Consider the following 576,716-nt stretch of genomic DNA (forward strand, 5'->3'; position numbering starts at 1 on the left):
AGAGCCAGTTTCATCATAGCGCTCGATGTTTTTTGTGACTGCACTTGAAATTTTCCTGATTGACTGACCTTCATATCTTAAAGTAATGATGGACTGTCATTTCTCTTTGCTTATTTGAGCTGTTCTTGCCATAATATGGACTTGGTCTTGTACCAAATAGGGCTTTCTTCTGTATACCACCCCTACCTTGTCACAACCCAACTGATTTTCCGGATACTATTTAATGAAGCGTGCCAGTTGAGGACTTGTGAGGCAGTTTCTCAAACTAGACATTCTAATGTACTTGTCCTCTTGCTCAGTTTGCGCTGTTCTGTGAAGGGAGTAGTACACAGCATTGTACGAGATCTTCAGTTTCTTGGCAATTTCTCGCATGGAACAGCCTTCATTTCTCAGAACAAGAATAGACTGACGAGTTTCAGAAGAAAGTTATTTGTTTCTGACCATTTTAAGCCTGTAATCGAACCCACAAATACTGATGCTCCAGATACTCAACTAGTCTAAAGAAGGCAAGTTTTATTGCTTCTATAATCAGCAGTTTTCAGTTTTCAGCTGTGCTAACATAATTGAAAAAAGGTTTTCTAATGATCATTTAGCCTTATAAAACGATAAACTTGGATTAGCTAACTCAATGTGCCATTGGAACACAGGAGTGATGGTTGCTGATATTGGGCCTCTGTACGTCTATGTAGATATTCCATTTAAAGAAAACTGCTGTTTCCAGCTACAATAGTCATTTACAACATGTCTACACTGTATTTCTGATCAATTTATGTTATTTTAAAATGTACAAAAACAAGGACATTTCTAAGTGACCCCAAACTTTTGAACGGTAGTGTATATACTGTACATATATAATATATATTATGTGTATATATATATAATTTAAACAATTATAGCCACCTGATCAATTAGCGTCTGATTCAAAGCCAATGCTGATTAGCTGGTGTTGAAAATCATAGAAGTGGTCCAAAACATTATGTGGTCAATTAGGCAATTAGCTCAGATGGGATTTTGTGGCTCATAAAAACCACTTAGTCAGTCACTGCAGTGTAATTGATGCCAATGGCCTGACAGGCTGATTCAGGAAACAGGGCCGTGGAGTAGAGTGATTCATCCATCCAGGGCTGGAATCAGAGTGGAGTTATGGCAAGGCAATGTCAGCAGTGTCTCAGTGCAGATACAAACACACTCTCACACACACATACATGCACACACACAGGGTGCTTTACTCTCAAAACCCCAGATGAGGGACCACAGGTACAAATGAGCTTGATAGCCAAATCTGCTGATGAACCTGTTTGTGTGGAGCTGGACTGGTTGAAGGATGAGTGGAGCTGAAAGGAAGCCAAGCAGCCAACAGATGGAGAGTGTCAGTGTACGAACAGAATGATTTAGTGTAACAACACCATAATGCAGCTGTCTGTCAATACAGCTCCACGTATCCCCCACATCATACTACATAGGCCGCTCTCGCTAAACACACAACACAGCCAACTACAGAACTGGTAATAAAGACAGATGTGCCAAAGGATTCTTTGGGATTGGGTTTGATTGTCTGCCTGATAAATACTTGTTAAGTCTTAAAAAAATAGGGTGTGTGCTATCTGGGACACTTGGGACGTCCCTACCCCAAACCCTAACCTTAACCCCTACCTTACCCTTACCCTAACCTGAACCATAACCCGTACCTTAACCCTTATAAATGTCAACTTCAATGGAGGGTAGGAACGTCCCAAGAATCCCGGATAGCAATGACTATAAAGCCAGTGTCTGGCATTTGAGAAGGAAATTATACTGATGATTATTATAGCTGTTGAGAGTCTGAATGTTCCACTAGGAATAGCTGCAGCGTCTGGCTTCATCACTTCCATGTCTGTTTTAAACATTGGCTTGAGACATTGGCTGCCTGGCACGTAATGGAAGAACTAACGTGCTGTGAAATGTACCAACATCTCATCAGCACAGTCATGGTTGTTGTCTGATTCTGTGAATACATATTGTGCAGCAGGGCTCTCCAACCCTGTTCCTGGAGAGCTACCATCCTGTAGCTACTGTCCTGTAGGTTTACTCTCCAACCCTGTTTCTGGAGAGCTACCATCCTGTAGGTTTACTCTTCAACCCTGTTCCTGGAGAGCTACTGTCCTGTAGGGTTACTCTTCAACCCTGTTCCTGGAGAGCTACTGTCCTGTAGGTTTACTCTTCAACCCTGTTCCTGGAGAGCTACTGTCCTGTAGGTTTACTCTCCAACCCTGTTCCTGGAGAGCTACTGTCCTGTAGGTTTACTCTTCAACCCTGTTCCTGGCGTCCTGTAGATTTACTCTCCAACTCTGTTCCAGTGCTTTCGCTCCAACCCTATTCTAGTGCACCTGATTCTAATAATTAGCTGGTTGATAAGCTGAATCAGGTTTGTTACAACTGGGGTTGTAGTGAAAACCTACTGGAGGGTAGCTCTACAGGAACAGGGTTGGAGAGCCCTGCGCTACAGGAACAGGGTTGGAGAGCCCTGCGCTACAGGAACAGGGTTGGAGAGCCCAGCGCAACAGGAACAGGGTTGGAGAGCCCTGCGCTACAGGAACAGGGTTGGAGAGCCCTGCGCTACAGGAACAGGGTTGGTGAGCCCTGCGCTACAGGAACAGGGTTGGAGAGCCCTGCGCTACAGGAACAGGGTTGGAGAGCCCTGTGCTACAGGAACAGGGTTGAAGAGCCCTGTGCTACAGCAACAGGGTTGGAGAGCCCTGTGCTACAGGAACAGGGTTGGAGAGCCCTGTGCTACAGGAACAGGGTTGGAGAGCCCTGTGCTACAGGAACAGGGTTAGTGAGCCCTGTGCTACAGGAACAGGGTTGGTGAGCCCTGTGCTACAGGAACAGGGTTAGTGAGCCCTGTGCTACAGGAACAGGGTTGGTGAGCCCTGAGCTACAGGAACAGGGTTGAAGAGCCCTGTGCTACAGGAACAGGGTTGGTGAGCCCTGTGCTACAGGAACAGGTTTGGAGAGCCCTGTGCTACAGGAACAGGGTTGGAGAGCCCTGTGCTACAGGAACAGGGTTGGTGAGCCCTGAGCTACAGGAACAGGGTTGGAGAGCCCTGTGCTACAGGAACAGGGTTAAAGAGCCCTGTGCTACAGGAACAGGGTTGGAGAGCCCTGTGCTACAGGAACAGGTTTGTAGAGCCCTGTGCTACAGGAACAGGGTTGAAGAGCCCTGTGCTACAGGAACAGGTTTGGAGAGCCCTGTGCTACAGGAACAGGGTTGGAGAGCCCTGTGCTACAGGAACAGGGTTGGAGAGCCCTGCGCTACAGGAACAGGGTTGGAGAACCCTGTGCTACAGGAACAGGGTTGGAGAGCCATGTGCTACAGGAACAGGGTTGGAGAGCCCTGCGCTACAGGAACAGGTTTGGAGAGCCCTGTGCTACAGAAACAGGGTTGGAGAGCCCTGCGCTACAGGAACAGGGTTGGAGAGCTCTGCGCTACAGGAACAGGGTTGGAGAGCCCTGTGCTACAGGAACAGGGTTGAAGAGCCCTGCGCTACAGGAACAGGGTTGGAGAGCCCTGTGCTACAGGAACAGGGTTGGAGAGCCCTGTGCTACAGGAACAGGGTTGGAGAGCCCTGTGCTACAGGAACAGGGTTGGTGAGCCCTGCGCTACAGGAACAGGGTTGGTGAGCCCTGCGCTACAGGAACAGGGTTGGAGAACCCTGTGCTACAGGAACAGGGTTGGTGAGCCCTGCGCTACAGGAACAGGGTTGGTGAGCCCTGCGCTACAGGAACAGGGTTGGTGAGCCCTGCGCTACAGGAACAGGGTTGGTGAGCCCTGCGCTACAGGAACAGGGTTAGAAAGCCTGTCCTAAACCCTTTATTGTAATATAAGCTTCTGCACCTGTCTGTCTGTATCTGTACTGTCTCTACGCCTGTATCTGTCTGTCTGTCTCCATCAATCCCAGGTTTCACCATCTTAACCCATATAACACGCTGAGGCATTCAGCAATGACAGACTTTCTGAAAGCAAGCGGGTGGCTCGGGAGGAAAGAAAGCAGAAGAGGATAGAAGGGGGACAGTGAGATGGAGAGTGGCAGAGAGATCGAGGGAGTAGGGTGAGTATCGTGAAGGAGAGGAGAGTGAAAAAGGAGAGTAAAGGATAGCAATAGTAAGCAGATGGTAATGAAGGAGGGAGAGGTGGCGAGAAATAATGATGTAAAGGGAAAGAAAGAGGGGCATATTTAAGGACAGAGATCGAAAGATAGGATGGAGATTCAAAGATAGCTCACTAGACTAGGTTCTGCTTCCATTAAAAAGGGAACCCTGAGCCATAGAGGAGCCTGAGAGAGAGGGAGGGAGTCTGAGATGCAAATGAGCTGCCGACAGGCTGCAATGTAATTAGATGGTGAAGTATGGGGGCAGAGCAGTGTATGGAGACACGGTGGGAGCAGGGACCCATCAGTGGCTGGCAGTGTTAGGGAAGATCAAGCACCCTGCTGCTGCTGCTTACCACTGCTACTGCTGGCTCTGTCTCTCTCTGCCCCCTGATGGATCACCTGCCTGACTGCCACAGCCACTCTACACACTACCCACAGACAGGATCACACCCTAACCAGACATATCATCACCATGCAGCTTGTGGTGACATTAATAAAAAATAACAATAATAATCGTGGAATTAAGTTAAGCATCTTGCAACAACAAAAAAACGATGTGGAAATTAACATAGAATAACATCTAGATTGGTTAAACAGGTTACACGTCAGTAGAGTACGCATCTATTTCTCACATTTCAAGACAGAAAACACAAAGGATAACCAGGAAATACATTTGACAGTATAGCGTAAACAGGAATAACATTGTTCTCTGTGTGGAGCGTGCTGCGTCAAAAGCCTTGGAGCCGAAGCTCTTCTCTATTCTCTATTCTGTGACTGGTGTAAGGGTGTTCCACATGGCTGCATGTCTTCAGTGTACTGAGAGTTTACTGCTTTCAGGCACAGCAAGATAAGCCTAGAGATGGGCCTCTCTATTCCAACAGGTTGAGAGAGTTCTCAGATCACAGCAGAGAGGAGAAAGGTGTGAGGGAGAGAAGGGAAAGACAGAGCAGAGAGTGTGGACGAGAGGAGGCATGGTGAGAGGGAAAAATTAGAATAAGGGAAGTGAAGTAAAGACAGAGATGGAGGAAAAATGTGGTTTTAATGAGTTACAATCTGGCAGGCTAAATCTCCTTAAACACAGTTAACATGGCCATAACTTACCCTGTAGCTGGCGCTCTACACTAGCTCTACTGACGTCTGTAAGATATGCTCCATACACATAACAGGTGTAGGATCTTACATTTGACTAGTTTCTCACAGCAGGAAAATAATCCTGCAGCAACAGGAAATGTGAATTATAGTGTGGATTATAATGAACATTTTTGTAAGGGTTGATAGAATTGTTGTTCAGTGGTGTGGAATAGAGGAGACATCAGCATCAAGTATCTGTCTGGCACAGGGGACAGACCTAGACAAAACACTGTGGCTAGGAGTGACCGATGAACTAGACATGGTGTCTGTCCACAGCGAGAGCACTCAACAGGAAAATAGGCAATCAGGTCTCTTGTGTTATTTCTTGTGGTTTGTCTTACTTGCCTGAGTGCAGGTTTTCTCTTGATTTCCCAAGTGCAAGTTGTAATCACAGCAGTGTGGGAGGAAAGTTGACTTAAGGGATAAAACATTAGATAAACAAACAAACATTGCAGTCTGTCTGTGTGCTATATCCTATGGGGGTTTTCATGATTAGAAAAGTTTGAATTGGAGCTGAATAAAAAGGGAAATATTTCATACTGAGAATGATTAAAAATTCCACCACCAAAGTTCTCTGCATATTAGCATAAAGAGCAGAATGAGATTCAATGGACAAGGACAGAGGGAGGCAGTAGACAGAGAACTCACAAAGCCCCGGGCTACAGACAGGTCTGCAGAGCAGAACACTCTCAGGCTGACCCTGAATGCACTCAGCAGTGTTGCATTAACGTGGGCGATATACCTTACTAGATACCACAACATGTTTTCATTATATATGTTCTGTATCAATATTTATTCACAGTTCAAACAGAAAGTTCAAAAGTCAGAGTCATCATATACATTATGAATCATGGCTTATGTTAAATTATGAATCCTGTATGGTAAATAAGATATTGTAACTAAAGACCCAGTTCAACTCAATTTAATTGTATTTCACCACTGGGTCATATTGAAAGAGATAATTCAGATTAGTCTATAGTGTATTGTTTTTTATTTATCACCGCATCATCTCTCTCTCTCTCTCTCTCTCTCTCTCTCTCTCTCTCTCTCTCTCTCTCTCTCTCTCTCTCTCTCTCTCTCTCTCTCATTCAAGGGTTCTTCTTTATTTTGACTATTTTCTACATTGTAGAATAATAGTGAAGACATAAAAACTATGAAATAACATATGAAATCATGTAGTAAGCAAAAAAGTGTTAAACAAATCAAAATATATTTTATAATTGAGTCATCAAGGCAAAGGGTGGCTGCTTTAAAGAACCTCAAATATAAAATATATTTTGATTTAACACTTTTTTGGTTACTCCATGATTCCATATGTGTTATTTCATAGTTTTGATGTCTTAACTATTATTCTACAATGTAGAAAATAGTCAAAAGAAAGAAAAAGCCTTGAATGAGTAGGTGTGTCCAGACTTTTGGCTGGTACTGTATCTAAGGGATCAAACTGTATGTGATGTGATTGCATCCTGTGGCAGAAAGACATGGCAGTCTTATCAGAGCAGCCTGCCAGACAGACAGGCCTCAGCACCACCTGGCTGTCTGTCTGACACATCTAGATAACTGAGACCAGACAGACACACACTGATTCAATCACAGATGGGCACACAACCACTCCTGCCTGCCCCCTCCATCTCCCAAAACACACACACACCTTCACTGACAGACACACAACCTTAAAGGGATGGGGATAGACTGTATACCATAACTGAAAATGCTGGGGGGGCTTTCCTCCAATGTTGCCTTGTGCTGTTGATGACGTTGAATCAATGTGGGAAACTGATTGATTTGCAAAAAGTAATCAACGTAAGGGCATTTCTTATTTTTTTCATCCAAGTTTTATCCTAAATACAATGACATAATGGAATGTTTTATTGATTTCACGTTGAATTCACGTTAGTTGACAACTCAACCAAAAGTAAATAAAAACTAGACATTGAACTGACGTGTCTGCCCAGTGGGTCTGTTTTGACAACAGCAAGAAACCACTTCAGCCCCCGGACTTTAGTTTCTGGCTCTAAGAAACCAAACACAATTACTAGAACAATTATGCTCCTCTGATTATTCTTGGCTTAAAATTATGGAGCTTGCAGCCCATTAAGGCTTTTAGCCTTAATTCAATAAGCCTGTTTGTGCATGGCGGTGACGGTGGCTTGCAGTTGTTGATTTGCATCTGGCCAATGGCTGTGCAGGTGCAGGTGCAGGTGGTGCATGTCCTCAGAGATGTGGTGCAGGTGGCGCCGTCCTCAGATGTTCCATCAGGCTCCCTATTTGTCATAAAGTACCACAACATATTGTACCCCCTAAACTGATACACTCCCATTTGAACACCCTGTTCCTCTGTCAACATCACTAAGGCTATATCATGGTCCACACTAGAGGTCGACTGATTATTATTTTTCAACGCCGATACCAATACCGATTATTGGAGGACCAAAAAAGGCCGGTGCCTTTAAAAAAAATTTTTATTTGTAATAATGACAATTACAACAATACTGAATGAACACTTATTTTAACTTAATAAAATACATCAATAAAATCAATTTAGCCTCAAATAAATAATGAAACATGTTCAATTTGGTTTAAATAATGCAAAAACAAAGTGATGGAGAAGAAAGAAAAAGTGCAATATGTGACACATTTTCCCTAGTTAAAATAAATTCATGTTAGCAGGCAATATTAACTAAATATGCAGGTTTAAAAATATATACTTGTGTATTGATTTTAAGAAAGGCATTGACGTTTATTGTTGGAGCAACGTGTACCTAAGCGATTATATGCAATGCAGGACAGGCTAGATAAACTAGCAATATCATCAACCATGTGTAGTTAACTAGTGATTATGATTGATTGTTTTTTATAAGATAAGTTTAATGCTAGCTAGCAACTTACCTTGGCTTCTTACTGCATTTGCGTAACAGGCAGGCTCCTCGTGGAGTGCAATGTAAAGCAGGTGGTTAAGAGCGTTGGACTAGTTAACCGTAAGGTTGCAAGATTGAATCCCCGAGCTGACAAGGTAAAAATCTGTCGTTCTGCCCCTGAACAAGGCAGTTAACCCATCGTTCCTAGGCCGTCATTGAAAATAAGAATGTGTTCTTAACTGACTTGCCTTGTTAAATAAAGGTCTAAAAAAATTTAAATGAAATAAAAAAATTGGCCATATCGGCGTCCAAAAATACCGATTTCCGATTGTTATGAAAACTTGAAATCAGCCCTAATTAATCGCCCATTCCAATTAATCGGTCGACCTCTAGTCCACACACATCAACACAGTAGTGAAGAGAGCATGACAACACCTCTTCCCCCTCAGGAGGCTGAAAATATTTGGCATGGGCCCTCAGATACTTCAAAAGTTAAAACATCTGCACCATTGAGAGCATCTTGACAGGCTGCATCACTGCTTGGTATGGCAACTGCTTGGCATCAAACCGTAAGGTGCTACAGAGGGTAATGCATACAGCCCAGTACATCACTTGGGCTGAGCTCCCTGCCATTCAGGACCTCTATACCAGGTGGTGTCAGAGGAAGGCCCTAAAAATTATCAAAGACTCCAGCAGCTCAAGTCATACTGTAGACTGTTCTCTCTGCCACTGCATGGCAAGCGCTACCGATGCACCAAGTCTGAAACCAACAGGACCCTGAAGAGCTTCTACCCCCAAGCCAAAAGACTGATACATAGTTAACCAAACAGCTACCCAGATTAGCTGCATTGACCTTTTTTGCATAATTTTTTAACTTACATACACTGTTGCTACTGTTTATTATCTATCATGTTGCCTAGTTACTTTATTCCTAAATATCTACCTCAATTACCTTGTACCCCTGCATAAATCGATTCGGTACTGGTACCCAGTGTATATAGCCAAGTTATCATTACTCATTGTGTATTTATTAATAATTGTATTACTACCTGTTACTTTTCTATTATTTCTCTATTTTCTTTCTCTCTGCACTTTTGGGAAGGGCCCGTAAGTAAGCATTTCACTGTTAGTCTACACCTGTTGTTTACAAAGCATGTGACAGATAACATTTGATTTGATTTGAAACACAAGCAATTCCAATGGGATCACCTGTATGAATAAAGGACAGATCAATCGTGTGTAAAAAATAGGGAGCAGCTCTACTTGTGATGGAGATCATACATCATTTCTGAGGTGGAGTGGAGATCCCTGCAGATCCCTGCAGAACCCTGCAGAACCCTGCAGGCTAAAAGAGAAGAGATCTGGGAGGCAGGTGAACAGATAAACTGATTGATTTGTGAGATAGACTGACCGGGAGATGCCCTTGAGGAACGTGAAACTGATAACAAATGTATTGGATTTTTCTAAGTTGGAGATGGAGAAAGAAAACACCCAGTTCTGCTGCTGGATATGAGGACAGGCTGGTTGTGTAGTACACCAACGGGGCTCCTACATTCTCTCCAACATACACGCTCATGAATGAGAATAAAAGATGACAATATGAGAACGAGAATATAAAAGTAGAATCCTTGCCATTTCCTCTTTTATAGACTGTCACTGACATCCAGTTCAAGGTCTCTGTAGCAGTCACGCTTTTACATTAGTTCAAGTCAAACAGAGACAGGTCCAACACCTTTCTTTTCTCCTGTCTATATCCGTCCAGCCTACATCTGAGTACTGCAGATTAGCCATTTAAGCCTCTCATCCTGCCTGGTTTAAACAAAGGGTTGACACTCATATTAAGGAGAGGTCTTTTGACTACGGCACTGAATCTAATTCACAGTTTGACAGCACTTTTAAAAGCCTGCACAGTGAATAGTAACCCTGGTGACAAGACCGCAGTTATGGTCTAAAAAGCATAACGCGCAGGTAATAAGTCTGCGGGGAGAACGCGCAGATAATAAGTCTGCGGGGAAAACGCGCAGGTAATAAGTCTGCAGGGAGAACACGCAGGTCATAAGTCTGCGGGGAAAACGCTCAGGTAATAAGTCTGTGGGGAGAGCACGCAGGTAATAAGTCTGCAGGGAGAACGCGCAGGTAATAAGTCTGCGGGGAGAACGCGCAGGTAATAAGTCTGCGGGGAGAGCGCGCAGGTAATAAGTCTGCAGGGAGAACACGCAGGTCATAAGTCTGCGGGGAAAACGCGCAGGTAATAAATCTGTGGGGAGAGCACGCAGGTAATAAGTCTGCAGGGAGAACGCGCAGGTAATAAGTCTGCGGGGAGAACGCGCAGGTAATAAGTCTGTGGGGAGAGCGCGCAGGTAATAAGTCTGCGGGGAGAACACGCAGGTAATAAGTCTGCGGGGAGAACGTGCAGGTAATAAGTTTGCGGGGAGAACGCGCAGGTAATAAGTCTGCGGGGAGAACGCGCAGGTAATAAGTCTGTGGGGAGAACGCGCAGGTAATAAGTCTGCGGGGAGAACACGCAGGTAATAAGTCTGCGGGGAGAACGCGCAGGTAATAAGTCTGCGGGGAGAACGCGCAGGTAATAAGTCTGCGGGGAGAACGCGCAGGTAATAAGTCTGCGGGGATAACATGCAGGTAATAAGTCTGCGGGGAGAACGCGCAGGTAATAAGTCTGCGGGGAGAACATGCAGGTAATAAGTCTGCGGGGAGAACGCGCAAGTAATAAGTCTGCGGGGAGAACGCGCAGGTAATAAGTCTGCGGGGAGAACGCGCAGGTAATAAGTCTGCGGGGAGAACGCGCAGGTAATAAGTCTGCAGGGAGAATGCGCAGGTAATAAGTCTGCGGGGAGAACGCTCAGGTAATAAGTCTGCAGGGAGAATGCTCAGGTAATAAGTCTGCAGGGAGAACGCTCAGGTAATAAGTCTGCAGGGAGAATGCGCAGGTAGTAAGTCTGCGGGGAGCAGAGCTGACACCACAGTAGGGAGAGGTCCATTATGTTGATAAGTGCTGCCTATAGCCCCAGTGGGAGGACAGGGCAGACATCATTGTTGAGGGCAGACCGAGGATATAGCCAGTGGCATAGTGCAGTTTGTTGTTTAAGCATATGTTGCAGAAAAGTGATTAAAATATTTTTTATGAATATTGACAAAAACATCAATCTTAAGGGGGTTAGAGTCAGTGACAGAGATGACAAGACGCTGACAGAGTTGACAACAAATACTCAAAAGAGACGTATTTTTGCCTCTAAAAATAAAAGTTCAAAACCAACATTTGTAAAATATGGAAAATGTTTCATTTGAAAATCCCCCATAAAAACAACCATTCCATCAGATCTGAAGAAGTGCTGAAAAAACAATCTGACGGAGTTAATGTTTTTACTTCTTCATTCAAGTGGTATATACAGTAGCAATTTAGTTTCTCCTCAGTTGCTTTAGAAAACATAATTAAATGTAACATATTTGAACCAAAGTTCATATTCTATCGTAATCTGTCGTGCAGATGGAGTTGACAGTTTATGTTTGTGACCATGGTGATTCCAATATTGTTTGTTTAAATATATAAAAAGGAGAGAACTTTACAAATAGCTTTAGAAATGGTATTGTGGCACTTCGTGTAATGAGGACATGAATAAGGGGTCTTTATGGTGTAACTGACCCTGTTCAGTCCGGATTCATTTAGGATTTTATACAAATCTGACAGTTGACCAAATATCCGGACACATCTTTTAGGAATCATAGTTTTGAAATAGATATTCTTTAAAGTCACAGAGGGCTATTGCATGAAACTACATAAGATCATTTTTAATATCCATTATTGCCAGTAAAAGGTTTTTTGTTAACACCTTTTTGGAGGGTTTAGAATTTGGGATCCATTGCTCCAATGGCATTTCGAGGCATAGAGCCGACATGAATAATATTGAAAGTATTTGGAAAATTCCAAAAGAACATCTTTTCCTTACAATATTCCCCTAAATGCTCATTTTAAACTAAAATAATGCAACAAAATCAATTTCTTAAACTATAAAAAATAAAGTTTCCCTGCTGGACAAGGATTGTCCCGAATTTCAAGAATCCCTGAGCTAATTTCCTGCTATTCTACACATTTTGCCATGAGGCTGAGAGAAAAAATGTGCTGTTTTAAAACTCATTTCCCGTAACTCATTTCCCGTAAATTAATGCCTTATGAAGTGTTAATATGGTTTCTGGGGGGTTTGGGGCCTCCAAAGCTTGTGGCCACCCCACCTTTTGGGGGCTGCGGGGGGGGGGGGGGGGGGGGTTGCTATGCCAGTGGATACTGCAGGCATCATTGATGAGGGCAGACTGACTGAGGGAGACTGAAATAGAACTATGGCTTCTACTGAAGCTATGACATGGCAAAAATATTGAGGTTGACTTCACCAGCGGGTGTGTAGACTAGAGAGCTCCTCAATACCAATTGGAAGGTTTCAACACTGATTTGTTGGGATCTAAACACACTAAAATGTTGCTGGCAGCTTTTTACTGTAGGCTTATAGTCTCAGAGTAGAGGGCTGTTACAGTGAACCAAATGGCTCTGCTGACCAACCATGCACTGCACTGTTCACATTTGGTAAGGCTCCAGAACTACAGCGTCCCTGCCAAGGGAGCCGTTCCCACAGAAAGAATGCCATTAAATGCAATTGTCAAGGCTAATTTGTTTCACAACACGGGATGTCTGTGTGCTCTGTTTCTCTCATTGTCTCTGTCTTTCTGTCTCGCTCTCTCTCTATCTCTCTCTCTTTCTCTATCACTCTCTCTCTCTCTCTCTCTATTTCTCTATCACTCTCTCTTTCTCTATATTCTCTTTTTCTTTCTTTCTTTCTGAGTGTAATTCTCTCCAAGGTAAGTCAGTCAAAAAGCACCCCTCTCCATCTGCCACCCCCTGCCTTGGTCCTTTCCCCTGACAAGGTAATGGAGGCATTCCTGTGAGTGATGTGCCCCACCATCCACTCCATCATCACTAACATTACACCTCTCTCTCTCTCTCTCTCTCTCTCTCTCTCTCTCTCTCCTCTCTCTCTCTCTCTCTCTCCCTCTCTCTCTCCCCTGAAGAGGTAATGGAGGCGTTCCTGTGAGTGATGGGCCCCACCATCCACTCCATCATCACTACCATTACTTCCAGTGTTAGCTCCAACATCTTTATTTGACCATGCTCAAACCTTGACTGAATCTCAACACAAAATAACATTTTGGGTGGCTGGTTTCCCAGACCCAGATGAAACCTACTAATGGACTCAAAAGCACTTTCAAATCAGATGTATTTTAATCTTGGCCTAGGCTTAGTCTGGGCATGAAATAGAGGCCCTTGGTGTCCTATCTATCGCTAAGACTAGATGTGTTGGGCGACATCCATGGGTTGTAGACACTCCCCAACAGGCAGACTGGTTGTGGAGGCCCTGCTGCACAACCGGACCATCTCTCATCCTTACTTCTCTCCCTCCCCATGTGGCCCAATGGAACAACAATATAAAGAGGCTAGCTGCCCTGTGCTCCACGAGGCAGCTAATCAGTCCTCTGGATTGCAGGATCAGATGCCCAGCCAGAGACTAACTCCACATATAAAGCATTATGGACAGCTCACTGCACTCAGGGCTCTATTCATTCTGTATCTCTGAAGTTCAGAGTTACAATGTGATTGAAATTTAAAGGCAATGTGCCCGCATTAAGACTGCATTCACGGCAAACGCTGCATGTCGGCTCAATCAAAAATTACCTTTACATTTCTATTGAGCAATCTGTAACGCTTCAGCAATACAGACTGAATAGAGCCCCAACACTAACAAACATACCCTGGTAAACCACAGAATATCACACAGAGGCTGGTTAAAGGAGACATACAGTGCTTTACGACAAACTGTGAACTTGAACAACATGAAGAAAATGCAAGACTTCCCATGACATTTTTTTTTACATTTACGTAACTTATTATGTAACGTGCTCTCTTTTAAGTAAAGAGAAAAAAAATGAAAGACACACACGGCAGATCAAGAGTCTCAGAGCTGAGTACTCCTCACGTCCGTGCAGGGTCCTCTCAGAGCTGAGTACTCCTCACATCCGTACAGGGTCCTCTCAGAGCTGAGTACTCCTCACATCCGTACAGGGTCCTCTCAGAGCTGAGTACTCCTCACGTCCATACAGGGTCTTCTCAGAGCTGAGTACTCCTCATATCCTTACAGAGTCCTCTCACTCGCCGCCTCTGGGCTCTCCCATGCTGTTGTCCACTAACTGTTGTTCCTCCACCATCTCTCATCTCTCCCTCTCTCATTCACAACCACTCCAGCTTCAAATGTATTTCTCCTGATGTGTACAGTTGTGGCAAAAAGTTTTGAGAATGACACAAATATTAATTTCCACAAAGTTTTCTGCTTCAGTGTCTTTAGATATTTTTGTCAGATGTTACTATGGAATACTGAAGTATAATTACAAGCATTTCATAAGTGTCAAAGGCTTTTATTGACAATTACATGAAGTTGATGCAAAGAGTCAATATCCTGACTGATGGCAGCCCATTCTTGCATAATCAATGCTTGGAGTTTGTCAGAATTTGTGGGGGTTTGTTTGTCCACCACCTCTTGAGGATTGACCACAAGTTCTCAATGGGATTAAGGTCTGGGGAGTTTCCTGGCCATGGACCCAAAATATCGATGTTTTGTTCCCCGAGCCACTTAGTTATCACTTTTGCCTTATGGCAAGGTGCTCCATCATGCTGGAAAAGGCAATGTTCATCACTAAACTGTTCCTGGATGGTTGGGAGAAGTTGCTCTCGGAGGATGTGTTGGTACCATTCTTTATTCATGGCTGTGTTCTTAGGCAAAATTGTGAGTGAGCCCACTCCCTTGGCTGAGAAGCAACCCCACACATGAATGGTCTCAGAATGCTTCACTGTTGGCATGACACAGGACTGATGGTAGCGCTCACCTTGTCTTCTCCATACAAGCTTTTTTCCAGATGCCCCAAACAATCGGAAAGGGGATTCATCAGAGAAAATGACTTTACCCCAGTCCTCAGCAGTCCAATCCCTGTACCTTTTGCAGAATATCAGTCTGTCCCTGATGTATTTCCTGGAGAGAAGTGGCTTCTCTACTGCCCTTCTTGACACCAGGCCATCCTCCAAAAGTCTTCACCTCACTGTGTGTGCAGATGCACTCACACCTGCCTGCTGCCATTCCTGAGCAAGCTCTGTACTGGTGGTGCCCCGATCCCGCAGCTGAATCAACTTTAGGAGACGGTCCTGGGCGCCTTGAAGCCTTCTTCACAACAATCGAACTGCTCTCCTTGAAGTTCTTGATGATCCGATAAATGGTTGATTTAGGTGCAATCTTACTGGCAGCAATATCCTTGCCTGTGAAGCCCTTTTTGTGCAAAGCAATGATGAAGGCACGTGTTTCCTTGCAGGTAACCATGATTGACAGAGGAAGAACAATGATTCCAAGCTTCCAGTCTGTTATTCGAACTCAATCAGCATGACAGAGTGATCTCCAGCCTTGTCCTCGTCAACACTCACACCTGTGTTAATGAGAGAATCACTGACATGATGTCAGCTGGTCCTTTTGTGGCAGGGCTGAAATGCAGTGGAAATGTTTTTTGGGGATTCCGTTCATTTGCATGGCAAAAAGGGACTTTGCAATTCATCTGATCACTCTTCATAACATTCTGAAGTATATGCAAATTGCCATCATACAAACTGAGGCAGCAGACTTTATGAAAATTAATATTTGTGTCATTCTCAAAACTTTTGGCCACGACTGTAGACTAGCCACAGATGCATTCACCACCACTCCTTTTCGCCTATCTATCGTGGGCCTCCTCTTGCCACTCAATCCATCCACTTTCTCCCTCTCTCCTCAGCTCTTCTGTGGGGTAGCGTGAGTGGGTTCTTTCTGTGCTGAGTGGAGGAGATGAGAGGAAGAGGAGTGTGTGTGTATTGTAGAGTTAAGAGTACTGTCCGGCAGGTTGTAATCAGCCTCTGCAGCCTGTTACTCTCTTCACAGAAACACTGACCTTTAAAAGATAGAGCTAATCTCTAATGTTTACCACGAGCACAGAGAGACGCTTGTGTGTTTATCAGAAACCCTGTCTTCAGCCTACAGCCACAGCGACATGGAGTTATGGAAATTATTCATTAATACTCGTGAATATCTGCTCCAAAGAATGGATTTGAAGAACAGCTTTAAGCTTAATCAAATATGATTTCAACTTCATCCTTGCAATATGACTTTTGAAGGGCAAAAATTGGGCATAGGTAGCCTACTACTGGTAGTACTATTTTCCAGAGCAGCAAAAACTCCTAGCCTTCCAGAGCCAGACAGATTAACATCAGGTTAGATTTGGTACACTGTAGTGTGTAGCTGTATTTACTGTGGGATCAGATCATTGGGAGAGGGTCCCACAGCTACACTGGCTTTATCTACAGAGTTGTGAAGCCAAACACTGGCAGATCCACTATCTGGAGTTGTGACTCTCGCAATCCTGACAAACATTCTTAATGGTAGAATCACAGGTTCAGGAAGGTGGCATTTTCAGATAACTTGCCGTTTCACTCTTTTGTTGGAGGAGCACCATTTCAGACCAAACTGTGTATTGCAGCCAGTATCTGACAGGATAACTGCTGTTGTTTGAGGTTTGAAACTCGCAGAAGAAGAGAGCAGGAAATATGTCTGTCTGCCAATAGCCTTAAGCTCACTGCACTAATCTAATTACAACTACATTGCCTTTCTTCAGATGCTTATCCAGGACATTGCCGGATTTATCTGAAAAACTGATGCTGTCTGACAAAAGTATATGTGTGAGCTATAACAGAGAGGGAAGGCTGATGTACTGTACAACTTCCCTCAAGCCTGTGATCTGTGCTGTTTAAAAGTAACTGTGGGTTGTACTCACCGTATCAGAATCCCACTTCCCACACTGTGCCGTATTATCTTAATTATTGTCTATTAATGTCCTGTATTATGTCATGTTTCATGTTTTGTGTGGACCCCAGGAAGAGTAGCTGCTGCTTTTGCAACAGCTAATGGGGATCCTAATAAAATACAAATACCATATTAAACACTGGAGGACCGCTTGGGGAAAAACAGCTGACAACTGAGCAAGTGTTTCTCTTAAGAAGGGGAGTGAATTTCAATACTAACTCAAGATGGTGGGTGGCAGTGGTGTATATATCTGTAATATTTATACTCAGAATTGCTCCGCACCTTTGCTAAACAAAACAAGCTAAGAGGTTTAAAGTGGAGAAAGTCAATCTACTCTCCCTTGAGCAATAATGGGATTTATAGCATTAGCCAGCATGAACCCTGTGGTGGTCAGGCAGGAAAGAGACAAATACTGCCCATTAAAGTGACATTTATGGAGAGGCAACTTTAAATCAGAGAACAGGGTTGGATTTTCTCTTCTTTTAGAAGATTCTGGGGACATTTTTGCAGACAGAAGATGGCGTCCCTGAGATCCATCGTTCGATGCCAGATGTTTGTGCTGCATCAGATCATTACTATGACACTGATCAAACTGAAGACCAGAGAGCATGGAAATAGAGTAGAATGTCAACAGTAAAGTATCTCTCCACAGCAGCAGCAAGCTCAGCAGCAGCAAGCTCTGGGAAGCTGATATCAAACGGGGGAAAGGAAAGCATTTAGGAAGGAGAGAATTTTGCCTCAGGAAGTACAGGAGGTATAATGGGATTTCACCGTTATCCTCCAGGGAGAGATACTGCAAATCCCCTTCACATCCCCATGGTTAGGACCTGAATGATAATGACCAGTTACATTTAAGACACTAGCTGCTGCTGTCCAAGTGAAAAACCAGGATGATACAAACTAGAGAAGAAAAGCTGAATCATGCTACAGTGTCAGATGGATAGGTCCCTAATCGTTATTATAAGACCAAGGGAGACTTGCGGTCAAAAAGGTGTAGGCCTGATGAAAATTACAGGGAAAGGGTGCAAGGAAAAATATGACAAAGTGTCAATGAAATGTCATGTTTTCTCTTTGTTTTTTCTCTCCAGTCCTCTCTAAAAAAAAGCATTGTTCAGGTGCAAACAGTTGGTAAATTGACCCATTATGTACAGTACACACCGGTAAGACCAGCCTGGAAATAACCTGTGCTTGCTTCACTGAGCAGTATCTTATTGAGCCTCTCTGCTGTGCTTGGCCATTCTAATCATTCCTTGGTTTAAGTGTGTCCTCTCCAGTGGAGCATCATCATCTCATTATACTGTTCTGAGAGCACTCTTCCTCATCCTGGACCTGTCTACTTAACATGCCCGATCTGCCTGAATACACATCAACCCAAACCTGGAAGTCATATGTTTTCATAGGGGGTGCATTTTATGAATTAAAGAATCCACCTGAACACACATCTCCAAACCTTGGATTGGAACTCATACGTATTCAGGTGGCGTGAATCCTAAAGTAATCATTCCAGTGATGTGTTCCTCAGAAGGAGTTAGCAGGGAGATGGAGGAGGAAGCAGATATCCCTCCCTGTGTTGCTGACCTTTCCTCACCACAGCCAGATTAGTGGTAGTAAACTGCTCCTGAAGAGATATCTGTGCTCCACAGCCACCAACACATTATCCTGCTGACATTTCAACAGGCTATCCCCCTTTCCACCCCCTCCACGCCCGCGTCACTCGCCAAGGCCTTTCCACCCCCCTGCCTCCACGCCGCTCGCCACTCGACAAGGCCTGTACACCCCCCTGCCTCCACGCCATGCGTCATTCGTGAAGGCCTTTCCACCTCCCTGCCTCCACGCCGCTCGCCAAGGCCTTTCCACCCCTTCCACGCCCACGCCACTTGCCAAGACCTTTCCACCCCCTGCCTCCACGCCGCGCGCCATTTGCCAAGGCCTTGCCACCCCCTCCACGCCACGCGTCATTCGCCAAAGCCTTTCCACCCCGCTGCCTCCATACTGCTCGCCACTCGCCAAGGCCTTTCCACCTCCCTGCCTTCACGCCGCTCGCCACTCGCCAACGCCTTTCCACCCCCTGCCTCCACGCTGCTCACCACTCACCAAGACCTTTCCACCCCGCTCGCCACTCGACAAGGCCTGTACACCCCCCTGCCTCCACGCCATGCGTCATTCGTGAAGGCCTTTCCACCTCCCTGCCTCCACGCCGCTCGCCAAGGCCTTTCCACCCCTTCCACGCCCACGCCACTTGCCAAGACCTTTCCACCCCCTGCCTCCACGCCGCGCGCCATTTGCCAAGGCCTTGCCACCCCCTCCACGCCACGCGTCATTCGCCAAAGCCTTTCCACCCCGCTGCCTCCATACTGCTCGCCACTCGCCAAGGCCTTTCCACCTCCCTGCCTTCACGCCGCTCGCCACTCGCCAACGCCTTTCCACCCCCTGCCTCCACGCTGCTCACCACTCACCAAGACCTTTCCACCCCCTGCCTCCACGCTGCTCACCACTCACCAAGACCTTTCCACCTCCCTGCCTCCACGCTGCTCACCACTCGCCAAGGCCTTTCCACCCCCTGCCTCCACGCCGCTCACCACTCACCAAGACCTTTCCACCCCCTGCCTCCACGCTGCTCACCACTCACCAAGACCTTTCCACCCCCTGCCTCCACGCTGCTCACCACTCACCAAGACCTTTCCACCCCCTGCCTCCACGCTGCTCACCACTCACCAAGACCTTTCCACCCCCTGCCTCCACGCCGCTCACCACTCACCAAGACCTTTCCACCCCCTGCCTCCACGCCGCTCACCACTCACCAAGACCTTTCCACCCCCTGCCTCCACGCTGCTCACCACTCACCAAGACCTTTCCACCCCCTGCCTCCACGCCGCTCACCACTCACCAAGACCTTTCCACCCCCTGCCTCCACGCCGCTCACCACTCACCAAGACCATTCCACCCCCTGCCTCCACGCCGCTCACCACTCGCCAAGGCCTTTCCACCCCCTGCCTCCACGCTGCTCACCACTCACCAAGACCTTTCCACCCCCTGCCTCCACGCTGCTCACCACTCACCAAGACCTTTCCACCCCCTGCCTCCACGCCGCTCACCACTCACCAAGACCTTTCCACCCCCTGCCTCCACGCTGCTCACCACTCACCAAGGCCTTTCCACCCCCTGCCTCCACGCCGCTCACCACTCACCAAGACCTTTCCACCCCCTGCCTCCACGCTGCTCACCACCCGCCAAGGCCTTTCCACCCCCTGCCTCCACGCCGCTCACCACTCACCAAGACCTTTCCACCCCCTGCCTCCACGCCGCTCACCACTCACCAAGACCTTTCCACCCCCTGCCTCCACGCCGCTCACCACTCACCAAGACCTTTCCACCCCCTGCCTCCACGCCGCTCACCACTCACCAAGACCTTTCCACCCCCTGCCTCCACGCCGCTCACCACTCACCAAGACCTTTCCACCCCCTGCCTCCACGCTGCTCACCACTCACCAAGACCTTTCCACCCCCTGCCTCCACGCCGCTCACCACTCACCAAGACCTTTCCACCCCCTGCCTCCACGCCGCTCACCACTCACCAAGACCTTTCCACCCCCTGCCTCCACGCCGCTCACCACTCACCAAGACCTTTCCACCCCCTGCCTCCACGCTGCTCACCACTCATCAAGACCTTTCCACCCCCTGCCTCCACGCCGCTCACCACTCACCAAGACCTTTCCACCCCCTGCCTCCACGCCGCTCACCACTCACCAAGACCTTTCCACCCCCTGCCTCCACGCCGCTCACCACTCACCAAGACCTTTCCACCCCCTGCCTCCACGCCGCTCACCACTCACCAAGACCTTTCCACCCCCTGCCTCCACGCTGCTCACCACTCATCAAGACCTTTCCACCCCCTGCCTCCACGCCGCTCACCACTCACCAAGACCTTTCCACCCCCTGCCTCCACGCCGCTCACCACTCACCAAGACCTTTCCACAAACAACTATTTATCATGTCCCAGACAGGAGGATAGAGAGGGGTGGAGTTTACAGACCCAGTATGCATTTTATTTTTCTTGTACCTTTCTTTCTTCTGTTTCCCAGAGACTCTTCATTCTTTCTTCCTAAGCCACCTACGCACACACACACACACCACACACACACACACACACACACACACACACACACACACACACACACACACACACACACACACACACGCGCGCACACACCATTCACAGGGTTTTTCACGTCCAAAGACAGACAGCTTCAGGTGAAATACGGCAGAGCTAGTAGCTAGCTGTGTTTAAGGCATTAAGTAAAGCCCTCTAGACATGTCTGCAGTGCAATGATTTCCCTTAATTAAAGAGTGTGTGGACCCAAGCGTGTAGCATTGGTCTCTTCAGGGGGAGTCCAGTCACACCGGGACAGAGGCAGAAGCCAAGGAGTCCTTTAAATCTCATTAATACCGCCCAGCCATCCCACCAGCTCCCTGAAGGCATGTGGGGCTTAGCCAGCCCACTATTCCCTAAGGAAATATTCAACCTGAAATATATAGTCCAGCAGAAAGAGCCTCTTGTGACCTCAGTTCTACCCCTGTAGATCACCTTTGTATAAACCTCACAGATTTCTTCTCTCTCTGTGTTTGAGGGTAAGAGCGTCGTACAGATCTCTGTGTCTAGCACATACAATGACGACACATGCGGACGGGTGAATCTGAGTGTCTTAATGGAGGATCTTCCTGCTTTGTCCTGTGGAGAGCATCCTCAGGAGATGCTGACAAACATCTCTTCTGTTTGTAATGCTGAAATCCAAATGGGGTTGGAGATATAGTAGGAAGTGCAACAACATGTAGAGATGTAGAGGCAGCCAGCGAGGTGATTGAGAGAGAGTGGGAGAAGAAGACACGAGGACAGGTAGTCAAAGCCATAAAGCACATGACCCCTGGAGGAAATGGACTACAGATCAGATCTGCCTGTACTGGAGCTATAGACACCTGCTCTGCTCTGCTCTCTCCTTCAACCAACCTATGTGCCTGTGTGTCAATCCACTTCCTGATCAGCTGTCAAGGCCTGCTCTCGGGAGGCCAATGAAACAGCCTAACCTTGAGCGAGAGAGCAGATTGAACTATCATGCCAGCGGAGGGGAGTGTAGGCCCGGGGAGAGAGGGGATTTCACCACCATACTGCAGCGTAATGGAATGCTTTCCAAGGAACGGTGAGTGAGCGATGGCTCAGCGTCAAAGAGCCTCCCATCTGTACCCATAAACCTGGAAGACATTTGAAAATGGTCAATAACTTTGGCCATACACACACACACAGACGGACACGCACGCACTCTCTCTCCCCCCCCCCCCCCCACACACACACACACACACACACACACACACACACACACACACACACACCACACACACACACACACACACACACACACACCACACACACACACACACACACACACACACACACACACTGTAGTACACACACTCAGTATACTTGGCGTACACATTGGCTCGTATTCAGGGCTGGATTCCCTACTGCAGGGACTTAATGCTCCCTAACTAACAGAAGAGCCAATGTTAGTCCTTAGAGTCAAAGTTGCTGTCTGACAGAAGTCTGGTCCCTACAGACTGACGCCTCAGCCGTCTGTCTGACAGACACAGAGTTGGTTCCCAATAACAGGTAGAGACCGAAGATAAAGCAATCCTCTGTCACTGCTAATGTGCTTGACTGGACTAATCAATAGCACTGTACAGTATGTGAGCACCTTATAAGAGAGGCTGTTCAATTAATGGGAGTGGATGGGAGTATAACTGCCTGGAGCAAAGAGAGGTCTCCCTCCCTGCCTCCCTCGCATTAATACTGGAGCTCCTGACATCTGCAGGAATAATCCGTTTAATTGATGTAATCTGCTTTAGACCATTAGACACCAGTCAAAACGTTGGAGAAAATGTGGTCTAAATCAGATTGGAGATGACTGAGCTTTAGGCTCTAGTCTAGCTCTTTGAAGGGAATATGAATTCCAAATTCAACCAACACTTCATTGATAAAACAAAAATTTAAAATAGAGTGGTATTATAGCTGATTATTAGGGTTAATGTGATAGTGTTTAATAATTTGGTACAGATCCTCGTGTTGATATTGTGATGTGAGTGTTAATTTTGTATTGACTGCTGCCTAGCAGAGGGCTCACTATGAATCATCCAAATGTCAGGGAGGGTGATGCTATCGCCCAACATCCTTCTGCTCTCCACAGAATTCGAAAGTGTTTCAGAATGAATAAGGAAATGGCTCGTGACTGGGTGCACCATTACTGTGGCTCGACTAATCATAATCAAGATGATACTGATTAACCTGTAGTGCTCCTTTGAAAACAAGCTCTTGCAACATTGGTAAAAACAACCAGACGCACATTAAAACCCAATTACGTTCGTTATGATTTATTTGGGCTATTGAGTCTAATGACGTCTGTGAAAACATGCAGCGATTAGATAGCATTAGTGTGACATAATTCGTGTATGTAGGTGGCAGGGAAGTCAGGTGCAGGAGAAACCAGAGTGGTTTAAAAAATGGAGTATTTATTAACAAAAACTAACTCCAAAACCAACGTAGAAAAATAATCCAGGTAAACAAATAACCCGTCGCACACCGATACATAAACAACACGTACATAACATAACAAACAATCACCGACAAGGATATGAGGGGAAACAGAGGGTTAAATACACAACATGTAATTACTGGGATAAGAAACAGGTGTGTAAGGAGACCAGACAAAACCAATGGAAAATGAAAAACTGATCAATGGTGGCTAGAAGACCGGTGGCGTCGATCGCCGAACACCACCCGAACAAGGAGGGGCATCAACTTCGGTAGAAGTCGTGACATAGTGAGACAACCACAGTCTAGACTTGCTTCACTGGTCAAACAGATAGAGCTTAGAACACCACAGCGCAACCAAGGAATCATCATAGGGAACTGATCATGAAACTGTAGACATGTATACCAACTCCACATTCTGCTACTGCTGGAAGCAGGAGCTTTGAGATCATACGGCTCACATCCCTCGTCCCAATCTGAGACACAAATAAACAAAACAGCACAAGAAGTCCAGAAAAAAAATATATATTTTGTGATCTGAATGTTTACTCTAACGCCAGATGTCTATGCAAACAACTCTTCAATAGAAGCGAATCTAAAAAGGTTGTCTACTGTTCCCTAAAAATAGCTCAGCGTAAGTGCAGAGTGAAAGCAGTGCTGCCTAAACCACTGACACAGCATGTTAAACAACTTTCGAGTGGAAAGCTCTGAACTACACAGGACAGATGCTTTAATTGTGTTTCTCCAGTCTGATTGGGTGGATCTTAAAATGGAGCACAGTTGTTATAACAACTCACAGTACAGTGTAGTGGTAGGGGACTGGGCTGACCGACAAAAGCAGAGCTCATTGTAGAGAACTGAGGAGGCTTCAGTCCTGGCATAGCAGCATGCTGATGTCTTGGTATCATTATTTGTTATCAAAATAAAGTCGCACAGTCTATGTATAATCTCCCAGCAATTTAATCGGTATTTACCAACGTTTCGGCATCACTGTGCCTTCCTCAGCGTCAGTGATGCCGAAACGTTGGTAAATACCCATTAAATTGCTGGGAGATTATACATGGAGTGTGCGACTTTCTTTATTTTGATAGTTTATCGTTTATTCGCCGTTAGTCAGCACCTGTGCGCCAGCTCATGTTTATATTTTATTTTTTATTTGGTATCATTATTTGTACCATAAGCAAAGCTCCCTCCAAGACATGCAAAAGAACCGCAATAAAACAGTGCTAATGACTTAATGTAACATGAAGGGCATCTGGACACTGTCATGGAGGTAATCAACAATGTATTCACCACCAGGCAGACAAGAAGGACAGACAAGCTCTCATGTTAATACCAGCCTGACAGAGACAGAGAGACTGGAGGGAAAACTCATCTTTCGCTCTCGTCATCTTCATGATTAAACACTTGCTCCTTGCAAGCCTCCCCCTTTTTCCTCCAAACATAACAATGGTCATTATGGCCAAATAGTTCTATTTTTGTTTCATCAGACCAGAGGAGATTTCTCCAAAAAGTATGATCTTTGTCCCCATGTGCAGTTGCAAACCATAGTCTGGCTTTTTTTATGGCGGTTTTGGAGCAGTGGATTCTTCCTTGCGAGCGGCCTTTCAAGTTATGGCGATATAGGACTCGTTTTACTGTGGATATAGATACTTTTGTACCCGTTTCCTCCAGCGTCTTCACAAGGTCCTTTGCTGTTGTTCTGGGATTGCGTACTATTGTTTGTACAGATGAACGTGGTACCTTCAGGCGTTTGGAAATTGCTCCCAAGGATGAACCAGACTTGTGGAGGTCTACAATTGTTTTTCTGAGGTCTTGGCTGATTTCTTTTGATTTTCCCATGATGTCAAGCAGAGGCACTGAGTTTGAAGGTAGGCCTTGAAATACATCCACAGGTACACCTCCAATTGACTCAAATGATGTCATTTAGCCTATCAGAAGCTTCTAAAGCCATGACATCATTTTCTGGAATTTTCCAAGCTGTTTAAAGGCACAGTCACCTTAGTGTACGTAAACTTCTGACCCACTGGAATTGTGATACAGTGAATTAAAAGTGAAATAATCTGTCTGTAAACAATTGTGGGAAAATTACTTGTGTCATGCACAAAGTAGATGTCCTAACCGACTTGCCAAAACTATAGTTTGTTAACAAGAAATTTGTGGAGTTGAAAAACAAGTTTTAATGACTCCAACCTAAGCGTATGTAAACATCTGACTTCAACTGTATGTGTATATTTGGTTTTGGTATTCTATTCCCATTAGCTGTTGCGAAAGCAGCAGCTACTCCACACAAAACATGAAACAGGACATAATACAGAACATTAATAGACAAGAACAGCTAAAGGACAGAACTACATCAATTTAAAAAAAGGCACACACAGCCTACATATCAATACATACACACAATATCTAGGTCAAATAGGGGAGAGGTGTTGTGCCGTGAGGTGTTGCTTTATCAGTTTCTTTCACCAAGTTTGCAGTACATTTGAGCAATATGAAATGGAAGTTCCATGCAATATATCTCTATATAATACTGTAAGCATTCTTGAATTTGTTCTGGATTTGGGGACTGTAAAAGGACCCCTGGTAGCATGTCTGGTGGTGTAAGTGTGTGTGTGTGTGTGTGTGTCAGAGCTGTGTGTAAACTGACTATGCAAACAATTTGGAATTTTCCACACATTAATAACGGTGTGTATAGACATTATGGACTGTATATGAATAGAAAAGGTGTATACAGCTGTAGTTATATAGGGTGAGCCTTGACTAGAATATAGTATCTACATGAAGTGGGTAAAACAGTATGAAACATTATTAAAGTGACCAGTGTTCAATGACTACTATGTAGCGGTCCAGCTATTGATGAGGATTTCAACTGCTTGATCTTTTCTTTCCTCCATCATGGGTTTTCTATTACAGATAGATATGGTCTACAGGAGCTTCTCACCCCTACCTCCTCCTCTCCCCTCACTCTTCTTCTCTCCCTCACTTCTCCTTTCCTCTCCTCCATTTTCCTTCCTCCTCCCCTCCGCCTCACTCCTTTCACTTCCCAACTCCTTTCCTCTCACTTCTCTCCTCTCCCCCTTCCATATGCAGGGGCTAGGGTAGGCTAATTGATTGATTATCAAGAAGCATAACTTGTGTGTCCCAAATGTCATATTCCTTTTGCGTTGGTCTTCCAACAATATATTCAGTAGTCAGTAGTGTATTTCCCCGGTATAGGCCTTTTCTCCCCTAATCTGCATCGGATGCACTCATAAATGTGTTGCTCGTGCTACTCACATAACGTTTCAGAGAAATCAAGGTATGGTACTGCATGCATTTAATCACATGCTGGCAGTCAAACAACCAGTAGGCCTTATACTGCGCGGCTCTAGTTCTGGTAGGTCGGCAGGTAGCCTAGCGTTTAGAGTATTGGCCAGTACCGAAAGGTTTGAATACCCGAGCCGATAAGGTGTCAAATCTGCCGCCCTTGAACAAGGCACGTAAACCCACATTTTCTCCAGAGGTGCCATACTACTATGGCTGACCCTTTAAAACAACACACTGCACCTATCCGGTGTGTGACAATAAAACAAATAAGAAACGCACCACAGTACGAATGAAATGGGACCGAGTCCACCCTTTTTGAGTGAACCACGGTATGCTGTTTAGTGCGCTCACCAGATTTAGGAAAAACCGGTCCAAAAGAATTTGATGTGAAAGCCCCTAAGAAGGATGACAAACACAGAAACAGAGCACATCTAATTCACACCATTAAAGCAGTAAAAACATGTAATGCCAGAAGGGGATGGTAGAATCAGCCTAGCAAAGCATTCATCCCTCCCTCGTTCTGCTGGAGAAACTGATTATGTACTGAGAGATCGGTCCATTCAACTGGAGCGGACTGAATTAGCAGGAGCAGAGAAGGCAGAGTCTCCTTCATAGCAAGGAGGCTGGTAGGCCTGGACTCAACAGTGATTCCAACAGCTCCTAGTTGGTGAGAAAACATTTAGTACTGGATGTGTCCGTAATGAATATGTATATACCACCCTCCCTAGCTAGCCCACCTCCCCACCTCCCCAGCCCACCTGCCCTCCCAGCCCACCAGCTGGACCTGCCCCAGAGAGAAACAGCAACCTCACCTACTCACTGCCTCCTCAGCTCTCTGTCCTTTGATCTCCCAGCCACCTGGCTCTCCAGTTAGGAGCCCACTCCTCTACTCCTCTCTGTAAACTGAGATCAAGGAGCATGGTTTAGCTGGAAAACCACCAGATGCAACAGCTAGAGTGAGAGCCTGAGCCTGTATCAGCAGTATCACTTTGAAATCACAGGTTAGAACTTCCTTTCCCATTGAAGTCTGTCTGATGTTGTACCTCCCTATTGCTTTCCATTACATTTCATCACCCTAACTCTCCATGGAAACAATATGATTTCTTACAATACCAGGTCAAAGACCTCTTTTTCAAGGAAACAACATAATGTGCTTCGCAGGATTCCGGGCAAATAGAGGGGATTGAGTGTCAAATATGTAGGCCTAAGAAAAGTCAGTCAGATGTTGGCTACAACCCTAGTGTGTTGGCACTGGCAGTGTCATTAAACGTCATGGCAAAGATTAGTGTTTATTCATATGGCTGTAGTCTCTGTGGCATTGTCATTATGATGTGGAGGTGGTTACAGCCATAGTGAACCAGGTGAGACCGAGACAGTGCAGTGAGCATGACCTGGGCCTAATAACACTTTAATGGGGAACTGATGGAGACTGTTGAAGAAAAGCCTCTGTAGATTCAGTCCGTATTTCAGTCCACCTGAGAGTGAGCACGGAGTCAATGAGCCATGAGAAACATGCTAATTACAGTTTTTACTTCATATGATCTGGGTGTGAGTCATTTTAACACGGCATTGCCTTCTCTTCAGCACGGGGCTGACTGGGGCCTCTGCTATACGTCGTACGATAGGAGATGCAACTATGGCGTACCATCTACCATGATAGTGGGCAGGATGAGCAGGTTAGCATATTAATGAAAGTCAGTCACTAAGTGTAGACTAATGAGGAGTAATCATAGATGTTATGTGTTTGCACCAACATGTTTGCACCACCATGTTGTGAATCACCACACGGTGTGAATCATTCAGAAGCACAGCTTTGTTTATTTATAGGTAGTAGGTGCCTGAAACAAGCTGGTAGTCTTTTATTAAAAGCTAAAGAACACCCTGGAAAAAACATGCTCCAGACCTGCACACAAACTAGCCAGCAATGGGTGGTTCCTCTTGACATTTCTACCTTAATTCAGCACTAGGCCATTAATAATAAACTAGACATTTTGAGGCTGAGGCTAGTGCACTGAATTAGAGGAGTAAGCGTTTCTCACTTTTCAGTGGCTTAAGTGCATTCCCTGACAAAGATTGTATTTGGTTGCAAAAAGCAGCAATGAAGCAAACCATGAAATAGTACTACAGAATCCTTGAGATTTTGTTGCCACGATCGAAACTGAGGAAGAATTATAAACATAGCTGAGCATCAGTTGGAGTTCATAACAAAGTGAAAAACCCAGAGGATACTGAGGTTACTGTCAGTGCACTTCCTTTGGTTTCTGTTAAAAACACTTGCCTCTGACAGTCCAAATTTGAGATTTTTAGTTCCAACCGCCATGTCTTTGTGAGGCGCAGAGTAGGTGAACGGATGATCTCTGCATGTGTGGTTCCCAACGTGAAGCATGGAGGAGGAGGTGTGATGGTGTGGGGGTGCTTTGCTGGTAACACTGTTGGTGATTTATTTAGAATTCAAGGCACACTTAACCAGCATGGCTACCACAGTATTCTGCAGCGATACGCCATCCCATCTGCATTGCGCTTAGTGGGACTATCATTTGTTATTCAACAGAATAATGTTCCAACACACCTCCAGTCTGTGTAAGGGCTATTTGACCAAGGAGAGTGATGGAGTGCTGCATCAGATGACTTAGCCTCCACAATCACCCAACTTTAACCCAATTGAGATGGTTTGAGATGAGTTGGACTGCAGAGTGAAGGAAAAGCAGCCAGCAAGTGCTCAGCATATGTGGGAACTTCTTCAAGATTGTTGGAAAAGCATTCCAGGTAAAGCTGATTGAAAGAATGCCAAGAGTGTGCAAAGCTGTCAAGGCAAAGGGTGGCTACTTTGAACAATCTCAAATATAACATATATTTTGAATTGTTTAACACTTTTGTGGTTACTACATGATTCCATATGTGTTATTTCATAGTTGTGATGTCTTCACTATTATTCTACAATGTAGAAAATAGTAAAAATAAAGAAACCTACTCATTCAAGGGGTTGTGTCAAAACGTTTGACTGGTACTGTATACATGGGGGCGGCAGAGTAGCCTAGTTGTTAGAGCTTTGGACTAGTAACCGAGAGGTTGCAAGTTCGAAACCCCGAGCTGACAAGGTACAAATCTTTCATTCTGCCCCTGAACAAGGCAGTTAACCCACTGTTACTAGGCCGTAATTGAAAATAAGAATTTGTTCTTAACTTACCTGCCTAGTTAAATAAAGGTCAAATAAATACATACAGATATACAAACATATTTAAAAATATATATTTTCCTTTATTACTTTCTGTAACAATGTGCGCTGAGAGTCGGGAAGCAAGTTCAGGAAGTGAGTGTTTTAATAAATAAACACAACATAATCCAAAATAAGAAACACGAACAACGCACAGACATGGCACAGGAACAGAAACAATGACGCTTGGGGGAGGAACCAAAGGGAGTGACACATATAGGGAAGGTAATCAGGGAGGTGATGGAGTCCAGGTGAGTTTGATGACGCGCAGGTGCACGTAACGATGGTGACAGGTGTGCACCATAATGAGCAGCCTGGTGACCTAGAGGCCGGAGAGGGAGCATACGTGACAGTACCCCCTCCCAGACGCAGGCTTTGGCCGCAGGACGCCGACCAAAATGATGATCCCGGGGATCAAGAGCGGATCGGTCACCTCTGCTGAGGTGCGGGAAACCTGTCAGTCCGGCTGAGACACGGGAGCATGACGACCTAGAGGAGCATATGTGACGGTACCCCCTCCCAGGCGTGTTCGGCTCCAGCCGCAGGACGCCAACCAAAGGGACAATCCCTGCTGATGCGCGGGAACCTGTCGCCGGCTGGAGCGCGGGAACCTGACAGACCGGCTGAGGCAGGGGGGCCTGCCGATCTGTCTGAGGCATAGCGGCTCCCAGACCCGACGTCATTCCCACCGAAACCCTTTTTAAAAAAAAAATGAATAAATAAATAAACACTCCCTGATGCTTCCCTTTGGTGAGGTGTTATTCTGTAACGTGCACTGAGAGTCGGGAAGCAAGTTCAGGGAGTGAGTGTTTTAATAAATTAACGAAACACGAACAACGCACAGACTTAACACTGGAACAGAAACAATGATGCCTGGGGAAGGAACCAAAGGGAGTGACATATAAAGGGCAGGTAATCAAGGAGGTGATGTAGTCCAGGTGAGTCTGATGACATGCAGGTGCGTGTAACGATGGTGACAGGTGTGCACCATATTGAGCAGCCTGGTGACCTAGAGACCGGAGAGGGAGCACATGTGACACTTTCTAACCCTACTAGTGAAACTAGTGAACAACAACGCTTAGGCTTCTACTTCCAGCTTATACATACTATATACATTTTATGGACACAGTCTATTTTACAATAGTTTTATTTTGTTTGTTTTTACTCCTGTCCTCTACCCTCAACCTCTCCCATCTATTTCTGATGTCCATCCGGTTTGATTTCTATTAGCCATATCTTTCAAACAGTGCTCTTTCACAAAAGTTCTGAACCTATATACATTTTACGGACACAGTATGTTTTGCATTAGTTACAGTGGGGGAAAAAGTATTTGATCCCCTGCTGATTTTGTACGTTTGCCCACTTACAAAGAAATGATCAGTCTATATTTTTAATAGTAGGTTTATTTGAACAGTGAGAGACAGAATAACAACAAAAAAATCCAGAAAAACGCATGTCAAAAATGTTAAAAAATGATTTGCATTTTAATGAGGGAAATATGCAAAACATGACTTAGTACTTGGTGGCAAAACCCTTGTTGTTTCTTGTAGTTGGCCACCAGGTTTGCACACATCTCAGGAGGGATTTTGTCCCACTCCTCTTTGCAGATCTTCTCCAAGTCATTAAGGTTTCGAGACTGACGTTTGGCAACTCGAACCTTCAGCTCCCTCCACAGATTGTCTATGGAATTAAGGTCTGGAGACTGGCTAGGCCACTCCAGGACCTTAATGTGCTTCTTCTTGAGCCACTCCTTTGTTGCCTTGGCCGTGTGTTTTGGGTCATTGTCATGCTGGAATACCCATCCACGACCCATTTTCAATGCCCTGACTGAGGGAAGGAGGTTCTCACCCAAGATTTGACGGTACATGGCCCCGTCCATCGTCCCTTTGATGCGGTGAAGTTGTCCTGTCCCCTTAGCAGAAAAACACCCCCAAAGCATAATGTTTCCACTTCCATGTTTGATGGCGGGGATGGTGTTCTTGGGGTCATAGGCAGCATTCCTCCTCCTCCAAACACGGCGAGTTGAGTTGATGTCAAAGAGCTCCATTTTGGTCTCATCTGACCACAACACTTTCACCAGTTGTCCTCTGAGTCATTCAGATGTTCATTGGCAAACTTCAGACGGGCATGTATATGTATTCTTGAGCAGGGGGACCTTGCGGGCGCTGCAGGGTTTCAGTCCTTCACGGCATAGTGTGTTACCAATTGTTTTCTTGGTGACTATGGTCCCAGCTGCCTTGAGATCATTGACAAGATCCTCCCGTGTAGTTCTGGGCTGATTCCTCACCGTTCTCATGATCATTGCAACTCCACGAGGTGAGATCTTGCATGGAGCCCCAGGCCGAGGGAGATTGACAGTTCTTTTGTGTTTCTTCCATTTGCGAATAATCGCACCAAATGTTGTCACCTTCTCACCAAGCTGCTTGGCGATGGTCTTGTAGCCCATTCCAGCCTTGTGTAGGTCTACAATCTTGTCCCTGACATCCTTGGAGAGCTCTTTGGTCTTGGCCATGGTAGAGAGTTTGGAATCTGATTGATTGCTTCTGTGGACAGGTGTCTTTTTTACAGGTAACAAGCTGCGGTTAGGAGCACTCCCTTTAAGAGTGTGCTCCTAATCTCAGCTTGTTACCTGTATAAAAGACACATGGGAGCCAGACATCTTTCTGATTGAGAGGGGGTCAAATACTTATTTCCCTCATTAAAATGCAAATCAATTTATAACATTTCTGACATGCGTTTTTCTGGATATTTTTGTTGTTATTCTGTCTCTCACTGTTCAAATAAACCTACCATTAAAATTATAGAATGTACAAAATCAGCAGGGGATCAAATACTTTTTCCCCCACTGTATCTTGTTGTTATTAGTTGTTTTTAGTCCCAACATTCAGCTCCATTCAACGCCTCCCATCAATCACTTATCAAAATCCATATTGGATTTCTATTTGCCATATATTTTTCAACTGTGCTGTGTTTCACAAAAGTTCTGAACCTTTCTATTCTCATTGTTTCTACAGATTGTAAATTGAAAATAAAATGTATTATTATATTATAAATGTATTATTATATGTTTGATCGATTGACTATGACTTTTCAGATCACCCAGTAGTGCTATCTGCAGAGTTAGTTCTAGGTAAATGTTGCAATTCTTCAGCCATTCCTGGACCTGTGACCAAAAACAAGCTACATATGGACAGTACCAAAATAAATGATCTAATGATTCTGTCTCTTCGCAGCAAAATCTGCAGAGCTGTGAATGTTGTATCCCCCATTTAAATAATATTCTATTGGTTGCAAGAATGTTGTATAATAATTTAAATTCAAAAATTCAAAGTTTTGAATCCGCCGTCATTTTGAGTTCATAAGCCATGTGCAATGAAATCGGTACGTCAAAAATCTTAAATGAATACTTTTCTTTAACCAATTATGTTTTTAATGCAGGGCCGACAGACAAGTTCCTTACTTTTTCCCCCTTCCACTTTCCTCTTCCATTGTTGCAGTAATGCTGCAATTAGTTGGTTGTAATTTGGGGTAGCAGACATTTTCATATGTTTCTGTTAGCTGCATGTGTAACAACTCCACCAGTCCTATTTATGATATAATATACAAAGATTCTTTTTTTGATAATAATTTTAAAAAAGGATAATGTTTTTTTTATCAATAAGTATATTTGAGTTTAACCACAATATTTGTTGTATTATTTTTCTGTCTTTTCTGGTGGATTAAATTGAAACCAACTTTCTATTGCTTGTTTTAAAAATAGTGATATTTGGGAGATGATTTCCTTTTCAAATAACTGAAAGTGAGCGGTTGTAATCTGAATAAAGGGAAAAGGCCTTTCTTGAACATAGAGTGAGACGAATTTGCTAGAGAATCAGTTCGGATTTAAGTATAACTTTTGTATAACTGAAGTGAGAGGTGAGAGGTTTAATGCTTTAATATTTAATCATTTCTTCCCTCCGAATTCCTATTCATTGTATAAATAGGCCCGTTTAATTTTGGTGTAGGCAAGACCATAAGCAAATAGGTCAACTGGGATATGACTAAAGAGTTAATAATCAGGGTGATTTTTCCACAAATAGACAGGTATTTACTTTTCCATGGTAGCAAGATCTTATCTATTTTAGATAACTTTCTATAAAAAATGTATTGGAATGAGATCATTTATTTATTTCGGTATATGTATACCGAGTATATCCACATCACCATCAGAGATTTTAGAGCAAAGTTTTACAGCAAGGGCAGTTTGTTTCTCTGCTTTGGCATTCCTCCCACAGACTGGGATAATCCCCGTCTCGGTTTGAGGTCAGCAGGTGAAGAACTTCCCAGGGTTAGTGTGTGTGTGTGTGTGTGTGTGTGTGTGTGTGTGTGTGTGTGTGTGTGTGTGTGTGTGTGTGTGTGTGTGTGTGTGTGTGTGTGTGTGTGTGTGTGTGTGTGTGTGTGTGTGTGTGTGTGTGTGTGTGTGTGTGTGTGTTGGACAGCAACAGCACTTTACTGTAGGATGTTTAACAGCATGGAGCAGGGTCAGAGGTCAAGCCACGGTTAATGCTGCTCCAAATTCCCTTTCCTTCTAGATTCTCTTCTATCAAGGCTGAAGAGAGAGGTGAGGAGGTCATGTAATGGAGGCAGAGGAGAGCAGAGAAGGTCATTAATGGAGGCAGAGGAGAGGAGAAAGAGGTGAGGAAGTCATGTAATGGAGGCAGAGGAAAGGAGACAGAGGTTAGGATGTCATGTAATGGAGCCAAATGAGAGGAGAGAGAGGTGAGGATGTCATGTAATGGAGGCAGAGGAGAGGAGACAGAAGTGAGGAGGTCATGTAATGGAGGCAGAGGAGAGGAGACAGAAGTGAGGAGGTCATGTAATGGAGGCAGAGGAGAGGAGAGAGAGGTTAGGAGGTCATGTAATGGAGGCAGATGAGAGGAGAGAGAGGTGAGGAGGCCATGTAATGGAGACAGATGAGAGGAGAGAGAGGTGAGGAGGTCATGTAATGGAGGCAGAGGAGAGGAGACAGAAGTGTAATGGAGGCAGATGAGAGGAGAGAGAGAAGACCAGATACTACACATGAAAAGGAAAGGAGGGAAAAAATATGAAGGGGAAAGGGATGGCTTTATATGCTTACTTTTTAAATCAATACATTACCTACAGACCTTAAACTCACCAACTAGGTATGCCTCAGACATAGTTTCTAATTTAATTTCTTGCCTAATGTACACTGATGCACACTAATGCCTCAAATCGATTATGTTCAATAGTCCAGAAATATTATGCTTTCAAAAATGCCTCATCCATAGTAAGTTCTAAACATTCATCCAGTACAGAACATAAACAGTGTATTCGTCACTTGTGTTCACAGTGGTTCCAACAGCAGAGTGACAGCTCTGACTGGCGTCGGAGGACTGTTAATGAACTGTGGGTAATTGAGCTGAAGCCAGGCTGTGTTGTTGCTGAGGGCCACTGGTCCACCACTGTACTCCCTGGACAGCTTTCAGTGTGCCCAGTAAAACACAGATGAGGGACATATTGCGACTTAAAGCAAATCAAGAAAAGCTATACAACACTATCAATGTAATCTGCCTGCTCCCAGAGTGGGTTGGAGGGAGGTCAAAGGCAGGGCTGTTTTTGAAATCTAAACGCTTGTCTGTGCGTGCGTGCGTGTCACAGTCCTTCATCCCCACAACAACAAACGGAACCAAGGACAATTACATGGATGGAATGAAGCAATTCCTGAGGAGAGTGGCTGGAACGCTTCTCCTTCAAACATTCTACTCTCTCTTTTTCCTTTTCTATTCTCCCCCTGTCCTTTCTTCCTTACATAGGGCTCCTGCTTTATTCTTCACAGGGAGATTGCTATAGCCCTTCGCTCATTAATGAAAACGTGCCTTTTTCGAAGGACTGATGCACCAATTTCTTGCATGAATGCACAAGACTGTCTAAGCTATAAATCATGGATGAGATTCTGCATTCCTGTTGGTTTTTTAATCAGTTACTACCTATTAACTGCTTGGCAGCTACTGTCTTGTGGATGCGATGCACACCACCTTTTGTCTAAACATTTTCCATACAACAGGTGTAAAGCAAGACTGTTATTAATTCCACACTAAATTAAATAAGGCTGAAGGACGGGACACAGAATCACTTGGCAACAACACATTTCATTGACACGTCCTCTATTCAGCAGGACCAGTGCAAACTTGGATAGCCACAAAGGTTTAATCTTCATTTCAGTTCTAAAGTTGATCTGGTACTGCTACTGCCTGTATATAGCTCCACATTGATCTGGTACTGGTACTCCCTGTATATAGCTCCACATTGATCTGGTACTGGTACTCACTGTATATAGCTCCACATTGATCTGGTACTGGTACTCCCTGTATGTAGCTCCACATTGATCTGGTACTGGTACTCCCTGTATATAGCTCCACATTGATCTGGTACTGGTACTCCCTGTATGTAGCTCCACATTGATCTGGTACTGGTACTCCCTGTATGTAGCTCCACATTGATCTGGTACTGGTACTCCCTGTATATAGCTCCACATTGATCTCGTACTGGTACTCCCTGTATATAGCTCCACATTGATCTGGTACTGGTACTCCCTGTATATAGCTCCACATTGATCTGGTACTGCTACTCCCTGTATATAGCTCCACATTGATCTGGTACTGGTACTCCCTGTATATAGCTCCACATTGATCTGGTACTGGTACTCCCTGTATATAGCTCCACAGTGATCTGGTACTGGTACTCCCTGTATATAGCTCCACAGTGATCTGGTACTGGTACTCCCTGTATATAGCTCCACAGTGATCTGATACTGGTACTCCCTGTATATAGGTCCACATTGATCTGGTACTGCTACTGCCTGTATATAGCTCTACATTGATCTGGTACTGGTACTCCCTGTATATAGCTCCACATTGATCTGGTACTGCTACTGTCTGTATATCACTCTACATTGATCTGGTACTGCTACTGTCTGTATATAGCTCCACATTGATCTGGTACTGGTACTCCCTGTATATAGCTCCACATTGATCTGGTACTGCTACTGCCTGTATATAGCTCCACATTGATCTGGTACTGGTACTCCCTGTATATAGCTCCACATTGATCTGGTACTGGTACTCCCTGTATATAGCTCCACATTGATCTGGTACTGGTACTCCCTGTATATAGCTCCACATTGATCTGGTACTGGTACTCCCTGTATATAGCTCCACATTGATCTGGAACTGGTACTCCCTGTATATAGCTCCACATTGATCTGGTACTGCTACTGCCTGTATATAGCTCCACAGTGATCTGTTACTGGTACTCCCTGTATATAGCTCCACATTGATCTGGTACTGGTACTCTCTGTATGTAGCTCCACATTGATCTGGAACTGGTACTCCCTGTATATAGCTCCACATTGATCTGGTACTGCTACTGTCTGTATATAGCTCCACATTGATCTGGTACTGGTACTCTCTGTATGTAGCTCCACATTGATCTGGAACTGGTACTCCCTGTATATAGCTCCACATTGATCTGGTACTGCTACTGCCTGTATATAGCTCCACAGTGATCTGTTACTGGTACTCCCTGTATATAGCTCCACATTGATCTGGTACTGGTACTCCCTGTATATAGCTCCATTCTTGTATATTTTATTTTATTCCTCGTGTCAGTTACTATTAAAAATATACAGTACTGTGGAAACGTTTTAGGCAGGTGTGAAAAAATGCTGTAAAGTAAGAATGCTTTCAAAAATAGACATGTTAAATATTTGGTGTGACCACCCTTTGCCTTCAAAAAAGCATCAATTCTTGTAGTTACACTTGCACAAATTCAGGGATTTTGTAGGCATATAGTCAGCTGTATGGTTAAACAATTATACAAAACAGGTGCTAATTATCATCAATTCAATATGTAGGTTGAAACACAATCATTAACTGAAACAGAAACAGCTGTGTAGGAGGAATAACACTGGGTGAGGAACAACAAAACTCAGATAACTAGGTGAGGTTGCTGAAGACAGTTTAATGTCAAAAGTCATACACCATGCCAAGACTGAGCACAGCAACAAGACACAAAGTAGTTATACTGCATCAGCAAGGTCTCTCCCAGGCAGAAATGTCAAGGCTGACAGAGGTTTCCAGATTTGCTGTCCAAGCTCTTTTGAAGAAACACAAAGAAACGGGCAACGTTGAGGATCGTAGATGCAGTGGTCAGCCAAGGAAGGTTATTGCAGCAGATGAAAGACACATCATGCTTACTTCCCTTCACAATCAGAAGATGTCCAGCAGTGCCATCAGCTCAGAATTGGCAGAAAACAGTGGGACCCTGGTACACCCATCTACTGTCCTGAGAAGCCTGGTCAGAATTGGCAGAAAACAGTGGGACCCTGGTACACCCATCTACTGTCCAGAGAAGTCTGGTCAGAAGTGGCCTTCATGGGACCCTGGTACACCCATCTACTGTCCGGAGAAGTCTGGTCAGAAGTGGCCTTCATGGGACCCTGGTACACCCATCTACTGTCCGGAGAAGTCTGGTCAGAAGTGGCCTTCATGGGACCCTGGTACACCCATCTACTCTCCGGAGAAGTCTGGTCAGAAGTGGCCTTCATGGGACCCTGGTACACCCATCTACTGTCCGGAGAAGTCTGGTCAGAAGTGGCCTTCATGGGACCCTGGTACACCCATCTACTGTCCGGAGAAGTCTGGTCAGAAGTGGCCTTCATGGGACCCTGGTACACCCACCTACTGTCCGGAGAAGTCTGGTCAGAAGTGGCCTTCATGGAAGACTTGAGGCCAAAAAGCCATACCTCCGAGGAAACATTGCCAAGCGACTCAAGTATGCACGAAAACACAGGAACTGGGGTGCAGAAAAATGACAGCAGGTGCTCTGGACTGATGAGTCAAAATGTGAAATATTTGGCTGTAGCAGAAGGCAGTTTGTTTGCCGAAGGCCTGGAGAGGGGTACACGAATGAGTGTCTGCAGGCAACAGTGAAGCATGGTGGAGGTTCCTTGCAAGTATGGGGCTGCATGTCTGCAAATGGAGTTGGGGATTTGGTCCGAATGAATGGTCTCCTCAATGCTGAGAAGTCCAGGCAGATACTTATCCTTCATGCAATACCATCAGAGAGGCATTTGATTGGCCCCAAATGTATTCTGCAGCATGACAACAACCCCCAAAATACAGCGAAAGTCTTTAAGAACTATCTTCCACGTAAAGAAGAACAAGGAGTCCTGGAAGTGATTAGTCTGGCCCCCACAGATCACTGATCTCAACCTCATCGAGTCTGTCTGGGATTACATGGAGAGAAGCACCTGAGGCTGCCTAAATCCACAGAAGAACTGTACTTAGTTCTCCAAGATGTTTGGGCCAACCTAACTGTCGAGTTCCTTGAAAAACTGTGTGCAAGTGTGCCTAGAAGAATTGATGCTGTTTCGAAGGCAAAGGGTGGTCACACCAAATATTGATTTGATGTAGATTTTTCTTCTGTCCACTCACTTTGCATTTTGTTAATTGATAAATATAACGCATTCTATTTTTGAAAGCATTCTTACTTTACAGCATTTTTTCACACCTGCCTAAAACTTTTGCACAGTACTGTGTGTGTAAATATATATATATATATATATATATATATATATATATATATATATTTTACTGCATCGTTGTTAAAGGTTTGGTAGAAAGCATTTCACTAATGTCTACACCAGTTGTATTCAGTGCAATTGACAAATAGAATTTGATTGGATTTGTCCTTAGAGCAATAACATCCTTGTTTCATTCTCTCCATGGCATGAGGGTGCCTGTCAGTCATTTCGAAGGTGTTTCTATCCCTCTGAACAATAGTATCCGCCCACAGTAATTTAATTTCACTTGCCAAGGAGGATAACTGTGCCCGATTGTGCACAGGTGTGTTGTCATGGGGACTAAAGTCCAAGCAATCAGATTTGGCAATTAAACCTGTCAATGAAGTTTAGATGATGTTGTGAGTTTGATGATCAGATTGCCTTTTAATCACAGGGTGCACGGTGGGGGCCACCATCACCACAAAACAAATGAAACACTGACAGCTGAAGCTCCATCTTCTATTGGGAGATGACTGTGCACTAGAATAACATTTCAAGCACCAATTTCAAGTACCTAAATCTAAAAGTTCTGGTCAACCCAACTCCATGAGCTACGGGAGTAAAAAAATGCATTCCAACATTGAATAAGATATTACCAGCACCAAAGTTAACAGAAACGTTGATTGGATAGGAGAGTTTCCTGACAGCCATACATGCATGCTTGACTCACTGTGTGACTTGCTAAACCATGACTCTGCACAACGAAGGCAGTGGACCTATTCAAGATCGATAATCATGGCTTTGACACAAAGAGGATGGATCTATCCAACGCTCTCCACCTTTTCCACTCGAGAACCCTTTAAATCAGAGTACAGAAGGCCCTCGTACACGCCTCCAATCTTTTCTGACAGAGGTTAGGGACAGTTTCAGTATGTTCAACTCACTGCGGTGGCAGTAGATTGCATTACGGCGGCCATGACACAATGGAGCATGCTGGGGGTTGAGGATGGACATGTTGTTTAATTGAGGTTCCACCGCGGGCAGGGTTACAGGGCTGCAGTGAGCAGCTGGCCAATTTCCCTGGGAGCTGAACAGTTCAGACCCTGAGTGTCCAGAGGAGATCCCTGGGTCAACTGAATGGCATGATTACACTCAGAGAGGAGATGAGAGATGTTCAGGATCAGAAGAGGAAGAAGGATTCTGTTAGCTTTCATTTAACTGATTTTCAAACTGTGTATTCTAATAGCGCTAACAATTATGTTAGATGTCTTGATCAAGTGTGGCAATCTCCATTGGTCCTAAAGACCCAGAGCACTGCTAGTTTATGCCTTTGCCTTTTAACCACAGATTGACTTGAGTATTTTATTCACAGATATTATCTCAAATGGATGGTTGTGTGCTTTGATGATTATACAGTGCCTTGCAAAAGTATTCACCCCCCTTGGCGTTTTTCCTATTTCGTTGCATTACAACCTAATTTAAATAGATTTTTATTTGGATTCCATGCAATGGACATACACAAAATAGTCAATATTGGTGAAGTAAAATGAAAAAAATTACTTGTTTCAAAATAAAATTTACGGAAAAGTGGTGCGTGCATATGTATTCACCCCCTTTGCTATGATTACCTTCAGAAGACACATAGTTAGTTAAATAAAGTCCACCTGTGTGTGCAATCTAAGTGTCACATGATCTCAGTATATATACACACCTGTTCTGAAAGGCCCCAGTGTCTGCAGCACCACTAAGCAAGGGGCACCACCAAGCAAGCGGTACCATGAAGACCAAGGAGCTCTCCAAACAGGTCAGGGACAAAGTTGTGGAGAAGTACAGATCAAGGTTGGGTTATAAAAAAATATCAGAAACTTTGAACATCCCACAGAGCATCATTAAAACCATTATTAAAAAATGGAAAGAATATGGCACCACAACAAACCTGCCAAGAGAGGGCCGCCCACCAAAACTCACGGACCAGGCAAGGAGGGCATTAATCAGAGAGACAACAAAGAGACCAAAGATAACCCTGAAGGAGCTACAAAGCGTCACAGCAGAGATTGGAGTATCTGTCCATAGGACCACTTTAAGCCGTACACTCCACAGAGCTGGGCTTTACGGAAGAGTTGCCAGAAAAATAAGCAAACACGTTTGGTGTTTGTAAAATGTGTTCGCCAAAAGGCATGTGGGAGACTCCCCAAACATATGGAAGAAGGTACTCTGGTCAGATGAGACTAAAATGTAGCTTTTTGGCCATCAAAGAAAATGCTATGTCTGGTGCAAACCCAACACCTCCCATCACCCTGAGAACACCATGCCCACAGTGAAGCACAGTGGTGGCAGCATCATGCTCTGGGGATGTTTTTCCATTGGCAGGAACTGGGAAACATGTTGGAATTGAAGGAATGATGGTTGGCACTAAATACAGGGAAATTCTTGAGGGAAAGCTGTTTCAGTCTTCCAGAGATTTGAGACTGGGACGGAGATTCACCTTCTAGCAGGACAATGACCCTAAGCATACTGCTAAAGCAACACTTGAGTGGTTTAAGGGGAAACATTTAAACGTCTTGGAAAGACCTAGTCAAAGCCCAGACCTCAATCCAATTGAGAATCTGTGGTATGACTTGCTGTACACCAGCGGAACCCATCCAACTGGAAGGAACTTGAGCAGTTTTGCCTTGAAGAATGAGCAAAAATCCCAGTCGCTAGATGTGCCAAGCTTAGAGACATATCCCAAGAGATTTGTAGCTGTAATTTCTGCAAAAGGTGGCTCTACAAAGTATTGACTTGGGGGGGGGGGAATATTTATGCACGCTCAAGTTTTCCATTTTTTGTTTCACAATAAAAATAATTTGGCATCTTAGAAGTGGTAGGCAATGTTGTGTAAATCAAATGATACAAACCCCCCCAAAACTCTATTTTAATTCCAGGTTGTAAGGCAACAAAATAGGAAAAATGCCAAGGGGGTGAATACTTTCGCAAGCCACTGTATTCCCCAAAAGCAACTTATGTGCTTTGAAATGGCTTGTCACATGAAAGGAAATGTTTTTTCCACATTGATGGTGACTGAGCTGGAGGAAATATAGCACTTCTTTTGGGTGAGCAGTTCTCTGAAATACAGGCTTCACAGAGACATCCAGAAGTCTGAGGTTAACAGGGGCACAGCAATTTGTCCCGTGCTAAGTAATCAATATCTATATCGCATATTGTATGTCAGTAGCTGTCTCCTATGGGATGGATGTGTACAGTACATTCGAAAAGTATTCAGACCCCTTGACTTTTTCCACATTTTGTTACGTTACAGCCTTCTTCAATGGATTGAACATTTTTTTTTAACTACATACAATACCCCATAATGACAAAGCCAAAACAGGTTTTTAGATATTTTTGCAAATTGCAAATTGAAATATCACACTTACATAAGTATTCAGACCCTTTACTAATGACTTTGTTGAAGAACCTTTGGCAGCAATTACAGCCTTGAGTCTCCTTGGGTATGACACTACAAGCTTGGCACACCTGTATTTGGGGAGTTTCTCCCATTCTTCTCTGCAGATCTTCTCAAGCTCTAACAGGTTGGATGGGGAGCATTGCTGCACAGATATTTTCAGGTCTCTCCAGAGATGTTCTATTGGGTTCAAGTCCGGGCTCTGGCTTGGCAGCTCAAGGACATTCAGAGACTTGTCCCGAAGCCATCCCTGTGTTGTCTTGGCTGTGTGCTTAGGGTCGTTTTCCTGAAGGGGAACCTTCGCCCTAGTCTGACGTCCTGAGTGCTCTGGAGCAGGTTTTCATCAAGCATCTCTCTGTGCTTTGCTCCGTTAATCTTTCCCTCGATCCTGCCTAGTCTCCCAGTCCCTACCGGTGAAAAACATCCAAAAGAATGATGCTGCCACCACCATGCTTCACCGTAGGGATAGTGCCAGGTTTCCTCCAGATGTGATGCTTGGCATTCAGGCCAAGGAGTTCATTCTTGGTTTCATCAGATCAGATAATCTTGTTTCTCATGGTCTGAGAGTCCTTTTGGCAAACTCCAAGTGGCTTTTGGCAAACTCCAAGCAGGCTGTCATGTGCCTTTTACTGAGGAGTGGCTTTTGTCTGGCCACTTTACCATAAAGGCCTGATTGGTGGAGTGCTGCAGAGATGGTTGTTCTTCTGGAAGGTTCTCTCATCTCCACAGAGTAACTCTGGAGCCTTGTCAGAGTGACCATCAGGTTCTTGGTCACCTCCCTGACCAAGGCCCTTCTCCCCCATTGCTCAGTTTGGCCGGGCGGCCAGCTCTAGGAAGAGTCTTGGTGGTTCCAAACTTCTTCCATTTAAGATTTTTTTGGTACCCTTCCCCAGGCCTCGACACAATCCTGTCTCAGAGCTTTACGGACAATTCGTTTGACCTCATGGCTTGGTTTTTACTCTGACATGCACTGTCAACTGTGGGACCTTATATTGACAGGTGTGTCCCTTTCCAAATCATGTCCAATCAATTGAATCTACCACAGGTGGACTCCAATCAAGTTGTATCAACATTTCAAGGATGATCAATGGAAACAGGATGCACCTGAACTACATTTTCAGTCTCATAGCAAAGGGTCTAAATACGCATGTAAATAAGGTATTTCTGTTTTTCTTTGTCATTATGAGGTATTGTGTGTAGATTGATGAGGATTTTTAGAATAAGGCTGTAATGTTAAAACAATGTAGAAAAGGGGAAGGGGTCTGAATGCACTGTATATTCAGGAAGGAAATGAACCAGTGTCACGTCCTGACCAGCAGATGGAGCTAGTGTTTTAGTTTTGGTCAGGACGTGGCATGTTTGTGTTGGTTATGTTTGTATTGTTGATTGGGACTTCCAATTGAAGGCAGGTGTGTGGAGTTGCCTTTGATTGGAAGTCCTATATAGGTGTGTGTGTTTTTCTTTGGGGTTGTGGGTGGTTGTTTTGCACTGCGTTTGTTAGCCTGCAAACTGTTGCTGTCGTGTTATTGTTTTCCTGTGGATGCCTTACTTGAGTCTATTAAAGTATGAGTATTCACAGTCTCGCTGCGCCTTGGTCCATTTCTACCGACGAATACCGTTACAGAACCACCCACCAACACAGGACCAAGCAGCGGAAGAAGGCTGGCGAGGTAAGGGAGACCGAGAGGCACCCCCAAGAATTGTTTAGGGGGGGGCACAAGGGGAGTTTTGCGGGGCAAGAATGGAGCCCCAGGCCAGCTCCCCGCACTAGCATGGAGGTGCGTGTTCACAATCTGGTACGCCCAGTACCAGCACCACGCACCAGGCTTCAAGTGCGTGAACCCAGCCTCGCCAGTCAACAGTCGTCAGTGGTGCCCGCCAGTCAACAGTCGTCAGTGGTGCCCGCCAGTCAACAGTCGTCAGAGCTGCCCGCCAGTCAACAGTCGTCAGAGCTGCCCGCCAGTCAACAGTCGTCAGAGCTGCCCGCCAGTCAACAGTCGTCAGAGCTGCCCGCCAGTCAACAGTCGTCAGATCTGCCCGCCAGTCAACAGTCGTCAGTGCTGCCCGCCAGTCAACAGTCACCAGAGCTGCCCGCCAGTCAACCATCACCAGAGCTGCCCGCCAGTCAACAGTCGTCAGAGCTGCCCGCCAGTCAACAGTCGCCAGAGCTGCCCGCCAGTCAACAGTCGTCAGAGCTGCCCGCCAGTCAACAGTCGTCAGAGCTGCCCGCCAGTCAACAGTCGTCAGAGCTGCCCGCCAGTCAACAGTCGCCAGAGCTGCCCGCCAGTCAACAGTCGCCAGAGAGGTCAGACTGCGCTGAACTGCCGGAGTGGCCAGACTGCGCTGAACTGCCGGAGTGGCCAGACTGCGCTGAACTGCCGGAGTGGCCAGACTGCGCTGAACTGCCGGAGTGGCCAGACTGCGCTGAACTGCCGGAGTGGCCAGACTGCGCTGAACTGCCGGAGTGGCCAGACTGCCCTGAACTGCCGGAGTGGCCAGACTGCCCCGAACTGCCGGAGTGGCCAGACTGCCCCGAACTGCCGGAGTGGCCAGACTGCCCCGAACTGCCGGAGTGGCCAGACTGCCCCGAACTGCCGGAGTGGCCAGACTGCCCCGAACTGCCGGAGTGGCCAGACTGCCCCGAACTGCCGGAGTGGCCAGACTGCCCCGAACTGCCGGAGTGGCCAGACTGCCCCGAGCTGCCGGAGTGGCCAGACTGCCCCGAGCTGCCGGACTGCCCAAACTGCCCCGAGCTGCCGGACTGCCCAGACTGCCCCGAGCTGCCAGACTGCCCAGACTGCCCCGAGCTGCCGGACTGCCCCGACTGCCCCGAGCTGCCAGAGTGGCCCGACTGCCTGGAACGGCCAGAGCCTGAGCCGCCTCCAGGATAGGTGGGTTGGGGAGGGAGGGTGTAGCACAGTGCCGTCGGTGACGGCAGCCACCCTCCCTTCCCTCCCTTATTGTTTAGGGGTTATTGTTTATGGGTTTTTTGTTGCTGTTTTTCTGTTGGTAGGTGCATTCCGGGGTCTGCACCTTGAGGGGGGGGGGGGGGGGGGGGGTACTGTCACGTCCTGACCAGCAGATGGAGCTAGTGTTTTAGTTTTGGTCAGGACGTGGCATGTTTGTGTTGGGTATGTTTGTATTGTTGATTGGGACTTCCAATTGAAGGCAGGTGTGTGGAGTTGCCTTTGATTGGAAGTCCTATATAGGTGTGTGTGTTTTTCTTTGGGGTTGTGGGTGGTTGTTTTGCACTGCGTTTGTTAGCCTGCAAACTGTTGCTGTCGTGTTATTGTTTTCCTGTGGATGCCTTACTTGAGTCTATTAAAGTATGAGTATTCACAGTCTCGCTGCGCCTTGGTCCTCTTCTCTCCAGTACGACATTTTCAAGGATGAGTACGACTTATTCCATTACAACCAGGCTACAGAGAGAACCATGAAAAGCCCTGAAAAGCTTCAGATTGCTGAGGAGGTTGGATAAACTACCAAACAGGCAACCTCACCATTGTGATGTTCAATTGTAGCAGTAGATTCATTGTATCCCACAAATTACTACTTTCAGGGAAGGAAACAAACTGTAAAATAGAGATTCCCTGTCTTTTGTTCAGGGTATTTGACCAAGGCAGAAAAACACATAGACCCATGTCCAAAGAACCATGTACAGTCCCTCAGGCCTGCCTGCCTGCTTTAGCAATATAAATATTCCCAATTACCCTCATTTCTAAATAAATAAGTGTTTTGGGGTTGAACTAAGTGTGTTTCATTTGCCTTTCTCCTCCATCCATGTCCAGGTGGTGCAGAGAAAATGGAAGATTGATTGAAAAGGCTGCTTCAGCCTTTGTTGAGAGCACACAGCCTGTGCTTTCAACATAGGAATAGAACTCGGTGCTCTGTGGATGAATGCAGGTGGCTGTCACTGTAGTAGGGCTCTCGCTCTCTCGCTCTCTCGCTGTGTGTGTGTGTGTGTGTGTGTGTGTGTGTGTGTGTGTGTGTGTGTGTGTGTGTGTGTGTGTGTGTGTGTGTGTGAGGATTACTCACATCCTCTAGCCACTCAAGACATACATAGCATTTTCCCTGCAGAGTTAATTTGTCCTGCACACTGGCTAAATAATCCCTATTTATTGACTTTCAGAAATGCCTATGAAAAAAACTTGTTTGAAATTCAGCTATTATTGACGTGGAATGCATCACAGCACAGTGTTCCCAACCTAACTAGCAGTGCCGGCTTCTGTGTAGACTTTGAAAAGGAAGATTACAATGAATAACCTTTACCCATTGAAATATACCACACATGACCTAAATTAGTTAAACTATGCACAATGAACAGGCTAAAAGTCTAGTCTCAGGTGTCTCTATGAATGCCTCTGTATAAAACCCCACTATTCTGTATACAACCTGAGCTGAGAGTGTATGCCGTAAGATTAACACCTAAACCCTGAGCTGCAGCATTTTTCTTACTTATGCAGCTCCATCTGTTTCCCTCTCTGTGCTGCGCTGCAGCCAGCCTGACAACAAGGTAAATAACAAGGATGCTGATTCCTTCCGATGGGATCTGCCGCCGTTTCCGAGGATTTACATTATTCATCTTTATTACCGCAGAGACTAGGGCTCCAAGGATACCTGACAGGGTGGAGTCACATGGTCAGTTCATTAACGACAGACAGACCTTTCTGCTCTACAGGCACGGAAGAAAGGGCATTTATGCTCCTCTTCTACTTACATCATTGCCAATGCCAATCTTGATAAGCCCAGAGTGATTTCTCCTAAAATAATATCCTTCAAAAGGTTCAGGGCCAACATTCACTCACAACCTCAGTGTTATGTTCCCTAAATCAGTTGTGAAGGATCAAATTCACAGACGCAAAGCATGCATTTAAACTCACCATGTCTTACACTAAACCATTTACAACCATATACAATAAAAACATGTTTCATGACTGGGATGTACATACAGTATTTGCGAACAGAAAAGGGGGAGAGAAAGAGTCTGTAGTATTTATATGCCAACATCTCATCACAGCAGCTTGCCTGACAGTCTCTGCTTTCATACCAACATCAAGGAGAGCATAATGGCTTGGCTAACTGTTAATAAGCAAAAGCTGTGAAACAGCATGTGAAACAGCAACACTACAAAATACGTACATATGTGGCAATGAACAGAGGGCTACTGACAATAACCTCAACAGAACACTACTGGAACTTTACAAAAATTGTTCCACATCATCTATAGTTGAAGTCTGTCAGAGCTGTATGCATCTCCACTAGGGCATGAACAGAGCTGTATGCATCTCCACTAGGGCATGAACAGAGCTGTATGCTTCTCCACTAGGGCATGAACAGAGCTGTATGCATCACCACTAGGGCATGAACAGAGCTGTATGCATCTCCACTAGGGCATGAACAGAGCTGTATGCATCTCCACTAGGGCATGAACAGAGCTGTATGCATCTCCACTAGGGCATGAACAGAGCTGTATGCATCTCCACTAGGGCATGAACAGAGCTGTATGCATCACCACTAGGGCATGAACAGAGCTGTATGCATCTCCACTAGGGCATGAACAGAGCTGTATGCATCACCACTAGGGCATGAACAGAGCTGTATGCATCACCACTAGGGCATGAACAGAGCTGTATGCATCTCCACTAGGGCATGAACAGAGCTGTATGCATCACCACTAGGGCATGAACAGAGCTGTATGCATCTCCACTAGGGCATGAACAGAGCTGTATGCATCTCCACTAGGGCATGAACAGAGCTGTATGCATCTCCACTAGGGCATGAACAGAGCTGTATGCATCTCCACTAGGGCATGAACAGAGCTGTATGCATCTCCACTAGGGCATGAACAGAGCTGTATGCATCTCCACTAGGGCATGAACAGAGCTATATGCTTCTCCACTAGGGCATGAACAGAGCTGTATGCATCTCCACTAGGGCATGAACAGAGCTGTATGCATCACCACTAGGGCATGAACAGAGCTGTATGCATCTCCACTAGGGCATGAACAGAGCTGTATGCATCTCCACTAGGGCATGAACAGAGCTGTATGCTTCTCCACTAGGGCATGAACAGAGCTGTATGCTTCTCCACTAGGGCATGAACAGAGCTGTATGCTTCTCCACTAGGGCATGAACAGAGCTGTATGCATCTCCACTAGGGCATGAACAGAGCAGCCTAATAACGCTCATTAAAAATGCTCATTCAGAGAAGAAAGAATGGAGAGGGAGGAAGGTCTCTTGTTATGTAGTAACAGCTTTAACTAACAATCTTTTTGCGTTTCGGCCTACTGTTAGTAACAATGTGATGTCCTATATGTTAGCCGTGGATGTCTGAGTTGTACTGAGTAGGACTGAGGACTGGATAGGATTCTTATGCCTTCAAGGGGAATGGAAACACTAGGAAGTAAATCTTAGCAAAGAGATGTATTCAATCCACTAATACTAAACATGTGCATTTAACATAAAAACATTTCTATATTTAGTATTTTGATCATCAACGAGGTTTATTTGAGCTATGGTCAGCACCATTTTAAATTGCCATGGTCATGACTGACACCAGTGTGTCACTGGCAGGTATCAGCAAATTGTCTGTGGTATTGAGTTTTCACACGGAGAGTGACTCGAAGAGAGTGAGGTTAGGTGCGGACAACGAAGATGGCAACAACAAGTAGTAATTCAAACATGAACTGTATAGCGCCGGGCTGTATGAATTCGCTCCCAAAGAAATCCCTTGGTAAACTACCATTGGCTGACCAAGGACCCACAACTTTTGAAGAAGTGGCTCCATGTCCTGAAGAGGAAGGACGTGCCAGCTAGAGCTAGCAGGATGTGAAGACAGGAAAGGAGTCATAGGCCTACGTTGAAGCTCTCTGCTTGCACCTTCATTTGAAATGTTGAGGGTTATGGTGTAGAGGTTACCGACCATCATCAACATCGCTGACTCTTTGGGGTCGAGCAAAAGCAACTGAACGGAGGAGGCGATGCAACACATCAATCAGATCTTTATGGGGACTGAAAGACTTTATGGTAAAAGACAAGTTTGAAGTGGGTGTGATGGTAGGAAATTACAATTACAGTAGGAGTGGTAGAGGGCCCATATTCCAAATGGATTGGGGACAGTGAACATGGTAAATACAAAAATGACTGGTGTTGACCAACTAAGAACAAACAAACAGCACTGTGACCCCTATCTACTTGACCCCTCCTGCATAAAACATGAAGGTCCAAAACATGTCTGATGAGAAGAAACAAAGTGTCTTGTTTACTTTCAGATGAGTTAGGAAGTGTTGAATGCTGCCGGTGAAAGTGTTGACCTGCTGCCTGTGGAAGTGTTGACCTGCAGACTATGGAAGTGTTGACCTGCTGACTATGGAAGTGTTGACCTGCTGCCTGAGCACACGACCAGCTCTGATATCCTCAAGGTCTGGTCTGACCTGATCCTGGTTTGCCCATCTAGATGAAGAGCCCTCCAGACAGGAGTTGGCAGTGTGAACCAGACGTGGGGAAGAGGAAGAGAGCTGTCCAAGGGCCTAATGGTTCCAGAAAGGTCCTCAGCTCTGCATGCTCACCACACGCCAGCCCCAATTAGCCAGGTGTACACAGTGTGCCAATCCATGAGAGGAGAGGGAGAGGAGAGGGAGCGAATGGGTTGGTACTGATTCCCTGCACTAATGTTTGCTCTCCTCCTCAGTGGTCAGATCGATAGAGCCACGGGTCTGAAATAGGGAGGCTGAAACTGACCGAGCTTCATGGTGAGGACGGATGAGGTAGCGAGGGAGGAGGGAAGAGGACAGCAGCTGAGGAGTGTGTAAAAAAAAGAAACATCAAACTTCATCTTAATAAGAACATTAAAAAAAGAAAACAGTCCAGCTCCGGAAACTTATCGAGTGAATTTCAATTCAAGCCTGATGTTATGTCTCTTACTGACTGTGTGTCACATGATGTTATGTCTCTTACTGACTGTGTGTCACATGATGTTATGTCTCTTACTGACTGTGTGTCACGTGATGTTATGTCTCTTACTGACTGTGTGTCACGTGATGTTATGTCTCTTACTGACTGTGTGTCACGTGATGTTATGTCTCTTACTGACTGTGTGTCACCATGATGTTATGGTCTCTTACTGACTGTGTGTCACATGATGTTATGTCTCTTACTGACTGTGTGTCACGTGATGTTATGTCTCTTACTGACTGTGTGTCACGTGATGTTATGTCTCTTACTGACTGTGTGTCACAGTGATGTTATGTCTCTTACTGACTGTGTGTCACGTGATGTTATGTCTCTTACTGACTGTGTGTCACGTGATGTTATGTCTCTTACTGACTGTGTGTCACGTGATGTTATGTCTCTTACTGACTGTGTGTCACGTGATGTTATGTCTCTTACTGACTGTGTGTCACGTGATGTTATGTCTCTTACTGACTGTGTGTCACGTGATGTTATGTCTCTTACTGACTGTGTGTCACGTGATGTTATGTCTCTTACTGACTGTGTGTCACGTGATGTTATGTCTCTTACTGACTGTGTGTCACGTGATGTTATGTCTCTTACTGACTGTGTGTCACGTGATGTTATGTCTCTTACTGACTGTGTGTCACGTGATGTTATGTCTCTTACTGACTGTGTGTCACGATGATGTTATGTCTCTTACTGACTGTGTGTCACGTGATGTTATGTCTCTTACTGACTGTGTGTCACGTGATGTTATGTCTCTTACTGACTGTGTGTCACATGATGTTATGTCTCTTACTGACTGTGTGTCACATGATGTTATGTCTCTTACTGACTGTGTGTCACGTGATGTTATGTCTCTTACTGACTGTGTGTCACGTGATGTTATGTCTCTTACTGACTGTGTGTCACGTGATGTTATGTCTCTTACTGACTGTGTGTCACATGATGTTATGTCTCTTACTGACTGTGTGTCACATGATGTTATGTCTCTTACTGACTGTGTGTCACGTGATGTTATGTCTCTTACTGACTGTGTGTCACATGATGTTATGTCTCTTACTGACTGTGTGTCACATGATGTTATGTCTCTTACTGACTGTGTGTCACATGATGTTATGTCTCTTACTGACTGTGTGTCACGTGATGTTATGTCTCTTACTGACTGTGTGTCACGTGATGTTATGTCTCTTACTGACTGTGTCTCACGTGATGTTATGTCTCTTACTGACTGTGTGTCACATGATGTTATGTCTCTTACTGACTGTGTGTCACATGATGTTATGTCTCTTACTGACTGTGTGTCACGTGATGTTATGTCTCTTACTGACTGTGTGTCACATGATGTTATGTCTCTTACTGACTGTGTGTCACATGATGTTATGTCTCTTACTGACTGTGTGTCACGTGATGTTATGTCTCTTACTGACTGTGTGTCACGTGATGTTATGTCTCTTACTGACTGTGTCAGGTCATTTGCCCAAGCAACACAATGCAAATGGGAGGCAGGATTTATTTACATTATGGAGACAGCCTGGAGAGTAATGAATGAGGACATGGGCCAGAGTGCAGACTTGATTGGCCATTGATGTGTAATAAATGTCCCCAAGCCTCTCAGCAGCCAGCTAGCCGGGAGAGAAACCAAAGACTGCTCTGTGATATCACCAGTCATTCACACATGAATAGTGTTAATGTTCTTTAGCTCTGCTTTCAGACCAGACCCACGGTACTGAGTGTTCAAGTAGAACAGGAGAAAGAACTGGAGAAACACAGGGTGGTTCTGTGCAGTATGGAACAGAGAGGCAGGACAACAAAGGAAGAGGTTTGCTTCTTTTTTGTGATGGTACAAGCCATGTAGAAATACACCAGAGCAGAAATGATGTTTGAAGATGACAGGGGGCTGCATTCACGGTAATGGAGTGTAAATGGATAGAGTTTAGAATTACTCAGATGTATAACTCGAGGGCTTTTGTCACAAACGGGACATAATGTTCCATTCAAAGATGGGGATATGGTAAACCAGATGAACACAGCCTTCAGAAAACCTGCATTGACTGACAGCAGCTGGGGTATAAATCATGCAGAGAGGAAAAGATGGAGGAGAAGAGAAAGAGTGTTTGGTTCCACCGTCCTCTCACTACCTCACCACACCGCCTGGGACGTGTCTAAAGCTCTATCAGACTGAGCCCTCTTCCTTCCCCGGGAGACGGGAACCAACGGCTGCTTTACAATAACACTCATTTCCAATTGAGTGTGTCAAAAGTGAAACTCCCCGCAATTTGGAGGGTATACATGGTCTGAATAGCCTCTGATGGCACAGCAAGAAGCACATTGGGACAGGTTAATCACTCATAATGTGTTGAACATTTTCAATTCTCCCAAATGATATCATTTTCATCAGATCTCGAGAGCATCTATGGTGTTTAATTAAAAGAGATGTTCCCTCTTTCCAGCTTTTTCTTTCCTACGCCATGAAGCAATGCTGATTCCATCAGATCATTGACACCCAGAGCAAATAGCTTTTTATCTGAGGCAGGGAAAAGGAGAGAGGAACGAGGAGGGAGAGGGAGGGAGAGAGAGAGAGAGAGAGAGAGAGAGGAAGGAAGGAAGCTGGGTGGAAGTTTATCGCTTATCTCAGGGGCTCCATAATGGTGAGTTTATTCTGAGAATATCAGTGGAATGGCTGAGAAGGGGCTTCTGCAACACTTGCGGCCAGAGTTCACATTGTGAGTTCACACTGATTTTTAATAGCCAGTAATTAGGGGGGGAGGAAGTTAAAAAAGCTGAGCAGAGCTCGATTGTGATTTATTTTTGCATGAGTGTGTGTGTGTTTGCGTGCATACACACATACAGACAGATAAAGTGTTTGCGTGTTATAGGGAGAAAAACAACCACTACGATTAGAAGAGATTACTGATTGTGACATATTCAGGTCAAGCTCAGAGTTCTGACATGGAAAGCTAAACTAAAACATCAAAGACAGCAAAAATGAGGGCTTCATAATTGGACACTGTGCCAAGCCTCGGACATCAGACTTGGCTTCAGGTTGATGTAGCTTGTTCTGATATTCCAATACAGAGTGATTGACAATGACTTCAAATCTGAAAAATGTATAATCTCTAACATTGATTTACTTTCTTTTACACACACATACATACACACACACACACACATACACACATGCTCGTTCTCAAACCTACCCTTCCTCCCACTTCTGGGTATCTGGGGTGATTTATCATTGCAAAATGAAAAGCTGTGCTCTGAGCTCACACAGAACAGAGAATACAGGCGGGAGCTTTTGTTCAATTCACTACATTACATGCATACTTCCTATGTTCAGATCTAATCGATTCAATACGTTAAAACAGGAGGATTCATTTCTATGTACATGCGTGTGTTTCCATGTGTGTGTGTGTACTCCAAGGGTGTGCATCTATGTGTGTGTGTACATGTGTTTGATGTTGTTCTAGCTGTTGCCAGTCTTTCCTGCACCAGCCGTATGTGTCTCTCTCTCTCTCTCCCCCCTCTCTTTCTCTCTCTCTATCTCAAATAGCCATGCTGATCTCCCATCAGATCTGTGTCAGTAGATGACAGAGGTGGCAATGCAGGGAATTGCATCCAGACCCCCAGCCCTCCAGCCCTTCATTCCCCCAGGTCCCCAGCCCTCCAGACCCCCATCCCTCCAGCCCTTCAGACCTCCAGACCCCCAGCCCTCCAGCCCTCCAACCCTTCAGACCCCCAGCCCTCCAGACCCACAGCCCTCCAGACCCACAGCCCTCCAGCCCACTAGACCCCTAGCCCCCCAGCCCTCCAGCCCTCCAGACCCCATCCCTCCAGCCCTTCAGACCTCCAGACCCCCAGCCCTCCAGACATCCAGTCCTCCAGACCCCCAACCCTCCAGCCCTCCAGACCTCCAGACCCCAAACCCTCCAGCCCTTCAGTCCCCCAGGTCCCCAGCCCTCCAGACCCACATCCATCCAGCCCTTCAGACCTCCAGACCCCCAACCCTGCAGACCCCCAGACCCCCAGCCCTCCAGACATCCAGTCCTCCAGACCCCCAGCCCTCCAGACCCCCAGCCCTCCAGACCCCCAAACCCCAGCCCTCCAGCCCCCCAGCCCTGCAGACCCCCAGCCCTCCAGACATCCAGTCCTCCAGCCCTTCAGACCTCCAGACCCCCAGCCCTCCAGCCCTCCAACCCTTCAGACCCCCAGCCCTCCAGACCCACAGCCCTCCAGACCCACAGCCCTCCAGCCCACTAGACCCCTAGCCCCCCAGCCCTCCAGCCCTCCAGCCCTCCAGACCCCATCCCTCCAGCCCTTCAGACCTCCAGACCCCCAGCCCTCCAGACATCCAGTCCTCCAGACCCCCAACCCTCCAGCCCTCCAGACCTCCAGACCCCAAACCCTCCAGCCCTTCAGTCCCCCAGGTCCCTAGCCCTCCAGACCCACATCCCTCCAGCCCTTCAGACCTCCAGACCCCCAACCCTGCAGACCCCCAGACCCCCAGACCCCCAGCCCTCCAGACATCCAGTCCTCCAGACCCCCAGCTCTCCAGACCCCCAAACCCCCAGCCCTCCAGCCCCCCAGCCCTGCAGACCCCCAGCCCTCCAGACATCCAGTCCTCCAGACCCCCAGCCCTCCAGACCTCCAAATCCCCAGCCCCCCAGATCCCAGCCCTCCAGCCCCCCAGCCCTGCAGACCCCCAGCCCTCCAGACCCCCAGCCCTCCAGCCCTTCAGTCCTCCAAACCCACAGCCCTCCAGACCCCCAGCCTTCCATTCCTCCAGTTCAGTGCCAGGCAAGTTTTTTTTAATCAGGGCCTCAATCTGGAGAAAATAAACATGGAGCGTGACCCCAAAACTCAGACATGATCAAAACTCCCCTTTCCAGTCCACTGTCCCCCCACTCATACGTCATGGTGGTGCCAGAGAGTTGTGGGAGGTGTCTTAGCACAGGGAGCCGTCTCACACGGACATTATAAGGGGCAGAGAGGAATAGGATGTTCCTGGGAGAGGGAACTGATTCTCTCCTGTCCCCATTATGATTACAGTCCACCCCGAGGACCATTACCAAGAGGGGATGCTCAAAAGCGACAGCATCAATGGCCTCATGCGCCCCCTAACGGCCAATACAGACACAGCACTCTGCAGTGTCAATGATAGCTCTGATTGTATTGTAATTTTCATTATTATCAGAGAGGAGCAGTAGGGGGTGTGCATTCTCGCTGTGAGCAGACACAAACGGCCACTTCCCTTATGATTCTCACAAACACAGCATAAAACCAGTAGAAACACACAATGTACTTTGAAACAGCATGTTGACATCAGAGCCCCTGACACACAACTACGCAGGCTTATGCATCCCGCCCTCAATTAATGCAGCCTATGAGATAAATTACATCTATGGACAGATTGTATACACACTGAGTGTACAAAACATTATGAACACCTTCCTAATATTAAGTTGCATCCCCTTTTGCCATCAGAACTGCCTCAATTCATCGGAGCATGGTCTCTACAAGGTGTCGAAAGCATTCCACAGGGATGCTGGCCCATGTTGACTCCAATGCTTCCCACAGTTATGTCAAGTTGGCTGGATGTCCTTTGGGTGGTGGACCCTTCTTGATACACACGGGAAACTGTTGAGCATGAAAAACCCAGCAGCGTTGCAATTCTTGACAAACACAAACCAGTGCGCCTGGCACCTATTACCATACCCCATTCACCTTCTGAATGGCACACATACACAATCCATGTCTCAATTGTCTCAAGGCTTACAAATACTTTTTTAACCTGTCTCCTCCCCTTCATCTACACTGGTTGAAGTGGATTTAACAGGTGACATCAATAAGGGATCATAGCTTTCACCTGGATTTACCTGGTCAGTCTATGTCATGGAAAGTGCAGGTGTTCTTAATGTTTTGTACACTCATTGACATTGACACAACAACAAAAAAAGATGGAGGATTACTGACCAACCTAAAGTCAACCTATATTTACCTATACTCACCCATTCCTCATCAATTTGTCACCCATTTTTAGCACAGCACAATGCTATCAATTTAATATGGGCTCCTGCTTTTAGCTCACTGAACCTCTCGCTCAGTGCTCAATCTGGACTGATGGAGCCTCACATTAGCTAGAGTGCTTTTACAGGTGCTTCTGTTCTGCAGTAAAGTGCAGCTTCAGAGGTTCAATAGAAGGTGACTGATAAGGACAGGGAGGCCCACGGACCTCTGAGATCATAAGGTCAGGCTGATAACTTGGGATCAATGCAGAATATGATGCAACATTCTCTCTGGAGCCAGGTTTTCCCAGCTGCAGGCATGAAGAAGCTGTAGTAGCTATTAGTTTTATGGAATATCGAATACCTATTAGTAAAACACCTGGATCTAAAAATCTGTGTAAATTGGGGTTATAATAGGTTGATGTATTACTTTATCAGGTAAATACTGTATGTGCATGATTCTTCCAAAGTCTGACATCTCATCCCGCAACATAGATACCCTCCCTTTTTTTTCCTTTGCTAATTTCCTGTTCCATTCTATCAAACATCTCAAAAGTCAATTCAATTCAATGACCAATTTTTTTAAAATATTCTACAGTATTTATTTTCAATGAGGATTTTACAATTCTTTAATTTGAATTTCAATCATTTCTGATATGACATGAACGGAAATGTAATAGTTTCCAGCCCTGCACAGGGTCACTAAAATATGGGAACAAAACAGAATAGAACAAATTCAGCAGATTGGACAGAAACGTCTGATGGGTCCGTCATGATCGACGTTGTGTGACATGCATGTTTATGTGAGACTCATGTGAAGCACACCATGGGTGCAAGTCAAGACCAAACCTTTTAATACATATTTATGTGGGTAGAATGATCAGATGCAGGCCGAGAAAATATTGTCTGGTTGTCTTCATAGGTTTATCTATTCCTCTTTAAACTATCCCAACCACCCTACCCGTACAGTGCGCAGCTCGAGGATTGTCAATAAGATAAGATAGTACTTTAATAAATTAATGTCGTCAAATCAAAAGCATGAATAGTGCAGCCAGCTGTAAAACCAATGCAAATCAGTGCATGTCATTCCAATGGGGCGACAGGGTAGCCTAGTGGTTAGAGCGTTGGACTAGCAATCGAAAGGTGTCGTTCTGCCCCGGAACCCACTGTTCCTAGGCCGTCATTGAAAATAGGAATTTGTTCTTAACTCACCTGCCTAGTTAAATAAAGGTAAAATAAATAAAAAATCTTAGAACTAATACATATTATTTCATGATTAGATCTCCTTTGAACAGATTTTTTAAAATATGAAATAGAAGTTGACACATTAATCATGAATTATTCAAAATGATTGGCCCGCTGTGAAGCAAGAATTAATTATATTTTCCATCCATGTAGGTAATAATAATTACCGATTGAAATACACTTCAAAGGGATGATATTTGAGACTAATTAAGATACGTTTACCACACTTAATTAGTCTAAGTTTGTTTAACAGTTATTACAATACTTACAATTATTTAAAGTTTGGATTTGGAACTTGCTAAATTACAATCACTAGTCAATGTATAACTTTTTTAAGGAAATTAGTGTATTTAACTAACCTTATAGCCGATTGCAATTAGTAAGGCTTGTTGTGAATTCTTCATTGCAGGCAATAAATAGGCTACTGTATGACCCAACACTATAAAATATCCTAATACTATAGAAAGTAATATGCTACAACATCTGCCTTTAACAGGACGATATGTATATACGTTTTATCCTCTCCTCAACATGAATGATTCGAGAATAATTGCCATAACGGTGGAGGGGACCATTTAAACCTCATTAAAGGAGGAAACACGGCTGATAGCCGACTGACCTCCCACAAACACATCTCCATCTGTACTTTCCCAGATAACCTACCAACAAAAATTGGATACAGTGGCACCATAACACAGGCGGGTCGGGAACAGAATTGCATTGCAATATACATGTGCGTAAGCAACCAAATAGCCTTCCGTTATATTATTGAGCATCTTACCTTTAGCGCCTATGTCAGTCATCATTGCAAAGAGAACCATCAGAACGACTATGTAATCTCGTGCCGCACTCATGCTTGCTTTCAGTATTGGTCCTCTGCTAATAGAAAGGAATGTCCTTGGGATCAACACTTTTCCTTAAAATGAAATAGAGACTGCTCGTACACCGCAAAAGCCACTTGCTGTGAGACCTCGGGATCGCATACTGCGCAGCACGGGCGCTCCACTGAGAGCTATGTTCTCATGTGGTTATCAGCTGATAGACAGAGACTGTTCAATTTCAACGTTCGCTACATCGATAGATAGATCGTTGGGTATGCCTTTCTCTTTCTTCAAGTCAGCGCACCACGGTCGTTTCAGCACCGCGGACAGCTCCTAGCGACAGCAACTGGAACAACTGAATTCAGAACCATGGAAAGTTTGTACCGTTACCATACATAATGTAATACTACCCTCGTGTAAATTACCTCCGTATGACAATGGCTGTGTTTACTTCATTACCTTTGATTGTAACATCAATTGACAAATCGACTACACCCGTTTTCAATCGATTACAAACTGATAATTACTGTGAACGCTAACAGTCTTGTTAACAGGCACAATGTAGCACTAGCATTACAATGAAAACATCATGTTGCTCCTAGTTGTAGAACTGTAAATACGTTGTTTATGTTATTCGTGAAAAAGTATTAGTATTTCTGGAAATAGATACATCTGCACGAGGGAGAGAGAGAAAGAGACAGTAGACCGACGGGTTTAATAATATAGAATTGTTAAGAGATGCTGCCAGTGCTAAGGTACTGGGAATGGTATTAATTTAATGGTAATGCAGGTCGCCTTTATTCTGTGTGTTTCACCTAGGGGGGAATGTCCTTTCTTTCTCCTGAAACCTGTTTACTGTTTGTGGGACCACACACTGGGTACACTGCCTCAGATTCCTAACCATTCAAAGCCTGTTAATAAAACTAGCAATTTAGACTAAATAGAAGGACATTTTTGAAGACCTTAAACTCTAAAGCTCTTGATGTGTAGTAGATTCTTGCTAAAAAAGTATATCTTGCCTCATGTTGGATTTGTTTTTCCAGGCTTTGTGTGTGTGTGTGTGTGTGTGTGTGTGTGTGTGTGTGTGTGTGTGTGTGTGTGTGTGTGTGTGTGTGTGTGTGTGTGTGTGTGTGTGTGTGTGTGTGTGTGTGTGTGTGTGTGTGTGTGTGTGTGTGGGTGTGTGTGTGTGTGTGTGTGTGTGTGCGTATTGTACACTGAACAAAAATAGAAACGCAACATGTAAAGTGTTTGTCGCATGTTTCATGAGCTGAAATAAAAGATCCCAGAAGTTTTCCATACACACAACAAGCTTTATGTCCATCAAATGTTGTGCACAAATGTATTTAATTCCCTTTTAGTGAGCATTTATCATTTGCCAAGATAATCCATTCACCTGACAGGTGTGGCATATCAAGAAGCTGACTGAACCGCATGATCATTACACAGGTGCACCTTGTGCTGGGGCCAATAAAATGCCTCTAAAATGTGCAGTCTTGTCACACAACACAGTTGTTTTAGGGAATTTGGCAATATGTCCAACCAGCCTCACAACCTCAGACCACACGTAACCACACCAGCCCAGGACCGCCACATCCAGCTTCTTCACCTGCAGGATCATCTGAGACCAGCCACCCGGACAGCTGATCAAACTGTGGGTTTGCACAACCGAAGAAAACCGTCTCAGGGAAGTTCATTTGCATGCTCGTCGTCCTACACCAGTCTGACCTGATTGCAATTTGGCGTCATAACTGACTTCAGTTGCCAAATGCTCACCTTCAATGGCCACTGGTATGCTGGAGAAGTGTGCTCATCGCGGATGAATCCTGTTGTCAGCTGTACAGGGCAGATGGCAGACAGCTTGTATGGCTTCCTGTGGTCGAGCGGTTTGCTGATGTCAACGTTGTGAACAGAGTGCCCCATGGTGGTGGAGTGGTTATGGTATGTGCAGGCATAAGCTACGGACAACGAACACAATTGTATTGTTTCAGCATGATAATGCACGACCCCATGGTGCCAATATCTGTACACAATTCCTGGAAGATGAAAATGTCTGTGTTCTTCCATGGCCTGCATACTCACCAGACATGTCACCCATTGAGCATTTGTGCGATGCTCTGGATCGATGTGCATGACAGCGTGTTCCAGTTCCTCCTAATATTCAGCAACTTCGCACAGTCAACGAAGAGGAGTGGAAAGACATTCCACAGGCCACTAACAACAGTCTGATCAACTCTATGTGAAGGAGATGTGTCGCGCTGCATGAGGCAAATGGTGGTCACACCAGATACTGACTGGTTTTCTGATCCAGACTGCTACCTATTTTTTTAAAGGTGCCTGTGACCAACAGATGCATATCTGTATTCCCACTCATCTGAAATCCATAGAGTAAGGCCTAATGAATGTATTTCAATTGACTGATTTCCTTATATGAACTGTAACTCAGTAAAATCTTTGAAATTGTTGCATGTTGCGTTTCTATTTTTGTTCAGTGTATTTTGTAAATTGTGTGTATGCGAAAGAGACGTTGCGAAAGAGACGTTGGTTTCAACGCTGTCAGGTAGCCTCACGGTTAAGCGCATTGGGCCAGTAACTACAAGGTCACTGGTTCAAATCCACAAGCTGACTAGGTGAAACAAATCAGTTGCTGTGCCCTTAAGCAAGGCAGCTAACCCTGGTTGTTTTGGATAAGAGTGTCGGCTAAAAGACGTAAACGTAATGTCAAATGTGTATGTCTTGCTTTATTTCAAATGAGGGTGCTGCTAAATGTAGCACTGAACAAGAGTGGCATGCTGTGCGGACACAGAGCAGCTGAGTACTCTGGGTAACTGATCTCACTGGCTGTGTTTGAATGGGACCTTATTCACTATATATCGCTATAGGGAAAAGAGGGCCATTTCAGACGCAGCTACTCTCTTAGTTTGTATGTGTCGACCCTCAGCTATCGATTGTCTCACCATGAGAATGAGTATGGTATGGTGTTTTTACAGAGACAACATTAGATTCCAAACGAACAAATGTAGGCTGTGTCTCAAACTAACCTCTGGCATAGGAACTAGATTTACATTCTCAATGCTGGCTTTGCCCACAAAATCAGATATAAGTAGCCACACACACACTGTAAACAAATATGTTCATACATACTCAAATAGTAACAATAGGATTATAATCAAAAGATTGCACTATGAATAATTGTATTCAAACTATATTCAAATTATGTGCAAGAGTAAAATCTTATTTCATACCATCTGATACATTTAAATACTGCAGTTTCTACAATCCTTTCCTGTATGCTCATTCCTCCACAACAATAGTTTTCTCTTTGTCAATTTGTGTAATGTCTTGAGGAATCTAATAAGCCCAACATGGTATTGTGCCAGTCATGGTTTAGCTCTGAGCTCAGGGAGTTAGCTGTCTTTAGATGTTGCTCTGCTCTGGTTCTGCTGAAATCCCACGCTCTCCACTCAAAGTCTGCCAATCACACTGTCACTCACTGTCCCAGCATAGACAGCAGCCATTGGAACAGAAAATCAAATCACATACGAAAGCTCTTCATTGTGTGCTTTGGTGAAAGGCTGCAAAAGGCTAGGAGACAGAAAACTATCACAGTAAATATCCAAGGTTTTGGACTTAACTGGTTTTTAGATCATAGGGTTGACCAACGCCTGGGTGACCAACTACAAAAGTAGGCCTTGTGTTATATTGTCCAGTAAATAAATCAGATCCTTATACTCATCCTGCAAGTAACACTAATTAACTCACCCTATTGGCTTCATGTTATTTAATTGAATGCAAAATGGGAGTAATACTGGCACCAAATACCCTCCCTTCCTCCCTCCCCCTCCTCCACTCTTCCCTTCCTCCCCCCCCCCTCCCCCCTCCCCACTCCTCCTCTCCTCCCCTCCTCCCTTCCTCCCTCCCCCTCCTCCACTCTTCCCTTCCTCCCCTACCCCCTACCCCCTACCCACTCCTCCCCTCCATTCCTCCGCCTTCCTCCACTCCCCTCCCCTACCCCTTCCCCTCCCCCTCCACCCATACCTCTTCCCCTCCCCACTCCTCCCCTACCCCTTCCCCTCCCCCCTCCCCACTCCTCCTCTCCTCCCCTCCTCCCTTCCTCCTATATTAAAGCATCTCTCCACCTTCAGGGGCCTATTTGTCTTAATAAGGAAAAGTGTCCTTGCCAGCTCTATTAGACATCCATCCCCTGAATACATTTCCATTCTGCCCCAAGGATAGATCCCAGTCGCTTCCTTCCTGATGAAGGTATTCTGGCTGCGCAGTCTGTCTGGCACAACAAGGGAATAAGGAAAAAAGAGACAAAAAAATAATCTAATCAAGGTTTTATTTGGCATGATATGCTATGTGGTATAAATAACTAGTTTTCTTTATGCCTCAATACAGACACGGACAGCTTTCTAAGTGGAATACGAAGTATGTACATAACATATCAAGGTGAGACAGTGGGAATCATTAGGGTTTTTGAGATAATGATGTTTCTGGTCATAGCATATCATGTACCAATTGCTTTTATTATGTTGTTCATCCATTCATCCATTTATCGATTATAAAATAAAGACTTTAAAGTTACATATCCTAACAATTTGTATGCAACATCCACAACTAGTTTTCAATTCGTCAAAAAATTGTAGCTGTTTGAACATTCCAACTACGCTCTGCTCAGTGAAGAGTGCTCTACTAATTCTTCCCTCTGTCAGCGTGAGGCAGACAGACTGCACCTTGACCAGGTGTGAGCTGCATAACCAAGACTCCCCTCACCAACCCTGTTGTCACACTACTATTAGTCAAGAGAGAGGAACTGTCTGGAGTCCCCTGTCTCTGATTCAGAGGTGGAAAGAGAAGGGAAAGACAAGGCCTCAGACACAGATCCTCATCCTCTGGCTCTCTTCCTACCACCACTCGCACCTCCACCCTCCTTCTCCAGGTACACATTCATCTCCACCACCCCCACCTCCACCCTCCTTCTCCAGGGACACATTCATCTCCACCACCCCCACCTCCACCCTCCTTCTCCAGGGACACATTCATCTCCACCACCCCCACCCCCCACCTCCACCCTCCTTCTCCAGGGACACATTCATCTCCACCACCCCCACCTCCACCCTCCTTCTCCAGGGACATATTCATCTCCACCAGCCCCACCTCCCCCCTCCTTCTCCAGGGACACATTCATGTCCACCACCCCCACCTCCACTCTCTTTCTCCAGGGACACATTATCTCCACCAGCCCCACCTCCCCCCTCCTTCTCCAGGGACACATTCATGTCCACCACCCCCACCTCCACCCTCTTTCTCCAGGGACACATTATCTCCACCAGCCCCACCTCCACCCTCCTTCTCCAGGGACACATTCATGTCCACCACCCCCATCTCCACCCTCTTTCTCCAGGGACACATTATCTCCACCAGCCCCACCTCCCCCCTCCTTCTCCAGGGACACATTCATGTCCACCACCCCCACCTCCACCCTCTTTCTCCAGGGACACATTATCTCCACCAGCCCCACCTCTACCCTCCTTCTCCAGGGACATATTCATCTCCACCACCCCCACCTCCACCCTCCTTCTCCAGGGACATATTCATCTCCACCAGCCCCACCTCCCCCCTCCTTCTCCAGGGACACATTCATGTCCACCACCCCCACCTCCACCCTCTTTCTCCAGGGACACATTATCTCCACCAGCCCCACCTCCACCCTCCTTCTCCAGGGACACATTCATCTCCACCACCTCCATGCAACGGGAAGCAGAAACCATTTAGCTTGGGGGAATGGAGAGCCTTGCACCATGGCGACACCTGTCTCAAATAATAATTGTTTCACATGGTGCTTCTGTGTATGCTGACTGGTTCAACAACAAAACATAGAAGAAAAAATGGTGAATTGGTTGGTAGAGGATGAAATCCACTGAACCTGCAACTTCTGCGCTCAAAACTAATTTGTTTCAAATAAATACACTTTCTCTTTCGTTTTCGAGTTTAATTTTGTATGGACACCAGTTTTGACAATCTCTTTGGGTGAGCCGGTAATCTCCTTGAACTGAAACCTTCACAGATGCCAAAAAAGTCTCATTATTATGTGATGAAAAATCTAACTAAACCTCCTGTATTTCAGGTATAGCTAACACATATAAAATGACTTCCTTAAAATGATGCAGGCTTCATATGGTGTATCCTTACTATCTCCAAGACTGTTGTGCATCTTGTCAAGACATAGTGCATTCTACCAGGTAAAGTCCTGACAGACTCATTTCTCTACATATCTTCACAGCTTCCTGCTTTCTCAGACCAGCAGTTTCATTTTCACAGGGCGCTGCAGAGCCTACAGCAAATCTGATCTGCACTGACATTCCTCATCCCCAAATAAAAGCTAAAGGGCAAAGTTCATCTGTAGTGTCCTGGACACAGCCTGGGGGCAAAACCACCACAGCATGCAGAAGGTACTTTGAGTACAGTTTTTACTCATTTCGAAGAACAATCTTCAAGAAGCCTTTTAAGTGGATCCCCTGGAACCTCGAATCAAGTTAACTATATCACTTCAGATTTAGGCCAGCATGAGGAAGCAGCTTCACAGACATGAACTATTAAGTGTTTTAGGTTATTTTCTATGTGATAAAGGGTTTCAAAGTAGAGGGAATTCAACACAATGTGTATCATGAACATAGCCTTGACATTTTCAACACAATTCCATTGAACAATAGAAATGACCTATGTATGTTACTGAATATTAAACTATCTTTTGTAGGATGATTCTGGGCTTTGTCCCCCTGTGTTTTTCATTAGTGAGTCTCTGCTTGTCTGGCAGCTCCAGAGGGAGAGATATCGACAGCTGTCCCTACCTCCCCCGTTGAGACCCAGGCTACCCAGAGATATGGTATTTAATGATGGAGTGTATACTATTCCAGAAAATGTTTCATGAATGCAGGTTTGAAACGGCTGGCTTAATAAATATTCCTAACGGACAAACAACATATTCCAAAATATAGTCATGTGTGTGTCTCTGTTGATGGCCATAATCATCAGCCTCTCGTGTATGACAGAGAATAAAGGTTGAACATTCTAAACAGTATTACAGAACAATCACTGTTACCAATATACATGATCAGCGTCAGGGCAGGTTGCATAATGGCAGATCACTGGTTTATAAATGCAAGGTCACACATTAACATGTGCACACACACAAACACACACACAAATATTACAGCCAAAAGCCCTTATCCAAGAGCACACTCCAGAAGCAAAGGTAATCCCGTTCTCCCTGAGTGATCATAAATCTATCTGTGCACCAAAGAGCAGAAATTAAATTGGCAGCAATAGGGCCATGGAGAGATGGAACCTTCCCCATCTAATCCTCAACCCATTCATGTACAGAGGAGAGGAGATGAGCACTCCAGTGGAATCATTAGCCCAACGGAGACATAAAGTAGGGGGAAGGGGGAATGATTTGGGTCAAACAGAACAGATGTATTCTGGGCGACATTTTAAAACATTTGCTCTGTCTACATTATGGTGTACCATCACATAGCCTATAAGACAACAAACTACCCCTGTTTGGTGCTTATATTCTCTTACCTCTACGGGCACAGCTACCAGCTGAAAGATACTCAGTCTGTGAGGCAAAGGGGGTAAAGCGCAAGCTATTTATTATTCATGGTTCTTCAGTTATTCATTAGACAGACCTGAGCCTCCTCCTGTAGTGTTGGCTTGGGCAATCATGAATTTATACACCAGGTACATTATATTTAAACATGACTTGAAATAAATAGCTGGCACTAAATGCCAGGTAAATAGCACTAGAATGGTACTTGAGGTTCTGACTGGTGCGGAATGTTATTTTTAAGCTTGACTTTTTCTAATATGGAGCTGTACTACATCTTGTTTTCCACCATTCTCTGGGCAACATCTATCCAGGTGACCAAATAGCAAAAATGGGGAGAAGTCTAGAAGCATGACAGTAGCCATACATTAAACATTTAGAGCTAACCCCAAAAGTTTAGCAAGCATTGATATTTTTTGTCTAAATTGTAAAGGTCGCAAAAAGCCAACCTGCACATTTTCTCTGGAAACTTGTAAGTGGAAAATGTGAACAGAGTTTACGTAATAGAGTAGCTCCCAACATCAAAGAAATGTTGACTGCAAATGTTTTCCCCTTGAGTCACTAAAACTTCTGCAACAACATCATCCTTATCCATTCAAACAGTTCCTGATGTTGAGAAATGTTAACAGAATGTCCTGACATTGCAGTTTGAAATGCTGCTAGCTGCAGGCAGAGCAGCAAGGGGAGCAGACTTTACAAAGTAAATATGCTGTTCATCATATTACAGCAAGGGGAGAGGCAGGACTGCTGTGCCTCGCTGGTGTCTCAGCGGCACTCCTCTGACTTGCGCTCGCAGGGAATAAACTTTCACTGCCGGCAGATGGTGATTTCAGTGTCCCAGTAAGGCTCTCCAGTCGTAAACAACAATCTGTCTCGTTTGTTTTTCTCTGCGGAGTTTAGCAGTCTAGCTACTCTCTGGCTGGGGAATAAGGCCTGGCTGGGAACAATCATGACAACCAGCGATGCCACGATGAGCAGGCGGTGTACACATGGTCAGGACACACAGGCCTCAACATTAAATAATAGCAGAGACACAGGTAATCTAGCATTTCAACATTGACCATATGGTAATATGATTATAGTGTGAATAGGGTTAAATGCAGATGGTTAATATAGTCTGTATAAATATACTGTAACGTCAGCAAGTCTCATCATAAAACATAAAAGATTTTTATCAGTCTAGCAGCAATCCACTGTGGGTGTGACAGTCATAAAGAAGAAGGATGTGCTCTCTGCCAGGTTAATGAAGTGTGATATGGCAGCCCAGATCTGTGGGGAGGCTCACATTTCCTCTGTGCATGACAGGGCAGAACAGTGGGGCTTGTGACAAGCTGACCCTCTGCAGGCCGGATGTGCCACAGGACCCATCTGCTCTGCCTGCTGTCCTGCCCACTGTCCACGCCACAGACCATAACCCTGTTACACACAGAGCCACCGCTATGGTCACCCCTCCGCCTCCTCCACCCACATCCCCAACCACCCTGTTACACACAGAGCCACCGCTATGGTCACCCCTCCGCCTCCTCCACCCACTTCCCCAACCACCCGTTACACACAGAACCACCGCTATGGTCACCCCTCCGCCTCCTCCATCCACATCCCCAACTACCCTGTTACACACAGAGCCACCGCTATGGTCACCCCTCCGCCTCCTCCACCCACATCCCCAACCACCCTGTTACACACAGAGCCACCGCTATGGTCACCCCTCCGCCTCCTCCACCCACATCCCCAACCACCCTGTTACACACAGAGCCACCGCTATGGTCACCCCTCCGTCTCCTCCACCCACATCCCCAACCACCCTGTTACACACAGAGCCACCGCTATGGTCACCCCTCCACCCATCACTCTCCTCCTATACTCATCCCTCCATCTTTTCACTTCCTAAAGCTGTTCTTAATGTACAGGTTGCAGATATATGGTAATAACAGGCTAATAACACCCTCAATAGCTCTAACGCCATCCAACTCATGACCAAGTTGGTGACTATTTTATCACCAGTAGGTTAACTATTTCATGCGCTTAAACATGAGAGGGGATCGATATCAGTTTCAACAGGTCTCATCATATCACAGTGCAGGAGATTGAGATTAGTATATTTGAGATGAAAGTCTTTATTCCAAAAAGTGTGTTGAAAAGAAGATACTTTTGGTCAAAAGTGTCAGGGTGTGAGTTTGCAGGGGAGAATGTGCTGGGTGCTGTTGTGTGTTTAAATGAGATTGTGCCTCACCTCGGTGCCATGGTCCCTATATTCTCCTGTCTGTCTGTCTGTCTGTCTGTCTGTCTGTCTGTCTGTCTGTCTGTCTGTCTGTCTGTCTGTCTGTCTGTCTGTCTGTCTGTCTGTCTGTCTGTCTGTCTGTCTGTCTGTCTGTCTGTCTGTCTGTCTGTCTGTCTGTCTGTCTGTCTGTCTGTCTGTCTGTCTGTCTGTCTGTCTGTCTGTCTGTCTGTCTGTCTGTCTGTCTGTCTGTCTGTCTGTCTGTCTGTGGTTGATGGGGATGAGCTATCTGTGTGCTGATCGATTGCAAATGAGAGCCATTCAGAGGGAAACGCGCCATCTGTCCACGGAGTGTGAGAGAGAGAGAGGGGGAGGGAGGGGGAGGGAGGGAAAATCAATGAGCTGTTTGAGTCTCCTCTCAATACATGTCACAGCCAGACCAATTCTAAGCTGCCGAATGGGAGGTTGTGTGCATTTACAAATATGATTCTCAGATAGCAGGCGGCACGAAGCCTAGCGGTTGGGCCAGTAACCAAAAGGTCGCTAGTTTGAATACCTGAGCTGACAAAGTGACAAATCTGTCAATGTGCCCTTGAGCAAGGCACTTTGGCTGACCCTGTTGCCATATTGCCACTATGGCTGACCCTGTAAAACAACACATTTCACTGCACCTAGCTGGTGTATGTGGCAATAAAACACATTTTCTGTTGTTATTTTAGGATGCCAAATTGGTCAGGAGGTGACTATGTCAAAAATAAAGTTGTGAATTCTGGAAATGAAGTAAGCTAATGAAAAAAGACATACACACAATTTGTTAGTGGCAGGTTGTTGGTTGAGTTGGAAGATAATATCGTTACTTTTACACTAACCCATAAAAGGAGTGCAATTATTGTAACCATAAGGACAATTGGAGCATGGAGGTGTCCTCATATAAAATTGGGAAGGGGGACCTCATATAACCATGGCAACTTGAACAGTATCAACCATCCTAGGATAGGATGATTGTGTTAGTCACTCACTCAGATATCATATTAACATGGCAAAAAAAAAAATGGCAGAACATTTCCTGTGAAAATGCAAAAGTTTCTCTCCAGCCCATGGCACAATGAGTAGAATTGCATGATTGATAAATTGATAAATCTTCTCTCCACCCCATGGCATAATATGTAGAATTGCAGCAAACTTGCTTTAAAACAGCAACATTTTCTCTATGCCTTTAGGGTCCCCAAAAGGCTAGGGAAAAATGGCCTGTGAATATGAAAATGGCAACTCCAACTCTGTTTCTGAATTCCTTGTTCCTCAGTTTGTCCTGCCGCACTCTCGTGGCAGCTCTCATGGCCAGGCATGCATCATCCGCAGGGCCTATGACGAGGACTACTACACCACATGATGGAGGAGTGCTATCAGCTCTGGTCTCAGCTGGAGAAAGAGGCCAACGTCAAGCTGTACAGGTGAGTGGCATAAGCAAAAGTATATGGTCTGTCTCAGTAGGGGGGCATCAGCGTTAATAGAACATTGTAAAAACGTTATACCAGAACACTAAGATTTGTCGCATTCAATGTGTTTTGCCAGTGTTCAAGCAGCAACTCAATCTGTGAGCTATAGATGGATGACTTTCTCATTACCTCGCACGTCACTGAATCACCCCAGACAGCTCCCTGCCTGCCTTTGAATGTGGAACAGGGATTTTTCAGCTCAATAAACCCCAATTCTCATTCCCAGAGCGAGGAGGGTTTGTTCTTGTAAATACTACAGCAGGATCAAAGTTAGAGCCAGACAGTCAGAGCCTTTAACCTCTGCCTCCCCACCGAAAGCTTCCCTGAAACATTGTCTAAGTTTTAAACCCCTTTTGGTTGTCAGTATCAGTCAGCTGCATAACACATTGATCATTATACTGTTAGATGACTGATGAATCAATCACCAGTCTCCTACCCCACCCATGTTATGTTCTCAAGGCAAGCATACAGTAGCTATGAAGCTCTCTCCCTCGGAGCAGCCGTCCACGGCAGATGACTGATCGGTCCCCACACTAAGGCCACCTGTGCCCTTGGGCTGGCTAAAACTGCAGCACAATGAGAAATATTGAGGCTATGGCTGCGTGAATCTTTCTGAGCAATGCTTTATGCCTCTGTTGTTTCTCAGCCCTGGGGATAGATGAGATGGGTTGGACGATAACCAAAAGCCCTATGGCTACAGGCTATTCTGTGTAGCGCTATGGCCACACACATACATTGCAACCAGAAAACCAGCATCACTCAGTCATCACATAGCGTGACATGGGTGGCATGGAAGCATGCATCATGTTTAAGACCTTACATGCACTCACGCTCTCACACACACAAACACACACCAACGCACACACACAATGGAGAGCGAGACACACTCGTAAAATGTTCTGATGAATGGGTAAGGCCGTTAGCAGGTGTTGCCCCATGCGTCATGTCCGTTGACAAATGTTGGAGCAGCCTTTAGAAAGCACTGTACTCATAGGGCAGACCATCCATCAACCATACTGCTTCATTAGGGCACCCTGTTTCAAAACCTTTCACTCTGAGACACTATCATTTTAGAACATATATTCTTCTCAGTGTACTCTGTTTACAAACTGTTGTTTCTTCAGATTGCCTTCATTAGATTAGATTGTAAAAGGCTGTGACCTTATTTACAGTAGACTTACAAATCAAATCAAAACCAAATCAAACTTTATTTGTCAAATGCGCCGAATACAACAAGTGTAGACCTTACCGTGAAATGCTTACTTACAAGCCCTTAACCAACAGTGCAGTTCAAGAAGAGTTAAGAAAATATTTACCGATAATGAGGCTATATACAGGGGGTACTGGTACCGAGTCAATGTGCGGGGGTACAGGTTAGTTGAGGTAATTTGTACATGTAGGTAGGGGGGAAGTGACTATGCATAGATAATAACAGCGAGTAGCAGCAGTGTAAAAACAAATGGAGAGGTGGGGGGGGGGTCAATGTAAATACTCCGGTGGCCATGAATGGAATACATGAATGGAATACATGAGTGGAATACTTGAATAGAATACTTGAATGGCAGTGGAGGCTGCTGAGGGGAGAACAGTTCATAATAATGACCAGAACGGAGCAAATGAATTGGCATCAAACATATAGAAACCATGTGTTTGATTTTATTTGACACCATTCCACCCATTCTGCTCCAGCCGTTACCACGAGCCTGTCCTCCCCAATTAAGGTGCCACCTACCTCCTGTAATGTGTGGCAAGCTGTTGATTTATTGACAAGGCTTTCTGTATGTTGTAGATGTTAAGGTTCAAACCACCTGGAAATGTGACGACTGGGTTTGAACCTGAATCTTCTATGTCTCACATCACAGGAGGTTGGTGGCACCTTAACTGGGGAGGACGGGCTCACAGTAATGACTGGTTATTCATCATGTGAGCATGGATCTCTGAACCCCAATGATTTTAACTTAGGGCTAGATTCAATCCATATCGCGGAAGATCCGCGTTATAGCGCAATTGAAATGTAAAGGTAAGTTCCGGTTGAGCCGACATAGGCAGCGTAAACCGTGAATGCAGTCTCCGTAACCGTGAATGAAGTCTCCGTAACCGTGAATGCAGTCTCCGTAACCGTGAATGCAGTCTCCGTAACCGTGAATGCAGTCTCCGTAAACGTGGAAACATTGCTTTTAAATTTGAATTGCGCAATTGTGCGGATCTTCCGTGATACAGATTGAATCCAGGCCTTAGTTTATCTTTATTTCCACAAATGAAATAAAGGCGGCACACGGAAAACGGTACAGGTAAGATGCTGTATGCTGACTGCACACTCAAAACGGTACAGGTAAGATGCTGTATGCTGACCGCACACTCAAAACGGTACAGGTAAGATGCTGTATGCTGACTGCTGACCACACACTCAAAACGGTACAGGTAAGATGCTGTATGCTGACCGCACACTCAAAACGGTACAGGTAAGATGCTGTATGCTGACCGCACACTCAAAACGGTACAGGTAAGATGCTGTGTGCTGACCGCACACTCAAAACGGTACAGGTAAGATGCTGTATGCTGACCGCACACTCAAAACGGTACAGGTAAGATGCTGTGTGCTGACCGCACACTCAAAACGGTACAGGTAAGATGCTGTATGCTGACCGCTCACTCAAAACGGTACAGGTAAGATGCTGTGTGCTGACCGCACACTCAAAACGGTACAGGTAAGATGCTGTATGCTGACCGCACACTCAAAACGGTACAGGTAAGATGCTGTATGCTGACCGCACACTCAAAACGGTACAGGTAAGATGCTGTATGCTGACTGCACACTCAAAACGGTACAGGTAAGATGCTGTATGCTGACTGCACACTCAAAACGGTACAGGTAAGATGCTGTGTGCTGACCGCACACTCAAAACGGTACAGGTAAGATGCTGTATGCTGACCGCACACTCAAAACGGTACAGGTAAGATGCTGTGTGCTGACCGCACACTCAAAACGGTACAGGTAAGATGCTGTATGCTGACCGCACACTCACAACGGTACAGGTAAGATGCTGTATTCTGACCGCACACTCAAAACGGTACAGGTAAGATGCTGTATGCTGACTGCACACTCAAAACGGTACAGGTAAGATGCTGTATGCTGACTGCACACTCAAAACGGTACAGGTAAGATGCTGTGTGCTGACCGCACACTCAAAACGGTACAGGTAAGATGCTGTATGCTGACCGCACACTCAAAACGGTACAGGTAAGATGCTGTGTGCTGACCGCACACTCAAAACGGTACAGGTAAGATGCTGTATGCTGACCGCACACTCACAACGGTACAGGTAAGATGCTGTGTGCTGACCGCACACTCAAAACGGTACAGGTAAGATGCTGTATGCTGACCGCACACTCAAAACGGTACAGGTAAGATGCTGTATGCTGACCGCACACTCAAAACGGTACAGGTAAGATGCTGTATGCTGACCGCACACTCAAAACGGTACAGGTAAGATGCTGTATGCTGACCGCACACTCAAAACGGTACAGGTAAGATGCTGTATTCTGACCGCACACTCAAAACGGTACAGGTAAGATGCTGTATGCTGACCGCACACTCACAACGGTACAGGTAAGATGCTGTGTGCTGACCGCACACTCAAAACGGTACAGGTAAGATGCTGTATGCTGACCGCACACTCAAAACGGTACAGGTAAGATGCTGTATGCTGACTGCTGACTGCACACTCAAAACGGTACAGGTAAGATGCTGTATGCTGACCGCACACTCAAAACGGTACAGGTAAGATGCTGTATGCTGACTGCACATTCAAAACGGTACAGGTAAGATGCTGTATGCTGACTGCTGACTGCACACTCAAAAATGTACAGGTAAGATGCTGTATGCTGACAGCACACTCAAAACGGTACAGGTAAGATGCTGTATGCTGACCGCACACTCAAAACGGTACAGGTAAGATGCTGTATGCTGACTGCACATTCAAAACGGTACAGGTAAGATGCTGACTGCTGACTGCACACTCAAAACGGTACAGGTAAGATGCTGTATGCTGACCGCACACTCAAAACGGTACAGGTAAGATGCTGTATGCTGACTGCTGACTGCACACTCAAAACGGTACAGGTAAGATCCTGTATGCTGACTGCACATTCAAAACGGTACAGGTAAGATGCTGTATGCTGACTGCTGACCGCACACTCAAAACGGTACAGGTAAGATGCTGTATGCTGACCGCACACTCACAACGGTACAGGTAAGATGCTGTGTGCTGACCGCACACTCAAAACGGTACAGGTAAGATGCTGTATGCTGACCGCACACTCAAAACGGTACAGGTAAGATGCTGTATGCTGACCGCACACTCAAAACGGTACAGGTAAGATGCTGTGTGCTGACCGCATACTCAAAACGGTACAGGTAAGATGCTGTATGCTGACCGCACACTCAAAACGGTACAGGTAAGATGCTGTATGCTGACTGCACATTCAAAACGGTACAGGTAAGATGCTGTATGCTGACTGCTGACTGCACACTCAAAACGGTACAGGTAAGATACTGTATGCTGACCGCACACTCAAAACGGTACAGGTAAGATGCTGTATGCTGACCGCACACTCAAAACGGTACAGGTAAGATGCTGTATGCTGACTGCACATTCAAAACGGTACAGGTAAGATGCTGTATGCTGACTGCTAACTGCACACTCAAAACGGTACAGGTAAGATGCTGTATGCTGACCGCACACTCAAAACGGTACAGGTAAGATGCTGTATGCTGACTGCTGACTGCACACTCAAAACGGTACAGGTAAGATGCTGTATGCTGACCGCACACTCAAAACGGTACAGGTAAGATGCTGTATGCTGACTGCTGACTGCACACTCAAAACGGTACAGGTAAGATGCTGTATGCTGACTGCACATTCAAAACGGTACAGGTAAGATGCTGTATGCTGACTGCTGACCGCACACTCAAAACGGTACAGGTAAGATGCTGTATGCTGACCGCACACTCACAACGGTACAGGTAAGATGCTGTGTGCTGACCGCACACTCAAAACGGTACAGGTAAGATGCTGTATGCTGACCGCACACTCAAAACGGTACAGGTAAGATGCTGTATGCTGACCGCACACTCAAAACGGTACAGGTAAGATGCTGTGTGCTGACCGCATACTCAAAACGGTACAGGTAAGATGCTGTATGCTGACCGCACACTCAAAACGGTACAGGTAAGATGCTGTATGCTGACCGCACACTCAAAACGGTACAGGTAAGATGCTGTATGCTGACTGCTGACTGCACACTCAAAACGGTACAGGTAAGATGTTGTATGCTGACCGCACACTCAAAACGGTACAGGTAAGATGCTGTGTGCTGACCGCACACTCATAACGGTACAGGTAAGATGCTGTATGCTGACCGCACACTCAAAACGGTACAGGTAAGATGCTGTATGCTGACTGCTGACTGCACACTCAAAACGGTACAGGTAAGATGCTGTATGCTGACCGCACACTCAAAACGGTACAGGTAAGATGCTGTATGCTGACTGCACATTCAAAACGGTACAGGTAAGATGCTGTATGCTGACTGCTGACTGCACACTCAAAACGGTACAGGTAAGATGCTGTATGCTGACCGCACACTCAAAACGGTACAGGTAAGATGCTGTATGCTGACCGCACACTCAAAACGGTACAGGTAAGATGCTGTATGCTGACTGCACATTCAAAACGGTACAGGTAAGATGCTGACTGCTGACTGCACACTCAAAACGGTACAGGTAAGATGCTGTATGCTGACCGCACACTCAAAACGGTACAGGTAAGATGCTGTATGCTGACTGCTGACTGCACACTCAAAACGGTACAGGTAAGATGCTGTATGCTGACTGCACATTCAAAACGGTACAGGTAAGATGCTGTATGCTGACTGCTGACCGCACACTCAAAACGGTACAGGTAAGATGCTGTATGCTGACCGCACACTCACAACGGTACAGGTAAGATGCTGTGTGCTGACCGCACACTCAAAACGGTACAGGTAAGATGCTGTATGCTGACCGCACACTCAAAACGGTACAGGTATGATGCTGTATGCTGACCGCACACTCAAAACGGTACAGGTAAGATGCTGTGTGCTGACCGCATACTCAAAACAGTACAGGTAAGATGCTGTATGCTGACCGCACACTCAAAACGGTACAGGTAAGATGCTGTATGCTGACTGCACATTCAAAACGGTACAGGTAAGATGCTGTATGCTGACTGCTGACTGCACACTCAAAACGGTACAGGTAAGATGCTGTATGCTGACCGCACACTCAAAACGGTACAGGTAAGATGCTGTATGCTGACCGCACACTCAAAACGGTACAGGTAAGATGCTGTATGCTGACTGCACATTCAAAACGGTACAGGTAAGATGCTGTATGCTGACTGCTGACTGCACACTCAAAACGGTACAGGTAAGATGCTGTATGCTGACCGCACACTCAAAACGGTACAGGTAAGATGCTGCATGCTGACTGCTGACTGCACACTCAAAACGGTACAGGTAAGATGCTGTATGCTGACCGCACACTCAAAACGGTACAGGTAAGATGCTGTATGCTGACTGCTGACTGCACACTCAAAACGGTACAGGTAAGATGCTGTATGCTGACTGCACATTCAAAACGGTACAGGTAAGATGCTGTATGCTGACTGCTGACCGCACACTCAAAACGGTACAGGTAAGATGCTGTATGCTGACCGCACACTCACAACGGTACAGGTAAGATGCTGTGTGCTGACCGCACACTCAAAACGGTACAGGTAAGATGCTGTATGCTGACCGCACACTCAAAACGGTACAGGTAAGATGCTGTATGCTGACCGCACACTCAAAACGGTACAGGTAAGATGCTGTGTGCTGACCGCATACTCAAAACGGTACAGGTAAGATGCTGTATGCTGACCGCACACTCAAAACGGTACAGGTAAGATGCTGTATGCTGACCGCACACTCAAAACGGTACAGGTAAGATGCTGTATGCTGACTGCTGACTGCACACTCAAAACGGTACAGGTAAGATGTTGTATGCTGACCGCACACTCAAAACGGTACAGGTAAGATGCTGTATGCTGACTGCACACTGAAAACGGTACAGGTAAGATGCTGTATGCTGACCGCACACTCAAAACGATACAGGTAAGATGCTGTGTGCTGACTGCACACTCAAAGCGTTACAGGTAAGATGCTGTATGCTGACCGCACACTCAAAACGGTACAGGTAAGATGCTGTATGCTGACCGCACACTCAAAACGGTACAGGTAAGATGCTGTATGCTGACCGCACACTCAAAACGGTACAGGTAAGATGCTGTATGCTGACTGCACATTCAAAATGGTACAGGTAAGATGCTGTATGCTGACTGCTGACCACACACTCAAAACGGTACAGGTAAGATGCTGTATGCTGACCGCACACTCAAAACGGTACAGGTAAGATGCTGTATGCTGACCGCACACTCAAAACGGTACAGGTAAGATGCTGTATGCTGACCGCACACTCAAAACGGTACAGGTAAGATGCTGTATGCTGACCGCACACACAAAACGGTACAGGTAAGATGCTGTATGCTGACTGCACATTCAAAACGGTACAGGTAAGATGCTGTATGCTGACCACACACTCAAAACGGTACAGGTAAGATGCTGTATGCTGACTGCACACTCAAAATTTTACAGGTAAAAATTACAAACAGTTTGATATGTATTGCTTACAAATCTGTAAAAGGCATTCTGGATTATGTTTGCACCCTAGAAGAGGTCATTATTACTAGATGCTGTTAATTGATTGGCCTTGCACCTTTAACTCACATTGTCTCAGTGCTGCTTCTAGGGTGTGATAAGACCTCCATAAAGTACAGCTTTCCCTTTCCTTTAGTGCTGTCCTGATAATCCTTTACAATCCCCAATGAGTGTCAGACTCTGTAATGATCATTCATTAGTGTTAATCAGCAGCTAGGTAATTAGCCATTATGTACTGACCACTAATTAGGAAATACTTGATGGCTTGTACACACAATTTGGGAATACTGTATATGGCGTGAGGGAGACAAATAGACAATGTTAGGCCAGGGTGTGACTAGGGGGGCATTCTATGTCCTGATTTCTATGTTTTTGTATTTCTTTGTTTTGGCCTGGTATGGCTCTCAATCAGGGACAGCGGTACATCGTTGGGAGCCATACTTAGGCAGCCTGTTTTCCTTTGGGTTTGTGGGTGGTTATTTTCTGTTTCGTGAGTATTACCTGACAGAACTGTTTGGCTGTCGTTTTTTGTTCTTTTGTTTAAGTGTTCACCTGAAATAAATACATGATGAGCACTATCCACGCTGCGCCTTGGTCTACTCTTTCAGACGGCCGTTACAGATATAATAAATACCATCATGAACACGTACCACGCTGCGCCTTGGTCTACTCTTTCAGACGGCCGTTACAGATATAATAAATACCATCATGAACACGTACCACGCTGCGCCTTGGTCTACTCTTTCAGATGGCCGTTACAGATATAATAAATACCATCATGAACACGTACCACGCTGCGCCTTGGTCTACTCTTTCAGACGGCCGTTACAGATATAATAAATACCATCATGAACACGTACCACGCTGCGCCTTGGTCTACTCTTTCAGACGGCCGTTACAGATATAATAAATACCATCATGAACACGTACCACGCTGCGCCTTGGTCTACTCTTTCAGACGGCCGTTACAGATATAATAAATATCATCATGAACACGTACCACGCTGCGCCTTGGTCTACTCTTTCAGACGGCCGTTACAGATATAATAAATACCATCATGAACACGTACCACGCTGCGCCTTGGTCTACTCTTTCAGACGGCCGTTACAGATATAATAAATACCATCATGAACACGTACCACGCTGCGCCTTGGTCTACTCTTTCAGACGGCCGTTACAGATATAATAAATACCATCATGAACACGTACCACGCTGCGCCTTGGTCTACTCTTTCAGACGGCCGTTACAGATATAATAAATGCCATCATGAACACGTACCACGCTGCGCCTTGGTCTACTCTTTCAGACGGCCGTTACAGATATAATAAATACCATCATGAACACGTACCACGCTGCGCCTTGGTCTACTCTTTCAGACGGCCGTTACAGATATAATAAATACCATCATGAACACGTACCACGCTGCGCCTTGGTCTACTCTTTCTTCCAAAGACAACCGTTACAGACAAAGAACATATGAACTGAACAATGTCATATAGCTCTCATATACCATATTTAATTCATATGCCTCGGTACACATACTACAATGAGAAAAGTAGTATTTTTCAACAATGATAACAACCTACACAGGAATTTTTTATAGCATTGAATTAAGTTTATTCAGAAATTGGCAATAATACCCCTGTAGCTCAGTTGGTAGAGCATGGCGCTTGCAACGCCAGGGTTGTGGGTTTGATTCCCACGGGGGGTCAGTATTTAAAAATGTAATAAATGTATGCACTCTACTGTAAGTCGCTCTGGATAAGAGTGTCTGCTAAATGACTAAAATGTAAAATGAGAAATAAAGCACTGGAGAGAAACAGCCTAAAAAGACCATCTGAAGCGCTTTATTATTTTACTGCTGCCTCGGAACAATTATCCTGTCTTGTATTGATTGAACAGATTTGTCCTCTCTGTTGTGCCGATCAAGCATAAAGCATACATTACAGCTTGTCATTAGTCGTGATAATAGATGTGTCTATAGCCGCCAAGATTACCACCATGCATTCTCACTCTGTCTAGTTTCATAACATCCTATCATTCTGTCTCACAATCTGCCAGCATCAATCATTTTCTCCTTGATGTTTTGTGTCTTTGAGAGTTTGCACATGTGCATAACCTTGAGTGTTTTTCCAATATACGTGTGTTAACTGTGTGGTTATGAACAAACTACTCTCACAAGCCAAGGTTTCTTATATCTCAGCCATGTTAATACCTCTAACTGGACTTCCAGCATCAACAGTAGTTCTGGGACAGACTGGTGTAGATGTCCAGCTTGGCTCTGTCAGACCCAGCTGTTACCCTGCGGCGACAGACTACCCTTCTCTGACTGTATCATTCTGAGCCTCCTTGACCTTGTGCCTTTATACACAGAGACTTCTAGACAACTCCACCATTCTGCACAATAACTCGCCTGTCACAATGCCTTGGATGCTTATGTATACTGTAAACTTCACTTGCATTTTCATTTATTTATACGTTACCTGATTGATACTATTCGTCTTTAGTTCCAAAGGTTCCTCTGTGTCAGTTTGGTCTCATTCATTTTGAACACACCTTGCGTACCTCACACTACAGTAACCGTTCTCTCTCTCCATCACCAGGGACAGTTCCAAAAACTGGATTAAGGATGGACAGAAGGTGATTGACATCACACCGGCTCTGTGGTAACCGTGACGACAGTCAGCGGGGTATACAGAGCTATGAGCTTGGTGATCACAGCTGGACATCACAGCCAACATCCTGCTGTCCCACACAGGCCTTCAGCTACCACTGCAGGTAGGCTACTCACTGTAGAACCAGTCAACTCACTACCTCTAACATGAGCTCACACTCTAAGGCACTCCAGTGGAATGCAGTCCACTACTGTCACACCAGGCATACTATGATATGCTCCATATCTTTGATATGGTCAAACCGCACTGTCACACATGTTATGCACTAAAACACAAATAGACAGTATGGCACTTGCAATCAAGCTTTACGTGCATGTATTTGACAACACAAGATTTAAGAAAGGATTTAAAGCAGAAAGGATTTAAAGCTCTATTCCAGAGTTCAGCATGCAACCATAAAACCCATACCCCATCACATCATTAATGTCAGTAGATAACATAGGCAACATTTTGTCCAACCTCAGGTTGAAAAACAAGTCCAATCTCCCTAAATATAGCCTCCCTCCCCCAGGTTATAAGCAGGGGTCGATGACTCGCCATAGCTCTGGTTGTTTCACAGCAAACCAAGAGGGAGAGTCTGCAGCCCAGTGATGGAACACTCTGTCTACTATGATGGATAAACAAAACAACCATTCCCATCTTTTACACAGGGTGCTAGGGAGGGATCGAGCCAAGCAATCTCAGAATATGTCACCCACCCAAAAGAAAAGCTGATGAAATACTGGGCGTTATTTAAGTAGAGAATTGGAGTTTGTATTGAAATTGCATTATTTAGGATAGCGAGACGGGCCCGTGGAAGCCATGCCTGAGTGAGTACATAGAAAAAGTATGAGGTATGAGTTCGCCTCAAATACTGCTCTCTCTCTCTCTCTCTCTCTCTCTCTCTCTCTCTCTCTCTCTCTCTCTCTCTCTCTCTCTCTCTCTACTGAATTTTGATGGTCCCCAGAATGAGACGGCTGCCTGTAACTTCATTAAACTGAAAGCTAGCGTACATTGTATCCTTATTACCAAGTGCTGGGAAGATGTGATTTGTATGAGTGTGTACACATTGGATTAGATACAACAATGGTAATGGGTAACTAGAGGGAGGTGAGGTGGTAGGAGTGGAGAGAGGGAAACAAGTGCAAGGATCTTCTTTAATCAAATCCCTGCACCCGTCTGTCTCTGTCTGTCTGTCTGTCTGTCTGTCTGTCTGTCTGTCTGTCTGTCTGTCTGTCTGTCTGTCTGTCTGTCTGTCTGTCTGTCTGTCTGTCTGTCTGTCTGTCTGTCTGTCTGTCTGTCTGTCTGTCTGTCTGTCTGTCTGTCTGTCTGTCTGTCGCTCCCCTAGTTAACTAGGTGATAAAGATGAGCGTGTGCTACTGGAGGGAGAAGGTCCCTGGCTCCTACAACGTCCAGCACCGCTTCATCCAGCTGGAGTCAGAGGAGGCCAAGAATCTACTGCCTCCCGTCCAATGAGTACCCAGGCCTGATGAAGGTTTGGGCTTGTAGATACCATAATGTTCCACACAGGATTCAGTGATGCATTTGCTTTAGGTCTCAAGCAAGGTTACTAACCACACAAGCATAGTTCACCAAACCACCTCCATTACACTAGTCTTATTGTGTCGAATTGAAAAAGAAATACATTAACCAGAAGTAGGGCAGCAACACTGTCTGCCTCCAGAGTTCTCCAACACTTCCGGATACGCAATCACAGCAGAATTCTGACTGTGTTGCGCTTCCATTTTCTATTCCATCTCTATTTTGAGCATGATGGCGAGCCAACAGGAGTTGGGAGAGTAATCGCAGCACACGCATGCAAAGGAGATGGACAGATGGCTGTGCCTCATCACATTATTCACTCTGTGGTGTAGTCAACAGTGCTTTGTAACCAATGTACTGTAGATAGATGGCTAATGCTTGGGTCAGGCTAAAGCATTTTATTTACCTTTCAAAAGAAAATGTTGCCACACTTAATTATCTTTCAAAATAACACTTCATAGAACATTGCATTTACATGACATAGACGTTATACTGTTCTGCCTACAGTCGATGTTCCTGGTAAGTGCTCTCAGACTCTAATTAAGTTCAATATAGTTTTTTTACATAAAAGGTCAGTTGATGTTGTTTTTGATCTCTGTTTGAAGATTTGATACCACACGGGTCCTGAGACGGACCTTGACAAGAGGAACAGACAGATGGACCTTGACAAGAGGAACAGACAGACGGACCTTGACAAGAGGAATAGACAGACGGACCTTGACAAGAGGAACAGACAGACGGACCTTGACAAGAGGAATAGACAGACGGACCTTGACAAGAGGAACAGACAGACGGACCTTGACAAGAGGGACAGACAGACGGACCTTGACAAGAGGAACAGACAGACGGACCTTGACAAGAGGAATAGACAGACGGACCTTGACAAGAGGAACAGACAGACGGACCTTGACAAGAGGAACAGACAGACGGACCTTGACAAGAGGAACAGACAGACGGACCTTGACAAGAGGAACAGACAGACGGACCTTGACAAGAGGAATAGACAGACGGACCTTGACAAGAGGAACAGACAGACGGACCTTGACAAGAGGAATAGACAGACGGACCTTGACAAGAGGAATAGACAGACAGACCTTGACAAGAGGAACAGACAGACGGACCTTGACAAGAGGAACAGACAGACGGACCTTGACAAGAGGAATAGACAGACGGACCTTGACAAGAGGAACAGACAGACGGACCTTGACAAGAGGAACAGACAGACGGACCTTGACAAGAGGAACAGACAGACGGACCTTGACAAGAGGAACAGACAGACGGACCTTGACAAGAGGGACAGACAGATGGACCTTGACAAGAGGAACAGACAGACGGACCTTGACAAGAGGGACAGACAGATGGACCTTGACAAGAGGAACAGACAGACGGACCTTGACAAGAGGAACAGACAGACGGACCTTGACAAGAGGAACAGACAGACGGACCTTGACAAGAGGAACAGACAGACGGACCTTGACAAGAGGAACAGACAGACGGACCTTGACAAGAGGAATAGACAGACGGACCTTGACAAGAGGAACAGACAGACGGACCTTGACAAGAGGAACAGACAAACGGACCTTGACAAGAGGAACAGACAGACGGACCTTGACAAGAGGAACAGACAGACGGACCTTGACAAGAGGAACAGACAAACGGACCTTGACAAGAGGAACAGACAGACGGACCTTGACAAGAGGAACAGACAGACGGACCTTGACAAGAGGAACAGACAGACGGACGGGGGGACATAGACATCCTACAGCACTACATCACCCGCTGCTTCCCTGCCTGGTGCCCATCCCTGCTGTGGTGGAGAGCTGCATGTACACAGTGAGTATTAATACTCTCAGACCTGCATGTACACAGTGCGTATTAATACTCTCAGAGCTGCATGTACACAGTGTGTATTAATACTCTCAGAGCTGCATGTACACAGTGAGTATTGATACTCTCAGAGCTGCATGTACACAGTGAGTATTAATATTCTCAGAGCTGCATGTACACAGTGCATATGAATACTCTCAGAGCTGCATGTACAAAGCGAGTATTGATACTCTCAGAGCTGCATGTACACAGTGCGTATTAATACTCTCAGAGCTGCATGTACACAGTGAGTATTAATACTCCCAGAGCTGCATGTACACAGTGCGTATTAATACTCTCAGAGCTGCATGTACACAGCGAGTATTAATACACGCAGAGCTGCATGTACACAGTGAGTATTAATACTCTCAGAGCTGCATGTGCGGGCGAGTATTGATACTCTCAGAGCTGCATGTGCACAGTGAGTATTGCCAGTCTCAGAGAAGCATGTACACAGTGAGTATTAATACTCTCAGAGCTGCATGTACACAGTGAGTATTAATATTTTCAGAGCTGCATGTACACAGTGCGTATTAATACTCTCAGAGCTGCATGTACACAGTGAGTATTGATACTCTCAGAGCTGCATGTACACCGTGCATATTGCCAGTCTCAGAGAAGCATGTACACAGTGAGTATTACTACTCTCAGAGCTGCATGTACACAGTGAGTATTAATATTCTCAGAGCTGCATGTACACAGTGCGTATTAATACTCTCAGAGCTGCATGTACACAGCGAGTATTGATACTCTCAGAGCTGCATGTACACAGTGCGTATTAATACTCTCAGAGCTGCATGTACACAGTGAGTATTGATACTCTCAGAGCTGCATGTGCACAGTGAGTATTGCCAGTCTCAGAGAAGCATGTACACAGTGAGTATTACTACTCTCGGAGCTGCATGTACACAGTGAGTATTAATACTCTCAGAGATGCGTGTACACAGTGAGTATTAATACTATCGGAGCTGCATGTGCAAAAGGAGTATTACCAGTCTCGGAGCTGCATGCACACCGTGAGTATTAATACCCCCAGAGCTGCAAGTACACCGTGAGTATTAATACTCTCAGAGCTGCAAGTACACAGTGAGTATTACCAGTCTCAAAGCTGCATGTACACAGTGAGTATTAATACTCTCAGAGCTGCAAGTACACAGTGAGTATTACCAGTCTCAAAGCTGCATGTACACAGTGAGTATTAATACTCTCAGAGCTGCATGTACACAATGTTAACATGTTAACATCTCTGCTGCTTACTGTATCCCAGTAATGGCCATATTAAATTGACCCACAATGGCAATTTACTCTGAATCAGAGTACAATCAGTGTACCATCATCCTTTCAGTTAGGCTTTATTTTAATTATAAATAATTAAGCCTATTTTAATATTTGATCTTCCCACCATGGCAAGGTATAGAATAGAAATGTGATGAGGGTGGTTCTGGAGTTGAAAATGCAGAGAGAGAACCATTGTCCTGTTTGCCATGCCAATCACATCACATGCTGCATGAATGCATTACCTATGGGATCCAAACTCTAATGGAAAACATCACAGACACTGAATATCATTGGAAACCACGCCATTCCTGCGCCGTAGTCAGAGTATCCTACTGCATGGAGAATTATTAAAGCACAGTAGGGGAGAGTGGGATAAGTTGAGCCATGTTTTATATTCAGCATCACTCCATCAAGGGAAATATAGGAGTCTTTGTAAGATATCTACATATATTTCAGGATGTTGTGTATCCCTGTAAATACTCAGAATTCATGTAAACATTACAGTTTTGAAAACAAAGCTTGTCCAAAAAAAGGTATGGGGTAAGTTGAGCTGTAGGACAGAGTAAATTAAGCCAACTACACCTGGGAAAAAAACGCTTCAATTTGGTCAACTTGCCATTGGCTCAACCATTGGTTCAAGTTACCCCAAGGTACACATTTTGACTATATTAGCACACGCAGCTACAAGGATGCACTATCTTGCTAGGTTTAGGACCTCATATTGAAGCTCATTGAGACCCAAACGGATGTATAGACAACCTTCATTTTGTGTATGTGGATGAGCAAAGCCCAAAGAGTTTGGCTTTAAAAACAAATCACCACAGAGACCTGGCACACACTTAGGTCCAGAGTGGTGCTGAACATCACAGAGCCCTCTGAACCTACTTCAGCACCATGTGCTGTAGCTCTATCTTAGAGTAAGATCTTACACAGGGACAAGTCAGACAAATTTTAATTAGACAGCCTTTGAAGCCAGCTGTGAAGAGTTGAGCTTTGAGTCCAGACCCGTTTTATTCACTAATTAACGTCTTTGTGGTGCTCTCAGGTGCCAGGGCCCCTCTCTGTCGGCTGTCTGTCTGTCTGCCTGTCTGTCTGAGAGAGAGAGAGAGGGGTCCTGTCTTCTCCCTGTCCCAAAGGGCCGACGCCTGGGGTCTCCTGGCTCCTGTTCCATCTGCGCTGATAGCCGCCTCCTACCGTAATTTTGTGTGTAGTTCATTTCCACTTGTAATAGCTTTTAAAGGACCTGGCTGGCACACAGTGCAGTTGGCTGGTGAGAGAGAGAGAGAGAGAGAGAGAGCGAGAGAGAGAGAGAGAGAGAGAGAGAGAGAGAGAGAGAGAGAGAGAGAGAGAGAGAGAGAGAGAGAGAGAGAGAGAGAGAGAGAGAGAGAGAGAGAGAGAGAGAGAGAGAGAGAGAGAGAGAGGGAGGGGAGAGAGAGAGAGAGAGAGAGGAGAGAGAGAGAGAGAGAGAGGAGAGAGAGAGAGAGAGAGAGAGAGAGAGAGAGAGAGAGAGAGAGAGAGAGAGAGAGAGAGAGAGAGAGAGAGAGAGAGAGACAGAGAGAGAGAGAGAGAGAGAGAGAGAGAGAGAGAGAGAGAGAGAGAGAGAGAGAGAGAGAGAGAGAGAGAGAGAGAGAGAGAGAGAGAGAGAGAGAGAGAGTGCTAGTGTATAACAGGAAGGATTAACTCCATTTGAGAAAGCCATTTGAGAAGCCACATAATCAATACAGGGGAAAGCATGAATTGAAGTGGTTTGCTTCTGAACCCATTGGTCCCTTGGTGGTGGAATCTGGAAAAGTAACCATAATACATCACAGTCTATTAACCTGTTCCACTTGCATATACCATATTATCAGTGTTTTAACCCATGTGTTCTAGTAAAGACTGTGCAGTCAGTGCACAGGGCTAATCGCAATACTACAAAACACTTGCAGCTCCTCTGCCACCTCCCCCTCCTCCTCCACTTGAGGTATCAAAAGCCATGGGCACAAGTCCTGGGGGTTGCCATGGTTACAAAGGCACCCTGTGGGTTTAGGCATACCATTGAGGGCCACTCGCCTCTTCCAACAAAAAACGCATATGGTGAACTGTCAGAGTGGCCTAGAGTTTGTTCGCTATAGCCCCTGACGCACAGTGCTGAGGCTTTTATGACTTCAAAGCTCGGGAGCTCTGAGACCTTTATCAGGCAGAGAGAACTAAAGCAAGGCATTCTTAAGCCCGGTTGACATTCAGAGTTTTCCTCCCTCCCTCAGACCCATAGCGACAAGAAGAATCCACCTCTCCTGAGTACAGTGTCTGTTTCCTCATCTCACCAATAGGCTGACAGCTGACGGCACGCTCATCGCTGAAAGGAGGGACAAATCTCCTTAATTTAGCTCTGGCTTGAGCCCACTTAAATGAATAGACGGCCTGTTACGGTCAGAGCAATAGCTCCTGTCCTCTTTGATGTGCTCCGTCATGCAGGGCTCAAACAGACTGCCTGACTCAGACAATGGGCCAGAAACACACAGGCTATTTATAGAGGCCCATTGTGGTGTTCCACAAGGTACAGGTTATATATTTCAGTACATTATAGACTCTAGGCCAACCTGAAATTACACCCTTTTCCCTATTTAGTGCACTATTTCCCCCCTTTTATAGTGCCTAAATAAAGCCTTTATAGTGCCTATATAAAGCCATTATAGTGCCTATATCAAGCCTTTATAGTGCCTAAACAAAGCCTTTATAGTGCCTATATAAAGCCTTTATAGTGCCCATATAAAGCCTTTATAGTGCCTAAATAAAGCCTTTATAGTGCCTATATAAAGCCTTTATAGTGCCTATATAAAGCCTTTATAGTGCCTAAACAAAGCCTTTATAGTGCCTATATAAAGCCTTTATAGTGCCTATATAAATCCTTTATAGTGCCCATATAAAGCCTTTATAGTGCCTAAACAAAGCCTTTATAGTGCCTATATAAATCCTTTATAGTGCCTAAATAAAGCCTTTATAGTGCCTATATAAAGCCTTTATAGTGCCTATATAAATCCTTTATAGTGCCTAAATAAAGCCTTTATAGTGCCTATATAAAGCCTTTATAGTGCCTATATAAAGCCTATATAGTGCCTATATAAAGCCTTTATAGTGGCTATATAAAGCCTATAGGGTGATTGAGGACCTACCTGCCTCACTCACTGTGATTGGATCTCACCCCAGGTCACAGATTTAAGTTTGGCCCAATCGTTGGCAAGCTGCTGTGTGAACTGAGCCATGGGAGAAGTGCCCTCCTATGACCTCTCCCACTTCAGAATCAGACTCTTCCAAGCCCACTCCAAGTCAGTACTGTAGGATCGGGTTCACTGGCTATAACAACGAAGATTTCAATGCGCCAAACAGCACAAAGAATAACTGAAAGAAGATAGCTAAGATATCAATTTTCTCAGGAACCAGAGCTTTAAAAAATGAAGAGATGTAAGGTTTTCATACCAGTGTGGCTGAATCCTACACAAACAATGGCCGCTGGCAAATAAAGACTTACTTTTCTAGATAATCATTGAGAAAAGTGACGTAGGGATAAGAGCCTTTAAATGAGAAGAGGAAACAAATCAATGATTCACTAAAGCAAATCTCTCACCCACACAGAGACCCTTCAGCTGTTGTATTGTTAGTACTGCTCTGTAAATCATACTCTCATAGCCTCTACTTAGACCTGGGACCCATTCTGCATCATTTCAAACCAGACCAATAATAACAACAGTAATAATCATTTATTACATTTGTAAAGCACTTTTCATTATACAAGAATAATCTCAAAGTGCACCAAATAAAAGATCAAATAACAAAACAAACATACATTATCTAACCACATCATGAAAGCAACAATCAAAGTCTAAGAGGAAGGCCATAATGGGAGGCCAGCTGAGAGAGGTGAGTCTAAAGTCCAACTATAACATTGTTGTAAGACTGTAAATGCGTGAATCTGTGACAAATGGTCTTAAACTTAAAAAACGTCACCCTTATTGGCTTGTATGATTTGATGCATCACTACCTCCCCCCTTCTCACTCCCCCGAATGAGGCCTTTTTCAAGCGAAGCACATAGTTAAAAAGACATCAGCCGTGGAACCATTTATCTTTGCGCAGCCAGCTGTGTGTGCAGTGTGTGTGCAGTGTGTGTGCAGTGTGTGTGCAGTGTGCAGCCTTCAGTGGCGTGTGTGTGCCTCTGCCTGTACCTATTTTCCCATGTAAACATTTTAATCATTAATCAGCCAGCCTGTTACAATGGTTGCCAACCATAGCCATCAGCGGGAATAAGAAAATGGTATAGCGAGACGCAGAGAGATCAGCGCAACACTCAGTCTCTCGGCTCTAAGTGACTTTGAATTGATAGAAAATTAGGAGACCATTAAACATGCAAACGCAAATATTCACCCAGCAATATTCAGGGGGAAAGGACACACTGAAACATCTATTTCTAAACATGTATGTATAGGATACGCTTTTAAGAAGAAGAGTAACGTTTGAAAGTAGTGCCCTTTTTCTGCTTCTCTATAGCCAGCTTCATGGTTCTGGGTCCTAGCGCCTTTTTGTCACAAATACAAGTTCATGTAATTTGGTTGAACTATCCCTTTAAGCACTTGATTGTCAAATGATAATGATGGTCTGTCAGAGGGCAATTAGACTTTAACCTCAGGTAATCAGACATAGGCTATGTTATAGTATAGGCACAGAAACCGAGCTGACAGGCAAGGGGGGCTGGTGGTGGTGGGATGAATGTAGCCTGAGAGGACAAGGCACCATGAGGAACCATAAGCTCACCCTTGTTGCTGCCAATATGACATGGAGAAACAGGGAGAAATGTAGCTCAGAGAATGAAAGGAAACTCACACTGATAGCAGCTTATTCCACATCACCACACTGCTAGAAGGCGGTAACACAGACAGATAAACAAGACCTGTTTTAAAATGATCTCCTCTCAGGAGGGTTATTTGTCCTATCTGTCAGGTAGGTTCAGAGGGCAAGAATGGTGCTCCTATCAGATAGAACACCTGCCATGAATTTGAAAAGATGTGCTTAAGGGTCTTAAGGTTTTCATCTCTGATTTGCATGTAACAATATTTTTCTACCACTGCTTCAATGCCACAAAAGCAACGGCTGATCTTTTTCACCAATCAGAGCTCTGTCAGCTTCCATGTAAGATAAAACAACTAACATAACACAGATTCCGCTCAGTGTCCCCCCCCCCCCCCCCCCCTCTCTGTCTGCCCCCATCTGTCACAAGACTTCTAAACAGGCCCAGATGTGTCAGAGTCTTAAGAATAAACTTATTTAATTAATTTAATAAACAAAGTTATGAAACACCCAGTGCCCCTGTGTAAAAAAGTACTTGCCCCCTTACACTCAATAACTGGTTGTGCCACCTTTAGCTATAATGACTCCAACCAAATGCTTCCTGTAGTTGTTGATCAGTCTCTCACATCGCTGTGGAGGAATTTACTGTAGCTATAATGACTCCAACCAAATGCTTCCTGTAGTTGTTGATCAGTCTCTCACATCGCTGTGGAGGAATTTACTGTAGCTATAATGACTCCAACCAAAAGCTTCCTGTAGTTGTTGATCAGTCTCTCACATCGCTGTGGAGGAATTTACTGTAGCTATAATGACTCCAACCAAAAGCTTCCTGTAGTTGTTGATCAGTCTCTCACATCGCTGTGGAGGAATTTACTGTAGCTATAATGACTCCAACCAAATGCTTCCTGTAGTTGTTGATCAGTCTCTCACATCGCTGTGGAGGAATTTACTGTAGCTATAATGACTCCAACCAAAAGCTTCCTGTAGTTGTTGATCAGTCTCTCACATCGCTGTGGAGGAATTTACTGTAGCTATAATGACTCCAACCAAAAGCTTCCTGTAGTTGTTGATCAGTCTCTCACATCGCTGTGGAGGAATTTACTGTAGCTATAATGACTCCAACCAAACGCTTCCTGTAGTTGTTGATCAGTCTCTCACATCGCTGTGGAGGAATTTACTGTAGCTATAATGACTCCAACCAAACGCTTCCTGTAGTTGTTGATCAGTCTCTCACATCGCTGTGGAGGAATTTACTGTAGCTATAATGACTCCAACCAAACGCTTCCTGTAGTTGTTGATCAGTCTCTCACATCGCTGTGGAGGAATTTACTGTAGCTATAATGACTCCAACCAAACGCTTCCTGTAGTTGTTGATCAGTCTCTCACATCGCTGTGGAGGAATTTACTGTAGCTATAATGACTCCAACCAAACGCTTCCTGTAGTTGTTGATCAGTCTCTCACATCGCTGTGGAGGAATTTACTGTAGCTATAATGACTCCAACCAAAAGCTTCCTGTAGTTGTTGATCAGTCTCTCACATCGCTGTGGAGGAATTTACTGTAGCCATAATGACTCCAACCAAAAGCTTCCTGTAGTTGTTGATCAGTCTCTCACATCGCTGTGGAGGAATTTACTGTAGCTATAATGACTCCAACCAAAAGCTTCCTGTAGTTGTTGATCAGTCTCTCACATCGCTGTGGAGGAATTTACTGTAGCTATAATGACTCCAACCAAATGCTTCCTGTAGTTGTTGATCAGTCTCTCACATCGCTGTGGAGGAATTTACTGTAGCTATAATGACTCCAACCAAAAGCTTCCTGTAGTTGTTGATCAGTCTCTCACATCGCTGTGGAGGAATTTACTGTAGCTATAATGACTCCAACCAAACGCTTCCTGTAGTTGTTGATCAGTCTCTCACATCGCTTTGGAGGAATTTACTGTAGCTATAATGACTCCAACCAAATGCTTCCTGTAGTTGTTGATCAGTCTCTCACATCGCTGTGGAGGAATTTACTGTAGCTAAAATAACTCCAACCAAACGCTTCCTGTAGTTGTTGATCAGTCTCTCACATCGCTGTGGAGGAATTTACTGTAGCTATAATGACTCCAACCAAACGCTTTCTGTAGTTGTTGATCAGTGTCATCAGTACACTGTTGAATAATTCTGTCCCACTCTTGCTTGCAGAACTGCTTTAACTCAGCGACATTTGTGGGTCGTTTCAGATCCTGCCACAACATCTCAACTGTGATTAGGTCTGGACTTTGATTAGCCAATTCCAAAACTTAAAATGTGTTGCTTTTCAGCCATTTTCATGTAGGCTTGAATGTGTGTTTTGGACCATTGTCTTGCCGCATGACCCAGCTACACTTCAGCTTTAGCTCACATACAAATGGCCTGACATTTTCCTGTATAATTCTCTGAAACAGAGCAGAATTCATGGTTCATTCAATGATGGCAAGTCATCCAGGTCCTGAGGCAGCAAAGCATCCCCAAACCATCACACTACCACCACCATGCTTGACAGTTGGTATGAGGTTTTTACTGTGGAATGTAGAGTTTGGTTTTTGCCAGACATAATGGGACCCATGTCGTCCAGTTCTGCAAGCAAAATTGGACCAAAATTCCTCCACCGTGATGTGAGAGACTGATCAACAACTACAGGAAGCTTTTGGTTGGAGTCATTATAGCTACAGTAAATTCCTCCACCGCGATGTGAGAGACTGATCAACAACTACAGGAAGCGTTTGGTTGGAGTTATTTTAGCTACAGTAAATTCCTCCACAGCGATGTGAAAGACTGATCAACAACTACAGGAAGCGTTTGGTTGGAGTTATTTTAGCTACAGTAAATTCCTCCACAGCGATGTGAGAGACTGATCAACAACTACAGGAAGCGTTTGGTTGGAGTCATTATAGCTACAGTAAATTCCTCCACAGCGATGTGAGAGACTGATCAACAACTACAGGAAGCGTTTGGTTGGAGTCATTATAGCTACAGTAAATTCCTCCACAGCGATGTGAGAGACTGATCAACAACTACAGGAAGCGTTTGGTTGGAGTCATTATAGCTACAGTAAATGCCTCCACCGCGATGTGAGAGACTGATCAACAACTACAGGAAGCGTTTGGTTGGAGTCATTTTAGCTAAATGTGGCACAACCAGTTATTGAGTGTAAGGGGGCAATTACCTTTTCACATAGGGAAATTGGGCGTTGCATAACTTTGTTTATTAAATAAATGAAATAAGTATAATAAGTATATTTTTTGTTATTGTTCACTCAGGTTCCCTTTATCTAATATTAGGTTTTGGTTGAAAAAATAGAGAGAATCAGACAGGGCAAATACTTTTTCACGGCACTGTAGCCATGGAAATGACTGTGATTTGGAAGAATTTGTGCAAGGTAAATGGAATGGTGTGAGTAATGAGGGGTAGTCTAGGCACCGGTCTGAACTACTAACAGATAACATCTTCCTCTTCATTACCTGTTATCAAAATAGCATCAAGGTGACAACTGGAAACAGTCCCCTCATACTGAAGACCAGATGGAGGGGAATACGTAATGCTATGAGACATCCATAGGCTGGTTACATTCTGCTTTGTTTTCATTTAGAACACATGAAAATGGAAATGTTGTTGTGTTTACCACACGATAAGCTGTGATTTGGCCTTTAGCACGTACAGGTTGTGTTTGTCTATTAATATTCAAATGAGTTTGAGTTTGGGTGTTTCAAGGGCTACTTTACTTCACTTAAAAACAATGACCTTTTGGGTGGTAGTCATTCTGGACTTGAAAGATTAGTTTCGTAAGCATACTCCGCTTGCTTGGAGCTAATGTCATCAGTTGTTGTTTTTACAAACATAATTATATTTGACATTAAAATGCAACATTATCAAGTGTTAAATTGTATTGAAGTGTTAAATGAATGCAAAGTTTGAATTAACCTCGTAACTCAAAACTGTACAAAGTAACTTATAAACTTGTTGCATAGTGAGGCAAATGTTTCCATATTTTGTTCACCATAAAGAAATGAAATGTTAGATACTCCACTATGAAGATCATGGCATAAAAAGGTCAGAATGAGGTCAAACTGAGCGAAAATGCTATTTCATAATGTAAACTAAGGAACAATCCCAATGAGAAGTTAAGTAACCTTAAATACTGTGAAATCTGTGCAGTAAATACAGTATTTTTTTAGACCTTTTGATGACCTCACCACCATCTTTAATGTAAAAAGCAGAGTCCTTTTGAGGTAAACCACTGCCATATGGTCAAGGCCCTCCCACACAAATCCCCAGGGGTGAGCATTGGCGTAAGCTCAGTCTTCCATGCAAAGCTCCAGGCTCCAAGCATGGCGTCAGTTGGCCCACCTATTTCCCTGATTAACAGTATCCATGGGTTACTGAGCTGCTGGGCATCCACAATCCACCACCCACCATGCCCTGTTAGGGACCTACGGGGGAGGAGGATGAAGCAGGAGGGCAAGGGAGAGGTCTCCAGGGCATGATGGTGGTGGGAGGTTCAAAACTCAAGGCATTCTGCCTGCCTGCAAACAGAGTGGGAGGAATCACACACATCCTAATGTGGTGAAGTAGTTACAGGAACTGGACAAAACAATATACAATCTAGGGAAAGGGAGGGAATTTCAACTCACTGTTTGCTGCTCTTGGCCCAAGGGTGATGTTTAAATTCAGCTCATTTGATAAAGCCAGGTTGGTCAGCATGGGTTAAATTGAGAATTCAGAGTTAGGGTAGCGTTATTTGGGCGGGTCAGGAGTAAGGTTGAGCCAGCTTAGGGTTGGGGTTTGGGTTGAGACTAGGGCTAGGGTTATGGTTGTGGTAGAGGCTAGGGTTGTGGTGGAGGCTGGGGTTAGGGTTGTAGTGGAGGCAGGGGTTAGGGTTGTGGTGGAGGCTGGGGTTAGGGTTGTGGTAGAGGCTAGGGTTAGGGTTGTGGTAGAGGCTAGGGTTGTGGTGGAGGCTGGGGTTAGGGTTGTAGTGGAGGCAGGGGTTAGGGTTGTGGTGGAGGCTGGGGTTAGGGTTGTGGTGGAGGCTGGGGTTAGGGTTGTGGTAGAGGCTAGGGTTAGGGTTGTGGTAGAGGGTTAGGGTTGTGGTAGAGGCTAGGGTTGTGGTAGAGGCTAGGGTTAGGGTTGTGGTGGAGGTTGGGGTTAGGGTTGTGGTAGAGGCTAGGGTTAGGTTTGTGCCAAAATTATGGCATAACCCTAACCTTTGTCCACATCCCAGATCAACTCTAACACTGGCCTCAGCCTCAACCACAAACCCTAACCCTAGCCTCCACCCTAACCCTAGCCTCTACCACAACCCTAACCCTCTACCACAACCCTAACCCTAGCCTCTACCACAACCCTAACCCTAGCCTCCACCCTAACCCTAGCCTCATATCCACATCCCAGTTTCACCCTAAACGTAGTCTCAACCACAACCCTAACCCTCGTTTGGAATAACCCTTACTTTGGTTTATCCTACTTTTATTCTACTTTTGATCCTACTTTTCTCTTGACCCAAGGTGCAGGAGCCCGACTCAATTTAACCACTGTTCGTCAGGTTGATGAATATGTTGAATAGGTCGACTAATATAGCCTAAACGCTGTTGCTTTGCCTGCCTTCAGAGAACCATGGGGGTGGATGGAGTGGTTATCCTTCCCTCCCCTCTTCTTTCTCCCTCTCTGGCAAGGGTAACTACCAAATGGGCACTATTTTGGGCACTATTTCACTATTCTCATGAATAGTGTGCTATACTGATTCAATAGGTGGGAGTTAATAATCTACTGGACAGAAGCTTCAGTTCAATTCAGTTCTATCTGAAAAGAGGGAGAAATATAATTGCAGGAAGGCCCCAAACGTAAAGTTTTTTTAATGAATGTATAATTTATTTTTTAATTTGCTGCCTGCCATCTAGAAACTGAGCAACACATCCCTTCCGATGTAAATCTAGCTCTCCCCCCTATTGCCTCTGGCTAGTGTAGCTACAGGAAGAGGTGGCTTCTGCCCACGATGTCCAATGTCTGGATACCCGCTAGTTTAGGGAAGTCTTTCTGAGAACTCCCAATGAGCAGGAGGAAGCAGAATCACTTACAAACACGGGCACACATTTGACCATTTCCTGCTAGCGGGCTGTTGGTGGGAATAGCAGGGAGAAAACGGGGAAGATCTCAATTGCATACTTCTTGTGTCCTCTCTCATCTCCTTCTCAAAACCCATTTGAGAAGGAGACGAGGAGAAAGGACGTGAGGAGTATGCAATTGAGGTCTTCCCAGGTAGTCTGAAATGAGGAAGCCGTATGGTACACTGTTAGACCCAGGAAGAGGACTTTGCATGACACTCTGCTAACACAAATCAGAGTCCACCCACAGGCCTCAGCGCCAGTCCAAGAGTGTGTTCATACGTGAGACAATTAGAGCATGACATGACACTAATGTTGTGCCTTAAAACGGTTTGGCAGATAAAGACATTGGATGTGCGAGAAGCATCCTGTAGTATAGAGGGGATGCCATTCTGGAATGTCTGAATTCTGGACGTCATTCTGGAATGTCTGAATTCTGGATTGTCTGAATTCTGGATGTCATTCTGGAATGTCTGAATTCTGGATGTTATTCTGGAATGTCTGAATTCTGGGTGTTATTCTGGAATGTCTGAATTCTGGATGTTATTCTGGAATGTCTGAATTCTGGACATCATTCTGGAATGTCTGAATTCTGGATGTTATTCTGGATTGTCTGAATTCTGGACGTCATTCTGGAATGTCTGAATTCTGGATGTTATTCTGGAATGTCTGAATTCTGGATGTCATTCTGGAATGTCTGAATTCTGGATGTTATTCTGGAATGTCTGAATTCTGGGTGTTATTCTGGAATGTCTGGATTCTGGACGTCATTCTGGAATGTCTGAATTCTGGATGTTATTCTGGAATGTCTGAATTCTGGATGTTATTCTGGAATGTCTGGATTCTGGATGTCATTCTGGAATGCAAATGTGGTACTTAGACATTTCCAAGAAATTATAAAGTATTACCATGTCAAACTGGGTGCAAGGACATTTAACAAGAGCAGGCTTTTAGAACTGTTAAAGGTATTCTTCATACATAATTGTAATTCCTTGCAATATTTTAGAAGATCTTTGTCATAATTACTCTGATTTTGATGAATCAATCTCAATAAAAACATTCCCTACCAGATGGTACGATGACGAAGATCAATCAAACTCAAATAACGGCATCACAAGCTTTCCCACTTCTTAATTAAAGTCTATAATTATTTGCAATTAAGTCTTAATTCCAAACACACTTTCACAGGAAAAGTTTAACCTGAGAAATGTATACTGTTATTTCATGAAAAATAATAAGCAGAAGTGATTCATAGATGAAAGCTTTTTATATTTTAAATGAACATTTCAGTTTCAATTAAAGCTTCTGACGTGTGTGAACCAGATACGTCAAGCATCCATTTAGCACCTACCATCTAGTGGCCTTTTACTTGACATTAACAACCTATTAATACACATCATGTGTCAAATAAATCACTGCTAAAATGCCATGGGCATATTGATGGAAATAATTTAGTGATGTTATGTAGGCTAAAGTATTTAGTAATGTTATGACTGACTAAAGGCCTATAACATGGCACAACACCAATAATCGGAGATGTCATCCTCTTTGCTTTAGATAATTCCTCATTAGCTTGGCTGGGAGGCAGTCATTTGTGCCCTAAGTGCCCCATACCTTTCATACAAAAACAAAGCAGACCTGTCGCCCACAGTCTTTAAACTCTTCATTAACATGAGATAGAAATGGATACTTTGTCGTTTTTTCCTCACATCTTTCCTAGAACAGAACCTCGAATGGCTCGATTTCTGATCACAGCAGGAGAGGATCCACAGAGTTAAATGAGGGCTAAAATGCATGGCACAATCTACGCCCAAATCAAAAAAGGAGATTTAATATTGTCTGCTTGACAGATTAGATATTGCTCCTCCCCAAATGTAAATCCCTTGTCCTTCTAGCATTTTCCAGAACAATTTCTATCTTATCAGCAATTCTCAAAGACCAGACAATTATATGACAGTGCTACGATAGAATAAGGCCCATCATAAAAATATTGCTCATTGACATTCTTCACAGTTATAGTGTTCCCCTATATAGGTCCATGGAGAATTATCTTGTATTGTAGCATTTCAAAGACAATTATGTGTGTGAATGAAAAGTAAAGTACGTTATACTAGGGTTATATCACATTTAGTGCTGAAGGACATTGTGCGACCACTTTTCAAACCCAGTCAACTACAATGAGAGAGACCGTGATTGAGTGGCTACTTTATGAAATCGAGAGCAGTAGCCCTGTTGTAGAGAACATGCATTGATTCTGAACAATGGTATTTGGAAGGTGCAGGATTAAAAGGTCACCTTGGCAATGTGGGCATGGCTGTCGTATTTGATAATGGTGGAGAGATGATGATTTCTGTCAATGGTTATCTGTTGGGACATACAGTAATGTAATGGTATCTGCTACTCCGTGCCTCCAGTTACATAGGGAGGTGACGATTGTCAAAGACTAACCAAGGAACCTTAATATTTTGGTACAAACATTAATTGTAATTAAGTACAAATAAGTACAATGGGCTTGCATTTGTTCAGTTCAGTACTCGGCTATCAGCTGCACCTTGCCCCTATAGTTAGGTACAGTAGGTCTAATGCTAACATAATGCTGGAAACGGATGGCATTTACCATGGTGGTTGTGGCATCTCCCACACAGTAACCACGGTTTCCTTGCTAATAGCTGTTGTGTTGAAGATGATGAAGAAAGCACTATGCTTGGTAATCCATTTCTCTTCGCTCTGAAAATCATTTGCCATCAAAACATACACAAGAGAGGGAAAAGATTTATTTGGAAACAAGATAAAGGCCAAAGTCAATTGAACTTGTGTTCCTGATTTGAAAGGCCTCAGAGTCAGGGTTTTATTGGACCTTTATTTAACTAGGCAAGTCAGTTAAGAACAAATTCTTATTTTCAATGACGGCCTAGGAACAGTTCAGGGGCAGAACGACAGATTTGTACCTTGTCAGCTCGGGGATTTGAACTTGCAACCTTTCGGTTACTAGCCCTAGGGTCAGTGATACTGTTGACATTTCTCAAATCTGTAGAAAAAAAACTGTGGATGCATCAGAGAACAGAATTAATTTTTATTTGCCTTTCATTAAAAAAAATACCCCAGTATGCCCTCCAGAAATGTTAAGTGGGAGACTATTTCCTAATGTGCATATTTAAGTCTGAAAAGACAGATAGGAGCTTGGAGGCTGAAACACCAATGCAGAAAATGTCAAACAAAAACCCACAGAGAAAATAAAATTACAGTCTGAGTCATTTATTTACAATATATTAAACTGTAATGCAAAATTACTCATAATAAGTGGTCATTTTGTTCAATAACGAAAATAAAAATATAATATTTTGAAAGCTAGCATGAATCAGTACAGATATTTATATAAATATTAATGTGTACAGTCAGCAATGTTATGTTGGCTCATTTCTTTATTTTGCCTGGTGTTTTTATGATGACTCAGGTTTAAGAGTATCATAAAACGAGATCATAAAACAGTTTACAATTCCTTTTAAAACTCATGTTGACTGCATAGAGCCGGGTTTCCCAAACTTGGTCCTGGTGCCCCCCCAGGTGCACGTTTTGGTTTTTGTCCTAGCACTACACAGCTGATTCAAATAAGCAACTCATCATCAAGCTTTGATTGTTTGAATCAGCTGTGTAGTGCTAGGACAAAAACCAAAACGTGCACCCTAGCAGGCCCCAAGACCGAGTTTGGGAAAACCTGGCATAGAGGAAAAAGGTGATAGGTGTGTCTTTAAAAAGCATGTATAATACAAACGTACCAAACTTCTCCCTTCACGCAAAATATCATCAAAATCCTTTCAGCCCCACTTGCCATGTACAGGTGGATAATACACATTTTGGCAGGCCTGCTTAATTCATTAACGCTAATTCATAAATACTAAAGAGACAGCCGAAGGGTTCAATGTAACACCAAGCAACCGTAAAAGCATGGGTCTTTAATATCTTCCTGCTTAAACTGCTGCTCTGTTATGAACAGTAGCATTGGTTCAGGACAGAATACTGATGAATCCTACATGACAAATAGGCTTCAAAGACACTGAAAAGGATTTGAATGCATTATATCCAGTTTACAGAGTGGTGATGCAAGACAGGAGGATTTAACATGCGGGTTGAATGTGTAATCCATGTGTAATCCAGTATGGTTTATCAGAAAAAGAAAACATATGGGTGTTGAAGGAGATATAAACTAAAGGCAAACCACCATAAAGCATGGTGTTCAATATCTTCCCTTTGAAAAGCAAACATCAAATGGAGAGAAAAAACAAGTGAAAAGCATGAGAACAACAACAACCACAATGACAAGAAGAAAAAACAGCTGAGCCAAAGACTCTCACCCCAAAAGCATTTCTGCAAAGTACTTAGTTCAATTCAAGTTGAAATAAAAGGCAAGGCATTTCATAGGGTATGCTACGCTCCAACCTCCTGGAAATTCATTTTCTTGATGGCAGGACTCTCGAAAACAAATTATCTTCTTTCAAACATCAAAACAAAAAGATGGAAAAAAAGAAGAGAAGGGTTAAACTTTCATCACAAAGCAGTTTGGTGCTGCAACTCTCTTCTGTTGTCTTCCTGTTAGGAAACATTATTCTCCTGCTAAAACAAGCAATTTAAAACAAGCAGATGAGCCGATGAAAGCATCTTCTTTCAGGGGGGTGGCGCGGCGCGGCGCTGCAGCCAGAATCTAAGCACAGCTGTAGAGGACCCTATGTTCTGTATATCAACGGCACTTCTCCCAAAAATAAACTCTGGTCTTTTTACCAGGACTCAGATAAGCAATAACACAGTGTACACATATACTTGATAAGCAATAACACAGTGTACACATCTACTTGATAAGCAATAACACAGTGTACACATCTACTTGATAAGCAATAACACAGTGTACACATCTACTTGCAACAAAGGCTTTTTTGGTACTTATTTGCTCCGTCTTTTTTTGTTAGATTTTTTTTCTTTCTGGTCCCCGATGCAGTGATAAAACACAAGGGAACAGAGCTAGTTCTTTGGCTCAGTTACAACCATGATGACGATGACAGAGTCTAGGAAGTAGGAGACGATGGCGCCAGCCAAGCAGCAGCTGTCCTCATGCAGCCAGCAGAGACAGGAGAGACAAGCCATTATTAATGGAGATGCTGTTCAACTGGAGGGGCCAAGATCCAAGATGGAGACATTGTCACATGTGACTGGTGAAATACACTAAGAGATGGTTGGCCCAGTGGAGTGGAGAGTGAGAGAAACCATTAGTGTTGTGTACTGTACACTGATGTACTATGGCACCTTCTCTAGACCTTAGCAATGCAAGCTGCTTTGTAACAGTAGAATAATAATGATAGTAATAGTATCATTGCCATGTTGCAGGGTTAGAAGAACAGTAGAGTGGTTGTGTGTGATAACAGCACCACTGGGGCCCTCTCAACATGCAGGGTGTGTTGGCTGGTGTGTGTGTGTGAACTATGTTGTCTCAGAGGGCTTGTCTTCACTGTCATTGTTGTTCAGGTAGCTGCCCCGTGTGTTTCTGGAGCGGTAGGACCCTCGGGATGCACCCCCTTCTTTCTTTTCTTCCTCTTCTTCATCAGATTTGTCAAAGCAGAACCGTCTTCGGCTAGGAGGACTAGAGGGAGAGAAAGAATCAAAGACAGGTCCAGAAGATAGTTACACAGTGGGGCATGATCATTACCAAGCATTGATCAAATGTTCTGACATTTTATGTAATGTTAGACATATTGTGCTTCAACCAACTAAATGTGCACAAACACATGGATGGATGCATACTACCATAGCTCTAGTTCTAAAACTACAGTTTTAGACACCATAAAAGTATACTTTTTCCACAGAGAGCATGTGATGGAGTATGGTTCTGGTTTGTGGTTGAATGAATCTGCTATGCTCTGTGGCTTCCTCTCCAAAAACAGAACAATGGCACACCTACAGTGTAGGCACACCCACTGCCTGGGCTCATAAGTGTAGGACAATCAAATACCATTCAGTTTAAACAAAACACCAGTGAACCTTTTTTTCACTCTAATGGCTTCTAAACAATAGATCAAATCTTCCGTCAGTAGAGCAACTCTGAAGTACCCTCTCTCTGTCTTTAGATATTCTACCTGCCTACTGCGTGTTTCAACCTGATTTAACATTCAAGACCATGTAAATTATGCAAACCTAGGGTTAATTACTGTCAATCGTGCATCTTAAATGTACTGGCTGCTTGTGTAAATCGATGCAGTGGGTCTAATTACACCCAGAGTTAAGGGGATTGGAGGGGGAAATCTATGGCGGCCATCGTAATTGACGACACCTGGTATTTTCTTATTTCCGGCGCCATAAATCAGGCTGATGTTTGGGTGGAGAATTAGTGAGCAGCACTATGGTTACATCCACGTGAGCTTAGCCTTTTCCTCAGCTCTAACATCCCTGCTGCTAGGCTAATCGACATTGTTAATGCATCCACAACACGCTTATACCCTTCTCTCTCTTTCCCCCAAAAATACCATAACGGAATTACAGCAGTGCAAAGCAATGTCACAACTGCCATTGAAGAGATGTAAATTGGAATTGCTTCAGATGAGCTTCTGTGAATTAAGGACCTCAATTACTTCAATTAGTATTTAGGGATGGAGTGTAATTAAAAAACAAAAATGTCTTGAGATGAACCAAGTGAAATTCTAAATTTCTACAGAAATGTTGAAACCCTAACAGGAATAAGTCAATTAAGTCAAAGTGATGTATCATTCATAACACAACTGATGTTTTCAAAAGGTGACTGGATATTTGGGTTAGATTATAAAAGGGGGGTCCGCTGAATGTGAGACTCAGCAGAAGAGGATTGACTGAGAAACCTCTCTCTCTGTGGTTAGCATCATCACACCATGCAGTAGACACAGTCCACACCAGGCAACACCTACTGCCAGCCTCAGTCACTGTCCGGTCTGTACAGATATTTCATCATCAGGTTGTCCACTTTCTTCTTCCTATTCTTCTCCTCCTTCTTGTTAGGAGGGGGCTGCCCCTCAGCAGGCGTCCCCGTCTCCCTCTCCCCCTCTGGGCTAGAGGCCTGGCGGCCAGGGGCTCTTTTCACGCTGTTGGTGCTTTTGTAGGAGACGGTGGAGGCACCTGAACTGGAGCCAGACTCTGAATCCGAGGATGAGGAAGAAGACTCCTTTTTGGACTTCTTGCCCTTCCTCTTGGAGCTGCCCTTCTTGCTGCGGCGGTCATTATTGGAGCTGTCTGACTCGGAGCGGTGGCTCCTCCTCTTCTTCTTACCTTGGCTCTTCTTGCCGCTGTGGCTGCGGCTGTGGCTGCGGCTGTGGCTGCGGCTGCGACTGTGGCTGCGACTGTGGCTGCGACTGTGGCTGCGACTGTTGCTCGAGGACCTCCTACAGTCCACAGCCGACGCGGACCGTCTCAGACTGCTGGTGCTGCTCCCGCTGTCCACCTCCCGGTCGCCTCTCCCCCTGACACTAAGCACACCCTTCCCGTCATCCTCTGTATCACCCTCTTTCCTCCCTGCCTCGGCCTCTGAGTCTTCCAGGCTGGTGCGTTTGAACTTGATGGGTTTGAAGTTGAGCACCTCGTTGATGGCCTTCTCCAGGTCGGGGTCCAGGTAGTTGCGGTGGCCGACGGTGGCCGGCTTGACGTCCGAGGTGTCAGGGAGCTCGTCATCATCTCTGTAGGAGGAGCGGGCGCGTGGTGGGGGCATGGACAGGCTGCGTCCCGTGGAGGAGTGGGGGCTGTAGGCCGAGGTGCGCTCGGTGAAGACCACGCTGTGCCCGTCCTCCATGTCATCAAACTCGCTGAGGCGGCAGCTGCGGAAGTCAGATATGCGTGAGTCAGCACGGCTCACACTGCCAGGGCTCCTGCCCCCAGAACGGCGACTGAGAGAGGGGCTGCTGGGGCTGATACCACTTCTTCCATATGACTCGTCCATACGGTATGCGGAGGTGCTGCTGCGGCGGCTCAGGGGACTGGGCATGGTGTCGTCTGGGCTCAGGCCACGGCGCGTGGTGGCGACGGAGGCCCGGCTGGGGGCCATGGAGGACACGGTGGACTCTTTGTCGAAGTCTCCCCAGCGGCTGTCCATGCCCTTCCTAGCCCTGCTGGTGGCTTCAGTGTAGGCCTGGGAGATAACCGAGCCACGGTCATCATCGTTCCCAGTCTGGGACTTCCTCCAGGAGCTGGAGCTGACTGAGTAGGAGTCATCCTGGGGTAAGGAGCCTTTGGGCTTGGCTTTACGGAAGGAGGAGATAGACTCCTGGGACTCCTGGTCCTTCTTGAGGGAACTGAAGAGGGAGCTGTCGTCCCCTTTACCTCCGATGGAGTCATTGATGTTGGAGCGCTTCCTGTAGCTCAGGGAACTCATCACAGACACCGGCCTGCTCTGATCTACCTCTTTCTCTTTGCCCTCTTTCCATTCCTTACCCTCTTTCCACTCTTTCCCTTCCTCTGCATCTACGTTTACGGCAAATCTAGACAGAGGATGGAGGCAGGAAGGGGGAGAGAGAGAGAGAGGGAGGAGTGGTAGGACAGAGAAATGTTGATGTATATGGAGGAAGTGGAAGAGGAGTAAGAGAAAGAGAAAGAATGATAGATGGAATTACAAACTTAAAGGAGAGAGATGAATGATACTTAAAACAGGAATTGGATGAGCAACAGATTGAATTCAGCAGGAAGAAAGTAAAGACAAGTAGATAGAACAATGATTCAAATGACTGTAGGGTAGAGAATGCCTATTTGGATTCACAACGCAAGATGGACACAACAAAAACAAGACATCAAACAACATGTGCTGTCTTGTCCTAATCAATTCCTTTATACAAAATCAAAGTCATGGTATTTAAATAGTTTAGTATGGGGTATGCATTTGAATTTGTTGTATGTAAATGTTACACAGAATTCTAGTCAAGCAGCTCATTGTGGTGAAATATGTTGAGTGATTCAGCAAGAGTGCTGGACACACACTTCCCAATTGTGTGTGTGTGTGTGTGTGTGTGTGTGTGTGTGTGTGTGTGTGTGTGTGTGTGTGTGTGTGTGTGTGTGTGTGTGTGTGTGTGTGTGTGTGTGTGTGTGTGTGTGTGTGTGTGTGTGTGTGTGTGTGTGTGGTGCACGTCTTAACCAACACACAGAGTTGGGATCAAGGAACTGAGCTCTTCTGAAGAAAGGGAGGGTGTCTGTGGAGACACAGTTAAGAGAGATTTAAAAACTCTTAAAAGTTGTTCAAAGTTGTGAGCGGCTGAAGGGGGGTGGGGGTTGGGACAGTTAAATATTCTGGTAAGGAGACAAATCTAGGGCAACCGAAGCTATCAGCTGGCAGATACATCCATTAATCTCAGGGAGAGGGGAGAACGGGAGAGAGGAAGTGAGGGGGAGAGGAGGGTGTAGGTATGCATGCCAGCTGGCATCCGGGCATGTCGATACATCTGCCAGGGAGGCGGCTGTCATCAAGGCAGTGACAATAAAAGACAAAGAGGATGAAGGAAACACCAGTAATAATAATAATAACACCCCCCCTATGTCTAGCCAAGTGTTTCCTTCCAATCGTTTTATCTGCATTGGAGGCTAAGTGCTAGGCTGGACCACGTAAAATCCTGATAGGGGGTGACTGGATACTAAAATCTATTTAGTCTGCTTTGTAAGCAGGGGGAATGTGTGCGTGTGGGTGTTTGGTAGTGGTGAAGATAGGACCCAGGGGGATGGAGGTGCCATACTGACCTGGCGCTCTTGAGGCTGCCGTCATCTGAGAGGTTCTTGGTCGAGCCTTTGTTTTTGGACAGCCAGGACTTGACACCGTCCACACGGTCTTCCACCTCCGAGTCAGATGAGTCTCCCTCACTGTGTGGAGGGGAGGGACAAAACACACCGTCAGTGGGAGAAGAGAGGAAAAGAGAGGTGGGGAAGAGCTGAAAGAGAGTGATAGAAGAGAGTGATAGAAAAAAGGTATAAAGAGGAAGAGAGAGAGGAGAAGGAGGGAGGGGTGAGAGAGATGGAGTGAAGTTGAGGAGAGAATGATGGAGGGAAGAGAGAAAAAGACGGAGAGAAAGATTCTGTATTGGAAGTGTTAGTGAGGCACCCGAGGAGGACCACATCTATTACTTTGGAAGAGAAGACCGCAGAAAACCACATGCACTAGATCCTAGAAGACATAGGAAACACCCCCCCCACACTTGTTGTCACTGTTAGGAGTGTTATCACTGTGGCCCTGTGGTTAGCTGGAAATGGGGCACTGTGTGTTGCCCAAAGAGGGCTAAATTCCATTCCCTCTCATCCAAAGCCACTCGAGTTAAGACAGAGCACAAGGAGAGAGACCAGGAATGGGATGAAGTGGAAACTGAAGAGAGTGGGCACAAAATGGAGAGATTTTCACTTTCATCTCTCTCACTTATCTATTCCATCCACAGTCTCCCAAAATTGCAGTTGAGCTCTTGATAAAATGATTTGGTGCACAGTTCGGTTGTTGAGCTGTTTTCTCTCTAAATTATCATTACAGCGTCGACAGCCTACTGCGAAGCGTGAGGAGAAATGGAGGGTTGTTAGAAATTTGCCACAGTTGAAAAGAGCATGACACTCATTAAGTGCTGTCAGAGCCCAACACTCATGTGGTGCTGCGAAATTAAGGTGTTACAGCTTAATAATAAAACTGAGACATGGCTTGGGGGTGGGGGGGGGGGGTCAAAATACCCACATCTGCTTTTAAAAACCTATTGTCTTGCTGTGGAGTAGAGAAAGAAAATAGGTTATTCAACACTTTTTATTTTAACTTTATTTAACTAGGCAAATCAGTTTTTCAGCACTTAATCTGGCCCACAAGCACATACAGTAGATACAATTAAAATCATTAAGAGGCAGAGATACAAGAGCCTCCCCTGATCGCTGAAGAAACTATTTAATTATGGGTTTGGTCATAACTAGCCCACTCTGTTTTAAACTGTACAATAACTTCAAATGCTAGGCACTAAGATGGCAGTGTTAAGAAGGGAAGGGTTGGGAGTCGAGATAAAAGCATTTCTCTAGGAGGGAGGCTGTAATAAACTTTGTCTAATAGGCCAGGCATGGCCTGCAATGTGGGGAACGTCAGTGAGAATTGTTATTGTGAGTGAGCGGCTGGCTGTCTATGGCACAGAGGCCTTGTCAATAAGGGGAGTAAACAAAGAGTGAAGGAGCCCTGGGAAAAAGGAGCTAATGTTAGCTAACCGGAGCAGACAATTCCACAGCTGTTTACTCTGATCGTCTCCTCAGAGAAAAAAACCAAACACTTGGATTTGTGTGTTTGTTGGGCTTTGCGAGTCAACACCTCCCCAGCCTCTTAAGATTTGTCTTTTATCCGTTCACTTATCTGGCAACATACTGCTTTAAAGAACTATAGCCGCTCCAGGAATACTAAGAGCACTGATGTTGCTTTGAAGAAATAAAAAAAGGCTGGTATTTTTTTCTCTTGACCTTGATGACATCGCTTGCGTTCCCCAGGGCAAAATTACATTAGCTATCATTATGCAAAATCAATGTCGAAACCCTCTCTACAAAATAGTCATAATTCCATTACTTCATGGAGAGAATTTCCTTGAGCACTCATTTTTTTATTCATTTATACAGGTACAATCCTGTTGAGATTCAAATGTTTTTTTTTGATGACTTGAAGGATGTGCATCTCTTTCCCCTTGTGCATTTTGTCCGAGGAGGAGCCAGTGGGTAAATGGAGGAGATGTATTCAGACCAGAGGCCTTCCCACCCCATGCCAGGGCCAAAACAAAACCGACGGGACGACGGGCCCTTTTTAATCGAGCGCTTCACACATGGTGTCACACACAATTTATATCCTTGACCGCCATACCATTAGTTAAGCCATGCCGAGGGCCCAGGGGAGGCAAACAAACACAGCGTGTGGAGGGAGACATTAATTGTCTGTGACAATCTGCCTCCAGTGGTTGTACATCTCTGTTACACACTATTACATTCATCATTAGCTCCTATGGACCCTCTTCTGCTCCCTCTGCCCTGCTCCTCCTTGGTGTCCCTGGGTGTTGATTCCCAGAATATTGGGGCTTTTATTAGGCAGCTCAGCCTAGACAGCAGCTCCCTATGGGGGTTCAACCCAGCCAGCCGGGCATACGCATCAGTTCAAAACCTATTAAGACACATACGCTGGGAGAATTGCTGTGATCTCCAATACCAGATTAAAAAGGGGAGATTGTGACGCAGGTTTGTTTTGTTAAAGCGACTTGGAAATGATTTCATCCTGATGTTGTTCATTTAGTCTAAAATGACTTGCCGCCTGTTTCGTGATCAAACAACGACAGACATGGATTACATTTCCAATCTATTTGAAAACCGAAATTAAAGCATAGCGCATTGAAATAACGCAATTCTGTGTCAATCAATAGTCTCCCATTACTCCTATGTATTATGTACGTGCCCATCCAACAAAACGTTCATCAAATCAGTAGCTATTAATGCCATATTACTATTACTGCCTAGTGCTAAAAAACAAAGTACATGGTTATTATGATTCAATAACAAAAACCCTGGAAAGAACAGCTGGGGTCTCCCATCCAATTAATACCTAAGTTACATGAACTTCCCAACACTGTATTCTCCACTGCAGTGGTTCCTAAACTTTTTATAGACCCGTACCCCTTCAAACATTCAACAACTAAGCTGCGTACCCCCTCTAGCACCAGGGTCAGCACACTCTAAAATGTTGTTATTTGCCATCATTGTAAGCCTGCCACACGCACACTATACGATACATTTATTAAACATAAGAATGAGTGTGAGTTTTTGTCACAACCCGGCTCGTGGGAAGTGATAAAGAGCTCTTATAGGACCAGGGCACAAATAATAATATAATAACAATAATTTTGCCCTTTATTTAACCATCTTACATATAAAACCTTTTGAAAATTCATAATTGTGAATATTTCACCACAGGTTAATGAGAAGGGTGTGCTTGAAAGGATGCACATAACTCTGCAATGTTGGGTTGTATTGAAGAGAGTCTCAGTCTTGAATCATTTTCCACATACAGTCTGTGCCTGTATTTAGTTTTCATACTAGTGTGGGCCGAGAATCCACTCTCACATAGGTACGTGGCTGCAAAGGGCATCAGTGTCTTAACAGCACGATTTGCCAAGGCAGGATACCCTGAGTGCAGCCCAATCCAGAAATCTGGCAGTGGCTTCTGATTCAACTCAATTTTCACAGAACCGCTTCTTGCAATTTTGATGAGGCTCTCTTGTTCAGATATCGGTAAGTGGACTGGAGGCAGGGCATGAAAGGATGAATCCAGTTTGCGTCATCACTCAGGTGCTTCGCTATATCACATTTGACATTGTCCGTAAGCTTGAGTTCATTTGCACACACAAAATCATACAATGATGGAAAGACCTGTGTGTTGTCCTTGTTAATGCAGACAGAGAAGAGCTCCAACTTCTTAATCATAGCTTCACTTTTGTCCCACACATTGAATATAGTTGCGAAAGGTTCCGGTAATGCTCGATTCAAATCATTCAGGCAAGAAATAACATCACCCAGATAGGCCAGTCGTGTGAGAAACTCGTCATCATGCAAGCGGTCAGACAAGTAAAAATGGTCAGTAATGAAAACTTTAAGCTTGTCTCTCAATAAAAAATAAAAAAAAGTGTCAATACTTTGCTCCTTGATAACCAGCGCACTTCTGTATGTTGTAAAAGCGTTACATGGTCGCTGCTCATATCATTGCATAGTGCAGAAAATACACGAGTTCAGGGGCCATGCTTTAACAAAGTTAATCATTTTCACTGTAGAGTCCAAAACGTCTTTCAAGCTGTCAGGCATTCCCTTGGCAGCAAGAGCCTCTCGGTGGATGCTGCAGTGTACCAGGAGCAACTGTGGCGTCAGGAGCAACTGCTTGAACGTGCGTTACCACTCCACTATGTCTCCCTGTCATGGCTTTTGCGCCATCAGTACAGATACCAACATGAGCAGCAGCTACGTTTGGCTACATACGGACCGTTAGTGGAATTCCCACGAGACAGTAATGGTTAATGTGATTGGATGTTAATTATTTGACTAGGCTACCTGTATTTGACATTGTGTTGTTATTTCGCTGAACACTAGATGGTTTAATTTAATTTTTGGCAGTGAAACGATGCTACTCAGGTGAGAAAAAAACTCCTCCAAATGTATAGCCCCGTTGGAAAATATATATAGACTGTTTGAAAATGTGAAGAAGAAAAAAACGTTTAAAAAAAAGAAAGAAAAAAATTCACATTTTTATTTTACGGACCCCCGACGGCATTGCGCGTACCCCTGGGGGTTTGGGAATACCTGCTCTACTGTAATGTACAAGTCCAGCATTAAAGGTAGCGAAATGACGTTACCACGAGCAGCACCACAGATAATGAGATGAGTGAGATGCAAGACTTCGCTCTCAGACAGTCACATACAGTGTCTGTGCATGTGCACGGGTTTACTACATGCTGTTCACAGTGTGGCATCCACAGGACCAAAACAGAGGACAAGTTTAACCTCACGCTTCAACGCTCTTAGTTGTTGCGGAAAATGACCCACTATGCTGTTTACTTTCTCCATCTACGTCATCTCGCTGAGTCTACCTTTAACATTCAGAACCCTTTCTGCTTTAACAAAAAGCAGCACTTTACACAATTCTGCTTAACAAGGGTTTAACAGCAGAAACGTCAGTGACTACTGTAAGGGAACATTGACATGGGACTGAAATGGCCCAGAGCCAGAGGTTAACACTACGTGTGAGCCACTTCCCAGACTAGCAAAGAGCTTTTTGTAAGACATTTGAGGGTCCTGCATTATATAGTGAGTGTGAAAGATTGATTAAGAACACACCCTCCGTCTTTCCGTCGTCAGAGGCAGACAGTCACGTCTCACATCCACCCCAGAGCAAGGCTCTGAAATATTCAGTAGGCCCTGAGAGCAGGGGGTGGCCGCTGGGCACATAACGCTGTTCAAACAAGGCACAGTGGCACAGTGGTGTGCGACAGAACCCCAGAGGTCCAAGAACTGAGCCCTGGGGGACACCACAAGGGCTGACCAGAGGGGCAACACACTTACCCAGCAATGGATGCTTACTACACCTGTTAGGTATTATGTGTTACCCTCAGTTGAAGGGGTTACTGGATGAATAACCACACAGACACTCTGGGGAAGGGATGTTTCATGCTTGGTTTACAAAAGCATGTTGTCAATGGCATTCATGCAGTTCAGCATGTGGCGTCATGCAGTGAAGAGCGGAGCAAATTAGCTTATGGGGGAATAGCTGAGCCCTGGAATAACGATGCAGTATCACTGAGCTTGTTTGTTGAATGGTATCCCATAGTTCAGTCCTTATTCAGTGACATATGAACTACATCATAAGTCCTAAACTTGAATTTATATGAGATGGCTTGAACATTGACAATAGATTTGCTGCTTGATATTGCATCTTTTCCAGTGAAGGGCAACAGACTATTCCAAAACAGCGGTTAAAACAAACAATGTCAAACATGAGCTCAAGTTCCTCACGTTTTGTTCCTTCTTTTCTGATACTTTGTCACCATGTCTTGTAAACTGGTCATGGTGAAGGATGACAGACAGAGACACAAAGAAACAAAGAATACAAACACAAAACAAACAAAAGAAAAGAGAGACAGGAAGTTGGTAGGTACAGTCCAAGTAAACCAAAAGAACGTGATGAATAGGCTAATGCTTGAAGGATCTACATCCTAAATCATTGTGGATATCATGGCTGATGATGATGACCATAGAGATCCTATGAAGTATTTTAATCCCTAATTCTATGGTGATGACCCTGTGGTTCTATTAAAGATATTTCCTCCCAGTGAGAGTGATTCAACCGCTGCCTATTGCACCCCACATCATCCTGATCCACATCCTGTTACCGCGTGGAGAAGAGTACACAGTATACTCAAACCTGACCCACAGAGCTATTTACTGCTGGGAGGAAGAGAGGGAAGAAAGGCCTTCTCCCCGGGACTGCACTCATAAACAAACAAATAAACAAACAAACAAACGAGGCTTGGAGGGAGCACAGAGCGAGTAAATAAATAAGGAACGTGAGGAGACAGAACTCGATTTCACTAACGTAGCTTTAGCTAGCCGCCTATCTCATCAAATACAGGAGTAATATTTCAATAAAAAAAATGCCAGAAAATTAAGCCCAGCAGTTTTCAGGGCATAATTCTTTCAGAGTGTGTGAATAAGAAATGACAGAGTCTGGGGAGAGTTCTCTGATCGCTTTATCCAAAGCCTCTTTCAATGGAACATCCATCCTGACTGGGTCATTCTCTCTCAATCTCCCTCTGCTGCAGAGTTTATCTACAGTTTAACTGTGTAACAGTAGCTACTCTCTATGCTGAGTGCGTGCTCACTAGCTGACACTTGCTGTCATGAGAGGACATGAGGTAAATTCAGCAATTCTATTAAGTGAATATATGTTCGGGCACTAAATAGACAGCTATACCTGTTGATGAGGTCCTCGTTGTCGTCACTCTCCATCTCATCTTCGATGGCAGCCTGGAGGTCACCAATCCTCTTGAAGGCTAGTTTAAGGTCCGCTTGCAGGCTCTGATTGGCTGCCTCCAAGCTTTCAATATCCATTTCCTGTTGGAAGAGAGTGAGAAAATCTAAGCTAAGGTCCCAGCATTACATCTACATCTGACCAGTTCTGAAGTCTCTTTGTCGGTCTCATTTCCCTGAATGTCTAATACTCCAGAACAATGCAAGGTTGATGGGAATTGCAGCCGTTATTTAATATCTTCAAAGTGCCCCACTGTAAAAAGGCAGTCTGTACAGTGTCCCAGTCCCCTCGGCCCATTTGTGACTTTGGGTCTTACCAGCTCATGTTTCTTGCGGCTGGCCTCTCCCTCCTTCTTGGCCAGCTCTCCCATCTCCTCCTTGATATCTCTGATCTGTCTCTGGAGCCGCTTGTTCTGCTCCTTCTCCCGGGTCTCGCTGGTGCTGCGGTGATCCCGCTCCTCTGTTAGCTTCTCAAGGTTTTCCTTCAGACGGGCCACCAGGCTCTGAATGACCAACAGCAGACAGGGACCATGTTAGAAGAACCACTGCACTGACAGCCTATACAGTATCTGGCACAGGTCAGAGACCTTATCATGCATGCAGCTATGAGAGATACTCCATATCTAAAAGGGGATTCAGGTGAGGAAAAACCTACACTTCCTTGCCTTGAGATATTTCTCCAAATAAGGGCAAGAAACTTGGCCTACTCATTAAATAGTGGTTTCAAATGCCATGGGTAGCAAAAAGACATGGCTAAATATGACCTTAAAACCCCTTATAACTCTGGATGCATCTTTCCCAAAGCTGAACAATGCTTAGCCAGTCTTTCTATTATTCCAGCCAGTGCAGAACATTGAAAGATAGGAATTATCTGAGAGAGTTAAAGCAGTGTGTCTGGCTGTCTGCACATTGCTGGTAATTACAAGTCTAAAAGTTGCCAAAATGAGCAAAGATGCATTTGTCAGAGGGGCAGAAAATTGATTAAAAATGTTCCCTGACTGTGTGCGAACAGTAACCTTTATCCTTCACGTAAACGTTTGTCGCAGAATGTAATTTGAAACTGACAGAATAACAAATTATATTGTGGGGTGAATAGAATATGAGCTAGTCCGATGACGAACAGAGCAGATGTTCTAACTAACTCTGATATGCTAACAGTCCGAGCTAGAAGAAGGTTATGTGAGGCTGAACCCAGCACTGAGGGGGAAAAGCTTGCATGGTATAACAGAGGTGGGTGGAGGTAGTGGGAGTCAATCATCTTGAGGAAATGGTTTTCATTTGCTCCCCAAAAAGTTGCCCCCCCCCCACACACACTGGGTAGGCCGCCAGGCAAAAACCAACACTCCTCCTCCAGAATGCCCCTCAGCCCCCCTGACTGCTCTCACCTCCAAGCGTTTGACCTGCGTCTTCTCAAACTCCATCTTGGTCTCCATCTCTCGGATCTTGGCCTCCTGCCTGCTGACCAGAGACTTCTCCACCATAGACGTCTCCTGGAACTCCAGCTGGCTCTGCAGTGCCGAGAGCTAAGAGTGAAACACACGATTAGGAACATACACACAAGGCAGCGTTTTAGAATGAACAACATACTGTAGCAGCAACAAACTGATATCATACAGTATATTAGGTATATACAGTATTTACAGTGCATTCGGAAGTATTCAGACCCCTTGACTTTTTCCACATTTTGTTACGTTACAGCCTTATTCTAAAATTGATTGAATTGGTCTTTTTTTCTCATCACTCTACACACAACACCCCATAATGACAAAGCAAAAATAGGTTTAGATTGTTTTGCAAAAACAATCTAATGAAGTATCATATTTCAGAAGTATTCAGACCCTTTACTCAGTACTTAGCTGAAGCACCTTTGGCAGCGATTACAGCCTTGAGGCTTCTTGGGTATGACGCTACAAACTTGGCACACCTGTATTTGGGGAGTTTCTCCCATGCTTCTCTGCAGATCCTCTCAAGCGCTGTCAGGTTGGATGGGAGCGTTGCTGCACTGCTATTTTCAGGTCTCTCCAGAGAAGTTTGATCGGGTTCAAGTCTGGGCTACTCAAAGACATTCAGAGACTTGTCCCGAAGCCATTCCTGCATTGTCTTGGTTGTGTGCTTAGGGTCGTTGTCCTGTTGGAAGGTGAACCTTCTACCGAGTCGGAGGTCCTGAGCGCTCTGGAGCAGGTTTTCATCAAGGATCTCTTTGTACTTTGCTCTGTTCATATTTCCCTCGATCCTGACTAGTCTCCCAGTTCCTGCCACTGAAAAACATCCCCACAACGTGATGCTTCCACCACCATGCTTCACCATAGGGATGGTGCCAGGCCGGACGCTTGGCATTCAGGCCAAAGAGTTCAAACTTGGTTTCATCCGACCAGAGAATCTTGTTTCCCATGGTCTGAGAGTCCTTCCAGTGCCTTTTGGCAAACTCCAAGCGAGATGTCATGTGCCTTTTACTGAGGATTGGCTTCCGTCTGGCCACTCTACCATAATTTTTATTTTTTATTTAACCTTTATTTAACTAGGCAAGTCAGTTAAGAACAAATTCTTATTTACAATGACGACCTACCCCGGCCAAACCTGGACTGCACTACTCGGAAGCCATAAAGGCCTGATTGGTGGAGTGCTGCAGAGTTGGTTGTCCTTCTCGAAGGTTCTCCCATCTCCAAAGAGGAACTCTGGAGCTCTGTCAGAGTGACCATCGGGTTCTTGACCACCTCCCTGACCATCGGGTTCTTGACCACTTCTCCCCCGATTTCGCAGTTTGGCCGGGCGGCCAGCTCTAGGAAGAGTCTTGGTGGTTCCAAACTTCTTCCATTTAAGAATGATGGAGGAGGCCACTGTGTTCTTGGGGACCTACAATGCTGCAGACATTGGTTGGTACCCTTCCCCAGATCAGTGCCTCGACACAATCCTGTCTCGGAGCTCTACGGACAATTCCTTCGACCTCATGGCTTGATTTTTGCTTTGACATGCACTGCCAACTGTGTGACCTTATATAGATAGGTGTGTGCCTTTCCAAAGCATGCCCAATCAATTTAATTTACCTCAGGTGGACGCCAATGAAGTTGTAGAAACATCTCAAGGATGATCAATTGAAACAGGGTGCACCTGAGCTCAATTTTGAGTCTCATAGCAAAGGGTCTGAATACTTATGTAAATACATTTTTTTATTTGTAATACATTTGCTAAAATTTTCTAAAACCTTCATTATGGGGTATTGTGTGTAGATTGATGAATAAAAAAATTATTTAATACATTTTTGAATAAGGCTGTAACGTAACAAAATGTGGAAAAAGTAATGGGTTCTGAATACTATTCGAAGTGCACTGTATATATAAAATAAAAATGCAACATGTAATAATTTTTAATATTTTACTGAGGAACAATTCATATGAGGAAATCCGTCAATTGAAATACAGTTGCAGTCAGAAGTTTACATACACTGAGTTTAAATGTATTTGGCATAGGTGTTTCACAATTACTGACATTTAATCCTAGTAAAAATTTCCTGTTTTAGGTCAGTTAGGATCACCACTTCATTTTAAGAAATGTGAAATGTCAGAATAATAGTAGAGAGAATTATTTATTTCAGCTTTTATTTCTTTCATCACATTCCCAGTAGGTCAGAAGTTTACATACACTCAATTAGTATTTGGTAGCATTGCCTTTAAATTGATTAACTTGGGTCAAATGTTTTGGGGAGCCTTCCACAAGCTTCCCACAATAAGTTGGGTGAATTTTGGCCCATTCCTCCTGACAGAGCTGGTGTAACTGAGTCGGGTTTGTAGTCCTCCTTGCTCGCACACACCTTTTCAGTTCTGCCCACACATTTTCTATAGGATTGAGGTCAGGGCTTTGTGATGGCCACTCCAATACCTTGACTTTGTTGTCCTTAAGCCAATTTGCCACAACTTTGGAAGTATGCTTGGGGTCATTGTCCATTTGGAAGACCCATTTCCAACAAAGCTTCAACTTGATGACTGATGTCTTGAGATGTTGCTTCAATATATCCACATCATTTTCCTCCTGATGATAACATCTATTTTGTGAAGTACACCAGTCCCTACTGCAGCAAAGCACCCCCACAACATGATGCTGCCACCCCTGTGCTTCACGGTTGGGATGGTGTTCTTTGGCTTGCAAGCCTCCCCCCTTTTCCTCCAAACATAACAATGGTCATTATGGCCAAACAGTTCTATTTTTGTTTCATCTGACCAGAGGACATTTCTCCAAAAAGTACGATCTTTGTCCCCATGTGCAGTTGCAAACCATAGTCTGGCTTTTTTATGGCAGTTTTGGAGCAGTGGCTTCTTCCTTGCTGAGCGGCCTTTCAGGTAATGTCGATATAGGACTCGTTTTACTGTGGATAAAGATACTTTGTACCTGTTTCCTCCAGCATCTTCACAAGGTCCTTTGCTGTTGTTCTGGGATTGATTTGCACTTTTCGAACCAAAGTACGTTCATCTCTAGGAGACAGAACATGTCTCCTTCCTGAGTGGTATGACAGCTGAGTGGTCCCATGGTGTTTATACTTGCATACTATTGTTTGTACAGATGAACGTGGTACCTTCAGGCGTTTGGAAATTGCTCCCAAGGATGAACCAGACTTGTGGAGGTCTACAATTGTTTTGTGAGGTCTTGGCTGATTTCTTTTGATTTTCCCATGATGTCAAGCAAAGAGGCACCGAGTTCGCAGGTAGGCCTTGAAATACATCCACAGGTACACCTCCAATTGACTCAAATCATGTCAATTAGACTAACAGAAGATTCTAAAACCATGACATCATTTTCTGGAATTTTCCAAGCTGTTTAAAGGCACAGTCAACTTAGTGTATGTAAACTTCTGATCCACTGGAATAGTGATGCAGTGAATTATAAGTGAAATAGTCTGTCTGTAAACAATTGTTGGAAAAATGTATTGTGTCATGCACAAAGTAGATGCCCTAACCGACTTGCCAAAACTATAGTTTGTTCACAAGAAATTTGTGGAGTGATTGAAAAACAAGTTTTAATGACTCCAACCTAAGTGTACGTAAACTTCCGACTTCAACTGTAAATTCATTAGGCTATAATCTATGGATTTCACAGGAATACAGGTACGCATCTGTTGGTCACAGATACCTTTATAAAAAAAAAATGGGCCTCAGGATCTCGTCACAGCCATTCTGTGCATTAAAATTGCCATTGATAAAATGCAATTGCGTTTGTTGCCCATACCATAACCCCACCGCCACCATGGGGCACTCTGTTCACAACCTTGACATCAGCAAACCGCTCGCCTACACGACGCTATACATGTGGTCTGCGTTTGTCAAATCAAATTTTATTGGTCACATATACATATTCAGCAGATGTTATTGCAGGTTTAGTGAAATGCTTGTGTTCCTAGCTCCAACAGAACAGTGCAGTAATATCTAACAATTCAAAACAATACACAAACCTAAAAGTAAAAGAATGGAATTAAGGAATATATAAATATTATGTCGGAGTGGCATTGACTAAATACAGTAGGAGAGAATAGAATACTGTATATAAATATGAGTAAAGTAGTACGTAAACATTATTAAAGTGACTAGTGTTCCATTATTAAAAAGTGGCCAGTGATTCCATGTCTATGTATATAGGGCAGCAGCCTTTAAGGTGCAGGGTTGAGTAGCTGAGTGGTAGCTGGCTAGTGATGGCTGTTTAACAGTCTGATAGCCTTGAGATAGAAGCTGTTTTTCAGTCTCTAGGTCCCAGCTTTGATGCACCTGTACTGATCTCGCCTTCTGGATGATAGCGGGGTGAACAGGCAGTGGCTCGGGTGGTTGATGCCCTTGATGATCTTTTTGGACTTCCTGTGACATCGGCTGCTGTAGGTGTCCTGGAGGGCAGGCAGTGTGCCCCTGGTTACCGTACCACCCTCTGGAGAGCCTTGCGGTTGAGGGTGTTGCAGTTGCCGTACCAGGCGGTGATACAGCCCGACAGGATGCTCTCAATTGTGCATCTGTAAAAGTTTGAGGGTCTTAGGGGCCAAGCCAAATTTCTTCAGCCTCCTGAGGTTGAAGAGGCACTGTTGTGTCTTTTTCACCACACTGTCTGTGTGGGTGGACCATTTCAGATTGTCAGTGATGTGTACGCCGAGGAACTTAAAACTTTCCACCTTCTCCACTGCGGTCCTGTCAATGTGGATAGGGGCGTGCTCCCTCTGCTGTTTCCTGAAGTCCACGATCAGCTCTTTCGTTTGGTTGACGCTGAGGGAAGAGGTTATTTTCCTGGCACCACTCCGCCAGGGCGCTCACCTCCTCCCTGTAGGCTGTCTCATCACTGTTGGTAATCAGGCCTACTACTGTTGTGTCACCTGCAAACTTGATTGAGTTGGAGGCATGCATGGCCACGCAGTCATGGGTGAACAGGGAGTACAGGAGGGGGCTGATCATGCACCCTTGTGGGGCCCCTGTGTTGAGGATCAGCGAAGTGGAGGTGTTGTTTACTACCTTCACAACCTGGCGGATGGCCCGTCAGGAATTCCAGGACCCGCACAGGGCGGGATTCAGGCCCAGGGCCACAAGCTTAATGATGAGCTTGAAGGGTACTATGGTGTTGAAGGCTGAGCTATAGTCAATGAACAGCATTCTGACGTAGGTATTAATCTTGTCCAGATGGGAAAGGGTAAGGTAGAGGTGATAAGATCCTTAACTAGACTCTCAAAGCACTTCATGATGACAGACGTAAGTGCTACGGGGCAAAAGTCATTTAGTTCAATTACCTTTGCTTTCTTAGTTACAGGAACAATGGTGGACATCTTGAAGCAAGTGGGGACAGCAGACTGGGATAGTGAGAAATGTAATATGTCCGTAAACACACCAGCCAGCTGGTCTGTGTATGCTCTGAGGACGCGGCTAGGGTTGCCATCTGGGCAGGCAGCCTTGCGAGGGTTAACACGCTTAGATGTCTTACCCACGGAGAACGAGACCCCACAGTCCTTGGGAGCAGGCCGCTTCGGTGGCACTGTGTTATCTTCAAAGCGGGCGAAGATGTTTAGCTTGTCTGGAAGCAAGACGTCGGTGTCCGCGACGTGGCTGGTTTTCCCTTTGTAATCCATGATTGTCTGTAGACCCTGCCACATACGTCTTGTGTCTGAGCCGTTGAATTTCGACTCCACTTTGTCTCTATACTGACATTTTGCCTGTTTGATTGCCTTACGGAGGGAATAACTACACTGTTTGTATTCGACCATATTCCCAGTCACCTTGCCATGGTTAAATGCGGTGGTTTGCCCAAATGCTGCCATCTATCCACGGTTTCTGGTTTGGGTAGGTTTTAATAGTCACCGTGGGAACAACATCCCCTATACACTTCCTGATGAACTCAGTCACCGTGTCCGCATAAGCGTCAAAGTAATTCTGAGGCTACCCAGTCCGTGTGATCAAAACAATCTTGAAGCATGGATTCTGAATGGACAGACCAGCTTTGAATAGACCTTATCACGGGAACTTCCTGTTTGAGTTACTGCCTGTAGGAAGGGAGGAGCAAAATGTAGTCATGATCTGATTTGCCGAAGGGAGGGCGGGGGAAGGTCTTGTAGGCATCTCGAAAAAGGCAAGTACCAGTGATCTAGTGTTTTTCCTAAGCGAGTACTAGAATCAATGTGTTGATAAAACTTCGGTAGCGTTTCCCCAGCTACAATAAATGCGGCCTCAGGATATGTGGTTTCCAGTTTGTATAAAGTCCAGTGTAGTTCCTTCAGGGCCGTCGTGGTATCAGCTTGAGGGGGAATATACAAGGCTGTGACTGTAACCGAAGAGAATTCTCTTGGGAGGTAATACGGTCGACATTTGATTGTGAGGTATTCTAGGTCGGGTAAACAAAAGGACTTGAGTTGCTGTACGTTATCACAACCACACCATGAGTAGTTAATCATGAAGCATACACCCCCGCCTTTCTTCTTCCCGGAGAGTTCTTTATTCCTGTCTGCACGATGAACTGAGAACCCAGCTGGCTGTACGGACGGGGACAGTATATCCCGAGAGAGCCATAATTCCGTGAAACAGAGTATGTTACAGTCCCTGATGTCTCTCTTGAAGGAGATCCTCACCCTGAGCTGGTCTACTTTATCGTCCAGGGACTGAACATTAGCAAGTAATATACTCGGAAGCGGTGGATGACTAGAAGTCCACTCCAAACACCTCTTCTCTGCCGGCGGCGACTTGGAGCAGCCTCTGGGATAAGTTTGATTGCCCTGTGGTGTACGAACAAAGGATCCAAATCGGGAAAGTCATATTTCTGGTCGTAATGCTGGGATGTTACCGCCACTCTGATATCCAAAAGTTATTTCCGGCTGTATTTAATAACACAAAAAAAACCGTTCCGGGCTAATAATGTAAGAAATAACACACACACAAAAAAAATACTACAAAGTCGCTTAGGAGCTAGAAGCAGAGCTGACATGTCTGTCGGCACCTTCTTGCTGATGGCCAGTTGGACGTACTGCCAAATTCTCAAAAACAACGCTGGCAGAGAAATGGTAGAGAAATTAATATAAAATTCTCTACCAACAGCTCTGGGGGACATTCCTGCAGTCAGCATGCCATTTGCACACTCCCTCAAATCTTGAGACATCTGTGGCATTGTGTTGTGTGACAAAACTGAACATTTTAGAGTGGCTTTTTATTGTCCCCAGCACAAGCGGCACCTGTGTAATGATCATGCTGTTTAATCAGCTTCTTGATATGACACACCTGTCAGGTGGATGGATTATCTTGGCAAAGGAGAAATGCTCACTAACAGGGATGTAAACAACTACTCTCTATAGCCACACCAGGATCTTAGGCCTGAGGGCTACTCTCTATAGCCACACCAGGGTCTTAGGCCTGAGGGCTACTCTCTATAGCCACACCAGGGTCTTAGGCCTGAGGGCTACTCTCTATAGCCACACCAGGGTATTAGGCCTGAGGGCTACTCTCTATAGCCACACAAGGGTCTTAGACCTGAGGGCTACTCTCTATAGCCACACCAGGGTCTTAGGCCTGAGGGCTACTCTTTATAGCCACACCAGGGTCTTAGGCCTGAGGGCTACTCTCTATAGCCACACCAGGGTCTTAGGCTGAGGGCTACTCTCTATAGCCACACCAGGGTCTTAGGCCTGAGGGCTACTCTCTATAGCCACACCAGGGTCTTAGGCCTGAGGGCTACTCTCTATAGCCACACCAGGGTCTTAGGCCTGAGGGCTACTCTCTATAGCCACACCAGGGTCTTAGGCCTGAGGGCTACTCTCTATAGCCACACCAGGGTCTTAGGCCTGAGGGCTACTCTTTATAGCCACACCAGGGTCTTAGGCCTGAGGGCTACTCTCTATAGCCACACCAGGGTATTAGGCCTGAGGGTTACTCTCTATAGCCACACCAGGGTCTTAGGCCTGAGGGCTACTCTCTATAGCCACACCAGGGTATTAGGCCTGAGGGTTACTCTCTATAGCCACACCAGGGTCTTAGGCCTGAGGGCTACTCTCTATAGCCACACCAGGGTATTAGGCCTGAGGGCTACTCTCTATAGCCACACCAGGGTATTAGGCCTGAGGGTTACTCTCTATAGCCACACCAGGGTCTTAGGCCTGAGGGTTACTCTACGAGCCTCGCCCCCGAGTGAAAAGTTGAAAACATCTCTACTGGGTGCTGTTCACATCTCTACAGGGGGTCCAGATCCAGATTAACCTTTTTCTTTAGGAGTAGCCCGGCATCTCTCTAAAGAGCGCTTCAGTTTTATCATAGTTCAGGCCAGGATAGGGCTTCAAACACCGGACATCGTTACAGGCATTTCATTTCTATTATTCAAAGCATAGAGCCGTGCCCCAGACTGAATTCATTTTCATTCAATCTAAAAGTTGGTCCGCTGTTTCAAAGCAGACAAACTAAACTCATCAAAAAAAGAAACGTCCTCTCACTGTCAACTGTGTTAATTTTCTGCAAACTTAAGATTCAACAACTGAGACATAAACTGAACAAGTTCCACAGACATGTGACTAACAGAAATGGAATAATGTGTCCCTGAACAAAGGGGGGGGGTCAAAATCAAAAGTAATAGTCAGTATCTGGTGTGGCCACCAGCTGCATTAAGTACTGCAGTGCATCTCCTCCTTATGGACTGCACCAGATTTGCCAGTTATTGCTGTGAGATGTTACCCCACTCTTCCACCAAGGCACCAGCAAGTTCCAGGACATTTCTCGGGGGAATGGCCCTAGACCTCACCCTCCGATCCAACAGGTCCCAGACGTGCTCAATGGGATTGAGATCCGAGCTCTTCGCTGGCCATGGCAGAACACTGACATTCCTGTCTTGCAGCAAATCACGCACAGAACCAGCAGTGTGGCTGGTGGCATTGTCATGCTGGAGGCTCATGTAAGGATGAGGGTACCACATGAGGGAGGAGGATGTCTTCCCTGTAACACACAGCGTTGATATTGCCTGCAATGACAACAAGCTCAGTCCAATGATGCTGTGACACACCGCCCCAGACCATGACGGACCCTCCACCTCCAAATCGATCCTGCTCCAGAGTACAGGCCTCGGTGTAACGCTCATTCCTTCGATGACAAACGCAAATCCGACCATCACCCCTGGTGAGACAAAACTGCGACTCGTCAGTGAAGAGCACTTTTTGCCAGTCCTGTCTGGTCCAGCGACGGTGGGTTTGTACCCATAGGTGACGTTGTTGCCAGTGATGTCTGGTGAGGACCTGCCTTACAACAGGCCTACAAGTCCTCAGTCCAGCCTCTCTCAGCCTATTGCGGACAGTCTGAGCACTGATGGAGGGATTGTGCGTTCCTGGTGTAACTCGGGCAGTTGTTGTTGCCATCCTGTACCTGCCCCGCAGGTGTAATGTTCGGATGTACTGATCCTGTGCAGGTGTTGTTACACGTGATCTGCCACTGCGAGGATGATCAGCTGTCCGTCCTGTCTCCCTGTCTTAGGCGTCTCACAGTACGGACAATGCAATTTATTGCCCTGGCCACATCTGCAGTCCTCATACCTCCTTGCAGCATGCCTAAGGCACGTTCACGCAGATGAGGGACCCTGGGCATCTTTCTTTTGGTGTTTTTCAGAGATCAGTAGAAAGGCCTCTTTAGTGTCCTAAGTTTTCATAACTGTGATCTTAATTGCCTACCGTCTGTAAGCTGTTAGTGTCTTAATGACCGTTCCACAGGTGCATGTTAATTAATTATTTATGGTTCATTGAACAAGCATGGGAAACAGTGTTTAAACCCTTTACAATGAAGATCTGTGAAGTTATTTTGATCCTGAAAAAGGGACGCTTCTTTTTTTGCTAGGAATAATAATTTCCTGAATATTGACTTTGGGACATGCGTGGGCGGTCAGACAAGGTCTCTTTGTTTCATCTGAAACCAATAAAAGAACACCTAGCTTTACGCCCTCCAGTCCAACTCAAGTCTTTAAATAGGCCTAAACGTAATCTTTAAGGAAAGAAAAGTTGACCGTTTTAAAACATACTGACTATATAATTATTATTATGATGTGAAGTGAAAGAAACTGTCCTTTACAAGCTCCTATATGAGGGAGCCCCTGGGAGCACCAATAAGATGGCAGCTTCACTGCCATAATGACTGACTAGGCATCAGAGAGCGAGAGAGAGCGAGAGAAAAGGGGGGATTTGGACACGGCCCTCTTAGCCTGATGATCTTAGAGCCTCCCTCTCTCTCAGCGACAGCGGGGATAATTGTTCCGAGGCCAGGGTCTCTGATGGTTATCTCCAGATTGGAGAGCCACAACGTGAGTGTCATGCTACAACACAAATGTCCCATGTCTGGGTGGTAATATGGGGCAACAGACAGAGAGGTAAAGGTATTACAGGCTTGATCCCATACAGGGTCACCTTGATTTGATGTTGACAAGAACAGCCCCAGACTGGGACCACACTACACAGCACTAGAATGAAATCACTAGGACTGAAGGGTACATATGCTAAAGCTGGGGGCTACTAAATAAACACCCGACTGGTCACCGCGACAGACAACAGGCCGACTGGTCACCGCGACAGACAACAGGCCGACTGGTCACCGCGACAGACAACAGCCCGACTGGTCACCGCGACAGACAACAGCCCGACTGGTCACCGCGACAGACAACAGCCCGACTGGTCACCGCGACAGACAACAGCCCCACTGGGCACCGCGACAGACAACAGGCCGACTGGTCACCGCGACAGACAACAGCCCGACTGGTCACAGCGACAGACAACAGCCAGACTGGTCACCGCGACAGACAACAGCCAGACTGGTCACCGCGACAGACAACAGCCCGACTGGTCACCGCGACAGACAACAGCCCGACTGGTCACCGCGACAGACAACAGCCCGACTGGTCACCGCGACAGACAACAGCCAGACTGGTCACCGCGACAGACAACAGCCCGACTGGTCACCGCGACAGACAACAGCCCGACTGGTCACCGCGACAGACAACAGCCCGACTGGTCACCGCGACAGACAACAGCCCGACTGGTCACCGCGACAGACAACAGCCAGACTGGGCACCGCGACAGACAACAGCCCGACTGGGCAACGCGACAGACAGTCTGACAGACATTCTCCATCTTCAACTGTCAAACGGAGTTGACCAATTCTGTTAATCTGATAGACACATCTCTCCAAAATGACACATCGATTATACCATGTCAATCATTTGTAAGGACTACCATGCAAAGAGAGGGGATTGGGGTGGATGAATTTAAATTCCATGGGGCAGATGACTTATGTCAGCTAGCTAGTCCTGCTCAATGAGTCCCATTATGTTGTTCTAAGTGCAGACAAAGTGCTGCATTAGGGAATAGACAGGGCTATCCTATACCCTCCCGGCTAAACAACTATTTCCCAGTGAACTGTACCTTCTCCTGGACATCCTGCTTCTGCTTGAGGGCCTCCTCCAGCTGGGCTTGTAGGTCAGAGATCTGGGCTAGGTTCTGAGTTGACTACACACACACACACACACACACACACACACACACACACACACACACACACACACACACACACACACACACACACACACACACACAGAGAGGTTAGCTACTGGTCTGTCTGACCGGTTTAACACTCATTTATCAGTGTATTGCATTTCCTCATTTACAGTGTATTGCATGATGTCTCCTTTATTAACACAGTACAACATGATATATTCTTCCCCATTTGGTCTACACAGACAACAGATTGATCAACAACCATAAACAAACATGTTGATGGGGACAATGTCACAGGGACATCTTTTTAAACGCACGAGCAGGGAGGGGACATCAATACATCTCATTGTGAAATCACTTATCAGAGATGAGTGCTTTTTTCTGCTACATGAAGCGCTCAGCATAGCGAGCCCAGGGGAATATCTGTCTCACTTTAGATGGGATACATTCATTTGGATCTTGTGGAAGCCGATCACTCATATTTCCACCAGTGTCAGACAAACAGAGCTCACTTTTCATTTCCACTTGATAGCAATCTGCTCTACACATATACATTAACACAAAGCTGATTCCAAATACTACTTACACCATTGAAATAATGCAGAATTACCAGAATGTGACTGTGTGTGTGTTACCTGGGAGACAGCTGACTTGTGCTTCTTCATGAGCTCGTTCATATCCTCCTGGTCCTCCTCCATACGAGACTGCAGATCATTCTTCTCTCTCTGCAGCCTGCTCATCTGCTCCTCCAGCTGAGAGAGAGAGGAGAGAGACAGAGAGAGAGAGAGAGAGAGAGAGAGAGAGAGAGAGAGACAGAGAGTTAGAGAGAGAGAGAGACAGAGAGAGAGAGGGAGAGAGACAGAGAGAGAGAGAGGGAGGGGAGAGAGAGAGAGAGAGAGAGAGAGAGAGAGAGAGAGAGAGACAGAGAGACAGAGAGACAGAGAGACAGAGAGAGGGTGACACAGTTAGAGTGTTGGGCCAGTAACCCAAAGGTTGCTAGATTGAATCCCCGAGCTGACAAGGTAAAAATCTGTTGTTCTGCCCCTGAACAAGACAGTTAACCCACTGTTCCTAGGCCGTCATTGTAAATAAGAATTTATTCTGGTTAAATAAAAAAAAATATCAATTGAGCCAATTAGCGGCTAATGCTAGCAGGGTGCTCCTAACTGACTTCTGTGGGAATATCAGAGGCGTAATCCCATTTCTATAATTACTTCAACAATGCTGAGAGGGGCAGCAGGGTGATGAGAGGGGCTGGGGACAGTCAGGGGATGTATTAATACATGATGAATAATGTGGATATCAGAAAAGGATAATGAATCCTTTGGTACATAGCTGAGAGATGACAGGACTTGTAAAGCACGCTGGCAAAGTGACATCTGTCTTGTTAACATGAAGGGAAAAACAGACCGGGAGAATGGATAATGGACCACATCTGATGTATTTCACCAAAAACTGAACCAACAAAATTCCTTGGAAAGGAATTGCAAGATTTCATACTGGTATTAATGACATGGTTGTTATTTTAATAAGGAAATACCCATTCTATGTTAGACCAAATAAATGCCCTCATTTCCCAAAAATATGCGCAAGTAAAGTAAATATCAACCCCAACATTGATGTGTTTGTTCGTGTTGTACTTCCATGCCAGGAAAACATGAAGTAAACCATAGACAATCATTCCATTAAAGAGTACATTTAGACTGATGAAAATCAGTGTGTGTACCGCAACCTGCAAAACATCTGTCCATCCATTCCTCCATCCATCTCTCCCAGTATCTGTTGTTCCTGACCTGCTGCTGTGTGAACTCAATTACCTTTCCCTCTCGCTGCAGAGATAATATTCACCCAATGACTGCTGTATTCAACTGGAATGAATTTGTTTAACTTGTTCAAGTTAGAAATGTTGATGAAACATGCCATCATGGGCAGAAATCATTTCCCTGCACTCATAATGGCAGTCGCAGTGGTCCATCTCACAGGAAGAGAGAGGTGAGAACGGGGAAGGAAAGAGAAGGGGAGAGATTCCCTCCACTGGTTTCCAGTCAAAGCTCACAAACACTACAAGACCATGGTGCTTGCCTACAGAGCAGCAAGAGGAACTGCACCTCCCTACCTTCAGGCTATGCTCAAACCCTACACCCCAACCTGAGTATTCCGTTGTGCCACCTCTGGTCTCTTGGCTCTCGCTCAGCCCAGTCCAAGCTCTTCTCTGTCCTGGCACCCCAATGGTGGGACCAGCTTCCCCTTGAAACTATGACAGCGGAGTCCCTGCCCATCTTCCCAAAACATCTGAAACCCTATCTCTTCAAAAGAGTATATTAAATAATCCCACAGCACTCTTCCCCAAAACCTTGCGTGCTCTGAATAAATGCCATTCAACTGCTGAAAAGGTCATGGTGAATGGAATAGGTTAGAGGTAGGAAGGAATGGTGAACTGTACTGACAGCCTGTTTGGCTTTGGAGATGTCGTCCATCTGCACATGCAAGTCCTCAATCTCCACCTCCATAGATTTACGGGCCTTCACTGCTGCCGCGCAAGTGAACTCTGACTCCTCCAGCTGAGAGAGAGGGAGAGAGAGAGATTTCATTTACAATATCGAAATTCTATTGAATTCTTATTGTGATGTTTCTTGACTTTCCCAGTATCTCTGTGGTGTGTCAGTATCTCCGTGGTGTGTCAGTATCTCCGTGGTGTGTCAGTATCTCCGTGGTGTGTCAGTATCCCCGTGGTGTGTCAGTATCTCTGTGGTGTGTCAGTATCTCCGTGGTGTGTCAGTATCTCCGTGGTGTGTCAGTATCTCCGTGGTGTGTCAGTATCCCCGTGGTGTGTCAGTATCTCTGTGGTGTGTCAGTATCTCCGTGGTGTGTCAGTATCTCCGTGGTGTGTCAGTATCCCCGTGGTGTGTCAGTATCTCCGTGGTGTGTCAGTATCTCCGTGGTGTGTCAGTATCTCCGTGGTGTGTCAGTATCTCCGTGGTGTGTCAGTATCCCCGTGGTGTGTCAGTATCTCCGTGGTGTGTCAGTATCCCCGTAGTGTGTCAGTATCTCCGTGGTGTGTCAGTATCTCCGTGGTGTGTCAGTATCTCCGTGGTGTGTCAGTATCCCCGTAGTGTGTCAGTATCCCCGTGGTGTGTCAGTATCCCCGTGGTGTGTCAGTATCCCCGTGGTGTGTCAGTATCTCCGTGGTGTGTCAGTATCCCCGTGGTGTGTCAGTATCTCCGTGGTGTGTCAGTATCTCCGTGGTGTGTCAGTATCCCCGTGGTGTGTCAGTATCTCCGTGGTGTGTCAGTATCCCCGTGGTGTGTCAGTATCCCCGTGGTGTGTCAGTATCTCTGTGGTGTGTCAGTATCCCCGTGGTGTGTCAGTATCCCCGTGGTGTGTCAGTGTCTCCGTGGTGTGTCAGTATCTCTGTGGTGTGTCAGTATCCCCGTGGTGTGTCAGTATCTCCGTGGTGTGTCAGTATCTCTGTGGTGTGTCAGTATCCCCGTGGTGTGTCAGTATCTCTGTGGTGTGTCAGTATCCCCGTGGTGTGTCAGTATCCCCGTAGTGTGTCAGTATCCCCGTGGTGTGTCAGTATCTCCGTGGTGTGTCAGTATCTCCGTGGTGTGTCAGTATCCCCGTGGTGTGTCAGTATCCCCGTGGTGTGTCAGTATCCCCGTGGTGTGTCAGTATCTCCGTGGTGTGTCTCCGTGGTGTGTCAGTATCTCTGTGGTGTGTCAGTATCCCCGTGGTGTGTCAGTATCTCTGTGGTGTGTCAGTATCTCTGTGGTGTGTCAGTATCCCCGTGGTGTGTCAGTATCTCTGTGGTGTGTCAGTATCTCCGTGGTGTGTCAGTATCCCCGTGGTGTGTCAGTATCTCCGTGGTGTGTCAGTATCCCCGTGGTGTGTCAGTATCTCCGTGGTGTGTCAGTATCTCCGTGGTGTGTCAGTATCTCTGTGGTGTGTCAGTATCTCCGTGGTGTGTCAGTATCTCTGTGGTGTGTCAGTATCCCCGTGGTGTGTCAGTATCCCCGTGGTGTGTCAGTATCTCCGTGGTGTGTCAGTATCCCCGTGGTGTGTCAGTATCTCCGTGGTGTGTCAGTATCCCCGTGGTGTGTCAGTATCCCCGTGGTGTGTCAGTACTCCTCCCGTAGTGTGTCAGTATCCCCGTGGTGTGTCAGTATCTCCGTGGTGTGTCAGTATCCCCGTGGTGTGTCAGTATCTCCGTGGTGTGTCAGTATCTCTGTGGTGTGTCAGTATCCCCGTGGTGTGTCAGTATCTCCGTGGTGTGTCAGTATCTCTGTGGTGTGTCAGTATCTCCGTGGTGTGTCAGTATCTCCGTGGTGTGTCAGTATCTCCGTGGTGTGTCAGTATCTCTGTGGTGTGTCAGTATCCCCGTGGTGTGTCAGTATCTCCGTGGTGTGTCAGTATCCCCGTGGTGTGTCAGTATCTCCGTGGTGTGTCAGTATCTCTGTGGTGTGTCAGTATCCCCGTGGTGTGTCAGTATCTCCGTGGTGTGTCAGTATCTCTGTGGTGTGTCAGTATCTCCGTGGTGTGTCAGTATCTCCGTGGTGTATCACTGGGCGAGTGTGCTAGGGGTAGTACCTACCTGGTTTTTGAGCTGGGCAATCTCTCTCTTGCTGGGGGCGTTGTTCTTCATGTGGTCCAGCATGATCTGGGCATCAGCCAGCAGGGCCTTGGTGCGCTTCAGATCCTTCCTCAGCCTCTTCTCCGTCTCCACGTCTCTGGGTTTCACCTGGGGAGAGCAGCAACACAACCAGATTACGACCAGCTCAACACATTACAACACACACTAATCACAGTACCATCAACATCCTGCATAATCTGAAACTATCCAGTAGGAGGGTTGACAGCCACTGGATATATAACTAGTCTGGGTAAAGACTGTCCAAGGTAGATGGTGGACTGGTAGTGAGGTGTCTGACAGTACCTGGTCCTGGGCAGACAGCAGCTTGGTCTCCAGTTCTCTCCTCTCACGTAGGACCTTCTGTTTGTCATCATACTCCTCCTCCAGCTGGACTTCTATCTGCTTCAGCTGAAAACACAGGAACACACTATATGGTGACCTAGGAAATGTGATCCAACTGAAAGAGACATGTTTACATAATAAGTCATCGTCTATGTTTGTGCTTTGGTGACAAAACCAGCTATTTGTGGCGACTAAAGTTACACATTGTCACAACTAATCATTTGCTTTTAGAGTCATATAAGGTTTCCGGTGTCTGCTGTACCTTCTTACTGCAGGACTGTCTGATCTCCTCCACCTCCTCGTCTTTACTCTCAATCTCCTTGGAGTGTGTCTGGCGCAGTCTCTCTGTCTCCATCTCCAGACGCAGCTTAGCCTGCACAACACAAAGACAGAGTATATATGAGTGTCATCCTCAGTGGAGTGTGTGTGTGCGCATCTGCATGTGTGTGTACAAGTGTGTGTGTCTCTGTGTGTGTGTGTATATAACTCTGCACCTGCTCCAGCATCTGTATAGTTCCGGCCTGTTCATCCAGCTCCTCTTCCTGGTCTTTGACCTTGGCCTCCAGGTCACGCATCGTCTTCTTCACCTTGGACAGCGACGCCTCATCCTTGGTCTCCTGGGACGACAGGTCCAACAGCTCCGCCTCCAGCTGTTCTAACTTCACGTTCTGAGCACACATCTCCAGGTCCTTGTCCTATAGGGAGAGAGGAGACACATTAAAACACACATCTCCAGGTCCTTGTCCTATAGGGAGAGAGGAGACACATTAAAACACACATCTCCAGGTCCTTGTCCTATAGGGAGAGAGGAGACACATTAAAACACACATCTCCAGGTCCTTGTCCTATAGGGAGAGAGGACACACATTAAAACACACATCTCCAGGTCCTTGTCCTATAGGGAGAGAGGAGACACATTAAAACACACATCTCCAGGTCCTTGTCCTATAGGGAGAGAGGAGACACATTAAAACACACATCTCCAGGTCCTTGTCCTATAGGGAGAGAGGAGACACATTAAAACACACATCTCCAGGTCCTTGTCCTATAGGGAGAGAGGAGACACATTAAAACACACATCTCCAGGTCCTTGTCCTATAGGGAGAGAGGAGACACATTAAAACACACATCTCCAGGTCCTTGTCCTATAGGGAGAGAGGAGACACATTAAAACACACATCTCCAGGTCCTTGTCCTATAGGGAGAGAGGAGACACATTAAAACACACATCTCCAGGTCCTTGTCCTATAGGGAGAGAGGACACACATTAAAACACACATCTCCAGGTCCTTGTCCTATAGGGAGAGAGGAGACACATTAAAACACACATCTCCAGGTCCTTGTCCTATAGGGAGAGAGGAGACACATTAAAACACACATCTCCAGGTCCTTGTCCTATAGGGAGAGAGGAGACACATTAAAACACACATCTCCAGGTCCTTGTCCTATAGGGAGAGAGGAGACACATTAAAACACACATCTCCAGGTCCTTGTCCTATAGGGAGAGAGGAGACACATTAAAACACACATCTCCAGGTCCTTGTCCTATAGGGAGAGAGGAGACACATTAAAACACACATCTCCAGGTCCTTGTCCTATAGGGAGAGAGGACACACATTAAAACACACATCTCCAGGTCCTTGTCCTATAGGGAGAGAGGAGACACATTAAAACACACATCTCCAGGTCCTTGTCCTATAGGGAGAGAGGAGACACATTAAAACACACATCTCCAGGTCCTTGTCCTATAGGGAGAGAGGAGACACATTAAAACACACATCTCCAGGTCCTTGTCCTATAGGGAGAGAGGAGACACATTAAAACACACATCTCCAGGTCCTTGTCCTATAGGGAGAGAGGAGACACATTAAAACACACATCTCCAGGTCCTTGTCCTATAGGGAGAGAGGAGACACATTAAAACACACATCTCCAGGTCCTTGTCCTATAGGGAGAGAGGAGACACATTAAAACACACATCTCCAGGTCCTTGTCCTATAGGGAGAGAGGAGACACATTAAAACACACATCTCCAGGTCCTTGTCCTATAGGGAGAGAGGAGACACATTAAAACACACATCTCCAGGTCCTTGTCCTATAGGGAGAAGGAGACACACATCTCCAGGTCCTTGTCCTATAGGGAGAGAGGAACACATTAAAACACACATCTCCAGGTCCTTGTCCTATAGGAGAGAGAGGAGACACATTAAAACACACATCTCCAGGTCCTTGTCCTATAGGGAGAGAGGAGAACATTAAAACACACATCTCCAGGTCCTTGTCCTATAGGGAGAGAGGAACACATTAAAACACACATCTCCAGGTCCTTGTCCTATAGGGAGAGGAGACACATTAAAACACACATCTCCAGGTCCTTGTCCTATAGGAGAGAGGAGACACATTAAAACACACATCTCCAGGTCCTTGTCCTATAGGGAGAGAGGAGACACATTAAAACACACATCTCCAGGTCCTTGTCCTATAGGGAGAGAGGAGACACATTAAAACACACATCTCCAGGTCCTTGTCCTATAGGGAGAGAGGAGACACATTAAAACACACATCTCCAGGTCCTTGTCCTATAGGGAGAGAGGAGACACATTAAAACACACATCTCCAGGTCCTTGTCCTATAGGGAGAGAGGAGACACATTAAAACACACATCTCCAGGTCCTTGTCCTATAGGAAGAGAGGAGACACATTAAAACACACATCTCCAGGTCCTTGTCCTATAGGGAGAGAGGAGACACATTAAAACACACATCTCCAGGTCCTTGTCCTATAGGGAGAGAGGACACACATTAAAACACACATCTCCAGGTCCTTGTCCTATAGGGAGAGAGGAGACACATTAAAACACACATCTCCAGGTCCTTGTCCTATAGGGAGAGAGGAGACACATTAAAACACACATCTCCAGGTCCTTGTCCTATAGGGAGAGAGGAGACACATTAAAACACACATCTCCAGGTCCTTGTCCTATAGGGAGAGAGGACACACATTAAAACACACATCTCCAGGTCCTTGTCCTATAGGGAGAGAGGAGACACATTAAAACACACATCTCCAGGTCCTTGTCCTATAGGGAGAGAGGAGACACATTAAAACACACATCTCCAGGTCCTTGTCCTATAGGGAGAGAGGAGACACATTAAAACACACATCTCCAGGTCCTTGTCCTATAGGGAGAGAGGACACACATTAAAACACACATCTCCAGGTCCTTGTCCTATAGGGAGAGAGGAGACACATTAAAACACACCTCCAGTTCCTTGTCCTATAGGAAGAGAGGAGACACATTAAGGGTGTTTTCACACTTGGCCCCTTTCAGTCAATTTGTGTGAACTCAGTGCTCAGCAAACCGAACCGAGACCATCTCCAGAGGCGGTCTGAGTTCAGTTCGATTGAATTCCCAAGTCTGGTTCCTTTTTTAGGGTAATGCAATCACAAAGCTCCCCAGGTTCGCTTGTCATTATTCCCGCACCACAGACTATCACGGGCATTAATATGGAGTTGGTCCCCTTTTGCTGCTATCACAGCCTCCACCCTTCTGGGAAGGCTTTCCACTAGATGTTGGCTCATTGCTGCGGGGACTTGCTTCAGTTCAGCCACAAGCGCATTAGTGAGGACGGGCGCTGATGTTGGGCGATTAGACCTGGCTCGCAGTCGGCATTCCAAGGTGTTTGATGGGGTTGAGGTCAGTGCTCTGTGCAGGCCAGTCAAATTCTTCCACACCGATCTCGACAAACCATTTCTGTATGGACCTCACTTTGTCCATGGGGCATTGTCATGCTGAAACAGGAAAGGGCCTTCCCCAAACTGTTGCCACAAAATTGGAAGCACAGAAGCGTCTAGAATGTCATTGTATGCTGTAGCGCTAAGATTTAAATTCACTGGAACTAAGGGGCCTAGCACGAACCATGAAAAACAGCCCAGACCATTATTCCTCCACCACCAAACTGTACAGTTGGCACTATGCATTGGGGCAGGTAGCATTCTCCTGGCATCTGCCAAACACAGATTCATCCAGCGGACTGCCAGATGGTGAAGCGTGATTCATCACTTTAGAGAACACGTTCCACTGCTCCAGAGTCCAATGGCGGCGAGCTTTACACTACTCCAGCTGACGCTTGGCATTGCACATGGTGATCTTAGGCTTGTGTGCGGCTGCTCGGCCATGGAAACCCATTTCATGAAGCTCCTGATGAACAGTTCTTGTGCTGATGTTGCTTCCAGAGGCAGTTTGGAACTCGGTAGTGAGTGTTGCAACCGAGGACAGACGATTTTTACGCGCTTCAGCACTTGGTGGTCCCGTTCAGTGAGCTTGCGTGGCCAACAACTTGGCGGCTGAGCCGTTGTTGCTTCTAGATGTTTCCAGTTCACAATAACAGTGCTTATAGTTCAACGGGGCAGGTCTAGCAGGGCAAACATTTGACGAACTGACTTGTTGGAAAAGTGGCATCCTATGATGGTTCTACGATGAAAGTCACTGAGCTCTTCAGTACGGGCCATTCTACAGCCAGTGTTTGTCTATGGAGATTGCATGGCTGTGTTCTCAATTTTATAAAACCTGTCAACAACGGGTGTGGCTGAAATAGCAGAATCCACTAATTTCAAGGGGTGTCCACATACTTTTGGCAATGTAGTGTATTTGATGAGAATCACATCAGACACAAAATAAATTCTAGCTCTTAAAGGGGCAGTAGCCTACATTGGGTGTACAATTTTCAATTATTGCATTATTTAACCTGCAGTTATTCTGCTATTTATTCTCTTACCAATAATATTGACATGTTAATAGTATCTTCTGATTACAATTATTATGTCTCATCTTTTAACTAAATGCAATCTATTAGCTTCCAAAATGTATGTAGGGGTATATCTAGCTGTCCGATAACACATTCTGATGGAATGGCTTGTCCTGCACTTTGTAAAAATCCAGAGTGCATTGAGTGGATGTTGGAAAAAGATCTTGGTTTCTTTCTAAACATAACAATGTGAATGCAAATAGGACTCGGACCACAAAATAGGTGAAGTGAACTGGCAAAAGAATTGAGTCCTCATCAAAAGGCAAGGGCAGTGAGAATACAAAGAGAACTGAGTTATTTTACCCCAGAGTTCACTTTAAAGAGGACTGAGATCAGTTTTATTTAAAGAGGACTATGTGTGAAAACATCCTAAACACACATATCCATGTCCTATAGGTGTATACACACACACAATCATTTAAAAAAAAAAAATCATTCAAAAACTGTGCTTGATTGAGCTTGCCATGGAGCCAATAGAATAGTCACAAAAATGCAACCCCAGTCACCTGAGACTTCGGGAAGACTCAAATGCTCAAAGTACTTGAATGACTTCAAATACTATTTGAATAAATGTTTGGCACACACAGAGATGTGGTAGGCCAGTAGAGTACAGTACCTGCAGTTGCTGTCGCAGGCTGAACACCTCTCCAGTCAGCATGTCCTTCTCTCTGCTCAGCATCTCTCTAATATTCTTCTCCCTCTGAACCTCCTCCTGAGACAGGTTCTGCTCTGAGTCAAACCTGACACACACACAGTCATGTTAATGCCCTGTCTGGCTAGACACACACCCTGCCGTGAGTCCCCTATCGACATAGAACAACATACTCGCCAGGGGGGAGTGTTTGTCGTTCTGTTTACTTAGTGAACTAAAGGGGTTAGACAGCAGGGGCCTCTAACCAGCACAGCCAAGTTTAGAGACCACACAGTGTGTCTGTGTGTGTGTATGTTTCTCCCCCCTGAGTTCCAGGAGACGTCCATGGTGAAAAAGTTTCTGGTCAGCAGGCTGGAAGCCAAGTGTGTACACATACGCACACCAAACATTTGCAGTGTGGTTGCAGCATCCCAGTAAGTTTCCTAGACTTTACTGATCTCCTAGATTAATTTGTATTATAAACTGGGTGTTTCGAGCCCTGAATGCTGATTGGCTGAAAGCAGCGTAATATTAGACCATATACCATGTTTTTTTTTTACTGTTCTAATTTCATTGGTAACCAGTTTAATAGCAATAAGGCACCTCCAGGGTTTGTGATATATGGCCAATATACCACGGCTAAGGGCTGTATCCAGGCACTCCAATTTGCGTCATGCTTAAGAACAGCCCTTAGCCGTGGTATATTGGCCATATGTCACACCTCCTCGAGCCTTACTGCTTAATTATATCTCTCCTACTCTGCTTCGGTGTGATATCACTCAGTAACCATTACCACGCAGAGAGCGAGAAAGAAACAAAGAAAGAAAGCGAAAGAGAAAGAGAGAGGGGGGACAGAGAGAGACAGATGAGAGAGAGAGAGACAGACAGACAGACAGACAGACAGACAGACAGACAGACAGACAGACAGACAGACAGACAGACAGACAGACAGACAGACAGACAGACAGACAGACAGACAGACAGACAGACAGACAGACAGACAGACAGACAGACAGACAGACAGACCGGGAAAGAGAGAGAGAGAGAGAGAGAGAGAGAGAGAGAGAGAGAGATTGAGTACTGTGGTGTTCACTGTAACTTTAAAATATTTAAAGTTACAGTGAAGATCTAAGTTAGTGAGCTCGGTTTCTTCTTCAGGTAACAGTGAGGGGGAGTGTATGAGTAATATCAAGTTGTAGTTGCAGATCTGAATGTACTGTATGAGTGTGTGTGTGTGTGTGTGTGTGTGTGTGTGTGTGTGTGTGTGTGTGTGTGTGTGTGTGTGTGTGTGTGTGTGTGTGTGTGTGTGTGTGTGTGTGACGCACACCTGTGTGTAGGTGCGTGTGTCTGTATCATAGACTTAGATAGACATTGCATCTGTCCTATTATGACGTCTAGGAGAGCACAGGCAGCGCCATTCAGGACATCTCCATTTTGAAGTAGACCATTTTATTTTTCTTCTACTTCTATGAGTTGGTAAACAAACTGAAAGGGTGCATACTGCCACCTGGAGTGTGTTGTTTGAACAGGTATAAATCCAGCGTCGGCGATTTACTGCCATCTGCAGTTAAGGAATGTTTCCTCACAAGTTTAATTCATTGGCTGATCCCTCCTGACGACCTGGATGGAATTATGTGATCCTTGCTAGGGGGCAGTATTTTCACGGCCGGATAAAAAACGTACCCGATTTAAACTGGTTACTACTCTTACCCAGAAACGAGAATATGCATATAATTAGTAGATTTGGATAGAAAACACTCTAAAGTTTCTAAAACTGTTTGAATGGTGTCTGTGAGTATAACAGAACTCATATGGCAGGTCAAAACCTGAGAAGATTCCATGCAGGAAGTGCCCTGTCTGACAATTTGTTGTCCTTCTAGGGCATCTCTATCAAAAATACAGCATCTCTGCTGTATAACGTGACATTTTCTAAGGCTTTCATTGGCTCTCAGAAGGTGCCAGAAAGTGGAATGAGAGCTCTGCAGTCTCTGGGCGAAAAAAAGCAGGAGTTTTTGTGAGTGGTCAGGCAGGGAACACTGACACAGGAGTGCGCGTGCACGAGAGGACTCCATGTTTTTCTTTCTCTCTTTGAACGAATACGACGTCGCCCGGTTGGAATATTATCGCTATTTTACGAGAAAAATCGCATTAAAATTGATTTTAAACAGCGTTTGACATGCTTCAAAGTACGGTAATGGAATATTTTGAAATTTTATGTCACGAAATGCGCCCGCGCGTCACCCTTCGGATACTGACCTCAACGCACGAACAAAACGGAGCTATTTCAATATAACTATGGATTATTTCGAACCAAAACAACATTTGTTGTTGAAGTAGAAGTCCTGGGAGTGCATTCTGACGAAGAACAGCAAAGGTAATCCAATTTTTCTTATAGTAAATCTGAGTTTGGTGAGGGCCAAACTTGGTGGGTGTCAAATTAGCTAGCCGTGATGGCCGGGCAAAGGACTCAGAATATTGCAAAAAGTGCTTTCACCGAAAAGCTATTTTAAAATCTGACACCGCGATTGCATAAAGGAGTTCTGTATCTATAGTTCTTAAAATAATTGTTATGTATTTTGTGAACGTTAATCGTGAGTAATTAAGTAAAGTTTGCGGTGGGTATGCTAGTTCTGAACATCACATGCTAATGTAAAAAGCTGTTTTTTGATATAAATATGAACTTGATTGAACAAAACATGCATGTATTGTATAACATAATGTCCTAGGAGTGTCATCTGATGAAGATCATCAAAGGTTAGTGCTGCATTTAGCTGTGGTTTTGGTTTTTGTGACATATATGCATGCTTTGAAAATGGCTGTGTGATTATTTTTGGCAGGGTACGCTCCTGACATAATCTAATGTTTTGCTTTCGCTGTAAAGCCTTTTTGAAATCGGACAGTGTGGTTTGATTAACGAGAGATTTGTCTTTAAAATGGTGTAAAATAGTCATATGTTTGAGAAATTGAAGTTATAGCATTTATGAGGTATTTGTATTTTGCGCCACACGATTCCACTGGATGTTGACTAGGTGGGACGCAAACGTCCCACCTTGCCCAGGGAGGTTAACCCATTGGAAGTCCCACGCAGTTGATTACTTCAAAATGGTGAAAGTCCTCAATGGCGCTGCCCATGCTAAAACAGACTTTTGAGTACTATAGTCCTCCATCTATCTCTATGGTCTGTGTGCACATGTGTGTTTGTCGCCCTACAGAGTGTGTGCTGGTATGAACTGAACTCACTTCCTCTGTTTCTTCTCCAGGTCGTGGTTGCGGCTCTGCTGGCCCTCCAGGTGTAGCTTGGTGTCCTGTAGCTCAGCCGTCAATCTCTGGCACTTCTTCTTCAGCTGCTGGGCCGTACGCTGCACCTCCTCACTGTCTGCCTGGAGGTCACTTAGCTGGAGGGGGACGGAGGGAGATAGAGAGAGAGATTGTAACATTTTAAATCTTTTTTCAAAATAAGCAGAGGCATGAAATAGGTCAAAGCGTCTGTTAGCTTCTGTCAAGCTGTCTGTCTGAGTGGCCGACCAGGTGAGAGAAAGAAAAGACTAGTTATTGCTTCACTGCTCCTTTACGTCTCACTGAGTGAGCGCTCAGGGAGTGTACAGCTTTATATGACGTTTTATGAGAAAGCTCAGAGGAGTTGTCAAAAACAGAGAAAGGGGCTGAGAAAAAGCCAGAGAAAGAAAAGCCAGACAGAGATGGACAAAGACAGGGACAGACAGATTCCTTTCCTCATTGCTGGGCAGGTGAGAGAAAAGGAGAGACAGAGAGAAAGACAGACCCACCGAGAGCAGTAGTCAACTACTTCTTGACAACTCAGCTGTTAGAAGTGTGTGTGTCCTACGCTGCCTTAACCTCCTCTCCAGCTGTCAGAAGTGTGTATGTCCTACGCTGCCTTACCCTCCTCTCCAGCTGTCAGAAGTGTGTATGTCCTACGCTGCCTTACCCTACCCTCCAGCTGTCAGAAGTGTGTGTGTCCTACGCTGCCTTACCCTACCCTCCAGCTGTCAGAAGTGTGTGTTCTACGCTGCCTTACCCTCCTCTCCAGCTGTCAGAAGTGTGTATGTCCTACGCTGCCTTACCCTACCCTCCAGCTGTCAGAAGTGTATGTCCTACGCTGCCTTACCCTCCTCTCCAGCTGTCAGAAGTGTGTATGTCCTACGCTGCCTTACCCTCCTCTCCAGCTGTCAGAAGTGTGTGTGTCCTACGCTGCCTTACCCTCCTCTCCAGCTGTCAGAAGTGTGTGTTCTACGCTGCCTTACCCTCCTCTCCAGCTGTCAGAAGTGTGTGTGTCCTACGCTGCCTTACCCTCCTCTCCAGCTGTCAGAAGTGTGTATGTCCTACGCTGCCTTACCCTCCTCTCCAGCTGTTAGAAGTGTGTATGTCCTACGCTGCCTTACCCTCCTCTCCAGCTGTTAGAAGTGTGTATGTCCTACGCTGCCTTACCCTCCTCTCCAGCTGTCAGAAGTGTGTGTCCTACGCTGCCTTACCCTACCCTCCAGCTGTCAGAAGTGTGTGTGTCCTACGCTGCCTTACCCTACTCTCCAGCTGTTAGAAGTGTGTGTGTCCTACGCTGCCTTACCCTACCCTCCAGCTGTCAGAAGTGTGTGTGTCCTACGCTGCCTTACCCTCCTCTCCAGCTGTCAGAAGTGTGTGTTCTACGCTGCCTTACCCTCCTCTCCAGCTGTCAGAAGTGTGTGTGTCCTACGCTGCCTTACCCTCCTCTCCAGCTGTCAGAAGTGTGTATGTCCTACGCTGCCTTACCCTCCTCTCCAGCTGTTAGAAGTGTGTGTGTCCTACGCTGCCTTACCCTACCCTCCAGCTGTTAGAAGTGTGTGTGTCCTACGCTGCCTTACCCTCCTCTCCAGCTGTCAGAAGTGTGTGTCCTACGCTGCCTTACCCTCCTCTCCAGCTGTCAGAAGTGTGTGTTCTACGCTGCCTTACCCTCCTCTCCAGCTGTCAGAAGTGTGTGTTCTACGCTGCCTTACCCTACTCTCCAGCTGTCAGAAGTGTGTGTTCTACGCTGCCTTACCCTCCTCTCCAGCTGTCAGAAGTGTGTGTGTCCTACGCTGCCTTACCCTACCCTCCAGCTGTCAGAAGTGTGTGTCCTACGCTGCCTTACCCTCCTCTCCAGCTGTCAGAAGTGTGTGTGTCCTACGCTGCCTTACCCTCCTCTCCAGCTGTCAGAAGTGTGTGTGTCCTACGCTGCCTTACCCTACTCTCCAGCTGTTTGAAGTGTGTGTCCTACGCTGCCTTACCCTCCTCTCCAGCTGTCAGAAGTGTGTGTGTCCTACGCTGCCTTACCCTCCTCTCCAGCTGTTTGAAGTGTGTATGTCCTACGCTGCCTTACCCTCCTCTCCAGCTGTTTGAAGTGTGTGTCCTACGCTGCCTTACCCTCCTCTCCAGCTGTCAGAAGTGTGTGTCCTACGCTGCCTTACCCTCCTCTCCAGCTGTCAGAAGTGTGTGTCCTACGCTGCCTTACCCTCCTCTCCAGCTGTCGTTTGTTTTGCTGCTCCATCTCCAGCTTGTCATCAAACTCCTGCTGGAGCCTCTTCTTGGTGAACTCGATCTCTCTGATGGCCCTCTCATACTTCAGTCTCCACTCTCCTCCTAACAGACACAACATGATACAGCACAGTTAGCAGACAGGTCATGGACAGCACTACAAGAACCACACCAGTTCACAATTCAATCACAGGAGGTTGGTGGCCACCTTAATTGGGAAGGACGGGCTTGTGGTAATGGCTGGAGCAGAATGGTATCAAACACATGGTTTCCATCCATTCTGTTCCAGCCATTACTATGAGCCGTCCTCCCCTCAGCAGCCTCCACTGCATTCAATATGTCTTCAAATAGAACTAAGTTGAAATTGAATAGCTAGTTTGAAAGGGAGTCTGTTTGACCATGGAAGGGGTTTGCATTAGTCAGGAGGTAATGTATCAAGCTGTATTGAAGCCATATTAGAGTCGGTACAGTACTGTTATGACCTGTACATGTACAGTATGTACTAAAATATGTGGACACCCCTTCAAATGAGTGGATTCGGCTACTTCAGCCACACCCGTTGCTGAAAGGTGTATAAAATCGAGCACACGGCCATGCAATCTTCATAGACAAACATTGGCAGTAGAATGGCCGTACTGAAGAGCTCAGTGACTTTCAACGTGGCACGGTCATACAGCCACACAAGCTCACAGAACTGGACCGCCGAGTGCTGAAGTGAGTAAAACTAGTCTGTCCTCGGTTGCAACACTCACTACCGAGTTCCAAACTGCGTCTGGAAGCAACGTCAGCACAAGAACTGCTAGTTGGGAGCTTCATGAAATGGGTTTCCATGGCCGAGCAGCCGCACACAAGCCTAAGATCACCATGTGCAATGCCAAGCATTAGCTGGAGTGGTGTAAAGCGTTCTCTAGAGTGATGAATCACGCTTCACCATCTGGCAGTCCGACAAATGAATCTGGGTTTGGCGGATGCCAGGAATGCCAGCAATGTTCCAACATCTAGTGGAAAGCCTTCCCAGAAGAGAGGAGGCTGTTATAGTAGCAAAGGGGGGACCAACTCCATATTAATTCCCAGGATTTTAGAATGAGATGTTCGACGAGCAGGTGTCCACATATACTATAAATCATGTAGTGTCTCTTAAACAGGGTTGTCTATTCCACTTAAAATGTGGAGTGTTGAAACTTACAAACAAAACACTGAGACAAAATCTATTCTACATTCAGAATAGCCAGTCTAGCTGGAAGTCTGTTCGGCATGCAGTCGAATATAATTTGAGGACGCCTGCTGTCTTTTATAATCCATTTCTACGCCATGTCTTATAAACCTTTTGTCTCCTCATTGATTTCAGGCAGCCACTTCAGACTACAGGGTGGTCAGCTGGATTCCACCAACCAGAAACAGCCTACTTCCATCCTGATCTTGGGGTCTACCTTTGTGTGCTGGTTTTCATGGTGCTAAGTTGTCACCATGGCAACAGTGTGTGTGTGTGGTTTGGTTTTATTATCCTTGTGAGGACTCAGAAGTCCTCACAAGGACAGTACAACAAGGACAATTCTGACAAGTGGGGTCATTTTGCCAGTCCCCACACGCAAAAAGGCTATTTTAGGCTTAGGGGTTAGGTTTATGGTTACAATTAGGGTTAGAATTAAGGTTGGGTTAGGGGTTAGATTTAGGGGTTAGGTTTAGTTTTAGGGGTTTGGGGTTAAGGTTAGGTTAAGGGTTATGTTTAGGGTTAGGGAAAATAGGATTGTGAATGGAAATAAAGGTTTTGGTCCCCACAAGGATAGTAAAACAAGCGTGTGTGTGTGCCGCTGACCTGTGTCGTCGTCGTCCATCTCTCCGTTGAGCTCGGAAGCTCTGAGGAGTCTGGTCTCCATTACCTCCATCTCCATAGAGTCCATAGACTTCTTCATCGAGTCAAACTTAGTCTGGAGAGAGAACCACAGGCCATGCATTAATACACAAACACATTATTCCAAGACAGAGATAGAAATACTGACAGATAGGCCTCACATTGCACTTGCACGTGCACACACAAACGCTCATTGCTCTCACACACACACATCCTCTAAATGACACGATCGCTCATTTCTAGAAGCGAGGTCATTTGTACCCAGCCCAGCCCATCAGCATGTGCAATCTGAACAGTCAGTGGAAAAATCTATCCCAGCTAGTTGGAACACCCGGAAAAAAACCATCATGTCAAATGTCAAATAGAAAACTAAAGGCGGGAGAAGGCAGGGTCAACAATCTGATTACACCATTACGTTTCAGCCAACAGAACTGGCAAGGTCGTCATTGCAAATCAGAATCGGTTTTCCATTTACCAATCTGGTTCAAATAATGGGTTGAATTAAATCATTGTGTACATCCTACAACAGTTAAGGATGTCTAATTTCTCCTTGGCAGTGTTTACCTGCAGGTCCTTCATGTCTTTCTCCAGTCTCAGTCTCTCTGAGGTCTCAGACTCCAGCAGCTGAGAGGCCGACTCTCCTGTGTTCCTTTCGTCTGCCAGCTCCGACGACAGCTCTGTGATCTGGCATACACACAATCGCAATTAGCAAGAGGGTTACACATGCACCCGGTCTTATGCATATAGTGCAATACAGTTCAACTTCATGACATACTTACAACCTTCATCTGTTCATCCTTTATTTATACAGACAGAGCTGCTGGTACAATGTCATCTATTATTAGTCTGCAGCGCAGGGGGGGGGTCTGTGTGTGTGTGTGTGTGTGTGTGTGTGTGTGTGTGTGTGTGTGTGTGTGTGTGTATGTGTACCCGGCTCTCCAAGCGGTCACTGTTGAGTCTCAGCTCGTTCCTCTCCTTCTCCACCTTCTCCAGCCTCCCTTTCAGCTGCTGGATCTCCTCCTGGGAACAGATAGACAGAACGAGAGAGGGAGGGGGAAGAGAGAACACGTACAGTGAGGGAAAAAAGTATTTGATCCCCTGCTGATTTTTGTACGTTTGCCCACTGACAAAGAAATGATCAGTCTATAATTTTAATGGTAGGTTTATTTGAACAGTGAGAGACAGAATAACAACAACAAAATCCAGAAAAACCCATGTCAAAAATGTTATAAATTGATTTGCATTTTAATGAGGGAAATAAGTATTTGACCCCCTCTCAATCAGAAGGATTTCTGGCTCCCAGGTGTCTTTTATACAGGTAACGAGCTGAGATTAGGAGCACACTCTTAAAGGGAGTGCTCCTAATCTCAGTTTGTTACCTATATAAAAGACACCTGTCCACAGAAGCAATCAATCAATCAGATTCCAAACTCTCCACCATGGCCAAGACCAAAGAGCTCTCCAAGGATGTCAGGGACAAGATTGTAGACCTACACAAGGCTGGAATGGGCTACAAGACCATCGCCAAGCAGCTTGGTGAGAAGGTGACAACAGTTGGTGTAATTATTTGCAGATGGAAGAAACAAAAGAACTGTCAATCTCCCTCGGCCTGGGGCTCCATGCATGATCTCACTTCGTGGAGTTGCAATGATCATGAGAATGGTGAGGAATCAGCCCAGAACTACACGGGAGGATCTTGTCAATGATCTCAAGGCAGCTGGGACCATAGTCACCAAGAAAACAATTGGTAACACACTACGCCGTGAAGCACTGAAAACCTGCAGCGCCCGTAAGGTCCCCCTGCTCAAGAAAGCACATATACATGCCCATCTGAAGTTTGCCAATGAACATCTGAATGATTCAGAGGACAACTGGGTGAAAGTGTTGTGGTCAGATGAGACCAAAATGGAGCTCTTTGGCATCAACTCAACTCGCCGTGTTTGGAGGAGGAGGAATGCTGCCTATGACCCCAAGACCACCATCACCACCGTCAAACATGGAGGTGGAAACATTATGCTTTGGGGGTGTTTTTCTGCTAAGGGGACAGGACAACTTCACCGCATCAAAGGGACGATGGACTTGGCCATGTACCGTCAAATCTTGGGTGAGAACCTCCTTCCCTCAGCCAGGGCATTGAAAATGGGTCGTGGATGGGTATTCCAGCGTGGCAATGACCCAAAACACACGGCCAAGGCAACAAAGGAGTGGCTCAAGAAGAAGCACATTAAGGTCCTGGAGTGGCCTAGCCAGTCTCCAGACCTTAATCCCATAGAAAATCTGTGGAGGGAGCTGAAGGTTCGAGTTGCCAAACGTCAGCCTCGAAACCTTAATGACTCGGAGAAGATCTGCAAAGAGGAGTGGGACAAAATCCCTCCTGAGATGTGTGCAAACCTGGTGGCCAACTACAAGAAACATCTGACCTCTGTGATTGCCAACAAGGGTTTTGCCACCAAGTACTAAGTCATGTTTTTCAGAGGGGTCAAATACTTATTTCCCTCATTAAAATGCAAATAATTTTATAACATTTTTGACATGCGTTTTTCTGGATTTTTTTGTTGTTATTCTGTCTCTCACTGTTCAAATAAACCTACCATTAAAATTATAGACTGATCATTTCTTTGTCAGTGGGCAAACGTACAAAATCAGCAGGGGATCAAATACTTTTTTCCCTCACCGTATTACAGTATTAGAGGGAGCTAAATCTGTATAGTCTACAAAGCAGGGGGAGGGAATCAAATGCAGGGGTGTAATCATTACTCCAAACAGTTGCAAAATATTCAGTTTTGCAATGAAAACTAGCATTTCTATTGGACAGATTCAGTTAGGTCCATCCCTGTTTGCTGAAGCTGCCCAATATAAACGCTAGTTTCCATCCCTGTAGGGAGTAATGGTTACACCTCTGATCAACAGTAGATGGAAGGTGTGTATAGTTTGTGTACTCACGTCTTTGCCACGTATCTGCTCCTCTGTGAGCTGGACCTCTATAAGGGGGCGTACTGTGGTGAACACCTTCCACCAGGGCCAGCCCTTCACGCCCTTGTTCTTCTTGATGTTCTTCTGGATACAGCGGATAGCCAGGTCCTGGATCTGAAACGCACGCAGAGGAGCAGAGGGACTTACAACGAAGGAACCTGTGTGTGTGTGTGTGTGTGTGTGTGTGTGTGTGTGTGTGTGTGTGTGTGTGTGTGTGTGTGTGTGTGTGTGTGTGTGTGTGTGTGGGTGTTTGTCTGCGGTTGTCTGCCAACATGTTGGATTCTTCAAGTTCTTTGACATGGATATCAATATGTATCAAAAATAAGTATCAAATATGTAACTTTTGATAAAGAAAATAAAAAATGCCATTGCTTAGGGTCATTGTCTACTGGCACGTTAACAGGCACTTGCATCAAGTGTGACAATTTGGGCGAGCTAGAATCAAGACAATCCAAAGGTCTTCTGGGTTTAAGAGCTGAGACAGAGCTCTTCAGAGAATTCAAATCAAACATCAATACCACTTTGTCAGCCTGTTAAAAAGGCATTAGGAGGAGCTACATGCTCCCGCTACATGGGCATCTCCAATAAACCACCCATTATCTGGCAACCCAATTAGAGCACCACAATGCAACCGCATCCAATGGGGTTTCCATGACAGAACACGATACGTATTTGTCACGCCATGAGAGCACCTAAATGCCGCTTAGCCATCCTGGTCACTGACTGAACAGGCATGCAGGTTATGCCCCCTAAAGTGTGTTTGTCATGCTTAGACCTAAACAAGTTTAACAAATCCTGTGTAGACTCAATAAGGGGGGGTCCCATTGAAAATGTCAGTGTTGATCTTTCTGTTCCTCAGCCATACAGAGAGCTCATCTACACCACTAGAGGGATTTAGACTAAGATCTTGCAGCCTTTGTTTAGAAGGAGGATCTGTCTGTGTCAAACAGGTATTGATGGTCTTAGAGAGACACAGAAACAGAATGTATTCCTTTCTCTTTGTCTCGCTGTCCCTTTTTACTCAGCCTTCTGCCTCCCCTTTACAAAGTTCCTTTTTAGTGTCTGTGCAGCTACATGACCTTTGCTGAGCACACAGGGCCATAGATGTAACGGATGCATGCACTGACACACACCTGTTCCCAGTCGGGGAAGAAGCTTTGTCTTAAGGCAACGATTTAATTCGACACACTATGGGCCGACTGGCTGACGGAGGAATCCCCCATGCTCTGCTTCGCCATGCCGCCGCTAGTTCATTCCCCAAAATGTCAAAGAGAGAGCAGGCTGTGGGCTTCAAACGCCATGCCGGATCCCTTCTATTCATCTATTCCCCCATGGTGAAGCACCGTTTCCGAGCAGCGTCACTCTTTCCCTCGCTCTTTTCTCTCACGCTTTCTCCGCCTCTTACTCTCCCTCTCTTTCTCCCTCAAAGCGCTTTGAGAACAAAATCCCTGTGAGGGTTTGGCTCAGGCTGGGAGGACTTCAAGGTGTGGGGAGGCCCCCGGAGCAATCAAACAGACAGAGAGAGAAACAAACTAATATATATTTATTGGCAGAGGGGATGTCAGTGTTCAGACGAGGAAGTCAACACTTGCATAGTCATGTCTTGTGTCTGAGAAATATAGGCCAAAAGTTCAAGTGTAACACCCTGCACTGCTTTGTAATCAAATGTGAGTCTGCATGCTTAGCTGTTCAATGCTGGAGAACATTTTCCTGTAAATATCAAACCAGCTTACCTCGATACAACGCAAGCCTCAGATATTCACCAGTACCACTCTCCTCAACACACATTTTCCTCTTAAACATGCCTTGGCTTCTTAGCTGGAATGGTGCAAAGTCTTCATTGTGTGTGTAAATAGATACTTAATCGTTGAGTTCAACTTTAAATTAAACAATATTCAACTTACTATTTTTGTCTCAACTTCCTGAGAATCAGATTATCAAATTAAAACACATTGAACTAAACCTTACTGTAACCAGTCAAAAATTTGGACACACCTACTCATTCAAGGGTTTTTCTTAAATTTGTACTATTTTCTAGATTGTAGAATAATAGTGAAGACATCAAAACTATGAAATAGCACATATGGAATCTTTGCACACTCTTGGAATTCTCTCAACCAGTTTCACCTGGAATGCTTTTCCAACAGTCTTGAAGGAGTACCCACATATTCTGAGCACTTATTGGTTGCTTTTCCTTCACTCTGCGGTCCAACTCAACCCAAACTAGGTTGAGATTGGGTGATAGCCCTTAAACAGCCTGGAGGTGTGTTGGGTCATTGTCCTGTTGAAAAACAAACGATAGTCCCACTATGCGCAAACCAGATTGGATGTCATATCGCTGCAGAATGCTGTGGTAGCCATTCTGGTTAAGTGTGCCTTGAATTCTAAATAAATCACAGACAGTGTCACCAGCAATGCACCCCCACACCATCACACCTCCTCCATGCTTCACAGTGGGAACCACACATGCGGAGATCATCCGTTCAACTACTCTGCGTCTCACAAAGACACGGCGGTTGGAACCAAAAATCTCAAAATTGGACTCATCAGACCAAAGGACAGATTTCCACCGGTCTATTGCTCGTGTTTCTTGGCCCAAGCAAGTCTCTTTTAGTGGTGGTTTCTTTGCAGTAATTCGACCATGAAGGTCTGATTCACACAGTCTCCTCTGAACAGTTGATGCTGAGATGTGTCTGATACTTGAACTCTGTGAAGCATTTATTTGGGCTGCAATCTGAGGTTTAGTTAACTCTAATGAACTTATCCTCTGCAGCAGAGGTTACTCTGGGTCTTCCTTTCCTGTGGCGGTCCTCATGAGAGCCAGTTTCATCATAGCGCTTGAGGGTTTTTGCAACTGCACTTGAAGAAACTTTCAAAGTTCTTGAATGTTCCATATTGACTGACCTTCATGTCTTAAAGAAATGAAGGACTGTCGACTGTTCTTGCCATAATATGGACTTGGTCTTTTACCAAATAGGGCTACTTTCTGTATACCACCCCTACCTTGTCACAACTCAACTGATTGGCTCAAATGCATTAAGAAGGAAAGAAATTACACAAATTAACTTTTAACAAGGCACACCTGTTAATTGAAATGCATTCCAGGTGACTACCTCATGAAGCTAGTTGAGAGAATGCCAAGAGAGTGCAAAGCTGTCATCAAGGCAAAGGGTGGCTACTTTGAAGAATCTCAAATATAAGTTTTGTTTTTAACACTTTTTTGGTTACAAAATTATTCCATGTGTTATTTCATAGTTTTGATGTCTTCACTATTTTTCTACAAAGTAGAAAATAATGAAAAACCCTTGTATGAGTAGTTGTGTCCAAACTTTTGAATGGTAATGTACCTTTCATAATTGCTAGAGGGTAGGGTCCTGTACTTTACCTTTCATAACTGCTGGAGGGTAGGGTTGTGTGCTTTACCTTTCATAACTGCTAGAGGGTAGGGTCCTGTACTTTACCTTTAATAACTGCTGGAGGGTAGGGTCCTCTACTTTACCTTTCAGAACTGCTGGAGGGTAGGGTCCTGTACTTTACCTTTCATAACTGCTAGAGGGTAGGGTCCTGTACTTTACCTTTCATAACTGCTGGAGGGTAGGGTCCTCTACTTTACCTTTCAGAACTGCTGGAGGGTAGGGTCCTGTACTTTACCTTTCATAACTGCTGGAGGGTAGGGTCCTCTACTTTACCTTTCATAACTGCTGGAGGGTAGGGTCCTGTGCTTTACTTTTCATAACTGCCGGAGGGTAGGGTTGTGTACTTTACCTTTCAGAACTGCTGGAGGGTAGGGTTGTGTACTTTACCTTTCAGAACTTCCGGAGGGTAGGGTCCTGTACTTTACCTTTCATAACTGCTAGAGGGTAGGGTCCTGTACTTTACCTTTCATAACTGCTAGAGGGTAGGGTCCTGTACTTTACCTTTCATAACTGCTAGAGGGTAGGGTCCTCTACTTTACCTTTCAGAACTGCTGGAGGGTAGGGTCCTGTACTTTACCTTTAATAACTGCTAGAGGGTAGGGTCCTGTACTTTACCTTTCATAACTGCTGGAGGGTAGGGTACTGTACTTTACCTTTAATAACTGCTAGAGGGTAGGGTCCTGTATTTTACCTTTAATAACTGCTGGAGGGTAGGGTCCTCTACTTTACCTTTCAGAACTGCTGGAGGGTAGGGTACTGTACTTTACCTTTCATAACTGCTGGAGGGTAGGGTCCTGTACTTTACCTTTCATAACTGCTGGAGGGTAGGGTCCTGTACTTTACCTTTAATAACTGCTGGAGGGTAGGGTCCTGTACTTTACCTTTAATAACTGCTAGAGGGTAGGGTCCTGTACTTTACCTTTCATAACTGCTGGAGGGTAGGGTACTGTACTTTACCTTTAATAACTGCTAGAGGGTAGGGTCCTGTACTTTACCTTTAATAACTGCTAGAGGGTAGGGTCCTCTACTTTACCTTTCATAACTGCTGGAGGGTAGGGTACTGTACTTTACCTTTCATAACTGCTAGATGGTAGGGTCCTGTACTTTACCTTTAATAACTGCTGGAGGGTAGGGTCCTATACTTTACCTTTAATAACTGCCGGAGGGTAGGGTCCTGTACTTTACCTTTCATAACTGCTAGAGGGTAGGGTCCTGTACTTTACCTTTCATAACTGCTAGAGGGTAGGGTTGTGTACTGTACCTTTCATAACTGCTGGAGGGTAGGGTTGTGAACTTTACCTTTCATAACTGCTGGAGGGTAGGGTCCTGTACTTTACCTTTCATAACTGCTGGAGGGTAGGGTCCTGTACTTTACCTTTCATAACTGCTGGAGAGTAGGGTCCTGTACTTTACCTTTCAGAACTGCTGGAGGGTAGGGTTGTGTACTTTACCTTTCATAACTGCTGGAGGGTAGGGTCCTCTACTTTATCTTTCATAACTGCTAGAGGGTAGGGTCCTGTACTTTACCTTTCATAACTGCTGGAGGGTAGGGTCCTGTACTTTACCTTTCATAACTGCTGGAGGGTAGGGTACTGTACTTTACCTTTCATAACTGCTAGATGGTAGGGTCCTGTACTTTACCTTTAATAACTGCTAGAGGGTAGGGTCCTGTACTTTACCTTTCATAACTGCTGGAGGGTAGGGTCCTGTACTTTACCTTTCATAACTGCTGGAGGGTAGGGTCCTGTACTTTACCTTTAATAACTGCTAGAGGGTAGGGTCCTGTACTTTACCTTTAATAACTGCTAGAGGGTAGGGTCCTGTACTTTACCTTTCATAACTGCTGGAGGGTAGGGTACTGTACTTTACCTTTCATAACTGCTAGATGGTAGGGTCCTGTACTTTACCTTTAATAACTGCTGGAGTGTAGGGTCCTATACTTTACCTTTAATAACTGCCGGAGGGTAGGGTCCTGTACTTTACCTTTCATAACTGCTAGAGGGTAGGGTCCTGTACTTTACCTTTCATAACTGCTAGAGGGTAGGGTTGTGTACTGTACCTTTCATAACTGCTGGAGGGTAGGGTCCTGTACTTTACCTTTCATAACTGCTGGAGGGTAGGGTCCTGTACGTTACCTTTCATAACTGCTGGAGGGTAGGGTCCTGTACTTTACCTTTCAGAACTGCTGGAGGGTAGGGTTGTGTACTTTACCTTTCATAACTGCTAGAGGGTAGGGTCCTCTACTTTACCTTTCATAACTGCTAGAGGGTAGGGTCCTGTACTTTACCTTTCATAACTGCTGGAGGGTAGGGTCCTGTACTTTACCTTTCATAACTGCTGGAGGGTAGGGTTATGTACTTTACCTTTCATAACTGCTAGATGGTAGGGTCCTGTACTTTACCTTTAATAACTGCTAGAGGGTAGGGTCCTGTACTTTACCTTTCATAACTGCTGGAGGGTAGGGTCCTGTACTTTACCTTTCATAACTGCTGGAGGGTAGGGTCCTGTACTTTACCTTTAATAACTGTCGGAGGGTAGGGTCCTGTACTTTACCTTTCATAACTGCTGGAGGGTAGGGTCCTGTACTTTACCTTTCATAACTGCTGGAGGGTAGGGTCCTGTGCTTTACTTTTCATAACTGCTAGAGGGTAGGGTCCTGTACTTTACCTTTCAGAACTGCTGGAGGGTAGGGTCCTGTGCTTTACCTTTCATAACTGCTGGAGGGTAGGGTCCTGGGCTTTACTTTTCATAACTGCCGGAGGGTAGGGTTGTGTACTTTACCTTTCAGAACTGCTGGAGGGTAGGGTTGTGTACTTTACCTTTCATAACTGCTGGAGGGTAGGGTTGTGTACTTTACCTTTCATAACTGCTGAAGGGTAGGGTACTGTACTGTACACAGGAACACATTGTAAAGCAGAGCCTTGGCTCACAAAAGCCTTCTGATAAGTGTTCTAGAGCCAATAAGTTGTGATATTATTCCCCTCCTGCCCCCTGGGCCTCGCAGTAGTGGTCTTCACGGATCCACCTGTATCCGAATACCTAAGAATACCCGAGACCCAATCCGGGACCGTAGCAGGTCTGGATCCAGAATTCTAAATAATGTAAAACGTCTGGGTCAGATCTGACATGATTGTCAGCGGTCTCGGACTTGTCCAGAAGGGCCCGTACAGATCTGAACGTGACTGCTGCAGCAGAGAGAGACTTTTTTCCTTTATCCTGCTGCACTTGCTTTTCAGGAGAGTGGAGCGTGGCGCGTGTAAGTTGTTGTTGGCCAATCATAAGTCATCAAAGCAGCAATAGGCTACAGTCATAGAGCCTCCGCGTAGCAAAAGTTAGAAGATATCTAATCAATGAAAGATGAAATTAAAACGACGGAATTAAAAGTTAAAGAAGAAGGATAGGCTACAACGACCATGAGCCAACATGTAGGCTGCTACCTAATATTCTGAATGGAGTTGTTATTATTTGTAATTGTAGGATGAGAAAGCACATGTACTGCAGCCTCAATTAGCATAACTTGCTTCTCCCGGTTTGATGTAGTCAAGACAGGTACTACGTAATCATATTTGATGATAAATAACCTAGCTATGGCAGCTTTTGGTCTAACGTAGCGCGAGTCGGCTTGGTTGGTTGCAGTCTCTCTTTCCCTCCCTCCTCCCCGCCTGCTAGAGCGGCTACTCTCTTTCCCTCCCTTCTCCCCGCCTGCTAGAGTGGCTACTCTCTTTCCCTCCCTCCTCCCTGCCTGCTAGAGTGGCTACTCTCTTTCCCTCCCTCCTCCCCGCCTGCTAGAGCGGCTACTCTCTTTCCCTCCCTCCTCCCCGCCTGCTAGAGTGGCTACTCTCTTTCCCTCCCTCCTCCCTGCCTGCTAGAGTGGCTACTCTCTTTCCCTCCCTCCTCCCCGCCTGCTAGAGTGGCTACTCTCTTTCCCTCCCTCCTCCCCGCCTGCTAGAGCGGCTACTCTCTTTCCCTCCCTCCTCCCCGCCTGCTAGAGTGGCTACTCTCTTTCCCTCCCTCCTCCCCGCCTGCTAGAGTGGCTACTCTCTTTCCCTCCCTCCTCCCCGCCTGCTAGAGCGGCTACTCTCTTTCCCTCCCTCCTCCCCGCCTGCTAGAGTGGCTACTCTCTTTCCCTCCCTCCTCCCCGCCTGCTAGAGTGGCTACTCTCTTTCCCTCCCTCCTCCCCACCTGCTAGAGTGGCTACTCTCTTTCCCTCCCTCCTCCCTGCCTGCTAGAGCGGCTACTCTCTTTCCCCTCCTCTAGCATTTTATCAGCTCCGGTTAATAAAGTAGCTTAAATAAAGGGCTTTTATGCTGCTTCCCTCACTCGGATCCAGACCAGGTCTATATGGAACGGGTCTAGTTGTCCTCGGGTCTGTCCGGAAGGGGTCTCTATATTTAAAAAAATATATTTAAGCATATCGGGTCAGGGTGTGAAAGCCCCAGGTCCATTTCAGAACAGGTCCAACTTTTTGAACCCATGAAGACCTCTACCTCCCAGCATTACACAACACTCTCCAGTCCAGACTGACCCTCAGCCAGCCACACTGTGAGGAATGACAGTCACTCATAATGGAGATGTTTACAACTACAACTAAACACGTCTCCAACAATGCAAACTATCAATATCCTATTCCTAAATCAAAACAAACAATCAGGGTAAACAACTTACAAAGAGAGGCAGCAATCAAATGAAACAGGCAGGACTCCTTCACAGGAGGCAGAGCAATGAAGATAAGCCCACTGTCCTTGAAAAGCAATTTACAGACAGCAACCTTGAGCCCAAGAACTACCAGAGATGGGGATGGCAGGGAAGACACAGTGGTCGAATCCCAATCACTCCAAACACACATGGACAATCCAAGACCCACATGTAGGCTACTGCCACACACGTACACATTGCATACTCATTCACAGGTCTATGTTAGTTCACACATGCTAACCACTGTCTCTCTCTCACACACTCAGACAAACACAGAGACAACACACACACACACACACACACACACACACACAACAGGACAGTACAGGACAACACACAGAGCTGAACAGATCCCCACCAGTGGATCCAGTCACTCAGTGGAGGGTGTTATATTCCTGGTCGTCTTGATCACTCTGGTGTGGTGGCGCATGCAGGGTGGACTGTTGTCATCCGCCAAACACACACACACACACACACACACACACACACACACACACACACACACACACACACACACACACACACACACACACACACACACACACACACACACACACATACCCACATACCCACACAGCCCTGCCCCTGCCTGTCTCGAGTCCCAGACCTCCCCCTCATGACTGGAGCAGGGATTATGACAGGCGTCTACAGTAATAATCACACCCTGTAGAAAGACCAGTCTCACTGTTTACCTCCTCCAGTTGCCCACACCACTCCACTGTGCCAGCCACCAAGAACATGCTTTAAAAGAAAGATTGTTGGGAAAGGCAGGGTACAGCGGCTGATGTGGCTATGCCAAATGGCTGTGGGCTACACTAGTTCATTTAGCAGAAAAGATGTGCTTATAATTCTGTGGCATTATTTTTATATTATTTTATTGTATGAAGAATACAATTGAACAAAGCTGAATAAAATATTAATATTTTCTCCAAACGATGAGGGAGTGAGCACATGCAGCTAACCTGTATTTAGCCGTTAATAAAGAAATAGGTATTCCTATATGCTTAATGTAGAGTTATAAATGTAACTTCAGTTGTTCTACAAACGTTGGACTATATGTTTTGATTTTAATACATTCTAAGGCTGCATGAAGCGACTAATGATGATTTGAAAAAAGTAGCTTGAAAGGCATGAGCTCTGCTTAGTTTTTTTGCGCGTACACACTTCATCAGTCTCTCATTCACAATTAGACATCCCCTTTGTGGCCGTAATGCACCCTAAAAAATCCATGCCTTTTGCGGACCGGAGTGCTGCGTTTTGCACTTCTCCCAGAGTGTGCTGCGCAATCCGAAGCGTCTCAGACTCACATGGCTCTCCGTCACGTGATCGGGTCTTTCTCACAGGCTACAAGTTAAGACAGACACATCGGAGATGCAACTGCGCGCATCCTTCTACAATTCCGAGGTGCATATATCAGATATTTTTCCGTCAGCCAACAAGATGAGTAGGTCTAACGAACAGCAAAAGCACTAGCCTATGTCAATCTACTATCCCCCACAGCACATTAGTCAACCTATTTTATTCTGTGCGATAAATAAATATTCCAAACCGTCTGGGACAGTTGTGGGATGCGATAGATCCCAAATTAATACAAACCTTTTATATGCAATGTGGCTAACGCAACAGATCAGAATGTTTAGCTTAAAATGTTGATAAACTTTAGGCTATTTCTTCACATTAGAAGCGCAGCAATGCGTACATGGTAGTAGCCTATAAACGCAAATATTCCATTAGCAGAAAACACTATTATCAAAAGTGACCGGAAACGCAATTCTGCATGTAATGCTTTTATTATAAAGGTGCATTATGGTGAAAATGATCTTCGTCAAACGTGAAACTCACACGCTGCTTATATAGTTAGGCTCTATACCCCTTGTACATTTTTTGCTTTTGGGACACTTTAGTTGTGATACAAACCTTATTAAAACATATAGGCTACATGAGGTGTGCGACTATGATTCGAACAAGTCAACAACAAAAAGGCATTGTTTCTTATGCTCGGCATCATTCACAAGTGATAATATATCATTCACAAGTGATCGGCTAATACTGTCACCCATCAGACTATTCTTGATTTAATCTTGTCTTTACAAATACTAATTAATATGTGTGACATTTGTTTTGATTTAGAATGGACCATTATCATGCACCTGTATCGAAACAGGGGCAGGGAAAAATACATGTCATCTATGCACTTAAATAGTGAATGGAGGACGCTTTTCCCCGTGGTTTGTTTTCATGCCAGCCAGGTAGGCTATACTCCCGTTGTAAATATAAGCAATGTGCTTAATATTAGGAAATTTGAGAAATAAATATACTAGGCCTAGCCTATAGAAAGCTGATGGGATCCTCGTCTTTTTATTAGCGGCCATCACTCTGTTTTCTCCTCAATTGCGTGGCCTACAGAAATGTTGCGTAACATGAGCTCATGGGCTCTCATGAAGTGTTTGATTACATTTTCAAAAACATTTGTATTGATGTCAGCATGATTAGAGGGACAATAGAGTGCTAAGTACCAGGCAGTTAGCAAGTTTGGTAGGCTACTAATGACCAGCATCAGAGCTTGGAGAAGCCTAATTACCGTGACTAAATGGTCATGTGGAATTTGACTGCCGTCATGACTTGGTAACATCTCTAGTTATGTCCTATTATTTGTCAGTCCTTTTCTTTTTGACCCTCATCACCCCTACGTGGATCAAAGGTCAGTTTTCAGGCTCCCGAGTGGCGCAGCGGTTTAAGGCACTGCATTTCAGTGCTAGAGGCGTCACTACAGACCCTGGTTCGATCCCGGGCTGTATCACAACTGGCCGTGATCGGGAATCCCATAGTGCAGCACACAATTGGCCCAGAGTCGTCCAGGTTAGGGGAGGGTTTGGCCGGGGTAGATTCAGGGGATGTGAGGGAGTGTGTGTGTGTTCTGGTGTGGGGATGTGGGGGAGTGTGTGTGTGTGTTCTGGTGTGGGGATGTGGGGGTCCCAGAGGAGCAGGAGGATACACAGCTCTTCACTGTCAATGACAAGCATCAGCTTTGAGTGTAGGCGTTAGCTACCTGCACTGTGTGACGTGGTCGAGCAGCAAGAAACGGTCAGTTTTACTGATCTATAGTCAGTTTTGCTCCTTTTGTCATCTAATCTGAGCTGGGCTTTGGGATGGTAAGAACTACTTGTCCGGGTTGAGAGCGCTCACTTACCTTCCTTTTCTTGAAGGCCTGTCTGGCCAGGTATCCTCTGCAGGCAGCCTGGAACATGGTGATGTTGCGTCTGGTCTGGACGTCCCTCTGCTCCTCCAGTTTGGCCAGGGTCCCCGCTCTGAAGAACACCTGGAGAGAGAGAGAGACAGTTAGATGCTGATTAATCATGACACTAATGTTCGGACATGGAGCATGTGTGTGTGACTGCAAGGTTGCACAATACTATGGAATAGAAGTACAGTAAACATACAACTTTTTCGTTTGGGGCCATTGTGGCTTACAAATGAAAAATTACATTAATTCATTTTTACATGATTCAAAGTTGCCTAGTTGGAATCCGCCTAAAAATCTGCAACCATACATCAGGAATTCAGGGATTGCATATCAACTACATCACGTCCTGCATTTACTTTGCATTTCAATGGCATTAGCAGTGCGGACGTTTAATTGAGTTGGATTACCTCAAACACTTTAGTCATTTCCATTCTCTGATCTGCTCTGGGAGATTGGGTGGGGAGCTGCTGGTGGACTTCTCTACAGTTTCTCAGGCCAGAGCTGAGAGCTCATCAAACTCTTTGAATGCTGCCTAATTGCATTAGCATGCTAATAGTGTTAGCGGGAGAGCTATGCTTAACTTCACAAAATCCTCATTAAAACTCCCTTGTGTTAGCAACACATGCGGCTGCCACGGTTACAGAAAGTAAACTAACAAAGACAGGACGTTTCTGGGGAAACTCTAAAACGACAGGGAAAGTTTATGGTGAAACTTCTCTTGGATTTAGCCATCATCTCCAGTTAGTCAGAGGCACTGTGTTTTCTTCAACTCAAAAAAACTATTGGGATGGTTAGTCCACAGAGTGTTTTGTTCAGATTTCACCAAGCGGCTCCTCAAGATAAGAGCTGTGGTAGTGTTATGCAGCAATTTCATCATGATGCATCAGGATTGATCTAACACAGTACTCCAGGGCCCTTAACCACCTATTATCCTCTATCAGAGGCACAGGATGAGAGAAAACACTACCCTGCACAGACAATCAAAGCTCAGAGCTTTCAGGGAAGTGTGTGTAAAGCCAAGCAAATATCACATGAAGGGAGTGGGCTGGGCACGGTAAAAACACACAGCACCAACACACCCACACTTCTCTGCCGTAGGGCAGCACGTGCAACTGCAGAGGGATGTCTTTACCTCCAGAGAATAGCACATCGGATAGAGTTTGATCCTCTATTGTCAGTCGTAGAGGACTTATCATACACTGTACGGGCGGCAGGTAGCCTAGTGATTAGAGTGTTGGGCCAGTAACTGGAAGGTTTCTGGATCGAATCCCCAAGCTGACAAGGTAAAAATCTGTCGTTCTGCCCCTAAGCAAGGCAGTTTACCCACTGTTCCCCGGGTGCCGAAGACGTGGATGTTGATTAGGAGAGCCCCCCGCACTCCTCTGATTCAGAGAGGTTGGGTTAAATGCGGAAGACATGTTTCAGTTGAATGCATTCAGTTGTGCAACTGACCAGTTATCCCGCTTTCCCTATTCCGATGCGGTAGATTGAGTAGAACACAGACACACTATCACATCATGACGAGGAGCTGAGAGAACACTCTCCAGCCTGTGACTTTCCTGCCCACCATCACGACCCGCTAGTGATGCAACCGCTGAGAAACGCCAATGGGATATGTGATGTGTCACAGTAAAAGGCCCAGTCACACAGGCCTTCCCCCCTAGCAGGATGACCTTCTGCATAGCAATGACTGTCAGCGTGGGCGAAGGAACATGGGGAACATATTGGACCTCTTTGTCTCTGAATGCAACTCTAAAGGTCGGCTGAGGTCACTTGGGCTTGTTGTTTTGTCAGTCGTCCATTTTTCTCAGCATGACGAGAGATGGGAAGGAACGCACACACACACACACACACACACACACACACACACACACACACACACACACACACACACACACACACACACACACACACACACACACACACACACACACACACACACACACACACACACACCAGCCAATGCCAAACTTCCCTAAACACCCTTTTCCTACTGTTTACTTCAGAACAATACTTCTCGCTGTCCTCTATTCCGGAGACATTCAGAAAAAGCCTCCTATGCTAATTAGCAATTTATCAGCCTGTCTTTTCCTTTGGACTTGCTTTTGCATTTGAAAGGTTTGACTCTCACTGTGCTGATTGGTGTTTGTGGAGGGTTATCGGCATGCCACGACGAAGCGCCACAAACAAAGAGAGCTATCGCATGCCAAAATCAATGGCTACAGGGAGCAACAGAAGAGAATTGGGGGTAATTGTCTCCCAGTGTCGCCAACCGCCAACTAACAGACAAAGGCTGCCAGCCCAGGGACCCAGCCAGGAACCAGTGCCACAGCGGCAGACCCATGATTCCAGAGAGAAGGGCATGCTGGGTAAACAGCTGGTATACCAGGCAGTGGTGTAAAGTACTTCAGTAAAAATACTTTGAAGTTCTAGTTTTTTGGGGTATCTGGACTTTACTATATATATTTTTGACAACTTTTACTCTACTACTGTACATTCCGAAATAAAATGATGTACTTTTTACTGCTTACATTTTTCCTGACACCCAAAAGTACTCGTTACATTATAAATGCTTAGCAGGACAGGAAAATGGTCTAATTTACGCACTTGTCACGCGTGTTCCCTCTCTGGCCTCAAGGTTACCAGGCTGCTCATTATGGCGCACACCTGTCATCATCATTACGCGCACCTGCGTGTCAGACTCACCTGGACTCCATCACTTCCCTGATTACCTTCCCTATATACAGTGGCTTGAGAAAGTATTCACCCCCTTGGCATTTTTCCTATTTTGTTGCAATGTGACACTTAGACTGCACACAGGTGGACTTTTTTTTACTAATTATGTGACTTCTGAAGGTAATTGGTTGCACCAGATCTTATTTAGGGGCTTCATAGCAAAGGGGTGAATACATATGCCCCACCCCTTTTCCATTTATTTTTATTTTTTGAAACAAGTAATGTTTTTCATTTCACGTCACCAATTTGGACTATTTTGTGTATGTCCATTACATGAAACCCATATAAAAATCTACTTAAATTACAGGTTGTAATGCAATAAAATAGGAAAAACGCCAAGGGGGATGAATACTTTTGCAAGGCACTGTATGTCACTCCCTTTGGTTCCTTCCCCAGGCGTTATTGATTCTGTTTCTGTGACATGTCTGTGCATTGTTTGTGTTTTCTTGTTTTGTATTATGTTACGTTTATTTATTAAAACACTCACTTCCTGAACTTGCTTCCCAACTCTCAGAGCACTCGTTACAGCACCTATCAAGAGAACATCCCTGGTCATCCCTACAGCCTCTGATCCGGCAGACTCACTAAACATAAATGTTTAGTTTGTAAATTGTGTCTGAGTATTGATCTGTGCCCCTGGCTATCCGTAAATTTAAAAAACAAGAAAATCGTGTGGTCTGGTGATTTAAAATGATTCATACATTTGATACTTAAGTACATTTAAAACCAAATACTTTTTTACTTTTACTCAAGTAGTATTTTACTGGGTGACTTTCACTGTTACTTGAGTCATTTTCTTTTAAAGTATCTTTACTTTTACTCAAGTATGAAAATTGGGTACGTTTTCTATCACTGCTCCCAGGCAGAGACAGAACACCTAGGGCCTGATTTAGACTGTGCTAAGCCTTCACACTTATTGTCAGTGTCACTTGTCATAACCCTTTTCCGAAGCATTTATTAATGGTTTATACATAGTTCATTATTAGTTTACATATTCTCTCCTAATGTAAGTTCTCTTAAGTTTTGAGACATAGATAATGTGTGTTTTGAGATGCAGTGTCTGTGTGTGGGTTGTTCGTGTGTGTGTGTGTGTGTGTGTGTGTGTGTGTGTGTGTGTGTGTGTGTGTGTGTGTGTGTGTGTGTGTGTGTGTGTGTGTGTGTGTTACTTACCCTGCTCAGACCCATGTGGTAACTGCTGTTCTCCAAGTCCAGAGACTCCAACAGCTCCTCCACAGCCTGAAACAAACAGATGGACAGACAGATCAATGAAGAGAACGGACAAACAGACAGACAGTGCTTTGGTAAAGTCAGCTCCCCTCTGTCGTCGCCCCAAAGGACTGCACATAGCGTCATAGCAACAGGCACGGTCCCCTAACATCAGTCTATTCAACAGGAGACTGCAGACCAAAACAACCAGTGAACAAAGCTACAGCTAAGGCACCAAGCTAGCTATCTGTAACCTCCATGTCTCTTTGTTTTTACACTGCTGCTACTCACTGTTTATTATCTATGCATAGTCACTTTACCCCTACTTACATGTACAAATTACCTTGACTAACCTGTACCCCTGCACATGGTCTCGGTACCGGTACCCCCTGTATATAGCCTCGTTATTGTTATTTTATTGTTACTTTTTTTAAATACATTTTTTACTTTAGTTTATTTAGTAAATATTTTCTTAACCTGTCTGGGCTAGGGGGCAGTATTTTCACGGCCGGATGAAAAACATACCCAATTTAAACAGGTTACTACCCAGAAACTAGAATGTGCATATTATTAGTAGATTTGGATAGAAAACACTCTGAAGTTTCTAAAACTGTTTGAATGGTGTCTGTGAGTTTAACAGAACTCATATGGCAGGCAAAAACCTGAGAAAAATCCAAGCAGGAAGTGAAAAGTCTGGGAATTGTAGTTCTTCTTTTGATTCTCTATCGAAGCTCCAGTGTCTGTGGGGTGACGTTGCACTTCCTAAGGCTTCCATTGGCTGTCTAAAGCCTTCAGAAAGTGGTTTGAGCATTTTCCTGTTACTGGGCACAGTATAGGAGCTCAGTTACTGAGTGGTCTGCCTGGCAACAAAGGGATTGGATATGCTCGGTCCCGCGAGCGCGCCCCTCCTTCTTTTTCTTCTTGAATGAGTATGCTATTGTCCGGTTGGAATATTATCGCAAATTTACGTTAAAAATACCATAAAGATTGATTTTAAACAGCGTTTGACATGCTTCTAAGTACGGTAATGGAACATTTGGACTTTTCGTCTCTCGTTCCGCGCTCGCGCGTTATGCCTTTGGATAAGTGATCTGTACGCACGAACAAAACTGAGGTATTTGGACATAAATATGGATTATTTGGAACAAAAACAACATTTCTTGTGGAAGTAGTAGTCCTGGGAGTGCATTCTGACGAAGATCAGCAAAGGTAATACAATATTTCTAATACTAATTCTGAGTTTAGGTTGCCCGAATTTGGCGGGTGTCTGAATAGCTCGCCGTGATGGCTGAGCTATGTACTCAGAATATTGAAAAATGTGCTTTCTCCGTAAAGCTATTTTAAAATCTGACACAGCGGTTGCATAAAGGAGTAGTCTATCTATAATTCTTAAAATAATTGTTGTGTACTTTTTCAACGTTTATGATGAGTATTTTTGTAAATTGATGTGCACATTCACCGGTCGTTTTGATGGGAATACATTTTCTGAATATCACGCGCCAATGTAAAATGCTGTTTTAGGATATAAATATGAACTTTATCGAACAAAATATACATGTATTGTGTAACATAATGTCCTAGGAGTGTCATCTGATGAAGATCGTCAAAGGTTAGTGCTTAATTTCGCTGTTTTGGGGTTTTATTGACACATGTCCTTGCTTGGAAAATGGCTGTGTGATTATTTTTGTCTATGTACTCTCCTAACATAATCTAATGTTTTGCTTTCGCTGTAAAGCCTTTTTGAAATCGGACAATGTGGTTAGATTAACGAGAAGTGTATCTTTAAAATGGTGTAAAATAGTCGTATGTTTGAGAAAGTTGAATTATGACATTTTGTTGTTTTTGAATTTTCCGCCCTGATATTTCACTGGCTGTGTCCCACAGGTGGGACGTAATTATATTTTCTTAACTGCATTGTTGGTTAAGGGCTAGTAAGTAAGCATTTCATGGTAAGATCTACACCTGTTGTATATAGGCGCATGTGACAAATAAAATTTGATTTGATTCAGGTCACTTCTGTGACAGAAGTCTAAATATGGACTGTGTACTGTATCTAAATCAGTCTCTGTAGAGGAGGAGGGTCTTTAAAGTTTGAGTACAAAGTTAAGTTGGAAGATAGCCGTAGCCTCAAGGGGGAGGGAGGGAGTTGAACTGAATTAGCTGTTTTAAAGTAACTGTCCAGTGTTTCCAGATTTCAATGAAATATGACCTAGAATGAATTATAATATGAGTGAAATATTTTATTACAATTTTTTTGAAGAAACTATGTTAAAAAGCAGCTTTTCTGTGTTCTCCTCCCAACAACAGAATGGTGTGGGTGTATACTGGTCATTAAAAGTATTCATACGAGTAGCCCACTGATTGGCCAGCTCATCCTCCTCAGGAGAATGACATCCTCTCAGAGGAAATAGCAAGCATTTTTTAAACAGCCTGTATGAGGTGTTTTTTTTAAAAGTATTTATTTTATTTATGGTTTGGCCACAAATACGAGTATAGGATGAGTCAACCGCATTATTTGGGTTTGAGCTAAAATAATATTAACTTTTAAAAGTGGACAGTTACTTAAAGGACTTTTGACAGAGAGGATCTCAGCAGGAGTACTGAGTCTGGTAGGTAAACAGGCTCAGTGGAGGATGAAGTCACTACAGCCACAGTAACACAGCTACAGTAAAACAGCTACAGTAACACAGCCACAGTAACACAGCTACAGTAACACAGCTACAGTAAAACAGCTACAGTAAAACAGCTACAGTAACACAGTTACAGTAACACAGCTACAGTAAAACAGCTACAGTAAAACAGTTACAGTAAAACAGCTACAGTAAAACAGCTACAGTAACACAGCTACAGTAAAACCGCTACAGTAACACAGCTACAGTAACACAGCTACAGTAACACAGCTACAGTAAAACAGCCACAGTAAAACAGCTACAGTAAAACAGCTACAGTAAAACAGCTACAGTAACACAGCTACAGTAAAACAGCTACAGTAACACAGCCACAGTAAAACAGCTACAGTAAAACAGCTACAGTAACACAGCTACAGTAACACAGCCACAGTAACACAGCTACAGTAACACAGCTACAGTAAAACAGCTACAGTAACACAGCTACAGTAACACAGCTACAGTAACACAGCTACAGTAAAACAGCCACAGTAACACAGCTACAGTAACACAGCTACAGTAACACAGCTACAGTAACACAGCCACAGTAACACAGCCACAGTAACACAGCTACAGTAAAACAGCTACAGTAACACAGCCATACAGCCCAAGCTAAGAGGAAGTGACAGACAGGCTTCCAACTCTGAGAGAGAGGGCTTTGTTTGAGTTCTCTATAATTCCCTCTCTGTCTGTCTATTCACAGAGAATGAAGTACCTTTTTGCCCATTAATTATTTCGGAACAGGCTATTCTTCCTTTGCATGTCTCCAAGGAGTCTTGTTTCCTCTTTAACTCTTCCATAGCTCACTGTATGTTTTAGCTGTGACAGAGGACCTCTTTAACTGCCCTACTTCAAAAACACAACCTCCTTACACAACAATGAAAATAACACATTTCAGCCAAGATACTGTCTATTCCATTTCTTCAATTCCAGCTACATAGTTTTTTTTACTATTACACTATAGAGTTGGTACTGAAGACAGAGAGAGCGGAAGAAGAGATGAAGGGGAGGACAGAGTTAGAGAGAGCGAGAGAGCTCTCTGTGCTGCACGTAAATAATCAGCACACCAGCCATATGCTGCCAACCAGTGTAATCATAATTAATTACACACGAGCAGATCTAGGAGGGGGGAGGGAGGGAGGGGGAGAAGAGAGGGAGGCTTTTATATTATCACTCGTTTACGAGGTGGAGGGAACGCCTCGACACTCACCCGCTTCTCGTCTGTGACGATGTAGTGGCGTCCGTGCTTTTTGGTCAGGTGGGGTGCCAGCACATCGAAGCGGCGACGGAATTCAGAGAACACCATGTGATCAGGGTATCCTTTTTGGAAAAGACAACACAAGGTCAACATTTATTTAATAATTTTGATTAATTACACAATTCAATAGGAAGAATTAAGGGGGAAAATGTCCATGACTCAGCTTGACTTGTGTGGTGTCCAGTCCTACCTTGCCTGTAGATGCGCAGAGCGTCAATAAGCTTCGATCCACGGAGCTGAGCCCTCAGAAGGCCCACATCCAGCTGCATGAGGCCTGAGTCGCAGCTTTCTCCGTGGGCCACACGCGGCTCCCCACCCACCCCCACCGCATCTGCCTTGGGCAGTAGGCAGTGGACAAAGTGAACTCTGGACCTGCGCACCGTGTCCAGCAGAGCATCCTGGAGAAACAAGAGGACAGGGAGTTAAAGCATTTCCACTCACACACAAGCATAAAAACAAAGACTCAAGTTTGTACACATTTGCATGTATAAATATAAATGTTTATATACAGTGGCTTGCGAAAGTATTCACCCCATTGGCATTTTTCCTATTTTGTTGCCGTACAACCTGGAATTAAAATTGATTTTGGAGGGGTTTGTATCATTTGATTTACATAACATGCCTACCACTTTGAAGATGCAAAATGTTTTTGGGGTGAAACAAACATGAAATAAGACACACAAAAAAAAACAGAACTTGAGCATGCATAACTATTCATGCCCCCAAAGTCAATACTTTGTAGAGCCACCTTTTGCAGCAATTACAGCTGCAAGTCTCTTGGGTATGTCTCTATAAGCTTGGCACATCTAACCACTGGGATTGTTGCCCATTCTTCAAGGCAAAACTGCTCCAGCTCCTTCAAGTTGGATGGGTTCTGCTGGTGTACAGCAATCTTTAAGTCATACCACAGATTCTCAATTGGATTGAGGTCTGGGCTTTGACTAGGCCATTCCAAGACATTTAAATGTTTCCCCTTAAACCACTCAAGTGTTGCTTTAGCAGTATGCTTAGGGTCATTGTCCTGCTGGAAGGTGAACCTCTGTCCCAGTCTCAAATTTCTTGAAGACTGAAACAGGTTTCCCTCAAGAATTTCCCTGTATTTAGCACCATCCATCATTCCTTCAAATCTGACCAGTTTCCCAGTCCCTGCTGATGAAAAACATCCCCACTGCATGACGCTGCCACCACCATGCTTCACTGTGGGGATGGTGTTCTTGGGGTGATGGGAGGTGTTGTGTTTGCGCCAGATATAGCGTTTTCCTTGATGGTCAAAAAGCTCAATTCTAGTCTCATCTGACCATAGTACCTTCTTCCATATGTTTGGGGAGCCTCCCACATGCCTTTTGGCGAACAACAAATGTGTTTGCTTATTTTTTTCTTAAGCAACGTTTTTTTTGGCCACTCTTCTGTAAAGCCCAGCTCTGTGGGGTGTACGGCTTAAAGTGGTCCTATGGACAGATACTCCAATCTCCGCGATGGAGCTTTGCAGCTCCTTCAGGGTTATCTTTGGTCTCTTTGTTGCCTCTCTGATTAATGCCCTCCTTGTCTGGTCTGTGAGTTTTGGTGGGCGGCCCTCTCTTGGCAGGTTTGTTGTGGTGCCATATTCTTTCCATTTTTTAATAACGGATTTAATGGTGCTCCATGGGATGTTCAAAGTTTCAGATATTTTTTTAGAACCCAACCCTGATCTGTACTTCTCCACAACTTTGTCCCTGGCCTGTTTGGAGAGCTCCTTGGTCTTCATGGTGCCACTTGCTTGGTGGTGCCACTTGCTTAGTGGTGTTGAAGACTCTTGGGCCTTTCAGAACAGGTGTATATATACTGAGATCATGTGGCAGATCATGTGACACTTAGATTGCACACAGGTGGACTTTATTTAACTAATTATGTGACTTCTGAAGGTAATTGGTTGCATCAGATCTTATTTTGGGGCTTCATAGCAAAGGGGCTGAATACATTTAAATGCACCACTTATCCATTTTACATTTTTTAAAACATCTTTTAAACAAGTTCTTTTTTTCATTTCACTTCACTTCACCAATTTGGACTATTTTGTGTATGTCCATTAAAATGAAATCCAAATAAAAATCAATTTAAATTACAAGTTGTAATACAACAAAATAGGAAAAACACCAAGGGGGATGAATACTTTTGCAAGGCACTGTACAGTCAGTCCATATATATTTGGAAAATGACCAAGTTATTATTATTTTAGCTGTCTATCATAGCATATTGAAATTGAAATTAAATAATGAATATGAGCTGAAATCAGCTTTAATTTGAGGGTATTTACATCCAAATCAGGTGAACGGTGTAGGAAATGCAGCACTTTTTATATGTGGTCCCCCCTTTTTAAGGGACCAAAAGTAATTGGACAATTGGCTGCTCAGCAGTTCCATGGCCAGGTGTATGTTATTCCCTCATTAGTTAATTTACAGTAAGCAGATAAAAGGTCTTGAGTTGATTTTTGGCATTTGCATTTGGAATCTGTTGCTGTTAACCTGTCTGGGCTAGGGGGCAGTATTTTCACGGCCGGATAAAAAACGTACCCGATTTAAACTGGTAACACAGAAACGAGAATATGCATATTATTAGTAGAGTTGGATAGAAAACACTCTGAAGTTTCTAAAACTGTTTGAATGGTGTCTGTGAGTATAACAGAACTCATATGGCAGGCAAAAACCTGAGAAAGTTCCAAGCAGGAAGTGGCCTGTCTGAGAATTTGTAGTTCTTCTTTCTAGTCCCTTTCGAAACTACAGTATCTCTGGGGTTACGTAGCACTTTCTAAGGCTTCCATTGGCTCTCTAAAGCCTTCAGAAAGCGGATTGAGGAGTCTCCTGTCTCTGGGCAGAGTATGTTAGCTCAGTTTGTCAGTGGTCTGCCTGGTGACTAAGAGATTGGATATGCGCATTCACGAGACCACGCTGTTTTTCTTTTCCTCTTTGAATGAATACACTATTGTCCGGTTGGAATATTATCGCTATTTTACGAGAAAAATACCATAAAAATAGATTTTAAACAGCGTTTGACATGCTTCTAAGTACGGTAATGGAACATTTGGAATTTTTTTGTCTCGAAATGCGCTCGCGCGTTACCCTTTGGATAGTGACCTGAACGCACAAACAAAACGGAGGTATTTGGACATAACTATGGATTATTTGGAACAAAAACAACATTTCTTGTGGAAGTAGCAGTCCTGGGAGTGCATTCTGACGAAGATCAGCAAAGGTAATACCATTTTTCTAATACTAATTCTGAGTTTAGTGTGCCCTGAAGTTGGCGGGTGTCAAAATAGCTAGCCGTGATGGCTGAGCTATGTACTCAGAATATTGCAAAATGTGCTTTCGCCGAAAAGCTATTTTAAAATCTGACATAGCCATTGCATAAAGGAGTTCTGTATCTATAATTCTTTAAATAATTGTTATGTATTTTGTCAACGTTTATGATGAGTCATTTAGTAAATTCACCGGAAGTTTTCGGTGGGGATACATTTTCTGAACATCACACGCCAATGTAAAAAGCAGTTTTTTGATATAAATATGAACTTGATTGAACAAAACATGCATGTATTGTATAACATACTGTCCTAGGAGTGTCATCTGATGAAGATCATCAAAGGTTAGTGCTTCATTTAGCTGTGTTTTGGGTTTCTGTGACATATATGCTTGCTTGGAAAATGGCTGTGTGATTATTTTGGGCTATGTACTCTCCTAACATAATCTAATGTTTTGCTTTCGCTGTAAAGTCTTTTTGAAATTGGATAATGTGGTTAGATTAATGAGAGTCTTATCTTTAAAATGGTGTAAAATAGTCGTATGTTTGAAAAATTGAAATTATTGAATTTTTTAGGTTTTTGTATTTCGCACCACGCTGTTCCACTGGTTGTTGAATAGAGTGGGACGGTGACGTCCCACCTAGCCCAGAGAGGTTAACACTCAATATGAAGCCCAAAGAGCTGTCACTGCCAGTGAAGCAAGCCATCATTAGGCTGAAAAATCGAAATACACCCAACAGAGAGACAGCAAAAACAATAGGTGTGGCCAAATCAACTATTTGGTACATTCTTAAAAAGAAAGAACGCACTGGTGAGCTCAGGAACACCAAAAGGCCCGGAAGACCACAGAAAGCAACTGTGGTGGATGACAGAAGAATTCTTTCCCTAGTGAAGAAAAACCCCTTCACAACAGTTGGCCAGATCAAGAACACCCTGAAGGAGGTAGGCGTATCTGTGTCAAAATCAACAATCGAGAAGACTTCACCAGAGTAAATACAGACGGTTTACCACAAGATGTAAACCATTGGTAAGCCTCAAAAACAGGAAAAACAGATTAGAGTTTGCCAAACAACATCTAAAAAGCCTATAGAGTTCTGGAACAACATCCTATGGACAGATGAGACAAATATCAACTTGTACCAGAATGATGGGAAGAGACAAGTATGGAAAAGGGAAGGAACTGCTCATGATCCAAAGCATACCACCTAATCTGTGAAGCATGGTGGAGGTAGTGTTATGGTGTGGGCATGTATGGCTGCCAATGGAACTGGTTCCCTTGTATTTATTGATGATGTGATTGCTGACAAAAGCAGTGTTTAGGGCTATATTATCTGCTCAGATTCAGCCAAATGCTTCAAAACTCATTGGATGGCGCTTCACAGTGCAGATGGACAATGACCCGATGCAAACTGCGAAAGCAACCTAATACTTTTTTAAGGCAAAGAAGTGGAATGTTCTGCAATGGCCAAGTTAATCACTTGACCTGAATCCAATTGAGCAGGCATTTCACTTGCCGAAGGCAAAACGCCCCAAGAACAAGCAGGAACTGAAGACAGCTGCAGTAAAGGCCAGGCAAAGCTTCACCAGGGAAGAAACCCAGCATCTGGTGATGTCCATGGGTTCCAGACTTCAGGCAGTCATTGACTGCAAAGGATTTGCAACCAATACTAAAAGTCACAATTTAATTTATAATTATGTTAGTTTGTCCAATTTACTTTTGAGCCCTTAAAATTGGGGGGACCACATTCAGAAAGTGTTGTAATTCCTACACCGTTCACCCGATTTGGATGTACATACCCTTAAATTAAAGCTGAAAGGATGCACTTTCAGCTCAGCTCATGATAATAACTTGGTCAATGTCCAAATATTTTTGGACCTGACTGTAATTATATTTGTATAACGCTTAATTGTCATACAAAGTTCCTAAGAGAAACTCGGACTTAAACCCTCTCAAAGAGGTAGGAAGAAACCTTGAGAAAAGACTCTACGCTCACCACTTGCAATTTGATCTGGATGCAGAGGCTCTTCTTCTTGACGGCGGCCATGCCGGTTGTGAAGGTCTTCCTCATGCTAGTGGCTCTGCGGAGGGCCAGCTGAGATCCCCCCTCCAACCCTGCGATAGAACCAGACAGCACTGTGGGCCCTCCACTACGACTAGAGAACAGACTGCTAATGTTCTTCCTGTTAGAGAGAGAGACAGACAGACAGAGAAAGAGCGAGAGACAGAGACAAATAGGTAAGTATATTTTCTTTGTAAAGTGCTACTATGGAGAACAATCAGTGAATTAAATGCGTACTTCTGTGAGTCCTGCAGCAGAGTGGCAGCGTTCTGGGAGGCAGGGTTCTGCTTGGCGTGGCTCAGCCAACCCTGAGCATCATACTCCACCCAGTCCGTCCCGTGGCTGTGGCCCAACAGGAAGTGATGCGGCTTGTCGCTCTTCAGGAGCAGGGCGTGTCCCTTGTTGTCCCCCTGGTCAGGGCCGTAGTAACTGAAGAGTCTCTCCAGCAGAGTGTCCTCAGAGCCCCCTGGCTGCACAGCCTCCTCCTCCATCAGCCACAGCAGACCTCGAGCTTCATCTGTCCTCGCCAGGGTGCGCACCTGGGAGCCCCACAGGAACACACACACAGGTTAGAGAGGTGGGGATCTATCACTTGAGTCTAACACAAACACAAGTGAAGCAGCTGTGCAGAAAGCTTAGGTCCACAGCTCAGTCCAACATGCAGGTGCAGCTTTCACAATCACCTCAGACACTCACATTAGACCACCACAGCACAGAGACGCTCACCCATCTCCACTCCACCAGTCATCCACGGCTCCTCTCATCCATCCAATCATGACATTGTTAACTCCATACACAACAACACTCTCCAAAACCAATAAAGCAACCTAGTGTCTCCTATTTATTTACTCATGGTTTAAATGTCCCAACACGGCCTTTATCCCTGGCCCAGTGTTGCCATACCATTACACCTGCTTAGCTGTGACACATGTAGAAACTTCTCCTTATGCACCAGCAGTGTTCAAACGGCCTAATATGATTCAACATCTCTGTTGTACATTTCTGTAACAAAACATGTCATTTTGTAATGGCAATCATAACGTTTTGGTAAATAACAAGCTATAAGCGAGATGAGTCTTTGCCCATGGCTTCCTCATTATAGAGCTGGTATTAAAATCCACTCCTGGGCAGTGGAGCATTTAGAAACCTTGCTCTCTGACAGTCCACTTAGATAATGAATTGTGTTATTAGTCCATGTGAGAGTGTAGACTCCTCTTTGGTGGACTCATTACATCTCTCTGTGGATGAAGGGAGGTGCAGGCAGGGCTACTTCACAAGCTACTGAAACTATAGCCTTTTGTTTTGGCCAATTTAATTATTCAACTGCTCGAAGCACTGCAGATATGTTGTACTGTGTTGGCAGCAGTCAACTAATTAATTACCAAGTCAAGTAAATCTCAGATCCTTTTCAGAGAGATGAGAGATCAGAACCTCTCAGAACGATCCTATGCCTTTACAGTATTTGACACTGCAGGCTGGAGGTGGATGACCTGTGGATATAACTTGGATTCTAATATTGCATTTTGTCAGGCGCTCTTCATCTAGATCTATAGCTCTGTTGTTCTTTTCTTGATGTCATTTTTGGGGAGTTTGAGCTGGTTTCCAATAAGTCTGCCGCTGTTTCAATGCTGTTTGTTTGCTTGTCTGACTTATAGCCGTGTTTGGCCCTGTGTGCACTCATTCATTCATACACACACCCGCAAACCCGCAAACCCGCACACACACACTAACACAAAACAGTTATTTACTTTTGTCTCAACTTTTCCATCAATTCCTGTGTGACCCCATCCTCATTCACTGTTGATCTAATTATGGTAAACGTCACTTTCGCGGGCCAATACACATCAATGCAACACATTTCTGTTAAGAGTGCGTGCCATGCAGAGTCATCTCATAAATAAACTGAATTAGAAGCCAACCCTGTCTGAAAAGGGCTCTCAACTCATCGAGGGGGAAAATAATCAAACTTGACTGCAATTAATGAATTTGATGATGTGATATGAATTATAAAAAATAAATTGCTAGGATAAAAAATAAATAAAAACAAAAGAACAAACAATCAAAAGCCAAGTTAATTGGATGGAGGTAATAAGCTTGACATGGCTTACACACAGTAATTTGTCTGAGTCAAGAAGTTCAAGACTCAATTTGAATGAGGGGAGCAAAGAAGGATAAGAGTAAGAGTAAGTAAGACTGTGTTTAACCCCACTTGACGCTCATAGCAGGATGCAATCCAAGTTAAAGTCCACTCCTGATACTGTACAAGCAAAAGAGGCACAGAGAGATTCTCCTTACCAGCGCTTGAGTAGATGCTTGGTCTATAGCTGCTACAGACATTGAGGTACTGGACTCTATGTCATCTAATGCAAGCTCTATGTTTTCCTAGATGGGAACAGAGGGGTTGGTTAGGTGTGATTGGAGTCAGTGATTTTCAGATCCGCTTATGTAAGAGTCTATAGAATTACACATTCTGACAACAATGACATTACAATCAGAAAAGCTAAATCTGACGTCCTATATTGTTTTCACACTAAAACAATACAGGTATGTTAATGTCATTTATGATTTTCTTTCCAGACAGACATCTCTTTTGGGAAGTTTGAAAAGAGAGGGAGAGGGTTTGAGAGTTTAAATCATTGTTAGTAAGAATACTTCTACTATGTAATGGTGAAGGTATTTGTCAGTGTTGTATATCTCTGTATATCTCTGCACCTCCTTATATCTCTCCAGCTCCTGTACAAAGGTGCGTTCGTGGAACAGGGTCTGCAGGCGCTCCTGGGCATAGTTGTGGCACAGCTCCTCGAAGGTGGCACCGCGCTGGCGCTTGGCCATGCGAGGGTTCTGGAAACCCGGTGTGTCCACGATGAGCAGAGAGCACAGTGAGTGCTGACTGGACTTCAGAGCTCTGACACACGATACAAAGGATCAGAACACAGACAGACAGACAGACAGACAGACAGACAGACAGACAGACAGACAGACAGACAGACAGACAGACAGACAGACAGACAGACAGACAGACAGACAGACAGACAGACAGACAGACAGACAGACAGACATGGGTTAGAGCAAAACGTATAAATGCAGAGAGCGAGAGGGAGGACTGAAAGAGAGAGGGAGGACTGAAAGAGAGAGGGAGGACAAAGAGAGAAGGAGGACAAAGAGAGAGGGAGTACTGAAAGAGAGAAGGAGGACTGAAAGAGAGAGGGAGGACTGAAAGAGGGAGGGAGTGACAAAAAACAGAGGAAAATGGAGATAAATAAATATGAGAAAGAGGAAAACAGATAGATGAGCCGACAGACCTGTTGACAAGGGAGATAACGAGGGTGAAGAGCTCTGAGTACAGGCCTGAAGCCATGGCCTCCAGACAATCCAGGGCTGTGATCTTAGAGCCTGTGAGAGAGAGAGAGAGAGACAGAGAGAGAGAGAGAGAGAGACAGAGAGAGAGACAGAGAGAGACAGAGAGAGACAGAGAGAGAGAGAGAGAGAGAGAGAGAGACAGAGAGAGAGACAGAGAGAGACAGAGAGAGACAGAGAGAGAGAGAGACAGAGAGAGACAGAGAGAGACAGAGAGAGAGAGAGAGAGAGAGAGAGAGAGAAAAGGAGTTATGAGATAAAAAGCACATCCATAGCCTTTAGTTTCTCATTGTATTCTATTTATTTCATTCAACTTCATATTGGAGACTGGTGGTCTCTGAAGGTCCCTTACCCGAGCTGTCTCCTGCGCCGGCCTCGTCGGGCCCCCCACGGAAGGAGGTGGACCTCTGCATGGGCCCCTTGGCCTGGTGCTTGAAGATGGAAGAGGAGAGCTCCTCCAGGGTGCAGCCCAGCAGGTAGGCTGCCTTCTGGGCCCACTCATGATGGGCAAACTGCTTACGGCCAGCTGGGGACCAGGGACAGAAGTTTCAGAACTTTCAACTGCAAAAGCTTGTGCCCAACCCAGCCTTTGCAGAAAAATAATATTTGCACCCCTAATAACAGGCTATTAGAATTAACTCAATGATCTCTTCCATACTGTAGCTCAATGATAAACACATTGCTTTTATGGCTAAGTTGGTTGGAGCATAGTGTTTTTCTATCACAATAAAGGTATGTTAATAAACGCTAACAAACAACTCCATGTCTGCAGTCAAAATACTTTACGCCCTCAGCCCTCGCGCTAGCCACTTTCCCTTGGGGGAATCCCCATCAAAACCAGATCCTCAACCTTCGATTTAGCTTGAGGGAGCATGTTAAGAACTTTGATCACTTGTGGGGTTGATATGACCCACAATTCAATCCAAACGGTAGTCACGTGTCATACTCCGGTGGCCGTGAAGTGTCACATTTAATCAACACTGCTGCATTTTCGGCATTTCATTCAATATTGTGATGCTAGCTTGCTAAAAAATATATAAACAGTACCAGTCAAAAGTTTGGACACACCTACTCATTCAAGGGATTTTCTTTATTTTTTATATTTTCTACATCAAAACTATGAAATAACAAATGGAATCATGTAGTGACCAAAAAATTATTTTATATTTGAAATTCTTCAAAGTAGCCACCCTTTGCCTTGATGACAGCTTTGCACACTCTTGGCATTCTCTCAACCAGTTTCACCTGGAATGCTTTTCTGACAGTCTTGAAATAGTTTCCACATATGCTGTGCACTTGTTGGCTGCTTTTCCTTCACTCTGCAGTCCAACTCATCCCAAACCATCTCAATTGGGTTAAGGTCGGGTGATTGTGGAGGCCAGGTCATCTGATGCAGCCCTCCAACACTCTCCTTCTTGGTCAAATAGCCCTTACATAGCCTGGAGGTGTGTTGGGTCATTGTCCTGTTGAAAAGCAAATGATAGTCCCACTGAGCACAAACCAGATGGGATGGCATATCACTGCAGAATGCTGTGGTAGCCATGCTGGTTAAGTGTGCCTTAAATTCTAAATATATCACAGACAGAGTCACCAGCACCACCACACCATCACAACTTCTCCTCCATGCTTCACGGTGGGAACCATACATGCAGATATCATCCGTTCACCAACTCAAAGACACGGCGGTTGGAACCAAAAATCTCAAATTTGGACTCATCAGACCAAAGGATAGATTTCCACTGGTCTAATCTCCATTGCTCGTGTTTCTTGGCCCAAGCAAGACTCTTATTATTATTAGTGTCCTTTAGTAGTGGTTTCTTTACACCAATTTGACCATGAAGGTCTGATTCACGCAGTCTCCTCTGAACAGTTGATGTTGAGATGTGTCTGTTACTTGAACACTGTGAAGCATTTATTTGTGCTGCAATTTCTGAGTCTGGTAAATCTAATGAACTTATCCTCTGCAGCAGAGGTAACTCTGGGTCTTCCTTTCCTGTGGCGGTCCTCATAAGAGCCAGTTTCATCAGAGTGCTTGATGTTTTTGTGACTGCAGTTGAAGAAACTTTCAAAGTTTTTGAAATGTTCCAGATTGACTGATCTTCATGTCTTAAAGTAATGATGGACTGTCGTTTCTCTTTGCTTATTTGAGCTGTTCTTGCCATAATATGGACTTGATCTTTTACCAAATACGGCTACAGTATCTTCTGTATACCACCCCTACCTTGTCACAACACAACTGATTGGCTCAAACGCATTAAGGAAAGAAATTCCACAAATTAACTTTTAACAAGGCACACCTGTTAATTGAAATGCATTCCAGGTGACTACCTCATGAAGCTGATTGAGAGAATGCCAAGAGTGTGCAAAGCTGTCATCAAGGCAAAGGGTGGCTACTTTGAAGAATCTCAAATATAAAATATATTTTGATTTGTTTAACACTTTTTTGGTTACTACATGATTCCATATGTGTTATTTCATGTCTTCACTATTATTCTACAATGTAGAAGTAAAAATAAAGAAAAACCCTGGAATGAGTAGGTGTGTCCAAACTTTTGACTGGTACTGTATATGACATTGATTTTAGAGTTGGCAAATTGGCTTAGTCTCGGAGTGAGGAGCCAATAAAACGTAGCTATCTTCATACACATACTTTTTGGAATTCTAAAATCTATTGGAATAAATGACCAAACTATAAAACGAGCTAGCCTGCTAATATGGGTAACTGTAGCTAGCTAGCTACGTTAGCTTGCTTGGTACATATATAGCTTTATGTTGGTTGTTTTTAAGCTCAACTTCAAGATTTCCATCAAGGACGTTGCCTCTCTGATCATCACTCGGGTAAGGGACATTTAAGGTACACTCGGCTGAGGGTTTAGGGCCGAGAGCTGTCTACTTTGAGTTTGGACTGCAGCCCATCTTTTGAGCTTTGAGGCCTCCTCTACCAAGACAACCCTGAGACTAGACTGCTAAGCACTGTTAGCTGGTTTAACAACACCTCTCCGTCTCCCCATGTTACTGGCTCTGTGTGGCGGATCACCCCCACTGTTTTCTGGAGCGCTTTCACAGACACAGCGACTCGGGCTATATGGTCGCCTCTAACCTCTCATCAAACAACACTCTACCACAGAGTCCAAGAAGAACATTCTAGACTAGAGAGACAGAACATAGAGAATGAAAACAATGTTCTGACACAAACAACTAGAAAGTTCCCTTGTGGGTTGGGGAGGGGGGGAAACCAAACAGGTTCAAATGAACAAGCTTTGCTTTTGCTTTGGGTCTGAATAATAATAACAGTGCTGTGGAATTGGAAGTAGGCGACATGGAGAGACATCAGACAGAGAGCTTTAAAGGACTACAAAGTTCTGATTCATGAAGCAACGTGTGAGTGAGAGAGAGAGAGACAGAGACAGAGAGAGACAGAGAGAGACAGAGAGAGAGGGAAAAAAACAATAAAAATGCTAATGACAGAACGTCTGGGTAGAATGATAAAGGCACTAAGAAAGACGACATATCTACAAGACTAAGTTAGAAAAAAAAGAAAGAAAGAAGAGCTTGGTTTGAATGTTTTTTTCCATTACCTTCGTCAGCCTCTGCATGTCAAGGGCGCAGCATGCAAACATGCAAGTAGAGAGAGGGGGTTAGAAACACAGTTCATGTATTAACAATTTACATTTATCACTGGAGAACAGACATGTTATCATGCACTGAGTTACAAAACATTAAGGACATCTGCTCTTTCCATGACAGACTGAACAGATGAATCCAGGTGAAATCTATGATCCCTTATTGATGTCACTTGTTAAATCTACTTCAATCAGTGTAAATGGAGGGGAGGTGACAGGTTAAAGAAGGACTTTTAAGCCTTGAGAAAATTGAGACATGGATTGTGTATGTGTGCCATTCAGAGGGTGAATGGTCAAGACAAAATATGTAAGTGCCTTGAACGAGGTATGGTAGTAGGTTCCAGGCGCACCGGTTTGTGTCAAGAACTGCAACGCTGCTGGGTTTTTCACGCTCAACAGTTTCCTGTGTGTATCAGGAATGGTCCACCACCCAAAGGACATCCAGCAAACTTGACACAACTGTGGGAAGCATTGGAGTCAACATGGGCCAGCATCCCTGTGGAACACTTGACACCTTGTAGAGTCCATGCCCCGACGAATTGAGGCTTAGTCCCCTCCTATACTCCTTGTTCACCCACGACTGCGTGGCCAAGCACAACTCCAACACCATCAATAAGTTTGCTGACAGCACAACAGTGGTAGGCCTGATCACCAACAACGATGAGACAGCCTATAGGGAGGAGGTCAGAGAACTGGCAGAGTGGTGCCAGGACAACAACCTTTCCCTCAATGTGAGCAAGACAAAGGAGATGATCGTGGACTACAGGAAAAGGAGGACCGAACACGCCCCCATTTACATCGACCCGGCTGTAGTGGAGCGGGTCGAGAGCTTCAAGTTCCTTGGTGTCCACATCACCAACAAACTATCATGATCCAAACACACCAAGACAGTTGTGAAGAGGGCACGACACCTTTTCCCCATCAGGAGACTGAAAAGATTTGGCATGGGTCCCCAGATCATCAAAAAGCCCTACATCTACACCATCAAGAGCATCCTGACCGGTTGCATCACTGCCTTACCACCGCCTGGTAAGGCTCCTTAACAGCTTCTACCCCCAAGCCATAAGACTGCTGAACAATTCATCAAATGGCCACCGGACTATTTACATCGATTTGTTCTGAGGGAAAAGGGGGGTAGCAACTCAATATTAGTAAGTTCTCCTTAATGATTTGTACATTCAGTGTATATTATAGATCTAACCCCATCCATGCTCTGAGGTGCAGGCAGGAGAACCATGTGAGTGAAGATACCATGGGCATGCTCAGAGGAGGAGATACCTGCTCTGGTCCTGGAGACCTGCAGTTTGTTCCAGCCCAGGTCTAACACACATACATCTACTAATCATGATCTTCAAATTAGACCGTGACTAGTTTCCTCAGGTGTTGGTGCTTGGCTGAAACAAAATCCTGCAGTCCCCAAACACTGGCGTTGGCCACCCCTGTTGTCAAGAGTAAATTGTGCTAAGGGACCAAGGAACACAAGGAGGATGCTTAAAATCACCTCTGCAGAGAGGTAGGGGAAACCATCCATTCTTCCAAACCCTTCACCCTTTTAACAGGTATGGAAAAGAGGACATTATAGTGTGAAGTGAAGATTTAAATAGATGGATGAAGGCTAATCCTTTAGTTCCCACAGCGTTGATCAGACAACAGCATCATGCCATGGAGAGAAGCATGTACACACTGCCCTCTGCTGGTGGGAACAACCCCTGCTGTGGAACCAATCCGCTGATGAGAGCAAGTAGTAGTAGTTGTGGTGGTAGTAGTAACAGTAGTAGAAGTAGTGGTAGTGGTGGTAGTAGTAGTAACAGTAGTAGTAGTAGTAGTATTAGTAGCAGTAGTAGTATTAGTAGCAGTAACGTAGTAGTAGTAGTAGTGTTAATAGTAGTAATAGTACTAGTAGTAGTAGTAGCCATATTAGTAGTAGTAGCCATAGTGGTAGTAGTAGTAGTAGTAGTAGTAATAGTAACAATATTAGTAGTAATAGTAACAGTAGTAGTAGTAGTAAGTATAGTAATAGTAGTAGTAGCAGTATTAGTAGCAGTAACGTAGTAGTAGTAAGTATAGTAATAGTAGGTGTAATAGTAGTAGGGGGCAGTATTAAAAGTAGTACTACTAGTAGTAATAGTCGTCGTCATCATAGTAGTAGTAGTAGTAGCAGCGCCACCTCTGCTGGTGGGAACAACCCCTGCTGTGCAACCAATCCGCTGATGAGAGCAAGTAGTAGTAACAGTAGTAGTAACAGTAGTAGAAGTAGTGGTAGTGGTAGTAGTAGTAGTAGTAGTAATAGTAGTAACAGTGACAGTAGTAGTAGTATTAGTAGCAGTAACGTAGTAGTAGTAGTGTTAATAGTAGTAATAGTACTAGTAGTAATAGTAGTAGCCATATTAGTAGTAGTAGTAGTAGTAGCAGCCATAGTGGTAGTAGTAGTAGTAACATTATTAGTAGTAATAGTAACAGTAGTAGCAGTAAGTATAGTAATAGTAGTAGTAGCAGTATTAGTAGTAACGTAGTAGTAGTAATAGTAGTAAGTATAGTAATAGTAGGTGTAATAGTAGTAGGAGCAGTATTAAAAGTAGTACTACTAGTAGTAATAGTAGTAGTCGTCGTCATCATAGTAGTAGTAGTAGTAGCAGCAGCAGCAGCACTAGTGGTAGTATTATTAGGCGCAGTAGTAGCAGTAGTATTAGTAGTAGTATACTGAACAAAAACAAACGCAACATGCAACAGTTACAGTCAGTGGTGTAAAGTACTCAAGTAAAAATACTTTAAAGTACCACTTAAGAAGTTTTTGGGGGTATCTGTACTTTAGTATTTATATTTTATTTATAACTCTTACTTCACCAAATTCCTAAATAAAATAATGTAAGTTTTACTCCAAACATTTCCCCTGACACCCAAAAGTACTTGTTATAATTTAAATACTTAGCAGGCCAGGTGTCATAAGTGTCGTCGTCAGACGAAACAGAGAAATCATCGTCTGAGAAAGTTGACCAATACGCAGCGGGTTGCGTGCTCATCATGATATTTATTAAACTGTGAACACCAAAACAATAAACACGAATGACTCCAGACAGGCTAACAGGCTACTTACAAAATCATAGCAGTGTTAACACAACCACCCACAAACCCAAGTGACAAACATACTCCTAAATATATGACTCCCAATCAGGAACAATGATAACCAGCTGTCCCTGATCGGGAGCCACACAGACCAACATAGAAACACCCAGAACAAACATACACAGACATCTTCTGCCACGTCCTGACCAAAATACTACACAACTACACCCTCTGCTGGTCAGGACGTGACAGTACCCCCCCCCCCCCCCCCCCCCCCCAAAGGTGCATACCCCGAATGCACCTAAAAAAATAAACCACAAAAATCCCCAAAAACCACAACAAAACAAAAACAAATACCCCCTAAACAATAAGGGAGGGTGGCTGCCGTCAACGACGGCACTGTGCTACACCCCCCCTACCCAACCCACCTATCCTGGAGGTGGCTCTGGTTCCGGCCTCCTGCCCTCCAGGTTGTATGCAGACTCATTGGGGTCCGGGTCGTAGACCGACTCACTCGGTTGTGGATCGTGGGCAGATTCCTTCAGTTCCATACTGTAGGCAGACTCAGTTAATTCATAGTTAATTATCCACTTATTCAGTTCCTGATCATAGACAGACCGCTTCGGTTCCGGGTCGTTGACAGACTCCCTCGGTTCCGGGTGGCAGGCAGACTCCCTCGGTCCCGGGTCGCAGGCAGACTCCCTCGGTCCCGGGTCGCAGGCAGACTCCCTCGGTCCCGGGTCGCAGGCAGACTCCCTCGGTACCGGACTAGACACTGTTGCCGGATACTCTGGACTGCACACTGGTGCCGGATATTCTGGACTGCACACTGGTGCCGGATACTCTGGACTGCACACTGGTGCCGGATACTCTGGACTGCACACTGGTGCCGAGCTCACGAGGCTGGGCTGACGCACTGGGCGCCTGATGCGTGGGGCTGGTAGAGGAGGTACCAGGCTGGATACACGCACCCCAGGACTAGTGCGAGGAGCGGGAACAGGCTGAATAGGACTAGGCTGACTAATGGGAAGCTTGGTCCGGGTTGCTGGTACTGGTCGCGCCAGACTGGAGGTCCTCACTTCCGGGTTAGCACGAGAGGCGGGAACCGGAAAGACTGGGCCATGGAGGCGCACAGGTGGCCTTGACCGCACCGCCTGCACAACCCGTCCTGGCTGGATGGAACTAGCAGCCCTGTACGAGCGGGGTGCTGGTACAGGGCGAACTGGGCTGTGCAGGGGCCTGATGGTTGCCGTGCGTAGAGCGGGAGTAGGGTAGCCTGGTCCTAGGAGGCGTACCGGTGACCAGACGCGCTGCGCAGGCATCCTCCTACCAGGTTGGATGCCCACTCCAGCACGGCATCTGCGAGGGGTTGAAATGGCACGCACCGGACTGTGGGTGCGTATGGGCGAGATAGTGCGCACCTCAGCGAAACACGGCGCCCTCCACCTCATACGCTCCTCCATATACTCACAGGTAGCTAGCTGGCTTATGGCTCTTCTTAGGCCTAGCCAAACTACCCGTATGCCCACCCAAAAACATTTCTTGGGGGTGCCTCTCCGGCTTCCTCGCCAGTCGTGTTCCCCGGTAGCGTTCCCGGTCGTCACCCCACTTTCGCCATGGGCCCTCTCCGGCCATAATCTGTTCCCATGTCCATTCTTCACCATAGTCCATATACTCAGTGTTCCTCTCCTTTTTCCGCTGCTTGGTCTTGTTTTGGTGGGTGGTTCTGTCATAAGTGTCGTCGTCAGACGAAACAGAGAAATCATCGTCTGAGAAAGTTGACCAATACGCAGCGGGTTGCGTGCTCATCATGATATTTATTAAACTGTGAACACCAAAACAATAAATACGAACGACTCCAGACAGGCTAACAGGCTACTTACAAAATCATAGCAGTGTTAACACAACCACACACAAACCCAAGTGACAAACATACTCCTAAATATATGACTCCCAATCAGGAACAACGATAACCAGCTGTCCCTGATCGGGAGCCACACAGACCAACATAGAAACACAACACCCAGAACAAACATACACAGACATCTTTGACATCACCTTGACCGCTGGCTACGTCCCTTCCGTCTTCAAGAGAGCGAGAGTTGCACCCCTTCTGAAAAAACCTACACTCGATCCCTCCGATGTCAACAAATACAGACCAGTATCCCTTCTTTCTTTTCTCTCCAAAACTCTTGAACGTGCCGTCCTTGGCCAGCTCTCCTGCTATCTCTCTCAGAATGACCTTCTTGATCCTAATCAGTCAGGTTTCAAGACTGGGCATTCAACTGAGACTGCTCTTCTCTGTGTCACGGAGGCTCTCCGCACTGCTAAAGCTAACTCTCTCTCCTCTGCTCTCATCCTTCTAGACCTATCTGCTGCCTTTGATACTGTGAACCATCAGATCCTCCTCTCCACCCTCTCCGAGTTGGGCATCTCCGGCGCGGCCCACGCTTGGATTGCGTCCTACCTGACAGGTCGCTCCTACCAGGTGGCGTGGCGAGAATCTGTCTCCGCACCATGCGCTCTCACCACTGGTGTCCCCCAGGGCTCTGTTCTAGGCCCTCTCCTATTCTCGCTATACACCAAGTCACTTGGCTCTGTCATATCCTCACATGGTCTCTCCTATCATTGCTATGCAGACGACACACAATTAATCTTCTCCTTTCCCCCTTCTGATAACCAGGCGGCGAATCGCATCTCTGCATGTCTGTCAGACATATCAGTGTGGATGACGGATCACCAGCTCAAGCTGAACCTCGGCAAGACGGAGCTGCTCTTCCTCCCGGGGAAGGACTGCCCGTTCCATGATCTCGCCATCACGGTTGACAACTCCCTTGTGTCCTCCTCCCAGAGTGCTAAGAACCTTGGCGTGATCCTGGACAACACCCTGTCGTTCTCCACTAACATCAAGGCGGTGACCCGATCCTGTAGGTTCATGCTTTACAATATTCGCAGAGTACGACCCTGCCTCACACAGGAAGCGGCGCAGGTCCTAATCCAGGCACTTGTCATCTCCCGTCTGGATTACTGCAACTCGCTGTTGGCTGGACTCCCTGCCTGTGCCATTAAACCCCTACAACTCATCCAGAACGCCGCAGCCCATCTGGTGTTCAACCTTCCCAAGTTCTCTCACGTCACCCCGCTCCTCCGCTCTCTCCACTGGCTTCCAGTTGAAGCTCGCATCCGCTACAAGACCATGGTGATTGCCTACGGAGCTGTGAAGGGAACGGCACCTCCATACCTTCAGGCTCTGATCAGGCCCTACACCCAAACAAGGGCACTGCGTTCATCCACCTCTGGCCTGCTGGCCCCCCTACCTCTGAGGAAGCACAGTTCCCGCTCAGCCCAGTCAAAACTGTTCGCTGCTCTGGCACCCCAATGGTGGAACAAGCTCCCTCACGACGCCAGGACAGCGGAGTCAATCACCACCTTCCGGAGACACCTGAAACCCCACCTCTTTAAGGAATACCTAGGATAGGATAAAGTAATCCTTCTAACCCCCCCCCCTTAAAAGATTTAGATGCACTATTGCAAAGTGGTTGTTCCACTGGATATCATAAGGTGAATGCACCAATTTGTAAGTCGCTCTGGATAAGAGCGTCTGCTAAATGACTTAAATGTAAATGTAAATGTAAAATCTTCTGCCACGTCCTGACCAAAATACTACACAACTACACCCTCTGCTGGTCAGGACGTGACACCAGGAAAATGGTTTAATTCATGCATTTGTCAAGTGAACATCCCTGATCATCCCTACTGTCTCTGATCTGGCGGAACCACTAAACACACATGCTTTGTTTGTAAACTATGTTTGAGTGTGCCCCTGGCTATCAGTAAATTAAAAAAAACAAGAAAATTGTGCTGCCTGGTTTGCTTAATATAAGGAATTTGAAATGATTTATACTTTTACTTTTACTACTTAAGTATATTTAAAACCAAATACTTTTAGACTTTTACTCAATTCGTATTTTACTGAGTGATTTTCACTTTTACTCGAGTCATTTTCTATTAAGGTATCTTTACTTTTACTCAAGTATGACAATTGGGTACTTTTTCCACCACTGGTTACAGTTCATATAAGGAAAACAGTCAATTAAAATAAATAAATTAGGCCCTAATCTACTGATTTCACACGACTAGGCAGGAACGCAGCCATGGGTGGGCTGGGAGGGCATAGGCCCACTCACTGGGGAGCCAGGCCCAGCCAATCAGAATGAGTTCTTCCCCACAAAAGGGCTTTATTACAGACAGAAATACTCCTCAGTTTCATCAGCTGTCCGGGTGGCTGGTCTCAGACCATCCTGCAGGTGAAGAAGCCAGATGTGGAAGTCCTGTCCTGGCGTGATTACACGTGGTCTGCGGTTATAAGGCCAGTTGGACGTACTGCTAAATTCTCTAAAACGACGTTGCAGGTGGCTTATGGTAGAGAAACAAACACTAAATTTTCTGGCAACAGCTCTGGTGGACATTCCTGCAGTCAGCTTGCCAATTGCAAGCTCCCTCAAAACTTTAGACATCTGTGGCATTGTGTTGTGTGACAAAACTGAACATTTTAGAGTGGAGTGTTATTGTGCCAAGCACAAGGTGCACCTGTGTAATGATCATGCTGTTTAATCAGCTTCTTGATATGCCACACCTGTCAGGTGGATGGATTATCTTGGCAAAGAAGAAATGTTCACTAACAGGGATGTAAACAAATTTGTGCCCAAAATTTGAGAGAAATACTTTTTTTGTGCATATGGAACATTTTTGGGATCTTTTATTTCATCTCATGAAACATGGGACCAACACTTTACATGTTGCGTTTATATTTTTGTTCAGTATAGTAGTAGTAGTAATAGCAGTAATAGTGTCGGTAGTAGCAGATGGGGTGTGGTGTGAGAGAGAGATGGAACGAGAGAGTCAGAGAGAGAAAGAGTCAGAGAGAGAGAGAGAGTCAGAGAGGGAGAGTCAGAGAGAGAGAGAGTCAGATAGAGAGAGAGTGCGGGGGAGGGAGGGAGAGAATAAAACATAAAAAATTTGAGACAACAGACAGTAGGGACATGACAGAATGTGTGAGTGAGTGCAAGCATGGCAACTGTTGTTGACATGAGACTGGTCTACCCCCAGCCCACCACCCACCCGCTTCATGATTCCAACCAACTCAAAAACCCTTCTGCAGCCTTGTGAATATGAAAGACAAGCAGCACACATGCACGCACACGCACACAGAGAACACAGTCCATGGAGACGAGGCAGTCTGGAGTCTAATGATTCTAAAAAGTTCATTACCACATTCGTCTAGGTCTGTGACTGCGGGGGAGGCAATATCAGAGAGCATGAATAAACATTCTCTAGACTAGCAGCACAGAGACACAGATATTATACCGGTCTTTATTAACATAACAGAAATATCTGCACACATTCAACACTCCAACAGTTTTAGAAATTAAACAACTTGAAAGGACTTTGTGCGCAGCGAGAGAACAAAGTTAGCGCTCCTCTCTCGGAGGCCTAGTGAATGGCTCAGCGTGTGGCCTGTTCATATCTTTCAACTCATTATTTCATTAAACCACTCATGGTTGAGAAGCAAATGTAATTTACGACGCCATCGCACTTCATTTGAGTATGTATTCCTTATCTCTGGGAAATAACACATGCACACACTGTAAACACACACACACACACACACACACACACACACACACACACACACACACACACACACACACACACACACACACACACACACACACACACACACACACACAACACAGGGGAAAGTAATTTTGATCATGACACTTCTGTGTGTTCTTCCAAAGCATGAATTGCCTTACAGTAAAGGAAAACAGAAAGGAACACACTGCTGCTCATGCTCCCAGGGGATTTTATTTATAACAGCGTGTCGACCCTTAGGTCTTCATCAGGCATCCATATCCCAGGTGGGGGTGGAAGGTCTTATATATACGGGCAGTACTCAGTGACATCACTTCCTGAAACAGGAGGTAAAAATCTATAACATAGGTTCACAATAATAACATTCAATGTATCAAAAGATATGATCATACTGTACACAAGGAATGTGATCAATATTTGCAGTGATATATATATATATATATACACAACATTCAATTAGGATGTCACTGAGTACTGCCCCTATATATAGGACCTTCCACCCCCACCTGGGATATGGATGCCTGATGAAGACCTAAGGGTCGACACGTTGTTATAAATAAAATCCCCTGGGAGCATGAGCAGCAGTGTGTTCACCTACAACTACAGCCCCTGCGGAAAGTACCTGGATGTGCATATATTCTTCAGCTTTCTTACAGTTAAGGACTCATATCCCCCCCCACACACACACACACACACACACACACACACACACACACACACACACACACACACACACACACACACACACACACACAGTTGAAGTCAGAAGTTTACATACACTTATGTTGGAGTCATTAAAACTCATTTTTCAACAACTCCACAAATTTCTTATTAACAAACTATAGTTTTGGCAAGTTGGTTAGGACATCTACTTTGTGCATGACACAAATTATTTTACCAACAATTGTTTACAGACAGATTATTTCACTTTAATAATTCCAGTGGGTCAGAAGTTTACATACACTAAGTTGACTGTGCCTTTAAACAGCTTGGAAAATTCCAGAAAATGATGTCATGGCTTTAGAAGCTTCTGATAGGCTAATTGACATCATTTGAGTCAATTGGAGGTGTACCTGTGGCTGCATTTCAAGGCCTACCTTCAAACTCAGTGCCACTTTGCTTGACATCATGGGAAAATCAAAAGAAGACAGCCAAGACCTCAGAAAACAAATTGTAGACCTCCACAAGTCTGGTTCATCCTTGGGAGAAATTTACAAAGCCTGAAGGTACCACGTTCATCTGTACAAACAATAGTATGCAAGTATAAACACCATGGGACCACTCAGCCGTCATACCACTCAGGAAGGAGACGTGTTCTGTCTCCTAGAGATGAACGTACTTTGGTGCAAAAAGTGCAAATCACTCCCAGAACAACAGCAAAGGACCTTGTGAAGATGCTGGAGGAAACAGGTACAAAAGTATCTATATCCAAAGTAAAAACGAGTCATATATCGACATTACCTGAAAGGCCACTCAGCAAGGAAGAATCCACTGCTCCAAAAGCACAATAAAAAAGCCAGACTACGGTTTGCAACTGCACACGGAGACAAAGATCATACTTTTTGGAGAAATGTCCTCTGGTCTGATGAAACAAAAATAGAACTGTTTGGCCATAATGACCATCGTTATGTTTGGAGGAAAAAGAGGGGCGCTTGCAAGCCGAAGAACACCATCCCAACCGTGAATCACGGGGGTGGCAGCATCATGTTGTGGGGGTGCTTTGCTGCAGGAGGGACTGGTGCACTTCACAAAATAGATGGCATCATCAGGAGGAAAATTATGTGGATATATTGAAGCAACATCTCAAGACATCAGTCAGGAAGTTAAAGCTTGCTCGCAAATGAGTCTTCCAAATGGAAAATGACCCCAAGCATACTTCCAAAGTTGTGGCAAAATGGCTTAAGGACAACAAAGTCAAATTATTGGAGTGGCCATCACAAAGCCCTGACCTCAATCCCATAGAACATTTGTGGGCAGAACTGAAAAAGCGTGTGCGAGCAAGGAGGCCTACAAACCTGACTCAGTTACACCAGCTCTGTCAGGAGGAATGGGACAAAATTCACCCAACTTATTGTGGGAAGCTTGTGGAAGGCTACCCGAAACATTTGACCCAAGTTAAACAATTTAAAGGCAATGCTACCAAATACTAATTGAGTATATGTAAACTTCTGACCCATTGGGAATGTGATGAAAGAAATAAATAAAAGCTGAAATAAATCATTCTCTCTACTATTATTCTGACATTTCTCATTCTTAAAATAAAGTGGTGATCCTAACTGAACTAAGACAGGGAATTTTAATTAGGATTAAATGTCAGGAATTGTGAAAAACTGAGATAAATGTATTTGGCTAAGGTGTATGTAAACTTCAACTGTACATTCATATATAGTTATGTTTTTTTTTTATGTATCACTGAAAGCTTTATAAGAGATCCCTGGTGGGCGCAGCAAACAGTGAGCGGACACGATCAACCTGCCCCTCCCTCCTGCCCCTGCCCCTCCTCCACCTCCTCTTCCAAACTCTTGAAGGGATCCTTCGGGATTTTGGCAATGAGGCCCTGTATCTACTTACCCAGTGTCAGATGAACTTGTGGATACAATTTTTATGTCTCTGTGTCCAGTATGAAGCTTTGCGAGCCAATGCTAACTAGCATTAGCGCAATGACTGTAGGTAGTTTGCGAGCCAATGCTAACTAGCATTAGTGCAATGACTGGAAGTCCCCGTAGACTTGCAGTCATTGCGCTAACGCTAGATAGCAATTGCGCTAGCGCTAATTAGCGAGACATAAAAATAGGTGAGACATAAAAATGGTATGCATGAGTTCATCTGACTCTGGGAAAGTTGATAAAGGGCCTCATTGCCAAAATCCCAACGTATCCCTTTAACATCCACTCTACCCCATTTCTACCTCTCTGGCTGGCATGTTGGAACTGCACTTTATCTTACCCTACTAACTAACACACACTTCTAGCATCCTAACATGGCTGGATTACTGCAGAGTTCTCAGTCAATTAGTTCAACAGTGAGTAGTGTAGTGGACCAGTAGAGATCCTACAGTGAGTAGGACAGGGCTAGGGATCCTTACCTTTGGTGGCCCCTGCTGCCCCCAGGTGGTAGATGGCCCCCAGGATGAGCCACAGAGCCCTCTGCTCCTCCACTGAGATGCCCAGCACCTTCATGGCTGCCTGCAGCTTGGTGAACTGCTGAGATGACTTCTGTTTGTCCTCCAGCTACAAGGAGGGAGGGAGGGAGGGAGGGAGGGAGGGAGGGAGGGAGGGAGGGAGGGAGAAGGAGTGAAGATGAGGGGCACAGTTAAGACAGTTTTCTAGTTGTCTTACACAAAATTCAGAAAAGGACATATAATACACATAATAATAAGAGCATAATAACAGCATTTTACTTTAGACTGAGGCACAATTCCGAAGGCGCTGTTCTCTGCAAAGTGGTTAAAGTGCAGCTCCGTTCTGAGAGGAAACAGGGGAAATGAACAGGTTGAAATCACAGTAAATAGCTAGTTTACACCACAAGTTTAACATGAGAACAAGATTATATACACAAGACCAAGCTTCTGCAATCTACTGCAACCACCCACTTCAATTCAATCCCAATTAAGAGGTGGTAAAGGGCTCACCTGAGAGTGCTGTCAGCTCCAGACATCATGTAGTAGAAGATGTTGAAGGTGGACTCAGTCTCTGGCCGTTTGGTCACTCTCAGCTTGTCAAGCAGCATGGTCTTAGGTACAGGAAGAGGACAACAAGATGTCAATATGTGTGTGTGCGTATGTCAGTGTCCATGACCGTGTGTGTGCGTGATACTGCCTACCTGTATGGATGCGGAGGCCACCTGGCCAGCCTGGTCAAAGTCCAGAGAGACAATCTGAGAGAAGCGGCTGGCGTTGGTGTTCATGGAGGTGGAGCTGTTCCCAAATGCTTCCAGGATGGTGTATACTGCCTGCCACTTCTCTCCTGCAGGGATGGAGGGAGAGAGGGCGGGAGGGAGGAAGGAAGGAAGGGGGGAACAGCGAGGGGGACAGAGGACTGTTAGAGAAAAGCTTTATTTATGTCAAATATCATGTCAGTGTTTTGGCATTTCACATGCAATACTGTTCTATTTGTGAGGGGATTAGACTACCATGTTGTGACTTACTTTGATAATCATGTTATGTCATGTCAGTTAGGCTTTGTCAATTATTCTCTTAGTGGAGTTCCTTTCCCTCTTTTGAGATCAAGATGAGCAGGAACGCCTCATTACTTAAAGAGTAGGGCTACCAGTCAGACTCACTTAACCCTAATTGCTCCTGTAAGGCACTCTGGATAAGAGCTTCTGCTAAATGACTCAAATGTAAATCTAGGTATGTGAAACTTACACCTCATGGCCAAAAGTATGTGGTCACCCTTTCAAATTAGTGGATTCGGCAATTTTAGCCATACCCGTTGATGACAGGTGTATAAAATTGAGCACACAGCCATGCAATCTCCATAGACAACATTGGCAGTAGAATGGCCTGTACTGAAGAAAATCTCAACTACCCTGACTTTCAAAAAACCTGAATTTCAATATGGCACCGTCATAGGATGCCACCTTTCCAACAAGTCAGTTCAGAAAATGACTGCACTGTTAGTGCTGCCCCGGTGAACTGTAAGTGCTGTTATTGTGAAGTGGAAAGGTCTAGGAGCAACAATGGCTTAACTGCGAAGTTGTAGGCCACACAAGCTCACAGTACAGGACTGAGTGCTGAAGCGTGTACCACGTAAAAATCGTCTTTCCTCGGTTGCAACAATCACGACTGAGTTCCAAACTGCCTCTGGAAGCAACGTCAGCACAATAACTATTTGTCTGGAGCTTCATGAAATGGGTTTCCATGGCCAAGCAGTCGCACACAAGCCTAAGATCCCCATGCACAATGCCAATTGTCGGCTGAAGTGGTGTAAAGCTCTCCACCATTGGACTCTGGAGCAGTGGAAACGTGTTCTCTGGAGTGATGAATCACACCTCACCATCTGGCAGTCTGACTGACGAATCTGTGTTTGGAGGATGCCAGGAGAACGCTACCTGTCCGAATGCATAATGCCAACTGTAAAGTTTGGTGGAGAAGGATTAATGGTCTTTAGTTCCAGTGAAGGGAAATCTTAACGCTACAGCATACAGTGGCAACAGTTTGGGGAAGGCCCTTTCCTGTTTCAGCATGACAATGCCCGGTGCACAAAGCGAGATCCATACATAAATGGTTTCTCGAGATCAGTGTAAAAGAACTTGACTGGACTGCACAGAGCCCTGACCTCAACCCCATCGAACACCTTTGGGATGAATTGGAAAACTGACTGCGAGCCAGGCCTAATCGCCCAACATCAGCACCCGTCCTCACTAATGCTCTTATGGCTGAATGGAAGCAGGTCCCCACAGCAATGTTCCAACATCTAGTGGGAAGCCTTCCCAGAAGAGTGGAGGCTGTTATAGCAGCAAAGAGGGGACCAACTCCATATTAATGCCCATGATTTTGGAATGAGATGTTGAAACTAACAGGTGTCCACATACCATGTAGTGTATATAGCCTGCTGCACCTTCCACAGCAGCTCCCCTGTTTAACAGTCTAGTCTAGTAGTGGCTGGTGGCTGGATTCTGGAGCTCTCATTAGTCCCTTACAGCTAACCAGGAGAAGCTGAGGAGTTTTGATAAGCTTTGCTAATTATCCCCCAGCTACACAGGGCATCATTAGGGGATCCCCTCATCCATCACACACACACACACACACACACACACACACACACACACACACACACACATACATACGCACAGGAGTACACACAGCTGCGCACACATACACAAATGCACAGGAGCACATACTCACACGAACACACACACACACACCTGGAATACTGGGCCAACCACAACCGATCTTCGAATCAAAGTTTCGAAGCCAGCTTCCATCAAGCTGCCCCTCCCTCCTCCTCCTCCTCTTCCAAATTCTCATCAACACTCCTACACTCTCCCCCATGCCTACCTCTCTGGCTGGCTGGCTGGCATGTTGAAACAGCTCTTTATCTTCCCCTACTAACTAACACCCAATGCACCTGGCTGGATTTCTGCTGAATTCTCAGTAAATTAGCTGACACTGATCTAATCAGTAACAACTCAGTGAATGTCCTCCGGTTTACAAACACATGCACATTATGTGCTTAATTATCTATTAGGCTATTAAGACAAATTACCTATAGAGTAATTAAGTGAATTTAAGCCACCCCGGTCATTAGGTAACACTTAAGTAATCAAGCCACCATCTGGAAGGTGATTATAACAGTCCTTCAACATGCTTTACATTTCATTTAATGACATAAACCCATGAATATTATCTCTACTGCTTGCTGGGTGAAAAGAGGTCCAGGACCAGGCCAAAAAGAGAGCCGAGGACTCTCTCACCAGAGAAGATCTTTCCGGTGCTGCCAGCGATGGAGACCAGGTACTGGACCAGGTGTTGACAGTTGGTGGTCTTGCCGCTGCCACTCTTCCCCAGCAGCACGATGGACTGGTCCTGACGCGTGGTCAACAGGTTCCTGTAGGCCGACTGGGCCACCGCGTAGATGTGAGGTGCCGTGTCCTCTCGCCTGCACCCCTTAAACATGTGCATCACCTGATGGGACCGAGGAGAGGGAGGGAGAGAGAGAGAAGAGATGGGGGAGAGAGAGGTGCACAACAGTGACTCCTGTACGGTCCTCAGAGTGGCTTTGTGTGTGTGTGTGTACATGCGTCCTTAAAATTGCCACATTCCCAGCTAAGCACCCTGTCTGTAAGGTCTTGTTTCGTTTTGTTATGAGTGATGAGAGTTAAGTAGATATTACAGACTACAGGCTTCCTCAATACTCTAACCTCTAAATCTCATTAGGATAATTGGATTTCATTGTCATGTTGTGGACCTCTGAAGACTTCCCTCTCTATCCTCCCAGTCATCTCTCCTGTTTTAATTCATCCATCCTCCTCTCCCTAACAGGAAATACTATGACATAATAGCAAGGAAATGCACAAACAACAATAGCATTAAGTAGCATGCATGAAACCATTCTAACAGAGAATAAACCAGATTCCTGTCAGTGGAGTGGTACAGATATGTTCTCAAAGGTCATGAAACGTGCGTCAGCCGGTATGCGTGTGTGTGTGTGTCTGTGTGCAGATATGTATCTGCTGTGTGTCCTCTCTCCTCACCTTCTCTGAGTACATGGAGGGAGCGCTGAGGGGATTGATGATGACCATGTTGGGCCCGGCGTGTGTGTGGATGAGGTTTCCCCCGTAGCGCTGCCGCAGAGAGTGCATCACACTGGACTCATTGAGGTACTGCAGCGAGGCCAGGTCCTCAGAGCGGTCAAACGACGGGGGGTTCGCCTGGGACAGCAGCAAAGGTCAAAGGTGAACGATTAATGACTGAGGAGTGTTGTAATACTAGAGCTTTATTAAAGGTACACTCAGCAATATGAAAACATCATACATACTGGGACTCTGGTTGTCTGAAGTGGGACTGCTTACAGAAATGACCAATAACAGAATTCAAATCTGCCAAGATTACCACCATGCCTTTTGAAGTTTCTCCAAGTTGCCTACATGCCTTTTGAAGTTTCTCCAGGTTGTCTACATGCCTTTTGAAGTTTCTCCAGGTTGTCTACATGCCTTTTGAAGTTTCTCCAGGTTGTCTACATGCCTTTTGAAGTTTCTCCAGGTTGTCTACATGCCTTTTGAAGTTTCTCCAGGTTGCCTACATGCCTTTTGAAGTTTCTCCAGGTTGCCTACATGCCTTTTGAAGTTTCTCCAGGTTGCCTACATGCCTTTTGAAGTTTCTCCATGTTGCCTACATGCCTTTTGAAGTTTCTCCAGGTTGCCTACATGCCTTTTGAAGTTTCTCCAGGTTGCCTACATGCCTTTTGAAGTTTCTCCAGGTTGCCTACATGCCTTTTGAAGTTTCTCCAGGTTGTCTACATGCCTTTTGAAGTTTCTCCAGGTTGCCTACATGCCTTTTGAAGTTTCTCCAGGTTGTCTACATGCCTTTTGAAGTTTCTCCAGGTTGTCTACATGCCTTTTGAAGTTTCTCCAGGTTGCCTACATGCCTTTTGAAGTTTCTCCAGGTTGCCTACATGCCCTTTGAAGTTTCTCCAGGTTGCCTACATGCCTTTTGAAGTTTCTCCAGGTTGCCTACATGCCTTTTGAAGTTTCTCCAGGTTGTCTACATGCCTTTTGAAGTTTCTCCAGGTTGTCTACATGCCTTTTGAAGTTTCTCCAGGTTGTCTACATGCCTTTTGAAGTTTCTCCAGGTTGCCTACATGCCTTTTGAAGTTTCTCCAGGTTGCCTACATGCCTTTTGAAGTTTCTCCAGGTTGCCTACATGCCTTTTGAAGTTTCTCCAGGTTGTCTACATGCCTTTTGAAGTTTCTCCAGGTTGCCTACATGCCTTTTGAAGTTTCTCCAGGTTGCCTACATGCCTTTTGAAGTTTCTCCAGGTTGCCTACATGCCTTTTGAAGTTTCTCCAGGTTGCCTACACCTATTTCATCTTTTCAGATTGATCTAAACAAAGAGCACTTTATAGGGGTAGAGGCTAGGGACCCATTTGAGACTGGCAATCTGACTGGTAATGTCTTGAGTTTCACTGAGGAGTAGAGGAGCAGTATTAAGAGACGTCGAGCAGAGATTTAGTATGACACACCATGACTTGCCACCAGGAACCTAATGCCAAGCCTTTGATGCAATTAAAACAGATGTCTCCCTCCAACCTCAGACAGGTCCCAGTTTGCACTTCCTTAATCAAACAGATTCAAATGTATGATTAGACGGTGACCTTGACGCTTTGAAAACACTAACTGTTCAAAGTCAAGTTAAATGACCGTCTATAACACCAGGTGGGGATTTCTCCTGAAAGCAGAGCAGACATCCTCTAGTCAAGGTCTTGGAGACAGCATGTTGTGAATGATGGGAGGTTTTTGATGCTTTGTGCCAAAACAGTTTTTAAAGCATCCTGTCACTGATCTCTCTGTGATTTGGGCCTGGTGCCATGTCTGTGTGAGTCACCTGATCGAGGCCTGCCAAACTCACACCTTTTCCCCTCTAACCTGTCCCCCTCTCCACAGATGTCCCACAATCCCCTGTGCCTGGGCTGACCATCTGTGACTGCTGCACGCTCCAGACGGGATGACTGACGAGTGCAAAGACCCCCTCCCTCCATCTTGGATCTTTCCCCTACATGCACCCCATTGAAGGTGTAGTTCCCCCCCACCTTCTCCACGTCGTCCTCATCTACATCCAGTATTGTCCCGTCATGTTCCAGTTTGATCTTCACCTTCCCCTCTGGCAGAGAGCCCGCCTCAGTCTTCAGCAGTGTCGCTATGGACACACACACACACACACACACACACACACACACACACACACACACACACACACACACACACACACACACACACACACACACACACACACAGACACACACACACACACACACACACACACACACACACACACACACACACACACACACACACAAATAACTTATTGGGATATAACTTATTGGTTGGAGTGTGCACAGTGCACAGACATGGTTTCAGGAAAAAACAATAACCCATAGTTTAAAAGCAATGGTAAAAATTAGCAGGGCCAAAGCTCTGCATCCTTCCTGGTCCAACTTACCCAGGGAGAAGCCATCCTTGTGGACCAGCCAGACCTTCTCTGAGCTGTACCATGCCTGCTCTGTGGCTATCTGCTCCTCTGTCTTCACCTGGAAGAGATTGTGGAGAAGACCACAGTCACACACAGCAAAACAATGACCTTAGGCCAGGTCAGCTTTCACTGGGCCTTTCTGTGGCTGAAGTAGATACGACTCAGCAGTTTTCAATCACAGAGAGGCTTTAGACTTGAGAGGACATGTGCTCCCTACAAACACACCTGTTCACATCAATAACATTCACTCACGTGTGTTTAAAGTAGCTGGTTGAGAGCTTATAGCATGTTACACAATTCTGTCCAGTAGCATTGGAGATAATGGGCTGACAGTGGGCATGCAGTGGACTTGCTAATAGTACATGTGATGAAAGGCAGAGCGCTAGAGAGGCCGGTGGATCAGGTTCAGAGTCCCAGATCACAGAGAGACATTTCTCCAGCTCAGCTCTGCTTGGCGTGTCGACTAGAAACGCCTGACCGCTCCGTGTTACCATGCTTGACCTCCCCAAAGCCTCTCACACTCCACTGGACATGCTCCTTCCGGCTGTGTGTGTGTGTGTATGTGAGACAGAGAGAGAGAGACAGACAGAGAGAGGGAGAGAGAGAGAGAGAGAGGGAGAGAGACAGAGAGAGAGAGACAGACAGCCAGACAGACATAGAGAGAGACAGACAGAGAGAGAGAGACAGAGAGAGACAGAGAGAGAGAGAGACAGACAGACAGACAGACAGACAGACAGACAGACAGACAGACAGACAGACAGACAGACAGACAGACAGACAGACAGACAGACAGACAGACAGACAGACAGACAGACAGACAGACAGACAGACAGACAGACAGAGAAACAGACAGACAGAGAAACAGACAGACAGAGAAACAGACAGACAGAGAGAGAGAGAGAGAGAGAGAGAGAGAGAGAGAGAGAGAAAGAGAGAGAGAGAGAGAGAGAGAGAGAGAGAGAGAGAGAGAGAGAGAGAGCAGGAGGCAGTGACATCTGACAGAGAACATGAATTATCAGTGAACTGAATCTGGTCAAAGACACTGCTGGATGCACATCACTGTCACACACAGCATGCTGGGTGAGAGGTGGGAGGAGTATGAGTGGAATAAATACACTATCCACAAGCACAGCAACACAACACACAACGAATGCTAGGGACTGACTTGAAGGATGACAACAAGACATTATAAAGTAAAACATAAACACAGGGGATAAAAACATATGAAATTCACATTGTGTGAAATGTAGGCCTATATAACTTATTTCCAATAATGTATAATCAGCCACAATCAGGTGATGTGTTTTGCAGCGTCTGTCTCTTTGCCTCCTTAATGGAGAAGTGACATCATGCAATGACATCTACACGAGACAAAATGTGATGATATGATTGATCCTGTGGAATCCAGACAACCACCTTTCTTAAGTGCTATCGAAAAAGCTTCATTTTGAGTGTTGATTTCCCCCTGAAATGTTTCTAATTAGGTGAAAGATGGCCAAAAGAGTGCGGGTGGCTTGGCTGTGCGTGAATACTATGCAGGTGTGTTTGGTGGGGGGAAAGGGTGGGAGGTGACACTGCAATGGATCACAACACACAGAGTACACAGCACTCCAGGGGGTCGGTGGTGGGAGTGGTGGACGTGGCAGGTGGAGGGGGTGAATTACACACAGGCACAGCAAAGGCCAGACCTTGGGTTGTTGGGCAGCGGCGTGAGACACCTGAAGGATGGCCACGGGGTCCTCGTCCACCTGTCCCTGGAGGACGGCATGCATGAGAGGAGGGGTCAAAGGTCATAGTTAGAGAGTAGCTACAGTGGAAAGATGGGTAGCAATCCACCAAACAACACAAAACATTAAGCATATCCAGCATGGCATCATCCTTCATCATCTGCTGGAAGAGACAGATATATATATATATATAGGGGGCAGAGAGAGTAATGCATAGTGGTGATCCTGGTGGAGAGAGATATCCATACAGACCTTTCACTTATGGACTGAATGAACACGGCTTGAGCCAAAGACCAGGCTTGTTGGCTATTACCCCTGTTCATCTGGTCCAAATTAAATAGTAACTAATCCTTCATTATTCTCAAAAGTTTTGTTTAGAGTTTTGAGACATACATGGAAAACATTATCAGACATCATCAAACCAGTGTTTTACCATTTGAAGTAACAAGCACATTATGTAAGTCATCAGGGTTAAAACCAGGGAGGAATGTGCAGAAAAAACTGGGGGATGGCAAAGAACGAGGAGAGGTCAGGCTCTATGTCTGAGAGATGAGCTAATCATGTCATAAAGGGATGACAGAGAGAGCAACGAGGCAGGAACACCTGACAGTCATAAATCACATACAGACGCGATAACCCCCCACCCACTGCCATTCCCTCACACGGCGACTGGACACCACAATGGGAAAACAAACATGCGGCCATCCATTCCACTGCCATGCTATTGACAAAACAAAAACGGCACATTAAAGTCCTTTCTCTGGGTTGGTTTGTCCGTTTCCATGCAGGTCAAAGTCCATTTGATTTCCCTTGATACCTCTAGACACTATCACTGTTTAATACCGTCTGTGTTCCAAAAACAGGAAGGGCAAGCAAGGACTGAACCAGGTAATATCAGGGACAAATATCAGAGAGTTTGGGGTCTGAAACAAATGAGGAAGAGCAAACACCAAGCACCATTACAGATGAACCTTACAGACAGGCAGGGTGAGAGAGGGGTAATTTAGAAGAGGAATCTAGGCTTACACTCCAACACGCCACACGAACACACACTCCAACCAGGCCGCCAGAGGGGACGCCTGGGGGCCACACTACCTGAGGGGGGGTTGGGGCTGGGGCCGGAGAAAGGAGCGGAACTGAGGCACGAACCACCGGCTCCAGCTATCCATACAACCGCCACAGAAAGATGCAGCCAAGCACCAATTAGAAAGAGAGAGGGAGGGAGAGAAAGATCATGTTTGACAGGTGACAAAACAAGAATGGAAAAAGAAAGCAGCATAGACAGAAAATTAGTTGAATGAATAGTGAACATGAGAATGCAGTAACCCAGTCATGCATGGATATGGTTGCCTGACAACTCAAACTGAATACTTCCCCTGCTCTATGTTCGATACATACTTCAGTCTGAGACTGCCATAAATAAAGTCATTTGTAGTGATGTCAAAATGTTGTAAAAATAAAATCATTGCCGTTTGTTCCATTTCTAACTAATCAGGCTCTGGCCTAATCCCTCAGTTTCTGTGTTTACGTTCTAGAACTCGTCGGGGAGGTACTAAGATCCAGATTGATTGTGGAAAAGAAACTAGCGTCTGTGGGCGTGGCGTAGCATTTGGCTGGAGCAAGACATCTGGGTAGCCAAGCAGTGGATATGGCCCAAATGAATAAATCTGTACTTTGAATTAAATGTGCCAAAAAATAAAATTTCAAATTACTATTAGCTATCAGCATAAAGATTGAACATCCAGTGAAGAACAGAGAGACAGAGATAAAGAGCATGATGGTTTGTTCATGAAAAATAAATAAGCACCTCTAAAACGCATTTATGGAATGTTAATGTGTCCTGTTAAAATGAATGAAGGAAAGAAAGTGAAGATTAAACAAGTGAAACACATGAGAGGAGAAGCATGCATCTAGGCAGTCCAGGGAGTGGAAATAATAGAGAAATGGTGAGCGAGAAAAAGAGAGTGCGAGAAAGAAAGAAAGAAAGAAAGAAAGAAAGAAAGAAAGACAAGGAGGGAAGGAGGGAAGATGGGTCTTTACAGGCGCAGTGAAGATCCTCTCCAGGCGTCTCTGAGCCTCTTCAGTGGGACTGAGCGGCGCCTCCTGGAGGTCAGATCACCAACAGGTTGAGCTCTGAAACTACTAGGCTATCAAAGCGCACTATTCTACCGGACCACATTCAACACTCAACACTGCTTCATAGACAACAGAAATGTGTACTTTCTTTTCATGCTATGAGATGTTCGCTAGATGCCATGCCAATCCTGAACTCACAAACACTTGGTTACAATACCTCATGTCCACAGCATAGCAACAGTGACCTGTGTGAATGCTGTGGGGCACACCAACACACACACACACACACCTTTTGGGTAATGGTTGGGGTAGTCTTTGATGAAACGGTTGATGAATTGTTCTGCGGTGAAGCCTTCTCAATGGGAACAGAGGACAGGGGAGAGGCTGCCAAAGCCTTCACCTTCAAAATGATACACACGATTTCACATCCAAGTTGACTGTTGATTTGCTCACTACCTTAGCTAGACTCTGGACGTCTAGAGCATGGCTTGTTGTGAGTTTCTTCAGCATGGTTGTATCATTTCTTTATCTTATGGACTACTTGTATGTGTGTGTACATTACTTACGGTGGGTGTGCTTGTGCTCGTGGATGTATCATTCAGATCTCAATGCACAGGGCGAAGCCAAGAAAAACTATAACTAGCTTGGATAACAATACACAAGCAAACTTTAGCCTTAGACAACTATAGCAAACTCAGATAGCCACTGTAGCGGTCAAAGCCAGCCTGTGGTCAGCTAGCCAAGTAAACAAAGACCCTGAGATGCCCGTAATTGCCAAAACTCAGCGAGAATCTAGCAAAAAGACCAAAGCTTTTCAATATATCTGGCACCTGCAAAATGTATAGATAGTTCTCTTATCCCAAAGCCTGCCAAAGCGGCTACAGCGCAGCTTTGAACTTTTTTCCCAGAAAGACAATGTCACAATCAGTAATTAGCTCTGCGGGTCTCCCTGGAACTCCAGGCCACGGCAACAGAACATTCCACCCCGATATGCTTTTTCCTCCTTTGGAAACCCCCCCACAGGCTAACCTCAATAAACAATGTTTCTAAGCTGCAGATGACAGCAGGGTCTCTTGGGTTGAGGCTGGGGGAAAAAGCTACTGAACTTGTTGTTTGTTTTGGTGGAAGCTGTTTCAGCAGCCCTGGCGTCTCAGAGGAGAGACATGTGAGGAAGGAGAGCTGTGTGAGACAGGCTCCATCCCCCATGACAAACTCAGAGAGAGATGGAGCTGGTATCAGAGCATCGAACACAACAAAAGCTTCAGCCCCATGAGACTGCACCCTTAGACAGACTGAGAAATAAACTGACTATGTGCAGATGAGAAAGTTCTGGAGAAACAAATTACTTCAATACGGAGTTGAGAGCAATTTGGCAGGCTGGGCCCATCGTAGCACCAAAATGTAGCTGAAACTCTGTTAACAAGTAGAGACCTCAACAAGATAAGTGAAGTTAGTTAAAATAACACCCACACACACACAAAAATGACTGGAGTTATCATGGAGATGCAAAAAGTGCTGTTTGTGCATTAGCAATTAACATCCGGTTTTTCACACAGTGGTCTCAAAAGTGGTCCATGCAGTGTGGACAGTAAGCCTACCTCAGGCTTCTTCACGGCTGGCTGTCTGGGGGGCGGGATGAACTCCGGTGGTGGAGAGAGGGTACTCGCCTTGGGAGTGATGACGGCAGGAGGAGGGGAGAGAGCCGAGGACTTGGGAGGGTTAGGGTAGAGAGGCGAGGCCTTGGGGTCTGGGACGAACCCTGCAGCGGAAGTACTGGAGGAGGACTTAGAGGTGGGAACGGATGCTGAAGGGGGAGTGACAGGGGAGGATTTATAAGAGGGGACAAAACCAGCAGATGGGGAAAGGGGTGTATATTTTGCAGGTGAGGACATATGGGTCGATTTTAGTGGTGGGACAAAGCATGATGGGGGAATGGCTGGAGAGGATTTGGGGGCTGCAGTGATAACTGAAGGAGTAACAGCAGTGTATTTTGGGGTTGGTGCAAACCCTGCTGCAGAGGAAAGAGGGGTAGATTTTGGTGCTGGTACAAACCCATTTGGTGGGCAAAGGAGGGCTGATTTTGATGCTGGTACAAACCCACCAGGTGGGCAAAGGGAGGCTGATTTTGGTGGTGGGATGAAACCTGCGGGAGGGGAGAGCGAGGAAGGCTTTGAGGCAGGGATGAAGCCTGCGGGAGGGGAGAGCGAGGAAGGCTTTGAGGCAGGGATGAAGCCTGCGGGAGGGGAGAGCGAGGAAGGCTTTGAGGCAGGGATGAAGCCTGCGGGAGGGGAGAGCGAGGAAGGCTTTGAGGCAGGGATGAAGCCTGCGGGAGGGGAGAGCGAGGAAGGCTTTGAGGCAGGGATGAAGCCTGCGGGTGCAGACTTGGGGGGAACCGAGGTCAAAGTAGAAGCAGTAGGAGGAACTTTGGCAGGTGCAGCCAACACGTGAGTCTTATCCTCCGGTTTTGAAACTAGGCCGACTTTAAGGCTAGATTTAATATCAACCAACTTTGGACTTTCTTTTTCCTTTCTTTTCACCACTTCCTCTTGTTTTTTTTCAGGTGGCCCATCTTTGCGTGTGCGAGGGCGGTCCCTGGTCCTCCCGCGGACCATGAGGCTGGCCAGCCCAGCTGATATATTGTCCTTCTCCTCTGTCTTGATGGTGTCGTGCTTGAAAGAGAACAGTGGAACCTTTGGGACCTTGGGCACAGATGTTGGCGCTTGCGATAGCACCAATTTAGGAGGTTCAGGGGCAGGTTTGGTAGGCTCAGGAGCTGGAGCATCCTCTTCTTCTGCAGGTAGTACCTTCCTCACCACTCGACGTACCACCTTCACAACCTTCTTGCGGGTAAGGCTCTGATCATCGTTGTCCAGGTCTGGCTGGTTGGCACTGCCGTTGGCAGAGCTTCCATTGACGGCACTTCCATTAACGGATCCGTTGGGCTTGCTGTTCCCGTTCAGCACAGGCTCAGGGCTAATCATGGAATCTCTGCATGGGTCAGGGCTCCTGAAGCGTTGTGCTGGCGTCTGGATCGGAAGCACTGGACTTTTGAAGCGTTCAGGGACCTTTACGGCCCTGCGTACCCTGGGTGGTGAGGGACTCCTGACCCTGACCCCAGGCGGTGTCTTGGCCAGCTCAGGGCTTTTGGTGCGGAGTAGGCCCCTGCCAGGCTCCAGACAGGGCACGGACTGGGAGCGGATACTCATACTGCCACTGTCGCTGTCTGACTACTCACACAGCAGGGAGGGAAAGAGCAGAGCAGCAAGACACATGAGGAGAAACCAGAACAGACTTAAAGTAAACTCACTTCAGCTTAAAGCCTATGCAAACTCCAATTTGGTTACTCAACCAAAAACTTTATCTGAGCAGCCCTGTGTTTGTCTGGATCGTCTGATAGTGTATGTATGGTTGACCAAAGGGATCACAGGTCCTAAGCATTAGCAGGATTGTAGCTACTGTGTTTGTTTGCTCTCCTGGACAGGCGTGCTGTTATGCTCACCCAACTGCCACATGCCTGCCTAGGTCCTGAAATAGAACAGGATGGGTTGATATGAGAGGTGGTGCGTGGAGGTTTCAGACTGAGATAGCAGAGGTATGCTGACTTGGCCCCCTCTTGGCCCCCTCTCTGCACTGGAGCACCGCGCTTCTAATGAAAGATCTAATGACCCACACCTTCGCTCAGCTGCAAGCAAATCCTGCTATATCCCTCAAACACACACACCTGTGCAGAATCTTTCTCCCAGCTGCATATCACACACTAACATTGTCCTTCCTAACCTCCCTCCCCACACTAACTGAGCATCGTGCCAAACACACTGTCCTTCCTAACCTCCCTCCCCACACTAACTGAGCATTGTGCCAATGACACACATTCCTATCTTTCCCCTAGTATTTTACACTTGAATATCCCTGCCTTCCTACAGACCTTGTTATAACCCAACACATTACACTGCCCTCCACAGACAGAGCCTACCTCCACCTAAGAGGCTAACCAACACTTCTGAAGGAAAGTAACACTTGAATGCAATAATAACCTGCTTTAGTGTCTCATCCTCCCCTCCTCCTATGCTCCAGTCACTACAGTACCTGACATGTCTCCATGGCTCCCAGGGGGGCTTAGCCATGGTTCCCCCCAGACAGGCGGCTGAGTGCTGGGGATGCAGCCTGTGGATCAAGGCCTGGTTCCCTGCTGGTTCTCTACTGTTCTTCTGTCGCTCTCCCTGTCTACACCGCTGCAGAGTAAGTGTTAAAGACACACCGTCCTCTTTCGCCCTGCGCTGAACACTGCCTGGCCCAGCACATCAGTCTCCCTACAGTACCCGGCGAGGGAACACTGCCTGGCCCAGCACATCAGTCTCCCTACAGTACCCAGCGAGGGAACACTGCCTGGCTCAGCACATCAGTCTCCCTACAGTACCCGGCGAGGGAACACTGCCTGGCCCAGCACATCAGTCTCCCTACAGTACCCAGCGAGGGAACACTGCCTGGCTCAGCACATCAGTCTCCCTACAGTACCCAGCGAGGGAACACTGCCTGGCTCAGCACAACAGTCTCCCTACAGTACCCGGCGAGGGAACACTGCCTGGCTCAGCACATCAGTCTCCCTACAGTACCCGGCGAGGGCACACTGCCTGGCTCAGCACATCAGTCTCCCTACAGTACCCGGCGAGGGCACACTGCCTGGCTCAGCACATCAGTCTCCCTACAGTACCCGGCGAGGGAACAGTGTGTGAGCTCTCTGACTGGGAGAGGGAAAAGGTCAACTGTGGTTCGCTTTGCAACCAAGCTGCATTAATAGAGAAAACAGGATATGTGGAAGATATTCAGAAACTCTTGAAGGACAATATAAGTTGACAAGAAACATACTTGTTTATTATCAAAATCAATAGCCTTCATCAGGGAGTCAGACTGACTTGCCTGGTGAAATGAAGGTTAAAAAAAAGACATAAATAAATAAACACGTTGGTTTTAATAATAAAGTATCGTCCCCCAAGAGTTGCTGAATATCTTTTATATTTGAGTGCATGTTGCATATTATAAACTGCCTGTTTGTTAATCTTTAGGCTATGTTGGGATATGGCTGCAATTCCCACAGCGAGGCTAGACTGTCATTTGAAAATAAAGGAATCATACTATTTACAAAGAAATTACAGAAGCCAAACACAGCGTGGAACACCAGGCGTTTGTTGTGCAATTAAAAAGTGCAACCGTCTGTGACATTACATCCAGAATAGAAAAATAACAACGCTCTTCCACGTTGTGCCTGTCTTCACATCGGCTTGTTAATGACTAACTGTCTCCTATTGTGGCGAGAAAGACACTTGTCTGGTGTCAGGAGCTACCAGGGTGTGTGTGGTTCCAACGGCTCAGTTGGTTGAAGCACAGTGTTGCTGGCAAACCTCCAGGTAAGAGACCAGTGACGTGACAGCCACATCTCTCCTCCTCTGTAAGGTTACCATAATGGACTCCAATCCCCAGAAACCTGTGATCCCTTTAGTCACACACTCAAGATTCCTGCTTAAAGGGATACTTCGGGATTTTAGCATTATCTACTTCCCCAGAGTCAGATGAACTTGTGGATACCATTTTTATGTCTCTAAGTCCCGTATGAAGGATATCAGAGGTAGTTTTCCAGTCATTGCGCTAACGCTAGTTAGCAACTTCCTTCACACAGCCAAAATCCCAAAGTATCCTTTTAAGCCTACAGCAGGGCTATTTTATTCGGGTCCTGGAGGGCCGAAACACTTCAGTTTTTTGTTTCTACCTGATAGTTAATTGCACTGAATCAGTACCTGATTCGAAAAAGAGGATGAAAACCGGAAGTGTTTTGGCCCTCCAGGACCAGAATTGAAAAGCCCTGTTCTAAAGCCTCACAACATGAGAACGAGTCAACTTACACCCTGGTTTGAGGTCTTGGAGCCTGGTGGTCTGACCTCTTCTTTGACCTAAAGAGTTCGGTAAGACAAGGGACTGAGGTCAAAACCTAGGACACTTAGAAGTGGTCACTCGCCAGGGGTACTTGCAGGAAACACTCCCTCACTGCACAACATGCAAAACATACACCATGCTGCAAACCTGGATGTATGCTATGTGGAAGCGCTATCACTTACCATGCCACATGTGTCTATTTGAACGTTAAGGCTAATATTATTCACAGACACTAATCTGTGGCCCATAATATGGCCCATTTTGATGTAATAGTGACACCTGAGAACTACAAGGCCTGCTTAAAAAGGCTTTGGGTTTATTTTGATCTATTTACCACTAAGATCTCTTATTTTGGGTAACGTTTCGGGGAGGCATGCATTTACTGTGGAGCTACAGGATGTGTTGTGATGGTCAAACAAAATGGCAGTCAAACAAATAAAAAGCCAGCTTGGCAGTCAGAGCTCCCCCAGAATAAAATATTTGAAGCGATATCACGGACCTCGTTATTTTGTCAAAGCAAATTCCTCCAGTCAAGGTTTTTCCACGGTGAGTCAAACACTGATATTGGATCATGCATCCGATGACAACGGTTACTTTTAGCACACTGTCAGAAAACTACGACAGAAGCATGGCTGTCAGACCACAAGCTTTCAACGACGTGACACTCTCAAGCTCCAAAATGGACTCTTAGTGAAGGTGTGATACATGCAGGGCACACATTTCTACAGACACCAATGTAACCCACCCCATGTCCCCACACTGTGCAGTGCGGCACCAACGTGCTGTGAGGAAAACTGAACAGGACTTCCCTTTTGCTCCCAGAAGGAAAAGCGTGATGAGAATGCCATGTTGGCTGCACTGATGTCATGAGCTGTACCGGATGAGGGGGGAAGAGGGGGGAGGGCAGGAATGGAGAGAAGTGCTGGACAGATGGATGGATCTTCACAATTGAGGCCAAAATCACTGTTTTTTCACTCTAGGGGCCATAAACAGTGGGATAGTGAAAGGGCCACGTGCCGCAGGAAGTGAACTGATCAAGTCTAGGGTACAAAGAAAAGCAAGAGACACAACAGAGGGATAAGGGCTCTCCTAAATATACATAAACATACATAGCTACATACATGAACATATGATTTGTGTGCTTTGTGGCAGACAAAAAGTATCTAGGAAATGTTGATGTCATCACAGTAAAAAACAAACAGAGCACCAATACATAGACATGACCTTAGAGATATTTCTATAAAGAAAACATTCAATGCCAAATACCAGACTGTTGAGAAGCTGCAGTGAGGCGGGTTACAGCGCCCCCCTGTCCCTGCTGAGAGTATTGAATCTGTGGGTTAAGTGGGGGCCTTTACTCTTAATCACATCCGGCTGTTGCTCAAACATGGTGCCAACCAAGACAGGCCCCGCCCTTCCCCATGCCCAGGCCTCCTGTCCCAAGGCCTTCTGCCCCATGCCCAGGCCTCATGCCTGGTCCCAGGCCCCATGCCCAGGCCCCATGCCCAGGCCTCCTGTCCCAAGGCCTTCTGCCCCATGCCCAGGCCTCATGCCTGGTCCCAGGCCCCATGCCCAGGCCCCATGCCCAGGCCTCCTGTCCCAAGGCCTTCTGCCCCATGCCCAGGCCCCATGCCCAGGCCTCCTGTCCCAAGGCCTTCTGCCCCATGCCCAGGCCTCATGCCTGGTCCCAGGCCCCATGCCCAGGCCCCATGCCCAGGCCTCCTGTCCCAAGGCCTTCTGCCCCATGCCCAGGCCCCTCATGCCTGGTCCCAGGCCCCATGCCCAGGCCCCATGCCCAGGCCTCCTGTCCCAAGGCCTTCTGCCCCATGCCCAGGCCCCATGCCCAGGCCTCCTGTCCCAAGGCCTTCTGCCCCATGCCCAGGCCTCATGCCTGGTCCCAGGCCCCATGCCCAGGCCCCATGCCCAGGCCTCCTGTCCCAAGGCCTTCTGCCCCATGCCCAGGCCCCATGCCCAGGCCCAATGCCCAGGCCCCATGCTCTACTGTATGTCTGTGTATGAGGAGCAGCCCTGGTCCTAATCCTCTCCCACCACAAGCTCTAATGTGTCTATACTAGGGGGTTGCTGAGGTCTGCTGTGGACACTGGGCAGGCTCGGCCAGGCAGGGGCCAGGGAGACAGGACCAGACTTTGTTTAGGAGGAGCCACGTGGGCATAACGCCTCAGAAGCCAACATCAGGTTGTACAGCCAGGTTGACTCTCTGGTTCCCTCTGAACACACACACACACACACACACACACACACACACACACACACACACACACACACACACACACACACAACTGTACACACATACATATAAACACTGTTTACACAGACACACACATAAACATGTACAAAAACACCATCACAAACATGCACAGTGAGCCATCTAACCTGGATATAGCATGGTAACTGACACTCAAATGTGACTCAGCCACTGTTTTGGGAGAACACCAGTGGACTTAGCTAACAACAGAACAAAGACGTATTGACAATACTGAATCGATGCAGTAAAGAGATAGGCCTATGCCCAGAGATAATGAAAATAAAAGCTGAGGAACAAACTTTAATGTCTATTAATCACTGTGAAACATGACAACTGCTTTCTGACTGACTCGGACAATAAAAGCAGAAATGTACATAGCCTGTTAACAAAGCTTATTGGAAACGTGGTTTGATTTCATATGACAAGGAAGAGGGACAGTCATCTCAGGGATCTACAACTCAACCAACAGTGACAAAACAACACTGAACTTGAGTAATTACTGGTCCACTGAGAGAGAGTTAGAGTTAGGGCAGCCAGTTGGTGTTGACAGAGGAAACAGCACACACTCTTTCTGCATCTCAGATCCACATTGTACTGTAGACAAGGGTCAGGCTGGTCCCCCAACAACAGAAAAGGGAAGTCAACCCACAGATGGCACCCTACACAGGAAATCACAGGATAGCAGACCCATTTTCCACAGATGCAAACTTGGCAAACGTTGTTCATCAATAGGTTCTCTCTCAACAGTTGGTCAGAACAGTAGAATTTCCACAAAATATTATGGGTCAGCATTGCTAATAGCATAGCTCACTATACCAAGTACCAACACACACTGAACAGTTAGCCTGACTTTTCCAACAGGGGCAAGACTCAAAAGACACAAAGGCTCCATTCAACTTCTGCCCAATCTGCCTATGAAAGTCAGTTCCAGACAGCTACCATCACAGCCTTCCTGGCAGACACACTCCTTTCACTTCTATTATTACAGTATTCTACTGGCACACATGCTAAAGCACACAGATCAAACCAAATGAACCAAGTTACATTGGCTAACACTACACCAAGGCTCAGGCAACAGGCTGTTAGAATAGCTAGCTAGCATCTCCAGAGCCAAAATGGCTCCCCTTAGCTGAGCTCAGTTGCAGAGAGCGATGGCTAGCCCCTAACACTTCAGCCCTAAAAATAGTGTTACCCGTGGCACACTCAGCCCACAGATTCCTCCACAGAAGGCCTCTGGTAGAGACCTCACACTCAGCCCACAGATTCCTCCACAGAAGGCCTCTGGTAGAGACCTCACACTCAGCCCACAGATTCCTCCACAGAAGGCCTCTGGTAGAGACCTCACACTCAGCCCACAGATTCCTTCACAGAAGGCCTATCCCTTTCCCCCAACAATCCTGGAACCACGGCTCCTCCTTTACCTGCTGTCCTCTGTGTAGGTGAGTAGTGTAGAGTTAGGTTTGGTAGATCCAATCCTTCCCTGACCCAAATAAGCCCTTAAAACGTTGCCAGTAACGGGGTTCAACACAGAGTTAGTTGAGAGTGTGTGAAAGAGCTGAGATAGCCAGCAGGTTCACCACACGTCACACAGGGCACAGGCTGGGGAGAGGAGCCCCCTGATAGGCTGACTATTCTCAGAGAGACAAGGTGTCAGCTGTCACGATACTAGGGTCCAGGGGGCTAAAAATAGCTCCCCAGAACCAACACCGCTGCCACCAATACCCCCCTGGTTCCCTGGCTAGCCCCCCACCCAACCCTCAAGAATTCAGGCCAACTAGCAGCCCTCTCAATACCTCCCCTGGTTCCCTGGCTAGCCCCCCACCCAACCCTCAAGAATTCAGGCCCTCTCTCTCACGACAGTTGCTGTCTCCTCAATTGCTCCGTGAGGACCTCAGTGAAGTCAGCCAGCATGTGTGTGTGTGTGTGTGTGTGTGTGTGTGTGTGTGTGTGTGTGTGTGTGTGTGTGTGTGTGTGTGTGTGTAGCCTGTGTCAAATCTCTGTTGTGACTTATTTGAGGAGTGATGGATGTCTGATAAATGTACTGTGATAAAGTGTTTTTTTTGTTTAACAACAACAAAGGCAGTCTACTCTGAGTGTGTGTCCTACATACCTGAAGGTGCATGTGTGTTTTGATTATGAGGGACGCGTAGTCTTTTCTCCTGTATGCAGGTCTGTCTGAGGCTGGGAGTTGCAGAATGAAATGCGGAAGAGGGGAAACGGAGGAGAAAACCAGAAGCGCTATGACACGGGGCACAGGAAATGATACGGGGCTTGGTGCCTCCCTCACTCTCATACCAGGGAGGAAGCATGCTGTAGAGCACACTGGGTACAACATCAGGTTTCAACCCTCACACATTCTCTCTCTTTCGATGAGGAGAACTGTATTAAACAGTCAACAAGTAAACAAACAGTGTTGCAGTGTCACTAAGGGAAGAGGCACAGAAAACCATATTGATACAATCCAAAGGCACATAAATCAATGCTATTATCTACTCACACCCTCTTAACAAAACAAGCCCTCGGGCCACTTAATATAATATCCAAACTACGTCTCATTATAGTACTATTCTCAATGTTATATCACTAAACACCACTAGAGGGCAACACTTCCTATTCAAGGAAGGCCATGTAAATGTATTCAATGCCCTCACATAGCCACTAGGGGGAGTAAGAATACTGAATATAAACCAGCCTGTATGTTGTGTGACTGCAGCAGCAGCACAAAGACAAAGAGCCGATTCTTCACCAATCATAACAAACTGCCGTCACTCTCCAGAGGAAGAGAGGAAACTAATCCCAATCATGTGCGCCACAAAAGCTTAGTAATAGTATGACACAAGGCTCGGCTCTGTGGGGAGTGAGCTGAGGGGAATCTGGGCAGATCAGTGTTGTACTGTACACTGGACAGGCGTTGCCTGCAGTGCTGAGGGAGAGTGCTTCTAGAAGCTGGCCAGAGAGGTGTGGTTGGATGAAGGGTGGGAACTGCTGCACAAGGCTGAATTTAGAACGTGGAGAATAGAAATACAGTGATGTAACTGAGTTTGTGTGTGTGGTTGCATGCATGCTACGTAAAATCCCAGGACATTTACAGTATTAGGAAAGACTTCCTTCTCGTCTTGTGCACCAGTTGCATGGACTAGTCTACAATCCATGCTTCATCTAGATATGTTAGTGCCACTGAATGAACTTCACATTTTGATGTGTGTGTGTATGTGTATGGGTGTGTACTAATGCATAATAACCTTCTAGATCAGTGGTACAGTATAGTACAGATAGACATATCTGATTTACAACAGTAACTACAAGTTGTTTGGGGCCGGGAAGTGTGTCCACTGGATGATGTGTGTGATGTACGCATGGCAAACAGCAGGATCCAAGAGGAAATGAAGCTATGAGTTTGTCAGCTGGGAATAACAGGAATGACACGCAGATCTGGAATGTCCAACCCCTCTACACTCAACTGCATGGTATTCAACACAATATTCACTGTACCCACGGGGGAAACACATTTTCATTTCAAATACTAAATCTGGGTTACATTTGATTAAAATTCCTGTCAATTCAGAGAATGAATCCGTCGGTCCCCCTCCGGATGAATTCCAATTCAGTTGACAGGAATGTAAAATGAATTGACCATGCTCTGGTAACACACACACACACACACACACACACACACACACACACACACACACACACACACACACACACACACACACACACACACACACACACACACACACACACACACACACACACACACACACACACACACACACACACACACACACACACACACACACACACACACACACAATGATTTCCTCCCTAATCCCTAGTCCTCCAAGTCTTCCAGGTTGATTGGTGTGTATGAACCAGGATGTGAAGAGAAGAGTGCTTCTGTAATACTGTGACCATCTGCTGCCTGGCCTGTTGACAGGAGAGCCTATCCTATTGAGGAAGGGTATCAGGGGAGTAACACAAGTCATCGAGGAATGAACCCTCTCAAATCAGTGCCAAGCACACTAGTTTTCCAACGCTGTTGTGTAACATGGTCATAATAACACAGTCCTGTAGGATGTGTATACGTCCCTGGCTCCTGACGATGACTGAGGTCCCTGGCTCCTGACGTCCCCTGAGGGAGTGACTAACCTAGTTATCTGTCATCAGACATGTCCTGGCCAGCCTCTACATGTCTCCCATCATACACACATTACTACAACTGAGGGCTGTGCCATATTATGGACAAAATATAATATCCCAACATTTTTCTATTTTTTTACGGGATGGTGGTGTTTGTTGTTTTAAGGTTCTTAATGTTTTATGAGTAAGGCATGACCCTAGGATGACAACAAATTAGTTCTACATGGTTTTAATGGGCTTTCTACAATCTAAATCTATACTCAACCAAACTACATGAAAACTGAAAGTGAAGTAGTTCAATTTGTAGAACTTTTTGTTTTAGACGGTATTGTAAAAATCCATACCGTTATGACGATATATCGCCCATTCATTACACATCACCTCTAGTCCAAGTCTTCTACCATCACACACTTTACTCATCTTTCACATTACTACAGAAAGAGACACACACACACAACGTCTACATAAGCCCACAAACACACACTGTTGTTTGTTTAAGGTTTTGTTTTTAAAAACTCCCAAAACACTGACTCCTACAAAGAATAGCCACAGCCAATACATTAGTTAGCTAAGGCACAATGATACCCTTTATGGTAATCACACACACACACACACACACACACACAGTACCTTGGCAGGCTCCAGTCTATGCTGAGTGTTCTCCTGGCCCATAAGGCAGGTGTTATGAAAGCTATAGTATGAAACACCACATCTGCCAGCTAGTCAGTCCTTATGGAGACCATGATGTTATGTTCAGAATAGAGATCACTATCTGTCAGCTAGTCAGTCCTTATGGAGACCATGATGTTATGTTCAGAATAGAGATCACTATCTGCCAGCTAGTCAGTCCTTATGGAGACCATGATGTTATGTTCAGAATAGAGATCACTATCTGTCAGCTAGTCAGTCCTTATGGAGACCATGATGTTATGTTCAGAATAGAGATCACTATCTGTCAGCTAGTCAGTCCTTATGGAGACCATGATGTTATGTTCAGAATAGAGATCACTATCTGTCAGCTAGTCAGTCCTTATGGAGACCATGATGTTATGTTCAGAATAGAGATCACTATCTGTCAGCTAGTCAGTCCTTATGGAGACCATGATGTTATGTTCAGAATAGAGATCACTATCTGTCAGCTAGTCAGTCCTTATGGAGACCATGATGTTATGTTCAGAATAGAGATCACTATCTGTCAGCTAGTCAGTCCTTATGGAGACCATGATGTTATGTTCAGAATAGAGATCACTATCTGTCAGCTAGTCAGTCCTTATGGAGACCATGATGTTATGTTCAGAATAGAGATCACTATCTGTCAGCTAGTCAGTCCTTATGGAGACCATGATGTTATGTTCAGAATAGAGATCACTATCTGTCAGCTAGTCAGTCCTTATGGAGACCATGATGTTATGTTCAGAATAGAGATCACTATCTGTCAGCTAGTCAGTCCTTATGGAGACCATGATGTTATGTTCAGAATAGAGATCACTATCTGTCAGCTAGTCAGTCCTTATGGAGACCATGATGTTATGTTCAGAATAGAGATCACTATCTGTCAGCTAGTCAGTCCTTATGGAGACCATGATGTTATGTTCAGAATAGAGATCACTATCTGTCAGCTAGTCAGTCCTTATGGAGACCATGATGTTATGTTCAGAATAGAGATCACTATCTGTCAGCTAGTCAGTCCTTATGGAGACCATGATGTTATGTTCAGAATAGAGATCACTATCTGTCAGCTAGTCAGTCCTTATGGAGACCATGATGTTATGTTCAGAATAGAGATCACTATCTGCAGAGCTAGTCAGCCAAGACAATAGAGCATCCTCCCTTGTTCAACCCCTCCCTGTAAGGCACCGAGGTTGTAATGAAGCCAGCCTGGAGTAGAGGGTAACTTGGCCAGAGCTGCTTGTTTAGCTAACGTATGCAAACAGCCCTCCCTCCCCATCCCTCAGTCTCTCCATCTCACAGTCATATTAAGAGAAGCCTCCTCCTGTGTACACACACACAAACACAGACACACACACAGCCTCTGGGTCCTCTCCTCTCTGGGCTCTTGGCCTCAGAGGAGAATCTATTCTTAGCAGCACTGCAGTGTACAGTACACATCCCTGGCGTGGCTAACACAGACTGATAACATCTCTTGAACTGGGAGGAGACACACAGTCACTGACTGTCTGGGTTTCATGGATTTAACTTGTGATTACAAAGCTCAGAATGACATCAGAGATAATGAAGAATGGGGGTACAGAGGGATTTAGAGTGTGTGTGTGTGTGTGTGTGTGTGTGTGTGTGTGTGTGTGTGTGTGTGTGTGTGTGTGTGTGTGTGTGTGTGTGTGTGTGTGTGTGTGTGTGTGTGTGTGTGTGTGTGTGTGTGCGTGCGTCACAGAACTTGAGACAGAATGTGTGATGCGTACCTGGCATCCATTGCTCATCTCCAAACAGAGCCTATGCAGCTGGACCGCCACGAGACTGACCTTGTTTTGACCTACTGTAATGAACACAAGTGGCTATGGAGAAACAGATCAAGTGCCCACATTTTCCATCCCTTATAAGACAAGTGCTGATGTGAACAAAAAAACCTAACGGCAACAATAGCTTAATATTTTCTACATTCCAATGTATTGAGCAGTCTGTGCCCTCACTATCTGATGCCTTTGTACACGTCCCTGCTAATGTTAACCAATGTGCCTCAAATCCACATGACAGCGAGTCCATTAGGAACCATATACTGTACATCAGCACCACTAATCCATAGGAGTACACTGCATTAGAGCTGAGCCCAAATACTTCCACACAGGGCTGTATGTATGTACAGTATGTATGGGTAAGTAGCACTGTATGTGCTATGGGTGAGCAGGCACTGGACAGGCAGACAGACAGAAAGACAGGTAGACAGGCAGACAGTGGCAGACAGGCGGACAGTGGCGAACAGACATGCAGGCAGTGGTAGACAGGCAGACAGTGGTAGACAGGCAGACAGACAGGCAGACAGTAGCAGACAGGCAGGCAGACAGTGGAAAACAGGCAGGCAGACAGTGGAAAACAGGCAGGCAGACAGTGGCAGACAGGCAGGCAGGCAGGCAGACAGTGGCAGACAGGCAGGCAGGCAGGCAGACAGAGAGAGACCACGCCTGACCGTGCTCCAGTCGCCATGTCTCCACTGTGATCCAGGGTGGAAGATCTAGGTCACTGTCGCACACACACACACACACACACACACACACACACACACACACACACACACACACACACACACACTAAAGACATACTACATAACATTCTGTCAGTAAGACTGATGACCAATGATCATTACACACACATTAGATTGTTATGATGACACATTATTACTATTGACAGTAATTATTGACTGTGTTATTACCCATTGTAAAACAGTCTGCCCTAAACTGTACTGTGCCTATACATTTCGTGCATACAGGCAGAAGCTGGAATTTAAATTTACAAGCGCATAACTGGCCTGAGGGCTTGGCCATGTTAAAAGATATTGATGTTGATCCCTCTCTCTCCACTCCTAACCCCAACCCCAGATCTATGTTGCTCACTCGTCTAGTTATTGAGCGGCCACCCCAGCACAACCCATCCCAGCTGACAGAGCAGAATGTGATTGGCTCTTGATGTGCTCGTGACCCGATAGAACTTCTCCCCTGACTATTGCCCCTGCACACAGGGTCAGAGGTCAGAGGCCACATTCCACAGAGATTACAGCAGCAGCCACATAGAATTAGCCTGCCTGTCCAGGCTGCTGTGGAAACAAGCAGCGATTGTGGCGTTGCAGTGCCTGTACCCAGAAGGAAGGGCTAGAGGGGAGGAGAGATGAAAGGAGGAGAGGGGGAGGAGGAGAGGAGAAGAGGAGGTAGGAAGAATGGAGGGGAGGGTTCTTGTATGTGTGTACTGTAGTACTGTGTGTGTGCAACCCTTCTGCTAACAGCTGAACACAGCTGTGTCTACTAACGTCAGCCCTGACCTGGCCTATAGTCTAGCTGTAACTGACCTGGCCTGTAGTCTAGCTGTAACTGACCTGGCCTATAGTCTAGCTGTAACTGACCTGGCCTGTAGTCTAGCTGTAACTGACCTGGCCTATAGCCTAGCTGTAACTGACCTGGCCTATAGTCTAGCTGTAACTGACCTGGCCTATAGCCTAGCTGTAACTGACCTGGCCTGTAGTCTAGCTGTAACTGACCTGGCCTATAGTCTAGCTGTAACTGACCTGGCCTGTAGTCTAGCTGTAACTGACCTGGCCTATAGCCTAGCTGTAACTGACCTGGCCTATAGTCTAGCTGTAACTGACCTGGCATATAGCCTAGCTGTAACTGACCTAGACTATAGCCTAGCTGTAACTGACCTGGCCTATAGCCTATAGCCTAGCTGTAACTGACCTGGCCTATAGCCTAGCTGTAACTGACCTGGACTATAGTCTAGCTGTAACTGACCTGGACTATAGTCTAGCTGTAACTGACCTGGCCTATAGCCTAGCTGTAACTGACCTGGCCTATAGCCTAGCTGTAACTGACCTGGCCTATAGCCTAGCTGTAACTGACCTGGCCTATAGCCTAGCTGTAACTGACCTGGACTATAGCCTATAGCCTAGCTGTAACTGACCTGGCCTATAGCCTAGCTGTGACTGACCTGGACTATAGCCTAGCTGTAACTAACCTGGCCTATAGCCTAGCTGTAACTGACCTGGACTATAGCCTAGCTGTAACTGACCTGGCCTATAGTCTAGCTGTAACTGACCTGGCCTATAGCCTAGCTGTAACTGACCTGGCCTATAGTCTAGCTGTAACTGACCTGACCTATAGTCTAGCTGTAACTGACCTGCCCTATAGTCTAGCTGTAACTGACCTGGCCTATAGCCTAGCTGTAACTGACCTGACCTATAGCCTAGCTGTAACTAACCTAGCCTATAGTCTAGCTGTAACTAACCTCGCCTATAGCCTAGCTGTAACTGACCTGGACTATAGTCTAGCTGTAACTGACCTGACTTATAGCCTAGCTGTAACTGACCTGGCCTATAGCCTAGCTGTAACTGACCTGGCCTATAGTCTAGCTGTGACTGACCTGGCCTATAGCCTAGCTGTAACTGACCTGGCCTATAGTCTAGCTGTAACTGACCTGGACTATAGCCTAGCTGTAAGTGACCTGGCCTATAGCCTAGCTGTAACTGACCTGGCCTATAGCCTAGCTGTAACTGACCTGGACGATAGCCTAGCTGTAACTGACCTGGACTATAGCCTAGCTGTAACTGACCTGGCCTATAGCCTAGCTGTAACTGACCTGGCCTATAGCCTAGCTGTAACTGACCTGGACTATAGCCTAGCTGTAACTGACCTGGCCTATAGCCTAGCTGTAACTGACCTGCCCTATAGTCTAGCTGTAACTGACCTGGACTATAGCCTAGCTGTAACTGACCTGCCCTATAGTCTAGCTGTAACTGACCTGCCCTATAGCCTAGCTGTAACTAACCTGGCCTATAGCCTAGCTGTAACTGACCTGGCCTATAGCCTAGCTGTAACTGACCTGGACTATAGTCTAGCTGTAACTGACCTGGCCTATAGTCTAGCTGTAACTGACCTGGACTATAGTCTAGCTGTAACTGACCTGGCCTATAGCCTAGCTGTAACTGACCTGGCCTATAGCCTAGCTGTAACTGACCTGGCCTATAGCCTAGCTGTAACTGACCTGGCCTATAGCCTAGCTGTAACTGACCTGGACTATAGCCTATAGCCTAGCTGTAACTGACCTGGCCTATAGCCTAGCTGTGACTGACCTGGACTATAGCCTAGCTGTAACTAACCTGGCCTATAGCCTAGCTGTAACTGACCTGGACTATAGCCTAGCTGTAACTGACCTGGCCTATAGTCTAGCTGTAACTGACCTGGCCTATAGCCTAGCTGTAACTGACCTGGCCTATAGTCTAGCTGTAACTGACCTGACCTATAGTCTAGCTGTAACTGACCTGCCCTATAGTCTAGCTGTAACTGACCTGGCCTATAGCCTAGCTGTAACTGACCTGACCTATAGCCTAGCTGTAACTAACCTAGCCTATAGTCTAGCTGTAACTAACCTGGCCTATAGCCTAGCTGTAACTGACCTGGACTATAGTCTAGCTGTAACTGACCTGACTTATAGCCTAGCTGTAACTGACCTGGCCTATAGCCTAGCTGTAACTGACCTGGCCTATAGTCTAGCTGTGACTGACCTGGCCTATAGCCTAGCTGTAACTGACCTGGCCTATAGTCTAGCTGTAACTGACCTGGACTATAGCCTAGCTGTAAGTGACCTGGCCTATAGCCTAGCTGTAACTGACCTGGCCTATAGCCTAGCTGTAACTGACCTGGACGATAGCCTAGCTGTAACTGACCTGGACTATAGCCTAGCTGTAACTGACCTGGCCTATAGCCTAGCTGTAACTGACCTGGCCTATAGCCTAGCTGTAACTGACCTGGACTATAGCCTAGCTGTAACTGACCTGGCCTATAGCCTAGCTGTAACTGACCTGCCCTATAGTCTAGCTGTAACTGACCTGGACTATAGCCTAGCTGTAACTGACCTGCCCTATAGTCTAGCTGTAACTGACCTGCCCTATAGCCTAGCTGTAACTAACCTGGCCTATAGCCTAGCTGTAACTGACCTGGCCTATAGCCTAGCTGTAACTGACCTGGACTATAGTCTAGCTGTAACTGACCTGGCCTATAGTCTAGCTGTAACTGACCTGGCCTATAGCCTAGCTGTAACTGACCTGGCCTATAGCCTAGCTGTAACTGACCTGGACTATAGCCTAGCTGTAACTGACCTGGACTATAGCCTAGCTGTAACTGACCTGCCCTATAGTCTAGCTGTAACTGACCTGCCCTATAGCCTAGCTGTAACTAACCTGGCCTATAGCCTAGCTGTGGCTGACCTGGCCTGTATTCTAGCTGTGGCTGACCTGGCCTATAGTCTAACTGTGGCTGACCTGGCCTATAGTTTAACTGTGGCTGACCTGGCATATAGCCTAGCTGTAACTGACCTGGCCTATAGCCTAGCTGTAACTAACCTGGCATATAGTCTAACTGTGGCTGACCTGGCCTGTAGTCTAGCTGTGACTGACTTGGCCTATAGCCTAGCTGTAACTAACCTGGCATATAGTCTAGCTGTGACCTACTTGCCTATAGTCTAGCTGTAACTGACCTGGCCTATAGCCTAGCTGTAAATAACCTGGCATATAGTCTAGCTGTGACTGACCTGGCCTATAGTCTAACTGTGGCTGACCTGGCCTATAGTTTAGCTGTGACTGACCTGGCCTGTAGTCTAGCTGTGACTGACCTGGCCTATAACCTAGCTGTGACTGACCTGGCCTATAGCCTAGCTGTAACTAACCTGGCCTATAGCCTAGCTGTAACTGACCTGGCCTATAGCCTAGCTGTGATTGACCTGGCCTATAGTCTAACTGTGACTGACCTGGCCTATAACCTAGCTGTGACTGACCTGGCCTGTAGTCTAACTGTGACTGACCTGGCCTATAGCGTAGCTGTAACTGACCTGGCCTATAGCCTAGCTGTGATTGACCTGGCCTATAGTCTAACTGTGACTGACCTGGCCTATAACCTAGCTGTGACTGACCTGGCCTGTAGTCTAGCTGTAACTGACCTGGCCAGTAGTCTAACTGTGACTGACCTGGCCTATAGCGTAGCTGTAACTGACCTGGCCTATAGCCTAGCTGTAACTGACCTGGACTATAGCCTAGCTGTAACTGACCTGGCCTATAGCCTATAGCCTAGCTGTAACTGACCTGGCCTATAGCCTAGCTGTAACTGACCTGGACTATAGTCTAGCTGTAACTGACCTGGACTATAGTCTAGCTGTAACTGACCTGGCCTATAGCCTAGCTGTAACTGACCTGGCCTATAGCCTAGCTGTAACTGACCTGGCCTATAGCCTAGCTGTAACTGACCTGGCCTATAGCCTAGCTGTAACTGACCTGGACTATAGCCTAGCTGTGACTGACCTGGACTATAGCCTAGCTGTAACTAACCTGGCCTATAGCCTAGCTGTAACTGACCTGGACTATAGCCTAGCTGTAACTGACCTGGCCTATAGTCTAGCTGTAACTGACCTGGCCTATAGCCTAGCTGTAACTGACCTGGCCTATAGTCTAGCTGTAACTGACCTGACCTATAGTCTAGCTGTAACTGACCTGCCCTATAGTCTAGCTGTAACTGACCTGGCCTATAGCCTAGCTGTAACTGACCTGACCTATAGCCTAGCTGTAACTAACCTGGCCTATAGTCTAGCTGTAACTAACCTGGCCTATAGCCTAGCTGTAACTGACCTGGACTATAGTCTAGCTGTAACTGACCTGACTTATAGCCTAGCTGTAACTGACCTGGCCTATAGCCTAGCTGTAACTGACCTGGCCTATAGTCTAGCTGTGACTGACCTGGCCTATAGCCTAGCTGTAACTGACCTGGCCTATAGTCTAGCTGTAACTGACCTGGACTATAGCCTAGCTGTAAGTGACCTGGCCTATAGCCTAGCTGTAACTGACCTGGCCTATAGCCTAGCTGTAACTGACCTGGCCTATAGCCTAGCTGTAACTGACCTGGACTATAGCCTAGCTGTAACTGACCTGGACTATAGCCTAGCTGTAACTGACCTGCCCTATAGTCTAGCTGTAACTGACCTGCCCTATAGCCTAGCTGTAACTAACCTGGCCTATAGCCTAGCTGTAACTGACCTGGCCTATAGCCTAGCTGTAACTGACCTGGCCTATAGCCTAGCTGTAACTGACCTGGACTATAGTCTAGCTGTAACTGACCTGGCCTATAGTCTAGCTGTAACTGACCTGGCCTATAGCCTAGCTGTAACTGACCTGGCCTATAGCCTAGCTGTAACTGACCTGGCCTATAGCCTAGCTGTAACTAACCTGGCATATAGTCTAACTGTGGCTGACCTGGCCTGTAGTCTAGCTGTGACTGACTTGGCCTATAGCCTAGCTGTAACTAACCTGGCATATAGTCTAGCTGTGACCTACTTGCCTATAGTCTAGCTGTAACTGACCTGGCCTATAGCCTAGCTGTAAATAACCTGGCATATAGTCTAGCTGTGACTGACCTGGCCTATAGTCTAACTGTGGCTGACCTGGCCTATAGTTTAGCTGTGACTGACCTGGCCTGTAGTCTAGCTGTGACTGACCTGGCCTATAACCTAGCTGTGACTGACCTGGCCTATAGCCTAGCTGTAACTAACCTGGCCTATAGCCTAGCTGTAACTGACCTGGCCTATAGCCTAGCTGTGATTGACCTGGCCTATAGTCTAACTGTGACTGACCTGGCCTATAACCTAGCTGTGACTGACCTGGCCTGTAGTCTAACTGTGACTGACCTGGCCTATAGCGTAGCTGTAACTGACCTGGCCTATAGCCTAGCTGTGATTGACCTGGCCTATAGTCTAACTGTGACTGACCTGGCCTATAACCTAGCTGTGACTGACCTGGCCTGTAGTCTAACTGTAACTGACCTGGCCTGTAGTCTAACTGTGACTGACCTGGCCTATAGCGTAGCTGTACGACCTGGCCAGCCGCTGCGCCTGGCATAGCCTAGCTGTAACTGACCTGGCCTATAGCCTATAGCCTAGCTGTAACTGACCTGGCCTATAGCCTAGCTGTAACTGACCTGGACTATAGTCTAGCTGTAACTGACCTGGACTATAGTCTAGCTGTAACTGACCTGGCCTATAGCCTAGCTGTAACTGACCTGGCCTATAGCCTAGCTGTAACTGACCTGGCCTATAGCCTAGCTGTAACTGACCTGGCCTATAGCCTAGCTGTAACTGACCTGGACTATAGCCTAGCTGTGACTGACCTGGACTATAGCCTAGCTGTAACTAACCTGGCCTATAGCCTAGCTGTAACTGACCTGGACTATAGCCTAGCTGTAACTGACCTGGCCTATAGTCTAGCTGTAACTGACCTGGCCTATAGCCTAGCTGTAACTGACCTGGCCTATAGTCTAGCTGTAACTGACCTGACCTATAGTCTAGCTGTAACTGACCTGCCCTATAGTCTAGCTGTAACTGACCTGGCCTATAGCCTAGCTGTAACTGACCTGACCTATAGCCTAGCTGTAACTAACCTGGCCTATAGTCTAGCTGTAACTAACCTGGCCTATAGCCTAGCTGTAACTGACCTGGACTATAGTCTAGCTGTAACTGACCTGACTTATAGCCTAGCTGTAACCGACCTGGCCTATAGCCTAGCTGTAACTGACCTGGCCTATAGTCTAGCTGTGACTGACCTGGCCTATAGCCTAGCTGTAACTGACCTGGCCTATAGTCTAGCTGTAACTGACCTGGACTATAGCCTAGCTGTAAGTGACCTGGCCTATAGCCTAGCTGTAACTGACCTGGCCTATAGCCTAGCTGTAACTGACCTGGCCTATAGCCTAGCTGTAACTGACCTGGACTATAGCCTAGCTGTAACTGACCTGGACTATAGCCTAGCTGTAACTGACCTGCCCTATAGTCTAGCTGTAACTGACCTGCCCTATAGCCTAGCTGTAACTAACCTGGCCTATAGCCTAGCTGTAACTGACCTGGCCTATAGCCTAGCTGTAACTGACCTGGCCTATAGTCTAGCTGTAACTGACCTGGCCTATAGCCTAGCTGTAACTGACCTGGCCTATAGCCTAGCTGTAACTGACCTGGCCTATAGCCTAGCTGTAACTGACCTGGACTATAGCCTAGCTGTAACTGACCTGGACTATAGCCTAGCTGTAACTGACCTGCCCTATAGTCTAGCTGTAACTGACCTGCCCTATAGCCTAGCTGTAACTAACCTGGCCTATAGCCTAGCTGTGGCTGACCTGGCCTGTATTCTAGCTGTGGCTGACCTGGCCTATAGTCTAACTGTGGCTGACCTGGCCTATAGTTTAACTGTGGCTGACCTGGCATATAGCCTAGCTGTAACTGACCTGGCCTATAGCCTAGCTGTAACTAACCTGGCATATAGTCTAACTGTGGCTGACCTGGCCTGTAGTCTAGCTGTGACTGACTTGGCCTATAGCCTAGCTGTAACTAACCTGGCATATAGTCTAGCTGTGACCTACTTGCCTATAGTCTAGCTGTAACTGACCTGGCCTATAGCCTAGCTGTAAATAACCTGGCATATAGTCTAGCTGTGACTGACCTGGCCTATAGTCTAACTGTGGCTGACCTGGCCTATAGTTTAGCTGTGACTGACCTGGCCTGTAGTCTAGCTGTGACTGACCTGGCCTATAACCTAGCTGTGACTGACCTGGCCTATAGCCTAGCTGTAACTAACCATGGCCTATAGCCTAGCTGTAACTGACCTGGCCTATAGCCTAGCTGTGATTGACCTGGCCTATAGTCTAACTGTGACTGACCTGGCCTATAACCTAGCTGTGACTGACCTGGCCTGTAGTCTAACTGTGACTGACCTGGCCTATAGCCTAGCTGTAACTGACCTGGCCTGTAGTCTAACTGTGACTGACCTGGCCTAGCTCATTGGTTAGAGATCTACCGCTCAGATGTTTTTTAAACATTCAAAAAAAATATAAGACTATGCAGCATTAACCAATTAAAAACTGTTCTGCAGTAATGAGCTTTGCAGTAGGCTGTAGGCCCAATACATTATCACTGCATATTGGCTATGCTTGAATTGCCCTGACAATGGTGTTCTTCTCAGACCATTTTGAAATTATATTTTAATAAAATGTAGGTATATGATCACACATATGTGTTGTATTACTTGTGAGGAACAGCTGAGTGAGCATAATAAATAAATATAAATATACTGAACAAAAATATAAATGCAAAAATGTCAATGATTTTATTGAGTTACAGATCATATAAGGAAATCAGTCAATTGAAATAAGATCATTAGGCCCTAATTTATGGATTTCACATGGTTGGGTAAGAGCACAGCCATGATTGAGCCTGGGAGGGCACAAGGTGCAACTGTGTAATGATCATGCTGTTTAATCAGCTTCTTGACATGCCACACCTGTCAGGTGGATGGATTATCTTGGAAAATTAGAAATGTTCACTAACAGGGATGGAAACAAATTTGTGGCCAAAATTTGAGATAAATACTTTTTTTGTGAGTATGGAACATTTCTGGGATATTTAATTTCAGCTCATGAAACATGGGACCAACACTTTACATGTTGCATTTATATTTTTGTTCAGTGTATAATTTTTTTACTGGACTGATGGCCAGCATCTGATGGTCAGTCTGAGGGGAGGGAGTAGCGGTGAAGCTGCCTCTCACCCGACTCACCGTCCCTTCGCTCGCCCTCCATCCGCTGAGAAAAAGGGACAGTCTTCCAGCTGATGGTGAAACTCAAGTCGCACTGCATTATTTCTGCCTCATGCACCAATTCACGTTGTTACTCCTATGACCAGAAAAAGTGAAATATTCCTCGATATTAAAAAAGACACAAGCCGCTAATAATAACAACACAAGCTTATGGGAAAACTGGGCTGTAGTCATTCATTACAGCTGCAGTGCTGGTTGTAGTGTTAAGTGGATGTAGACAGAACGGACGTTTTATGACTTATAAAAGTGTTGAACAAAGTGTTGACAGTGCTGAACAACAACTTAAACATGAACTTACTGATAAAAACAGCAGCTGTTTTCTGTATTCGTTGAGTCTCTTTCTAGTCCTGTTTTAAAATCTCACAGTATCAACTTTGCTGTGTTAGGGGCTTATTTTTACAGTCTATGGCTCGAGGAAACCGTGCAGACGCTGTGATCTGAGCTATCTGATTGGCCAGCGGTAGGCCTATAGATGCACTTGATTTGCTCTCTGGGCCTGCCAGGTAGGCGGAGTTCTACCTTCAGACACATGAAATGGTTCAACATGGGAACCGTTTGCCTTGCCGGCCCCAGGGCTGCTGAATCAAGTGCACCTTTCACCAACAGCACTAGGGCTGCTGAATCAAGTGCACCTAACACCAACAGCACTAGGGCTGCTGAATCAAGTGCACCTAACACCAACAGCACTAGGGCTGCTGAATCAAGTGCACCTTTCACCAACAGCACTAGGGCTGCTGAATCAAGTGCACCTAACACCAACAGCACTAGGGCTGCTGAATCAAGTGCACCTTTCACCAACAGCACTAGGGCTGCTGAATCAAGTGCACCTAACACCAACAGCACTAGGGCTGCTGAATCAAGTGCACCTAACACCAACAGCACTAGGGCTGCTGAATCAAGTGCACCTAACACCAACAGGGCAAAACTATCAAAAAATGCACACACATATGGTCCCAAGTCAAGTTAGAACTATAGATTTAAAAAGCCAGTCTTCCTGTGTCCTGTATAGTGGTCAGTGATGGACTTTGGTGATTGTAATAAGATTGTTCAGCTTAGCTGTGCGTTGGGCCACAGTGATTAGATTTACAGTCTCTAGGTTTGTTTAGTTTAGTAGGGAAATATTAAATTGGGAGATTGGGAGAAAATGAGAGGGAGTGTGACGGTATGAACACACTCACATAGACCAACATGTGTGCACACACAGGCACTCACACACTCACATTCATAACAAGCGCACACACACACACACAAACAAAGCTGGGGGCAAAGAGTATCTCCACCTCACTGGGACAACTCTGTGCTCAAGCTGCCTCATCAGACAGGTCCAGGGGTGAGTAAACACACACAAACACGCACAAACACACACACCTGCGTGTGTCTGATGGTCATAGTCCCATAACGAATCCATTGTCATTTGTTGATCTTGTCTGGAGCTGTGCAGATCACGTCCCTCACAACAAGAAGTGGATGAATATTGGACACCCTGGCAGCACATGAGCAGTTGCTTACGTAGTATTTCCCCACACACATATATAGCCCACATGTCATTACGGGAGCTGTCCTTAGGCGTAGTCACTCAGAGATGTTAGTCTGACATTACATTACAGAGTCTAACAGGATGTCACTCAGAGATGTTAGTCTGACATTACATTACAGAGTCTAACAGGATGTCACTCAGAGATGTTAGCCTGACATTACATTACAGAGTCTAACAGGATGTCACTCAGAGATGTTAGCCTGACATTACATTACAGGGTCTAACAGGATGTCACTCAGAGATGTTAGCCTGACATTACATTACAGAGTCTAACAGGATGTCACTCAGAGATGTTAGCCTGACATTACATTACAGAGTCTAACAGGATGTCACTCAGAGATGTTAGCCTGACATTACATTACAGGGTCTAACAGGATGTCACTCAGAGATGTTAGCCTGACATTACATTACAGAGTCTAACAGGATTGCATTCACTGATTGCCCTGCGCTGCTCTCACACAAACACACAACCTCAGGCCCCTCCGGCCACCGTAATATCCGCTCAGAAGGTAAACAGTGGCCTGGTCCCAACCAGGGCTGCTGTTACTGTAGAGCAGGGCTTCCCAGTAGACGGCCCGCAGGGCAAATTCAGCACACAGGTGATTTTATTTGGCCCTCCAACGTATTCTGATAAAAAAAATATAAAATATGTAATAATAATTTTCATGTTGGAAATAAGACTGTAAAATGACCAGGAAATCAGATCCAAGTGATTTTAATTTAGGAAACCTGTTACCAAGTAATCCCAGGCATAAATGGCGCCGGAGATGATGGCTGACATTTTACGTGCTCCTAACCAACTGTGTTTGTAACTTATTGTGTACATGATGTTGCTGCTACCATCTCTTATGACCGAAAATAACTTCTGGACATCAGAACAGCGATTACTCAGAGTCGTGGCTGAACAACGACATTATCAACATACAGCTGGCTGGTTATACGCTGTATCAGCAGGATAGAACAGTGGCGTCTATGTATATTTGTAAACAACAGCTGGTGCACGATATCTAAGGAAGTATCAAGGTTTTGCGCGCCTGAGTTAGAGTGTGTCATGATAAGCTGTAGACCACACGCTCTACCTAGAGAGTTTTCATCTGTATTTTTCGGAGCTGTCTAGGGTTGCAAAGGGTCGTAAACTTTCCGGTAAATTTCCGGAAATATTCAATGGGAAGTTAAGCCTGGGAATTTGTGGAATTTTGCTTAAATTCATCAACAAAGTTAGCTTATAACAGTGAACCTTTTTCGTGGGATACACAGGGCAATTCTAGGTCTTGTGGCATATTTTGGTTAAACTATCCCCAATTCAATGGAATTGCAACCCTCTGCATGCACAGTGTACTCTTCCATCACATGTACAGCTGGTTCTCAAGATCTTGCACACTAATGAGATGCTATTGAGCCCACACTACTACAATGTCTGAGCCAAGGACTACAAGCTTTCTGGTAAGTTTTGATTACAATTCTGGGTGGGGTGAATATATTTTATATGACATACATGATTTTTTGTTAACTAGTAAATAGTAGCCTACAGCAAAGTGTGTTTACATCATTTCTAACATGTTAACAATTTATGCTAGTTAGTTTTTACCATGTGGGTTCTAGCTTGCTTGAGCCTGCTAACTGAGGAGTGTTAATTCACCTGTTTCCATACATGTTTCATTTTAAAACATTTATCTTACAAAGGAGTTGTTTAATATAACTGCTTAACTCTTTATCTGTATATGGAATTGTATTTGTTATTTTATTTAATTTTTTTATTCTAATCCTTACAGGAAAATGCCAAAGGCACTATCTGATGTGTGGAGACATTTCACTGCAGCTAATGTAGAAGGAAAAGCTGCGTACATTTGCAAATACTGTGCCAAATCATATGTGAAGAATGCAACAAAGATGCAGAATAATCTGGCCAAGTGCATAAAGTTCCCTCAGTGCTCACAACAAGCAACCTCTGACAAAAGTCCCTCTACTTCTAGTCGAGGTGAAAATGATGAATCAGACACCTTATCGATAGCAACAGCTCATGGTTCTCCTGGAATCAGTTTTTTTTTTTACTCAATGGAGGAACGTAGTCAGAGAAATGATGATGAATGTCTTGCTCGAGCTGTGTATGCAACTGGTTCACCTCCGATGCTCACAGGCAATGTGTATTGGAAGAGATTTCTGAATGTTCTTCGCCCAGCATACACCCCTCAAACCAGACATGCTTTATCTACTCATTTGCTGGATGCAGAGTTCAACAGAGTTCAAGTGAAGGTCAAGCAAATCATAAAGAAAGCAGACTGTATTGCAATCATCTCTGATGGGTGGTCGAATGTTCGTGGGAAAGGAATAATTAACTACATTAACTATTAACTACATTGCTAAAGGCAGTCATCAATGACCTTGGACCACAGAAGGTATTTGCAATGGTGAAAGACAATGCTGGGAACATGAAGGATGCTTGGTCTAAAGTGAAGGAGTCCTACCCTCACATCACACCCATTGGCTATGCTGCTCATGCATTGAATCTGCTCCTCAAGGACATCATGACACTGAAAACAATTGATACACTCTACAAGAGAGCCAAGGAAATGATTAGGTATGTGAAGGGTCATCACGTTATAGCAGCAATCTACCTCACCAAGCAAAGTGAGAAGAATAAGAGCACCACATTGAAGCTGCCCAGCAACACCCGTTTGGTTGGTGTTGTCATCATGTTTGACAGTCTCCTGGAGGGGAAGGAGTCTCTCCAAGAAACGGCCATATCACAGTCTGCCAATATGGACAGCCCCATCAAGAGGATCCTCCTGGATGATGTATTTTGGGAGAGAATGTTAAGCAGCCTGAAACCCCTGAAACCTATAGCAGTAGCCATCCTGTCTGATGTTCAGACTCTGCTTGCAGATGTAAGAGAAGAAATCTGTACTGCCCTGCCCACTTCACTGTTGCTCCAAGCAGAGGAAACTGCAGTTCTGAAATACATCAAAAAGCGTGAAGACTTCTGTCTGAAGCCCATACACGCCGCAGCGTACATGTTGGACCCCAAGTATGCTGGCAAGAGCATCCTGTCTGGTGCAGAGATCAACAAGGCCTATGGTGTCATCACTACCGCGTCTTGCCACCTTGGCCTGGATGACGGCAAGGTTCTTGGCAGTCTGGCGAAGTACACTTCCAAACAAGGGCTTTGGGATGGAGATGCAATATGGTAGTCGTGCCAACATATCTCATCAGCCACCTGGTGGAAGGGACTTTGTGGATCTGAGGCTCTTTCCCCTGTTGCCTCCGTCATCCTCCAAATCCCACCAACATCAGCTGCCTCAGAACGCAACAGGTCCTTGTTTGGGAACACACACACCAAAGCACGCAACAGGCTGACCAATACAAGGGTTGAAAAAAACTCAAGACCACCTTTACTCCACACACAGAGACGTATACAAAGCTCTCCCTCGTCCTCCATTTGGCAAATCTTCTATCCTCCTGATTCCTACTTACAAGCAGAAATTAAAGCAGGAAGTACCAGTGACTCTGTCAATAAAAAAGTGGTCAGATGAAGCAGATGCTAAGCTACAGGACTGTTTTGCTAGCCCTGCCACATGTTCCGGGATTCTTCCAATGGCATCGAGGAGTACACCACATCAGTCATTGGCTTCATCAATAACTGTATCGACGACATCGTCCCCACAGTGACTGTATGTACATACCCCAACCAGAAGCCATGGATTACAGGCAACATCGGCACTGAGCTAAAGGCTAGAGCTGCCGCTTCCAAGGAGCGGGCTCTAACCCAGAAGCTTATAAGAAATCCCGCTATGTCCTCCGACGAACCATCAAACAGGCAAAGCGTCAATACATGACTGAGATCGAATCGTACTACACCAGCTCCAACGCTCGTCGGAAGTGGCAGGACTTGCAAACCATTACAGACTACAAAGGGAAGCATAGTCAAGAGCTGCCCAGTGACACAAGCCTACCAGACGAGATAAACTACTTCTATGCTCGCTTCGAGGCAAATAACACTGAAACATGCATGCTGTTCCGGACAACTTTGTGATCATGCTCTCCGCAGCCGATGTGATTAAGACCTTTAAACATTCACGAGGCCGCAGGGCCAGAGGGATTACCAGGACGTGTACTGCGAGCATGCGCTGACCAACTGGCAAGTGTCTTCACTGACATTTTCAACCTCTCCCTGTCCGAGTCTGTAATACCAACATGTTTTAATCAGACCACCATAGTCCCTGTGCCCAAGAACACTAAGGTAACCTGCCTAAATGACTACCGACCCGTAGCACTCACGTCTGTAGCCATGAAATGCTTTGAAAGGCTGGTCATGGCTCACAACACCATTATCTCAGAAACCCTAGATTCACTCCAAATTGCATACCGCCCTAACAGATCCACAGATGATGCAATCTCTATTGCACTCCACACTGCCCTTTCCCTTCTGGACAAAAGGAATGCCTATGTGAGAATGCTATTCATTGTCTACAGCTCAGCGTTCAACACCATCAAGCAAGCTAATCAAATGGCTACCCAGACTATTTACATTACCCCCCACCCCCCCACCCCCTATTTTACACCGCTGCTACTCTCTGTTCTTATCTATCCATAGTCACTTTAATACCAACATTTACATATTACCTCAATTACCTCGACTAACCGGTGCCCCCGCACATTGACTCTGTACTGGTACCCCTGTATATAGTCTCGCTATTGTTATTTTACTGCTGCTCCATAATTACTTGTTCCTTTTATTTCTTATTCTTATTTGTATTTTTTTAAATGCTTTGTTGCTTAGGGGCTTGTAAGTAAGCATTTCACTGTAAGGTCTACTACACCTGTTGTATTCGGCACATGTGACAAATAACATTTGATTTGATTTGAAATAGATAGGCATATGTGATCGTATCCTAATCAATGTTTAAAATGATTCTGTTTTTGTCAAATACTATATCTGTTTGGGATTCTTGCGGTTAATTTGCAGTCTACAAATGATTTATAACCATGTTCCGCCCCCCGACCATCCGCTCAAGGGAAAAAAAATCAGCCCATGGCTGTAGTGTCATCCTCAGTCAGAGTGTCTGTTACCAAACAAACACACTGGTAGGACATCCTATTGCCTGTACAACTACAGGGGTCTACTGTCTGAACTCTGAAGCCAAGCTGCCCAGAGGGGCTGGCTACCTACGGTTTATCTTTCAAGGAGGCCAGCAAGGGGGTGTGTGTGTGTGTGTGTGTGTGTGTGTGTGTGTGTGTGGTGTGTGTGTGTGTGTGTGTGTGTGTGTGTGTGTGTGTGTGTGTGTGTGTGTGTGTGTGTGTGTGTGTGTGTGTCTGCATGCATGCGTGTCTGTGTGCATGTAAATGCTCCACCACTGTGTGACATGGTGGCTTGCTTTTCATTTTCAGTTCCGGTGCCTTATGAATCTCCCAGCTTCTAATCCCAACGGATCTCCTGACCGTATGTGTGTGGAAACAGGATGGAGACACGCCAGGCCAGGGTTCTCCTGGCCCTGTGTGTGGAAACAGGAAGGAGACACGCCAGGCCAGGGTTCTCCTGGCCCTGTGTGTGGAAACAGGAAAGAGACACGCCAGGCCAGGGTTCTCCTGGCCCTGTGTGTGGAAACAGGAAGGAGACACGCCAGGCCAGGGTTCTCCTGGCCCTGTGTGTGGAAGCAGGAAGGAGACACGCCAGGCCAGGGTTCTCCTGGCCCTGTGTGTGGAAACAGGAAGGAGACACGCCAGGCCAGGGTTCTCCTGGCTCTGTGTGTGGACAAACCTCCCCTGAGTGAGTCTGATCTGATTGAGATGTCATACAGTCCAGACAGTCTGTTTAAGGGACCGTCCGTCTGAGAGTCATCTTAAAATAATAACATCTCAAAAACGCAGGGGGGAGGAGATGTGAAGAGGCCCGTTACCATGGAAACTAACATGTCAGTGCAGTGCAGACTCAGCAGTGACGATGGAGCGTTCTGCTGTGTCATTCTGTTTCTGCAGTCCTGCCTGCTGCCTGTGTGGCTGTGCACGTCACTAGAAGTCCCTTTATCCTCAGAAGAAAGTGGAAAAAAGGTGGATAAACACTGAACGGCGGTGGAGAAGGAAGGTCAGAGAGAGTGATGTAAACACGTTAACAACGCTAATTTAGGGTAACAGGAGTGTAAAAAGTCGATCCTGTCATGGTGAGGTGATGACAGCAAGCCATTACTGGAACAGAAGCTGTAATTGCAGGAGTCTGGGTTTTCATCTCCTATTTCTCTGCCTGTGATTAAATACGCTTCTCTTTCCTACATTTTTCTCTGTCTGCGATGAGACTACACCCGCTCATCTTCCTCTCTGTGTGACATGTCTTTGCCTGACTAGCTTCTCCATTATTCAGTCAGCCTGCAGCAGCTCTCGTTAAATTATTAAGAGAAGGAGGAAGAAGAGGACATAGATTCTAGAGCCACTCTACTCTGATGTACCATGGTTCTAGAGTTCTGTCTCTTAATGTTCATAGATGGAGATCGGCCCTAGCCCAGCCTAGTCAATCATCAACTCACTACTGAGCTACATGGAAACTCACTTTAAACAAGACCTTGGTACACAGGACAGCAGAGCAGACCACTGTTGGATAGTGGAGACTAGAGAGAAAGGGCTATAGGGCTGACATCTCACTGGTAATATAGGGCTGACATCTCACTGGTAATATAGGGCTGACATCTCACTGGTAATATAGGGCTGACATCTCACTGGTAATATAGAGCTGACATCTCACTGGTAATATAGGGCTGACATCTCACTGGTAATATAGGGCTGACATCTCACAGGTAATATAGGGCTGACATCTCACTGGTAATATAGGGCTGACATCTCACTGGTAATATAGGGCTGACATCTCACTGGTAATATAGGGCTGACATCTCACTGGTAATATAGGGCTGACATCTCACTGGTGGTATAGGGCTGTCATCTCACTGGTAATATAGGGCTGACATCTCACTGGTAATATAGGGCTGACATCTCACTGGTAATATAGGGCTGGCATCTCACTGGTGGTATAGGGCTGACATCTCACTGGTAATATAGGGCTGACATCTCACTGGTGGTATAGGGCTGGCATCCCACTGGTAATATAGGGCTGACATCTCACTGTTAATATAGGGCTGACATCTCACTGGTAATATAGGGCTGACATCTCACTGGTAATATAGGGCTGACATCTCACTGGTTAGATAGGGCTGACATCTCACTGGTAATATAGGGCTGACATCTCACTGGTGGTATAGGGCTGACATCTCACTGGTAATATAGGGCTGGCATCTCACTGGTAATATAGGGCTGACATCTCACTGGTAATATAGGGCTGACATCTCACTGGTGATATAGGGCTGACATCTCACTGGTAATATAGGGCTGACATCTCACTGGTAATATAGGGCTGACATCTCACTGGTGATATAGGGCTGACATCTCACTGGTAATATAGGGCTGACATCTCACTGGTGGTATAGGGCTGACATCTCACTGGTAATATAGGGCTGACATCTCACTGGTAATATAGGGCTGACATCTCACTGGTAATATAGGGATGACATCTCACTGGTAATATAGGGCTGACATCTCACTGGTAATATAGGGCTGACATCTCACTGGTGATATAGGGCTGACATCTCACTGGTAAAATAGGGCTGACATCTCACTGGTGGTATAGGGCTGACATCTCACTGGTGATATAGGGCTGACATCTCACTGGTAATATAGGTCTGACATCTCACTGGTGGTATAGGGCTGACATCTCACTGGTGGTATAGGGCTGGCATCTCACTGTTAATATAGGGCTGGCATCTCACTGGTAATATAGGGCTGACATCTCACTGTTAATATAGGGCTGACATCTCACTGGTAATATAGGGCTGGCATCTCACTGGTAATATAGGGCTGACATCTCACTGGTGGTATAGGGCTGACATCTCACTGGTAATATAGGGCTGACATCTCACTGTTAATATAGGGCTGACATATCACTGGTAATATAGGGCTGGCATCTCACTGGTAATATAGGGCTGGCATCTCACTGGTGGTATAGGGCTGACATCTCACTGGTGGTATAGGGCTGACATCTCACTGGTAATATAGGGCTGACATCTCACTGGTGGTATAGGGCTGGCCTCTCACTGGTGTTATAGGGCTGACATCTCACTGGTAATATAGGGCTGGCATCTCACTGGTAATATAAGGCTGACATCTCACTGGTGGTATAGGGCTGGCATCTCACTGGTGGTATAGGGCTGACATCTCACTGTTAAGATAGGGCTGACATCTCACTGGTAATATAGGGCTGACATCTCACTGGTAATATAGGGATGACATCTCACTGGTGATATAGGGCTGGCATCTCACTGGTAATATAGGGCTGACATCTCACTGGTGTTATAGGGCTGACATCTCACTGGTGGTATAGGGCTGGCCTCTCACTGGTGTTATAGGGCTGACATCTCACTGTTAAGATAGGGCTGACATCTCACTGGTAATATAGAGCTGACATCTCACTGGTGGTATAGGGCTGACATCTCACTGGTGGTATAGGGCTGACATCTCACTGGTAATATAGGGCTGACATCTCACTGGTGTTATATGGCTGATATCTCACTGGTAATATAGGGCTGGCATCTCACTGGTAATATAAGGCTGACATCTCACTGGTGGTATAGGGCTGACATCTCACTGGTGGTATAGGGCTGGCATCTCACTGTTAATATAGGGCTGGCATCTCACTGGTAATATAGGGCTGACATCTCACTGTTAATATAGGGCTGGCATCTCACTGGTAATATAGGGCTGACATCTCACTGGTGGTATAGGGCTGACATCTCACTGGTAATATAGGGCTGGCATCTCACTGGTGGTATAGGGCTGGCATCTCACTGTTAATATAGGGCTGGCATCTCACTGGTAATATAGGGCTGACATCTCACTGTTAATATAGGGCTGGCATCTCACTGGTAATATAGGGCTGACATCTCACTGGTGGTATAGGGCTGACATCTCACTGGTAATATAGGGCTGGCATCTCACTGGTGGTATAGGGCTGGCATCTCACTGGTAATATAGGGCTGACATCTCACTGTTAATATAGGGCTGACATCTCACTGGTAATATAGGGCTGGCATCTCACTGGTAATATAGGGCTGACATCTCACTGGTGGTATAGGGCTGACATCTCACTGGTAATATAGGGCTGACATCTCACTGTTAATATAGGGCTGACATATCACTGGTAATATAGGGCTGGCATCTCACTGGTAATATAGGGCTGGCATCTCACTGGTGGTATAGGGCTGACATCTCACTGGTGGTATAGGGCTGACATCTCACTGGTAATATAGGGCTGACATCTCACTGGTGGTATAGGGCTGGCCTCTCACTGGTGTTATAGGGCTGACATCTCACTGGTAATATAGGGCTGGCATCTCACTGGTAATATAAGGCTGACATCTCACTGGTGGTATAGGGCTGACATCTCACTGGTAATACAGGGCTGGCATCTCACTGGTGGTATAGGGCTGACATCTCACTGGTAATATAGGGCTGACATCTCACTGGTGGTATAGGGCTGGCATCTCACTGGTGGTATAGGGCTGACATCTCATTGTTTAGATAGGGCTGACATCTCACTGGTAATATAGGGCTGACATCTCACTGGTGGTATAGGGCTGACATCTCACTGGTAATATAGGGCTGGCATCTCACTGTTAATATAGGGCTGACATCTCACTGGTAATATAGGGCTGACATATCACTGGTGGTATAGAGCTGACATCTCACTGGTAATATAGGGCTGACATCTCACTGGTAATATAGGGCTGACATCTCACTGGTGATATAGGGCTGACATCTCACTGGTAATATAGGGCTGGCATCTCACTGGTGGTATAGGGCTGACATCTCACTGTTAAGATAGGGCTGACATCTCACTGGTAATATAGGGCTGACATCTCACTGGTAATATAGGGCTGGCATCTCACTGGTAATATAGGGCTGACATCTCACTGGTAATATAGGGCTGACATCTCACTGGTAATATAGGGCTGACATCTCACTGGTAATATAGGGCTGACATCTCACTGGTAATATAGGGCTGGCATCTCACTGGTAATATAGGACTGACATCTCACTGGTAATATAGGGATGACATCTCACTGGTAATATAGGGCTGACATCTCACTGGTGGTATAGGGCTGGCATCTCACTGTTAAGATAGGGCTGACATCTCACTGGTAATATAGGTCTGACATCTCACTGGTAATATAGGTCTGACATCTCACTGGTGGTATAGGGCTGACATCTCACTGGTGGTATAGGGCTGGCATCTCACTGTTAATATAGGGCTGGCATCTCACTGGTAATATAGGGCTGACATCTCACTGTTAATATAGGGCTGACATCTCACTGGTAATATAGGGCTGGCATCTCACTGGTAATATAGGGCTGACATCTCACTGGTGGTATAGGGCTGACATCTCACTGGTAATATAGGGCTGACATCTCACTGTTAATATAGGGCTGACATATCACTGGTAATATAGGGCTGGCATCTCACTGGTAATATAGGGCTGGCATCTCACTGGTGGTATAGGGCTGACATCTCACTGGTGGTATAGGGCTGACATCACACTGGTAATATAGGGCTGACATCTCACTGGTGTTATAGGGCTGACATCTCACTGGTAATATAGGGCTGACATCTCACTGGTAATATAGGGCTGACATCTCACTGGTGGTATAGGGCTGGCCTCTCACTGGTGTTATAGGGCTGACATCTCACTGGTAATATAGGGCTGGCATCTCACTGGTAATATAGGGCTGACATCTCACTGGTGGTATAGGGCTGACATCTCACTGTTAAGATAGGGCTGACATCTCACTGGTAATATAGGACTGACATCTCACTGGTGGTATAGGGCTGGCATCTCACTGGTGGTATAGGGCTGGCATCTCACTGGTAATATAAGGCTGACATCTCACTGGTGGTATAGGGCTGACATCTCACTGTTAAGATAGGGCTGACATCTCACTGGTAATATAGGACTGACATCTCACTGGTAATATAGAGCTGACATCTCACTGGTAATATAGGGCTGACATCTCACTGTTAAGATAGGGCTGACATCTCACTGGTAATATAGGACTGACATCTCACTGGTAATATAGGGATGACATCTCACTGGTAATATAGGGCTGACATCTCACTGGTAATATAGGGCTGACATCTCACTGGTGGTATAGGGCTGACATCTCACTGGTAATATAGGGCTGACATCTCACTGGTGGTATAGGGCTGACATCTCACTGGTGGTATAGGGCTGGCATCTCACTGTTAAGATAGGGCTGACATCTCACTGGTAATATAGGGCTGACATCTCACTGGTAATATAGGGCTGACATCTCACTGGTAATATAGGGCTGACATCTCACTGGTAATATAGGGCTGACATCTCACTGGTAATATAGGGCTGACATCTCACTGGTGGTATAGGGCTGACATCTCACTGGTGATATAGGGCTGGCATCTCACTGTTAATATAGGGCTGACATCTCACTGGTAATATAGGGCTGACATCTCACTGGTGATATAGGGCTGACATCTCACTGGTAATATAGGGCTGACATCTCACTGGTGGTATAGGGCTGGCATCTCACTGGTGGTATAGGGCTGACATCTCACTGGTGGTATAGGGCTGGCATCTCACTGTTAATATAGGGCTGACATCTCACTGGTAATATAGGGCTGACATCTCACTGGTGGTATAGGGCTGGCATCTCACTGGTGGTATAGGGCTGACATCTCACTGGTGATATAGGGCTGACATCTCACTGGTAATATAGGGCTGACATCTCACTGGTAATATAGGGCTGACATCTCACTGGTGGTATAGGGCTGGCATCTCACTGGTGGTATAGGGCTGACATCTCACTGGTAATATAGGGCTGACATCTCACTGTTAATATAGGGCTGACATCTCACTGGTGGTATAGGGCTGACATCTCACTGTTAATATAGGGCTGACATCTCACTGTTAATATAGGGCTGACATCTCACTGGTGATATAGGGCTGACATCTCACTGGTAATATAGGACTGACATCTCACTGGTAATATAGGGCTGACATCTCACTGGTAATATAGGGATGACATCTCACTGGTAATATAGGGCTGACATCTCACTGGTAATATAGAGCTGACATCTCACTGGTAATATAGGGCTGACATCTCACTGGTAATATAGGGCTGACATCTCACTGGTGGTATAGGGCTGACATCTCACTGGTAATATAGGGCTGACATCTCACTGGTAATATAGGGCTGACATCTCACTGGTGGTATAGGGCTGACATCTCACTGGTAATATAGGGCTGACATCTCACTGGTGGTATAGGGCTGGCCTCTCACTGGTAATATAGGGCTGACATCTCACTGGTGGTATAGGGCTGACATCTCACTGGTAATATAGGGCTGACATCTCACTGGTGGTATAGGGCTGGCCTCTCACTGGTAATATAGGGCTGACATCTCACTGGTGGTATAGGGCTGACATCTCACTGGTAATATAGGGCTGACATCTCACTGGTAATATAGGGCTGACATCTCACTGGTGGTATAGGGCTGACATCTCACTGGTGGTATAGGGCTGACATCTCACTGGTAATATAGGGCTGACATCTCACTGGTGGTATAGGGCTGACATCTCACTGGTAATATAGGGCTGACATCTCACTGGTGGTATAGGGCTGACATCTCACTGGTGGTATAGGGCTGACATCTCACTGTTAAGATAGGGCTGACATCTCACTGGTGGTATAGGGCTGACATCTCACTGGTGGTATAGGGCTGACATCTCACTGGTAATATAGGGCTGACATCTCACTGGTAATATAGGGCTGACATCTCACTGGTGGTATAGGGCTGACATCTCACTGGTAATATAGGGCTGACATCTCACTGGTGGTATAGGGTTGACATCTCACTGGTAATATAGGGCTGACATCTCACTGGTGGTATAGGGCTGACATCTCACTGTTAATATAGGGCTGACATCTCACTGGTAATATAGGGCTGACAAGCCTTATGCCGGTAATAAAAACCTATTTTCAGCTTGAGCTTCCTTATCAAGTTCTCTACATGCACAGTGAAGCTCAGCTTATCATCAACCCACACACCCAAATATTTGTACACTTTAACTTGCTCTATAGTATGTCCAGCCAATGTAGCAATGACATGATTAGTAACATGCCTGGCATTTGAAAATACCATGCATTTTGTTTTACCTGAATTCAGAACCAGCTTTAAATCATACAGATTTTGTTGTATGATGTTAAATGCTCTTTGGGCATTTTCAAAAGCTAAAGATAAACTACTACCACTTGAATAAAGAACAGTATCATCTGCATAAAAATGAACATCCGCTGTTTCAATAAGATCCCCAATGTTGTTGATATACAAAATGAACAACAGTGGGACCAAAATAGAACTTGCGGAACACCTGAGCCCACCTCTATGGGCTCAGATTTACAACCATCCGCCATTACACATTGTGTACGATTTGATAGGTAATTTATAAACCAATCAAGAGCATGACCAGTAATTCCACAACAATGTTGAAAATGTAGACAGTGAACCACTTCAAAACCACAGTAATGCTGGCAGTGGCAATGACAGCAAGCAAGTCTGTTCTACATGGTCCGCCAGCCAATGTCATTGTTCAAATCTCAAGTGCAATTAGACATTAATGTTCCTTATCACTGATTCGAGAACAGATTCAGACGAGGCCGTGGAGATGAATCAAATGGTGTATGAGCTGACAGATCTGGGGCAGCGCCAGCAGCATTTACTGTAAGACACTGATTATCATACCTTTTTTATTAGGAGGGGACATTCTCTCTCTCTCTCTCAGAGACAGACAAGCCATATGCGGGTCATGGAGGAGGAGGAATTCTGCTCCCAGTTATCCGGGGTGTTCTGTTGTGCTGCACCCCAGGCAGGTGTTGTGAAACGGCAGCCATGACAGGATAGTGGTGTGCTGCTCTGTCTTGCACAGTAACAGGAATTGTTTTAGCGTGCTGATATGATTCAACGTGATGTCCTGTGCAGTAGATAAAGGAAAGGGATAGGCCTACAGTATGTGTTGCAAACGGTGACTCACCATGACTAGTGGTGTTTTATGGATTACAGTTACGGCGTGTAATGGTATTAAAATTAACTCTCACATGTATTTGCTTGTTACTGTAACGGGCGTCGTAAGGATTAGACCAAGGTGCAGCGGGAACGTGTATACTCATCTTCTTTATTAAATCAAAAGAAGGAAAAACAAACAAATCACGTATACAAAACAACGAACGCCACTAAACAGTCCTGTCAGGTGCACAGACCTGGATTTGGGTGAATGATAAATCGGGAGGCTTGGACAAGTTGCTGTGGGGGCTGCAGGGCTTTTGACCGGGGTCGGGGTAGCCAGGTGGAAAGCATGGCCAGCCGTAGAAAAATGCTTTTTGAAATGTTCAATTACCGTGGATTTATCGGTGGTGACAGTGTTTCCTAGCCTCAGTGCAGTGGGCAGCTGGGAGGAGGTGCTCTTATTCTCCATGGACTTTACAGTGTCCCAGAACTTTTTGGAGTTTGTGCTACAGGATGCAAATTTCTGTTTAAAAAGCTAGCCTTTGCTTTCCTAAATGCCTGGTATATTGGTTCCTAACTTCCCTGAAAAGTTGCATATTGCGGGGGCTATTCGATGCTAATGCAGAACGCCACAGGATGTTTTTGTGCTGGTCAAGAGCAGTCAGGTCTGGAGTGAACCAAGGGCTATATCTGTTCCTGGTTCTACATTTTTTTTGAATGGGGCATGCTTTTTTAAAACCTGATATGGATAGGGGGCAGTATTTTCACGGCCGGATGAAAAAAACGTACCCGATTTAAACTGGTTACTACTCTTGCCCAGAAACGAGAATATGCATATTATTAGTAGATTTGGATAGAAAACACTCTGAAGTTTCTAAAACTGTTTGAATGGTGTCTGTGAGTATAACAGAACTCATATGGCAGGCAAAAACCTGAGAAAAAGTCAACCAGGAAGTGTAGGATCTGAGAAATGTAGTTCTTCTTTCTCATCCCTTTCGAAACTACAGTATCTACAGCTGTTACGTTGCACTTTCTAAGGCTTCCATTGGCTGTCTAAAGCCTTCAGAAAGTGGATTGAGCCTTCTCCTGTCTCTGGGCAGAGTATAGGAGCTCAGTTACTGAGTGGTCTGCCTGAGGACAAAGAGATTGGATATGTGCCCCATTCCCGCGAGCACGCTGGTTTTTCTTTTCCTCCTTGAATGAATACACTATTGTCCGGTTGGAATATTATCGCAATTTTACGAGAAAAATACCATAAAAATTGATTTTAAACAGCGTTTGACATGCTTCTAAGTACAGTAATGGAACATTTTGACTTTTTGTGTCTCGAATTGCGCTCACGCGTTACCCTTTGGATAGTGACCTGAACGCACAAACAAAACGGAGGTATTTGGACTATGGATTATTTCGAACAAAAACAACATTTCTTGTGGAAGTAGCAGTCCTGGGAGTGCATTCTGACAAAGATCAGCAAAGGTAATACAATATTTCTAATACTAATTCTGAGTTTAGGGTGTCTGAATAGCTCGCCGTGATGGCGAGCTATGTACTCAGAATATTGAAAAATGTGCTTTCGCCAAAAATATATTTTAAAATCTGACACAGCAATTGCATAAAGGAGTTCTGTATCTATAATTCTTAAAATAATTGTTATGTATTTTGTCAACGTTTATGATGAGTATTTTTGTAAATTCACCAGAAGTTTTTGGTGGGAATACATTTTCTGAACATCACGCGCCAATGTAAAAAGCTGTTTTTGGATATAAATATGAACTTGATTGAACAAAACATACATGTATTGTATAACATAATGTCCTAGGAGTGTCATTTGATGAAGATCATCAAAGGTTAGTGCTTCATTTAGCTGTGTTTTGGGTTTTATTGACATATATGCTTGCTTGGAAAATGGCTGTGTGGTTATTTTGGTCTATGTACTCTTCTAACATAATCTAATGTTTTGCTTTCGCTGTAAAGCCTTTTTGAAATCGGACAACATGGTTGGATTCAGGAGAGGTTTATCTTTCAAATGGTGTAAAATAGTCGTATGTTTGAAAAATTGAAATTATTGGATTTTTGAGGTCTTTGTATTTCACGCCATGCGATCCCATTGGCTGTTGGCTAGGGGTTCCGCTGGAACGCCTAAATGTAAGTTAAGATGGTGAGGAAAGCACTTTTAAAGAATAAAGTCCTGTGATCTGACCCGCTGTGAAATGCTGCTGCTGAAATGATAGGAGAGTGATTCACAACATAAACACTAGAACACTCTTACTCACACACCTCTATTGGGTAATTGCATGTAATGGGGGCATTAGAGAAAAATGTCCACAAGCTTGATCCGTAGCAGGCTGTGCAGCCAAAAGGTTACAATAAACAGATCAGAGCATCAGGAATCAGAGGAATTCAAACTAAATATCCAACTCTAACCACAATCCCTATATATGGGACCGTGTGGACTCACTGTGGAGTAAAGGAAACTCAATCTCATTCAGCCCCCGGGAGACAAAAAAGCATTCCATTCCATCCTTTCACTCTAAGTTGTTTCTATTCTGAGGAGCCTTAAAGTAAGTTAGAGTAACACAATGTATTCCTACCTGCTAATAGATGGTGAGGTTGAATAGACTGGTTAGTGTTGTATAAGGCTGCTCTGAAACTACTGCTGTGTTACAGGCTGGGGTGTGTCTGTGACTCATGCCATCTGTGATGGAGGAGGTCCACACACACGCAAACACACACACACAGCAGTAGTCAACATGCAGGAGGCAAGGTAGAGGATTGCATGACATTTCTACCAGCTAGCTGCTGACAGGCAGAAATCCTTGTTGTTCTACTGGTCATTACACTGTCATTACTCTCCATCAATCAGCCTGTAGACCACCAAATCAACCCCTCATCCATCCCTCCATCCTTCCTCCCTCCCTCATTTAGGCCTGATGAACCAGTGTGTGGGCTGGTCTCTTCAATGCCCGGCGTAGAGATCAGTGAGAGGGCTGAAGGGAATGCTGCGAGCACAGAGGAGCCATTCTGTGTCTGTCGTAAGGGTCACCGCAAGTCAGCAGCCAGGGCCAAAACAAGGCCTTGTTCCGGGGACACAGAGGGGGGGACAGAATACTGTATGCATGCATCACATGAGCAAAATGTTAATGGAGAGCTCAGTCTGTCTGTATCTGAGAGAGGGTTGTTCCATGATGCCACAGAGAGGGGGTGTCAGATAGAGAGAATGTCCATTGGGAGTTAATGAGGCGGGGGCTTTCCAGGGAAGGCCTCAGCCTAAGTCCTGGGGAGGGAGGAGACAGAGGGGGTTGGGGGGATAGACAGGATGGGTCGGCCCGTCGCAGGGGGACCAGGGGCCAGGGGAATATATTCTCATGACATGGATGAAAGGTCCATCCTGAGAGGAAGCAATGTCTGCTCTAACGAGACTGGAGGCAGGAGCCACAGACTGACCTGGGGCCACTGGGGACATGGCTGCTCTCCGCTCCCGGCCTTTCTCTCCCTCTTCCTCCACACACTTCCCCTCTTAATTGGGAGCTTTGTGAATGAAACAACAGGTGGCACAAACAGCCAGGGAATGAGGAAGGAAGTCAATGTACTCATGCTGCCAGAAGGAGCCAAAGAAGGTGGTCGGTCAGTTGGCAAAGATAGTGGGGTGAGGTTATGGTGACACTAATCTAACCAAAGCTTTATCTGGATGGCCTCATAAGTGAGATCCAGTGACTGGGTTAGAGAACGGTTTGAGGCCAAGGTTTCAACACTAAATGACGTGGGTTAAATACATGACTGATTTACTCAGTCAGCTGTGTGCATTCTATCTCCAACTCTGTTGTTCTACATACCAGACATCACTCCTTCACTCACTCCCTTCTCCTTCCCCTCTTCCTTCTCCTCCCCCACTTCCCCTTCTCCTCCTCCTTTGCATAACAATCTCCAGGGACTGGGTCAGGAAGTGTCATGTTTGTACCAAAAGCAGATTCCATAAATACCAGAGAGAATGCCTAATGCCCTACTTCCCCCCAGTCATTCGGTCAGACCAGACAGTTGACTGGTGGATAGAGGCAAAGAAGTTGGAACTCCTACCTGGCTGTGGTAGTTCATGGTACAATCTACAATACTGATGTTCAATGGTAATTTACTGTAAATGAATCAAACCCATTGATTCTGAAATGTAGGATTGTCTTTTTAACCTCCCCTATGGAACAGCCAGGACTCTTTCACAGCCTCCGCTCCTTCCTATCTCTCTCACAGCCTCCACTCCTTCCTATCTCTCTCACAGCCTCCGCTCCTTCCTATCTCTCTCACAGCCTCCGCTCCTTCCTATCTCTCTCACAGCCTCCACTCCTTCCTATCTCTCCCACAGCCTCCCCTCCTTCCTATCTCTCTCACAGCCTCCGCTCCTTCCTATCTCTCTCACAGCCTCCGCTCCTTCCTATCTCTCTCACAGCCTCCCCTCCTTCCTATCTCTCACAGCCTCCCCTCCTTCCTATCTCTCTCACAGCCTCCGCTCCTTCCTATCTCTCTCACAGCCTCCCCTCCTTCCTATCTCTCTCACAGCCTCCCCTCCTTCCTATCTCTCTCACAGCCTCCGCTCCTTCCTATCTCTCTCACAGCCTCCCCATCTCTCCCACAGCCTCCCCTCCTTCCTATCTCTCCCACAGCCTCCCCTCTGTCCTATCTCTCTCACAGCCTCCCCTCCTTCCTATCTCTCCCACAGCCTCCCTATCTCTCTCACAGCCTCCGCTCCTTCTTATCTCTCTCACAGCCTCTGCTCCTTCATATCGCTCTCACAGCCTCCCCTCCTTCCTATCTCTCCCACAGCCTCCCCTCCTTCCTATCTCTCTCACAGCCTCCGCTCCTTCTTATCTCTCTCACAGCCTACGCTCCTTCCTATCTCTCTCACAGCCTCCCTCCTTCCTATCTCTCTCACAGCCTCCCTCCTTCCTATCTCTCTCACAGCCACCGCTCCTTCCTATCTCTCTCACAGCCTCCCCTCCTTCCTATCTCTCTCACAGCCTCCGCTCCTTCCTATCTCTCTCACAGCCTCCCTATCTCACTCACAGCCTCCCCTCCTTCCTATCTCTCCCACAGCCTCCCCTCTGTCCTATCTCTCTCACAGCCTCCCCTCCTTCCTATCTCTCCCACAGCCTCCCTATCTCTCTCACAGCCTCCGCTCCTTCTTATCTCTCTCACAGCCTCCGCTCCTTCCTATCTCTCTCACAGCCTCCCCATCTCTCCCACAGCCTCCCCTCCTTCCTATCTCTCTCACAGCCTCCCCTCCTTCCTATCTCTCTCACAGCCTCCGCTCCTTCCTATCTCTCTCACAGCCTCCGCTCCTTCCTATCTCTCTCACAGCCTCCCCATCTCTCCCACAGCCTCCCCTCCTTCCTATCTCTCCCACAGCCTCCGCTCCTTCCTATCTCTCCCACAGCCTCCCCATCTCTCCCACAGCCTCCCCTCCTTCCTATCTCTCTCACAGCCTCCCCATCTCTCTCACAGCCTCCGCTCCTTCCTATCTCTCCCACAGCCTCCCCTCCTTCCTATCTCTCTCACTGCCTCCCTATCTCTCCCACAGCCTCCCCTCCTTCCTATTTCTCTCACAGCCTCCCTATCGCTCCCACAGCCTCCCCTCCTTCCTATCTCTCTCACAGCCTCCCTATTTCTCTCACAGCCTCCGCTCCTTCTTATCTCTCTCACAGCCTCCGCTCCTTCCTATCTCTCTCACAGCCTCCCCTCCTTCCTATCTCTCCCACAGCCTCCCCTCCTTCCTATCTCTCCCACAGCCTCCACTCCTTCCTCTCTCTCACAGCCTCCTCTCCTTCCTATCTCTCCCACAGCCTCCGCTCCTTCCTATCTCTCTCACATCCTCCCCTCCTTCCTATCTCTCCCACAGCCTCCCCTCCTTCCTATCTCTCTCACAGCCTCCGCTCCTTCTTATCTCTCTCACAGCCTCCGCTCCTTCCTATCTCCCTCACAGCCTCCCTCCTTCCTATCTCTCTCACAGCCTCCCTCCTTCCTATCTCTCTCACAGCCACCGCTCCTTCCTAGCTCTCTCACAGCCTCCGCTCCTTCCTATCTCTCTCACAGCCTCCCTATCTCACTCACAGCCTCCCCTCCTTCCTATCTCTCCCACAGCCTCCCTCTGTCCTATCTCTCTCACAGCCTCCCCTCCTTCCTATCTCTCCCACAGCCTCCCTATCTCTCTCACAGCCTCCGCTCCTTCTTATCTCTCTCACAGCCTCTGCTCCTTCATATCGCTCTCACAGCCTCCCCTCCTTCCTATCTCTCCCACAGCCTCCCTATCTCTCTCACAGCCTCCGCTCCTTCCTATCTCTCTCACAGCCTCTCCTCCTTCCGCTCACCTACATTTCTACTCCCACGGCTAGACTCCAAGCAGAAACGCAATGACTTCAAAAAGCTAACTCTCTCTGGCCCCTGAGGATTTACAAGCCAAGATGTGTTCCCATGCATCTCCACGCTGATCTGATGTACAGTACAGTCCCTGGAGAGGAGTTACAATCCTGTTATGTGTTTTTACTTTCTGAAAATATATGCATTATACAAATCAATGTCATATGTGAAAGGGTACACTTACAACGGTATTATTCCACTATATTTCATGTGAGAACACGAATGCCTCAAATAGTTCCTTCATAAGTGAATTATTATGTGCGGTATAGAGGGAGTTTTCAGAAGGAGTCTGTATCTCTCCTGTGATGGAGGCAGTTGGTTTCACATTGCTGTTCTGTTAGTCTGGCCTGAAGCGCTCATTTCCATGGAAACCTTGTGTAACCTGCATGGGCAGCTACATGTCAGACAGGCTCTATTCAGACTCTCCTCTCCTCCAACACATCAGGACTACTTCTACTGTAGAACAGGGGGCGTCTAGCCCAAGAGTTAGGCTATGTACAGTACACCAGTACAGAGAGGTATAGTAGTGATCCCAAGCAGACTGTCTCAATACTTTCCCATTTCTCCTCTTGATCTCCTCTGTCTTTGACTGTGCACAAATATGTTCATCACCTATCATCACCTATTCAGAGGCTATGAAGGAAAGCCGTGTTAGACCAATCCGAGCATCACTTTACAAGTAGAGGTCGACCGATTAATCGGACTGGCCGATTAATTAGGGCCGATTTCACGTTTTCATAACAATCGGAAATCGGTATTTTTGGACGGCGATTATATATATATTTTTCTTTACACCTTTATTTAACTAGGCAAGTCAGTTAAGAACACATTCTTATTTTCAATGACGGCCTAGGAACGGTGGGTTAACTGCCTTGTTCAGGGGCAGAACGACAGATTTTTACCTTGTCAGCTCGGGGATTCAATCTTGCAACCTTACGGTTAACTAGTCCACCGCTCTAACCACCTGCTTTACATTGCACTCCACGAGGAGCCTGCCTGTTACGCGAATGCAGTAAGAAGCCAAGGTGAGTTGCTAGCTAGCATTAAACTTATCTTATAAAAAACAATCAATCAATCATAATCACAAGTTAACTACACATGGTTGATGATTTTACTAGTTTATCTAGCCTGTCCTGCGTTGCATATAATCGCTTAGGTACACGTTGCTCCAACCATAAACATCAATGCCTTTCTTAAAATCAATACACAAGTATATATTTTTAAACCTGCATATTTAGTTAATATTGCCTGCTTACATGAATTTCTTTTAACTAGGAAAAATGTGTCACCTCTTGTAACAGAGTCAGGGTATATGCAGCAGTTTGGGCTGCCTGGCTCGTTGCGAACTGTGAAGACTATTTCTTCCTAACAAAGACAGCCGACTTCGCCAAACGGGGATGATTTAACAAAACCGCATTAGCGGAAAAAAAACAATCGTTGCACGACTGTACCTAACCATAAACATCAATGCCTTTCTTAAAATCAATACACAGAAGTATATATTTTTAAACCTGCATATTTAGCTAAAAGAAATCCAGGTTAGCAGGCAATATTAACCAGGTGAAATTGTGTCACTTCTCTTGCGTTCATTGCACGCAGAGTCAGGGTATATGCAACAGTTTGGGCCGCCTGGCTCGTTGCGAACTAATTTGCCGGAATTTTATGTATTTATGACATAACATTGAAGGTTGTGCAATGTAACAGGAATATTTAGACTTAGGGATGCCACCCGTTAGATAAAATACGGGACGGTTCCGTATTTCACTGAAAGGAAAAACGTTTTGTTTTCGAGATGATAGTTTCCAGATTCGACCATATTAATGACCTAAGGCTCGTATTTCTGTGTGTTTATTATATTATAATTACGTCTATGATTTGATAGAGCAGTCTGACTGAGCGGTGGTAGGCACCAGCAGGCTCATAAGCATTCATTCAAACAGCACTTTCGTGCGTTTTGCCAGCAGCCCTTCGCTGTGCTTCAAGCATTGCGCTGTTTATGACTTCAAGCCTATCAACTCCCAAAATTAGGCTGGTGTAACTGATGTGAAATGGCTAGCTAGTTAGCGGGTGCGCGCTAATAGCATTTCAAACATCACTCGCTCTGAGACTTGGAGTAGTTGTTCCCCTTGCTCTGCATGGGTAACGCTGCTTCGAGGGTGGCTGTTGTCGATGTGTTCCTGGTTCGAGCCCAGGTAGGAGCGAGGAGAGGGACGGAAGCTATACTGTTACACTGGCAATACTAAAGTGCCGATAAGAACATCCAATAGTCAAAGGTATATGAAATACAAATCGTATAGAGAGAAATAGTCCTATAATTCCTATAATAACTACAACCTAAAACTTCTTACCTGGGAATATTGAAGACTCATGTTAAAAGGAACCACCAGCTTTCATATGTTCTCATGTTCTGAGCAAGGAACTTAAACATTAGCTTTCTTACATGGCACATATTGCACTTTTACCATCTTCTCCAACACTTTGTTTTTGCATTATTTAAACCAAATTGAACATGTTTCATTATTTATTTGAGGCTAAATTGATTTTATTGATGTATTATATTAAGTTAAAATAGGTGTTCATTCAGTATTGTTGTAATTGTCACTATTACAAATAAATAAAAATTTAAAAACAAATCGGCCAATTAATCGGTATCGGCCTTTTTTGGCCCTCCAATAATCGGTATCGACGTTGAAAAATCATAATCAGTCGACCTCTATTTACAAGTTCCCTTATGGTTCTGGGACCAGATGCCTAGTCAATGGAGCAGGAAGAGTACAGTACAGTCCAGTTTACAACACACACAGACACTGACCCAAGAAAGTACAGTACTGTACTGCACAGCCCTTGAACCATGAATCAATCTGGCTGCCAGTTCCTGTGGCAGGCTTTCCTGTCCAATCTCTATTGCTTCCTCCTATGCACGCTTGGGCCCGACACACCCCATGCAGCTGTATTAACACACACACACACACACACACACACACACACACACACACACACACACACACACACACACACACACACACACACACACACACACACACACACACACACTTTCCCAAAGGTTTAATAGCGGTAAAACCAGGGAGCTTCATTTGTAAGCGTGAAGTTGTAAGGAAGTTGTAAGGTGACCCATTTCTGATATGTCCCTGGATTCAGGAATGGTGCCAGGAGGCAAGCTGTGATATCAGGACTAGGATTACACTTCCAGAGGCAGGGAGGTGTTGCATGGGGAGGAGGTTGTAGGGGGTTCATAACACAATGCAAATCTCTGAATTAAGCCTAAATGCCATATTTTGACAGTGTAGTTAACATACTGATATAGCTGGCTATATAATCTGTCCTACTAATGAGGACTGGTGTTACAACACACGTCAGAATAATCGTATTAAGACTTAACTTGAGCTCGGTGCCAAATTAACCAGGGCGCCATACAAGTTCATGACCTCGAGCTCGGCGGGAGGCACTCTCTAAGTACTAAGCATGATGGGAGCAATGAGGCGAAGAGGAGTGAGTTCATATCATGTCCCGTCCTTCAAACAGACTCAGAGCTCACAGCAGCCCTGTCAACAGCTCATGCTGGCACCAAGGGGAAAATACTGCAGGCAGGATATACTGAAGGTCTCTCTACCTCCAGGGAGAAAAGAAAATACCAAGTCAGATTTCTGGATTTGTTATCATCCAGTCAACCAGTCAGTACTGTGGCATAAGTCTCTTTTTAAGTGGAATGAAAAACACAAGACAGTCACTTTCCAACTCACTGCCAATGTCTATGGGTTTGTTATTGGAGCTCAGTCAGTGTTTAGGTGGGCGTAGGGAAAAGAGGGGGGGTCCGGAAAAAGTATGTTTGAGTTCAAAAATGTTGAGAAGGTTTAGATAAAATGGGAGCCAATCAAATCAGGATTGCTTCCTGAACGGAGTCAAATAACATGTCAGCAGCACGGGTACACTGTAATGAGGTGTGTGTGTGTGTGTGTGTGTGTGTGTGTGTGTGTGTGTGTGTGTGTGTGTGTGTGTGTGTGTGTGTGTGTGTGTGTGTGTGTGTGTGTGTGTGTGTGTGTGTGTGTGTGTGTGTGTGTGTGTGTGTGTGTGTGTGTGTGTGTGTGCGTCTAATGTGTGCTAAAGCATACCAACACGAACCCGTAAAGGCTGTGACAAACACACAGACACACACACACCAGCAAGGCCCTGTGGACCGTGTGCATCCATTCTGTCATTGTAATCTATTTCAAAGCCAGCCAGTGAACCGAGGGCACACACAGACTCATGCTTTAGGGCACCTCTCCACACTACAGAGGCAGTGAACCGAGGGCACACAGACTCATGCTTTAGGGCACCTCTCCACACTACAGAGGCAGTGAACCGAGGGCACACACAGACTCAGGCTTTAGGGCACCTCTCCACACTACAGAGGCAGTGAACCGAGGGCACACACAGACTCATGCTTTAGGGCACCTCTCCACACTACAGAGGCAGTGAACCGAGGGCACACACAGACTCATGCTTTAGGGCACCTCTCCACACTACAGAGGCAGGGAACCGAGGGCACACAGACTCATGCTTTAGGGCACCTCTCCACACTACAGAGGCAGGGAACCGAGGGCACACAGACTCATGCTTTAGGGCACCTCTCCGCACTACAGAGGCAGTGAACCGAGGGCACACACAGACTCATGCTTTAGGGCACCTCTCCACACTACAGAGGCAGTGAACCGAGGGCACACACAGACTCATGCTTTAGGGCACCTCTCCACACTACAGAGGCAGTGAACCGAGGGCACACACAGACTCATGCTTTAGGGCACCTCTCCACACTACAGAGGCAGTGAACCGAGGGCACACACAGACTCATGCTTTAGGGCCTCTCTCCACACTACAGAGGCAGGGAACCGAGGGCACACACAGACTCATGCTTTAGGGCACCTCTCCACACTACAGAGGCAGTGAACCGAGGGCACACAGACTCAGGCTTTAGGGCACCTCTCCACACTACAGAGGCAGTGAACCGAGGGCACACAGACTCAGGCTTTAGGGCACCTCTCCACACTACAGAGGCAGTGAACCGAGGGCACACACAGACTCATGCTTTAGGGCACCTCTCCACACTACAGAGGCAGGGAACCGAGGGCACACACAGACTCATGCTTTAGGGCACCTCTCCACACTACAGAGGCAGTGAACCGAGGGCACACAGACTCATGCTTTAGGGCACCTCTCCACACTACAGAGGCAGTGAACCGAGGGCACACACAGACTCATGCTTTAGGGCCTCTCTCCACACTACAGAGGCAGTGAACCGAGGGCACACACAGACTCATGCTTTAGGGCACCTCTCCACACTACAGAGGCAGGGAACCGAGGGCACACACAGACTCATGCTTTAGGGCACCTCTCCACACTACAGAGGCAGTGAACCGAGGGCACACAGACTCAGGCTTTAGGGCACCTCTCCACACTACAGAGGCAGTGAACCGAGGGCACACACAGACTCATGCTTTAGGGCACCTCTCCACACTACAGAGCGCTCTTCTCTACTATTTTACAGGGGTTCCTCTAGGTCTGACTGAGGTTGTTGTTTTTCAGAGTACATATTAAATATTCAAAATGTACCAAAATGGCTCCCAGACAGTTTAGAACCGATGCCAAGCCAACCGGAAATACCGGAGCCCAAAGAAAGAGAGGAAGGGGGCAGACAGAGCGAGAGAGAGGGAGGGAGGAGTGTAGAGGAAGGGGTTTGGAAGAGGGAAAGGGGGAAAAACAGAAAGCTACTGTAGATTGAGAAGAAGAGCCCAAGAACACAAGGAGAGGGAGAAGGAGAGAGAGAGAGAGAGAGAGAGAGAGAGAGAGAGGTTGCAGGGTGTGGGAGAAAGAAGGAAAGGACAACTAGGGGTGAAGCGAAGGAAAGGGGGAGGAACGGGGAGGGAAACAGGGTGGAAAGGGGATGGAAAGGAACGGGGCTGGGAAGAAGACAGACAGACAGACAGACAGACAGACAGACAGACAGACAGACAGACAGACAGACAGACAGACAGACAGACAGACAGACAGACAGACAGACAGACAGACAGACAGACAGACAGACAGACAGACAGACAGACAGACGGACAGACAGACAGACAGAGAGGCTCTGAAATGGATGATAACCAATGAGAGGAGAGAAGAGAACACTTGCGCTACTGATTTATCACAGATTGCTGCCAGCCCGCCACTAATCTGTAACATTCACGTAAACAGAGAAACTCACGGAGTGCACCAAGATAAAGCCAAATGGAGCCAAATCACCTCAGCCTTTCTAGAGACAGAAATAGGCAGACTGAGTGTTTCAATTTGATGAAGAAGGTCTACTGTATGTGTAAAAATCTGTGAATTCTAACAGCCAGTGAGCTAGCGAGTGTTTGAGGGGTTAACTCAAGAGGGGGAAAAGTACGGCCCGCTGGGCACTTCAATCCAGCCCGCAAGACATACAAAAACATGTAGTTACAGTCTTGTCCCATTGCTGCAACTCTCATATGGACTCAGGAGAGGCAGGAGAGGCAAAGGTCGAGAGCCGTGCATCCTCCGAAACACCCGTTTTCAGATACAGCAGGGGTTCAAACTTTAGAACCCAGTTCCTACATTTGAATATAAAAATGGATTTTATCAAACAAAACGATGCTACATTTTATCTCTGGGTTCCTCAGGATGACAAATCAGAGCAAGATTACTGAATGTAAGTACATTATTTACCTTCAGAGATGAATGTTTCAAACCAAGTGCTGTGATAAAAGTTTTGTTGTTGTGCACTCCCTTCAAACAATAGCACTGTATTTTTCACTGTAATAGCTACTGTAAATTGGACAGTGCAGTTAGATTAACAAGAATTTAAGCTTTCTGTACATATCAGACATGTCTATGTCCTGGAATGTTGGATGTTACTTACAACATCATTCTAGTCACATTAGCGCACGTCAGCAACAACCGTCCCGGTATAGGGACACCGATCCCGTAGAGGTTTTAAAGAAGCTTAGGTTGTTCCTTCTAAACAGAATCCACCAGAGGTGACAATGAAAACATCATCAAAACAAAACCTGAAACAAGGCTGTAGTACATTAGGGGTGGGACTGCAGGCCTTCAGCCTGCATGATGGGACTGAAAAAGAAGTACATATCCCTGCAGGGTGAAGATAAATCTGCACTGTACTCATTAACTGTTACGTTTCGCAACACACTCAGCATTCTCTCATTGATCACTATGGCCTTTGGGAGCATATTGTTCTCTAGTGAAGTTAAACACTAGACAACAGTTCCTTCTAAACAAGCTCCCCACTATACTCCTCCCTCTCTCCACTGTACTCCTCCCTCTCTCCACTATACTCCTCCCTCTCTCCACTATACTCCTCCCTCTCTCCACTATACTCCTCCCTCTCTCCACTGTACTCCTCCCTCTCTCCACTGTACTCCTCCCTCTCTCCACTGTACTCCTCCCTCTCTCCACTATACTCCTCCCTCTCTCCACTGTACTCCTCCCTCTCTCCACTGTACTCCTCCCCTCTCCACTGTACTCCTCCCTCTCTCCACTGTACTCCTCCCTCTCTCCACTGTACTCCTCCCTCTCTCCACTGTACTCCTCCCCTCTCCACTGTACTCCTCCCTCTCTCCACTGTACTCCTCCCTCTCTCCACTATACTCCTCCCTCTCTCCACTATACTCCTCCCTCTCTCCACTGTACTCCTCCCTCTCTCCACTGTACTTCTCCCTCTCTCCACTGTACTCCTCCCCTCTCCACTGTACTCCTCCCTCTCTCCACTATACTCCTCCCTCTCTCCACTGTACTCCTCCCTCTCTCCACTGTACTCCTCCCTCTCTCCACTGTACTCCTCCCTCTCTCCACTGTACTCCTCCCTCTCTCCACTGTACTCCTCCTTCCCTCCACAAAAAACTTTGGGCCCAATCACAAAATAATAACCGTTGCTGGTATTGTTCTTTAGCCTCAGAGCGGAGCAACACAGCATGGCCGACTGGCCGTGGTGGAATGTGGCAGAAAGTTCCCAGAAGGCTTTGTGTTGCGGGTCAGTGGCATGGCAGGCCAGTCCTCCAGAGCTGTGTTTAGTACACAGAAACACACCAGGCCGCTCCCAAGCAAAGCCGTCTCTCTGCTCGGCTGACTTCACACTGACAACAAACAGCACACAAACAGCAGCGTGGCTAGAGAAGAGCTGGCTGGGCTGGGAGTGGGAGTGGGACACACTAGTTAGTCAGGGGAGTGTTTGTGGCAGTAAGTCGTTACTGTAGTGAGGTGCTTTTGTTTTGTTCCTATGGCAGAGATGCTCTACTGTCCTGTTTCAGGCTGGGGATCTAGGGCTGTGAACAACAAGGCCTCTCCAGGACAACAGAGGAGATGCTCTGCTGTCCTGTTTCAGGCTGGGGATCTAGGGCTGTGAACAACAAGGCCTCTCCAGGAGAACAGAGGAGATGCTCTGCTGTCCTGTTTCAGGCTGGGGATCTAGGGCTGTGAACAACAAGGCCTCTCCAGGACAACAGAGGAGATGCTCTGCTGTCCTGTTTCAGGCTGGGGATCTAGGGCTGTGAACAACAAGGCCTCTCCAGGACAACAGAGGAGATGCTCTGCTGTCCTGTTTCAGGCTGGGGATCTAGGGCTGTGAACAACAAGGCCTCTCCAGGACAACAGAGGAGATGCTCTGCTGTCCTGTTTCAGGCTGGGGATCTAGTGCTGTGAACAACAAGGCCTCTCCAGGACAACAGAGGAGATGCTCTGCTGTCCTGTTTCAGGCTGGGGATCTAGGGCTGTGAACAACAAGGCCTCTCCAGGACAACAGAGGAGATGCTCTGCTGTCCTGTTTCAGGCTGGGGATCTAGTGCTGTGAACAACAAGGCCTCTCCAGGACAACAGAGGAGATGCTCTGCTGTCCTGTTTCAGGCTGGGGATCTAGTGCTGTGAACAACAAGGCCTTTCCAGGACAACAGAGAATAAGACAACAAAGGGGACTGTGGACTCTCCAGGGATTACCCATAAGCATTCTAGGTGTATTCAGCATAGAGCACATTCGGAAAGTATTCAGACCCCTTGACTTGAAAAATCATGTCCAATCAATTGAATTTACCACAGGTGGACTCCAATCAAGTTGTAGAAACATCTCAAGGATGATCAATGGAAACAGGATGCACCAGAGCTCATAGTTTCATAGCAAAGGGTCTGAATACTTAGAGAGGGGACCAAAGCGCAGCGTGTTGAGTGCTCATGATGAAATGTATTTTAACTCAGAACACTAAAGACAACATAACAAAGAGAAAACGAAGGCGCACAGTTCTGTCAGGTACAGAAGACTAAACAGAAGACACCTACCCACAAACACAGGTGGGAAAAAAAAACCTACTTAAGTATGATCTCCAATTAGAGACAACGAGGACCAGCTGCCTCTAATTGGAAATCATCCCAGAAAACAACAACATAGAAATAGGAAAACTAGAACCTAAACATAGAAATACAAAAACATAGAAAAACACAAAACACCCCCTGTCACGCCCTGACCTACACTACATTAGAAAATAACATCTTACTATGGTCAGGATGTGACATTATGTAAATAAGGTAGTTCTGATTTTTATTTTTAAGACAAAATCTTTTTTTTTATTTCATCCATTTTAGAAAAAGGCTATAAGGTAACAAAATGTGGAAAAAGTCAAGGGGTCTGAATACTTTCCGAATGCACTGTAGATTCAGCCAGTGTGTGTGTATATGTACGTTTGTATTGCGTGCATGAGTGTGTATACACATGTGTGTATGTTTGTGTGTGTTGCCCACATCTGGTACACAGCTGTGGGTGGAGAGACTAGCCCCAGTCCTAGACAACCTCTCCGTGGGCACCACTGCAGTAACAAGCCATGCTGTATCTTTACAAGGTAGTGAGTCTCCTCTCCTCAGCAGTCTCCTACCTCCACTGTAGAGAACTAGCCAGCTAGCCTGGGGCCCACCCAGACAGGTCACAGAACAACTCTTCTCACAGGGAATATTATACCGAGTCCAGAGAGGCCTATTAAAAAGGCACTGGGCCTCATCAACATACTGACTCACAACGTTGCTCTACAGTCACAAAACATCTAGAAGGACTGGAGAGGAGGAGAGGAAACGGCAGCCATGAAGAGCTATTAAACTAATGTGCATCATAAAACCCAGACATAAACAATTGACTAATACATTTAATAACATATGGGAAAAAAATCCCTTATCCACTTTGGACCTTGGACTGAAATGACCCCAGCTGGGCTTGGTTGGGGTTGGACCGTGGACTGAAATGACCCCAGCTGGGCTTGGTTGGGGTTGGACCGTGGACTGAAATGACCCCAGCTGGGCTTGGTTGGGGTTGGACCGTGGACTGAAATGACCCCAGCTGGGCTTGGTTGGGGTTGAACCGTGGACTGAAATGACCCCAGCTGGGCTTGGTTGGGGTTGAACCGTGGACTGAAATGACCCCAGCTGGGCTTGGTTGGGGTTGGACCGTGGACTGAAATGACCCCAGCTGGGCTTGGTTGGGGTTGAACCGTGGACTGAAATGACCCCAGCTGGGCTTGGTTGGGGTTGAACCGTGGACTGAAATGACCCCAGCTGGGCTTGGTTGGGGTTGGACCGTGGACTGAAATGACCCCAGCTGGGCTTGTTTGGGGTTGGACCTTGGACTGAAATGACCCCAGCTGGGTTTGGTTGGGGTTGGACCGTGGACTGAAATGACCCCATCTGGGCTTGGTTGGGGTTGGACCGTGGACTGAAATGACCCCAGCTGGGTTTGGTTGGGGTTGGACCATGGACTGAAATGACCCCAGCTGGGTTTGGTTGGGGTTGGACCGTGGACTGAAATGACCCCAGCTGGGCTTGGTTGGGGTTGGACCGTGGACTGAAATGACCCCAGCTGGGCTTGGTTGGGGTTGGACCTTGGACTGAAATGACCCCAGCTGGGCTTGGTTGGGATTGCTGAGGGTTTTTTGCGTGTGCAGAGTTTTCAGAGGTATCTGCTGAGGAGGCAGGAGAGAGAGAGGAGCAGGAGCAGATGTAGGCTACATGTCAGGATGCTGGCGTGGCGTGGCATGGCGTGGCGTGGCGTGGCGTGGCATGGCATGGCGTGGCATGGCGTGGGGTGGCATGGCGTGGGGTGGCATGGCGTGGGGTGGGGTGGCGTGGCGTGGCATGGCGTGCGATATTGCTCAGGTTTGACATGGATCCAGGTACAGTAAATTCAGGATGACTTGGGTTAAGCTCTGAAAGAAGCTCAGGGAGCGCAAAAAGGCCTGTTTAAGAGAAATGGGCAGCTGAGGCCAAGAGAGCTGTCCATCATGGGAGGAGGAATCCTGTTTCTAAAAGTCCTACAAACTGGCAGCCTCAAACAAGTTAATCAACCTGCTGTATTTTGCCTAAGTTTAGAATTAAATCCTATGCATTCACACACTCCTGTGTGGGCCCATTGTCTGGGTGGACCCTCCTCAGCCTTATCCAGGGTCAAAATAGACCTAAGTATCTTGTTTGTTCCTGTGAACCGCAATGCTTTATCCCTTCTCCCCATCTTGGTGCTCCTTGCAGGATATCCTGTCTACATGAGCCACTGACTGGGAGCTTCCTGTCTATCTGGGGCACTGGTAAATCACCATTTGTGTGTGTGTGTGTGTGTGTGTGTGTGTGTGTGTGTGTGTGTGTGTGTGTGTGTGTGGTGTGTGTGTGTGTGTGTGTGTGTGTGTGTGTGTGTGTGTGTGTGTGTGTGTGTGTGTGTGTGTGTGTGTGTGTGTGTGAGAGCATACTCCCCTGCAGCCTCCTGACCTCCTCACATTCCTGAGCAATGGAAGAGGAGAATTTCAACAAGTCGTTCTCTGCCAAGGAAAGTTGGACGTAAAAAATGTTGGGAAACTTTAAAAATAGAAAAACACCCACACACTCAGCCCCTACTCAACCCTAGCGCCCGACCGACCCCCCTGCTCCACACACTCAGCCCCTACTCAACCCTAGCGCCCGACCGACCCCCTGCTCCACACACTCAGCCCCTACTCAACCCTAGCGCCCGACCGACCCCCTGCTCCACACACTCAGCCCCTACTCAACCCTAGCGCCCGACCGACCCCCTGCTCCACACACTCAGCCCCTACTCAACCCTAGCGCCCGACCGACCCCCTGCTCCACACACTCAGCCCCTACTCAACCCTAGCGCCCGACCGACCCCCTGCTCCACACACTCAGCCCCTACTCAACCCTAGCGCCCGACCGACCCCCTGCTCCACACACTCAGCCCCTACTCAACCCTAGCGCCCGACCGACCCCCTGCTCCACACACTCAGCCCCTACTCAACCCTAGCGCCCGACCGACCCCCTGCTCCACACACTCAGCCCCTACTCAACCCTAGCGCCCGACCGACCCCCTGCTCCACACACTCAGCCCCTACTCAACCCTAGCGCCCGACCGACCCCCTGCTCCACACACTCAGCCCCTACTCAACCCTAGCGCCCGACCGACCCCCTGCTCCACACACTCAGCCCCTACTCAACCCTAGCGCCCGACCGACCCCCTGCTCCACACACTCAGCCCCTACTCAACCCTAGCGCCCGACCGACCCCCTGCTCCACACACTCAGCCCCTACTCAACCCTAGCGCCCGACCGACCCCCCTGCTCCACACACTCAGCCCCTACTCAACCCTAGCGCCCGACCGACCCCCTGCTCCACACACTCAGCCCCTACTCAACCCTAGCGCCCGACCGACCCCCTGCTCCACACACTCAGCCCCTACTCAACCCTAGCGCCCGACCGACCCCCTGCTCCACACACTCAGCCCCTACTCAACCCTAGCGCCCGACCGACCCCCTGCTCCACACACTCAGCCCCTACTCAACCCTAGCGCCCGACCGACCCCCTGCTCCACACACTCAGCCCCTACTCAACCCTAGCGCCCGACCGACCCCCTGCTCCACACACTCAGCCCCTACTCAACCCTAGCGCCCGACCGACCCCCTGCTCCACACACTCAGCCCCTACTCAACCCTAGCGCCCGACCGACCCCCCTGCTCCACACACTCAGCCCCTACTCAACCCTAGCGCCCGACCGACCCCCTGCTCCACACACTCAGCCCCTACTCAACCCTAGCGCCCGACCGACCCCCTGCTCCACACACTCAGCCCCTACTCAACCCTAGCGCCCGACCGACCCCCTGCTCCACACACTCAGCCCCTACTCAACCCTAGCGCCCGACCGACCCCCTGCTCCACACACTCAGCCCCTACTCAACCCTAGCGCCCGACCGACCCCCTGCTCCACACACTCAGCCCCTACTCAACCCTAGCGCCCGACCGACCCCCTGCTCCACACACTCAGCCCCTACTCAACCCTAGCGCCCGACCGACCCCCCTGCTCCAAGAGGATGGAGGATAGAGGGTCATACCGTAAGGGTCACAGTAGCCTCCAGGGGAGATTTCTCTATACAGTTACAGTACACTTCCTAAACAGCACAAGTACTGGAATGACTTCTTTCTCTCTGTGACTTTCAACTAATTAAATATTGCGCATACGTCCATGTAGTGTCCCTACGGTAATTGGGACAGCTGTGGTACAAGCCCATGTTCCCTACTCTAGGCTTGACAACAGTCTTTCATCCATATGGCTGAGGTGTCTGCTCTGCACACTGGATGTTTCTTCATGAACTTTTAGTTGTTTATGAAACAGACTCTGCATTGAATGTCTATCTACCATGGGTCTGGAAGCCGTTTCAGAGTGCTTATAAATCTGGAGATGAGAGTAGAGCAGCTGCTTGTGTCCCTGTGAAGTGTGCCTCCATTACAGCCTTTGTTGAACTGAGAAATGACCGTTCTGTTGGTTCTCCTTCATTTGAACGGATGGCCCAACCATACAAGCTGTTGATGTTTGTTTTAGAAGACAAAGGGATGGAGAGCTGGCCTGCTGCTTAGTGAGACTGGAACATATAAATCAGTAAGGAACAAGCCCTCTTTTCCTGTTTGCGTGATGGAAACAGAGCACTCAGCCACTTAGTTAAAAAACAACTATCTTATCCACACTGTGACTCAAAGGGGCTTTTCCGAAGAAACCAACTCCAGGGCCCAGGGAGGGAGGGCCCACAGTCCCAGAGTCACTCTCCGTCTCTGCAAGAAAAGACATTCTTTATTTTTCTCCCAAAAACTCCAGAGAACAACATGTGGCCAGAACACGGCTTGCTGGGGCAGATTAGCCTTTCATTAGGACTTTGTGTCACAAGGGCCCTTGAATCTCAGCCAATTGAGGGACACAAACAAAAAGCTCAAAATTGGCTTCCCTACCCCCCTTAGGGGACAGGACTGCTCGCTACGTGATAGAGCTACATGACAAGCGATAACAAAGACTCAGTATTGTAGAGTGGGCATCAGCTGGAAGAAGAGAGAGGAGAGGGAGAGTGCTGGCAGGAGTGTGGGACAGGAACGGAGCAGGGTTGATTGCAGAAAACTAAGAAGTCACTAAATTAATTTAGTCTTAACAGCTCCAACGTAGTGATTGGGGGACTCCCAAGTATCGATATCTACAAATTATACACTACCGTTCAAAGGTTTGGGGTCACTTAGAAATGTCCTTGTTTATGAAAGAAAAGCACATTTTTATCCATTAAAATAACATAAAATTGATCAGAAATACAGTGTAGACATTGTTAATGTTGTAAATGACTATTGTAGCTGGAAACGGCAGATTTTATATGGAATATCTACATAGGCGTACAGAGGACCATTATCAGCAACCATCACTCCTGTGTTCCAATGGCACGTTGTGTTAGCTAATCCAAGTTGATCATTTTAAAGGCTAATTGGTCATTAGAAAACCCTTTTGCAATTATGTTAGCACAGCTGAAAACTGTTGTTGTGATTAAAGAAGCAATAAAACTGGCCTTCTTTAGACTAGTTGAGTATCTGGAGCATCAGTATTTGTGGGTTCGATTACAGGCTCAAAATGGCCAGAAACAAAGTACTTTCTTCTGAAACTCGTCAGTCTATTCTTGTTCTGAGAATTGAAGGCTATTCCATGCGAGAAATTGCCAAGAAACGGAAGATTTCATACAACGCTATGTACTACTCCCTTCACAGAACAGTGCAAACGGGCTCTAACCAGAATAGAAAGAGGAGTGGGAGGCCCCGGTGCACAACTGAGGAAGAGGACAAGTACATTAGAGTGTCTAGTTTGAGAAACTTACGCCTCACAAGTCCTCAACTGGCAGCTTCATTAAATAGTACCTGCAAAACACCAGTCTCAACATCAACAGTGAAGAGGCGACTCCGGGATGCTGGCCTTCTTTACTAAAATTTCTAAAAACCTGTTTTTGCTTTGTCATTATGGTGTATTGTTTGTAGATTGATGAGGGGAAAAAACTATTTAATACATTTTATAATAAAGCTGTAATGTAACAAAATGTGGAAAAAGTGAAGGTGTCTGAATACTTTCACAATGCACTGTATGCCAAACTTGCCAAATGCTATCATGAAAGTCGTAAACTTTGTGTTTATCCTTGATGATTCTTAATCAAGTGCACCTTGTTTTAAATGATCAAATAAACAAAACTAAAAAGCAATACAAATCGTATCGGCACCTAAGTATCTTGCTAATATCGTATTGTGCGGTCCATGGCCATCCCAGCCCTACTCCAAAGCACACTTCTCAGGGTGTTGACTGCATCATCATGATCTGTCAGATTGAGACTCTAACCCTCTCACAGCAGTGGAAGTCAGTCAGTGTCTGGGATCTGATTCTGATCTACTCTCCCTGTTTCTGCTCTGGGAGACAGCAGTGGGTTAGCCTACACTACACAGGAAGGGAGGCGCACAGCCAGGAAAAGTACAAAGGGGGAGGCTGGCCTCAAACTGAACAGCACAGCAAAGCAAGTCCTTCTTTGTTTATTGGTAAATTCCAAAATAGAACAATGCCGAAAATTCCAGAGTGAGACAGAAAGAAGGGGTGGGGGAGTGGGAGAGGTTCTGCAGTGCTACCATGTCACCCATTTGTGAGAAAAGCACATTTTGGGGGAACGGATCATTTCCCCAGTGTTTTTCAAGTCTCTCCAAATTTCTCAGTAGCCGGCCATGTCTTCTCTGTGTAGCTCAGACAAATGTGCTAAGACAAGCTTGTGCCTTGCAATTCCATGTCCTTTCACAAACTAGACTAAAGAACAACTAAGGGTTCTCCTATGGGGACAACCGAAGAACCTTTTTAGAACCCTTTTTTCTTAGAGTGTAGGCTTTTCACCTATGCATTAAGACTGACCCATTTCATGCCCTTAAGCTTCAAAGAGCCAATTATTCCAGGCTGAAGGTCAGATACAAAAATCAAGAGGAGCAGTGTGGTGTTGGGTGACAACAAAAATGGCCATGAATTGGTAGTGTATGTGTGACCATTTTGTAAACCTAGTTTTTAGGCACAGAGTATCCTTCAAGAATTATAACACTCCCTGACCCTGACCACAATCAGACCACTGTCTGCCACCTAATCAGGGACAAGGCCTACCACACTACACACACACTTGCAAGTATACAGACACACACATAATTGCACACACACACACACACACACACACACACACACACACACACACACACACACACAATCCAAAACACACCCTTTTCACCACTGCACAACAATCCACTATTGTACTGGAACAGTAACATAACCATCTAACTAACCAACATCACAAACATCCAGTCCACAAGATTACAAACAAGGACTTGGCTCAGAGCACTGCGGTTAGGTCTAGCTGTTGGAAAATTCTTGGATAGGAATATCATTTTCAAAAGTACAAAAAAAATAAAAATATTGATACATAACTTATGCAGCAGTATAACTATTAGCAGATGACTGAACAAACATGATACATTGTCTGCTGTTCTTGAGTGATTACAGGACACGGTGAACACAAACAAACACTTTTTATAGCAGTGTAATAAACGGATATCATCACAAACGGATTTCAATTCCAAATGTTGCAAGTTAGCAAGAAGAAGGTGTGGCCCATCCTTTCTAACCCTAACGTGACTAAAGAAGTCTTATCCAACCCCCCCACACACACACACACACACTCACACTCACAGTCACACACACACACACACTCACACTCACAGTCACACACACACACACACACACACACACACACACACACACACACACACACACAGTCACACACACACACACACACAGCTGGAGTTGTTTGCCTCGACAACACTTCCTCTGTCTGAACTCTGAACTGGACAGCAGTTCCTGAACAGTAGCCTGTTCACACAGATACACTTTCTACTTACATCAGCATGCAGACACAGTGTTTGAAGGACACACACGTACACACACTTGCTTACGTATCTACCCTCACAGAAGCTCAAACACGGGCAGAACGCCCTTCTTATCTGATAAAACCAACAAGCAGAGCATAAAATACAAGATTAGCCACAACAGCTTCCATTTGATATCAACCGGGTGGTCCGGCCAGAAGTCGACTCCGTCCACCACTCCATGTTGCCCTTCAACGTCTGGGGCTGGGCTGCACACATCAAGGTGACAGTTCTACATCAAGCCCAGACACCCACAAGAAAGCATGGCTGAAACCTAAACATTACAGAAGGTATATAAAGAGAGGAAGAAACATGGCAAGAAGAGTCTCATAAAAACTGCTTCAATCCGTCAGAGCTGTGGTAAGTTCGTCACTAACTTTTCCCAACAGAACATATATGTTCTGTAATAGTTGTTTTACTCAGAGTTTTCTGTTAGTTCATACAAAAACCAAACTGGACATGGATTGAAGTGCGCTGTAGAAACAATGAGAGACTTAAGTGTCTGGGCCACTCCATAGGTTAGGGCACCTGTGTAAACGAGTTGTGTGGGAAGTGGGAGGGAAATGTGGTTGTTTGTTAGCAACAGTGATCACCATCAGACAGTTCCAGAGTTACAACACCCATCATGCTAAAACATGAAACATTGGCATTGATGACTCACTCCACCATTTAACAACACTGACTTTCCACACACCCACACCAACGAGTGTGATATGTTGGGAGGGTTGGGTCCAATTCACCCCTACAGTATAGAAGAGCCAAACCAGCCCGTGGGTTGCCTCTCTAGAAGTTGTAGGTCTGAATAGAATGTCTATCTAGGTGATAAGTAGAGGAGTGATTTGGGGTAACTTACATCTTGGGCCTCCCGGCGCTGGCCGTCTGTGTTCCTCAGCCAGCAGCGGCTCAGCTCACTCAGCTCCAGGATGGGCTGTACCTTCAGCCTCACCGTGTCCCCAGACTGACGGATCATCTCCACAATCTCATCCCTGGTCTTGTTCTCCACGTTTCCCCCGTTGATCTCCACCAGACGGTCTCCCGGCACCAGCCCCAGGGCCAGGTCCTTAGTGCCGGCCCCGGGCTCTGCGAAGTGCACCACCCTCCGGTAGACCCCTCCGTCGGCTCCGCGGTCCAACATGGTGGTGCGGCGCAGGGAGAAGCCGAAGTCACCCGTGTTGCGGCGCTGGAGCTCCAGCTCCCGCGGCTCCGGAGACTGTGGAGGGATGACGGCTGGGAGCCTCAGGTCAGCAGGGAAGGTCTTGTCCACCACCTCAGGGATGCGAGCCTTCTTGACCGGCACTGGCCAAGGTGCTGGCCCGACCCCCACCCCGACCCCCACCCCCAGCTTCTGCTGCTGGAGGCTGTGCTTACTCTGTGGGTCGAACACCTTGTTCTCCACCTGCGGGGACGGAGCGGCTGAGTTCTGTCCCGAGAGCGTGGAGGTCTCCGAAGGGCTCTCCTCTTTGCTCCTCTGGGAGAAGGAGAAGCGCTTCATGACCTGAGAGGAGTTGTGCTTGGCAATTGAGCCGAAGTGGGCCACGCGGTCTCGCACCGAGCCCCGGTCCTTGTCCAGACCGCCGCCCCCCTCGCCCTTCAGGTCGTCGGTGGAGCTGGCAGCGCTCAGGCCATCTGCGTCCAGCACCATGCTACTGCGGTTGCTCAGGCCGTCTGACTCGATGTCAGTGAGGCTGAGCTCGTGGCTGCTGGCCACCTTGATGGGGATGGGGTTGGAGATCTCCAGCTTGTTCTTGGAATCCCGCTTGGACTCTCTCTTGAGGTTGAAGAAGCCACGCCTCATGCTCATCTCCTCCAGGCTGCGCAGCTCCGCCGCAGACATCCTCTCCTTCTTGTCCTTCTTATCCTTCTCCTTCTTCCCTCCATCCTTCTCCTTTTTGATCAGACTGAACATGGTGGTGTGCCTGCTGTGTTGCTCAACACAGTGAGTCCTACCGGTTTGGCTCCTGTTTTCTCAGGCAAGGGGGATTTTTCCATACAGAGGCAGAGGTCCAGTTTTTTAGGGGGGTTGGTCCAGTCTTTCGTAACCTCCAAAAAGGGGTTAAGCTGCCACTAGTTCAAATGCCCTGTGGGAGAGAAAAAACACCTTCAGTCAATCTTCACATCTGGCATGACAGAATGAGAAACAGCGCTCATTATGTTTCATAAATACAATTATAAACTGGGTGGTTTGAGCCCTGAATGCTGATTGGCTGACAGCCGTGGTATAACAGACCGTATACCACAGGTATGACCAAAAAATTATTTTTACTGCTCTAATTACATTGGTAACCAGTTTATAATAGCAATAACTCACCTCTGGGGTTTGTGATATATGGCCGACATATCATGGCTAAGAGCTGTGCCTATGAACAGCACTTAGCCGTGGTATATTGGCCATATACCACACCCCCTCGTGCCTTATTGCTTAATTAGATCTGACACAATATATCACTTCCATTGCAGAGGACGAGTGAGGAATTTGTCACAGAAAATAAAATTGTGCATTTAATAAACACCATCTTTATTTCTCGTAACCAAACATCTTTCAAAGCCTTTTGAGTAGGACTATAGATAGAGTGACCCACGACTTAACACTTTGCAACAGACCCTTACCATGCCACACAAAGCACTAGCCGATAAAGTGAACATGGAAAAAATATCACACACATCACAACCAAGCAACAGTTTAAGTGATCTTGGCAAAAGAGACAACATTCCTAGCCTCCATTAGAGCTGCATTTGCCAAAACCTCAAACATCAAGGAAGATCTTTTTGCCAAAGAGACACTCTCAACATACTGCAGAAAGCAGGCAGGAGCACATTCCCAAAATCTGTGTTTTATTACTATTTTTCTGCCTCAGAGGAGCTACTCGGACTCCCCTCTACATGGGGTAGCATTGCACGGAATCCCAAACAACCTAAGGCTTCAAACCCAAATTATGTACTCTAGGCCTAAGCTATATTGCAGTCTCCATTTCATATGTGTAAATCACGTTCAATGTAAGCCAAACACCCAAATAGGCTTATACCTACCTCCTCTACCTGAGTGATAGAAGACATTGAAGGTGAACTAATGGTTTACCCTAACTGTTGTTCCAGTGACGGATGGGGGCGCTCAACATGGGTCAGAATCCACACAGTCCACTCTGGTCGTCACTGGGTGGAACTTTGGTGTCAAAGTTCCAGTTCTGTCTGAAGTTCCCAGAGTTCCCAGCAGCAGGAGACCCCTACATCTAAACAAGCTTCATCAACAAGGGGCCAGATTCTTGCCCCCAAAAAAACAGGAAGCAAGGTGTTTTCAGGACTAGCTATAAACGATCAGTAAGAGAATAATAGACAGAAAAATAAACAATATATCAAATTGTCCTCCTTGTGGGAGAAACAGACCATCTGACAACTAGTATGATGGAAATACCCTATCTACGTGAATATCCTGCATAATAGGTCTTGGCAGCTACCACCACATGCACAGTTAAAAAATATACTGGCAAGTACAACACTTCACATTCATCACCCTTTTTCCAGGAGATAGCAAAACCTTATAGTGGCCTAAGTAAGCTAGCATAAAGAAAGTGAATTAATAAGAAGATGTATTGATGGAAATAGATGTTTAATAATGGTATAGTTACATATAGCTCACTATTTGGCATTCTGTGAGCAAAAAATATGCCATTGAATCATAGTTGCATGACGCTCCCTAACAGCTTAATTTTGAGCTGAAAAATGTCATACACTTTCGTGGTTATAGCCAAGCTTCCTTGTTGCTACAAATGTTTACACTTTTTTTTCCAACACCGCATGGATGCTATGGGCACATCATTTTGCCACTTACATCAAGGCTTTTTGTTACAACAATGAAATGCAGCTGAAATAGTAGGCACGCTCGCTCCACTACGCTAGCGACTAAGGTTTCATCGTTCCCCATTCACTCAATGGACAGGGAGGACAAAAAGCCAGAAAGCTACTCATACTAGCTAGCCAGCTAGCTGATGTCACATTGGGAATTATAATGTTTTACAGGCCATTGTTAACTATAACTGTAGAGTAATTTCCTCTAAATCTGGCTGTCACAGAAAAGCCCTGGCTACAAGACTTCATTGAGAAAAGTGATATTTTGAAACTACCAATATGCCTTTAGTAAGCTTGCACGATTAGCTGGCAGCCCAAGCCTCTGTTCTTCGCCCACATTAATTCTGGTGTAGCCTATCAACTAGGCTAGCTAACTGCTACATCCCTGTGAAAATATTTTGGGATTTCTGAGAGACCTCTATCTATAGCTATCTAGCGAAGCCATTCTGCTTTCAATGTTTAGCTCAAATTGGTGCATCGAATCATTTTGAGATATTCTAACATATTCATGAAATGATGGATGACTCACCGTTTGTGCGTGTTCTTCCTCTGCTCTGTGTCGGTGGGTTGACACTGGTGCGTTCGAATCGGAGGGAGCTATATTGATGGGTGCTGCTCGCACTAGAAAGCAGCTGCGTTGACTGTATATGATTAGCTAGATGACTGGTTACAGCACGCATGCAACATCACTGAAAATATATCGAATAGTGATTCCTGCTGGCCAGTTGTGTTTATTGCAAGTTGGACACAGGATGTACCACTTATGAAAGATTACATTATCACTCTATGATGATAGATTTCTGTTGTTTGCGGTTGCATTTTATATTTTGTGGGTAAAGTATTAATACATACACAGTAAATAATCTAGGAGTGACTGGTTTGTTTATCTGGGATTCATTCAAACAAGCACTATTAAGCACCATTTCGTACCAGCTTACCAATAGGCCTACTTTTATCACTGGCCATAGCTTTTTGGGGTCCCTAAGCAGGATCCTGTTTAGGGACCCCTTCACAGTTTGTGGGGTGCCCCTGGCCATTGAGGTGGGCCCTATGCAGTTGATTATTTTGCTTATAGCACTGGCCGCCACTGTGGTGTTGGTTTACCAGTAGTGGAAATTCACACCACACCTTCGCTCATGCGCAGTGAACTGTTTGCCTCTATGTTTGGCTGCTGCATCAACTGCATGCCTGGAAAGTGAAAACATTATTCATGGTAGAGTCATAAACTATAAGGTAAGTTATAACAAACTTTAATAAATAGTAGGCCAGACTGTTACCCCATTTCTGGTAAGACAGTGTTGCTAAGGGGAATAGTTGTTTGTGTCATGCTGTAACTTGACCTACATGAAAGAGAGGACCCTTAGATTCTGTAGACTCACAAAGGAGTTTGAAACAAGCTGAAGCTGAATTTTGGACAACAATTACCTAAATTGTCTAGTAAATGTTCATGCTGATCATGATGTCATCATTATAGCTGGAAACTAATTTTTGTATTTTGTATGTTTGATGGTAGGTCGAGTTTCAATAGTGGAAGTGTCTTGTTCCATATGGTCACTCAAGGATGGATTGACATTTCCTCAGGACAGATACCCCAGGCACCCGTTTACTCCGTGGAGGTGGCTGGCCATAATGCTGTCTCTCTACCCCCAGGCTTTGTTCCCCCTCAGGCTCCTGTGATGATGCCTGCCTTTCTTAGACCACTAAGTTGCCCTCCATAATTGGAATGCCTGACTCAGATTGACCAGCTCCTTGTCCATCAGAAAGTTAATCTGGCTGAAGTGGTTCTGGACTGGGAGATGAATGATAACTACATTGTAATGAACAGTGTCGGGCAGCAAGTATTTGCTGTAGCAGAGGAGAACGACTCCTGCCCTCTACAGTTCTGCTGCTCCGACCGACCTTTCACCCTTCACATCCAGGACAACCTGTGACAGGAAGTGATGACCCTGATACGCCCTTTGAGGTGCGACTCCTGCTGCTTCCCCTGCTGCCTGCAAGAGCTGGAGGTGCAGAATCCCTCTGGTAACCCCATAGGGTAAGTGGTGCAGGAGTGGCACCCTTACCTGCCCAAACTCACTGTGCAGAACAAGAGGAGAGAGCCCCGGCTTAAGATTCAGGGGGCATGTGTTGTCTGTCAATGCTGGTCAGATGTAAACTTTGATGTGAAGTCTCTGGATGAAACAGTGATGGTGGGGCAGATCAGTAAGCAGTGGGTTGGATTCCTGAGGGAATCCTTCACAAATGCAGATAACTTTGGAATCTCCTTCCCCATGAACCTGGATGTGAAGGTGAAGGCGGTGATGCTGGGAGCCTGCTTCCTCATCGACTTCATGTACTTTAAGAAATGTAGAGGAGACGGATCACATTCCCATCCCTATGAGTGACATTTTCTGCCCACTGAACAACACCAGGATTAAAATGAGACAAAAACTGTATGAATTGACAACTTCCATGTTCCATCCATTTATGCTCAATGTAAAGCATGTTGAAATGTGAAGTTAATAGAATGTTAAAGACATAATCTGGGATATTACTTGCTGCATAAATTCACTGAAAAGAGGGTTTACTATGTTCCGTTGTCCTTTGTTTGCTAAATCATAAGTAGTTAACTGAGAGTGTGTAATTTTAATCATGAGTTTTAAATAAAGTCTTTAGTGCGGACATCAACCTTGAATCCAGAGCCTATGTACCCTGAGACCCCTCTTACCTATGGTCCTTAGCAGTGGCCTCTCCCCAGGCCCTTCTACACACCTAAGGTAGTTTGTCACTCCACTAGACTCTGCAACGGCTTTGAGACATCACCTTGCACCACACAGAGTAGAGAATTTGGTACCTGACAGAATTTGTAACTTTACCGAAGCAACCTTTCTTGTACAACAATCATGCGTTATAAATCTGTGACTATTTATGTGTATTGCTCAGTTTACTAAACTCTAATTAATCGGGTCCTTATAACGCACATAGAAAGGTTTATAATTAAATCACGCTGGAAGACTATAACGAGGTTTGGGTCCTGATTGCACAATTCTTTTGCTCAATGAAAATCTCCTCCAAAGTCTAAAAAGTAACAATGTTGTGTACCTATTGGCATTTTCTATTGAGGGCTTTGTTTTAGAAGTCTGGCAATAACTTTGGTATAAAAAAATTGTATAACACTGCTATTGTCATCACGCTGTCCATGGTACTGAAATGATGTGCATTCTAATGTCTGCAGCTATGTACATTTATTTTAATTAATCAATTGTATTACTGTAGCCTACCTAGAAGGTGCACCTATGATAGATTATACATAAAAAAACACTTTCAGTATGCACAAAAACATTACAGAGAGGATAGGAAAAAATTGTCAGTAAATCCCCCATTAATATTCTCATTGATTTATTTCCCACCCAAGAGTTCTCATAGTCCATTAAGAGTAGAAAGTGTGTGAGTAAAAGTCAATTTGGGATATTAAGTTATTTCTTTTTCATGAAGTCGATGAGGAAGCAGGCTCCCAGCAACTCAGCCTTCATCTTCACTTCCAGTTCCACAGGGAAGGATATTACAAAGTAATCTGCATCTTGACAACTTCCTGCAGCATTCCAACCCATTTCTTACTGATCTTCCCCACCACGTTTTCTCATCCAGTGACTCCTCTCAATCTGCATGGCGAGTTTAGTGTAGAAAGGGTGCCAGTTCTGCACCACATACCCTTTGGGGGTTTACCAGAGGGATTCTGCACCTCCAGCTCTTGCAGGCAGCAGAGGAAGCAGCAGGAGTCGCACCTCAAAGGGTCTATCACGGTCATTGCTTCCTATCCCAGGTTGTCCTGGATGTGAAGGGTGAAAGGTAAGGCCGGGGCCGCAGAACTGTAGAGTGCAGCAGTCGTTCTCCTCTTCTACAGCAAACACTTGCTGCCCGACACTGTTCTTTACAATGTAGTTATTATTCACTTACCAGTCCAGAACCACTTCAGCCAGATTAACTTTCTGGTGGTCGAGAAGCTAGTCGATCTGAGTCAGGTATTCCAATCCTGGAGGGCAGGCTAGTGGTCTGAGAAGGGCAGGAATCATCACAAGAGCCTGAGGGGGCACAAAGCCTGGGGGTAGTGGGACTCCGGGAATCATGGGGGCAGGGTAGAGGCCTGAGGGTAGTGGGACTCCGGGGCTCATGGGGGCGGGGTAAAGGCCTGAGGGTAGTGACACATCATGTATGCAGGGTAGGAAGCATTAAGGCTATGTGGCACCAATGTCATGGCCTCAGTCATGATCGCCTGTCCTAAGCCAGTGCCAATCAATCCAAGACCTTGGGTGGCCATGGGAACAATGCATTTTCATTTCTGCAAATACCTAAACACACATCAAAAATGTCATTTTATATTTTCAAAATCAGCAGACAGCCTAAGATAAATGCAAACAAAGAGTTTAGTTAATATATAGCCTACTGCTTTTGGAGAGAACGTTGAATAATCCTTAATTTCAACAAAAGGTAAGTAGGCCTAATCAAGTGTAGTACACAGCATGCCAGACTAGACCAGCTACTGTAACTGTAGGCATAGGCCTACCTGCTTTGATTTTATTTATTATTAGTGTCTTGCATCTTCAGGATGCCCAGCTCACTTGTGCAATGGGGGTTATAAAACACTGGCAGTGTGTTAAACTCTTTTTTTGCAGTAGCAAAAGAAAATGATCATACCTGTTTGTCTCGTAGTGTTCTGATGTGGATGACAGACACAGGTAGCCTATAATACTTTGCATCATACTCAACCTAGCCTTCGCAAGAGCTGAAGAGAGCTCTGGATGTGTTTCCTTAGTAACCTCAATATATATCTGTATATTCATTATCTCTGTCAAGGTTGTACGCTACTGGTAAGAAGTCAGGTGCAGGAGAGCAGAGAGTTGTGATCAGGCGCAATTTATTTGGAAGAAGCACAAAAGACAGACGCAACTGCGTTAAAAAACCTCCAGCCAATGGCAAAAGTGAATAAGCGCGAAAACACTCACAATAATGCAAATGTATGACAATAAACATACTACGGGTCAAAACACGATACCCGGGGAAACCAGTCTGGCGCGTAACACTAAACACATAACAAAACAATTCTACACAAAGACATGGGGTGACCAGAGGAATATATATATGCAGTGTGATTAGGGAATGTAAACCAGGTGTGCGGGGAACAAGACAAAACAAATGGAACAATGAAAAATGGAGCAGCGATGGCTAGAAGGTCGGTGACGTCGACCGCCGAACGCCGCCCGAACAAGGAGGGGAGCCGACTTTGGTGGAAGTCGTGACAATCTCGTTAAAATGCACAGATTGATTTAACACGTAGCTACACTTCGAGTTGTTTCCTGATGAAAATGAATAGGCTGAATGACTGATGTATCAGTTTAACGATCTGCTGACCCGTGACCAGCTACTCTTCTCTTCCGTAGACTGTGTGGATGTAGAAAGGACCTTTGGTGTGCTCCAACACAAGTGGGTCCGAAGTTTAGATTTTTGTTCCCTCTCCGAATGCACGCTGCATGCACCTCTCTATGGTATACTCGCAAGAGCGATGCTGGAGTCGAGAAGCAGGTATGGGGAGTTGACATTGAATTAGGAACAGACAAAGAGCAAAAACAGACAAAGACCAAAAACAGCGTCAGCACACGGATACACAACGACAAACAACAATCAATGCAGCAGCGGGGAACAGAGATAGGGAACTGACAAATATAGGGGAGGTAATAAACAGGTGATTGAGTCCAATAATATGCTGATGCGCGTGACGGGGAAAGGAAAGTGTGCGTACTGATGGTGGCAGGAGTGCGTAATGCTGGGGAGCCTGGTGCCTTCGAATGCCAGGGAAAGGGAGCAGGAGCAGGCGTGACAGTACACCCTACTCTAGGGGCACCACCCGACGTCCCACCTGGGCAAGCCTGACAGGCCGGCCGAGGCACGGACGCTGGACAAAACGGCAGGGCGTAAAATCCTGACAAACTGGCAGGGGCATGGGAGCCTGGCGAACCGGCTGAGGCGTGACAACCTGAGGATCCCGCTGGACCATGGGAGCCTGAAGATCCGGCTGAGGCGTAGCAGCCTGACAAGCCGTCTGGGCGTAAAAACCTGACGATCCGGCTAAGGCTTGACGTGGGATGGTCGCCTTCCGAGCCAACCGGGCAAGAAACCTCTCGAGCCAGCTAGGGCGTGGCAGCTCACTTGCTTTTTTCAAGTGTCAAATGTCATTTTTTTGTACATGTGATTGTTTCGCCTGTCTAGTGTGTGTTTACAGGTGATTTGAACACTTGTTATGATCATTTTTCACTTGCTTTTTTCAAGTGTCAAATGTTATTTTTTGTACACGTGATTTTTTCACCTGTCCAGTGTGTTTACAGGTGATTAGAACGTTTGTTATGGTCATTTTTACACGTGATCATTACACCTGTTCTGTGTGCATAACACACGTTCATTACACCCGTTCAGTGTGCATTACACGCGTTCATTACACCTTTTCTGTGTGCATTACACACGTTCATTACACCTGTTCTGTGTGCATTACACGCGTTCATTACACCCGTTCAGTGTGCATTACACACGTTCATTACACTTTTTCTGTGTTCATAACACACGTTCATTACACCTGTTCTGTGTGCATTACACACGTTCATTACACCCGTTCAGTGTGCATTACACACGTTCATTACACCTGTTCAGTGTGCATTACACACGTTCATTACACCTGTTCTGTGTGCATTACACACGTTCATTACACCCGTTCAGTGTGCATTACACACGTTCATTACACCTGTTCAGTGTGCATTACACACGTTCATTACACCTGTTCTGTGTGCATAACACACGTTCATTACACCTGTTCTGTGTGCATTACACATGTTCATTACACCTGTTCAGTGTGCATTACACACGTTCATTACACCCGTTCAGTGTGCATTACACGCATTCATTACACCTTTTCTGTGTGCATTACACACGTTCATTACACCTGTTCTGTGTGCATTACACCTGTTCAGTGTGCATTACACACGTTCATTACACCTGTTCAGTGTGCATAACACACGTTCATTACACCTGTTCTGTGTACATTACACACGTTCATTACACCTGTTCTGTGTGCATTACACGCGTTCATTACACCTGTTCTGTATGCATTACACGTGATCATTACACCTGTTCAGTGTACATTTACAGGTGATGTTGATGCTCTAACTCAGAGACTCTGTCTAGAGTCTCACTCCAGAGACTGGGTGGACCGACCCCCAGGCACGGGGGCCAATGCAGCCAGCTCCCTTCCCCAGAGATATGGGGGGAAGGGCCGGAGAGGGCTGAGGCTGATCCAGGGAGGGGGGCCCGACCCACAGAGAGGGGTGCATACCTCCACCCACGGCCACCAGGGGGCACCAGTACATCCAGCCAGCTCCCTGCACCAGGGATATGGGGGGAGAGGGCCAGAAATCTGAGGCAGACCCAGGGAGAGGGGGCGACCCCCGCCCAAAGCCACCAGGGGGACCCACTACATCCACCTAGCTCCCTACAGAGGACCAGAGAGGGATGGGGCCAACCCAGGGAAAGGGGGGCCAACTCCCGGAGAGGGGTGCCAAACCCACCCACGGCCAAAAGGGGGTGCCACTACATCCAGCCAGCTCCCTGCACCGGTAGAGGGCCCATCCCCTGCCCGTGGCCACCAGGGGGTGCTACTAAATTCACCCAGAGAGAGCTGGGGCTGACCCAGGATGCCGGAGCCAATCCCAGGGCAGTAGGCACTAACTCCGCCATGGTTCGTTCGACAGCCTATAGGGTAATAAATGGCGTTTTTGTATTCTTTTTTAAAATTATTGCCGAAAATGTGTTATTTGGTAAATACAGGCTTAGAAAAGGTTATACGTTTTGTTCTATGAGATAATCTTCATCAGCTAACGTTACATTTTGTGATTTTTTTTTAAGCATTTATGCACATAAAGCACATAAAGGCTTCATAATTGATAAAGGTCATGTTAAATGACTGATATTATCTCATAGAAGGAAACGAATAAGATCTCCTGAGCCCATCTTTAACCTGACCTCATTTTCAGCGTTTTGTCATATTTCTACCAATGTGTTAATAAACCAATTAGGCACATTTGGGCAGTCTTGACACAACATTTTGAACAGAAATGCAATGGCTCATTGAATCAATCTAAAACTTTGCACATACACTGCTGCAATCTAGTGGCCAAAATCTATATTGTGCCTTGACTCCTAAGTGATATAATGGCCTTTCTCTTGCATTTCAAAGATGGAACAACAATTTAAAAAATGAATGTTTTTTCTTTGTATTATCTTTTCCAGATCTAATGTGTTATATTCTCCTACATTAATTTCACATTTCCACAACCTTCAAAGTGTTTCCTTTCAAATGATATCAAGAATATGCATATCCTTGCTTCAGGTCCTGAGCTACAGGCAGTTAGATTTGGGTATGTCATTTTAGACAAAAATTTGAAAAAAAGGGTCCAATCCTTAAGAGGTTATTAATTTATGCCCCGAAAAATCTATTCAGTTCCTCCACATTCAAATGAATGGCGGCCAACTTGAAAATAGGTTGTTGTGACTGATTTTACGGTCACTTCCTGACCAGTATAAGGGGTTATTTGTTACTGTAGTTTGGTCAGGACGTGGCAGGGGGTGTTTGTTTAGAGTGTTTCGGGGTTTGTTGGCCTATGTTCATATTTAAGAGGGGTGTTTGTTTAGAGTGTTTCGGGGTTTGTTGGGCTATGTTCTTTGTTAGTCTATTTCTATGTTAGTTCTAGTATGTCTATTTCTATGTGATGTTTATTGGCTGGACCTTCAATTGGAAGCAGCTGCTCCTCGTTGCTTCTACTTGAAGGTCCTATTTAAGAGGGGTGTTTTTCTATGGGATTTGTAGGTAGTTGTTCCTTGTTTAGTGTTTGTTGCACATGACAGGACTGTTTCGGTTTGTTCTTTTTTTGTATACGTATTTAGTTGTTTCTCCTTCTTCAAAATAAAAAGAAGATGAGTATACATATTCCCGCTGCGTTTTGGTCCAATCCATACGACAACTGTGACATTTACATTAAATCTATGATTGACTCTATGAAACTTTTCCAATAGGTATCCTTGTTCTGTGGGAAGTTTGGTGTAGTTATCATCTATGGTGCGATGTGATAATAAAGCACATCCCAGAGCTGCCCATTCTGTCTCATCAATATACCCCAAAATGCACACAGGTATGACCTTTAGGGATGAGGTAGTTGGGTGTGCTGTTTACAGATTGACTGTGTACAGGTACAGTGATCGGTAAGCTGACAGCTGACGCTTAAAGTTAGAGAGGGAGATATAAGACTCCAGCTTCAGTGATTTTTGCAATTCGTTCCAGTCATTGGCAGCAGAGAACTTGAAGGAAAGGCGGCCAAAGGAAGTGTTGGCTTTGGGGATGACCAGTGAAATATACCTGCTGGAGCACGTGCTACGGGTGGGTGTTGCTATGGTGACCAGTGAGCTGAGATAAGGCAGGGCTTCACCTAGCAAAGACTTATAGATGACCTGGAGCCAGTGGGTTTGGGACTAATATGTAGTGAGGGCCAGCCAACGAGAGCATACAGGTCGCAGTGGTGGGTAGTATATGGGGCTTTGGTGGCAAAACGGATGGCACTGTGATAGACTACATCCAGTTTGCTGAGTAGAGTGTTGGAGGCTATTTTGTAAATGACATCACCGAAGTCAACGATCTGTGGATCTTCAGTTTTACAAGGGTATGTTTGGCAGCATGAGTGAAGGAGGCTTTGTTGCGAAATAGGAAGCCGATTCTAGATTTAATTTGGGATTGGAGATGCTTAATGTGAGTCTGGAAGGAGAGTTTACAGTCTAACCAGACACCTAGGTATTTGTAGTTGTCCACATATTCTAAGTCAGAACCGTCCAGAGTAGTGATGCTAGTCGGGCGGGTGGGTGCGGGCAACAATCGTTTGAAGAGCATGCTAAATGCTGTACATAGAGTCAATCAATTGTACCATTGTGTAGTAACGTGTACATTTCATGAGTCTGAAAGTACCATATTGTAGCCCCTCCCACCTCAATTTCCGTGACTTTGACTTTGACTTTGAGTTTGACTTCCGGCCTGTTGAGATGAATCGCTTACTCAGGGAGGGAGGAGATGTTTCTCAATATGGATCAAATTGTTAAAATGAATCAAGGCGTTGGTGAGAAATGGAGGAAGAAATGAAAACAACTTTTTCCACATAGCATTACAACTACAAAGTTGACGCTGGCTAGCTAACTTATTTTAATTCAAATAGTTAGTTAGCAAGCTATCTTCTGTCTAGCCTGTAACTAATGGTTGTTACGTTGTGGGACAGAGCAATAGTTATTTGTACTTGTCATTTGGTTGAGACTAACATTCGTTTAGAAAATAATTGTTTACTTTGTGTATATTTGTTGTGTAATTGGTTGGCTTTGCTAGTTGGCAAGCTGAGATGTATTTGCCTAAGTTGGCTAACTTAGCTATTAACTCATGTTTTAGGAGCACAGGCTAGCTCCTTGCAGAATCTTGACAAAAGAGAATGTGGACTAAGATCTGGCAGTTGCAGTGCCCAGACAAGGTGAGAGCAAACTGCTACAGAGATAAAAAGGTAAGATCTCTATCTTGATTAGCTATATTTCAAGATTGAACCGATGCAATGGGTATTTGATTGGCTTACTAAATGAGCTGCTTTTCCTGAAAATGTATATCTGATAAAGTTCTTAGGTCTAGGAAATGTAAAGTACTCAAGCATCTGCAGACCAGTGAGGAGGAGGAAAGCCTATAGGACAATAATTACTAGCTAGTTATATCAGACATTTTATTGGCTTGCTAAATGAGCTGCTTTTCCTGAAAATGTCTCTGATAAAGCTACACTCTTTGAAAAAAAGGTGCTATCTAGAACTTAAGTTATTTAGCTGTCCCGTAGGATAACTTTTTGAAGAACCCTTGTTGGTTCCAGGTAGAACCCTTGTTGGTTCCAGGTAGAACCCTTTCCACAAGAGGGTTCTACATGGAACCCAAAAGGGTTCCACCTGGAACCAAAATGGGTTATACTATGGGGACAGCTGAAGAACCCTTTTGGAACCCATTTTTGCTAAGAGTGTGTCTATTTGTTCTAATGCAATGTCCATATTACAGCCACAACATGATGATCATGTAGTCAAGCATCTGAAGACTAGCAAGGAGGATAAAAGCCTGCTTTGGTTGAACAAGGAAGAACAATAATAACTAGCTATATCAGATCAACATGTTCAGGAGAAGCAGGGAGAGAGCAAGCTAGTAGTAGTAACATTATTATTTGAAACCTCACATGCGCATGTATCTGTGTTTATATTTAAGCAATAAGGCACCTCAGGGGTTTGTGGTATGTGGACAATATACCACGGCTTAGGGCTGTTTTTACGCACGACGCAACGCGGAGTGCCTGGATACAGCCCTTAGCCGTGGTATATAACTCCCAAGGTGCCTTAATGCTATTAAAAACTGGTTACCAACGTAATTACAACAGTTAACATGTAATATTGACTCATACCCAGGGTATACGGTCTCATATTGTACCGATCATCAACATGAACAAGACTGAATTCTGTTGAATTGTCTACTGGTCTAAATTGTTGTTAGGAAGATGTTGCTGTTCAGAATGACATGTTTATGACTGTTGATGTTCACAGGAATCTCCAAATGCAATGTTGAACGAGCACCATGGATGAAGGAGGGGGAGGAAAACAGACAGCTTCTTTCTACCAAACATACAATGTTTGCTTCATGAACAATAGTTACATCTGAAATAAATACAGAATTCTTTTAGTTTATTCAGTTTTTTATGCTGGATGTGAGTAATTTAGCAGGTTTATATTATAATGTATTGTTTTGAAATGTTCATTAAATATCTATTCAGTCAAAACTCACTTATTATTTTACGTTTGCTAAAATAATGTATGTTTTGTACTGTTACTTTTTACGTTCTGAAACAGTCTCGTTAGTTTTGAGCTAGACTGTGATGGGGGAAATGTCTACTGTAAATGTCTACTACCCTTTTTTAAATGTTGATGAATGAAATTACCACCGTTTCTAATAGTTTGTCCACTTCCTCATCAGACAGTAGCAACAATGTGGAATACATTGGAGGAGGAAGGGAGAATTAATGAGAAACCAGAACCTGGCAATGTCAGGGAATAAGTAGGATAAATGTACATGCTATCAATGGCAAAAGAAACTGCAGAGGTAGCTTTAAGATAACATTAGATATGTGCATGTTATGTACTGCACAGACGGCTAGCCAGCTATTTTCAAAACATTGGATTACCAACTTGAGTGGTGACGTCTCAGTTTGCACCACATTTTGACATGGAGGTAGTATGATATACACTGAACAAAAATATAAATGCAACATGTAAAGTGTTGGTCTCATGTTTCATGAGCTGAAATAAAAGATCCCAGACATTTTCCATACGCACAAGAAGCTTATTTATCTCAAATGTTGTTCAGCCTGGTCCTTCCTCCGCTGCGTCCGTAACAGTATATCAATTCCTTTTTAGAAAACATCTTAATTCAGCCTTTGTGGTTTTGTAAGTATAGGGACTATTATTGCTTTAATTTATTCATCAAACAAATGGGGTTTTGGAAAAGTAGGTACTTTTTGCAAAACAATCCCATCTGGTGGATGGAAAGAGTAATAATTTATATATATATTTTTTTTTATATATATATATATATATATATATATATATATACTGGAAACTTGATACTTCAGACAAGGAAAAATGATGGATAGTTAAGTAAAATGAAGTTATCGTTACCGATATTACAAGTTATCGGTAAGCTGCTCTGACAGCTGATGCTTAAAGTTAGTGAGGGAGATATGTCTTCAGCTTCAGTGATTTTTGCAATCCGTTCCAGACATTGGCCGCAGACCCATTTTGGACAGAAAATGTCTTATTTTTGCAATGTTACGTGGATGGAAAAAAGCTGAGAGCAAAGAGGTCTTCTGTTGAATCTGACAATTAATCTGGATGGTTGTACAGTCGTGTCAAATATAACTGTGAAGGACCTCGGCGTTACTCTGGACCCTGATCTCTCTTTTGACCTGGGGTGGAAATCCCGGGGGGGACACGACCCCCCCATCCTGGGAAAAATATTTGTCCCCCCCAATATATCACTGAAACATAACTATGTAATTTAAATAATATTAATAATACGCAATGAAAGCAATTGTGCTGATTATAGACACTTAATAGCGCGTTTTTAAGTTTCAAAAGATTGCGACCCCCCCACCCTTTGCCTCACAATGGTTTGATCCACTGCCAGTTCCTTAGTTGGAAAGGTAACAGAGGGTTAGTATCTACTGTCTGAAAGGCACTCAATGCACGTAACTGACGGGAGGTTAATCCAGTCAATCGCGCCAATGCAATGTTTTGTTTTATGTTGGCAGGGTTCACACACACACTAGCTGAATATGCAGAGCTAGCGCGCAAATATTAACTATTAAGCTAGCTACTACCTGTTCCATTTATGTGGCGTCGTCAAAGATGGAATCTTTGCTATCGCCAATTTATTCCAAGATCAGCATGCAGATGATGTAAATTAGTGCTTCAAAGTCCCTGTGATCAGTTTAGCGATAAACTGAGGTCCAAACTGAACAGAACTACACTCTTCTACCATTGTCTTAAATATATTTAATGGTCTCGTTGCAAAAGCTAAATTGTCGCAAGGGAACTTTTATTTATTTTATTTCACCTTTATTTAACCCGGGTAGCAAAGATTATAGAAAACACCACTGAAACGGAATTGGTGCTCGCTAGCTTTGCAAATTCAGCTATTGTTGGAAGCCAGCCAATATGAAACAAACTTAAAATTACAAAAGGTTGCAGCATATATTGTGTAAATGGTGAACCTTTACAGCTGTCAACTCTTGTCACTGCAATCCGTTTCACATTTGCTAGCTACCTTTTAGATCGAAGCCCAAATAGAATGATAGAAGATAAGATGATAGAAGCCCATCTCCTACTGTAAATAACTTACACACTGTGTGTGTGTAGCCAGCCAGCCAGGTAGAAAAATGGCAGAAAAATAAAAGACGGACATCAGAGTATTTTTCAGTACACCAAAACGCAAAGTAAGAACCCTAGTAGCCTAATATCTCAAAGACTAGTTGATAAAATGTTCATAAGAAAGAAATGAAATTCTAATGGAAATGTTTCACAATGATGTCATTAGGCAGAGCAGGCAACACATGGCACACAGACAGCAGAGTTGGGGACAGATATGGAGGGACAGACTGGCAGAGACAGGGAGTCTCAGGTAAGTTTGTTGAGTCTTTGTTTGGCAACATTTTTTTTACTTGTAAAATAGGAACATAATTGGAAAATGCCATGGATACCCCCACTCTCAACTTAAACTGGTGACTGAACTAAGATTTGTTAAAGGCAATGGTATTGCTGTTGTGATTAGTTGTGTAGTTTTGGGTACCGGTAGTTAGGAGTACGGCAAAAACCTTATTTCTTTGGTTCCTCAATATACATTTACCATATTATAATGTAGGCTATGTGTTACAGCACTACTATTGGTGTCCCCCTCAGGAATTGCTCTTGAGAAAATGTCATGTAATTGTCCCCTCCAAAGTTGATATCAGATTTTCGCCCCTGCTTTTGATGAACATATCAAGACTGATTCAAGGACAGCTTTTTTCCATCTACGTAACATTGCAAAAATCAGAAACTTTCTGTCCAAAAATGATGCAGAAAAATGTATCCATACTTTTGTCACTTCCAGGTTAGACGACTGCAATGCTCTACTTTCTGGCTACCTGGATAAAGCACTAAATAAACTTCAGTTAGTGCTAAACATGGCTGCTAGAATCTTGACTAGAACCCATAAATGTGATCATATTACTCCAGTGCTAGCCTCTCTACAATGGCTTCCTGTTAAGGCTAGGGCTGATTTCAAGGTTTTACTGCTAACCTACAAAGCATTACATGGGCTTGCTCCTACCTATCTTTCCGATTTGGTCCTGCCGTAGATGCCTACACGTAAATCACGCTTTTAAAAGGATGCTTTGTGCGTTTACTTTATAATCTTGATTGATCTGTAACTGATTAATATTGTTGTTTGTCACAAGACGCAGGGCTCCTTACTGTCCCTAGAATTTCTGAGCAAACAGCTGGATGCAGGGCTTTCTCCTATAGAGCTCCATTTTTATGGAATGGGCTGCCTATCCATGTGAGAGACGCAGACTCGGTCTCGACCTTTAAGTCTTTATTGAAGACTCATCTCTTCAGTAGGTCCTATGATTGAGTGTAGTCTGGCCCAGGAGTGTGAAGGTGAACGGAAAGGCACTGGAGCAACGAACCACCCTTGCTGTCTCTGCTTGTCCGGTTCCCCTCTCTCCACTGGGATTCTCTGCCTCAAACCTTATTACAGGGGCTGAGTCACTGCCTTACTGGTGCTCTTCCATGCTGTCCCTAGGAGGGGTGCGTCACTTGAGTGGGTTGAGTCACTGACGTGATCTTTCTGTCCGGGTTGGCGCCCCCCTTGGGTTTGTGCCGTGGGGGAGATCGTGGGCTATACTCGGCCATGTCTCAGGATAGTAAGTTGGTGGTTGAAGATATCCCTCTAGTGGTGTGTACCTTGACAAAGTGGGTGTGGTTATATCCTGCCTGTTTGGCCCTGTCCAGGGGTATCGTCGTACGGGGCCAGTGTCTCCCGACCCCTCCTGTCTCAGCCTCCAGTGTTTATGCAGCAATAGTTTATGTGTCGGGGGGGCTAGGGTCAGTCTGGAGTATTTCTCCTGTCTTATCCGGTCTCTCTCTCGACCTCTCTCGACCTGAGCCCTAAGACCATGCCTCAGGACTACCTGGCCTGATGACTCCTTGCTGTCCCCAGTCCACCTGGTTGTGCTGCTAATCCAGTTTCAACTGTTCTGCCTGCGGCTATGGAACCCTGACCTGTTCAGCGGACATGCTACCTTGTCCCAGACCTGCTGTTTTCAACTCTCTAGAGACAGCAGGAGCGGTAGAGATACTCTGAATGATCGGCTATGAAAAGCCAACTGACATTTACTCCTGAGGTGCTGACCTGTTGCCCCCTCTGCAACCACTGTGATTATTATTATTTGACCCTGCTGGTCATCTACAGTTGAAGTCGGAAGTTTACATATACCATAGCCAAATACATTTAAACTCATGGATCAGAAGTTTACATACACTAAGTTGACTGTGCCTTTAAACAGCTTGGAAAATTCCAGAAAATGATGTCATGGCTTTAGAAGCTTCTGATAGGCTAATTGACGTCATTTGAGTCAATTGGAGGTGTACCTGTGGATGTATTTCAAGGCCTACCTTCAAACTCAGTGCCTCTTTGCTTGACATCATGGGAAAATCAAAAGAAATCAGCCAAGACCTCAGGAAAGAAAATTGTAAACGTCCACAAGTCTGGTTCATCCTTGGGAGCAATTTCCAAATGCCTGAAGGTACCAAGTTCATCTGTACAAACAATAGTATGCAAGTATAAACACCATGGGACCACGCAGCCGTCATACCGCTCAGGAAGGAGACGTGTTCTGTCTCCTAGAGAGGAACATACTTTGGTGCGAAAAGTGCAAATCCATCCCAGAACAACAGCAAAGGACCTTGTGAAGATGCTGATGAAAACCGGTACAAAAGTATCTATATCCACAGTAAAACAAGTCCTATATTGACATAACCTGAAAGGCCGCTCAGCAAGGAAGAATCAACTGCTCCAAAACCACCATAAAAAAGCCAGACCTCGGTTTGCAACTGCACATGGGGACAAAGATCGTACTTTTTCGAGAAATGTCCTCTTGTCTGATGAAACACAAATAGAACTGTTTGGCCATAATGACCATCGTTATGATTGGAGGAAATATTAGGAGGCTTGCAAGCCGAAGAACACCATCCCAACCGTGAAGCACGGGGGTGGCAGCATCCTGTTGTGGGGGTGCTTTGCTGCAGGAGGGACTGGTGCACTTCACAAAATAGATGGCATCATGAGGCAGGAAAATTATGAAGCAACATCTCAAGACATCAGTCAGGAAGTTAAAGCTTGGTCGCAAATGGGTCTTCCAAATGGACAATGACCCCAAGCATATTTCCAAAGTTGTGGCAAAATGGCTTAAGGACAACAAAGTCAAGGTATTGGAGTGGCCATCAAAGCCCTGACCTCAATCCTATAGAACATTTGTGGGCAGAACTGAAAAAGCATGTGCGAGCAAGGAGGCCTACAAACCTGACTCAGTTACATCAGTTCTGTCAGGAAAAATGGGCCAAAATTCACCCAACTTATTGTGGGAAGCTTGTGGAAGGCTCCCCAAAATGTTTGACCCAAGTTAAACAATATTACCTCAATTAGCCCGACTAACTGTTGCCCCCACACATCGGCTACTCGGACAATTTGCATTGTCCCGCCAACCCCTATTTTACACTGCTGCTACTCTGTTTATCATCTATGCATAGTCACTTTAACTATACCTACATGTACATACAGTGGCTTGAGAAAGTATTCACCCCCCCTTGGCATTTTTCCTATTTTGTTGCCTTACGACCTGGAATTAAAATGGATTTTGGGGGGCTTTGTATCATTTGATCTACACAACATGCCTACCACTTTGAAGATGCAAAATGTTTTTTGTGTGAAACAAACAAGAAATATTACAAAAAAACTGAAAACTAGAGCGTACATAACTATTCACCCCCCCCAAAGTCAATACTTTGTAGAGCCACCTTTTGCAGCAATTACAGCTGCAAGTCTCTTGGGGTATGTCTCTATAAGCTTGGCACATCTAGCCACTGGGATTTTTGCCCATTCTTCAAGGCAAAACTGCTCAAGCTCCTTCAAGTTGGATGGGTTTCGCTGGTGTACAGCAATCTTTGTCATACCACAGATTCTCAATTGGATTGAGGTCTGGGCTTTGACTAGGCCATTCCAAGACATTAAAATGCTTCCCCTTAAACCACTCAAGTGTTGCTTCAGCAGTATGCTTAGGGTCATTGTCCTGCTAGAAGGTTATCCTCCACACCAGTCTCAAATCTCTTGAAGACTGAAAAAAGGTTTCCCTCAAGAATTTCCCTGTATTTAGCGCCATCCAACATTCCTTCAATTCTGACCAGTTTCCCACTCCCTGCCAAGGAAAAACAAACCCACAGCATGATGCTGCCATCACCATGCTTCACTGTGGGGATGGTGTTCTTGGGGTTTAGAGGTGTTGGGTTTGCACCAGCCATAGCGTTTTCCTTGATGGCCAAAAAGCTCAATTCTAGTCTCATCTAACCAGAGTACCTTCTTTCATATGTTTGGGGAATCTCCCACATGCCTTTTGGCAGACACCAAATGTGTGGAGCTTTGCAGCTCCTTCAGGGTTATCTTTGGTCTCTTTGTTGCCTCTCTGATTAATGCCCTCCTTGCCTGGTCCATGAGTTTTGGTGGGTGGCCCTCTCTTGGCAGGTTTGTTGTGGTGCATATTCTTTCAATTTTTTAATAATGGATTTAATGGTGCTCCGTGGGATGTTCAAAGTTTCAGATATTATTTTTTATAACCCAACCCTGATATGTACTTCTCCACAACTTTGTCCCTGACCTGTTTGGAGAGCTCCTTGGTCTTCATGGTGCCTCTTGCTTGGTGGTGCCCCTTGCTTAGTGGTGTTGCAGACTCTGGGGCCTTTCAGAACAGGTGTTTACATGACAGATCATGTGACACTTAGGTTGCACACTTTTAGATTTTAACTAATTGTGTGACTTCTGAAGGTAATTGGTTGCACCAGATCTTATTTTGGGGCTTCATAGCAAAAGGGGTGAGTATATATGCACGCACCACTTTTCCGTTTAAATTTAGTTTTACATTTTTTGAAACAAGTTATTTTTTTCATTTCACTTCACCAATTTGGACTATTTTGTATGTCCATTTCATGAAATCCAAATAAAAATCAATTTAAATTACAGGTTGTAATTCAACAAAATCTGAAAAATGAAAAGGGGGGTGAATACTTTTGCAAGGCACTGTATTGCCTCAATTAGCCCGACTAACCGGTGCCCCTGCACATTGACTCTGTACAGGCATCACCTATATATCAAATCAAATGTATTTATATAGCCCTTCTTACATCAGCTGATATTTCAAAGTGCTGTACAGAAACCCAGCCTAAAACCCCAAACAGCAAGCAATGCAGGTGTAGAAGCACGGTGGCTAGGAAAAACTCCCTAGAAAGGCCAAAACCTAGGAAGAAACCTAGAGAGGAACCAGGCTATGAGGGGTGGCCAGTCCTCTTCTGGCTGTGCCGGGTGGAGATTATAACAGCACGTGGCCTAGATGTTCAAATGTTCATATAAATGACCAGCATTGTCAAATAATAATAATCATAATAAGTAGTTGTCGAGGGTGCAACAAGTCAGTAACACAAGAGTAAGTGTCAGTTGGCTTTTTCATAGCCGATCTTTGAGAGTATCTCTACCGCTCCTGCTGTCTCTAGAGAGTTGAAAACAGCAGGTCTGGGACATATAACCTCGCAACTGTTATTTTCACTGTCATTTTACTGTTTTTATTTATTTACTTATCTATTGTTTACCTAATACCTATTTTCTTAAATTGCACTGTTGGTTAGGGATTGTAAGTAAGCATTTCACTGTAAGATCTACACATGTTGTAATAGGCTCACGTGACAAATAAACTTTGATTTGATTTGCAAGAGCGGATGTTTCACTGGTTGTTCACTGGTTTCAAACACAGTGATTGATAGGAAACTTAAACTTCTTGAATTCAACCATTATTGGGTTCAAATACACATTTACATGTGTGAACAGCCATCCAGAACAACCACAATCCGTAAAATGTAAATAGCTAAATGAGAGAGCAGCAGTGTGATTCACATCAATGCGCTATGTAGATATCAATAATAAGTGATATCCGTATCGCCGTAGACTACAACACTGCTGTCATCCTTACCTCCAAGCATTTATTCAAATTGGAAAATCTTTGGATGCCAACAGCAGGGGCCAGGCCCAACATCGCTTGGATTGAAGCCTACAAAAGCCTATTCCTGCTCTTTTCCCACAATCCATAAACCACATTTGGTGTCACCATAGTAGTCTCTGACTTGTGGTAAGACTCACTCAGGTGGAACAAACTTAAACTTGTGCCTTTTTTCAATGCTGATTTGAACGTCATTGAGAAAACAGAAGTGTCAAAGATGTGTTTTTTCACTAACATCCTCAAAGTAATCTAGTTTTTCAAAAGTATCTAATCTGATTACAATATTTAGTTACTGTTTTTGTAATCTCTTACTCCTACAACCCTGATTGTCTCAATGCAGCCTTATAATGCTGTGAAAGGATCCAGGAACCAAAATTATTTGGGTGTATCCCATCCTCCTTATAAAACGTGTTTAGTTTCCAAAAGGTACTGAAATTGTCAACAAAAGATACACCCATTGAGCTGCAATAATCACATAACCAGTTGTGAAGAGAAAGAATCCTGCTAAAGCGTTCCATGCCACGATTCAGAGAGGGCGCAGGGCCAGATATGATGGGTATTTTATTCGTGTCTAGCAGAGAGTCAATCAGCTCTTTGAAATCCAGTTTCAGCTGTTCAGAACTGCCCTTCATGATGTCATTAAAACCCACATGGACTACGATAGAATCGATGTCCATGTCCTGACATAGTACATTCGGGAGCAGCATAGTAATGTAATTTACTCGAGCTCTGGGATAGGAAATTGTTTTTACACCAGGAACGGTCACATGTCAGCAAATCACTACTGTCTGAACACACACAAATCCTATTTGGTAACTTGCTGTTTGGACAGTCAGTATTCCAATACGGATTTTAAAAATAGAACTGATTTCAGCATTAAGGTCTGCGGTGTGAACAAGGCTTTAACAGAGTTATCTCCATCCCTGTTCCTGGAGCGCTACCCTCCTGTAGGATTTTGCTCCAACCCCAGTAACTAACCTGGTTCAGTTTATCAACCAGCTAATTATTAGAATCAGGTGTGCTAGATTAGGGTTGGAGTGTGAACCTACAGGATAGTAGCTCTCCAGGAACAGGGTTGGAGAGCCCTGATTTAGAGACATAGCCAGTCTCACTTCAAAATGTTTCACATTTGAAATATAAAAATAAAAAAAATTAAAAGCACACATTATATATATCTTAAAATGTTTATAGAAAAGAGTATAGAGACTACAGGTGATGAACAAGGCTACATATGGAATTACCAGGCAATGTCCTCAGGGTACTTCTCATGATAGGTAACGTCAGGTCTGGCATTATATCACAAAATAATAATGATTTAAGAATTTGTGTAGCGCTACTAAAAAAATGGCTAAAGCAATCAATGTGATTTCTAATGGCTTTCTACTGTGATTTATAACAAACAGGAACACATTTCTCATCCTTGAAGTCGATGGCACGGCACTCACTAATAATACATTTGCAAATGAGATAATCTAACAGGCAGTGCAAGCAGTAAAAAAACAAAGTTCATGTCATTTTTATCGTAGCAAAAAGAGATAAAAAATACAAGTGGTTTGGGTCAGAGGTGACACAAAATGAAACAAGTGGCTAGGTCACCGAAGACAGTTGTGACCCACATCACTAAACCGTCACAGAGGTCAAACTGAGGTCTCCATCCACCTCCAGGATGTTGACCTGGTTGAGGGGGGTGTGGCGGTGTTTGTAGGTGGTCGTCTGATTCCCGTTGACCGCTATCTTGAAGCACTGATCCTCACAGAAAATAGACAGCTGAAAAGACCAAACTAGCCATATTACTACTCGGTCTGATATAAAGAGAGAAACAATCCAGCGTCTTTAACGTGGATCATCTCTCTAATGAACATCATGCCACAGTCTGAGTGACTAAACCAGAAAGGAAATCAGTATCAGGAAAGGGCTTAGCTAGACAGAAAGATAAGTGGTATGCTTGGTGCTGAAACAAACAATTATTCATCCTTGAAACTCAAATTGTATACAAGGTGCGTTGTGTAACGCCAGCCTTAGATAAAAGTGGATGGTTCCTGGTGGCTAGTTACCGTGAAGGACTGGCCCCTGTGGAAGGGCATTCCACCAGAGCGCTCCTCCTTTCCCCACTGGTCTCTCAGCTTGCTGTTGCGTACCACTAGGGTCTCGTCAAATCGGGGGTTGAAGTGCAGCGCAATCCCAGAGTTGAACAGTAGGTTAACGTGGAACCTACAGGCAAGGGAAAAAGGATAAGTGTTGGAGAAAAACCATGACAGGATTTGGTCCTGCCGTACATACCTACACGTACGCTACGGTCACAAGACGCAGGCCTCCTAATTGTCCCTAGAATTTCTAAGCAAACAGCTGGAGGTAGGGCTTTCTCCTATAGAGCTCCATTTTTATGGAATGGTCTGCCTACCCATGTGAGAGACGCAGACTCAGTCTCAACCTTTAAGTCTTTACTGAAGACTTATCTCTTCAGTAGGTCCTATGATTAAGTATAGTCTGGCCCAGAAGTGTGAAGGTGAACGGAAAGGCTGGAGCAACGAACCGCCCTTGCTGTCTCTGCCTTGCCGGTTCCCCTCTCTCCACTGGGATTCTCTGCCTCTAACCCTATTACAGGGGCTGAGTCACTGGCTTACTGGTGTTCTTCCATGCCGTCCATGGGAGGGGTGCGTCACTTGAGTGGGTTGAGTCACTGACGTGGTCTTCCTGTCTGGGTTGGCGCCCCCCCCCCCCCCTTGGGTTGTGCCGTGGCGGAGATCTTTGTGGGCTATACTCGGCCTTGTCTTAGGACGGTAAGTTGGTGGTGTGGGGGCTGTGCTTTGGCAAAGTGGGTGGGGTTATATCCTGCCTGTTTGGCCCTGTCCGGGGGTATCATCGGATGGGGCCACAGTGTCTCCTGACCCCTCCTGTCTCAGCCTCCAGTATTTATGCTGCAGTAGTTTAAGTGTCGGGGGGCTAGGGTCAGTCTGTTACATCTGGAGAATTTCTCTTGTCTTATCCGGTGTCCTGTGTGAATTTAAATATGCTCTCTCTAATTCTCTCTTTCTCTCTTTCTTTCTCTCGGAGGACCTGAGCCCTAGGACCATGCCTCAGGACTACCTGGCATGATGACTCCTTGCTGTCCCCAGTCCACCTGGCCGTGCTGCTGCTCCAGTTTCAACTGTTCTGCCTGCGGCTATGGAACCCTGACCTGTTCACCGGACGTGCTTGTTGCACCCTCGACAACTACTATGATTATTATTATTTGACCATGCTGGTCATTTATGAACATTTTAACATCTTGACCATGTTCTGTTATAATATCCACCCGGCACAGCCAGAAGAGGACTGGCCACCCCTCATAGCCTGGTTCCTCTCTAGGTTTCTTCCTAGGTTTTTGGCCTTTCTAGGGAGTTTTTCCTAGCCACCGTGCTTCTTTCACATGCATTGCTTGCTGTTTGGGGTTTTAGGCTGGGTTTCTGTACAGCACTTTGAGATATCAGCTGATGTACAAAGGGCTATATAAATAAATTTGATTTGATTTGATTTGACAGGAGAACTGCTATAGTTGCACCCTCCAGGATGTTTTGTAGGCCTACCTCTTTCTATTTATTTCTAAGCCAAGGGCTCATTGACACACTTGCAATACCATGGAAATGAGGTGAACTAGAATTGCCAAAGTTCTTTTATGCTTTTTTTAATTCAAATATATATAGGATTTTATATTGTAACTCCAGGGGAAGTGTATTTCTCACTGTTGTTCTCCTTTACTGTAAAGACAATAAGGCAGGATCAGACCTATTGGCGTTGGGTTTAACCACTCCCTGGATGTTGATGGTGCGTCCAGGGTAGAGTCCTCCATTGATCGTGTTCTGGAATGGAACAGCCTGGATGAAAATGGAAGATTTTAATGAATCCCTCATTATGACCAATAGACGTTGATGCGATAGAACTAACTAAATTTGCTCAGCTACACTATAGTATAAGAAAATAGAAGATCATTTACAAAGAATGGTGGCTGGACATATGGAGGAGAGGCCTGTGACAAGCAACAGGAGAGGGGGATCTTAACAGCACGTTGATTACAGTACTACATTTCCCTGTTAACAGGTTACTGTATATTTACTGTAACTCTGTCACAATCTGCCTAAAGACAATGACAGGTCGTTACACTCACACAACAATACAGTCAATGTACAGAAAGAGGAAGTAGCCCACACTATGCAAATATGAACTTTAGTGATCTTAAAATTCCCCATCACAGGAACTACGAAGCATCAGCACTACTAAGCATAAAACTTTGGGTTACGGTATGTAACCCCGGTTCAGTGAAGGAGATGAGGGAGACATATCACTATGGGACACGCCCTCGTTTGCGGGTCATTGGTTGAAGCCTTATTCAATCACGCCTAACAGGCCAATATGAGCTTTGTGGGTGTACGCTCCTCGTGTCTATATTACACCCTGCACTGCTCTGGTTTCCTCAATCTAAGAACAAGTTGTGCAAGATGAGCAATCTGGTGAGATGTCTGTCTCATCTCCTTCAGAAAACCGGGATTACATACCGTAACCCAAATTTCTCTTTCAGTCGACTCAGTTCGACATCTCACTATGGGACACTTCCAAAACACCCCGATTGCCAATAGCCCATTTCCTGAGAAGCCTGTTTTTTTTTCATGGTAATGTATCTGATCCATACTACTCAGCTCCAGCACCAATGACTGTGTGTGCCAGGGAGGGTGCAGTAATGACTAGCCCAACTAGCCAGAGATGCCTCTGAACAGTGCCCATGACGTGGCAATTCCTCTAGTGGAATGTGTCCGGACACCCAGTGGAGACTGCAATCCCGGATAACTGTACGCCTTGGCGATAGCCTCCATTACCCAATGGAAGAGGCGTTGTTTGGACCAAGCCCTACCCTGAGCGGGGTGGCAAAGCAAACAAACAGTTGGTCACAATTCTGGAATGGCCTAGTCCTGTCCATGTAGATGCGCAGTGCGCGCACCAGACATAACGTGTTAAGATGCCGCTGCCCTGGAGGAGAGAAAGGCTGAGAGTGGAAGGGAACGAGGTCAGTGGCTTGACTACTATAGGTTATGGGAATGACCTTAGGAATGAACGCGGCGTTAGCACGTATCCTAACCTTGGAGAAGTTGGGGGCAAACTGAGTGTATGAAGGATGAACTGAGAGTGCATGAAGGTCGCTAACGTGCTTGGCCAAGGCGAGCAACAGGGCCGTCTTATAAGACAGAGTCTTTAGATCCACTTCTCCGGGGGTTAAAAGTGATCACCTGTAAGTGCATCCAGAACCAGCGCCAAGTCCCATGATGGGGCAAGTGGTTTGGAGACCGGATGGAGACCACGCGCTCCCTTCATAAAACTACGAACCAGGGGGTGAGCCCTGATCGTCACCTCACCTAGTCCTACATGGCAGGCTAATATCGCCGCCAAGTAGACCTTAACGGTGGAAAAGGCTTTGCCCTTGTCGAGAAATTCCTGTAGGAAGGAGAGAACGGCAGGAATGTAACACTGAAAGGGGACCAACTTACGTCTCTCACACCACCTCTCGAATACCCACCACTTCATGTCATAAAGACCTCTTGTAGAAGGGGCTCTGGCCCTCTGAACTGTGGCAACCACGTTTGGAGGCAAGCCCACCGAGTCTAAATTGGACTTCTCACGGGCCAGGCCCAGAGATCCATCAGCTCAGGATGTGGGTGGAATATTTTGCCCTGGGCAGTATACTGTATTTTAACAATATACCTGTATTGATGGACGGACTGGTTTGGGTTTTTACTTTAACTTCTAAAACGATATTTGAATGTTTGGTTTGTTAAATGTGATACGCTGTGTGTAATGTCCATTTTTATAGTTTACTTCACTACTTGAGTCATTTCACTCCGCTCTTTGTCTCGGTGCCACTTTCCACACAGACCTAGCCACGCCCCTTGTCACTCAAGGAGCGCGTTTGTTGTTCCTCAACCACGAGGCACTTGCGTTCAGTCTGCATGGTCAATGCAGTACACGCAACAATGTTGATGACAACGATGCTGTTTTCACTTTGCTTCTTAATATACATCCACGAGCGTTCTATAATTAAACTATTCGTTTGTGTTTCTTACATCAGAAAACAGCTAGTTTGTCTTTTCTTAGCAATTTGGGCCTAAATGTTGTTAGTCACTAATGCTAATCGCTAGTTAGCTGGCTAGGTAGCGTGCTAATAAATGTACTGAGTCAGAGCAAACGCAATTAGCTACAGAATACAGTCTGACAATACCAGTGATGGTGTAGACCTAAATCAGCATGTTGTTTGTGCAACAGTGTCTTCTAAATCAAAGAGGAATACGCAAAGCATGAATATGTTAGCTACATTAAGTAGCTATGAGAAAACAGTCAATGTAGCCAAAGATTATAGAGACCATAGGAAACACTTAACAACAATTTGGTTCCTAACCTGTCACAATAACTCCGACCTTGCATTTTAATTTGTTGTCATGTTAATCAACATTGTATTCAAAGCGCCCACTATCATATTCTAAATATAGAATTAGAATAATCATTATATTTACATGATTTCAACAGTTCACCCAAGTGTTTTGCTCGAAATCGCAAGTCAAATTGCAATTGCAACATTTGGTTAAAAATAAAGCCTACATTTTTGCCCATATCATGCAGCCCTACATTGCAGTGTCGAAATGATGAGTGCAGGAAATATAGAAATGTATGAAAATGCTGAAAATAATATTTGATTGAAGTTGAATTTAACAGTATAAAACAATCAGATTGGCAAAAGACCCATTGAAATCACTTAGAATGTATGTGTTGCCACCCTAGGATCACGCACTACTCATAAAGCACATTTTTTACTTTTATTATAAAAAATCTAAATACCGTCAAATACTGTCATACCGTCCATTTTTTTTTTAAATACTGTGATATCATATTTTGGCCATATCGCCCAGCCCTCCAGGAGAGGTACAATCTCCGCCAGCCATGGCTTCCAGGGCCAATGCGGGGCTATCAAGGTGAGGGATAGACTGTTCGATCTCACTCTGTCCAGAGTAGGGAGGATCAGGCCCACTGGAGGGTAGGTGTGCAGAAGCATGTCTGGCCACTTGTGGGCCAGTACGTCCACGCCTAGGGGACCGTTGTGATCTCATTCATAGAGATTGCGTTGTCCTGTGATGCGTACAGATCGACGGCAGGCCTGCCCTAATGCCCCCACACCTCCTTGACGACTTTGAGATGAAGTCGCCACTCCCCTGGTTGGGGGTTACCCCGCAACTGTAAATCCACACCTGAGGTTAGTCTACCTGGCACATGTATTGCTCTGAGAGGCAACAGATGTTCGCTGCTCCATAGCAAGATCTCTCTTGCCAGAGAGTGAAGTTGACAAGAGCACGTTCCTCCTTGGCAGTTGACATACGCCAGCGTAGACGTATTATCCGACCTGACCAGGACATGTTTGCCCTGTAGGAAGGGCTAGTTACACAGTGTAGAGCTCAATAACGTTGATATGGGCTGTACTCATAGAGTCTGACCATACGCCGTTCACCTTACGCCCTTCGTGGACAGTTCCCCATCCCTGTAGTGATGCATCCGCTGTCAGTACTTTGCACATGATGACTCTCCCAGTAGGGCAGCCCCGCATCAAGAGGAATGGGTCTCTCCAGCATTGAAGTGCCGATAGAGACTTTGCAGAAAGAAGCACGCACCTGTGCCGGTGGAGAAACGGGTCCAAGCGGAGTGAGGTCGCCCAACGCTGGAAGCCTCTGTCATGACGTGGCCCTTTCTGGGTATAGATCGTGGCCTCTCTCTCACTCACTCACTCACTCACTCACTCACTCACTCACTCACTCACATACACACACACACCCAGGTTCTGTTATCTCAGGTCGTAATTCCTGGCGGAGACTCTCTCCCCCTGGCCATGCAGAAAGAGAAACACATAGAGAGAACAAAGGATTTCACATGGCGAACTCCTACATCTCCAAAATGGGAATTTGATAAAAAATGTCCACTTGTGAGGAGGTGGGAATGTTTCTGTCGAACATGTATTCCACCTTCATTACCTACTTGGGCCCTACAGCCCACGTTGGCTTGTCTATCTTACAACTCAGAGAGCTTGCAAGCACAGCTTTTGAGGCATCAAAAGTTCACAACGCTAAGAGCCCTGACCACTCGGTTTTGAAGTTTGACCAGAAGCACTCACTCCAGTTAGAGGGTGCATTATCAGGTATTGGAGCGTTGAGAGATGACGCACAACAACGGTTTATACCACGAAACCACGATTCCAATAGCCTCCACGGTCGAAATAACTGTAAAGTACGTCGCCATCAAAACGACTACCGCTACAATCGACCTGTTCGCTACGTACCTGCACCCAACCCACAAAAAGTGTCAGAGCACAAGGGTAACAAACGATTGAAGGACGATCAAAACGTAGACCAATGTTCTCTAGAAGTTCCACTACGTGAAGAACTAAAGCGAGAAAAATTTTAGAAAAGGGTAAAAGACAAGTCACAAGGACTAGACGGGGAATTACCAGACACCAGGTCCGCAGGAATTAACACCCATAGCAAGCACTTTCAAATTTCTCCCGCTCTCACTTGAAACCCTATCCAGGGCTCGCTTGATCAAGAAACAAGCCCACAGGCCTTGTCTATAGACTCTGATACAAAGGGTGCGAAGAAAAAGTTAAAACGGTTCGTTAAAGCCAAGCCCACTCAAAATCGGAAAAGTCGATCTGCTTTTACCTTGAACACAAATGGCACATCACGTCGTTGCGAAAGACCACTCCACTTCATGGGGAATATGTCCACTAAACACGAATCTAAACGCCCATACCTGGAAACAGTCCTGGAGGACTGCTTAACTTATCATGCGCTAATTGATTCGGGTGCGGTAATATCGCTCATCTCTATGTTTGATGATCTAAAAAGGGCTCTGAAACCAACTAAATGTTGGTAAAAAGTGGAATGATGCAACACTACACTTCGAGGTATCACTCAGACTACCTCGCCTCTCACATTGAGAGTCATGCTGAAACTACACTTCCAGGACATATCACTCGTTCACCCGGTGTATGTTACCAGCCTCGAATCTGAACCCCTGCTACTTGGAACAGACTTGATGGATCGGTTGCTCCCACTGATGGATTGGAAAACCAACCATGTATGGTCACAGGCCCCAGGGCCTTCTCCACTGACCACACTGTCTTACCCTAATGCTAGCTGCAACGCAGTCATTCACAAGGGGTATCTGTCGAAAGCACCCCTTACGTTTAGAAACCTCTTGGTGCAGAATCCGATCCAAAGAGATATTACGATATCTCAACACATGCCATCAGCAAACCTGATTGACTATTCTTTTCATGATTTCTAGCCACCCGTCTCTGTGAATGAGCAACTTCCCTCCTCCTTGCAATCGTGCAATACGATAGTTGAGATTAACTTCTTTTTAACTTCCGCAAGCACTGCGGCCGCCTCAGCAAGAAAAACATTGATGCACAGAGTGTACTCTGCTTCCGATGACACACGTTCCGCTTTGTGGGGGACTGTCACCCATTACAATGACACAACTGACCCGATGACTCCCACTGGTGAAACACTTTGCGATATCACAGACCGATATCCTCATCTCAGTTCGCAGGTATTGAAGAGGTTGCCACACGCGGACGTGGTGGTGACTGACAGGCCTCGACAGCCACTGAGCATTTTGAAGCACAAACACCAGGAGATTTGGTTGAAAGGTTACAGCCATTCTCATAACAACATGGTCGCTGACAACTTGTACATATGGCCCGACCTTTTCGTTTGTGCCTTGGATACCAACACCACCCGCTGGTGGGGAGGGGTCCCGAGACACAAAGGGGGGGAATAGTAGCCCAGACCCGTAATAAGCCTCATCGAGGCCAGTGGGGGGGTCGACACTACGGGCAACACCGTACGAGGCCGCCAGAGCATAAAACAAATCTAGTTGTAAACTCCCCTATGACAACAGTGAGGAGCAGACAGGCCCCTAGACGGGGATAATATTAGAACACATCTAAGATATTACTGAGGTGTACCACACTGGTCGTAGAAGTCCAGTGGACTTCCACCTCAAATAAATGGCAAAAAAATGAGTTGTCATGCCTTGCCATCTGTAGGTTCAACTACAATACAACTAGTAAAATGCTCTAATCATGTGTTCCGGTAGGCTAATATTTCAGAATAAATCGGTAGGATAACTGGTCGCCTTGAGTACCAGTACCAATACTAGCAACAGTCAGTCCAGCTACAATCAGTAAGAAGGTTAGAGACCTAACAAATCAAATTACCCTTGACAACAGCGACACAGTAGTTAGGAGTCACTCAGAGTACAACACGGGGAAGGGAATCTCCAGAGCACTCTTCCAATGGTTAACACACATGCCATTAATAAATAGAACCCTCCATTCAGGAGGAAAGTTATTAGAAGTCATGAACCATGATCACACCACGTATGACTGGTCCAATACTTAAAGAGTACTTCCGTCGTGAGGTTAGCTCCTCCGTGGATAACATAGCTTTGAAATAGACTTCATACCCATCGCCACTACAATAGTGGAAGATGCAGTGACTTGTAGTAAAACCACTACAGACTCCGTCGACACCAATTCTGACTGACCTCCAGGCATTGATCTGAAAATTACCTGATTACGTCAGACTCATTCTGAACAAGTTATAATCTGCCATGATACTTGGTTTTCTTCCCTTGACATGCACGCTTGTGTAAGCATAAACGCACATGTACAACGGAACATCCAATTAGGATTTATGCTAGGATCACTTAAGGGTGCGAGCAAAATACCAGCCGTAGTAGTTGAATATTTACTTTGAGGCCTTTGACTCTACTGCTACAGTACTCACCAGTTTTCTTCCCAGAAGTCCATAGGTCATCCCTGTAGACTGCCCAAAACTAGTGCCTTACAGCTGTAGACTTATCATATAGTTATCAACTTAGGATAGGGCCTAAGCAACACACCAAGTAGGAAAACCCTAGACATGACATTAGAGACAATGCCAAGATAGAGTCATTTTGCCAGGACATTGGACGAATATAGAATACAGTCCAATTAGATGATTTTGGTGTGAGAACTATATTTTGTATATCTTTTGTTTATGCTTTCATTCCTTTTCGGTTCAGTTCCTTTGACACTTGGGAAGTGATAGAGCCATAAACAAAGTCCCCATACAACCATCACTTACACGGAACCCAAACCATCGTGTGCCATCGTGTACCATCGTTCATAAATTTATTTTGTCCCCCTACACCAAATGCGATCACGACACGCAGGTTAAAATATCAAAACAAACTCTGAACCAATTACATTAATTTGGGGACAGGTCGAAAAGAATTAAACATTTATGGCAATTTAGCTAGTTAGCTTGCACTTGCTAGCTAATTTGACCTATTTAGCTAGCTTGCAGTTGCTAGCTAATTTGTCCTGGGATATAAACATTGAGTTGTTATTTTACCTGAAATGCACAAGGTCCTCTACTCCGACAATTAGTCCACACATAAAACGGTCAACCGAATTGTTTCTAGTCATCTCTCCTCCTTCCAGGCTTTTTCTTCTTTGAACTTATATGGTGATTGGCATCTAAACTTTCATAGTATTACCACGACGACCGGCAACACAGTTCATCTTTCAATCATCCACATGGGTATAACCAATGAGGAGATGGCACGTGGGTACCTGCTTCTATAAACCAATGAGGAGATGGGAGAGGCAGGACTTGCAGCGTGATCTGCGTCAGAAATAGAAAGGACTTCTATTTTAGCCCTTGGCAACGCAGACGCTCGTTGAGTGCAATTGAATAACATAGATTTCTACATTTATTTTGCAACGCACGCGACGCGAGCGGTGTCGTCAGGGAGTGCCACAATGCCGCTCATTGGGGAATGAATGTAATTATACGTATTTTGTGAGTGTGTGTGCGTTGTTAACAGCTGCCTAAGTTACTGCCCAGATCTTCCAGTCTGGGCGCCCAGACGACGGGTCCGGAACGACGAACCCAAATCCGGACACCCACTGCCCATCCTTGTGGCGGCCTGCCCCGCTGTCAGAGACCCTACCAAGATAAACCACCAGAGGGGGTTGACCGCAACGGTGATCATCAACCAGGGCATCCCCTGCCCATCCTTGTGGTACTTTGCAGCTTCCAGGAAACCTACCAAGGTGAACCACTAGAGGGGGACCGCAACGGCGATCACCAACCAGACATCAACTGCCTATCCTTGTGGTGGACTGCTCCGCCCGCCTTCAGAGAGCCTATCAAGTTCAACTACCAGAGGGGGACTGCAACGATGATCTACAAACAGGAGATCACGTGGTCATTATTTTTATGATGATTTGTAACTTGCAGGATAATCACAAGATCCAAACCACCAGGGGGGCGACTGTCATGACGTGACCCTTTCTGGGTATAGATCATGGCATCCCTCTCTCTCTCTCTCTCTCTCTCTCTATTACACCCAGGTTCTGTTATCTCAGGTTGTAAATTCCTGGCGGAGACTCTCTCCCCCTGGCCATGCAGAAAGAGAGAGACACAGAGAGAACAAAGAATTTCACATGGCGAACTCCTAAATCCCCAAAATGGGAATTTTATACAAAATGTCCACTTGTGAGGAGGTAGGTGTAACGATCATCTGAAAGAGGGGACCAAGATGCAGCGTGGTTAGTGCTCATCATGAAATGTATTTACTGAGAACACTTTAGACAAAATAACAAAACGACCAACAGTTCCGTCAGGTGCAAAACACTAAACAGAAATAACTACCCACAAAAACCCAAAGGAAAACAGGGTGCGTAAGTATGGCTCCCAATCAGCAACAACGATGTACAGCTGTCCCTGATTGAGAGCCATACCAGGCCAAAACAAAGAAATACAAAAACATAGAAAAAAGGACATAGAATGGCCAAAACCCCAAAACACACAGAAAACACCCCCTGCCATGCCCTGACCAAACTATAATAACAAATAACCCCTTTTACTGGTCAGGACGTAACAGTAGGAATGGTCTGTGGACACATAAGGGACGGGTATGACGAGTGTGTTTCATTTGGTGACCTCAGAGAGGACAGGAAACACACATAACTATATCTCTGAATGTGTACATTTCTCAATTATGGGGTTTGCATCTAATTCTTGTATAAAATTAATGAGTAAAGATTAAACTATTTGTGGAATGATGTAATGTGATGGTAAACCTTTAACCTGTTAGGGCTAGGGGGCAGTATTGACACAGCCGGATAAAAAATGTACCCGATTTAATCTGGTTACTACTCCTGCCCAGTAACTAGAATATGCATATAATTATTGGCTTTGGATAGAAAACACCCTAAAGTTTCTAAAACTGTTTGAATGGTGTCTGTGAGTATAACAGAACTCATATGGCAGGCCAAAACCTGAGAAGATTTCATGCAGGAAGTGGCCTGTCTGAGAAGTAGTGTTTCATCTTGGCTCTTTTTATTGAAGACTGAGGACCTTTGCAATAACGTGACACTTCCTACGGCTCCCATAGGGTCTCAGAGCCCGAGAAAAAGCTGAATGATATCGAGGCAGGCTCTGGCTGAAACACTTTATCGCTTTTGGCAAGTGGCCGCTCAGAGTACTATGGGCTTAGGCGCGTGCCCGAGTCGACCGAATGCTTTCTTTTCTTTTGTCTGTTTACCTAAACGCAGATTCCCGGTCGGAATATTATCGCTTTTTTATGCGAAAAATGGCATAAAAATTGATTTTAAACAGCGGTTGACATGCTTCGAAGTACGGTAATGGAATATTTAGAATTTTTTTGTCACGAATTGCGCCATGCTCGCCACCCTTATTTACCCTTTCGGATAGTGTCTTGAATGCACGAACAAAACGCCGCTGTTTGGATATAACGATGGATTATTTTGGACCAAACCAACATTTGTTATTGAAGTAGAAGTCCTGGGAGTGCATTCTGACGAAGACAGCAAAGGTAATAACATTTTTCTTATAGTAAATCTGACTTTGATGAGTGCTAAACTTGCTGGGTGTCTAAATAGCTAGCCCTGTGATGCCGGGCTATCTACTGAGAATATTGCAAAATGTGCTTTCACCGAAAAGCTATTTTAAAATCGGACATATCGAGTGCATAGAGGAGTTCTGTATCTATAATTCTTAAAATAATTGTTATGCTTTTTGTGAACGTTTATCGTGAGTAATTTAGTAAATTCACCGGCAGTGTTCGGTGGGAATGCTAGTCACATGCTAATGTAAAAAGCTGTTTTTTTATATAAATATGAACTTGATTGAACAAAACATGCATGTATTGTATAACATAATGTCCTAGGGTTGTCATCTGATGAAGATCATCAAAGGTTAGTGCTACATTTAGCTGTGGTTTGGGTTTATGTGACATTATATGCTAGCTTGAAAAATGGGTGTCTGATTATTTCTGGCTGGGTACTCTGCTGACATAATCTAATGTTTTGCTTTCGTTGTAAAGCCTTTTTGAAATCGGACAGTGTGGTTAGATTAACGAGAGTCTTATCTTTAAAATGGTGTAAAATAGTCATATTTTTGAAAAATTGAAGGTTTTGCATTTCTAAGGTATTTGAATAACGCGCCACGGGATTACACTGGCTGTTGAGTAGGTGGGACGCAAGCGTCCCACCTAGCCCATAGAGGTTAATGTGAGAGAACTGTATTCCCTTTAAAGTTTAACTAAGTCACTGGCGTCACAGACATAATCCGTGAGCACAGACATAATCTGGCGTCATAGAACCTCCTTTTCTATTATTATGAATAAAACCCCCTCCTGCGGAAATCCTCTTCAGACCACGCATACCACGGTGGACACTGAAGGTGCACAGGTTTGAGTTGAGACTAAGCAAACCCACAGCATGAGCTGTGATTGCGAATAGTTATTGAATTCCTAACCATACCACGTGGAGCATTGGCTACACGGCTGGAAATGGTTCAACTCTGAGACTATCGATCCCTACAGAATAAGAGCAAATCTTAGATGCTAATTACTAGTCTGCAGCTAGAAATTATGTCAACCTGGGATGCGAAGACCGGCAACCACCGAAACATCTATCTATGAGAACATTTCTGAATGGTACTCTGAAGTATCCATTCTAAACACTAAAGATCTTCAGGGAAGCAGAGAGAGAGACGATGATGAACTGATTCTCCGCAGACGAATGATTCCAACAGAAATCACGACGACACACTGGGCATAAATATATATTGATTGCAATTATTCCCGAATGAGTGAGCGTTCATGTGCAAAGGATTAGCATTTGAATTAATATAATTATCAACTGTGTAGTGTTTGCTTTTGTCTTTCCCGCCTGTTCTCAGTCCACACCCATTGCCCTTTGTCCACCAAGCCGTCATATCGGCTTAGCCCATTAAGAAATCTTCCCTATCCTTTGTTAGTAACCATATCTACTGTTGTTTGTGTATGTATTTCTGTGATTATTTAGTTAGTTAGTAAATAAATGATTAAGACAATTGGTGTATAGATGATTCATAGTAAAGGCTGGGTTCGTGCAGATAACCAACAATTTACGACGTTTGGAATGAGACTAATGTGAGTTAAAGAATAATTCATTAATTAGAAGACTAATTGATCAGATATTAAAATATCTGAAAATGTATATTAGAAAAATTATAACTTTGTAATCTGAAGATTTTTCTTGGTGCCGCGACTTCCTAGTTAATTACATTTACATGATTAGTTTAATCACGTAATAATAATTACAGCGAATTGATTTGATAAAATAAGTCTTCACTTTTAATGATGCCAAAGACACAACACCTCTCATGAGGAGGAGACCAAGCAGAACTGCCAGTATCATGAAGACCAATAGCCCAAGAAGCCTCAGGCACATCCAGTACGTGACTGATGTTGCCGGGCAAAACACAGAGGCAGTGGCGAAAAGCCATCGCTCTCCTCCCAAAAATATTTTCTGCTGGATCAGTAAGAGCAAGCTTTTGGCACGATTCATCCTGAAGCCTAGAGAGAGCATGTGCAACAACAGCTAGGCTGTGTGCTCCGCTGCCTGAGCCAGAGTGTCCGTCGGTGGGGCAAGGGACAGACCTAATGGTAAGGTGAGATATTCGTAGGCTATGCACTCAAAGGCGAACCTTAGATATCTCCTGTGTGAAGGTAACTAGCTGCAATTGCGATGGGACTAGCTAAAATTTGTGGGAACCTGCTATTAGTGGGATGTTAAAGCACTGGAGCTAAATAGCTAACAACGCGAATTGTGTGGAGGCCAGGCAACAGGTGTACTGTAGCTAGACGACAACCAAAAACGCTGCTAACAAGCTAACCGAGGTAACTTCACTCTGTTAAGTGAAGCTGAAGTTAGCAGAATTCCTGAAAATAAGCCATTCAACGCTTTGTGTTGGGGTGGTAACCCACACCAAAAGGAACAGTTAAGTTGAGAGCTAGTTTTCTGAATGAAGCTGCTTTACGGCTAGTAACCAGATAGTAACCAAATAGACTCATGAAGACGCGAAGAATGAGGAAACCAGAGCAGTGCGTACACCCACAAAGCTCTGATTGGCCTGTTAGGAGTGACTCTGATTAGGCTGTTAGGCGTGATTTGAATAATACTTCCACCAATGACCCACAAAATAGGGATGTCCCATAGTGAGATGTGGAACCCAGTTGACTGAAAGATAACTAAAATCTAGAGACTCTGAAAGACAGTAAAAGGAATACAAATCACAGATCTGACCCAAAAAATGTTAATGCGTCCGATAACCAAGAAGTTGTTGGCCAATAAATTATCATTATTGATTCAGATCCAGATTAACTCACTGGATATCCTGGATGTGCGGGAAATCCTGGATAAGGGAATCCTGGTTGTCCCGGAAATCCCGGATAAGAAGGGAATCCTGGTTGTGCCGGAAGTCCCGGATAAGAAGGGAATCCTGGTTGTGCCGGAAGTCCCGGGTAAGAAGGGAATCCAGGTTGTGCCGGAAATCCTGGCTGTGCAGGAAAGGTGGGCTAAAGGACATGAAATCACTTTAAATCAGTTGAACTGTCTTCAAATTCTCTGTCCATCTAATTAATATGTTAGGTACTACTCACCGCAGGGTTCTGGAAGGCGATGGAGGTCAACTCCACTTTCCCCCCGGCTGAGATGGTGTCCACTGAGTAAAACGGGATACGGTGCTTGAAGGTCATGAAATGGTTCCCATTCACATTCAACTGAAGACAGAGAACAGAGAACGACCATGAGCAGAGTCATTATGGACCTGAGGACAGTGAGTGAGAGAACAGGTGTCACTCACAACTATTCAAGTTATTTTCCAACCCATGAATTTAAATCCATTTTAACTCCTAAACAGACTAGAATAAATTGAGTCACACTGTAAAACAGAATACAAATAGAATACATAACATATCATTTCAAGAAAACAAGAGTGAAACACCATGGGCTCCAGAGTGGTGCAGCCATCAAAGGCACTGCATCTCAGTGCTAGAGGCGTCACTACAGACCCCTGTTCGGTTCCAGGCTGTATCCCAACTGGCCGTGATTGCGAGTTCCTTAGGGCGGCGCACAATTGGCCCAGCGTCGTCCGGGTTAGGGTTTGGCCGGGGTAGGCCATCATTGTAAATAAGAATTTGTTCTTAATTGACTTGCCTAGTTAAATAAAAGTTAAGTAAATAGATTATGAGTCACTGACTTCATTGAAATCATGTGGGAGCTCTGTAATCATAGTATTTTACAGTCATTTATATAAAACAGGAAATGATATATTTTACAATGACAGACTGAAAAGGATGTTGTGTAGTCGGAATGTACAGCTGTTGGTTTTTAATTCGATCACTCTTTTGTTGATGAGAATTTTCCTGCCAACAGGAAATGCTAACTTTTTGTGAATTCAAGGTTAAAAAAGGCTTCTAACATTTGTAATTTCCCCTTTAAAACAAAAAATGTATCAACCCCATTAACTATAATCCATATAATTATTAACATTTCCTGTGGCTGCAGGATTATTTTCCTGCTGTAACAAACTGGCTCAAATTAAGTTCCTACATATGAATCCTCCATTTGCTATAGTAGGAGAGGGTTTGGGTGACCTTGAAGAAGTCCCTCTGGACAGTTATCTCGAGGCTGAAGCTGGAGCCATGTTGGAAGGGGGAATGCTGCTTCCGCTCCTCTGACCCCCATTTGGACTGCTGCAAGGTGTTGGTCACCACATATCCAGGGTGACTGTCATAGCGTGGATTGAAGTGAAGGGCAATGTCTGCCCCTGCCATAGAACCACATTGCAAATTCACATGGAACCTGAGAAAGAGAAAGAGAAAGTGAGACCGAGAGAGATCATGTGCTTCCGGATATGTTAAACAGTTCTCGGAAAAAGTTTGAATCGGCGCTATAAATGTGTACTAGGCATTATCTGGACTGGAACGCAGCCTCGGACTCTCTCGAAGACAAATAATAAGCAAATGTATTATCAAAGCTTATATCTGCTTGTGGTGACCCACCTGTCTGCCCCATGGGGAACTCTCCCAGTGATAATGATGGTCTTTCCCTCCTGAAGCCCACAGTGGATAGAGCCGGTGAAAGGGAGACTCTGGGACATATATTAAGCAGAATCATTAATGACAAACTGAATTGAATAAGAATGGAAAAATGAAATTAAAACAACTATTATGTAGGCTAGAGGACATTGACTCTTTCCTCTTTACTACATCCACTATTACTGCTTGTGTGATAATTATTAATAGGCCTAGGTCTACATAACGGAATACGCGAGACATTCACTGTAGCCTAATAACATACATGTTAAATTTGCACAATAGCATAGCATGAATTGATACTATGAATGTCTAGCTATGCATATATTGATTTTAGCATTAAATCTGTGAATTGAAAAAAGCAGACTAACTGGGAAAATAATGTACAGTATATTACTGAGAAACGGATGGGTGCGCATTTTGATTACCAGATTTGACCGTAAGCACACGCTCAACTCTCCCAAAGTTAAACATTAAGAACGTCTACATTTTAAATACACAACACAACCAATCACATAATAAATAGTTGTAATAAACGTACTGGATTATAAAAAGGTTCCTGGTTATAAAATGCCATTTCTCTAAATCTCACTGTAAATCGAAACGTCTTCTCAGTTGCTCAACGCTCTCCTCTCGGGGATGACTTGTCGTTTCAGAAATGTGTAGTTTCGTTTTTTCGTGAATTGAAGGGGTGGGAAGAGTGAGTAAGTAAGTAACAATGTAGCCTAGTTTACAATTCCCCTACATAGTTTTCCCCCTAACGAATACCTCTATCGAAATATGCTGCAGTTTGAAATATCGGTCTTGCCCTAATCGGTAGGCCTACACACAGACTAATCAAGAGACGATGCGGGCCGATTGATTTTTATGCTTTTTTGCAATCATTAACCTGCAATTACTCAGTCAGGTGATGTTGTCAGGAAGTTGACACAGAATTGGACAGAGTTTGCTGTGTATAGAGGTCAGTTTGTCTCCATGCACACACACATGCTAACATCACATGTAAAATGTAATAACAATGGCACCTTTTTAATTTCTAATCATTTCTTATTCCATATCCTAATTAATTCCCCGATTGTCGCCTCAACCCAAGACAACTAACTGTAGGCTACCACTGTCCTTTAGACACTTCCATTTGTCTCTCCTGGATTCGGTGAAGATATTTCAAATGTTGGTGTTTTAGTAATAATGCCACAAATACACACATTCATTTGTATTTGTTAGAAAATGTTCTACAAGATAAATAATCATGTACTACGTTTGTACTGACATTTTACACATACTGTATATTGCATGACACTTTTTGATGTAATCCTGCATATCAGTAGCAGAAGTGTATTGAGACCACCAGAAGACCACCATAGTGCAGGTCATCATGGGAGTCAAGAACATGTCTGTTTTCTAAATCATCCTCTCTCTTCTGGGAACTGGTGAGTCACTGGCACCCATATTTGAGGTCAAAGTTTTGAATCCCAGATTGCCCCTTTAAATCAAATCAAACACTTGGAAATAAATCAACTGTATAAATGGTGTCTAGTGGGAATTGTGTGCTTGTAATTTAGCTGCTTAATATATCCTTAATGTAAAGTGATACCTTTTTTTATCTAACTGATCATACATTCAAACTGTTGTAAGCATTCCAAAACAAGACACAGAACCAAATTACGTGAGTTTAGTTTTATCGTCTTTCACTGAGGAAACCAGAAACTCTTTCAGAGTGTAGCCACAATCTGTACAAAAATATACATTCTTATTACATAAAAACCATCAACCCATCTTTAAGTAATGTACAATTTGTTTACATGGTGTTTTATGAGGGAAAAATAGGTTTTAAAGCTCTACATAATTAGATGTGAAGTACCTATAATGTAACGTACAATGTAATATAAAGACTTTGTACACATAATAAAATAAATGTTATCTGTACATTAAATAAAACAATTCTATATATATTTATATATTGGATACATTTATATTTGTGTTGTTATCACTGCTAACATTCAATCACTACAGTCTTTCACAGGGTTAACCTCTGGATGTCCAGCACATTACATTCAGCAACCAACCAAACAAGCATGCACACATGTCCCTATACACACACACACAGGGCATGCTGACACAGGCACACAAAGAGTGCACAAGAGGCAAATCAACATTTGACATTGAACCTCATAGTATTACTTCCTCTTGCATACTGAAGGCTAGAACTAAGTTGAAGGGTGAGAGACAGAAAAAGAGAGAGAGAAAGAGGAAAAGAGAGAAGAGAGCGAGCGTGAGAGAGAGTACAGAGCGAGCGTGAGAGAGAGCGAGCGTGAGAGAGAGAGAGGAACATTTTAAAGAAAGCAAGCGGTTAGACTAGACTGTTTGCGCCACTACTAGTACCAAAATGTCAATACATGAACTACAGTTAGGCAAAGAACAACAAACTAACAAACAACCCAGGCAGTGCATTATGGTACATTTAGCAAGTTGACTAAGATACATTACTCTATATATTGGTTACTCTATTGGCTGTGATACCAGTTGATGACATTATGCAGGGTAGTCCATTCCTCTGAATTCCTCTGAATCTAATACCAAACAGGCTATTCCTTAGAATTGATAAGCACAAGTTGCCACTGAGAGATGTGTTATTTGTATATGTAGGGGCAGCGAGACTGCAGGCCCTTACTGCAATGGTCCCGCAAGCAATGATGATGAACCCAGGGCCTTCACACGGAGAGCAAGGAGAGAAGAAGAAAGTAAGATGGGATAGATCAAGGAGAGGAGTGGAGGAGGGATGAATCAATAGGAGAAGATGTTCACGGAAGAGAAAAAAAATGATATGGGGAAACAAACGTTGGTGTTGGGAAGGGGGTTTGAGGGGGTTGGCAGTAAAGAGGAGGTGGAGAAGGAGGGGTCCAAGGGAGACAGGGAGGGTGAAGTGGAGCAGGAACAGGTGGAGTCAGTCAGTGGTCATCCAGGAGAGAGCAGCGGCGCCCAGAGAAGAAGAGAGGGAGGGAGGGAGTGAGTGAGTGAGACCCAAACAGAGATGTCAAGAGAGAGAGGTATGACAGAAATATTCACAGAAAGGGGGACACAGGAGAGGTGGGACACTCAAGCCTCCAATCACTGCCCACAGAGATGGACAGCATAGAGACAGGGAGAGGGGTAGGGGGTGGTGCTATTATAAAGTATCCTCTCTTTTAGAACATGGACAGATTTAGGGAATCAAAACAATCAGCTCTGAAATGAACAGTCACAAACCAAACAGTTTCAACAGGCTATTTCACCTTTTGTCCTGTTCAACCTTTAGTTAAAAATGATAAAATGTCTATCTTTTAGCAAAAATGTCCTATTGAAGACAACTGTATATAAAGCTGGTGATTTGTATCACAGTCATCCCTTTTAGTTATTTAAATCAAAGGTCTTACAAAAAAACATACAGTAGGCCCAGGTTTATCGGAGGGCTACACCCCTCCACCATAAACACATTCTTATTCACCCACTCATACAAACATCTCCCGGCTCCATCCAATGTGACATCACTGGAGGGAGAGGGATCAACAGGTACATTGTGAGCCATGAGTGAACCCAATGCATTCAGGAGTTGCATCCCCATAGACATAGGAGAAGTATTTTAAATATATACAGTGAGTATATACAGTATATGTCAAATGGGATCCTGGTCTTTAGGATACATACTCGGCTGACTTCCAGAAGTGTCCTGGATGAGAGAGCCTGCGGTTGAGCTTCGGCAGCTTCTCCAGCATGTCAGTCAGCTGGGTGAAGGAGGGACGCTCTTTTGGCTTGAAGGACCAACAGGCAGACAGTATCTCCTACAGTACGGGGGGGGGGGGGGTGGGGGGGGGGGTATTTATGTAATCCTACATCCATCATTATAGCTATACACACAACGTAGATGTATAGTTGGGACCGAGAGATTGAAAAACAGCTTCTATCTCAAGGCCATCAGACTGCTAAACAGCAATCATTAACTCAGAGAGACTGCTGCCTACATTGAGACCCCATCACTGCACTTTAATAAATAGATCACTAGTCACTTACACAATGCCACTTCAAATAATGCCACTTTAATAATGTTTACATATCTTACATTACTCATATCACATGTATATACTGTATTTTAAACCATCTACTGCTCCTTGCCTATGCCACTCAGCCATCGCTCATCTATATACTTATATGTACATATTCTCATTCACCCCTTTAGATTTGTGTGTATTAGGTAGTTGTTGGGGAATTGTTAGATTACTTGTTAGATATTACTGCACTGTTGGAACTAGAAGCACAAGCATTTTGCTACACTTGCATTAACATCTGCTAACCATGTGTATGTGACCAATAACATTTTATTTTATTTGATAACCCATTCATCAAAGGTTTTGGCTCTGGTAGTACGATGTCAGTCTGTTTTAATGATATCACTCGCACACTGAGAATAATATTGTTTGGTTTATTATCATGTCAATACAGTACACTAAGCTTCCCAGAGGACATCACACTGTCACAAACTGCTCTTTGACCTTACCGTGACCTCCTTGCCCAGGCTGACCTTTGCCAGGACCTTCTTGATGCCCTCACCGCTGCCCACCTGCCAGATGGTGGCCTCTGCCGGTTGGTTGGTGAGTGGCCAGCCACGGGCCTGCAGCTCGTACCAAATGGTGCTGGGGGTGAAATATACTGTATGGTTAGCCCCTCAGTCTTAACCTTGTATACAAACAGCATATACACATTCATTTCATGGGGAGCCACATTTCAACCGATTTATGTATGTATCCCCCATAAATCCAGTGTTGTTTGTTTTGAGCAAAATTTTCTAAAAGCATTCAGATGTCCTATATTTAAGTAAATGCAGTATTATTATTATGGCAGGATATAAGATGGCCAGAAATGGTGTGCACCCAAAGGCGTAGACGTCTGCAGCATGAGAGAAAGGCAGGCGGTCCTCATGGTTCCCAGTACCCATCCTGCGGACGATCTCAGGGGCCAGGTAGTAGATCCAGCCATGAGGGAGCCTTAGTTCGTTCTCTCGCCTGGGCACACACACAGACACACACACACAGACCCAGACACACAAACAGACACCCACAGATGGAGAAACGTACACTTTTGATCTTTCATCTGGACTCAAAAGGTATAGAAGTATGCTTCTCAGAGTGTTCAACTTTTTACAAAGAGTTTTTTTGCTTACCTCTTGTGGTACTCTTGTACCACTCCGGACATTCCAAAAAAACCAAAGTCTGTGATTACCACTTTGTTTGTGTCATAGAACACATTCTTGGACTTCAGGTCCTTGTGAACAATTCCTTTAGCATGAAGGTAGCCCATACCCTGAGGAAGAGGTCAGAGTTTAGTCACTTTCAGTGAAAGGAAGAGTGGGCTGCTTACAATGTACTTACAATTAAAGAGAAGTTATAACAGTAATACCACACCTTAACAATTTCCTGAGCAATCTGCCTTGTCTTGTTGATGTCTAGTGTGTTCTTGGCATCTCTTACAACAGAGAATAGTGTCCGACCTTTGCAGAAACTGAGAGAAAACAAGAGGAAATGTCAGGGGGGAAAGGGAGTGAAAACTGGGTCATCTCGTTTCTCAAAACAAAGCCTTTCCTGGTTTCCTCATTTGTTAAACCAAAACACATTTTAATACTTCTCATAGATTGATTCAAGGGTTCCAGCTTTTCCCTGCTCAATTCCCTTACCATCCCCACCTCCCTTTCCCCCTTCCCTCCCCCTAACCTGGTGATGATGGCGAGGTGTGGCGGGGCCATGCAGGCTCCCATGAAGAGGACCACGTTCTCATGGCGGGTCTGCCTGTAGTTCATCACCTCCTTCTTAAACAGCTTCAGGTGGTCCTGGTTATTACCATCTATCTCTAGCAGCCGGATGGCCACCTCTCCATGCCAGCGCCCCTTATGCACCTTCCCCCAACGGCCCTGGAATAGGGAGGTACAGTATGGGCACTTGTGTTATTAGCTACCCTGAAGCCTATTTTTTTATCTTACTTTTCAAGGAACTCGAATTGAATCCATTGGCCTTTTTTTTTAAAAAGGAGACATGCTGTCACGTCCTGACCCTTGTAAGATGTCATTTTCTATAGTAAAGTAGGTCAGGGCATGACAGGGGGTGTTTTGGGTGGTTTTCTATGTTTTCTATTTCTATGTTTAAGTTCTAGTTTTTCTATTTCTATGTTGTTGTTTTTTGGGTTGATCTCCAATTGGAGGCAGCTGGTCCTCGTTGCCTCTAATTGGAGATCATATTTAAGTTGGGTTTTTTTCTATTGTGTTTGTGGGTAGTTGTTTTCCGTTTTGTTAGTATACCTGACGGAACTGTTGGCTGTTGTTTTGTTGTTTTTGTTTAAGAGTTTTCATTAAAGTAAAGTATGAGCACTCCACACGCTGCGCCTTGGTCCCCTTATACGACCCGTGTTACACATGCAGATACCAATTCACTTGAATATGAGCCCTACTACCCAGTGGTGTAAAAATACTTTAAAGTACTACTTAAGTTGTTTTTTGGGGATATCTGTACTTTACTACTTATATTTTTGACAACATTTACTTCACTACATTCCTAATGACAATAATGTACTTTTTACTCCTTACATTTTCCCTGACTCCCAAAAGTACTAGTTACATTTTGAATGCTTAGCAGGACAGGAAATTGTCTAATTCACAGACTTATCAAGAGAACATCCCTACTGCCTCTGATTTGGCAGACTCACTAAACACAAATGCTTCGTTTGTAAATGATGTCTGAGTGTTGAAGTGTGCTCCTTGCTATCTGTAAATTTAAAAAAACAAGAAAATCGTGCTGTCTGGTTTGCTTAATATAAGGAATTTTTAATTATTTATACTTGTACTTTTGGTACTTAAGTATATTTTAGCTATTACATTTACTTTTGATACTTAAGTACATTTTAAACCAAATACTTTTAGACTTTTACAAGACTTTTTACTGGGTGACTTTCACTTTTACTTGAGTAATTTTCTTTTAAGGTATCTTTACTTTTACTCAAGTATGACAATTGGGTACTTTTTCCACCACTGCTACTACCCCACCTCTGTGTAGATACACTCGATGCCTGCCTGCAATATAAAGCAAGCCATGGCCACGTCACTCACTGTCTGTAGGAGCGAACCATTTTCGTCAACGAGGTGGTGTACCTAATAAACTGACCACTGAGTGTACAGTACCAGTCAAAAGTTTGGACACACCTACTCATTCCAGGGTTTTTCTTTTTACTATTTTCTACATTGTATAATAAAATGTGACGACATCAAAACTAAATAATAACACATTCAGAATCATGTAGTAGCCAAAAAAGTGTTAAAACAAATCAAAATATATTTTAGATTCTTCAAAGTAGCCACCCTTTGCCTTGATGACAGCTTTGCACACTCTTGGCATTCTCTCAACCAGCTTAACCTGGAATGCTTTTCCGACAGTCTTGAAGGAGTTCCCACATATGCTGAGCACTTGTTGGCTGCTTTTCCTTCACTCTGCGGTCCAACTCATCCCAAACCATCTCAATTCGGTTAAGGTCGGGTGATTGTGGAGGCCAGGTCATCTGATGCGGCACTCCATCTCTCTCCTTCTTGGTCAAATAGCCCTTACACAGCCTGGAGGTGTGTTGGGTCATTGTCCTGTTGAAAAACAAATGATAGTCCCACTAAGCCCAAACCAGATGGGATGGCATATTGCTTGTAGCCATGCTGGTTAAGTGTGCCTTGAATTCTAAATAAATCAGACAGTGTCACCAGCAAAGCACCACCAGACCATTACACCTCCTCCTTGCTTCACAGTGGGAACTACACATGCGGAGATCATCCATTCACCTACACTGCGTCTCACAAAGACACGGTGGTTGGAACCAAAAATATCACATTTGGACTCCAGACCAAAGGACAGATTTCCACCGGTCCAATGTCCATTGCTCGTGTTTCTTGACCCAAGCAAGTCGCTTCTTATTATTGGTGTCCTTTAGTAGTGGTTCCTTTGCACAATTCGACCATGAAGGCCTGATTCACACAGTCTCCTCTGAACAGTCTGTGAAGCATTTATTTGGGCTGCAATTTCTGAGTCTGGTAACTCTAATCAACTTATTCTCTGCAGCAGAGGTAACTCTGGGTCTTCCTTTCCTGTGGTGGTCCTCATGAGAGCCAGTTTCATCATAGCGCTTGATGGTTTTTGCAACTGCACTTGAAGAAACATTGAAAGTTCTTAATTTTCCAAATTTACTGACCTTCAACACTTTTTTGGTTACTTCATGATTCCATATGTGTTATTTCATAGTTTTGATGTCGTCACTATTATTCTACAGCGTAGAAAATAGTAAAATTAAAGAAAAACCCTTGAATGAGTAAGTGTGTCTAAACTTTTGACTGGTACTGTATATTTAACACTTTGTTAAGCTGTAGCCATTCACCTTGCCAATGAGCTCCCCCAGCTCCAGCTGCTCGTAGGGGATGTCCCACTCCTGCAGGTACACGCTGGTCTGACTGGCCTTACGGGAGATGGGTCCCCTCCATCGGCCCCCGGCCATCCTGCCCCGGTAGCTGGGCAGGTCCTCTAACTCATCCCCATCACACTCTCCGTTTGTGTGGCCCTTCTCTCTGCTCTCCCTGCTACCATTTCCCTCATCCTCCTCTCCTAGGTATTCCTCCTCTTCTGCCTCCTCTTCCTGAATACACAGAGACAAAGCATGCACAAATTGTGTCATGTCAATCCAAACAAAACATACATTTAGGCCGGTATTCCATGTAATTGCAAATTTCTGGAAATCAGTTTCAGAAGTCTATTCGATTTTTTTTGCCGGTTTATCTGCACACAACAGCACAAGTAGAGAGATCGGAATAAAAACTGAAACCCAAACAGAGTAAGTTCTCTATATGGTAAAATGGTCCCGTCCGTATCATTGCACCACATAATTAACTAGACTAGAGAACTGTCACTTGATCAGGTTATGCTGCTGGGTGGTTTCCCAATCTCAAAAAATTGAACTGTTTTCTCTTTCACTTTTTCAAAAAGTACCGAACAATGCAACCGATTTCCTGAGTTCTTCAAGGCTAAAATCAACACCATTCAAAAGAACATTGTATTCTCCAACCTCAACCCCACTCTGGCTCCTAACCCACCACCCATATCTGACCCCCCTCTAAGTGATTTAGCTCTAGTCTCACCTGCTGCTGTGGTAGAAATCATCTAATAAAATGAAGACTACCAGTGGCCCCCACGACCCTATTGTAACATCACTGTTCAAAACATACTCAGCTGCTCTCAAATTGTTCAGCAATTCTCTCCATACTGGGCAGGTGCCGTCACTGTTCAACATCGCTGTCATCACCCCCTTGCTCAAGAAACCATCCCTTGACCAAGACCTCCTCTCAAACTACAGGCCTATTTCCAACCTCACATTTTTATCTAAAGCCATGGAGAACATACTGGCAACTTAGCTTCAGTCACACCTCAGTGCTAACCAGCTTTATGAAGCTCTCCAGTCTGGCTTTAGGCTCATGCACAGTACTGAGATAGCCCTGGTGAAGGTTGTAAATGACCTGCTCATTGCTGCAGATACAGGATCCCCCACCATCTTGATTCTTCTGGACCTCAGTGCTGCTTTTGACACAGTAGATCAAACCATTCTAGTGCAGCCCCTCAGACAGCACACTACCATCTTTGGGACTGCCCTAAACTGGTTTAACTCCTCCTTTCTAACCGCAAGCAGTACGTCACCCTCAGTGAGGCAAGATCAGAGGAGTCCATCATAGCCTGCAATGGTAGGTGTTAGGACCTATCCTCTTCCTGCTCTACATGCCCCCACTTGGCCAGCTCTTCAGACAGCACAGTGTCCATTTCCACTACAACACAGACGACACACAGGTGTGCATTAAAACAACGCCTTATACAACATCTGCTCTGTCAACATTGTCCATCTGTCTGGAAGAAGGCAATTCTTGGATGCAGAACAACTTCCTCCAACTCAACAGCAACAAGGCAGAGGCAATGCTGACAGACATCCTCCAGCAGATCATTGTTGCAGCATCTGCCCTGCAGCATCTGACCTGCAGCATCCGCCCTGCAGCAACTGCCCTGCCATACTTGGCCACATCATCCCCCTCGCCTCAGTCATCAATAATTTGGGTGTGAAATTCAACAATGCTCTCTCCTTCAATACCCACATTAGTCACGTCTGTAAAACGTAATTCTTTCACCTGAAGAACATCTCCCGCCTAAGACCCTCTCTCACCAAATCTGACGCAGAATAGCTAATGCATGCATTCATTTTCTCCAGAATTGATTATGGGGACACAATACTTGGGGGACTGCCTGCAAATTCAATTAATAACCTACAGCTCATCCAAAAGAGTGCTGCAAGGATTCTGACACAAACAAAAAATTCTGCCCACATCATCCACATCTTTGCTGATCTCCATTGGCTACCAGTTCCTCAAATAATTTATTTGAACATTCTCCTCCTTGTCTAAAAAACCCTAAATGGCATCTGACCCACCTACCTGTCAGACCTACTCTCCCCCATGAACCTAAACGCCCCTTACGTTCAAGCCACGCTAAACTCCTCCATGCCCCCAGGACCAGGCTCCACACAATGGGGGACTGTGCCTTTTCCTCCCAAGCACCATGCCTGTGGAACTCCCTCCCTGATAACCTCAGGGCTGTTCAGACTGTTGTGGCCATAAGATTCATCAGCTGGCCTACCCTTCTCCTAGACTTTGATTGTTGCTTTCATGATATGGTTAGATATACAGAGCGTTCAGAAAGTATTCAGACCCCTTGACTTGTCCACATTTTGTTACATTACAGCCTTATTCTAAAATTGATAAAATTAATTTGTTTTCCTCATCAATCTACACACAATACCCCATAATGACAAAGCGAAAACTGTTTTTTAGACATTTTTGAAAACGTATTAATGATAAAAACAGATACATTTACATAAGTATTCAGACCCTTTACTCAGTACTTTGTTGAAACACCTTTGGCAGTGATTACAGCTTCGAGTCTTTTTGGGTATGACGTTATAAGCTTGGCACACCTGTGTTTGGGGAGTTTCTCCCAATCTTCTCTGCAGATCCTCTCAAGCTCTGTCAGGTTGGACGGGGAGCATTGCTGGGCCACTCAAGGACATTCAAAGACATGTCCCGTAGCCACTCCTTCGTTGTCTTGACTGTGTGCTTAGGGTCGTTGTCCTGTTGGAAGGTAAACCTTCTTCCCAGTCTGAGGTCCTGAGCGCTCTGGAGCAGGTTTTCATCAAAGATCTCTCTATACTTTGCTCCATTCATCTTTCCCTCGATCCTGACTAGTCTCCCAGTCCCTGCCGCTGAAAAACATCCCCACTGCATGATGCTGCCAACACCATGCTCCACCGTAGGGATGGTGCCAGGTTTCCTCCAGACGTGACGTTTGGCATTTAGGCCAAAAAGTTCAATCTTGGTGTCATCAGACCAGAGAATCTTGTTTCTCATGGTCTGAGAGTCCTTTATAAGCCTTTTGGCAAACTCCAACTCATGTGCCTTTTACTGAGGAGTGGCTTCCGTATAGCCACTCTACCATAAAGGCCTGATTCGTGGAGTGCTGCAGAGATGGTTGTCCTTCTGGAAGGTTCTCCCATCTCCATAGAGGAACTTTGGAGCTCTGTCAGAGTGACCATCGAGTTCTTGGTCGCCTCCCTGACCAAGGCCCTTCTCCCTCAATTGCTCAGTTTGTCCGGGCAGTCAGCTCTAAGAAGAGTCTTGGTGGTTCCAAACTTCTTCCATTTAAGAATGATGGAGGCCACTGTGTTCTTGGGGACCTTCAATGCTGCAAAAATATTTTGGTACACTTCCCTAGATCTGTGCGTCGATACAATCCTGTCATGGAGCTTCTCGGACAATCTACGGCATGCACTGTCAACTGTTGGATCTTATATTGATAGATGGACTCCAATCAAGTTGTAGAAATATCTCAAGGATGGTCAATGGAAACAGGATGCACCTGAGCAACATTTTGAGTCTCATATCAAAAGGTCTGAATACTTATGTAAATAAGGTATTTCTGTTTTTTAGATTTAATAAATTTGCTAAAATTTCAAACAAACTGTTTACACTTTGTCATTATGGGGTTTTGTGTGTAGATTGATGAGGATTAAAAAAATTGTTTTTAATCCATTTTAGAATAAGGCTGTAATTTAACAAAATGTGGAAAAAGTCAAGGGGTCTGAATACTTTCTGAATGCACTGTACATATTTGTTTTCTTTTTAAACTATTTTTCTATTTTCTATTTAATTTTATGCACTTTGAGATTATTGTTGTATAATGAAAAGTGCTTTACAAATGTAATTTATTAATATTATTATTATTATTATTATATTTCTGCCCCTAGGGATTTTGGGTACTCACCGATCCTCCTTCCTGTCCCTGAGATGGAGGTTCTAATTGGGCCAGCTGCTGTGTATCTCTGTGGGGACAAGCATCACCATAAACAGGGGTTTCTAACTTTAACCTAACCCTGTCTAGTAGAAAATATGGTAAATATGGTGGACTTACAGTAGACAATGTGGGTTAAAAACCACAGCATTTTAAATGGTCTTGACTCGGACTCTACAGTGACTTTGTCATTAAATGCTGTTGCCTCTTACCCAGTGCCATGGTGGCCTTCAGAGTTTAGTTCAACAGGATACGGTGAAGAGGAAACGTCTGTGTGTGGAACAATGAGGTTGTTCAGCAAAGGAACACAAATATCTGATTCATAGTACAACTATTATGTGACTAAGCCAATCTATCTTCACTGCACTTCAGAGCATATATTCTCTAAATTGTGATGGCTGCCTCTAACTCTGTCAAACCATGCACAGCGCCAAGCAGCACAGCCAGTCAGTTCACCTCTTTGTCTACCAGAGGGCAGGCATGCACTATAAAAGCCAAAGCTATCAGCATTGTAATATTATGGCTCTGCTAAAAGCTTGTAATAAACTACAGTGGCAGACGACAACATGCCATTGCAGCAGTGCCCAAGGTGACACAAATCCCCCATGACCCCTCCCACAACATAGCATGAGTCATAGTATGCCACTGCAGCAAAGCAAAATGGGGAGAGAGGGAACATGATAAGGGGATGGTACTGTACTAGTTGGGCAGAACTACAGGACACACAGGGAGGGAGCGGTGTTAACTCAGTGTTAACTCACCAGGGAAGATAAACTGTTGTCTAGGTTGTAAATAACAGCCAGCTAAAGGACAAGAGGAGAAACAACCACCAGAGGAAAATAGACAGGAGAGAGCGATATGATTGGGTTAGATAAGCCACAAGCAGTTAAGGAGATGTTATAATAGGATATGATTAGTGGTAAAATAGCAAATGAAGTGTAATTAGGAATTGGAATATGATTAGAGATGTGCTATTACTGGCTTAGGGTAGATTTGGAGTTAAGTGTTGTGATTGAGGTGAACACAGTAGGAATCTAGAGTCTTTGGGGTGGATGCCTGTGAGAGATACTGGAGAAGTGTTGCTTTGGAGTGAAATGCTAGTGGAACAGGGTAGGAATCTAGAGAGTGCTTGGGCCTGTAAAGAGCACTTGGGCCTGTAAAGAGCACTTGGGCCTGTAAAGAGCGCTTGGGCCTGTAAAGAGCGCTAGGGCCTGTAAAGAGCGCTTGGGCCTGTAAAGAGCGCTTGGGCCTGTAAAGAGCGCTTGGGCCTGTAAAGAGCGCTTGGGCCTGTAAAGAGCGCTTGGGCCTGTAAAGAGCGCTTGGGCCTGTGAAGAGCGCTTGGGCCTGTAAAGAGCGCTTGGGCCTGTAAAGAGCGCTTGGGCCTGTAAAGAGCGCTTGGGCCTGTAAAGAGCGCTTGGGCCTGTAAAGAGCGCTTGGGCCTGTAAAGAGCGCTTGGGCCTGTGAAGAGCGCTTGGGCCTGTAAAGAGCGCTTGGGCCTGTGAAGAGCGCTTGGGCCTGTGAAGAGCGCTTGGGCCTGTGAAGAGCGCTTGGGCCTGTAAAGAGCGCTTGGGCCTGTAAAGAGCGCTTGGGCCTGTAAAGAGCGCTTGGGCCTGTGAAGAGCGCTTGGGCCTGTAAAGAGCGCTTGGGCCTGTGAAGAGCGCTTGGGCCTGTGAAGGGCGCTTGGGCCTGTGAAGAGCGCTTGGGCCTGTGAAGAGCGCTTGGGCCTGTGAAGAGCGCTTGGGCCTGTAAAGGCCTGTCATTGTGAGGACCTGGGAAGTGGAATCGGCTGTCTCGGGTCCCCAGGGGTCCGGGCGAGGGATTGGGGGGCGGTGTGGCGGTGACGCTGGGGGGGTTGCTCTGCTGGAAGGGGGTGGGCGAGGAGGGTGTAGAGGAAGTGGTGGAGGAGGGGTTACTGCTGGAATCCATCTGGCTCAGCATGGAAGGGTAGTCCTGAAAGAGGGTTTTCAACAGAAAGGTTTCATAAAATAACGTTCAGGACAAATTAGAGGTTCCATGTATGGTGATATTAATATTAATACACATTAATACACATACACACGTATGCTAAAACACTTTTCCAGCTTTTTGGTTAGCACCTTAGGTAAAGTGCCAAACTGGATTGGTAACTCTGCCGTACGGTCAATTTGATTATTGATATCGGATGGTACAGATTCTGCTCGGCGGATTTGCGGGACTGAAAAATAAGAGAACAATGATTCAGTACTAAATTGACATTCTTGGGATGTATCGGGAAAAAGATAATTACATTGTGCATTTTTTGTCGTTTGTATGCAGGAATGGACCAGGGCTTACGTGGAAGAAAAGATATCCTGCAGGGAAGGGCTTCTTTGGTACATTTGTTATGGCACTTTAACCTGGAAGCAGAGGAGACAGTGGAGGAGCAGAGTGACTTGTGAACAAATGAAAGCGGAAATCTACAGTGCATTCAGAGAGTATTCAGACCCCTTGACTTTTTCCACATTTTGTTACGCTACAGTATTATTCTAAAATGGATTAAATTGTGTCTCCCCCCCCCCCCCCCCCCCCCCCCCCCCCCCAATCTACACAAACTAGCCCATAATGACAGAGCAAAAACAGGTTTTTAGAAAAATGGAAATAACACATTTACATAATTATTCAGACCCTTTACTCAGTACTTTGTTGAAACACCTTTGGCAGTGATTACAGCTTCGAGTCTTTTTGGGTATGACGTTACAAGCTTGGCACACCTGTGTTTGGGGAGTTTCTCCCATTCTTCTCAGCAGATCCTCTCAAGCTCTGTCAGGTTGGACGGGGAGCTTTGCTGTACAGATATTTTCAGGTCTCTCCAGAGATGTTCGATAGGGTTCATGTCCGATCTCTGGCTGGGCCACTCAAGGACATTCAAAGACTTGTCCCGTAGCCACTCCTTCGTTGTCTTGGCTGTGTGCTTAGGGTCGTTGTCCTGTTGGAAGGTGAACATTCACTCCAGTCTGAGGTCCTGAGCGCTCTGGAGCAGGTTTCATCAAGGTTCTCTCTGTACTTTGCTCCATTCATCTTCTGGGAGACAAGTCAGGATCACCTCGATCCTGACTTGTCTCCCAGTCCCTGCCGCTGAAAAACATCCCCACTGCATGATGCTGCCACCACCATGCTCCACCGTAGGGATGGCGCCAGGTTTCCTCCAGACGTGACGCTTGGCATTCAGGCCAAAGACTTCAATCTTGTTTTCATCACACCAGAGAATCTTGTTTCTCATGGTCTGAGAGTCCTTTAGGTGCCTTTTGGCAAACTCCAAGTGGGCTGTGATGTGCCTTTTACTGAGGAGTGGCTTACGCCTGGCCACAATACCATAAAGGCCTGATTGGTGGAGTGCTGCAGAGATGGTTGTCCTTCAGGAAGGGTTCTTAAATTTAAGAATGATGGAGGCCACTGTGTTCTTGGGGACCTTTAATGCTGCAGAAATGTTTTGGCACCCTTCCCCAGATCTGTGCCTCGACACAATCCTGTCTCAGAGCTCTGCGGACAATTCCTTCAACCTCATGGCATGGTTTTTGTTCTGGCATGCACTGTCAACTGTGGGACCTTATATAGACAGGTGTGTGCCTTTCAAAATCACGTCCAATCAATTGAATTTACCACAGGTGGACTCCAATCAAGTTGTAGAAACATTTCAAGGATGATCAATGGAAACAGGATGCACCTGAGCTCAATTTTGAGTCTCATAGCAAAGGGTCTGAATACTTATTTTTTTTAATTTGAAAACATTTCTAAAAAACGGTTTTCGCTTTGTCATTATGGGGTATTGTGTGTAGATTGATGAGGAAAACATTTAATTTAATCAATTTTAGAATAAGGCTGTAACGTAACAAAATGTGGAAATAGTCATCGGGTCTGAATACTTTCTGAATGCACCGTATAGAAGGCTTCTTCTTACTTGCAGTGTTTGCACTTAACACCAAACATCATGTTCTTATGACACACTTGGCATGTCTGTGAGAGCCAGGATTTGGTTGAAAACCTTAGAAGGAGAGAGAGAAGCAAAATATTAATATATTTCACTTATATCACAACTTCTAATGTTGGAGTTGCCTACTGAGTAGTGGACAAACTGTTCCAGAGAAGTTTATGTGTTGGAATTCTGCCAGATCCCAAATGGTTTTCATTGGAATCTGTTATCTCTTTTCTCCAAACTTTTACGCAAGATCAAAATGAATAAATACACACTTTTCAGTCAGATAAACACTGGTCTGGCTGAGTGTCTGCATAACTCAAATTCTCAGATTCTTGAGGCGCCATTCTCACCAGACCAATGCAAGAAATGTTTGGGGTCTGTGCCAAGCTAGTAAGCTGAGCTAAAAACAAGGAATGTATTTTCTTCACAAATCCCATCATATACAGTTGAAGTCGGAAGTTTACATACACTTAGGTTGGAGTCATTAAAACTTGTTTTTCAACCTCTCCAAAAATGTATTGTTAGCAAACTATAGTTTTGGCAAGTCGGTTAGGACATCTCCTGTGTGCATGACACAAGTCATTTTTCCAACAATTGTTTACAGACAGATTATTTCACTTATAATTCACTGTATCACAATTCCAGTGGGTCAGAAGTTTACATACACTAAGTTGACTGTGCCTTTAAACAGCTAGGAAAATTCCAGAAAATGATGTCATGGCTTTAGAAGCTTCTGATAAGCTAATTGACATCATTTGAGTCAATTGGAGGTGTACCTGTGGATGTATTTCAAGGCCTACCTTCAAACTCAGTGCCTCTTTAATTGACATCATGGGAAAATCAAAAGAAATCAGCCAAGACCTCAGAAAAACAATTGTAGACCTCCACAAGTTTGGTTCATACTTGGGAGCAATTTCCAAATGCCTTAAGGTACCACGTTCATCTGTACAAACAATAGCACGCAAGTATAAACACCATGGGACCACGCAGCCATCATACCGCTCAGGATGGAGACACGTTCTGTCTCCTAGAGATGAATGTACTTTGGTGCAAAAAGAGCAAATCAATCCCAGAACAACAGCAAATGACCTTGTGAAGATGCTGGAGGAAACAGGTACACAAGTATCTATATCCACAGTAAAACAAGTCCTATATCGAAATAACCTGAAAGGCCGCTCGGCAAAGAAGAAGCCACTGCTCCAAAACCGCCATAAAAAAGCTAGACTACGGTTTGCAACTGCGCATGGGGACAAAGATCGTACTTTTTGGAGAATTGTCCTCTGGTCTGATGAAACACAAATAGAACTGTTTGGCCATAATGACCATCGTTATGATTGGAGGAAAAAGGGGGAGGCTTGCAAGCCAAAGAACACCATCCCAACCTTGAAGCACAGGGGTGGCAGCATCATGTTGTGGGGGTGCTTTGCTGCAGGAGGGACTGGTGCACTTCACAAAATAGATGGCATCATGAGGCAGGAAAATTATGTGGATATATTGAAGCAACATCTCAAGACATCAGTCAGGAAGTTAAAGCTTGGTCGCAAATGGGTCTTCCAAATGGACAATGACCCCAAGAATATTTCCAAAGTTGTGGCAAAATGGCTTAAGGACAACAGAGTCAAGGTATTGGAGTGGCCATCACAAAGCCCTGACCTCAATCCTATAGCTCTGTCAGGAGGAATAGAACATTTGTGGGCAGAACTGAAAAAGCGTGTGCGAGCAAGGAGGCCTACAAACCTGACTCAGTTACACCAGCTCTGTCAGGAGGAATGGGCCATAATTCACACAACTTATTGTGGGAAGCGTGTGGAAGGCTACTCGAAACATTTGACCCAAGTTAAACAATTTAAAGGCAATGCTACCAAATACTAATTGAGTGTATGTAAACTTCTGACCCACTGGGAACGTGATGAAAGAAATAAAAGCTGAAATCAAACCTTCTCTCTACTATCATTCTGACATTTCACATTCTTAAAATAAAGTGGTGATCCTAACTGACCGAAGACAGGGATTGTTTACTTGGATTAAATGTCAGTAATTGTGAAAAACTGAGTTTAAATGTATTTGGCTAATGTGTATGTAAACTTCCGACTTCAACTGTACTCCACTAAGACCCAGAGGGCCTCTAAGGCTTAAACAATAGATACGTAAGTATGGTGATGATGTGTCCTACCTGTGTGTTACAGAGAGGCCGATATCTCTCCTCATTATCTGTGGAGACACCCGGTGCAATGCCAGGTTATCTGGAAGGAAATGAGGGAGTGTTAGAGGAACTAGACAGAAAGGGGAACAGAAGACAGGAGATAGCAAGAGGGAGGCGGGGGAAGAGAGAGAGAGAGAAAAAAGAGTGGGAGAAAGAAAGACAGGAGAAAAGTGATGGAGTTCTAATCGAGTATGAGGGAAAGGGACAGAAAGGGAGGAAAAGAGAAAGAGGGAAATGCAGAAAGGCAGAGTTCCCAGGTTCCACTGGGGCAGCAGGACTCACGGTCGAGCAGCGTGGGGGTGCCTGGGAGGGTGTAGGGGGTGGTGGCCGGACCAGGGGTGCGGGCGGAGTCTTCACACCCGTTCCCACTGCTACTGTTGATGTGCACGTTTAGGAGCAGCTTGTTCTTCTTCCCCCCCCTGCAGAGAGAGGGCTAGCTGTGTGGGTCACTCAGAGAACAGACACATCATTCACACAGAAAACAACTCATTCCATAGGTTTTGACTCAAACACCCACACTTGCAATGAAAATGGCCACTCATAGTCAACAGAGAAAACACAAAATAGCTAGCTCAATCAACAAAGGAAAACAGCAAAATGGCTGCCTTAATTAATGTCAGAAGACAGAATAGAGAAACACCCACTGGTTGTTGGGCACTGGCTCTTCTATGCGATTGGCCAGCTGTGACTCGTGGCTCTTGCTGCGTGTGAGGGTGATGTTGAAGGGGAGTTGCAGCAGCATTCGGGAGGGGGGTGGGGGCGCGCGTGGGGGGTGCTTGGTGCGTCTCTGGGAGGGAGGGAAATTGGAGAGGAGCAGCGGCGAGGAGGGGAAAGTGTCCGTCATGTCACCTGTGTAGACTTGATGCCCCTTATCGTCCTCACAGGGTACAACAGTCACAGAGACAGAACGGGCGTGGGTGTGGGGACTGAGGATGGGGCCACGGGGTAGTGTGGCGGGGGTGGAGGGGCGACTGTCCGGAGGAGATAATGTGTTACTGTCACGGCGGGGCGACTCTGATATCAAGGTTCCTGTGTCTTCCCTGATGTCCCCACCTAAAGCAGAGGTCAGAGGTTAGAGTTACAAATAGTACTAAACTACAGAGCACACAGCATCAATAAGCACTGTTATTAATGACAGAAAAATACCATAACGGTGTGACTGACCTGTCTCAGTGGCACTCTTCAGGCAGGAGAGGGCAACGGTGAGTCGAGAGCACTCCTCTGGGTTGGAGCCCAGCCGTCTCATGGTGTCCTGCACCTGACAACTGGACATCTGCAGCAAAGCATCCAGGGACAGCTTCACTGGTACAGCCTGGACAGAGAGAGAGAGAGAGAGATGGCGAGAGGATGAGAATGAGAAAGGACGGAAGGAGACCTGAAACACATGGGTAAAAGACTTAGGCAGGGAGGTATGTGTATCAGAGATGAAGTAAAAATAAAGGGGTGAGAGAGAGAGTGAGAGAGACATGGTCAATGTGTGTGTGTGGTTGTCCCAGACAAGTTGCTATGACATTCTACACACTATCAACCCAACCTTCAGACAGGACTGCGTCAACCCTGTGTCACCCCTGTCACCCCCGTCAACCCTGTGTCACTTCAAGGCAGGCAGGAAGTGGGGGACATTGTGTAAGATGTGACATTTGGTCACTCTAGAGGTTACTTGGTGGCTATTTCAAGTCCAATGAAAAACACTATCCTTAAAGGGATAGCTACACTGAACAAAAATAAAAACGCAACATGTAAAGTGTTGATCCCATGTTCCATGAGCTGAAATAAAAGATCCCAGAAGTGTTCCATACGCACAAAAAGCTTATTTCTCAAAAATGTTGTGCACAAATTTGTTTACATCCCTGTTAGTGAGCATTTCTCATTTGCCAAGATAATCTAGCCACCTGACAGCTGTGGCATATCAAGAAGCTGAGCAGCATGATCTTTGCACAGGTGCACAATGGGGAAAATTAAAGGCCACTCTAAAATGTTCAGTTTTGTCACACAACACAATGCTACAGATATCTCAAGTTTTGAGGGAGCTTGCAATTGGCATGCTGACTGCAGGAATGTCCACCAGAGCTGTTGCCAGATAATTTCATGTTAATTTCTCTACCATAAGCCACCTCCAACATTGTTTTAGAAAATGTGGCAGTCATGTAAAATCCATAGATTAAGGAATTTATTTCAATTGACTGATTTCCTCATATGAACTGTAACTCAGTAAAATATTTGAAATTGCATTTTGTGTTTATATTTTTGTTCAGTAAAGTTCACTCAGAGGTTTCTGAGATGAGGTACCCCAGTGCTGGACTGGTGAATTCCAGAATCTACTGGCAAGCCATGAAAAGAAGGCTTATACCAACCCATATACTACCAACATCCCCTATTGTTTCACTGGAATGAATTCTCACACCTCTGGTCTCCCCGGCGACAGTCCTCAGCCCAGTGGACCGTACTAACCAGAGTGGCGGGGGAGGGAGGTTTCTGGGATGGAGGCTTAATCGCCTGGCAACCATGTGCTTCCTGCATTGCATGGTAAATGGAGGAAACGGACAAAAGGCAGCATGAAGTGGTGTTTGGCTCAGTGAGGGAGGCAGGAGACTGAGGAGTAGGATATTATCTAGGTCTATTAGTTAGTCACGATCTGCACATCCACTAAGTATATGTTTCTACAGTCATATCAATGCTGCTTGGGAAAGCTGGGGCTTGAGTCAACTTCAAAGGCCTTTGTCTAGTTTCTTACTGTGGCATGTTCATTTTACTGTAGTAACTCACAATACCATGGAAATAAAAAAGTGATTTATTTCCCTGCGTCACTGAAATGATGAGACCTGGAAATCAGAATTCTACTTCATAAAGCCTATTCCCAATAACCTAGCTGACCATAACGTTACTATGTCCACACAACAATGGACCTCAATACATTTGACATTCAGAGTCAGCAGCTTAGACAAGCACTGAGACTACACAGCTGTAGAATAGTAGGCCACCTTTCCAAGCCCTCACACTGACTCCCTCACCCCCTAAGAACCCCTGCCTTCACAGCAGGGCCCAGGAGGTTGGGCAACTGGTGACAACAGACACGCCGGGTTCTATTTTTAGCCTGTCGTTGTTGTTATTTTGGACCCCTTTGTTTTGCTTGACAGAAATAAACTAGCAGGATTGGTACAGGCTGTGTGTGGGACCTGGAGGAACCCACCCAACCACAAAGCCAGCCAGCCTTTTGCTATCATATTGACAGATAGTGCAGTGTAGGGGTGTGTGTGTGTGTGTGTGTGTGTGTGTGTGGTGTGTGTGTGTGTGTGTGTGTGTGTGTGTGTGTGTGTGTGTGTGTGTGGTGTGTGTGTGTGGGGGTGTGTGTGTGTGTGTGTGTGTGTGTGTATTTGGGTGTGTGTGCATGGGTGCTTGTGTGTGTGAATGCATGCACACGTGGCAGAAATAGGTCATCAATTCAACAGCTTGTGTCATTAGTGTTATAGAACTTAATCACTTGTATGTACAGATTAATAACAACAAGGTATTTGTGTAAGGGACATGGTTGGGACCAGAGGCTTAGATAAGTGCCCACTTATTCCAGTAGTAGTCGGATCAAAGGGAGGGTGGAGTGGGTGGCAGCGGGCCAGACCAGGGCTACTGTTCTTTATCAGTATCTGTATCTAGGCAGATGAGAGGAGAGTCCCAGGATACAGAGCCCCTGGCTGGAACCTCCCCATTAAAACCTGATAACTTCTTGCCTATTGCCTAAGGTATTACCTCTTCAATAAGCACTGAGGCACTTGATGTGTATTGAGGTGCAATGGTCTACCATGGAACTCAATCCCTCCATAGAATTATTTGTTTTTCCAGGGAGTCACTTTCTTATTATCAGCAGACAGACTTGTTACCCACAACAAAAGACCACACATAGCAGGTGTGTGTGTGAGAGAGAGAGACACACACTATGTGCTGTGGGTTATGATAGTGTGTGTGGGGCAGGCCAGAACTTCAAACTGAAAGCGTATGAAAAGGCTGACACATACCGTTGCCTGGGTGTCAGCCTTTCTGGGCATGCTATGACTGTCTGTGTTTGGTGTTGACGTAACCTAATAATGATAGAACAGATGACTGACTACACAGAACCAGAGAGAGAGAGAGAGAGAGGTCGACAAAAACAGCTCAACTAAACGGTTACCACAAACAGACACATGACCACACAGCCCATGATCACAAACACTATGACCACACACACCATGACCACACACACAAACCACTTATCTCATCCGTGTGCTACCTGCACCCATTAAACCTCTAAAAGTTTTAAGACTTTTACTACTATAGTCCATAGAAACGCATTCAATAACACATTCATAAATGGCAAAAAAAGACAGTCCAAAAACCAATCATAAGGAATAAGGATCTGATGTGTCTGTCATATATCGAGGAGGTATACAGTAAGAAAGCTAAGGAAATATAGTATATATATTTTTTCTACACATATTTAACCCCTTATTTTTGTTGGCACAAAACTACATCTATACTTCCATTCATTTGTATAGGTTACCTTCAGACGAGTCTGTGACACTTGTGGGGGTAGTAGAGCAAAATGGAGAACACCATCTTTCCATAGAGTGTAGGCCAAACCGTTCGACACTGCTGTAGCTCGACCACCTTCCGAGCTACAGCCGACATAGGCGGATGCGGAGAATTGAGACGCAGTCCATGCAACAAAAAAATGATATCTCTAGCTTAAACTGATGGATTTTGATGGGGATTTTTTTATTATGTTACTTAGATTAACGCACCGATGGGTCAATAGACTCTTAAGGATTTAATAACACCCAACACAAGCCCCCTTCTATAAATCATCAAAGAAACACAGTCACCCAGACACACAGAACATACACGTGAGCCAGGAGGTGAACACACTAATCAGCCTAGCTACTGGAAGCTACTGGAATACGTAGAAACTTATGTGGGTGTAGTGAGATACCCAATGGGCTGGGTGATTCTCTTCTCATCACTCATCTTGAAAAAACGTATACTAAAAACGTAGAAATCAATCAATCCGCCATTACAAACACAACGGAAAAATCTAATGATTTATTATTGAAATATTGAAATAGCATGGGAAACCGAGGAAAAACAAATTGATACAATTTAAGACCAAGTGGTAAACAGTAATGCAGGCACTAGGGATGGAGGTGTGAGCATGCGGGTCTGGGCAGATGAGATGTTGTCATTGTTTGTGTGTGTTTGTAAATTGTTGTTCGTATGTATAAGTTCGTATCTGGAGTGAAATTAAATACTAAACAAAGAAAAATAAACGTTGCAAGGAACACACACACACACACACACACACACACACACACACACACACACACACACACACACACACACACACACACACACACACACACACACACACACACACACACACACACACAAATACACACAGACGGGAGCATACTAAAACCTGTTAACGTCAACAAACTAAACAGAACAACGCCTCTTAAATCCTCAAATTAAAAGAGGCCAGACTCAACAACAGTAATCTTCTCTGTGCTACTAAATCCCATGTCTTGTGTACTAACACAGTATTATCAGCTAATAACTTATTTAGTCGACATAGAGCTACAGTCTATCAGCACTGCGGAAACAAGTCACTCTCTAGTAAGACACCTCTGGCTAATAGGAAACACCTGGTATAAAAAAGCCATGTTGCTATACAAAAGGCTTTCCTTCAGTTGATTGTTCTAAAGCTTTCCTATAGTACGTACCATGTGCTCCTTATGGACCCTGTTGTGTTGTAGTCTCTTCTCTAATGTCCCAGTGATATCCCTAGTGCTCCAAACCACTGTCAAAAACACTGTGAGATCTCAACTCCTCTCCTGAGCGCAGTCTCACACTCGCTGTTTTTTTCTCTCTCACTCACTCCCTCAGTCCCTCCCTCCCTTCCCTACCCCATTCTCTGTCTCTCTCTTTTCTTTCCAAGCAGGCTCTGCCAGATAGCCAGCCTGTCTGTCTTCCTGCTTCTGGCATGCCAAAGCGGTGCATCAGGCATCGGGCCTAACAGAACATCTCCATGCTGGGCATAATAGGGAAGCCCTACAGAGTAGCCCACACAACAGCAAGCCGCCAAACACAGTGGCCCTAGTAACCCCACAAAGCAGCCGTAGTAGGATGGGAGACTGCTAGAAACAGTATTAGAGAATCTCAACAGATAAGCTGTCTGTGCAGAACACAGCCAGTGACCTCAAGTCTAACAGCCATAGAGACTACTTGATGGGGTTGATTCATATATCTCTCTCAGTCTCGGATGGCTCAGGAAGTCCTTCCTCCAGACAGGACCATGAAGACAAGGAGAGAACCATAACTAATCAGTGCTTTGCCCCCCAATCTCAGAAGACTGCCTCCACTTCCTATGAACACTAGTATTTATCCACAGGCCATCGTCCTGGACGCTCCAGATAAGACTAAGGCTGGACTTAAGACCAGACACTAGCATTTCTCCACAGGCCATCGTCCTGGACGCTCCAGATAAGACTAAGGCTGGCCTTAAGACCAGAGAACCGGGGATAGTGAGAAGGGAGTATGGAAGAGAGAGAGAGAGAGAGAGAAAGAGAGAGGGGGGGTAGGTAGGTAGGTAGGGGATATACAGTTGAAGTCGGAAGTTTACATACACCTTAGCCAAATACATTTAAACTCGGTTTTTCACAATTCCTGACATTTAATCAGAGTAAAAATTCCCTGTCTTAGGTCAGTTAGGATCACCACTTAATTTTAAGAATGTGAAATGTCAGAATAATAGTAGAGAGAATTATTTATTTCAGCTTTTATTTCTTTCATCACATTCCCAGTGGGTCAGAAGTTTACATTCACTCAATTAGTATTTGGTAGCATTGCCTTTAAATTGGTGTAACTGGTGTAACTGAGTCAGGTTTGTAGGCCTCCTTGCTTACACACGCTTTTTCTGTTCTGCCCACATATTTTCTATGGGATTGTCACGTCCTGACCATAGTAAGATGTGATTTTCTATGGTAGAGTAGGTCAGGGCGTGACGGGGGTGTTTTGTGTTTTTCTATGTTTTCTATTTCTATGTTTAAGTTCTAGTTTTTCAATTTCTAAGTTGTTGTTTTTTAGGTTGATCTCCAATTGGAGGCAGCTGGTCCTCGTTACCTCTGATTGGAGATCATATTTAAGTAGGGGTTTTTCTTCCTGGGTTTTGTGGGTGATTATCTTTTGAGTAGTGTTTGTTTCTCTCTGCGTCACGGTTTGTTGTTTTGTAAATTCAGTTATTTATGTTTTGCAAAGTTTCATGGATTTAATAAAATGTGGAACTACAACCACGCTGCACTTTGGTCCGATCCTTTAGACAACCGTGACAGGGATTGAGGTCAGGGCTTTGTGATGGCCACTCCAATACCTTGACTTTGTTGTCCTTAAGCCATTTTGCCACAACTTTGGAAGTATGCTTGTGGTAATTGTCCATTTGGAAGAGCCATTTGCGATCAAGCTTTAACTTTCTGACTGATGTCTTGAGATGATGCTTCAATATATCCACATCATTTTCCTGCCTCATCATGCCATCTATTTTGTGAAGTGCACCAGTCCCTCCTGCAGCAAAGCACTCCCACAACATGATGCTGCCACCCCCGTGCTTCACGGTTGGGATGGTGTTCTTCGGCTTGCAAGCCTCCCCCTTTTTCCTCCAAACATAACGATGGTCATTATGGCCAAACAGTTCTATTTTTGTTTCATCAGACCAGAGGACATTTCTCCAAAAAGTACGATCTTTGTCCCCATGTACATTTGCAAGCCGTAGTCTGGATTTTTATTGGCGGTTTTGTAGCAGTGGCTTCTTCCTTGCTGAGTGGCCTTTCAGGTTGTTGATATAGGACTCGTTTTACTGTGGATATAGATACTTGTGTACCTGTTTCCTCCAGCATCTTCACAAGGTCCTTTGCTGTTGTTCTGGGATTGATTTGCACTTTTCGCACCAAAATACGTTCATCTCTAGTAGACGTGTCTCCTTCCTGAGCGGTATGACGACTGCGTGGTACAATGGTGTTTATACTTGCGTGCTATTGTTTGTACAGATGAACGTGGTACCTTCAGGCGTTTGGAAATTGCTCCCAAGGCTGAACCAGACTTGTGGAGGTCTACAATTGTTTTTCTGAAGTATTGGCTGATTTCTTTTGATTTTCCCATGATGTCAAGCAAAGAGGCATTGAGTTTGAAGGTAGGCCTTGAAATACATCCACAGGTACACCTCCAATTGACTCAAATGATGTCAATTAGCCTATCAGAAGCTTCTAAAACCATGACATCATTCTCTGGAATTTTCCAAGCTCTGTAAAGACACAGTCAACGGAGTGTATGTAAACTTCTGACCCACTGAAATTGTGATACAGTGAATTATAAGTGAAATAATCTGTCTGTAAAAAACTGTTGAAGAAATTACTTGTGTCATGCACAAAGTAGATGTCCTAACCAACTTGCCAAAACTATAGTTGTTAACAAGATATTTGTGGAGTGGTTTAAAAATGAGTTTTATTGACTCCAACCTAAGTGTATGTAAACTTCCAACTTCAACTGTATCTTCCACAAGGGCACAGGAAACAGAAGTTTTGTTGAGGTCCTTTGTACTTTTTCTGCTCTGACCAACCTCTTTCCTCTCTTCCTTGGGAGACATACTTCTATGTGTTCCCTGTTACTGCAGCTGACCTGAGATTACACTAACTAACCCCTGGTTCTTCATACATGTGTTGATTCAGTCTGGTCCCATGCTGACACCAAATCATCCTTAACACATATTGACATCCCCCATTAGTTGAGGTTTACACAAGCAAGTCCCAAGTGTTTTAGGTAGCTATATACAAGTAAATGAGTAAATATCAGGAACAAATTGGAAAAAATATGATATTAGTTGATTGGAACAAAAAGTGGAGCTATGCTAACTAAACACAACTCTTTCCCCCTGGTTATCACTGCCTCTTCATACATTTTCCTAAACTGTCTAGTCATGCAAATGTGGAAAAGAGGCACGCCTGATCTGGGCTCTGCCCTGAGGGCCATTCCTCACCTCTTCCTGTGTAAACAGTGGCAGCGCTGAGCCGGGGACAAAGCCTCCCTCTCTCTCAAATCTCCCAAGGTTTACAATGGCTGAGGGCTGGGAGAAGAGCGCTCATTATCTGAGATCTTTTATAGCCTAGCCTGAGATCTGTTTGTGCTGTCTTCCTAACTCCTATGGTCATTGTCACCACCAGGACTTGGCAAAACAAGTTTCAAATTTGAATGTCACATTCACAAGTATAGTGAAATGCTTTTCTTAAAAACTCAAAACCCAACAATGCAATAATCAACAAAAATGTATCACTAGGAAAAAACATGAGAAATAAGAATAAGCTATATGAAATACACAATAAAGTAAGTAAGTAAGCATACTATATACAGGAAATATTTAGAAAGTCAGTTCCAATACTATATTTACATGTGCAGGGATACTAAATACATAGAGGGGTAAGGTGACTAGGCAACAGGATATAAGATAAACAGAGTAGCAGCAGCTTGCATGTGAGTGGGTGTGCAGGTGTGTAGAGTCAATATATTTTATTGTTTTATTTATTTCACCTTTATTTAACCAGGTAGGCCAGTTGAGAACAACTTCTCATTCACAACTGCGACCTGACCAAGATAAAGCAAAGCAATGCGACAAAAACAACAACAGAGAGTTACACATAAACAAACATGACGGGTGAAATATACCTGCTGGAGCGCATGCTAGGGGAGGGTGTTGCTATGGTGACCAATGAGCTGAGATAAGGCGAGGCTTGACCTAGCAAAGACTTATAGATGACCTGGAGCCAGTGGGTTTGGCGACGAATATGTAGCGAGGGACAGTCAACGAGAGCATACAGGTCGCAGTGGTGGGTAGTATATGGGGCTTTGGTGAACGGATGGCACTGTGATAGACTACATCCAGTTTGCTGAGCAGAGTGTTGGAGGCTATTTTGTAAATGACATCGCCGAAGTCAACGATCGGTAGAATGGTCAGTTTTACGAGGGTATGTTTGGCAGCATGAGTGAAGGAGGCTTTGTTGCGAAATAGGAAGCCGATTCTAGATTTAATTTTGGATTGGAGATGCTTAATGTGAGTCTGGAATGAGAGTTTACAGTCTAACCAGAAACCTAAGTATTTGTAGTTGTCCACATATTCTAAGTCAGAACTGTCCAGAGTAGCGATGCTAGTCGGGCAGGCGGGAGGGTGCAGGCAGAAATCGGTTGAAGAGCATGCATTTAGTTTTACTAGCATTTAAAAGCAGTTGGAGGCCACGGAAGGAGGGTTGTATGGCATTGAAGCTTGTTTGGAGGTTTGTTAACACAGTGTCCAAAGAAGGGCCAGATGTATACAGAATGGTGTCGTCTGAGTAAAGGTGGATCAAAGAATCTCCAGCAACAGGAGCGACATCATTGATATATTCAGAGAAAAAAGTCGGCCTGAGAATTGAACCCTGTGGCACCCCCATAGAGACTGCCAGAGGTTCCGGACAACAGGCCCTCCAATTTGACACACTGAACTCTATCTGAGAAGTAGTTGGTGAACCAGGCGAGGCAGTCATTTGAGAAGCCAAGGCTATTGAGTCTGCCGATAAGAATGTGCTGATTGAGTCAAAAGCCTTAGCCAAGTCAATGAAGATGGCTGCCCAGTACTGTCTTTTATTGATGGCGGTTATGATATCTTTTAGGACCTTGAGCGTGGCTGAGGTGCACCCACGACCAGCTCGGAAACCAGATTGCATAGTGGAGAAGGTATGTTGGGATTCTAAATGGTCGGTGATCTGTTTGTTAAATTGGCTTTCAAAGATTTTAGAAAGGCACGGCAGGATGGATATAGGTCTATAACAGTTTGGGTCTAGAGTGTCTCGGCAGCTATCCAATCTTCGGAGATCTCAGACGATACAAAAGAGAGGTTGAATAGGCTAGTAATAGGGTTTGCAACAATTTCGGCAGATCATTTTAGATAGAGAGGGTCCAGATTGTCTCGCCCAGCTGATTTGTAGGGATCCAGATTCTGCAGCTCTTTCAGAACATCAGCTGTCTGGATTTGGGTGAAGGAGATGCGGGGGGGGGGGGGGGGGCTTGGGCAAGTTGCTGCAGGAGGTGCAGAGCTGTTGGCCGGGGTAGGGTTAGCCAGGTGGAAAGCATGGCCAGCCGTACAAAAATGCTTATTGAAATTATCGATTGTCCTAGACTTATCGGGGGTGACAGTGTTTCCTATCCTCAGTGCAATATACAGCTGGGAGGAGGTGCTCTTATTCTCCATGGACTTTACAGTGTCCCAAAACGTTTTGGAATTAGTGCTACAGGATGCAAATTTCTGTTTGAAAAAGCTAGCCTTAGCTTTCCTAACTGACTGAGTATATTGGTTCCTGACTTCCCTGAAAAGTTGCATATCGCGGGGGCTCTTCGATGCTAAAGCAGAACGCCACAGGATGTTTTTGTGCTGGTCAAGGGCAGTCAAGTCTGGGGTGAACCAAGGGCTATATCTGTTCTTAGTTCTACATTTTTTGAATGGGGCATGCTTATTTAAGATGGTGAGGAAAGTACTTTTAAAGAACAAGCAGGCATCCTCTACTGACGGGATGAGGTCTATATCCTTCCAGGATACCTGGGCCAGGTCGATTAGAAAGGCCTGTTCGCTGAAGTGTTTTAGATGAGCGTTTGACAGTGATGAGGGGTGGTCGTTTGACCGCGGACCCATTACGCACGCAGTCAATGAGGCAGTGATCGCTGAGATACTGGTTGAAGACATCAGAGGTTTATTTAGAGGGGAAGTTGGTCAGGATGATATCTAAGAGGGTGCCCATGGATACGGATTTAGGGTTGTACCTGGTAGGTTCCTTGATCATTTGTGTGAGATTAAGGGCTCTAGCTTAGATTGTAGGACGGCCGGGGTGATAAGCATGTCCCAGTTTAGGTCATCTAACAGTACGAACTCTGAAGATAGATGGGGGGGGCAATCAATTCACATATGGTGTCCAGGGCACAGCTGAGGGGTGAAGGGGCTCTATAACAAGCGGCAACGTTGAGAGACTTGTTTCTGGAAAGGTGGATTTTTAAAAGCAGAAGCTCGAATTGTTTGGGCACAGACCTGGATAGTATGGCAGAACTGCAGGCTATCTCTGCAGTAGATTGCAACTCCACCCCCTTGGGCAGTTCTGTCTTGTCGGAAAATGTTATACTTAGGGATGGAAATTCCAAGATTTATGGTGGCCTTCCTAAGCCAGGATTCAGACACGGCTAGCACATCAGGGTTGGCAGAGTGTGCTAAAGCAGTGAATAAAATAAACTTAGGGAGGAGGCTTCTAATGTTAACATGCATGATAGTATAAATGTATGTGCAGCATAAATGTATGTGCATATTATGTGTGAGTGACAAAATGATGGAGTGAGTGTTTGTGTGTGTGTGTAGGGCCCTGTGAGTGTGCAGTGAGACAGTGCAAATATTGAACGAATAGGTCTACCCGTGTGGCTCAGTTGGTAGAGTATGGTGCTTGCAATGCCAGGGCTGTGGGTTTGATTCCCATGGGAGACCAGTACAAAAGAAATTGTATGAAAATGTATGCACTTGTAAGTTGCTCTGAATAAGAATGTCTGCTAAATGACTAAAATGTAATAAATATACAAGGTAAACTCAGTCTGTGTATTTATTTATCAGTTGTATTGCTTAAGGATAGAAGCTGTTCAAGAGCCTGTTGGTGTCAGACTTGATGCACTGGTACCTCTTGCCGTGTGGTAGCAGAGAAAATAGTCTATGGTTTGGGAGGGTGGGGTCTTTGACGATTTTCAGGGCCTTCTTTTCACAAAGCCTGATATAGAGGTCCTGGATGGCAGGGAGCTCGGCCCCATGATATGCTGGGCTGTCCGCACAACCCTCTGTAGCGCTATGCGATCGAGGGTGGTGCTATTGCCATACCTAGCAGTGATGCAACCTGCTTCAATGGTACAACTGTAGAACCTTTTCAGGATCTGTGGGAAAATGGCAAACTTTTTCAACCTCCTGAGGGTGAAGAGGCACTGTTACGCCTTCTTCACGACTGTGCATGTGTGTTTGGACCATTTTAAGTCTTGAGGGATTTGGCACCGAGGAAGCTGTCTACCTGCTCCACTGCCACCACGACAATGTGGATGGGGGCGTGCTCCCCCCTTCCTTTAGTCCACGATCAGCTTCTTGGTCTTGCTGACCACACTGCCAGGTCACTTACCTCCTCCCTATAGGCTGACTCACCGTCGCCGGTGATTAGGCCTACCACCGTCGCGTCATCAGCCAACTTGATAATGGTGTTGGTGTCGAGTGTGGCCACAAAGTCGTGGGTGAACAGGGAGTACAGCAGGGGACTAAGCACCCCACCCCCCACCCGTGGGCCCCTGTGTTAAGGGTCAGCGTGGTGAAGGTGATGTTGCCTATCCTCACCACCTGGGGTCGGCCCGTCAGGAAGTCCAGGATCCAGTTGCAGGGGGAGGTGTTCAGATCCAGAGTCCTAAGCTTGGTGACAAGCTTGGAGGGGATAATGGTGTTGAATGCTGAGCTGTAGTCAATGAACAGCATTCTCACATAGGTATTTTTCTTATCTAGGTGGGTGAGGGCAGTGTGGATAGCAATGGCTCTGTTGTGGCGGTATGCAAATTGGAGTGGGTCTAGGGTGGCTGAGATGGTGGAGTTAATGTGTACTATAACCAGCCTCTCGAAGCACTTCATTATTACAGAAGTGAGTGCTACAGGGCGGTAATCATTGTAGCATGAAGCCTTAGAATTCTTAGGAACAAGGATGATTGTGGTCATCTTAAAACATGTGGGGATTACAAACTGGGACAGGGAGAGGTTGAGAATTACTGGGAATATGCCTGCCAGCTGTTCTGCACATGCTCTGAGAACGCGCCCTGGAATACCGTCAGGGCCTGCGGCCTTGTTGGTGTTGACCTGATTAAAGACCCTTCTCACGTCGGCCTCAGAGTGCGAGATCACCCAAAACAGATATGGGACCAGGCTAGCTCTTTTAGCACATCGGATCCCAAATGTACCCAACAGACTGTCAGCCGACTGGTGTCACTTTTAGTGTGATGAGGCATGGGTGAATACATTCCTGCACTGTGAGTCATATAACGAATGGAGAGGAGCCCTGGCTAAATGAATGGCCGTTGTTGCCAGGACACTTTCATAGGGAGGGAAAGACTTTAGGGAGTGAATTGACAATCGCGTTTTAGGAGCTGTGGTGGTATGGTCCACACAGATGCTAAAGTAGAGAATGGCTTGTATTCTAACCTATTCAATTAAAACAGGTCGCCAGACTTACAGGAACAGTCAAAACATTGTTTTTCTGCAAGAATGCACATTTGCATTCATGGTCTCAACACATTTTTGGGGACAAAACAATGTTGTCAATCCTTTGCATAACAACATGCTTTCTTGCTGTGAGCGGAGAATAATGTTATTTTCAATTAGACACAACATTAGCCTACCTCAGTGTCCGGGACACAGCACCACATGTGCTGCTCTTCACTGGTTTGATCCTACTATCTATGTCTGCCTTTCCCAAAAAGTCCACCTGTTGAGTCCAGGACCTGCAATTTCAGCCACATAAGTTCCTGTCTCGTAGTCTGTATCGGCGATCCTACACTGTCCAGTGTTACGTGTCTGTGTGTGTGAGAGCACTCATGTCCATGCGTGTGTGAGAGAGTGCTTACGTCTATGTGTGTTAGTGTGCATGTGTGTGGTATGTGGGGAGGCAGGACCGTGTGTATAAATAGCGTGGTGGTGGGGTGTACTGTAGCTGGCATGGGGCAATGAAAACACTACAACCTATCTACTAACTCTATATCTCTTTACTTCTGTCTCTTTCCTTCTATGTCTTTCCTTCTATGTCTTTCCTTTATCTCTTTCCTTCTATGTCTCCACTTCTATGTCTTTCCTTTTATCTCTTTCCTTTTATTTATTTCCTTTAATCTCTTTTCTTCTATATCTTTACTTCTATCTCTTTACTTCTGTCTTTCCTTTTATCTCTTTACTTCAAAAAATAAATGTCCTCTCACTGTCAACTGTGTTAATTTTCAGCAAACTTATCATGTGTAAATATGTGTATGAACATAACAAGATTCAACAACTGAGACATAAACTGAACAAGTTCCACAGACATGTTACTAACAGAAATTGAATAATGTGTTCCTGAACAAATGGGGGGTCAAAATCAAAAGTAACAGTCTGTATCTGTTGTGGCCACCAGCTGCATTAAGTACTGCAGTGCATCTCCTCCTCATGGACTGCACCAGATTTGCCAGTTCTTGCTGTGAGATGTTACCCCACTCTTTCACCAAGGCACCTGCAAGTTCTCGGACATTTCTGGGGGGGAATGGCCCTAGCCCTCCAACAGGTCCCAGACGTACTCAATGGGATTGAGATCCGAGCTCTTCGCTGGCCATGGCAGAACACTGACATTCCTGTCTTGCAGGAAATCACTCACAGAACGAGCAGTACGGCTGGGGGCATTGTCATGCTGGAGGGTCATGTCAGGAAGAGCCTGCAGGAAGGGTACCACATGAGGGAGGAGGATGTCTTCCCTGTAACGCACAGCATTGAGATTGCCTGCAATGACAACAAGCTCAGTCCGATGATGCTGTGACACCAGACCATGACGGACTCTCTACCTCCAAATCAATCCCGCTCCAGAGTATGGGCCTCGGTGTAATGCTCATTCCTTCGAAGAGAAATGCTAATCCGACCATCACCCTTGGTGAGACAAAGTCGCGACTCGCCAGTGAAGACCACTTTTTGCCAGTCCTGTCTGGTCCAGCGACGGTAGGTTTGTGCCCAACAGCTGTCCATTGTCGTCGGTAATGTCTGATGAGGACCTGCCTTACAACAGGCCTACAAGCCCTCAGTCCAGCCTCTCTCAGCCTATTGCAGACAGTCTGAGCACTGATGGAGGGATTGTGTGTCCCTGGTGTAACTCGGGCAGTTGTTGTTGCCATCCTGAACCTGTCCTGCAGGTGTGATGTTCGGATGCACTGATCCTGTGCAGGTGTTTTTACACATGGTCTGCCACTGCGACGACGATCAGCTGTCTGTCCTGTCTCCCTGTAGCGCTGTCTTAGGTGTCTCACAGTATGGACATTGCAATTTATTGCCCTGGCCACATCTGCAGTCCTCATGCCTCCTTGCAGCATGCCTGAGTCACGTTCACACAAATGAGCAGGGACCCTAGGCATCTTTCTTTTGGTGTTTTTCAGAGTCAGTAGAAAGGCCTCTTTAGTGTCCTAAGTTTTCATAACTGTGACATTAATTGCCTACCGTCTGTAAGCTGTTACTGTCTTAACGACCGTTCCACAGGTGCATGTTCATTAATTATTTATGGATCATTGAACAAGCATGGGAAACAGTGTTTAAACCCTTTACAATGAAGATCTGTGAAGTTATTTGGATTTTTACGAATTAGCTTTGAAAGACAGGGTCCTGAAAAAGGGACATTTGTTTTTTTGCTGAGTTTATCTCTAGCCTTAATGTTAATCTTAGCTTCTCTAGGCCACTGCAGAATCTCTCATCTTGCAGTCATAATTTGTAGACTTACATAATTAGTCTCTCTTGCTCTCCCTCCCTAATCTTCTCAGAATCTCTCATACACACATACCACTCCTCCTTCTCCCCCTCTTGGCTGATCTTACACATTTAAATGGCCTCCCACTGGGCCCAGACATCATTTCAACATCTAGTGTTCATTTACATTTGGTTGAGTTGTCAACTAACGTGAATTCAACGTGAAACTTCACGTCACTTCCTGTTGAATGCGGAACAAAGAAGAGCTTGGTTTTGTTTGTTTGGAAAGTTTGTTGTTTGAAAGTGTATTGGAAAGTTCTTGGTAGCTAGCTTCTTAGGTTGGATCCCGCGACGCAGTTGGCATCAGTTGCTGGGACTGCTTGTTTCTTTCCAGTGTTCCTGCCGACCAAGGACAGGTCTGAGGAACTATTTGGCATCACAGCTAGCCCAGCTGCTAGCTAGCTGCATATCAAGCTTGCAGGGTTTTCTTGAAAGCAGCCCACGACGCGGTTAGCCATTGTGGCTGGGACCGCGGATTGTCCCGGGTTTGTGGCTGCCTAGATCCCTGCTGTTTGTTGTTTTCAATCTTCCCCGTGACCTGCCCTGTCTGGAACTGCGAGGATTAACAGTGTAACCTACATTGCTAGCTACCATGACAAAGACCAAAGCCGGCGGGAGTACCGTTGAGGACAGTGGTGTCTCTCTATCACACGTGAAGAATCTTTTCAACGAACAAAAAGAGACCTACAAGCAGTTGTTACAACAACAAGAAAATTGCTTCAAGTATTTTAACCAAATGCTTGTGGATTCTACTAATAAAAGAATGAACGACCTGACCAAAGAGGTCCAGGACCTGAAGAACAGTTTGCAGTTCTCCCAGGGTCAGCTCGATGAGTTGAAACAGGAGAACGGCAAGATGACAGCAATCTGTAAGTCACTGAGAGATGACATTAGTTCTGTGTGTGAATCCATGATAACAATGATATATAAATCAGAGGGACAATCAAGGTGGAACAAATGGTTGTGGACGGAATTGCAGAATCTCCACATGAGACCTGGACGGAGTCTTAGGACAAAGTGAGGGAACTGATCTGTGAGAAATTGAAGATGGACCATAGGAAGATTGAGGTGGAGAGCGCCCACAGGACTGGAAAACCCTCCACCGGCCCAAGTGATAGGCCCAGGCCAATAGTGGACAGGTTCCTGAGGTTCAAGGACAAGGTGGCTGTTCTGGAAAGAGCCAAGAACTTGAGAGGAACATATATCTTCCTTGACGAGGACTATCCTGAAGCTGTGCGCCAGAAGAGGAAAGAACTGATCCCAGCCATGAAAGCTGCCAGAGCGTGTGGGGACATTGCTTACATCCGCTATGACAGGCTCATTGTCAACCCTCCCTCCCAGAAGCCTGGAAGGGATGAGAGAGCCAAGCCTATGGGTTTGTAGCTTCAAACCCGCAGCCACACACACACACACACACACACACACACACACACACACACACACACACACACACACAGACACACCAATTGATTAATGGACTGCTGAATGTATATATTTTTCTCTTGCTTTGTTTGCTCTTTCGATATTATGTCTATCTCTGATAAGCTACCCAGGAAAGAGCTGAAAATAGCCCATATTAATATATGTAGCCTTAGAAATAAGGTTCATGAAATCAATAACTTGCTAACATCAGAAAATATTCATATATTAGCCATTTCTGAGACTCACTTAGATACAGTTGAAGTCAGAAGTTTACATACACTTAGGTTGGAGCCATTAAAACTCATTTATCAACCACTCCACAAATTTCTTGTTAACAAACTATAGTTTTGGAAAGTTGGTTAGGACATCTACTTTGTGCATGACATAAGTAATTTTTCCAACAATTGTTTACAGACAGATTATTTCACTTATAATTCACTGTATCACAATTCCAGTGGGTCAGAAGTTTACATACACTAAGTTGACTGTGCCTTTAAACAGCTTGGAAAATTCCAGAAAAATATGTCATGGCTTTCGAAGCTTCTGATAGGCTAATTGACGTCATTTGAGTCAATTGGAGGTGTACCTGTGGATGTATTTCAAGGCCTACCTTCGAACTCAGCACCTCTTTGCTTGACATCATGGGAAAATCAAAAGAAATCAGCCAAGACTTCAGAAAAAACATTGTAGACCTCCACAAGTCTGGTTCATCCTTGGGAGCAATTTCCAAAGCCTGAAGGTACCACGTTCATCTGTACAAACAGTAGTACGCAAGTATAAAGACCATGGGACCACGCAGCCGTCATACCGCTCAGGAAGGAGACGTGTTCTGTCTCCTAGAGATGAACGTACTTTGGTGAGAAAAGTTCAAATTAATCCCAGAGCAACAGCAAAGGACCTTGTGAAGATGCTGGAGGAAACAGGTACAAAAGTACCTATATCCACAGTAAAACGAGTCCTATATCGACATAACCTGAAAGGCCGCTCAGCAAGGAAGAAGCCACTGCTACAAAACCGCCAATAAAAATCCAGACTACGGTTGCAACTGCACTTTTTGGAGAAATGTCCTCTAAGCTGATGAAACAAAAATGTTTGGCCATAATGACCATCGTTATGTTTGGAGGAAAAAGGGGGAGGCTTGCAAGCCGAAGAACACCATCCCAACCATGAAGCACGGGGGTGGCAGCATCATATTGTGGGGGTGCTTTGTCGTGTGGTCCAGTGCTGCAAGGAAAGACCTAGTTAAGCTGCAGCTGGCCCAGAACAGAGTGGCACATTTTGCTCTTAATTGTAATCAGAGGGCTGATATAAATACTATGCATGCCAGTCTCTCTTGTCTAAGAGTTGAGGAGAGACTGACATCATCACTTCCTAGTGCACTTCACAAAATAGATGGCATCATGAGGCAGGAAAATTATGTGGATATATTGAAGCAACATCTCAAGACAACAGTCAGGAAGTTAAAGCTTGGTCGCAAATGGGTCTTCCAAATGGACAATGACCCCAAGCATATATCCAAAGTTGTGGCAATATGGCTTAAGGACAACAAAGTCAAGGTATTGGAGTGGCCATCACAAAGCCCTGACCTCAATCCTATAGAAAATGTGTGTGCAGAACTGAAAAAGCGTGTGCAAGCAAGGAGGCCTACAAACCTGACTCAGTTACACCAGTTCTGTCAGGAGGAATGGGCCAAAATTCACCCAACGAATTATGGGAAGCATGTGGAAGGCTCCCCAAAACGTTTGACCCAAGTTAAACAATTTAAAGGCAATGCTACCAAATACTAATTGAGTGTATGTAAACTTCTGACCCACTAGGAATGTGATGAAAGAAATAAAAGCTGAAATAAATAATTTTCTCTACTATTATTCTGGCATTTCACATTCTTAAAATAAAGTGGTGATCCAAATTGACCTAAGACAGGGAATTTTTACTAGGATTAAATGTCAGTAATTGTGAAACACTGAGTTTAAATGTATTTTGACTAAGGTGTATGTAAACTTCCGACTTCAAATGTAATTAATTTGATGATACAGCAGTAGCAATACAAGGATATAACATCTATAGAAGAGACATAAATGCTTATGAGGGAGGTGTTGCTGTATATATTCAGAGCCATATCCCTGTAATGCTTAGTGAAGATCTTATATTAGTGTTATTGAAGTGTTGTGGTTGCAGGTTCACTTGGCACATCTAAAGCCTTTTCTTTTGGGGTGTTGCTATAGGCCACCAAGTGCTAACAGTCAGTATCTAAATAATATGTGGGAAATGCTTGATAGTGAATGTGATGTAAACAGAGAGGTCTACTTTCTTGGGGACTTGAATATTGACTGGTTTTCATCAAGCTGTCCGCTCAAGAGGAAGCTTCTTACTGTAACCAGTGCCTGTAATCTGGTTCAGGTTATTAATCAACCAACCAGGGTGTTTACAAAACACTACAGGAACAAGATCATCCACATGTATCGATGACATTTTTACTAATACTGTAGAACTTTGTTCTAAAGCTGTATCCTTACCCATTGGATGAAGTGATCACAATATAGTGGCAATTTCCAGGAAAGCCAAAGTTCCAACAGCTGGGCCTAAAATAGTGTATAAGAGATCATACAAAAGATTTTGCTGTGACTCTTATGTGTATGATGTTAAAAATATTTGTTGGTCTGATGTGATTAATGAGGAGCATCCAGACATGCACTTGATGAAATTATGAAATTGCTTGTTCCAATTATTGATAAACATGCACCTGTTGAGAAACTGACTGTTAGAACTGTTAAGGCTCCATGGATTGATGAGGAATTGAAAACCTATATGGTTGAAGAAGTGACTAATACGTCTGGCTGCACATCTGACTGGCTTACATACTGCAAATTGAGAAATGATGTGACTAAACTCAACAAAAAGAAGAAGAAACTGTATTATGAAGCCAAGATCGCTGATATAAATGCTGGAAAAAAGGACCTCTACTCTTTTCTATTTTTACCAATGACCTGCCACTGGCATTAAACAAAGCATGTGTGTCCATGTATGCTGATGATTCAACCATATACGCATCAGCAACCACAGCTAATGAAGTCACTGAAACCCTTAACAAAGAGTTGCAGACTGTTTTGGAATGGGTGGCAAGTAATAAACTGGTCCTGAACATCTCTAAAACTAAGAGCATTGTATTTGGTACAAATCATTCCTTAAGTTCTAGACCTCAGCTGAATCTGGTAATGACTGGTGTGGCTGTTGAACAAGTTGAGGAGACTAAATTACTTGCCATTACTTTAGATTGTTAACTGTCATGGTCAAAGCATATAGATTCAATGGTTGTAAAGATGGAGACAGGTCTGGCCGTTATAAAGAGATGCTCTGCTTTTTTGACACCACACTCCAAAAAGCAAGTTCTGCAGGCTCTAGTTTTGTCTAATCTCTATTATTGTCCAGTCGTGTGGTCCAGTGCTGCAAGGAAAGACCTAGTTAACCTGCAGCTGGCCCAAAACAGAGTGGCACATTTTGCTCTTAATTGTAATCAGAGGGCTGATATAAATACTATGCATGCCAGTCTCTCTTGTCTAAGAGTTGAGGAGAGACTGACATCATCACTTCTTATTTTTATAAGAAACGTTAATGTGTTGAAAATCCCAAATTGTTTGCACAGTCAACTTACACACAGCTTTGACACAGACACGTATCCCACCAGATATGCCACCAGGGGTCTTTTCACAGTCCCCAAATCCAGAACAAATTCAAGAAAGTGTACAGTATTATATAGCGCCCTAATTGCATGGAACTTCCTTCCATCTCATATTCCTCAAATAAACAGCAAACCTGGTTTCAAAAAACAGATAAAGCGACAGCTCGCGGCACAATGCCTCTCCCCTATTTGACCTATATAGTTTGTGTGTATGCATTGATATATAGGCTACGTGTGCCTTTACATTTATTTTAATGTAGTTCTGTCTTTGAGCTGTTCTTGACTATTGATGTTCTGTATTATGTCATTCTGTATTGTGTTTCGTGTTTTGTGTGGACCCCAGGAAGAGTAGCTACTGCTTTTGCAACAGCTAATGGGGATCCTAATAAAATACCAAATACCAAATCAACAAAAAATGGCATCATGTCATTGAATTTATGTTAAAAGTTTGGTGGAAAAATATGAAATTCCCAACGTCATCACATTCAATGTTTTTGTTGAAATTACGTGGAAACAATGTTGATTCAATTACTTTTTGCCCACTGGGTTGTGTTTGCAAAGAGGGCTTGGTAGATAGGAGCAGCTTAGACTGGTCCGTGATAGACATAGATTAGTGGGCCGGGACACATACTGTATATAACAAAATAGTATCCTCCTATTCTGTTTTTGACAGTTGCCAACTCCTGAATAGCATCATCTGCACAAACCTGCTGGGTGTGCAGTATACGTACATATATATTCTGCCATTTTGGTACAAAGTAAAAACACATAACATCTAAGCATAGGCCGGGGTATAATGAGGGGGTATGGCTGGAGGACAATGACACGAGCTGGGACATGGAATGGAGAGGATCACGTCAAGAGTTGACTACAGACAAATAGGGTTTGGGGGTGGGTAGGTCTCAGAACCCAAAGCGTATAACAACAGTCCTAAATGCAGGTCTGTGAGAGAATACATTTACGGTAAAAAGTGATTGCTCATTTTCCATTGGCAGAGCAAACTGTCTCTAAAAAAACACCAGATTAAATGTTTTGTGTATGTACTAGTCCTGACAAAATAGTGGCAGAAACTCTCCCTGTGAAGCTGCTACTGCCAACTGGAAGGGTGGAGACAGAGTGGAACTACAAAAGCCTGCTTTCAGCTTCCAGCAAAGGCCTTCACTGCTATGAAATATGCCCTATCATAAGCATGTTACTGTCCAAAAGAAACAAAGACCCAAATTCAATCTGACACAGATAAAGGGAGACGGTACTGCTGGTTCACTAAGGATGTTTATATTGCATTGGATGAGTTAACCATGTTCTGTATCGGAAGAGTTAACCATGTTCCGTATCGGAAGAGTTAACCAAGTTCTGCATTGAAAGAGTTAACCAAGTTCTGTATCGGAAGAGTTAACCATGTTCTGTATCGGAAGAGTTAACCAAGTTCTGTATCGGAAGAGTTAACCAAGTTCTGTATCGGAAGAGTTAACCAAGTTCTGTATCGGAAGAGTTAACCAAGTTCTGTATCGTAAGAGTTAACCATGTTCTGTATCAGAAGAGTTAACCATGTTCTGTATCGGAAGAGTTAACCAAGTTCTGTATCGGAAGAGTTAACCAAGTTCTGTATCGGAAGAGTTAACCAAGTTCTGTATCGGAAGAGTTAACCATGTTCTGTATCAGAAGAGTTAACCAAGTTCTGTATCGGAAGAGTTAACCATGTTCTGTATCAGAAGAGTTAACCAAGTTCTGCATTGGAGGAGTTAACCATGTTCTGCATTGAAGGAGTTAACCAAGTTCTGTATCGGAAGAGTTAACCATGTTCTGCATTGAAGGAGTTAACCAAGTTCTGTATCGGAAGAGTTAACCAAGTTCTGCATTGGAGGAGTTAACCATGTTCTTTAACCATGTTAAAAGTTAAATGGCTCACAAACTGCTCCTATTGTGGACATTTTCAGGGGATATTGACGGGAAGCATCACCTGTCCTGAAATTATAGTAAGCAATGCACAGGAACGTCTTCTCTTGAATAGCCAACTGTTATGCCATGTCACCATCAGCTAAGGGACCTGGTCCAGAGTAGATGGAATGTGAGGAGTCCAAGATGATCGCCCTCTCTAAGTCAGATGCAAACTTACCAACCTAACCTGGGTACTTTAACCTTTCAGAGGGGACTGTACAGGGATACCATTACATAGTCTCTTGCTTTCCCTTTCTTCACACACACACTTATTTATTTTATTTTTATTTCATCTTTGTTTAACCAGGTAGGCCAGTTGAGAACAAGTTCTCATTTACAACTGCGACCTGGCCAAGATAAAGCAAAGCAGTGCGACAAAAACAACAACACAGAGTTACACTTAAACAAACATACAGTCAATAACATAATAGAAAAATCAATGTACAGTGTGTGCAAATGTAGAAGATTAGGGAGGAAAGGCAATAAATAGGCCATAGAGGCGAAATAATTACAATTTAGCATAAACACTGGAGTGATAGATGTGCAGATGAGGATGTGCAAGTAGAGATACTGAGGAGAAAAAGAGCAAGAAGATAAATAACAATATGGGGATGAGGTAGTTGGTTGTGCTATTTACAGATTCGCTGTGTACAGGTACAGTGATCGGTAAGCTGCTCTGACAGCTGACGCTTAAAGTTAGAGTGGGAGATATAAGTCTCCAGCTTCAGTGATTTTTGCAATTCGTTCCAGTCATTGGCAGCAGAGAACTGGAAGGAAAGGCGGCCAAAGGAAGTGTTGGCTTTGGGGATGACGGGTGAAATATACCTGCTGGAGCGCGTGCTACGGGAGGGTGTTGCTATGGTGACCAATGAGCTGAGATAAGGCGAGGCTTTAACTAGCAAAGACTTATAGATGACCTGGAGCCAGTGGGTTTGGCGACGAATATGTAGCGAGGGCCAGTCAACGAGAGCATACAGGTCGCAGTGGTGGGTAGTATATGGGGCTTTGGTGACAAAACGGATGGCACTGTGATAGAATACATCCAGTTTGCTGAGTAGAGTGTTGGAGGCTATTTTGTAAATGGCATTGCCAAAGTCAAGGATCGGTAGGATAGTCAGTTTTTTGAGGGTATGTTTGGCAGCGTGAGTGAAGGAGGCTTTGTTGTGAAATAGGAAGCTAATTCTAGATTTAATTTTGGATTGGAGATGCTTAATGTGAGTCTGGAAAGAGAGTTTACATTCTAACCAGACACCTAAGTATTTGTAGTTGTCCACATATTCTAAGTCGGAACTGTCCAGAGTAGCGATGCTAGTCGGGCAGGCGGGAGGGTGCAGGCAGAAATCGGTTGAAGAGCATGCATTTAATTTTACTAGCATTTAAAAGCAGTTGGAGGCCACGGAAGGAGGGTTGTATGGCATTGAAGCTTGTTTGGAGGTTTGTTAACACAGTGTCCAAAGAAGGGCCAGATGTATACAGAATGGTGTCGTCTGAGTAAAGGTGGATCAAAGAATCTCCAGCAACAGGAGCGACATCATTGATATATTCAGAGAAAAAAGTCGGCCCGAGAATTGAACCCTGTGGCACCCCCATAGAGACTGCCAGAGGTCCGGACAACAGGCCCTCCGATTTGACACACTGAACTCTATCTGAGAAGTAGTTGATGAACCAGGCGAGGCAGTCATTTGAGAAGCCAAGGCTATTGAGTCTGCCGATAAGAATGCACTGATTGACAGAGTCAAAAGCCTTGGCCAGGTCAATGAAGATGGCTGCACAGTACTGTCTTTTATTGATGGCGGTTATGATATCTTTTAGGACCTTGAGCGTGGCTGAGGAGCACCCACGACCAGCTCGGAAACCAGATTGCATAGTGGAGAAGGTACGTTGGGATTCTAAATGGTCGGTGATCTGTTTGTTAACTTGGCTTTCGAAGATTTTAGAATGGCAGGGCAGGATGGATATAGGTCTATAACAGTTTGGGTCTAGAGTGTCTCGGCAGCTATCCAATCTTCGGAGATCTCATACGATACAAAAGAGAGGTTGAATAGGCTAGTAATAGGGTTTACAACAATTTTGGCAGATAATTTTAGATAGAGAGGGTCCAGATTGTCTAGCCCAGTTGATTTGTAGGGATCCAGATTCTGCAGCTCTTTCAGAACATCAGCTGTCTGGATTTGGGTGAAGGAGAAGCGGGGGGGGGGGGGCGGGGGGCTTGGGCAAGTTGCTGCAGGAGGTGCAGAGCTGTTGGCCGGGGTAGGGTTAGCCAGGTGGAAAGCATGGCCAGCCGTACAAAAATGCTTATTGAAATTATCGATTGTCGTAGATTTATCGGTGGTGACAGTGTTTCCTATCCTTAGTGCAATATTCAGCTGGGAGGAGGTGCTCTTATTCTCCATGGACTTTAGTGTCCCAAAACGTTTTGGAATTAGTGCTACAGGATGCAAATTTCTGTTTAAAAAAGCTAGCCTTAGCTTTCCTAACTGACTGAGTATATTGGTTCCTGACTTCCCTGAAAAGTTGCATATCGTGGGGGCTCTTCGATGCTAAAGCAGAACGCCACAGGATGTTTTTGTGCTGGTCAAGGGCAGTCAAGTCTGGGGTGAACCAAGGGCTATATCTGTTCTTAGTTCTACATTTTTTGAATGAGGCATGCTTATTTAAGATGGTGAGGAAAGTACTTTTAAAGAATAAGCAGGCATCCTCTACTGACGGGGTGAGGTCTATATCCTTCCAGGATACCCGGGCCAGGTCGATTAGAAAGGCATGCTCGCTGAAGTGTTTAAGGTGAGCGTTTGACAGTGATGAGGGGTGGTCGTTTGACCGCGGACCCATTACGCACGCAGTCAATGAGGCAGTGATCGCTGAGATCCTGGTTGAAGACATCAGAGGTTTATTTAGAGGGCAAATTGGTCAGGATGATATCTAAGAGGGTGCCCATGGTTACGGGTTTAGGGTTGTACCTGGTAGGTTCCTTGATAATTTGTGTGAGATTGAGGGCATCTAGCTTAGATTGTAGAACGGCCGGGGTGTTAAGCATGTCCCAGTTTAGTTCACCTAACAGTACGAACTCTCAAGATAGATGGGGCAATCAATTCACATGTGGTGTCCAGGGCACAGCTAGGGGCTGAGGGGGTCTATAACAAGTGACAACGTTGAGAGACTTGTTTCTGGAAAGGTGGATTTTTAAAAGTAGAACCTCGAATTGTTTGGGCACAGACCTGAATAGTATAACAGAACTCTGCAGGCTATCTCTGCAGTAGATTGCAACTCTGCCCCCTTTGGCAGTTCTGTCTTGTCGGAAAATGTTGTAGTTGGGGATGGAAATTTCTGGATTTTTGGTGGCCTTCCTAAGCCAGGATTCAGACATGGCTAGGACATCAGGGTTGGCGGAGTGTGCTAAAGCAGTGAATAAAACAAACTTAGGGAGGAGGCTTCTGATGTTAACATGCATGAAACCAAGGCTTTTACGGTTACAGAAGTCAACAAATGAGAGCACCTGGGGAATGGGAGTGGTGCTGGGGGCTGCAAGGCCTGGGTTAACCTCTGCATCACCAGAGGAACAGAGTAGGAGTAGGGTAAGGGTACGGCTAAAGCCTATAAGAACTGGTCGTCTAGTGTGTTCGGAACAGAGTAAAAGGAGCAGATTTCTGGCCGTGTAAGAATAGATTCAAGGCATAATGTAGAGACAAGGGTATGGTAGGATGTGAGTACAGTGGAGGTAAACCTAGGCATTTTGTGAGAGAGGTTTGTGAGAGAGGTTTTGTCTCTAGAGGCACCAGTTAAGCCAGGTGAGGTCACTGCATGTGTGTGTGTGGGGGGGGGGGGGGGGGGACAAAAAGGCTATCTAAGGCATATTGGGCAGGGCTGGGGGCTCTACAGTGAAATAATATAATAATCACTAACCAAAACAGCAATAGACAAGGCATATTGACATTAGTAAGAGGCATGTGTAGCCGAGTGATCTTAGGGTCCAATGAGTAGCAATAGGTGAGTCAGGGAGCCGATTCAGTAGTCGATACTACGCTAGGCAAGCTGGAGACCCAGCGATTCAGACAGCTAGCGGGACGGGGCTAGCAGATGGGCCTTCCACAACGTCACAACGTTAGAGCCTGTTGAAACCACCTCGGACAATTACGCCGGCAGACCAGTTGTGATGGATCGGCGGGGCTCCATGTCGGCAGTAAAGGGTCCAGGCCAATTGGCAAAAGAGGTATTGTAGCCCAAGAATTAGCTGGTGGACCTCTTCGGCTAAACGGGAGATGGGTCTAGCTCGAGGCTAGCTCAAGGCTAACTGGTGCTTGCTTTGGGACATAGACGTTAGCCAGGAGTAGCCACTCGGATCCGGTGTAAAGGTTCAGAGCTTGCGGTGGGAATCCGGAGATGTGGTAGAGAAAAAGCTGTCCGATATGCTCTGGGTTGATATCGTGCAGACTGGCAGGTATTGACTGAGCTGAGGCTGGCTGGTGTCCGAGTTAACGGTGAAGACCACTAGCAGTGGCTAACTGACTACTAGCTAGTAGCTAGTTAGCTGGCTAGCTCCTGATGGGGGTTCCGGTTATAAAGTATAAAAATAGCAGATCCGACCACATTGGGTGAGGCGGGTTGCAGGAGAGTATATTCAGTCCGTAGATGGAAGGTGAGAATAAAATATATACGAAATATATACGGGGGAAAAAACTAGGAAAATTATATTTACACGGGACAGGATGGGACAAGACAAACACACGTCCGACTGCTACACCATCTTGGAACAACCAAAATGCACAACCACATACACAGTGTGACTTAATAGTACCTGTATGAGTTCAGGTCTGAGGTTGATGGTGCAGAGCCAGTCTCCCAGTCGAGGGTAGCTGGCCAGAGCCTGGGTCCTCTGTCTCTCAGGCACTCTCTGCTTACACTGCAGCTGCTTACAGATGTACTTAATCAGCTTCACCTGGAGGGGGCGACAACACAAACACAAGAGTGATAAGACGCCGCTTGGTCTGATCTCCAAAAATATTGATGGGGAAAATGTAATTAAGTTCACAAAATAACTGAAACAGAGACGATGCTAAGCAAAAGCATAATCCTGAAAGTAATTATAACAAAGTAGAACAAAATGAGTGGAAACTAAAACTTGCAGCACAGTGTGTGGGAGTTTCATTTAATTTTAACAAAGGAGACAAACTGACAACTGCAGGTGTGAAACCCACTGATGTTTGAGAACAAACTGCATAGTATTTCTTTCTTGTTATTTTCAGCATGAGGTCTGGTGTTCTATGCAAAACGCAGGTGAGAAGTGAGACTAAGCTCAGGCTGAGGAAATCCCCCTGTCAACTGAGAGAGAGAGAGAGGGAGAGAGATCCATTGAGTGTAGATGAGAACACCTGCTCTTTCCATGACATAGACTGACCAGGGGAAAGCCATGATCCCTTATTGATGTCACTTATTAAATCCACTTCAATCAGTTAAGGTGAAGGAGAGGAGACAGGTTAAAGAAGAATTTTTAAGCCTTGATACAATTGAGACATGGATTGTGTATGTGTGCCATTCAGAGGGTGAATGGGAAAGACAAAATATTTAAGTGCCTTTGAATGGGGTATGGTATTAGGTGCCATGCACAACAGTTTGTGTCAAGAACTGCAACATTGCTGGGGTTTCACGCTCAACCGTTTCCCGTGTGTATCAAGAATGGTCCACCACCCAAAAGACACAACTTGACACAACTGTGGGAAGCATTGGAGTCAACACTGGCCAGCATCTCCGTGGAACGTTTTTTCTACACCTTGTCGAGTCCATGCCCCAACGAATTGAGGCTGTTCTGAGGGCAAAAGGGGTGGGGGGGTGTTACTCCATATTAGGAAGGTGTTCCTAATGTTTTGTACTCTCAGGCCTTAAAAAGGATAACTTTGTCTCAGAAGCACCTCAGTGTTAAAAACTCTCAAGAACATGAATGTAGAATTTTGATGAAGGAGAGGAAACGAGGAGAAAAAGCCTCTGTAGAATATTGATATGCACTCCTACCTCCTTAACAGAGAAGGTAGAGGGGGAGTGGACAGTTTCAGTTCATCCTTGACTTACTGTGTTTTTAAAAGTTCTCCACTCAGAGCAGCTAACAGCAAATAGTCCTCATTAGATACAAACTCAAAAGGAAAATTTTTTATCATGGGGGCGTCGGCCTGTGCCACTGCCATGACAACTGAGCGCCATGGAAACCCTGCAGCCACCAATGGCAGAATCCGTTTATGTCAAAGATGAGATTATGGGCTATAGACCAGTTAGAGCAAGGATGAGCAACACTAATGGGGGTGTGGGCCATAAAAGTCGGGAGGAACTATTGGATATAAGAGCAACGTCAACTTACTAACATTACGACCAGGAATACGACTTTCCCAAAGCGGATCCTCGGTTTGGTCCACCACCCAGGACAATGGATCGGATCCCAGCCGGCGACCCAAAACAATGGCGCCGCAGAAGGGGCAGACGGAGCGGTCTTCTGGTCAGGCTCCGTAGACAGGCAGATCGCGCACCGCTCCCGAGCATACGACTCGCCAATGTCCAGTCTCTTGACAACAAGGTAGACGAAATCCGAGCAAGGGTTGCTTTCCAGAGAGACATCAGAGATTGTTATGTTCTTTGTTTCACGGAAACATGGCTCACTCGGGATACGTCATCAGAGTCGGTACAGCCACCTGATTTCTTCACGCATCGCGCCGACAGAAACAAACATCTCTCTGGTAAGAAGAAGGGCGGGGGTGTATGCCTTATGATTAACGAGACGTGGTGTGATCATAACAACATACAGGAACTCAAGTCCTTTTGTTCACCTAACCTAGAATTGCTGACAATCAAATGCCGACCACATTATCTAAAAAGATAATTATTTTCGATCATAATCATAGTCGTGTATATCTCCCCCAAGCAGACACATCGACGGCCCTAAAAGAACTTCATTTTACTCTATGTAAACTGGAAACCACATATCCTGAGGCTGCATTTATTGTAGCTGGGGATTTTAACAAGGCTAATCTGAAAACAAGGCTCCCTAAATTTTATCAGCATATCGAATGTGCGGATGTGCGGGCTGGCAAAACCCTGGATCATTGTTATTCTAACTTCCGCGACGCATATGAAGACCTCCCCCGCCCTCCTTTCGGTAAATCTGACCACGACTCCATTTTGTTGCTCCCAGCCTATAGACTAAAACAGGATGCGCCCGTGGTCAGGTCTGTTCAACGCTGGTCCGACCAATTGAATTCCACGCTTCAAGATTGCTTCGATCACATGGACTGGGATATGTTCCACATAGCGTTGGACAATAACATTGATGAATACGCTGATTCGGTGAGCGAGTTTATTAGCAAGTGCATTGGTGATGTTGTACCCACAGCATCTATTAAAACATTCCCCAACCAGAAACCGTGGATTGATGGCAGCATTCGCGCAAAACTGAAAGCGCGAACCACTGCTTTTAATCAGGGCAAGGGGACCGAAAACATGACCGAATACAAACAGTGTAACTATTCCCTCCGCAAGGCAATCAAACAAGCTAAGCGTCAGTATAGAGACAAAGTAGAGTCGCAATTCAACAGCACAGACACGAGAGGTACAGTGAGGGAAAAAAGTATTTGATCCCCTGCTTATTTTGTACGTTTGCCCACTGACAAAGAAATGATCAGTCTATAATTTTAATGGTAGGTTTATTTGAACAGTGAGAGACAGAATAACAACAAAAAAATCCAGAAAAATGCATGTCAAAAATGTTATAAAATGATTTGCATTTTAATGAGGGAAATAAGTATTTGACCCCCTCTCAATCAGAAAGATTTCTGGCTCAGGTGTCTTTTACACAGGTAATGAGCTGAGATTTCAATCAGTTTCAATCTTCTCAGCAGGTCCTCTCAAGCTCTGTCAGGTTGAATGGGGAGTGTTGCTGCACAGCTATTTTCAGGTCTCTCCAGAGATGTTCGATCAGGTTCAAGTCCGGGCTCTGACTGGGCCACTCAAGGACATTCAGAGACTTACATTTACATTACATTTTAGTCATTTAGCAGACGCTCTTATCCAGAGCGACTTACAGTAGTGAATGCATACATTTCATTAAAAAAAAAAATCCGTACTGGTCCCCCGTGGGAAGCGAACCCACAACCCTGGCGTTGCAAACACCATGCTCTACCAACTGAGCCAAACGAGACTTGTCCCGAAGTCACTCCTGTGTTGTCTTGGCTGTGTGCTTAGGGTCATTGTCCAATTAGAAGGTGAACCTTTGCCCCAGTCTGAGGTCCTGAGTGCTCTGGAGCAGGTTTTCATCAAGGATCTCTCTGTACCTTGCTCCGTTCATCTTTTCCTCGATCCTGTCTAGTATCCCAGTCCCTGCCACTGAAAAACATCCCCACAGCATGACGCTGCCACGACCATGCTTCACAGTAGGGATGGTGCCAGGTTTCTTCCAGATGTGTTGTTTGGTATTCAGGCCAAAGACTTCAATCTTGGTTTCATCAGACCAGAGAATCTTGTTTCTTCACCTCTATGGCCTATTTATTGCCTACCTCCCTACTCTTCTACATTTGCACACACTGTACATAGATTTTTCTATTGTGTTATTGACTGTATGTTTGTTTATGTGTAACTCTGTGTTGTTGTTTTTGTCGCACTGCTTTACTTTATCTTGGTCAGGTCGCAGTTGTAAATGAGAACTTGTTCTCAACTGGCCTACCTGGTTAAATACAGGTGAAATAAAAAAAATTTAAAAAAAAATGTTTCCCATGGTCTGAGAGTCTTTAGGTGCCTTTTGGCAAACTCCAAGTGGGCTGTCATGTGCCTTTTACTGCGGAGTGGCTTCCGTCTGGCTACTCTACCATAATGGCCTGATTGGTGGATTGTCGCAGAGATGGTTGTCCTTCTGGAAGATTCTCCTCTCTACAGAGGAACTCTAGAGCTCTGTCAGAGTGACCATCGGGTTCTTATTCGCCTCCCTGACCAAGGCCCTTCTCCCCTGATTGCTCAGTTTGGCCGGGCGGCCAGCTCTAGGATGAGTCTTGGTGGTTCCAAACTTCTTCCATTTAAGAATGATTGAGGCCATTGTGTTCTCGGGGACCTTCAATGCTGCAGACATTTTTTAGTACCCTTCCCCAGATCTGTGCCTCAACACAATCCTGTCTCAGAGCTCTACGGACAATCCTTCGACCTCATGGCTTGGTTTTTGCTCTGACATGCACCTTCAACTGTGGGACCTTATATAGACAGGTGTGTGCCTTTCCAAATCATGTCCAATCAATTGGATTTACCACAGGGGCACTCCCATCTCAAGGATGATCAATGGAAACAGGATGCACCTGAGCTCAATTTCGAGTCTCATAGCAAAGGGTCTGAATACTTATGTAAATAAGGTATTTCTGTTTTTTTTATTATACATTTGAAAATTCTAAAAACCTGATTTAGCTTTGTCATTATGTGGTATTGTGAGTAGATTGCTGAGAAAGAATATATACTTAATCAATTTTAGAATAAGGCTGTAAAGTAAGGGGTCTGAATACTTTCTGAAAGTATCCCTCTGTCCAGTCACAATAATTACTTCTAGTCTTACCCCTCTGTCCAGCCACAAACATTACTTCTAGCACTTTTTGGAGCTGAATTTAATAGGGCAGTGTTTTAAGTATTTCGTTTTTTCAAAGCCGGATTTTAACTTACCTCTTACCCCAAAAGCTGCAACTGTAAATCTAGATGTTTTAGTTCATGTGTAAGCTCCCATCTTCAAACACTGATGGCCCTGGTAGGTTTTAGGGAGCCTGGCCTAGTCAAATCAAATCAAATTGTATTTGTCATATGCACCGTGAAATGCTCACTTACAAGCCCTTAACCAACAATGCAGACTTTTTTAAAGAAAATATTTGCTAAAAAATATAAATAATAATAAAGTAACAAAAAAAGTTACACAATAAAATACAAATAATTAGGCTATATAAAGGGGGTACCGGTACTGAGTAAATGTGCGTGGCTACGGCTTAGTCGAGGTAATTCAGATCATATGTACATGTAGGTAGGGGTAAAGTGACTATGCATAGATAATAAACAGCGAGTAGCAGCAGCGTAAAAAGGGGGGTCAATGCAAATAGTCTGGATAGCCATTTGATTAACTGTTTAGCAGTCTAACGGCTTGGGGGTAGAAGCTGTTAAGGAGCCTTTTGAACCTAGACTTGGCACTCAGGTACCGCTTGCCGTGTGCTCACTGGAACAACATTAAAGTTTTATCAGCACTAGACCAGTCTGAGGGAGACTGTCTCTGAATGCCCTCCTGTCTCTCTCCCTATCAGAGAATGGCCGTAGTTGATTTGATGCACTTGACTGAGCGACTAGAGTAAACCAGGCGGTGTTGGTTTGCACCAGACAACGCCTGGCCTCGTTCCACTGTGGCGCTCGCCGTTATTCACTGTCTATCTTTCTCTCCATCTCCCAGCTCTGTTACATGGCATTGACACTCAGCAAGGGGTGGGGCACGATGAGTGGGTCCATGGGGCAGACAGGCAGCACGTATCTATGCCCACCTGTTTTACCACAGTGTATGTAACCAAATTGTGTGTATTGTGTGTGACAATGACCCAAGGGAAGGGCCTATTCACTGATAGAATAAAGGAGGTGGCCTTGGCTGCCAGTGCTCAACCTTTCAATGTTAGTCTCTATGTACCAGACAAAGCCTGCGTGGGGGTGGGATGATAATGGTTTAAGGTATAATTCTCAGTCACTATCCCAGTTCATATTTTGAAGCTGTGCTTGTACTGTATATTGCGGTTATAAAAAATACCACAGTACCCACATTTTTTCCATCTGTGGAAAAAACCTTTGTGTGCGTCTTAGTGAAGGCAAAGGAAACAGTGATAGATGTGACAAAGAGTGCGAGCGAAAAGGTCAAGAAAGGAAGGAGAAAGCGAACAAGACGGAGGGAAAGAAATATGAAAGGGGGGGACAGATCGTTTGCAAAACCACATGGGAGTTTCCTGACACCACACGACCTATCATTTTGTATTTCTGTTTCTTCCACTGACTTTACCGTAGCTGCTGCTTAGGAAAATCGTCAAAATGATCAAACTAGCACTTCTATGATCTTACCAATGAAGTGGGAGAGAGACTCAAAAGTAAAAATCTCTGAAAAATGATGATCAATAGAGATAATACGGGCCATGTGTCACAAAAAGAGCCGTGTTGAATAGACCAAACTGCAGCGGGAATATGGATGCTCATGTTTTAATTCAAAAAAGGAGTAACGCATCCACTGGAAAACAATATACACGACAGGAACAGTTTTGCAGGCACACAACACGCAGTGCAAAAACAACTACCCACGAAAACCAAACAAACACACACCTACTTATGGGACTCCCAATCAGAGGCAACTAGAAACACCTGCCTCCAATTGAGAGTCCAGCACCCAAAACTACACATAGAAAAACAAACCTAGAACCTATACCAAACTAATACACCCCACTACACCACACACAAAACCCCATAATACAAAACAAATATACCTCTGCCATGTCCTGACCAAATATAATAGAAATAATACCTAAATATTGGTCAGGACGTGACACCATGTCCATCCCTGGGTTGCCAGATCTGATTCCAGAGTAGAAGCTGACCACCGGAACATTAGTTAGTGTATGGAAATCAGATGAGGGCTATTAATTAGGTGTGGTCAGTCTGTAGATTTAACTTTAGACTGAAGGAGTCACAGGGCTCTGTAATAAGGTCACAGTAGCACTAGGGCTGTGGCGGTCATGACATTTTGTCGGCCGGTGATTGTCATGCAAATAACTGCCGGTCTCAGAGTAACGTTAATGAACATAAACATGTTTAGCATTCCTTGGCTCCCACGCAGAGCCTAGAAGCCACTGATGCGGACTTTCGGAACATCTACTTTTAAAAAAGTCTAATTAAGTGTAATAAATCCATTTAACTTAGCCTACACCATCACAATAAACCCATTATGTATTTTAGGAAGGTCTAAAGAAACATTACGTGAAGAAAATGTAGCCTAATTCAGAAGAACAGAACAGCATATTCTGAGTCGTCCTTATCCCTGATCTGGATATGCCATATGGCTACACAAGTAAAGCTGTCATCAAGGCAAAGGGTGGCTACTTTGAAGAATCTCAAATATAAAATATATTTTGATTTGTATAACACTTTTTATTTGTCCACTTTAGTTGTTATACAAACCTTGTCAAAACATATAGGCCTATGGGCTAGGCTACATGATGCATGCCACTATGATTTGAAAAAGTAGGAAAAAAAGGCATGCGCTCTTTATTGCCTTAGACTGCACACGCTGAGCATCATTCACAAGTGATAATATAGTCACCCATCAGACTATTCTCAATGTAATCTTGTCTTCACATATACTAAATAATATATGTGTGAAATGAGTTTTCATTTAGGACGGGCCATTATCATGCACTTGTCGGAACAGGGGCAGGGTAAAAGAATACATGACATGCGTAGCACGCTTTTCCCACAGGTTCATTTTCATGCCAGCCAGGCTACTCCGGTTGTAAAGCGAAGCAATGTGCATATTAATCTTAGAAAAGTTGAGGAATAAATATAGTTAGCCTACTTCACTGCAGCTAATATGAGGAAGTTGAAAACCAGTCGGAAACACAACACCACTTCTGCAATTACATAAGAAAAATGTTTCAGGCAGCACCAAACATCTCTCCATTTCTTCATCATCTGGTGTCCAGCAACGCTCGAATCTAGCCTATCCCAACCCCCCACACACCTGTCCTGTCCTGACAGACAACATCTACATCTTGTGGTCAGAGTCCTTTATCCATCTCTTTAAGGCAATGACAGCGTAGGACAGTGCTACTCGTCTGCAATATCCATTGTAAACACAATACAGGCCGTTGTCACGTCCTGACCATAGTAAGTTGTTATTTTCTATGGTAGAGTAGGTCAGGGCGTGACAGGGGATGTTTGTCTATGTTTTGTATTTCTATGTTCAGTTTCTAGTTTTGTATTTCTATGTTGGTTTTGTTTGGTATGATCTCCAATTAGAGGCAGCTGGACGTCGTTGTCTCTAATTGGAGGTCATATTTAAGCTGATGTTTGTCCCACCTGTTTTTGTGGGTGATTATTTGGGAGTAGTGTTTGTTTCTCCTCTGCGTCACGGTTTGTTGTTTTGTTGTTTCAAGTTATTGGTGTATTTGCAAACGTTTCAAGGTAATAATAAATGTGTGGAACGAAACACACGCTGCACTTTGGTCTGCTCCTTTTGACAGGCGTGACAGAATCACCCACCACCAAAGGACCAAGCAGCGTGGTATGGATCAGCAGGACAAATGGACTTGGGAGGAGATATTGGACGGGAAAGGACCCTGGAGGCAGGCTGGGGAGTATCGCCGTCCTAAGGAGGAGATCGAGGCAGCAAGAGCGGAGCGGTGATACTACGAGGCGCTATATCCACCAAGAGGCAAGTGCGAGAGGCACCCCCAAAAAACATTTTTTGGGGGGGCACACGGGGAGATTGGCAGAGTCAGGTTGGAGACCTGAGCCAACTCCCCGTGCTTACCGTGGGGAGCGAGTGACCGAGCAAGCACAGTGTTATGCGGTGATGCGCACTGTGTCGCAGGGCGCACTCACAGCCCGGTGCGCTCGGTGCATGCTCCTCACCGTTGCCGTGCTAGAGTTGGCCGTCTGCCAGGAAGAAGTCGAGCTGGCTCAGCGTATCTGGTCTCCAGTGCGTCTCTTCGGCCCAGGTTATCCTGCGCCTGCTCTACGCACGGTACCCTCCCGTTCACCAGCGCAGCCCAGTTCGTCCTGTGCCAGCGCTCCGCCCTTGCTGGGCTCAAATAACCATCCAGCCAGGACGGGGTGTGCCAGCCCTAAGCTCCAGACCTCCAGTGTGCCTCCACGGCCCAGTATACCCTGTGCCTGCTCTGAGCACCCAGTCTCCTGTGCGTCTCCCCAGTCCGGTGAGACCGGTTCCAGCTCCACGTAGGAAGCCTCCAGTGATGATCAATGGTCCGAAGGCTCCAGTGATAATCCATGGCACGAAGCCTCCAGTGATGAGCCATGGCCCGGAGCCTGTAGTGATAATCCATGGCACGAAGCCTCCAGTGATGATCCACGGCACGGAGCCTGCAGCGACGCTCCCCAGTCCGGAGCCTCCGGCGACGCTCCCCAGTCCGGAGCCTCCCCCGACGCTCCCCAGTCCGGAGCCTCCAGCGACGGCCTGCAGCCCAGAACCTCCAGCGCTGATCTACAGTCCGGTGGTACAGAAGCAGAGGGATCAGCGGGTGGAGCGGGGGTTACGCCCCGAACCCGAGCCGCCTCCTCCACGGGGGGATGCACTGGATAAGAAGGTTCTGGGTACTGCACCTGAGCCGCCATAAACATTAGTCACCCACCCTACCCTCCCTTTGTGTTTTTTTTTTGGGGGGGGGGTTGTTATTTAGGGGGGTTTTGCTGTTTTGTGTAGGTGCGGTCGGAGTCCGCACCTTTGGGGGGGGGTACTGTCACGTCCTGACCATAGTAAGTTGTTATTTTCTATGGTAGAGTAGGTCAGGGCGTGACAGGGGGTGTTTGTCTATGTTTTGTTCAGTTTCTAGTTTTGTATTTCTATGTTGGTTTTGTTTGGTATGCTCTCCAATTAGAGGCAGCTGGTCATCGTCTCCTCTAATTGGAGGTCATATTTAAGCTGATGTTTGTCCCACCTGTTTTTGTGGGTGATTATTTGTGAGTAGTGTTTGTTTCTCCTCTGCGTCACAGTTTGTTGTTTCAAGTTAATGGTGTATTTGCAAACTTTCACGGTAATAATAAATATGTGGAACGAAACACACGCTGCACTTTGGTCCACTCCTTTTGACAGCCGTTTACACCAGTGGCGGTTCTAGCTTGTATGGCTCCCTGGGCGAACCCAGCCTTCAGCCACCATTGTGCACGAATTGTAATTTTTTTATTCAGACATTTGGAACGACACCAATAAATAATCATAACATTTACACTACTGTTCAAAAGTTTGGGGACACTTAGATATGTCCTTGTTTTTGAAAGAAAAGCACATTTTTTTTGTCCACTAAAATAACATCAAATTGATCAGAAATACAGTGTAGACATTGTTAATGTTGTAAATGACAATTGTACCTGGAAACGGCAGATTTTTTTTTTTTATGGAATATCTACAGTTGAAGTTGGAAGTTTACATACACGAGTCATTAAAAATCGTTTTTCAACCACTGCACAAATTTCTTGTTAACAAACTCAGTGCCTCTTTGCTTGACATCATGGGGACATCAGCCAAGACCTCAGAATAAAAAATGTAGACCTCCACGAGTCTGGTTCATCCTTGGGAGCAATTTCCAAACGCCTGACGGTACCACGTTCATCTGTACAAACAATAATACGCAAGTATAAACACCATGGGACCACGCAGCCGTCATACCGCTCAGGAAGGAGACGCGTTCTGTCTCCTAGAGATGAACGTACTTTGGTGCGAAAAGTGCAAATCAATCCCAGAACAACAGAAAAAGACCTTGTGAAGATGCTGGAGGAAACAGGTACAAAAGTATCAATATCCAGAGTAAAATTTGTTGTATATCGACATAACCTGAAAGGCCGCTCAGCAAGGAAGAATCCACTGCTCCAAAACCACCATTAAAAAGCCAGACCTCGGTTTGCAACTGCACATGGGGCCAAAGTTTGTACTTTTTGGAGAAATGTCCTCTAAGCTGATGAAACAAAAATAGAACTGTTTGGCCATAATGACCATCGTTATGTTTGGAGGAAAAAGGGGAGGCTTGCAAGCCAAAGAACACCACCCCAACCGTGAAGCACAGGGGGTGGCAGCATCATGTTGTGGGGGTGGTTTGCTGCAGGAGGGACTGGTGCACTTCGCAAAATAGATGGCATCATGAGGCAGGAAAATTATGTGGATATATTGAAGCAAAATCTCATGACATCAGTCAGGAAGTTAAAGCTTGGTCGCAAATGGGTCTTCCAAATGGACAATGACCCCAAGTATACTTCCAAAGTGTGGCAAAATAGCTTAAGGACAACAAAGTCAAGGTATTGGAGTGGCCATCACAAAGCCCTGACCTCAATCCCATAGACAGTTGTGGGCAGAACTGAAAAAGCATGTGCGAGCAAGGAGGCCTACAAACCTGACAGTTACACCAGCTCTGTCAGGAGGAATGGGCCAAAATTTACCCAATTTATTGTAGGAAGCTTGTGGAAGGCTCCCCAAAACGTTTGACCCAAGTTAAACAATTTAAAGGCAATGCTACCAAATACTAATTGAGTGTATGTAAACTTCTGACCCACTGGGAATATGATGAAAGAAACAAAAGCTGAAATAAATCATTCTCTCTACTATTATTCTGACATTTCACATTCTTAAAATAAAGTGGTGATCCTAACTGACCTAAGACAGGGAATTTTTACTCTGATTAAATGTCAGGAATTGTGAAAAACTGAGTTTAAATGTATTTGGTTAAGGTGTATGTACACTTCTGACTTCAACTGTACATAGCTGTACAGAGGCCCATTATCACCAACCATCACTCCTGTGTTCCAATGGCACGTTGCGTTAGCTAATCCAAGTTTATCATTTAAAAATTCTAATTGATCATTAGAAAACCCTTTTGCAATTATGTTAGCACAGCTGAAAACTGTTGTTCTCATTAAAGAAGCAATAAAACTGGCCTTCTTTAGACTAGTTGAGTATTTGGAGCATCAGCATTTGTGCGTTCGATTACAGGCTCAAAATGGCCAGAAACAAAGACTTTTCTTCTGAAACTTGTCAGTCTATTCTTGTTCTGAGAAATGAAGGCTATTCCATGCGAGAAATTGCCAAGAAACTAAAGATATTGTACAACGCTGTGTACTACTCCCTTTACAGAACAGAGTAAACAGGCTCTAACCAGAATAGAAAGAGGAGTGAGAGGCCCCGGTGCACAACTGAGCAAGAGGGCAAGTACATTAGAGTGTCTAGTTTGTGAAACTGACGCCTCACAAGTCCTCAACTGGCAGCTTCATTAAATAGTACCCGCAAAACACCAGTCTCAACGTCAACAGTGAAGAGGCGACTCTGGGATGCTGGCCTTGTAGGCAGAGTTCCTCTGTCCAGTGTCTGTGTTCCTTTGCCCATCTTAATCTTTTCTTTTTATTGGCCAGTCTGAGATATGGCTTTTTCTTTGCAACTCTTCAAAAAAAGGACATTTCTAAGTGACCCCAAACTTATGAACGGTAGTGTAAAACTATATAAATATAAAAATATATACAAAAATAAGACTCATAAATATCAAAAAGAAGTAACAAAGAGAAATATAAACACATTTGTGTTGGTTTGGTACTCGAGCATCAATACACTACCCATCCCCCAACACTGTCAACCAAGAGTCAAGACTAAACCAATTCACCTTGGTGGTGTGCAGACTGGTTTTATATTATTCTTAACCATTTCGCACAAACCATAAAAAAATGCAACAATATGTCTGTTTAACTCTGTATTCACAGTATTATGAATGAATTGTGGTTTATTTGGTATTATTTCGTAGTGTGACTGATTTTACTAATTGCATTAGTACTGAACAAAGTTAGAGGTGCGCTATTTGATAGATTCCCCCGCTCCCCCTACCTCAGGCTTCCGGTTGAGAGATCTGAGGTCAACCTATCCCCGCCCCCATTCCCATCTCGTACTTCTGAGTGGGAGACCTTCCCAGGCAGTAGCCTGCCTAGCTCACAAACTAGAATCAGGGTGCCCAATCCGACAAGGTTAATTGACCCACAGTTCCACACGGTGACATGATATCATTGACGTGACGTGCAAATGAGCGAGTGAAACCCGATCACGCAAATGCCACCATACCAAAAACTTTTGTGCGGGCACCCCGTGCCGCCCCTGGCAAGATGCTGCCCTGCGCGGCTGTCCATGTCGCCTATACCTAAATCCGCCACTGTTTACATGGACAGACCTGAGGAACCCAACTCCCCATACAGCCACTTAGCTCAGGCCTGACTATCCTATACAGACAAATCAAATCAAATTATATTTGTCAAATGTGCCAAATGCAACAGGTGTAGACCTTACAGTCAAATGCTTACTTACAAGCCCTTAACCAACTATTCAGTTTTAAGAAAAATAAGTGTTAAGTAAAAATAGATAAGTAAAATGTTTTATAAAAATAACAAATAATTAAAGAGCAGCAGTAAAATAACAATAGCGAGGCTATATACAGGAGGTACCGGTACAGAGTCAATGTGCAAGGGCACCGGTTAGTCAAGGAAATTGAGGTAATATGTACATGTAGGTAGAGTTAAAGTGACTATAATAACTAGATAATAACTAGATAATAACCAGAGAGTATCAGCAGCGTAAAAAAGGGGGTGGGGGGGAAGGGACGATGCAAATAGTCTGGGTAGCCATTTGATTAGCTGTTCAGGAGTCTTATGGCTTGGGGGTAGAGGACAGACAGGCCTATTGTGGATTAGAGATAAAAAGGGATGGGGGTAGAGAGAGAGAGAGAGAGGAGGGGGATAAAAAGAGAGAAAGGGAATGAAAGAGAAAGAGAGAGGGGGGAGAAGAGAGAGAGGAGGGAGAGAGAGGAGAGAGACACAGAGAAAGACAGAGAAAGAGAAAGGCCTGGCAGTGGCTTAGTCTGCCTCTTTTGTTCTAACCATGTTGTTGACTGCTGGTTCCCTGGTTCCTTCAGTCCAGTCCAGTCTTAAAGACAACCCCTCGCTGTTCATCTGTAATAAGAAACGGCCATGTTGGATATCTCCTCCTTTATCTTCTCCGCCCTTCTTTCCCTATTCCCCTTTTGTCCCCTTCCTTCCTCCCCTCCCACTGCGCTTCATTTCATTTTCTTGTTCAACAGCCCACACTGAGAATGTGTGGGAGGGAGAGAAGTCCACATTTAGATGTTTCTACAGTCACTAGTACACAACAAGCACTCTGATCTGCACTCCCTGAACCAGCTGTCTCCTTGGGAAGATGGCAATGATAGCGATGAGAAATCCAGAACATACGGTCTTATCCAGTGCTTCGAAGTTAACAATCCCATGGGAGATTGAGAGCACTGGGAGAGAGGCCTGTAGGCCAGTTTAGTGGTACTGTACCTGATATGACCAGATCAGAATAGGTGATGTGATGATAATGACAGTTGGCATCTCCATGTATGTATGATCCTAAAGGGCTTTACATTATAAGGAGGTCGCTCAGTTTGTAATACCCAGCTGAATAACAATGTGAATGGATCATGGTGGAAATGGCAACTCAATGTTTCCTTTAGTGAAGAGTAGAGCTGTGCATTGTGGGTTGCCTGGGGGACATACTGACTTGAGGGAGAAGTGAAACTGACAGTATTCATTGGGGGGGACAGATGTGTGAGAATATCACACAGACTTTGTCTGATGACAGCCAGCCATATCCTTCATTGTACCTTTCATCAATGTGTTTCTGTCTTACTGTTTTATAAGAAGTTCATAAACTGTTAATTATTTGTTTAAAATCTGTAATAAACAGTTTTAACACATAGGTGTTGCCTTAGGCTACGTAACTGTTATTGATTATGGGCATGGAAGGAACAGGGAAGTTTAACCTAAATACAATATACAGTTGAAGTCGGAAGTTTACATATACTTAGGTTAGAGTCATTAAAACACATTTTCAACCACTCCACAAATTTCTTCTTAACAAACTATAGTTTTGGCAAGTCAGTTAGGACATCTACTTTGTGCATGACACAAGTCATTTTTCCAACAATTGTTTACAGACAGATTATTTAACTTATAATTCACTGTATCACAATTCCAGTGGGTCAGAAGTTTACATACACTATGTTGACTGTCCTTTAAACAGCTTGGAAAATACCAGAAAATGATGTCATGGCTTTCGAAGCTTCTGATAGGCTAATTGACATCATTTGAGTTAATTGGAGGTGTACCAGTGGATGTATTTCAAGGCCTACCTTCAAACTCAGTGCCTCTTTGCTTGACATCATGGGAAAATCAAAAGAAATCAGCCAAGACCTCAGAAATAAAATTTTACCTCCACAAGTCTGGCTCATCCTTGGGAGTAATTTCCAAACACCTGAAGGTACCACGTTCATCTGTACAAACAATAGTACACAAGTATAAACACCATGGGACCACGCAGCCGTCATACCACTCAGGAAGGAGACGCATTCTGTCTCCTAGAGATGAACGTACTTTGGTGCGAAAAGTGCAAATCAATCCCAGAACAACAGAAAAAGGACCTTGTGAAGATGCTGGAGGAAACAGGTACAAAAGTATCTATTTCCACAGTAAAACGAGTCCTATATCGACATAACTTGAAAGGCCGCTCGCAAGGAAGAATCCACTGCTCCAAAAGCACAATAAAAAAAGCCAGACTACGGTTTGCAACTGCACATGGGGACAAATGTCCTCTGGTCTGATGAAACAAAAATAGAACTGTTTGGCCATAATGACCATCGTTATGTTTGGAGGAAAAAGGGGGAGGCTTGCAAGCCAAAGAACACCACCCCAACCGTGAAACACAAGGGTGGCAGCATCATGTTGTGGGGGTGCTTTGCTGCAGGAGGGACTGGTGCACTTCGCAAAATAGATGGCGTGATGAGGCAGGAAAATGATGTGGCTATATTGAAGCAACATCTCATGACATCAGTCAGGAAGTTAAAGCTTGTTTGCAAATGGGTCTTCCAAATGGACAATGACCCCAAGCATACTTCCAAAGTGTGGCAAAATGGCCTAAGGACATCAAAGTCAAGGTATTGGAGTGGCCGTCACAAAGCCCTGACCTCAATCCCATAGACAATTTGTGGGCAGAACTGAAAAAGCGTGTGCAAGCAAGGAGGCCTACAAACCTGACACAGTTACACCAGCTCTGTCAGGAGGGAAAAAAATTCACCCAATTTATTGTGGGAAGCTTGTGGAAGGCTACCCAAAACGTTTAACCCAAGTTAAACAATTTAAAGGCAATGCTACCGAATACTAATTGAGTGTATGTAAACTTCTGACCCACTGGTAATGTGATGAAAGAAATAAAGCTGAAATAAATCATTCTCTCTACTATTATTCTGACATTTCACATTCTTAAAATAAAGAGGTGATCCTAACTGACCTAAGACAGGGAATTTTTACTCTGATTAAATGTCAGGAATTGTGAAAAACTGAGTTTAAATGTATTTGGTAAAGGTGTATGTAAACTTCCGACTTCAACTGTAGGAATACAGCACATCAGACTGTTCATCTATGGGCCAGCGCGATATGCACGATATCACTGTATCATTTGTATTTATTTTAAGAATGCCCGCAATGTCTATTATTTTCTATACATAAAACCAATCTAGTAGCCTATATCATGGGCACAACACACATCAAAGATTGTAATGTTCCACTGTCTGTCTCTCGCTCACACAAACACACACACACACACACACCAATAAGGTGAAGTTTATTATGATAACTGTCGAAGTGCATGTTATGGCTATGCTGACCATACTGTACCTCCAAAGTGCGTATTTCTTTCTGCGTGAGGTCGCTCAATGCAGCGCATTTGGTTCGGAGTCCTTGTAAACTAGAGATGGAGATCTCGATCATATTCTGGATGAGTTCGCACTGACGGAGTGCGTCCTTGTCCATCGCTGCGCCGCCTTCACTGTCCCCGTCCGATAGTTAATTACTTTAAACCATCCTTCCACCTTTGACTGGCACACTATCCATTCCACGTCATTGGCACGGCTTGACAGGTTGGGTTGAGTTTGGACAGTTAAAAAGTATGCACGCTACAGGAACGCATACAAACAAATAATCTGCACTTAGTAATAGACTCCCAAGAGCTGCAAACAAAACGAATAGAACAGTTCATTTAAAACCTTTAAAGTCTTAGCTGTCTGTCACTTCACTTAGCACACCGTGGGTTCCGTGTATTCTCAAGAGCTACGTAGTTTACTTATGCACGGTGTTTGACAGAGTGGCCGCGTTCCAGGTCGTCTTTTAACCTCTTTCACACTGCTCCAGAAGATCATATCTCACAACTCCTGGAGAACTGTTTATCCTATCAGGATATATAATAAGATATAGAAATCTTCACAAGATGATTGCTATATCATACACAAGTACAATTAAATGCCTTTCTTGCAAGCTCTAAAACCAGCAATGCGTAGTAGTTTATAGTAGTTTATATAAACAGCTCATGCATTCAGCATGTCAATACTTCTTACAAAAACAAGTAGTGATGAAGTCAATCCCTCCTCCACTTTGAGCCATGAGAGATTAATATGTATATTATACTGGATACTGGGTGACTAGGGATCGGGATATATGATAAACAGAGTAGCAGCAGCGTATATGAAGATTGTATGTGAGTGTGAGTGTGTGTGTGTGTGTGTGTGTGTGTGTGTGTGTGTGTGTGTGTGTGTGTGTGTGTGTGTGTGTGTGTGTGTGTGTGTGTGTGTGTGTGTAGAGTCCTGTGAGTGTGCATAGAGAGTGCAAAAATACAAATAAAATACTTTATTTAACTAGGCAAGTCAGTTAAGAACAAATTATTATTTTACAATGACAGCCTACTCCGGCCAAACCTCCCCTAACCCGGACAACACTGGGCCAATTGTGCGCCACCCTATGGGACTCCCGATCAAGGCCGGGTGTGATACAGCCTTTATTGCCCCTAGTAGCGAAGGAGACGTGTTGATGGAAGTTGGGCATCACAACAAAGAAAGCAGCCTCCGGGGGGCAAGTTTTCCTGCTTCTTTATAGCCTTGTACAGTTTGTTAACTGCCAGCTTGTTATTTTTCTTGTCCTGAGACAATAATAGCCTAAAACCCACTCAGGAGGTAGAAGGGTCGGCATTTGACCATCAGGTATTCCAAGAAGGGTCAACAACGGGTCAAGACTTCCACTGCACTCTAGTCGGCACACCATTTGTTGTTGATGAAGAGGCAAACCCCTCCCACTGTCAATTTCCCTGACTTCCCTGTCCTGTCCACTCGGGAATGGAGAATCCATCGAGTTGGATAGCCATGGGGGCATCTCAGAAAAGCAGAGAATATTGCAGCTATGAGAATCCCATTGGTAACAACTCTGTGATCGGAGGTCATCCGCCTTATTATCAAGGGATTCTATTGGCCAAGATTGTTCACCCATCTTGGTCAAAAGAATGGAGGGTAGAGGGGGCCAGTTTTCCCTTCACCTTAATCTCGCCAGGACTCCTACTTTTGCCTCTGTAACACCACCGTTTCCTCTTGGATACATCAAAGATTGGGTCAGAATTACAGAAAGAGCCCAGGGCTGATGAGTAAAAGTCAGAGCTAAATCCATAATTGAGGTAAGTAACTGCCGATCTGATGTTCAACATTTCGTGTCGGTTATAAGAAATGATAGTGGATACATTTTGTGAAAATAAAGTACAAATGAACACCAAAAGAATGACAAAATAGAAAATTGGGTCGGAGCGCACAAAACTGCGGCCATCCAGTACGGTGTCATCTTTTCAACTATCAACATCAGTGGAGGCTGGTGAGGGGAGCTATAGGAGGATGGGCTCATTGTCATGGCAGGAATAGACGTTTGACTCCGTTCCATTTATTCCATTACAGCCAATGAGCCTGTCCTCCTATAGCTCCTCCCACCAGCCTCCACCAGTTAACAACTTCGGAAGTACAGACCACCAGAAATAGGTTGAGCGCCATCTAGTGGCGAAAGTAAGCACTACCACAAATGCACAGTCAAAAAGGAAATAATTAATGTCACCTCTACTCAACATTGACGGTCTACTAACCACCGGTCCTGGCAAGCATCATCACACACACCTGGCAACCATCATTAAGCACACATGCGCCCCATCATGAGGTACAGCTGGACTCCATCACTCCCTGATTAATAGGAACGAACATAGAATGAATACAAAAACAGGAATAGTGTCTAAACATGAAAACAGGAAACAATACTGCCTAATGGGTGATACAACGGAGTGCTAGATAAAGGTGAAGTAAACTCAACGACTGCACCTGCTTCCTGACTCCCTGCATCTCCATTACAGAATACTACCTCACAGAATGAAAGCAACAGCCAAATGAGACATCTCCCAGATGGTCGGCGAACAGGGGGAACTACTTCGCCAACACCATGACCAGCTGGCGCAACTGGGGACGACTATGGATGAGGTCCTCTGCGTTCTTCAACGTCTAAATCTTCCTCAAAGGGCGCCACCCCCAACGAGCGCAGGATCTTCTACCATGAGTCAACCCAGCGAGCCAGCACCCCAGCCCATTCAGCAGTCTGCCCAGGTCAACGATGCCCGTTTGTCTCTTCTGGACAAATATGATGGGACTCCATCCAAATGCAGTGGCTTTCTCCTCCAGTGCTCCCTCTATTTTGCTCATCAAACGGGAGCCCCCACCCCCGAGAGGTCCCCGAGAGGTTGTCCTGGTTATTTCACTGCTGAGTGGGATACGGCCATCTGGGAGAGAGGAGGAGCTGGGTTCCTATGGGAGGTTCATGGCTCTGTTCAGAGGAGTCTTCGATCATCCACGGGAGGGCAGAGAGGGGGGTGAGCAACTACTCCAACTACAGCAGGAGGACCCTGTCATACCACCCAGGTTCAAAGAACATCAAAGCCGATTCCCTGTCACGTCTCCACGATTCGGGAGAGGTTCCGGTCCTGAGGGAGCCCATCATACTGCCCTCCCGAATCATTGCGCCTGTGCTTTGGGACATAGACGTGGACATATGCCAGGCTCTAGAGAGGGAACCTGCGCCTGCTACCTGTCCTCCGGAGAGCACCCACATTCTTACCGAGGTAAGGGATTGGCTATTGACCTGGGCACACATGTCCCTTGCCGCTGGACACCAAGGTATCGCCCGCACCGCTCAATCCATCTCCATTAAATGCTGGTGGCCCACCTTTGCGCAGGACGTCGCCCGCTACATCAATTCCTGCTCAGTATGTGCTCAAACCAAGTCTTCCTGGCATGCCCCAGAAGAGTAACTCCTTCCCCTCCCAGTGCCTGAGCGGCCTTGGTCCCATCTGTCTATAGATTTTGTGACTGATCTTCCCCTGTCTGATGGTTTCACCACTGTTATGGTTGTTGTGGAGCGATTGTCCAAATCCTTTTGTTTTCTCCCTCTCTCTGGTCTCCCTAGCACTCTCCAGGTCTTCCGGTACCAACTGTGGTCCTGTCCCCAATTCACGTCACGAGTATGGAAAGCCTTCATGAAGAAGCTGGGGGTCACGGTCAGCCTTACATCCGGGTACCGGCTTCAGTCCAACGGGCAGGTGAAGAGGACCAACCAGGAGCTGGGGAGATTCCTGAGGAGTCACTGTTGGGACCGGCAGGGGGAGTGGACCCGGTTCCTTCCCTGGGTGGAGTACGCCCAGAACTCAGTTCGTCACTCCTCCACCGGGCTGTCTCCCTTCCAGTGTGTCCTGGCATACCAGCCGGCCCTGGCCCTGTGGACCCCGAGCCAGACCGAAGCCCCTGTGGTGTACGAGTGGTTCCGGCGCACCAAAGAAGTTTGGAACGCTGCCCACGTGAGGCTCCAACGCGCTGTCTGACTGCCAGAAGGTGCAGGCGGATCGCCACCGCAGTGAGGCTCCTGTCTTCCATCCTGTTGATCGCCTCTGTTCCATCCTGTTGATCTCGTCTCTCCACCAGGAACCTCCCACTCCGCCTGCCCTGCCTGAAGCTGAGCCCCAGGTTTGTGGGGCAATTCAAAATCCTCCAGATGGTCAATGAGATAACATACCGATTACAGCTTCCCACAAACTACCAGATCTCACCCTCTTTTCACGTTTCCCTCCTCAGGCCGGTGGTTCCTGGTCCCCTGGCTGATGTCGCCCCCCGCGACACCCCTCCACCTCCCCTGGACATGCTGTCAGATCCCTCCTGGACTCTCGATGTCGTGGGGGTCGGCTTCAGTAGCTGTAGGACTGGGAAGGTTACGGTCCAGAGGAGCAGTGTTGGGTTCCGGTGGATGACATTCTAGATCCCAACCTCAACCGAGATTTCCACTTTCGCCGACCGGACCTGCCCGCTCCTCAACCGTGCCCTGGCCGGCGTTGTCCTGCAGCTGGAGCCGCGTGTCATATTTACTCCCGCTCCCCCGCTCCGGCGCTCGACGTCGCCAGTCTACTAACCACCGGTACTGGCAACCATTGTGCACACCTGGCAACCATCATTATGCACACCTGGCAACCATCATTATGCACACCTGGCAACCATCATTATGCACACCGGCGCCCCATCACGAGGCACACCTGAACTCCATCACTCCCTGATTACTTCACCTTTATCTAGAACTCGTTGTATCACCCATTAGGTAGTATGGTTTCCTGTTTTCATGTTTAGACGTTACTCCTGTTTTTGTATTCACTCAAAATGTTAATTCCTATTAAACTGACTCCCTGCGTCTCCATTACAAGAAAAATAATACTTTTTGTGAAATAGAGGCATACTAAGACAAAAGAAACATGACAGTGTGTAAATGACAACACATTATTGCAGGAAATTGATTCAAATGCTGGAAGTGAATGCTGGACTTAGACAATTAACTATGCAAATGAGCAAATGCGTATTAAGGAAATAGACACCTGGTTCAAATAGAAGCCTGTCTTAACGTGTACAGTGATTTAAGCAAATAAATGCCCGGGCTATTAATTTTAGTTTTACGGTAGACAACTTCTGAAAAACTGGGCCCTGTGCATTATGACTGCAATAAAGGCTGCCTGGAATGTCCCTTCTAGGCGAGATGCATTGTTGGAGATGTAGTAGAATACTCAAGAGCTAACTAAAGAAGCTATAGCCATAATACGCGTGCTTTGGATTGATTACTCTCACACATACACTGTGTCTGTTTCACCTTTCTCTGATTAAAAACACCAACTGACTACACAGCACACCAAACTTCCACATACCACTTGCTCTCTCACTTGCTGCTGTCTACGCTGTATTTCCCCTTGGAAGACAGATATAAAGCAGACAGGCAGGCAGAGCAAGCAGCATGTACTGAACCACTGTTTACATGTGCTTACGTCAGAGAGGATGAACAGCCACGATGAGCCCTGAGTGACACACATTCTCCTCCTTAGCCCCTAATGTAAGAGACCTGTGAACAGCAATTTAGCTTTTATTAAGTAACCTATTCATTTACATTTAATTACTGCAGTGGGCTAAATCAGTGTTTCTTGGTAGTCAAACAAATCTACTTTAAAGTAAAAGTATACACCTCACACCTCATGGTTATGGGCTTATAAAAAAGAAGACACCTGTACCATGTCAGATATAGAGTTGAAGTGTCTTCAATTACCAGTTTACATCCCAATAGTACACTTTATCACAGAAGACTGAAATATAACAAAACCGTTTGACATAGAAACACCAGAGTTGATTAATTCTAGAATTATTAAAAATATGAATAACACTCCGCTTTGGTCATTCAACTGCAAGAAAAGGGCTACGTAATTTAGCAGAAGTTCTTATCCAGAGAGACTTACAGGAGCAATTAAATCAAATCTAATTTGTAAACAACATGTGTAGACTAATAGTGAAATGCTTACTTTCGGGCCCTTCCCAACAATGCAGAGAGAACAAAGATATATACACTGCTCAAAAAAATAAAGGGAACACTTAAACAACACAATGTAACTCCAAGTCAATCACACTTCTGTGAAATCAAACTGTCCACTTAGGAAGCAACACTGATTGACAATAAATTTCACATGCTGTTGTGCAAATGGAATAGACAACAGGTGGAAATTATAGGCAATTAGCAAGACACCCCCAATAAAGGAGTGGTTCTGCAGGTGGTGACCACAGACCACTTCTCACTTCCTATGCTTCCTGGCTGATGTTTTGGTCACTTTTGAATGCTGGCGGTGCTGTCACTCTAGTGGTAGCATGAGACGGAGTCTACAACCCACACAAGTGGCTCAGGTAGTGCAGCTCATCCAGGATGGCACATCAATGCGAGCTGTGGCAAGAAGGTTTGCTGTGTCTGTCAGCGTAGTGTCCAGAGCATGGAGGCGCTACCAGGCGACAGGCCAGTACATCAGGAGACGTGGAGGAGGCCGTAGGAGGGCAACAACCCAGCAGCAGGACCGCTACCTCCGCCTTTGTGCAAGGAGGAGCAGGAGGAGCACTGCCAGAGCCCTGCAAAATGACCTCCAGCAGGCCACAAATGTGCATGTGTCTGCTCAAACGTCAGAAACAGACTCCATGAGGGTGGTATGAGGGCCCGACGTCCACAGGTGGGGGTTGTGCTTACAGCCCAACACCGTGCAGGACGTTTGGCATTTGCCAGAGAACACCAAGATTGGCAAATTCGCCACTGGCGCCCTGTGCTCTTCACAGATGAAAGCAGGTTCACACTGAGCACATGTGACAGACGTGACAGAGTCTGGAGACGCCGTGGAGAACGTTCTGCTGGCTGCAACATCCTCCAGCATGACCGGTTTGGCGGTGGGTCAGTCATGGTGTGGGGTGGCATTTCTTTGGGGGGCCGCACAGCCCTCCATGTGCTCGCCAGAGGTAGCCTGACTGCCATTAGGTACCGAGATGAGATCCTCAGACCCCTTGTGAGACCATATGCTGGTACGGTTGGCCCTGGGTTCCTCCTAATGCAAGACAATGCTAGACCTCATGTGGCTGGAGTGTGTCAGCAGTTCCTGCAAGAGGAAGGCATTGATGCTATGGACTGGCACGCCCGTTCCCCAGGCCTGAATCCAATTGAGCACATCTGGGACATCATGTCTCGCTCCATCCACTAACGCCACGTTGCACCACAGACTGTCCAGGAGTTGTCGGATGCTTTAGTCCAGGTCTGGGAGGAGATCCCTCAGGAGACCATCCGCCACCTCATCAGGAGCATGCCCAGGCGTTGTAGGGAGGTCATACAGGCACGTGGAGGCCACACACACTACTGAGCCTCATTTTGACTTGTTTTAAGGACATTACATCAAAGTTGGATCAGCCTGTAGTGTGGTTTTCCACTTTAATTTTGAGTGTGACTCCAAATCCAGACCTCCATGGGTTGATAAATTGGATTTCCATTGATTATTTTTGTGTGATTTTGTTGTCAGCACATTCAACTATGTAAAGAAAAAAGTATTTAATAAGATTATTTCATTCATTCAGATCTAGGATGTGTTATTTTAGTGTTCCCTTTATTTTTTTGAGCAGTGTACAATGAGTAACGATAACTTGGCTAAAAATAACAGGATACCAGTACCGTGCCGATGTGCAGGGGTGCAAGGTAATTGAGGTAGATATGTACATATAGGTAAGGATAAAGTGACTAGTCAACAGGATAGATAATAAACAGTAACAGCAGCGTATGTGATGAGTAGAGTTAGTGCAAAAAGGGTCAATGTAGATAGTCCGGGTCGCTATTGGTTAACTATTTAACTAACTATGTATCAGTCTTATGGTTTGGGGGTAGAAGCTGTTCAGGGTCCTGTTGGTTCCAGACTTGGTGGATCGGTACCGCTTGCTGTGCGGTAGCAGGGAGAACAGTCTATGACTTGGGTGGCTGGAGTCTTTGACCATTTTTAGGGCCTTCCTCTGCCACCACCTGGTATAGAGGTCCTGGATGACACAGAGCTGCGCCCCTGTGATGTGCTGGTCCATACGCACTACCCTCTGTAGCAGTTGTCATACCAAGCGGTGATGCAGCTATTCAAGATGCTCTCAATGGTGCAGGGTTAAGTGCCGTGCTTAAGGGCACATCGATGATCACAATAACCCTGGCCTAACTATCACTAAATACAAAGATCAGAGCACAACACTTGTTCATTCAATGTTTTCTATGTACGTGGTTTACCAGTATACAGGTTGGGGGAGATAGAACGATGGAGAGAGAAATATGGTGGGAACCTGAGTAGTTAGCAGAGTGCAGACAATAGCCAGGTTTTTGTTTAATTTGTGTGTTGAGATAAAGCTCTGACTGGCATGCTGTGACCTGCTCTGCCTGTGTTTCCCATGGGAAAGCTCCCCGCTCCCAAACATCTAGAAAACAAGCCCCCTTCATGACGCGGGCAGGAGAGGAGGAGCAGCCAAATCCTGGAGGATGGGAGGGCACACAGCCAGTTCCCTGAGTCCTGCAGAAGAGCCTCAACTCTGGGAATATTGTAATGGTATGTAAGGGAGGCAAATACAGACAAAATGTCATCCACTCTCGAAGTCCAATACAACTCACCTAGATGAATAAAGGATACATAAAAAGAGACACACTTAATTTTACAGCAATGGTATTAGCCCAGAGGGTTCTGACCTCAGGCAACTTGCTGTGTCTAATGAAATTCTAATCACATTCACACCGATTGGCTCTGCCCAGTTGCCTAGATTTCAGGTGATTAGAGAGAAACTGGGCCATCGTGCCACTCCTGCCTGCTACCCTCTCTGGATCAGTGGAGAAAGATGGCTTGACCTAAGTTATTTCAATTTGGCTCTGGTGACTTTACTTTTATTTGGAGCAAGTCTATAGAAATACAATCAAACAAAGCTAATCAAAACGTGTTGTTGTTTCATTATATTTAAATATCTCATCATGCATAGAAGTATGAAAACATAATTTGTAGTGCCATATACAGTCTTTCCTGTCTCTTCCTGTCCTGTTTTGGACACCCTGCTCCCCATGTTTGAGCTCACGAGTGGAGCAGCGGTCTAAGGCACTGCATCTCAGTGCTAGAGGCGTCACTACAGACCTTGTTTCCAGGCTGGTTGTTTCACAACCAGCCATGACTGGGAGTCCCATAGGGCGGCTCACAATTTGCCCAGCGTCATCCGGGTTAGGATTTGGCAGGGGTAGGCAATCATTGTAAATAAAAATGTGTTATTAACTGACTTGCCTAGATGAATAAAGGTTAAATTAAAAAATATTCCAAAATGACTGTTGTAATTTATTTTCAAATTACTGTTATTTTGTCCTCTTGTCCCAACTTTCTTGTGAGAATGTTCTGCCATCTACTGGTACAATAAGGTCAGTGAGTGACAGAGGAGAGAGACCTCAAGAGCAGTTGAAAACCATAGTCTGGCTTTTTATGGCAGTTTGCTGAGCGGCCTTTCCGGTTATGTCGATATAGGACTCGTTTTACTGTGGATATAGATACTTTTGTACCTGTTTCCTCCAGCATCTTCACAAGGTCCTTTGCTGTTGTTCTGGGATTGATTTGCACTTTTCGCACCAAAGTACGTTCATCTCTAGGAGACAGAACGCGTCTCCTTCCTGAGCGGTATGACGGCTGCGTGGTCCCATGGTGGTTATACTTGTGTACTATTGTTTGTACAGATGAACGTGGTACCTTCAGACATTTGGAAATTCCTCTCAAGGATGAGCCAGACTTGTGGAGGTAAAATTTTATTTCTGAGGTCTTGGCTGATTTCTTTTGATTTTCCCATGATGTCAAGCAAAGAGGCACTGAGTTTGAAGGTAGGCCTTGAAATACATCCACAGGTACACCTCCAATTGACTCAAATGATGTCAATTAGCATATCAGAAGCTTCTAAAGCCATGACATCATTTTCTGGAATTTTCCAAACTATTTAAAGGCACAGTCAACATAGTGTATGTAAACTTCTGACCCACTGGAATTGTGATACAGTGAATTATAAGTGAAATAATCTGTCTGTAAACAATTGTTGGAAAAATGACTTGTGTCATGCACAAAGTAGATGTCCTAACCGACTTGCCAAAACTATAGTTAACAAGAAATTTGTGGAGAGGTTGAAAAACAAGTTTTAATGACTCTAACCTAAGTGTATGTTAGCTTCCGACTTCAACTGTACTTCACTTGCTTTGGCAATGTTAACATATGTTTCCCATGCCAATAAAGCCCCTTGAATTGAATTGAGTTGAATTGAGAGAGGGAGAGAGAGAGAGAGTTCCATATTCAATGTATGAATTGTAGTGGCCTTTTATTTTCTATGTAAAAAAATGCATTCTTTTGGAGGTCTGTTAAAAGAGTGATGTAGTTGGCAATGAAGACACTCAACAAGGACAGGAAGTGACTGTTAGGAGATTGAGACACAGGAAGTGGTCACAATTGAAGGAAGGGAAAGAATGTTGGTAACATGAATTCATTCCCTGATATTTACAGCCCTCTATAATGTATCCACATTCCGGTAATGTCATTGTATCAATATTTACTTATGCATTTATGCATATCCTCTCTGTTCTTGTTATATTAATATATGTATCATTCCTCAAATGTCAATCCACGTTTAAGAAACAAGAGCGTTTATCACATCAGTACACCAATAAAATGGTTTTATAAATGTGATAAATTGCAATTGAAACAGCTATTGCACAAACAATTGATCTGGCAACGAACCAATGCAAATTGACTTAGTACTATTTAAGTCACACATTCTCATGCCTGATAAGAAACTTGTACTAGTCACAGTTCCACCATATTCTCCCTGTTCTCAGTGCAAGGGTCATCCAGGACAGATCTTATGTAAAGGCCCGATTTGTGTCCTTGTTCACAGACATGTCAATACGAGAACAACGTGATATTTCACAGGCAACAAGGAGAGGCCCTCCTGTGCTGACCAACTGCCAGATTCTCTTCATTGGCCATTCCAAAACATAGTGTAAAAGTACACTAGGGGTGATGCATCTGAAATGGCATCCTATTCCCTACACTGCATTCGGGAAATTATTCAGACCCCTTGACTTTTTCCACATTTTGTTATGTTACAACCTTATTCTAAAATGGATTAAATAGTTTTTTTCCCCTCATCAATCTACACACAACACCCTATAATGACAAAACAAATATGTTTTTACATATTTTTGCTAATTTATACAAAATAAAAAACTGAAATATCACATTTACTTAAGTATTCAGACCGTTTACTCAGTATTTTGGCATCGAGTCTTAGAGCGTTGGGCCAGCAGCCCCCCGCACCTCTCGGATTCAGATGAGTTGGGTTAAATGTGGAAGATACATTTCAGTTGAATACATTCAGTTGGACAACTGACTAGGTGGCCCCCTTTCCCTTTCCTTTCTTGGGTATGACGCTACAAGCTTGGCACACCTGTATTTGGGGAGTTTCTCCCATTCTTCTCTGCAGATCCTCTCAAGCTCTGTCAGGTTGGATGGGGAACATTGCTGCACAGCTACTTTCTGGTCTCTCTAGAGATGTTCGATCAGGTTCAAGTCCGGGCTCTGGCTGGGCCACTCAAGGACATTCAGAGACTTGTCCCTAACCCACACCTGCATTGTCTTGGCTATGTGCTTAAAGTCGTTGTCCTGTTAGAAGGTGAACCTTCGCCCCAGTCTGAGGTCCTGTGTGCTCTGTAGCAGGTTTTCATCAAGGATCTCTCTGTACTTTGCTCCGTTCATCTTTGCCTCGATCCTGACTAGTCTCCCAGTCCCTACAGTTGAAAAACAGCCCCCCAGCATGATTCTGCCACCACCAGTGGTGGAAAAAGTACCCAATTGTCATACTTGAGTAAAAGTAAAGATACCTTAATAGAAAATGACTTAAGTTAAAGTCACCCAGTAAAATCCTATTTGAGTAAAAGTCTAAAAGTATTTTGTTTTAAATATACTTAAGTATCAAAAGTAAAAGTATAAATCATTTCAAATTCCTTAGATTAAGCAAACCAGACGGCACAATTTTTTTGCTCTTTTAACATTTACAGATTTTTTTCCATTTACAGGTGCACACTCCAACACTCATAATTTACGAACAAAGCATTTGTGTTTAGTGAGTTTGCCAGATAAGATGCAGTAGGGATGACCAGGGATTTTCTCTTTAAGTGCATGAATTAGACCATTTTTTTGTCCTGCTAAGCATTCAAAATGTAACAAGTACTTTTGGGTGTCAGGGAAATTGTATGGGGTAGAAAGTACATTCTTTTCTTTAAGAATGTAGTGGAGTCAAAAAGTAAAAGTTGTCCAAAATATAAATAGTAAAGTAAAGTACAGATACCCCAAAAAACTACTTAAGTTGTACTTTCAAGTATATTTACTTAAGTACTTTACACCACTGGCCACCACCGTGCTTCACCGTAGGGATGGTGCCAGGTTTCCTCCAGACGTGAAGCTTGGCATTCAGACCAAAGAGTTCAATCTTGGTTTCATCAGACCAGAGAATCTTGTTTCTCATGGTCTGAGTCTTCAGGTGCCTTTTGGCAAACTCCAAGCGTGCTGTCATGTGCCTTTTACTAAGGAGTGGCTTCTGTCTGGCCACTCTACCATAAAGGCCTGATTGGTGGAGTGCTGCAGAGGTGGTTGTCCTTCTGCAAGGTTCTCCCATCTCCACAGAGGAACTCTAGAGCTCTGTCAAAGTGACCCTTCTCCCCCGATTGCTCAGTTTGGCAGGGCGGCCAGCTCTAGGAAGAGTTTTGATGATTCCAAACATCTTCCATTTAAGAACGATGGAAGCCACTGTGCTCTTGGGGACCTTCAATGCTGCAGAAATGTTTTGTTTCCCTTCCCCAGATCTGTGCCTCAACACAATCCTGTCTCAGAGCTCTACAGACAATTCCTTTAACCTCATGGCTTGGTTTTCGCTCTGACATGCACTGTCAACTGTGCGATCTTATATAGACAGGTGTGTGCCTTTCCAAACCATGTCCAATCAATTGAATTCACCACAGGTGGACTCTAATCAAGTTGTAGAAACATATCATAGCAAAGGGTCTGAATTCTTACTAAATAAGTTATTCCTGTTTTATTTTTTTATACATTTGGAAACATTTCTAAATACCTGTTTTTGCTTTGTTATTGTGTGGTATTGTGTGTGGATTGCTGAGGAACATTTATTTAATACATTTTAGAATAAGGCTGTAACAAAATGTGGAAAAAGTCAAGGGGTCTGAATACTTTCCGAATGCACTGTATATAGCGCACTACTTTTGGCCAGAGCCCATGAGGGAATAGGATACGATTTCGGACAGCCTGAATCTATTTTAGCCTGCTGAGCTCCTACACTGAAATAGAGAAAAGAAGAGAAAGACAGAGAGTCCAGGTTCCAAATTAAGTGATAGAGAAAAGGTACTATAGCAAGTTGTTTCTCCCCTTCCTCTCTCCCTTTCCTTACTCTCTCTCGCTCTCTCTCTCTCTCTCTCTCTGTATCCCTCCCCCCTCTTTCCCACTTTCTTTCCATGAGGTGTCAATGTTATTTTGTTTCAGGAGGTGTGGCCGTTGAACATGTGACTTGCACTACCCAACACATAATTTACACTAGTTTTTCAAGGCTGCAGAAAAAAAATCCCTCTCCCCTATGCCCTCAAATACATACCAACACACAGAGGCAATCTTAATCCTGTCAGTCAGGATTAAGGAAATTAAACGGGTTTATGGAAGAGTTGCTGTACCAAATACGACCAGATTAAATTTAGATCTCCACAGTAGCCATTTCCGTTTGTAAAATGTTCCATATTTTATGGATTAGAAAAGACAAGAATGTTCCCCCTTTACCCTTTTAAGATTGATCTACTCATGAGAGAGAATTTGCAACATTTGTAATGTCATCATGACTGAATGGAATGAAAATACAGACACTGAGTCACCTGTTAACGAGTCAAAGCAGTGATTCCAAAATTGCTAGGCCCTTTAGGCCTCTGAAAAGAAACAATGTCTTTGTTTACTTGGTGAATCACAAGACACTTCAAACAGTTTTAGGTGGGTCACAGTGCAAAAATGTGTGGGAAGTGAATCACTGAATGAGAACAAGGGTCATGTATGTATAGTTAAAGCGCAGTGCAAGAAAGTAGAACTTGGAAGATTTACAGTCAGCTTTACAGTCAGATAGTCAGCTGACATCTGTTTTGACGGCTAGTGTGGGTCGGGGGACCTGCTCTTGCCCTACTTTGTAATCATAGGCTACTATCTCAATCTCTCATCTCTGCTCAATCTACCATCTCTGAGAAGCCAACAGCCTCCTCCTTTCCATTTCTGTGACGCCAACAGCCTCCTGCTCTCCATCTCTATGAAGCCAACAGCCTCCTGCTCTCCATCTCTATGAAGCCAACAGCCTCCTGTTCTCCATCTCTATGAAGCCAACAGCCTCCTCCTCTCATCTCTGTGAAGCCAACAGCCTCCTGCTCTCCATCTCTGTGAAGCCAACAGCCTGCTGCTATCCATCTCTGTGAAGACAACAGCCTCCTGCTCTGCTCTCTGTGAAGCCAACAGCCTCCTGCTCTCCATCTCTGTGAAGCCAACAGCCTGCTGCTATCCATCTCTGTAAAGCCAACAGCCTCCTGCTCTCCATCTATCCAGCGTGCTCATGTCCTAATCAGTCAAAGCATTTAATGTTTAACCTGAGTATTAAGGGTTCAAGTCAATGATAAACCAGCAAGTCGGTGATCACAGCTTTTTTTTTTACACCACACCAGACAACACCATGTGTGCTGGCTGGTATATTTCCACATGATTGAAATATTATCCAATATCAGGTAACTAAGTGTGCTTGTGTCAGTAAACATGATATTTTCAGAACACACACTCCAACATGTTTCTAATACCACGTATTGTAAAGATATTAAATCAATTTTTTTAATCATTCATGAATGTGTCATAAATAATGCAGTTTGGATCAATGAGAATTAGTCATTGGCTTTGGTTTCAACACATTTTATGACACATTTCACAAACAATTCTGCACCAAGCTTCAAAGTTCATCATAATATTATGCCACATGTATGATGGATCTGCAGTCACACTTAATCTATATGACATTTTCTACCTGTGTCAGGAACGCTGTCTAGGACTGATGATTGTGGTTTGTTTTAAACTGGATCTTCAATACTCTGTGGCATGTGTCAATGTGACATGGATTTGGTGTAAAATAAACTGGGCTTCAGTACTTCACAGCCGATACTGGTCTGTTGTAAACCAAACTGGAGTTTCAGTACTGTGTGGGTCAGTGAAATTGGTCTGTTGTAAACCAAACTGGAGTTTCAGTACTGTGTGGGTCAGTGAAATTGGTCTGTTGTAAACCAAACTGGAGCTTCAGTACTGTGTGGGTCAGTGAAATTGGTCTGTTGTAAACCAAACTGGAGCTTTAGTACTGTGTGGGTCAGTGAAATTGGTCTGTTGTAAACCAAATTGGAGCTTCAGTACTGTGTGGGTCAGTGAAATTGGTCTGTTGTAAACCAAACTGGAGTTTCAGGAGTGGGCTGGTAATTTGTGTCATAGCTGACATTGTTGACAAAGCAAGACATCTGGAGAACTACAGTAACTCCTCCCTCCCCCTTCTCCCAGACTACTAGAATCTTCTGGAGGTCCTGGAGTCCTGTGGGGGCAGTTACCACAGCTGAGAAAGCTTAAACAGGGGGTTTGTGGTCTTACAGCTAGCTCTAAGGGGCTGGGTCACTATCCCCATGACTGGGGTCCAAAGTTGTGGACTCCAGTCACATGACTTGGACTAGAGTCTGACTTGACAGAAAATAAAATAACTTGACACTTGACTTGGAGCCTCAAGACTCGGGATTTGACTTTGATTTGAGACTGGTGACTTGAAATTATTTGACCAGGTTTTGTAATGTTTTGTCACAGAGTCTACGTGGATTATTCTACACGCAGCCAGAGACAGTAGCCGCAGTATGGCCCTTGCAAAACAAGCATGCTATAGATAGGCTAGTGAAACGCACACTCGGCACTGTGATTGGACCAGCAAACTGTCAACCAACAGAGGTCGGGTGAATTGTTGAATTGTTTGCTGTTGCTTTCACACGTTTAAATGGATAGGCCCTATGTGGTAAATCTATATTCCATCTAATACTTCGATAATTGGTGGTTTCATCAATCCATCCCCGTACCTTTTATTGCAACATGTAGACATTTTTGTTTCCTGTTTGATAGGCCTACGATACATTTTTATTTGATAGCCAACCGTTTATTACCCTGCTCTGAGTGGGCGCGATGTTTATAGTGCGCATGAACGTTCGCAAGACTCATGAGGTAGAAGTTCTGTTTATTTAATGAAATGTATGGTGATGTCGGATTTCCTTGTGTCTGTTGCCACGTTCAAGACAACTGAGAACTCGGAAATCTCTGACTTCCGAGCGTTCAAAACAACTGGGAACTCGGGGATAAAAACGGAGTTCAGACTGGGGAAAATCGATTTGAACTCCGAATTTCAACTCGGGAACTCGGCCTCTTTCTAGAGCTCCGACTTTTCGACTTGCAGATCAGTGAAGGCAAAATCTGACCTCGTATTTTTCCTAGTTCCCAGTTGTTTGAACGCGGCATAAATCTTACGTCTCTGTCATTTTTGTAGTGTGTAATAGGGAGCGCGCACGCCTCAATCCACATAGAAATAGACTACGTGGCCTACATGGAGTTTGAACAATCATTTTCTCTTATTCAAACTTTTATGTATGCATGGTGTTGAAACGTCATGAATAATCATTAAGTTTGGTTAAGAGAAACAATAAATGTGTAAATTGCCTTTTACGCAGTAGAACCAGTTTAATGGTTGTAATTGCCAACTGGGTAATTGTATGGTCCTGGGGGCCAAGTCCTTATATTATGTAGGCCTCCCTGTTTGACAGATTCGATTTGGTTTCTCAAGGGGAGAATGTACAGTTTTGCCCTCTACCAGTGTCTGTTCAGATTGTATCACGCTTCCACCATCGGACCAAGACCTGTAAATAAATCTACACTGAGCAGCCAACCTGCCTTTGCTTCTTCTGATTTCTGCCCTTATGACTGCTACAAGGTCCCTATTTTACAATGACATAGGCTGATATGTTGTAGACAGAATAATGAAAAGGGCGGTCTGGTAGCCTCAATAAATAGACAAAGATTTGTAGCTGAACAAGTCGTTGAATGTATAGATTTAGTTTTTACTTGGCTTGAAAACTTGGTATTTTTTTTATTTAACTAGGCAAGTCAGTTAAGAACAAATTCTTATTTACAATGACAGCCTAGGAACAGTGGGTTAACTGCCTTGTTCAGGGGCAAAATGACAGATATTTACCTTGTCAGTTCAGGGATTCAATCTAGCAACCTTTTGGTTACTGGCCCAACGCTCTAACCACTAGGCTACCTGCCAACTTCACCAGTGCTACTCGGGACTTGGACCTTGAGACTTGCTTTTGACTCAAATAATAGTGACTTGGTCCCACCCCTGTTGGGGTGTGCTGTTGAAGATCACAACCTCAAACTCCCCATGAAAAAATCAATGTCATATATTTTTTTAATTGCCCAAAACAGAGTTGAGCAAGTTCTCTAGCTCATACCACCCCTGCCAGTTCTCTTTTGATCTGCCTCGTGCTCCTGCCTCTCAGTGTTTCTCAGGTGCCCTCTTTTCCTTTTCGCCTTGTGGGTTCCAGGATAATGTGCCTGGTGATTTCAATAAAAGGACAACTTAAAAACAGCAAAACAGAAGACTTGGATGACTTATTCCGTTTTTCCCAAAAATATTTTATTCAAACTATAAATGCAAAAAATTACATACATGAAAAAGACCAGAAAGAAAAAAAAAAAGACTACATTCATTTCAATATATTCAACATTGACTGGAGCTTCTTTTTTAACATTGCAATGGTTGGAGGATACCAAAACCCTTTCAATCATTTTGGGAAAAGTGTGGAAAATGTAGTTAAATTACTAGTTGAACTACATCTAGTTTACTACTCCCCAACACTGGTGAGAACCCGGAGCTTTTGATTCATTCACCTCTAGCTCTATCAGCAAAGGCTTTACTAAACACACCAACCCAACCGGTTACTGAAGACAACAGCCTTACAGCTTTACTAAGAAGAAGAGAAATAAAATCAGAATAAATTAAATTCACAGATGCACAAGAGTTTCAAGTTTTAGCCATGAGAGAGAAAAGTCACTGACTGACAAGAACAGACAACAAAACGAGAAAGAGAGACCTTTGGCATCACCATTGACTTTAGAAAACGTATTGCCAAGATTGTTTAACAGCAGGCCCGTATCCACTACCTAGGTCAACATAGACAAAATACAAAAAGTAGAACATTAATACTTTTTAATTTGGCCCTTCAACATTGTCTGAAAATAATTCCTTTTTTTACCCAGTTAAATATTTACTATCAAATCCCTGCATATAACAGTAAGGCTTCAAAGGTTTGCCAGGTATGTATATGTCACAATCAATAAAGATCCCATGCTACAGATGGCAACTGTGAAGATGACTTATTTTCAGAAGATTCTCTTGTATTGCTCTCCCCTACAGGTTATGTCTTACATTTAGGAACTCCACTTTAGAGTTGTGCAGCATAGCACAGGGGAGAAGAGGGGTTTGTACTGAACATGGGTTTCAGACAATCATTAATACAGACGGCAACCGCCTTTAAGGCTTTTTCTGGAAGTCCTAGGGCACACTATAAATTCACACTTTCACTGTCTCCGTTTTACCACTTCTGAAGGAGCAGACTACACCCTGGTCTCTACAATAAAAGATTGTGTCATTAATTCATATACAGGTCTTCACATTAAAATGAGAGAAAACAATGTACAGAGGGAAAACATGTTTACAACAGTAACGTTATATGAATAAAAAAGAAAAAGTAAAAAGCATACTACATCTTCTGATATATACACACACACACACACACACACACACACACACACACACACACACACACACACACACACACACAGCAAGTCAAAAGTTTGGACACACCTACTCATTCAAGGGTTTTTATTTATGTTTTACTATTTTCTACATTGTACAATAATAGTGAAGACATCAAAACTATGAAATAACACATAAAGAAGTGTTTTTTGAGATTCTTCAAAGTAGCCACCCTTGAAAACAGCTTTGCACACTCTTGGCATGCTCTCTACCAGCTTCATGAGGTAGTCACCTTTTCAATTAACAGGTGTGCCTTGTTAAAAGTTAATTTGTGGAATTTCCTTCTTAATGTGTTTGAGCCAATCAGTTGTGTTGTGACAAGGCAGGGGTGGTATACAGAAGATAGACCTATTTGGTAAAAGACCAAGTCCATATTATGGCAAAAACAGCTCAAATAAGCAAAGAGAAATGACAGTCCATCATTACTTTAAGACATGGTCAGTCAATCCAGGAAAATGTCAAGAACTTTAAAAGTTTCTTCAAGTGCAGTCACAAAAACAGTCAAGAGCTATGAGGAAACTGGCTCTCATGAGGACCGCCACAGGAAAGGAAGACCCAGAGTTACCTCTGCTGCAGAGGATAAGTTCATTAGAGTTACCAGCCTCAGAAATTGCAGTCCAAATAAATGCTTCACAGAGTTCAAGTAACAGACAACATCAACTGCTCAAAGAACACTGCGTCAATCAGGCCTTTATGGTCAAATTGCTGCAAAGAAACCACTAAGAAGAGACTTGCTTGGGCCAAGAAACATGAGCAATGGACATTAGACCGGTAGAAATCTGTCCTTAGGTCTGATGAGTCCTAATTTGAGATTTTTGGTTCCAACCGCCGTGTCTTTGTGAGACACAGAGTAGGTGAACGGATGATCTCTGTATGTGTAGTTCCCACCATAAAGCATGGAGGAGGTGTGATGGTGCTGGTGACACTGTCAGTGATTTATTTAGAATTCAAGGCACACTTAACCAGCATGACTACCACAGCATTCTGCAGCGATACGCCATCCCATCTTGTATGCACTTAGTGGGATTGTCATTTGTTTTTCAACAGGACAATGACCCAACACACCTCCAGGCTGTGTAAGAGCAATTAGACCAAGAGTGATGGAGTGCTGCATCAGATGACCTGGCCACCACAATCACCCGACCTCAACCCAATTGAGATGGTTTGGGATGAGTTGGACCGCAGAGTGAAGGAAAAGCAGCCAACAACTGCTCAGCATGTGGGAACCCCTTCAAGACTTTTGGAAAAGCATTCCAGGTGAAGCTGGATGAGAGAATGCCAAGTGTGCAAAGCTGTCAAGGCAAAGGGTGGCTACTTTGAAGAATCTCAAATATAAACTACAGTTTGATTTGTTTAACGCTTATTTTGTTACATGATTCCATGTGTGCTATTTCATAGTTGATGTCTTCGTTTTTATTCTACAATGTAAAAAAATATTACAAATAAAAGAAAAACCCTTGAATGAGTAGGTGTGTCCAAACTTTTGACTGGTACTGCATATAGAGTGCCTTGTATAACAACCTGTAATTTGAATTGATTTTACTTGGATTTCATGGAATGGACATACACAAAATAGTCAAAATTGGTGAAGTGAAAATATTTTTTTTTTACAGAAAAGTGGTGCGTGCATATGTATTCACCCCCTTTGCTATGAAGCCCCTAAATAAGATCTGGTGCAACCAATTACCTTCAGAAGTAACATAATTAGTTAAATAAAGTCTACCTGTGTGCAATCTAAGTGTCACATGATCTCAGTACACACACGTTCTGAAAGGCCCCAGAGTCTGCAACACCACTAAGCAGGTGGCACCATGAAGACCAAGGAGCTCCCCAAACAGGTCAGGGACAAAGTTGTGGAGAAGTACAGATCAGGTTTGGGTTATAAATTATCCGAAACTTTGAACATCCCACGGAGCCATTAAATCCTATTAAAAAAAAATGGAAACAATATGGCACCACAACAAACCTGCCAAGAGAGGGCCACCCACAAACTCACAGACCAGGCAAGGAGAGCATTAATCAGAGATGCAACAAGGAGACCAAAGATGACCCTGCAAAGCGCTACAGCGGTGATTGGAGTATCTGTCCATAGGACCACTTTAAGCCATAGACTCCACCGAGCTGGGCTTTACAGAAGAGTGGCCAGAAAAAAGCCATTGCGTAAAGAAAAAAATAAACAAACACGTTTGGTGTTCGCCAAAAGGCATGTGGGAGACTCCCCAAACATATGGAAGAAGGTACTCTGGGCAGAGGACTAAAATGTAGCTTTTTGGCCATCAAGGAAAACGCTATGTCTGGCGCAAACCCAACACCTCATCACCCCGAGAACCCTATCCCCACAGTGAAGCATGGTGGTGGCAGCATCATGCTGTGGGATGTTTGTCCATCGGCAGGGACTGGGAAACTGGTCAGAATTGAAGGAATGACGGATGGCGCTAAATACAGGGAAATTCTTGAGGGAAAGCTGTTTCAGTCTTCCAGAGATTTGAGACTGGGAAGGAGGTTCACCTTCCAGCTGGACAATGACCCTAAGCATACTGCTAAAGCAACACTTGAGTGGTTTAAGAGAAAACATTTAAATGTCTTGGAATGGCCTAGTCAAAGCCCAGACCTCAATCCAATTGAGAATCTGTGGTATGACTTAAAGATTGCTGTACACTAGCAGAACCCATCCAACTTGAAGGAGCTAGAGCAGTTTTGCCTTGAAAATGTGCAAAAATTCCAGTGGCTAGATGTGCCAAGCTAAGAGAGAAATACCCCGAGAGACTTGCAGCTGTAATTGCTGCAAAATGCAGCTCTACAAAGTATTGCCTTTGGGGGTGTGAATAGTTATGCATGCTCAAGTTCTGTTTGTCTTATTTCTTGTTTGATTCACAATAAAACATATTTGGCATGTATAAATCAAATGATAGAAACCCACAAAAAATACATGTCAATTCCAGGTTGTAAGGCAACAAAATAGGAAAAATGCCAAGGTGGTGAATACTTTCACAAGCCACTGTACACAGTATACACACAATTATTTTATTTTTTTACAGGTAAAAAAATGAGAACAAAAACAGGTCAGGCCATGGGTTGCTATTGTTTTGAGAGTGTGATGAGACAGTGTAGGCTACAGGCAGTCTTTTCCCTCCTGGGCGTGAGTGAGGCAGGATGTGTGGAAGGAAACACGTTGAGGACCTGGGCAAGTGAGGGAGTAAGGGTTAAGACCTGAGGAGATCTAGGGTAGCAGAAAACTGAGGGAGGGATCCAGCCCGCTGCAGCAGCAGGTCAAATCTTATCAGCACAGTCATTCACTTACACCATTTTCAAATTAACATTTATTTTTTTGCTTTTAATGGAAAAACAATCTCAATTGATATTACCAAAACGAAACTGTGTAGAAAGGATAATGGACCTAAATTTATTTTAACCTCACTCTGTCCAGCTTTCTAAAAGTATATTGAAATGAAAGCTAGACAGTCAGGGAGAATCGAAAATTCCAAAAGCGATGGAAAGAGGACAATTTTTATAAAACATTTTTTTTACACATTCTGACAGAGGAAATATAATCAATTGTACTTGCAGCCCTCCGGACCTCGGCGAAGACCCACGTGGCAAAACGAGTTTGACTCCCCTGGCTTACACACACACCTACTTGTACATGTGGCCATACACACCTCTCGACCCTTCATGTCCGTCTCTGAAACACTGAAATTAATGCACAGTGTTGGGACGAACCATCCATCCTCTCAGTCAGTCCTTAGTAGGGTTGCAAAATCCTGGTTAGGAGGATTCCGGATTTCCTCCTTATTCCCTCCGGATTCCAGGGTTCCTCCAAACTGGATTTTGGGATAACCAGGGTATTTATTGAAAGTTCCCAGAATTTTCAACCTTAGTCCTTACAGTAAAGTCAGTGGAGTTGCATGGTTTCTCCACTTCCAAGTCAGAGAAGGTTGAGAGATAGCACATCAACATTGAGTCCACCACCACCAGGCCAATTATCAGCAGCAAAAAAGTCTATTGGAGGAAGAATGTAGAATTATCCAGAGGTGACATATGGTAAGGCCATCTTACGCTGAGAGACAGGTCACTGAAATAACAACCATTCAACCACGCTCCCTGAGGGGGGCCATGGCACGCACACACGGAAGTAAACCTACAAAAATAAATATCCAAAAAGTTGTCTTGTCACAGAACAGCATGGGGGTGTTAGTTTGTCAATCAAGTTTTTCCTCTTCGGTTATTTTTTTGTTATTTTTCCTGGGTGTTTTTTCTAGGAAGGTAATATTCATTGGTTTCCAGCATGCGGTGTTGGGCAGTGAGGGTGAATGTGGAGGGCTAGAGATCTTGGTAAGACAGGTAGGACCGTATGCGGGGCGGGATGGGCAGCGTCTGCACCTGCTGGGTGGACATGACCCGTCGTAGTGCCATGCGACACAGGTGCTGCAGGCTGGCAATGCTCTTTGGGCACGCCCAGAAATGCACGCTGCCATCTCGAGACCTGAGAGAGAGAGAGAGTTATTTCCAAGTCGATCTATCCCTCACAACAGCACTGAAAAGGTAGGTACTAGGTAGCTGTAGTCTACCTTACAACAATGCTTCAACCAGTTGTGTAAGAGACCTGGGTGTAACCACCAACATATAGGGGCCGCTGCGCTTCCTATAGCATGCAAATAAAAAGCTGGAAGACCAGTTTTTGGCAGTACATAAAGTCTTGATTGATCACCTGCCACTTGCCTAAAGACTAGGGTTTGTGCAATTCAAACAGGATTAATCCCCCCCAGTATGTAAACGGACTGAGGTATGGGTGTGTGGCAGGGAAGTGTAGGTAAGTGTGTAGGAGTGTGTGTGTGTGTATGTGTGTGTGTAGTTGTGTGTGCCTCACCCAGCTGCTAGGAAACTCCCGTCAGTAGAGAATGCACAGCAGAGGCCGTTAGTGAGGGGAGCGATGGCCTGGGGAGACGTCTCATCAATGGTCCAGAAACGCACCATTCTGGGGGGAGAGGGAGGGACAGACTGACTTAGTGGGTGTGTAGGGGAGGGGGGAGAGAGGGAGGGACAGACTGACTTAGTGGGTGTGTAGGGAAGGGGGGAGAGAGGGAGGGACAGAATGGGTTAGTGGGTGTGTAGGGGAGGGGGGAGAGAGGGAGGGACAGAATGGGTTAGTGGGTGTGTAGGGGGAGGGGGAGAGAGGGAGGGACAGAATGGGTTAGTGGGTGTGTAAGGGGAGGAGAGAGGGAGGGACAGAATGAGTTACTGGGTGTGTAAGGGGAGGAGAGAGGGAGGGACAGAATGAGTTAGTGGGTGTGTAAGGGGAGGAGAGAGGGAGGGACAGAATGAGTTAGTGGGTGTGTAAGGGGAGGAGAGAGGGAGGGACAGAATGAGTTACTGGGTGTGTAAGGGGAGGAGAGAGGGAGGGACAGAATGAGATACTGGGTGTGTAAGGGGAGGAGAGAGGGAGGGACAGAATGAGTTAGTGGGTGTGTGTATGGGGGGGGGGGGGTTAGTAGGTGTGTAGGAGAGAGAAGGAGTAAATAAAGAGGGAGACAGCAAGAGGGGCGCTGGTCAGAGAACACATGGGAACTGCACTAGGGCCTAAACAAGCTGGCTGAAATAGAGCATAAAAACACACGACAAACACGTGAACACTGAACTGTAGGATTCATTCATATCGTTCCACTTCAACAGTGGTTTTGTATTTTCAAAGTAAAAAAGGGTCAAGTAAATTTTAAATAAAAGAAGCCATTTATTTTCGCTATTCAATAAAACTTCAAATGTTTTCCCCTCATCCTATCTGAAAATCTCATCATGGGAGCAAAAAAAAAAATTGTCCGCCATTTTGTGAGGCTCGTTCCTCCTCTCCCTCTATCTAGCACTGCCTTCTCAATGGTAAACACTTAGCAGCCTAACCAATGAAGGGAAGGGCGGGGCTAAGGAGAAAAGGCATCAGCGGTTGATTAATGGCTGTCATGTGAGGGTCATGTGACTAATTCGCAAAGGGGGCCCTGCCTGGCTGCAACAGCTATGCTCTCACTCAGACTTGTGACTCTCTCTCTCTCTCTGCTTCACAGCGCTCTGCTACTGCTGCAAACACTAACACTTTTTCATCAGCAGAAACAGAGAGCACACAGTTTACCGTATACACTGAAGTGTGACAGCGCAAATGGGTGTGGTGAAGCAGCTATGGCCAACACAAATATACACCAGCACATGCTCTTCACCTGAGGTAGAAGAGAATGCCTTCGAGAGAGGAACAAGTGGACATTAGCTATAAAAATCTCATCCATTTTTAAAGCTGAGCTTTTCTTTATAGGATCCTTCTGATGCGCCAGACACAGGTCTCAGGCTTTGTTCTTTACCGGTCGTCAGCGATGCTGGCGATGTGACGCCCGTCGTGACAGAACGCTACAGAGCGTACCCAGCGATCGTTGGCCCCTCCAGCAAAGATGGGCGAGGGGGGGGGGAAGAGGTGCCTGAAGGAGAGAAAAAAAAATACATAAAAAGGTCTTAACAACATCGTGTCTTTGCCTTGCCTTAGTTCCTGGCGTGTCTGACTTACGCTAGCTCCAGCAGCACAGTGCCCACGTGGGGGTCCCAGATGATGACCCGGGTGTCGTAGGAGGCGGTGGCGAGCAAGGCTCCGTCGGGAGAGAACTCACAGGACACTACGTCGTTATGGTGACCCTCCAGCTTCCGGATCAGGGAATATTTATCCATATCCCAAAGGAACACCTACAGAAGGAAGAGGTCCATGTTAGAGCCCACGGAATAACGCTATGCAGGGACAAGCATTTAAAAGCTACTAGCACAAAATATCAAAAACAGACAGAATGTCAATTACAAGTAATTAAATGAAGCCAAGAAGAATAAAGCAAGAAATAAACAGAAAAATCATTGTATGCTCAGTGTCATTTTATGGCTTATGTCTTGAACTACAGACCAAACAACGCACAAAATAAATCTCATGCTACTCAAGCAGCAATTCTATGTTATATTACAAAATGTATGTCACTGCACATCTGGTTTCTTAACATAGCTGCTAAAATTGTGCTCCATATAAATTGTCATTTCTATGACCTAGGCTAGCATTTAAACATAAATATCTAATTACAATGTTTTCTTAATACTAACATTTAAGTCTACAGAAAAATGAAAAAAATAAAACAAGTAGTAACTTAAGGTAACATAATGTTACTCCACTGGTTCCACTTTGAGTTTTAGTTCACTGTGATTACAAAAGGCTCGCACCTCCGGCGGTAGCCTACGAAGACACATACTGCAAGAGAAAAAAAACATTTGATGGCCAAAAGGTTGACGCCTTTGGACACACATATTTGCAACATCTGCACACAGTTTAACAGTCAGCCACATGGGTTTAACGATCCTTTGCTCCAGCGCAATGTAATGCCTGCTCAAGAGGAACATGCCTTGTTTGTTAAAACTTTAAATTCATCAGAACAGATCTAAATTACACTTCAATTCTATAGGAGGCTTTAACAGTGATGTTGAATTTCATTGTAACTTTTAGAACCATAACAAGATTGTATAGGCCTATTCAAAACGTAACAAGGAGTTCTGCAAACATTGCACTTGAGCAAAGGTGCAACATTTCCGCTAAAGTAGATGAATGCCATTCCACAATCAAGTCAATGGTTTCTGGGGGCTACTTCAGTTCATGTTCTCCTACTCCCTCCTCTAGCGTTAGTGTGAAATGAAAGGAATCCAACTCATGAGGCTACTGCCTGCATTTTAGGCAAGCTGCACCGCTCTACAGTTTATAAGACAGACAGCTGCCAGTGACTGTATGAGGAAAATCTGTTCCAAAATGGCAGACAGTTACAGTTGCCTCTTTTGTTTTTTGTGATCTTTTTAGTGAGGCTCAGTTCTTTTTAAATGTTTCTGTTCAAGCAATTCAGAGTACAGTTCAAATGTATTGGCACTTTTATTAGAATTTTGGGTGAGGATTGGTGTTCAGTGCTAAGACGAGTGAGTGTAAGTTCAGTCACACTGTATGAGAGACTGTTCTTCCTCTCCCACTATAGTTCTCTCACTCTGTTTAACAGAAAAACATGTGAATGCTAATCAAAGTGGGACATTTCCGTGGGGGAGCCGAAAGAGGAAAATACTGCCCTTTGGCCAATTATGAGGCAACAGAGAATTCAATAACTTACATCATGGTTTTTGACTCCAACATTGTCCATGTAAAATTTGGTAGAGTGTTTGGGACAAAGGCGGACATTTATGGGGATGAAGGCAGTCTGCGGAGCCACAAAGAGTCCTTTCAATTCTCATTTACGCCAACAATGACCTGACCCCTGCACACTAACTCCATTACAAAAGGAGCAGTGTGGCCACAACACAGACAGGTGTGCTGACTGGCCCTTAAATGTGGGCCACAGGAGAAGTCAGGAGGACAAGGGAGAACTAAGGCTTTCAAACTACAATAACTGATGCTCATTATGGAGAGACAAATAAACAATGTAATTCATACAAGTTAGAGACTGTGGGCAGGCGGCGAGACTGACAAAATACTACAAACCTAACAAAATGTCAGTTAAGGTGTGCTTTAATAGGTAGGGTTTCTAATTAAGTGTGTGTGTGTGTGGGGGGGGGGGGGGGGAGGGGGGATAGAGAGGGACAGTAGGAGGTGAAGGAGAGGGGTAAGGGACTGTGGGTGGGAAAGGTTTTACTTTACTGCCATTTACAATCAACGTTTCATAACTGATATAAAAGGAGGAACTGCGACAGCGGAGGTAGACAAACATGGAGACAGCAGCACCTACGTATGGGAGACCTTGCGGTCAGGTAGGTGCAAGACTGCCCCCTGGGCAGGGGCACAGTGCGTCCCAGCCCGGCAGTAGTAGTGGCACTGGTGCCACCAGCCAGCGGTCTGCACCGGCTGCTTTATGTCAGCGCGGCGCTCCCTCCCTTCAAAAACACTCACACACCTGCCACCTGTGACAGGGAAAGCAAGACACTTATGGACACACAGCCTAACAACAATCTAGCTGCACCCTGCACAAGGAGGATGGCGCTGGCTACAGTAACTAACTACTAGCATGTTGATGCGGTTGTTGCAAAGTGTATCTGAAGTCATAGGGGTCCGATCCCTCACTGGCTGGGCAGCCATCTTGGGGACTACGCCACTTAACCATCTAATTTTCTCTTTACTAAGGTAGAATGTATCAAAAGGGAATCCAAAAATCTTTAGAACATTTCTTTGAATGATTTTGGTCTGCATTGAGGTTAAAAGGTCATTAAATAAAGCGTATCCCCCAGTGTAAAACATCAAGTGAACTGTTTAGATTGTAGATCCAGGATAAATACTGGAACGATTACAAATGTGTGTGATCATTTGTTTAGTCTACATGCATATTAGAATTTTAAATATGTTTCAACTTCAAACAAAGCCAAACCGAACTCCAGCCAGGGATGTTGAACTAGTCATGACACCAAGCATAACGGTCAAGATTCAGTTGATGGGACGGGGGAAGGTGGGAGTGTTTCATTGGTAGGTCATTGAGCATAACTAGACACAAGCAATAGCACACAGAGTAGCAGTTCCCAAAAAGGAGAGAAAGGGGAACAGGTGTACGTACCGATTTACCGGCTCCGACAGAGCAGAGGACTGAGGAGTCTGGTGAGAATGCGCTGCAATAGACCCAGTACTGATGACTACGCAACACTTTCACCATGTTACCTACAACACAGAATCACAGCTGGTTATGATGTGTACATGATGGAAAAATCCACACAAATTATTTGCTTAAGAAATGATTGTGATGAAGTAACAGTGTAACAAAACTCTGCTGATTATGTTTCCAAAGTTTACAGGATTTTCTGCTAAATTTCAATAGGAATAATTTGGCTTTTTTAATTAATGGGCTTAACTAGGGCTGTGACGGTCATGAAATTCTGTCAGACGGAGATTGTCAAGCAAATAACTGCCGGTCTTGCCGTAATTGAACATTAATTAAAACACATTTAGCATCTCCTGGCTTCCACGCACAGCCTACAAGCCACTGATGCAGACCTTTGGAACATCTACATTTTAAAAAGTCTAATAAATCCTTTTAATACAGCCTACCTCACAATAAACCCATTATTTTAGACAGGTGTAAAGAAACAAGAAAATGTAGTCTATTTCTGAAGAAAAGAATAGCCTACTCTTGGACCTGGGCCCAATTTTAACACTACTCTCTGTTCATGTGAGCTTAGAACGCATGCAGGGGGTGGGGGGCCTTTCAAGGTGGAACCCCCAGCAGCAGTAGCTCATTCCACATTCCACTGGAACAAAGGCAACTCATCACATGTTACCTACTTCTTTAGCTTAATGTTTGTGGATGTGCATTAGCTCAACACACAAAAACGACATCTGCATGTATCAGCGTGGCTTGCTGGCACAGCTGTACAAAGCTATGTAAATAACCATGAAAAACAGGTTCAGTTCCAAGATAATAAAACGGAGTCAAGCTAAATCAAAAGATGTTCCTCAGGACTCAGTGTTCTTACCGTCATCTTTCAGGTCCCAGACCCTCAGGGTTTTGTCTCTGGATGCCGATACCAGCATGAGGCTGCCGTCAGGGGCGAAAGTCAGGTCTCGCACTATATCTGTATGGTCCATGAGATTCAGCAACAGCTTTCCTGTAAAGGCAAACAACCCCAGAGTTAATAATAAAACTAAATTAGATAAATGAGTGTGGGTTCCTCACCCATGTGAAAAGTAACAAGAGCGCTGTCAGTTTATAGAGGCGCAGAATATATATATATATTAAAAAAAAAGAGTATAGAGATTGAGTGGAGAAAAGAAAGAAGAATTTAAGAGGGGGAAGAAAGAGGGCTGTCACAAATGAAATCGCCATGTAACTACTAGATCCACCGACTGGGCTTTCTTCTCTCTATCTGATGAAGTAGAGCCCTGGAGAGCTCTATTTCAAAGGCTGGGCCTGGTGTTGACAGTCAGAGTGGCATGGAATACCCTCTGGGTAGACTGACATAGAATAAGTGCAATCAAAGTAATCCAGACTTAATCCCGGTAATTTGTTGCTTCCTGATACACAGTCCCAACACTGGTTCCATTGAGGGAAGGATGGGACTCAATTACAGTAGTTTCTCAAATAGTCTGCCAACAGTCGGCTGACTCCTAATTGGGGTATAATAATCTATTCTAATAGTTATCACAATAACACCCTAATTGTTTTTGATTAGTTTACTCCAATTGGGGGAGGGGTGGTGGTGTTTGGGGAATATTTTTTTCTTTATTATTAATTTTAAAACACGAAAACTAAGAAAAACCTTTGTACGTTTCAAAATGTACGGTGTTACATATTTCAAACCTGGCTCCAGGGATCGTGTGGCATTCTGACATCAATCCAGATCTCCAGTTCACTTTATCCCCTGACTGTCTATAGTCTCTAGGCTTTGTTTCCTGTCCTCCATAGTGGGCCAGAGGGGAAAACACAAACGATTAAATCCTGGGCTACTGTGGTCTGGTGTGAGTTTGGACATTCCAAAAAAATTATAATCTATCCATCTTTTATTTTTAAAGGCATGACTCACACCAGACCACAGTAGCCCAGATACAGAAGCCCATCAGCACAGCAGAAAATGGCAACATGGCTCTGGGACCGGCCCCTGACAACTATATCTCCACCCACTTGCAGCACAGCACAGCTAGCAGTTAACTGTAAATCATTGGCTGTCATGGTGGTATTCCAGTACACACCCTCCCACCAATCAAGTCATATTCTGTGGAGATTACTATTTATCCACACAGAAGTTTGCCAAATACTTTGACTAGGGCATTCTATTTGTCCTCTGTACATATGTAGGCATTAACATATACAGTGTTTCTGGTAGATACATTTTCAAAGGGCCCTGTATGTAGGTGAGAGAGAGACAGAGAGAGACAGAGAGAGAGCGAGAACTAATGAGTCTAGGAGAGCAGGGAGCCTAGCAGGGTTGGGACGTCAGCACTGTTGTTGGCAGCAGCAAGAGAGGGTCCGTGGGCAAACATCATCAATCAGGTTTGTCAGTTACAAAAAAAAACAACCTGGGAGCAGGAGAGGAGGCGCAAGCAAACGACCAGCAGGGCTAATACGAACGTCAACACGTTACATAACCCACTGACTGTCTCCAACACACAGACCATAAAACAGGATGCCAGCTAGAAGTGGGTGTGTAGATGACGAGATGGGTAGAAGGCAATGGCAACCTTGTTTCCCATCTGGAACAGAACAATGAGCATTCTCTTGGCTGTTCTATGAGAATAAAACTCATTTTATAGCCCTGTGTGCATCAGGAACGCTTAGGTAACCCTACTGGGATAGGGTTACATCTACTCTCTTTAATGACAGGCTGCTTAAAAGATTACCAAAAATCTTGCATCTGTGCAACGGGTTGATGTAACAGCAATCAGGCATATGATCCCCAGCGTTTCCCCCATATTCATTTAAATTGTTGCCGACCACTTCAAAAAGTATGTAGAAAAGATCATGGATCAAAATAATATCATCTTTGAGAACCTAGAATTACCCAAATAAAAATACATGGCATGGGGGCCCCACTGACTTTGTTATGTTTGAGTCACTCAGATAGCATAAGAACACAACATAAACCAGAGCAAAACATGAAGAATTGCAGGAAAGTAGCTTTAAAAAACTGCCATTTCTTCTCAGCGCAATGAGTGTAGAAATGCAGAAAAGTAGCTTTAAATTGTCTTTTTCAAATTTCTCTGCCCATGACAAAATGTGTATAATTGCAGGAAATGCCCTTAAAAACATCTATCTGCAGCCAAGAAGGGGGCCTCTAAATAATAAGCCCAATTTTGATAAAGAAAAAACCCTGGAGTGTCAAGTTAAAGTATATTTGTAGCATTTAACGCATTCAAAGACTTTTGGGGGTTTTCCCAATTAGGCAAATATTTATTTAAAGCCGCTCAGTTGGATTATAGGTTCTAATGCTTTTGAAGGGGAAATTATATTTCAGATCCTGACAACATAATTGAATTTTTCATTCATTTTGGAGTACAATGTCATTTTAAAAAGTCACCAGCAGTGACCTCAGTCATGAACAAAGGCAGAAGGGTGAGGTGGACTTTCTGGAATGAAAACTTAGCCCAGGATTTGTGTGGAGAAAGTAGGTTCGATAAACCCACCTATGAGGCTTCAACTTCGTCTCTACTAAGAACAGGCATGCTGATTCTATAACTTGCATTGGTACATGGAACAATGTACTGTGAAAACAGAAGAGTATAGCTGGTTGTGATGTTTAATCAGGTTCTCACCAGTATAGACGTCCCAGATCTTGATGCGTCCGTTGTTGAGGCCCGTGGCAAGCAGCAGCTGGTCCTGACCGAACTTGAAACGGTGCCACTCGATGTTGACGCAGCGACTCTGCTTCTCTGGCACTGACGAGCCGAAGGCCAGGCCCCACACGACGTCACCGCAGTCGATGGTGTGCTCCCTGGGCTCACCCACTGGCACCACTGTTCCCCCATCGCTGTTCTGCCGCGACAAACGCTGACGGCCTGCTCTGTTGGAGCCTTCCCCACCGCTGGAGAGTGGGATAGAAAGAGAGGGGTAAATGTGGAAAGATGGGGAGCGAGATGGAGAGTTCAGAGAAAGAAAAGGAACAGAAATGGAGGACAGGGAAAGGAGAGTTACAGGTAGGCCTACAGTGCGATGATCACATTACTTTTTAATGTAACAAACCTGAATTAAATTGATCCAGGTGCCAAACAGCTAAAAAAACAATGCACATTCAGGAGGAGAGCACTGAGTGATACATGCAGTCGAAGTGGTGACACGGTTGGCGAACACGTTCCATAAGTTTCATCATATTGTTAAGAACGATATTATGATGATTATTCCCAATTGGAATTTGGCCTCCAGAAAATCTAAATATCACAGCAGACTGACTTTTAAAAACACCTTGATTGTCCCTCTCCTTCTTACATCTAGTCATTTAGCAGACGCTCTTATCCAGAGCAACTTACATGAACAATTATGGTTAAGCACCTTGATCAAGGGCACAGAGATTTTTCACCTAGTCGGCTTGGGGATTTCAACCAGTGACCTTTCAGTTACTGGCCCAACGCTCTTAACCGCTAGGCTACCTGCAGACCAAAGGTTCTTCCTTCTGAGGTTTGATCTGCTGGGTGTCCAAGAGACAGGCACACCCGTCTCAATGATTGGGTGAGTCAAACATCTTGTGCTATTCTATTTTTTTAATATTATATTGTATGTATGTATATCAATAGAATGAAAGATTATAAACAAATAACAAAGATTCAGTTGTTACATTGTTTTTATTGACAGCACAGGTAATGTGATTGTGTAATGACTAAATTCTATTTGTATTGTTTCGTCAATTATAGACAGCCCCTGAAGAAAGCACAGAGAGAGAGAGACACTGCCTATGAGTACAACACAGACAGAGACAAAACATGAAGAAAGCCAAGTAAATATGTAAATCATTCAATTTAGTGTACAGTAAAAATAAATGAAATACAATGTGTTTTTATAAAGAAAAAGGAACTGTCAATTATTTTTTTTACCAAAGGAAGAAGGCCATGCCTTGCTGGTCTGAAAGTTTGAGAAAGGCTGTCAGAGGAACGCGTCTGTTTCTCTCATATGCATATCTTTGTCTATTAAACCTTTAAATATATAAGTTGTTGGCCTTATATTTTGCATCTTGCACACCTTGACCGGTTTTCAATTTCTAACAATCTCTCTCCATTAGACAGGACTTGCCTAAACAATTCTGGCCTGGTTACCACAACAACACCCAATAGGCAAGACAAAACAGTGTACAACATCATGTCTACAAGCTGAAAAGGTTCTGGGGGCATCGCATGACATTATTGTGTGGAAAAAGAGCCAGCTCTGCAGAAAGGCAACTGATAATACAAGCCACGTGTCCTTGGCAGCTTGCTCCACAGCACACTGACCTGTTTCCTCCTCATAGGGAAGGATAGCACAATGAACTACTAGAATATTCTAGAAAGAGACCAATAACTCAACTAGAACTGTAAACAACAATTTGGACTATCAGAATCTAGAATGAATTTCAAGTTCTGTGGTGTTATAGAATGCTGTGGATATTAGAAATCAGATTGGATGCACCTATGATTTAGTCTGGCTGACACCTAACTCAAAGTCCTCCTGACTTCAGAGTCTGGAAAAGCTATGTTGATGTCAGCACGATGCGTCAATAACGGGGCTGTGCTTTTTAAATTATTTGTTCTCCTCTGTGTCTTTCTCACTCAAACACCCACATGGACAGCCACCTACAGTCCCTGAGCGTCCACCCCCTTCTAATACAACTGTTGGATTTTCAAACCCAAACAATGCGAGGTATCAACCCCCCCCCCAAAAAAAGTCAGAGAACCAATCAAAACTCAGCAAGAATAAAGCACAACTCTGTGCAAATACTGCATTCACAACAGCCTCCTCTCCATCCCAGTATGTCAGCGCTACATCTCTGACCATGTGAGCCACGTCAGCCAGGCTACCGAGGCCCATGACGACTTAAAAAGGAAATAGGAGGCTGTAGCCATTAAATAATGTCAAAGTGCATTTACAGCCCTCAACCTTGTTTTAGTATTGATTTGATGTGTAATTGTTTACAGAAGGGTTTACAGGCGGAAATGTAGAAGTTGACTTCATGGCAGTAAACCATACATTATTTTACAACATAAGGACATAGTAATAAAACCCTAAGCTGCTATGTTTTGCTTTCTCTTGCCAAAGACAAGACCGCCTTTGTACATGTTTGACTGCATTTTAAATCAGCTTTCGTAACGTGCCAAAATGATAACACAAGGCCCTTGAGTATATTTCCACTAATGAATAACAAGAAGCAGTGTTCTTTCCTCTAACTTGGTTTACCCAAAACTCCTCATTAATGAAAGTCCACTCTACGTTATCAACAATCAGCTGTTGCTTAAAAAAGTAGACTCGAGTACAGAACAACGTTAAGATATTCAAGCAAAACAAAAGTACATATTGTAAGAAACACTAGGAGACAGGAAGCAACAATAACTAAAATGATGTAATTCTTTAGAGAAATATCAATAAAGGATCAGTCTGTTGAGGGGCATGAACACGATTGTTTGGGCTACAATGGGAGTTTTCCAAACCCTGTTTCACCCTGCAGTGGCCTTTGTAAGTGTGCAGTAAGGTGAGATGTATCAGTGCGACCTGTGGAGTGGAGGAGCGCTGAAAGGGCCTTAAAAACACCAGATAATGTAACAAGCAGGGCAGCCGCCAAACAAATACCCAGTGGGCACCAGCAACACACCAGCACATGCCACATTCACTGTCTCTCTTGCTCCCCTGCCCTCTACTGCTGTCTCTGCCAAATAGGACTCCACATCAATCAGTGCATTCATTGCAAAGACAAATGAGTTAGGATATTCAGAAACTTGAAACATTGTTGAATTTCAAAACTCTAAAGGAATTGTTGCCTCTATAGGCCTCCCTCAAAATGTAAACAGACCTTTAAAGTAGGGCCTAACCATTTGTTTTCTGTGGTTAGACCTAGTACAGGTACTTACAAATTCTTCAGGCATTTTGACCAGGGAACGAGCCTCACGATGCGATGCCCTTGAGACCAAGCAAAGTAGGAACCATCAGGTGCAAAGGCTACAGTCCAGGTCTCTCGCCCAGACTTCTGGTCAAAGGGAGCAACAGGCACTAAGAGTTCACCGATGAACTTTGCCTTACCTGGAAACAGAAACAAGAGACCAGTCTAGGATTGAAAGCACAAATAACACAATGACATGGTGCTTGTGAGCAACATCTGAATGACAGTGTAGAAAATATGCTTCAGGCCCAACTGGCCATAAGCCTGTTGGAACCAGCCTGAAAGCTGCGTTTATCATTCTATTACACCAGCCTGGTCGCTGCATTCCTCAATCTATTTCACTTCATAGTGAAATAAAATGAACACCGATCAGGCTGGTTCCACCAGGCCAAACTGACCTCTGGTGTAGCTGGATATGAATGTTCAATGTCAGAACTGATGCCTGAAATTATTTTTACTGAGAGTCTGAGAGTCAAGACTGTTTTGTTATTAGACGTCATTAGAAATGAGAATGAAGTTGGCTATAATATACCACATATTATTAGCCCAACTAACGCATTTTAACTGGGTACCATAAATATATGGTTGGCCAAGTAAATGAGACAACATATATCACGGGTTTTTACGCAACAGTGTTGCATCAAAACACCCGTTTTATAAAACATCTAGAGTACGTGAGAGATCGGTGCGCTCCACCGACTAGTGAGGAATGAGTCATACTGCAGAAACGTAGTTAGCACCACCCCAGAAGGACATGGGAAACAAAGTGTGCCGACTGCTGGCGCTGTGGGTGGGCACAAAGTTTCTACCATACTGTCTTTGGTGTGGGGCCACTGGGTATCATCGGTGGGGACATGGTGAATATGGGACAGGCAGTTAGTGTGCGAGTCTCTAGTTAAAAAGGGTATAGGTTATGGAAGAAACGACTTGACCTATAAAATAAATAAAGTAAGACTACTTATGGCGTCATCGACAGATAAAAAGGTGTAAAATAGTAGCTAGCTAATACATATCAACTAGATAGCTGAATATTCACACATTGTCAACCCCTCCCCCAAACACAACAGAGCAAGATAGTGAAAAGAATCTCAACTTACCTATTTCATTTTCATTTACAGAATCTGGGAAGCTTGCCATCTAAATAGAAACCGAATCCGTGGAGAAAAGCCTATTGGTTTAATAACAAAGGTTTTTGGGGGAAATAAACAAAAAAAAAAGTAGCTAGCTGCTAATTTTAATATCGCGTGAGCCCCAAAAAAATCTATTATATTTGTAAATATCTTCTTTACAATCCGTGTGCAGACTAGGTTTTGATAAATTCAGCTGGATGGCTAAAATCTGCGTTTATTAAAATCGACGAAATTATTGCGTTACAGCACACCACTGAATACAGACAACGGCGAAATACAATGGCTGAAGCGTAGACTAGATGGCATCTTTTCATTCTATAGGGAGAGCTTTCCGTCACACGTCATCAGTTACCAAGGCGATAAAATGGCACCGCCCCTTCATCTGTAAGCGTTTTCAAGTTTTCCCTCTCATTTATCACCATTGATATACAGTATTTCGCTCTTATTGGGCACCGTTCTATTGCAACGGCAAATAGTATATATCACAATATGTTATATTTCCAACCAGAGCTCCTTTTCTGTTGAAGCTTAAAGCTGTGGGGAGGGGGACAACAAAGTCAATTTTGCATAATTTACATTGGGGGATGGGACACATCACAGACATGACACACATTTGTGTCAATGGTCACGTGACCGTTACCATTCATAAACAAGAATGTCACAATACCAAAGATTGTTTATGCTGCACCTATATTCCTTTCTGACTGTAACAATAAAGATGTGTGCAACCGGTGCACTATAGTATCTATTCCCAAAATGTTTTGTCTTAGCAAGAAACATTTCACTTCAAATCTAGCTCACAAAAGTCCTAGGTCTTCCTCTTTCTTCAAAAAGATAGGCCTCACCAGGAGCCTGATGTTGGGTGATAACAGTACTTTTCACGAGTCAGTTGTGACAATCTTGTCTAAGGGATTTATAGAAATGCATAGTCACTTTAATAACTCTACCTACATGTACATATGACCTCAATTACCTCGAAATGCATAACCGGTGCCACCGAACATTGACTCTGTACTGCTACCTAGGTATTTTTCTTAAAACTGCATTGTTGGTTAAAGGCTTGTAAGTAAGCATTTCACTGTAAGGTGGGCCTGTTGTATATGGTGCATGTGACATATACAATTTGATTTGATTTTAAACAACTTTAATGAAAAGGGAAAAGGGATGTTAATAAATCTTTACAAATGTAACACAATCACATCAGACAGGGTACAACACAACTTGATTATTTCAATAGCTATAAGAAACTTTCTTAAAGTGTAAGAAAAATCTAATCCAGAAATCAATTTTGAGTAAAACAATCACCTAAAGAACCGTAAACATATTTTGTGGGGAGAAACTGGCTCCTGACCTTGTCCTTCCAAAATATGAAACAAACAAACACATTTTGAATCATACAAATTCTGAAGTTCTTTAAATGTATTTCAGTTTTGAAAATGAGCAACGCTTTTCGCATGTTTGACCTACATTGACTGGTAGGATTGGCTACAGTCCAATCCAGAAAGAGATCTACAAAAATGGTTTAGGGGCTATAGGGGTTGTTTCTGGACAGACCACACAGATCTCATTGAGTTCAATACAAAAGAGGCTGAAAACCATCAGCTCTGTGGTGGTAGTTATTCAAAGTAAATATGGCATACATTCTTATGATAGGGTTATGAGCCATAGAAGATTGCAGGCTCATGAGTGCATTGTAAACAAGCATGTTGTCTGCTAGTACTGGCCTCATCTCTATTCATGTACATTCATTATGAAGCATATCACTCTGTCTGGCACACATACAGTACAATAAAATAATCTGTACAAAGAAACACCTCAACAACAACAAAAAATCATTGACCAAACATTTGTGGTGCTGTATGTCTATTGGTCAGAAAAGGTTAAAACGTTAGAGTGAGAAATTACTTTGAGTATGCTCTTCTCCGTACAACAACTAGGCCTATATGCAGGTCCAGCATTTGAAATCATGTCTGGCCAACAAAATTATATTTGAAGCTTCTGATGGAATAAACTACCGGCCTAGATTCTTAATTGTGCTTTTACCAAGTCAAACCAATTGGAAATGGAAGAACAGTAGAAAGAAGATGGAAACTTCCCTGAGACGATAACGTATCTACAAGTTTCTATGAGCAGTCATCAAACATCAATCCATTTTGAAATCACATCACAAAACCATGCAGATGAGTGTTGCCCTCGACAGTGCAATAACAAAACTGCACTCATGTACAGATGTCAGTCAAAAGCCGGGAACTGAAGATACAAAACATTTAATTTCTCTCTTTTCTGAAAAGAACAAAACTAAGCAAAAGACCAATGGAGTGCAAGCACCTGATATCATGCAATGTTGGAATAAACAGACATAAACCTGCTGACTGGTCAGTGGGTGAAATGTCACAGGATATTGTAAACAAACATAACCTGCTTCTTGTCACTGATGCTCCCTCGGTTGCTGCAGATATGAGTTAGAATGTCTCCTATAGAAATAAATGAAAGCACTCAACTATCATGGCGTGACATTTGAAACAGACTGGTACAGTAAGAGCTATATATTTTTTTAATAAAAGCCCATTTGAAACATCTATATAGATATGTGTGAATAGCATGACAGTAATAATGAAGGTAAATGGATAGTCTGATGGCAGTTTGCGTAAGCTGAGTGATCTGTTGTTCAATAACAGTACAAATGATTGGGTGACATTATAGCAGTCTGGCAAATCGTTTTCATTACGGCAAGGGCAATAGACTCCTTTTATTGGCAACATTTTTTGAGAGTTTGTGAAGTTCTGTATGAGAAATGCTGAGAGCAAAACTAACAAACAAGAAAATGACAACACACAGAAATTGTCTAAAGGGCAAAATTCCAAACCCAATCCATAACATCAATAGACTTCAAAAGGAACACCAAAAAGGTCAGTTTCAGCCTCCCTTCACACAATCAATACTTGAATTTTCTCCATATGTACAACAAACAGACATTTCTCCTTATGTACAACACATAACCTATCACCAATGAGGTCTTCTGTCAACATCCCTGACAGAGAATGGGTTAAAACATGTCTCATTCCTGAATCAAGGAAAAACGGTAAATAGGTGATTTGAACAATCTTAAATTTCAATAGTAAAAATATTATTTTTCAATCGTGGATACATCATAATTTGAGAGGTAGCAAATCAACCATTTACATTTAAATCCATTTTAGAAAAAAGAGTGGTGCGTTCCAATTCCCTACCCTTCTCCCCAAAGTGCACTTGGCTTGCTCACTCTTACGAATCAATTTTAAAACATTAAAATATATTTCCTACACCAGTCGGTCCCTTCCTTTTTAATGATTGTGAGCAAAGAGCACACTTTGGGGAGAAGGCTTCAGAATAAGATTGATCATTTCTAATAGTTGGGAAATTGACGGATCAATGCGAAACCTTGCAAATCAGCTAGTTGCTCAAAGGGTTGATTTGAAATCTACCCCGACTGTCTGTTGAAGCTCATATCACAGCACTGGGTCATCAGCCTTCTCTTTTCTACTGATACATCCAACAGCATCTTTAATCAAGATCAATGCCAGTCCTCACAGAGGCATCATCCATATCATGTTCTGCTCTGCTCTCTCCATTCCCAACACTTCCCATTACAAGTGGTTCATTTCCCAATACACCACAAAACAAAACACATGTTTATCTGGTATATTTGTTTATCAAAATGTTCTACTAGTTATATTGTGTACTCCATAATACTGGAATTCAGCAATATGCGCCCCTCCTTCCTCTCAACAAGATATAAATGCTGTATTGAAAAAGACATGAGAATACTGAGATATGGCAGTCAGTGTAGCTTGAGGAATATTTCAGTTCACATGAAAGCTTATGTTTGTCAGAATTCCTGAAATTGGATTAAAGGGAACGCTTGGCATTTAGTTACACATTGACATAACAATATGGGATGAAATATGACCCGCTAGGGACAAGTTACTATTTTGACAGGTTGGAATGCCTCTTTTATATAGGGTGCAGCAGAAGGGTTTGTTGACATTTGAGCAGGGCAACTTGAATAACAACTCCTTGACTGATGATATCATCACCTGTCAAATTGCTCAGAGAAAACTCTAGATCTAAATTTACAAGGTGTGGGGGGGGTCGACTATAATGTTGACTGTAATGTTAGGGTCTCTGGTTACAAGTCGTTTCTGTTTCCTGAACTCTCAGGAAAAATGGGATTGAACTTGGATTGAGCTGTGATTCTAGTTGAGATGTTTAAAAACGTGCCACGTCATCACTGGTTACTGTCTGTTTAAAACTGTGACCAAATGGGCATAGCAACACATGGCTACTGGGAGTGAACATGGTTTATTATGGGACATTTCAGAGGTGCACACTTTGGCTCAGGAGTGACCTATCTCAGCCATATAAAATAGATTAGACTGTTAACACTAGATGAATCCATATGGTAAGATCATCCTCACCAAGGCTGCCATGCCTTCTGCAATGGGGATTAAAGGGAGCGGATATAAAAAAATACAGAACAGTCAAAAGACTAATGCATCTGCCCTTTACATATTAAATCATATATTAACTAAGAGTTATAATACAGAGATTATAATGGTAATCTAATGCGGTTATGAACAGTCAGAGTTAAGGAGAGGTGGTGTTTGGATAGCAGTTTGCTTCTTCTCCTCCTGGGCGAGTGGGTGGTCCCATGTCACTTCTTGGCCTGGGATTAGCTGGTCTGTGTTAGAGGAGGAGCCGAAGTATTGCTTGGCCACCAGCCATGGGTCATTATGTCGTCACCATGGAAACCCTGATGTGGCACAGCCTTGGAGGATCTGAAATGGAGGTGACATGTTTGTCAGATTACAGCCAAAAGTCGATCTATAAACAAAGGATTTATTTCAACCAAATTTTTAACTGGGAAATCTGAACATTCTGAAATTGTATTTTTGTCCCCCCCAGTTTTATCATTTGGAATGTGATACAAAACAATGCAACGGTGTGCTTTAGGACCATGCGGATGCCTCCGAGCAGTCGGGTAGGCTGTGTGGAACATTTATACGACTGAAAAAAAGAAATATGAAAATATGAAAACTTACGTCCCACCCACTTCTAAAACCAAAGTTGTTTGATTAGAGCAGTTATAGGAGTTACACAGAGTAAAGCCATACAATTCCCAACAATGAAGAACACAGGTTTTCACCATGACAACGGCTCCTTGTGTGGCACATCATCTTCCTGAGTGTCTGATCTTCTGGGCTGGCCATCTTCTGGGCTTCCCTCCACATCCTCCAGGAGGTTGGCTGTAGAGTTGGCTATGCCCAGTCTTAGTGGGGATATGGTCGAGGAAAACACCTAAAGGCCTGGATATGATACATACAGTGCATTCGGAAAGTATTCAGACCCCTTGATCTTATTCCACATTTTGTTACATTACAGCCTTGTTCTAAAACGGATTAAATAAAACAATTTCCTCAGCAATCTACACACAATACCCCATAATGACAAAGCGAAAACAGGTTTAGATTTTTTAAGAACATTTATATATATATATAAAAAAAAAAACTGAAATACCTTATGTACAAAAGTAATGAAGCTGAGGTAATGAAGCTGAGGTGCATCCTGTTTCCATTGATCATCCTTGAGATGCTTCGACAACTTTATTATTTCTGCAGCATTGAAGGTCCCTGAGAACACAGTGGCCTCAATCATTGTGTAACCTTTATTTAACTAGGCAAGTCATCATTCTTAAATGGAATTAGTTTGGAACTCCACCAATTAGGCCAGATGGAAGCCACTCCTCAGTAAAAAGCACACGACAGCCCGCTTAGAGTTTGCCAAAATGCACCTAAAGACTCTCAGACCATGAGAAACAAGATTCTTGGTTTCCAAGATTGAAGTCTTTGGCCTGAATGCCAAGCGTCACGTCTGGAGGAAACCTGGCACCATCCCTACGGTGAAGCATGGTGGTGGCAGCATCATGCTGTGGGGATGTTTTTCAGCGGTATGGACTGGGAGACTTGTCAGGATCACGGCAAAGATGAACAGAGCAAAGTACAGTGAGATCTTTGATACCTGCTCCAGAGTGCTCAGGACCTCAGACTGAGGCGAAGGTTCACCTTCCAACAGGACAATGACACAAAGCACACAGCCAAGACAACGCAGGAGTGGCTTCAGGACAAGTCTCTGAGTGGCCCAGCCAGAGCCCGGACTTGAACCCGATCCAACATCTCTGGAGAGACCTGAAAACACTCCAACCTGACAGAGCTTGAGGTCTGCAGAGAAGACTGGGAGAAACTCCCCAAATACAGGTGTGCCAAGCTTGTAGAGTCATACAAAAGACGAATCAAGGCTGTAATCGCTGCCAAAGGTGCTTCAACACAGTACTGAGTAAAAGGCCTGAATACCTACGTAAATGTGATATTTCTGATGATTATTTTTGATAAATTAGCAAAAATGTCTAAAAAAAACTGTTTTTGCTTTGCCATTATGAGGTATTGTGTGTAGATTGATAAGGGAAAAAAACAATTTAATCAATTTTAGAATAAGGCTGTAACCTAACAAAAGGGGTCTGAAAACTTTCCAAAGGCACTGGACATCTGTATTATACAGTATGTGATCATTGAGTTCTATAAAAAGCCAACACTGCAAAATGGAACCCATCCAATGTTTCTGATTGGAAATTAGAATCGACTTGCAATGAAGGATACGACTGGTGCTTCAGGAGCGTTCTTCTTTTTAACTTTCTTCTCTTTGTCTTGTCAGAGAATGATCTGGCGATTTCAAACAGCTTCTTTCTTGTTGCTAGGTGGGAGAGACAACAACAGTATCATCACAAAATAAATTACCAGAACAAAGGATTGTAAAAAAGGTTTGCCTACGTATGCTGTTCTCTTGATTGAGTTAGTTAACAAGCCATTGCCAGAGAGACACAGGGGATGGTAATACATGTGTAGAGGGTGCCTTACATTTGCCCATGTGTTTGAGTTTGTCTCTAAACATGGCGTCATCTGACACAGCAGTACACGCCTCCATCGACCCTGACGCACAGTGCTCTCCTGGAAACAGAGAAAGAAGTTGTAAAAGACAAACATAAACATATTATGCACACACACACACACAAAAACAACATGTGCTCACACATACTGTACGAACACAAGAACACACATGCACAAATAATGAACCTGAGTGGTCAACCAACAATTTACTTCAACCATTTTTGATTTGACCATGTAAAGTCTTAATTGGTTACTATAGTTGTCGTAAAAAAAATATCTGGGAACTTTAAGACTTGATGGAATCTAAACAAAAAACTTGTAGTTTATTTAATTTTTTACTATAGAACAAAGATAAATTATATAAAGAATGATAGTAAAACTCTCTTGAGTACTTTAAATGAAATTCCAGGCAAAAAAAGCTAACTCAGCACCAACCTTCATTGTAACGGATGGCTTGTTTATAATAAGACCTTGGATATTGACAACCATTTTTGTTGACAAGATTTGCTAATTTAGGCATGACATGCAAACAACAAATGCTGAGCCCTCATATTCATGCATAACGGACCAAATAATGAAAGTCAAGCACTGTAGTTTTGAGTTCTGCAAAGTTGGTGTGGAAGAGGTGAAAAACTTGTTGCAATCTATAAATAAGGACAAGCCCCCCAGTACCGACAACATGGATGGTAAATTGCTGAAGTTGACAAAGGAATACATGTTTGCACCTGACTGCCACATCTTCAATTTAAGCCTAGAAGACAGTGTGTGCCCTCAGGCCTGAAGGAAGGCAAATGTAATTCCACTGGCCAAGAATAGCAATCTCAAACTAAAAAGCATCGTTTTTTTGGACAAATCACCCACTCAACCTTATCTAGGATCTATTACTGAATAATGTGGCAATTGAGCAAGTTTAAGAGACTAAATTGCTCGGTGGAACCGTAGATAGCAAGTTGTCATGGTCAAAACAATTAGACTCAATGGTTTCTAAAATGGGCAGAGGTCTGTCAATGTTTTGTCGCACCTGAACTACTGCCCAGTTGTGTGGTCATGTGCGGCAAAGAAGGATATACAATACCAGTCAAAAGTTTAGACACACCTACTCATTCAAGGGTTTTTCTTTTATTTAGTATTTTCTATATTGAAGAATAATAGTGAAGACATCAAAACTATGAAATAACACATATAGAATGATGTAGTAACCCCAAAAAGTGTTGAACAAATCAAAATATATGTTATATTTGTAATTATTCAAAGTAGCCACACTTTGCCTTGATGACAGCTTTGCACACTCTTGGAATTCTCGCAACCAGCTTCATGAGGTAGTCACCTGGAATGCATTTCAATTAACAGGTGTGCCTTGTTAAAAGTTAATTTGTGGAATTTCCTTCTTAATGTGTTTGACCCATCAGTTGTGTTGTGACAAGGTAGGGGTGGTATACAGAAGATACTGTAGCCGTATTTGGTAAAAGACCAAGTCCATATTATGGCAATAACAGCTCAAATAAGCAAAGAGAAACGACAGTCCATCATTACTTTAAGACATGAAGATCAGTCAATGCGGATATCTTCAAGAACTTTGAACGTTTCTTCAAGTTCAGTAGCAAAACCATTAAGCGCTATGACGAAACTGGCTCTCATGAGGACCGCCACAGGAAAGGAAGACCCAGAATTACTTCTGCTGCAGAGGATAAGTTCATTAGAGATACCAGCGTCAGAAATTGCAGTCCAAATAAATGCTTCAGAGTTCAAGTAACAGACACATCTCAACATCAACTGTTCAGAGGAGACTGCTTCAATCAGGCCTTCATGGTCAAATTGGTGCAAAGTAAACACTACTAAAGGACACCAATAAGAAGAAGAGACTTGCTTGGGCCAAGAAACATGAACAATGGAGATTAGAACTGTAGAAATCTGTCCTTTGGTCCGATGAGTCCAAATGAGATTTTTGATTCCAATCGCCGTGTCTTTGGGAGATGCAGAGTAGGTGAATGGATGATCTCCGCATGTGTGGTTCCCACCGTGAAGCATGGAGGAGGTGGTGTGGGGGTGCTTTGCTGGTGACACTGTCTGTGATTTATTTAGAATTCAAGGCACACTTAACCAGTATGGCTACCACAGTATTCTGCAGCGATACGCCATCCCATCTGATTTGCGCTTAGTGGGACTATCATTTGTTTTCAATAGGATTTTGACCCAACACACCTCCAGACTGTGTAAGCGCTACTTGACCAAGAAGGAGAGTGATGGAGTGCTGCATCAGATGACCTGGGCTCCACAATCACCCGACCTCAACCCAATTGAGATGGTTTGGGATGAGTTGGATTACAATTGGTTCCAGAACAGAGTAGCATGTATTCCATGAAGATATACATGGAGGGTGAATGTCAGTGGTACGCATGTCAAAGTTGAGGAGAGATTTACTGCATCACTATTGGTCTTTGTGGGAGGTGTTGATGGGTTAAAAAGGTACTGAACTGTCTGTTCAAGCAGTTGGCACACCGTTAGGACACTCATCGGTACCAAACAAGACATGCAACCAGAGGTCTCTTCACAGTCCCCAGGTCCAGAACAGAGGCTGGGAAATGCACAGTATTAAATAGAGCCATGACCCAGGTAACTCAAGCTTGCAATACAACCAAATAAAAAAACAGATAAAAGAAAACCTTATGGAATGACGGGGACTGTGAAAAGACAGACATTTAAAAAAATCTATTTTGTATTACTATGTAATGTTATATACACTGCTCAAAAAAATTAAGGGAACACTAAAATAACACATCCTAGATCTGAATGAATGAAATAATCTTATTAAATACTTTTTTCTTTACATAGTTGAATGTGCTGACAACAAAATCACACAAAAATAATCAATGGAAATCCAATTTATCAACCCATGGAGGTCTGGATTTGGAGTCACACTCAAAATTAAAGTGGAAAACCACACTACAGGCTGATCCAACTTTGATGTAATGTCCTTAAAACAAGTCAAAATGAGGCTCAGTAGTGTGTGTGGCCTCCACGTGCCTGTATGACCTCCCTACAATGCCTGGGCATGCTCCTGATGAGGTGGCGGATGGTCTCCTGAGGGATCTCCTCCCAGACCTGGACTAAAGCATCCGCCAACTCCCGGACAGTCTGTGGTGCAACGTGGCGTTAGTGGATGGAGCGAGACATGATGTCCCAGATGTGCTCAATTGGATTCAGGCCTGGAGAACGGGCGGGCCAGTCCATAGCATCAATGCCTTCCTCTTGCAGGAACTGCTGACACACTCCAGCCACATGAGGTCTAGCATTGTCTTGCATTAGGAGGAACCCAGGGCCAACCGCACCAGCATATGGTCTCACAAGGGGTCTGAGGATCTCATCTCGGTACCTAATGGCAGTCAGGCTACCTCTGGCAAGCACATGGAGGGCTATGCGGCCCCCCAAAGAAATGCCACCCCACACCATGACTGACACACCGCCAAACCTGTCATGCTGGAGGATGTTGCAGGCAGCAGAACGTTCTCCACGGTGTCTCCAGACTCTGTCACGTCTGTCACATGTGCTCAGTGTGAACCTGCTTTCATCTGTGAAGAGCACAGGGTGCCAGTGGCGAATTTGCCAATCTTGGTGTTCTCTGGCAAATGCCAAACGTCCTGCACGGTGTTGGGCTGTAAGCACAACCCCCACCTGTGGACGTCGGGCCCTCATACCACCCTCATGGAGTCTGTTTCTGACCGTTTGAGCAGACACATGCACATTTGTGGCCTGCTGGAGGTCATTTTGCAGGGCTCTGGCAGTGCTCCTCCTGCTCCTCCTTGCACAAAGGTGGAGGTAGCGGTCCTGCTGCTGGGTTGTTGCCCTCCTACGGCCTCCTCCACGTCTCCTGATGTACTGGCCTGTCTCCTGGTAGCGCCTCCATGCTCTGGACACTACGCTGACAGACACAGCAAACCTTCTTGCCACAGCTCGCATTGATGTGCCATCCTGGATGAGCTGCACTACCTGAGCCACTTGTGTGGGTTGTAGACTCCGTCTCATGCTACCACTAGAGTGAAAGCACCGCCAGCATTCAAAAGTGACCAAAACATCAGCCAGGAAGCATAGGAACTGAGAAGTGGTCTGTGGTCACCACCTGCAGAACCACTCCTTTATTGGGGGTGTCTTGCTAATTGCCATTAATTTCCACCTGCTGTCTATTCCATTTGCACAACAGCATGTGAAATGTATTGTAAATCAGTGTTGCTTCCTAAGTGGACAGTTTGATTTCAGAGAAGTGTGATTGACTTGGAGTTACATTGTGTTGTTTAAGTGTTCCCTTTATTTTTTTGAGCAGTGTATATTACTGTTTCCTGGCAGTGGCTAATTGGGGATCCTAATAAAATACTAAATTCATCACTCCAGAGAAAGCTATTTATCGTGTCAACAACTACTTGGAGAAGATTTCACCAAACCCAGTCTTAGCAAGTGATAAAGATAGGTGGTTAGATATGGGATGTGATGAAGTGAAGTTATCAAAACAAACCAAGTCATTGAAATGTGTAGGCCTATTGTGTGTTTGAATAAGAATGCACACCCACATTTACTGGTGAAACTTATGAATGATATCTACCTGCTGTGGAATTCTCCATGTAAGAGGATGAATGATTGGACTTTGATTTCTTTGATTCATACTTCAAGCGATCTAAAACAGAGAGAGCTGGATGTTATGATGCAATACAGGACACTAAGAAACATTTATGAAGTGGGACATGGTTCCCAAATGTATACTATTGTAGGATGAAGCATCATAAGATACAAAAGGGACTTTGCAACTAGCATATCATGAAAGAGAGAGGAGCATTTTCAACAGTGGCTGACTTGCTCTGTAGAAAGCATAAACTTGACTACTGTACTAGCCTACTGTGTCCTGAACATGTATTCAGTGTGTTAAAGTATATCATGCAGGTGACCATGTATGCATATCTGTGTGTGACACACACACACACACACACACACACACACACACCACACACACACCTCTCTCCAGGGCGACGAGGAACTCGCGGTTGCGCTGCAGTTCCCTCATGAACTCCTCGTTCTGGAGGAACAGGGCGATGCGCTCATCATCCAGGTACTGTTTCAGTTTACGCTCTTGCTCCGTGCCTGCCCCCTCCACGCCCTCGGCACCGCCTGGCCCTCCAGGGGCCCCTAGAGCTCCACCAGCCCCTGGCCTTGAGATACCTCCCTGGGCCGTCCGCTGGGCGATGGATGACAGAGAGGAGGAAGAAGGCTGGGACAGACTGCTCTGTGAGCCCTAGAGGAGGAGAGATGGAGAAAGAGAGGTTTAATTTAGTTGCTATTGATTTCTGTAAGCAGGATGTCACTCTGCTGTTAATGATGATGTCATTATGGGGCGGCAGGTAGCCTAGTGGTTAGAGTGTTGGACTAGTAACCAAAAGGTTGGAAGATCGAATCCCCGAGCTGACAAGGTAAAAATCTGTTGTTCTGCCCCTGAACAAGGCAGTTAATCCACTGTTCCTAGGCCGTCATTGTAAATAAGAATTTGTTCTTAACTGACTTGCTTAGTTAAATAAAGGTAAAAAATAAAGTAAATAAATAGGGGCCTCCCGAGTGGTGCAGAGGTCTATGGCACTGCAGTGCTAGCTGTGCCACTAGAGATTCTGGGTTCAAGTCCAGGCTCCCGGCCACAACCGGGAGACCCATGGAGCGGCGCACAATTGGCCCAGCGTTGTCCGGGTTAGGGGAGGGTTTGGCCAGCAGGGATGTCCTTGTCCCATAGCGCACTAGCAACTCCTGTGGCGGGCCAGGAGCAGTGCATGCTGACACGGTCGCCAGTTGTACGGTGTTTCCTCCGACACATTGTATCACACATCAACATTGTATCAAGAAGCAGTGCGGCTTGGCTGGGTTGTGTTTCGGAGGACGCACGGCTCTCGACCTTCGCCTCTCCCAAGTCCATACGGGAGTTGCAGGGATGAGACAAGACTGTAACTACCAATTGGATACCATGAAATTGGGGAGAAAAAAGGGTAAAAAATGTCATAGTGTTAATGTTTTTTTGTGTGTGGTTTTCTTCATGTGTACCTGTATACTGTCCAGTTGCTGTGGCAGGATCCGCAGGAAATCATCTGGAAGGTTGCCAAGCAATGGCGGATTCCAGTTCCTGTAGCTGCGGACCTGCCGGTGACCTGGAGGTGGCTGAGCCTCGAACCTAGGTCAGACAAGGGTCAAAAGGTTAGGGTCAGACTAGATAGAGATTCATATGCCATGTCATACTAGAATTAAACTAAATGCACACATCATACATTGCGTACTGATGCTGTGAAAAGTAAGCAATGCATGAAAACACAAATAATAATTCATGTCTATTTGTCTTTACAATAAATCATCTTTGAGCAGCAGTCACCACATTTAACACATTACTTTGTACAGTCCAAGAAATCAATAACTGACTTCTAAATAATGCCACTTTAATATACTGTATTTTATACCATCTATTGTATCTTGACTATGCTGCTCGGCCATCGCTCATCCATATACTTGCATGTACATATTCTAATTCACCCCTTTAGATGTGTGTGTATTAGGTAGTTGTTGGGGAATTGTTAGATATTACTGCACTGTTGGAACTAGAAGCACAAGCATTTCGCGACACTCGCATTAACATCTGCTAACCATGTGTATGTGACAAAATTTGATTTGATAACTGAATCTCTTAGCTGGTGGTGTGAAGCAGAAGAAATGTGGACATGATCTTGAATCATAGACTCCTGGGCTTGAAGCAAATTCAAATACATGGAGGTTTGTTATTAACTGGTCCAGTGAGAGAGAGACACACACACACACACACACAGTTCTTAAAACGGCCACCAGGCGGAGCATTGACTAACAATAAGAGCATGTGGTCAGCTGTGACATCAACAGACCCCTGCTCCTAATTCAGAGCATGTAAATCCCAGGGCCCCATAGGAACACTTCCTCTGGGCTTTAAAAAGAGTACAGGCTAGGGGATTGCATGTGAACAAAAGGTCCTGTTGGGTTTTTTAAAACACACATCTCCTTCCTTCCTCCCTTTCATAAAGTAATCAGTGTTCATGTTTGAGATGCACATATTCTATACAGGATTAAAGGATTACCACTCCGGGCAATGCTTAGATCTGTTGAACTGTATAGTATAGTACAGTACAGAGGAGGCTGGTGGGAGGATATATAGGAGGACAGGCTCATTGTATTGGCTGGAATGGAATAAATGGAATGGTACCAAACACATCAAAACAATGTGTTTGACACAATTCTTTCCATTCCAGTCATTACAATGAGCTTGACCTCCTATAGCTCTTTCCCTCCAGCCTCCTCTGATAGTATGACAATTTACCTTGGTGGAGGAGTGGGCGGGGCCTCTGGGTACTTCCTGTCATAGATGTGCATGTCATAAGTGGGCGGTGAGTAGACAGGAGGCGGTTCCTCGTCAGAACTGTCCGGTTCTAATGTCCGCTCCAGAACCTGGCCCGGGAATGGAGGAGACCAAGAGAAAGATAGAGCATGTCCCTGATCAATAACATTCATACACATTTATCCATTTAAAATCAGTCATGTCAGTAAGATAAATCATTTCAGTTTTAAGAAAGAAGCTGGTTGGGTTAGTGTCTGATACGGTAACTGGAGCACACAAACAGCATTACTTTTAGGCATTAGTGCTGCCTTTACTATTTATATTCTAGTGAGATGAGATGGGTTGCAGTTCCTTTCTTTTCTGTGTGTGGTAGTGGTACATAATGTATTATTTATTATTGGACAGGAGGGGAACAGGAGGGGAGGGAGCGAGGCCAATAGGCCAGCAGAGGATGTGGACCAGCGGTCCCCAATTACATTCAGCCATGGGCCCATTTTTCCTTGAGCAGACGGTTGGAACATAGTTATAAATAATTTGTAGACTGCAAATTAACCGCAAGAATCCCAAACAGATATAGTATTTGACAAAAACAGAATTATTTCAAACCTTTATTACAGTTGGGATATGATCACATATGTCTTTCTATATATGCGTGGGAATACTTGGGAACATATTTCCTAAATACATTTTTTTGGCACTGAGCTTCGGTGATATACAGATGGTATGCTTTTCAATACCGAAAATCATACCGTCAGCGCATGCTACGCCACTGCTTATAACTAACTATAAGTTAACTATCATAGATGTGCCAAATAAATGACATCCAGCTCAGGGATCCAGCTATGCATTTGGTTTGCTAACTTGCTAGCTATGTGGCTAGATCAAGCTTCTTGGTTACAGCAGAAACAAATCCATCCCTTTCCTGGATCAAGATCCATGTTGCCCAATTTATTTTATTTAAGATATAGCGTCCTTTGTGGGCACTTCCGGTAATACTATATACCTCAGTATGTTACAGAAAGGATATGACCATATGTTATTGTATAGACAGTATGGTACAGAAAGAGTATGACAGTATGGTATGGTACAGACAGTATGGTACAGAAAGAGTATGACAGTATGGTACAGACAGTATGGTACAGAAAGGATATGACAGTATGGTACAGAAAGGATATGACAGTATGGTACAGACAGTATGGTACAGAAAGAGTATGACAGTATGTACAGACAGTATGGTACAGAAAGGATATGACAGTATGGTACAGACAGTTTGGTACAGAAAGAGTATGACAGTATGGTACAGACAGTATGGTACAGAAAGGATATGACAGTATGGTATGGTACAGAAAGGTTATGACAGTATGGTATGGTACAGACAGTATGGTACAGAAAGGGTACGACAGTATGGTATGGTACAGACAGTATGGTACAGAAAGGATATGACTGTATGGTATGGTACAGACAGTATGGTACAGAAAGGATATGACAGTATGGTACAGACAGTATGGTACAGAAAGGGTACGACAGTATGGTATGGTACAGACAGTATGGTACAGAAAGGATATGACAGTATGGTATGGTACAGACAGTATGGTACAGAAAGGTTATGACAGTATGGTACAGACAGTATGGTACAGAAAGGGTATGACAGTATGGTACAGACAGTATGGTACAGAAAGGGTACGACAGTATGGTATGGTACAGACAGTATGGTACAGAAAGGATATGACAGTATGGTATGGTACAGACAGTATGGTACAGAAAGGATATGACAGTATGGTATGGTACAGACAGTATGGTACAGAAAGGTTATGACAGTATGGTATGGTACAGACAGGATATGACAGTATGGTATGGTACAGACAGTATGGTACAGACAGGATATGACAGTATGGTATGGTACAGACAGTATGGTACAGAAAGGGAATGACAGTATGGTATGGTACAGACAGTATGGTACAGAAAGGGTATGACAGTATGATACAATATGGTACAGAACGGGTATGACAGTATGGTATGGTACAGACAGTATGGTACAGAAAGGGAATGACAGTATGGTATGGTACAGACAGTATGGTACAGAAAGGTTGTGACAGTATGGTATGGTACAGACAGGATATGACAGTATGGTATGGTACAGAAAGGATATGACAGTATGATACAGTATGGTACAGACACTATGGTACAGAAAGGGTATGACAGTATGATACAGTATGGTATGGTACAGACAGTATGATACAGAAAGGGTATGACAGTATGATACAGTATGGTATGGTACAGACAGTATGGTACAGACAGTATGGTACAAAAAGGGTATGACAGTATGATACAGTATGGTATGGTACAGACACTATGGTACAGAAAGGGTATGACAGTATGATAGAGTATGGTATGGTACTGACAGTATGGTACAGAAAGGGTATGACAGTATGATACAGTACAGTATGGTACAGACAGTATGGTACAGACAGTATGGTACAGAAAGGGTATGACAGTATGATACAGTACAGTATGTTACAGACAGTATGGTACAGAAAGGGTATGACAGTATGGTAAAGTGTGGTATGGCACAGACAGTATGGTACAGAAAGGGTATGACAGTATGGTATGGTACAGACAGTATGGTACAGAAAGGGTATGACAGTATGGTATGGTACAGACGGTATGGTACAGAAAGGGTATGACAGTATGGTATGGTACAGACAGTATGGTACAGAAAGGTTATGACAGTATGGTATAGAAAGGTTATGACAGTATGGTATGGTATAGCCAGTATGGTACAAAAAGGGTATGACAGTATGGTACAGTAGAGAAAGGGTATGACAGTATGGTATGGCACAGAAAGGGTATGACAGTATAGTATGGTACAGACAGTATGGTACAGCAAGGGTATGACAGTATGGTATGGTACAGAAACTAGAGGTCGACCGATTAATCGGAATGGCCGATTAATTAGGGCCGATTTCAAGTTTTCGTAACAATCGGTAATCGGTATTTTTGGTATTTTTAAAAAAAAACTTTATTTAACTAGGCAAGTCAGTTAAAGAACACATTCTTATTTTCAATGACGGCCTAGGAACGGTGGGTTAACTGCCTTGTTCAGGGGCAGAACGACAGATTTTTACCTTGTCAGCTTGGGGATGCAACCTTACGTTAACTAGCCCAACGCTCTAACCACCTGCTTTACGTTGCCAAGGTAAGTTGCTAGCTAGCATTAAACTTATCTTATAAAAAAACAATCAATCAATCATAAACACTAGTTAACTACACATGGTTGATGATATTACTAGTTTATCTAGCCTGTCCTGCTTTGCATATAATCGATGTGGTGCGCATTCGCGAAAAAGGACCGTCTTTGCTCCGATGTGTACCTAACCATAAACATCAATGTCTTTCTTAAAATCAATACACAAGTATATATTTTTAAACCTGCATATTTAGTTAATATTGCCTGCTAACATGAATTTCTTTTAACTAGGGAAAATGTGTCACTTCTCTTGCAAACAGAGTCAGGGTATATGCAGCAGTTTGGGCCGCCTGGCTTGTTGTGAACTGTGAAGACTATTTCTTCCTAACAAAGACAGCCAACTTCGCCAAACGGGGATGATTTAACAAAAGTGCATTTGCGAAAAAAAAAGCACAATCGTTGCACGACTGTACCTAACCATAAACATCAATGCCTTTCTTAAAATCAATACACAGAAGTATATCTTTTTAAACCTGCATATTTAGCTAAAAGAAATACAGGTTAGCAGGCAATATTAACCAGGTGAAATTGTGTCAGTTCTCTTGCGTTCGTTGCACGCAGAATCAGGGTATACAGAATCTGGCTCGTTGTGAACTAATTTGCCAGAATTTTACGGAACTATGAAATAACATTGTAGGTTGTGCGATGTAACAGGAATATTTAGACTTATGCATGCCACCCGTTAGATAAAATACGGAACGGTTCCGTATGTCACTGAAAGAATAATGTTTTCGAGATGATAGTTTCCGGATTTGACCATATTAATGACCTAAGGTTTATTATAGTTAAGTCTATGATTTGATATTTGATAGAGCAGTCTGAGCGGTGGTAGGCAGCAGCAGGCTCGTAATAGTCAAAGGTATATGGTTTAGAGAGAAATAGTCGACGCGTCATAATTCCTGTAATAACTTGCGGCTGAACTTGAAAGGGGTTCCTTCGTTATTTTACCGTTCATGTCTTCCATAGAGAATGTCTTGATCTACTTCAAATAAGGTCTGTGTTTTGTGCTTAAACCGCCTCGGCGTTTTGATACCCGTGTAAATCTCACTAGGTAACGTTTGTCAACATATTTTCATAAATCCACTCTACAAAAACATTTATCTACACTTATATTGATCAGAGTTATATCCTATGGATATCTACACAGTTATAAAATTGGCAAGGTGATGTAAGCCTAAACCAAACACAGACCTTTTTTTAAGTTAATCTAAAAATATCCTATGGAATAAATGAAGGAACCGCTTTTCAGATGTGGCTAGAAGGTGTCATGGGAATTATGACTCACACTTTGGTAGTCAATTCTTACCATGCCCATTATTAAAATAGGATTTCCTGCATATAGAAATTACAGTTTTTGTTTTCAGCATTCATCATCACAGGTAACTTAAACTCTATTTTTATTATTCAAACAGTTGAGAGTATTTGTCTCCTAAGCAGACTCTTCAGTATCGTTGTCACTTCAGAGCTGTGTGTGTGTGTGTGTGTGTGTGTGTGTGTGTGTGTGTGTGTGTGTGTGTGTGTGTGTGTGTGTGTGTGTGTGTGTGTGTGTGTGTGTGTGTATGTATGTATATATATATATACACATATTAAAAAACCCATAATAACAACCGGCCGATTAATCGGTAGCGGGGTTTTTTGGCCCTCCAATAATCGGTATCGGCGTTGAAAAATCATAATCGGTCGACCTCTAACAGAAACAGTATGACAGTATGGTATGGTACAGACAGTATGGTACAGAAAGGGCATGAGAGTATGGTACGGTACAGACAGTATGATACAGAAAGGGTAAGACAGTATGGTATGGTCCAGACAGTATGGTACAATATGGTACAAACAAGGTACGACAGTATGGTATGGTACAGACAATATGGTACAGAAAGGGTACGACAGTATGGTATGGTACAGGCAGTATGGTACAGACAGGGTATGACAGTATGGTACAGACAGTATGGTACAGAAAGGGTATGATGGTATGGTACAGTATGGTACAGTACAAAAAGGGTATGACAATATGGTACAGACAGTATGGTACAGAAAGGGTATGACGGTATGGTACAGTATGGTACAGTACAAAAAGGGTATGACAATATGGTACAGACAGTATGGTACAGAAAGGGTATGACAGTATGAAAATGTGGATCCCGTCCAACTTTTTTTTTTACAGTATTTTTATTTTTTTACTGTTTTTTACTGTATTTTACGTCCAACATGATAACAATGCAGTGGATAGCATCCGTCTTACGTGCTCCTGGCCAATTCTGCTATGTCATGTGTTTTTTAAGCTGATCTTAACTTTTTTTGTACATAAGGTCTCTACTATCATTTCCTATGAACAAAAACTTTGGGACATCAGAACAACAATCACTAACCTCGATTTGGACAAACATTTCTATGTTCTGCTTACTCCGGACCAGACCCTAATCCCCGGGACTCGAAAGGAAGCTGTGGTGAAAGAGAGGCAGGCGAGCCAGAACTCTGACATGACTAGGTCGGCGAGCAAATAGACAACCACTGCCCTCTATTCAACTGGCAAACGTGCAACACTGGAGAACAAACTGGATGAGATCCGTTCGAGACTATCCTATCAACAGGACCTGAAAAACTGTAAAATCCTACGTTTCCCAGAGTTGTGGCTGATTGAGTACATGAATATACATCTTTCTTGTTTTTCTATGCATCATCAAGACCGGACTGCAAACTCGAGTAAGACGAAGGGATGATGGGTGTGTCGCTTTGTTAACAACAGCTGGTGGGTGAGCTCTAATGTTAAGGAAGTCTCAAGGTTTGCTTGGCTGAGTTAGAATACCTGCTAAACTGCAGACCATACTATTTACCAAAAGAGTTCTCATCCATATTTTTCGTAGCTATCTATTTACCACCACAAACCGATGCTGGCATAAAGACCTCACTCAACGAGCTGCATAGGGCCGTAAGCAAACAAGAAAACGCACATTCAGAGGCAGCATTTCTCATGGCCGGTGATTTTACTGCAGGGAAACTTAAATCCGTTTAACAATTTTTACCAGCATGTCACCTGTGCAACTAGAGGTAACAAAACTCTAGATCTTAATTCCACAAACAGAAATGCATACAAGGCCCTTCCTTGCCCTCCCTTTGGCAAATCAGACCATAACTCTATCCTTCTGCTTCCTACTTACAAGCAAAAACTCAAACAGGAAGTGCCAGTGACTCGTTCAATATGGAAGTGGTCCGATGAAGCGGATTCTATGCTACAGGACTGTTTTGCTAGCACAGATTGGAATATGTTCCGGGATTCATCCGATAACATTGATGAGTTTACCACATCAGTCACCGACTTCATTAATAAGTGCATTGACGACCTTGCCCCCACAGTGACCGTACGTACACACCCCAACTAGAAGCTATGGATTACAGTCAACATCCGCACTGAGTTAAAGGCTAGAGCTGTCGCTTTCAAGGAGTGTGACACTAATCCGGACATATAAGAAATCCCGCTACGACCTCCGACAAGTATTCAAAACAGGCAAAGCATCAATACAGGACTTAGATCGAATCTTACTATGCTGGCTCTGACGCGTGACTGATGTGTCAGGGCTTGCAAACTATCTTAGATTACACCGGGAAACCCACCCTTGAGCTGCTCAGCGACATGAGCCTAACAGACAAGGTAAATGTCTTCTACGCTCGCTTCGAGGCAAGCAACATTGAGCCATGCATAAGAGCACCAGCTGTTCTGGACGACTGTGTGATCTCGCTCTCCGTAGCCGATGTGAGGAAGAGCTTTAAACTGGTTAACTTTCACAAGGCCGAGGGGCCAGACAAAATACCAGGATGCATACTCGGAGCATGTGCTAACCAGCTGGCAAGGTGGTACTATTGGCATTTTTATTAATTTTTTTAAATGAAGAGAGTCAGTGACCCTGCACTGACTGACCTCTGTTGGGATGCTGTCATCGGAGTCAGAGCTGTCATCTGATCCCTCTCCGTCGATACTCATCTGAAGGAGCTGGTCGATGGTGGCGTCTACCGCCCCGTTGTTGGAACGCAGGACACACTCGATTACCTCGTAATCCATGGTGGGGAACATGATCTTGAAGTCCTCCATGGCCTGGTTGAACTCCAGGCGCCGGACTTGTCGGTTAGGCCGGCTGTTGTTGAGATCTCCTGGGGTGGAACCACCACTGCCTCCCCCTCCTCCTCCACCTCCCCTGGAGCCTCCATTACTGCTGCTGCGCCTGAACAGGCTGGTCATCTTGCTGCCCTGACTGGTACTACCACCTAGAGGTTAGGAGGGCACCTAGACACTCACCTCGCACCCTTAATCCTCTACCTTTCTTTCTTTCTTTCTTTCTTTCTTTCTTTCTTTCTTTCTTTCTTTCTTTCTTTCTTTCTTTCTTTCTTTCTTTCTTTCTTTCTTTCTTTCTTTCTTTCTTTCTTTCTTTCTTTCTTTCTTTCTTTCTTTCTCTCCCTTTAACACTCCGCTCCCGTCTGAATGTGTTTCTCCTGACTTACAGTCTCATCATACCACCACATGGATGGCAGTCCTCTGAATGGAGTGGAAGAATCGAATGCCCTTTCTTTTTCTCTTCCTCAGCTTGTTATTCAGCCGCATCCAACACGGCTGGCTGTAGAGAAGGGGGTCTTTGGTTTGTGTCCACTCCTCAGTCCCGTCACCAGTTTCAGGTCCGAGGAGCACCAAATTGGGGGACCTGCATCTCTGGTCTAAAACAGTCAGCACCTGAGAGGGAGATAAGGAGGGGGGGGGGGGGGGGTATATGAACGGGTTAGCAAAGCTACCATGTTTCTGTAATACGCACAGTTAATTGCTCCTTTAATTAACAGGCACCTAGGCTCTACACAGAAGCAATCACCTAGGCTCTACTGAGAAGAAATCACCTAGGCTCCAATCCCAATAAAGCACCTAGGCTCAATACAACTACAGGCTAAAAGGCTACAGCCCCAGAGCCATTGAAATAGAATAGGGAAAGCTGACATGGTTCCACAAGATTTGACATGGCCTTGTCCAAGAGGGTGTCTCATGGGGAAAGATGGACTGCGTCCCCACTCCGCCTTTCTGCTCAACCTTGCCAGGCATTACCATGGCAACCCAGACAACGTCTGTAGACTAAACAGTCGGCATTTGAATGAAAAGGTGAAACTTTACATGGCCAGCACTGTAGGAGAATATCATATTTTGAATTACGTTATACGCCTATAATCCAACAAGGCTAGGATATACAGTTGCAGTCTCACTTTCCAGTTTCTAAAACAAAGCCTGTTTCTTTCTCCCAGAGCCAAATAAGAGCCATAGAGGAACAAACGTTCTGCCAACCAGGCCTGAAGGAGGAACCCAAACATTGGCCTACACACATCCAGTCCAGAGAAAGTAGGATGGATGGCCAAGCTGCTGCTAACAGACGCCATGAATTTGTGTGCCAAGCAGGGGGGGACGAGCACCACACACACTAATCTATACAACGAGCACAAACTGGTGCCCAGCTTAACCCCCAGCTTACTTTGGACGACATCAGGCCATGGCAGATTAGTCTAATGGACATCTATGAGACCAACTAGACCACTGACTGACTGAGATGCTACTGGAACAGCTGGGTAAGGACATGGAGGGAGTGACAGCTGCAGCAGAAAACCAACCAGAACCAGCCAGCCACCACAAACCAGGACAAGCGCTCGAGAGCAGGAAAAAAAAAAAAAAACATGCCGCAAGAGCAAAGCAAGGTGCCATTGGTCAATGAGGATTACCCACATGAAGATCTGTGATGCATTTAGCATGGGCTTGCTTAGCTGTCCCTTTTTTTCTCTCTGACACAATTGAAGGACCTTGCGAGAATTAAGCCTGATAGAGTCAAAGAGGGGTCAATGTGTCTGGTGACCTTGGACTACTCAACTGATGGACTGGTTTTTCATAACCAGCAAACAATACATGGACATAAGTGAATGGATTTTTACTGGGGATTCACTTGACATTGACACAAACAGATATTCCTTTCATGGCATTCAAACCACTGTGAAATTCTTTCCATTTAACCATTAATCCACCACTAAAGCGAATGCGTGGACAGTTTTTCAAAAAGGCACCACAGAAACGTGTCAGATGAATATCAAGGGAAACTCCAAACAGTCCGTTTCAAAAAGTTTTGAGCTCAGACCCATTCTAAACCAATGGCTTGAACATTAGGTATCATGCAACATACTAGTCTGTGACCTATTGACCTTCCGACTGGCCATCTACTAGCTCTCTGGATGTTGAGCATTGGCTGACATGCACTCCATGGTCTGCCATGCTTGATGGAGCTTACAAAAATGCCCTATTCCACAACTGTTAGCCTGGTTTAAGCCTACATTCAGTTGCAGACCTTCTGTCAGATTCTCAGAGTCTAGGCCAGGGATTTCATATTCATTTTTCCCCGGGGGCTGCCTTCAACGAGGTCTGTAGGGCCGCACTGAAAACGGGTTATATTTCCTTGCCATCAACATCAGCAAAAAACTTGCAAACAAATTGTCCTCTATCATTTTTGCTCCCCTAACTGTCGAGCTTTCATTTAGGTGATTATTAGCAAGCTGGACACATGTTTAAAACCCCTTGGCAAAGGGTAATGTCAAATTCTGAACCTTTGAGTTGTTATGGGAGCTCACACCTAGGCTACACGTTAACATGGGTTCTCGGAAACCAAACATCTGGTTGTTGCCTGGAGTCGAACTTGATACATACACTACATGGCCAAAAGTATGTGGGCACCCCTTCAAATTAGTGGATTCAGCTATTTCAGCCACACCCATTGCTGACAGGTGTATAAAATTGAGCACACAGCCATGCAATCAACATAGACAACCATTGGCAGTAGAATGGCCCGTACTGAAGAGCTCAGTGACTTTCAACGTGGAACTGTTATAGGATGCCACCTATCCAACAAGTCAGGTCATACCATTTCTGCCCTGCTAGAGCTGCCCTGGTCAACTTTAAGTGCTGTTATTGTGAAGTGGAAACGTCTAGGAGCAACAATGGCTCAGCCACAAAGTGGTAGCCACACAACCTCAGAACGGGACCACCGAGTGCTGAAGCGTGTAGCCCGTAAAAATTGTCTATCCTCGGTTGCAACACTCTCTACCGAGTTCCAAACTGCCTCTGGAAGCAACGTCAGCACAAGAACTGTTCGTCTAGAGCTTCATGAAATGGCTTTCCATGGCCAAGCAGCCGCACACAAGCCTAAGATCACTATGCGCAATGTCAAGCATTGGCTCTGGGGCAGTGGAAACGCATTCTCTTGAGTGATGAATCACGCTTCACCATCTGGCATTCCGAATGTGGGTTTGACGGATGCCAGGAGAACGCTACCTGCCCCAATGCATAGTGCCAACTGTAAAGTTTGGTGGAGGAATAATGGTCTGGGGTTGTTTTTCATGGTTCGGGCTAGGCCCCTTAGTTCCAGTGAAGGGAAATATTAACTCTACAGCTTACAATGACATTTTAGACAATTCTGTGCTTCCAACTTTGTAGCAACAGTTTGGGGAAGGCCCTTTCCTGTTTCAGTATGACAATGCCCCAGTGCACAAAGCGAGATCCATACAGAAATGGTTTGTCGAGATCGGTGTGGAAGAACTTGACTGGGCTGCACAGAGCCCTAACCTCAACCCCATAGAACACCTTTGGGATGAATTGGAATGCCAACCGCGAGCCAGGACTAATCGCCCAACATCAGTGCCCAACCTCACTAATGCTCTTGTGGCTGAATGGAAGCAAGTCCCCGCAGCAATGTTCCAACAACTAGTGGAAAGCCTTCCCAGAAGAGTGGAGGCTGTTATAGTAGCAAAGGGGGAACCAACTCCATATTAATACCCAGGATTTTGGAATGAGATGTTCGACGAGCAGCCATGTAGTGTATTTACATTGCTAGTTCTAGAAGTTTATGCTACGTAGAGTAAACACTAGAATAGGAAACAAGATCCTTTACCTTCAGGTTACCTTTCCACAGTTGAAACAGGGAGCAGAGTTGCAGTGACGGTTTAGTTCACAGAATCCCTGACAAGTGCCAGAATCCCTGACTAGGACTATAGCTAGGAGTCATCTCTGGGTCCAAGTACCTGAATTTACCTCATCCTGGTTTACATTACAAGAAAGGGGCCAGGGGGAAGAGGGAAAAAAAACAGAATTCCAAAAATGTAAGGGTCCTCTGAGGAACTGGAGTGTCCTTCGATGCTCTGGCTAATAGCTATCACTACTCTCCCCCTTGCCCGCCCGCCCGCCCGCCCTCCCTCCCTCCCTCTTCTCTGTAGTGCTGGGAAGAGAAATCCCTGGCTACGATGGGGGAACAATGCATCCAGTGCCAGCCCAACCCACATGGCAGTGCCAGGCCCCGTCCAGCAGCACAGACAGAGTCCGTCACTTCGCCCTCCTCTCTTTTACATGGAGACTGGCTCTGATGTAAACAGGGTCATCTTGCCTTGGCACTGATGATAGTGTGTGCGTGTGAGACTGAGACAGCGGGTCTTCTCACGGTTGTGGAAACTTTGCTGTTAAGTGGATTATCCCAAGGAAGGCACCTAATCTCAAAAGGCATTGTTCAAGAGGACAATTGAAACCAGTGCTGCACATAACTAAGTTTCACCTGGTGTCCTGTGCATCCTCTCTGCAGTAGACAGTCAGAGGGAAGGCAGGCCATTTCCATGTAAAAGGACTGTTACATTCCCCAGCAAGAAAACCAAAAAATGTTGCTCATACACAAAGGGGAACTAACAAAAGAGTCACTGACAACAACCCAACAAAACAGGTGGGTTTTAGGAGGGCTTCTGAAAGACACTCATGGGAGTGTCCACTGAAAGTTGACTAGCAACAACAACAACTGGAACTAAAAAGACACCCTCCATGACTACATTTGATCAAGAAGAGGCAAACAAAATAAACACCCAAACCAAAACTTGATGACAGGAAGCAAACCAAAAAGGTGGAGCAAAACAAAAATCTGGGAAATCAGACAAAGGAATGTTTTTCTAGAAATCAAATAGGGAGAGTGAACTAAAGGTGTTGACCCTCTACTTATCTCAAGACAACTGGAGCACTAAGCCAGCTACTCTTCAATAGCACCTGGGCCAGCACAGGTGAAACACCCTCCCATCAAGGAGATGGCAACCAGCACAGATGTAACACATACTGACCAACGAGGTGACACAAATCCGTGTGTCCTACATGCTAACAAGCTATACTTGCTAAAGTCCAAGCTCAAAACATAAATGGTAAATCCAAAGCCTGTAACAGGACCCATGAGCACCAGCGTCAAGTTTATAGGAGCCAGGGGTTGGAACGGTTCAGGGAACAGAACCAAAAAACTGAAAATGATTAGATAAACCGAATCAGAACCGGAAACGAAAGTGATCTATACTGTTCCAGAACATAACCTTTATTTGAAGAGCATGGGAACCGGTTAATAATGTTATTTTATGTTCCAGGCATTTTTTTCTTGTCCCACAAAAATGGCAACAAAGTGCATATGCAAAGCCCTCATCTGTCACTCAGAAACATATTGCAGCGTCTGCCTGCCAGCTGAAAATATTTGGCAGTGTGTGTGCGCGTGTTTGTGTAAGCTTCCTAGGTAGCCTAGTGGTTAGAGTGCTGGGCCAGTAACTGAAAAGTTGCATGATCGAAACCCCGAGCTGACAAGGTAAAAATCAGTCGTTCTGCCCCTGAGCAAGGCAGTTAACCCACTGTTCCCCGGGCGCCGAAGACGTGGATGTCGATTATGGCAGCCTCCCGCATCTCTCTGATTCAGAGGGGTTTGGTTAAATGTGGAAGACACATTTCAGATGAACGCATTCAGTTGTACAACTGACTAGGTATCCCCCTTACCTGCCCATCCCCCTCTGAAACATAGGTTACTGTAGCCTTCTGACAACATTACAAGCGTGATTCAGAAATTAAAGAGAGAGATGTTTAATTAGAGAAGAATGTATTAACTTGTTTAATGCTAGTTAAGTTAAGGACATTACAGGATTGATTAACTACAAAAAGGTAAGATGTCTTTTTAACTAGTACTGCACACACAAGCTTGTTAGCTAGCTTGGTCTGGTCTGTAGAGGTCACATTCGAACGTACAGAGTACGTGCTGCTGAAAGGGCGAGTTACCTTCCCGCCGGCAGCTTGGGACACTGGGCTCCCCAGGCAAGGACGTCACTGGCCAGCCAGGAAACAGGATGTCAGACAATATGATAAAGCGCTTTATGATAGAACACCTTATCATGTCTTCACATTATCATGCCAAAAACATCATAATAATTCTTCCTTATGACTACTAAACGCTTGGATACAATCAGGGATGACTACAAAGGATCAATCCCCCAACTTTCCAGTAAACGATGCTGATAATATTATAAATTATGCATCTAATCCATCTCCGGGCTATAAAAATACATGTAGAATAACTGTCAGCATTATGGGACCAAAATCGCCCCCTATTTGTAAACACTTCCCTATCGAAAATACATATTATAGCTTCCTTCTTTTGAGCTCATCATCCCTATTTCTGTACCAGCAGCCCAAGATTATGGAAAACTGCATATTTTTTGGCAGAAAGTTGATTATGTATATCAAGGCCTAAGCGTGTGCATCTCAGCACAGAACCCAGGCCCAGCCCTGGACTCCTCTCTCCTTCACACACAGACCTCTTCACATCAACAAGACCATATTCATCTGCACCTAAGAACCTGCTATATTTAGCATGGAATCCATTGTTCTTCGTCCTCCTGGGCCTGTATGTGTGGTGGTGGCTGTCTCCCAACACACAGTGAACAAAAAGGAAACAGCAGCGCAGCCCTGGTCAACAGAGCTGGGCTTACCTTCCATCCATCATATTCACTGTGCTAGAGCAGGTAAGAAGAAAAAATACATTAGCCTTCGATAGAGTACCAGGAAGTCACCATCTGATAGATTACACTCATCTAAAGTAACTATGTGGAGCAACAGACTCTGAATGACTAAATGCAGCCAGTCATTCACTTTGATGCTGGAGCCCTTTAAACTGGCCTACATGAACACAGTTAAGCAGAAAATGGAGGAGGGGATGATCATTAATTAATCTGGTTTCAATATGTAGGAACAGAAAAATACATTAAAAAAATGATAAAATTCATCTCCTCTCTAAATTGCCTATCTTTGTAGTGGAGAACAGATCTCATTACTCAAGGGTTAGTCTTCTCAGATGGTAGGCTCCATCTCCCAACACGATTACGAGTCCCGGGCTTGTCTGTCCCCATGACAACCAGACCCCTGCATTCCATCTGGGGCCATCCTACTGTAGGTGGGACATTCTAATCTCCTGTGTTGACCACTGCTGCTAGACGATCACATTATTTAGGGCCAGAAAGCTACATTTATACGTCTCTAATTTACGGGAGGAAATATAATTTCAGCTATGATAAATCAACACTCAATAAGTGGCAGTAAAACACAAGAATTAAAATCTTCTCTGTAGTCCCTTACTAAATCTCCCACAGAAATGGTAAGACGGTCCGTGTCAATACTCTATAAGCCTACATCTTCACAGACACGTGACTGAAAGTCCATTGAGTCTTGGCTAGTCTAACTATAGTCTCTTCCCTCCATCCATGCTCTGCCATTCATTCTCCCATCAAGACCAGCTAGTTCACAGTCCTGCCCTGTGCCTTTCACATGTGTTCAACAGCCATTTGAAGAGAGTGAGGCCCACTTTTCTTCAGAGGGGCAGGGAGACTAAGGCAGAGATGGAAATCCCCCTCCCCCACTCTCAAGGCCCGACAATAAACTCACCCTTATTAGCTCTCAGGATGCAACGGCTGTTATGCCAGCCATCTGCATGAGAGAGCCAGATAGATCCAAGACACCCACTTAGACTACAGCTAGTGCCAGACCCAGCTAGTGCCAGACCCAGCTAGTGCCAGACCCAGCTCCAGGAAGACATGCCTAAAATTGATTCAGAGCCCGAATAACACAAAGATAGATTGGTCCTACTACTGTTCAAAAGTACAAAAATATCCTGAAATGTAGCCGTACACATCAAACAACCGTCGCTTTACACAAGATATGCGCCCCACTACTGCATGTGTATCCAAAAATGCAGCCGTAGCTACACATCATTTGCGCCTACGAAACATACCACAGATCAGCGCGACAGGATTCTCACAGGCGTCATAGCTTAAACTACAATAATAACTATATAGGCTACATTTCTGTCGAATTTGTGACACTACGCAATGACCATAACCAAGCCGCCACTCCTCCAGGTACGCAATATTTTCATAAAAGCGAATTATTGTGCACAATGACATCACTTTTACAGTAGCCCATCACACAATGACTATGTAATGCAAATTAATGATAAGAGGGAAAGTTTGCCTACTTGTTTTACTAGGCTACGCACAGTATTGGTCATACATACAAAATGGAGGTCTATCGGAAATGCAGCCATATACACATGTAATGTTGAAGAGAAGCCCCACGCAGACTGGTAGCCCAAGATATGCACATTAAAACAACACAGACCGTAATCACTGATTCAGAACCATGGACAGAACGAGTCAGCACAATGAAAAGATAACGTTAGATGCTCTGTCAATTTTAGAGCACAACTAATGGTCATTGTCCCCATACCCGTCAAATAACGCAAAGCTCTATATCTATCAAAAGCAATTAGATCCGCAAAAGCAATAAATTACATTAAGAATCACAGATAAATCTAAAAGATACATTGAAGTAAAAAGCAAAATGCCTAAACTATACATTACTTTTTTTTTTTTATCCGCCAAACAACCAGTGAGGGAAAACAAATTAATTTATAATTCTGGCATGGCGGCCAGGGCCATAAAGGTTGTATTTTACTATTTAGATGAGTTGCAGCCTCCTCCATGCGGTGTTGAACCTCATGAGAAGCTTGATTCCGTTCTCCTTCCTGACGAAATGTACTTGTTAGGTCGCTCTCAAAATGCCAGTTGGACAATCTGGGCTTTTCGTTGATGTAACATGCTGCATCTGTGTTCACTGCTATACTTTCTTCCGAGTGAAGGAATTGTCAAACTTTTCGCACAAATCCATGTTTCAGTGCCAACAGCACAGTCGGCATTGCTGACAAAGACCTGCCGTATCTTTGAACAACACTGAGCAAAGTCCATTTGTTGTTGCTAGCTGTGGTTCGATTTCACTTTGCAAGAACAAATAAACTCTGCTACCCCTGGTTCAGTTTTGGTTAGATCCAACAGGTGGTCAGGTGCTAGTGGCTGGGGTAACGGAGGTGCAGGTGCTAATTATGACATTACCCTCGTACTGTTGGTGCTAGGCCCTGGCTCGTTTAGATCTTGTTGGTCAACAGGCAGCGTGGGCTGCTAGGATCCTCAACCTCGGTGGTCGGGCCAGCAGGCTGCTATGTGAGCTTGGCATCGCACTCGACATGATGGTCCTCTGTTGCTCTTGGCAGTGCCCAGACATTTTTGTATATCCATGCTGATTAACCAGCTATAATTATTCAGCTCGCCGCTACCAACACTTAACGAAGCTAGTAGCTACTAGCTAGCCTATTATTAGCTGTAGCTGTCTGGAAAAGTGAATAACTTTTTCCCTCTGAGAAAAAGAATCCTTCATATTTAACTACTAAATATGACATTATTACATCCCCCTCCTCAGATCATGAGCACACACCCAGCATAGCCGCTGTCCCAGTCTGCGCTACCGTCAGGCCTGACAATGTTCTCTACATTGGCAAAACTGTAATTCATATAATTTATTATGTTCATGAGGGAACAAAACTTTGTGTGTGGGGGGGGGGGGCACAAATTCTATCTGGGGGGGTCCATGCCCAGCTTTGCCATCCCTTAGAGCCGGCTCTGGCTAGGGTTGCGACGGTCATGGAATTTTGGATGACGGTTAATGGTCAGCCAAATGACTGCGGTCACCATAAAAAACTCATTTTCTCCTCCTCTGCTCCTGACTGTTCTGCTGCTGCAGGGAGGGGGTGTTTGTTACAACACCTTGCTTGTTTCAGCAAGGCGCAACAAAGTTTCATCACCTTGTAGAGTCCATGTAACAGCAGAAATAAACTCATCCACACGAATGCCTGGCGGTTCCGTCTTCAGTCAGCTGTTCATCCCACTAAAAATAAAACGGTTATAAGGGGTAGTTTTATTTTCATGACAGTCTTCACCCAGAACCACCGGTTAGGCTACACAGTTATACATTAATAGCACCAGCCCTAGCTACAGCAAAAGCTGCACACAGGCACACATACATTGCTATTTTGAGAATTTAAAAACATACACACGGCATGCACACATTAGTTTCTCTTTACTGTGTCTAAGGTAAAGCAAGTGTTCTCAGATTGTGCACATGATGTGAATTAAAAAAGGGATCATATTCTGCCTGCGGGCCAAGCACGACAGCCAGATGCTGCAGCTCTTAAAAACAACATTTTGAAAAGCAGGCTTTGAATCCAGTGCTTGGGGCAGTAGCGTCATCCCCGACTCACTCACTAAAGCTGCTTATAAAGAAGCAGAAGATCAATGGTATACAATAATGTACTAATAAGAGTGAAGTCTGATTCAAATAATTCATTGATCGTTCAAAACATCTGTAGATATTAAAGAAGCATGAGGACCACAGGGAATACATCCAAGTACCAAGTAAAACTATATGGTGGCCCTCACTCTCAAATCCGTCCAAGTCTACGTTTAGTTTGTGTATTAACTTAGCCTCACACAATGAACTCACAGTGGCGCCAAGCCCAGTGGCCCCCAGACTTCCAATAGGGGTGATTCCATGGTACAGGGAGTGGACTCTGTGCTCCTCTGCAAACAAGACCTCTTCCCATCTCATCTTGTTTTCACAGCTGACAAAGGAGCCCAAAAGCAACCAGAAAGGGTCTATTTCAACAGAGCCTGACCCAGACATTATCCCTATCCACATTAGCACAACAGAGCATCGTGTAGCATTACAATAGGAGCATCCGGCCATGGCCTGACTGTACTGAAGACTAATCCATAAACATAACATTTATTCAGTCATGTGGCTTTGATGTACAAGTTTCAGGCCTTTCAGTGTAATCATATTTTCACTGTGATCTGTTATGCACACCATCCCTGCAATCATCTATTTACCTGGCTATTAGGTTTGTAGCATTATTATTTTTCAATAACTCTTATATGGCATTGTAGTCTAAATCAAATCTCATCCATCCCTTAAAAGGGTAAAAGCTACAAGTCATTGCATGTGATGCAATCAATAAAAAACAATATAAGGCCTGTTATCTATTGTGAAACCTAATAAAGTTTTTGGGGAAATAATTGGCCACCATTGATTTGGTGAGGCTTTGGTGCCACTGAGAGAGGGCCTCAATCACTGTGAGGAAATGGGAAACAGGAAGTTGTCAGATGAGATAACCCTTCCACAACAGAAGCAGAAGACAGATACGCCTTTAGCGAGGAGGGGGTGAGATGTTGTCGAGAGAAAGGTCATTGCTTAACACTCTGAGACAATCACCTGGGGTCTTGATATGGGATCAACTCAAATGTTATTGGTTGAGTACACATATTTTGCAGATGTTATCGCAGGTGCAGTGAATTGCTTATGTTTTTAGCTCTAGCTCTAATACTACAGTTATACCTAACAATACACACAAATCCCCAAAATAAAAAGAAAGAAATATCAGAACGAGCAATGTCAGAGTGCGGAATATAAATGTGTATGCATATAATGGTGTGTATAGACAGTATGGACAGTGTGCCACAGACATTCAGTCAATACATTATTGAGTGAGACATTCACAAGAGACTTCTAGACACGTTGTCCCATTTGCCAAAATTTCGCCCATGCACACCGTAACACATAACTGTAAATTCCGTAGAAGTATCAGACAGATCTAGTTCATTTAACAGGATTCTAAAGATTATTTTGTCATTATTCAGAGGACCTAAAAAGAGTTTTCCGGAATAAAAAAGGAAAGGTTCCATTCAACAACGCTGCATAATTTGCACATTGCTCCTACAGCCCTGGCCAACCACAACATCTTGGCTACAGGATGACAGAAGTGACAGGGAAGAGGAGCCAAGACCAAGTGATAGCGAGGTTGTGTGTAATAAATCACACAGTCTGACATGTCTGGCTCCAACTGCCTCCTCCACATCAGAAGCACAAAGGCTTTCAGCAGTCACAGTAAGCAGTGGGACCTGAGAAATATGGAGTTTTAATGGACAAGGAGGAACCAGAACGGCAAATGCCTTTGATCACACATTCATTTTGAATGAAGTGCAGCTCCTGTGGAGTTGAACCCCAATCAGGCCCCAGTTCTCTTTCCCAACTCTTGCCTTTGGCATACACTGCTGATCCATAATTTACATACCACATACACACGTTCCATTAACATGTCAAGTGATAGGCCAGAGTGTAGGCCTAGGTCACTTAGAGGGTACAATAATAACATTCTAATATTTCTTAACTTCTTCCTTTTTATGTGTATTATTTTATATTGTTAGGTACAGTTCATGTCGGAAGTTTACATAAACTGAGTTTAAATGTATTTGGCTAAAGTGTTTCACAATTCCTGAAACTTAATCATATCACAAATTCCATGTCTTAGGTTAGTTAGGATCACCACTTTATTTTAAGAATGTGAAATGTCAGAATAATAGTAGAGAGAATGATTTATTTCAGCTTTTATTTCTTTCATCACATTCCCAGTGGGTCAGAATACTCAATTAGTATTTGGTAGCATTGCCTTTAAATTGTTTAACTTGGATCAAATGTTTTGGGTAGCCTTCCACAATAAGTTGGGTGAATTTTGGCCCATTCCTCCTGACAGAGCCGGTGTAACTGAGTCAGGTTTGTAGTCCTCCTTGCTCGCACACGCTTTTTCAGTTATGCCCACAAATTGTCTATAGGATTGATGTCAGGGCTTTGTGATGGCCACTCCAATACCTTGACTTTGTTGTCCTTAAGCCATTTTGCACAACTTTGGAAGTAAGCTTGGGGTCAATGGCCATTTGGAAGACCCACTTGCGACCAAGCTTTAACTTCCTGACTGATGTCTTGAGACGTTGCTTCAATATATCCACATAATTTTCCTGCCTTATGATGCCATCTATTTTGTGAAATGCACGAGTCCCTCCTGCAGCAAAGCACCCCCACAACATGATGCTGCCAACCCCCGTGCTTCACGGTTGGGAAGGTGTTCTTCGGCTTGCATGCCTCCCCCTTTTTCCTCCAAACATAACGATGGTCATTATGGCCAAACAGTTCTATTTTTCATCAGACAAGAGAACATTTCTCCAAAAAGTACAATCTTTGTCCCCATGTGCAGCTGCAAACTGTAGTCTGGCTTTTTTATGGCGGTTTTGGAGCAGTGGCTTCTTCCTTGCTGAGCGGCCTTTCAGGTTATGTCGATATAGGACTCGTTTTACTGTGGATATAGATATTTTTGTACCCGTTTCCTCCAGCATCTTCACAAGGTCCTTTGCTGTTGTTCTGGGATTGATTTGCACTTTTCGCACCAAAGTACGTTCATCTCTAGGAGACAGAACGTGACTCCTTCCTGAGTGGTATGACGGGTGCGTGGTCCCATGGTGTTTATACTTGCGTACTATTGTTTGTACAGATGAACGTGGTACCTTCAGGCATTTGGAAATTGCTCCCAAGGATGAAAAGACTTGTGGAGGACTACAATTTGTTTTCTACGGTCTTGGCTGATTTATTTTGATTTTCCCATGATGTCAAGCCTTGAAATACATCCACAGGTACACCTCCAATTGACTCAAATGACGTCAATTAGCCTATCAGAAGCTTCTAAAGCCATGACATTTTCTGGAATTTTCCAAGCTGTTTAAAGGCACAGTCAACTTAGTGTATGTAAAGTTCTGACCCACTGGAAATGTGATACAGTGAATTGTAAGTGAAATAATGTTTCTGTAAACAATTGTTGGAAAAAGTACTTGTGTCATGCACAAAGTAGATGTCCTAACCGACTTGCCAAAACTATAGTTTGTTAACAAGAAATTTGTGGAGTGGTTGAAAAACGAGTTTTAATGACTCCAACCTAAGTGTATGTAAACTTCCGACTTCAACTTCAACTGTATCACATTGCCAAAGTAGCAGCTACTCTTCCTGGGGTCCAGCAAAATTAAGGCAGTTTATACAATTTTAAAACATTACAATACATTCACACCTACTCCACCACATATCTACATTATTAAATCGATGTGTATGTATTGTGCATGTTAGTGTGTGTGTGTGTGTGTGTATGCATGCGTCTGTGCCAATGTATGTGTTGCTTCACAGTCCCAGCTGTTCCATAAGGTGTTTTTTTAATCTGTTTTTTAAATCTAATTTTACTGCTTGCGTCAGTTACTTGATGTGGAATAGAGTTCCATGTAGTCATGGCTCTATGTAGTACTGTGTGCCTCCCATAGTCTGTTCTAGACTCGGGGACTGTGAAGAGACCTCGTGGCATGTCTTGTGGAGTATACATGGGTGTCCGAGCTATGTGCCAGTAGTTTAAACAAACAGCTCGGTCCATTCAACATGTCAATACCTCTCATAAATAAAAGGAGTGATGAAGTCAATCTCTCCTCTACTTTCAGCCAGGAGAGATTGACATGCATATTATTAATATTAGCTCTCTGTGTACATCCAAGGGCTAGCCGTGCTGCCCTGTTCTGAGCCAATTGCAATTTTCCTATGGCCTTTTTTGTGGCACCTGACCACACGACTGAACAGTAGTCAAGGTGCGACAAAGCTAGGGCCTGTAGGAACTGCCTTGTTGATAGTGTCGTTAAGAAAGCAGAGCATCGCTTTATTATAGACAGACTTCACCATATCTTACCTAATACTGCGTCAATATTTTTTGACCATGACAGTTTACAATCTAGTGTTACTCCAAGCAGTTTAGTCATCTCAGCATGCTCAATTTCCATATTATTTATTACAATATTAAGGTGAGGTTTAGAGTTTAGTTACAAATACAATGCTCTACGTTTTAGAAATATTTAGGGCTAACTTATTCCTTGCCACCCACTCAAACTAACTGCAGCTCTTTATTGAGTGTTGCAGTCATTTCAGTCGCTGTAGTAGCTGACGTGTATAGTGTTGAGTCATCCGCATACATAGAAACTCTGGCTTTACTCAAAGTCAGCGGCATGTCGTTAGTAAAAATTTTAAAAAGCAAGGGGCCTAAACAGCTACCCTGGGGAATTCCTGATTCTAACTGGATTATATTTGATAGGCTTCCATTAAAGAACACCTTCTGTGTTCTGTTAGACAAGTAACTCTTTATCCACATTATAGCTGGGGGTGTAAAGCCATAACACATACATTTTTCCAGCAGCAGACTATGATCAATAATGTCAAAAGCTGCACTGAAGTCTAACAAGACAGCCCCCACAATCATTTAATAATCAATTTCTCTCAGCCAATCATCAGTCATTTGTGTAAGTAAGTGCTGTGCTTGTTGAGTGTCCTTCCCTATAAGCATGCTGAAATTCTGTTGACAATTTGTTTACCGTAAAATATTTTTTTTCCCCAGAAGTTTACTAAGGGTTGGTAACAGGCTGATTGGTCGGCTATTTGAGCCAGTAAAGGGGTCTTTACTATTCTTGGGTATCGGAATGACTTTAGCTTCCCTCCAGGCCTGAGGGCACATGCTCTCTAGTAGGCTTAAATTGAAGATGTGGCAAATAGGAGTGGCAATATCGTCTGCTATTACCCTCAGTAATTTTCCATCTAGATTGTCAGACCCTGGTGGCTTGTCATTGTAGATAGACAACAATAATCGTTTCACCTCTTCCACACTGACTTTACGGATTTCAAAAGTTCAATTCTTGTCTTTCATAATTTGGTCCGATATACTTGGATGTGTAGTGTCAGCATTTGTTGCTTGCATGTCATCCCTAAGTTTGCTTATCTTGCCAATGAAGAAGTCATTAAAGTAGTTTGCAATATCAGTGGGCTTTGTGATGAATGAGCCATCTGATTCAATTAATTAAATTTTCCCAAAATGTCATTTAAGGTGCCCCAAAGCTTTTTACTAACATTCTTTATACAATTTATCTTTGTTTCATAGTGGAGTTTATATTTATTTAGTCACATGATTTCTTTATTTGCAGTACGTTTGCCAATGAGGCACTGGTTACAGTTTGAAGTTTCTCCTGAGTGGGCAGCTTGATGATAGCCAGTCAGTCAATATTTAAATCACCCAGAAAATATAGTTCTCTGTTGATGTCACATACATTATCAAGCATTTCACACATATTATCCAGATACTGACTGTTAGCACTTGGTGGTCTATAGCAGCTTCCCACAAGAATGGGCTTTAGGTGAGGCAGATGAACCTGTAGCCATATTACTTCAACAGTATTTAACATGAGATCCTCTCTAATCTTTACAGGAATGTGGTTCTGAAAATAGACCGCAACATCGCCTCCGTTGGCATTTCTGTCTTTTCGGTAGATGTTATAACCATGTATTGCTACCACTGTATCATCAAAGGTATTATCTAAGTGAGTTTCAGAGATAGTCAGAATATGAATGTCATCTGTTACAAGCAAGTTATTGACTTCATGGACCTTGTTTCTTAGGCTATATACGTTAATATGGGATTGTTTTTAATGCTTTACTGGGAAGCTTATCAGAGGTAGACTTACTCATGTTATTTACATTGTAGCTGATATTGCAGGGTGAGCTGCATAAAGTGGTCTTCCTACTATTGCACACCGCCTCAGTGCTAACAGTGTAACTCTGGTTTATAGGCTCATGACTACTGCTTACAATAGCTGTAGGATAAACAGATGTATTCGGTGCAATTAGGGGTACATACATTTAATGAATTACTTACATTATGTTTGCCAATGCCCCTAAGATCATGTACATTTGATGCAGCATTATGATGACTCATTGTCACAATGGTAGGGATTATCTGAGCTGGTCTTGGATCATTTACCAGTCATTGTTTTAACGCAGCCTTGAAATGCGTGAACAGAGTCCTTCTGGAAACAGAAGATACTCTACAAGAATGACAGAGTCCATCCAAATCATCCTGGCGTCAAAGTTATCAATAAAAGTGACTCCAGCAGAGCTACAGTAGTCTTTTAGCCAGATGTGTAATGCCAGCAGTCTGCTGAATCTTTCACACCCGCGGCCCAACGATAGTACTGGACCTGAAATTATTGGCTGTATTTTGGAGTCTTTTAATGCTAAAATCAGTTCTTTAAAATCAATTTTCAAATGTTCCGAGCTAGCCCTCCTGATGTCGTTTGACCCCACATGGACTACGACAGTGTCAGCTCCCGGCATCTGTGGTAGAACAGTCGGAAACAGCCTTGTTATGTCCTGTGCTCCTGGGTAGCACAGGGTTTTTGCCTTGGGGACCGAGCTGTTACACACCATAGAGCTGCCTATGATGACAGCTGGTAATGTTTTATGGGCCGGGCTCTCAGGCAGCCTCACGGTCTGGTGAGGCTGGGAGCTCCGAGGATCTGAACCCAAGGTAGAAGCTACCAGTGAGGGAGACAGAGCCGAGGACGAAGACACAGGTACCTCCAGATCCGATCTTGATTGAAAAGCCACCACGGACGAAGGCGCCGGAACCTCTGGATCCAGGGCGGAAAAGCTGTTTCTGGTCTGTGTCAGTTCCGGGCTCAACATCTCCATTGAGACGCCCGTTGCCAGAGGACGCTGCCTTCGACTTCCACGGCGAGTGGCGTACCTCCATGGTTGGGTCGAGACCAGCTCCGTTCTCCAGGGAAGGGGGAGACACCTTCCGGGATGGAACCCTGCTTAGCACAATTTTATTTTAGGCAGTGAAACGAGGCTACTCAGGTGAGAAAAAAACCTCACCCAAATGTATAGCCCTGTTGCAAAATATAAATGTACTGTTTGAAAATGTGAAGAAATGTATTTATTTAAAAATGTGTATAAGTATTTTTTTTAATGTGAATCACATTTTTATTTGGCGTACCCCCGACGGCATTGTACCTCAGTTTGGGAATACCTTGTGTAGATGAAGGGGAGGAGAGATGTTCATTTAAAGGAATTTTAAGCCTTGAGACGTGGATTGTGTATGTGTGCCATTCAGAGGGTGGATGAGAAAGACAAAAGACGTAAGTGCCTTTGAACGGGGTATGGTAATAGGCGCCAGGCACAATAATTTGAGTGTGTCAAGAACTGCAACACTGCAGGGTTTTTCATGCTCAACAGTGTCCCCGTGTATCAAGAATGGTCCACCACCCAAAGGACATCCAGCCAACTTCACACAACTGTTGGAAGCAATGGAGTCAACATGGGCCAGCATCCCTGTGAAAAGCTTTTTAACACCTTGTAGAGTCCATGCCCTGACCAATTGAAGCTGTTCTGAGGGCAAAAGGGGATGCATCTCAATATTAGGAAGGTGTTCCTAAGGTTTTGTACACTCAGTGTATACTGCACTGTTGGAGCTAGAAACATAAGCATTTCACTGCACCTGCGATAGCATCTGCAAAATAAATGTACACGACCAATAACATGTTTTGAACAGCAGCGTAGGATTGGTGAATTCTTTCAACTTCCTGGTCAGAGGTAAAAATAAAAACGTAGGAAAAGAAGAAAAAGCGCTGCCTGCCTCCCTGAACCAATTATAGTAATCATTTGTGACCCATAAGCATGATGGGAGTGGGACAGACAAAGCAGAGACAACGGAGCACTGAACCAAAGCCTAGTGACTACTGTGACAGTGACAACCCATAATCCTCCTGTTCAATGACCTGGTTCTGGGGACAGAGGAGGAAGAGAGTGAGTGAATGTGGGTGCAGAGTGAGAGATAGAATGTTATAGAGTGCTTGACTGAGTGAGTGAGTGAGTGAGTGAGTGAGTGAGTGAGTGAGTGAGTGAGTGAGTGAGTGAGTGAGTGAGTGGAGGGCAGATCGGTGTCAGTAAAAGTGTTATTGACAATTTCAACCAACCGCCCCTCTCCCATTTGTCGTCCTCCTCTTCCTGTCTTCCTGGAAGCCTTAAATGTGTGTGCCTGCTGCATCTGTCAGAACACACGTTATAAAACTAATGACAATAATGGAGATAGCAGGCCCTTTCTGGGCCATCTCTCAGTTTTTACCTCCAACTACCCCAGGGAGGGAGTTGAACAACTCACTGAGATGATTCATGGATCTAATTTCACCCAACACAACCCAGGGAAGAATGCGCTTGAGATGCCCTTTAATGAAATGGCAAATAAATGGCTTGTATATTTTTTACTGTCAAAGCAGAAAGCACCTTTATATTAAGTTGTTTTAAACACAGAAGAAAGTGATAGAACAAAACTTTCCAGTCAAAAAGTTGGATGTTAATACCATGGTTACTAAGACTCACTGAAAGATTTCATGATAAAACAGAGAGATTAAATCAATGTAGGGCTACAGCAGGTAGTGAAAACAGCCCATAGACAGACCATACTAGTCAATGGGTCCCCGCCCAACCCTTTCATCCCCTTATCCACACAGAACTCTGGGATAGAGGAGAACGTTCCCATGTGGCATCACATGACCACTGACGATTACCGTGGGGTGACATAAGAGGGGGACAACAGGGGAGAAGGGGGTTATTCAGATGGGCCTCTGGCCCGTCTGCCTGCCTTTCCCAGCATCCCCTGGGAGGGCCAAACAGAGGGTCAGGACTCAGGAGCCATATGCAAACTGGGGACACTGTGAAGGGGGAAGGGAGTGGCAGCAGCTGTCTGGAACAAGCAGACGTAAAGGAGAAGATGGGGTCAGGTTTTTTTAACATGCTTCCTCCTCCATCAGTCTTTATCTCTGATCATCAAATGGATGGACAGACCACTGGCCTTGTGGGAGACAGAGATCCAGAGGTTATGGGGGTTTCAATGGAGATAGAAATAAACATTTAAATAACTGACACAAACCACTCAACTTCATTAGTATGCAATAACAGTGCAATTACTAAAGTACTATATAGCAATGTAATAACAGTGCAATTACTAAAGTACTATATAGCAATGCAATAACAGTGCAATTACTAATGTACTATATAGCAATGTAATAACAGTGCAATTACTAATGTACTATATAGCAATGTCATAACAGTGCAATTACTAATGTACTATATAGCAATGTCATAACAGTGCAATTACTAATGTACTATATAGCAATGTCATAACAGTGCAATTACTAATGTACTATATAGCAATGTCATAACAGTGCAATTACTAATGTACTATATAGCAATGTCATAACAGTGCAATTACTAATGTACTATATAGCAATGTCATAACAGTGCAATTACTAATGTACTATATAGCAATGTAATAACAGTGCAATTACTAATGTACTATATAGCAATGTAATAACAGTGCAATTACTAATGTACTATATAGCAATGTAGTAACAGTGCAATTACTAATGTACTATATAGCAATGTAGTAACAGTGCAATTACTAATGTACTATATAGCAATGTAGTAACAGTGCAATTACTAATGTACTATATAGCAATGCAGTAACAGTGCAATTACTAATGTACTATATAGCAATGCAGTAACAGTGCAATTACTAATGTACTATATAGCAATGCAGTAACAGTGCAATTACTAATGTACTATATAGCAATGCAGTAACAGTGCAATTACTAATGTACTATATAGCAATGCAGTAACAGTGCAATTACTAATGTACTATATAGCAATGCAGTAACAGTGCAATTACTAATGTACTATATAGCAATGCAGTAACAGTGCAATTACTAATGTACTATATAGCAATGCAGTAACAGTGCAATTACTAATGTACTATATAGCAATGCAATAACAGTGCAATTACTAATGTACTATATAGCAATGTAATAACAGTGCAATTACTAAAGTACTATATAGCAATGTAGTAACAGTGCAATTACTAATGTACTATATAGCAATGTAGTAACAGTGCAATTACTAATGTACTATATAGCAATGTAATAACAGTGCAATTACTAATGTACTATATAGCAATGCAGTAACAGTGCAATTACTAATGTACTATATAGCAATGTAATAACAGTGCAATTACTAATGTACTATATAGCAATGTAATAACAGTGCAATTACTAATGTACTATATAGCAATGTCATAACAGTGCAATTACTAATGTACTATATAGCAATGTAATAACAGTGCAATTACTAAAGTACTATATAGCAATGTAATAACAGTGCAATTACTAATGTACTATATAGCAATGTAATAACAGTGCAATTACTAATGTACTATATAGCAATGTAATAACAGTGTAATTACTAAAGTACTATATAGCAATGTAATAACAGTGTAATTACTAAAGTACTATATAGCAAGGCAATAACAGTGCTACTACGCAGCAGGGTATCCGTTAGTAAAATGTGGCGCCAGACAACGTGACCGGGAAGATTTTTTATTTACCAGCCGTTTGAGAAATTTACCAGACCCAAATGCATTGGGTACATAACCAGTTAGGGCATCCACCCACTCTACTCAGAACGACAGAAATCACTTTTAGATTCTGGTAATGCATCTTAACAGAACATGCAAATCATGTAATGAAGCAGCCAATAAAATGTCACTTTCAAACATTTGCCAAAATGCAATTCGCGGGAAAGCACCAATCTAAACAGACCAACGGATACGGTTACATATGTGACAGAGATGAAAATCTCTGTTAGAAACATAGAAAGAGGGGGAATCTAAAGATGCAACAATTAGGATGGGTTGCTAATATGACTAGGATATGAAAACCAATCGAACAGGAGAGAAATGACTTTGGCGTTGGGTCCAATAGTGAAGTAAATAAAAATAAATGTGCTAAAATTATATAACTACTCCTGTCAATACAGAAATAAATAAAATAATTAAAAATACTTTACCAGAAAGCATGACTTAGCCACAGAGGAATCGAGGATCATTAGCTTATTTAAAAAAAATTGCTGTGGTGTTTCAAATCACAAGCTCGTAGGCTTATGCCTATTTGGGAAACCTGCAATTTGGGCAGCGCCCGTGGCAATAGGCCTAGCTGATTATTGAGTTGCAGATGTCAGTGAAATCCATCTAAAATGTGTGAAGATAATGTGTCTTGAGCATAATTAAAAAATGTTGAGACATTGGCCTCCCGAGTGGTGTAGCGCAGTACTAGAGGCATCACTACAGACACGGGTTCGATCCCAGGCTGGCCCAGCGTCGTCCGGGTTAGGGGAGGGTTTGGCCGGCCGGGATGTTATTGTCCCATCGCGCTCTAGCGACTCGTGGCGGGCCGGGCACACACACGCTGACTTCGTTCGCCAGTTCTACAGTGTTTCCTCCGACACATTGGTGCAGCTGGCTTCCGGGATAAGTGAGCAGTGTGTCAAGAAACAGTGTGGCTTGGCAGGGTCGTGTTTTGGAGGACGCATGGCTCTCGACCTTCACCTCTCCCGAATCCGTACGGGAGATGCAACAATATCACGAAAACGGGGTAAAAAGTACACAAAAAATAAATAAAGTTGAGACGGCGAGTGGTGTGTGGCGAAGATGAGTCTCTTTCCAGAATGGCTCAACTGTCACCCGCCAATTCATGCGTATTCATTGTTTCCCTGTGTGAATTGTTCGCTCTTTGATTATTTTTATTATCAATTCGCAATTATATATGTCATCAGTAGTAAATGTACCGTTAATCTTCGTCATTTGGTTACATACATTTCTGTTAAAGCATGTATTAATTAGTCATTTACTGTTCTCATTCTTGGAGAGAAAATGTTGCGCGCTACACTTGTGAGAAACAAGTTTTGATTTATTTCATAAACATAATTTACGAGATTTGTACATTTTTTAATTGTCTTTTGTTTGGAGCGCTCCATGTGAGCATGTGTCTTCTGGTTTCTCTGTCCTGATAATGTTGAGGGAGCAATTTAGCACCATTACTTCCCACAGTTATGGTAGGAAAGTGTTTTATCATCCATTGTGAATGATAATATATTAAAACTATAGTTCCTCACAGTTAGATATTTGAAAAATCTTTCCAACAATCTCCCCCTCGATAATAACTGATCCTTGGTGTGAAAGAGCAATGGAAATTATAGGCCTTCTGCAGCATTGGCCTATAGGCTATGTGTTTCATGCGCTAATTTCTTAAGCCGCCAACGGATCACGGTGTATTAATGTGTCCATAAAACAGAGGCTGGTGATCTCGCATTAGTTGACTTAACTTTTAGATTATATAATTTTAATTAAGATTTTTACATGATTAACCACTTGACAATTTCGAGAAATGAAAACGTTATTGTTGAAATAAAACTTTTCCATGAAAATGTGCATATGAAAATCATAAATGGCACGCAGAACAGTAGAAATGGTAGGATAAATATAGCCAAGGAGCGCCTTCGGGACAAGTCTCTGAATGTCCTTGAGTAGCCCAGCCAGAGACCAGACTTGAACCCGATCGAACATCTCTGGAGAGACCTGAAAACATTTGTGCTTTGCTCCCCAGTCAACCTGACAGAGCTTGAGAGGATCTGCAGAGAAGAATGGAAGACACTCCACAAATACAGGTGTGCCAAGCCTGTAGAGTCATACCCAAGAAGACTCAAGGCTGTAATCGCTGCCAAAGGTGCTTCAACAAAGTGCTGAGTAAAGGGTCTGAATACTTACGTAAATGTAATATTTCAGTTTTTTTATTATACATTTGCAACAAAAAAAAAGTTTGCTTTGTGTGTAGATTGAATTATTTTTTTGGTTCGCCATCATCAATCAATTTTAGAATAAGGCTGTAACGTAACAAAATGTGGAAAAAGTCAAGGGGTCTGAATACTTTCCAAATGCACTGTACATCGACTGATATTTCCATCCATGAACAGCATTATTTTTCAATGGATGTTTTTTCTGCCGGTCATTTTGGCCAGCAACAGTTTAATCGGCTTTTCATATTATTATTATTTTTTGTGTGTGTGTGTGTGTGTGGGGGGGGGGGGGGGCAAAAGCCGGCAATTGACAGCTAACATTAACACTGCTACACAGGTAACACTTTACATAAACTAGGCCCATTACCGAACATATACTCATTTGAAATTGTTGACCCATCCATATGATTGGCTTCACAGTATTGATAATGTGCACGTTTTCAAAAGATGGGGGAGCTTCTTAAACTCAACAATCAGTTAACTTTGGCACGCTCTGGGTCATCATGAGAGTGGGATGGAGAGAACGAGGCCAACTGAGCAAACCTTCAGAATACCATCTCTGTGATCTCTCAAGTCATAGGCAGCGGTCCAAAACATTTCTATTGAACAGTAAGCGCATCTGACACTCATCTGGAAACATGGTGGTGAGTTCTGTTCAGCCTCACCGGGCAATTCATGGGCTATCATCTGAAGGTGTTCTATGGAAAAGAGACAACCAAAGACAAGGAGCCCAAAGTGTGAACAAACTCCTGACCCAGAATATTTTGAAACCTAGAAATCCAAGAGCACGAAAAGAGGAATTTTTATGGATTCTCAGTTCAGACTTAAGACAGAGTGGCATAAAAGCAGCCAAGATGTTTTGGACATATCAGAGCAGTCTGTGTTACATGAGAATGTCATCATTCTTGACAAAGACATGCTTGGACATCTTATGAACACCATCAACAATGTTGCACTGTTTAGCTGGCACAGCGTAGGAATGACAGCCAGAACATATTTTGAGCACATTCATGATAAAAAGGCACTATAATTTCATTATTATCAAGATACTAGCCTTTCATGCCATTTTATTGTTAAAGCTTTGTTGGCACGTGAACTTTCATAATATACTATGTGAGATAACGTAAGTCTCTGCATCTTATTGATGGTAAATACATCTTTACAGTGTTTTGTTATTAAACGGTGAACTATCACATCACAACATTTCTCTAGCAGCTTTCTTGGTTTGTGTTGCTGACTAAAATCAGGCACGTGCTGCTAGATGGCTTTATGAACAAATTCCTGTCAACTGCAGGTAACTGCCAAAATAAAGGTAACGCCAACATAAATCAAATGGTGTAAAGTGTCTTGATTGGGTGTTGGGCCAACACAAGCCGCCGGAACAACTTCAATGCGGCTTGGCGTTAATTGTACAAGTGTCTGGAACTCTATTGGAGGGCTGCAACAACCTTCCTCCACGAGAAATTACATAATTTGGTATTTCGTTGTTGGTGGTGGAAAACGCTCTCAGACACAGCTCCATAATCTAAATAAGTGTTCAATTGGGTTGAGATCGGGTGATTGAATGACTGACACACTTTAAATCCCCTATGCTCCTTTGAGACCCCTCTTTCAAAGTCACTGAGATCTCCCCTTCTAGCCATGGTAGCCCAAACAAATGGGCAACTGGGCATTTTTATACATGACCCTAAGCATGATGGGATGTTAAATGCTTAATTAACTCAGGAACCACACCTGTGTTGAAGCAAATACTTTCATAATACTTTGTATCACTAATTTACCCAAGTGTTTCCTTTATTTTGGCAGTTACCTTTATATGATGTTTGTTTAGGATTTGTGTTTATGATATTAAAACATTCTCTAACATTTACTGTTCATGAGGACAGCTAACGTTAGTCAGCTAAATCAGTGAATGCAAACTAACGTTAGTTATCTTAATGAAGTGGATTGTGTGAAGGGAATGGAAACTGTAGATGTAGGCATTGCAATAAATTAGCTGGCTGAAATACTGTAGTGCATAAAAAAAGTATGATGCAAATACGATAGCATTTAGTTAAGACAAGCAAGCACATCTCTGTTCACTAGCTAGATAACTAACGGTAACGTTAACTACTCGGGACACAACCAAATATGTTTATAACTAACCCTTGTTCTATCTGTGACAAATGTGCCATGGTGCAATCCTGGGACGCTTCTGTTCTTAGGGCCTCGCTGACTCCCAATTCCACCATGAAAACATGGAAAAATCCATCAAGGTTCACTTTACCAAGGGTCCTTCAGATATTCATAATCTTCGTAAATTGTGAACACTTAAAACGTTCCTTCGTTGTCTGTTTTAAATCACTTAGCAAGTAAAACAAATTGGCATCTAGCTGGCGTTAGCTAATGTGGTTATTCCTGATAGCATAACTTGCTAGCTAGCTGGAAAACAACAAATGTAGCTAATGTTACTTACTAATTGAAAAGCAGACAAATGGTTTCCGAAGGGGAACTACGACGGTGATTTCTCCTGTGAATGTTTTTTTATTGACAAAAACAGATTGTGGTTGACTCCCTTCAGTGCCAGTGTTTTTGATAGTCCGAAATATTGCAACAGAGAACTGTCCACAAAACTGTCCTTATGTTGGCTGATAATAGTAGTAAACCAGAGCACTGGAGAGAAAAAATGTCTGTCAGTCGGAGGCACAGAGCCTGCATCGTGTTGTCCCAGAAACAAAGAACAATACAGCTTCCTAGCGGAGAAATGGGAGAAATACAGCAGTGAGCGCATGAGAAAGGGTAGCCTTTTACTGTTATAGAGGCGCACGATCAGAATTTACACTCCTGCGCTTCAGTGGAAAGCATGTATGTTTGATGAATGTCTGAAGACATAATGACAGAAATGTACTGCACTTTATAGTGAGACAAAAAAAAAACACATAGCCTACCCTTTCCTTCAGATATCCTATATTGTCTTTTTTTAGGTCAGCAATATGTGTGACTGACCTAATTCCTCCCTTTGGTGATACCTATAATGTAGCTAGGAAATTGAGCTACTATTTAGCTACACTAGTTGCCTTGGTAACCAAACATACTTGCTAGTTCAGCTAACCAAACCATCAGTCCTAACTTGCTATTACGAAAAACGAATTCAACAATGCCAATAATGTGGAGGAACTTTTGCTTTCAAAAGTAACTCAAATATAGAACATGGCCCGAGGAGGTGTGATATATGGCCAATATACCACGTTGCGTCGTGCTTAAGAACAGCCCTTAACAGTGGTATATTGGCCATATACCATACCCCTTTGGGCATGCTTAAATCACTATCCAAGTTCAACCAATATGTAACCATAATACACAATACAGAATGATGAAAATATCTGGGGAAACTGTCAAGTGTAAATGTGTACTGAATGATTAAGTGACAAATGCGATGTGTTTCTTAGGACTTGAATGGTAATGAATGGATCCATTATACTGCCACATGCCAGGGCCACAACACAGGCTGCAGAAGGACAGACACACAGAAGCTGCCAGGCTGCCACATGCCCAGGAGCAGAAGCCCAGTGATGGCAGAGATGATGTATGTGTGGTGATGGCGGAGTGGAATGAGAGTGCAAATGTACACTCACCGGCCAGTTTATTAGGTACAACAATCTAGTACCGGGTCGAACCCCTCTTTGCCTCCAGAACTGCCTGAATTCTTCAGGGCATGGATTCTAAAAGTCGAAAACATTGCTGACACGACGGCATCACGCAGTTGATGCAGACTGGACGGCTGTACACCACCGCCACCAGCCTGTACTATTGATACCAGGCAGGATGTGGCAATGGATCGCGTGCCCACTGGAGTCGCTTCTTTTTGTTTTTAGCTGATACAAATTAAACCCAGTGTGGTCGTCTGCTTCAATAGCCCATCCGTGACAAGGATCAATGAGTTGTGCGTTCTGCACACCACTGTTGTACTGTGCAGTTATTTGTCTGTTTTGGCCCGCCTGATAGCTTGCACAATTCTTGGCATTCTCCTTCCAACTCTCATCAACAAGCTATTTTCGTCCACAGGACTGCCGCTGACTGGATGTTTTTTTGTTTGTCGCACCATTTACGGTAAACCCTAGACACTGTCGTGAATGCGTGAAAAGCCCAGGAGGTGCAGACCTTTCTGAAATACTGTATCTGGCCTGCCTGGAATCGACGATCATACCACGACCAAAGTCGCTTAGGTCACTCGTTTTGCCTATTTCAACGTTCAGTCCAACAGTATTTTTATTTGATTTACCTAGACAAGTCAGTTAAGAACAAATTCTTATTTACAATGACGGCCAATCAAAAGGCCCCCTGCGGGAATGGGGGCTGGGATTAAAGATATAGGACAAAACACACATCACGACAAGAGAGACACCACAACAGTACATAAAGAGAGACCTAAAACGACAACACAGCAAGCATGGTAGCAACACCACAGACAACAGCACAAAGGGAAAGAAGATAGAGACAACAATACATCACGTAAAGCAGCCACAAGTGTCAGTAAGAATGTCCATGATTGAGTCTTTGAATGGAGAGCATTCAAAACGGAAAGCCGATCCATCGCATTTAACCATGGCAAGGTGACTGGGAATGTTGCCGAATAATAACAGTGTAGTTATTCCCCCATAAGGCAATCAAACAGGAAAAACCTCAGTACAGAGACAAAGTGGAGTCGAAATTCAACGGCTCAGACACGAGGCATACAGTGGCAAGAAAAAGTTTGTGAACCCTTTGGAAATACCTGGATTTCTACATAAATTGGTCATAAAGTATAATCTGACCTTCATCTAAGTCACAATAATAGACAAACACAGTCTGCTGAAACTAATAACACACAAACAATTATATGTTTTCATGCCTTTATTGAACACACCATGTAAACATTCACACTGCAGGGTGGAACAAGTATGTGAACCCTTAGATTTAATAACTGGTTGACCCTCCTTTGGCAGCAATAACCTCAACCAAACGTTTTCTGTAGTTGCGGATCAGACCTGCACAATGTTGTGGAAGAATTTTGGACCATTCCTCTTTACAAAACTGTTTCAGTTCAGCAATATTCTTGGGATGCCTGGTGTGAACTGCTCTCGAGGTCATGCCACAGCATCTCAATCAAGTCGAGGTCAGGACTCTGACTGGGCCAATCCAGAAAGCGTATTTTCTTCTGTTGAAGCCATTCTGTTGTTGATTTACTTCTTTGTTTTGGGTCGTTGTCCTTTTGCATCACCTAACTTTTGTTGAGAAGGATTACTTAATCCTATCCCAGGTATTCCTTAAAGAGGTGGGGTTTCAGGTGTCTCCGGAAGGTGGTGATTGACTCCGCTGTCCTGGCATCGTGAGGGAGCTTGCGAACAGTTTTGACTGGGCTGAGCGGGAACTGTGCTTCCGCAGAGGTAGGGAGGCGAGCAGGCCAGAGGTGGATGAACGCAGTGCCCTTCTTTGGGTGTAGGGACTGATCAGAGCTTGAAGGTACGGAGGTGCCGTTCCCCTCACGGCTCCGTAGGCAAGCACCATGGTCTTGTAGCAGATGCGAGCTTCAACTGGAAGCCAGTGGAGTGTGCGGAGGAGCGGGGTGACATGAGAGAACTTGGGAAGGTTGAACACCAGACGGGCTGCGGCGTTCTGGATGAGTTGTAGGGGTTTAATGGCACAGGCAGGGAGCCCCGCCAACAGCGAGTTGCAGTAATCCAGACGGGAGATGACAAGTGCCTGGATTAGGACCTGCGCCGCTTCCTGTGTGAGGCAGGGTCGTACTCTGCGAATGTTGTAGAGCATAAACCTACAGGATCGGGTCACCGCCTTGATGTTAGCGGAGAACGACAGGGTGTTGTCCAGGGTCACGCCAAGGCTCTTAGCAATCTGGGAGGAGGACACAATGGAGTTGTCAACCGAGATGGCAAGATCATGGAACGGGCAGTCTTTCCCCGGGAGGAAGAGCAGCTCCGTCTTGCCGAGGTTCAGCTTGAGGTGGTGATCTGTCATCCACACTGATATGTCTGCCAGACATGCAGAGATGCGATTCGCCACCTGGTTATCAGAAGGGGGAAAGGAGAAGATGAATTGTGTGTCGTCTGCGTAGCAATGATAGGAGAGACCATGTGAGGATATGACAGAGCCAAGTGACTTGGTGTATAGCGAGAATAGGAGAGGGCCTAGAACTGAGCCCTGGGGGACACCAGTGGTGAGAGCACGTGGTGCGGAGACGGATTCTCGCCACGCCACCTGGTAGGAGCGACCTGTCAGGTAGGACGCAATCCAAGAGTGAGCCACGCCGGAGATGCCCAACTCGGAGAGGGTGGAGAGAAGGATCTGATGGTTCACAGTATCAAAGGCAGCAGATAGGTCTAGAAGGATGAGAGCAAAGGAGAGAGAGTTAGCTTTAGCAGTGCGGAGAGCCTCCGTCCAATCTCGTCTCATTGATTGGACTCCCGGTTAGCTGACTCCTGACTCCAATTAGCTTTTGTAGAAGTCATTAGCCTAGGGGTTCACATACTTTTTCCAACCTACACTGTGAATGTTTAAATTATGTATTCAATATAGACAAGAAAAATACAATAATTGATTAGTTATTTATTAGTTTATTAATTATTAGTTTAAGCACACTATGTTTGTCTATTATTATGACTTAGATGAAGATCAGATCAAATTTAATTACAAATTTATGCAGAAATCCAGGTAATTTCAAAGGGTTCACATACTTTTTTTTTCTTGCCACTGTATGTGGCAGGGTCTACAGACAATCACGGACTACAAAGGGAAAACCAGCCACGTCGCGGACACCGACGTCTTGCTTCCGGACCAGCTAAACACCTTCTTTGCCTGCTTTGAGGATAACATAGTGCCACCGACACGGCTCGCTACCAAGGACTGTGGGCACTCTATCTCCATGGCCGACGTGAGTAAGACATTTAAGCGTGTTAACCCTCGCAAGGCTGCCAGCCCAGACGGCCTCAGAGCATGCACAGACTAGTTGGCTGGAGTGTTTACGGACATATTCAATCTCTCGCTATCCAGTCTGTTGTCCCCACATGCTTCAAGATGTCCTGTAATCAAGAAAGAAAATGTAACTGAACTAAATGACTATTGCCCCATAGCACTCACTTCTGTCATCATGAAGTGCTTTAAGAAACTAGTCAGGATCATATCACCTCTACCTTACCTGACACACTAGACCCACTTGAATTTGCTTACCGCCCCAATATAGCTTGACTATAGCTCAGCATTCAACACCATAGTACCCACCAAGCTCATCATTTAGCTTGAGGCCCTGGGTCCTGGACTTCCTGACGGGCCGCCCCCAGGTGGTAAGGTTTGGCAACAACACGTCTGCCACACTAATCCTCAACACTGGGGCCCCTCAGGGGTGCGTGCTTAGTCCCCTCCTGTACTCCCTGTTCACCCACGACTGCGTGGCCAAACACAACTCGAACACCATCATTAAGTTTACTGACGACACAACAGTGGTAGGCTTGATCAACGACAACGATGAGACAGCCTATAGGGAGGAGGTCAGGGACAACAACCTCTCCCTCAATGTGAGCAAGACAAAGGAGCTGATTGTGGACAACAGGAAAAGGCGGGCTGAACAGGCCCCCATTAACGGTAACGAGGCTGTAGTGGAGCGGGTCGAGAGTTTCAAGTTCCTTGGTGTCCACATCGCCAAAAAACTATCATGGTCCAAACCCACCAAGACAGTCATGAAGAGGGCACGACAACACCTTTTCCCACTCAGGAAACTGAAAAGATTTGGCATGGGTCCTCAGATTCTCAAAAAGTTATACAGCTGCACCATCGAGAACATCCTGACACGTTACATCACTGCCTGGTATGGTAACTGCTCGGCATTTGACCGTAAGGCGCTACAGAGGGGAGTGTGTACGGCCCAGTACATCACTGGGGCCAAGCTTCCAGCCAGCCAGACACTAGGCAGTGTCAGAGGAAAGCACAAAAAATTGTCAAAGAATCCAGCCCCCCAAGTTATAGACTGTTCTCTCTGCTACCGCACGGCAAGCGGTACCAGAGCGCCAATTCTAGGACCAAAAGGCTCCTTAACAGCTTCTACCCCCAAGCCATACTGCTGAACAATTAATCAAATGGCTACCCGGAATATTTACTTTGACACCCCCCCCCCCCCCCCCCCATTTGTTTTTACACTGCTGCTACTCACTGTTTATTATCTATGCATAGTCATTTTACCCCTACTTACATGTACAAACTACCTCGACTAACCTGTACCCCCGCACATTGACTCGGTACCACCCCCTGTATATAGCCTCGTTATTATTTTATTGTGTTACTTTTGATAATTTTTTACTTAAGTTTATTTGGGAAATATTTTCTTAACTCTTCTTAAACTGCATTGTTGGTTTGGTTAAGGACTTGTAAGTAAGCATGTCATGGTCATGTTGTATTCGGTCTAGAAAAAAGAAACGCACACCTTTAAAGGCGAGGTGCTGGCTAGCGGAGTAGAACACTAGAAAATAAAGGAAAGCCGCACACTCTAAGAGCTCAGATGCAAAAATTTAATCACCAACGTTTCGACAGCGAAGCTGTCTTCATCAGGGTATCATCAAACACTGCGAGATGAGTCATTTATATAGTGTCAAGAGACACACAGGTGTTTGTAATCCTGGCCAAGTATGGCCTAATATCATTGGTTAACTCAAATATTTAAAAAAATGGCATACAAAGAACATACAAAAAGACAAACAAATGGATAGCATACGATCATAGCATTTGTAGTCTAAAATGTATCTAACAAACAATTACAATGGCAAAATCACAATTATCACAAGAATGGCTTCAGATCAAAGTCTATGTTGAGACCGAAGGGAGAAAGGGTCTTTAAATTAAAGATCCAGGCAGCCTCTCGTTTCAACAATAAATTATCAAGGTCACCCCCTCTCCTCGGGAGGGTGACATGTTCAATACCAATATAACGCAGAGACGAAATCGGATGGTTTGCTTCCAAAAAGTGGGCCGCAACTGGGTAAGTTAAGTTTTTGCACCTAATGGTGCTACGATGCTCTGAGATACGTACTTTTAATTCACGCTTTGTTTTACCCACATAATTTTTACCACAAGGACAAGTTATAAGATAAATAACTGCCTTAGTGGAACACGTAATAACACCTTTAATTGGGATAGATTTCCCTGTTTGGGGATGTTTGAAGGATCTACATTTATAAGTGCCATTACATTGAGCACAGCCATTACACTTGTAATTTCCATCCAGTATGGGCGCAAATAGACGTTGTTCAGGAATATCTTGGGGTGGTAAATCAGAGTGTACCAATTGGTCTCTGAGATTTCTTCCCCGCGAGAATACGACCAGGGGAAGATCAGAAAACACATTAACGAGACTATCATCATATTTCAGAATGTGCCAATGTTTGTGAACGATTCCTTTAATTTGTTCAGAGCACTTTGAATAGCGGGTAGTGAGAACGCAAGAATGCGTCTTTTTGCGAGACTGACCTTGAAAAAGGTCATGTCTCGTTTTGTTTTGAATTTTCTCAATGGCAATATTAATCTGATCATTGTTGTACCCCCTCTCCTTGAATTTATCCTGAGTCTCAGCCATATTTCTGTCGAAATCTGATTGTTTAATACAAATTCTTTTGATTCGACAGAATTGGCTGTAGGGCAAACTATTTTTCAAGGGCAGTGGGTGACAACTATCAGCCCTCAACAAACTGTTACGATCAGTAGGTTTCCTGTAAAGATCAGTGTATAAAACATTATCTTCACACACGATCAGAAGATCAAGAAAACTAATTTGACGTGTATCAGATTGCATAGTAAATCTCAAATGTTCAGAACAGGAGTTGTGTGATTTTGCCATTGTAATTGTTTGTTAGATACATTTTAGACTACAAATGCTATGATCGTATGCTATCCATTTGTTTGTCTTTTTGTATGTTCTTTGTATGCCATTTTTTTAAATATTTGAGTTAACCAATGATATTAGGCCATACTTGGCCATGATTACAAACACCTGTGTGTCTCTTGACACTATATAAATGACTCATCTCGCAGTGTTTGATGATACCCTGATGAAGACAGCTTCGCTGTCGAAACATTGGTGATAAAATTTTTGCATCTGAGCTCTTAGAGCATGTTGTATTCGGCGCATGTGACAAATAAAGTTTGATTTGAATTGAGAGCATCCTGTCGGGCTGTATCACTGCCTGGTATGGCAACTGCACCGCTCGCAACAGCAGAGCTCTCCGTATGGTGGTGCGGTCTGCCCAACGCATCACCGGGGGCAAGCTACCTGTCCTCCAGGACACCTACAGCACCCGATGTCACAGAAAGATCATCAAGGACAACAACTACCCGAGCCACTGCCTGTTCACCCCGCTATCATCCAGAAGGCGACGTCAGTACAGGTGCATCAAAGCTGGGACCTAGAGACTGAAAAGCAGCTTCTATCTCAAGGCCATCAGACTGTTAAATAGCCATCACTAACACATTAGAGGCTGCTGCCCTATATACATAGACTTGAAATCACTGGCCACTTTAATAATGGAACACTAGTCACTTTAATAACATTTACATATTTTGCATTACTCATCTCATATGTATATCATGTATTCTATCCTATTCTGCTGTATCTTAGTCTATGCCGCTTTGACATTGCTCATCCAAATATTTATATATTCTTAATTCCATTCCTTTAATTTAGATTGTGTGTATTGTTAGATATTACTGCACTGTTAAAGCTAGAAACACAAGTATTTCGTTACACCCGCAATAACATCTGCTAAAAACGTGTTTGATTTGAGATGGAGATAAAACAGTCCAGTTTGAGTGTTTATTGCAGCTCGTTCCAGTCGCTAGCTGCAGCGAACTGAAAAGACGAGAGACCCAGGGATGTGTGTGCTTTCGGGACCTTTAACAGAATGTGACAGGCAGAACAGGTGTTGTATGTGGAGGATGAGGGTTGCAGTAGGTATCTCAGATAGGGGGGAGTGAGGCCTAAGAGGTCTTTATAAATACGCATCAACCAGTGGGTCTTGCGACAGGTATATAGAGATGGCCAGTTTACAGAGGAGTATAGAGTGCAGTGATGTAAGCAAATCTGATGGCCGAATGGTAAAGAACATTAGCTGCTCGAGATCACCCTTACCTGCTGATCTATAAATTACGTCTCCGTAATCTAGCATGGGTAGGATGGCCATCTGAATCAGTTTGTGTGGCAGCTGGGGTGAAAGAGGAGCGATTACAATAGAGGAAACCAAGTATAGACTTAACCTGCAGTTTGGAGAGATGGACAGTATGTGTGTGAAGTCCTCACTCTTCCTCTTCAGTCATGTTTATCCTTGCTTTCTAAATTACTTGGATCCGACTCAAACCTCATCCCCAGGCTTCTGTGCACTGAACCAGATTACACCGACACTCATCGTAAGAACCAAAGTCAGGACTGTAAAAAAGGCGCCAACAGGCGTGTGAAGATGTGAGATAATAGAATATTGTGAACAGTTCACAAACAAAACAGGCTGACACCCCATTCAAGTTTCCAAGTTTAATTGATAAAAATAAAATGTGTAAAGAGAAAAAACAATTTTGTTTTCATGCACAGAGCATGGTTTGGCACAATACACCTAAAGTCAGAGGCATTTATCAGTACACCATACTCCAATAGCATGCCAACTGTGAGCCAGGCAGTGTAGACACCTGAGGGGGAGGGGGAAGAGAAAAATAGAGTTAGAGAGAAAGCGAGAGACCTTTTAGGAAGTGTTGGGGGAGCCAAATGTTAACTCTGTCCTCCCTGCAGAGACTCAGTATGGACAGTCCACAATCATGTTTTATAGTTATTTTATTTAGACAACCCAAATAAAGGCACATAAAAACATTGCGCATATGTTTACAATTATTCTTGCGACATTTAAAAATGTAGGAATGTTTTACCTTCCTGCTAATCAGAAAGCCTAGTCTTCATATATACAAAATTACCATTGTTAATGTTCTAATACAAAAAGATTTATAAAAGGTTCTAGTTTTTTCCCCTTGCATGTGTCTATCATAACTAACATGACCTCTGAACTAAATGGTTTTGTACAAAGATATACATTCAGCAGCCTCCACAGGGCTCCTAGATCTCCCAATTCAGAGAAACATGAGATCAGACCAACTTCAAAAGTTAAGACAAACGAATCATTGCATTTAAAAAAGAAAAGTAGTGTCATTGCAAACAAATTAAAAGCATTTGGTTAAAAATAAACTGATGCATAAGAGTAATGGCCCTATAAAAAAAAAACAGACCATGTTCTCAAATATGTTAACAGAATGTTACTTACAAAACACTTTATTCAGTGTTCATCATACTTAAAAAAACATATCACAACATTTCAATTTGGTTGAGGGGGCTGTCTAACTCTTATCCATCTGAACAGTTAAGGCTTCCTTCACAAAACAAGTCCATCACCATAGACATGACATCTGCGAAAGCGCAGGCAGCGCCATTGAGGCCATCTCCATTTTGAAATAGTCCATTTTCTATTACTTCCATGAGTTGGCAAACAAACAAAAAGGGTGCATACTGTCACCAAGAGTGTTGTTTGAACAGGTATAAATCCAAGGTTGGCGATTTACTGCCATCTGCAGTTAAGGAATGTTTCCTCACTAGTTTAATTCATTGGCTGATCCCTCCTGATGACCTGGATGGAATTATGTGATCCTTTCTTAACCCATAGGAAGTCCCACGCAGTTGACTACTTCAAAAAGTCCTCATTGGTGCTGCCCATGCTAAAATGGGCACTAGTGTTGTCTAAGTCTATGTCCAACACGCATCATATCTAGAAGAGGAAGCAGAAGTGTGGAATAGTGTTGTTGCAAAGCAGGTCAGGCACACTAGTTACGGCCACTGCGGAAGGACAACACACACATACTTAAACTATTTTTTTGTAGTGTTTTCTTTCAGTAAAAAAAAGAAAAAAATGTTACTAGCCTTCTAATGACAGTTTTTTAAAAACTAAATCCAAACTTGGACGAGCTCAGACGTCCACATGCAACATCGATGGAAAGGGAATCCAAATGGCAACAAGACCACGCCACCATTCTATTCCAGATTCAAGCAATTCCCTTGGGGCACTGTGTTGGCATGCATACAATACTATCAAAGGCCTCAAACACCTTGCCGCTCCCAAGACCGACACAAGGAAGGCGAGGCCACAAGTCTCTGAAGAGTGTCCACCAGTAACATTTGAATGCACTGCCTGTTCCTACCAAACCCATACAGCCTGATTTTTGGGCAATGTGTCATGTCAGCTACACAAGCTCTTTAAGAGTACCTGCCAATTGAGTGAGGCCTGTGTACTAAACGTAGGCCTAGGCAGAGCCAGTAGGCACTGGGAGGAAGCAGCCCTGTGACCCTTGACCTATAACCTTTGATCCTTCTAGAACACATGTAGTGGATACAGCCTCTAGTCTCTGCTTCCACTCTCTTTCAGGGCACCTCAGGCTCCAGATGGCAGTTTTGGTTCTACAGTAATATAACAAAAAGGACCCCAGGAGACAGAAAAACCTTAAGCTAACCTTGGAAGTAAACTATGCAAAAGTAGTCCAATGGACGGCCGTATCGACAATGACAAAGTAATTGCAGCTCTGACCTGTGTTGAAGGATATCTACTATTTTTTTTTCTGACAGGCAAAGACAAAATAATTGTGTGTTTTAATATTTACAAAAGAAAGGGTTAAAGGTCAAGGAAGATTGCATGTTAAACTTGATTTGATCCTATTACTCATCAAAAGATTGGGCTACTCTCAGTAAGGTTCCTGAGTAGAAGTTCATACTTATAGGATCCTAAACTAGCAATCAAAAAAAGAGGGGGATAAAATGGCCCTATCAAAACCTCTCCCAACATGACTATATTCACAAAAATATTAAAAGGTGAACTTTGGGACCACTTTTTCAGCATAGTGTCTACTGTGCCACTAGGTGGCTATGGTAGCCTCTACATTAACAGGGCTCTCAGCCAACACTAAACATTTTGATCGTTGATAATACTGCTGTTTTCAGGACATTAGCCCGGGGATATGCTTTCAGTGCCAGACATTTCCTCCTTGTGTTCCTGTAACATTACCACTAATGTCCTCCGGCTACTTTGTGAATTCATATAAAACACAACTAAAAAAATGATGTATGGGTTTACAGTATCCAGCAGTGAGAAGTGAATGTTTTCCAGAGATGTACAGGACCTGGGAGAGCTCACATTATGAAGTCAAAGGCATTGGCCTAAGGTACAACTGTGGTGCCTTAAAAATTATCCAGAAAAATCACCCTCCTGCAAAATGGTAGCCTTTGTCCCTTTTGTTGTACTTTACTCCTTACAATTATTACAACTATTAAATACTGATTAGCAGGCTATAATAATAACAAAGGAAAACAAATATAAAAACCATGTGCTCTGTAAGAGAGCATTTAAAAAACATTAATACCAGCAATACATTTCTGTTACAGTTTCATTCCAATGCCAAATGTGCAGGTATGTTCTGACGCAAGAGGCGAGGCATAACTCGTTTGTTTACGTCAGGCATCCACTTGGTGCATCATTCAAAAGCTCCATTTCTCCTTTTGAGACTTCACATGCCTTCCAGGACTGTCCTCCTACCGGCGGTTAAAGGAAATAAAATGCACCAGCATCTACAGGGGCTGGCCAGTCCACCTCTGATCATGCTGCATTCACTGCTGCAGCAACTGCAGCCAGACAGACGGGTACAGCGTCCAGCTAGCCCCCCATACTACACCTCTGCTCTACTACATCATCTATAGTACTCCTGGTAAGGAGGAAGGTCTGCTAAAGTAAGGGAGGAAGAGGTGGTGGTTTGGGGGTAGAAGCAGAGAGGTGGGAGGGGTTGATAAAGAGATGCTAACCAGGGGCCAGGGAAGGGGTTACTACCAGGGAGGGGAGGAAGGCAGGACCTGGGAGAGAAAAGGCATGCTATCCATGGGCCGCATGGCGATGTTAAGAGGCCCGGTTATATTCATGGGCATCCCAGAGGTGATGGCCACAGGGTGGGCTATATTCATGGGCCCGGTGATGGTCACTGGGTGCTGCAGGTTGATTGGAGAGGTGATGTTGACCGTGCTGGTGGTGATGTTCATCTGGGCAGCGATGGTTACCGGGTTGCTGGCGTTGCCGCGGTTCATCGCCGAGGTGATGGCGGCAGAGTTGGTGACAGGTGTCGCCGAGCCAGAGTTGTGCACGTTGTTGGAGTCTGAGGAAAGACAAGAGGGCGGGAAGGAGCGAAATAAAGACAGAATGAGCTGGATGATCGTTCCTTACAAACCATTTAGGATAACCCCAAACTCCACAGGGTTAGAGGGGCCGAGGTTTGAGTCACTGCAGCAGTCAACACACACATTAAAATGATTAGACATGATAAAACAAAATGGTAGGATTCTTATGAACCTACCTTGAAAACGAGAGATGTCCATAAGGACTTGGAACGAGTTATTTAAGATCTCTCCTACCGTCAACTCACCTGAGGGGGCAATTCAAAAAGCAGGATCAATGTGCTAGCCAGCTAACTTTCAGCGAATATTCATAAACACTTTATTTCATACTATAGTCAACTTGAAATGGTATGGTATAATTAACTCAATACCTTCAACAATCCATATTCCACTTAAACCTTCTGAGTTGTAATTTAAGGTTTATCAAAGTTATTTGGCTAGCTAACTTATTGATCCAGCTTAATGAAATAAAACCCTGATACCTGAATAACCATAACACACAAAAACACACAAGCAACTGCAACGACTTGGTTGGAAAACCACTACAGCTACACGCTAGGCTAGAAGACAGATCTGTAGTGGAAAATGGGCCACTTCAATGCATAAGTAAGAATAGACAGCTTCAAATTTGGAGGGGTTGGGATCGGGATGGGTTTCAGCTTTAGTTACTAGATTACCTTTTCGTATCCCTGAGTGGTGGTTCCACTGCCAGTCACTTAGCCCTATTCAGAGATACAGACAGATAGGGGTTACATTTATTGACAGGACTGATTGGGACAGGGCATCATTTGGGCCTGCGTCCCAGCAGGGCATAGGGGTGTACAGGTCATTCATTGGGTTAGATACACGAACGGCCAATCAAATGGCCTTCTACCAAGTACTAAAATCTTTATAGCGTGTCGTAGCTGGTGGGAACAAAAATGTGATTTGTTGTATCATATGCATACCCATTGTATAAAATGACAAGGGTTTACTGAACAATAGCCCTTGCTATTTTAGAGTGATCAGTCCTATGAAAAATGCGTCAGATCGATCTTATTCTTCCAAACTGGACTTAACACCCATAAGTGAGTGGAAGTTTGACAAACCAATGACAGAGCAGACATCATGAACCTCAATTTCAAGAGCTGACAGAAACAAGATACCCACTGAGTTAGAAAACCGCACACACAGACCCATCAACACTTAATGAGAGGATATTAAATTATGTTTGGTCGGGTCGCATATCGCATTTGAATGACTCGAATTGCTGCACTAGTTTGCTATGTGCGTCAAATGAATTGAACGAGCAAAGCCCTTTAAATTTAGACCATCTAACAGATTCCTTGCTACAGGCTATCCATTTCTGTCAGCAGAGATCCTTGTCAACACCACCACACATGTGCAAACAACAAACAAACCAGACTGGCCTGAAGGTGGGCCCAGCACACTGATATTATCATGACATCAATCCATGAATGAGTGGTAACCAGACTGGCCTGAAGGTGGGCCCAGCACACTGATATTATCATGACATCAATCCATGAATGAGTGGTAACCAGACTGGCCTGAAGGTGGGCCCAGCACACTGATATTATCATGACATCAATCCATGAATGAGTGGTAACCAGACTGGCCTGAAGGTGGGCCCAGCACACTGATATTATCATGACATCAATCCATGAATGAGTGGTAACCAGACTGGCCTGAAGGTGGGCCCAGCACACTGATATTATCATGACATCAATCCATGAATGAGTGGTAACCAGACTGGCCTGAAGGTGGGCCCAGCACACTGATATTATCATGACATCAATCCATGAATGAGTGGTAACCAGACTGGCCTGAAGGTGGGCCCAGCACACTGATATTATCATGACATCAATCCATGAATGAGTGGTAACCAGACTGGCCTGAAGGTGGGCCCAGCACACTGATATTATCATGACATCAATCCATGAATGAGTGGTAACCAGACTGGCCTGAAGGTGGGCCCAGCACACTGATATTATCATGACATCAATCCATGAATGAGTGGTAACCAGACTGGCCTGAAGGTGGGCCCAGCACACTGATATTATCATGACATCAATCCATGAATGAGTGGTAACCACACAGTCAGTTGTGGACTGTTGTGAAGTACATTTGAATCTGTAAGTCAATTTGTTGTGGTGCTGCACTGAAGGAGATGAATGTCCATGAAAACGGCCAAGATAAAGTAGGCATATTCCTAAACATTCTTTATCCTGACCCAAATATATATTGGAATCAAATACAGCCGGACATGAGTCACTTTCCACTCTTATGATTTTGTGACTGGAGAAAACAATCTGAAATCTGACGACAACCTCAGAAACCTGGGGTGTACTCATTACGGAAACCGTTTAAGAACCAAACAGATAAAAACAAGAGTTTCTATTAGACAAATTCTGGTAGGTCCATCCACGTTTCATTCCGCTTGCTTCCATTTAAGAAATATTTAGCTACAGAATCGGAATGATTACACCCCGCATGACAAACCTGACAAAGTGCTTTGTGCTTTCCTATTGTGTATAGCACTGAACAACAAGGCCTGGGGTGCTTTCAGCATAAAGATGAGGACGGAATAAGTACCCAAATTATTTTTAAGAATACAAATACGATTTAATACCTAGGTCTGGAGGACCCCAGGCTAGGTGTGGCTTAGGGGAGGGAGTGGTGGAGGCTGCCTGGCATACCTTTATTACAGGGGTTGTTGAAGCTGGCCTGGCCGTGGGTCTTGAGGTGGCTGGTAATGTAGGCGGCGCTCAGCATCTTGCCGCAGATGTTGCAGGTCACCTTTCCCTCGTGTCGGATCATGTGGGAGCGCAGGCGGTCTTTGGTGGCAAAAGCAGAGGTGCAGGCCTGCGGAGGTATACAGGGACATTGAGGGGATATTAGAAGAGATACAATCTCAATCTGTCTGTCTGTGTGTACACAGTCTGTATCCTGAAGACTCAGGGGAGATTCAATATTTTATACTAATTTACAATTGGGAGATAGCATTCTAATCATATCCTTAATCCAACAAACCAGGCGTGAACATAAACAGGGGAGGGTGGCGTCCCGGAGGAGGATGCCTGGCTCCTTACCGTTACTTGGCATTTGAAGGGTCTCTCTGATGAATGAACATGCTTCACATGACAGCTCAGATGGTCAGGCCTGCAGGGGGAGAGAGGACACAGAAGAGCACAGGCTCTTTAAAACCTGGTATAGTAGCTACAATACCGGTAACAGTTTTATCATTCACTCCATACATTGACAGTAGCTGCACACACTACTACACCTTTGACACGTGATTAAATTAACAGATGGGCCAACAAAAGGTGGCAGGCAAATGACAAATTGTCTCTAAACCCACTGTCATTTCTTAATAATTAAATTATGCAAATTGTATCGAAGGCTATTTCTGCAGATGTTTTATCTAATGAATGTTAGTCTCATGGAGGCCCATATTTGACCCATGGGACACAAGCATTCCTTCTCCCAGAGTAATAATCTATGTCTTTGCAACAAAGTTATTCAGTTGAGCCACACCAAAAAAAATTACCAGAGATGGAATTTAGACACTTCAAAATCTAGCTAGAACTCTATCCAACAACATGACAGAAAATCATACCTGTTCTACAATATACCCCTGAAGAAGACAATGTTATGGCAACCACAACTGTGTCTCTCAGTTCTCCTCCTCTGCCCCCACTAAGCCGCACTAGTGAAATGTTGCTACTGAACAAACACAGCCAGAGAATTCCCCTCCAACAAAAGAGGAGAGTGTGGCTTGAAAAAGTCTCGAAGGAGGCGGTTTCTCACTAGCAGGCTTTTTGTGATGGCTAGCAGGAGTCCAATCCCATCTCCTCAGGAGTGCAGTGGAGCTGAAAAGCTCATATCTCCCCTCCAACACAACACTCCTTCGTTTAAGAGGGGGAATAGCCTTTTTCAGGACTGCCAAACGTGAAAATGAACATGCACCTCTCGCCGCACAAGAGTAAGATGTTACTTCGCACCAAGTCATTAGATATGATACAATATCCTTCACTTCACTAGTTGCTAATAATTTAGCTCAGAAACACACCACCATGTTGACGGACAACTTAATGGATGTCTGAAGGGGTTGGGGTGAAGAGACATGTGCTCTCCAATATTGGAAATAGCAAAAGGGAGAGGCGCTAAATTGATGACTAGAAATCAGACCAGTCAATGAGTCAGAACACTACCATTGGCCTTGGGAGCTGCAGGAGTGACACTGGAGACCCAGGACCATCTCTTCTGGTGCTGTCTGGCCCCTGCAGCAGTCTCCCTGTCCCGTGCTGACATCCCTGAGAGGGGGGACACGAGGGACTGCTGTGACGCACGCAAAGCTCCAGATACTGTTTATATACATGGTGGGGCACTGCTTGCATGTCATGAGCCAGTACTAGGGTCTGAACGGAAGCTGCGTGGGGCATCAGTAATAATGGCCAAGCTTCATAAAGCTACACACAAACAAGAAGTGGTCCAGAACAACAATTAAAGGACAATGTCTCAGAGATAGCATATAAATAGGCCTTCCGGTATATGATTTTAGGCATTGAAATTATTCTACACTTATTGTTCTTTGCTTGGGGAATTTCATTCAAAGTGGAAATTGTTCATAATGCACATAGTCTGAAGGTGTATTAAAGCATCATAGTGGAAACATCAGTATGCAAAGCACTGGTCCTAACAGCCTATCAATTGAGACTGATTAACCAGTCCAATTCAACTCAATTACATTCCAACAAGTGGGGATTTCCAACATTCCAATTCATCACACCTTTAAATTATTTGGCTACTGACCACTGAATATCAATTTCAAGTGTAATGTTTTCCCCAACCAAGCCCACCATGGACTTTCATGCCATCATCCATATCATATTCATGTAGGGCTGCATTTGACATAGTTAGTCTTCAGCAGGTGCAGAGCCACTAAACAATCTGCCCTCTTGTAGCCCGTTATGCCTTTATTACATTTTATTACATCGTCGTATCCTGTACATAAATGTATCAGATTCTGAATAAAGACGACTTTTGGGAAGTTGTAATATTGCCCTCTTGCTTTTCAACCCCACAATAAGGAAATATATTAGAGGCCCATTGAAATGGAAGCAGTGGAAAGGGGATCACCTTCACAGGGCGGTGGTAATGGTAAGAAATGTGTGAAATTCCAACTAACCTCACACATAATAAATTCACTCTCAGAATGCATTGACAATTACAACATCATGTGCTATGGACAATAACATTATGGACTACTCAGCATTTTGTAAGTGGACAAGAAAAGGGAAAGTTGAATAAGTTGAACTGTGCCACGCACCTGGAGAAGCCCTTCCCACAGACAGAGCAGATGTAAGGTTTGTGAACACCCCCGTCGTGTGAGCGCACATGGTAGGTCATGCGGTCCTTCCTCTTGAAGCGCTGTTGGCAGATGGGGCACTCGAAGGGCTTCTCATCTGAGTGGGACAGCTTGTGACGGTTCAGGTGGTAGACGTCTCGGAAGGCCTTGCCACACATCTCACAGCCGTGGTTTTTCTTCACTGGCTTGGCAGGCTTTTTGGGCTGGCTCTGCTGCTGCTGATGCTGCTGCTGCTGATGCTGCTGATGATGTTGATGCTGCTGGGGCACCATGGTGGGAGACATGATGCTGGAGCCCGTGGAGGCCGAGGTGGTTGCCGTGGTGAGGATGCCAGCGATGGTGGATATGTAAGAGGGCTGGCCGCCGCTGTTCTCGCGCTGCGGCACTGTGGAGATCATGGGCACCATTGTGGGCGCCGTCTGTGTCTTCTTGGGACGGGACACCATCTTGACGCCCGTGTGGCAGGACTCGTGCCGTCTGAGATGGTAACTGTCCCGGAAGGCTTTGTTGCAGTAGCCGCAGATGAAAGGTGTTTTGGACTTGGGCTCTTTCTTCACCACTGCAACGGGACTGCCGCCACCTCCGCCGCCTCCCCCCGTCCCGCTGGCTACATTGTCCTTGAGGAGCTCAGCGACACTGACCGGGGGCTTCTGGTCCAGGAGGATGGGCATCACAGGCTTCTGGTCCACAGGTTCTGGTCCTCCTGACTGGAGGAGAGGCAGCAAGCTGTTCTGGGCCACCTGGTGCTGGTGATGCAGGGCTTCATTGGCCTGCTGGAAGGACAACACAAAGACAGCCATGCAGAAGCACATCAGTACACAGTCTAGACAGTCACACACCCTCAAAGCTACTACAGCGGGGTGGGGGTGGGGGAGAGAGAAGGAGAGACACCTGTTTCTAACTGCTCAAGAGCTGAAACGGACTGCCTTGTCAGCAGAACTACCACTGTTTCCAAGATGTGCTTACAATTGTAATCTAGTGATGGGGATGAAAGTAAAAACAGAAAGCAACACGATTTCCCATTTCTCCAAAAGGACTGAGCAGAGTATGACAACTTTATTCCTTTTTCTTCTTTGAAGAGTCCATTTGAATGTCAGTTTCCATTTCCAGATGCGGTTGCCAAATTCCATGAACTAAGCTATACTATCTAAATGCTTTTCTGGTGACATCTAAGGGTAGCCTTGTGGGTGACGTTGAGGCTCAAAAAGATGTCGCTCAAATTATACCACTATTGTAAGTCTTCCCCAGTGCCATTCAGTCAGCCCATTTACTACAACCCCAGCCCTGTCAGCATGAATGCAGCATTCTAAAAGGAAGCACAGAAAGTGGGTGGGGTAACATCCTGCCTGGTTGGCCCTGTCCGGGGGTATCGTTGGACGGGGCTACAGTGTCTCCAGACCCCTCCCGTCTCAGCCTCCTTTATTTTACCCCCATTTGTGGTATCCAATTGGTAGTTACAGTCTTGTCTCAACACTGCAACTCCCGTATGGACTCAGGAGAAGTGAAGGTCGAGAGCCGTGCGTCCTCCAAAACACAACCCAACCAAGCCGCACTACTTCTTGACACAATGCCCGCTTAACCAGCAGCATACCACCCTGCATCCCACTGCTGGCTTGCTTCTGAAGCTAAGCAGGGTTGGTCCTGGATGGGAGACCAGATGCTGCTGTTCTGCCTGCGGCTATGGAACCCGTACCTGTTCACCGGACGTGCTACCTTGTCCCGGACCTTTTGTCCAATGCTCGGCTATGAAAAGCAAACTGACATTAACTCCTGAGGTGCTGACTTTTTTGCACCCTCTACAACCACTGATGATTATTATTAGACCTTGATGGTCATCTATGAACGTTTGAACATCTTGAAGAACAATCTGGCCCAAATGGCTATGTACTCTTATAACCTCCACCCGCCACAGCCATACAAGGACTGGCCACCCCTCATAGCCTGGTTCCTATCTAGGTTACTTCTTAGGTTCCTGCCTTTCTAGGGAGTCTTCACTAGTCACCGTGCTTCTACACCTGCATTGCTTGCTGTTTGGGGTTTTAGGCTGGGTTTCTGTATAGCACTTTGTGACATCAGCTGATGTAAGAAGGGCTTTATAAATACATTTGATTGATTAAATAGAGGAACAGCCATTAATTTCTCAGAAATAGAACGGGAGTCATTTCCAGCCCAGACATCTGAGCCCCTCAGAAAAAACAAGAGCGCAGCCTTGATGAATGTGGCAAGAGACAAGGGGACGAGGGTCAGGAGACAAAAGGTTAGGAGGGGAGAGAAGGGTTAAGAGGCAGCTGTTCCAGGTTCCATATAAACTATAAAGAACAAAAAGATAAAGCAACAATTTCACTGAGTTACAGTTCATATAAAGGGAATCAGTCAATTGAAATAAATTATGCCCTAATCTATGGATTTCACGACTGGGCAGGGGCGCTGCCATAGGTGGGCCTGAATGAGTTGTAATCGTCTCAGACGATCCCGCAGGTGAAGAAGCTGGATGTGGAGGTGCTGGGCTGTCATGGTAACATGTGGTCTGCGGTTGTGAGGTCGGTTGGACATACTGCCAAATTTTAATGGTAGAGAAATTAACATTCAATTATCTGGCAACAGCTCTGGTGTACAGTCAGCATTCCAATTGCACACTCCCTCAACTTGAGACATCTGTGGCATTAATGTGATAAAACTGCACATTTTAGTGTGGCCTTTTATTGTCCCCAGCACAAGGTGCACGTGTGTAATGATCATGCCGTTTAAATCAGCTTCTTGATATGCCACACCTGTCAGGAGGATGGATTATCTTGGCAAAGAAAAAACACTCACTAACAGATGAAAACCAATTGTGCACAAAATTTAAGAGAAATTCGTTTTTTGTGCATATGGAACATTTCTGGGATTTTTCATTTCAGCTCATGAAACATGGGACCAACACTCTACATGTTGCATTTATATTTTTGTTCAGTATCACAAAGAGACAGGAGAGGATTTCAACTGCGATTTGAGCAGAGGATGAAGTAGTCAGTTGTGTCGTGCCAGAACAATATACAGTACACCAACATACACCTGACCAACTGCATACATACAACGAATCAACATGTTCATTTCACTTTGTAGATTTAAGTCTCTTGACCTTTTCCACAAACTCTTGAGTTTCTTGAACTATGATGACTAAATCTGGCATTGTACACCCAAAGTATTCAAGTGCCGCAACTCGAGATCTGCTCAAATGAGTCCTTCAGAGATCAACACACAGAGCTCCCTGCCACTCAATCTAAATCTGTTGCATGTAAGGTGATCTCCTGTGGTGATTGAGCCGATTAGTTCTCTCTACTGGCAGAACATCTAGCATGGGACAACCTGTATGTTAGTCAACTATACCTAACCCCAACACAGGATCATCCACAATATGACTGGACGCCTGAGGACAGGTGCGCAAGGAAATATTAGCCCTTACCGGGTGGCGGCAGAACTACAACTGAATATGATGCAAGACGGAGGAGCAGGACTTGGCACCACAAGGAACCTTTGGATACTCATAAAACTACATTATATTGACAAAAATGGTGCCCTAGGTAAACAAATATTGTCCAGAATGGTTGCTTTGACCAATTGGACAAGTTCAGGTAGTTTCTCATCTACATCAACATTTCCTCCCATGTCCGCCTCCTGAACACGGTATCATCTGCAACGATGAGCAACTGGCCCTTCACTATTCAGTGTCGTTTTGAATGGCGGTAACAGAACCTACCAATGCTAATAGTTTGAAATGCAACTTCTGTCGTGTCTCAGGACAAGTTGTAATAAGCTGCTTACACATCTGCTATAAATATCCCTTTTGGAGCAATTTCACACCACTTTCAAGTGGCGCTGTGGGGGCAGGCTGGTTGAGGCGTCATACTCTCAAACTACTTACACCCCCCCGAATCACATTCATCACACTGGCTTACACAGGCTCATATAACCTACTATAACCAGTCATTAAAACCTAACATTTAAATATTTCCTTTAAACACACTAAATTAGGAAATGATTCCATAATGACCCACAAATAATCATACACTACCCAAAATGCTGCTGATTGTCTATTGTTTTGCAGTGGTTGAAAAAAAATGTGTAGCAGTGTAACAAAAACTGATAAGGTAGCAAAAAAATGACCCAACACTGGTAGCTAATAGAGCAGTGTACAGAGGACAGCTGCAGCTGCTGGCATTGTCCAATTGGTCACGGCAGCCCCCAAAGAATGGGTGGGGGGGGCAGGGGGTTTATGAATATTTTTGGTTGGTGTGTGAATAGAGTTTCACATTGTAACCAGCAACCTTACAACGGGCCGACCAAAGACACCCCGATTGAGACGATCTTGTTATTTTCCGTAATCACCATAGGGCAGGGTTAAAGAGCTGACCCCTGGGCTTTCAGGTTCAGCCAAGCATCCCAATACGGTCAGCCAGGCAGGCAGGGGATGGTTGTCTGGGCTGGGGGAGTCGGAAAAAAATCCCAAATTGTGTTCCTTTTTCTTTATGCTCTTTTGTGGAGCCGTAGAGGACACAAATCCGAGCAGTGATGCACTTACGGCCCTCAGGGGGGCCTTTGTAACACCAGTCCTGCCTGATTTGGGGATTCTGTTCAGCTGGCGGACGCTGCAGACTGCTTAGTGAGTTACCATAGGCAGCCGTGCTTTGGGGAATGGGAGAAAAACACGGTTCAGTCACAGGGTGTTATGTCCCCTTTTTGTCCTCTGTCCACACTTTAGTTGGATCCAGACTGGAATTCTTACCATTAGCATTTCTTCTAGCTATGTCTGTGTGAGAGAGACAGCAAAGTGTTCAGACCAAGACACACAGGGAGCTGCAGCCCGCTGTGCCTTCACGCTGCTCTGATGATTTTGATACAAATCCGCTCTGAAGGCTGAGGTCATTCCAAAATAAAGTGTTGAAACGGAGTGGGGCGTGGAAAATAACAAAAAAACGTCAACAAATAAAATCAGCCTGTTCTGTTGTTCAGTGTGTCAGGGATGTAGAGGCAGGGCTTTACAATGGAGGAGAATCTCATTCACCACAATGTTCATCTGTTTAGATATCAGACAACGAGGCCCCAAGGCAGCAGCTTGCCATTTGCTCAGACAAGTGCCCAAATTATTGTATGATCCCGGAAACAACAGTAATAGTTCAAATATATTGGTATTGCTTTTGTTCTCACAAAACTTGATAAACACACTCAATGTCTGGCACCAACCTGCATGAGGGAAGCAACAAGATCCGAGGGTTAACCCTGAAACCAGGACTAAGATCCTGACTACACACTATGCTCTATGTTTCAAGGGCTGGGTGGGGGTCATGTCATGTGCAGAAAACCTGTGAAAAGGAAGTTGGGGAATTTACAGGGACATTTTACTGTGGAGAACATTAACTTACTCTGATCCCTGTGTAGTAGTCCCTACGTGGATTCCCTGGAACCATGGGACCTACAGAAGACTAATACAAAAGAAAAGGAAAATACTGGGCGTGTTAATAAAATGTTAACATTAACAGTAAAACAAAACCCTATTATGTATTGTCTTAGAGGAATCATAAAAATGTAGGTTTGTCCTAAAATCGGGAGAAAAGAAATGACTCATTTTCATCTGATTCAGGATTACGAGAATACTATTGAGAGCTGCATAGCTTGACAACCCCCCCAACAAGCATAACCTCTGATGCCTACAGAACAATAACAAGTGACGCACAGCCTCATTAGACGCTTCATCAAATCGAGCGAATCCAAACAGAGCCTCCAAATAACAACTATTTCGTTTTCATTTTCCTCCACTGCTCCATCACACCAGCTTCAGGTATTCGTGCCTTGTTAGCACAAAATAAAACCATTATCATGGGTCCCTGGCTCACGGCAGTTAACTGGCAACAGCTGCACCTCTCAAGAGCTGAGGGAACGGAACTAAATAGGCCTACCACTATGGCTGCAATATGATTATGCGGAGTAGGTTAAAAAAAAAGTGGCAGCTTGGTTTGAAAACATACATTTTCAACACTGGTGTTCACATTTGACCTGGGATTGGGAGTAGAACACTACATAGTAGGCCATTTGAGAGGATGTGTGAAGCTTAAGGGTCAAGTGTCCAATTCATTTAATAATTTATCCGACAATGCATTTTGTTATGCATCTTAGGTTGTCACATAGGACAGTAAAAAAGGTACATACATGTCCACTATGAGAAATAGCCTGTTCCCCTTATGCTGATGACACGTTCAAGGAAAACAGAAAAGGGTTTTAAATGATGACTGATGTGCTGTCCCATATCCAGACAGAGGACGTTTCAAATATCTACACCACTGTACATACTCTAGATTATCAAATGCAATCCCTCAGGTGTGATGGAAAGACATTTATTTTTAAGCTCTAGCTGACACGTGACTGCTGGTGGATGAATTCTCAATGGTTACATAATGGCTACAATCTATGAATGTAGTGTACCTGGCAAGTTGACTGCTTTCGCATTTACTACCTTAAATCAGTCTTGTTTTTATTTATTTATATTTTTGACTGCTGCCCTATGTACCTAGTTCAGGGTTTCCCAAATTCCGTCCTCAGTACGTTTTGGTTTTTGCCCTAGCACTACACAGCTGATTCAAATAATCATCAAGCTTTGATCATTTGAATCAGCTGTGTAGAATTAGGGCAAAAACCAAGAGGAGGACAGAGTTTGGGAAACACTGGGCACATTAATGTTTACATACTGTTTTACCCACTTCATATGTATATAGTGTATTCTAGTCAAGGCTCATCCTATACAACTACTGCTGCTGTACAACTTTTCTATTCATATACTGTCCATACACAGACCATCATATATTATATTCCAGACTGACATTTCTCTTCCTGATATTTCTTAATTGCTTTATTTTTGTGTTTATTGTTAGGTATTACTGCACTGTTGGAGATAGAAACAAGCATTTCACTGCACCTGGGATAACATCTGCTAAATATGCGCAAGTGACCGATTTAGTTATCGGACGTTTTACATCTTGTTACAACCACACATCAGTAAATACTAAAACTCCTGAACAACCGTGATCAGGTACTTACTTATTAAAAGGGTAAAAAGAATACGTTTGGATTTAAATATTTCCAAATACAATGGCAATTGATGACTATCCCTAGATTTGCAATTTACATCGCACCAAAGGCAAAAAACCAAGGACGTGAATATCCTCTGCAAGCTGCCAAATAGAAAGCTCAGACATACGGCAGAGGGGTTTCAAATGATCAGTAGTGCAAGAATTAACTAGCAGCTTACTGCATAGTCTGAATTCTTCTCCGACCCGCGGTTACATATTTTGGGACGAGGAAAACGGGGGAAAGTTAAGAATCAGAAGTGAGGGGTCCCTCCTCTCCATCCTCGTGAACATCATGTAAAGTAATGCGATTTGCTAAAGGTAGAAATGTATTCAAATTGCATCAAAACTAGTAAACAAAAATCACTGATTGCGAAAATGTATTCGTTGGTTAGCATGGCTCGCCGCTGGAGTGAAGGTGGGGATTGTTCTCGTTCTTTACGAGGCTAGCTACAGCTAGCTAGCTTTCTAACTAACCAACCAACGCGCGGCCATGGTCACTTTGCCTGCTTTTTATATTTAGCTAATTGGGGGCCAATCCGATTTATGAACATGTACTGGCGAACTTGGACAAACATCTGTCGAAACACATTATACAAAAAAATGGGGGAGACCGACCAGATTTCCCTTTCGAGTGTCATCCATACTTCACAGCTGGAAGTCTGGTCTTGATGTCGCGAGCTAGCTCGCTAACGTTAGCTCGTTTAGCGGATTGGGCTAGCCAATATTAGCTAGCTAGCTACCGTTGTTTTCCTTGAATAGCTCTAGAAATCAACGTTTAAATTCACTAGGGCAACGATGCATGAGGTATGTAGTAACATTTAGATGTAGTTAATCCAATTTACCACTCAGACGTGACACTTACCTGGAATAAAAATGTACTCCAGCTCGGTTCCATTGCAACACTTAAAATCTGCAGGAAACCTAGAAGGAATCTATAACAAAGCAGCTAAACATGGCAGCTCCTACAACTTCCTGTAACGCTCCGGGCTGAACCATTTCCAGTTTACTTTTATGGGACGTTAGAGATTTTTCAGAAATCAAGATATTGTAAATTGCCTTGTATTAAAATAGTATTCATATAAAACATGTTTCTAATATATATGTATTGCAAAATTACTGAATGGCATATGACGTGGCGTGTCAAACAGTAAAATATGTACTATATGGAATGTGGCCCCCCATTTGTCGAGCTTAACTAGTCCATTAGAGCGCCTTCGAGAGATGACATAAAATTAAATCATTTTCAATATGCCATCGTCAAAGATGGTTACTGATTGTGCCCATATATATCATTACGTTATGCTTCAACACAAACACTAGGTAAAAAGCAATATGTTGTTTCTATACAGTTTAGCTACTATTTGTCAACCCCTTCAAATAAAATTGAAGATTGCTGGGATTGGAAAATATTTACATCCACACACAAACGCATAACACAATTAGGATACAACATATGCATAACATGCATTTATTTTACAGATTAAAAAAAAAATGTGCTCAGCACCTACCATTTGACCATTATCTGATAACCACCATGGCCTTGCTCTACGAACTGTAATACTGTGATTAATCTCTTACATAGATTTATTTAATAATCACTTACCACAGCAGTCACGTCTAATTAAATCACTGCAACTCAGTGCTAGAGGCGTCACTACAGACCCTGGTTCGATCCTGGGCTGTATCACAAACAGATGTGATTGGGCGTCCCGTAGGGCTGCACACAATTGGCCCAGCGTCGTCCGGGGTAGACTGTCATTGTAAATAAGAATTTGTTCTTAACTGACTTGCCTAGATAAATGAAGGTTAAATTATAAAAATGATCAATGGGTCTACAGCTCTAGGCATGACAATCCTTAGTGCTTAGTTAGCAATTTCTGTCTTTGTCTTTGACAGATTGATGTTTTCAGAAAGCCAGATGCTTCCTCAATATTTGAGTTTAGATTAACTCAATCAATAATTCAGTTATTGATCATATTTGGCCCACTGGCACTGGCTGCCCTGTAGTTTACATATGACACACACGGACCACACCAAATCCAGCCTTTCAGCCCAACAACACAAAATAACAATTTCATTCCAGCCCTCACAAACTGCAGGGTAATGGTCCTGATGTCCTCTGTTCCAGAGCCACAGTGTATGGACCACACCATGATGAAGCAGAGACACGGATGCTGCGGAGGATACTGAGGCATGGTCTTTACATTTGATCCCATGATGGACATTCAAGTGGATGGATAGACTCTAAACATACTTGTTTTAATGGAGATACAACCTGTTCTGTGTGTTTCATCTGTGGACTTGGATTGGATCCATACGTAATTGATGCAAGCTGCTTATAGGGACTTCAGTATACAATTTGAAGGGATATCAGAGTCCTGTTTAGTCCAGACAGTTCCTGGAAGACAATTTTGGTGAACTGTATGTATTGTGAGATTTGTGTCTCTGTTTCAGGTCAGGCCTATAAGTGGATGGGGCACAGCACTAAGGCTAGTGGCCTAGAGAAAGACAAATGATGTAGTCATAACTGGTGACTATAAGCCTAAAACTGCTGGATGATTCCTCTACTTTGTCATCACATTTCATTCAAAGATTGATTGAGCATAGTCTGGAAAAGTGAGAAATATTAAATCTTCCATTTCTCTAAATTGTATTTTTGAAACAGGCTTAGAGCAGAAGCTTTGCATAAATTGGCATTGTTTTCCTTTTCCAGTTTGTTCCCTGCTGTTATTGTTTCACTATTCCCGGCTGTTCAGAAAAGGTGCCTCCCATTGTATTTTAAATCTTTGTTAAACTGTACATTGGCTGCCTTTGTATCCCCACAGTACAATGAGAGTTTCAGATAGAGTGGCTGAATATGTCTGAATATGCCTATTCTCCCATACGAGGCTCAACACCGTTCAAATTGTCCACTAAACAGCACTCATATTAATTATAGCCAATGCGGACTGCATGGCAAAGCATTTTTTACAGATTTGCATTGGAAAGAGACAAACTATCCAGGGGTGAGTGGATTTCTAACTGTTTTGTTCGGATTGTTCTTCCCTGTTTGCATTTTCAATTGTTATGATAAAGGGAAAGGGGGAAACAGTATTTTCTGCTGTTACAATTTGCAATGTATTCCCCTCATTGATATGTGCATACTATATCAGTCTCGTGTATCAACAGCTGTCTGAGAAGTTATGAGATAATGAGTGACATTTTTGGAACATTTATTTATTCAACAGAATAAAAAGGTTTTCTGTATTGTCAGTTGCAATACAACCATCTTAGATCAGATAAGAAGCCATTTGCTCTCACTGTTTGCAAAACACTAGAAAATGTTCCTTTACATAGAATTAACATTGGTGTCTAAATGATTCCTACAGGTTTTAGGTAGTAGTGGACTGACAGGTTGTGATCCCCCCCAGGTTAAACCATGGGAGACTGGTCCATTCTCGGACACTTCCTGTCCGAGGTGCAGAACCACTCCACAGTGATCGGCAAGATCTGGCTGACCATGCTGCTGATCTTCCGCATCCTGCTGGTGACCCTGGTAGGGGACATGGTGTACAGCGATGAGCAGTCCAAGTTCACCTGCAACACCCTGCAGCCCGGCTGCAACACCGTCTGCTATGACACCTTCGCCCCCGTCTCACACCTGCGCTTCTGGGTATTCCAGATTGTCTTGGTCTCCACGCCGTCCATCTTCTACATCGTTTACGTCCTGCACAAAATCGCCAAGGATAAGAAGCTAGAGGTCCAGAGGGGGCATGTGATGGCTGAGCGGACCTCCAAGAAGGTGTTTGGGCAGCTGGTGAGGAAAGGGCTGGAGAACCTGGAGACTGGTATGTCCACCTACTGCCCTGGATACAGAGAGGAGTGGGGTGGTCAGGAAGGGGAGGGGGTGGAGCAGAGCCTGCTAGAGGAGGACTATGGAGAGGTAGGGGAGGACCCAACTCAGCTGTCCAGCCAGGTGCTGCTAATCTACATCCTGCACGTGCTGCTGCGCTCCGTCATGGCGATCACCTTCCTGGTGGGGCAGTACTACCTGTTTGGCTTCGAGGTGCCCCAACTGTACCACTGTGAGACCTACCCCTGCCCCACCCGCACAGACTGCTTTGTGTCACGTGCCACCGAGAAGACTATCTTTCTCAACTTCATGTTCAGCATTAGCGTGGGCTGCTTTGTGCTCAACATCGCAGAGCTGCACTACCTGGGCTGGGTCTACATCTTCCGCGTACTGTGCTCCGCTTGCTCCACCTGCTTCCAGCCCGAGAGCCACCCTGTGGGGCTGTACGACCACCGCAACCCTCTGCTGCTGCAGCTCAAACACTCTCTGAGGGGCAGGCTGGTCCTGCAGACTCTCACGCCCATGGCCCAGTAGAAGGCTTGGGGCCACCTGCTCACTCACGTCCCAGCCATCTCCTTTGAGACCGACTGTACTGTGGAGTGCCCCTCCAAGAGGACTCCGGAAGAGAGGGACCGGGTGAAGGTTAAACTGGCCAACATGGCCTTGATGGGAAGAATCAAGAAGTCTTGGCTGTGAAATGCCCATTATGTGTGATTATCGCATTTAGCATTTTCCACTTTTGAAACAACAATGGGGAAGACAGGGTTTATAGCATAGGTTTCTCAGATTGGGCTTGTGCACTCCTGATTCAGAGAGAAAGATCCAGCTTTATCATCCATACCATTGTTTAAATTACATAAAAGAACATTCAAACTGTTCCTGAGTTTCGAAAGACAGAGAAAGGAAAACATCATTATCTTCAGTCTATTCACACCTGTCCACAATCTCAGGGTTCTTCAATACAAACACACCTGTTTCAGAAAACCTGGTCACTTTCACATTCAAACAATGTTTGTAGGATACTTTTCAATAACTCAATAACTGTAAGTGTTGAAATCATACATAGCTGGTAACTTGAGCTCGACAGAGTACTTGAGCTCAGCAGAGTAGTTTTGACCTGTGTCCAGACGCAGTCATTTATTTTGTCTGAAGGCAATTTGTCTCTGAAAACAATATTATTTTTCTGAATAATCTAATTTAATTGACTGGTAGGTTGTCACTAACTATTTGTAGCATGTGTGCCTCTGTTAATTGATATGTGCATGGTGTGTATGTGTATAGATGTTAAGTAATTCATGTTGAAATTATCCAAAGGGTTTTTAACTGAAATGTTAAAAGTTGGTGTCTCAATCTCAGACATTTGCGCTCATTTTTGTAAATAGTATTTAAAAAATGGCAGAATCAAACAGTATTGGAACAGTGACTTGTATTTCTCATCTAGAAGTGTAAGAATTTTAGAAGAATGCTATTTCATCAGTCAAATGTTGCACTGTTTAATAAGACAGGGTATGGAAAACCTCCATTTAATGTTGCCTGTTCAATAAGACAGGGTATGGGAAACCTCCATTTTAATGTTGCACTGTTTAATAAGACAAAGTATGGCAAACCACCATTTTAATGTGGCACTGTTTAATAAGACAGGGTATGGAAAACCTCCATTTTAATGTTGCACTGTTTAATAAGACAGGGTATGGAAAACCTCAATTTTAATGTTGCACTGTTTAATAAGACAGGGTATGGAAAACCTCAATTTTAATGTTGCACTGTTTAATAAGACAGGGTATGGAAAACCTCCATTTTAATGTTGCACTGTTTAATAAGACAGGGTATGGAAAACCTCAATTTTAATGTTGCACTGTTTAATAAGACAGGGTATGGAAAACCTCAATTTTAATGTTGCACTGTTTAATAAGACAAAGTATGGCAAACCTCCATTTTAATGAGTTTAGTTGTGAGTTTGACATTTTACCACAAGAGGTCACTATAATCCTATAGGTTATCAAACAGGGTTGTGCTGAAAATCAAATGAACCACAGCCAAATAAATTATTTGCAACTAAGAGTAAGATTAAAAAATACATGTATAACTTACTTCCTTGATAAAATACATTCTAAAATGTAAATATATGTGATTTCTGATTATGTAGTGCACATATCTGTTGAAGGCCCAAAGCAGACGTTTTTATATCAATATCAAATCATTTCTGGGTAACAATTAAGTACCTTACTGTAATAGATTACGATTAAAATGGTCAAAAATTTATTTTTTGCAAAAAAACTTTCTCAAGCAAGAATTTTGCTAGGACTGTCTGGAAGTGGTCAGTGTGGAGGGGAAAATTAAAACTAGCTGTTATTGGCACTCTCTTTGTCATTGGTCTATAAACCAATTTACACATGGTGATGTCACCATGGAAAGCCAAAACTCTCACCCATGCAAACCTGCTGATTAGAAGGTGCTGTATAGGTATGGGAAACACTCTTTTCACGGCACTTCAATATCGAAGTGAATTTTTCATAGCAGGTTAGGAGAACTTACAACAGCAGGTTAGGATAATTAACGTTGCAGGTTAGGAAAAAAAGGTTAAGGTTAGGAAAAGGGTTAGGGTTAGTGAAAATGCTCTCCAAACCTTCTACGAAAATGACTTTGCATTGAAGTGCTGTGAAAAGAATGTGTCCCTGCTTGCATGCATCAACCAATGGTTGTGTGCCAAGTCATCCACTGTGTCATCGACTGACAGATTGCTATAACATATGATGTGGTTAGCTGACACACAAAATACTTATCCAAGCAGTGAAAGATCTGGCAAGTGTCAGCAAGGCCTGGGCAGAGGAACATGCTCCGAAATTTTCAACCAGAACTATCAGGAAGCAACCCTGATCACATTTTTGTAAAACACTTTTACAGTGTTAGTTTCATCAGCTGTTGTACAATATGATATAACATTATTTTGACTTCACAGGGCCTTTAAATGGAGGCAAACACATTTTCAGCATTCAAACTAATCTACCCAGTCAGATTCAGCACCACGGACAGTGAAGATCAGAATACCTGCGATCTGACGATCAGAACAACAGTGCTATTCTTAGTGATTTTCAAGACACCCAAAGTCAATTTAAATACACAAGAAAATCTGCAGGATAAAAAGCAATACAATCAAACATTCAAATAAGTAAGCAGGCTATATTAAAGTGCACTAAACATGATGACAGACTAACCATGGAGAACACTAAACATGATGACAGACTAACCATGGAGAACACTAAACATAGAGACAGACTAACCAGAGAGAACACTAAACATAGAGACAAACTAACCATGGAGAACACTAAACATAGAGACAGACTAACCATGGAGAACACTAAACATAGAGACAGACTAACCAGAGAGAACACTAAACATGAAGACAGACTAACCAGGGAGAACACTAAACATAGAGACAGACTAACCAGGGAGAACACTAAACATGAAGACAGACTAACCATGGAGAACACTAAACATGATGACAGACTAACAATGGAGAACACTAAACATGATGACAGACTAACCATGGAGAACACTAAACATAGAGACAAACTAACCATGGAGAACACTAAACATAGAGACAGACTAACCAGGGAGAACACTAAACATAGAGACAGACTAACCAGGGAGAACACTAAACATGAAGACAGACTAACCATGGAGAACACTAAACATGATGACAGACTAACAATGGAGAACACTAAACATGATGACAGACTAACCATGGAGAACACTAAACATGATGACAGACTAACCATGGAGATCACTAAACATGATGACAGACTAACCATGGAGAACACTAAACATAGAGACAGACTAACCATGGAGAACACTAAACATAGAGACAGACTAACCATGGAGAACACTAAACATAGAGACAGACTAACCATGGAGAACACTAAACATGATGACAGACTAACCATGGAGATCACTAAACATGATGACAGACTAACCATGGAGAACACTAAACATAGAGACAGACTAACCATGGAGAACACTAAACATAGAGACAGACTAACCATGGAGAACACTAAACATAGAGACAGACTAACCATGGAGAACACTAAACATGATGACAGACTAACCATGGAGAACACTAAACATGAAGACAGACTAACCATGGAGAACACTAAACATGATGACAGACTAACCATGGAGAACACTAAACATGAAGACAGACTAACCATGGAGAACACTAAACATGATGACAGACTAACCATGGAGAACACTAAACATGATGACAGACTAACCATGGAGATCACTAAACATAGAGACAGACTAACCATGGAGAACACTAAACATAGAGACAGACTAACCATGGAGAACACTAAACATGATGACAGACTAACCATGGAGAACACTAAACATAGAGACAGACTAACCATGGAGAACACTAAACATGATGACAGACTAACCATGGAGAACACTAAACATAGAGACAGACTAACCATGGAGAACACTAAACATAGAGACAGACTAGCCAGGGAGAACACTAAACATGAAGACAGACTAACCATGGAGAACACTAAACATGATGACAGACTAACCATGGAGAACACTAAACATGATGACAGACTAACCATGGAGAACACTAAACATGATGACAGACTAACCATGGAGAACACTAAACATGATGACAGACTAACCATGGAGAACACTAAACATAGAGACAGACTAACCATGGAGAACACTAAATATGATGACAGACTAACCATGGAGAACACTAAACATGATGACAGACTAACCATGGAGAACACTAAACATGATGACAGACTAACCATGGAGAACACTAAACATGATGACAGACTAACCATGGAGAACACTAAACATGATGACAGACTAACCATGGAGAACACTAAACATGATGACAGACTAACCATGGAGAACACTAAACATGATGACAGACTAACCATGGAGAACACTAAACATAGAGACAGACTAACCATGGAGAACACTAAACATAGAGACAGACTAGCCAGGGAGAACACTAAACATGAAGACAGACTAGCCAGGGAGAACACTAAACATGATGACAGACTAACCATGGAGAACACTAAACATGATGACAGACTAACCATGGAGAACACTAAACATGATGACAGACTAACCATGGAGAACACTAAACATAGAGACAGACTAACCATGGAGAACACTAAACATGATGACAGACTAACCATGGAGAACACTAAACATGATGACAGACTAACCATGGAGAACACTAAACATGATGACAGACTAACCATGGAGAACACTAAACATGATGACAGACTAACCATGGAGAACACTAAACATGATGACAGACTAACCATGGAGAACACTAAACATAGAGACAGACTAACCATGGAGAACACTAAACATGATGACAGACTAACCATGGAGAACACTAAACATGATGACAGACTAACCATGGAGAACACTAAACATGATGACAGACTAACCCTGGAGAACACTAAACATAGAGACAGACCTGCCAGGGAGAACACTAAACATAGAGACAGACTAGCCAGGGAGAACACTAAACATGATGACAGACTAACCACGGACGTGAATTTAACAGAGGTTAAAGCTAAAACAACAGAATCTGGGTAAGTCTGTGTGAAGAGGTGTGGCTTTAGTGTGGATTTGAATTGTAGACTAGTAGGCCTACGCTATTTTTGCACTGTAAAACTTTTTTTTTTAAGTGTTATGTTTTCCCAGGCCTATCTAGGAAGGCTGGGCATAAATTGTTTGCTCACAGCATCACATAATGACGTGGACAACATAAACACTTAAAATCTGTGGATTAAAGTTAATAGTAATCAAAACTAATTTCACCACGAAAGGATGTGCAATCGAAATGGATGAAGAAGACAAGGAAATTCTAGTGAGTTAATAAAATGACACGGTGTTGCCTGTCCGCGTTGTAGGCTGCGGCCTCCACCCACAAGCCCGGGCTTTAGTGGCACTGGCATGCGCGTTTGCCTCTGCACTGAAGGAGCCACGGGACGGAGTCCGCGTTGCAGCTCTCACTTTCTCCCGCTACAGTATGGCCTACAATAACATATTTGGTGGGGTTTGGCAGCCAACAATAGTATTTGATTGGGACTAAGTCAAAGAATAAAACGATATTGAAATAAATATTATTAACAAATATTTCCCAGAAGATTTTGGGTTCTACCTAAGGCTGACTAGGACAGATCAATCAATTGAATCCTATACAGTAAGCCCACATGTCATACTTAAGTAAACCCACAAGAGAGACAATATTGCAAAGGCAGGACCACATGTTTCTGTGTTTTGACCTGCCCAGAGTGATACAATTATTGGTGGTGTAATTGTTCGATTGAAGGCGAAGGGGTAGGCAATCGAAAACGTTTGACGGGGAAATTTCTCTCAATATTAGCTAGTCCTACTGAGTGGGCAAGTAACCTTTCCCGCGCTCTTCCTAAAAATACTATTTGTGACGTCATAAAGGTCTAACGTTCCATGACGTCGCATGAGCACTAAATTACAGTCCCTGCCTGCAATATTGTCCTCACTCTCGACTTGAACTCAACTTGAATGTAACCAACACAGACAAGGACATGCTTTTGGAGATATAAAATAGCTTGAATGGATGAAGAAAAGGTAAGCTAAATTACTTTATACAATATTGGGGGAAAGTAAAAAAGTATTCTAAGCGGATATTTCTTGTAAAAAGCTATAACATATTGTAAAACAAATGTACCATTCTCTATAAAGTCACCAGCTTAGCTCTGATATGGCTGTAGCTCTATTTATGATGTCCTCTGCACAGATCTACTCTGACATTGACCTATTATTACTTATTGGAATGTCTGTCCATCAGGTAGTACAGAGGGAGGATGGTGATCCTCAGAGAGAAGGAAAGGAACTTGTTGAGGAAGAACCGGTTGCCACGCCCAAAGAGGAGGCCAAGAAGGGAAGGAAGGTGAGAGCACATAATAGGAGTGACCGAGCACATAATAGGCCTAATGGGCTACACTCTGCACCTGATAGCAGCCCTACCATAGATATCTATACATCTCTATGCTAACAACATAGCTGTTTTCAAAACATGTTTTAAGAGCTGCTTTGACCTGGCCCATAGCCTATTCATAAATTGTCTCAGAGTAGGAGTGCTTATCTAGGATCAGTTTTGCATTTTAGATCATAATGAATACAATTATTTGGGCAAGGTTGAGCCCACACCTTATCTGATGCACTTTATGTATACGGGGCCCTGGTGTTACATGTCTGCCATCATTTGAGATCTGGAATCTGTTCTGTTCTATCCTAGGCAAAAAGGAAGAGTAGTGGCAAGAAGTCAAGGAAGCTGGGCACCGACAACGATACAGGTCAGAGATTTACCTCTGTAGTACTACATTGTTTCTCTATTCTGTTTGTGATGTGCAGGTTGTGCTATCCATTTTCAATGAAACTGTAGTCTACTGTAATCAGTAAGAAAGGTCACATAGATGGCTTTATTCAAATAGGCGGCTTTATTCAAATAGGCCTATTCTAAAACCCTAAAACAATGAAATCAGAGTATTAAGAGATAAAACGTCTGATTTCTCTTTAATTTTGTTTCTACTTCCTCTACGGCAATCACATCTTTAGTCTCCAGGAATAAACACCTGGATAGAGGATCTGTAATTGAGCTCCTGGAGACGAAAGCTGTTAAGGCTGCATTCGGCCCAGGCAACAAGGATGAGATGGAATACTCCTACCCAATCCTCATCTCATTCCTGCGCAATCTAACTGATGAGTATGTTAAAAGTTTTTCTGTAATGTTCAACATTTATGAAATATTGTGCAGTGGGAACTAAACACTAACTAAAACACTTATTTTTAATTTTCTAGGCAGTGGCAAGTGATCTACAAAGGACTAAAAAACCCTGTAAGTTTCCCTATCTGCCTTTGATGTGTCAATAATCTGTTGAATTCAGAGATTAGCCATGAAGTTATATTCTGTTATTCATGTTCATTTCTCTGTCAGACTTCAAACTTTGAATTCAGTCACAGACAAGAATAACAATGTTGATCAAATGCATTCTGTTCGATCTAGAATACTTTACATCACAGTTCCATTCAAAAGCCTGTTTTTGTTTGTTCAAAACAGATGACGAAGGAACAGCTTGCCAAATTGTGCAAGACAATTGTAACCTTCATCACACAGACCACCCTGCAGATCCTGCTGCCAGCCCTGGCCCGCGTACTGGGGGTGAAGGACTTTGCTGACGATGACACTGACTCACCCAAGAGGGGTGGCAGTGCAAGATCCTTTGAAGCCTTTGATCAGGAAAGACTGGAGCTCATCCAGGAAGTTAGATATCTGGCGAAGAAAATGTATAAGGGTGGCACAGGGGCTCAACATCTCAGGTCCCTAACACCCTCTTCTAAGAGGTATGTTCCCCTCAAGGTTTTCATGTATGGATTTCACCAAGATCATCTATCCCAGTGTTAGCCAATGCATTTTACTCTATCTGATGTAGTACAAAATGTAATGTATCAGCCTTTGAGCATATTCGAATTAATGAGCATGAAAAGCGATCAAAAGGACATGTAGATATTTAGAATACTAAAATTACAACGCTTGACCGATTTGCCAAGTTAAGACAGGAATTATCATGCTTTGCTTGTTCGTTTTAAAGTTCCCAGACCTCAGTGAAAGTCCACCTGGGAATGCCAGAGGACAGAATCATCAAAAGTGTCCAGGAGCAACTGTCTGATCATAAGATCCTGTCCTCTTGCCCACCTGAGCTGACTGTTGGTCTTATCAAGGTGGTGGTCGAACAGCTTAACTCTGCCTTCTCTGTGACCATCAGCAGAGCCATTTCAGGGCGGTCCTCCCCTATTTCTTCTGGTACCCAGACTGCTGAACAGATGGTCAACATGGTCCAGAAATGTTTTGATGATCACGCCACTCCAGAGGACCAGAGTTCCACCTCTGAATTAGAGTCATGCATTCCACCTGCAACAGAAGAGGTGATGACTGTTATCGCAGACATGGTGGGTGAATTGGAAAAAGAAGATCCGGAATTGGCTAAGGTTCTTCGAGAAGTGGCTGTGAAAGTTAAAATGTTTGCATCTGGCAGTGACCTTGTAGTAGAGCACCTGGATGTTGAAGACACTCCTGTTCCAGAGGAGCTGAACATAATATGTACATCTTGCAAAGCAATGATGCAAAATCTTGGCACTCTGTTTAGTGCAAAGTTCAAGACCAAAGCCTCAAAGGCTGTGAGTGAAATTCTTGTGAGAAGGTTAATGAGCGATATCTCTGGAATGGTTCAACCTTCTCATTCGTTTAGTACCACTCCAAGCTTGATGAATGCATCTAGCCCATCTGACAGGATCCTTGATTCTGCGGCCACTGAGCTCATACAGACCAAAGTAGAATCTGAGGCATCAAAAATAATTGATAGCTTTGTTGAAGATGTCAAGGACATTGTGCAGTATGCTGAATTAGATCAGCCAACAAGCACCCAGAGAGATACCCAAGTGGGACACTGTACGACAGAGCAGAAACCCTTCCATGCAGCTCGTAGACTCTGCGACAGACTTCAGGCAAAGCTGGAGACATTGTTCCTCAGAATGGGTGGAGCTCCAGTCCAAGGGGAAGAACTTATGGAAAAAGCTGACTCCAGTGCTGTGCTTCTGGAGCATACTGACTCCAGTGATCTGCCTGTTTCAATCCTGAGCTTGCCTTCACCATGTAGGAGTGAATCCCCTATATCAGAACGCAGTTCATCTTCTGTATCTGGTGTGTGTGATTCAACTGACTCTGTAGAAGAGAAAACACCAGAGCAACCTGAAACTAGTGAGAGCGAGGCAATACTGCAAGTGGTCAACTCAACAGGACTTGGTGCTCTCCGTAAATGTGAAAGTGAGAACTCTCAACCATTACTGTCTCTCTGTGATTCCAACCTGGTGCTCTGCACCAAAGAGGTCTTGTCTCAGATTGTGACCATGTATAGGTCAGAGGAGGAAGATTTAGAATGCACATCATCTGTTGCAGAGGGTTCCTCTTACAACTCCCTTGAAGTCTGTGGCTTTTTGGACAGTGTAATGTCTAATCTAGAAGACATGCCTGTGTCTGGTCCTTCATGGTTGGAAGGATTAAGAGATACTCCAGCCTCAGTCATTGAGAAACTTTCCAGTGAGGAGTTCCAGATGAACGCTACCAACGAAGTGCGAAAAATACTGATCAAATCAGTCAGTAGCTTTCCCAGCAAAGTCAGTTCCAGCCAGCCAGATTCTCAGATGTTGCCAGAAAAATCAACAATTTCCTTAAGGCATACAGATTTAACTGCTTTTGAAATCGTTGGATCAATTACAAATGACATGAAGAGCCTTTTCCCACCCACACAGTCTTCTACTACTCTATGGCTGGCAGACTCAATGCTTCAACAGAGTGATGAGAAAACCTCAGAGTATACTGAGGCCACACCAAAAGGCTCACAGTCTGGTTTGGATGTATCTGAGAAGAAGATCTGGACAACTGCAAAGACTATTTACCAAAATGTGAAGACAAAGATGAGGAATTATTTGACATGGCAAAAGCAAGCCAAAGCAACAACGGCTCAAGCCAAAAAGACCCTCAGCCATATTCTGGTTTCAATTCAGAAAGAGCTGTCAAAATCTGACCAAACGGTGACTGCAGCAGCGCTTTCACAAATAGAGAATGTGGTTGGAATGATGCTGAAGGACGTTGAAAGGTTAAGCAGTGAATGTGGTGAGGAACTGATCTATCAAGCGCCACAGCGTTCTTCCTCCTCGTTGTCATCCTCATCTGCCAGATCAAAGAAGTCAGAGTGGGAATTTGCACTCCCTGGCACTCCCATCTCGTCTGATTTACCAGAGAGTATTACTCAGCCCATTGTGAGATGCTCAGTCATCGACATGGGCAAATCTACTAAGCCAAAAACATCGGTGTGTGATGCCAGGGAAAGCATGTCTGCAATAGTGGATACCATCATAAAGGAGGTACATCCAGAGGAAGAAGGGGAGGTTGCATTCCATGCTGATCTAACAGCTGCAATAGCAAGACTGGAGGAGCTCATATCTCAGGGTAGGATTGGTGCTCTCTCCCGTGATCTTACTCACCAAGTCAACAGCATCATTTCTGTAAGCAACTTGACCCCTCTGGTTCTGACAGTGGCGGCTGGAAAGAGTGCATCCGATACAGTCCTTACTGAGCTGAAGAGGAATGACAAGGTGGAGAAGCCCACAGCTTACGAGCTGGTTCAGCTGTTTGCAGAAGAGTCTGTGAAGCGCCTCCTGCTTCCTAGCCTTGTGCCCTCTATAGCTTCAATGAGTAGGGCTCAGGGAGTTAGTGTGACGGCTAGCGTATCTGATGATAGGATTTCATGCTCTTTTTCTACATCAGCATTTAGTGACACAGTCAGTCTGTTTACCAAAGTAATGGTAAGCCAGGTCATGGACTCTGTGGTTTCTGATGCACAAAGCAGAGGGTCATCTCCAACTGGAACTGTAACTGATATAGGCAGTCTACTGAGTGGTAAGTCCTACCCTCTGCCATCTTTCTCCACCATCAGCATGGCAACAAGTGGGACCTCCAATGCTGCACGAGGCTTTGAGGCCAACATAGATGCTGAGGAAAGGGATACCATCAGTTGTTTCGGTGTACCTCAGAGCATTGTTTGTGATCAGAATTCAACCAGCCCGGATGTTGTCTGGCTTTCAACCCCATCCACTGATAACTTAGTCGGTGATGATGACTTCACCGGCCTCATCAGCATGTTAGTGGTGAGACTTCTGTCAAAAATCCAAAGCCAAACTGATCTGTACCCAATTGACGTCACACGCACGTCACAAGACCTGATTCCAAAAGTTATAGCTGCCTTCTGTGCATGGTCAGGCTGCGCTGAGACCCAAGCTTATCCCAAGAACCTGAAGAGTCATAAAGTATACAGCACCGTCTACAAACATCTGTTGAAGGAGTTTGGCTCAGAGAAAATACTCCAACTGGCTGTGTTGACTCAGGACTCCACATTCAATAGGATTCTTGTGAAGTCATTGAGCAAGGAGCTTCTCCACAGTTGTAACGAGGCATCAAGAGCAGCCTCAAGAACATCTTTCGAAGCCACCAGGCCAGAGGCTCTTCCCATGGTTGAAGATGTGAAGGCTACCAGAGGGAAGCTGTCTTTCCTACAAAGGCTTGCCAGACTGAAATTCGACTTAAAGGTACATCGCACTTATTTAAGTTAACAATTGTGTCAATGTGAGTAAACAATGTTATTTCGAGAAAATGTAAAAACCCTCCATTAATTTCAAAATATTTATAAATCTTGTTGTGCTGGTGTGTAAGATGTGATTGTTATTACCATGAGATTGTTCAGCTGTGACTGTTGTTTTGACATGTTTTTGTTTTAGCCATTCATGATGGGAAACAAGAAGGATTCCAAGAAGAATTCCCGCCATTCTGAATCCAAAAATCAGACTACTGCTGAAGATATCATGTGTAAGTCCATACCACAGGACATTTATTGTTTGAGATATTGGTGTACAAAGCTGCTATTGCAAAAATATTAAACCCTAAATACAGTACATTACATATTATCGATAGTAATCTCTTATGTAAAATAATTTATAGTTTCCAAATCTCAAGATTCTGGTTCTCATTCATTTGTGAAAGTAATAATGAGTTGAAACTAAGAATACAATATAACATAAAGTGCATGTCATCTCTCTCTCTTCTGTTGCCCAACATAGTGGTACATCCTGCCACATTTGGACTCCCAGAGGGTCTTCCCTCCACCTCTCAACAGGAGAAGCCTCGCAAACGTCCCCTTCTAATCAGGATGTTTTCCGCCATCTCCATAGGCCTATCCAAGCCATTCAAACGGTTTTCGAAGCAAGCTTAATACAACAATTTCCTTTAATACAGTATTATTTGCATTGAATTGATGTCCTTTGTCTTCTTTTGTGTTTCCTTGTTAACACATTTTGATTAGAAAATACATAGTATTTTTTTAGTTTAGTTTATTATGCAGTCATAGTCACGGTGTAGGCTAAACAGAGTAATGTTGTCCTGAATACTGTATAGAACCCCCCCCCCCACACACACACACACAGTGTGATTCATGGAACACACACACACACACAGTACTTCAGATATGTCCCACAACATTCAACCAGATATCAATGATTCAGTGTAAAATACATGTACTGTAAAATAAACCGTACTTCATTTACAACCAACAAAATAATACATGATGCAAGACACTCAGTTAAGGGAATTAACTTGTTTAACTTCTCAAACAGAAACACACGCATTTCCATTTTCTGTGGATAGCCTATGTTTACATTTTCTGAATGCTAGTCTGACCTTTGACCTGTAGATGGCAGTAAAGGTCTACTTTTGCTGCAGATCCACTTCTAAAGCACAAACCTCTGGGCAAGTAGCCTACACATTTGTCCCTAGTGAGAGAGAGAGAGAGAGAGAGAGAGAGTGTGTGTGTGTGTGTGTCGCAAAAAAAAATACTGAATATTTCACTACACTTTTATGATACAGATTCATTTTGCATTCTGTAGCATAGCACAGCTATAGTTTTTTTCAAATGCCAAATGTACATGGAGCATGCTTCTGCCTACAGATGCTTTTCTGAGTGACGTGTGTTGTGAGAGAACCAGAATTCAAACATAAACTCCTGGATTACATTTTATAATATTGTTAGCTCTTTTTATAATATTGATAGCTCTTTTTAGTAACATATGGTAGCATAAACAGTAGAAAGTCAAGCTAGTTAGTTACATGTAATAACATTACATTATATGGTCAATGTTTGTGTGTATCCTCTTAGCTCTTACCTTCGACTTCAACAAGCGACGCACGGGTATCTTTGCTCTGCAATCTCCTATCCTCATCGGTTTCACTGGGAAGACTTCCGGTGGTGTGTCATGGCGGCATGGTAAAGCTTACTCAAAGGGAACAATAACCAATCCGTACTGTCTTCTTCAGACGGCGGTTTGGGACTTATTTCAGGCTTAACATCGCCACGAACGTCCACATTCGTATTGGAATTGCGAGCAGTCATTCGCGGTTTCCATCCGCTCGGCCATGGCGGCACATAAACCAGTGGAATGGGTTCAGGCCGTGATAAACAGATTCGACGAGCAGGTAATATTATAGTGTTAGTTATGAGTTCGATGTGGGAGTAGTTAGCTAGTTGCAACTGCAAGCAGTGAATCTTTTGTTGAGGGCTTGTACAGGTAGATAGCTAATTTATTTATGTCACTGCGAAGTGCATGCTAGACTGCTTTCTAGCTAGCTAGCTATAGATAGTACCTACGTTAGGACAAATATTTTTTATATCTGTGTTAGGATGATGTGTAACAAAAGTGCAAGTTACGTTTAGTTACCTAGCTAGTAAGCTACCCATGTACCTAGCTAGCTAGCTAACTAAAAATGCATTTTAATGTTGCATATGTTTTGGGTGTTGGTATAGCTAACTCGGAGTATTTGCACACTACGTCTAATATTGGCTAATTCTTCCTAGACAATTAGGGAAAAGATGTCCCTATTGTACCAGCTAGGAAGTCCTATAATTTAGCTACCTTGCTAACTGTAAACAAATGAGAGGTGTAACGCAAACATGCACTGATTAAAATGCAAGGTCTGTCACATGCAGTGGGAAAAAAATGAAGAACACACTCGTTGCATGCTGTCAGTCAACATTCATGTTGCTGTCTGAGGAATCTGGATTTCCAACCTGACCATGTTTCTGCTCTGAGGTAACGTTAAACGCTCAATAATAAGATCAAAAGCAACATGGATCCGTACATATTGACAGACATCCGTTTTTTGTTCAATACCTACTTCCATAATTACGACATCCTTAAATTAAGATATAGGTAGTGTGAGTTTGGCTCAATCCAATATTTGAGCGTGGTTATGTGTTTGGGGTCACCACAGCAGCAGTCTACAAGGCTCGCCCAACTACAAGATTCTGGCAATTAAGTTTTTCTTATTACCCAGAGTTGGATGAACTCGTGGATACCATTTTTAGATCTCTGCATGCAGTGTGAAGGAAGTTAAGAGGTAGTGATGATAGCCAATGCTGACTATCATTTGTACAATGACTGAAGGCTACAGGTACACAAAATCAAAACACATGGTTAGCAGATGTTAATGCGAGTGTAGCGAAATGCTTGTGCTTCTAGTTCCCGACAGTGCAGTAATATCTAACAATTCCCCAACAACTACCTAATACACACAAATCTAAAGGGGTGAATGAGAATATGTACATATAAGTATATAGATGAGCGATGGCTGAGTGGCATAGGCAAGGAGCAGTAGATGGTTTAAAATACAGTATATACATGTGACATGAGCAATGCAAGATATGTAAACATCATTATAATTGCATTATTTAAAGTGGCATTGTTTAAAGTAACTAGTGATCCATTTATTAAAGTGTCCAGTGATTGCGTCTCAGTGTAGGCAGCAGCCTCTCTGAGTTAGTGATGGCTATTTAACAGTCTGATGGCCTTGAGATTGAAAAACAGCTTCTATCTCTCTGTCCCAGCTTTGATGCACCTGTACTGACCTCGCCTTCTGGATGATAGCGGTGTGAACAGGCAGTGGCATATACTACTGTGCAGTACTGCTACATTATCCCTTTAAGGGTGCCAAAGATTCCTCTAATGAACTTGAGGTTGAATGTGTGAAACATTGGGTCAGGTAGTCTAGCCAGTCCATCAATAGTTTTTACACTGTCTGTTGCCCCTAACTATTTCTCATCAGTCATTATCAGTCAACATTATCATATTGTAAGATCAAGGTTTTAAAATGCTCCAGCTGACTTGTTGGAAAGTTTGTTGTTGCTTGAGAGCTGGTATGTCTGTAAATCAGCTCTGGGTCTCAATTTTATCCAAACTAAGCTTTGTCTGTTTTGGTTGTCAAAGACCACCGCCAAAGGGACTGAAACAAATGGTTCTTGCAATCGTGCTGCACTGCAAGCAGTGCTGCCAGAAACTCGTCACCTTCTTTATACTCCTTTGTGTGAAAGCTGTTTTACAAATAAACTTTAAAAGGGTTTGCGCTATGCAGTGGTTTGTATTTAACCTAAACATGCTTAAGTGCCATGGCGCACTGTGCAACTGCCCTCAACTCCAGTCCAGCCTTTTGAAATGGAGTATCAGCACTTTGTGTGCAGTTTGGGTAGGTTCTGGGCCTCAGGTTTCAGAGGCTACGGAGGGACTCTGTAGCACAGAGTGGTGATTGTTCTCAGGCGGTGATTGTACTCAGGCTTAGCAGCTCTGCTCGGCTTATTACAGTTTGATGAAAGTGTAATAAGGGATTAAACCCGCCTCGTGTTGTTAAGACCATTTAGAAGCCTCTAAGTCATAGGATTGCATGTGTTGGCTTTATCAGGGTGGAGTTCATAGTCAGAATCATATTTTCTGTGTGAACCTTGCTTATTTTGCCCCAAAACCTACCCAGTGTCCAGAAACAATGAAAGTGTTCTGAACAATAAGTCTGAATCACAGTTGTATGCAACTTCAGAATCCTACATTTTCTTTGGTTGTAATGCATGTCATAAAGCTATGAGAGGTTGGTGGATGCCAATGTGATGTACTAGATTAATGAGAAATGATAACCTCAACCTAGTAGTATTGGTCATCACAGCATCAGCCCAGAAAGATATGAAGCAGGGATTGGACGGTGGGCTCAAGTTCAGACGCCGGACTTTTCTCCTACCCCCTATCTTGGGACTTTCATTCCCAGGCCATGGTTTCTCCCTGAGGGGCCCCAGTGGTAGACAGGATCCAGCTAGTAAGCAGTCCTAGGCCATGAGCCTCTTCCTTAGGATGGATATTCATGTCTGAACCTAACTGTTTCCTCAACCATGATTAGGTCTACAACAGTGTAGTCTCCACTTACCATGCTCCCAAGCCTTGTTCATCACTTGGCTGTTGGGGAAGTCTGGAAGTGGAAATCGAGGCTAACAACATCCTGGCTCTGTTGCCCCACGACTATGCCGGGGCCTGAAGGAGAGCCAGAGCCACATCAAGGAGTGCTCCATGCAGAAAAGCTCAATTCTCAACTGTGCTGGCTCATTAACATTCCAGGCTTGATGTGCTCTGCATACAATATCCCAGATGTTTGTTTTTGTCCCGTTTTAAAATATTTATTTATTTTTTGTATACATTTCATTATTTTAATCTCTTTTTTCCATTTTCAAATTAAATATACCTTCCTGCAACCCGCTTCACTCAATGTGGTACGGATCTGCTTTTTTTTTTGACCTTATAACTGGAACCTCCATCAGAGCTAGCCAGCTAATTAGCTACTAGCTATTTAGTCATTGTTAGCCACTGCTAGTGGTCTTTACCTATAGCTCAGACACCAGCCACTTTAGCCCGGATAGCACCTGCCAGTTTGCACAGCGCGATATCATCCCTGAGCATATCGGACTGCTTTTTTTTCTTCACTACATCACCGGATTCCTGCCGCAAGCTCTGGACCATTACACCGGATCATTGCAGCTAGCTAGCTGCTACCGAGTAACTATTGTCCAGAAGCATGCACCAGGCCCATCTCCCGGCTAGTAAACAAAGTACACCAACTACAATACCTCTCTTGCCAATTGGCCTGGACCCTTTGTCGACACGGAGCCCCGCCGATCCATCATGACTTGTCCCATCAGTAGAGGTATTGACCTCATCCCGTCAATAGAGGATGCCTGGTTGTTCTTTGAAAGTGCTTTCCTCGCCATCTTAAATAAGGATGCCCTTTTCAAATTTAGGACTAACAGATATAACCCTTGGTTCACTCCAGACTTGACTGCCCTTGACCAGCACAAAAACATCCTGTGGTGTCCTGCACTAGCATCGGATAGTCCGCGCGATATGCAACTTTACAGGGAAGTCAGGAACCAAAATAGTCAGTTAGGAAAGCTAAGGCTAGTTCCAAAAAGTTCTGGGACACTGTAAAGTCCATGGAGAATAAGAGCACCTCCTCCCAGCTGCCCACTGCACTGAGGCTAGGAAACACTGTCACCACCGATAAATCCACGATAAGTGAGAATTTCAATAAGCATTTCTCTACGGCTGGCCATACTTTCCACTTGGCTACCCCGGCCAACAGCTCTGCACCCCCCCCTGCAGGGACTGGCCCAAGCCCCCCCGCTTCTCCTTCACCCAAATCTAGACAGCTGATGTTCTGAAAGAGCGGCAAAATCTGGATCCCTACAAATCAGCTGGGCTAGACAATCTGGACCCTCTATTCCTAAAATTATCCGCCGCCAACCTCAACCTCAAACTCAAACTTCAACCTCTTTCGTATCGTCTGAGATTCCTAAAGATTGGAAAGTGACTGCGGTCATCCCCCTCTTCAAAGGGGAAGACACTCTAGACCCAAACTGTTACAGACCTGTATCCATCCTGCCCTGCCTTTCTAAAGTCTTCGAAAGCCAAGTGAACAAACAGATCACCGACCATTTCGAATCCCACCATACCTTCTCCGCTATGCAATTTGGTTTCTCAGCTGGTCAAGGGTGCACCTCAGCCACGCTCTAGGTCCTAAACGATATCATAACCGCCATCGATAAGAGACAATACTGTGCAGCCGTCTTCATCGACCTGGCCAAGGCTTTCGACTCTGTCAATTACCGTATCACCGTGTCTTCCCTGTGGCTCAGTTGGTAGAGCATGGTGTGTGCAACGCTAGGGTTGTGGGTTCGATTCCCACGGGGGGCCAGTACAAATGTTTTTTTAAATGCATGAAATGAAATGTAAGTCGCTCTGGATAAGAGCGTCTGCTAAATGACTAAAATGTAAATGTAAAATGTATTCTTATCGGCAGACCCAATAGCCTTGGCTTCTCAAATGACCGCCTCGCCTGGTTCGCCAACTACTTCTCAGATAGAGTTCAGTGTGTCAAATCGGAGTGCCTGTTGTCCGGACCTCTGGCAGTTTCTATGGGGGTGCCACAGGGTTCAATTCTCGGGCCAACTTTTTTTCTCTCTGTTTATATCAATGATGTCGCTCTTGCTGCGGGTGATTCTTTGATCCACCTTTATGCAGATGACACCATTCTGTTTACATCTGGCCTTTCTTTGGACACTGTTAACCACTATGGGCTACCTACTCAACAGCCAGTTGAATCCTGTGGCGCGTTATTCAAATCCTTAGATATGCTATTACTTCAATTTTTCAAAAATATGACTATTTTACACCATTTTAAAGATAAGACTCTCGTTAATCTAACCACACTGTCCGATTTCAAAAAGGCTTTACAACGAAAACAAAACATTAGATTATGTCAGCAGAGTACCGAGCCAGAAATAATCAGACACCCATTTTTCAAGCTAGCATATAATGTCACATAAACCCAAACCACAGCTAAATGTAGCACTAACCTTTGATGATCTTCATCAGATGACAACCCTAGGACATTATGTTATACAATACATGCATGTTTTGTTCAATCAAGTTCATATTTATATCAAAAACCAGCTTTTTACATTAGCATGTGACTAGCATGTGACTAGCATTCCCACCGAGCACTGCCGGTGAATTTACTAAATTACTCACGATAAACGTTCACAAAAAGCATAACAATTATTTTTAAGAATTATAGATACAGAACTCCTCTATGCACTTGATATGTCCGATTTTAAAATAGCTTTTCGGTGAAAGCACATTTTGCAATATTCTCAGTAGATAGCCCGGCATCACAGGGCTAGCTATTTAGACACCCAGCAGGTTTAGCACTCATCAAAGTCAGATTTACTATAAGAAAAATGTTCTTACCTTTGTTGTCTTCGTCAGAATGCACTCCCAGGACTTCTACTTCAATAACAAATGTTGGTTTGGTCCAAAATAATCCATCGTTATATCCAAACAGCGGCGTTTTGTTCGTGCGTTCTAGACACTATCCTAAAGGCTAAATAAGGGTGACGAGCATGGCGCAATTCGTGACAAAAGAATTCTAAATATTCCATTACCGTACTTCGAAGCATGTCAACCGCTGTTTAAAATCAATTTTTATGCCATTTTTCTCATAAAAAAGCGATAATATTCCGACCGGGAATCTGTGTTTAGATAAACAGACAAAGGAAAACAAAGCATTCGGTCGAAGCGGGCATGCGCCTAAGCCCATAGTACTCTGAGTGGCCACTTGCCAAAAGTGATAAAGTGTTTCAGCCAGAGCCTGCCTCGATATCGTTTAACTTTTTCCCGGGCTCTGAGACCCTATGGAAGACGTAGAAAGTGTCACGTTATTGCACAGATCCTGAGTCTTCAATAAAAAGAGCCAAGATGAAACACTACTTCTCAGACAGGCCACTTCCTGCTTGAAATCTTCTCAGGTTTTGGCCTGCCATAGGAGTTCTGTTATACTCATAGACACCATTCAAACAGTTTTAGAAACTTTAAGGTGTTTTCTATCCAAAGCCAATAATTATATGCATATTCTAGTTACTGGGCAGGAGTAGTAACCAGATTAAATCGGGTATGTTTTTTATCCAGCCGTGTCAATACTGCCCCCTAGCCCTAACAGGTTAACAAACCTCCAAACGAGCTTCAACGACATACAACTCTCCTTCCGTGGCCTCCAACTGGTCTTATATGCTAGTAAAACTAAATGCATGCTCTTCAACCGATTGCTGTCTGCAGCCGCCCGCCCGACTAGCATCACTACTCTGGACAGTTCTGACTTAGAATATGCGGACAACTACAAATACTTAGGTGTCTGGTTAGACTGTAAACTCTCCTTCCAGACTCACATTAAGCATCTCCAATCCAAAATTAAATCTACAATCGGCTTCCTATTTCGCAACAAAGCCTCCTTCACTAAAGCTGCCAATCATACCGTCGTAAAACTGACTATCCTACCGATCCTTGACTTCGGTGATGTCATTTACAAAATAGCCTCCACCACTCTGCTCAGCAAACTGGATGTAGTCTATCACAGTGCCATCTGTTTTGTCACCAAAGACCCATATTACATTTACATTTAAGTCATTTAGCAGACGCTCTTATCCAGAGCGACTTACAAAATGGTGCATTCACCTTATGATATCCAGTGGAACAACCACTTTACAATAGTGCATCTAAATCTTTTAAGGGGGGGGGGGTTAGAAGGATTACTTTATCCTATCCTAGGTATTCCTTAAAGAGGTGGGGTTTCAGGTGTCTCCGGAAGGTGGTGATTGACTCCGCTGTCCTGGCGTCGTGAGGGAGCTTGTTCCACCATTGGAGTGCCAGAGCAGCGAACAGTTTTGACTGGGCTGAGTGGGAACTGTGCTTCCTCAGAGGTAGGGGGGCCAGCAGGCCAGTGGTGGATGAACGCAGTGCCCTTGTTTGGGTGTAGGGCCTGATCAGAGCCTGAAGGTATGGAGGTGCCGTTCCCTTCACAGCTCCGTAGGCAATCACCATGGTCTTGTAGCGGATGCGAGCTTCAACTGGAAGCTACCCACATATGCTACCCACCACTTCGACCTGTATTCCCTCGTTGGCTGGTCCTCGCTACGTATTCGTCGCCAAACCCACTGGCTCCAGGTTATCTGTAAGTCTTTGCTAGGTAAAGCCCTGCCTTATCTCAGCTCACTGGTCACCATAGCAACACCCACCCGTAGCACGCGCTCCAGCTGGTATATTTCACTGGTCATCCCCAAAGCCAACACCTCATTTGGCCTCCTTTCCATCCAGTTCCCTGCTGCCAATGACTGGAACGAGTTGCAAAAATCACTAAAGTTGGAGACTTATTCCTTAATTACTAACTTTAAGCCCCAGCTTTCAGAGCAGCTTACCGATTGCCGCAGCTGTACTCAGCCCTTCTGAAAATAGCCCATCCAACCAACTACCTACCTCATCCCCATATTTGTTTTAGTTTTTCTGCTCTTTTGCACACCAGTATTTCTACTTGCATTCTCATCTGCACATATCACCCCAGTGTAAATTGTAATTACTTAGCCGCTATGGCCTATTTATTGCCTTACCTCCTTACTTCATTTGCACACACTATATACAGATTTATTTTTATTTTGTGTTATTGACTGTACTTTTGTTTATCCCATGTGTAAATATGTGTTGTTTTACATTTTAGTCATTTAGCAGACGCTCTTATCCAGAGCAACTTATAGTAGTGAATGCATACATTTAATTTCTAAACATTTTTTTTTTTCTGTGCTGGCCCCCCGTGGGAATCGAACCCACAACCCTGGCATTGCAAACACCATGCTCTACCAACTGAGCTACTGCGTTGCACTGCCGCACTGCGTTGCTTTATCTTGGCCAGGTCGCAGTTGTAAATGAGAATTTGTTCTCATCTGGTCTTCCTGGTTAAATAAAGATGAAATAAAATTAAATAAAAAAACACTAGCCAGCCCCACCACTAGGCAAGCTTACAGGGGGTCCCCCTGCCCATGAGTTCTGGCCCAGCTAGCCCCTGTGTGATGTCTGTGTTCACACAGATGTAGCCTGCAGGTGTACAGCTGTGGGTGTACGTTAGAGTTGTGGTGGGGCGATGTTCTTCTTAGCACAGGGCTACATTGCTCTGTGACTGCAGGACGTCTGCTCCTTGCCCTTTGTCAGGTGTCAGAGGCGTCCTCATAGCGCGAGAGGTGTGACATGGCACTTCTTGTGAGGATATGTGTAGTGTGGATATGTGTATACACATGATAAGAACGTGAAACCATGGCTTGGTGTAAATCTTTTTATATATATACATGCACGCACACACACACACACACACACACACACAGTACCAGTCAAAAGTTTGGACACCTACTCATTCAAAGGTTTTTCCTTTATTTTGACTTTTCTACATTGTAATATAATAGTGAAGACATCAAAACTATGAAATAACACACATGGAATCATGTAGTAACCCAAAAAATGTTAAACAAATCAAAATATATTTTATATTTGAGATTCTTCAAAGTAGCCACCCTTTGCCTTGATGACAGCTTTGCATACTCTTGGCATTCTCTCAACCAGCTTCATGAGGTAGTCACCTGGAAGGCATTTCAATTAACAGGTGTGCATTGTTAAAAGTTAATTTGTGGAATTTCTTTCCTTATTGCGTTTGAGCCAATCAGTTGTGTTGTGACGAGGTAGGGGTGGTATACAGAATTTAGCTTTATTTGGTAAAATACCTAATTATGGCAAGAACAGCTCAAATAAGCAAAGAGAAACAACAGTCCATCATTACTTTAAGATATGAAGGTCAGTCAATCCAGAAATTTCAAGAACTTTGAACATTTCTTCAAGTGCAGTCGCAAAAACCATAAAGCGTTATGATAAAACTGTCTCTCATGTGGACCGCCACAGGAAAGGAAGACCCAGAGTTACCTCTGCTGCAGAGGATACGTTCATTAGTGTTACCAGCCTCAGAAATTGCAGCCCAAATAAATACTTCACAGAGTTCAAGTAACAGACACATCTCATCATCAACTGTTCAGAGGAGACTGCGTGAATCAGACCTTCATGGTCGAATTGCTGCAAAGACACCACAACTAAATGACACCAATAAGAAGAGACTTGCTTGGGCCAAGCAACACGAGATCTTTGTGAGATGCAGAGTAGGTGAACGGATGATCTTGGCATGTGTGGTTCCCACCGTGAAGCATGGAGGAGGTGTGGGTGTGCTTTGCTGGTGACACTGTCAGTGATTTATTTAGAATTCAAAACACACTTAACCAGCATGGCTACCACAGCAATCTGCAGCGATACGCCATCCCATCTGGTTTCTGCTTAGTGGGACTGTCTTTTGTTTTTCAATAGCATAATGACCCAACACACCTCCATGCTGTGTAAGGGCTATTTGACCAAGAAGGAGAGTGATGGAGTGCTGCATCAGATGACCTTTGCCTCCACAATCACCTGACCTCAACCCAGTTTGGGATGAGTTGGACTGCAGAGTGAAGGAAAAGCAGCGAACAAGTGCTCAGCATATGTGGGAACACCTTAAAGGCTATTGGAAAATAATTCCAGGTGAAGCTGGTTTTAGAGAATGCCAAGAGTGTGCAAAGCTGTCATCAAGGCAAAGGGTGGCTACTTTGAAGAATTTCAAATATAAAATATATTTTTAGTTGTTGAACACTTTTTTGGTTACTACATGATTCCATATGTGTTATTTCAAAGTTTTGATGTCTTCACTATTATTCTACAATGTAGAAAATAGTAAAAATAAAGAAAAACCCTTGAATGAGTAGGTGTGTCCAAACTTTTGATTTTATACCCCTTTTTCCTCCCCAATTTCGTGATATCCAATTGGTAGTTACAGTCTTGTCCCATCGCTGCAACTCCCGTACAGACTCGGGAGAGCCGAAGGTCGAGAGCCATGCATCCTCCGAAACACGACCCTGTCGAGCTGCATTGTTTCTTGACACACTGCTCACTTAACCCGGTAGCCAGGTACACCAATGTGTCGGAGGAAACACAGTACAACTGGTGACCGAAATCAGCGTGCATGCGCCTGGCCCGCCACAAGGAATCGCTAGAGCGCGATGGGACAAGAACATCCCTTCCTGCCAAACCCTCCTGACCCGGACAATCTCGGGTCTGTAGTGACGCCTCAAGCACTGCGGTGCAGTGCCTTAGACTGCTGTGCCACTGGGGAGGCCGGCTTTGTGTAATTCTATTAGACTTGTTCAAACCTGCTGCATATATTGTCCACTGTATAATACCTTCACCCGTGGCTAGATTCTCCTGTGACTTTAGGATGACACATGCTTTTTTCTTAGCTTCCTAAGCTTCTTTCTCCTTAGCTTCCGGTTAAAACGGGACATCAGAACAACCACACCAGAGTCAGCACAGAGCACAACAAGGAATGTCTCATCAACATCTCTAAGTACAAGTTCTCCCTCGTCATCAGTGGCCTCACGAACATACTAAAAAATGTGAACAACGTGGTAAGTGGCATTTTTTTACGTGTGTCTTTTAGCTATGGGGATCACCACGTTACATGTCATCAACTCTACCTCCTGGAAGGTGTGTATTGAGTCAACTCAAGTTTTGGATGCATGCTAAGGGCTGGAAGTGGTGTTTGCCAAATCAATAACTCCTCCTGTCCTCTACCCTCCCCTCCTCTCTCCAGCGGATATTCGGGGAAGCTGCTGAGAAGAACCTCTACCTTTCCCAGCTGATTATCCTGGACACACTGGAGAAGTGCCTGGCATCGGTGAGGAATACCCCATACAGTCTGCATCTACTGTATACCTTCTTACGTCACCATTTAGTTGGTCTGCTAACCTATCCCCCTACGCTTGCTTGTGTGTTTGTTGTGTATAAACATTTCTCCATTTTAGTTTTTCCCCAGCCTGTCCCATATTAGTCCTATGGCCTCCCCCAACTCAAAACAGTTTTCTGTTGATTGAATTGAATTGAACATTGCCAGTCAAGACCATTGGCCTCAAAATATTGCACCAATATTATAAAACGCTATGAAGTCTTTCAACACAACGCCAGTATTACATTGATTCAATGGATCATGGATGCTCCTGTTCTGTATCTCTCTGCTTTTTCCAGACACACAGACCTACACTTAAACCCCTTCCTTCACTCGTGCTTTCTCTTCACTTCTGAAATCGGTGCCTCAGTTCTGCAACCCTGCAGCAGAAGATTACATTTCCAGGTGTTTCCTCGACTTGAGTTAGTGCTTTCACAGCCTCCAATGGGATCGCCGGGAGTTTCCTGTATAGGTTTTTCATTAGGGCATGTCCTTAGACGGAAGCCAGCTGCTCCCCTCATGGACGCTATGGAATTCTCCATAGAATTAGAGTTTTTGTTACATTTTTAAGTAGTAGCCTTATTTTGTGTTCGACTATTTCCTACATATGGGTGAGCTACAGGTTTGGAATGCAGTTGTATGCAGTCTGTCCAAGTATGAGGCTGCCAGTTTGACTCCAGTAGTTTTGGAAATTAGCCAATGGGAGCACTGGTGAATCCCAGGTAGGGACATGCTGTGTTTGCGCCACTGAGCAAGGCACTTAACCCACATAAATGTGTTGCATGTCCAGCTGTATAAATCCAAAATATGTGAGAAGTTGCCACTGATAATCTGAAAAGAACTCATTGTTTTCTCAGAGAACCTGGAGACGCCAGCTTACACACACCCTTTCCTCTCATCGTCCTCTCTCTCTTTTTCTCTGTATTCCTCTTGTGTGTATGTACTGACATGTATGTATAACTGATAGATGCACACACACACTACATGTTACTGTTTTTAAATGTATGTAAATTGTAAAGTCTTCTGTCTGTAAATTATTTTTCGTTATTTGTCGGACCCCAGTAAGATTAGCTGTCGCCATTGTCATCGGCTAATGGGGATCCTAATAAATAAAATAAAATCCTCCCAGCAATCAAAGGACTGCCTGCGTCTGGACGAGACCATGCTGGTGAAGCAGCTGCTGCCAGAGATCTGTCACTTCATCCACACGTACCGCGAGGGCCACCAGCACGCTGCTGAGCTCCGTGCCTCTGCCTCAGGGGTCCTCTTCTCCCTCAGCTGCAACAACTTCAACGCTGTCTTCAGCCGCATCTCCACCAGGTAACCCTGATCCTGAGGAACTGCAGACTCTGACTAATTCACTGTCACTATCACTGTGTTGATGAGCAGTTGATCAGATGTGTTAGTTCAGGGCTAGGACAAAAGCCTGCCCACCTTGTTGTTCTTCCAAGGTCGATGGCAACTGACCTACATTATCTTTTGTGGAAAAATGCATTTCTGTCTTTAAAAAGTTCCACCAGACCTAATTTTCCCAAAAGTGTAATATTACAAATGAAGTTATCTCTTCAGAAGTAATGATGAGGAGACTGTTCAGGCCCCCTTTCTACTTATGCCTTGTTCGCATACCTCAGCACTTCAGTTTAGCAGCCAGCCATGGACAATGTCACTGTGAATGAACTGTTAACCCAGTCATGACGGACATCCCTCCCTCCCTACCCACCCAGGATGTTCAGGATGGTGCAACGTTACACAATGTTCAGATGGAACAATAAAACAGGGAATCCTGTTAGCTCTATTAGGTTAATTGTCCCCCACGATGAAATCGGGGAGGAGACTGTGGATCTTCCTCTGTCCGTTAGTACGTTCGTCACACACGATATCTCAGACAGCACTGGCCCGATTTTTACTAAACTTGGATTAATAAAGCGTCTTGCCATAGAGAAACAAAATTACACTGATTGGCTAAAGGGGGGCTATAGTATTCAACTGAAATTCCAAATTATGAACAAGCATATCTCCTGCCCCGTTTGAGCTACAGTCATGTCATTTTTTATGTGCATGCATTTCCTCATAAGAAACACATTTCCCATAACAACCAATATAATTTCAGGAACTTGCAAATTAAATGTCTTTCCACATGTTTTGAATTGGCGCTTGTTGCTTCCATATGCCGCACATCGCGCCGTTGTAAATCGGAGACGGGACTGTGGATAGGTCTCCGTTCGTTAGTACATTCGTACAGTTGTACCTTCGTCACACGTGATGTCTCAGACAGCACTGGCCTGATTTTTGAAGAAACTTGGGTGAATGATACATCTTCCCATAGAGATTTACGTGGATTGGCTTAAAGGAGGTGCTATAGTAATCAACTGAAATTCTAAACTTTGAACAAGCATATCTCCTATCCCGTTTGAGCTATTGTCATGAAATGTGGTTCATATATGCGGCCCCTCATGAGCAACTAGGTTCCCATAACAACCTATATAATTTTGGTACTTAGAAATTCAATTTCTTTCCACACAACATACGTTGTAATAATTGTCACTAATTGACACAAGGAGCAATACATCATCCGTGGGGGACAACATGTTTACTGTAGACTAGCAACATTCAGAAAGTTTCACATCATTGATACACTCATGTCAGTTTCCTGTCTTGAATGATGAGGGGATGATGTCAAAAAGGCAACCTTAACAAGGCTGTCCTCTTTTCCCTCTCTTCCACCCCCTCTTCTTTCCCTTTTTTCTACTGAGAAACTGTGGCTGAATAATATCTCTGCATATCATGTTTGACTGGATGAACTTGTTCCATGGCAGTGTCTGAGAGTCCTTATCCATTGTGTTCTCCCCCAGGTTGCAGGAGCTGACAGTCTGCTCAGAAGACACTGTGGATGTCCATGATATAGAGCTCATGCAGTACATCAATGTGGACTGCTCCAAACTTAAAAGACTGCTCCAAGGTAGCTACTCACTCACTCAATTCCTTTTATGTCATACTGTTTTTTTTATACTTTTTTGCTAATACTCTATTACTTTTTACTACATCCTCTCAGAAACGGTATTAAAATTCAAAGCCCTGAAGAAACCTGCCCAACTTGCCGTCATTAACAGTTTGGAAAAGGTTTGTGCACCAATATATTTATATTCAGTGCTGCTGTTTTGTGTTTATGAAGTTGGTGTATTATTATATACTACATGGCCAAAGATATGTGGATACCCCTTCAAATCAGTGGATTTGGCTATTTCAGCCACACCAGTTGCTGACCGATGAGCCACGAAGTGATGGGCCACAAGCTCACAGAACGGGACCACTGAGTGCTGAAGTGCGTAGTGTGTAAAAACTTGTCTGTCTTTGGTTGCATCACTCACTACTGAGTTCCAAACTGCCTCTGGAAGCAACGTCAGCACGATAACTGATGTCTGGAGATTCATGAAATGGGTTTCAATGGCCGAGCAGCTGCACACAAGCCTAAGATCCCCATGCACAATGCCAAGCGTCGGCTGGAGTGGTGTAAAGCTCTCCACCATTGGACTCTGGAGCAGTGGAAACGTGTTCTCTGGAGTGATGAATCACGCTTCACCATCTGGCAGTCCGACTGATGAATCTGGGTTTGGTGGATGCCAGGAAAATGCTACCTGCCCCAATGCGTAGTGTCAACTGTACAGTTTGGTGGAGGAGGAATAATGGTCTGGGTGCTGTTTTTCATGGTTCGTGCTAGGCCCCTTAGTTCCAGTGAAGGGAAATCTTAACGCTACAGCATACAATGACATTCTAGACGATTCTGTGCTTCCAATTTTGTGGCAACAGTTTGGAGAAGGCCCTTTCCTGTTTCAGCATGACAATGCCCCCATGCACAAAGCAAGGTCCATACAGAAATGGTTTGTTGAGATCGGTGTGGGAGATCTTGACTGGCCTGCACAGAGCCCTGACCTCAACCCCATCGAACACCTTTGGGATGAATTGGAACGCCAACTGCGAGCCAGGCCTTATCCTCCAACATCAGTGCCCAACCTCAATAATGCTCTTGGTGCTGAATGGAAGCAAGTTTCCGCAGCAGTGTTTGAACATCTTGTGGAAAGCCTTCCCAGAAGAGTGGAGGCTGTTATAGTAGCAAAGGGGGGACCAACTCCATATTAATGCCCATGATTTTAGAATGAGATGTTTGACGAGCAGGTGTCCATATACCATTGACCATGTAGTGTATTATTCATGTTATTCACTACTGCCACCTCTTGTCTGCTGGTGAAATGTTTAAAATACAATTTTCCACTTTGAGGACATCACTATGCCGGTTTCCATCGATCCAGGTTTATTGGGAAAAATATTGAAATGTGTAAAGAAACGGTAGCTATAGGAAAAATGCTCTAAAGATCGACAATGTTTTAAAACTTATTGCGACAAATGATGATAGAAACAATGTTTTTCAGATAAATGTTGATTGCCGAATAGTGTTGACGGTACGCAGAGCACTGTCCTGACTTTGAAGAATGCCTGATTGTTTCGACTTTATAGTTGGCTGAATGCAAGTTTTACTATCCAATTATTTCAGATCTACAGGAGTGCAAGGTTCATCATGGCACGGACCATGACAATACATTGGCACATAGGAATTATTAGACTATGGCATATATTAGTAAATTCTTGCATTCTATCCATGCTGGCTTTTGCAGGCTACCTGAGACATGGAACAAATGGGTGGGAGGGAATACAGGCTGTCGCCAATTTCTTAATGTGCAATTTGCCTAAATGGATTGTCGTGTCTTTGGTTATGCCGGATTAAGTGATATGACATGCTATTCTATAAAATCCTTTCTCTGTAATTAATATTACCTGATTGAGCTAATCATGTAAATGTAATTAACTAGAAAGTCGGGGCACCACGAAAGAGTGTTTATAGAGCTGTTATCTTCCGAATAAACTCTTAAAGACCTAGTAATATTTTACCTCAATAGCAGTCAATATTAATCGTCACCTTATTTCAGTCTCATCTGAACATCGTAAATTCTTGGTTATCTTCATGAACCCTGGCTAACCGTTTATTTACTAAATATCTAACTAATCACATAGAATTACATATACACAGAATGGATCATCCATTGATTACTAATTATGTCCTACAAGAAAACGTCCCTGGGGGACGGAACCTGTATGACGACTGCTTACACAAAGAGAGGGGGTTGGGCTTGAATGAAAGCGCGGGAGGACTGAAGAACAAAGGGAGAAGCTATGCTATCGTAAATACAGAATCTTATGCATTCTAAATAACCGCCCATTTGGAAAAGGAAAATGCAATAAATATTTACTCTGAGCTGCGCTTCGGTAGGTTGGTCGTACAGAGATCTTCCTTGTCCATTTAAGTGTCTCTGGTGGTAAACAGGTTACTTGGCAGTGTCGTGTTGTTTGTTAGAAGAGATCCTTTGTCCGTCGTTTCCTAGCCCACGTTTACAGCGGCCGCTGCTAACTCAATGGCTAGGAGGTATCATTTCTGTAGTGAATAAGAGTTCAAAGTTCATACCATTCGCAACCAAAGCTCACGCTGAGGTTGGCTTAGTTCTGAAGTTGACATGTTTGTCCTTTTAACGTGGAACCGTTGTAGTCACGCCCTCGGAACAGCTTATTATCTGAATCCTTCTGACATCGGACTGTCGCCCTAATGTACCCGGAACAGCAAGTTATTCGCCCTTTTAACGCAGAGGCTGCAGGCCTCGCGTACTCGGAACAGCTTATTATCTGAGTCCTTTTAACGTGAGGCTGCAGGCCTCGCGTACTCAGAACAGCTTATTATCTGAGTCCTTTTAACGTGAGGCTGCAGGCCTCGCGTACTCAGAACAGCTTATTATCTGAGTCTTTTTAACGTGAGGCTGCAGGCCTCGCGTACTCGGAACAGAAAGTTATATTTTCGTAAAGGGCTTATATAGTGGAGGGAGAGAAGGGTGTGTTTCATAGTTTATAACCAATGTCTCTTCACAGGGGCGGGCCACTGATTGAGCAGAGCTCTAACCTTATGAAAACCCAATTCTCTCATTTGGATGCTAAGATTACATTTAATCTTTTCACAAATAGTTTCATATTTCAACTTTTAAATTGCACAACAATTCCATGTGAATCTGATAACTAGAATGTGTAGACTTTCCAGAATACAGTTTGTCATCCTATCATTAATAAGAATGTCTCAGATGACATCATATTCATTAAATACCAACGCATAATGACATCATATTCATTAAATACCAACGCATATTTTCAACTGGTTTGATTACCGAAATATGGTTCCTTTCCCCCCACCTTTTGATGTTCCCCGACTCTATGTTTAACAAAGGCTTTTCAAGAGTCCTTCAGTAGGGTCAAGAGAGGAAAGGGAGAAAGGTATTTATGGGGGGTCATAAACCTTACCCACAGGCCAACGTCATGATGGGATAATGGAAACATGTTTATTCAACACTAGGTTTTTGCAAAAACTTCTTCTGTTTGTTGGTGTGACGTCATTATGTCCAGCTGTTTTTATCGACAAAAGACAGTTGGATGGAAATGCACCGTAGCAGACAATTGATCTACTGTGGCTTCGGAAAGTATTCAGACCCTTTGACTTTTTCCACATTTTGTTACATTACAGCCTTATTCTAAAATTGATGAAATACAATTTTTTGCAAATTTATTAAAATTAAAAAGCAGAAATACCTTTATTTACATAAGTATTCAGACCCTTTGTTGATCATCCTTCCATTGCTGCCACCACCATGCAAAAAAAATCTAAGCCTGTTTTTGCTTTGTCATTATGGGGTATTGTGTGTAGATTGAGACGGGATTTTAAAAAATACAAAAAATTCAATTTTAAGAATAAGGCTGCAATGTAACAAAAGGTGGAAAAAGTCAAGGGGTCTGAATACTTTCCGAATCCACTGTATTTTCTATTCAAACGTTCTAACTGTCGCCAATAAATCACTGGACAAGTTCATGGAAACATAGCTCCTGTCCCATTCTAGAGTGGACAGTGCTAAATATTTGTGTTCCTCCCCAGGCCTTTTGGAACTGGGTGGAGAACTACCCTGATGAGTTTACCATGCTCTACCAGAGACCACAGACAGACATGGCAGGTCAGTATTCTCAATAGCCTTGTATTGGACTGAAACACAATGCAGATGCTATCATTACATGCACTTAAAAAAAAATGTATGTGACATTTTCAGTCTCAAAGGGACTGTAGGGAACAGATCAGGACGATAAATAAGAAGTATGATGAGTTAAGGGCTATCTCACTCGTCTGTCTGGCACGCCCTTTAGATGCTGCGGAGAGGCTGTTTGACCTGGTGGACAGCTTTGCGGAGAGTGCCAAGAGGAAGGCAGCGGTGTGGCCTCTACAGATCATCCTCCTTATCCTCTGTCCCGAGATCACACACATCATCTCCCGAGAGGTGGTGGAGGAGAGCAAGGCCAACAAGGTGAGATGAGAGCGTACACACACACACACACACTGGGATTAAATAGGTAGTGTGGCTGATAGTTGCTTTCTCTCTCTTGTTACAGAAGCTGTTCCTGGAGAGCTTGAGGAAGGCCCTAACAGGCCAGGGGGGCAGCAAGCAACTAACAGAGAGTGCAGCTATCGCCTGTGTCAAACTGTGCAAGGCCTCCACCTACATCAACTGGGAGGACCACTCGGGCATCTTCCTCCTGGTGCAGTCCATCGTGGTGGACCTCAAGGTCAGATAAACTAAACACTCTGTCGCCCTCTGGGGGCTAGGGAACACTACAGCAGTGGTGTCTGGGTTTTGTGTTCGTCATTCCAGTCGTGGAGTAAAATTGACAATGTCCTTTCTGTATAGAACATTCTACAACGTCCTGAACGGTAAACCATGATTGATATGCCTACGGCTACCCCTTAGACTTTTATAGTGCAACTTTTGTGCTAGTGCTACCGCTATGAAGCTAATACCTATCCAATCCTCTCAGACCTTCACAAAGCCCCTTGCGTTAGGGTTAATTGGGAAATTGGTTGATTTGGAATATTGCAGACGGTCACATACAGCCGCCTCCTATCTATCCCATCAGGCCCTGCTCTTCAACCCCACCAAGCCCTTCTCTCGCGGGGCAGGCAGCCAGAACGCAGACGTGGACCTCATGATCGACTGTTTCGTCTCCTGTTTCCGTATCAACCCTCACAACAATCAGCACTTTAAGGTCAGTCAGTCTGCTCAGCGCATTGGCAGAAAATGTGCAGACCATGTCTGAATGATGCCTCAGTGTCAAAGCGGCTTTTTTGACGAAACATTAATAAAGACAATCTCCTCAGGTCTGTTTGGCCTCTGCCTCCCCCTCTACCTTTCACTTTGTCCTGGTCAACTCTCTGCACAGAATCATCACCAATGTAAGTGTGTACTGTCTCCACTACCACTTACTACCAAATTCAGTCGAAGTACATTTGATAGGACGGTGTTGATCTCATTGGCCTTTCCCATAGCAGTGCAATATTAATGATCTTCTATCCTCTTCGTCCTTTAGTCTGATCTGGACTGGTGGCCTAAGATTGATGCAGTGTACTGCTACTCTGGCGAGCTGCGACTAATGTTTTCAGACACTCTGAGCCGAGTGATGCAAGGCCTTCACACACACGCCCCACTACGCTTGACATCGGTGAGAAAGGGACCACACACACATGCGCACATTCACACTCACTTTCACACCAATCGTTTGAAACCCACTTAACTTTTGTTTTCCTGTGTAAGCCAACCTCTTAGGAAAAGTATGTGTTAGCTACAGCTGAAGTTACAACTTCTCTCTCTGACAGAGTCTGTCATTTAAAGAGAAGATGACCACCAGCCTTAAGTTCAAAGAGAAAACCACAGACCTGGACACACGCAGCTACAAGTGCCTCCTCCTCGCCCTGGTCAAACTCATCCACGCTGACCCCAAACTCATGCTGCACGTACGTCTGACACTAACCACCACATACAGTCCAAGTCAGAAGTTTACATACTCAGGTTGGAGTCATTAAAATGTGTTTTTCACCCACTCCACAAATTTCACAAACTATAGTTTTGGCAAGTCGGTTCGGACATCTACTTTGAAACTTAGAAGCTTCTGATAGGCTAACTGACATCATTTGAGTCAATTGGAGGTGTACCTGTGGATGTATTTCAAGGCCTACCTTCAAACTCAGTGCCTCTTTGCTTGACATCATGGGAAAATCAAAATAAATCAGCCAAGACCTCCACAAGTCTGGTTCATCCCAATTTCCAAACGCCTGAAGGTTCCACATTTATCTGTACAAACAATAGTACACAAGTATAAACACCATGGGACCACGCAGCTGTCATACCACTCAGGAAGGAGACGAGTTCTGTCTCCTTGAGATGAATGTACCTTGGTGCGAAAAGTGCAAACAATCCCAGAACAACAGCAAAGGACCTTGTGAAGATCCTCGAGGAAACGGGTACAAAAGTATCTATATACACAGTAAAATGAGTCCTATATCGACATAACCTGAAAGGCCACTCAGCAAGGAAGAAGCCACTGCTCCAAAACCACCATTAAAAAAAGCCAGACTACGGTTTGCAACTGCACATGGGGACAAAGATCGTACTTTTTGGAGAAATGTCCTCTGGTCTGATGAAACAAAAATAGAACTGTTTGGCCATAATGACCATTGTTATGTTTGGAGTATAAATGGGGAGGCTTGCAAGCCGAAGAACACCATCCCAACCGTGAAGCACGGGGGTGGTAGCATCATGTTGCGGGGGTGCTTTTCTGCAGGAGGGACTGGTGCACTTCACAAAATAGATGGCATCATGAGGTAGGAAAATTATGTGGATATATTGAAGCAACATCTCAAGACATCAGCCAGGAAGTTAAAGCTTGGTCGCAAATGGGTCTCCCAAATGGACATTGACCCCAAGCATACTTCCAAAGTTGTGGCAAAACGGCTTAAGGACAACAAAGTCAAGGTATTGGAGTGGCCATCACAAAGCCCTGAGCTCAATCCTATAGAAAATGTGTGGGCAGAACTGAAAAAGCGTGTGCGAGCAAGGAGGCCTACAAACCTGACACAGTTACACCAGCTCTGTCAGGAGGAATGGTCCAAAATTCACCCAACTTATTGTGGGAAGGTTGTGGAAGGCTACCCAAAACGTTTGACCCAAGTTAAACAATTTAAAGGCAATGCTACCAAATGCTAATTGAGTGTACGTAAACTTCTGACCCACTGGGAATGTGATGAAAGAAATAAAAGCTGAAATAAATAATTCTCTCCTATATTGTTCTGACATTTCACATTCTTAAAACAAACTGGTGATCCTAACTGACTTAAAACTGACTTTTTACTAGGATTAAATGTCAGGAATTGTGAACAACCTGAGTTTAAATGTATTTGGCTAAGGTGTAAGTAAACTTCCGACTTCAACTGTACATACTGAGACAATGTCCCTAGATTCTGTTTGAATAGTTAATCACCCTCCCTTCCACTTGTGTGTATGGTTTGATTTCCTCTCCGCCCTTGCGTTCACCCATACATGCATGTTTAACATTGTGTGTGTTGTAGAACCCAGGGAAGCAGGCTCAGGAGACCCAGAGCAGCACAGCAGAGCTGATTGCAGGCCTGGTGCAGCTGGTGCCCTTGGCCAATACAGCCCAGCTTTCCCAGGAGGCCATGGAGGTCAGTTTACACTCCTCCTCTCTCTTACTCTCACTCCATCTACTCTGCTTCTTTATTCTTTCTCATTCTGTCCACTTCAATTCTATTCCCTAGCATTGAATTATCAACTTCAAGTAAGGCACATTTCTCCCTATCTGTCTCTGTCTCTCCCTGCCCAGGCTCTGCTGGTGCTGCACCTGCCTGAGACCATTGAGCTGTGGAACCCTGAGGCCCCCATTGAAACCTTCTGGGACATCAGGTACAAGGACATGGTTTAGTTCTGGGGGCTTTTCAGTCCAGAGATAATCCATGTAGACAGACACACTGGTCATGGATTCAGTAGTAGTCACAGTCTTTAGGGGTGGGTGTTGAGATTCCATTGGGCTCTAACACCGGCCTATCCCATTGCAGCTCCCTGGTTCTCTTCCTGATCTGTAAGAAGCTGATTGGTCACCAGATGGTGAACAGTACAGAGGTGTTGAAGTGGCTGAGGGAGATCCTTATCTGCAGGAACAAGTTCCTCCTAAAGAACAAGGTGAGGTCAGGGACTCTAACCTCACATGAGAATAACCAATGAGGGCTAGTTTCCCAGACACAGATTAAGCCTAGTTCTGAACTAAAAAGCACGTTCACTAGAGAATCTCCATTCAAAATAATGTTTAAGTCTAGGACTAGGCTTAGGTCTGGAAAACTGTCCGGAGTGTTTTGCAGTTATAAAAGTCAAATACATGTGTTGGACATGTCTAAATGTGTGTTGGACGTGTCTAATTCCTCTCTGCTCGTCCAGGAGTGTGCCACGCAGGGCAGTGGAATCCCCATCTGCAGACAGGCCCAGACCAAACTGGAGGTGTGTTTATACATGTTTCTGTGGAGCCCTGACACTGAGGCCGTGCTGGTGGCCATGTCCTGCTTCAGACACCTGTGTGATGAGGCTGACATCCGCTCTTCCGCTGACGAGGTGCTCGTCCAGAACATCCTGCCCAACTACGCCACCTTCACAGAGTTCGCTTCCGTCAGCAACATAATGGCCACCGGTCAGTAAAAACGCTATGTTTTGTAGACCACTATAACATGCTCTGAGAGTCACTATACAGGCCAACGGTTTCAGACAATGACTCCCCTATGTGTTTCTCTGTTTGGTAGGACGCTCCACCCTGCAGAAGAGAGTGATGGCCTTGTTGAGAAGGATAGAGCACCCCACTGCAGGAAACACTGAGGTGTGAAAGAATAGAGAAACATTAAATACAGTTTATCCTTGCTTACATCCCTCCAGTATTAGTGACTTATCCCTTGTTTCCATGTCTCACCCCAGGCATGGGAGGACACGCATGCAAAATGGGAGCAGGACACCAAACAGATTCTGAACTTTCCCAAAAACAAGGTGGAGGATGGTCAGGTATGAGCACTTACATTTTAAGATTTGGGTGTGTTTCACCGTTATTTTTTTTTTAAATTATAAAAAAGAATAATACAGGGGACCATTGCTCCAAACTCTACCCCCTTTGTCTCCCCCTGCAGGAGTGGATCAACATGACAGGCTTCCTGTGTGCTCTGGGCGGGGTGTGTCTGCCCCAGCACAGCAAGCCCTGTGGCCCCACCACCTACAGCCCCCCCATGGGCCCCATGAGCGAACGCAAGTACTCCCTGGTCTCTGTGGGCGTCTGTGAGGTCTCCAACGCTGCAGCTGGAGCCTCAGCCACCTGCTCCTCCTCTTCCTCCACTGAAGCCCCCCTGGGCAGGTTCCTGGACCGCCTGCTGGTCCTGCTGGTATGTGGTCATGAGAGGGTGGGTCTGCACGTCCGCACCAATGTCAAGGAGCTGCTGGGGCTGGAGCTCAGCCCGGTCCTCTACCACATGCTCTTCAACAAGCTCAGGATCAGCATCGGACGCTTCTTCGACACACAGGGGCCGGTGAGTGGATGGGCTGCGGAGGAGGATGGGGCACGTTAATAAATGATTTGAATTGTATTAGCGTAGAAAATCATTCTGGTGTGTTTTATAAGGCGATGGTGACTTTTTTTGCTGATTGCAGCATAGAGCCCTGCCTGCGCTGTTGTTGTCGAATTTCATTAGTTCATTATAAAACTGATTTGTTGACATTAGCAGGAATGTAGTTAAAACTGATTTCATTAATTTGTCTCTGCCCTTGCAGGTCCCCATCAATGACACTAACACCCAGTTTGTGGAGCAGACCATTGCCATCATGAAGAACCTACTGGATAACCATGCTGAGGGCAGCTCAGAGCACCTGGGACAGGCCAGCATAGAGACCATGATGCTCAACCTGGTCAGGTGAGAGACAAACACTCACGGCTTATGAAATACCCAATCAGTTGTCAATCTTCAGGACCTTATTGGGTCTCATCTCACCCCCAGGTACGTGCGTATCCTCGGTAACACGTTGCATGCCATCCAGATGAAGACCAAGCTGTGCCAGCTGGTGGAGGTGATGATGGAGAGACGAGACGACCTGTCCTTCTGCCAGGAGATGAAGTTCAGGTGTGCGACAGAGACGGCACTCCCTCCTGGATAGACCTAAACTCTAGCTTAACGCTAGCCAAACTAGCTAAATGCTACTTAAAGCTTCAGTCAGCAGTTCAAACAATACAAAAAAGTTGGATGGGGCTGGAGAAATATAAATACTCTCAAATTAACATACGTGGCTATAGAATGACGAAACCTGATATAAAAATTCTAGTTTTAACAATGCTTTGAGGCTATATAGTGTTTGTTTACATTTACTTTGTTTACAAACGTTGGAGTAAAACAAGTGTATATTTGGGGTTCTGATGAGGTATGACAGTTGAACTAAGCTCATGAGGCATTTCTAAGTTATGTTCTTCAAGAATCAATGGGTATATACATCACTTTTTTTCCTTCCCTTTAAACGCTACCATTAATTAACCACTTTAAGTAAAATTTTTGTTAATTCAACCCCTCACCACGTCTGCCAGGAACAAGATGGTGGAGTACCTGACAGACTGGGTGATGGGCACCTCCAACCAGGCTGCTGATGACGATATCAAGTGTCTGACCAGAGACCTGGACCAGGCCAGTATGGAGGCGGTGGTGTCTCTGTTAGCTGGCCTGCCTCTACAGCCTGAGGAGGGAGACGGAGTGGAGCTGATGGAGGCCAAGTCCCAGCTCTTCCTCAAGTAACTACAATATGCTTTACTCATATACCTTTTAGTCATGTAGCTGACGCTCTAATCCAGAGAGACTTAGTTATCTGTTGCTGCTCTTCAGCTTTCTGTTTACTGTGCATGCTGTAACATTTCCACACGCAAAATAAACTGTGTTTTCTGTATAGAAGTAAAGGAATACATTAACTTAAATGTGCACATAATTTGAATTCAAACTGCCTGTTAAGTGTTCTGAACCCTGCTTTACCCTCTGTACCCAGGTACTTTACCCTGTTCATGAACCTGCTGAATGACTGCAGTGAGGTGGAAGATGATGGCCAGCCGGTGGTTGGGAGGAAGAGGGGCATGTCTCGACGCCTGGCCTCCCTCAGACACTGTACTGTCCTGGCCATGTCCAACCTCCTCAACGCCAACGTGGACAGCGGACTCATGCACTCTATCGGTGATCTACTGTAGCAGTAGTATTTCTCCACCTTTTTATAGTGTCAGGAAAGCTATAATGTTAGTCCATCCATCTACCAAGGACCATAGCTTCCGAAATGAACAATCAAACCTCAATTATAATGTCCCTGTATCCTCTGCCACCCTTAATCTTTCTCTTGTGCCACCTCTCTGTCTCTCTATCTCTCTATCCGTCTCTCTCTCCTCCCCCTCCATCCATCCTTCTCCAGGTCTGGGCTACCATAAGGACCTGCAGACACGGGCCACCTTCATGGAGGTTCTGACTAAGATCCTCCAGCAGGGGACAGAGTTTGACACACTAGCAGAGACGGTGCTGGCAGACCGCTTCGAAAGGCTGGTAGAGCTGGTCACCATGATGGGAGACCAGGGAGAGCTGCCCATCGCCATGGCACTGGCCAATGTGGTGCCAGGATCCCAATGGGTATGTACGAAACACAGCCTTTTGGGTGACTAACCTTCACAATGACGAGCACTACAATAACAAACCTGATTTATTTCTAGAATCAGACATTAGTTAGACGTTAGTGCAAGGCTGGAGCAAACGCCTGCATGTCCTGTAGCTCTCCAGGAAAAGGGTTTGCCACCCCTGTGCAAGTATGAGAATGTGAGGCAGTAGTTCTAGAAAGTGGTTGAAACATGTTCGTGTGTCCTCCTGTGTCTTCTTCAGGACGAGCTGGCCCGTGTGTTGGTGACACTGTTTGACTCTCGCCACCTGCTGTATCAGCTGCTGTGGAACATGTTCTCCAAGGAGGTGGAGCTGGCTGACTCCATGCAAACTCTCTTCAGAGGCAACAGCCTGGCCAGTAAAATCATGACCTTCTGTTTCAAGGTAAAGCCACATTTCTCTCCCATACAGACAATTTTAAATGGTAGAACCTGAAGCACTCGCACCAAGCCTGGAATGTTAAATGCATTTTAATGTTGAAATTCTCTGTGTCAGGTGTACGGGGCGGCGTACCTACAGAAGCTCCTGGAGCCTCTACTTAAAGGGGTCGTCACCACCCCAGAGTGGCACAGCATCAGCTTTGAGGTGGACACAACCAGGTAGGAACATTAACTGGAAGCATTCCACACTGGTAGCTTGGTGTGGTGGTAAAGGATAGCATGTCGATTTGAGCAATTTTAGGGGTAACCATTTTTATTGAATATCTGAAACATACAATATACTTGCAGTGAAGCTGCTCAACAACTACATCATACCAGTCATCCAACAGACTCCCATTCAGAGCGACACACAGAAGCATCCATGGTCAAATCCCTGCTCAAGGGCACGTTGACAGATCTCCCACCAGGCCAAAAAACGTGAACCCGAACCCTCCAAGGTTCCCCAATAGCTGACCCAACCATTCGAGACCCCTCCCACAGACCCCCCCCCCCCAAGAAAAACAAAAATACAATTTATTCCATTCCACACCCCCAAGAACCCCCCAATGCACCAACAACCAAGATAATGAACTAAAGAGACAAAAGAAAAAGAGGGGTTGAGTGCTTTTATACAATTGAAGTCAGAAGATTCCATACACCTTAGCCAAGTACATTTAAACTCAGTTTTTCCACATTTCCTGACAATTAATCCTTGTAAAAATTCCCTGTCTTAGGTCAGTTAGGATCACCACTTTATTTTAAGAATGTGAAATGTCAGAATGATAGTAGAGGAAATGAATTATTTCAGCTTTTATTTCTTTCATCACATTCCCAGTGGGTCAGAAGTTTACATACACTCAATTCGTATTTGGTAGCATTGCCTTTACATTGTTTAACTTGGGTCAAACGTTTTGGGTAGCCTTCCACAAGGCTCCCACAATAAATTGGGTGAATTTTGACCCATTCCTCCTGATAGAGCTGGTGTAACTGAGTCAGGTTTGTAGGCCTCCTTGCTTTTTCAGTTCTGCCCACAAATGTTCTATAGGATTGAGCTCAGGGCTTTGTGATGGCCACTCCAATACCTTGACTTTGTTGTCTTTAAGCCATTTTACACAACTTAGGAAGTATGCTTGGGGTCATTGCCCATTTGGAAGACCCATTTGCGACCAAGCTTTAACTTCCTGACTGATGTCTTGAGATGTTGCTTCAATATATCCACATAATTTTCCTACCTCATGAAGCCATCTATTTTGTGAAGTGCACCAGTCCCTCCTGCAGCAAAGAACCCCGCAACATGATGCTGCCACCCCCGTGCTTCACGGTTGGGATGGTGTTCTTCGGCTTGCATGCTAACCCCCTTTTTCCTCCAAACATAACGATGGTCATTATGGCCAAACAGTTCTATTTTTGTTTCATCAGACCAGAGGACATTTCTCCAAAAAGTACAATCTTTGTCCCCATATGCAGTTGCAAACCGTAGTCTGGCTTTTTTAATGGTGGTTTTGGAGCAGTGGCTTCTTCCTTGCTGAGCGGCCTTTTAGGTTATGTCGATATAGGACTCATTTTACTGTGGATATAGATACTTTTGTACCCGTTTCCTCCAGCATCTTCACAAGGTCCTTTGCTGCTGTTCTGGGATTGATTTGCACTTTTCGCACCAAAGTACGATCATCTCTAGGAGACAGAACGCATCTCCTTCCTGAGCGGTATGACGGCTGTGTGGTCCCATGGTGTTTATACTTGCATACTATTGTTTGTACAGATGAATGTGGTACCTTGAGGCGTTTGGAAATTGCTCCCAAGGATGAACCAGACTTGTGGAGGTCTACAATTATTTTTCTGAGATCTTGGCTGATTTCTTTTGATTTTCCCATGATGTCAAGCAAAGAGGCACTGAGTTTGAAGGTAGGCCTTGAAATACATCCACAGGTACACCTCCAAATGATTCAAATGATGTCAATTGTGGCTCAGTTGGTAGAATATGGTGTTTGCAACGCCAGGGTTGTGGGTTTGATTCCCACAGGGGGACCAGTACGGGGGGGAAAAATGTATGAAATGTATGCATTCACTACTGTAAGTCGCTCTGGATAAGAGCGTCTGCTAAATGACTAAAATGTAAATGTAATTAGCCTATCAGAAGTTTCTAAAGCCATGACATCGTTTTCTGGAATTTTCCAAGCTGTTTAAAGGCACAGTCAACTTAGTGTATGTTAACTTCTGACTCACTGGAATTGTGATACAGTGAATTATAAGTGAAATAATCTGTCTGTAAACAATTGTTGGAAAAATGACTGGTGTCATGAACACCGTATAGGTCTTAACCGACTTGCCAAAACTATAGTTTGTTTACAAGAAATTTGTGGAGTGCTTGAAAAACGAGTTTTAATGACTCCAACCTAAGTGTATGTAAACTTACGACTTCAACTGTATTTAATCATCTCAACCCACCCAATTCATTATATAGATAGGCACTTTTTATTTTGTCTAGTCTAGCGTCCCAGATATAGCAAAATATATTTTTGCTCATCTGATTTGAAAAACGAATCGTCAGGAGTAGGCAACGTCATAAGTGAGTAAACTGCGATATGACTAAGGAGTTAAACAGGCAATTTTTTCCATAAATAGACAGGTATTTACCTCTCCATGGTTGCAGGATCTTGTCTATTTTTACAAGTTTTCTATTGAAATTCATTGCGGAGAGCAAATTTATATATTTTGTGAAATGAATACGAAGTATGTCTACTTCACTGTCAGCCCATTTTATAGGTAAACTGCAGGGTAATGTAAGAGTTGTATTTTTAAAGATCCAATACGTAATATTGTACATTTATCATAATTAGGTTTTAGTCCAGAGAGTCCAGAAAAGTTATCTAGATCTTCAATGAGACATTGCAGGGATTTAGCTTGTGGACTTAATATAAAACTTGAGTCATCGCCATACATGGACACCTTTGTTTTTAAGCCTTGGATTTCTAATCCTCTAATGTTGTTATTGGATCTGCTTTTAATAGCTAGCATTTCGATGGCCATAAGGAATAGATATGTTGACAGCGGACACCCTTGTTTAACTCCTCTTGACAATTCAAAACTCTCTGAGAAGTAGCCGTTATTTACTATTTTACACCTGGGGTTGCTATACATTATTTTTATGCATTTTATAAGAGAATAATCGAATTAGAAAAAATCCAGGCATTTATAAATAAAATCCAGTTCTACTTTATCAAATGCCCTTTCAAAATCCGCTATAAATACCAGGTCTGGCTTCTTAGATGTTTCATGATCTATTATTTCTAGTAGTTGTTGTATATTATCTCCAATGTATTGGAGATAATCGGATCAGGATCAGGATGAACAATACCTGATTAAAACCCTTTTTAATTCTGAGCGCTATGCATTTCGCTAGTATTTTTGCATCACAACATTGAAGTGTAAGGGGCCTCCAGTTTTTTTTTAGATAGACTGGGTCTTTATATTTGCCATCTGGGACTTAGAAATCAGACCTTCCTGCTGAGTACCTGACAGACTACCATTTCTATAGGAGTAGTTAAAACAATCTAACAATGGAGCTTTTGGTATCTCAAAAAAGGTTTGACACACCTCTACCGGTATGCCATCAAACCCTGGGGTTTTTCCAGACTGAAAGGATTTAAAAGCCTCAAAGTTCTTCCTCTGTAATTTGGCCTTCGCACTGATCTGATTAGTTAATTTTCAATTTTTTATATTATTTGGAAAGAATTCCTTACCGTAATCTTCATTCAGTGGGAGAGGATGAGACGGAAAAGAGAACGTCTGCCTAAAATAATTTGCTTCCTTTTTTAAAATATTATTCGGAGAATCATAGATTCGTCTTCAGTAACGAGTTTCTGCAAATAAAAAATAAAAAACTGTACTTTTAGTTAATGGATTTCCCTTGTTACTCTTGTCTCTAGCTAGAAACTGCTTTTTTATTATTGATGAATAATGAATTGAATGACCACTGAAGGTACATTTTAAAGGTATCCGAAACAATAAGGGGATTTGCTGAACCTACTGGAAAAATTCAGTTATAAATGATTTTGTCTTAGTTAAATATAGTTGTCCTCCAGTAAACTTTGATTAAATTTCCAATATCCCCATCTACGTGGAAAATCTATAAGAGTTATGTGAAGGCCAATTAGATGATGATCCGATCGCATTCTGTCTCCTATTAAAACATTTTAACCTTTGATGGAAGAGACAAAGTAGTCAAGACTACTAACTTGATTAAGTCTCCTCCATGTATATCTCACTAGGTCAGGGTTTTTTAGTCTCCAAATATACACTATTTCTAATGTGTCCATAATATTTGTGATTTATTTAAAGGCACGGTGATGAGTTTGTAGAGTGACTACCTTTACGGTCCATTGAGGTACTTAATACTTTGTTAAAGTCTCCTACCATAATGATCAACATTTTATTTCAATAGTGAATGACAGTTGTCGGACTTTCCCCTTCCTCTCTCTCTTCCCCCTCCTCTCTTTTTGTCCTCTCCACCCTCCCTCCCTCCCTCTCTGTAGACTTGAACAGTCAGAGAACCTTGACGAGAACCAGCGGAACCTTCTCCAGATCACAGACCGGTTCTTCCTGGCCATTATCAACTCCTCCAGCGAGTTCCCGCCACAGCTACGCAGTGTGTGTCACTGTCTCTACCAGGTAGGTTCATTCCCCACCTCTGGCCTCACGCTGCTCTCTGGGTGGGTGGAGTGTGCTGCTGTCGCCTACACCCTTACAAGCCACTGGCTTTCTTCTTCCACACTGTGCTAATAATGGCACTAGGCCACATCTCTCACTCGCTCTAATACACACACACTGGCACAACCTTCTTACTTTTCTCGGACTTTCCACTAACGTTGCTGCTATACGTACTCTGTCCTCTCCTACGTGTTCGCTCTTCATGTACTGTGACAGAACAGATTAAGGACTCTCCCTTCAATGGTGGCGGTTTGAAAAGGGGGAACATATGCAGATGAATTATCTGACTACAGCAACATCAAGACACCACAAAGCAGCTAGTGTCCCTACTGTCAATACACTGCTTACACACACACCTCCATTTCCATTAAGCCTAACTTTTCCATGAAAGAACATCTCTGTATGGACACACACACTCCACTAGCCTATTTCCTGTTTCCATCTGCATGTCTGATGAGCCGAGACCGCTGCCCTCTGCTTCCACAAAAACGGACTTTCTCTCTATACTGACTTAAAGCAACACATCAAATGTTTCGATATCATAATGAGATGAATGCAGGGTGCTTTGGAACCACTCATGTTTTTTGTTGGACACAACACCAAAATCGCACAGAACGTGAAGCTGATGCATATCGATGTCCCTTCGCTCGATACAATCCCATACTACTACCATTGTGCTAAAATCTGCCTGTAAAAAACATGCGCGTGCACACGCACGCACACACAATGCTGGTCAGTAGTAGGGCTGTGCTGGCGGCTGCTCTTGTGTGTGTGTGGTGCTGTGACCTGTTTGTGCTCATCTCTGTTCTGTAGGCTACTTGCCACTCTCTACTGACTAAAGCCACAGTTAAAGACACAAAGGAAAACAAAGAAGCAGTAAGTTCAGAGAACTTTTTCCTCAGCCCCTTTATTTTCAAAAGCAAAAATAACTTTGTTACCTTTTTATTAAAAAAGAAATAAATAGTTATGGTACTAATAGTGGCGCAAACTTACTTGCTTCCATTTTCTATTAACAACTCTGAGAAACCAGTGCATTCTGTTACAGCAGGGGTGTCAAACTCATTCTCAGGAGAGCCTGGTGTCTGCTGCTTTTTGGTTTTTCCTTTCAGTTAAGACCTAGACAACCAGGTGAGTGTAGTTCTTTACTAATTACTGATCTTAATTAATCAATCAAGTACAAGGGAGGAGTGAAAACCAACACACTAGGCCCTCCGTGAAATGAGTTTGACACGTGCTTTAGTCTCTTTCTCTCCTCCAGACAGATGGGTTTTGGGATTGGAATGGGTGGAACAGTGTTTCTCTGAATGTTTCTAGAGGCTGAATTTGGCTGCAGTGGACATGAACACATCACCAGAGGGACAGTTTTCTATGGTGCACTTCTTTCTGCGTTGCTGCAGTGCATATACAGTGGAATGTTACGTAGTAAAGTATTGTTTTTATTTATTTACATTTTTTTATCTTTTTATTTAACTAGGCAAGCCGGTTTAGAACAAATTCTTATTTACAATGACGCACTGCACCGGGCAAACCCGAATGACGCTGGGCCAATTGTGCGCCGCCCTTTGGAACTCCCAAATCATGGCCGGTTGTGATACAGTCTGGAATCGAACCAGGGTGTCTGTAGTGACGCCTCAAGCATTGAGATGCAGTGCCTTAGATTATAATATGTTTTAGAACTATAAAGGTTTTTAAGTGGCTTTGCAGAGATGGATAGTGTGACATAGTTAGCTTGCAGGGAAATGTTGGTTGCTGGGGTCTCTTGTCTCTCTCTCTCTTTCTGCCTCTGTCTGTCCTCTCCCTCATCTCCTCTCCTGGCCCTTTCTGTAGCAGAGTAACACAGTCATCTTGCTTAGTGATTGCGGTGGTTTTATGTCCGTTGTATTTGGGCCATATACTGTATAGGGCCTATTTGAAATTGGTTTATTGCACTTGTACCAAAGATTTGAATCTAAAGGCCTAGGTGAAGTGAGGATTGTCTGTCTTGTTTACATGCATGTTGGTGTCTGTCTTGTGGACTATGGTTATAAGTTATTGCTCTGTAAAACACTGTGTGTCTGGCTGATCACCTGTGGGCCATTTTTCTGCTTTGCTCTGGGAGTCATTGCTCAATATCTCCATGTATTCGCTGTTGTTTTTTAGGCAGGGGAAATTCAATGTCATTTGTTACCCCTTCTTTTTTCTGTCGCGCTTTAAAGTGGAATCATATCAGTCAAAAATATCAAAATCCCAATTAGTGTTCCAAAACCAACTTTATAAGAGCTGTTAAAAATAGGTTATATTTAACTCAAAAGTCCATGATTTACAGTCACGCATTGTTGGCTGAATAGATGGAAGCAGTTCTATGTATGATTTAATATAAATCACCAATACATTTCTTGGTAGTCCAAAAAATACTGCTATCAGGTTGTAAATCACATCTGGTCGGGTACATTGTTTGCTACATCCACCCATTCGAGATGTTTCAATCACCCAATATTTTGAACAAAAATGGACGACTGTAACGAAGGCTGAGAATGTCAACACAATCAAACTAGCAAGGGCAATGATCAGAAGTCCGCCATAACGGGGCTAATAGGCTAGTGCACGTGTCAAACTCAATAGGACACACAAGCGAGTATAAATGAGTAAACATTTGAGTCATCTACTTTATGAAATTACAGCCTGATGAGTCTCGCATCAGTTCATTTAACTTCAATTGAATATAACTTCAATTGCGCTGCGTTCGTTTGCCCCGGTTACAGCGCTCAGCCGAGGGGAAGTGTACAGACAAGCCACAGCATATTATGCATCTGCAAGCACAGCAGCGAAGGTTGGACAAATATGATTTATATCTTTGTTTTAATATGTTAAAATGCTATATACAGCATCGTATGTACATAAGTGGATATTTATAAAGGGACACATTTTTTCTAAGAAAACAATGGCCAGTTTGGGTCTTTTTTTGTAAAGGCAAAAAGGATATGTCTGGCCCGCAAATTTGTTGTGTTTTGTCAATATGGCCCGTGCGCTGATTTGAGTTTGACACCCCTGGGCTAGCATACCTATTTATGTATGTAGCTATTTATTTATTTCGCTTAAAACACAGAGCATAACATTAGCTAGGTAGCTAGCTAGCTGCTGGGAGGATGACATGTCATTGGAAGAGTGGGGTGAGCGACCGACTTTTACCACTCATCGTTTTTCGATGGCTACAGCTAGAAATGAAGGTACCATTTTTAGTTAATTCGCAGAAAATGTGAATCGCTTTGCTAGCTATGCTGAACATGAATGACTGTTATCCACAGTTATCAGGGGTGCGTGCTTAGTCCCCTCCTGTACTCCCTGTTCCCCCATGACTGTGTGGCCAAACACGACTCCAACACCATCATTAAGTTTGCTGACGACACAACAGTGGTAGGCCTGATCACCTACAATGAAGAGACAGCCTATCGGGAGGAGGTCAGAGACCTGGCAGTGTGGTGCCAGGACAACAACCTCTCCCTCAATGTGAGCAAGAAAAAGGAGCTGATCGTGGACTACAGGAAAAGGAGGGCCGAACAGGCCCCCACAAACATCGACGGGGCTGAAGTGGAGCCAGTCGAGTTTCAAGTTCCTTGGTGTCCACATCACCAACGATCTGTCATGGTCCAAACATGCCAAGACAGTCATGACGAGTGCGCTACAACACCTATTGCCCTTCAGGAGACTGAAGAGATTTGGCAATAGTACCCAGATCCTCAAAGTTCTACAGCTGTATCATCGAGAGCATCCTGACCGGTTGCATCACCGCCTGGTATAGCAACTGCTCGGCATCTGACCGTAAGGCACTACAGAGGGTAGTGCGTATGGCCCAGTCCATCACTGGGGCCAAGCTTCCTGCCATCCAGGACCTATATACTAGGCGGTATCAGAGGAAGGTCCCAAAAATTGTCAGACTCCAGTCACCCAAGTCATAGACTCCAGTCACCCAAGTCATAGACTCCAGTCACCCAAGTCATAGACTCCAGTCACCCAAGTCATAGACTCCAGTCACCCAAGTCATAGACTCCAGTCACCCAAGTCATAGACTCCAGTCACCCAAGTCATAGACTCCAGTCACCCAAGTCATAGACTCCAGTCACCCAAGTCATAGACTCCAGTCACCCAAGTCATAGACTCCAGTCACCCAAGTCATAGACTCCAGTCACCCAAGTCATAGACTCCAGTCACCCAAGTCATAGACTGTTCTCTCTGCTACCACATGGCAAGAGGTACCGGAGTGCCAAGTCTAGGACCAAAATGCTCCTTAACAGCTTCTAACCCAAAGCCATAAGACTGCTGAACAATTAATCAAATGGCTACCCGGACTATTTACACTGACACCCCCTCCCCCCCTTTGATTTTACACTGCTGCTACTCGCTGTTTATTATCTATCCATAGTCTCTTTACCCCCTGTATATAGCCTCGTTGTTGTCATTTTCTTGTTACTTTTTCCCCCCAGTAGTTTATTTAATAAAGATTTTCTTAAGTCTTTCTTGAACTGCATTGTTGGTTATGATTATATCTGTTGTATTTGGCGCATGTGACAAATAAAATTTGATTAGATATCTCTTAGTTGTCAATCAAATGTGTTTGGTGATCGATCAAATGGGCGGGCAGGCAAGTTCCCATGCAGTTGTCAAAATGTAGGTTGGTTCAAGAATGCATTGGCAGGCAAGCTGCAGAAGGATGAGCAGGCTACTATTCCCCATCGTTTATCATTGCAATTTTGGCGGCCAACTAGCAAGTTTGAGAGGATTTATCTAATGTTCCCTCTTCAGATTTGAGCTCATCTCGCTCTGGCTAGCATAAGTTCTTGATCTTGTTGTTTATGTGCATAGGCAACTGATTAAGAGGGCATACCTTTTCATGGTTGTTAGCTTAATAAAACTAAGTTCCAAAATGTAAGAAGACTCCCATGGTATTTACATATTTGCAGAAATCCATTCAGGTGGCTTTTGGCGAGTAACGTTCTAAAGTTGCGCTGTTGCTACTGCCTGTAAACACACAGTCCAGTTCAAAGTGAATGTTGGCAGGCTTCTGTGGAAAATAGCTTATTTTCATATAGACCTACTGTATTGCTCTGATTGGCTATGGCACACCGGTCTGCCTAGACGCCGGTCCTGGACAAGACCGATGTTTATATTAGGTTTTATTTACTGCAGTGTCTATTAATTGTCCAAACACATGGCTGCTTTCCCACTCTATATTGCTATAGAATTTTCATGTGCGTTACTATACGTTATTCCCAAACATTGTATGAAAATGTGAAAATTACCATATCTAAGTGCTCACTTGTCAGAAAATGTAAAATAAATATTGTCATTCATCCTGGGGGTGTAAATGAACAGATTTTAATAAGATTTTATGTTGATAAAACGTAGTCAGTTCCACTTTAAAATCAAGCTTGTCCTCCTGCTGGCATTTAGTTTGTTTTTCAAAGGCTTAATTTCCATCAAAGCTTTATTTTAAAATGTCCTCTCTTAGCTACACAAGTCCAGAGAGGAAGACATATGAATACAAATAATAATTCATATTGTGGTAAAAGTTTTGTCGAGATTACGAGATAATCAAAAGTACCATTCATCATCCATTAATTTGTTCAGATGCTCAACCACCTCAAGGAGCCCTGTGGCTGTGTTGATCGCAATGATGTAAGCCTTGAACGATGCCTGACAGGCAGCACTGTCTCCAGGCTGCATTCTTCTCCTAAGACCACAGCCAATTGCATGCTAATTAGCTATGTAGTCTTGTTAGCTAGCTTATTACTTATGTTGGTTGTTAGCTTGCATAACTGATATGTGTATAATTATAAGGGACACTTCATGTTTTGTGCATAATATTGAAATTCACAGTGGGCTCCTTGCAGACAGCCTACAAGGCAGCAGCCTGACTGCTAATCTGCCTGCAAGGAGCTTTACCTATGAAACAGCCAACGAGGCACAATCCTGATTTATCAGCCTCTGATGCTGCTGTTGAATCAGATCAAGCTCTGAGGCTGAAATTTAATCTGATCAGCCTGTTAGGAATGGAGCTCACCCACTCAACAAATGTAAATATTATCCATTTAAACGTGAAGTGTTCCTTATGCATGTTATACACTTCAGTTATGCCAGCTGTCGTGTCTTTGGCATCATTAAAACTGAAGACGTATTTATCAAATAACTCTCTAATTATTATTATTATTATTATGCGATTAACCTGATTAATCATGTAACTGTAATTAACTAGGAAGTTGGGGCACCAAGGAAAATATTCAGATTACAAAGTTATAATTTTTCTAATATAACTTTCAGATATTTTAATATCTGATCAATTAGTCTTCGAATTAATGAATTATTTACCTCACATTAGTCTCATTCCAAACGTTGTAAATTGTTGGTTATCTGCATGAACCCAGTCTTCACTATGAGTCATCCATACATCAATTGTCTTAAAATCATTGATTTACTAACTAGGTAATTCACAGAAATGTATAACAAAAACAAACAAAGTAGATATGGTTACAAAGAAATGATAGGGGAATGTGCCCTAGTGGGCTAAACCGGCATGGCGGCTTGTTCGACAAAAGGGGAGTGGGGGTCAGCTGACAAGGCACTACAGAGTTGATAATTATAACAATTGAAATGCTAATCCTTTGCACATGAACGCTCACTCATTCAGGAACAATTGCAATCAATATATATATTTACGCTCAGTGTGTCGTCGGGATCTCTGTTGAAAAGTTTGTTTCTGTTGGAGAGTCTGTCCTCCCTCTCTCGCTCTCTGTCGTGGTTAGAATGGATAGTTCAGAGTGACATTCATTCATGTTGTTATAGATAGATGTTTCGGCGGTTGTCGGTCTTCGCGTTCAATGATACCGAATTCCTAGCTGCAGACTAGTAATTAATATCAAAGACTTGTTCTTATTCTGTCAGTATCGATAGTCTAAGAGTTTAACCACGTGGTATGGTTAGAAGTTCAGCAAGAGAAGTGCATGGTCTGCAACCCTTAGCCATCTCGTAATTGAGGTAAGCTTGGTCTCCTCTCAAAACTTGGCCCTCTCGTTATCGAGGTAAGCTGGTGTCCTCTCAAACCTTGGCCCTCTCGTTATCGAGGTAAGCTGGTCTCCTCTCAAACCTTGGCCCTCTCGTTATCGAGGTAAGCTGGTCTGGTGATAGAAAACCTAGGTGGGGGTTTTATTCGGGACATAGAAAAAGGCTGTCTCGTGACGCCAGGTCCTGTCTGTCCCCCTGGGGGCGTGCCAATGACTTAGTGAAACTTTAAACAGAAATACAATTCTCTCACATTAACATCATTACATAGCATCCCATCATCTCACAAATAGCTTCATACTTATTCATTCGTTTTATACAACCATTAGATGTAAGTCTCATACCTGAGACTCTTCTATAAACATGGTTATGGTAATGTTGCCGTATTGTGTCTCATGAGTTTCACAAAATTGTACCAAACGGACCAGTTCGTAGCTGGATTCTTCACCGATCTTTTCTACCTTCTCCAGAACATAAATGTCGTTCGGTTCTCCAGTTCTGGGAGGTGGAAGAAATTCCTTTGTTCTCTCTATGAAACTCTCTCTATACTGTGGCCATGAGGAGAGGGTCTCCTCATAGGAATTTTCGACCTCTTCTGACCACAGCAGCCTGGGTGTGGGAGACAGAGGTAGGGGGATGGTGCATAGAAAAGGGCTGGTGCAGAGGGAGGGGGAAATAGTGCTCGCTGTACCCAAAGAGGGCAACGTCATGACACAGCTAACAACAATCTATCTAACAAGACTACCGAGCTAACTCACTAGCTTGTTAGCTCTCAAGACTAGCCAAGTTAGCAGCTTTGTAAGGGAGTTAAGGGACGTTTAGAGCATCTTGTAAGGCATCGTTGAGGGCTTAAATGCCCCACCAGGGCTTAGCTCCCTCACAAGCTCATAGCTCAAGGTAAGGGACATTTAGCTTGCTAACATTCTAACTAATAAACTGATAATGATCTCCAAACACAAATGAAAGCATGATGTTAGCATGAGTTGTATTATTGCTTATTGTAGCAATCAATAAAAACGTATGCACTGATCCACCGTGGGCTCTGCCGCCTCAGCCACACAGTCAATCTATCATCAATTGGGGCGGCAGGTAGCCTAGTGGTTAGAGCGTTGGGCCAGTCACCGAAAGGTTGCTAGATCAAATCCCAGAGCTGACAAGGTAAAAATCTGTCGTTCTGCCCCATGAACAAAGCAGTTAACCCACTGTTCCTAGGCCGTCATTGTAAATAAGAATTTGTTCTTAACTGACTTGCCTAGTTAAAGGTTAAATAAAAATAGATAGAAATCAATACGTCCATTTCTTTTTAACCACTTTTGTTATAGTGATCATGAGATAAATAAGTTGTGATCTCACCATAACGAGGCATTTTTTTTCTGGAAGTTCTCTCTGTACTTAGCTCTTTCCTTTTTCCTCTGTCGCCCTCCCCCTCTCTTGCACTCTTACTCTTTCTCTCTCGCTTGTGCTCTGGCTGGCTTTGAGAAAGGTGGTGTGAGATCTTCTCTGTCATGTTGTACAAGCATCTAACTTTCTAATTTCCTTTCCTTTCGTGTTTTCTCTCCACTCTGTTCCAACTCCTCATCCTGCTCTCCTCCCTCCCCCTTTTCCGCCCTCCTTTTCCTTCAGGTGGTGAGCCAGCGTTTCCCCCAGAACAGTATAGGGGCGGTGGGCAGTGCCATGTTCCTGCGCTTCATCAACCCTGCCATCGTGTCACCCTACGAGGCAGGCATCCTGGATGAGAAGCCCCCACCCAGCATAGAGAGAGGACTAAAGCTCATGTCCAAGGTATGGTTTGGGAGATTCCATCTTCCTAAAATAAGCACCTTGCGTGAAAATGACAGTAGTGGTTTTGACCAAAATAGTTTGATAAAATAATTGTAAAAAATGTATTATATTTATTACCTTTGATTTTAGTTAAGTTGCTCTCTGTTTTGTTCTCAGATCCTCCAGAGCATTGCCAACCACGTGTTGTTTACCAAAGAGGAGCACATGAGGCCTTTTAACGACTTTGTGAAAAGCAACTTTGATGCAGCCAGGCGGTAAGTTAGGTTGAAGATGACAACGGGTTTCTTGTATAACTCTTTGCAACAATGGGAACAGCTATGCTAGTTAGCAATGTGTCCGTTACCAGATTTGTGACGACGTCTTGAACTGTATATTTTTACGCCGTAAGTCAGAATTATTTTAAGACCAGCAAAACTTCTGATAAAAAATCCCCACTTTCAAAGCAGATAAAATCACAAACTGCTCTCTCAGTATCCTGAAAAGCAGGAAATTATCGGAGTCCCGACTTTCTCTTATGAAGCTGAGAATTACTCACCTGGACTCATTTTCTAATATGTTACAGATATTTGTAATATATTTCCAGTTCTGTAATTAACCATTCACTCTGTGATCCCTCCATATTGCCCTGTAGGTTCTTCTTGGACATAGCTTCTGACTCTCCTCCCAGTGACTCAGTCAACCACAGCCTGTCCTTCATCAGTGATGGCAACGTTCTGGCCCTCCATAGGCTGCTGTGGAACAACCAGGAGAGGATTGGACAGTACCTCTCCAGCAACAGGTCAGTAACTCTCTCACACACACACACAATGAGTCACCAATCATCATGTTTTGTGCACTACCAGTATAGCCCTCAGTCTGACAGCGGCCTCTCCCCATTCCATAGGGACCACAAGGCAGTGGGCAGGCGGCCGTTTGACAAGATGGCCACCCTCCTGGCCTATCTGGGGCCCCCCGAGCACAAACCTGTTGCCGACACCCACTGGTCCAGCCTCAACCTCACCAGCTCCAAGTTTGAGGAGTTTATGACCAGGTAACTGTTCTCCTAGTGTACAGTTAGTCTGTAAAATGTTCTAAGACACTCAGGATGCCAGCAGTTGGTGAGTGGAGTTGATTCAGAAGAATTCTATTGTCTGTTTGTCCCTGATTTCTAGGCACCAGGTCCATGAGAAAGACGAGTTTAAAGCCCTGAAGACCCTCAACATCTTCTACCAGGCTGGAACCTCCAAGAATGGCAACCCTGTCTTCTACTATATTGCTCGCAGGTAAGACCTGGCCAAGGAGTGTACTGTATGTTAGTGTTGCTGTCTACATACAGTGCATTGGGAAAGTATTCAGACCTCTTCCCTTTTTCCACATTTTGTTATGTTACAGCATTATTCTAAAATGGATTAAATAAATAAAAACATCCTCACCAATCTACACACAATACCCCATAATGACACAGCAAAAACGGGTTTTTAGAAATGTTTGAAAATGTATTAAAAATAAAAAACAAATACCTTATTTATGTAAATATTCAGATCCTTTGCTTTGAAACTCGAAATTGACCTAAGGTGCATCTTGTTTCCATTGATCATCCTTGAGATGTTTCTACTACTTGATTGCAGTCCACCTGTGGTAAATTCATTTGATTGGACATGATTTGGAAAGGCACATACCTGTCTATATATGGTCCCACAGTTGACAGTGCATGTCAGAGCAAAAACCAAACCATGAGGTCGAAGGAATTGTCTATAAAGCTCCGAGACAGGATTGTGTCGAGGCACAGATCTGGGGAAGGGTACTAAAAAATGTTTGCAGCATTGAAGGTCCCCAAAAACACAGTGGCATCCATCATTCGTAAAATGGAAGAAGTTTGGAACCACCAAGACTCTTCCTAGAGCTGGCTGTCCGGCCAAACTGAGCAATCGTGGGAGAAGGGCCTTGGTCAGGGAGGTGACCAAGAACCTGATGGTCACTCTGACAGAGCTCCAGAGTTTCTCTGTGGAGATGGGAGAACCTTCCAGAAGGACAACCATCTCTGCAGCACTCTACCAATCAGGCCTTTAGAAAGATGAACGGCACAAAGTACAGAGAGATCCTTGATGAAAACAGTCTCAGGACCTCAGACTGGGGCGAAGGTTCACCTTCCAACAGGACAATGACCTTAAGCACACAGCCAAGACAATGCAGGAGTGGCTTTGGGACAAGTCTGTGAATGTCCATGAGTGGCCCAGCCAGAGCCTGGACTTGAACCCGATCGAACATCCCTGGAGAGACCTGAAAACAGCTGTGCAGCAACGCTCCCCATCCAACCTGACAGCGCTAGAGAGGATCTGCAGAGAAGAATGGGAGAAACTCCCCAAATACAGGTGTGCCAAGCTTGTAGGATCATACCAAAGAGTACTCAAGGCTGTAATCGGTGCCAAAGGTGTTTCAACAAAGTACTGAGTAAAGCCTGTAATGTTACAAAATGTGGAAAAAGGGAATGGGTCTGAATACTTTCCAAATGCTCTCTACCTCTGTCTGTAAGGTGTGTGGTAGGAAGGGAGTCAGTTTCTGGCCAAACGGTCGTGTGTGTGTGTGTGTGTGTGTGTGTGTGTGTGTGTGTGTGTGTGTGTGTGCGTGTGCGCGTACGCACATTAGGGGCTTAAAGTGGAACTGACATCATTTTAGCAACATTAAATCTTGTTAAAATCTATTCATATACACCCATAGGAAAAATATGATGCCTTTTTTTATTTTTCGCTTTTTATGACAAGCATGCACTTAGATATGGTCAATTTTGCGTTTTCATACATTTTATAAAATGTTTGGGAATGACGTAGAGTAAGGCAATGTTGAAAATTCTGTACCAATATATAAAACGGCAAAGCAGCCGTGCATTTGGCACACGAGCCTGCCTTCATACTGCCTGTAAAAACACACAGCTCAACATTAGATCCTTATAAAGCCTTTGCCGAAAGTCACAAAATACACCTGATTTGAATTAATGCTAATATGTAAATACACTACATGAGCAAAAGTATGTGGGCACCTGTTCGTCGAACATCTCATTCTAAAATCATGGGTGTTCATTTGGAGTTGGTCCCCCCTTTTGCTGCTGTAACAGCCTCCGCTCTTCTGGAAAGGCTTTCCACTAGATTACATTTACGTCATTTAGCAAACGCTCTTATCCAGAGCGACTTACAAAATACACTAGATGTTGGGACATTGCTGCGGGGACTTGATTCCATTCAGCCACGGGCATTAGTGAGGTTGGGCGATTAGTGAGGTTAGGCCTGGCTCGCAGTCGGCGTTCCAATTCGTCCCTAAGGTATTTGATGGGGTTGAGGTCAGGGATCTAGACTGGCCAGTCAAGTTCTTCCACACTGATCTTGACAAACCATTTCTAAACTCAGCAAAAAAAGAAATTCTTTCAAAGATGGTTCGTAAAAATCCAAATAACTTCACAGATCTTCATTGTAAAGGGTTTAAACACTGTTTCCTATGCTTGTTCTATGAATGATAAACAATTAACATGCACCTGTGGAACGGTCGTTAAGACACTAACAGCTTACAGACGGTAGGCAATTAAGGTGACAATTATGAAAACTTAGGATGCTAAAGAGGCCTTTCTACTGACTCTGGAAAAACACCAAAAAGACGCCCAGGGTCCCTGCTCATCTGCGTGAATGTGCCTTAGGCATGTTGCAAGGAGGTATGAGGACTGCAGATGTGGCCAGGGCAATAAATTGCAATGTCCGTACTGTGAGACGCCTAAGACAGCGCTACAAGCCAGACAGCTGATCGTCCTCGCAGTGGCATACCATGTGTTATAATACTGTGCAGGTGTTGTTACATCACCTACGGGACAGCTACAGGATAGCAACAACAACTGCCCGAGTTACACCAGGCACGCACAATCCCTCCATCAGTGCTCAGACTGTCTGCAATAGCCTGAGAGAGGCTGGACTGAGGGCTTGTAGGCCTGTTGTAAGGCAGGTCCTCACCAGACATCACCGGCAACAACGTCGCCTATGGGCACAAACCCACCGTCGCTGGACCAGACAGGACTGGGAAAAATTGCTCTTCACTGGCGAGTCGCAGTTTTGTCTCACCGGGGGTGATGGTCGGATTCGCGTTTATTGACGAAGGAATGAGCTTTACACCGAGGCCTGTACTCTGGAGCGGGATCGATTTGGAGATGGAGGGTCCGTCATGGTCTGGGGCGGTGTGTCACAGCATCATCGGACTGAGCTTGTGATCATTGCAGGCAATCTCAACGCTGTGCGTTACAGGGAAGACATCCTCCTCACTCATGTGGTACCCTTCCTGCAAGCTCATCCTGACATGACCCTCCAGCATGACAATGCCACCAGCCATACTGCTCGCTCATTGCGTGATTTCCTGCATGACAGGAATGTCAGTGTTCTGCCATGGCCAGCAAAGAGCCCGGATCTCAATTCCATTGAGCACGTCTGGGACCTGTTGGATCGGAGGGTGAGGGCTAGGGCCATTCCCCCCCCAGAAATGTCCGGGAACTTGCAGGTGCCTCGGTGGAAGAGTGGGGTAACATCTCACAGCAAGAACTGGCAAATCTGGTGCAGTCCATAAGGAGGAGATGCACTGCAGTACACCTACTCAACAGCCAGTGTAATCCCGTGGCGCGATATGCAAAAACTTCAATTTTTCAAACATATGACTATTTTACACCATTTTAAAGACAAGACTCTCGTTAATCTAACCACACTGTCCGATTTCAAAAAGGCTTTACAACGAAAGCAAAACATTAGATTATGTCAGCAGAGTACCCAGCCAGAAATAATCAGACACCCATTTTTCAAGCTAGAATATAATGTCACATAAACCCAAACCACAGCTAAATGCAGCACTAACCTTTGATGATCTTCATCAGATGACAACCCTAGGACATTGTTATACAATACATGCATGTTTTGTTCAATCAAGTTCATATTTATATCAAAAAACAGCTTTTTACATTAGCATGTGACTAGCATTCCCACCGAACACTGCCGGTGAATTTACTAAATTACTCACGATAAACGTTCACAAAAAACATAACAATTATTTTAAGAATTATAGATACAGAATTCCTCTATGCACTCGATATGTCCTATTTTAAAATAGCTTTTCGGTGAAAGCACATTTTGCAATATTCTCAGTAGATAGCCCGGCATCACAGGGCTAGCAATTTAGACACCCAGCAAGTTTAGCACTCACCAAAGTCAGATTTACTATAAGAAAAATGTTATTACCTTTGCTCTTCTTCGTCAGAATGCACTCCCAGGACTTCTACTTCAATAACAAATGTTGGTTTGGTCCCAAATAATCCATCGTTATATCCAAATAGTGGCGTTTTGTTCGTGCGTTCAAGACACTATCCGAAAGGGTAAATAAGGGTGACGAGCATGGCGCATTTCGTGACAAAACATTTCTAAATATTCCATTACCGTACTTCGAAGCATGTCAACCGCTGTTTAAAATAAATTTTTATGCCATTTTTCTCGTAAAAAAGCGATAATATTCCAACTGGGAAATCGTTTTTTTATTACAAAGAGAGTGAAAGTAAAAGCATGCTATCCCCTCATGCACGAGCCTCAGTCTAATGGCCCTCTGATAGAGCACTTGCCAAACGCGCTAATGTGTTTCAGCCTGGGGATGGAAATACATCGTTCGGCTTTTTCCCGCCTTCTGAGAGCCCATAGGAGCCGTTGGAAGTGTCACGTCATGCCAGAGATCCCCTGTATTTGTTAGAGATGATCAAGGAGGGCAAGAAATTGTCAGACAGGCCACTTCCTGTAAGGAATCTTCTCAGGTTTTGGCCTGCCATATGAGTTCTGTTATACTCACAGACACCATTCAAACAATTTTAGAAACTTTAGGGTGGTTTCTATCCAAAGCCAATAATTATATGCATATTCTAGTTACTGGGCAGGAGTAGTAACCAGATTAAATCGGGTACGTTTTTTTATCCGGCCGTGCAAATACATCCCCCTAGCCCCAACAGGTTAATGCAGCTGGTGGCCACACCAGATACTGACTGTTACTTTTGATTTTGACCCCTCCTTTGTCCAAGGACACATTATTCTATTCGTGTTAATCACATGTCTGTGGAACTTGTTCAGTTAACGTCTGTTGTTGAATGTAATGTTCATACAAATATTTACACATGTTAAGTTTGCTGAAAATAAACACAATTGACAGTGAGAGGACGTTTCTTTTTTTTGTTGCTGAGTTATATGGACCTCGATTTGTGCGCAGGGGCATTGTAATGCTGAAATAGGAAAAGGTCTTCACCAAACTTTTGCAACAAATTTGGTAGGACAGAATCGTATAGAATGGCATTATATGCTGTAGCGTTAAGATTTCCCTTCACTGGAACTAATGCCCTGATCACACCGATAGTGTCATTGCGCAAAATAGTATGCAGCATCATCTGGATATGTGTGCAACAAAAGTTCCACATTCACCTTCTGCTACCATTTCTGTCAAGCCGTATATGCATACAGTTTGACCCATGCGTTCGATAAATCCAACGTATGCACCACACAGAACGTGCTGCAACGCAATGCTGCAAGGCACACGCAGCGTTCCACTGGAAGTGAATGTACTTCTGGTTTACCAAAAATGCAATGATGCTGTCGGTGTGATCGAAGCTTAAGGGGCCAAGCCCGAACCATGAAAAACAGCCCCAGACCAGTATTCCTCCTCCACCAAATTTTACAGTTGGAACTATGCATTGGGGCAGGTAGCGTTCTCTTGGCATCCCCCAAACCCAGATTCATCAGTCTGACTGCTAGATGGTGAAGTATGATTCATCACTCCAGAGACTGCGTTTCCATTGCTTCAGAGTTCAATGGCGGCGAGCATTACACCATTCCAGCCGACACTTGGCATTGCGCATGTTGATCTTAGGCTTGTGTGTGGCTGCTTGGCCATGGAAACCCATTTCATGAAACTCCCGATGAACAGTTCTTGTGCTGACGTTGCTTCCAGAGGCAGTTTGGAACTCGGTAGTGAGTTGCAATCAAAGACAGACAATTTTTACGGGCTACACGCTTCAGAGCTCGGCAGTCCTGTTCTGTGAGCTTGTGTGGCCTACCACTTCGCGGCTGAGATGTTGTTGCTCCTAGACATTTCCACTTCACAATAACATCACTTGCAGATGACCAGAGCAGCTCTAGCAGGGCAGAAATTTGATGAATTGACCTCCTGTGACAGTGCCACGTTGAACGTTTGAGCTCTTCAGTTAGGCCATTCTTCTTCAAATGTTTGTCTACGACGATTGCATGGCTGTGTGCTCAATTTTATACACCTGTCAGCAATGGGTGTGGCTGAAATAGCCGAATCCACTAATTTCAAGGGGTGTCCACATAATTGTTTAAATATAGTGTTCCACGGGAGTCGTGTTACATTTGGGAACTTTAGAGTCCTATTGATCAAACAACAGGTAGGCCTGATCTCCCTCAGTTGCCTATGCACATCAACAAGATCAACAACTAATGTTAGCAAAAGCGAGTTGACCTAAAAATGTAACAAGGGAAAAGTAGATAAACCCTTAACTTTTTTAGCTTGTAGTTGGTTGTCAAATTTGCACTGATAAACAATGGGGAATAGTACCTTATGCAGATTGCCTGCCAGTGCATGCTCGTCCCAACCCTTGGGAACTTGCCTGCCTGCCCTCCCATTTGATCGTCTTGATCGATGCCAAATACATTTGATTGACAACTAAGATATATGCTAACTGTGGAAAACAGTTGTTCAAGTTTAGCATAGCTAGCAAAGTGCTTCACATTTCTTGCAAGCTAACCAAATGACACCTGCATCTCTAGCTGTTCCCAGCCTTAGTTACATTCGTCTGTAAATTTGTCCAAAATATTGAGTCATTGAAACTGAAACGGAGCATCCCGCCGGGCTGGAGGCAGCAAACAATGTACCTGGCCAGCTGTAATTTACAACAATGTATTGGAGAATTAGCTATATTAATCATGCATTGAACTGCATCCGTCTATTCTACCAACAATGCCTTACTCAATGTCATGGAATTATGAGTCACATAGAACCTATTTTCAAAACTAGTTCTAAAGTTGGTTTTGTAGCATAAAATAGGAATTGTATATTTTTGAATGGTATATGATTGTCTGTTTCATATCTGCAAAGTAGATTATCTGTCAGTTCCACTTTAAGAACTTGCAGGCCCTCCAAGATAACCCCCAAACCAAGCTGATGCCAAGGTTTAAAGATTATTTCTCACGTCATACACTGACTCTTTCAAACAACGCGTACATTAAATGCATTCTAAATGTTTTCCTTTTCTTTATATCATAGAAACCATAAAACGCAGCAGCATCTGTCAACAGAACGGACAAGCAGTATAGACTACATAGAGATGAGCATTCATGTTTCCGCACCGATAGAGTATTATTAGTCATGTACAATGCATTCGACATGTATTCAGACCCCTTTACTTTTTCCGCATTTAGTTAGTTAGTTTACAGCCTTATTCTAAAATGTATTAAATTGTTTAATCATTCTACACACACTACCCCATAATGACAAAGCAAAGCAAAAACAGGTTTGTGTGTGTGTATATATCTCACATGTACATAAGTATTCAGACCCTTTACACAGTACTTTGTTGAAGCACCTTTGGCAGCGATTACAGCCTAGAGTCTTCTTGGGTTTGACAGTACAAGCTTGGCACACCTGTATTTGGGGAGTTTTTCCCCATTCCTCGCTGCAGATCCTCTCAAGCGCTGTCAGGTTGGATGGGGAGTGTTGCTGCACATCTGTTTTCAGGTCTCTCCAAAGATGTTTGATCTGGTTCAAATCCGGGCTCTGGCTGGGCCACTTGAGGACATTCAGAGACTTGTCCCGAAGCCACTCCTTCGTTGTCTTGACTGTACGGTTAGGGTCATTGTCCTGTTGGAAGGTGAACCTTCGCCCCCAGTCTGAGGTCCTGAGTGCTCTGGAGCAGGTTTTCATCAAGGATCTCTCTTTACTTTGCTCCATCTTTCCCTCGATCCTGACTAGTCTCCCAGTCCCTGCTGCTAAAAACATCCCTACAGCATGATGGTGCCACCACCATGCTCCGTAGGGATGGTGCCAGGTTTCCTCCAGATGTGATGCAATCTTAGTTTCATCAGACAGGAGAATCTTCAGACCAGAGAATCTTGTTTCTCATGGTCTAAGAGTCCCTTAGGTACTTTATCCTGTTTGGGATAGCGGGCAGTATTTTCACGGCCGAATGAAAAACGTACCCAAATTAAACTGGTTACTACTCTTGCCCAGAAACGAGAATATGCATATTTGGATAGAAAACACTCTGAAGTTTCTAAAACTGTTTGAATAGTGTCTGTGAGTATAACAGAACTCATATGGCAGGCAAAAACCTGAGAAAAATTCAACCAGGAAGTGGAAAGTCTGAGAATTGTAGTACTTCTTTTGCATCTCTATCGAAACTACAGTGTCTGTGGGGTCACGTTGTACTTCCTAAGGCTTCCATTGGCTGTCAACAGCCTTCAGAAAGTTCTTTCAGCATTCTCCTGTCACTGGGCAGAGAATAGTAGCTCAGTCACTGAGTGGACTGCCTGGGGACAAAGGGATTGGATATGCACGATCCCGCAAGTGCGCCGTTCCTTTTTATTTTTTAATGAATATGCTATTGTCCGGTTGGAATATTATTGCATTTTTAAGTTAAAAATACCATAAAGATTGATTTTAAACAGCGTTTGACATGCTTCTAAGAACGGTAATGGAACATTTTGACTTTTCGTCTCTGGTACCGCGCTCGCGCGTTATGCCTTTGGATAGTGCTCTGTACGCACGAACAAAACGGAGGTATTTGGACATAAATATGGATTATTTCGAACAAAGACAACATTTCTTGTGGAAGTAGCAGTCCTGGGAGTGCATTCTGACCAAGATCAGTAAAGGTAAGAGAATATTTATAATACTAATTCTGAGTTTAGGTGACCCCGAACTTGGCGGGGTCTGTATAGCTTGCTGTGATGGCGAGCTATGTACTCGGAATATTGAAAAATGTGCTTTCTCCGTAAAGTTATTTTAAAATCTGACACAGCGGTTGCATAAAGGAGTACTGTATCTATAGTTCTTCAAATAATTGTTATATATTTTGTCAACGTTTTGTCAACGAGTATTTTTGTAAATTCACCGGAAGTTTTTGGTGGGAATACATTTTCTGAACATCACGCGCCAATGTAAAATGCTGTTTTTGGATATAAATATGAACTTTATCGAACAAAACATACATGTATTGTGTAACATGATGTCCTAGGAGTGTCATCTGATGAAGATCGTCAAAGGTTAGTGCTTAATTTAGCTGTGTTTTGGGGTTTTGTGACATATATCCTTGCTTGGAAAATGGCTGTGTGGTTATTTTTGTCTATGTACTCTCCTATCATAATCTGTTTTGCTTTCGCTGTAAAGCCTTTTTGAAATCGGACAATGTGGTTGGATTAAGGGGAAGTGTATCTTTAAAATGGTGTAAAATAGTCGTGTGTTTGAGCAATTGAAATTATTAGATTTTTGAGGTTTTGTATTTCGCGCAGTGCTGTTCCATTGGATGTTGGGCTAGGCATTCCGCTCAACAGGTTATGGCAAACTCCCAGCGGGCTTTCATGTCCCTTTTTTATTGAGGAGTGGCTTCCGTCTAGCCACTCTACCATAAAGGCCTGATTGGTCGAGTGCTGCAGAGATGGTTGTTCTTCTGGAAGGTTCTCCCATCTCCATAGAGGAACTCTAGAGCTCTGTCAAAGTGACCATCAGGTTCTTGGTCACGTCCCTGACCAAGGCCCTTCTCCCCCGATTGCTCAGTTTGGCAGGGCGGCCACCTCTCGGAAGAGTCTTGGGGATTCCAAACTTCTTCCATTTAAGAATGATGGAGGCCACTGTGTTTTTGGGGACCTTCAATGCTGCAGAAATGTTTAGGTACCCTTCCCCAGATCTGTGCCTCGACACAATCGTGTCTTGGAGCTCTAGGGACAATACCTTCAACCTCATGGTTTTGTTTTTGCTCTGACATGCACAGTCAACTGTGGGACCTTATATAGTCCAATCAATTGAATTGACCCCAGTAAGATTCCAATCAATTTGTAGAAACATCTCCAGGACGATCAATGGAAACAGGATGCACCTGAGCTCAATTTCCATTCTCATAGCCAAGGGTCTGAATACTTATGTAAATAAGGTATTTCTGTTTTTAATTTTTAATAAATTAGCAAACATTTAAAAAAACCTGTTTTTGCTTTGTCATTATGGGGTATTTTGTGTAGATTGATGGGGGAAAAAATGTATTTAATAGATTTTATAATAAGGCTGAAATGTAACAAAATGTGTAAAAAGGGAAGGGGTCTGAATACTTTACGAATGCACTGTATGTGTATACATTTGCCTAGATATTATTTGTATACAAGTTTGAAAGATATAGCCATACAGCACAACTTCACTCTGTAGATGGTGGTGAAATGGTTGGAAGATGAGAGGATACACATTTAGGCAGTAACAGTTGAAAGTTGTTCTTTAAAATAAAAACAATAACAAACCTCTCCCTGTAACATTCATACGTACATAGGGTTAGCCCTCTCCAAAATCCATCAAGACTTGACTCTAGTACTGACAACGGTGGGTTTAGAAGGCTTTGAAGGCAGTCACTGTGACTAGAAGGTTCCAGGTGACTACAGAATACAGGATTGGTGTGTGGAGTCCGTGGCTTCTGCTCTGCGTACTTCCTGTGTTGGGCTTCTTGGCAGCGGAGTGCGGGTCCCCTGTTGTGCTTGTGCGTGTGGAAAGGCCGTGCAAGGGGGTGGAGATGAACACAAACGATGTCTGGTCCCCCGAGCTGTTGGCAGACCCTCTGTCTCCATGCGTCCCAGGCTCCAACAACGCAGATTTAGCCAAGTACCCAGAAGTGACGACTGCAACTTTATCCGGTGTGAGGCCTCCACGGCCCATCTCTCTGGCATCAGCCCCCAGCGGAGGCTCTGTGTGGGACGTAAAATGCCGCTCCCCTCCTGGAGTGGCCAGATGGGCTTGCCCACATGTTGGCCTAGTGTAGCAGGGGCAGCCCAACACGGCAGCACGGGTGTGTTTGGCCCAGAGCAAGAGCCGTGTGATGTTCTCCTCCTCTTCACAAGCCCAAGGGTTATCCCCAAGTGTCAAGAACTCGAGCCCCTCCAACCGGTCAAACACCCCCTCTGGCACCCAGGAGAAGCGATTAGCATGCAGGTAGAACCTCCTCAGCCTGGGCAGCCGGTCCAATGATCCCAGGAGGATCTGAACCAGGAAGTTGTGGGACAAATCCACCATCTCCAGATTATGAGGCATGTTGGTGGGCACGGTCCAGAACCGGTTGTGACTCAAGTTCAGGGCGTGTAGGCTGGGTAGGGTGTTGTTGATGAAGACCACCCTCTCCAGCTCATTGGCTGACAGGTCCAGTACCCGCAGGTTCCAATGGTAGGCCGTGTCGTTCTTGTCCAGGGCTCGCAGCTGGTTGCCAGCGGCCCGGATGTCCCAGAGGGCCCTGGGCAGGCCGGAGGGGAAGCGACCCAGGAGGTTATAGGACAGGTCCAGGGTACGCAGGTGGGCGTAGTGGCTGAGCTGGTCGTCCAGACCACAAAGGCTGTTGAGAGAGAGGGGAGTTCTCATTTTAGAAGTTAGGACCCAACCTGCCGAAGACTAGTATGATGAGAAGAAAGCGGATGATGAGAAGGCAGAATTGTCTTCCTACCTGTTGTGTGAGAGGTTGAGGAAGCGGATGTTGTGCTGCAGGCCTGGGGGCAGCTGTGAGAGGTGCCGTAAGGAGCAGTCCACCACACGGTGGCCCCGGCTGCAGGAGCACACTGTAGGGCAGATGGACAGGACCAGCCCCCCCAGCACCCCCGACAGGAGGAGCAGGAAGAGGCAGGCCAACGGGGCGTGGGGGAGCATAATGAGGGCTCTGAGAGAGGGAGAGACACAGTGAGAGGAGACACTGGACTGTACCCAAGGACATAGATCTGCAACACTTCTTCTTTGCTCCACAATTTATATACTCACAAATGGAAGGGCACAGTTTTGATACTGTATGGATCTTCGTCAAGACCATCAGTCATTCACACACATCTGCAGAATAATAATACTGACAGTTAAATTAGCTACCGACACCATTAGCATTTAAATATTGATTAGCAATAGCTCATTTAAGTCCAATCCTTGCTAGCTTTTTCAAGTTGCAATTACCAGGAGCTTAAAGGGATACTTAGGGATTTTGGCAATGAGGCCCTTTATCCACTTCCCTAGAGTCAGATGAACTAGTGGATACCATGTTTATGCCTCTGTGTCCAGTATGAAGGAAGTTAGCGTTGCAGTAGTTTCGAGAGCAAATGCTATCTAGCAATAGCGCAATGATTGGAAGCCTATGGGTATCTGCTAGCATGCTAGTATTCCAACAGATTGCTAGACAACGTTAGTTGGCGGAGTATTAGCTACAGTATCACCCTTATCATAAACGGCCTAGTTTCCCCGCAATGGAATCTCTGTAGAAATGATTTAAGACCCTTGTCTGGAGCTACTGCTGTTTTGAGATAGCCTTTGATGCATAGCAACAGCCTCACAGATGGGAGAGGGGCAGTAATAAACACCAGGAGACGGCAGTAAAACACTCCACACTGGTTCTGCATCCAGCCTTTAAGAAAGTCATGACTGTGAACCATCTATCATACTTAAAGCACATAATGTGACTATACAACTAACTGGGTAGATTGGACCTCACTTAACCCAGAGCCCTCTCTCCCCTCCATCCCCTCTCCTCCCTATAGTTCCCATTCACGTCATTGACACCCCTCTGACATAACATTGTAACGCCAGGCTATATGCTAACAGTCTTGCTTGAGGGTTTTCCAAACTCTGTCCTCAGGACCCCAAGGGGTGTATGTTTTGGTTTGTGCCCTAGCACTACACAGCTGATTCAAATAATCAACTAATCATCAAGCTTTGATTATTTGAATCAGCTGGGTAGTACTAGGGCAAAAAACGAAACGGGCATCCCTTGAGGTCCACAGAACCGAGTTTTGGAAATGACTATCTAATAGCTGTGTTGTGGTTTAAAAGGGCCCCAGTCAGTCTGTGTGCCGGCAAGCTTGAAGCCTTGCCAGCGGGTAGGAGCTTAGAAATACTGCGGTGAGTGCCGGCTGAATTCCTTTAGAGTGGCACACACACACTCGATCCCACACACACTCGATCCCACACACACTCGATCCCGCGCACGCACACTCGATCTCGCGCACGCATTCTCGGTCCCGCGCGTGTGCGCACCCACACACACTCGATACCGCGCACGCACACTCGATCTCGCGCACGCACACTCGATCCCGCGCTCGCGCACGCACACTCGATCCCGCGCTCGCGCACGCACACTCGATCCCGCGCTCGCGCACGCACACTCGATCCCGCGCTCGCGCACGCGCACTCGATCCCGCGCCTCGCGCGCGCGCTCTCGATCCCGCGCGCGCTCTCGATCCCGCGCGCGCTCTCGATCCCGCGCGCGCTCTCGATCCCGCGCGCACTCTCGATCCCGCGCGCACTCTCGATCCCGCGCGCACTCTCGATCGCGCGCGCGCACTCTCGATCCCACACACACTCGATCCCGCGCGCGCGCACACACGATTGTGTCCTGTCCTCTCTCACCCTGTCTTCTGGCACAAATGACTGAGTATCTGGCGACAGCGTATGTGTGTGTGGTTGTATTAAGAAGAGCTTGCCAAACACATCAGTGTGGCAGGTTTTAGCATTACATAGTAAGCTGAGTAAACTTCATCAGGTTATGGCATACTGCAAGTTAGTCTAAGGTTGCACTTAACATTACGATTCATACCCAATATTTAAAAAAAACCATTGAAATTACATAACAATAAAATTAATGTTGGAGACCATGCGTGTACCTATTCGCCTTTGTCAATTAATTGTCTTAAGTTGTGTGGCACATTTGTGTCGATCGGTATATTAGTGCTTTCAAAATACCATCAAGTCTTTTTCTCCAAGGACCCGATCGGAATTTACTCCATAAATAGCTGTAATATCTAATGGAGATTTCAGCACCGTTGGAGAGATTTAATGAGAAGCCATAGACTGACATCGACAAATCACCCTGCTGCAGTCCACTGAGCTAATGTGGTACAGAATCAAATACATCACTGCTTTGTGAAGCACTGTGTGTGTGTGTCCAGTCATGTGCACATGTCTCCTACTGTTTTTCTCTCCATGCCGTTAGTCACTCACCTGATCCTCTCCATCGCTTCACTCCGTCATCTTGCTCTTTTCGTCCTCTCTCCTTCCCTCGGCCAGCCCTCTCACTTGCTCCCCCTTTTTTTCAGAGCAGCAGGCTGGAGAGAGTGATTGTCAAGTCAAATCTGGGGGTGTTAAGTTGCCCTTATTATTCATGCACCATTTTTTTTTTTGGCTCTCTTTTTTTGCGCTGGCTTTCTTTTGGGGTATTTTTCCTTTCACATTCTTCCTCACTCGCACTCTCACTTAATTTTTCCTCCCTTGCTCTTCTTCCTTCTCTGGTAAAGGTGGACCTCTCTCCCCCCCTCCTCTCGCTGTCTCTCTCTCTCTCGTGCTTTGTTGGCGTTGGCCAGTGGTTGGCAGGCTCTCTCGCTCCGTTTCAAAATCCTCTCCTGGGTTGTGGCGTCCTCCAAGCATGCCAGAGCAGGGTGCCCCTGATAGCGCCAGTCATCCTCCACCGCTCCTCTGCAGGCTCCTGATGCACTCAGGGAAAGAGCGGTCTGAAGGAGAGAGGAGGGAGGGAAGGAGTGAGGATTGGAGGATTGCAGCACAGTGCCTGCCCCCTCTGATAATGATGAGATGGGGGGTGGGGGGACGATGGGGTGGGGGGGTGGGGGGGACTGTGCTGACTCCAATCTTTTTAGAATCAGGATCCCGCTCACTTGATAAAAGCAATTCTTTCTCCATTATCCCTTCCCCTCTCTCTCTTTTTTATACACATACAGTATACTGAACAAAAATATAAACACAGCATGCAATAATTTTAAAGATTTTACTGAGTTACAGTTAATTTAAGGAAATCAGTCAATTTGAAATAAATTCATTAGGCCTTACTCTATGGATTTCACATGACTGGAAATACAGATATGCATCTGTTGGTCACAGATACCTTATTAAAAAAAGGTAGGAGTGTGGATCAGAAAACCAGTCAGTATCTGTTGTGACCACCATTTGCCTCAGGCCGTGCGACACATCTCCTTCACATAGAGTTGACCAGGCTGTTGATTGCGGCCTGTGGAATGTTGTCACACTCCTCTTTAATGGCTGTATGAAGTTGCTGTAACTGTAACATGCTGTCGTACACGTCGATCCAGAGCATCCCAAACGTGCTCAATGGGTGACATGACTGGTGAGTATGCAGGCCATGGAGGAATGGATACTTGTCGGATCCTTGCGAAATGGGGCCGTGCATTATCATGCTGAAACATGAGGTGATGGCGGTGGATGAATGGAACGACAATGGGCCTCCAGGATCTCCTCACGGTATCTCTGTGCATTCAAATTGACACTGATAAAATACAATTGTGTTCGTTGTCCATAGCTTATGCCTGCCCATACCATAACCCCACCACCACCATGGTGCACTCTGTTCACTACGTTGACATCAGCAAAGCGCTCGCCCTGTTAGGGTTCGTTCCTTGGTCCTTGTCAATCATTGGTTCATTGGTGAAATTAGCATTATGACAATATCTTTAATTAAATCATTCAAAAACCTTTATTAATGCAGCTGCAGACAGAAGTTGACAATCAGGAACGCATGTTTCTGAGTAAGTTCTGCATCAAAGAAAAGGTCCCATGTTATTTTATTAAACCAGAAGTGATGTCACTGCCTACGTCATTATCTTGACAAAAGATAAATGCTCACTAACAGGGATGTAAACAAATTTGTGCACAAAATTTGAGAGAAATAAGCATTTTGTGTGTATGGAACATTTCTGGGATATTTTGCATGTTGCATTTATATTTTTGTTCAGTGTACATCCAAACACGCTAACGCATTCTAATGTGGGCTGTTCATTGAACATTAGTGCCTCGTGCGTTCAACTTTCACATTCTCATAGTCACAGTATGTTCCATTTCCCCTTCACTCTCTCGCTCTCTCTCACACTCACTCTCTCACCACACACACACACACACACACACACACACACACACACACACACACACACACACACACACACACACACACACACACACACACACACACACACAACATTTTATACTCATGCTCACACAGTGTTTTCACACACACAGTTCCCCTGAATTCCCTGTAGTACTGTACAGATCTGGCAGGGTGACATTGTTCTGGCTGAATGCGTATGGGATGCAGAACACACACACACACACACACTTCCCCCTGATGGCAGTGCTATCTCACATCACAACTGGCACCTGCAGCGACTGGCACCTGCAGCGACTGGCACCTGCAGCGACTGGCTGCCTCCACCGCCCTCAGCAGCAAATTAACACTGTTTTTGTATTAACGGTACAGTTATTGTCTCACCATCCTCCTGGTCTTCCTCCATTTCAGCTGCCTTCAGGAAGCACCCTGGCGGTCTGCAATAAGAACAGCTTTTTGCAATTGTGCTGATCCATGAGTGGGTGTTCTGTGACTAGTGGCTTTGTTTTACGGCCAACGTTGCTGCAGCCATATTAATACAATCCTCGTTTTTAGTGGGTCTGTATTGCTGTAATTCAAAATTGCATTACATTACATTGGGGGGATGATTGGAATGATGTTTTGAAAACCGCACTTCATGAATTAATCTCTGCTCACATGTCCGTGCCCTGTTTGGTTTTACAGGACTCGTGTCAAAGTAGTTATGTGGTCCTGTCTACCGCCTTCTCTCTCCTATCCTCTCTTTCCGCTCTCCCTCCTCTCTCTCTCTCTGAGAAGGAGTCATAGTTTGGCAGATTGTGTCTGGCCAATAAAACATAGGTTTGGGGCTTCTCTCATGGAAATGCACACACAGACACAACATCATGCTTATTGTGCTAGACACTCAGAACTTAGCACCACAGAACTGCTCTGTTCTGCAACTAGCCGTATGCAAGCAGTGAATATTTAATTCTGCACTTCAGCCGAAGCAAGCTGCCCTGCTACTGCTGGCAACATCATTCAGCGACTAGCAAGCATGAATTACTGGAAGTAATTACCACAATTCTCCAGAAAAAGTCTCAGCAAATGCAACCTAGTAAGAAAGACCCTCCATAGTGCAGTGCCTGGTGCTAGCACGGTAACACCAGACCAGTCAAAAGTGTGAATCTCTGCATGGCAACACCAATCCGCTGTGTTAGTTTCGGGAGTTCAACCAATAAGCTGTGAGAGTTTGTGATGCGAAACTAATGTGTGCTATTCGCCTCAGATCATTAGATAAAAAATGCGTTCTCTGAAATTGACTGTAATATCTGATTGCTATAATTCTGTCATGTTGACAGGTTTGTTAATAAGTTGAAGCATCAAGAGAATTGATACACAAACCACGTGTTTGTACAAGGGAAAAAGTGTTTTAACAAAAGGTTTCATACCTTGCAACCTACTTGTGTGAAAACTAACTGTAGTCACAGCACATGCAATTATTTTAGAATGAAAAGGATTGATAAAAGTACGATTTGTAGTCATACTAAAAATCATACTCTTACAATAGCTTGTCATGATAGTAGAAAGAATAGACCTGTGTTGAGATGAACATGGCATGAATTCTGTAGAAAGATTGATATGATAGATTGAGTTGGTGGTTGGAAAACTGTCAGACCTGGAACTGCAGATGTGAAACAGTAAGAGTGAAACAGGACTGAAAATAGTCTCGGTCTTGCCCAAGTTTAGCTACTTCTCATGCTGCTTTCTCTCTCTCCCTCTACGTCTCTCGCTTTTCTTTCATATCTGCCGCAGTATCAACACAGGGAGTTCTGCAATCATTTTTCAATAGAAACATTTCCCTTTGAGTACTCAGCTGGAGAATGTGTCTGGAATGAGCTGTGAATTAGAGTAGTGGGGAGAGAGGGAAGGGAAGGCAGAGAGGGTTTTGGATTTATGATGGCTGTATCTTTCAGGTGACGTTCTTTATAGGGAGGGATAAAGCAGGTGTCGTGGCTGCCATCTGGTCAGCAGGGCTTGTGGTGTAGGCGGATGATGCTCTCTCCTCAATCACCACGCAGTAGAGTGAAATATAGCCTGGCCTTAACCAATGAGCCTGTAGTCTGCCTCACTGTATGAGGCTGATGTAGTACACCAATACAAACCAGTATTTACCATCAGCGGATTTATTGCATAAATACATGATTGATGAACAATGAGCATTTCACAACTGTCATTTGTCAACAGGTAAGAATATGTAGATGGAAATAATTGTGTGTTTGTGGTTGTTGCTTTCCGTCTCCCATCTTATTGTTTCTGTGGTTTCTCTTCAGATGAGACATTGAGGCGCTATTTGTGGGTCTGACATTTCCCTCTTTCTGTCTCTGTGGCCTGTCCGCTCTCTCTACTGTTAGTGTACTGATGTACAGCTCTGAAATACCCTAGGAGTGACTGCAACACTGCAGTAACGTACTCACTAACGGTGTCGGGCCAGCCCCACTGAGAGACTAACTCCCTGCTCACTCTTTCTCTCATTTTCACATTCATTTTATCCCTTTCTATCTATCGTTTCTCAGTTGAATTATATAATTCACCCCCTCGTTTCTTTTCCTTTTAGAACTTCCTCTCACCATTTTGCCCAATGAATGTCTCAGCCTGGGTCGATTTTTATAAAAAGACATTTTTGCAGTGACTAAATGTTCACTTGCCGCGCGTGCACACACAGAATCACATTCCTTCAGCAGTGCATCCTTCTCTGAATTATCTCACCACAGGGTATGATGCTGATGTTTAGGCCCTTACGTCGCTGTGTTTTCCTCCAAAAAGTACACGGGAGAAAAAGCAGTTGTAGCATGAAATAAATCTCACTGCTACAGTTTGGTCAGCCTGAATGAATATGAATCTGACTTGAATCAAAACATTTGGGAAAGCTTTCTCAGTGTACATTTGGTTATCTTAATACCAAAGAAAGACCACAGGGATTATGTGTTAAAAATCACATTATTGTGGCCAATGTCAAAGTTATATCGTTAAATAGGGAAATGGATTGGTTTTGACAATCAAACTGGCTATAGGCCTAGTTAAAGATCCATTTCATGAAATGTTTCATCAGAAAGAGGTATAGATGAAGTAAGCGGAATACTGATGAGCATCAGTTTGAGTTGTTTTTTGGCGGGAATGGTTTCCTTTGTTGGGTAGAGGTATTAGAGTGGGTGTCCTGTGTGTTACTATCTGCTTGGAGACTGCTTAAGGCAGGTCAGGGGGTGGGGTGGGAAGATCTTTGCTCTCTGGGGGAGGGGGGCTGGCCTGGCCTGAGGGGGGACCCAGGTAAACATCCAACAGTGGTGGAGGAATAGCTTCTGGGATATCTGGTGGTGTACGAGAGGGAGAGCGATTTAGAGCATTGTCTGGCCCCAGATCAACAACCTGCAAGGAGGTAGGAGGCTGATGGTCATGGGTGTGTGCTGTGGCAGTGGTCTCTGAAGACGTCGGTGGAGGAGGAGATGAAGAGTTGTCCAGAGGTTGCACCTCCTCAGCCTGGGTCTTTTCTTTGTGCACTGCAGCAGCCCCGTTACTCAGTTGAACATCATCTGAAACAGTCTCTCTTCCGAATGTACTTCCTGTCGGAATCTCACCCATCCGGAATTCCTCGTCAGTCTCCTGGAGCAGAGACAGCCTCTTGGAGAGTTGCTGAGACAGGAAGCCAGAGAAGGAGATTCGATTGGAGCCCCTCAGGTGGTCATCACTGCTATCGTCATTATCCAGTCGAGACTGGACTCCACTGTCCAGAAACGGAGAGGGGCCGGCCCAGGCTGTATTCTGCAGCTGCATCCTCTGATGTCTGCGCTTCGTCACGAAGATGACCCCAAAACTGAGCAACATCAGAACCAGTGTCACACCAATCAGTACAGCCACCACTGTGCCATGGTTCCCAGTTGTTTTGTTCTTGTCTTTGTTTGACATTTTTGACGGAGGTGGCTTTGGTTTATTTTTTGTTGTGGTGGCAGCGGCGACATGTTTTGCAGTGGGGACCATTAGTGGGGATTGGCCCTTGGTGCTGGTAACGGCAATACTAGCAGTAACAGAGGCTGCAGTGGTGGCAAGGGTCTTGGCGGACTGGGTCGACGTCCATGGAGTGGAGATGTGGGTTAAATATTTGGTCATGGCTATAGAGGGAGGTAGGGTGGTGGGTGAAGTGGCAGCACTAGGCAGCTCAGATGGGCCTGTTGGACCTCTTTCAGTGGGGTGTGAAGGGGTTGATTTCCTGCTTGTGACAGGGGCCTGGGAGGGGGTGCTGGGCAATTGAGTTTTCCCACCTGTGTTCAAAGTAAATTCGGCTCTAGTCGGTGTCACTCCAAATCCAACACCAGTTGGCATGGGTCGGATCCTCTCTGTGGAGTCGTTGGACTGCGACATCGGAAGATTGGTTGGACCAGGCCCTGTTTGGATCTCTGTTGGTTGATTTGTTGTCGGTGAGGTTGTTTGAGAGGAAATTGGACTTACTTTGCCCTGGCCTGAGTGTATAACTCGGCTTACCAGAGGCTGATTCCCCATAGTGGGCGAAGTTTCCTCGGCTCCATCTGCTGTGATCTCCACCTTGGAGTTGTTTTTATATCTCGTTGTTTGGGGGTCCTGAGGTGACTGGGACTTCCTCTTTGTGCTTGCACTCAAAGGGTGGATTGAAGGCAGATAAGAGCTGATATATCTGGTGGACACCTGATCTGGAGTCTGTGGTTCACGCTTCACTGTGAACTTCAACTCACCTGAAGGTGCTATGGTGCTATGGTTTCCTTCATCTGGTGCATTGTTGAGGTGCTCTTGTGCCATTTCTAAAGGTGAAACTTTGTCTGAAGTTGCAGTAACCTCACTGCTCCTGAAGTCAGTGGAGTGGCTGTTAGGCTGAGGTATCACTGTGCTATTCAGTCCCAGTGGCAGCATCCACAAAAACAACACAAAAACAAGACGCTTTCTCTCCATTGCTGTTTCCTGTTGTCCTCTGAAATCTGGTGTGTCCTGATGACTGACTGATGAAAAGAAGAAAAGCAAACTTGTCATTACTGTATCGATAAGCATGATTTATCATGAGGAAACAAGGAACATTTCACCATGAAGGGCAACGTGGTGAAATGTTACTGCTACTTTTGGCATTTCCTTCCTCAAACTACAATTCAAAGTAGGCGTAGAAGATTTTTTGACTGTTTTCTGGGGAATCTAACTATATTCTGTTTTTGTCTTATTTCTTTGTAGGAATTAGGGTCATATCTTACACATTAGGATGTCTTTGTCTAATCATTATTGATTAGCTAACATTAGTGATGGTGTGTGTATAATGTGTATTACACCTCCCACAAACAACAACTTTGAAAGTATGTGTTTCAAAGGTTTTTGTTTTAAACAGCTTGCACATTCTCTGGCAAATCACACATGTCGTCGTAAGAGCAACAGATCTCACTATAACTATTTTATATTTATGTTACCCACCCTTAAAGTATGTTGTACTCACCAGAGCCTACACAGGATTTAACCCTAGAATCCTGGCCTTCATTAACCTGCTCCAAGTTCACAAAAAGCAGAATCCCTATATGAGTTGGTGTGTCTCAGCTGGAAGAGGTCTCCTTAGTTTGCTGTACGTGAAGCTCAGATAGCAGCCGCTGTAGAAGGCTGCGAGGCCCTAGTCTGGTATTATACAGAACCTTCTCTTGCCTCACTTGACAGGAAGTGAGAGCTGTGAAACTGAGGTCTGATTACAAATGACACCCTGTTCTTTTTAACACAGAAAATACACAGTGGATGTTTTCATGCAAAACAAATGTACACTTGTAATATTAATATGCACTCTGGGATAGACCCCATTGACGTTTTCCACATTTTGTTACAACCTTATTTTAAAATGGATTAATTTGTTTGTTTCCCCCTCATCAATTTGCACACCCCATAATGACAAAGCAAAATCCTGTTTTTAGATTTTTTTTGCAAATAATATAAGTGTGTGTGTGTGTGTGTGTAAACTCAGCATAAAAATAAACGTCCTCTTACTATCAACTTTATTTTCTACAAACTTAACACGTGTAAATATTTGTATTAACATAAGATTCAACAACTGAGACATAAACTGAACAAGTTCCACAGACATGTAACTAACAGAAATGGAATAAAGTGTCCCTAAACAAGGGGGGGGGGGTCAAAATCAAAAGTAACAGTCGGTATCTGGTGTGGCCACCAGCTGCATGGACTGCACCAGATTTGCCAGTTCTTGCTGTGAGATGTTACCCCGCTCTTCCACCAAGGCACCAGCAAGTTCCCGGACATTTATCAGATCCAACAGGTCCCAGACGGCTCAATGGGATTGAGGTCCGGGCTCTTCGCTGGCCATGGCAGAACACTGACATTCCTGTCTTGCAGTGAATCATGCACAGAACGAGGAGTATGGCTAGTGGCATTGTCATGCTGGAGGGTCATGTCAGGATGAGCCTGCAGGAAGGGTACCCCATGAGGGAGGAGGATGTCTTCCCTGTAACGCACAGCGTTGAGATTGCCTGCCTTGACAACAAGCTCAGTCCGATGATGCTGTGACACACCGCCCCAGACCATGACGGATCCTCCATTATAGGCCTCGGTGTAACGCTCATTCCTTTGTCAATAAACGCAAATCCGACCATCACCCCTGGTGAGACAAAACTGACTCGTCAATGAAGAGCAGTTTTTGCCAGTTCTCTCTGGTCCAGCGACGGTGGGTTTGTGCCCATAGGTGACGTTGTTGCCAGTGATGTCTGGTGGGGACCTGCCTTACAACAGGTTTACAAGCCCTCAGTCCAGCCTCTCTCAGCCTATTGCGGGCAGTCTGAGCACTGATGGAGGGATTGTGCGTTCCTGGTGTAACTCGGGCAGTTGCTGTTGCCATCCTGTACCTGTCCCTCAGGTATGATGTTCGGATGTACCAATCCTGTGCAGGTGTTGTTACACATGGTCTGCCACTGCGAGGACGATCAGCTGTCCGTCCTGTCTCCTTGTAGCGCTGTCTTAGGCGTCTCACAGTACGGAAATTGCAATATATTGCCCTGGCCACATCTGCAGTCCTCATGCCTCCTTGCAGCATGCCTAAGGCACATTCACGCAGATGAGCAGGGACCCTGGGCGTCTTTCTTTTGGTGTTTTTCAGTGTCAGTAGAAAGGCCTCTTTAGCGTCCTAAGTTTTCATAACTGTGACCTTAATTGCCTACCGTCTGTAAGCTGTTACTGTCTTAACGACCGTTCCACAGGTGCATGTTCATTCATTGTTTATGGTTCATTGAACAAGCATGGGAAACGGTGTTTAAACCCTTTACAATGAAGATCTGTGAAGTTATTTGGGTTTAACAAATTATCTTTGAAAGACAGGGTCCTGAAAAAGGGACGTTTCTTTTTTTGCTGACTTTATGTATGTATACAGTTGAAGTCGGAAGTTTACATACACTTAGGTTGGAGTCATTAACTCATTTTTCAACCACTCCACAAATTTCTTGTTAACAAACTATGGTTTTGGCAAGTCAGTTAGGACATCTACTTTGTGCATGTAATTTTTCCAACAATTGTTTACAGACAGATTATTTAACTTATAATTCACTTTATCACAATTCAAGTGGTTCAGAAGTTTACTTACACTAAGTTGACTGTGCCTTTAAACAGTTTGGAAAAATACCTGTGGATGTATTTCAAGGCCTACCTTCAAACTCAGTGCCTCTTTGCTTGACATCATGGGGAAATCAAATGAAATCAGCCAAGGTCTCAGAAAAAGAAATCAGCCAAGGTCTCAGAAAAAAAATTGTAGACCTCCAAGTCTGGTTCATCCTTGGGAGCAATTTCCAAAGGTACCACATTCATCTGTACAAACAATAGTACGCAAGTATAAACACTATGGGACCACACAGCCATCATACTGCTCAGGAAGGGGACGCGTTCTGTCTCTTAGAGATGTACTTTGGTGCAAAAAGTGCAAATCAATCCCAGAACAGCAGCAAAGGACTTCTTGAAGATGCTGGAGGAAACGGGTACAAAAGTATCTATATCCACAGTAAAACGAGTCCTATATCGACATAACCTAAAAGGCCGCACAGCAAGGAAGAAGCCACTGCTCCAAAACCACCATTAAAAAAAGCCAGACTACGGTTTGCAACTGCATGTGGGGACAAAGATTGTACTTTTTGGAGAAATGTCCTCTGGTCTGACGAAACAAAAATAGAACTGTTTGGCCATAATGACCATCGTTATGTTTGGAGGAAAAAGGGGCAGGCTTGCAAGCCAAAGAACACCATCCCAACCGTGAAGCATGGGGGTGGCAACATCTTGTCGTGGGGGTGCTTCACAAAATAGATGGCATCATGAGGATGGGAAATGATGTGGATATATTGAAGCAGCATCTCAAGACATCAGTCAGGTAGTTAAAGCTTGGTCGCAAGTGGGTCTTCCAAATGGATAATGACCCCAAGCATACTTCCAATGTTGTGGCAAAATAGCTTAAGGACAACAAAGTCAAGGTGTTGGAGTGGCCATGACAAAGCCATGACCTCAATCCTACACTAAATGTGTGTGCCGAACTGAAAAAGAGTGTGCGAGCAAGGAGGCCTACAAACCTGACTCAGTTACACCAGCTCTGTCAGGAGGAATGGGCCAAAATTCACCCAACATTTTGTGGGAAGCTTGTGGAAGTCTACCCAAAACGTTTGACCCAAGTTAAACAATTTAAAGGCAATGCTACCAAATACTAATTGAGTGCATGTAAACTTCTGACCCACTGGGAATGTGATGAAAGAAATATAGCTGAAATAAATCATTCTCTCTACTATTATTCTGACATTTCTCATTCTTATAATAAAGTGGTGATCCTAACTGACCTAAGACAGGGAATTTTTACTAGGATTAAATGTAAAAAATTGTGAAACTGAGTTTAAATGTATTTGGCTAAGGTGTATGTAAACTTCCGACTTGAACTGTATGTGTATGTATTTATAAGTATTCAGACCCATTACAGGCAGTGATTACAGACTCAAATCTTCTTTGGTATGAAGCTTCAAGCTTGGCACACCTGTATTTGGGGAGATTCTCCCATTCATCTCTGCAGATCCTCTCAAGCTCTGTCAGGTTGGATGGGGAGTGTCGCTGCATAGCTTTTTTCAGGTCTCTCCAGAGATGCTTGATCGGGTTCATGTCCAAGCTCTGGCTGGGCCGCTCACAGACATTCATAGACTTGTCCCGAACCCACTCCTGCGTTGTCTTGGCTGTGTGCTTAGGGTCGTTGTGCTGTTGGAAGGTGAACCTTCACCCCAGTCTGAAGTCCTGAGCACTCTGGAGCAGGTTTTCATCAAGGATCTCTCTTTACTTTGCTCCATCTTTCCCTCGATCCTGACTAGTCTCTCAGTCCCTGCCGCTGAAAAACATCCCCAAGGAATGATGCTGCCACCGCCGTGCTTCACGGTCAGGATGGTGCCAGGTTTCCTCCAGGCGTGATGCTTGGCATTCTGGCCAAAGAGTTCAATCTGGGTTTCATCAGACCAGAGAATCTTGTTTCTCATGGTCTAAGAGTCTTGAGGTGCCTTTTGGCAAACTCCAAGTGGGCTGTCGTGCCTTACTGAGTGGCTTCCATCTAGCCACATTACCATAAAGACCTAATTGGTGAAGTGCTGCAGAGGTTGTTGTCCTTCTGGAATGTTCTCCCATCTCCACGGAGGAACTCTGGCGCTCTGTCAGAGTGACCATCGGGATCAGCGTGACCTTCGGGTTCTTGGTCACCTCCCTGACCAAGGCCCTTCTCCCCCACTTGCTCAGTGTGGTCGGGCGGCCAGCTCTAGTAAGAGTCTTGGTGGTTCCAAACTTCTTCCATTTAAGAATAGGGACCTTCAATGCTGCAGAAATGTTTTGGTACCCATCCCCAGATCTGTGCCTCATCACAATCCTGTCTCTGAGCTCTACGTACAATTCCTTCGACCCCCATGGCTTGGTTTTTGCTCTGACATGCACTGTCAACTGTGGGACCTTTATATAGACGGGTGTGTGCCTTTCCAAATCATGTCCAATCAATTGAATTTATCACTCCAATTAAGTTGTTGAAACATCTCAAGAATGATCAAAGGACACAGGATCTACCTGAGCTCAATTTCCAATGTCATAGCAAAGGGTCTGAATATTTACGTAAATAAGGTATTTCCTTTTTAATCTTTTTATTTTTATATATTTGCAAACATTTCTAAAAATCTGTTTTTGCCTTGTCATTATGGGGTATTGTGTGTAGATTGATGAGGGAAACATTGTATTTTATCAATTTTAGAATTAGGGTGTAATGTAACAAAATGTGGAAAAGGGAAGGGGTCTGAATATTTTCCAAATGCACTGTAGTTTGTTTCAGACGGTACTGAATGTTGTGGCCTGGGAAGTTTCTGTTGAATAAATAGTTACCTATCACTCCTGCAATGATGGTGTGAAAGTAGTTGGCCACCTTGTTATCTTGCTGCTGAAGCATGTTACATGGGAAATTGTTCAGTTGTCGCTACCAGTCATTCAGTTCAATTATACAGTTGTGTTTGTTTGGTGTCTTTGTGCTATTGGTTTAAAACTTTAAACGAAGTAATAAATAAAACCAAACACAGCATGTTTCTCAGCGGTCCAAATTAAAGGTTCAAGACGTAGTGTCAAAGACGAGCGGTGGTTCGTACAGTGTTTATTTTGAGTTGAATTGTTGAACATGTCTTTCTGTGTAGATTGTGGTTGATGCTTCAGTTTTGCTCTCCTTTTTTTCACATGCCAACAATATAAAGTCCACATTTTTCTTATCGTGTGCTCAGGTTTATATACTGAGTGTACAAAACATTAAGGACACCTGCTCTTTCCATCACATACAGTTCCTTCAGAAAGTATTCATACCTCTTGACTTATTCTAGATTTTGTTTTGTTACAGCCATACATTTCTAAGAGCTTTGCACACCTGGATTGTACAATATTTGCCCATTTTTTTTCTTTTAAAAATTGTTTTACAATTTTGAAATGCTCTGTCAAATTGGTTGTTGATCATTATATGACAACCGTTTCCAAGTCTTGCCATAGATTTTCTAGCAGATATAAGTTAGAACTAAGAACGGCCACTCAGGAATATTCAGTGTTCTTGGTTAGCAACTGCAATGTAGATTTGACCTCGTTTTAGATTATTGTATTTTTGTCCTGCTGAGAGGTGAATTCATCTCCCAGTGTCTGGTGGAAAGCAGACTGAATCAGGTTTTCCTCTAGGATTTTACCGGTGCTTAGCTACATTCCGTTGCTTTTTTGTCCTGAAAACCTCCTCAGTCCTTAACAATTACAAGCATACCCATAACATGATGCAGCCACCACTGTGCTTGAAAATCTGGAGAGTGGTATTCAGTAATGTATTGGATTTGCCCCAAACATTTTGTATTTAGAATAAAAAGTAATTGCTTTGCTTCATTTTTTGCAGTATTACTTTAGTGGCTTGTTGCATACAGGATGCATGTTTTTGAATATTTTTATTTTGTACAGGCTTCCTTCTTTTCACTCTGCCAATAAGGTTAATATTGTGGAGTAACTACAATGTTGTTGATCCATCCTCAGTTTTCTCCTATCATAGCCATTAAACTCTAACTGTTTTAAAGTCACCATTGGCCTCATGGTAAAATCCTTGAACACTTTCCTTCCTCTCCGGCAACTGAGTTAGGAAGGACGCCTGTATCTTTGTAGTGACTGGGTGTATTGATTCACCATCCAAAGCCTAATTAATAAACTCATTTTCAAATGTTTAACCCATGTACCAATAGGTACCCTTCTTTGTGAGACATTGTAAAATCTCCCTGGTTTTTGTGGTTGAATCTGTGTTTTAAAATCCACTGCTCGACTGAGGGACCATGCAGATTAATTGAATGTGTGGGGTACAGAGATGAGGTAGTCATTCGAAAATCATGTTAAACACTATTATTGCACAAGGAGTGAGTCCATGCAACTTATAATGTGACTTGTTAAGCAAATTTTTACTCCTGAACCTATTTAAGCTTGCCATAACAAAGGGGTTGAATACTTATTGACTCAAGACATTTCAGCTTTTCACTTTCCTCACACCACTAGGCATGTTCTCTTGATCCTGTGGTACTTCCAGACATGAATCCCTGGAGCTGGAACTCAGCATCTGCATAGTCATTTCGCCATACTTATTGACTCAAGACATTTCAGCTTTTCATTTTTAATTAATTTGTAAAAAAATCTGCAAAAACATTTCCACTTTGACATAATGGGGTGTATTGTGTGTCGGCCAATGACAAAATATCTCAATTGAATCTATTTTAAATTGAAGCTGTAACACAAAATGTGGGAAAAGGAGTATGAAATACTTTCTGAATGCACTGTAGACTGACTAGGTGAATCCAGGTGAAAGCTAGTATCACTTATTGCAATGCATGACTTTACCCTTGGTTCTTCATCAGGTCTTTGTTCTTCAATACAGTTGGTGTCAACATAAAGCATCTTCAGTCAACCTAATCTAGTACACAGATTTTGTTAATATATGAATTAAACAATTGTTTTTTAAAAACTCCCCAAGGGGCTATTTTCCTGATAGACATCCTCTTCTGTAATTGACTATATTAAAACACTTGGTCCTAATAATAATATAACCTATTAAACTAGTGCCAGGATATTTGTTTACAGTAATGGAATCATTTCTCATCTATTTCACTGCTGTCCTTGTACTCATGCAACCTCCTGTATTTGTGGTCCACCGTTTCTGAAGCTGTTGTCTAAACACTTGTGTTCTTACTCCATCAATTCAAAACAAGAATGCCATTCATTCACACATGTTCACAAAACTGCCATTTATTTGGGTTGTGGCATTTAAACAAATATTGTAATTTTACAGAAAAGAGAAAAGAAGTTAGACTTAGTAGAGAGGAGTGGAAACAAAAGAGTTAGGAGTTCTGTGACTGGACTGCTTGACTGACACGTGAAGGTTGAGGGGGAGACTTATTAATTCAACAAGTAGGCTTGGCAGGCCCAATGCCGTCTCTGTGCCCAGCCAAGGATGGCACCAAGATGTTCAAAGTCTACCCTTGGTATAGTATTTGTGCATGGAATCACTTCAGATGAAAGGAAGGAAGTTCACATCAAGTTGGTGGAAAGTAATAATTCTAACTGATCTCACATCTGATGAGCAAGCATGTTGGCATATTTGAGTGTTTTATTATTATATATTTTTTAATACAGGTAGACAGGACAGTTAGATTGGACAACATATATTATAAAATGTTTGACATTTAATGTCTTGGGGAGAAGCGACCACATTCAGTTATATATATGGGAGAAAATGTTTGAGTGCTTGTTTGCTGAGAAGGAATCTTTTAGCCAACAGTGTCAATAGAGACGGGGCTTCCATTCTATTACATATTGTAGTTGAGAGTACAACCAGTCCAAAACCAGGTATCTCAATTTGACGCGTGTCCATCTTCAACAAAATATACTTTCTACTTAAGCTTAATACCCTTTTATTACACTTAGTTAATCAAATATTCTCAGTACTACTGCCATTATGTGAAGTTGGAAAAGTGTACTGCGAACATGATCGAATTGGGCAGTTAAGAGCATTGGGCCAGTAACCAAAAGGTCACTGTTTTCAATCCCATAGCCGACTAGGTGACAAATCTGTCTATATGCCCTTGAGCAAGGCACTTTACCCTAGTTGCTCCTGTAAGTCACTCTGGATAAGAGCTTCTGCTAAATGACTCAAATGTAAAATATGTGACCCACCCGTACAAAGATCCTGAACCTTCGTAGTAAGTGTAATTAACTTGGGCAGTTGGCAGTAGTGTGCTGTTTGTAGCACATTATTTCAAACGAATGTCTTGCTGCTCCCAACAGCCTATTCAAATGTTCTCTATGGAAATCAATTTGAGACAAAATCATTCCAAATTACATCAGATTAATGCAGTTTACAAAGCAAATATGTAAAAGCTCCTAAAATTGATTACATATAGCTGGAGTACTTATAAAAAAGAACAAATACTCTTTGTTTTGACTTGAGGCACAAGACTGGAGCTGATCTGGCCTGTTTATCTATGCCTGAGTGAAGTTCAGCTCCGAGCCAGGCCATGGCTCTCTGAGGCTGGAGAGGGAGTGCATGCAATGCTCTACTCACACCACTAGGGGCATGTTCTCTAGATCCTGGGGGATTTCCAGACACAAATCCCTGGAGCTGGAACTCTGCATCTGCATGGCCATTTCGCCAGTTGTTCCCACATCCCCCATTTGGCCCCTGACCCCTTCTGCCTGCTCCTCCTCCCTTTCCTCCTTCTCTTCTTCCCCCTGCTCTTCATCCTCTTCTCCATCCACACGGACCTCCTCCAACATGACACTGGTATCGCAGGGCCCCACTATGCCCCTCTCAGAGTGCTCCGTGTCCCAGTAGCCCGCGCCACTCACCAGGTCCACGTTACTGCGGGCAGGGCGAGGGGCACGGGCCTGGCGCCTAAGACTGCACACCTGGGAGGCCAGGACCACAGTAGAGACGAGCAGAACCAGGACCAGGCCCCCGGCGCAGGTCACCACTATGAAGCCCAACTGGGGCTTGATGAGGCAGCCTGTGGTGGCCTCTGTGGGAGAGCTGGAGGTGTTTTCCTCTTGGGTAATGGAGGTTATGTCAGTTGGATATATGGCATTAGTGGTCTGAGGCTGAGTAATGCTGGTGTGTGAAGCTTGTCCAATCAGAAGGAAGAAGAGAAGATGGAGAGATATTCTGGAGCCTTCCATTCTTCAGTTTCTCTGAAATGGTAGGATAGGAAGAGAATAGCTTCTGTTGTTCATGCCAGCAAACAGTCTCTGTATTGTGACATTTTGTTAATGTTTGAATATAGTTCTAGAAATTGTGAGTTACGTGCTTGGGGTCTGCAGAGTTATTGCAGGGTGTCGTTTTTTTTTGGGGGGGGGGGGGTTTACAGTAGGAAAGAGGAGAATATCTTCTTTCTAATAACTTTTTCTCAACTCCTAATATTGAGCAAATGACACTCATTGGAGTCTGACAAAGGCTTTGAAAAAGCACCCGCGAGTACCAGTAGCGGCAAGAGCCGCTGGCTGCTGGTAGGCTTTCTTGACTTGGACATTTTTGCCAACACATGGCTAACCTTTGTTTAACCAGATAAGCAGCTGCTATCAGCGAAAATGTGTTTGGAGTTACCTTTCTAGCAATAGGCTATGTTATAGTTTACATTTTCTCTTCCAATTATAATGTGGGGAGGTCAAAATAATGGAAAACTGTCTAGCAAATCTATGAATTTAAAAAAAGATTACTTCTCCCTGCCATTATCATTCACCTGATAAAACAAGATGTGATTTATAAAAATAAAAAAATCTAACTAGCCCAGTTAAGTCTTTCACTCACTGTCACAGTACAATTTACTCAAAATGAATGAATCAGTCAATATGTTACTGAAGTAGACCGATACACTTGCTTTACCATAAATAATAACTTATAGCAAGTTAGTTCTATGCAATACCTTTCAGGAAGGTGATACAATAAATACATGTCAGAATAAGCTAGATGTCTTTTAGTAAAACATTTTACAAATCATGGTTTTGTCGTTTTCATTGCGATGTCCACTAAAATAAACAATCTTACCACAAAAACACATCTATTTAGTCATTCCTTTTTTTTTATACAATGTATGTTGGAGATTGTATGGGCATCTCTTACCTGGGCAAGGGCACAGCCTTAGAGCGCTTGTGTGTGAGAGAGAGAGCGAGAGTGGCAAGGTTAACTGGACTAGGAAGATGTCAGTATAAGGAGCGGGCGGGCGTGTGTGTCTGTCAGAGGAAGCACCTGCTGCGACCCAAGCCTCTTGAGATGCACACACTTCCTATCGCCCCTCGGGTCTTTTTCTGACTTAGTTATTTCTAGGCTCCTTGGACCTCCACCGCTACAGCATACAGATGTCTCGCATGCTGCAAGAGGAAAGAGACAGAGAAGGGTGTATGTAAAGTAGTTTAGGTTTACAATTCAGTCCGAGGCTACCAGTAAATGACACTAATAATACTGCTGTTGATTTACGTTTTTGTTGTTATTTTGACATGGTTATGCTGAGACCAAGAAGAGCCTGTAACAACAAAAACGTTGTCTATGAAGTTGCTTTCAGAATGAGATGAATTTCAATTTTTTCCTGTATGACTCCACCGTCAGACTGTTCTCTCTAAATTAAAGAGACCAGAAAATACCAGTGTCTTTTTGGATAATTAAACCGGTAAAGGTCTTTCTTTTTAGAGGTTGACCTGGCTTACAGAGAAGTGCACTTTCTACCTCCTCTTCCATCAGACCTATCCTTAACTTCTACCACCACCTCTTCCATCAGACCTATCCTTAACATCTACCACCTCCTCTTCCATCAGACCTATCCTTAACTTCTACTACCACCTCTTCTTCCATCAGACCTATCCTTAACTTCTACCACCACCTCTTCCATCAGACCTATCCTTAACATCTACCACCTCCTCTTCCATCAGACCTATCCTTAACTTCTACCACCACCTCTTCCATCAGACCTATCCTCAACATCTACCACCTCCTCTTCCATCAGACCTATCCTTAACTTCTACCACCACCTCTTCTTCCATCAGACCTATCCTTAACTTCTACCACCACCTCTTCCATCAGACCTATCCTTAACTTCTACCACCACCTCTTCCATCAGACCTATCCTTAACTTCTACCACCACCTCTTCCATCAGACCTATCCTGAACTTCTCTTTCCCTTCTCTTCCCGCAGGTTTAAGACAGGCCAGATCAACGGAGACCTTCTAATCTACCATGTGCTGCTGACCCTGAAGCCTTACTACGCCAAGCCCTACGATATTATAGTGGACCTGACCCACGTGGGTCCCAGCAACCGCTTCAAGACAGACTTCTTGTCCAAGTGGTTTGTGGTGTTCCCGGGCTTCGCATACAAGAACGTGGTGGTGGTCTACGTGTACAACTGCAACACGTGGGTGAGGGAGTACACCAAGTACCACGAGAGGCTGCTGACAGGCCTGAAGGGCAGCAAGCGGGTGCAGTTCATCGACTCGCCGGCACGGTTGGCGGAGCACGTAGAGGCAGAGCAGCAGAAACTCCCCGCAGCCACGCTTGCCCTGGAAGAGGACCTCAAGGTGTTTCACAACGCCCTCAAACTGGCCCACAAGGACACCAAGGTCTCCATCAAGGTCAGTAGCACAGTGGTCCGTGTGTAACCCTAGCATTAACCCTAACTTTCAAACTGGCCTACAGGGACAACAAGGTATGGGGAACTGGGTTGTATGAAGGGCAGGTGGGAACATGGAGAATTGTTTACTCAAAGGTCCAATGGAGCTGGGTTTTTTTTTTATCTCTATCAAATCATTTCTGGGTAACAATTGTGGAACCTTACTGTGATTGTTTTAAATTAAAAGGGTCAAAAAGGGCCTCCCGAGTGGCACAGCTGTCTAAGGCACTGCTTGAAGCGTCACTACACAGGCTGTGAGACCCATGAGGCGGCGCACAATTGGCCGAGCGTCGTCCGGGTTAGGGGAGGGTTTGGCTGACCGGGATGTCTTTGTCCCATCGCGCTCTAGCGACTCCTTGTGGCGGGCTAACCACCTGCAAGCTGACTTCGGTCTCCAGTTGTACTGTGTTTCCTCCGACACATTGGTGAGGCTGGCTTCCGGGTTAAGCAAGCAGTTTGTCAAGAAGCAGTGCAGCTTGACAGGGTCGTGTTTCAGAGGATGCATGGCTCTCGACCGTCGCTTCTCCCGAGTCCTTACCGGAGTTGCAGGGATGGGACAAGACTGTAACTACCAATTGGATATCACAAAATTGGGAAGAAAAGGGGTAAAAATGAAATGTATATATATATATTGTCAACAAGAAAATCTTAGCGAAGGGCAAGTTCTCAGCATTCATTTTGATAGAACTGTCTGGGAGTGGTCCAAGTGGGCAGGGGAAAACAACTGAAATGATGCTGTTATTGTCAGAGTTTTGGAACTCCTGTTTTGTTTTGGAACTAATTTACAGCATGGTAAGGTCACATCTCCATCGCACCAAAACAGGCTGAAATTTCAGGTAGTCTTACATTAAAAAGGCCTCATTTTCACATTCCAACCTCAGTGTAGAAATATAAATATTTATATAAACTCAGCAAAAAAAGAAACGTCCCTTTTTCCGGTCTTTCAAATATAATTTGTAAAAATCCAAATTACTTCTGTGGCAGACCATGTGTAACAACACCTGCACAGGATTGGTACATCCGAACATCATACCTGCGGAACAGGTACAGGATGGCAACAACAACTGCATGATTTACGCCAGGAACGCACAATCCCTCCATCAGTGCTCAGACTGTCCGCAATAGTCTGAGAGAGACTGGACTGAGGGCTTGTTGGCCTGTTGTAAGGCAGGTCCTCACCAGACATCACCGGCAACAACGTCGCCTATGGGCACAAACCCACCATTGCTGGACCAGACAGGACTGGCAAAAAGTGCTCTTCACTGACGAGTCGCGGTTTTGTCTCACCAGGGGGGATGTTCGGATTCGTGTTTATTGTCGAAGGAATGAGCGTTACACCGAGGCCTGTACTCTGGAGCGGGATCGATTTGGAGGTGGAGGGTCCGTCATGGTCTGGGGCGGTGCGTCACAGCATCATCGGACTGAGCTTGTTGTCATTGCAGGCAATCTCAACGCTGTGCGTTACAGGGAAGACATCCTCCTCCCTCATGGGGTACCCTTCCTGCAGGCTCATCCTGACATGACCCTCCAGCATGACAATGCCACCAGCCATACTCCTCGTTCTGTGCATGATTCACTGCAAGACAGGAATGTCAGTGTTCTGCCATGGCCAGCAAAGAGCCCGGATCTCAATCCCATTGAGCACGTCTGGGACCTGTTGGATCGGAGGGTGAGGGCTAGAGCCATTCCCCACAGAAATGTCCGGGAACTTGCAGGTGCCTTGGTGGAAGAGTGGGGTAACATCTCACAGCAAGGACTGGCAAATCTGGTGCAGTCCATCTGGAGGAGATGCAATGCAGTGTGGCCACCAGCTGCATTGACTGTTACTTTTGATTTAGACCCCCCATTTGTTCAGGGACACATTATTCCATTTCTGTTAGTCACATGTCTGGGGAACGTGTTCAGTTTACGTCTCAGTTGTTGAATCTTATGATCATACAAATATTTACACATGTTAAGTTTGCCGAAAATAAACGCAGTTGACTGTGAGGACGTTTCTTTTTTTTGCTGAGTTTATATATAACACAGGAAAATCACGTTTTTTACTTCTCTGGGCCTCAATCAATTATATAGATTAGTTTGTTGCCAAAGGGAAAGTAGAAGGTTGAATTGATTGGCTGTTGAGTCCTGCTTTGTGTAGCAACATGAGACAGGTGGTCTGTGTTGTCATTGTTGACATGTACACACTTTTATCTCAACAACAACCCTCCCTATTATCGCAGGTGGGCTCCACGGCCGTCCAGGTGACATCAGCAGAGCGTACCCGTGTCCTGGGTCAGTCCGTGTTCCTCAATGATGTGTACTATGCCTCTGAAATCGAGGAGATCTGCCTGGTGGACGAGACCCAGTTCACCCTGACCATGGCCAACCAGGGCACACCCCTCACCTTCATGCACCAGGAGTGTGATGCCATCGTCCAGTCCATCATCCACATCAGGACGCGCTGGGAGCTGTCACAGCCAGACTCCATCCCCCAGCACACCAAGATCAGGCCCAAAGATGTGCCGGGTACCCTGCTGAACCTCGCCCTACTCAACCTGGGCAGCTCCGACCCCAGCCTCAGGTCAGACATTCAACATGGCTAAACACTATAGCTTCTAGTGAATTCTGGGAAATGTAGTCCCATGGATATCTCGGGGGGGTCAATCAGAACAGGTCTTGGTGTAGCGTGATCTCTTAAATATGAGCAGTAGCTAAATACAACAATTGATTTACAACTTCTTCAACCAACTTCCTGATTGGAAATGGAATATAGCTAACTGTCCCCTCTACAGGTCTGCAGCCTACAACCTGCTGTGTGCCTTAACCTGCACCTTCAACCTGAAGATTGAGGGCCAGCTGCTGGAGACCTCAGGCCTGTGTATCCCTGCCAACAACACCCTCTTCATAGTCTCCATCAGCAAGACGCTGGCCGCCAACGAACCACACCTCACCCTGGAGTTCCTGGAGGAGTGCATCTCCGGCTTCAGCAAGTCTAGTGAGTCTAGAACATGAATACACAGAAACACACATACTCACAAATGCTTTGACTGAAATTCATTCCAAAAGATGCCCTCTCACTCTTTCTCACTTTTCTCAGTCAAACCCACTCGCCCACTTTCTCTTTTACAGACTGAAACTCTTACTTACTCTCAACACACAAATGCATTTGTGGGGGACCTGTTTGATTGCCTTATCCATCAGTGTGCATTGAGCCATGGCTCTGGAGCTCTCAGTGTGGGTGTCATTCATCCACACGCCAACCTCTGTTCCTCAACACTGTAGCAACAACAGAGGAGCTGGTGTTATCCAACCTCTGTTCCTCAACACTGTAGCAACAACAGAGGAGCTGGTGTTATCCAACCTCTGTTCCTCAACGCTGTAGCAACAACAGAGGAGCTGGTGTTATCCAACCTCTGTTCCTCAACACTGTAGCAACAACAGAGGAGCTGGTGTTATCCAGCCTCTGTTCCTCAACACTGTAGCAACAACAGAGGAGCTGGTGTTATCCAGCCTCTGTTCCTCAACGCTGTAGCAACAACAGAGGAGCTGGTGTTATCCAACCTCTGTTCCTCAACACTGTAGCAACAACAGAGGAGCTGGTGTTATCCAACCTCTGTTCCTCAACGCTGTAGCAACAACAGAGGAGCTGGTGTTATCCAACCTCTGTTCCTCAACGCTGTAGCAACAACAGAGGAGCTGGTGTTATCCAACCTCTGTTCCTCAACACTGTAGCAACAACAGAGGAGCTGGTGTTATCCAACCTCTGTTCCTCAACACTGTAGCAACAACAGAGGAGCTGGTGTTATCCAGCCTCTGTTCCTCAACACTGTAGCAACAACAGAGGAGCTGGTGTTATCCAGCCTCTGTTCCTCAACGCTGTAGCAACAACAGAGGAGCTGGTGTTATCCAACCTCTGTTCCTCAACACTGTAGCAACAACAGAGGAGCTGGTGTTATCCAACCTCTGTTCCTCAACGCTGTAGCAACAACAGAGGAGCTAGTGTTATCCAACCTCTGTTCCTCAACGCTGTAGCAACAACAGAGGAGCTGGTGTTATCCAACCTCTGTTCCTCAACACTGTAGCAACAACAGAGGAGCTGGTGTTATCCAACCTCTGTTCCTCAACACTGTAGCAACAACAGAGGAGCTGGTGTTATCCAACCTCTAAGTGTGTGTGTGTGTGTGTGTGTGTGTGTAGGTATTGAGCTGAAACACCTGTGTCTGGAGTACATGACCCCCTGGCTGCTCAACCTGGTGAGGTTCTGTAAGCACAACGACGACGCCAAGCGCCAGCGGGTCAGCGCCATCTTGGATAAGCTCATCACCATGACCATC

At 44.5% G+C, this 576,716-nt stretch overlaps 12 protein-coding genes, 3 long non-coding RNA genes and 3 pseudogenes across 47 annotated transcripts in view; 7 read left to right on the forward strand and 11 right to left on the reverse strand.

The window, feature by feature from the left end:
* Nucleotides 1–59,533, reverse strand: part of LOC106581239 (seizure protein 6 homolog) — a 207,764-nt gene extending 148,231 nt beyond the window's left edge. The window contains exon 1 of one of the 2 annotated variants that reach the window (XM_082966698.1): nucleotides 59,144–59,533. In XM_082966698.1, the coding sequence (XP_082822824.1) occupies nucleotides 59,144–59,216 (73 nt within the window). In that variant the 5' untranslated portion in view covers nucleotides 59,217–59,533. The remainder of the gene's footprint in view (nucleotides 1–59,143) is intronic. The other variant, XM_082966697.1, reaches the window with a different exon arrangement.
* A 10,866-nt stretch (nucleotides 59,534–70,399) lies between these two features.
* Nucleotides 70,400–84,618, forward strand: LOC123729186 (peroxisomal sarcosine oxidase-like; annotated as a pseudogene).
* Nucleotides 84,619–99,645: 15,027 nt separating this feature from the next.
* Nucleotides 99,646–269,118, reverse strand: LOC106581247 (unconventional myosin-XVIIIa). Of its 9 annotated transcripts, XM_045703873.2 has the most exons (45): nucleotides 206,464–206,553; nucleotides 202,165–203,793; nucleotides 200,856–200,966; nucleotides 200,531–200,593; nucleotides 199,586–199,651; nucleotides 198,452–198,517; nucleotides 196,734–196,821; nucleotides 196,324–196,430; nucleotides 194,270–194,446; nucleotides 193,490–193,700; nucleotides 190,895–191,037; nucleotides 190,704–190,804; nucleotides 190,473–190,536; nucleotides 190,158–190,302; nucleotides 175,084–175,257; nucleotides 174,677–174,767; nucleotides 174,087–174,279; nucleotides 173,670–173,756; nucleotides 171,612–171,913; nucleotides 171,309–171,495; nucleotides 166,231–166,438; nucleotides 165,993–166,102; nucleotides 162,081–162,146; nucleotides 158,121–158,249; nucleotides 146,790–146,933; nucleotides 144,777–144,866; nucleotides 144,411–144,530; nucleotides 143,811–143,922; nucleotides 141,972–142,099; nucleotides 139,730–139,884; nucleotides 136,475–136,598; nucleotides 131,545–131,745; nucleotides 131,313–131,423; nucleotides 131,012–131,116; nucleotides 130,670–130,816; nucleotides 128,526–128,639; nucleotides 126,714–126,830; nucleotides 126,007–126,090; nucleotides 114,512–114,649; nucleotides 113,444–113,629; nucleotides 113,071–113,210; nucleotides 112,113–112,157; nucleotides 106,314–106,433; nucleotides 103,511–105,070; nucleotides 102,077–102,216 (listed from the first exon to the last, which is right to left on the reverse strand). In XM_045703873.2, exons 2-44 carry the CDS (start codon nucleotides 203,770–203,772, stop codon nucleotides 103,519–103,521), a joined length of 8,430 nt encoding a protein of 2,809 aa, XP_045559829.2. In that variant the 5' UTR covers nucleotides 203,773–203,793; nucleotides 206,464–206,553; the 3' UTR covers nucleotides 102,077–102,216; nucleotides 103,511–103,518. The 9 variants fall into 9 exon arrangements, with proteins under 9 accessions (XP_082822833.1, XP_082822831.1, XP_045559829.2 ...); XM_082966700.1 differs by lacking the exon at nucleotides 200,856–200,966; XM_082966699.1 differs by lacking the exon at nucleotides 112,113–112,157.
* Nucleotides 264,294–271,132, forward strand: LOC106581248 (phospholipid scramblase 1 pseudogene; annotated as a pseudogene). The gene is made up of 2 exons (XR_014381912.1): nucleotides 264,294–264,982; nucleotides 269,979–271,132. The product of XR_014381912.1 is annotated as a phospholipid scramblase 1 pseudogene (transcript).
* A 788-nt stretch (nucleotides 271,133–271,920) lies between these two features.
* On the reverse strand, nucleotides 271,921–272,616 carry LOC106581242 (phospholipid scramblase 2 pseudogene; annotated as a pseudogene).
* Nucleotides 272,617–278,526: 5,910 nt separating this feature from the next.
* On the forward strand, nucleotides 278,527–280,920 carry LOC106581249 (uncharacterized). The gene is made up of 3 exons (XR_001323053.3): nucleotides 278,527–278,646; nucleotides 278,967–279,075; nucleotides 280,139–280,920. It is a non-coding gene; the product is annotated as an uncharacterized LOC106581249 (long non-coding RNA).
* Nucleotides 280,921–289,612: 8,692 nt separating this feature from the next.
* LOC123723881 (galectin-9B) lies at nucleotides 289,613–307,808 on the reverse strand. Its single transcript, XM_045703887.2, has 8 exons — nucleotides 307,499–307,808; nucleotides 306,925–307,013; nucleotides 306,517–306,724; nucleotides 305,521–305,640; nucleotides 305,248–305,436; nucleotides 292,213–292,301; nucleotides 290,502–290,658; nucleotides 289,613–290,214 (listed from the first exon to the last, which is right to left on the reverse strand). Exons 1-8 carry the CDS (start codon nucleotides 307,532–307,534, stop codon nucleotides 290,068–290,070), a joined length of 1,035 nt encoding a protein of 344 aa, XP_045559843.1. The 5' UTR covers nucleotides 307,535–307,808; the 3' UTR covers nucleotides 289,613–290,067.
* An 811-nt stretch (nucleotides 307,809–308,619) lies between these two features.
* Nucleotides 308,620–371,107, reverse strand: LOC106581250 (kinase suppressor of Ras 1). Of its 5 annotated transcripts, XM_045703883.2 has the most exons (20): nucleotides 370,660–371,105; nucleotides 353,972–354,112; nucleotides 326,687–326,834; nucleotides 326,167–326,575; nucleotides 325,805–325,941; nucleotides 325,493–325,562; nucleotides 323,302–323,385; nucleotides 321,699–321,760; nucleotides 321,482–321,579; nucleotides 321,155–321,335; nucleotides 319,598–319,655; nucleotides 319,359–319,416; nucleotides 315,388–315,642; nucleotides 312,699–312,895; nucleotides 312,393–312,489; nucleotides 312,152–312,291; nucleotides 311,862–311,993; nucleotides 311,489–311,624; nucleotides 310,642–310,775; nucleotides 308,620–309,666 (listed from the first exon to the last, which is right to left on the reverse strand). In XM_045703883.2, exons 1-20 carry the CDS (start codon nucleotides 370,792–370,794, stop codon nucleotides 309,588–309,590), a joined length of 2,751 nt encoding a protein of 916 aa, XP_045559839.2. In that variant the 5' UTR covers nucleotides 370,795–371,105; the 3' UTR covers nucleotides 308,620–309,587. The 5 variants fall into 5 exon arrangements, 4 of the variants coding, with proteins under 4 accessions (XP_045559839.2, XP_082822835.1, XP_082822836.1 ...); XM_082966709.1 differs by lacking the exons at nucleotides 353,972–354,112; nucleotides 370,660–371,105 and adding an exon at nucleotides 340,013–340,438; XM_082966710.1 differs by lacking the exons at nucleotides 353,972–354,112; nucleotides 370,660–371,105 and adding an exon at nucleotides 331,270–331,396.
* Nucleotides 371,108–380,141: 9,034 nt separating this feature from the next.
* On the forward strand, nucleotides 380,142–389,727 carry LOC145862451 (uncharacterized). Of its 2 annotated transcripts, none has more exons than XR_014381915.1 (2): nucleotides 380,142–380,577; nucleotides 385,073–389,727. It is a non-coding gene; the product is annotated as an uncharacterized LOC145862451 (long non-coding RNA). The 2 variants fall into 2 exon arrangements; XR_014381914.1 differs by having other exon boundaries at nucleotides 380,142–380,497.
* Nucleotides 389,728–392,717: 2,990 nt separating this feature from the next.
* LOC106581251 (WD repeat and SOCS box-containing protein 1) lies at nucleotides 392,718–407,725 on the reverse strand. Its single transcript, XM_014163179.3, has 9 exons — nucleotides 407,381–407,725; nucleotides 406,255–406,423; nucleotides 402,982–403,250; nucleotides 400,209–400,340; nucleotides 399,296–399,396; nucleotides 396,256–396,428; nucleotides 396,056–396,169; nucleotides 394,582–394,689; nucleotides 392,718–394,197 (listed from the first exon to the last, which is right to left on the reverse strand). The coding sequence occupies exons 1-9, from the start codon at nucleotides 407,418–407,420 to the stop codon at nucleotides 394,035–394,037; spliced, it is 1,269 nt and encodes a 422-aa protein (XP_014018654.1). The 5' UTR covers nucleotides 407,421–407,725; the 3' UTR covers nucleotides 392,718–394,034.
* A 1,939-nt stretch (nucleotides 407,726–409,664) lies between these two features.
* LOC106581252 (CUE domain-containing protein 1) lies at nucleotides 409,665–456,712 on the reverse strand. 6 transcript variants are annotated; one of them, XR_014381916.1, is made up of 11 exons: nucleotides 455,586–455,689; nucleotides 455,114–455,390; nucleotides 428,935–429,738; nucleotides 421,754–421,881; nucleotides 420,463–420,589; nucleotides 419,395–419,671; nucleotides 418,988–419,059; nucleotides 414,364–414,453; nucleotides 412,970–414,199; nucleotides 412,599–412,758; nucleotides 409,665–412,230 (listed from the first exon to the last, which is right to left on the reverse strand). XR_014381916.1 is itself a non-coding variant. In XM_014163188.3 (11 exons), coding segments are annotated over exons 3-11 (1,230 nt in total). In that variant the 5' UTR covers nucleotides 429,253–429,738; nucleotides 455,114–455,390; nucleotides 455,586–455,689; the 3' UTR covers nucleotides 409,665–412,229. The 6 variants fall into 6 exon arrangements, 5 of the variants coding, with proteins under 5 accessions (XP_014018663.1, XP_045559847.1, XP_045559845.1 ...); XM_014163188.3 differs by having other exon boundaries at nucleotides 412,599–412,721; nucleotides 414,106–414,199; XM_045703891.2 differs by lacking the exons at nucleotides 455,114–455,390; nucleotides 455,586–455,689 and adding an exon at nucleotides 456,273–456,712 and having other exon boundaries at nucleotides 412,599–412,721; nucleotides 414,106–414,199.
* Nucleotides 456,713–464,473: 7,761 nt separating this feature from the next.
* LOC106581258 (vascular endothelial zinc finger 1) lies at nucleotides 464,474–481,365 on the reverse strand. Of its 5 annotated transcripts, XM_014163203.3 has the most exons (8): nucleotides 481,245–481,365; nucleotides 478,682–478,741; nucleotides 473,241–474,052; nucleotides 471,001–471,070; nucleotides 470,608–470,773; nucleotides 468,589–468,633; nucleotides 468,091–468,159; nucleotides 464,474–467,892 (listed from the first exon to the last, which is right to left on the reverse strand). In XM_014163203.3, exons 1-8 carry the CDS (start codon nucleotides 481,275–481,277, stop codon nucleotides 467,570–467,572), a joined length of 1,578 nt encoding a protein of 525 aa, XP_014018678.1. In that variant the 5' UTR covers nucleotides 481,278–481,365; the 3' UTR covers nucleotides 464,474–467,569. The 5 variants fall into 5 exon arrangements, with proteins under 5 accessions (XP_014018678.1, XP_014018681.1, XP_014018680.1 ...); XM_014163206.3 differs by lacking the exon at nucleotides 468,091–468,159; XM_014163205.3 differs by lacking the exon at nucleotides 478,682–478,741 and having other exon boundaries at nucleotides 481,245–481,360.
* Nucleotides 481,366–483,745: 2,380 nt separating this feature from the next.
* On the forward strand, nucleotides 483,746–485,514 carry LOC106581261 (gap junction delta-2 protein). The gene has a single exon (XM_014163211.3). The coding sequence runs from the start codon at nucleotides 483,801–483,803 to the stop codon at nucleotides 484,746–484,748; it is 948 nt and encodes a 315-aa protein (XP_014018686.1). The 5' UTR covers nucleotides 483,746–483,800; the 3' UTR covers nucleotides 484,749–485,514.
* Nucleotides 485,515–490,397: 4,883 nt separating this feature from the next.
* LOC106581256 (uncharacterized) lies at nucleotides 490,398–491,569 on the forward strand. Its single transcript, XR_014381917.1, has 3 exons — nucleotides 490,398–490,841; nucleotides 491,062–491,163; nucleotides 491,512–491,569. It is a non-coding gene; the product is annotated as an uncharacterized LOC106581256 (long non-coding RNA).
* A 6,363-nt stretch (nucleotides 491,570–497,932) lies between these two features.
* Nucleotides 497,933–576,716, forward strand: part of LOC106581254 (neurofibromin) — a 108,471-nt gene continuing 29,687 nt past the window's right edge. For 2 of the 9 annotated variants that reach the window (XM_014163192.3, XM_014163190.3), the window contains exons 1-38: nucleotides 497,941–498,354; nucleotides 508,955–509,098; nucleotides 509,284–509,367; nucleotides 510,545–510,735; nucleotides 512,268–512,374; nucleotides 512,468–512,535; nucleotides 516,434–516,509; nucleotides 516,697–516,854; nucleotides 516,940–517,113; nucleotides 517,462–517,590; nucleotides 517,703–517,777; nucleotides 517,912–518,043; nucleotides 518,198–518,335; nucleotides 519,947–520,060; nucleotides 520,219–520,298; nucleotides 520,451–520,574; nucleotides 520,827–521,073; nucleotides 521,183–521,256; nucleotides 521,352–521,435; nucleotides 521,558–521,950; nucleotides 522,192–522,331; nucleotides 522,416–522,538; nucleotides 522,994–523,194; nucleotides 523,443–523,624; nucleotides 523,854–524,065; nucleotides 524,312–524,473; nucleotides 524,585–524,688; nucleotides 529,044–529,179; nucleotides 530,032–530,094; nucleotides 537,874–538,032; nucleotides 538,189–538,286; nucleotides 538,664–538,810; nucleotides 538,916–539,062; nucleotides 539,184–539,294; nucleotides 571,930–572,362; nucleotides 574,623–574,963; nucleotides 575,175–575,377; nucleotides 576,580–576,716. The exon at nucleotides 576,580–576,716 is cut by the window's right edge and continues 57 nt beyond it. In XM_014163192.3, coding sequence (XP_014018667.2) covers nucleotides 498,295–498,354; nucleotides 508,955–509,098; nucleotides 509,284–509,367; nucleotides 510,545–510,735; nucleotides 512,268–512,374; nucleotides 512,468–512,535; nucleotides 516,434–516,509; nucleotides 516,697–516,854; nucleotides 516,940–517,113; nucleotides 517,462–517,590; nucleotides 517,703–517,777; nucleotides 517,912–518,043; nucleotides 518,198–518,335; nucleotides 519,947–520,060; nucleotides 520,219–520,298; nucleotides 520,451–520,574; nucleotides 520,827–521,073; nucleotides 521,183–521,256; nucleotides 521,352–521,435; nucleotides 521,558–521,950; nucleotides 522,192–522,331; nucleotides 522,416–522,538; nucleotides 522,994–523,194; nucleotides 523,443–523,624; nucleotides 523,854–524,065; nucleotides 524,312–524,473; nucleotides 524,585–524,688; nucleotides 529,044–529,179; nucleotides 530,032–530,094; nucleotides 537,874–538,032; nucleotides 538,189–538,286; nucleotides 538,664–538,810; nucleotides 538,916–539,062; nucleotides 539,184–539,294; nucleotides 571,930–572,362; nucleotides 574,623–574,963; nucleotides 575,175–575,377; nucleotides 576,580–576,716 — 5,751 coding nt within the window. In that variant the 5' untranslated portion in view covers nucleotides 497,941–498,294. Of the gene's footprint in view, nucleotides 498,355–498,865; nucleotides 498,969–508,954; nucleotides 509,099–509,283; nucleotides 509,368–510,544; nucleotides 510,736–512,267; nucleotides 512,375–512,467; nucleotides 512,536–516,433; nucleotides 516,510–516,696; nucleotides 516,855–516,939; nucleotides 517,114–517,461; nucleotides 517,591–517,702; nucleotides 517,778–517,911; nucleotides 518,044–518,197; nucleotides 518,336–519,946; nucleotides 520,061–520,218; nucleotides 520,299–520,450; nucleotides 520,575–520,826; nucleotides 521,074–521,182; nucleotides 521,257–521,351; nucleotides 521,436–521,557; nucleotides 521,951–522,191; nucleotides 522,332–522,415; nucleotides 522,539–522,993; nucleotides 523,195–523,442; nucleotides 523,625–523,853; nucleotides 524,066–524,311; nucleotides 524,474–524,584; nucleotides 524,689–529,043; nucleotides 529,180–530,031; nucleotides 530,095–537,873; nucleotides 538,033–538,188; nucleotides 538,287–538,663; nucleotides 538,811–538,915; nucleotides 539,063–539,183; nucleotides 539,295–571,929; nucleotides 572,363–574,622; nucleotides 574,964–575,174; nucleotides 575,378–576,579 lie in introns of all 9 variants that reach the window. The other 7 variants (XM_014163195.3, XM_082966711.1, XR_001323054.3 and 4 more) reach the window with 7 other exon arrangements.
* LOC106581259 (oligodendrocyte-myelin glycoprotein-like) lies at nucleotides 549,536–553,754 on the reverse strand. The gene is made up of 4 exons (XM_014163209.2): nucleotides 553,291–553,754; nucleotides 551,071–551,136; nucleotides 550,763–550,972; nucleotides 549,536–550,654 (listed from the first exon to the last, which is right to left on the reverse strand). The coding sequence occupies exons 2-4, from the start codon at nucleotides 551,124–551,126 to the stop codon at nucleotides 549,664–549,666; spliced, it is 1,257 nt and encodes a 418-aa protein (XP_014018684.1). The 5' UTR covers nucleotides 551,127–551,136; nucleotides 553,291–553,754; the 3' UTR covers nucleotides 549,536–549,663.
* evi2b (ecotropic viral integration site 2B) lies at nucleotides 558,128–560,888 on the reverse strand. The gene is made up of 2 exons (XM_014163202.3): nucleotides 560,658–560,888; nucleotides 558,128–560,178 (listed from the first exon to the last, which is right to left on the reverse strand). Exon 2 carries the CDS (start codon nucleotides 560,129–560,131, stop codon nucleotides 558,401–558,403), a length of 1,731 nt encoding a protein of 576 aa, XP_014018677.1. The 5' UTR covers nucleotides 560,132–560,178; nucleotides 560,658–560,888; the 3' UTR covers nucleotides 558,128–558,400.
* Nucleotides 567,982–576,716, reverse strand: part of LOC106581262 (uncharacterized) — a 10,788-nt gene continuing 2,053 nt past the window's right edge. Inside the window, exons 2-3 of the mRNA XM_014163212.3 lie at nucleotides 570,864–571,111; nucleotides 567,982–569,935 (exon numbers count right to left, since the gene is read on the reverse strand). Coding sequence (XP_014018687.1) covers nucleotides 569,309–569,923 — 615 coding nt within the window. The 5' untranslated portion in view covers nucleotides 569,924–569,935; nucleotides 570,864–571,111 and the 3' untranslated portion in view covers nucleotides 567,982–569,308. The remainder of the gene's footprint in view (nucleotides 569,936–570,863; nucleotides 571,112–576,716) is intronic.

This window comes from Salmo salar, chromosome 20 (genome assembly GCF_965601325.2).
Source record: "Salmo salar chromosome 20, fSalSal1, whole genome shotgun sequence".
Taxonomy (NCBI): Eukaryota; Metazoa; Chordata; class Actinopteri; order Salmoniformes; family Salmonidae; genus Salmo; species Salmo salar.

Bases quoted from the DNA above. Each gene is read 5' to 3' on its own strand.
- LOC106581247 (XM_045703873.2), bottom strand. From the start codon at position 203,772: ATGAGTATCCGCTCCCAGTCCGTGCCCTGTCTGGAGCCTGGCAGGGGC. The intron at 190,805-190,894 runs GTAGGCAGTATC...CCTGTACCTAAG, and splicing joins TGGCCTCCGCATCCATACAG to ACCATGCTGCTTGACAAGCT. The intron at 112,158-113,070 runs GTATAGCTGTCT...CACCATGACCAG, and splicing joins AACGAGGACCTCATCAACAG to TTTACAAGACATGGTGACAA.
- LOC123723881 (XM_045703887.2), bottom strand. From the start codon at position 307,534: ATGGCATTTTATAACCAGGAACCTTTTTATAATCCA. The intron at 305,437-305,520 runs GTGAGTAGTACC...CATGTCCTTTAG, and splicing joins TCGCCTTCCAGAACCCTGCG to CCCACCTTTCCTGCACAGCC. The intron at 292,302-305,247 runs GTGAGTTAATCT...ATTTTCATCCAG, and splicing joins CCGCACATCCAGGATATCCA to GCTGTTCCATTCCAGAACAC.
- LOC106581250 (XM_045703883.2), bottom strand. From the start codon at position 370,794: ATGGACAAGGACGCACTCCGTCAGTGCGAACTCATCCAGAATATGATC. The intron at 323,386-325,492 runs GTAGGACACATC...TCTCCTTCTAAG, and splicing joins GGCCTCTCTGTAACACACAG to GTTTTCAACCAAATCCTGGC. The intron at 310,776-311,488 runs GTAAGGTCAAAG...CCCGTACTGTAG, and splicing joins GCCTGGGCAAGGAGGTCACG to GAGATACTGTCTGCCTGTTG.
- LOC106581251 (XM_014163179.3), bottom strand. From the start codon at position 407,420: ATGGCAAGCTTCCCAGATTCTGTAAATGAAAATGAAATAG. The intron at 399,397-400,208 runs GTAAGAACACTG...TCTGTGTTGTAG, and splicing joins CTGGGACCTGAAAGATGACG to GTAACATGGTGAAAGTGTTG. The intron at 394,690-396,055 runs GTAAAGAACAAA...CTCTCCCCCCAG, and splicing joins GCCAGCATCGCTGACGACCG to AATGGTGCGTTTCTGGACCA.
- LOC106581252 (XM_045703891.2), bottom strand. From the start codon at position 429,252: ATGACCAGCCTGTTCAGGCGCAGCAGCAGTAATGGAGGCTCCAGGGGA. The intron at 419,060-419,394 runs GTGTGTGTGTGG...TCTCTGTTTTAG, and splicing joins CCTCGTCGCCCTGGAGAGAG to ATCGCTTGAAGTATGAATCA. The intron at 414,454-418,987 runs GTAGATATCATT...CTCTGTTTCCAG, and splicing joins CATGGAGAATTCCACAGCAG to GAGAGCACTGTGCGTCAGGG.
- LOC106581258 (XM_014163203.3), bottom strand. From the start codon at position 481,277: ATGGAACCGAGCTGGAGTACATTTTTATTCCAG. The intron at 470,774-471,000 runs GTAAGGAGCCAG...ATACCTCCGCAG, and splicing joins CCTTCAAATGCCAAGTAACG to GCCTGCACCTCTGCTTTTGC. The intron at 468,634-470,607 runs GTATGCCAGGCA...ATCTCTGAATAG, and splicing joins CAACAACCCCTGTAATAAAG to GGCTAAGTGACTGGCAGTGG.
- LOC106581261 (XM_014163211.3), top strand. From the start codon at position 483,801: ATGGGAGACTGGTCCATTCTCGGACACTTCCTGTCCGAGGTGCAGAAC.
- LOC106581259 (XM_014163209.2), bottom strand. From the start codon at position 551,126: ATGACTGATGGTCTTGACGAAGATCCATACAGTATCAAAACTGTGCCC. The intron at 550,973-551,070 runs GTGAGTATATAA...TCCCTCTCTCAG, and splicing joins AAAACTGTGCCCTTCCATTT to AGCCCTCATTATGCTCCCCC. The intron at 550,655-550,762 runs GTAGGAAGACAA...CTCTCTCAACAG, and splicing joins CTCAACCTCTCACACAACAG to CCTTTGTGGTCTGGACGACC.
- evi2b (XM_014163202.3), bottom strand. From the start codon at position 560,131: ATGGAGAGAAAGCGTCTTGTTTTTGTGTTGTTTTTGTGGATGCTGCCA.